The sequence below is a fragment of the Copadichromis virginalis genome, linkage group LG6, assembly GCF_057382275.1.
Source record: "Copadichromis virginalis isolate Kocher_CV1m ecotype Utaka linkage group LG6, C_Virginalis_male_GT1.1, whole genome shotgun sequence".
Classification (NCBI taxonomy): Eukaryota; Metazoa; Chordata; class Actinopteri; order Cichliformes; family Cichlidae; genus Copadichromis; species Copadichromis virginalis.
The window spans coordinates 22,322,082-22,898,797 of record NC_140623.1 but is presented as its reverse complement, the minus strand read 5'-3'; the positions used below and the strand labels follow the sequence as shown (position 1 = coordinate 22,898,797).

The window sequence follows — 576,716 nt, the reverse complement described above, 5'->3', positions numbered from 1 at the left end:
TTTGGAGAGACATACATTCAGTTTCTGGGAATTGACCATTTTTAATTTCCTCTTCCAAAAATATAGAAAAAGCTAGTGGTGCTTACAAGAATAAAATACTAAAACAGCTTAACAAACTGTCTTTACTAGTTAATATGAATATTTTTGTTGTGTGGGTTTGAAGGCAGAAACAATTTCTGTAAAATTGTTGGCACACAGACATTTGAAATGTTTACTTTTTGTTCTGATTCTGGTATCTTGTTGACAGCATGACACACCTCCGGCAATATGAGATTAGTCTCTTTGCATTTTAATGTTTGTCTGAGGACTCTGATTGCTCCACAGTTTGCTAAAATAAATGCAGTTTTCTTAAATTGCTGTAGTCAGTTCTTCTGCATGCCCGCGATTTTGAAGGCCGAGACATATTTGTTTGTATTTTCTCGGAGACAGAGCTGTTAATATGCACCCTGGAGTTGTGCAAATTGAGTAAGAAAATTCAAAACAATTATATTTCGAGGTCAGGATTCAGCAGTGTTGTCCAAATAAACATAAATTCATGTTTCAATATCCCCAAGGTAAAGTGTCTGATGAGAAGCAGATATATACATACATATATATATACATACATGATCTACTTTGATCTTGCCCTCTAGCCTCCTTCTCCATGGAGGGTACTGCCCCTTGTGGCTGTTCAACTTGTAGCCAAGCATCTCACTGATCACTGCTGCCGTATTGTAGATCAGCTTGTTAGTGTCGGTAATCGTGGTTGTAGGTATCGTCCGTAGTGCTGCATTAACATCATCTAGCAGACCTTCTGAGGGTACTTCACGTAATCTTGGTAACCGGCTACGGGGGATCCAGGTTTCAAGCTTGGCCATTATCCTATTTTTCAGGTCAGTTCCTCTCGCACTCAACGATCCTTCTCCTATCGCACTTGGGGCTATGTACCCAATCTCGGGTAGGGGTGATGATATCTCCTCCCTGACCTGGCGTCCTGACTCCTCCTTGCTGTAGCATTTATGTTGTACCTCGTCAATCTCTAGCTGTGAGAGCAGTCCCTTCTTTCGAATGTTGGAACACTGAGCTACTAGTTGTTTCGCCGTCATTGTGGATGTTGGGTATCGAAGATATACACACACATATACACACACACACACACACATATATATATATATATATATATATATATTCGTTTGAATTTGCGCTTGTTTTTTGCTTTCACTTTGCAATCGCGCGAACTGTGTATAGAGAGCGACAGCACCAATTCCTCTGACATCGTCTTATCAATCGTTAGCTTACTATGCAAACATGACAAGTGAAATCTCCGGCAGCTTAAACATGTGAGAGGTTGATCACGCAGAGAATCGCTGAGCATTATGTGAGTGCGTGTGTAAAAGCAGCAGCATATATATTTTAGTTCTGCTGAGCCAAATAAGACAGGTCAGGGTGAAGAAGTGACAGCCAAAGAAAAGCTTACCACAAAACGGAAAAGTTATGACAAATCAGACTACGAGGCAAAAAGAAAGTGCAGCTTTATGGTTTCATGGACAAAAGAATTTCTGTGGCTGCAATATGACGAGCTAAATAACCAGGGCTGCACATAAGTGGTCCGCAGGTGCGCATTCGCTGTCAAAATAAAAAATGCGCACAAGATAAGAAGTTGCAACGCGTGTTTGCATACATAAGATTTTCTGGAGGAGGACAGACATTTGTTTAAAACTCTTAAAGAGGTCAAAGAAGCTCCTTTAAGCAATTACTTTGGTGTTCCTCCACCTCCAAAGAAATGTCAGAAGGAGTCCGAACCACAAAAGAAGCGCGTATTCTCGGAAAAGTGGTTGCAGGAGGTGAGCTGGCTTCAAACAAATGATGAACGCACAGAGATGTGGTGCGGAATGTGCCGTGAAAATTTAATAAATGACAAATTAAAAAGGCATGAACATTTTTTTTTGTATCGAAAAAATATCGAACCGTGACACCAAAGTATCGAACCGAACCGTGAATTTTGTGTATCGTTGCACCCCTAATATAAGGCTTCAATAAAATTATTTCACTGGACAAATACCATACAGTATATACATATATTAAACTAACAGGTCAATTGCATGCTATGTTTTAATTGTTTGAGTGCAGAAAGATGTCAAGTGAACACAAGCTGAACTTCTCTCCTTTTTTCCTGTTCTTACTTTTGTTAGTGTAAAATAATAAAAAGGCCCATAAGGGGTTGAAGTCTCATGAGAACAAAGGACAACATCAAGTGGGATGTTGAACATGATCCCCGAGTTTAAACTAGAAACACTGGAAAAACAGAGAGACAACAGAGCAGAGGAGCAGAGGAAAGAGGCATTTGTGGTATGACAGTGGAGACAGGGCATGATTTTCTTTAGGCTCTCAACTTGAATTCTAATGTTAAACCAGACTGTTGTTTTTTTTTTTGCTCACAGAAAGATGCCACCAACAGTCATTGAAACAGTCATTGAATTTTGGATATTTGGAGACTCTGTAAATTACAGTTTGTGGAATGTGTAGGTGATTCAGTGCAGCGTGACACTAGCAAAATAGCTAGTGCCTGCTCCAAATAACTGTGAGCTATAGAGTATATATATATATATATATATATATATATATATATATATATATATATATATAAATGGGCCCTGCGACAGACTGGCGGCCTGTCCAGGGTGTACCCCGCCTCTCGCCCTATGACAGCTGGGATAGGCTCCAACACCCACGACCCTGAAAAGGATAAGCGGAAGCGAATGGATGGATGGATATATATAAATGACAAGGTGTTTTATTCTGACAAACATGGAATTCTTAAAAAAAAGTAACCCACACACACAATTTAAAACGCACAACATTTATACTCATTAAACAGAAAATACACACACGAATACAAAAACTACTAACTTGTAGTGCATTGCTTTGGGCCCGCGGGTACAATACATTACAAATATGGTAAATGGTAAATGGCCTGTATTTGTATAACGCTTTACAAATACCATAAATAAAAAAGAAAACCAATGGCCTTTATCCCTTTAGGCCTGCAGGGCCATTTGGCCATCAACTAAATCAATAAGCCTGCGGATATTGCACAAAGACTTTTAAATCATTGGTAAATACAATGCTGAATCATCCATCCATCCATTCTCTTCTGCTTCTCCATTGTAGGGTTGCAGGGGGACTGGAACCAATCCACATGAAACGTATACAATTACATCAACTTGAAGCTACACAGACGCATTTTTCATGGTATACCTAAACTGGCTTTATACTCAAAAGCCTCAGGTGTGCCCCTCGTCCTTGGCCCGATTCAGCAGAACAAAAGGACTTCCTGTTTCATGTCCATTCATTTGTGGTTTTTCCTCCCCCTTCAGTTGCTCCCTACTAAACCCACAGAAGATGCTGAGAACATGTCACCCCCCCACTAGTGGAAACAAAAATCATCTTACCCCATTTTTCCACCTGGTTTACAAAGCATCAAAACTCAAATGATGGAAAATACACTTGATAGATTTTTTTTTAAATGTCTGGTGTTTTAAGACGCCACTCCTTGTGATCCTTGACAATATACACAATATGTGAACGTGTCCTCTTCTGTACCTGATTTAGGGTGGGGATGTGTTTAACTGAACAGGTAACAGCTCATTTCTCCCTAGTCTTCAGCAGCAGACACCTTGGTTAGCTTTCATTGACACTTCTAAGCAGGAGCACAGCTACACGGCTTGTGGTGGCTATGTCTTACCATTCCCTACTGTTAGTTTTCAATGATTTAATTCAATTTTCAGTAAAATAAATAAATAAAATAAAATCACATTTAAAATAGTTTGAAACATGGTTTTGTTAATATATATCTCCTATGTAAAGTCTCATATATCAGGATATAGTGTCTGAAGTAATGTAACCAAGTGGCCACACAGGAATTTACAAATAGTCTCTTGCCCATCCGGTGTAGTGATAAGACCTTCAAAAACCCAAGACAAGAAAGGCAAGCAAGTAAGGTCAAGGGGCTCGTGATAAGCAAGCAGATTCAAAGGCTGGACTGATAAAGCTATAACACATAGCCTTGGCATCTCATCTGGCATCTGTCATCTGGGAGCGTGAGTTCGTTTGGGAGCTACTATGGTATACACATATAACACCCATTTATTTCTTGACAGCTATTGATTGTATTTGGTGAGACATATTTGATGTTTTTATAAAGAATATTTATGCAAGTTAATGATAGGACTCTGAGGTAATTCTGGTCTCGACAGTCTTTGCTTCAGTAGTTTAGCAAATGTAAAAATGTAAAAAATAAAAAGTTTTTTAAAACAAACCTTATATGCAACCACTCAGACAGACTCACCAACTTCAGAATCCAAAAGTCACATATTGTGAAACGGAGACTGTCATATGGAGACTGTGAACGAAGGTTAATCGATTCAAAACTCAACAAAGAAAAATATGTTTTGAGGCAAGTCTTGCAGAACAAAGTCTGCTAATTAGACTATGGGTTCAGCACTGCTACAAACAAAAATCTTCCTTCTCCAGTTTAGACTGCCGAGACCTCGGGCTGACTGGCACTGCTCGTTAGCTGAGTCAGAGGGGGCCCAAACAAGATAATAAGATTAATACTGGGCTGTGATTATTGACACAGGATTGACTTACTGAATCACAGCATTATCTTACCTGAGGACTAAAAAGATTGTGTTTCATATCGAATACTTAATATTCATACGTTTCGGTACGTGCTTTGTCCTTTCATCGTGCAGAAATACAAATTCATGAAAAGCTAAAACTAACATATCTTGAATATTGATAACAGTGCCATTGATTTCCGTGGTTGCTCCTTTCACATTTCACAGACGTACAGTACACGCACTGTAAACGCCAACACTCGCTGCTTTTTATCTACATGCTCATTCTGTCGGCCCCACTTTGACACCGTGTAAATCTCACTTAATTGCAAGCCGCTGACTGAGTTTACTGAGACAACTCTCCTGGGATCTGCTCTGTGTACTCTGAGTGTCCTCCAAAACGCGGGGACCCTGCAGTGCCTTTCTCACGCTACAAGCACTTTGTTGAGTGTGCGTGTGTGGAGATAGATGAAATCAGCGCTGATCCCAACAATAATACTGTTAACACACACTCATATTCAGCTTGTGAGCTGCTTGCTGACAGATAGAGCAGTGCAATGATTCACATTCTTTTCATAACTGTCTCTTATTTTATCTCTGCCTGACAATATAAAAACATAATTAGAATTCATGCTTGTCCTTAACGCTTCCTACCCCATTACAAACGCAGCTATATTGCTCTGGGTCTTCCCCTCCTCCCCCTTGAAATGAATGACTTTTTTTTCAATGTTTCAATCAGTTGACACTGCTTACTTAACATAAGCCTAGCACTGCCTCTCATGGCATTTAATTTTTGTATCACCCGTATGTTTCTGAGTTTTTTCCCTTCCTGTGTTTCTCCCATGTGGGTCTTCATGTTTGTCTGTGTGGGTTGTTCTTCTTGTTCCTCTCGTTTTACTTCCTCACATGGTTTTCTGTGCTTAAACGGCTGCCCTTTGCTCCTGTATTTAGTGTTGGTGTCATCAGCTCTGTCAAAGAAGTTTGCAGCAACTCTGATAATTGTCCAAAGAGTGATGTTGTCATTTTTATTAATCCCTCTGAGAGCATTGGTAAGATGTGGTTTGGGCATCTGACCTCGATGTCTCCTGGATGTTTCTTAGGTGAGGTGTTCAGGGCATGCCCAAATGGAAAGAGATCCCAGGGCAGACCCAGGATGAGCAGGAGAAGTTAACACTCTGAGCTAGTCTGACGTCCTCCCAGAGGAGCTACAGGCAGTCACTGAGGAGAGGGAGACCTGAGCTTCTCTGCTGCCCTCTGACCCCAGCCTACACAAGGGACAGAAATTGGATGGATGGCATTCTGTTCGAGCACCAGTAACTGAAAAAGTATTGCATGAAGTATAAAGTAGAAAATAAAGTGTCAAATAGTGATATTTAGGCAGCTCTTTACAACCCACGCTGGCAGGCAAATGTTTGTCTGGAAGAAAAAAAAAACCAGTTTGATAATTATTAAGTTGTATGTTTTAGTCCAAGCTGAATCTCCTGGACTGGAAAGAAAAAGACAAAACAGCTTTTTATACCCACGTCAGCTTGCACTGGATACTGTGAACTGCTTACTTTGTTGCAGTGTACTATCCCTCAGGGGGACAGCTACACAGGATTTGTTAAGATACTCCAGGGAACACAGGAGAGGATGTCAGCAGCAATGCAGAGGGTGAGAAACAAAAGAGCAAAGATATTTGTGCAAAGTTGACAGCTGCAACCATAATGCTTCAATAATTTCAGAGGATAAGAAAATATGCCGTCGCTCCCTCGAGAAAAGTGCTCCCATCACCTCTTCCCTGTGAGTCCCGTCAATTAGATTACACAATACTGGATAACACAATAAAACAACAAAGGTTGTAGGAATGTGCTGTGGTCCCTTTTCGCCCTCCACTCCTGTTCAGTTTTGAACATTACGTGTTACCATATACAGAGTTCTTTATTTTCACACACTATCATTAGTCACTTCTTATCGACTTACATTCCAGCCAGGCTAGAAAACAACAGTGAGGACTCAGCGTCGAGCTGGACGGGAATAGTTGCACCCAGTGTCGGCCAGGTGCTAACACAGATTTCCATGTAACAGTGTTTTATAATCCCAGTTAGCTCGTCAGCAGCACAGATACAGCGGCGTGGCATTTTAGATCATTGTCTATAATTATGCTTTTTGTAGTAACATGTTGATCTTTATGATATTTTCTCTGGCCGGGACAGCCAAAGAACTGGCTGATTCCAAAATTTTCCTTTGAGGGAAACATCAGCAGATATACACTGAAACTGCATGTCTAGAGCAAAAAGCAACTGGACTGTAACAAAGACATTCATGTTGCATTATTACAGGACAAAGAGAACAAAGGTAAGAGAAAGAGAGTACAGAATCTATGTGTAGTATGTGAAAATATGAGAAAAAAAAACACATGTTCATGAAAGCAGGGAGACTGAGAAGGTAGGACAAGAAAGACAGTCACAAGAAACAGAGTACTGTGCAAAAATCTTCACCCTCTTATTTCTTTATATATTGTTATGACGAAATGGGAAATAGGTGCAGAAATTTCCTGAAGCATGTGTAAACATACACGGAAATACAGTATTAAAGGCAAACACAAAGTCTGTACAATTGTAATGAATTTGAAAGTCAGTATTTGGTATGGTCTCCAGAATCTGCTGATACTGAGTGGAATCCATGTGTCCCTCAACTCTGACAAGATTCCCAGTCCCTGCACTGGCCACACAGCCCCACAGCATGATGGAACCACCACCATATTTTACTGTAGGTAGCAGATGTTTTTATTGGAATGCTGTGTTCTTTTTCCTCCATGCATAACGCCCCTTGTTATGCCCAAATAACTCAATTTTAGTTTCATCAGTCCACAGCACCTTATTCCAGAATGAAGCTGGCTTGTCCAAATGTGCTTTAGCATACCTCAAGCTGCATCACTCTCGCATACAGCATCTCCTTGTGTAAAGTGTGCCGAATGTTTGAACGATGCACAGTGACTCCATCTGCTGCAAGATGATGTTGTAGATCTTTGGTGCTGGTCTGTGGGTTGACTCTGACTGTTCTCACCATTCGTCGCTTCGGTCTATCCGAGATTTTTCTTGGTCTGCCACTTCGAGTCTTAATTTGAACTGAGCCTGTGTTCTTCCATTTTCTCAATATGTTCCTAACTGTGGAAACAGACAGCTTGAATCTCTGAGACAGCTTTCTGTATCCTTCCCCTAAACCATGATGGTGAACAATCTTTGTCTTCAGGTCATTTGAGAGTTGTTTTGAGACCCCCATGTTGCTACTCGTCAGAGAAAATTAAAAGAGGAGGGAAACTTACAATTGACCCCCTTAAATACTCTTTCTCATTATTGGATTCACCTGTATGTAGGTCAGGGGTCACTGAGCTTACCAAGCCAATTTGGGTTCCAATAATTAGTTTTGGAATCAATAAAATGACAACAGTGCCCAAATTTATGCACCTGCCTGATTTTGTTTAAACAATTATTGCAGACTTTCTGGAAATCCAATAAACTTCATTTCACTTCTCAAATATCACTGTGTGTCTCCTATATGATATATTTAACTGACATTTCTTATTGTAACAACCAACGATTTATACAGGGAAATAATGACTATTAACAAGGTTGTCCAAACTTTTGCATCCCACTGTATCTGCAAGTATACAGGTCATTAAGATCTTTTGCTCATTTACTAAATGCAGAATTTCTTCATCTAAGTTTGTTGTATCCACGAAAACATACTGGCAGCATTTAAGTTGATTCAGGATACACACCCTGACAAAAAGTGAAATTAAAGTTTAAAATACTTTTTACCCCTCAGTTTTGTGATGTAACCCATCACCCGTGTCAGTCATGTGTACATGTACTGTCACAGCCTAGAGATCTTTGGGAAATGCTAACGGCAAAACTCTCTGCATGTGTGCATTATACATTCAGTCTATGTTAAAATGCATAGACTCTTAAGCCAGATCACAGCCTGGAGTCACAAACAACTATATGGATGGGAAGCCTTTGTGTCAGCTTGTCAGTGAAGCTTATGGAAATTTAATCTGCAATGATTTTTTTTTTTTATAGCTCTAAACCTTTTACATCTTCCTATAGTTTAGATTATCTAACTCCTGTGAGAACAGCTGCAAAGCTAACTTACTTGTTTGGCATGTTGAATACAGTGTTTGAACAAGTCCTTGGCTGTCCTAGAGTGCACGCTAAAGCATAAACTTAAAGCCTAGAGAAGATCTGCAGCGACCGTTTTAGATGGTATTTCACAGATACAGTGGGGCAAAAAAGTATTTAGTCAGCCACTGATTGTGCAAGTTCCCCCACTTAAAATGATGACAGAGGTCAGTAATTTGCACCAGAGGTACACTTCAACTGTGAGAGACAGAATGTGAAAAAAAAATCCATGAATTCCCATGGTAGGATTTGTAAAGAATTTATTCGTAAATTAGGGTGGAAAATAAGTATTTGGTCACCTCAAACAAGGAAAATCTCTGGCTCTCACAGACCTGTAACGTCTTCTGTAAGAAGCTTTTCTGTCCCCCACTCGTTACCTGTATGAATGGCACCTGTTTGAACTCATCATCTGTATAAAAGACACCTGTCCACAGCCTCAAACAGTCAGACTCCAAACGCCGCCATGGCCAAGACCAAAGAGCTTTCGAAGGACACCAGGAAAAGTATTGTAGACCTGCACCAGACTGGGAAGAGTGAATCTACAATAGGCAAGCAGCTTGGTGTGAAAAAATCAACTGTGGGAGCAATCATCAGAAAATGGAAGACATACAAGACCACTGATAATCTCCCTCGATCTGGGGCTCCACGCAAGATCTCATCCCGTGGGGTCAAAATGATCATGAGAACGGTGAGCAAAGATCCCAGAACCACACGGGGGGACCTGGTGAATGACCTGCAGAGAGCTGGAACCAAAGTAACAAAGGTCACCATCAGTAACACACTACAACGGCAGGGAATCAAATCCCGCAGTGCCAGACGTGTTCCGCTGCTGAAGCCAGTGCATGTCCAGGCCCGTCTGAAGTTTGCCAGAGAGCACATGGATGATACAGCAGAGGATTGGGAGAATGTCATGTGGTCAGATGAAACCAAAGTAGAACTTTTTGGTATAAACTCAACTCGTCGTGTTTGGAGGAAGAAGAATACTGAGTTGCATCCCAAGAACACCATACCTACTGTGAAGCATGGGGGTGGAAACATCATGCTATGGGGCTGTTTTTCTGCCAAGGGGACAGGACGACTGATCCGTGTTAAGGACAGAATGAATGGGGCCATGTATCGTGAGATTTTGAGCCAAAACCTCCTTCCATCAGTGAGAACTTTGAAGATGAAACGAGGCTGGGTCTTCCAACATGACAATGATCCAAAACACACCGCCCGGGCAACAAAGGAGTGGCTCCGTAAGAAGCATTTGAAAGTCCTGGAGTGGCCTAGCCAGTCTCCAGACCTCAACCCCATAGAAAATCTGTGGCGGGAGTTGAAAGTCCGTGTTGCTCGGCGACAGCCCCAAAACATCACTGCTCTCGAGAAGATCTGCATGGAGGAATGGGCCAAAATACCAGCTACTGTGTGTGCAAACCTGGTAAAGACCTATAGTAAACGTTTGACCTCTGTTATTGCCAACAAAGGTTATGTTACAAAGTATTGAGTTGTATTTTTGTTATTGACCAAATACTTATTTTCCACCCTGATTTACGAATAAATTCTTTACAAATCCTACCATGTGGATTCATGGATTTTTTTTTCACATTCTGTCTCTCACAGTTGAAGTGTACCTCTGGTGCAAATTACTGACCTCTGTCATCATTTTAAGTGGGGGAACTTGCACAATCGGTGGCTGACTAAATACTTTTTTGCCCCACTGTACTTCACAGAGCTTGAGAGGATGTGCCGATTCCAGGTGTGCAAAGATTGCAGAGACTTACCAAAGAGCTGTGATTCCTGCTAAACTACATACATATAATCCATCATTTATATAGTTAAATGCTATACTCCCCCATCAACAAATCATTAACTTCAGCAGCTAATATAAAAAATATAATATAATAATGGTCAGATGTATTTAAAGTGCCAGACACAAGAATCATGCCAACAGTGGCTGCTACTAATAACATAATGCTGTTTCCAAACTGCTGAGTGTTGAAGTGCTGCTGACAGAATAAAGGGTATTCAGTCAAAGCAAACTCACAAAGGCAAACATTTGTCCCTAACAGCAGGATGCACAGCACTGGTAGGACTAAAGACTTTGTTGAAATAATGCTTTGTTGTTTGTTTATGAAACAGGGCGGATGCTTTTTTTCCCCTTTATCTTTGCTATAAAAGAGGTGGGGGAAAAGACATACAGAACCATATAATAGGAAGGTCATGCTAAACTTAGAAATATGTCACTATAATGATATCTAATTATTTGGTAGAAAAGCAGGAGGTGTGGAACCATCCTTCAGCCCTCCTGATAGTCCCCTGATAAGTGACAGGGTTGTCTCATTATTCCTGAAGACCAGAAAGTGACTGGGGAGCTGAAATCTGAGCTCTGTAATCTGAAAACATTTATTTAATGCTGTAACTTTAATCGTAGATGTTTTCAGTACTTTTTAGAGCCTCCGGGTGGACAGGTGCATGGTCTCATGTTAATGATTAAAATCCTCCTTGACACTTGCTAACTGCCTGCTTGGTTCTGGCAATTTGCAGTAATTACTCAAATTTATTTTCAATCTCCCTCTCTCATAGTTGACTGGGGAAGAGTGACAGGTGCGAGAAGCCATGGCAGTTAAGTGATTTGAAGTGTATCCAGTAAACTATTAAACCTCTCCGTTTTGCTGTCAAGTTAGAACTCACGCATTTTCCCAAATGGCGCTCTGAAAGCAGATGTAAAAAAGCATCTGACGGGTTCAACAAGCATTACATCTTTTGTGAAATATCCAAATGAAATGCAATCGGTATTAATTGACTGATCATGCGTATCCCCCCCAAAAATACATAAATAAACGTCCGGGCTGTTTTATATGGGTATAAATTTGTTTAATTTAGACATTCACATTCAAGCACTATGCATGATGGCAAACCGGTGTGCTTTCAGGGTTTAGTTACACGGTTGATAATAGTTAAGAGGATCAGTTCATTGTTGGTTTTGGGCTTTTCACTGGATGTATTGACCATGAAAAATAAAGAATACCATCAGCCTAATCCGATAGCAAATATTATTTGTTATTTGATCTTGAACTGTTGGACCTGGACAGTTTAATATTGTTAGCGGCAGGTTTATTTGAAGAAACATGTTTGATATTGTTTCATTAACAGCACAGCTGTTGTGGATTGATCCACAGGGAGGCATTTCTTAGGAAATCACAGCTGGTTCTTCCAGGTTAGCTGTGACTCACAGATAAACGCTCCACTCACTGTATGGGAAATAATCGCTTTTCTCTTTTTTTTTTGCCTTTCCCTAGTTTTTTTTTTTTTTTTAGCTTTTATCTTCTGAGTAACATTTACAATAACAAACACACTAATTAGCCACTGTAACCTCAGCCTACAGAGGAAGACAGAAAGCCTCTGCGGTTGCTGATTCTTGGCCTCAGAGTATTCGCGCAGGTCGGTTCACATAACCTCCACTTTGTACAGAGGAACTTGACAGCACTGTTTTTCTTCCTTTCATAGCCTCATGCGGCTGCTGAGCTGAGCAGTTATCTATGTTTGCATTTGTTTGGCACTTAGCAGCTTTAGAAATCTCAGCAAAGTGGATACAGCGATTCTTCACTGAGAGACGGCGCATAGATAACAAGGAGCCGTTGCCCTGTTAACATCTGCAGCAAATTTCACCTTCCCATTATAATACCCATACATCTTTTCACTGAGGAGAATTGCACAGAGGATGAAAGACGCATTTGTCTGCTTGCTTTGAGACACTAGTGTCCTCTGGCTTCAGTTAAATTCAGTTAGTAGCCCATAGTAGAGGAAGATTAAAGGGCTAATAAATACAAATCTGCAAGACAGGAGAAATGGGAGAGAAGGATTTCCTATCAGATTCTTTTATGTGCCATGTGACTAACTGACTCCAGCTACTTTACAAGTCTCGACAGATAAAAGACAATGCAGGATGATGCCTCATATCTGCAGATTAGTGGATGTGTGTGCCCGCTCGTGTGTGTGTGTGCTTTTATAATTCGTCAGTGTTATACTTAAGTGGTTAAGACAAATTGGACAAAGTGTAACTAAAAATAGCGCAGGATATTCATTGACATTCCACGCGGCACAGCTCCCCTCTTAATGGAAGCAAAATCTCTCCACCAAGACTCCATTTCATTTCTGCATCAGAAACTGTAATGAAGCAGCACTTTGTATAATCAGGTATCCCCAAAAGCCATACTGAAACAGTACACTTTCAATTTCCTCACTACTCCCGCTGAATAATGAGATGTTGTTTCGAAAAATAAATAAATCAGCATTTGGCAGCCTTGCGATTGCTGCTGAACAGCGACTGAATCTTTTATCAAAGAGCAAAAAACAGAATGTGTCAGTTTATTTGGAGTGAAGCAGACAAGAGTTTGCACAAAGTGATGGATTCTGAGGTAATAGACACATAAATGCAATTGGGTTTTTTTTGTTGTTGTTGTTGTTGTTTTAAAGACTGCACAGAAGTCAGTTTAAATTCAAGGATTCGCTGACAAGATTAAAGAACACGACCACTCTGAGGAGGTGGAAAATAAATTTTGAGTGCGTGTCTAAAGGGAAGACAGAGATTGAAAGAAACGGAGGTGACATCAATTGGCAGTGACATATCTGTTTATTGTTCTGTTATTTCTTCCTTTCTCCCTTCATGACTTGGAAACAGGTTTAAGACTCAGTTGCTACTTCTCTGAATATATGTCTGCATTAAAAATATATAGCAGTAAAAACATTAAGAGTGGATACTTTCAGCAGAAAAGATGGTATTAATACTTGGACGCTGACACTAAAGCAAGAAAACATAGTTTTCAAACTGGACTGAGATGTGTGGGGAGACGGATGATCATCTGCAGGCAAATCACCCCATCCTTAGCTTGTCTCTGTTCCTGGTCGACATAAAGCGAGATTGAGACATGAGGATTTACTGCAGATTGACGAGACTCAAATGTATATTTCATGGAGAAGGGAATGTGCAGTTAGTTTCACTTGTTTGTTTTTTAAGTCAAACTCGATGCTGGAGATGCTGAAAACGGCACAAAACAGAAAAGAACGTCTGACTGATGAAACACCAGAATTTTTTGTTGATATACTTTTTTAATGATAAAAAAATATCCAGTTTTAGGGTTTTTCCTGGACAGACTTCTTTGGAAAAAATAAACCAAACAAAGATCTCCCTGTTGCCACCACAGTAAACCAACCCCAACCTCAAACCTAAGCCACGATAAACCCTGACAGAGGACTATTGAGATTTTACAGACTTGTGACCACTAACCACGTGATGTTATCCTGTCTGCCATTTTGGTTGTGTGACAATCATATCGACAATGCAGGATCAAGTGATAAGGCCCCAGTCACACAGGCTTAGACACTGGTCTGTGACCATCTGGCAACCACCATCATGACAGAAAATTTTTTTTTTTTAAATCCACAACTGGTTGTGAATGGTTTCTGGGGGTTGATGGCAGTCACTGGGAAAATCATTGGTAAATCCCCAGTCACGCAGGTCTGTAGACCAGAAAGTGACCCCGTGGCAACCACCTGTCACTAGGGATAAACATGTACTCCCAAACTGATCGGCAAAAACCTCCCTGTGATTGCTCTGGCTGCTGCTATACGTTGCAGAGGTCACCTGTAGTTTCCATGGAAGTGACTGACTTGTCTACAAACACAGTCTCGCCACTGTCAAAGCTGAAATGAAAAGTGCAATGTAAACTGGAAACTTTTACTTCAAATGAAAGCTGTGCCTCAGTACTGCAGGCAACATGTTTCAAAAGGCTCAGTTGTTTCAAGTTTTACTACCATTAGGCTATTACTTTTCTTGTATTTGCAGACAAACATGAGAAACTACAGGCAACTGTGGCTATCAGCTAGCAACCAAAGAAATCCCAAGGGGTTTTAGAGCAGGACCTTCTCTACAACTGATTTCACCCATTTGGAAACCTCCACTGCCAATCAGTGCCTTGAAGCAACTGTTGTTATGATTTGGCACTATATAAATAATACTGAACTGAATAAGTTGAGAAACAAAAAAATCTTTCCCCGAGCAACCGTAGTGATTCTATTAGGTCCAATACGCCAGACAACTCCTGAACTATGTGTCCATGACACCATGAGAGAAACCTTCCCAGTATCCAGATATTTTATTTCTCTGCATAGATAAGGTGGGTATTTGAGCCATCAGTGTTCAAAAGCAAATAAAACTGCTGTAAAACGAGGATGCCAAAGTCATTTTACATATACAGCCCACTTTGATCTTGAGTGGGCGAGACCAATAAAGACAACATGATAAATGGTAGTTCACTGCCCAGAATGACTTGTAATTGTAAACTTTAAAGTTTGTGTTAATTAAAAAAAAGGTCATTTTTTTCTTTTACCTACTTAAAAAAAAAAAAAAAAAAAAAAAAGATGGATGAAGACAAAAACTGACACTTAACTTTTTTAACTATTAGTGACTTACTTTGATGTAGTATGAACAGCAGTAGGTGGGGGTGGAAGTGGGGAAGAGGGTCCTTATCAATAGGAAAAGCTGCAAAACATGTGAAAAGAGTTAAAAATCTGAGAGTTCAAAACTGTCCAGTGGGCCAGATTGGGGTCTTGGGCAGGCCGATTCTGGCCCCAAAGCCTTATACTTGACACCCCTGCTTGTGCGTTTAACCGTGTTTAATTCAAGAATAACAAAACATTTATTTTATTTCACTTTTTTTATTCACCATTACGTGATTGATATTTAATATTTAATATATATTTAATATATCTGGTAGAATAACGTGTTTAGACTTCTAAAGAGGTGCATGACAGGAAAGATCCACTGTTTTAAGCACTTTGTTATGCTAAGCTGAGAACACAAACTTAACCTCGTACCATCTACGAGGTCACTGGAAAATCATTTTGGGTTACTGTTGTGGTTTAGACACACGCTAGTTTCAAAAACTAAAATCAAATCAAATCTTTTACAGGTATTTTTTCTTTTTCTTTCACGTGAGTTTGCCAGAGAGATGAAAATTCCACACAAAGGTGTAGAAGTGAACCTATGACTAACATTACAGCTGTTGCCCAGTGATTAGGTGGAAGTTAAGAGTTTAAACAGAGCATAAAAGACTGTGGGAAGCATGATCACAAATATGTATTAAAAATATTCCATCTAACTTCTTTTCCTCGCTTACCAGTATATTCTTTGAACATCGTATTGTTGATATTGTTGTTTGTGTGACCATACAGTCGTTCACTGTGCACCTGCTGCTGCTGCAGGTGAAGCTTAAATAAATGATGCGGAGGTATTGATTGATATTCTGTGAGCTGCTCTGCTCCAAGAGGAGAGAACACCTCGAGCTCTCATCCATTACAATGAAGAACACAATAAACTGGGCCTTTTAAAATTCGGTTTCTCTTCTCTGAAGCTGCTTGTTATATACCTCCGTCACATCAAAACACCCAAAGTGATGGTTTTATCCCATCTGAAGGCTTCTTCACATTATATTAGCTTCATGAGAAAATCTATTCTGTACACACAATGTTAAAAAAAAAAGCTGCATAGTCCACAAAATTTCGAAGGCTTGAGAGAAATTTCACTCAAGGTCACAGAGAAAGTAACGGATTTCATTTTGCATTTTTAAACGTCAAAACGTAGAAAAGTGAAATCAGCACCGATTCACTGGGTTTCTTCTATGACCTGCTTTATTTATAATACAGATGTTTGTCACAGTTGCCTAGAAGCAACCTTGTGGCTGTTTTGGTTTCTCATTCGATATGTGTTTGTTCACATTATTATCAGTGCCTGGATTTTTAATAAGAGCCGCTACTATCTTGTAAAATGTTTATAAAGATCTATTGATTGTTTTCTCAGCTGCAGAAGTAAAAATTTAATAAAAAGTATAATTTGTGACAATAGTACCTGACTTGGCACGCTTAGTCAACAGGTTGAGGTTTGTGCGCTTTTGTACCTGAGTCTCTGCATTTTTTAAATTGAGTTCATTAACATTTGAAGGCATTTTATCATGGCCTTATCACGCTTAGCTCTATGCAGAGAAGATAAATTGTGTTATTACTGTGTCCCAGAAGCAATATCCCTATGGTGGTGAGCAAAGAACATTAAAATTCCTCTTTTTTTCATTAAAGTTTTAGTTTTTAATGTTCTGTTTTGTTATTTATACACCTCTAACCCCCCTCTTTCTCCTTCCTATTTGATTCCACTTTCTATATATGTTTCTATATAAATACTACAAATAATGACGTTTTCCAGAGGAAGTCTCTGTAACTTAGCATACTTAGTTTGGAGACACAAACCACTGCTGTACTATAAGAATATAAATGGTGTTTGGCTGACTTGTTTGGGGTTATCACTTGTATCACATTGGAATACATGCACTGTTATACTTGTATATCAGAAAAAAAAAAACACTGGTGTTTCACAGAGTGCACACTTACTGATATATTAGATGGGATGTAGTAATTTATTTTTTCATTTGTTTTAATGTCATACACTGACTTTCTGTAAATGTATTTTAGCGTTATAGCAAATTTAAAGAACTTGGCACAAACAACATGCTCTAAATAGTACATTAGTCATATGTGCAGACAATGTTCTCTTTATTCGAAAGGTCCACCTCAGAAAAGTGTGTGTGTGTGTGTGTGTGTCTGTGTGTGTGTTACTTTCATGTGAGTATTATGGTGTACAGCCAGCAGTGAGATTAGTGCTATGCAGAAGAGGATAGGGTTTGGATGGGGTCCACGGCAACGGGTGAGCAGCAGCTTGGAGCGGCTCTGCGAGAGTCGGTAGCTCTACAAAGGGAATAGCTTCATGTCGGTTTGCAGCATTAGATAAATGCTATCGGAGAGCTCAGGCTAACCTTAGATTTGACTCTGTTAGCTCAAACTCTGGCAGTTAAAGGCTGTCAGTAAACAGAACAGTCATTTGTTTTCAAATAAATGCACTCCTCTTCAGATTCTAATGACTCTGAGGTGTTGGATGTCTCTCCAGGAAACAGGAGTCTGAGGGGAGAGTGTTTCCTGTGCTCAGTGGCTGTTCCAGGGACTGTGCCAGTGCATAATGTAAGGCTACCAGACGTGTCTGCAAGTTCTCACAGAACCATTTCATTTTAAAATGCTACAATGGTTCTAACAGAGCTGCAAATTGTTTTCACCCCAAAAATCTGTTTAAATTTCCCAGATGGTGATCAATTATTTCCTGAATAATCTACCCTTTGCAGTCTAAATGAATTGCCATCCTGCTTAGGGGCTCAGTCCCTAACATGTGACTATATGCCTCAGCCACATTGTACCAGGAGCTGCAACAAGAGCAAGAACATACACATAGCAAACCATAGAGCATATTATATATACAGTACACAGCAACAAAGAAAGCACTGAGACTGTTTTCATGTAGAGGCTGCACTCAGTTCAGCTCAACATCTGGTAGAGGGCTGAGCACACACGCTAAAGCAAGCCAAAGAGCTAATTCAGCTCATCCATCTGTAGTTTGCGTGAACATAAAAGCATGAAACAACGTCTCAGTGTGCTTTGTAAAACACTGCAGGAGCATGCTTTAAATGCATGTTTGGTTTCTGTTGCCCCTTTTTTCCTCTAAGCAAACAGGGTTAACAAGTGAAACATAAAGCCAAAAAGACTTTTTCCTCATCCTTCTACACAATCAAGGTAATCTAAGCCACAGCTCTTGCCAAGTCCTTGACAGACGGGTAGGCAGACACCAAGAAAAACATGTCTCAAAAAGATCAGCATGTCACCCTTTCCTCTAATGTGTTGTCCAGGAGCCAAATTTAAGTTTAAACATCAGACGTGTTATTATTAAGACCTCGTGTCTGGATACAGCCTGGCTTCGACCAGCTGAAAGTGAGGTAGAGACTAAGGGGAAAAGAATATTACATAAAAAGCTAATTTCTTGTTATTGATGTTAAATGGGATATAGTCAAAATGAAGTCAAAGATCATTTATTTTATGCGGTACTTAAGATACTATCTAGTCTGAACAGCATCACTGAAGCATGTCAGAATCCATAACCAAGTGTTTTTTAAACCTCTTGGAGAATTATTTTAGCTCTTTTTGTGCTTGAATAACATTTACAACAATTAACAGTGTGTGTGTGCCAGGAAGTGGAGGGTCTTTTTCCAACTCTATAAAATCTGAGACAATCCACTTTTGTCCCCTCCTGCGGTGATCTTTTAGGTGAAGAGCTAAAAATCCTAAAAGAATGTGTTTTGCATACAACATACAACTCAGTACTTTCATGAACCAAAAAAACAAAAGGAGGGGAAATCACCAGTGACCTCTAGGACAGGGAGGTGGTAGCAGCGCTGAGACTGAGCATCATCCTGTTGCACTCCAAACATGTAAAAGCGATTAATCTCTTGGCTGCCCTCTTCTTCAGCTGTGGGAAAATTCCTGAGATGTCATTAGGGGAGGTTTCCTACTTCCGGTCATACACAGAAAGTGTAAGGAAACACAAGCGTAATCCCCCAAGTTTTAGCCCCCGAGAGGCCGATTAAGGAAGTGTGGCAATTAAAACAAAACAAAACAAAACAAAACGGGGAAAAAACTGGCTGCATACATGTATGTTACAAAAAATAACCAATACCACTTAAATTTGAACATGCATTGTTTCATAGTGTACACATTTGTGATACATAATGTTTTTTCTGGCAGTTGTACTGTCTTTTCCTTTTTGCATCTTTCCGAATAAATTATTAAACATATAGTTTGAAGTATTTATTTGTAGTTCGCCATTGTCCTTCAAAAGAATCTGTGTAGCGGGCACTTTTATTTTAAGTGAGTGTCCCCATCAGCAGGACAGCATTTTTGTCAGTGCCATTATGTAAAAGAGGCCACAGTTAAATTAAAAGGACGTAATCCATATCCCTCCTTTTAGGCCGTATTTGTTGCACTCAAATCATAAAATTTAATACAAGCTTTTATAGATGTCACCTTGATGTTTGATTCTGTGACTGCAGTGTGCAAAAAATATACATAAGTCATAAACCGAGGTCGAGACGGCAGCAATTAGCTTTTCTTTTACAATACATTTACCTGACAGTTTATTAAGTACATCTTGCTAGTACCAGGTTGGACCACCCTTTGCTTTAATTCTTCATGGCATAGCTTCAACAAGGTGCCAGATGCTCTGACCTTTGTGACATGGTGGGTCACAGAAGTAGCCATCAGATGGTGGGCACACTGTGATCGTAAAGCAACTACATCGAGTGGTGTTGCAACAATGCTAAGAGGCCAAAAGGTGCCAAGAAACTATCCCCCACACCACCCAGCCTAAAACATTGAGACAAGGCAGGATGGGTCTGTGCTCTTATGGTGTTTACACCAAGTTCTGATCCTACCATCCACACCTCACAGCAAAAACAGACTCATCAGACCAGGCAATATTTTTCCAGTCATGTATTGCTCCACTTTGGTCAGTCTGTGTAAATTATAGCCTCAGTTTCGTGTTGGGATGTTGCTGGTGTGGTCTTCTGCTGCTGTATCGCATCTGCTTAAACAATAAAAAAAAAAATAGTTTTGCAATGTTAGACATTACAGCAAAAAAACAGTATGTCAGTGAATTGTTTGTGCATATTGACACATTTCTGACTCACCATCTGGACTCAAATATATTTGCTGCTGCAAATATTCTTTTATTTATATATATTTGCTGCTGCAAATATTCTTTTATTTATATATATATATATATATATATATATATATATATATATATATATATATATATATATATATATATATATATATATATATATATATATATATAGTGGGGCAAAAAAGTATTTAGTCAGCCACCGATTGTGCAAGTTCCCCCACCTAAAATGATGACAGAGGTCAGTAATTTGCACCAGAGGTACACTTCAACTGTGAGAGACAGAATGTGAAAAAAAAAAAATCCATGAATTCACATGGTAGGATTTGTAAAGAATTTATTCGTAAATCAGGGTGGAAAATAAGTATTTGGTCAATAACAAAAATACAACTCAATACTTTGTAACATAACCTTTGTTGGCAATAACAGAGGTCAAACGTTTACTATAGGTCTTTACCAGGTTTGCACACACAGTAGCTGGTATTTTGGCCCATTCCTCCATGCAGATCTTCTCGAGAGCAGTGATGTTTTGGGCCTGTCGCCGAGCAACACGGACTTTCAACTCCCACCACAGATTTTCTATGGGGTTGAGGTCTGGAGACTGGCTAGGCCACTCCAGGACTTTCAAATGCTTCTTACGGAGCCACTCCTTTGTGTGTGTGTTTTGGATCATTGTCATGTTGGAAGACCCAGCCTCATTTCATCTTCAAAGTTCTCACTGATGGAAGGAGGTTTTGGCTCAAAATCTCACGATACATGGCCCCATTCATTCTGTCCTTAACACGGATCAGTCGTCCTGTCCCCTTGGCAGAAAAACAGCCCCATAGCATGATGTTTCCACCCCCATGCTTCACAGTAGGTATGGTGTTCTTGGGATGCAACTCAGTATTCTTCTTCCTCCAAACACGACGAGTTGAGTTTATACCAAAAAGTTCTACTTTGGTTTCATCTGACCACATGACATTCTCCCAATCCTCTGCTGTATCATCCATGTGCTCTCTGGCAAACTTCAGACGGGCCTGGACATGCACTGGCTTCAGCAGCGGAACACGTCTGGCACTGCGGGATTTGATTCCCTGCCGTTGTAGTGTGTTACTGATGGTGACCTTTGTTACTTTGGTCCCAGCTCTCTGCAGGTCATTCACCAGCTCCCCCCGTGTGGTTCTGGGATCTTTGCTCACCGTTCTCATGATCATTTTGACCCCACGGGATGAGATCTTGCGTGGAGCCCCAGATCGAGGGAGATTATCAGTGGTCTTGTATGTCTTCCATTTTCTGATGATTGCTCCCACAGTTGATTTTTTTCACACCAAGCTGCTTGCCTATTGTAGATTCACTCTTCCCAGTCTGGTGCAGGTCTACAATACTTTTCCTGGTGTCCTTCGAAAGCTCTTTGGTCTTGGTCATGGCAGAGTTTGGAGTCTGACTGTTTGAGGCTGTGGACAGGTGTCTTTTATACAGATGATGAGTTCAAACAGGTGCCATTCATACAGGTAACGAGTGGGGGACAGAAAAGCTTCTTACAGAAGACGTTACAGGTCTGTGAGAGCCAGAGATTTTCCTTGTTTGAGGTGACCAAATACTTATTTTCCACCCTAATTTACGAATAAATTCTTTACAAATCCTACCATGTGAATTCATGGATTTTTTTTTTCACATTCTGTCTCTCACAGTTGAACTGTACCTCTGGTGCAAATTACTGAACTCTGTCATCATTTTAAGTGGGGGAACTTGCACAATCGGTGGCTGACTAAATACTTTTTTGCCCCACTGTATAATATATATATATATATTAGGGGTGTAACGATATTCGTATCGATATTGAACCGTTCGATACAGTGCTTTCGGTTCGGTACGCATATGTATCGAACAATACAACATTTGTAATTTATTTTATCAACTTTCCTTCTGACGATGCTGTCTGTGTTGAGCGCTCAGTGAATCTGCGTTCGACTACTCCGCCTAGGCTGCACTGTCGAGCGCAGATCCACTGAGCGCTCAACACAGACAGCATCGTCAGAAGGAAGAGCGCAGGGCAAGCTAGCAAGACAGAAGTTAAACTCTCCTTGCAACATGGACCTACCCCACCCTCATTCAGATCTGGCGTTTGGAATTATTTTGGTTTTCATGTGACGTATGACCCTGAAGGTAAGCGAGTCATGGACTAAAGTAAAACAGTATGTTGGATGTGCCGTGCAATGCTCAATTACATGGGTGGGAGCTAGTGTGTTAGCGCAGTTAGCTCGTTAACGTGTTGGCCGTCTAGCCCCATGCACGGGGCGATCGGCGGTAGCTCGTTAACGGAGATTTGCCGTGTTGTGGCGTTAAGGTCATTTCAACGAGATTAACCTGAAATCACTAGTGGGAACACAACGAATATGACTGCACATTTACGCCGACATCATCCTAGTGCAAAGACAAAAACAACAAGCATGCTACTAACTTTAGCCGAGTCATTTAGACAGCTGTTAGCACATGATTCTCCTTATGCTGCTGAGAATATAGCCCAGAAGAAGCGGATAGTATAGCTTTTATTTTGGAAAGAGACATTTCTCTGTAATAAACTCTCTTTTCCAAAGATGAGTGATTCCTCAATCGTTAGCTTACTATGCAAACATGACAAGTGAAATCTCCGGCAGCTTAAACATGTGAGAGGTTGATCGCGCAGAGAATCGCTGAGCTTATGTGAGTGCGTGTGTAAAAGCAGCAGGATATATATTTCATTTCTTCTGAGCCAAATAAGACAGGTCAGGGTGAAGAAGTGACAGCCAAAGAAAAGCTTACCACAAAACGGAGAAGTTATGACAAATGAGACTATAAGGCAAAAAGAAAGTGCAGCTTCATGGTTTCATGGACAAAAGAATTTCTGTGACTGCAATATGACGAGCTAAATAACCAGGGCTGCACATAAGTGGTCCGTAGGTGCGCATTCGCTGTCAAAATAAAAAACGCGCACAAGGGTTAGGGTTAAATTTAAAAACTGTACTTTTGAGTTAAAATATATATTTATAATTTTAATAAATGACAAATTAAAAAGTGTGTATATATATATGTGTGTGTATATATACACACACACACACACACACACACACACATACATACACATACACATACACATATATATATATATATATATATATATATATATATATATATATATATATATATATACACATACACACACACACACACACACACACACACACACACACACACACACACACACATATATAGGGAGTGCAGAATTATTAGGCAAATGAGTATTTTGTCCACATCATTCTCTTCATGCATGTTGTCTTACTCCAAGCTGTATAGACTCGAAAGCCTACTACCAATTAAGCATATTAGGTGATTTGCATCTCTGTAATGAGAAGGGGTGTGGTCTAATGACATCAACACCCTATATCAGGTGTGCATAATTATTAGGCAACGCCCTTTCCTTTGGGAAAATGGGTCAAAAGAAGGACTTGACAGGCACAGAAAAGTCAAAAATAGTGAGATATCTTGCAGAGGGATGCAGCAGTCTCAAAATTGCAAAGCTTCTGAAGCATGATCATCGAACAATCAAGCGTTTCATTCAAAATAGTCAACAGGGTCGCAAGAAGCGTGTGGAAAAACCAAGGCGCAAAATAACTGTCCATGAACTGAGAAAAGTCAAGCGTGCAGCTGCCAAGATGCCACTTGCCACCAGTTTGGCCATATTTCAGAGCTTCAACATCACTGGAGTGCCCAAAAGCACGAGGTGTGCAATACTCAGAGACATGGCCAAGGTAAGAAAGGCTGAAAGACGACCACCACTGAACAAGACACACAAGCTGAAACGTCAAGACTGGGCCAAGAAATATCTCAAGACTGATTTTTCTAAGGTTTTATGGACTGATGAAATGAGAGTGGGTCTTGATGGGCCAGATGGATGGGCCCGTGGCTGGATTGGTAAAGGGCAGAGAGCTCCAGTCCGACTCAGACGCCAGCAAGGTGGAGGTGGAGTACTGGTTTGGGCTGGTATCATCAAAGATGAGCTTGTGGGGCCTTTTCGGGTTGAGGATGGAGTCAAGCTCAACTCCCAGTCCTACTGCCAGTTTCTGGAAGACACCTTCTTCAAGCAGTGGTACAGGAAGAAGTCTGCATCCTTCAAGTAAAACATGATTTTCATGCAGGACAATGCTCCATCACACGCGTCCACGTACTCCACAGCGTGGCTGGCAAGAAAGGGTATAAAAGAAGAAAAACTAATGACATGGCCACCTTGTTCACCTGATCTGAACCCCATTGAGAACCTGTGGTCCATCATCAAATGTGAGATTTACAAGGAGGGAAAACAGTACACCTCTCTGAACAGTGTCTGGGAGGCTGTGGTTGCTGCTGCACGCAATGTTGATGGTGAACAGATCAAAACACTGACAGAATCCATGGATGGCAGGCTTTTGAGTGTCCTTGCAAAGAAAGGTGGCTATAGTGGTCGCTGATTTGTTTTTGTTTTGTTTTTGAATGTCAGAAATGTATATTTGTGAATGTGGAGATGTTATATTGGTTTCAGTGGTAAAAATAAATAATTGAAATGGGTATATATTTGTTTTTTGTTAAGTTGCCTAATAATTATGCACAGTAATAGTCACCTGCACACACAGATATCCCCCTAAAATAGCTAAAACTAAAAACAAACTAAAAACTACTTCCAAAAACATTCAGCTTTGATATTAATGAGTTTTCTGGGTTCATTGAGAACATGGTTGTTGTTCAATAATAAAATTATTCCTCAAAAATACAACTTGCCTAATAATTCTGCACTCCCTGTGTATGTGTGTGTGTGTATGTATATATATATATATATATATATATATATATATATATATATATATCTATCTGTGTGTGTGTGTGTGTGTGTGTGTGTGTGTGTGTGTGTGTGTGTGTGTGTGTGTGTGTGTGTGATTTTAAAACCAGGTTTACATTCACAATGTGTGAGCAAAAGAAAATCAAGCACAGCAGCTTACCACTTAGAATGAAAAACAGAAAAGTGAAGAATTCACCAGATTAAGTTATTACATAATAGCAGAACAGTAGGGTCCAAATCAGAAGTTGATATCAAATTTTCAGCTCAAACTTTACATCAGGAGAGTGCATCTAATCAGTTCCAAGCCATTTGTTTTTGCACCAGGCGCAAAGCTGTTATAGGACCACCCAGCCAGCTTTTCCACCAAATTAGAAACAACTAACATATTTTGAGATCATGTAACGTTCAGTCCATAGACTCAAGCGCTTTTTTCCTGGGGGGGGCGGGGGTGCTTTATGCTGCTAATGTCTGTGCTTGCACTATTGAATTCCCCTTATGGTTGTGCAACACTAGAATTCACACCCCATTCATTTTAATAATGAGGGTGACAAGATGTATTTGCTTGCCACCTGCTTTGCCATCTATGAGGAATTTACACAAATTTGCGCAGAGTTAGTAAATCTAGTGTTAATCCCTAACCACTGTCCAGCCAACGTTCTTGTTTGTTTACAGCAACCACAGGATTAGAGATGACGAACAGCACAGCCAAAAAGATGCTTGCATCCAAAAGTATTGATGTATTAGCTCAGAAAGTTGGAACGTTTCAAGTCACATCTTTTTTTTATAAACCAGAGAGTACAAGTTTCAAAAGAACATATATGCTTACTACATCATACCGTGATGCTAAAAAAAAAAAAAAAAAAAAAAAAATTGCCTGTACAGGAAAGCAGCTATTATAATCAACCACTGTAGAGGACCATTTATGAAAAGAAAGATTTGGGATGACCAAGGTCTAATATGCCAACTCCAAGGGAAACATTGCCATTTAAAAGGGAAATTCTGAAAGTAAATAATTGTACCCAAGAACAAACAGTTTACCTTTTTGCTTTTGGGTACTGGAAAAGACATGGATATGAAATATATCTTTGCTTTGCGTTCTGAAGTTTTGCCTCTGTTTATTATACCTCCAGGTACAACCGAAGCAATTTCATTCCTTCACAAAAAAGCAATGATCAAGTTTTAACTCCAAATAAGGCCATAATTTCTGCCTTGTTTTCGTGGTCTCATTTCTCAGCTGCATAACTCAAAAATGCTTCAGCATATAATTTGCTCGAGTATAAGTTTTCATGGGAGACACCTCCTTTGCTATTTTTCGTGTCATTTCATGACATTTCTTTATGATTTCCATCCTATACAAATGTTTGGATCGGGCTCTGCTTTGTAAGGAAACTTTTATCCTAAAATTAGTTAATAATGAGTTAATGACACGGTGAAGATTGTTGTTGCATGCACGTACACTGAGCTGACACAGGAGTCAACACAGAGCGGACCATTAGCCCCTATCTGATTACGGCACTTCACCTAGGCAACCAAGTGCTGTTGCGGTCTGATCCAAGACCCTCTGGGCTAAAGAGCGCAAACACACACAGCACTTGACTTGGCCAACCTTGAGAGGTTTCAGATGGCTATAATTTTCTCTAAAACAAGAGAAAAGTAGCAAAATGCGGTAAAACATGAGCCAGGATACACATGAGAAACTAAACTCCAATGTGACAGCAAACCCTCTGCTCAGGGGATTTTTTAATTGCTAGAAAATGATCTTTGAGTTTATTTCTGGGAGCAGTGCATCTGAAGAAAAACAGTGAAAAACTGAAAAAAAAAATTGCTACGGGCAAAATGAAAGAAGATCATCTTTTTTTAATTTTTTTTTTTAGGTGAGTTGTAATGAATTTTTATCTTATGTCTCCTAAATCAAGATAATTACCTTCTCTCTTCTACACTGGCTAAAAATGTGTTCTGTTAACAAATGAATTCCCATTTATTTTACTTGCAGGATCAGTATCTACACCGTCGATGCTGTGCAAGCAAATGACTTCTGTTCATTCTGACTCTGTTAAATGTTCTGCTTAGTGTTTAGTTAACATACGTCAAATGTATCCCATAAAATGTATAAATGTAGCCAACAATATATGGCACAAAATCAAATATTAGCATACATGAGCTAAGTCCAATTAAAATAATCATGCGAGCATCTAGACATGATTTAAATTAGAAATCAGGAGTTTATGGATGCTTTTTTTTTTTTTTTTTTTTTTTAACCAGAGGTTGCTGTTGCACTTGTTGCAGTGCAACAGACTATAAGTGGCCATTACTGCCCCACCTAACAGGGAATCTGCAAAACAAGTTAATCCCATGTACAAATTCTATTTTGATAATTCTGTGGCAATAACCATGTTCCATCCTGTCCTCATTGTAGACCACATGCAGGACACTCATGATTTCTCCTGCAGGACTCATGGTAATGTTCTCCCCTTTCGAGCCCTCTGCATTCAGAAAATGCAATAACTGTGAAATTAAACTATTCTTTATTTGCTGTGAAGCCCCTGAGACCCTGTCTGGGGCTCGCACTTGACAGTCTGCAATATGAGAATCTTGGTGGGCAGTCAAATTCCCAGACTGCATACAGAAGGAACTCTTTGGGACAGATCCTGTTCCATGAGATATTAACCTATATTTCTTTTTTTTTTCATTTCTCTGTACACTTCTAAAGCACATATTTGTACATACGTACATATGTGCACTGCATGTATAATTTAGTCTTGAATCTCTCTGTGACATAAGGAAACCGCATACATCTGTTTTTTTAACAACAAGACCGAAACACCCTAAAGCACCACAATACCACTCCTCACTTAGAGTTTAGCTCTTCATATCTTATGTAAATATTACACAGTCTACAGAACTTATGACAACATCATCAACTTGCCAGAAGTGATGCAGTTTGCCAAGTGCACTACTTTTTCATTGCTCCGGCTGTGCCAATTAATTTTATTTTCATAAATTAAATGTCAGCCATGGCTGGAGAAATAGCAATAAGTAGTTGTGCAGATTGTGTACATCTGTTTTAAAGTATTTCTTTAGGGCCATGGATTTCCATATTGATATGAGATGCAAACAACACCTAACTGCTCAGATACGTTTAATTAAATCATCACAGAGTGGGTCTAAATGCAGCAGCAGATGAAGGTGAAATCCAAACTTTTTCACTGTAAATGAAGTCAAAATTAGGCTGATCAAGAAAAACGTTTTTTTTAAAAAGCTAAGACTTAAAGCAGTCATTCGGATTATGCTGACTGATTATGATGCATGAGCTACAAAATGTCATTAATTATCCGAAAAGATAAAAAATGACTGAAAAAACTTTTTGGAGCAAACACCACAGTATTTGCTGAGAACATGGATTCTGACTGAGTGGTCTCTGTGGGTTGATTATTTAAGATAAAGTTTGTCTTTTTTTAACATTAACTGTACTCAGGGAGTTTAATTTATCACTTTATCATGTTTCAGTCCCCTTAGTCTCTACAGACTTTGCAGTGTAAAACAGCTGTTGATAAGATATATATTATTAAATGCTTTGCTTGCAATTTCTGGCGTTTTGCAAGGTTATAGTACACTTTATGGTTATCTCGCAATAAATACAGGACTAAAATCTGTAAGTTAACAATGTTCAGTTTCAATTATCCGTGCCGTGAGGGTACGCTCATCTAGTATCTGCTAATTTAATTATTCATTTTTATTAATCAACTTATTACAATTACAATTAACAGCAATTAGCAACATTTGTTATGATTTTTTTTTTTTTTTTTTTTTTTTTTTTTTTTAAATGAACCAGTAACACAAACCGAACTTGAATTGTTTTAGGTGATGTCTGACAAATTGCTAGTAGGCTGCTGGCTTTCAAATTATGTCAAATATTTAACTCTAATCCAATTTAAACATGTGTAAATGAAAAAAACAATAAGTGAATTAAGAAATACAACACTAGCATAGTTGTAAAGAAGGTTAAAGTTCACTAAAGAGATCAGGCTGTTTTTTTGTTTTTGTTTTTTTACCATGCAGCAAACACTTTTTATTTCTTCTCTAGAGTTGGCACTTTTAACACGGATTCACTCTCCAAATTTGGATTCAACTCAAGTTGCCTTTCAAGGAACTGAAGCTTTGGCACTTGCGTGTTGGCTTGATTTCTTTTTTCCTTGGGAAATTATTCATTGTTGAGGATACGCAGGCATCATGCTGTGTGCTAAAAAGATATGCGTATAAATTAGTTTACTGACTCTGGGCAGGAAATATAGAAAGCCAAACTAAAACAGGCAAAATGAAATGGAAAACACACCCAAAAAAAGAGACCCTTTAAATCTAAAAACAAAGCAAAAAAAATAGCTGGTGCATTTTTTTACACTGTTAAGGATCCTCAACAAATTCTTATCTGGCCTCCTGTTTGACTTAAAAGCGACCAGTTGATCCTGTTGGAACTTGAGTTCAAACGGATGATACCTTAACTCGGGGCTGGTAGGGGTCAGACGAAAGCTGCTTTTCTCCATCAAACTAAACTGTTTTGCAAGACCACAGATAAATATGTTCTTGCCCATATGATGCGTAGTAATACAAATATATGGAGCTAATTTCAAGCATCTGGATGACATCAAATGGGATCATACCAAAACATTTACCGTTCAGCTTTTGATGAGTGGTTCTGTTCCCCGTGCATGAAATCAAATCAGTGATTATTGTGACACTGAAGACAAAGTGTGTGCTCTTAGCTATTGCACCTGGTTATAAATCAACAAAGATTATTTTCCAAATACCAAAGTGAAACAAAATATATTTTTCTTCTGTGATAAATGACACTTTGGTAACCCTGAAAAAAAAAAAAAAAACCCTCTATCTTACACACTGACAACTGGAATACATAAATGGAGCCTAATTAAGATGGAGTCTATTTATTATATATTTTGTTGATTGATTGATTGATTTTCTTGCTAATGGATCAAAACGTCTTGGATTTGAGCTTTTTTTAAAACTATATTTCCACGACAATGTAACTGTAACTGTGATCGACAGTGATTTTAATAATTATGGATGTATGCTACAAATGTAACGGTGGTGCACACTGAACACTGAACACCTTTCCAGGCACTACTCCAGACAAACCAGACACTGGACAGCCATCTCAGTCATAACTGTCATTATTCCTATCACAGTCTGAAGCCCAGCTGCTGCACCAGGCAGCATTTCAATCAGGATTCCTCTGCTCTGTTCAGTAGCTACAGAAGTTATTTTGCCTTGTGAAAGATTTGTAGCCAGACAGCGGCAGATAGAGAGTGGCGTTTTCTGAGACACGAGTTATTTAAGACCGCGACCTGACTTTAAAGTGGGGCCATGCCTCATTGTGTATGTCATGGTGGAGGTCGGCATTCAAGGTGTCTACACCTTACAGATGATGGTGCCTGGGTGGCAGCTAGATGGACGTGGATGAAAGGAAGTTGGATGTGTCTTGAGAGAGAGAGGTTGTGAATAGGAGATAATAACAGCAGCTGCAGAGCTTTTCATCTTAGCTGAAACAGGGCCCTTCTTCTCAGTGTGCCATAGTGTGTTTATACCCTAAGAGAAAGCGAGTCCTGAGATTCAAAAAGGGACCTCAATGTACAGTGGGGCAAAAAAGTATTTAGTCGGCCACCGATTGTGCAAGTTCCCCCACCTAAAATGATGACAGAGGTCAGTAATTTGCACCAGAGGTACACTTCAACTGTGAGAGACAGAATGTGAAAAAAAAATCCATGAATCCACATGGTAGGATTTGTAAAGAATTTATTCGTAAATCAGGGTGGAAAATAAGTATTTGGTCAATAACAAAAATACAACTCAATACTTTGTAACATAACCTTTGTTGGCAATAACAGAGGTCAAACGTTTACTATAGGTCTTTACCAGGTTTGCACACACAGTAGCTGGTATTTTGGCCCATTCCTCCATGCAGATCTTCTCGAGAGCAGTGATGTTTTGGGGCTGTCGCCGAGCATCACGGACTTTCAACTCCCGCCACAGATTTTCTATGGGGTTGAGGTCTGGAGACTGGCTAGGCCACTCCAGGACTTTCAAATGCTTCTTACGGAGCCACTCCTTTGTTGCCCGGGCGGTGTGTTTTGGATCATTGTCATGTTGGAAGACCCAGCCTCGTTTCATCTTCAAAGTTCTCACTGATGGAAGGAGGTTTTGGCTCAAAATCTCACGATACATGGCCCCATTCATTCTGTCCTTAACACGGATCAGTCGTCCTGTCCCCTTGGCAGAAAAACAGCCCCATAGCATGATGTTTCCACCCCCATGCTTCACAGTAGGTATGGTGTTCTTGGGATGCAACTCAGTATTCGTCTTCCTCCAAACACGACGAGTTGAGTTTATACCAAAAAGTTCTACTTTGGTTTCATCTGACCACATGACATTCTCCCAATCCTCTGCTGTATCATCCATGTGCTCTCTGGCAAACTTCAGACGGGCCTGGACATGCACTGGCTTCAGCAGCAGAACACGTCTGGCACTGCGGGATTTGATTCCCTGCCGTTGTAGTGTGTTACTGATGGTGACCTTTGTTACTTTGGTCCCAGCTCTCTGCAGGTCATTCACCAGGTCCCCCCGTGTGGTTCTGGGATCTTTGCTCACCGTTCTCATGATCATTTTGACCCCACGGGATGAGATCTTGCGTGGAGCCCCAGATCGAGGGAGATTATCAGTGGTCTTGTATGTCTTCCATTTTCTGATGATTGCTCCCACAGTTGATTTTTTCACACCAAGCTGCTTGCCTATTGTAGATTCACTCTTCCCACTCTGGTGCAGGTCTACAATACTTTTCCTGGTGTCCTTCGAAAGCTCTTTGGTCTTGGCCATGGCGGAGTTTGGAGTCTGACTGTTTGAGGCTGTGGACAGGTGTCTTTTATACAGATGATGAGTTCAAACAGGTGCCATTCATACAGGTAACGAGTGGGGGACAGAAAAGCTTCTTACAGAAGACGTTACAGGTCTGTGAGAGCCAGAGATTTTCCTTGTTTGAGGGGACCAAATACTTATTTTCCACCCTAATTTACGAATAAATTCTTTACAAATCCTACCATGTGAATTCATGGATTTTTTTTTCACATTTTGTCTCTCACAGTTGAAGTGTACCTCTGGTGCAAATTACTGACCTCTGTCATCATTTTAAGTGGGGGAACTTGCACAATCGGTGGCTGACTAAATACTTTTTTGCCCCACTGTATGACTCCAAGCAGACAGATGGGCAGAGAACTTACATTTGGAGAAAATCAGTAAAAGGGAAACACCCAAAAAGCCTACATTAGGAGAAACAAACACCACACCTTGGGAATCAAAATGAATTAAAAATCCCCTAAAGAACCTGGATTTGAGAAGAGACTGGCGAACAAATAGACTAACAGTGAGCAAATGGAAAGATGAGACTATGAATACACAGAAAGCTAATTCACTAACAAAACACAGGAGAGCCTGATCAATAGTAGCAAAGCAATTTTAAACATGGAGGAAACATGAAGATGACTGGAAGCCAAACAGCAGAATACCCACTAAAAAAGTAAAGGCAAAATAGAATAATAACTAAGAGACAAGCAAAGCAGACAAAGAAAGCAGAGAACACAGCGCTTTGGGGGGAGGCAGAAACACTACAAACGAATGAAAGCAATACTAGTGGTAACAGCAAACAGACCACATTCACTTTATCACTTAAATCACTGTAAGTGACTTAAATAAAACATGATTGTTACGACCCGGCTCAAAAGCCGCAACATAAAAAAGGAGATGAATATCAGAGTGTTAGTGAGAAGAGGTTTTATCTTAAAATGGCATAGCAGGTTGGCTAAAATGGCCGGTACCACCAAGGCAAAGACTAGTGAGCTCTCTCGGACGCTTGGCTCAGGTATGCTTTTATCCACACCTGACCCGGTGTGGCCGATTAGCACCAGCTGAAAACACTGAGCAGATTAGAGGCTGCAGAGGGACGTAACATGATATACAAGATGATGCCTTGTTACAATAAAATGCAATAGAAAGGGGTTCGAGTGATTCTACATTTACTTGCACAGTGAGGCTGTTTCACTTTTGAACAGGAACTCACAAGCCTCGTGTGGCCTGTCAAGCTTCAACCGTCACCTTCCACTGAAGAAAGAAGAACAGTCAAACTAAAACACATGCTATCATTGCTGAAATACTCATTCATACACAACATGGTAGGGATAATACAACATGCAAAAAATGTTTCCACAACAGACAGCACAAATTAACTTTTGTTCTACTACACTTTCACTTGGCGCCAGTACCAACCTGGACCCCTTTTTGCCTTCAGAACTGCTTTAATTCTTCATGGCACAGATTCAACAAGTTGCTAGATAAATTCTTTACACCCGAAGACGAGTACACTGTGCTCAGCACCAGTGTTGGGGCCATTACTTACTATATTACTCAAGTATGATCCAAATGCAGTATGTTACTTCATTACTTACACCTGCTCTGCCTTTACTTTGTAAAATGACCTAAAGCGCATTGCCATATAATTATCAGTTGCTAATATAATCCTGAAGCTACAGTCCTACACTCTGATACAGATCCCTGTGCTAATTTTTTTTTAAATATTCAAATATGGACCCAAAGCTAACTACACAAAGCAACAAAGTTGAAAATCATCACCATAATGATTCTGCTTTAGAAACGTAAACAGGTAGGAACGGAGGCTGTCAGCCTGACTGCTCATCACTGCCTTTGTTGCCTGTTGAAGTTCAGGGTCTGGCTGCTGGGCTGGGTTCAGCTCTCAGCTTCAACATCACTCTTGGTTCTTGGCTACCTTTGTGTTAGCATCCTGTCTATGTAGATGTCTGTGCAGAGTTAAACCTGTGTTGGCAGTATTGTGCAGTTGTTTCTGTCCTGTACACGGTGTGCACTTGTCATTTCATGCAATAAAAATGAAAGTATTGTCCATATCTCTGCTGTAGATCACCATTTTCCATCTTCTTTCAATACACAAACTGAAATCAGCTCAGTTTAGGGCAAGTGTGCAGGAACAAAAACAAACCAAAAAAAACGTGTTTGTTTGATGTTTTCAGTGTGCAGATAACACAAACCTTTGTAGCACGCTACACATTACACCCCAAACTGGTTAGCAGCAATACTGAGGAAGGCTGTGAAATATAAACAAATCTCAGCTGGTAAGAAAATATCCCCCACACCGTTACTCCAGCAGCAGCTTGAAATGTTTTTATACAGAAGGATTGAGCCATGCTTTCGTGTTGTTTATGCCAAATTCTAATTTTGGTGAGCTTCTGTGAATCAGTCTCTTGATCTTAGTTTACACAACTGGCATCTGGTAAAGTCTTCTGCTTTAATGTGTTGTGCAACAAACAAAAAAATAGAATAGAACAGAAAAAAATAGAGGTAACTTTCTCAGCCAATCATATTATTATTATATAAGACTATTGCATTACATAATGGTTTATCATAGCAGAGGTCTTGGCCAACACTGAGGCTACTATTAGATTAATCCACAAAGCAGATCACTGTTAAGGACTGCGGATAAAGCTGGGTGAGTAATTAGTGAAAAAAGGAATTCACTGAGAAATCTCTTTTTCCATTACTGTGTATATAATATGTACTATCTTCTTATTACTGGTATTTTACATTAATCTAAATGTGGAGTTTTATGTTGCAATGTTTATTCTCTTGTTAAGGATTAAGATCAGTTAATGTTCAGGTTAATATTGTTACGGCCGAGAAGGCCCGGCTGTGGGTGTGGACTCAAATGCAGACACAGAGGGAGGCAAACGGGCGTGAACACAGTGCTTTATTTACAAGTGTCTAGTGAAATTACACAACAGGAGACTATGAATGCTATGAATTATGAAATGCTATGAACTGTGAACTGTGAGGCCAAACTGTGAACATGAAACTGAGTGCTATGGCTAGGTGCTGGATTTCACGGATGGAAAAAAGGGGCAGCGGCTTGGATGGAGGTACGCAGTCACTATAATGAGAAGAGACAAGTAGTCAGTGGCAGTCCAGTGAATCACAGCTGCAGGGTTAGGCTATGGAGGTTAGGGCTTACGCGTTGCAGGTTTAAAGTGTCATGCGAGGAAGGGGTGTCCAGGGGGTTCCGGGTGAGGAGTGTCCAGAGAGGATCCAGAATATGCGTGGAGTGAGGGACTTGGCAGGGAGGCAGGCAGGTGTAGTCCGATGGTGGAGAGGAAGAAACCAGATGACAGAACCAGCGTCCAGGCGGAGATGAGAGTAGTTCGGGAAACGTGACTGCCAGGTGGGTCCTATGACAAAGAAAAACACGGTGAGGGAAAAGCAGTAGTTGAGGGTTCTCACAAGGGGTTCGCAGCCTAGCACTGACATGGGTTAGCAGAAGATCTGGCAGAGGTCTGTTGTGAATGCTGGTCTTATATGCAGGTGACTTGATTGGAACCAGGTGTGGAAGCTGATTGGAGTCTCTGCCTGAAGGTAGAACCCAGCGGAGTGGAAAAACCCCGTGCTCACCCGGACCATGACAAATATATTACACGGAGTCTAAAATATGCCCAAATATGTTTCAAAGGCTACAATTGAGAAGTAGTTTCATCTACAGAGAATATTATAACACCTACTGCGGGTCCTATTTTGTGTTGTAGTGCCTATTACTCTAATGCATTACCACTTCTTTGCAAGATACAATCTTTTTTCTTTAGCTTTCTCTATGGTGTTAAGCCAATGCAGTGTCACACCAGCCAAATTTTAATTGTGTAAGAAACACAGCTCCATGATTAACCCCACACTATCTCGTGCACTATTATGGCGCCTATTACTGTATTTCAGATAATTTCTTTCCTCGTTAACAGTTTTGTGTGAGCTGCCGGGACCTCAGTGGAGGTAGAAGCTGTCCTTGCTGGTGTCTCCTGGCGCTCTTCTCAATGTAGCCACGAATTGCTTTCAGCTCCGCTTAGCATTACAGCCTAATGTGTGTAATTGTGTAATAGATCGGTAAATGTTTTGTGGAAAATGGGGGCAATTTTAGTTGTCAAATAACCTGTTCTTTCTGCAGTTGATGTGACTGGGAAAGATGGCCTGGTTAAATAGTTCATTAAAGCAGCGCTTTTTTGTTTTTTTCACATATTCCCTCCCGTAGGGTTTCTTATCTCGTCTCCAATATCTGCAAACTATTTGAAGTGCTGTAGTCTGAAAACACTTACCAACAAGAGCTCGTACAATGTATTACGCCACTGATTCTTTTATTCAACTACTTTTAGATGTTTGGCAGGTCAGACCACAATTAAGTGCAGCAGAATGGAAAAATCAAACAGCATCTCCTGACCTGTACAAACAGTCCAAACTAAATGCTTTGCAATGTACTGATGTAAAAGTTTAAAGCTTAATCAATCCCCACTCAATGACTGTCAAGTGCCAGTTGACTCCTACCATATGTTTTTCTGAACCAATGAATTGATGTAAACTGTTTGGAGTCAAAGTGAATAATACTTTGCAACTAAAGGCAACATAATAACTTTTTAATGGTGGGATACAAATTCCCTGGTCATCGGATTATGTCCTTGGAATCATCCATTTAATAGAGCTATAGATGCTCCTGACATTCCTTGAATTTAGAGTGGTAGGAGAGAGTGGCGTAGAAGAAGCGACTGTTAGCTTAATTCAACTTATAGCTAAGAAATGTGAAATGGAATTAAAATTAATGCATACATCTTATTGGATTATTTGCTGATGATGTCATTGTTTCCTTACGAAATCCTGACAAGTGCTTTCCAACTTTGATGCAACTATTCCATACCTTTGAACACCTGTCGGGCTACAAAATTAATGTATCCAAAACACAAATTTTATCATTCAATTATACACCTTCTCAAAAGATTAGAGATGAATATAAACTAAATTGGCACTTGAATACCATGAAATACTTGGGCATAACCTTGACCAAATCATTATCTGATATGTTTGACACAAACTACAATCAGGTGAAGGGCAATATAAAAAAAAAGACCTAGAACGGTGGTCAACAATACCTAGAAATTTTTATTCTAGAATTCAAATAATAAAGATGAGCGTTCTCCCAAGATTGCTATACATGTTTCAATCACTCCCACTTCCTATACTTCAAAGAAAAGGTAAAATATGTCAGGGTTCTGTGTGTGGGCAGGCGGAGAGGAGGATCCAAGCGCAGGACTCGAACACAGAATTGTAAATTAAAACCTCAGCTTCATTGCTGACATGAAAACCAAACCATGTAGTCTGGAAGAAGAGTGGATGGTGGGGTGGGTGCAGTTTTCTCTGTGGTGGGGTTGGGTGGACTGTCCTGGGCTCTGTGGGGCCGGGAGGCGCTGCTGCGCTGGGCCCCGGTCTGGATGGGCCTGGGCCCCCTTTCCCTGGTGGGTCGCGGAGTATGGGGGTGCCTACTGGGGTCAGCGGGGGAGCTGGCCCCAGGGAGGGGTCACTTGCCCCTCCCTTCCTTCCCTCCCCATCTCCAGCTGCCTCCCTCTTCCCGCTCCATCACAACCACCCACACATGCAGGACCTTGGAGTAGGGGTATGTCACCAGGGTGCAGAGGAGGCCACCCCCTCCCCCCCCCTGTCCCCTTCTGGCTGCCCCTGCCTCAATTTTATCCCACAACTTAGACATTCACATTACTCACACTCTCATTACACATACATATAGGATCTTGGGGGTGGGCACGATACATGGAATCCAAAGTACCATCAGGGTGTACACCCCACCCCTGGCGTCGTTGCCCACCTCTCAAAGTTAAATACACGTAGACATTGAGGGCCAGCAGGAGGGACAATGCGCTTACCTGCTGCTCTTTGGCAGGTAGCTCCATGCCCTCCTGGGTTTTAAATGCACCTTAGAACACACATGCATCAACACTACAATGAGCGGGTGGAGGGAGGTTTGGAGTCTTCTCTCACCCCCATTCTCTGCGACCTGCTGGAGCGGGGGGGCTAGGAGGAGGAGTTGGCCGTCCGACTGCGGTCTGGAGTGTGGGGCCTCCCTGCTGCTGCGGAGTCGGGGCGGTCTGCCTCCCCCCACCGCAGGGAAAAGGGTAACACCACCTGGGTCTGGGTGCAGTTCCCCCCCCTCCAGGGGCAAGGGTACCTAGACCCGGGGCTTAGAGTACGCTTGGGGAGTGTGATCGTGTGTACAGCGTCTCTTTATGTCTGTCTCCACGTTGGTTGAGTGTGGAGTAAGTGTATATGAGAGCATGAGGGTGGGAATGGATGTTTGTATATGTGTGTGCCTGTATGTCTGTGTCTATATGTCAGGTTGGGTATCAGACGCCACCTCTCTGGGGACATCTTAGGCCCTCCAAGGTATGGAGGCCTATCTCCCCCTACCACCACTTCCCCTGCCAATGGCGGACTCCCTCAGACGTCGGTGCGTTGGTGGTTCTTTGTGTCCGGGGATGGGCGTCCAGGTACACACCGGCTCACTCCTTGGCGGCCGCTTATCGGGGCCTGGAGCCTGGGGCTCGCTCGGGCCCCTTCGGAGGTGGGGTGCCCCCGGCCTCTCGGCCTGGGGCTCGGTCACTCAGGCACAGCTGGCGGCCGGCGGAGCTCATGGGCGCGTCACTGCAACTCCCCCTGGCTTCTGCTCCGCGGCTGCTGAGTGAACCCTCATCTGGGACTCTCCTCAGCTCTTACTGGAACAGTGGCGCGGCTGCCCCTCTGTTGGTCTTCCATGGTCTCTTGTGTTCTGGGGGCCTCTGGATGTCTGGAGTTTTGATCTCCTCCATACCTGCTTCACACCCTGGAGGACGGGGCTGTGGCCCCCCCACACTCCCTAGCAGATCGTTACATGGAGAAACCTTTGGAATACAAGCGCGCTGATCCACACAGGTATGCACACGGGTGTTCACTGCTCGTAGACCCAAATTACACCCTTCTTGGCTGCTACTTCGAAGCACATCTGTCCTGCGTGCTGCACGACAACATTGAATATTTAGTATTTACTGCTGTTTACACTTAGCTAGATTAATGCGATGGTGTTGTGTTTAGTATGTTGCTTTGTTTTTTGTTTTGTCTTTTTTGCTTGTTTTCTATTCTTCTCTCAACAGGTGATCCAGGAGATTTTTATTTTTTTTCTCCCCCCCTTTCTCACTGTCCCTCTCCCCTTCTGTTTTTCCTTTCCTTCCTCTTTCTTTCTCCCTTTCCTATCCCTCACTCATGTCTGTCCCGTCTGTAACATCTGAAAATAAAATATAATAAATAATAAAAACAAAGATCGACCAAATGGACCAATACGGCAATGCCACGATGATCCATTTGGCAAAGTAAATCCATTGGGTATCCTTGTTGGTCTTCAGACAACAATTCTGATGGCTAAAGAACCAAATGGGACAGGCAGGAAAAAAAAAAAAAAAAAAAAGCAGAATGAACCCAATTGTGAAATTTACACTAGACATATGGCACACAGTAATAGAAAAACATCAGTTAAAAGAACAATTATTTTTGCTGAGATGGTTTAGACATGATAAAAAATTTAAGACAGGACAATTGGACCATACATTCAAAAGGTGGGAGTTAAAAGGCAGTACAACAGTTTGTACTGTAATGAAAAATGGAACACTAATGAGTTTCCAACAACTAAAAAATAAATACAAATTGGAAAATAGTGATTTTTTTCGATGTCTGCAAGTAAGGGATTATTACATAAAGCAAATAAAATCTGACTGGCTCAAAAAACCATTGGGTGTTATCGAAATAATAAAAAATTGCTAGGAACATAAACAATTCAAAGCAATTTCTACTTTCTATAGATCATTAGAAGAGGATAGACAGGACACAACCTTTTACCTCTAAAAGAAATGGGAAGCTGAACTAGCCATAACTATAACAGAGAATGAATGGGTCAGTATGTGTGAAATACAACACAGCACAACAAATTCGCCGTTGTGGAGGGAATTTTGCCGGAAAAATTTTGACACGTTTTTTCATTACACCCAAGATTAAAAGTAAACAGATCTCAAGTCCACAGGAATGTTGGAGACTGTTAGGTAAACGGACACGGATGGATTACGTGGTAGAAACACACACGGACACCAAATAGTTTGTGATGCAAGTTTATATACACGAGTAGGGAATATTTACAAGGGAAGGGGCTATATACAGTGATAGATAAAAATGTGCCAGGAGATTAACACCGAGGAGATGAGACGGAGCCGAGGTATGCAGGTAGGCAGATGACACACCGGAGCTACCTGACAACAAGGAACAAAACACATTTACGGCGTACCATTGATAGCCGAACGTTAAACACAAGTGGACGGAGAGAGTTGGAGAGCTTACTTGACACACAAACCACAGCTTCTGCAGTGACCGCAGCCTGATGGAACGTAGCACTCCGTCGCGGATCCACAATAGCCAACACAAAATCCTAGGTAGGCAGGCAGGCAATGGAACAGGCTAAGACACAAGAGAAGCAGTCAAAACGTGGATCCTTAAAACATACAGCTCCACAGCGTAGAATCAACAGATTCAGCCTGTGCTAACTTGTTACCACTTGTGACAGCGACAATACTCCGACACCAGACGTCCGTGACTCTGCTCCCTAAAAGCGCTCACTGATGACGTCCGATGCGTCGCAGGTGTGTCGGAATGCCATCAAGCCCCGCCTCGCCTACCTATAACAAAAAGGAAAACAAAACCCAAACAACAACAATACACCTACCCACCACCTCCTAACAGTATCCCCCCCTCAAGGAACGCCACCCGGCGGTCCTCCAGGCTTGTCAGGATGCCTCCTGTAAAAATCCACAATAAGCGCCGGGTCCACAATAAAGGCCCTAGAGACCCAGGAGCGCTCCTCCGGGCCATACCCCTCCCAGTCCACCAGAAACTGGAAACCACGGCCACGACGGCGCACATCCAGCAGCCGCCGGACCGAATAGACAGGACCGCCGTCCACCACCCGGGCAGGCGGAGGAGGTTCCACGGGTAGGCACAGCGGGCTGCGAGAGACTGGCTGCAGTTGAGAAACGTGGAACGTAGGATGAACCCTCATGGAGGCCGGTAGTTGCAGCCTCACGGAAACAGGATTGATGATGCGTTGGATGGTGAAAGGACCCAGGAAGCGAGGGGCAAGCTTCCTGGACACGCACTTCAAAGGAACATTTACAGAGGACAGCCAAACCTGTTGGCCCACGGTGTATTGAGGCGCAGGCGTTCTCCTCCGATCAGCAGCCCGGCGAGTCTGAGACACAGTCCGGAGCAGCGCTGCCTTAGTCCGGCGCCAAATCCTCCGACTGCGACGTAAATGATCCTGCACGGCCGGAACCGCAATCTCCGCCTCCTGAGAAGGAAACAACGGCGGCTGATATCCCAGACAGACCTCAAACGGAGAAAAACCAGTAGCTGCCGAGGTGAGAGAGTTATAAGCATACTCAATCCAAGCAAGATGACCACTCCAGGAAGCGGGGTCCGAGGAGGCCACACAGCGCAAGGCGGACTCCAGCTGCTGATTGGCCCTTTCAGTCTGTCCATTAGACTGTGGGTGATAGCCCGAGGAAAGGCTCACCCCCACCCCCAACGCAGTACAAAAAGCCTTCCACACCCGAGAAACAAACTGAGGCCCCCTGTCAGACACAATGTCCAAAGGAATCCCATATAACCGAAAAACGTGATCCACGAGCAAGTGAGCAGTTTCCAGGGCAGAAGGGAGCTTAGACAAAGGGACAAAATGCGCCGCCTTGGAGAACCTGTCCACAATGGTGAGGATCACCGAGTGACCAGCGGAACGCGGCAACCCGGTAACAAAGTCAACTGCAATATGCGACCAAGGTCAACCAGGGACAGGCAGGGGATGCAGCAGCCCGGGAGGGGCCAGATGACGGCTCTTATTGCGCGCACAGGTGTCACAGGCCAGCACATACTCGCGGGCATCACTCGCCAAAGCGGGCCACCAAGAGAAGCGCCATAACAGGGAAACCGTACGACGCACGCCAGGATGACAAGCAAAACGAGACGCGTGCACCCAGTGCAAGACACGCGCGCGCACGGCCGCCGGAACAAACAGTTTACCCGGCGGGCCCGAACCCGGGTCCGGATCCTGCCGCTGCGCCTGGCGCACCAGGCTCTCGATCTCCCATGTCACGGCCCCCACCACGCAAGACGAGGGGATGATCGGAACCACCCCCGTAGACTCAGACGCGGGGGCAAATTGACGGGACAAGGCGTCCGGCTTAACATTGCGAGAACGAAACGAGATAGTAAAACGAGATAGTAAAATGAAACCGGCTAAAAAACAGTTGTCACCTGGCCTGCCTGGAGTTAAGCCGCTTCACACTCCGAATGTAAGAGAGATTCTTATGGTCCGTCCAAACCACAAACAGCCGTTCCGCCCCCTCCAACCAGTGACGCCACTCTTCCAAAGCCAGCTTAACCGCCAGCAGCTCACGATTACCCACGTCATAGTTCCGCTCAGCCGGAGAAAACCGCCGCGAAAAAAACGTGCACGGATGGAGACGGCCATCATCGGGCGAGCGCTGCGACAACACCGCCCCCGCACCCACTTCAGAAGCATCCACCTCCACAACAAACTGTCTGGCACCATCTGGGTGGGCGAGAATGGGCGCGGAACAAAACAACTCCTTCAACCGAGCAAACGCCTGCTCGGCCTCACGAGACCAACTGAAAACTCGAGCCGGGGACGTAAGCCGGGTGAGCGGAAGGGTGATCTGACTGAAGTTCTTAATAAATCGGCGATAAAAATTAGCAAACCCCAAAAACCTCTGCAGGTGTTTGCGCGAGGAAGGAGTCGGCCAATCCGCGATCGCTCTGATTTTACCAGGATCGGGCCCCACCCGCCCCTTAGCAAGGACATAGCCCAGGAACGACACAGAACGAGCATGAAACTCACACTTCTCCGCTTTCATGAAAAGTTTGTTTTCCAGAAGCCGCTGCAAAACGCTGCGCACCTGCTGAACATGGTCCTCAAAAGACTGCGAAAAAACAAGGATGTCATCCAAATAAACAAACACACACCGATTCAAAAAGTCCCGAAGCACATCATTAATCAATGCTTGAAACACCGCCGGCGCATTCGTCAGCCCAAAAGGCATTACCAGATATTCGTAATGTCCACGGTGAGTGTTAAAGGCCGTTTTCCACTCATCTCCCTGGCGCATGCGCACCAGATGGTACGCATTGCGAAGGTCCAGCTTCGTAAAAATGACCGCGTCCTGTAAAGGTTCAAAAGCAGAAGAGATCAGGGGAAGAGGGTATTTGTTCTTCACAGTAATGTCATTAAGACCCCGAAAATCAATGCAGGGTCGGAGAGATCCATCTTTCTTATCCACAAAGAAAAAACCCGCCGCCAACGGCGAAGACAACGGACGAATCAAGCCCGCCTCCAGTGACTCCGTGATATACCTCTCCATGGTCGCCTTCTCCGGACCAGAGAGGTTATACAGCCGGCTGGTGGGCAAAGGAGCTCCCGGTAACAGTTCAATGCCACAATCATAAGGACGATGGGGGGAAGCGAGAGCGCACAGCGTTTACTGAAAACCGCCCCCAGATCATGATATTGTTCAGGTACAGACTAGAGATGGCACGATACCACTTTTTTATGTCCGATACCGATATCATAAATTTGGATATCTGCCGATACCGATATGAATCCGATATAGTGTTTTTTAATCAACAAAACTGTTTTTTAAATATCTTGCTGCATTTTGTATAAGTTCATACTCAAGTTTAAAACAACAACTACACTAAAGCTATTCTGTTATACCTGTATGCAAAAAAAAAATTTCATAGTTCAGCAATACTGATCAATCTAATAAACTTAAACCTACACCATCCTCCCTATTCTGGTATTTTAAAGAGTACTTAGCATAAATATTAAGCAACCTAACTAATAGGGTTCCAACTCCCAGCAACAACAAAAATAAATAAATAAAAAATAGGGAACCACCCCTCACGCTCCACCTCATGATGCTTAATCGACGTAATCAACCTTAATTTGATGCAGTGTGAAAAAAATGCACAGAAATCAATTATTTTTCAAGAAATATTAAATAGATTCAACATCTTTCTTCAACAAAATTGCAGACTGCACAGATGGTACCTTCCCAAAGGAAAAAGTACTATAGCTTACTAGGGTATATATATATATATATTAGACTTAATAGTTACTATATACAGTAATTGACTTCTATTCATTTTACATCAAATTAAAACTGTGGGTGTCAGATAATTATTTATTAAAAGCTAGACATTTTAAATGAGAATAAGAAAGAAAAGTATGTCTTTGTGCCCCCTTTTCCCTGTTAATGCCCTATCGGCCCCCCTGGCTAAACTTTGCTAGATCCGCCCCTGCACAGTTACCAGCCGTCAGCTACGTAGAAAAGATCCTCGAGTAGAAAGTAATATTAAATAAATTCTAACAACAGCTGATCAAGCTTAAACGTGCTGCTGTTGTTCAGCCGCTGGTTTCCTCTTTCTGGTGCAAAATGGGCCAAAAGCAAACTAGAGACACGGACTCGCAACAGAAAAGCCGATCAGCTGATCGTTAAGCGGTTTCATGATTGAAGTAGCAGCCAGAAGAGGCAGTCGTTTGTTAAGCTTAAGGCAGGAATGCTTTACAAACATTCAGAGATGGACTTACACACTTGCTTTACTTCTCTCGGGATAACTTTGTCGGAGATGAAATGCCGGGTTGCTAGCGAAGCTCCAAATGCTATCCAGACCACCAACAGGTCCCGCATGCCACACTGCTCCGACTGCTAATGTTCTGAGGTGAGTTACGGCGTGTTGCAAGTTTTGTGAGGTGCTTTCGTGATATTTAATGGATCGGATTACATTTTTTATTTTTCTCCGATATCCGATCCAGTAATTTAGGTCAGTATCGGACCGATACCGATACGTAATATCGGATCGGTCCATCTCTAGTACAGACGAAAGATCCACCTCCTCGGGCGCCAGCTTAGACGAGCAGACAGGCGAAGGCGGAAGAGCAGACTGTAAACAGTGAGACAAGCAGTGGCTACTCCAACTCTCAATGCGACGGGAGGACCAATTGATATGCGGATTATGACGCTTGAACCACGGGTAACCTAAAACGATGGGAGACTCCGGGGAGGAAAAAACAAAGAAACGAAGAAGCTCACGATGATTACCAGAAAGAATCAACGAAACCGGTTCAGTCTCGTGAGTGACGGAGGGCAGTAACTGACCGGTGAGAGCCACAACGGAGACGGGAACCTGCAGGGGTTTCGTCTCAATACCGAGACGCCGCGTGAGACCGCTGTCAATAAAATTCTGCTCAGCGCCAGAATCCAAAAGTGCGTTAGTGGAGAAAGTGCCAGAAGCGGCGTTCACGATAGCAGGAATCTGCATGCGGGGAACTTGGGAAAGAGAGGAAGTGCCACCCACCAGTACCCCCACAGTTACTGGTGGGCACCGCCTTTTGACCGCAATGGGCAGGTGGACACAAAATGGCCCGACTGGCCACAATACAAACACAACCGTCCCTCAAACCGCCTCCGACGCTCCTCCAGCGTCAGCCGCGTACTACCCAACTGCATAGGCTCCTCAGCGGCGGCCGCCGGAGGAGACATGCATGGGCCGGACCGGGAGGAGGGGGACGGGATACTGCGCGCACAGCGGTGCGCTCTCCACTCCCAGCACGGAACCGGCCACCCCTCTCGCTCTCACGCTCGCGAAGGCGATTATCGATACGAATAGCCAGATTAACTAGAGCCTCGAAACTCTCCGGTTCGTCACGAGTGGCGAGCTCATCTTTCATACGATCGTTCAACCCGATGACGAAAGCCCCGCGCAACGCGTCATCACCCCACCCCGTCTCCGCGGCCTTAACCCGGAAATCAATAGAAAACTCCGCCACCGACTGGCCCCCTTGGCGGAGCCCGAGCAGTTGCCGCGCGGCCTCATCCGAGCCTGTGTGGGCTTCCTTCCACAGTCCAAAGACATGAATGTACAGTTGGCTGCTGGTGGGAATGTGAGCATGAATGACAGATGTCTGTTTGTTACAGTTGTGATCCACTGGTGAATTGTCCAGGTAGTACCTCACTCAAAACATTATATAGAATTTATTTGCTCATTTGTTATGATTTTAGTTCATCCTGCCACATTTAGTATGCCTACAAATATGCAAATTACTCTCTACCCTTCACCCCTGTAGACATCCCTACTCTTGCAAGACTCATTTCATTCATAAATTCTCTCACTACTTCTAACATGAAGTGTGTGTTCTGTTAAGTAGGAAAGTAAAATTCAATACTTTTTCAGAGCCAAAAGACAAAAACAGGTCTGACAATTTTTAAATTTGTGCAGCTAACCTGATGGAAAACATAGCTTCTTATTTGTGCTGAAGCAGTGAACTTATAAAACACAGCAATATAATTCCATCCCATAATGTATAAATGTGCGTCCATCGCGATGAATGTGTTTTTATTTTCTGCCAACAGCAAAGGCTCCAGCTTTCATGTCTCTTGCCCACAAGAGCTTCCTCCATTAGCAGCTTGTCAGAGCTCAATGTCCACTTCTGTGAATGATGCTGATCAGCAATTAGAAGCAACCTTCTCATTTTCACAAACATACACGCAAACTACAAACAGACAGACAGCTTTGATCCAGGGAGGAAGAGAGCTAAGAGGCGAGGAGGCTTAAGAAACAAAGTGGATAGGAAATGAAATCACCGATGAAACGAGATGAGGAGGAACACATTCAAAGCAGAGGATATGAAAAGGGAAAGGCATTTGAACTGTAGACATTAATTAAAAAGACGAGTTTAAAATTCAGAATTAAGGAACTATACAATATCATCTTGAAAAGAGCTCAGTGTAGAAATACAGATGGACTTTTATTTGTGACGGTGCTGAGCGGAGACTCAAATAAATTAATTCTAAGGTGTAACACCAGTTTTGAGCAGGAAAACATTAATGTCTGTGTTTTCCTCCTTTTTGTAACTATGTTTTTCACCTTTGGTGACCATTAGTATTTCTCATTATCTTATTATTTAAGGCAAATGCTTCTGGTCGCTTGCGCTGGCTTTTGTTTAATTTCACCTCACATTACTGATGTATTCTGTGGGGATATCAGGGTAGAAGGGAAAACTCTTGGAGAAAAAAAACCCCCATTAGGCTGAAATGTGTCACTGCACAGTCAGGCAAGAGCTGTGAGTGGAGTGTGAGGGAGGGGTGTATATCTGAGGGTGATGACTCATACCTAGTGATTACATGCTGCTGCTATGTAATGATGGAGAGCATGAAGGTGCGTGTGCGCCTGTGTGAGTAAAGAGGGAGAACGAGAAAAAGAAAGAAGGAGCTAGAAGAAGGAGCTGATGCCAACAATTCACAAAAAAGAGCCACAGCTCATCGCTCTCAGCCTGTTACAAATCTGGATTTCTGATCTGTCTTTTTGCTGTGCAGTTTTGACAAATACAGTAATCAGATCTGAGATCAGTGCTGACCTGTGTCACTGTCACTCAAATCGTCATGGGACAAAAATGTGCTACCTCCATTTATTTAAGTTTTATTTAGGATATGCAAATGGATTTATTGCTTTATGTACACTTTTGCACGCTTTGCATCTTTTTTAGCATTGCAATGAAATTCAGTGGCTCCAGCTTCTTGCTTTTCAGCAGAGCTATAACAGTGGAGAGATATGGCACTCAAGCTCCAAAGAGGGTGGTTGTCCAATCCCTTCCCCCAAAGAGCCAACCATCTGCTTCATAAACAGTCAACCAGGGAGTGCATAAGCCAATTGTGATGTTGCAGTGACTCGTGTACAGCTGATGTTCGCACATACAGTTTTAACTGTATATTTTACTGATGAGTCCCTACGTGTCTTTTGTTATGTCCCAGCGACCATTAAGTTTAAAATTGTTCTCTCCATCCATTTAACTAAGAACACGCTCTTGATAGTGCAAGAAGATGCTCAGAGGCATGAAATGGATTTTAAGTGTAAGATTTGCTTCTAGATTTGGCAGATAATTGTTGAAGGGAAAAGAGAGTTGCTTAGTTAGCTGAGGGGCTGACAGAAGAGACTGACCTTTTCCCACACCTTCAGAAAAGCATTTGTGGACTTATAAATGGCATTAAATTACTTTTTTTTTTCTCCATCAAACACAGTGGGAAGTTGTTAATTCTCCAGAAATTCTGTGTTATTGCACCTCTCACTTTGCTTAGGAGAGGCAATAATCTGTAGCAGAAAACTTTTCCTTACTGCTTGACACACCTCAGGAAAAATCCCCGACATGGTGCTAGATCCCCTATACCTATAACTGGAGCTACCCTACTTTTACTCAGAGTCCCTTTGGCTAAAAAGTGTAATGTCACTGGCAGCCTGTGTGTTTTTCTGTGTTTGATGTGAGTGTTTCTATGTAGCAGACCAATGCCTATGTAATTTCAGTCTGAATGGAATAGCCTGCAGTGTGTCCTCATTCAAAGACTGCAGAGCAAGTGGACGTGGGAACCATGAATGGGTTTTAAGGATAGCAAAGATGTCTGCATATTTTCTCCTCTGTTCCTCGACAGCATCAGAGGATCAAGGACAACATGTTGAGATTGTGTTCCGATATGAAGACAAATTGGGACACCTTGTAGTCACATCATTAAAACCAATGACAGGAGAAGTGAAGATTGTTAATCGTGTTATCACAATTCAGCATTCTGCTGGGCATCCTTGGCTCCTGGCATTCACGTGCATGTTACCTGACATTTATCACACACTTAAACATTGTTATTGCTAATCAATGCATTTTCCTATAGTTCTGGCACTGCATCCAATTAGATATTATTTGTTGTGACTATTAAGTTGTTTCACAAAGTTTACACAGGGTGTATTAAAAAGACTCACCTGATATCAAAAGGCTATATTCTTTAAAGTAACAGGCATACATGGCTAAATATAAGGTTTTACATACAAAACTAACGATGTTTAGAAGTTGCCCTCCAGTCAAGAGCATACGTCCATATGACATTTAAAGTCGTCCTGTACTTTTATGAATATGTCTAGAGTCACTGCAGCGACCGCTGTTGTTGAGCTACCTACCGGCAACCATGCTTGAATTGTTACCGGTGAACACATGAGGAATTAAAGTACCTTGATGATTCTTTTTGATACACACTGTACTTCAACTCTGCTGTTCTTTAACCCCTTAATGCCCAGCATATCATATATGATACATACAGTTTTTGTGCGATTTTAAGACTTCTACACAACATCATTTTGTTTTGTTAACCAAAATAAACTGCACAATACATTTTTAAGCAACAGACTGCAAAAAAAGCCAAATTTAGCAAAAATGATACAAATGGAAACAAAATAAAATGTGCAAATTAATATAGATTTCTTTGGTTATAATTTGTCAGAAGTTTAAATAAACACCCTATTTTCAAAAAATTGTAATTTTCGTGCAATTATTGCATTGTTTAGATTTAAAAGGGTTACCTGTTCTGCTGAAATCTTTTATTTTTATTATTATTTCTTTCTTATTTTTTACTCGTTTATCTTCTTCCTCCTGTTTTATGCAGGTGAGGGAGTTATAAGTATAACCCATACATTCTCTCCTGCTCCATGTCTTGTGTAACTTAATTGAGTCAGAAGGATGTGATCTGATTCCCTCTTGTAACAATACTCAACCCACGTATTCGGGTTAATTAGGAAACAAGTCAGACCTTTGTGGTTGCAGTGCCTCATGAAAAGGAGAGAAGCAGGGCAACCCAGGCCAAGACTTCAAATATCAGAGAACGTGCACAGACGTAATTAATAGCTTTATTATCAGTTTCATTTTGCAGGGACAATATGAAGTCACGTTGAAGTTCCACGTGTTGGAGCTCTCCGAGTGAAACTGATGCATAGCATTTGTAAAAGTTGAAGTCTACGCCACAGATCAAGCCCATTATGACAGAACACTTCTGTAAAGACTGATGTCACTGCACCCATTCGAAAGGTAATGTATAATTCATATTCCTATCACACAGAAGGGATAGCAGCAGTGTGTCACGTGCAGGGATGAATTGTTAAGTGTAAGTGCATGAACCTAAAAGTAGTTTCTGCTGAAGAACATACAGCTGAGGCACATGAGAGCTCTCTTCACCCTATATATTTTTATTAAAAAAAATACATTGAAAAGAAAATTTAATCCAGTTTAATGCAAACCACACTTTCTGTTAATCTGATTCTGTTTCGTGTCCAAATCTGAGGCATATGTGTCGGGTGAGTAAGATTAAGCAGCAAATGGTGTCGGAAATTTGATAAATGAAAAGGCTTTTGCGCAGTGGATTTATGGAAGTGTGATTCATGGTAATCTTTCAAAGTTGAAGACCCGCCAAAGCACCCTCATACCCTCCCCCTCCAATGACCTTCATCAGTTCATCTTCAACTGGTCATAATCTACAGCTCTCAGTAATCCAGGGAGATCATATTTCTCTTTTGGTCAAAACGTTGACATGAATGGATGAGAAACATACAGTGGTCGTGTTGTGTTTTCAGCAAAAATCATTTCTCACCAGATTATGTTCACTTGTTGCATGCCCATCAAAAAACTCACCGTGTCTGTGTATTTTCTTTTTTCGTCTGCCTGCTAATTTGCATGTCTTCCCCTCTCAGTGCCTTGTTTACCGTCTCAGCCCCAATCACACAGAAACCCCTCGGGAGCCACTAAGTTCGGAGGGTAAGTCAAAGCTTATGGGAACTAATCTTCACCAGTGCGCTCTCTTCCTCTCACATCAGCATGCACTGGGGTCATCTCGAGTATCCTGAGCTGACATGTGATGTTTATGAGGAATGCAGCCCAAAGCACTGCTGAATGATGATACCCATGTTGACAGGAAAAGTAAATAAAATGCCACTTGGCTGTGTGAAATAGTTCAGTGATAGTTGTGTAGACTAAATGGAAGTTATTCAATGAAATCTAAATATTATTGTATTAAATACATATATATTTAAACACATACCTCAAGCTTATTTTAAATGAGCCTAGAAATAAGTTTGTTGTTTTATCATTGCTATTCTCAAAGTAAATCCCCTCTGACTTCCTCTGACCCTTTTTTTCTTCCAACAATACTCAATCTGGGCATGCCACCACCATAAACTTGACCTTTGTGTAATTCATGGCCAAAGTGGAGCCATTACTCAGTGTCCACATGGGGACAGCAGACTCACAATGGCCATGGCTACACATGGCAAACAATTATGCTTTCTTAGCTCAGATTTGATTACAAAATTAAATTGACACCCTGTACTTTCCCATTAAAATGTGAGTATTTTACTTCAAGTAAAGACTTGTTTCACTGAAATCAACTGAATGATATTTTTTGGTGGCTTTTTCTTTTTTGAAGCCAGTATTTCCACATTAGTTTTTAGGCTGACTTTTAAAATGAAAAAGAGGAAGCTCATCCTTCTAGTTCATCTTTGTTAAAACTATTTTTTACTCACTAATGCTATCTTTCACCATTTTGGTGACTTCAACATTAGATGTTGTGTGTGTTTCCATTAAGTTTGCTTCTTGTAACTATTTGAAAATGTAAAAAAAAAATATATATATATATATATTTAAATTCCATGAGATGACAGTCAGGCTCAGATCTGACAGTTATCTTAAAGTGCACAATGGAAGGGATTATAAGAGGATTGTTTTTGTAGGCTCAGTGTAAATCCAGAGTATCACTTACATATGTTGAAGCCATTCCTCGGTTAGGTCATATGATGATCCGCTTGGATATAGTGTAAGCAGATCTGTTTGTATCAGCAGTTATTGTTTTTATTTTTTTCAGTCACTATCTTGTGCTAACGTCTTGACTCTGTGGATCCATAATAAACCCGTTTGCAGTGTTTAAATGTTTAAAGAGATCAGGCTCTTTAAGGGTTGGGTGTTCAGTCCATCGTCTCTTAAGTAGTTGAGGCAAACCATATTTACCATGTTCAGATATCGCAGAGGGCTTCTGTGTAAGTAGAAGGCGTTTTAATTTATACCCACCTCACAGGGCTAAAACGCTGTATCTGAGTCATCTTTTTGCAGGGCCATTTATCTTCTGAAAAAGCTCATCAAACATCCTTGCAATCAGAGCTCTTCATTTTCTTGTACTTATTTTGCACTTTTACCTTTGATTAATATTTGGTGATCTCATATTAATGTGCAGTTCAGTTGTGAACAGTGAATCAACTTGCGTCTGAAGTTAAGTGTTATATGGCCGCCTTACAAACTTCATGTCCAATATGTTCCAACCAAATATGGTGTTAAAACACACTGACTAGATTCATAAGAAAAGAGTTACAGCCACTAGAAAGTTGTAACAGCTAACATATTAGCATTACACTTCTAACAGTCTTAGATTGATAGAGCCAGTTAGCACATTATTCTCCCTTTAGCTCCAGTTTCAACTAAACTAATAAAACAAAACAAGACGTAATTTAACAATTTAGCAATGATTCATCTGTCTGGGGTTTTATCTTAACAATCCATTTGAGTCAATAGTATCCTCCATTGTCTGCCATATAGCATTGTTTTAATGTGACAAACACCGTGGCAACCTGTCAACGGAGTACCCCGCCTCTCGCCCTATCGTAGCTGGGATAAGCAGGGGGGAATGGATGGATGGAGTTCACTTATTGAGATTTCTCACATGAATTCATGTGCACATTTCTTAAGAGTTGTTTGCCATATTGACATATAACCACTGGTTGCTAGGAGAAAATATTTATTAAATATGGCAGTAGGTCCTGGCTGTCACTGGGTAAAATTGGTCACAAAAAGGAGGAGCGGCGCCAATGATATCTTTGGTTGCTACAAGGCTGTAGATTGACCATTTTTCTCCAAGGTTGTTTTTAATTACGCTGCTGTTCCTGTCCTATGATCTTTTGTTAGGCTTCACCTTTGTTTAAACTATCTTCACCAATTTTAGTCAAAAAATAAGGATACAACGATTGTTAAAGTATATACAGGAACAAAAGTACCCAGTATCCAAACCCCATGTATCAAATAAATATAATTTTTGTTTCCCCTTCATCATATCTGTACTTATTCAGGGCAAGCCGTGAAAGTGAATGAGCTTTAGATCACTTTGAAATATTATCATTGTGATGCATCAGGGGGAAAATGGCATTTAAATGTCTTCTTATCTTTAGCTTGGAACAATTTGTTGTACTTATCTAAATGAGCTTTTAAAACACAACACATGCTGACTATTTGACCAACAGTCTCAACCGTGGGCAAAAGATGACAACTAGTAAATTTATAAAATACAGTTTCTTAGTCAAATCACTGAGATCACTGGGAACGATCTCAGGAAACAATCATCGCATAAAGATTAGGGACTAAAACAGTCCAGTGTCCCACTTGCAAAATGGATGAAACACAGAGTCCAAGGACAATGTCATCTATGCTGCAAATCAGCTACACTCCACATGCTGTCAGCGTTCACAGGGAACAATGGTTTTCATACCAGACTCACCACTCTGTGTGTAATACACAAACAACCACCTGCACCTGGCCTGCACAGAAAGACAGAAAATATCTCTGATGCTCAACTGCAACTTAATTATACATTTCACAGAACAACAGAAAAATGTCCACTAGAAACATTTTTAATCTAAACATTCTTGAGTCTGGGCCGCATAACACACCCACACAGAGAGGCAGATAACATAGCAGTGTGAAATCTAAGGTGATTAGACTATGAGTGCAGTCAAATAGACTCCAATTAACCCAACCCAATCACAACCATAGACTCAGCAATTGTGATACATAGAAAACCATTCTCAAATGAGTGAGCCTTTTCCACAGCAAATATGCAGGTGAGTTAATGTGCAGGTGATATCAGTCTGCTGTGTTACACACTTGTGCTAAAAGGCCCCTTTTTTCAGTATGCAGCTTTGATCATTAGAGAGGTTTACAAAAAAAAAGTCTTTATGACTAACTAGGCAATCAAACATGAGTTTTTCAGCAGTAAATGCAAGGCACGATTTTTAGATTGGAGCAGCAATTATTAATTTATGATATCACAAGTGGAAAGCACGAGCATAGCCTAAAAATGCTCAGGTACATATATTTTTTTCCCTTCAAAGTAGAGCTATGACTGTTTCTTAAAGTCTTTATTCATTCGGTGAATCACTGAACACATAGCAAAACTGTTTATAAATGTCATCAGTCTGGAATGAAGAGAATTGGTTAGACAGCTTAGTGTAGTGAGCGAAAAATCTATTTTGAGCCCAAAAACTTTCATAATATTAAACAAAGAGAAAAATCCGGTTTCAATAAAGCAATAAGCTGAAAAAAATTCTCCACTAAAATAAACGGTGATGATATGTAGTGATACTAAGCGATGTTGTGGGAGTGTATATAAATCTCATGCCACTTTAGGAGCTCCTGTCATGTATAAATAGTGCAAGCATCTCATTTAACACTAGAATGACATGTGAATAGGATATTTGAGTTGTCTTGATGCATGTCGTTCACTTTTTTCAATCTCACTTTCATCTCACTTAGAATATGTGTTGTCCTCTTGCTGTTCATGTGTCTCTGTGCTGCTTTTTCCTGCCTTTCTTCTGATCCACCAGCCTTTTGCAGCTGATGGCTGCCCCTCCCTGAGTTTTGTTGAAGTGCCCGACAAAGCCAGGAGGTTCCTGCCCCTGTTGCTAAATGTGTGCACATAGATGATCTACTGATCCTATTTGATCTTGCATAGTATCCTTTATAGGAGTCACCTTTACTGCTCGTGGTGTAAGAGACATTTTTAAGCTTTCTTACTTTCTCGACTGAGATCCAAGTAAAAAGTTTAGAAATGTGTTTAAAACAGAACAAAATTGTGTCTTCTACACAATTTCAATTAATTCTGTGTCCTGTTTTTATATAATACAGTCTTCCTAAAAACCTTTTAAAGAACCTTTGCATTTTCAGTTCTCAGTTTTGCTAAATAAGGTTTCTAGCAACACCTTGCACTTGATTAAATGTTGTTTGTGAGATTATGTCACCTGTCATGCTGGATGGATTGGCCATTAAAAAAAGTGTAGACATCAATATGATGTAACAGATGGTGGTGCAGAGCACTTTGAGGGCATACTGTTAATTTCAACATTAAGCTATAATTGCACAGGCGACCCAACTAAAATTATCATAGCAGAACGAAGAGAGTTAATTTTAGTCAATTTCCAAGACAGATTTGTAGCAATACTTTATCTGGTATCACTCCTGTGGGAAATAAAACTGCAGTTCTATCCCCTCTGAAAGACAGCCTCTCCTCCAATATTTTTGGTCATTCAGTGTATTTCACCATATCCCATAAAGGTTTGTTTTTTTTTTCATTTCATATGTACAGAAAGTATTACATAAAAAATAGTGCCACAACTGCTACATTGCAGGTAACTATGTCGACTCCAGACTGCTAATTAACACAAAACATTCATATCAACAAATTTGCTGCAAAGACTAGTCAAGCAGTCTTGGCATCCGGGGGTCAGTCCGCCAGGGCCTCCGCTCCTGGCCGCCACCCGGCACACAATGCACCCGACTCCTATGGCGCCTCCTGCGGGTGGTGGGCCTGCAGGAGGATGGGCCCATGTCTCCTCTTCGGGCTGTGTGAAGCTCTCAATTTACCGGTCGATCTACGTCTCTACCCTCACCTATGGCCACGAGCTGTGGGTAGTGACCGAAAGAACGAGATCGCGGATACAAGCGGCAGAAATGAGCTTCCTCCGAAGGGTGGCTGGCCTCTCCCTTAGAGATAGGGTGAGAAGTTTGGCCATCCGGGAGGGGCTCAGAGTAGAGCAGCTGCTGCTCCACATCGAAAGGAGCCAGCTGAGGTGGTTCGGGCATCTGACAAGGATGCCCCCTGGGCGCCTCCTGGGTGGGGTGTTCCAGGCATGTCCCACCGGGAGGAGGCCCCGGGGCAGACCCAGGACACGCTGGAGAGATTATATCTCTCGGCTGGCCTAGGAACGCCTTGGTGTTCCCCCGGATAAGCTGGAGGAGGTGGCTGGGGAGAGGGAGGTCTGGGCCTCTTTGCTTAGGCTGCTGCCCCCGCGACCCGGCCTCGGATAAAGCGGATGAAGATGGATGGATGGATGGACTAGTCAAGCAGATTTGGATGTTTTCCACTGGCATAAATATTTTTTCAAATATTCAACTTCATTCCATGTCATTATCCCTCCAACATCTGCATTATGTAAGAAAACTGTATGTTTGTAATAGTAATTGCCCAGTAGCTGTAGCATATCTGAAAAGCCTCTGTTTATATGTGTTGTGACAGCAAGAGAAATACGAAAGCAAATATAAGATTTTTGGAGAATTATGCTTCAAAAGTAAACCAAACAAAGGATACAGTTGTGTCATAATGTTCTGAGTTTATCCCAACATGCCTCTGCCATGGTCGCCATGGTTGTTTCTTTTCTTTTCTCTCTCTCTCTTTCACTTGGCATGTTTGTGTGAGTATGTTGTCGGTTAGCACTCTTGTGGGAACTCTAGAAGTATGGTGCTCAATCTATGTTGCATAGCAATCTATGTTGGATGACACACACCTGCTGCCCATTTCCCTCATCACCTGCTGGTGTTTTTAAAGTCCAGTTCTTCGTCTCCATCTTTGCCAGATCATATAGCTTTACTCACAGTAGCATTATTCTCATCTAGCTCTATGTTTCATACTTTCTGGTGCTTACCATTTGCTCTTCTCTCCTCTTCCCCGAAATCTTCAGTGTGTCATCCAGTTGCTCGTGGCAGTTTTGGAAACTCTGTGGCTTGGTGAAACTAATTGGATTGTGATACAGACTGGGAATACTAACCTGCCTGCCTACTCACTCACCAGCTGTCTAGCCTCTTCTTGTGCTAGGAAAGCTCAATAAAATTATTATTATTGCAGATCTCAGCTGCTGTAAATAAACCTATTGAACTGTTAGTGAGGTCTGTGCTTGGTTCCATCTGGTCAATTACAGAATATCAGGCATATATGAAACATAGACGTGGCTTCCAGATTAGAGAAATTAAGACACTGCAAAAGTGCCTGCATTCTATCTGAAGGCCACCAGATGGCAATAGCTGTAGTTGCAAATTGATATACAGGTGTTTATGGGAAAACAGCTTTGTGCCTTGACCTCTGTGAACACTTTCTTGTTGAGTTTATGTGCTCAGTCACTCATTTGTGGCCATACTGAATATAATAATTAAGTCTAGTTTGTAAATGTTGAGCATCCTAAATTTCTAAATGGACACAGGTCTGTAACAAAAAAAAACTCCATAGGATTTTTTGACTGTCTTATAAATTTTTACCCACTGAAACCAGGAAAAATATTTTAAAAATCCCGTCTCATCAGGTTTTTTTTGCAAAACTTGTGTTTTTAGTTTAATTAAGCGAACAAGTTTCCTTTTTGAACTGAAATCTGGTATCCTATACTTGAGTCAAAAAACATATCCAATAATGATTTCTTGCATTAATTTAATATTTCTAAGAGCGAGACTCAAAAGAAATACAGAAATATAGTTAATTGTAATAAAATATTGATTTTTTTCATCGCATTCCTCATGTTTTGAAAAAAAACTGCATGTGATGGAGGAAAATGGAGATCATTTTTGGATTCAGCACCCTAAAATCTTCATCAAATCTACCAAAAACATCCCATGCAGTTGAAAAAAAAATGTTTTTGCAGACGTGTGTTATGTGTTGTATGAAAACAAATATTAGTTAATGACTTTTCATTTACTGTATAATGTTGTCCACCTTTAATACTGTCTAGTGTAACCATAATAGCAATCTTCTATAACCATAGTACTTTAGTTCTACTATGTAGAAACAATTTCAGTGTGATATCAGTTCAGTATCAGTTCAATGTCTGCCAGAAAGTATAAAACTACAGAATCCTTTCACATGAAATGACCCGAAGGTAATAATAGGATGAATTAACAGTTAATTTAACTTTTGCATTCATTGACATATAAATAGCAAACACTGACACTCATAGTCTAAAGAAATGTGCACAATAATTGACCGTTGGGATGGTGTTTTATGCTCTCATAATTTCATGAGCCACCACTTAAGCATCATTTTTCAAAAACACCTCGCTGATAAGCAACTATAAATCTGACAAAATTCCACATACCTTTCTTTTTCACTCCCACTTTGGTTCCAACAGTGAAAATTTGGCCACAGTCTCATGGCATGTATTTAGATGTTGAGGGAATTCTTTTTTAAAGCTTTTCAGACTGTGCTGCTCATGGATAAATGATGGTTCTCCTTTTCTTAAAATGTGATGGCAAGGACTCCTGACTGATACATGACAGGTCAGGTCGCTGTATGATTGCAGCATAATGCACACACCCACACAGGTTTGAGAATAGGACCAATCAGACAAAATAAGCAGAAACACATGTGTGGGTGGGCCATGGGTAAGAAGAAGCTTTAATTCTGTTCCAGAGTACATTCACTGTGATTCAGTGCTTCACAACACACCCCTGCAATATATGACAGCCTAAATTTTGGATTACAACTATAAACTTTTGGTTCATTTTGTCAAATTATAGGTTTTCAGTATTGTGTAGTAACACAGAACGTACAACCAGAAGCAATCCATTGTGAGGCATTACTTGATTCTTTTGTTACATCATTGCTGCGCAGCGCTGCTAGTCAACTGCTGTCTGTTTGCTCTCCATTTTATTTCTTTTCCACCTACTTTGTTTGAATAGATCCATAATTTCTACTTGTCTTGTCTCTGGTTTTATGTTTTGTGGATTCCACCTTCGGTTTCTATCTACACAGTAAAAAAACGTTTCCAGTGAAAGTCCTGAACAGTCTGCCTCAGAGCCTGCAAGACTTCTGGCTCTTCTAAGACACAGACTCTAATAACTGATGAGTCAGTAATTAGAAATGTTAAAACAAGCTTATAGCCTGTTGTTTCCCAGAAGTCACTGTCCAAGATGTAAAAAAGCTGCTAAATTAGTTGGAAAGTGCCCAAGCTCTACAGAAGTCATTGTACTTGCAGAAGTAAAAGCATCCACAAAGAGCAATCTGAACTACTCAAAAAAGGCTCTGAACACCTGTTCTGCTCACTAAAGAGATGCGGGGCATTTTCATGTCTGGTCCCATCCCTGTCTGTGGGTTGGATGGTTCAGTAGGTTACTGTCACTGCACACTTGGCTTTCATCAGCCTGCGCTCCCCACAATATCTTCTTCATTGCCGATTTTAATCTCCTCTGGGAACTTAATCGGTTATTCAAATATGATGGCATGCATCATAATGGACTTGGAACAGAAGTTCTTTCTTTAGATATTTCACATGGTGCTATAGAGTCAGATCCTTCTGTTTCAGCTGGCAAAATCAATTAATCATGGTCTACTTACTCTGACCAGTCCCGCTACTACTGACATCGTCTGGGTCTAATACCAGCCCTAATCAATCCCCATTTATTCCACTGGACTAGACATGACCCTGTGTTAACTTTATAAATTTCCATACTGGGAGCTCTTCCTCATATAACACGAAGCCAAGTATCTCTGATCCTTTGAACTCCTCACAGTCTACAGTTACCAGCATTTCACTCCATGGTAACTTTCTCCAGCCAGCAAGCAGATCTCAAAGACCCACTGCTCTTGTACACATTAAACCCCACTGCTGTCTTTGATTATTATAGAATAGAATAGAATAGAATTCAACTTTATTGTCATTGCACATGCACAGGTACAGGGCAACGAAATGCAGTTTGCATCCATCCAGAAGTGCTTTAGTGATATAGATATATTACAATATATATTAGCAATAATATAGATATGTGAGTATATTACAGAAATGGGTCTATATTATTATTATATTATATTATTGTATACTTTCTGACTTTTACTGTTTATCTGTTAAACATATACCAGCCCTTTTATAACGAAGTTTTATATCCAGCCATCACGGTTGAAACATTCAATGGCGAATTTTCAGAATACATGTTAACAGTACTGTCGTTGTGAGATGAAATAATAGACAATTTCTGTGCAATTTCTTAAATTATTGATAATGTTGCTCCTGTCAGAACTGCTAATTGACATAAATCTGCCACCAAAGCACACTTGTGAAACAGCATAAAAGATTTTTTTTTTAAAAGAGAGAAAAAAATAAACTACCAAATAATGTTCAAATTATAAAAATGTACTTTATTGCTAAAACAATGAAATAAGGACAATCCTAGTCAGTCTAATTCAGTTTTTTTTTATTATGCTTGTTTGTTTTTTACTATTAACTACTTGGTCCTTTCAAAACAGGGTTAATTGGATTTCTTTCAACAAATAGGTGTGACTAATTGGAGGTAATACAAGCACAAATGTTAACATTCTCACCTTTAAACTGCAAAGATCTGAAAAAAATGATTCATCAGCTGAAGTTTTGCATCCTCACCAAACTCAAATCTCATTTACAGATTTTTACAGATTATTTAGTAAATATTATCAGTATGCCTTTACAGGGAATTTTCCCTGTTTGTCTTAAATGTGCTTTAATCACACAGCTACTCAAGAAAAATAATTTACACCCATTGGTAATTAATAATTATAGACTCATTTCTAATCTCACATTTCTCTGCAAAATATTTGAAAAGAAAACTTACTAACAACTGAATTAGTACCTTTAAGGTGTTATTTATCATGAGTAAGTATCAATCACAACCAGTTTGGCTAAAGTCATCAATGGCCCGGAGTGTTTCAGCTTTAGTGCTGCTTGATCTCACTGCTGTTTTTGATCATGACATTAATTCAAAGGCTTCATGATTCAGTTGATTTAACAAGGTAGGTTCTTGATTGGTTCTCGTATGAAGGGCAGGTGGCTTTTATGTTTCAATTAGCAGTTTTAGATCTGCACAAATAAAAATTCAATCAGGAGTTCATCAATGGTCAGCCATGGTCCATTACTATTTAACCTTTACATGCTTGGTACTATAATAAGGAATCACGATATATACTACCATTCTTAGGCAGATAATACACTGCTGCGCTTATTGTTTTCCTCTGATGGACTAACCTCTGTTCACACAATAATGAGCTGCATTGAAAACATTAACTGCCGAATATTTTGAACATTTTTTAGAACTGAACAGAGACAAGACAGAAATATTTTTTCTACATCCATTAAGTCAGAGACAGAAAACAGTGTGCAAGCCAGGAACATTTTGAACAGATCTCATTTGCAAATCATATCAGTGAGGTTTCCAGAACTATTCAATTCAGTTTAATTTTATTTATGTAGCGCCAAATCACAACAACAGTCGCCTCAACAGAACTGTTTTCAATCACTTAAAAATATATCAAAACTCTATACTTTCATATCAAGCAGGTTAGATTATTGCAATGCTCTATCTGCTCTCCAAATCATCAATGGGACCACTTCAGCGTATTCAAACTGCAGCAGCCAGAGCCCTCACAGGTAAGCAGAAAATTTGACCATATCACCCAAGTAACTGAAATCACTCCATTGGCTCCCAGTGCATCAAAGAATTACCTTTAAAATCCTTTTATTAGTTCAAAAAGCTCTCAATGGTTCAGCTCCTGAGTACATCTCTGACTCGCTCCATCACTCTATAATCTAATCAGACCTCTCAGGTCATCAGGTAGAGATCCTTTAAATGTTCCCAGAATCAGATCCAAGTATTCTAATGGTGCTTTCATCTCTTGGTGTGTGTGTGTGTGTGTGTGTGTGTGTGTGTGTGTGTGTGTGTGTGTGTGTGTGTGTGTGTGTGTGTGTGTGTGTGTGTGTGTGTACCAGTATTTTTTTGTTTTTAACTTCTGTGTTAAGCACCAACACAACCTGAGAGGTCTTCACCAAAAAATAGCAAATTCCGAGCCAATGACTTCCAAGTAGGGAGTGTGTTTATGACTAACAGGGTTTTACTTTTTCAATTTCCAGCAACAACACCTGCAAGAAATTATTGAATCCAGACTAGGTCGTTACATAATGTATTAAAAAAAAAACCTTGAATTAATCAAGATTAATCTTCACTATGGCCCACCCAGTTTATGTTCATAAATAACTGACAAATATCCACAAAAAAGCCCTTTATTGAATAGTATCTGAACAAAAACCAAATAGCAAAGCATTTCTTTATCCATTTACATTTTATATTACTGTAGCACTGTCTGAAGCGTCACCTCAATGGGGAGAAATGAGCTAAATTTAGTCAAATAAAAGAACTTAAACAAGGTTCCTGAAAGACCGTGATCATAAAAACAGTGCTGAATGGTGCAGGAAGTGGAAAACAAACCACAAACCAAAATCTGCAACATCAATCCTTTGGAGTCAGCTGTCTCAGCATCATGCTGTCACTTCAGCATTTGAGAGTATAACAAATATCTTTCCAAAGCAAAGTGAACACATTGCAAATGTTAGGCTTGTTAAATTAAAGAAGCAAGGGGCAGCATATTTGGAAAAATAAAAAAAAATGTTTGGCACTATGCATATATAAAGAGAAATGAGCAACCGTTAAATCTGTCAAGTCTCATATGCTAAAAGATAAATAAGAGCTGAGGCCATTTATCAAAGCAATATATTGCATTTGAAGACACTTCATTTCCTTTTACGCATCAGTTTGATTCTACAGGCCACTTAAACTTACTGCAGCTTTTAGACAAAAAATAGCTTTTTCTTCACTACAGTGTTGCCAAGATCAGTTTCTGCAATTTACTGCATCAGCTGAAACACAGCACTTTTATGATGGTCCACCAGACCATCATAAAAGGCATTGCATGCACTCCAACCTTCTTTTTTTGTTTTCCAGCCACCAAAGCACCTTCTTCCTATTCTTCTCCTTTCCCTTTCTTCTCTTTGCACCCTGTCCTCTTGAAGGGCCCCCATTAGTTTTAGTTACTGTTGCTCTCTCTGTGTCTCAGATGGCGAATCAATACAAAATTGCCACTGGCATCACAGGATCCTCTTAGTCTCTGTGCTGATCATCTCCTCTTTTTATGGGCATCTGTATTAATTAGAGTAAGCTATGCTTACACCCTCGATTGCATAATGAAGAATGGTGCAGACATGTAATGATTTATAATGGAAAAACACTGGCTGGTTTGTGCTTTCAATGAGCAAAAAAGTATTTGTACTCATTTCCAGTCAAGTATGTGATTGGTGTGTTTATTTAGTTAGACATTCATTTAATCTTTTTCACTGTGAAAGCTAGCTCTTTGCTGGAGTCAATTAACTACAAAATCTTTCTAAAATCCCAGAAGCCAGAAGAGATTAAGTCCTTGATTTTTGTTTCACTTTGAGTTATACTCAACATACAGGATTGGAGCTACACATCTGGATTACATCCACCAAAGATGAATACATCAAAAATAACTTATTTTCTTTCTATTTTGGGCATCTGCGAGTCATCCTGAAAAATGTGTTTATTTATCTATTACGATTACTAATGTACTCATTAAAATGCTATTTTAAATTTGACTAAACTGAATGGTTTGAGAACTGCCATGCTCTCATCATTTTGATCCAAAGTCAAATTTGTGTCCCTTAAATCTATAATAATTAACTTAGAGGGTTTACGGCACTAAATTCAGTAACTACAATAGTTACAATCATGTCGTTACAAAGGTAATAAGGTAATTCAATTATCTGCACACACGGCTGATGAAGTGAAAAAGAAAATTTAAAAAAGCTTTAAAAAACTGTAAAAAAAAAAAAAATACTTCTCTTAAGCAACAACCCCAACACTTGGTGTTATTGAATGATGTCATAACAGAGGTAAGCTTATGTTTTACCTGGAAAGAAAAAAATAAATATAATGTTACAGTATGAAAAAAATGCATTAAACTTTTCTATGATTTTCACTGGTCTCAATTGTTTTTTCTTAAAACATTCTCAGATCATCAAAAGTCTCTATGCGGGAATCACATATGAGTGCGCTATTAGAGGCTCTGCGTATTTGGGGAATGTGAGTACTTTGGCACAAGTAATTGGAAAGAAGAGACATGCATAATTCATTGTTTCTGTGTCCACAAATGCATGTGCTTGTGTTATTATTATTCAAGACACCAGAAACGTATTAAGTTGCTGTGAAATTGTATACTTTAAAGCCAAATACAAATTCGATGTTGATGTACGTTGCTAAAAGTTCACTTCCACACCCGTTTGTCAGTCAGAATCTGATCTGACTGCAAATCAGTACAAAATAAATGGACATACAGCAGGGTGGCATAGAATTTCACATCTGCATATGCATAATCAAGTCAAGAACCTTTTTAGTAACAGCTGTGTTTTTTACCTGGGATTCAGATCACGCAGGCACTGTGGATCCTTTCTGAAGTGAAGGTTGATCTCCTCCTCCGTGTACTCCCTTGCCTAACTGGGCCATTAATGGCAGCATTAAAATGGCAAGGGTCAGGTTTTTATTGGTTGCACGATGTAGCAGCTGTAGAACAACAAAATTTGATTCATTACCAATGAGCTTCACTTGGACTATGCAATTCTGTCTGCCACTGGGTATGAAATCTCCCAGGAAAATGAAGGCTTGATTGCATGACCAAAAAAGGGAAAGGATACTGATTTTGTTTCCCTCAGGTAGCTGAAATAGCAGATGGTGGAAAAATTTGAGTAGTTTTAAAACAAAAACAAGGAAAAGAAGGACAAAGATAAAATCTTCAAGTAATACAAGATTAAAGTCTTAGATGGAAGACTAATGTGGCTTTTCTTATGTATCAGTAAGTAACAAGACCTGCATAATTATTAATCTAATAGAGCTGGGTGTTTGGTATGGTAAAAAAGAGAGGAATCTGAAGCTGTGATTGCCACTTTAACAGAAAAAAATCTATTTAGAATTATGTCTCATTTGGTATTTTTTGTTGTGAGATTAAAAATGTATAATAAAAATGTATCAACAGTTAACTTTGTTACTTTGTAGTATTGTATTAGGTTGGAGTTACCTTGCAGGCATGAAGCAGAAAATAATTTGCGCTATAATCAACTTTTCACATTTGCTGCAACTAACTTAAAAGAAGTAGTAACCAATGTGCATTTCAAAAGAAAATGGTCTTGGTGGTTCATATCTCATATCTTAGGTGTTCCTTAATTGTACCCTGTAGCAACACTCCCACACTTAACAGTGTTTTCTTTTTTTACAGAAGACAATACCTACGTTTAGGCAGTCAAATCAGCATGCCACAGGCTATTTACATTGGCTCCGTTTTCTTTAAAACTTGTGTGCCCTTGTTTTGTTTATAAAGTTTAAAAAAATGCATCCATCTTCTTCCTCTTATCCGTTTCAATGTCAAGAGTGTCCTGGAGCTGATCCCATCTGTTATAGAGCAATCCTGTACAGGTCACCAGTGTATTGCAGGGCTAAAATAAAAAGACAACCCCTCCCTCCTACAGCCAACCTAGAATTGTTATTTAACCTAACCTCATGTGGACATGGGAGGAAGTCAGAGTTACCCAAAGAGACCTTTGCTTCACAAGGATAGCCCTCAGCCTGATGATTGGTTTGGACCGAGGACCTTTTTGCCAACAAAGAGCAAAGTTGGCTTGGTTAAATTGAAAATTTTGAGTATCAGCTGTTATACACTGAATTAAATCTCCAGACATTAGGTCCATCATTGAAGAGGCTCAGTAAGAAATGCCATGAATATTTGAATAATTAAGTTTATTACTCAATAATAAAAAATAAAAAAAAGCAAGACCAAATTATCCTGTGAATATTTTTGTCTTGTGTCAGACTTCTGACTTGGAGAGTAACGGTACACTTGGCTAAATGCCTGCCCCTGTCTGACACACTCTCTCCCTGCAGCTGTAATCTTCACCAAGACAAACGGCCTCCACAGATGCATGCTTCCAGTGACAGCAGTAGAAGCATTTCACACTTATTTCAGCGAACAGAAACTCACTCTGAAAGTCTGCGGCTTGAAATACTGTGATGACTTTTCATGTGCTGCCAAATTTAAGTGGTGTTTTGACACAAAACTTTCCCCCTAGGCCTCTCATACAAACTCAAACTGGTAGCAGGGCGCCGTGCTAGTGAGTGACTTGGACCTTTCTTGTGTTGTGTTGTTTGTTCTGCTTCCCAGTCACTGAACAGCAGGTATCTAAAGCCAGTATACTCAACACAAGGCTTACACCAGTCAGCCGACAAGAGGAAGATACATTTTATAATACCACTTGGAAAAATAATGAAAACGTCAGAGCTTTCATTTTTCTAATTAAGCAGAGGAAATTGTGAAAGACTTTACCGGCCCTTTGTTCTCTTTTGCCAAACACAGAAACACACTGTACTCATACCCACTGTTTATACAGAAAACATCCACCCTGCATTTAGTTTTCAGTTTAATTGTTAATTTGTTCTTCTGCTGATCAAACTTTCATTTTAGTGTAGTCCACAAACACGACACATAAAGCTAATAGCTCAGAAAGCTATGATTGCTTCAGCTTTTAACAAGGATGCAATGTTCTGTGTACCTCAGTTCAGTCAACAGCAGCATTCTCAGTCACGATTTAGGGCGAATGCCATGCTGCAAGCCTCTGATTTGGTCTGTGATAAATATGGAGGCACAGTACATCTTTGCACGGGTAGTGAGCAGCTCAAGAATGAATCTGGAGTAGTTATCATCTGATACGTCCATACAATGTTTTCTTGATTATACTGATTATCCTTAATGTTAGTAATGATTCAGGTGAGAAAGAGAAAGGCTTTCTATAGTTATCATGCAATATCAATTCTGACAAGAACGTCTGAACTATAATGACGTAACTATGGATTAATTGTGGATTTAATCATTGCCAGACCACTTGGGATATAGTGTTTGACAAAGCTTTCAGCAGCACTGAAAGCTTTGTTAGGTACACCTGTTCAACTATTTGTTCACACAAATATCTAATCATGGCATCGGCTCAGTGCGTTCAGCCATGTAGACACAGCTAAGACAACCTCAAATTCAAATTCAAATTTTATTTGTCACGTACACAGTCATACACAGTACGATATGCAGTGAAATGCTTGGACCTGCTGAAGTGGCAGAGTGGCAGAGTGGGGAAGGGCGGTGATTTAAGTAACTCTGAACATGGTATGGTTGTTGATGCTAGTTGGGCTGGTCTGAGTATTTCATAAACTGCTGATCTGCTGGGATTTTCCTATACAAGCATCTCTAGGGTTTAAAGAGACAGACTCCAAAAGACAGAAAATATCCAGTGAGTAGTGGTTCTCTGGGACAAAATACCTAGTTGATGCCAGTCATAGGAGAATAGGCAATAGGAAGGCCACAGTAACACAAATAACCATTTGTTACAACTAAGAAAGCAGAACAGCTCGGAAAAAAAAAAAGATTACAACCAACATGAAAACAGGCTGGTGGTGCAAACTGATCTAAAAGCCTGAGTGTCACTGCAGACCTTGTCCATCCCTTTATGACTCAAGTGAGTCAAACCTCTGATGGCTGCTTCAGCAAAAAAAGTATGATGTCATAATCTCAGACTGCTTCCCTGAACATGAGTTTAATCACATGACCACCACAGCCACCAGATCTCAATCCAGTAGAGCACCTTTGGGATGTGGTGCAACTAGATATTCACATCATGGTTGTGCAGCCAACACATCTGCAACAACTGTGTGATGTTGGCATTTTAACATGGAGCAAAAACTCTTTCAGTCTGTGTTATGAAGATTTAAAGCACTTCTGTCCAACCAACTACTAGCGAGCTCTGTCTAATACAGCAGCCAGTGAGTGTACATTTTCACCATAGAAAGGACATTATTACGTCATGCCATTTTTGTACTTTTATTATATAACAAGTAGCTTTCTGACTGTTTTAGCAATGGTTGTTTTTGTATCCTCGTTATTTTCTTGCTTTCTTCCTGTTAGTCGCTGGGGAAAAACATCCAGTTCAATTTGAAGGAAAATACAATTTTTTTCCTGATTCTTCCACCTGGTGATGACTTGATTTTCTTACTGCTTTTCAGTCACAGAATTGACAATGCAAACTGTTTTACCCTCAGATAAGAGTCTTGCTTTCTATTACCTGTGAAATCTAGTTTCCAAATTCGTAACCACACTGTCCTGGAAACACAGGTCGGTCATGACAGATGGAACAAACAGGGATTTTTTTTGTCCGATGCAGCAGCTGAATTTTGAGGATGTTACACTGATTCTGCATTCTCGCCCTCGAAGGGCAGGGCTTGACTGGATGAAGGATGATTTGAAGGACGTCAACTGTAAAGGATTTCCCTCAGGGATTTGATTACATTATTACAAAATGAATATATACACAGTATATAACATGATTTATGCTGACTGGGGACATTTATTGCCAGAACAGAAAGCAGAATGACTTTAATATACTTTGGTTTGGGGTGTTGGATGAATTTCCAAAGGTGCATCAATTTAATGTTTGTGTGCATCAGAGGTAATATTTCACTCAACCACAGTTTTTATAATGGTAACCAAGAGGCTTTATGTGCCAAAGGAGCCATTTTGTTTCAGTAACTATGATGCCGGAACGAAATAAAATGGAAATAGTTTGTGTAATTTTATATCTTCACAACAATAAGCTTTGATTTATTGGTTCATGGCAAGTGTGTATGACATTTGAAGGGGTGTTTTAGCTGGCTTGGTCATCATGGACACACCGGCCAATTAGCATTAGCAACTGTGATCACAAAAAAATTGCTATAATAATCATCTTGTAGTTTATTATTAACGTCACATGACTGCATGCATGAGCATGTTTGATTTGTGATTTGACTGTCTGTGCTGTCGCATTTCATGAATGTGGTTTGATTGGGTGGCTAAGCTTAACTTTTATCAGCTAACATTTTGTTTGGCAGCACATAATCCCAACTTGTTCAATGTCAGATGGTTCGATGTTAAGACCTGAACCACGTATGTCCAAGATCCTGCCTGGAGGCTGCAGCTGTGTGGCATGTGAAGGCAGAATTGAGTATAAATGTCCTTTAAATTGAGTTATAAATAAACATTTTAGTGTGGTAACATTATTTTTTGAATCTATGATTGAGTTTTAGCTGGCTGAAAACAAAGGAAATAATCAAATTTAGATTATTTTTACTCTGCATAAAAAAAAGTCAGCAGATCATCACCAGATTTGATGGGACGCTATTATCACACAATCAAAAAATATCTGCAGAACATTCCGTTTGAATCCCATCTGTAGATCTGGACGCGAAGGTAAATTTGACATGTTTGCTTTGGATAGATTTGATGTGTGTCTGCGTTTCTTTGGCCCCCAACTCATTCTTGTGCAACCAAATTTGGCTCACAGGTATGTCGCAGGCTGCTTAAGGTTATCATCTTTTACTGTGACATCATCATACTTCACAACTTTCTAGCTCCAGGCTAAATATACCCTTTTCAGCATTTATGCACTTATAACCACTTAAAAAAAAAGCATCATACCATTTTGATTTCAGCACAGTAACATCTAATTGATATCTGCAAAACATCGGTTATAGATGATGATATTATCACGTCATCATGTTGCCTGGCAACATAGGAACGGATGAAAATGACCTGTTTTCTTGTTTTGCACTTACAGTAGAACATAAAAGCATCTTATCAGTTTCATTTAATAAAAATAAATTCTCATTTATAGCCACAAAAGCTTAATTATACATGACATATTATAACGTCATCATATTGCTAAGCAACTACCTAGAATAGGGCTGAAATTACCCATTTTTTGCATCCATGCACCTACCACACTTCATTAAAGTTTCATGTCTAACAGCATGTACAGGAGCATCAGGGTGGATTAGTTTGTACATTAAAAAAAGATTGAGGTTGAGGTTTAAATTTTTCATGTTCTTTCGTTATCATTTCAACATTTTCTAGATTAAAATGTTTCCATTGAAATAGTTGCATGAGCACTAAAAAGATTAATGCAGGCTCAGTCAATGTTCATGTACTGATTTCTTTTTATTTCATGTATCATACGTGACAAGTTGGATACCATACATATTAAGAGTGTGTGGGAACATTTGGCAAAAAAAAACCCCATTCTTTAATGAAAGGTAGCAGCCTACTTTAACCCCAGTCTAAAATTTTAGTGGGACACTTCATAAAAGTCATGTCTTACAATAAATATAATGAGATTGCAAATGATCAGGGAGCTGTAGAGCTGCTTCTCTCTTGAACTTACTATAAAAGGCAAAGCAATCACTTTAAATAACTGCCAGGAATTACTTAAGAAAGATTTAATCTGCATATGACCAAATGCCACAGCTAGAACTTCTTATTACAATTCTTGGTGGCAAAAAATACTGAAAGTGACTAAAACTTCAACTTTGATTAAATGCAAAATGGCAATATGAAGGCAATTATGTTCCTCTTATTTTACCTTCTCTACATTTATATTGAATCTTTCGCAGGCAGCAACGCAAGAGTAATATGGCTGTCACTGTTTTTGCCATACTTCTGTTCATGTTGTGTGACAGCAAGAAATAACGAGGTGAATGGCAGTGACTCCAGTTTATGGTAAAAACCTTCCCCTGATTTGTCATTGAGTACTGTTCTTGGAAAAGCTTTCCTTCCTTTTGCTGTAAGACACATGATGCAATAATAGGTAAGTAGGGTTTTCTTAAATGAGCTGAACAGATTTTATCATGTAGCATCACTGACTCAATTCAGGGAAATGAAGTGGGTGGTTAAAATTACCCTCAGATGATGAACGTTGGAGTAGTTTGTTATTGCACTCTACCACCTAGTGGCAAGATTTTATACCTACACAGCAGGTTACAGTTTTGATAGAGAAGCTTCTAATTGAGTTTTTATTGTTACACATTACCCCAAAGTGCAGAAAAACATGACCAGGCTCGTTTTAATGTATTTTTATATATATATATATATATATATATATATATATATATATATATATAAAATTTGGACATATCAATGTTGTGATAAAAGATCATTTCTTTGCACAAAGATGCTAATTTTTGAGAAGACTGAAGGACTATAGCACTATACCATTTACATACAATAAGAAAAGTAAAAGTATAGTGAAAAACTGCCAGAAAGCATGTGAGGTGCAGTTTGTATATCGAAAAGAACAATAACTCATAATTCCACTGACTGATTTGCCTCCAGCTGATGTGTAAATCTATCATAATAGTACCTCCTCTTTCTTTCATTAAAATGCATTCAGGAACAATAATACAGAAAATTATGTGGTGAAAATGAGACAAGGGGGCCTATAATCTCATTTCAGAAGACAAAGAGCTTAAACCTTAAGGGGACCCCAGGGACATGACAGTTATTAGTGTGACACTAATTATCATAACAATAGTAACGCTGAGCTGGGAAGTGATCAACAGTTCACCCTCAGAGCTGTTGCATACTTGGATTTATAAAATGATTACAAAGGAAAAGAACCACATACTGCAAATGCAAAAGCTCAACACCTTAATCCATAACTTGGGCAGAAGAGGGCGTCTGAAACTGTTCTCTTGGCCACCAGTGAGCACGTGGTGCAGTGCAACTGAATTTACTGCAGGTGGACTTCAAGTTGTAGAAACAGAACTCACCTGAGCTCAATTTAGAGTGTCATGGCAAAGGCCGTGAATATTAATGAATTTCAAGCAAACTTTTTGCACTTTATCATTTTGGGGTGTGGTGTGTAGAACTTTTGGGTGAAAATGATTTTAATCCATTTTGAAATAAGGCTGCAACATGACAAAATGTGGAACAAGTAAAGAGCTGTGGATATTTTCCAGTTGCACTGTATCCCTTAAAAAGCAAAAAAATATCATATCCCACATTGTACTTAATTTAAGTCAATTAAGTCAATTTTAGGTTATTTTCTCAGCATTTCAAGTGAGTAAGTGTCAGACCACCCTTAAACCTAATCCTAACCCTAAATAAGTAACCTGAAATTTGAGCTATCTAGCTCGCAATTTTGAGATAATAACCCAAAATGTGGACTTTCAGAAAAAAAAGAAATATTTCAGTGGAGAAAATAAGCGCCTAAAAGAAACACATCCAAAATGCACTAATATATGTCTTACACCTTTTGAAATATGATTTATGAATGTTCTGATTACACACATTTCTCTATTTTTGTTTCTTTGTTTTTCTGTGATTGTTTTTGTAGATGTATGACATTCATCACAATGAAAGGGGTTTCTGATGTTGTGAGAAATAACATTTAAATAGGTCTTTCAAGCTATAGATTAGATTTGTTGTCTTCAGACAGTGAAAAAGCTGAAAAGTTGACATTGCAGAATATTGAAGAATGACCTTAGCACTACTGTGATATACTTACACCAACACCATGATCAAGCCTTTTGGAATCTATCAGTTTTGCTCAAGTTGTACTATCACTGACAGTTGTAGTGAACATATACTGTTGACCTGTACATGTAGGTTTGAATGTTTCTCCAATCCGTATCTTTACACTGTAAGGTTAAGAAGGTAACATGAGTAAAACATCCTCTGTCGAATTTTAGGTGCAGAGGTTTAGCCTAACTAAGCATTTGTTTTACTTTATTTACTCATCGTGACAGAAGTACAACAACAAGAACCGTTGGACATGATGCATGTCAGAGGTGTTGAAGGGGCGTATACAACATGCGAGTTTCCCGCAGGACTAAACAAATAACTTGGAGTGAAATGATTGCTTACCAGACGCATTACTGAAATCAAGGTTGTGTTTTCTTTCCAAATAAACACAGTTCAGCCAGGCCTGAAGCAAATTGCAGGATCCAGATCTGAATTCCTCTACATCTGTCATCAACTACCAAAGTTCTTACATGTTAGTAATTACAAGATCTTTCTGGGATATCCAAGGAGAAAGTTACAGCCAACTAAAATATTCCGATAAAACATTGCTGAAAAATATAATGAATGTGTTTGCAATGCCTTACTTACATTCCCGTTGCTATCCTTGAAGTTGCGAGGAAATAATTATTTACACAAATGTAAGGAAAACTTTCCTGAAAGTCTTTCATTCTCAACACTGGTTTCATTTTGATAATAACTTGGTGACCTGTAATTTCCCTGAGAAAGCAATCTAAAATACTGGACAAACAAAATTACATGATGTAAGAACGAACTTGACTGAAGACAACATTTGTTATATTTTTTCTTTTCATATCTCATAAATATACAAGCTCAGATATATTTGTTTGTTGAAGGAACCGGTGACACCGACATACGTCTTCTGATGACAATTTCTGTTTGTCCAAGTGAGGGAAACCATCCGTGTTCGTGCGTGTAAAGCAGATACAATTGTCTCCCACAAGGCTGTGCCTGGTCACTGCTGTTTTTCACTGATATGCATCTGTTTCTCTGATTATATTCCACATCCCTGTCCATACGCATATCCCAGGATAACATTCCAAATTTCAAATATGTTTTTTTATTATACAGAAGTGGTTTGTTTGTGGCATGTCTTCTGAATTTGAACCACAGAGATTTAGCATTTTTTCTGTTTTATTATACTCACTTTGAGGAGATGAACTCTAATGAGCTTTAGTGAAAAGTGAAATGAGTGAACACATGGAGGAATATAAGTCGGTGCCTCAGCAGCACTGATTTCATTGGTCTATGCTTACAGACAACAGCTCTTGGAGGGGTTAATACATCACTTAGGATGCATAAAATGATACCAGGATCACTGAACCTTATTCAAACAATTAATGAATTAAGGAGATTAGCAAATAGGTTTGTGCTAATGGTGGAGTCATTTAACTCTTAGACAGTTAAAAAACTGTGTTGGTGGATTTTCCCAGCTTGTGAACTGTATATTGTATTATATGTATACTGAACTAATGATCCAAACACCGAAATTATTTTTAATCACACACTCCACAACAACACTGTTTCCTCTGACAAATTCCCTCATGTTATTAAGAGTAATGAATTTTTATTTTACTAACAGCACAGCATACTCATACAGTATATGCCTCTGCCACATCATAAAAAAATCATGTAAAATATTCATTTATTTAAAATGTATTAAACTAAAGAAGGCAGAATACATTGAATACAGTGCTGTGAAAAATGTATTTGCTCCCTTCTTGATTTCTTAGTTTTTGCGTATTTGTCATGTTTCATCAAACGAATTTAATATTAGACAAAGATAAGATGAGTAAATAAAAAATACAGTTTTCATTCATTTATTAAGGGAAATAATTTATTCAAACCTAACTGGCCCTGTGAGTAATTGCCCCTAAACCTAATAACTGGTTATGCCACTGCTGCAGTCAAACATTTGTAATAACTTGCAATGAGTCTTTCACATGGAGAAATTTTGATCCACTCTTCTTTATAGATTTGTTTTAATTCAGTTATTTGTTTTTGACTTAGCCGCTGCAAACCCTTCATTTTGTTTCTTTAGCCATTCAGAGGTGGATTTATCCTGGTGTGTTCCAGATCCCACAGCCTTACGAATAGCTTTGTAACCCTTTCCAGACTGATACTTGTCAAGGATGGCTGGGCCTTTTTTTGTGGTGTACTTGAATGTTCTCCCCGAGTCAGTGTGGGTTCTCTCGAGGTACTTCGACTTCCTCCCACGGTCCAAAGACATGCACATTAGTGGGATTAGGTTAATTGGTGTTCCTAAATTGGCTTTCAGTGTTAATATATGTGTGAATGGCTGTCTGCCTCTCTGTGTTAGCCCTGTCACAGACACAATCCAGGGTGTACCCCACCTCTCGTCGGCACTCCTGCAACCCTGAATTGGAAGGATAGATGGATGGATGGAAAAGTAGGAGTTTGTTTCTCTGCTGTTCTTGAGTGTTGCTTTTTGAGATCTTTTAACGTACTTCACTTTGTCAGACAGGCTCTCATTAAGTGATTTCTTTTTGTAAAATTTGAAAAAAAATTGTAGCAATGCACGTCATATCACATAGGTGATTACTAAATGATGCATAATGACAATTCAGTTAATATACATGAATATAGTAAGTGTGGTAATAAAATTTTCATCGTCTCTTGCCACTATGACCAGTACATTTTTAAAAGGCGCAACAGGATTGCCCATTTAACTGAATTTTAATCTCGATCACGATTTTGGCTTCCCACAATTGAATGAGCATGATCAAGGGACATTTAAAATGAGTGGGGGCCAATTAAATGAGAAGAAAAGCAAATCAAGCACTCCCTAAATCAAAGGTCTGACTATGCCGCATCTTTTCTGGACTTGTGTGGAAGAGTAACATGTTATTCAAAGACAAATACACAGCAAAAATCAAACGTCTGGCACAGAGAAGGCGAAGAGCTTGTCCCTCGAAGCGGATCGTCATCTGTTGTTTCGAAATGGAGTTGTGTTTGCACCCCACAGTAACACAGCTAACTTATGAACCACCTGAAAACACGCCACAAACAAACTGCAGTGCAATTAAAGCACAAAGGTCAAGAAAAACAATGCGATTAGCAACAGGAATCACCCGAGATCAGCTCAGACGTCCATAAAAGGGAGCCTGTTTACACATGTGTATCCATCCTCGTCACATCCCTGAACTCATCAGCAAGTCGCATTCCATTCAACCAAAGTCAAGTAAACATGGTGAGTAACAAAGGCAACAATGTGAATGTGTATTTCTTCCAAGAGTTGCACTGAACTTTTGGTAAATGGTAAATGGCCTGTATTTGTATAGGGCTTCACTTAGTCCCTAATGACCCCAAAGCGCTTTACACTACATTCAGTCATTCACCCATTCACACACACATTCACACACGATCAAGGGACTGACAGAGGTGCGCCCCAGGTGACTAAGGGCGATCCATTGTACGATTGTATTTTGATAGAAAGATTTGTACAGATGTGAATATGTGACCACAGTGTTCTGTTTACACATCAGTGCAATAAAAACATTTTATGTCCTTAAAATCAATGAATATTGGTGCCAAATAATGGTGATGTCAACACCATAATGTCTCTTTAGTCATAGCTGTACTATAGAGTTCCTAAAAAACAGCTGTATGTCACTAAACACCATTACAATTTGCTACTTATTTCCTTTTATGTTTAAATTTGTGATCATATGTTGTTGACTTTCACTGTATTTTAGCATATTCTCTCATTTATATGGAAATGCATAAAACACTCACACTCAAACTATTCCACAAAAGCCCACCTTAGCACTGACATTTTGGTTTCCACAGTGACCTGTCTTGAAGCATTAATTAGAAAAAACCCCATCCCTGTGGCTGCGCACATCTCCTGCTAGCATACAGGGTGACAACATCACCATGACAACAGGACAAGATGGCACTCAATAAGCTCTGAAAAATGCTGTGGACACTGATTTTTTCCCCCTCAGCTGCTAACATTTTTTCTCTGCAAATTAGCAGAACAGTGTTAAAATGCTATTTAAACAGTGTTTCATTGTTACGGTAAACCTAGGGTGCGAAGAACAATCATTATTTTTTATTTGTCTTTTTTCAACTTCTCTTGATGCCCAGCAATGTAAAGGTGTTAAATATGGAGCTTCTGCTGTGTTTTGTCTGAAACAGACACAGGAAGGGAGACAAAACTCCCCGGGGGCCTGGTGATGAGCCAACAGTTACAAGATGCAAACTGCAGTAAACTAAATGATTCCAAACCACTAAAGCAATATTTTTTCAAATAACATCACTTTCACTTGTCAACATTTCTTTGAGCAAGGGTTTGTTTGTGTGTTTTTTCTTTTTTCAACCATTTTTTATGTCAGCTTTTATTTTAGTGTCTTTGGATCTCTCGTAAGTTGCTTGCTTTTCTCTTTTAAGAGGCAGCAGGGACGGTTTTTGCACGTTTTATACGCCTTAGTTTGGACAAAATGAAGATAACATATGGCAGCGACCAAGAATATAGGTGGATTTCTAACAAACCCCACATACATATGCACCATGCAAGCTCTCTGTCACCTGCTTTTCTTTCCACTGTGTATTTATTTTATATGCTCACAGGAATATTCTGGCATGACTTAGGGAAGATGTAAATAATTGATTAGTTGAATGGATTTTCTTTCTGGGCTGTTGACAGGCATCTCAACAACGTAGAACATTCTCTGCATAACTTAGAGGAGTTTTTTTTTTCTTTTTTCATTCATACGATGCATTTGCTCCATGGACTGCATTGATCACAGTTTTAGATTGTGATTGTTAATCATGGGGCAATTTAAAATAACCTTAATTAAGAATGAAGTGAATGAAATGCACAATCCTGTCTGTTTAAATATCATGATTTTACTATGAATTTAACAATCTCAAGCACATTTAGTTTTTTTGTCCCAACACAAATAAAGAACATGTATTAAATAAAAAGAGTATTATAAGTATGCAACAGAATGAGCTAAATAGCTGTCTGGAGCCAAAACTGTGTTAAACTAAGGAAAGGGTCGATGCACTGTGCCCATCAGTGAATGTGAAGGACTTCTGATGCCAACAAGCATGTGTGATATTTTCATACAGGAATTTAGATCTTGAAAATTATCACAACAGGATTTTTTTTTTAATCTTTTATCTTAGGAATGTGTGCTTGCATTTGTAAAGAGTTTTGACTGATGGCAGGATGAGTTTGTTGAAATGAGTCAGGAGGAGGCTGCTTTTGTTCCACACAGGCTGAATACTGGGCTTTACTTCTTAACACTATAACCACACCACCCCTGCCTCCCCTTTTTCACCATCTTATGTAGTTAGGTTGCATCTTTTGTTTTCTGCCTAGTCAGTAGTGGTATAAGAAACTGTAATGGGCACCACAGATTACACATTAAATCTACTTCACTCTTAGCCAGTGTGATGAGTAGCAGGTAAATAAAAGGGGGAAAAAAGAGAAGGAAGTTAAGAGAAATTCAATTAACTGGATGGGTGGCTACAAGGAAGACTAATGTTGAGCGGCATGACAAACTTACTGTACGGTACTTCCTGACTTATGGACACTCGCAGCTGTAGTGCTAGTTCTAATGCTTGGACATAATCTACAGAAGCAAAGTCCATGGCACATTGCAAATGTAGACCCCAGCTAATGATCAGCTCACTATTGTCTGTTCTCTTAGCAAAAGGACTTTAGTGACATTACTGTGTGTGTGTTGCTGCATTTTCCACACTGCCTTATTCTTTCAAAATACATGTCAGATGCTTCTAATTAATATTGTATTTTGTAGTACTAACATTTTTACATTAAGAGAGGTTCTTACTATTTCTTCCTCTGCTGGACTAAATAAACCCTTCCGCTTTATAAGCGTTACCCAATTTAGGTCAAATACAGTGTACCCTCTGTTTTTTTTTCCCTCTCTTTGTTCAGTGGGTCTGCTGGTGGTGCATAATTTTATAGCTCATTTGTTGCATCTTCAATAAACTAACAATTCAGGCATGTGGGTGAATGAGCTGTCAAAGCTAATTAGTTTTTACATTGTTTAATATGAAACTCAGGTCTTTCATTTTTACGGAAATGAATCGAATGAGCTGGCCTTCCACTCTTTTAGTGTTATTTATTATTGAACACAATCATCCAAACCATACCCCACCCAAACCTCCACACAACAAATGTGCTCTTTACTCAGAGGGGACCAGCAGGAGAACGAATATCTCAAGATTTCTGTCAAGTATCATCTTAGTGAAAGTTTACTTGGAAAGTTTATTTACAGCGTAGGCCAAACTTTCACTAGAACTCAATTTTAATGTGTGCACAAAAGTAATTCACAGGAACATCGGCTTTTCTGCCACATCTCACCGTTTGGTCAAAGACAGACTGCAAACAATTCTCTCCCGTGTCAAAGTCACTGCTTTTGATTCATCCTGAGAGGTTTTACAGTGCTATAAAAACTTTGTGAAACCTCTGCCTTTGTTTGCCAAGAAAATGTAGACATCAGTGTCAGAGGTCAGTAACCAGCCAGTGCAGCTGTTTTTCTGCTGAGGACAGAGTGTGCTATGTTATGCTTAGTCAGACACATTTACAGACAGATCTCAGTGCTTTAGGTTTAGGTTTATGTGGAGAAGAAATGCCAGTTTATATTCCATTCACTTTGATTTATATAGCACAAAAATCCAATGAACCCCTGCGAGCGACAATGGGGAGGAAAAACTCCCTTTCAACAGAAAGAATTCTCCATCACAACCAAGCCTATTAAGGAGCACAGAGAAAAGAAAATTTAGTGGATAGGCAGATGGGATTTTAATGATATGCAGCAGTTGTATCTAAATACCTGAGGAATGAGTAGAGAAGAAATGCTCAGTGTAGGAAGCTCTGCAGCAGCCTGAGACTATAGCAGAATAGCTGATCCAGTCCTCACTACAAGCTTTATCAAAAGAAAAGTTTTAAGTTTAATCTTAAAAGTAGAGAGGGCATCTGTCTCCCGAATCCAAAGTGGAAGCTTGTTTCACAGGAAAGGTGCTACATTTCACTTGTAGAAACTTTTGGAACCACCAAGTAAACCAGCAGTCTGAGAGTCAACTGCTCTGTTAGGGTGATATGGTTCTATAAGGTCTTTAATGATGATGAGGCCCGCTCATTAAAGACCTTGTATGTGAGTAGAAGGAATTTAAATTCAATTCTGGATTTAACAGGGAGCCAATGAAGACAAACCAGGGTACGGGAAATATGGCGGCTCTTTCTTTCAATCCAGCATTCTGAATCAACTAAAGATTCAGGGAGCTTTTAGAGCAGCAATAAGTTTGATTTGTGATATCTGGCTTAATGGATAACTATAACTGGATATCATCTGCTTAACAATGAAAATGTATACCATGTTTTCTAGTAATATTATTTCCAGTAACATTACTTAAGGGAAGTATGTACATTTTGTCTCAGCACAGTGTAAAGAAGACTCAGCATTTACATAAGCAAATCTACTGGACAGATATTATTCACTGAATCCCAATACTGCTGTCAGAGGCCATGAGATCTTTTTTATGTTATAGTGCTGTTTATGTATGTAATGTATGTAATATATGTATTATGTAATGAATTTGTACTCATACTATAAATAACTGGTGAGCCATGAGTTATGAATTTACTAACATATTGTTGTATGAGAAAAGGGTGAATAGAGCCACTTTATTATTCAATCTCTTACACCCTTGTCTACTTTGTTTCATATGAACAGACTAACAAATTCATCCTATAATGGGAATAAAAAATTCTTACAGGTGGCACGTTTTTAGATTTGAGATATTTGTAGGCTTTTTGATTCCTCTTGTACTGCACAAACACAAACAACCCCCTCACACACAACTAACCTGCTTTTCTGCAATCCTAGGTCAGTTCAGGTTGCTTCCATTATTCTTTGTCAGTGAGGAACAATAGTTTGCCTTTGATTTACAGGATTAGGTGTCCTGGTAGCATTAAAATACAACAGATTTGTCTGTGGGAGACAATTAAGGCCAGTGTTTTACCAACAGTGAACTAACTTTGTATTAAAATGACTGAAGGAGCACAAGCTCATTTCTTTTTGCTCACCTGTGGCTGTATTGTGCTTGAAATCTCCAGAAGCCTGTGCTTGGATGTGTGACAGGTGTTGCATACGACTGTTATTTCTTTATTTTGTGACTGGGATTGTCTGTTTAATGTTGTTAATTATCATCATGAGTCATGGGTCTGTCCATTTCTGCACACTCTTCATCACTGTCTTCTTTGCAGTTTAGCCTGAGAGTTCACTAGCATGAAACGCTATGCTTGCACATAGTTATACAACAGATTATGAGGTTAAGTGACAAGCCATATTGTTTCAGCTCAGTATACTATAGATGTACTCCTATTATTAGATGCATCTGCAATGCATTATGCCAACAGGTAGAGTGTTCATATATATATATATATATATATATATATATATATATATATATATATATATATATATATATATATATATAGAAATGCAGATAATCAGGGTAAAGTGGAGGAAGAGCTGTTGGCTGTGTTAGTTTAAATTGTTGTCACAGATAATGTCTATGTTACTGTTTATGTTGCTTGTATTGTTTTCTCCTCTTTGTTACTCTTTATTAAAGCAGATTTCCATTTCTGCAAGCCTTTATGAGCCTTTGCCCACATGCACAGTATCATGCTATGATCTTACCATATGCAAAATATTCTGACTTTGAGCATTATGTAGGAATTCTCAGAGCTCTCTTATGTCAGTATTTATTTATTTATTTTTATTTATTTATTTTCAGGCTTAGCTTTGTTTCCAGCTATAGCTTGAAACCAGATTCCTGGAGTATCTGGGCATACTCAGGAAGAAATCTGCGCTTTCTAATTTGGTGAGTAGCTTTAAGACTGGCTCCCAAGATTTACTCACGAACGTGATTCCATTCACAAAAGATGTGATATGCTCTTCACTGGCTCTTCTCACAGGGGCTCTGTGTAATATTTGTTTGATTATTGTTCTCCATCAGTGTGTCTCCCTGCCTTCCTTCCTAGCTTATTTGCAGAAAATGGAATAACTAAACAGGTTTTCTTGGTATATTTCAGTGAACAGGAAATGCATTTGTCACTTGCTGTTTTTGCAGTAATATATCTAAGATTTTCTTCCTCACAACACAGTGATCAAGAGTTCTGCCATTCAGTGTTGCTGCAGAACAATCTGTCTGCATTTGTGTTGTTGACTAGAGAGAGAAAGAGACATTAAGGTGGGAAATTTGTCTTTCTGAATAATTTCCTTCTGGTTTTATATTGATGGCAGCAGGAAAGAACATAAAGCTTTAACTTGCTCCCACTGGTGCTATCGCAGAGAGGTACTGTTTGTCATTTTTGAGCCTTTCCATATAAGAACATCAAAAATGAGGGATCCAAGGGGTTTTTCAATTTTGCTTCCATTCTGTTCTCATTAACGGAAGCCATTTCACAATCTCATGGAAAGAAATGGATCTTCCTCTAAAGACATTTATGTTCTCGTATAGTAACGGTGCCGCAGTATTCCTTTGCAATGGCAGCCCAGTGAGCCCCTGGTTAGCAGTTAAAATGTCTACAGGTTCAATATAAACCAGCAAGGCTGCATTCTGGGACAAGCATTCGCTTTGAAACCTCCCGCGAGATCTGTTTATAAATGGATGTGAGTCATTGAACAGGACTTTGTAGCACTGTATATTTCAGATCCTTTGGCAGTACACACACCTTAAAACAGCAAGTATTCAAGGATGTGTGGCCTCCAAATAACATGGCTCTCTGCTTGCAAAGTCTTTGCCCTTCTAGTTTTATTAGCCCTTGGCTTTATTTTGCAGTGTAGCAAAAACGTAAGCATAAAAATCATGAAAACGTGACATTTATTCAGTTTTAAATGGTTTTTGTGGCATGTGTAATGAATATATGGAAGACTAATTGAATGGACATCTTATTTTATCTTCTGCTCATGTCTTTGTATTTGTAATTTCATCAAACACAGACTTAGCTGAAACACTAATGGTAATGCTTCTTTGCAGACCACATTAAAGCAAATGAGATTAGTAAAAAACAAAAACAAAAATGCCATTACACACTGAAAGTTTGTAATGGATGAATGATGTTATACGAAAGTGTTTTAAAGGGTTATTTCAAAGGTTAATTGCTTCTCTGTGAACTAAACTCCATGTAAGCCAGTCAAGGTCTTTCAGGAAAAGATAACAACACAGAGAAACAAACAAATTATTCAACAACATTTTAAAGCTTTTTACAAAGTTAGTAAATGGTACTCCATCTTAGCTTATTTTAAATTAATTAATATGGCTGTGATTCATATTGTAAGCCAAGTGACTTCTATAAATCAAGAATATGAAGTCAGAACACTACACTGGCCCTATTGTTGAAGATACTATGGCAAAGACAAATGATGAACAGTAAAGCATCATTAGTTGAGGTGAGCGGTATCCGCAGGCATCCTTGTCTGGAACTATTGTGACAGCGGCAAGCTGGCAACACCTGCAGAATGCATTTGCCCCTGATTATTTCACTCATCCACTGGGAAGAGAGTAGAGGCCACTGTGATTTATGCTTACAGGGACTGTCACTTAAAGCTCTGATTACCACTTCATGTTTGGAATTATCGTCGTGGGCACTGATAGGAGGGTATGAAAATATAATGACAGGGTGGTGATGAATCTGTTTTCCACAGCTTGAAGTGCTCTGAGTACTGCACCAAGTGCTGACCCTTCTGTTGATGACCCAGATAATGAGATAATATATTTCTTGAGTGACACTCTGTGGATTGAATCAGTGCAATCACGCAATGATAAAATTTGAATAAGTAGCTATTTCTTTCAACTTTATCCCCATTAAATATGTACCTACTATATGCTATTAGATGCATTAAAAGGTTAAACAGACTCAAGTTTGTTAATGACAACTGCTACTAGGAAATAAAATGTTAAATTAGATGGATCTTCCCTAAGAGACCCATATTTCATAATAACTTCCGAGCACAGAGGAAGCTGATGGTGTATTTCTCAAATCCTCTATTCATTTTAAAAGTAAACCAATAATTGTGATTACATAATCTTTTCCTTGGCCCTCCTGCAGTGCAGGGAATGCTACACATGCAGTGTAATTATTTAATACAATCATCCTCTCAGCAGGAGGGCTTTTCATCTTCTGATGCGTGTTATTCTTGTGCACACAGCTGTATGCTGTGAGTCCACCCTACTGCAGAAAAAAAATGCATATATAAATACAGTGGGGCAAAAAAGTATTTAGTCAGCCACCGATTGTGCAAGTTCCCCCACTTAAAATGATGACAGAGGTCAGTAATTTGCACCAGAGGTACACTTCAACTGTGAGAGACAGAATGTGAAAAAAAAATCCATGAATTCACATGGTAGGATTTGTAAAGAATTTATTCGTAAATCAGGGTGGAAAATAAGTATTTGGTCACCTCAAACAAGGAAAATCTCTGGCTCTCACAGACCTGTAACGTCTTCTGTAAGAAGCTTTTCTGTCCCCCACTCGTTACCTGTATGAATGGCACCTGTTTGAACTCATCATCTGTATAAAAGACACCTGTCCACAGCCTCAAACAGTCAGACTCCAAACTCCGCCATGGCCAAGACCAAAGAGCTTTCGAAGGACACCAGGAAAAGTATTGTAGACCTGCACCAGACTGGGAAGAGTGAATCTACAATAAGCAAGCAGCTTGGTGTGAAAAAATCAACTGTGGGAGCAATCATCAGAAAATGGAAGACATACAAGACCACTGATAATCTCCCTCGATCTGGGGCTCCACGCAAGATCTCATCCCGTGGGGTCAAAATGATCATGAGAACGGTGAGCAAAGATCCCAGAACCACACGGGGGGACCTGGTGAATGACCTGCAGAGAGCTGGGACCAAAGTAACAAAGGTCACCATCAGTAACACACTACAACGGCAGGGAATCAAATCCCGCAGTGCCAGACGTGTTCCGCTGCTGAAGCCAGTCCAGGCCCGTCTGAAGTTTGCCAGAGAGCACATGGATGATACAGCAGAGGATTGGGAGAATGTCATGTGGTCAGATGAAACCAAAGTAGAACTTTTTGGTATAAACTCAACTCGTCGTGTTTGGAGGAAGAAGAATACTGAGTTGCATCCCAAGAACACCATACCTACTGTGAAGCATGGGGGTGGAAACATCATGCTATGGGGCTGTTTTTCTGCCAAGGGGACAGGACGACTGATCCGTGTTAAGGACAGAATGAATGGGGCCATGTATCGTGAGATTTTGAGCCAAAACCTCCTTCCATCAGTGAGAACTTTGAAGATGAAACGAGGCTGGGTCTTCCAACATGACAATGATCCAAAACACACCGCCCGGGCAACAAAGGAGTGGCTCCGTAAGAAGCATTTGAAAGTCCTGGAGTGGCCTAGCCAGTCTCCAGACCTCAACCCCATAGAAACTCTGTGGCGGGAGTTGAAAGTCCGTGTTGCTCGGCGACAGCCCCAAAACATCACTGCTCTCGAGAAGATCTGCATGGAGGAATGGGCCAAAATACCAGCTACTGTGTGTGCAAACCTGGTAAAGACCTATAGTAAACGTTTGACCTCTTTTATTGCCAACAAAGGTTATGTTACAAAGTATTGAGTTGTATTTTTGTTATTGACCAAATACTTATTTTCCACCCTGATTTACGAATAAATTCTTTACAAATCCTACCATGTGGATTCATGGATTTTTTTTTCACATTCTGTCTCTCACAGTTGAAGTGTACCTCTGGTGCAAATTACTGACCTCTGTCATCATTTTAAGTGGGGGAACTTGCACAATCGGTGGCTGACTAAATACTTTTTTGCCCCACTGTAAATACTTTTTTGCCCCACTGTATTTATATATATATATTTATATATATATTTATATTAGGGGTGCAACGATACACAAAATTCACGGTTCGGTTCAGTACTTTGGTGTCACGGTTCGATATTTTTTCGATACAAAAAAATGTTCATGCCTTTTTAATTCGTCATTTATTAAAATTATAAATATATATTTTAACTCAAAAGTACAGTTTTTTAATTTAACCCTAACCCTTGTGCGTGTTTTTTATTTTGACAGCGAATGCGCACCTGCGGACCACTTATATATCGCAGCCACAGAAATTATTTTGTCTATGAAACCATGAAGCTGCACTTTCTTTTTGCCTTATAGTGTGATTTGTCATAACTTTTCCGTTTTGTGGTAAGCTTTTCTTTGGCTGTCACTTCTTCACCCTGACCTGTCTTATTTGGCTCAGCAGAACTAAAATATAAATCCTGCTGCTTTTACACACGCACTCACATAAGCTCAGCGATTCTCTGCGTGATCAACCTCTCACATGTTTAAGCTTGCTGCGGGAGATTTCACTTGTCATGTTTGCGTAGTAAGCTAACGATTGATAAGACGATGTCAGAGGAATTGGTGCGCAAATTATCATCACTCACAGATCAGTGCTGTCGCTCTCTATACACAGTTCGCACGATTGCAAAGTGAAAGCAAAAAACAAGCGCAAATTCAAACGCGATTTCAATATGTCACATATTGACAGTGGCTAACCGATGCCAATGACATAATTACCCAGCTACATTTCCGAAAGAATGCAAAAGCATTGACATATATTTTTCCTTCCTACGATAGCCCGACGGGCAGGGCAGAGATAGATTTTGGTAGCCCGACTGAAAAAAATCGCTAGCCCCAGGACGTCGGGCTAGCGATTTTGCAAGCCCTGTATCTGATTGAGGAATCACTCATCTTTGGAAAAGAGAGTTTATTACAGAGAAATGGCTCTTTCCAAAATAAAAGCTATACTATACGCTTCTTCTGGGCTATATTCTCAGCAGCATATTAAACATATCAGGTCCCCATAAGGAGAATCATGTGCTAACGGCTGTCTAAATGACTCGGGTAAAGTTAGTAGCATGCTTGTTGTTTTTGTCTGCTTCCACTTGTCTTTGCACTAGGATGATGTCGGAGTAAATGTGCAGTCATATTCGTTGTGTTCCCACTAGTGCTTTCAGGTTAATCTCGTTGAAATGACGTTAACACCACAACACGGCAAATCTCCGTTAACGAGCTACCCCTGATCGCCCCGTGCATGGGGCTAGACGGCCAACACGTTAACGAGCTAACTGCGCTAACACACTAGTTCCCACCCATGTAACTGAGCATTGCGTGGCACATCCAACATACTGTTTTACTTTAGTCCATGACGCGCTTACCTTCAGGGTCATACGTCACATGAAAACCAAAATAATTCCAAACGCCAGATCTGAATGAGGGTGGGGGAGGTTCAATTTGCCATGTTGCAAGGAGAGCTTAACTTCTGTCTCGCTAGCTTGCCCTGCGCTCTTCCTTCTGACGATGCTGTCTGTGTTGAGCGCTCAGTGGATCTGCGCTCGACAGTGCAGCCTAGGCGGAGTAGTCGAACACAGATTCACTGAGCGCTCAACACAGACAGCATCGTCAGAAGGAAAGTTGATAAAATAAATTACAAATGTTGTATTGTTCGATACATATCGTTAGCTTCATAGCATAAGTGCCTAAGTCATTGACTTAGTCAAATGACTTAGGCAATTATGCTATGAAGCTAACGATATGCGTACCGAACCGAAAGCACTATATCGAATGGTTCAATATCGATACGAATATCGTTGCACCCCTAATATATATATATATATATATATATATATATATATATATATATATATATATATATATATATATATATATATATATAAATGACCAGCAGAGAAGCTGAGTGTACTGGGCACTACTTACTATAACATGTAAAAACCCAGTGTGAAACCCTTTCTATGGATGTATGCCACTTGGTAGATGGGCTCATTGCTTTCCTCAATTACATACATTCCTCAGGTTTGAGCTTCTCCTAGAAAAGTTGTACCGAACAAGATTTTTGTTAAATGGTGCACATTCCCGATGCTGAGCATCTCATATGTGTTTAAGTAATTGTAAGAAAAAAAAAGAGGGAAAAGAATTTAGCGATAAATGAACAATTATATTTGTTATTGAATAAAATTGTACCAAATTATATAAACTGCAAGAACTAATGAGAATATTTTGTAAAAGGTCACAATTCTTCTTCTGGCTATGCTGAATAATAACAATAACTATAACTCAAATATTGAATATCATTATTATTTAAGGATTAATTCATTCCTCAGATTCAACAAATGTTTGTTTTGTTTGTTTTTATTTTATTTAAAAATGTGACACTTCAGGTGGTACTGCTTGTTTCTGAGCACTCAACTAACCGATCAACCATTATCAAGAAGAGGTGTTGCCATCCAATAAAAACCCTATGTTTTATTTCGCTGCTGAAAGCTCCTCCGGGAGTTTCCAGCATAACATCCTTAAGAATGGAAGAGCAAGACTGAATAAGGCAGGGAGCAGAACTTAAGAGAATGGAAATCACACTGTGTCTCTGGAGGGAAATGAATAAATTTCATATGTAATATTAACCGATTATGTTACTTGGGCTAACTTGGAATAGGTCAAGCCCTTTAAGTGGGAAGTTACTTTGACAAGCTGGGGACAGGGGGTTAAACAGATCTGGCTATTTAGTTTGCAGAGAGGCTTTTCTGAAAGTCGCAATGGATTTCCATTATGGTTTTTGTAAGACTCATTATTTTTGCAGCTCAAATTGGGCAAACTAAATTAGGTAGTAAGGGTAACAGTATGTCTGCTGCTTTGATTTTCTAATAATTTGTTTGTTTGTTACTTAAGTACCCCTTTTGCAGAAATTTATAGACAAGTTGGGATATTTTTTTACCATCACTTACCCAGATTCAACATGAAGCCATACTTATAGTGTTACGGAAACAACAATGTTTTAAGTCAGTTTTAGGTTTTAGTTTAAATTTACTCTAAATACTAAACTATCCTAGTCCTTTGAAGAGGGAAAATATATCCAAGAAGAGGCTAGGTGATGTAATAACACTGTAATAATAACAGTGGGCACGATAAAAACAAAACAAAAAGCAAAGGAAGGCAAAACTACCAGTAAGTCAAACTTGTATTAGGTTAACTTAATGAGATGACTAAGCTGCTATCCTAGCATAAAAAAACAGAGGGAAAGACGAGAGCAAATTTTGTGCGTTAATTAAATATGGATGAATTTAAAGCTCGCCTTTGAGCAGTAGAAGGAAGAGATCAATACGCCACACCTGCACAACAAAGCATTATATCTACAGGACATTTCACACTAAATTTTATTTTTCTCACAGACTATCTGCATCGCTGAACTGTGCTATGTTCAGTTGTTAAAATGAATGGTTGAGAAAACCTGCACAGAAGGTGGTTTGTGATTGATAGTGTGCACTGGTGAGCCAAAAGATTTGCTGTTAATGAACTTGCGTAGTTTCCATGAAGGTGTGTGGCATCGCTGATGAGGTCAGCGACATGCCAATGAAAGCAATTTGACATATAACACTGCGCAAGAGGTTTAAGATGCTTGTGAAGGTCGTAAAGGCGCTTATGTAAATTCATCTCATTGTTAGTTCATGTCATTTAAAGAGCGACCTTCCTTTTAATTGAAAACCAATCAATGTTTGGTACACTTGTACCTTTTTCAAGGTAAGGTCACAATTTGAATATGCTGCTTCTGTCTCTTAATTGATGATGTTAACATCGGGGCCATATCTGTTGCAGGGTACTTTATTCTTGCCATTAAAACATATAATTTGTCACAAAGATATAGATTTCAGTAATATGTGACTATCTAATAAAATACAGAGTTAAAAAACATATTTACAGTCATGCTGTATGAGGACTCTAGTACCATGTTTTATAGTATTATTTGGGGGTTGGTGGTATTAAAGCAAGTCATATTTGTACACCCTGATTTTCTTATATAAATGACACAAGTGGGTGCTTGTGTACTGTGGTGTATTATTAAAATAGTCAGAGACAATACTGGCTTTCCTCCTATTTTAGGGCTTCCACAAGCATAATTAGCTGCCTTTCCTGGACAAAAGCCAGAAAACTGATTACAACACACCCCCAAGGCCTTGTTGGTACATTTACTTGCAGTATTGTAGAGTGAATTTTGTGACTGAGAAGAAAAGATCTCTCTGGAATTAAACCTCTGCTTAAAAAAACAAACAAATGAACAAAAAAAACCCTAACATTTGTTATGGCTTTTTTCTGGTTTGACTATGCTATTACTTCTCTGAGGAAGTAATAGCATAGCATAGAGAAGTATGAAAATGAAACCTATTTTTGCCCACCTTCTCTCCCTCATTCACTATGCTCTGCAGGTAGTTGTGAAGACCCAAGGTAGCATGAGGCTAACATTGTTCTTGCATCATGAAAACCCATAACTTCCAGCACAAATTGCAGCATTTCCCCTGACAGGGATGCTCAGTTTTTTGGAGAGATATTCTGCCAGTAAAAGATAACATATGAAATCAGCTTTGCAGCTTTTTAAGGAGCTGGGGAAACGGCAAAATAGGAATGAGTCATACCGTAAGAGGGGTGTGTGCGAGGGTGGATTGGCAGCGCCATAAACATTTGCATGTGTAGGTGATGTGGTGATGACGCAGGGAATACTTACACTGAAGATGATGGTGAGACTTGAGTTTACAGTAGTTTGATAGTAAATGTAAAGAGCCATTTTACAACAGCTCAAAGCTTTATTTTCTAGAGGAATTCATCCATCTACTAAGCAGGCTGGGTTGGGTGGGTAAATGGTGCTGAGAAAGTGCTTGTTGACCAGTGTAATTGTTACTTCAGTCAATAAACTAATTGTTATACACAAAAAGGGCAGAAAAGGACTACTGCTGACATCATGCTGAATCAATCTGTTCTCGCTATTATATTATTGTATTATGCCTCAAGTATTCAAAAACAATTCTTCAGTAAACTTCTTATTATGATTTAATAAAGGTTATGTTGTTATATATTCCATTGCATATTACTTTTATTTTGTATTACCAGCCCGTTCTTTCATTCAAAAGAGCTTGGAGCCTCTCCTGAGGGCTGTGTACCGGTATGGAGCTTACAAAGGAATCGTGCAAGTGCTGTGGTGCCACAAATTGACCTTTCTTCAGCACATTTGGCCCGAAGATATGAAAAGCTTTAATAGGGTGGTTGCTTTCAGATGAAAAAGTTAGACTTTGCAGGTCTCATTAAATGCTTCGGTTTGCAGTTCCTGTCTGCAAAATCATTTTCTCAAGAGCCACCTGAACGATCTGTTTAAAAAAAAAAAATCTGAATATAGTCTTGTATGAAAACCTAACAGATGGCACCACTCAGTTCTCAAAAGGATTGTGTTTGGGATGGAAGTCTGAGATTCACAAACACGCAGACAGAGAAAATGACAGGCAGATGTTGTTTCATTCTCACTGTAAATCCCATTGTAAGGCGTGCATCTCTGGGAGATGCCCCACAAGCTTATCTAGTCAGCACACTCCCAACAACCTCAGAGGCTCACAAAGCAAGCAGCTGGGTAATGTAGAAAGGGCAGCTTGATCACAAATATGCCACCTCCCCTCTGAGTGTGTAATAATCTACAGCACATTTCACAAACATAACTGCTTTTTTTTTTACTGGAGTAGAAACAGTCCCTTTCCACGGCTTTATTGGATCGCTCGAGATGGTCAGTAAAGCAAGCAAGATAAAATGCTCTGACATTATTTAATGCTTTAGTCTTGGCCCTTCTATGAATATGTGCACATTTACAAGCTATACAACCATCCTGCCTTTGATCATACTTGACCTGCAGTAAATGGATATTACAAAACTAGCATGAGTGGGGAAAATGCATTACATAGATACATTGCTTTCTGGTGCAGTCCATTTGGCATTGTCAGCAGGCAAGCGAGGATTCAGTAATGTCAGTGGCAAAAGAAAATAATGGCGTTTTGCTACAGTCAAGATTTCTCTCACGCATGATCCAAAGAGCTCAGTCATTTCCACATTTACTGTGAAATGACTTTACACACTTGCTAAAGGATGCAAGGCAGCCTTTAGATCATATCCAATAATAAATCATGTCTGACAGTAACTTAAAAGATTCATTTCATCTCATCTATTAAATCATGAACGATATTTAATTCATGGTTAAGAATGCCACATGAGCTAACAGCAAAAAACAAAACAAAACAGAGCATTTAGCAATAAAAAGGTGTTAAAAAACTTAAGGGTTTTTTAAAAAAAATAAATGCACAATGAAGAATACGTTCAGATCACAGATCTGATCACAGATTAGGCCCATCCTCCATTTACCAAGCCAAAAAAAGACTTTTTCTTTTTTTCTAGTAAGATACTTAATCAAAAAGAATCAATCTATTTTTAGCATCCTCAACTGGAACCGCAGGGATAATTGTGGTCATATTTGCACTGAAATTATGCCCATTTAAATGCAATCTTTCTCACGCTCTCCCTTTGAAAGGCAATCTCAACACAACACTGCAAAGGCCCTTTTAGAAATCATATCTGATTGCCACATTGCATAAGATTTGAATCTGTAAAATCTATTTAAATTGATGTTGAATGGCTTTAACAATACTTCCGACCAAGTGATTCGTGATACACAGTGAAAAGTAGAAGGATGGAGACAGTGGAGTCAGACATTATATGGTGATTGCTGCTGTGATCATATTTCACTGGATGTAAAGATGTAAAGTGCAGTACAGTACAATGGGCGCCCTGTCTCGAATGGTAATGATTCACTGACAATAAACTATTGTGACAGAATTCACATTGTTTTGGCAAAGTACTCGTATGCCTTTTTCCTTGTTCCTGAAATGTATTTAATGGAATTTGATCTAAAATAAAGCGCTTTCTTAAGAGATTAATGCTTTGCAACAAATGTAAGTATTTATAACAAAGCTGAAAAGTGAGAGCTGCTGATGTGCAACTGCATGTTGTTACATGTAATTAAGCTTTGTTTGCAATATCATATATCATGTAAGACTTGTGCTATACGTTTTTTCATGTCGTCTATCTTTCTATGTGCAAAAGCTACATACGTTATTTTACTGCAAGAGAGAAATACCATTCAGATCGATTATGCATTATGTTGTTCCAACATCAATAAGGTGTATTGCATTCCTCATATTCATTCTTCTTTGTGGTTCTTCCTAAACACAAAGCACTGATTACATAGCTTCAACAATACCCACAACCATCTGATACATTTGTGTTCAAGTGAGGACAATGATAACCAGAAGGGTGGAAACAATGGAGTCGATAGTGCCTATTCTTGACTCTGGCAATCAAAAATGAAACAGCTATTGTATTCTGTGATATGAATAACCCTTAAATAACAATGTAGAAAAGCCAAAAGTAAGCCAAAGCCAATGTCCTCATGGGATATTAACCTCCACTGTTGTTTTTTAGAAACTGCAGTCCCAATCACGCTTCCCTGTCCTAAATTCTTTCTCTTTGACTCACAGGATAAAGCAAGGGATTTTGTGAGCTAGGGGACTTCAAAACTTTAATATTCAGCCCCAAAGTACAACGTGTTGTGTGTAGTGATGACCTCATTATGTGGAGAGAGCAATAGAAGCCAGACATTACAGACAGTTTGACAATCCCCGGAGCTCCTGGCCTCTGGGTACAGAGGAGTGTGCAGCTGGACACTGTGGAAAATATGAATATGAGTTCTGAACAGATGGGGTTATATAAACCAAGCCAATGGTTTGCACTTGCTATTTTACATACACATGTATACACACATGCTACACGAATGATTGCAGATTGCAGCACTCACTGACTAGACAGCAATTTGCTGAAATCAGAGGAAATCTCAGCATGAAGCTGTGTAGCTTTACAAGAATAAAATAGCTTAACATCTTGAACTGCTCTAGTCTACCTGCCTTTAGCTAAATATAATAAAGTAGTTAGCAACTATTCAAACTCAGAGATTTATTCCCAGTGTAGTGTGGTACCAGGTGGTTCAAGCCAGTGAGGCAGATAGTGAAAGGCTTGGATACACCCTGAGACAACTATACAGAAACCCTATAGTCACGCACCTCTATCTGACAAATGAGGAATAGCTTGCTAACATGTTGTGCTGGATTACTGCCATGCACTAAAAACACAAGCAGATGGGAGACAATGGACTGCTATTCCTGCTCTTTTCTTCTCCCACGACAAAGAAATAGGGAGACTGAAAAAGAATACTGGAGCTTAAAACAATGCACACAACTGGCTATAACCATTTGTCCCCCAAAATAAATGTTTTTGTTTTTCATTACCTTTACTGATTATCATTTTCACGGCAATCTTAATTCACTCTTTGTTTTTTCAAACAAACCCTAGTTTTAGAAAAATTCTCTTTCTAGCATCACTCTTGAGTTGACGATAACATGGTCATTTCCCTAAAAGACTGTTGATGCTCGGCAGCGAGATTTTGTCTTCCACAGCTGCACAGCATCAAAGGTCTATCTAATTCAGTAGTGTCTTACTCACCTAATATATTGGCTGGAGCTCTGTGTAATCCAATTTCCTTGGGAGACATAACTTCTCTGAGGCTTTCAGTGATTACCTGCTCATTTCAGACTCTGTAATTGTCCTCAAGTTCAACGGACTAAGCTTGAATGTAACTTTGTGACTCTCTCCTCTGAGACTGTCTTGTGCGCTGACATAGTGATAAATGACTAATTAATGTAGCCTATTTCTGAAGTAGTTTGGTGGTTTGTAATGGATGACTAGATAGTTGAGTGAAATAAGAACAGAGGGACCATTTGTCATGAGTTCTGGGGATATTTTTTTTAATTAATTTCTGTGTATTTTCCATCTCTGTTCTTTATGGTATATGAAAAGTCTGTATGATGCATTACTGTTACAACATAGCAGGCTTATAATACATAGTTAAACACTGTACAAATGATATGTAGAGGACAGTCAACCATCTCAATCAAGCTTGAGCTGAAACCTAATCACAAAGCTTCTTTGAAACTACTTAGAGATAAATGGTTATCATTTGAATCCATCCATCCATCCTTTTTCTTTTGCTTATCCAGGGCCAGGTCGTAGGGTCAGTAGCAAAAGCAGAGAAGCCCAGACCTCCCTCTCCACATAGACCTCCTTCAGTTTATCCAAAATTACACCGATGTAATCTCACCAGCATATCTTGGGTCTACCCCGGGCCTCCTCCCAGTAGGACATATCCAGAATACCTCACCCAGGAGGCATCCTGAACCACCTCAACTGGCTCATTTTAATGTGGAGGAGTGACAAATGACTGTTCTCTTCACCCTATCTCTAAGAGAGAGGCCGGCCAGCCTTCAGAGAAAGCGCATTTCTGCTGCTTGATCTGCATTCATATGACTGGGAAGGCTGAATTCAGGTAGAGTAGCTGGGTTTATGAGTGAAGCTAAGAAGGATCTGGAGACTGTGAAGTGGACAGATAACACACCTGTGGTAATCCAGGTTCTGTTTTGGGGTATCAGTGTGGTAGGGGAGTTTAGCCCAAAAGCAAAGCTCACAATTAAACCCATTATTCTGTGTTCCAAATATCACAAATGGTCATGAGCTATGGGCAGTGGCTGAAATGAGTTTCCTTTACAGTGCATTTGGGCTCACCCTAAGGGACAGTGTGGGCAGCACAGATAACCAGAAATAGCTCCTCCATTCTGTTACATGGAAAAGGACCCAGATGAGGGTGTTGCAACGTCTCGCCACTATTGTCAAGTGATACTGGATTTCTCTGTGCGATGTTGACAAATCTTTACCTTGCAATGTAAAGTGGCACAAGATGAATTGACAAATAAAGCTCAGTTGTCTTCTGCTGATTTACCATACATAGAATCTAAAAGCATCCCATGAGGTTGTTCCCGCCGTAAAGTCAAAGATCACCTACCAAAAACCTATAGCTGGTAGTGCAGGTTTATGCCTTATCAATAATTTGTTGGACAGTGACACCATTTTTGTAGTTTTATTTCTGTACACCACCATAGTGGAAAAATCAATAAAAATCAAACAATCCAAATGTGCTGGGGGTGCTGGTTAAGTTCACATGTTGTGCAGACAACCATATGCCCCAAGGCAAATGCCTCCAACCCAGGGCCCTTTGATGGATGACTGCCCTCACACCTTTTCTCCCTGCTTTATTATTTCTTCTTTATCTGCTATCTATTCAAGGAAAAGAAGATCCAAGAAATCAAAACAAAAGTGACTGAAGTGCAGACTTTCAACTTTCATTTAACATTTAACTATGATTCAGAAATTTGACAACCATTTAAGTATTACAGTCATTTTTTATAGAAAGTCTCCCATTTTCAGAGGCTCAAAAGTAATTGTACAAACTATCAAAATTTTAAATACATGTGAAGGTATGCAAATACTTTCAGGTCAAGAGTGATGGTAAATGTATTTGTATAGCGCTTTACTTTGTGCCCCAAAGCGCTTTACACTACATTCAGTCATCCACCCATTCACACACTGATGATGGCAAGCTACATTGTAGCCACAGCTGCCCTGGGGCTCACTGACAGAGGCGAGGACCACCACCAGAAGGCAATGGGTGAAGTGTCTTGCCCAAAGACACAACGACCGGGACTGTCCAAGCAGGGGCTCGAACCAGCAACCTTCCAATTACGAGACGAACTGACAACTCTTGAGCCACGATCACCACAGATAACCAGGGGACTGGGAAAAGAATGCATATAAAAAAGTTCCAGTAAGGCTGAAGGTACATATGACAGTATGTTACAGGGTTTTGGACTGGGTGAGATAAGGTCTGTGTTCCGTATAGAAAAGATTAATAAACCTTTTATTATTAGAATATTCTTAATGTGTAATAATGTGTTAGTCCCCATAGGGAAATTGCTCCTCTGCATTTAACCCATTCACCCAGTGAAGCAGTGGGCAGCCACCAATGCAGCGCCCGGGGAGCAGTGTGTAGGGATGGTACCTTGCTCAGGGGTACCTCAGGGTAACCATTCAGTGGAGTCGAACCCCCAACCTTCTGATCATGGGCCACCACTCTATCTACTGAGCTATCCCTACCCCCAGTTGATTTTGTTGATTTTGTTGATTTCTTGATTTAAGTTACAATTTTACTACAATAAACAAAGGACTTCAGTCAATAAATGATATGAATGTGAACAGGAGGAGTGGGAGCCCTTGTAGATTTTTTATTTTCATCTCTTCAGTATTTCTTAGAAAGCAAAGGCACAGCAGTAAAAGTAATGTAAATAATACAATTACTGTTTCAGCTTCAGGGTCCTTCTGCGCATAATGGGTCCTTGTCACACTTTTCCTAACTTCCTGGAAAACGAATTCCTGAAGATTAGCTGTGAAAAAGAAACTGTAGCTGTAGTTAATAGAGGTGAAAAGAAAAAATTAACTTGGTAGCTTGCTAAGAAAAACAAGGAAAGTCTCAACTTTGGCTTTGGTGCATATTGATTTGATGAGGATATTTACATTACTGTAAATGATAAAAGTGTTTGCTTTTTTTGTAAAAGGAAATTGCAAAACCTATTCCTAATAATGTTTTTTTCAACTATTAATAATAAACTAAAACAGGCAAATTCAATCCAGAAAGATCCAGAAAGAACAAAATGTGATTTTGAAACAAAAATAAAGGGAAGTAAATAATTTTTTAAAAAAATCTAGTGAATCATGCAAAACTATTATAACTGCCAGGCACACATTAATTCTTTATGTATCACGCACAGCGCTGGCTCTCAAGCTGGTGTCACACTATCAAAATATCGAGTGTCTATCCTGTCTAAGATAATCAGTCATAACTTTCTGCAAATCACACCTAGTGTTATCCACACAGCTAATTTAGTAGGCTTGTTATTTATTATTATATTATTATATTTATTTCTTCAATTTTGATGATGTCATAAACACAAATACAGTATATTTTTGCTTAATATTACCAACAGCTCCATCCCGCTCTCAGAGTCCCAGATTTCCTACACCCCGTAGAAGCGCTCGCACACAGGAAGCACGCATGCGTCAACGACGGAGACTCTCCTGATTTGACAGCCCTGGAATCTACCACACACACAGTCCACTATGTTGCAAGGCTTTCCGTTAGTAGCGCACCATCATCTGCACCTGCCTACTCCGTTGTTGTGGTTGGAGCGCTGGGAGGGGTCATTATTTCGCAGGGAGCTGTAGGAGGAGGAGGCACTTCCGAGACACCGACAGAAGCGTGTAGCTTTTAGATTCAGCACCACAAGACTGAGGAAAGCGTCCGGATTGAGTCTATTTGCACGTTTTGCTGTGGCTTTACTGAATAGGAGGCCCCCCCACCCCCTTCGTTTTCTGTTTGGGAAATACTCAGTGAGAACAGGCGCCGTGAGTAGTTTGTGGACCTACAAGAGGTGTCATCTCCAACGGTTAAAGGTATGTAGTTAGTTGTCAGCTGAGAGATTTTTGCTGCTAGCACATTGGTAGCATTACACTTGCTGCACTGACTGACCCGCCGTGCTGCTAACATTAGCTTAGGCGAGGTCCGGCTTTTCATTCATCATTGTGCTTTAGCCAGTTTGGCGGGGCACTTGACTACAACCCCTCGTCGAAATACTTTACGCTTCATTATTACCATAGCAGAATCAAGAGACTTTTATATACTGAGCTGGAAATTTCTCGTTAGCTAAAAATCTCAGTGTCGCCCACTCTGCTAACGTTATCTAAACCGCACTCCCGAGCGCTGCTATCCAGTGAACCCAGTGCTGAAAGCCTGTCTGTGGGGCAGAGCCATGCTAGGCTGCTAGGCTAGTATAGTAGCTAAAGCTAAAAGACACCGGGGTACTTTATTGCCAGTAAAATAACGGACCCACACCTGCATTGGAAGCTGCTTAATTATTCAGGGGCTGCTTAGAACACCTCCCGTTTCTTGTTTTACGCTGAGACAGTGAAGCATGCACCCGCCGTGTTGTTAACAGCACTGTTGCATTTCTTAGATAATTTTAATCCTCTTTGTTTAGCCGAGACTGTTACTTTGTTACTTGTGAGCTCATCACTCTTTTTCTGCGCCAGCCGAAGACTTATTATTAGCTCGCAGCTGATTTTGATTCCGTTATTATAACACCGTCTTCGTCCGAGTCGAGGATGTGAAGTGAAGTGGCAAAGTGACGCTACACAGCTTTGCTTTGTCTCAACGCTGCAAGTGCAAACCCTACTTTTAACGCCAAGTCCGTTTCTTTTTAAATGAGGAATAGCTGTTTTAGTAGCCTCTTTATTTAGCCCACCCGAGTTCACTTACGCATAGACTTTTCATGCCCTTAAATCGCCCTATTGTCACATTATGGCACAGTGGAATAAACTAAAGCGCTCTATTCAGCGGAAGCACTCATACATAGGAATAACATACAGTCGAGTGAGGGTTTGGCATATTATACATTTTTGAGTTTCTGGTTATTTATTTATTTATTTATTTATTTTTTTGTAAAATTCTAAGTTTGTGTGTGTAGTGTTTGCGTTCATTTATTACTCTGCTTGGTGACCCAGTGTAGTTTGCCTCATTCCTTTCCTGTAACTGGAGATCTGAGATCCCAGAAGCCTCTAGAGTTCACACAGTGTCTCGATTTAGAATCTGAACTTTTGATTGGCAAGGGGGCATGCTGAGCTGACACTGATGGGCTGTGCTGGTCTCTCCCTCCTATGTTTATCTTCACATTTTGTTTGCTAGAAAGGGGAAGCCTGGAACAAATGAGACAGTCGAAGTTCAAATCAAAGAGGAATCTTGTTTAGAGTGTTAATGATTTGGATTTTAAAAGAAGTCTTGAGGAAGAAAAAAAACTATATGTGTGTCCTCCAAAGGCATCAACAGATGTTATGTTTGCCAGCTGTCACAGTGATTACACCTATAGTGATTATTTATATGTTCAGGTAATTCATTAGTTATTTTCAAATACACAAATTAATCATTTAGTTTATACAGTTCCAGAAAACTAGTAAGCAATTTTATGTAAAATGTGCCTACATTTTAATTTAGTTTAACATTTAACAGTATTACACATATTGAGGATAAATTAAATAAGGCAAAATGTGGAAGATGAGGCAGTCTTGCCTGTAAAATAACCTGAATGATAGCGCAAGTATGAAAACTGTTGACAAAACTGTCACATTAGTTTCTGAAGAATAGTTATCAAATAATCAGCTAATGATTTCAACACTCAATTAGATTCCCGTGCTTCGATTTGATGATCAAAGAGAAGACGTGTAGCTGCACTAATTTTGCTATGTAAAACTATAAGCACTAAATATGTCTTTTACACAATACTGACAAGAGACAGCCAAAGCAAGAGCTGTGATTCCACGCTGCCAAGAATGGACAGACTCTGCTCTGCCCTTTGGGAAATGCTGCATATGTGTGTCACTGTCTAACCATCTGCCTTAGACCTTATCTTTATGCAGGGCTTATTTGTTTAACCTTTGTGATTTATATATATTTAATTGTTGTCATTTTAACCAATGCTAAGTGTGCTTTAGTCAGTAGCATGACATTGTTTATTTACAGGGTTTTTAATCACATTGATCTTTTGGAAAAACCTAAAGGGGAAGCTCAGTTTCTTTGAAGTAGTTTTGTATGAGGTACTTACCCTTAATCACTGTATTACTATAGCTTATGCTGGCACTCCCTAGTTTGGAGAAGCAGTTTGTAGTATGGGGACAGAAACTATGCAGTGCAGTGCTGTAGATAAGGTATGTCTGCTGTGATTTTGCCAACAGGCATAAGTAAAATGATTAGCTGGAAGTGACGCAATGCTTTTGCTATTGTCTATTGCGAGCTTGGCCCTTTTCAGAAAAGGACAACAAAAAGGTCTGGTTAAAAAAGTTGCTAAATAGACAACAATGAGATCAGCTGGAGCATGGTGATAGATTCCTTGAGTGAGAGGATTGTCAGCACTCAAGCTGAGAGGGTCCATGTTTCCTTATAAACAAAGCAAACAAGAATATCCAAATTATGAAACCTAACATCAATCTAACAAGCAAATATCTGAAGAGTCTGATAATGTCTAATGATTGGCTAAGTGGTCTAGTGCAGTGGTCCCCAACCCCTGGGCCACGGACCAGTAACAGTCCGTGAGTCGTTTGGTACTGGACCACGAGAGTTGAGGCTCGGGTGTGAAATTTATGATTTTAAGGGGTTTTATCGGTTTTTAGCGTTATTTTTCTATAGTTTTTATTGTTAACTCGGTGGCCCTGGGTCTTTTCCCGTGTGTTATGAATAAATCCGATTTTTTTGGTACCGGTACTGGTTTTATTTTGTTGTATTTATCCGCGACACCTTAAAGGCCAGTCAGTGAAAATATTATCAGACATAAACCGGTCCGTGGCGCAAAAAAGGTTGGGGACCGCTGGTCTAGTGGCTTTTAAGAGATTATAGAAGTATATAACGTTCTCTGTTTCCCGATGGAAAGAGCCGTCTGATGGCAGGATAAAGAGGTGAAATAATACAATTAACACTTTAAATGATATCGTTACATTTCTTTTTAGATAGACCTCTTTTTCGTTGGCTTAATTAGAGTTTGTTTGAGTCCACCAGCACGGCCTGCTGGATTTCAAACTAGAGTTGTTGCATGTGAGGAATACATTTGCTGCGGATAAGTACATCATACACCACTGCTTCGAAGAACTCAAACCTTTCAACAACAATTTGTAATCAAAGTCACACAATCACAATCAGAACATTGTCCATTGTTGAGCAAAATTAATTTGAACTAATTGTGAGACAATTAAACTCTTTTCTTATCCAAATAACAAAAATTGTAGTTTTTTCCAGCCACCTTTATGCAATCATGGAAATATTTTGGCTCATTTAGTGTATGTCATTTACAGTATAAAATCCCGTTTCTGTCACTGGGGGATAAGGAAAGGCCATAATTTATGGGTGTGACTGTGCAATCAATCGCAGCCAGGAGTGCATTGTGTTCTCTGTCTCCTGGGAGAAGAAGTGATATTGGCTGACTACCATGGAACCCCCTGTTGTTGTTATACCGAAGCAGAGCTTTGAGGTAGCCATGGTTCCCCGCTAAGTGGAACACGACTGCTTCTCCTCTTAAGCCCTCTTTCACTCCAGCTCTTGCACAAATATTTGATGGTGTTTAAGAGATGAGGGATGAGGCAATAGCAACAACAGCAAACAATCGATTCTTGTAGCACACTTGTCCACAGTGTCGATTTTAACTCTCCTAAAACTAGGGTTTATATTATCCTGCTGTGCCTTCATGTAGAATTGCACTGTCCAGACAGCAGGCATTTTCACTAAGCATTCATTGTCTTCTATTTTCAAGGCATAATACTGTGCTGCTGCGAAACAGTGTTATTGGTCTGTGTGTGTGGGGACAGATAACTCTTTTTCAGCCTACTCAATAGTATATGACATGGGCATATGTTGCATTGGTTAGATTAATCCTTAACTTTTTATAGAACATTATTCCACAATGGACTATAGAGGAAAAAATAGGACTGAGATCTTTATTTTTTCAAGGGGGACAATAAATTAGATGATCCAGCAGTACTTGAAAATATCGTGTCAGCAGCAGTTTGGCACAGCCACAAAGAACAGGGGTATTCTCTTAATTTACTTTTCATGTCTATTATTCTGCAAAAGACCACAACTGCAGCTACAATGCCGGGAAAAAGGGCCGTTTGAGTGAACATTTATAGTGTTCCAGCCAAGCTTGATTCTTTACAAGACTGTCATTACCAAAAAAGAGAAAAAAAAGAAAAAGAAAAATCAATAAACTCAATCTCAATTACTGAGGATGGTCTGTGAGTGGGTGTGGTCGAATAACATTTCCTCCCATAAAAAAATGCTCATGAAGTGTTGGAAGCCATCAGGAGACTCAAGAAGCTAATAAAATTTAAATAAATGAAAAGTGCAATGTATGTGCATCTCTTGTGTCATCACGAATTGACTTGTGTGGGAACAATTGTTAAATTTTAATGTTTTGAAACTTGGATCTTAAAACCAGGTTGCAGCTAAATTTTTAACAGCACTTTGGAATTATAGGAATCCTGCCCTTTTCAGCCACTGTAAGCTGCGAACAGATATTCACAGATTTTAAGGTGTGGGATGGCTTCAAAATCAGAGTGTGATAATATTTTAAAAAACAAAACAAAAAACATCCATATAACCATCCATCTATTTTCTTTTGTTTATTCGGTTCTGAGTTGCAGTGGGCCATGAAACTTATTCCAACTGCCAGAGGGTGAGAGGCAGGGTACACCAGGGACATATCACTAATCCATCACAGGGCTAACACAGAGAGACAGATAACTATTCATGCTCATGTCCACATCAATGGCCAATTTGGCACTGTGCAAAGGGCTTGAGCCACCGCTCATTTCTTTATATTTTGCTTCCAAGGAGCAAAATATAAAGAAATGGTCCTGAGCAATAGTTCTTCAGATATTTTGAAGGTCTTTCATGGTTTTTCTTTGGACATTGGCTGCTTATTCACCCAATGACTATTTTCAGAGGAATGGTTTGTTTGTTTGTTTGTTAAGCCACTCAATACTGATCTATGAAACATTCAAGCGTACAAGAGACACCTAGTTCAAAGGATGAACTAATGTGCTTGAACATAACAGACAACTTTGCAAGAAGACTGTTTTAAATTGTATCTTTAGGCACCTTTTACTAGCACACTGTCACAAAATTATATAATTTATTCGCATTTCTTTAGTTCAAACTACAAAAAACAAAAGATAACAGGTTGACATTTAAGATAATGTTTTTTCGCCATTAAGGTGATTCGAAAGAGAACTTGGCATATCTCAGCAGGGTGTTTAATATCCTTAAGAAATAAAAGGTAAATGGACATGTGGAGGACAAACGAAGAATTGGCAGGCCTTGAAACAATGTACAACAGAGGAAAAAAGTATCTGGAAGAAATAGGAAAATATAGAGAAAGGATCTGACACAGGACCCGAGAAATGAGCTGACCCTTTAGTTGATCTGTTTAATGATCGCTGAAGCCATGTCAGAAATAATCACAGTGGAACGGTGGCTGTCACCACACAAGAAGTTAACATCAGTGGCATCAGGTGCATTAGTCTCTACAGCCATGCATGAAACATAGTGGTCGTGTTTGGAGCTGCATTTCAGTCAGTAGCATTAGAGATATTGTCAAGATTAATTGAATTATGAACATGAATAAGTGCGATTCTAGTTTAATCCATCAAGCAATGGAAAACGTGGAAGACTGCAGACTTTTGCACACTACTTTGCATTGTCCTACACACTGTATTTGCACAGTGGTTTAATAGAGTCTGCAGATAAACGGTGCATACAGCAGCAGTTTTAACAAAAGTGGATAACATTGAAAGCTTCAGTTTATATTATTGACAAGCTATTAGCAAGTTAGATAGACTGTTACATTCCCCCTGTTTTAAAGTCCCATTGCAATACAGTGAGGTAGAAGGTAAAATTAGATTTTGCACTTATTTTAAAATTCCATTCAGCACTCCATTAAAAATCAAAATATAACTTGAGATTTTATCCTCTTAGGCTGAAAGGTATCCAGGCAGCTGTCACTGCTTTCTGCCCGGTTTTTATAGACTCAAACAAATGATGAGGTTTTTTTTTTAATGATTGTAAGTATTTGAAGTAGTAAGACTGACTTATGGGAATTTTACTGGTAAATATTTCATCACTTTAGTGTTTAATGTCAAGTTAATGTCAGGATGTAATGTTCAGGACTTCACAGGGATGCTCCCTTTACACTGTGCTGATCTACTAAACTATGTACTTTGTTGTAGTCATACAGATACTGTGTTTACTGTGGCCAGCTGCCTGTAAGCATATAGCGCTTATAGATTCAGTAGCAGTAACAGCCCCTTGGGCTTTTTGCACAAGAGCTCTTTTTCAAACATGGTTTTAAGTTTCATGTCAAATTGGAGAAAATGAGAGAAACTTTTGGTGGCCATCTGGTAAACCAGGTTTTTCATAAGTATTCTGCTACAGCTAACCCAATTTTTTTAGCTCATTTAACTGATGTGAATTCATTCGGGAAGTCAGCATAAGGATGGGAAATCTGGAATGTTATATATAATATTTCTGCACAACTGGCCACAGAAAGTAGTGAAATCCATCATCTATATTTTTAAATGAGTCACTCTTCCAAAAGCAAACAAAGATGGCAATACTGTATTTTAAAGATGTTTTTTCATTGTATACCTTGTTGTTTAACTGATATCTGAGACATTTATATTCCTTCATTTAGGTAGTCACGCCCACACTCGTGCCAGCAGCTCTGCCACACAAGGTCATTGTAGTTGACTAAAAATAAACTAAAATTATATCTGGAAAAAACCCCAAAACAGTTATCTAGGATCTGCTGGAGCCACTCGTCCAGTTTGGGGGTCGATGCACCGAGTGCTTAGATTACCACTGGGACCACAGTTGCCTTCACCCTACACATCTTCTTGAGCTTTTCTCTCAGTCTTTGGTACTTATCGTGTTCCTTTTTCCCGATGTTGCTGTCATTGGGTATAGCTATATCTATCACTACGGTTGCCTTCGTCTGCTAATATGTCGAGATAGAGAGAGTTGGGTATGTGTGTGTGTGTGTGACTTTGGATATCTACAACACTGTGATCAACTGCTTTCAAAGGTTCTGTGTTTTTATTGTAATACTTGCACTAATTTCCATAAATCTTGTCTCAGACATATGCTCTCCATATAATAAAATGTAATAAAGACTTAAACTAACACTTAAATTAATAAAAACTCAACTGAAATGAGCAAACTCACCTTGGAAAAGCAAAAAGTGGAACAAAATAATAATAAAAACTAATTAGACTCACAGAACTAACATAACTTTGCTGCCACACAGTATAAACTTACCGTGGATAGTGTGGCAGCAGCTGGGTCTAACACCAAATATAAGTTATGTCAAATGCAAGTTTTGTTTTTATACAATTCACTGATAAACCCAAAATTTTGTAATCGTGCGTTTTGTCAAGGGAACACTTGCATCTGGGGAAAATGCAGTCTGCTTATTTCACAGTGAGCTGCTAGTTAGATAATGGAAATCTTTTGAATCAGCAAAACATAAAGACCAAGGAGCTCCCTTTACAAAATTAAAGCTGTTCTTTGATAACAACTTTAATTAAGAAGTGGAAACAACCTCTAATGAAATTTTAGTCGTATCAGTGGAAAACAGAGTGGACAGTGGACAGAGTTCAGTTCTCCCGAGAGCTGTATATTTTTTCACAGCACAGACGGCACCTTTTCTCATAGAGGTTCTGAACTAGAGTGTTATGCCACGCTGCTGCCAAGTGTCACACTACTGTTGTAATGAGTCTCCCCCAGCCTCCCACAGATGTCACAGTCTCTTGGAAGCAGTTATTGATTCTGACAAAATTGAATTGTTAATAGCATTTTTCTTTTTGTCTGCTGGTGGCCCTATCGGTTTGAGCGTATAAAATAACAACAAAGCCTAAGTTATTTTCCAGAATTTGTCCAGGTGATTTGGATCTCTCTTTCACCTTCAGAGGAGTGCTTGAAAGAGTAAAAATGAAATGCATTCATGCAGATAATTCATGTGAGATGTTTTTATCGATTGCATCTGTTATGATATTGTTTTGGCATAATGTTGTATTTCAAAAAACAGAAAATTTTATGTCTATTCTTTGAAAAGATATTTGATAGTGACATGTGGAAATTGCCCAAAATTGTGATAACTTTTTCATCTGTTCAGAGATTAATGAACAACTAACAAGCACGTTAGTTTCAGTAGGACTCAACAGCAGGGAGGTATCGCTGTAGGAATCCGCTGTGTTTTGCAGATGTAGCATGTGCATCAATGAATGAGCACTAACAATGTTGTTTGGTGAACTGTATGTAATTTCAGAAATTCAGGGTCATCCTTACTTGCACATTTGTCATTTCTCTAGCCATGCAGTGCCATGTCAACACACTCAGGTTGCTAGAAGGTTCTTTCTCGCCTTCTGCTTTGTCCCTATCCTCTATCATGCGACCTTATTGTTTTGATCATCAATAACGACGCTGTGTGGAAAGTCTTGCTAGAGGGCTTTCAAGTCCCTCATCTTCTCAGTTGTTCTGTGCTTCTGGGGCCTCTCTTCTCTCTCTCTGATTCTTTTTACACCCCCACCTCAGGCTACATCTGGGACCAACATGGGCCCCAAGTATTTGCTAGCTCCTCCCCCACAGTGTGTGTGTGCGCTCTGTCTTGGTGAATTAACTTCTCTATTGTTAGGTGACTGCTTTTCTTCTCTTTTCTTACAGAAAATCTATATGCTGACCAGGAGCAATAGATTCATAGCTTAGCCTAGAAGCTTGGAATGAGTGGCTGGGGAAATAATTCTCCCCCCCCCTTCAAAAGTTGATTTCAAATGAACCTCAACCTCAGTCAAGATAAGATGGATCTTTTCTATAAATAAACCAAAAACTGGGGTGTTAAAGGCTTAGAATCTGCAGCTGCTTACCGATTTTCACAGAAATGCCCTACAGTGCAGTGGCTGAATGCAGCTTTCAGCGTCTTTCCCAATTTCTCAGAAATTATTCCCATACTTCAGTGTACTGTGCTTCCTGCTGTTCCTTTCTCTCTTGCCTACAGTCGTTCATAGTTACCCAGTATTAACTCACTGCTTTAAAACTTTACAAGAGCTAGTGATCCTGTGTGTGAGTTTTTAAACAAGAGGCTAGCTTTCTTTTACAGTAACTTCAGTGGACAGTTTCAGTTGACTTAGTTTCTATTCCTGTTGATTTAGTGCTGTCTTGGGTGTGGGTTTAGGGTGGTTGTCCTGTTAAAAGATGCATCTTTGGTCCAGTCAGTCAGGTGCTTTGAAACACTAAAAAAAATGTTTTCATGAGATTAAGAACATGTACATTCTTTGCTTTGGTCAACTTTAGTAACCTTGGCTAAACAACTTGTTTCTGGACATTGATCACGTTCGCCATTTTTCTCTGGTTTAAAATAAAACAAAAATGAAGCCAGTTTCTGTTGAGGTCTGTAAGAAAACGTTTATCCTCTTCACATGCTGTAATGAACTAAGTAGGCACTTTTTTAGTTAGTTGATCCTCCTAATTGCTTGTCTAATTGAACACAACATGATTCATTATGTAAGCTATAGTATGGTCCCTGGCCTAAGGAGCCCAGTCACAGCCATATGTCATGTTCCAGAATTTCCATCAATGTATTGCAAGACTGGTGGTCTGGATTGACCTCCAACCGGTTCTTTGGACTAAGGATTCTTTAAAAAAAAATCTTTTGTAGACAAAAGTTACCCTATTTCAGTTACCTTACAGTTTCAGTTACCAATTTTTACTGGAGCCAATCCCAGCTGTTTTAGGGTGAGAGGTAGTGTACACCCAGTCTGTTACAGGGCTAACACAGAGACACTCACATTCATACCCGCATTCACACCTCACAAAATGTTTTAAAAGCATTTTAAAAAAATAAAAATTCAAAGAAGAGTACTCAACCATGAAAGATTTCAACGTATTACTGTTCAGCAAGATGGGGGCTTGAGGCTTTAAGACTAAGTTAAAGTTTAAGTTATGTAGCAGGGGACATGTACATTATGTGCATCATGAGAAGCCCACTTATATGTCTTTCAAGCTGACCTGATAATGACCATTATGTTGTTTTGCTACAACGTACAGGGCTATGGTAATAATATTAAATATTAGATGGCCATGGAAAACCTGACCCATGACCTGCACACATACATGTTCAGCATCCATGAAGAACATTTATTGCTTTCATTGTCCTGTTTGCTCTTTCCTCCCATCACTTTCTCATCTGGCCAATGAGTTTTGCTGTGCTCAAGTTCTACAGTATTTGAAATTAAACACAAATCAGGGAGCATTCCCCAAATAACATTTAAAAAATAAAATAAAAACAGTAATAAAAAACAAACAAACAGTGAAGTGGTTTTAGTTATCCACTAGATGGTTTGATTTTTTTTTTAGAAGTTGCAGATTGCATGCATCTTCATTCTTTTTAACTGTATTCCACTTCCAAAGGCAAACCTCATGTCTGATGTGGGATTATAAATCTTTATTTATATGTGACCTATTTATTCTAAACTGCTGTCATTAGTTAATCCCAGACAGTAAACCATAACTAAACTGTCATGGGCTGCCATACATCTAGTAATAATATCTATGATTTTAAGTATATAGCTCTGTATTTTAGTGTATGTGTATATGTACATATTTAACTTAACTGAAAACTCAATCGCTGGAAACAAGCTAGCCTTTGCCTGCCTTGTCTTATGTTTCATTACCTACAGGCTGGTCTGGTTGCTGCTGTGGTGGTCATTGATTTCATTCAGCTGTCTATCCAGTGAATCTGTAATCTTTCTTGTGTTCTGTACTTGCGTGCAGCATATCCAGTTCTCTTCATACTTGGAAGATCTGGTTGGCATAGCCTATAGATTGCAGCAAATCACTGGAAACAAATATTACTGTTGCCAGCTGCATTCTAGGACTGTGGATCTGAGCCTGTTTGTGCAGCAGACTCACCATAGAAAAGTGACAATGAGAGGAGTGTTAATAATGATAATCCTGACAGTTTTAAATGACGTGACTTCAGCTGACTGAATGTTTAGATATGGTGTGATGAAGGTCTGACAGATTTTAGACATTTGTTCTAATGAAAAATTTTTTTTTTGACATAATTTGGATTAAATGAAAACAGATTAAAAAAAAAAAAGCCCATTTGGGGAATGGCAATGGTAAATGGCAAACCACTTTGGATATAAAACATGAATTGTTTTAGTTGAGTTTTCCAATGTTCAAGTTAATTTGGGTGCACTGAATAATGAGAAAAACAAATTCCTGTTTGTTAGGGAAGAGAATAACAAATTGATTAATGAGTAAAAGCCAATTAGTCTAGGATTTGTTTTTTTTGTTTCTTTTAAGTATTGATGGACTTCACCCTGTGTGATGTATTGTTTTAGTTGCAGTAGAAGGGAGAAATGCCAGTAACCCTTTAAAGGAACATTTGAATGATAATTGCACAACCAGTGCCTAGTCATCCTTTTAAGAATTAGGTATTAGTTGAAAGCTACTGAAGTATTCAGCTCTACGAAGTACATAATGCATTCTACAAGGTATACACACTCATTGGGTTTTTTTCTATGATACTCATCTTCTTTTGTGTTTTCATGATAAAAAACAAAACTTTTACATTCACCAGCTGTCCTGCACCTTATACTAAAGCTTCTTTTCTTTTACTATATTTCTAGGGTTGCCACTCAAACAGATCCTGATGAGTGGGGTAAAATGCGATATACTCAAGATTACAATTTCCCTTTCTACTAACACCGACTATATCCAAAGGACAAAATGTGACTTTTTGGAAAAGTGTTTCATTTGATTGAGGGATCACTTCCAGTCAGTTGGGGGTAGGTTATCAGAAGACGTTGTAACTCAGCTTTTTGTTGCAGACATTATGTATTTAAAAAAGGGTTTTGAGTTCCTTAGAGAACATGACTGCTTTGAGAATTTCACAGGTTGTGCTCTACTTTGATCAGGCTTTTTTGGACACTCTGAAAACACGGCTCTGGAGAACAGCGATATGACAGTTTGAGCCTTGACTTCTGCATTTACAGATTCCTCTGCTGCTCCACGCATCTGTGTGCATGTATTTAATTCTGCTTTGAATCTGGGTCAGTGCAGTGTTGGCATATTAACTTTACATAATGGCAAATGACAGGGATTGTAGTCACAAAGTTGGTGTCAGAGGGTAAAAAAAGAGCTGATGCCCATTTTATGCATTGCAAGCAGTGTTTAAATGTTGTTTTCTACCTTTGAATAATATGCATGTTCTCAGGGAGAAAAATGTGCAATTTATGGTCCTTTATAACCATTCAGATATTTCATTTGAAATGCATTTTAAATGCCTCAGCCTTGTAAGCGCTAATACGTTTTTTGACTCGCCACTAACTTTCTTTGTTGGAGAGTTTAGCAGATGGTCTAGCAGTAAATAAGACTATAATTTTCCTTTTGAGTGTTAAAAGTATTGCAAGCTCAACTTCGAGGACCTTCCTCTTGTAGCATTATTTTTACCCGGCTTCTCGCCCATGCTTAAAATAGAAATTAGTCAGTACTGATAATATTATATATTACTGATATTAAAACTACTGTAAACATACTGAACAAGGGGCTGGGAAATAAATATGCTTTAGCATTTACCGTTTATGCATTTATATATTTTTGTTTTGCATTTTTGTTTGAATATAGTGTTGTAAATGTAAATATTATGAGTAATCCCCACTTGTTTTAGCACTTGAATTTGTCCTAATTTCTCTGCTCCTTAAATGCTTATCATGTATTAACCTCATTTGTTAATACATTCAGTGTAGTGACGTTAATCCATGTTTACACGCACATGAGGCAGGGTGGCATCTTGATTGTGATTCTGCCTTTAAGACCATCACAGGAGAAAATAGTCAAACCACACATAAGGACTGTAGTGAGCTTGAATATTCTTTTTCATCACTTTGAGATGCAATATGTGTAACTCATGAGACTTTAACATAAATGTCTTTTTAATTGTTTCTTTTTATGCACTGCACTTTGCCAGATTTACAGAATCTGTTAAGAGCTGAAGAGGCAATCCAAAAGAACAACTGAAAAAAGAACAGATTGGAAAAGGATCTATTCAATTTAGCAGTTTAAATGTTGCAGTTGTGGTAAGTGGGGAAGTGGTTCAAAGTTAGTTGTAGCTGGCAGTGAGGCTGGGAAATATAGGTTTGGACTGTTAACAGAGTGAGTTGAGGAGGGTGTCTGCTGGAATACAGATGGGAGAGGCAGGCTTGGTAGCTGGTGGAGTGAAGCTTGGCTGGTGTTGGCAAGAAGCAACTACACTACCTAAAGCACAGGAACAAACAAAAGTTTCTAGAAGGTCAAACAGTATTGGAAAAATGTTGCTGAACCTGAATTTAGTTTGTTGCATTTACACCATACTGGGGAACTTAATCCTCTCAGGGAGAGTGGAGTAGGGATAGCTCAGTAGGTAAAGTGGTCGCCCCATGATCGGAAGGTCGGCGGTTCGAATCCACTTAACGGCTACCCTGAGGTACCCCTGAGCAAGGTGCCGTCCCTACACACTGCTCCCCGGGCGCCTGCTTAGTGGGCTGCCCACTGCTTCACTGAGTGAATGGGTCAAATGCAGAGAAAAACAAGTAATTTCCCCATGGGGATCAATAAAGTATCTATTATTATTATTATTATTAAATAGTTGGAGCAGATATAGGCCTACACTGCAAGAGCTTGATTTGTGGGTGAATCTTTGGTGTACAGCTGGATTCTAAATTCAAACATATTATCCAATATTAAATAATATTGTCAGGCGCAGTGGCCCGTGGACATGGGATGGACTCAAGTGCAGATTCAAAACCGGAGGCCAGGGGTGAGGTGTAACGAAAAGAGATTTTATTTTACAATGCTCAGAGGCTAACAGAAAGTGCAGACTAGAATCAATGAACATAAACTAGATGTCTGAGGCGAGAGAAAAATACTGTGATGATAACTAGATGGCAGGGATAACTGGGTGCAGGTACTGGGCAGGGGAAACTGTGGCGGGCCAGGGCACTGAAACAGAGGACAGAGCAGTCAGGGGAATCCCACAGAGGGTTGCGAGTGAATCTAAGGATAGTACACTGAGCTGTCTTACAAGCTTGCAGGTGGGGGTTGCGTGGAGGGGGGAGGCAGGAGAGGTCCAGGTGGGTGCTGCATTCAATGCAGGGAGGCAAGCAGGAGAGAATGGCAGCTCCAAAACGGAGAGGGATTACCGGCGGCAGCAAACTGGTATCCAGGAGAGCTTGGTAGGTGGGTTTCAGAGGCTGACGAGAAAAACAGAGATACGGTTAATACACACGATTAGTCACCAAGGAACGGACGTGAGGCCGAGAACTGACTAAAGTTGGCAGATAATCTGGCGAAGACCAGTTGAGTGCGCCGGTCATAAATACTGCTGGTACGATTGCCATCTGGTGAGGAACAACAAAGACTCCACCCAGTGGGGAGGAGCTGATGCTGTGGAAAACCACCCAGACCACGACAAATATATGTAATAACCTGCAGGCAGAATCTAGAGTCATCAGCATAGAGGAACATAACATTCCTTAACACCTTCAAGTTCCAGTGCACATGTTGGTGACAGCGGCCCAAACCGGCCTAATGGTGAAGAGCAGTCATGATAGGCCTACTGGCAGCTCTGAAGATTGTCTGGGTAGAGAGCCGTATGCTGTATTGTCCAGCAAACATGATTACAAATCTGTAGACTGTGTGCTGACAGACTGACGAAATGGTCTTTTTGTGGTGTTTCTCCCTGTGGGTGCCCACTTATTGGCCTGTCTTTGATGTTGCCTCTCATATGGCCTTCATTTTGGAAATGATTTCAAGGCTCATTCCAAATATTGGTGCAACTTGATTTTGCAAAAAGAACAGCTTGAAGTTGCCCTGTGGCACGGGTCCTACCCATATCAGTGAAATCTGGGATGCTTGGAGCAGACTCGAACTGTAGCAGGGTTCTTGCTCACAGGTGCTGCTAATTAAGCACCAGTCAGACACCTGATGAAATTCAAAACAAGAGTCAAAGCAGTACAAGCTGTTTAGCATTGACAGAGTTCTTTATGGGGACAACCCACATACTGAACTCTGCTGCTCAACCCATAAAGTGCATTTTCCATAAAAATCTGGCACCGTTTAAGGGGAAATAAACAGACTTTCCAAAGGTATAAGATTTACTGCCAAGGAGAATTGTAACAAAGAAATGATCAACTAAACTTCCTAACTTCCTTCATTTTTTTGTGCTAAGTTTATAAGGTTTGAGTTGATCATTAATTGCAAAAGAAAACATATATAGCACTGCCGATGGCTGTCTGTTGTCTAGGTGCTCAATTATGTGTTTCTTCCCCCCCCCTTTTTTTTGTTTTGTTATATAGACAAAAAAAATGTGATTTTTGGGCAGTTGAGACCTGTGTACAGGTGAACTGGCAGCAGTGCAGAAATAAAATGCCACAGTTGTAAACATAAACAAACCCAGAAAGGACAAACACGGAAACCAAAGAACACGAAGAAGAAAAATGCAGCAGAAACACTACGAATCAGGGAGATGCACAGCTGGGACCATGACAGAATTGGATTCTATTTGTGGCTATAGCTGACGGGTGCGTGTGGAACTGTTGCTTCTGCCCTTGCTTGCTCTCCCACAGCAGCATGTTGGCTGCTGTACTCCTCTCCTACATCACTCTCTTCATTAGCTACAGCTTTCTCTTCCTGAACCTCTCCTGCTGCTTCAGCTGCTGCTGGTTGGAGGCTGGAAATATTCAAAACAAATGAATTGGATAGATAATTGCATTGCTTAGACTTTTCATATGCTTGGCACTCTGTTTAGCTAATAACTCTGGTCCAGACTGTGTCTGTCTCTCCTTGGGGTGAGTTTTTTTTTTTATAAGTCTGTCAAAATAGTTATCAAAACATTCTGTGAGAGAAAGGATAAACTCTCATAACCCTTACCCAGTCCACTCTTTTCTCAGTCAATTTAAGCAGCTTTGTGTACAGCACTGTACTAGTCAGGACTGCTCTATTGTTAGTTAGCAAGTGTTTCTAGATAAGTTGGCATTTTATTCAGGTTGTTTTTATATCAAACTATTGGTGAAAGCCTCATTCTGCTAGCAACCAAAGGAACCACATGGATATTTTTGGTTGTACACCCTCTTTGTGACCAATTTCACACAACTTCCAGAAACCACTCACTAACCAGTTAGAGAATACACATTTTTCCCTTACAGGTTATCAGGCCATGGCCCACCAGTCTCTAGGCCTGACTGAGGCCACAGTAGCATGATATGAACATATGCTACCCTGCCAGCATCAGCTTGAATCCACTCTGTTTTGGATACATTTACAGTGGGGCAAAAAAGTATTTAGTCAGCCACCGATTGTGCAAGTTCCCCCACTTAAAATGATGACAGACGTCAGTAATTTGCACCAGAGGTACACTTCAACTGTGAGAGACAAAATGTGAAAAAAAAAATCCATGAATTCACATGGTAGGATTTGTAAAGAATTTATACATAAATCAGGGTGGAAAATAAGTATTTGGTCACCTCAAACAAGGAAAATCTCTGGCTCTCACAGACCTGTAACGTCTTCTGTAAGAAGCGTTTCTGTCCCCCACTCGTTACCTGTATGAATGGCACCTGTTTGAACTCATCATCTGTATAAAAGACACCTGTCCACAGCCTCAAACAGTCAGACTCCAAACTCCGCCATGGCCAAGACCAAAGAGCTTTCGAAGGACACCAGGAAAAGTATTGTAGACCTGCACCCGACTGGGAAGAGTGAATCTACAATAGGCAAGCAGCTTGGTGTGAAAAAATCAACTGTGGGAGCAATCATCAGAAAATGGAAGACATACAAGACCACTGATAATCTCCCTCGATCTGGGGCTCCACGCAAGATCTCATCCCGTGGGGTCAAAATGATCATGAGAACGGTGAGCAAAGATCCCAGAACCACACGGGGGGAGCTGGTGAATGACCTGCAGAGAGCTGGGACCAAAGTAACAAAGGTCACCATCAGTAACACACTACAACGGCAGGGAATCAAATCCCGCAGTGCCAGACGTGTTCCGCTGCTGAAGCCAGTGCATGTCCAGGCCCGTCTGAAGTTTGCCAGAGAGCACATGGATGATACAGCAGAGGATTGGGAGAATGTCATGTGGTCAGATGAAACCAAAGTAGAACTTTTTGGTATAAACTCAACTCGTCGTGTTTGGAGGAAGAAGAATACTGAGTTGCATCCCAAGAACACCATACCTACTGTGAAGCATGGGGGTGGAAACATCATGCTATGGGGCTGTTTTTCTGCCAAGGGGACAGGACGACTGATCCGTGTTAAGGACAGAATGAATGGGGCCATGTATCGTGAGATTTTGAGCCAAAACCTCCTTCCATCAGTGAGAACTTTGAAGATGAAACGAGGCTGGGTCTTCCAACATGACAATGATCCAAAACACACCGCCCGGGCAACAAAGGAGTGGCTCCGTAAGAAGCATTTGAAAGTCCTGGAGTGGCCTAGCCAGTCTCCAGACCTCAACCCCATAGAAAATCTGTGGCGGGAGTTGAAAGTCCGTGTTGCTCGGCGACAGCCCCAAAACATCACTGCTCTCGAGAAGATCTGCATGGAGGAATGGGCCAAAATACCAGCTACTGTGTGTGCAAACCTGGTAAAGACCTATAGTAAACGTTTGACCTCTGTTATTGCCAACAAAGGTTATGTTACAAAGTATTGAGTTGTATTTTTGTTATTGACCAAATACTTATTTTCCACCCTGATTTACGAATAATTTCTTTACAAATCCTACCATGTGGATTCATGGATTTTTTTTTCACATTTTGTCTCTCACAGTTGAAGTGTACCTCTGGTGCAAATTACTGACCTCTGTCATCATTTTAGGTGGGGGAACTTGCACAATCGGTGGCTGACTAAATACTTTTTTGCCCCACTGTATATACAGGTTCATGACCATTTGGGATTGATTTTATTCAGGGATTCAGCCTCCTGTTTTCTTACAGGGGTAAAGCGAACAATAATCCTTTCTTCCATAAATGATCTTGTTTTGATTCAGTCTGCATAGAGACTGTTCACACAAACATACAAAAACAGAGGGTGGGGGAGAAAGAAAGAGGGAGCTGCTGACCAAAATCAATGCCCAGTGTAGAGCTCTTCACTGGGATTAAAAAGTCTTCAAAACAAAAACAAACAAAAAACTCTATATGGTGGCCTGTGATATTGGTACTGTCACCACAAAAACCATAAAATATGTAAAACACTAGCACTGGCATAGAAATATATATCATATAACTAGCAGTGGCGTTTAGCACTGTCACCTAACCGCAAGAAGGTCCTAGGTTCAAATCCCCCAGCTTTGTGTTCTCCTTGTGCCTGTGTGGGTTGTCTCTGGGTATTTCAGCTTCCTCCCACAGTGCAGAGACGTGCATGTTAGGTTAACTGGCAATTCTAAATTGGTTGTAAGTGTGAATGTGATCACCCCGTGACAGCTGGGATATTGCTCAAGCCACCATGACACTGCATTGCATAGTCAAAAGAAAAATGGATGAATGAGTAGCAGGCAAGTGTTTAACAACAAATGAAGAGGATTGTTCAGTGGCATCTAAATTCATAGCAATAATGATGGACATGTGGGACCTCCTAAACTATTAACCAGAGGGGGAGAGGCAGTGTAGAGTCCAAACAGGTCACCAGTCTGTCAGGGTTAAATCATGTGCCTTTTGTTTGTGTCAAGAAATACAACTGGATAAAAATTAAAAATGGACACTTTGATGACCTTTGACAGTGTGATTTCCTGTTTTTGTTTTTTTTAATTGTTTTATTTATTTATTTTTTACAGTTGAATCATTTGTTAGAGTGCACTTGAGTGTGTTTTGAGTATGTGGATTGTAACATTCATGCACCGTGGGGGATAGCGATATTGTTTTTAGACAAAAATGAAAATTCTAGCTTTATATGCATTTAGATAAAGATACTCTATTCAGCATTTGTGTTATCTGGTAGATGACAAAAATGTATGGGCACATTGTTCTGAAGATGTCTTGCCTCTCATCCAAAAATCCTCTTCAGTTCTAAAACAACTGATGATGAGTCCAAGGTATTAAACCCCTAGTGGGGGTTGTCCCCTTGGAGGTAGTCCACTATTAATCCTGTGAGTCATCACATGAGCCAGAAAAAAACCACATGGCCATTACCATCACAGAGGCCAAGGTGTGAATCCTCTGCAAAACACTCCTCCATCATGTGAGCTATTATCACAGCGCTAACATAGCAAGAGTGACAATCATTCAGAGTTACATCCATATGGGCAATTCAGACTCACTAATTAACCTAAACAATCATGTATTTGGACTGTGAAAAGTAAACAGCAGCACCCAGACAAAACCCATTTAGGCGATTAAAAAAGATTAAAAAAAGAAAAGAAAAGAAAAAAACCCTAAAAAAAAACCCCCAAATACCTATGCAAGTTCACAATGCTTGAGAAAAGAATACTTCATGCAACCTTGGTGTCTATTTTTATATATTTTATATAATAGATACATGAATCTTTCTCTATATATTTGTATAATATTTGAAATTCTGACCTTAATACAGGAAGTAACCACAAACAGTATATCCGACAGATCCTGGGGTTTGCATGTCAGCAATACATTCGATGGTTGTATAATCTTGAGTTGAACTAAGACAACTTCTGTCATTAAGTGTGAAATTAACACAATTAACAATTAATTATCTTATTCCTTATTAGGGAAAATAAATGTTCATGACATTTAGACTTCTTGGATGCCATAATTTTTAAGGCAGGCAGACTTAAACCTAGCACCTTGATTACTAGCTCTGAAATGCTTCTTGTGGCCTTAAAAATCTCTTCACCATCTTCCCCCTGGAGATTTTGGATTTCTACTCAGTGGTAAGTTCACACAAGGGTGCAGCTCATACCAAGGGGAAAAAAAGCCTTGCTATCTCCTCGGTTTGTCTAAAAGCACTACTTTTCATTTAGTGCTTGATTTCCTCCTTTGACAGAGTGCTCATTTTAGGTTAATGATAGGACCTTCCTGCTTGATCTTTTCGGCAATATGTTCTTCAGGTGTGAGAGGCATATCATTTGATTTGTCATTAATCAAAATGTCACTAATATGTAAATGAATCTTTCTCTGACAAGATTTAATTCAGGAGTCGTTGCAAGGGCTACTGGTGTTTACTGAGTCTGAAAGGACATCTTAATGAACTGTCACAGCCCTTGTCTGCATCTCTCGCTGCTACTTATTGTTAGTGCAGTTAAATTTATATTGGTCTACTTCTAAACAAGATCCTCAGGTCTAGAGATGTGCATAGTCTGTCACAACTAGGCATTCACATTGCAAGAAAGATCTGTGAAGTGTGATAACCGTATTCAATTTCGCGCTGACAGTGTGACTCGGCATGAATAAATACAGAAATGTCTGCTTTACTACAGTACTACACATATCTGTTTTGATAGGTACACTAGCCCAGTTATGTGCAGCAGAACTCAAGCCTGTGCTCACTGAATAAAGACATGGAGCAAATTATTTTGAACACACTTTATTAAAAAAGGTTTTATTTTTGAAATTTGTTTGTCTCACATTTTAAATATTGCTGTGACATTGAAAATGAAATGAACCAGACAAAACTAGATACGAGCATGAAAACGAGCTAAAAGGTCATACCTGATTAATGTTTATCAGCTTTTACCACAAAAACAACACAACAGCCTAACAACTTTAGCAATTTTGTTCATCTTCAGCAATTATTTATTGGTTACTTTGTTACATAGAATTCGTCAACAAAGGATTTGATGAATTGTCTGTTATAGTAGCTTTCTTATTACTATTAACTTTGTTATTATCAGCTTTTTGGGATTTCTTTACCTGGATGTTTGAGCGTGCATTGTTGAACATTGTTATTACTGGGATTTCTTCATTTTGGTTTTGCTCAAATAAAATTGAATTGGCTTTTGCACATCTCTCAGTTTTACGGGGTGCTTTTTTTTGGTAAAATATAAAATAGGATTCCTGTTGCTGGATTAACATTTAACTCAACAATTGCATTATTTTTCAATAGGCTAGCTAATTGCTTTTGGGTTGTTATTTTGCTAGTTAGTGATTGTATAGCTTAGGTCTTTGTGAGATACTGGTCGGAATCTCAGGGAATCGGCAGGGAATTCCTTGACCAGTATCAAGGGTGCTAGACCAAAACCCTTGTTGTCATCTCTTTGCTTGGCAGTAGAGCACCGCAATAGCGACATGTCTGTAAAAACTCGCCAAGTATTGACCAAATAGTGAAACTAGTGAAAAAATGCAATGCAAACTGGAAACACAGAATGTTCTCTTTCAAAATAAAAAATGGGTCTTAATGCTGAAATCAACATGTTTCAAGAGGTACAACTTTTACTTTGAAAGTTAATGATCTCTTTTTCCAGTTTCATTTTTCACTATTTCACTAGCACTCAGTGAGCACTCGGCCAGTGTTTCCAGTGAAGTCGTCATATTCCACGCGCACAGACAACTACAGCAACAGGCTAGTGACCAGCCAATGGTGTGGTTATTTTTCTTAAAGCACCAAATACTTTTTTTTGACCCATTACACTTAGTGATAGCCAGCAACTTTCAGCAACTACTCGCCGCCAGTTGGAGAATATCTATATTTTTCCCTAGCAACTGGTGGTTTCCAGAAGGTCAATTAATGGTTTTAGATGTGAGTGGTTCTGGCTTTAGCAATACCTTTTACAGACATCCAGCCACTACTCATTAGCTTGTTGAGTAAAACATTTTTACCAGCAGCCAGTGGTTGGTAGGGGGTCATCGATCAGTCTTTAGGCCTACAACACCTCTCTATCTTCTGGTATCATTAATATATATTAAGGTTAGGTATTCTGATCACACTAACTTATGAGGTGATTTGAAAAAGGCAGAAATATAAAGATTCAGGCACAACTGAGTGCACAGAAACCCACCTTTTAAACCCAGACAATACCCAGTTCACATCTGGCTGACTGAGGTAATTACTTTACATCCGTTTTCAGTTGTCTCTCTGCCATGTCATCAGCGTTATTTCAAAGAATAGCTGACACAAGCACAACCAGAGGTAATAATATTGTTTAATGTGCAATAAAAACAGACAGTATCAAGAACACCCTACATTAGGTGACAAATGAGCTGACTTGCAGAGAATGGCAGCATGTGGCGAACTTGCTACGGATGCCATTGTTGCCACTCCCGCATTGCTGCCATCTCTGCACACTAATAATAAAACATGTCATTCAAGCTGAGAGAGAGCACTAAATATCTGTCCTGGTGCTCTCTCCCTCTGTGTACATGACCCTCAGCTTCACAGTTGTTGCTCACTTTCACAATTTTCATTCTGGTCGGAAGATTTTGGCTAAAATTAGTTAAAAGGGGAGTTTTGAGGAAGCAGAAGTCAAAGTCACAAAAAAATGTTGGTGTTGTTCTGAATGCTTTTTAATAACACATTCGAAGTTGTAGGAGGTTTTACAATTTGTGGTTGACTTTGTTAATGTCTTGGTCGTCTTAGTTCTTGCTTCTGTGTTTTATTTGTGCTAAATTCATTACCATTCCTAGGTTAGATAGACAGAAGAGGCATGGAAGTTGGAAAATCAAAAAGAACAGTGTGAAGCCCCAAGATAATACACTGGAAATCATGTGTATTATAAAAAATTCTATGGTTAATTCAGTGTTTTAGACAATTTATGAGTTCCTGCATATGGCTTTCAAAGTGCATCTGAAATACTGTCAGTCTGCAGTTCATGCTTGTATTTTAATCCATCCGTTTCCGGATATTATTTTTAAGTAGTCTGGATTCGACCAGACCAACACTAAGAATCCTTTAGTTGAAATAGCTCACCATATATGCCTTTAGACTTAAGCGGAAACCACAGTACCTGAAGGAAATACGCTCTAATAAGGAAGAGTATGGTGTCACCTGCTGTCACCGCTAAGCATCTGTGCTGCCCATCTGTGTGAGTGTGTGTTTTAATCAGAAGGTGTTTCTAAGCAACATCACAGATGAGCAACACTTAACCTAATAAACATCTTGATTAAAGTTATGTATATATTTTAGTTGCTCCGGCCTACTGAAGGTTTTCTAATGAGTGCAATTATTGTATAGTACTTAACACTACGAAAATAAATATCTTATTTAATCCATTTTTTTATGTTTTTCAGGGCGAATCCATAATGCTGAAAAAACTGTGGTTCCACAGTAGTTTCTTCAACTGGTAAACAGAAACCTATATTAACGATCGGGCATTGAGTGGGCAGACATAATTAACGTACTAAGACAACTGAAGTATTATAAACACCAACACACAAAACAAGAAACCTAATTAACAACAAAGCTGCAATTTGGTGTGCACTCTTTGCCAAACTCGGAAGGCACAGTATCTGTAAGCTTGTGATTAATTGAGCAGTGAGGATGCTGCTTTCTGGCACTGAAATGAATTGCTGAACAGCAGCGCTTGATAAAACTAGCAGGAACTCCACTTGTGAAGTACTGAGTTAAGTTGGAGTTTGCAGTATATTATATTGGCTGTTTAACCTCTGGGTGGCTTTTTCTAAATTTAATTCAGAGGGGCTTCTTTTTACATACATAAGTTATTATGTACTGAATTACTTTGTGAACGTGTGTAACGTGTCAACTCACAGTTTAAGCAGGGAGGCCTTCACCATAAAACTAACACATAAACATTTAACACATTACTTGATAAAAACTGCCCAGTAATTGAAATCAATAGGAAACACAATTATGCAGGAAGACCATGGATGACAAAAGGACTACAAAATGCCAGCAAAAAAAAAGAATACCCTATATCGAGAATTCATAAAACAGAGAACAATAGAAACTGAAATGAAGTATAAAACTTACAAAAATAAATTAACTAATATAATGAGATCCTGTAAAAGAGAGTATTACATTAAAAGGTTAGAACACAATAAAGATAACACAAGAGATATATGGAATGTATTAAACAGAATAATCAAAAATGAATCAAGGAATAATGATTACCCTGGGTACTTTATAGAAGGGACAAGAAGTATTAATAACATGGAAGAGATAGTAAATGGCTTTAATGAATTCTTCGTAAACATAGGGCCAAAACTGGCAGAAGAAATAAAGGTTGATGGAATAGAAAGGGACACTGGTGAAAATATTGAAAGGAATAGTAGCTCAATGTTTTTAAGAGCAGTGGAAGAGAAAGAGATTTATGACATAGTTAGAGGACTTAAGAACAAAACCAGTACAGACTGGAATAATATTGATATGGTAACGGTAAAGACAGTTATTGATGGTATCGTAAAACCATTAAAATATATATTCAACTTGTCGTTTCAAAAAGGAGTTTTTCCACAAAAAATGAAAGTTGCTAAAGTTATTCCCATTTACAAAACCGGTGAAAGACATCATTTTACAAACTATAGACCAGTGTCAATACTCTCCCAGTTCTCTAAGATACTGGAAAAACTCTTCATAAAAAGATTTGACAGTTTTGTGGAAAAATATGAATTAATGACAGATAGTCAGTATGGGTTCAGAAACAACAGATCAACAGCTTTGGCACTGATAGATTTAATGGAAAAGATAACGGAATGTATGGATAATAAGAGGTATGCGCTCGGAGTTTTCTTAGATCTAAAGAAGGCGTTTGATACTGTTAATCATGAAATTCTATTAAAAAAACTGGAAAAGTACGGGTTTAGGGGAGTGGTTTTGGAATGGTTAAAAAGCTATGTAGGGAATAGGCAACAATATGTACAAATAAATGAATATAAATCTAATTTGATGGATATAGCTTGTGGAGTACCTCAAGGTTCAGTACTGGGTCCAAAAATGTTTATTATGTACTTAAATGATATCTGCAGAGTATCGGAGATTTTAAAGTTTGTAATATTTGCAGATGACACAAATATACTGTGTTCAGGTGTGGAGTTGCCACAGGTTTTGGAAATGATCACACAGGAATTAACGATATTAAAGAAGTGGTTTGATATAAATAAATTATCATTGAATCTAGATAAAACCAAATTTATGTTGTTTGGAAACCAAAAGAAAAACATCGAAGTAGAAATATGTGTTGACAATGTATATTTAGAAAGAGTAAATGAAATAAAATTTCTTGGGGTGATCATTGACCACAAGCTCTGTTGGAAGCCACACATTACTTATGTTCGGGGGAAATTGGCACGGGGCATTGCCGTCCTGGGGAAAGCAAAGCATATGTTGGATCAGAAAGCACTGCACATTTTATACTGTGCTTTACTACTGCCATATATGAGCTACTGTGTAGAGGTCTGGGGAAACACATACAAAAGTAACACACAAACAATAACTATAATACAGAAAAGGGCCATTAGATTAATAAATAATGTAGGGTACAGGGACCATACAAATGCACTCTTTGTCAAAATGCAAGCTATCAAATTCCAAGACTTGGTGAAGCTTAAAACAGCGCAGATAATGTATAAAGTAAGAAATAAACTGCTTCCCAAAGAAATCTGTAAATTGTTCATAGAAAGAGAAGGTGGGTATAACTTAAGAGGGAAATGGAATTTAAAAATACAAAGTGCTAGAACAACTTTAAGAACTATGTCTATCTCAATTGCAGGAGTTAAATTATGGAACAGTCTAACAGAAGAAATAAAAGACAGTAAAAACATAAAACAGTTTAAAGTAAAATATAAAAACCTAATTTTAAATAAGTATAAGAATGAAGAAAACGGGGTTAACCCAGGACGGTAATGTTGCTGGAAATGGTGTTGCGGTTCTTTTTTGTTTTTTTTGTTTTGTTTTGGTTTGTTGTTTTTCCATAACTTGTGTATCTGCAAATATACACATTCTGTATTTTTCATATGAAAGAAACTATACTGTGGTGGGGCTTGCTAATTTCTTGTTTTGATTTATGTATGTTATGTTTTGTTTTACTTCATATGTTTCATATGTTTCATATGTTGTTTGTTTAATTTAAGACAAAAAAAAATTTAATGAATGAGAGGTAAAACTTGAGGGGGTAGGGACAAATAAGTAAATACTTCAGCCTACTCCTTTTCAAACAAATAATGGAATGATATTTTGTAATGATTGTGAAGGCACATGTTTGAAATGTTTGAAATAAAAATGAACTGAACTGAACTGAACATGACATGGCATTATTTTATCATTTGGTAGAGAGCATTTCAAAACTGGAATTGATCAAGCACGTGCTTTGTTGATTATAATAATTTTTGTTTTGTAATTTTAATAACGTGGCTAATTAAGACCATAGAAACAAGTTTATAACGAGCCATGGTGCTGCTCATAAAACTTTTCTGTCCCTGATTCTAAAACTTTTTAAATTTCCATTGATAGCTGTTACTGTTCAGCCTAGAGGGTAGATTATTTATGCAAGTGTTGGTGCATCACAGATTTTTTTTTTTTTTTTTGAATAAATCTAAAAATTCTAGCACATGGCCCATTTTCCTTCTTTGAATTGTGCTACTCTAAACCTTCTGAAACCTAATTACTCTTTCCCAAAAGCCTGTCCTGAGGCAGGAGAAAACCGTTGTGTAATGGGAACGTGATGGTAAACAATTCTGCAAAAACTGGTACATCCCTAGATTGTGTCTGCACATGTGTCTGTGAAAAGACAAAAACACACAAATTTATAGCATGCTGAAAACAGTGTGTGACAAAACTGTAGATTTCTTGTGCGCTTTAAAAAACCTGAATGTGCTTTTTCTGTATTTGCTTTTTTTTTCTTACTCATGTGTTAAAGGCAGTCCCCAGAGCTTTAGAAACTTTTGTGACATCCTCCGTTCTGACTGTATCCCGCTCATCTCAGTGCAACAAATGACCCATTCTGGGTTACGCCCTGTGCTTTTCTTTTTCTTTTTCCTTTTCTTTCTTTTTCTTTTTTTTTTGAATAGATGTTGCTGTATATTTTGCATACCATTATGCATCTTAGTGATTCTCAGTGTCCAAACAGTTAAAGATAACACAAATCTTCTACATGTTACAAACTTTTTAAAGGTCACTGTGGACTTTCTATTTCTATTTATCAAATAACCTTAATTAAATGATTAACTCCACAGACAAAAAAATGTTAGATGGCTAACTCAAAGGACAATCAGTGTGGACTGAATTTATTTTTATTGCAGATTAACGTGCAGATTATTTTCATGATCAGAATGTTTGCTGTTTGCTCTATAAACTATCAGAATATGGTTAAAAAAACTGACTACCAGAAAATATTCAAATTCAAGAAATTGGAGTTAAGAGATTATCACAGTAGCTTCTGATTGATTCAGCAACCAATTCATCATTGTAGCTTTGGATCAAAACCCTTCATCATGTTTATAGGCAGGTAATTTCTTGCTTTTAATGTGGTTTTTCCAGTCAGTCGAAGACACTTGAGATGCTTTTGAGTAAAACATACTAATTAGACAAAATAGATCCACAAGAAAGAAAATCTGTGCCTTCACAGAGGACACTCTCCCTGGGGTGTTGTGGTACCCTGGAGTTTATTTAAAGTACAAAGCTATAATTGTAGCAAATGTAGTGCCACAATGACAAGTAGATAAACTATTGTCCCACTTCTGTAGCTATCTCTGGTAAATCTAGAAGCTGTTTGTGATGATACTCTTTTTGTGTCATGTTATCTCTTCTATTTTGAATGTGTGCACCTTTTCACAGTGTTGTTAGTTGAGAGCATGATGCCAAATCATGAAAACTGTGAAACAGAATGCAAGTCACTTAACAAACTAACACTTTATACTTGTTTCTTTAATCTCGGGACAGCACTGTTGAGATAAAAATGTGCAGTGAAATGAGAGTGGCTGCATAATATGCACTTGTGGTTCATTTTTATCAATATTTTTCAATGACCTCACATAATAGGCCCCAGTCTGGGGCATGGCAATTTATTCCATTGTCCATTACGTATTGTTTTTGCCTGTTTGGTTTGCCAAAGCGGTGGGTAGTTATAAATAAGGCTATATCCAAATATTCCTCTGTTCAGCTATTTGTTAGTTAAGCGGGTATTCTTTTTTGGGACTGGGATCACCAGTCCCAAAAGAGTTGATCTCATTGTTTTTTAAACAACACCTTTTCATACACTTTTAGTGGGCTAACTAAACACATTTCAAAAGTATGTGGGGACCATTATCATGGTGCTGTCCAATAGTGTCGCACTCTCAAGCCTAGAAATACTACTCTCTCGTTCTCTCTGCTGTATACATTGTGAAAGGAAGCAGCTAGGCTTCAGAGTGACAGCAGACATGCATGGTGAGAGGAAAAATTAAGGAAAACTAAGAGCTCCAGGGTTCTTTCTAACTTTATCCCTAATTGACCATTTTATGTATAAATATATCTGAAATCACAGCAAATTAGAGCTAACCTCATCTCACTCGCCTGGTGAAACTTATATTATTTGCTGTTGATAACTACCGATGCTTTAAACCCGCCCAAAATTGTATTTGAAATGGCCCTAATGAGATGCACCAATTGCCAGCTATTCAGTTTGTTAACTCATGCTGGTGACGTGTGTGTTATAACATTGCATGCAAATTGCACACTTCTCCTAACACCTGCTGTACATGCATAGAGGTTAAATGACCAAATCTTATCAGTAACCCAGGTTGTCAATTAAGGTTCTTTTGGATTAATGTCATATAACCTTTAAAATACATTACTGTGTCACTACTCCTCCAGAACTCTGACCACATTGACCCTGAAACTAATGACCAATTGATTAACATTAGCTACCTCTGTTTGCTAATTAGCACTCACCCTTGCTGTGACAGTGACAAATTTTGTGCCCTTCACCTGCTTAAAGGGAGCGTTATTGACCTATCCAGATTGAAAATCCTTACAACTGCCTGTACCTTTGTACGTTTTCACTGTGGAAGGATCCTCCGTAAGATATATGTAAACACAGACAAAGTCAAGCTCTGGCAGGGACTTCACTGTTTTCAGTGATTGAAATAATGGAGTTGGTAATTTGTTTTCTTCATTTGTGGTTTAAATGGTAGAAAATTAATGAGCTGGTGCTGCGGTACTATGAAGTGTCCAATGTTGACCAGTTCGTTCCGTCGTGTGGCTCTCAATACCAGCCACCTCATTGAAAACTATGAATATGTGACTCCATTCAGTCAGATGGCAGTACTGTATTACTGATAAACATGAGAGTCTGATTTTTTTCTTCAGAAATGCGTCCCCACATATCATTCTGTTTCATCATATTTGTTGTTACACTGTGCAGCTGAATGTGGTGAATAATGATGTTATAGATGACATCTCTTTGACAGATGGCAGTCGCTCAGCTGTTTATATTCTGGCTCTGTGAAAGATGTAATCTTGTCGAAACATCCTGACTGAATTTCTACTTTCTTTCCTGCTTCTGCTTTGCATCATCGGAAACCCTGCTTTGGACTATTTTTGAAACATTTTGATTTATTATTAATTACAGATACGTGGTAGATGACAGTGAACTTAATATTAATATTAATAAAAAACAACCCATAAACCATCTGAACATTCACCTTCACTGGCTATATTATAGTAATGTTATTCACTTGCACACGTTGATTGTGATTTATTGTTCATTTGTGGTGTTGCAGTGATGAGTAGTGTGTAGTCATTACTGTGGAAAGCATGCTTTCTTTACTTTTCTCCATAGCTTATACTAATTCAGTGTAAAAACAGGAAGGGCTATCATTATCGGCATGACTTAATTATTGCACTGCAATTTATTATGGTTCTGACTAACCAATTAATTTTCTTTCAAATGCTGCTTGCTGTTCAGACTCTGTTTTCATGGGGTTACCCTAGTAACCAAATGTTTGGTGTTTAAAATGTCATTAAAATGTCAGAGGAAGATGAAAAATGTTCATAACCAACATTAAACGAATCCTAGGCGACATATGAAATGTCATGTTTGGTATGAAGAGCAGTCCACAACTAAAAGATGTTTAGTTTATGATTACAAGGCTTGGTAGTATTTCTATAAATACAAATAACCTAGACAATATGTTGAATATCAAAGTAGCTGGCAGATCGACTACTCGGCCAATTCAGTCAAAATAGTTATTATAAACTTTATAAAGGCTATTTATTTTCAGCACTTTTACTTTAATGCAGTCACCACTGATTTTGACATTTTCCCTTCAGTTGTAACTACCATCTGTGACTTAAAACCAATAGCTCAATAGACACAGTCCCCTTCTTTTATGGCTTGGTTAGATAAGGTATCACAAATAATTTGCATCTTGGTGTTTGAGAAGTTACACTGACATACACCAGTGAACTGTTTATTACATTACAATAGGGCACTGGTATTTTTCACAGTGCTGCTGTTTTCCCGTCTATGGCGTGTTCTTCTGCCTCAAGCATTCACATCACTTCTGCTTATTCTTATTGTACATACAAAGCTCTGCCAGGAACATTTTAATATCATAAAAACTGTCTAACTAGTTTTGACAAGAGCAGCTGTCATTTGCATTATCTTGACTCTAAGTAGCAATCCATTACTATTATTAAGTGTTTTAAAATACTGTAGAAATGATGATGTTGTTCTAAATAGCAGACCGTATAGTTTCTTCCTTTACAAAGTCAACATAATGATGTAAAGAGTGAATTTACCAGAAAATGGCAAAAAACCCTTACTCATATTTCAACTAAGTACAGCGGATTAAACCTACTAGTAACACATGTTACGTCATCTAGTAAAATCAGCTATTACAATGAAAGCAAGCTTGCACTCATTTAAATACTGGATTATGGATCTTAAAAATATCTGCCTCATGTTCACTGCAGCAGTAGTTGCACAAATGTCTGTCTTTCAAGGAAGTAAGTGAGAATTCTGCCATATTACAGCCAGCCCCCTACTCTTACCTGCTAATACAAGTTTGTTACATTTTGAAAATGTCAGAGCAGAGAAAGTACATTCATCATTCCCTTAGGTTTTGTCAAAGTGCTGTGCATGATAGATTGATGAGCTGACGCACAAGGTCTGATTCATTGTCCCTCACATTTCCTTGCAGGCGACAAAAATGTAATGACATGAGCATAAGTACAGGCCTGCAAACTTTTTAAAAATAAAGGTCCACCATTATCAGTAGTGCCAGGTTGCTACATTTCCTTCTGTCCATCTATCTTAACCTGCTGTGTGTAGTGTTGGGAGCCTGTGGCCCAGATCTGTCATTCCTATTCACATTATTTATTCCCCTCTGCCTCATTGACATTGGCAATAGACTTGGCCAGTCCCAGTTGGCCCATTCTGAAATTGCTTACCGTAGAAACATCCCCACAGTACCAACAGACTGCTACCCCCCATACCAGCTGTTCAGTAGTCACATTCACCTAATGTAACCTACTGAGTCCCCCCCAAAAGAACCCTCCAAAAAACAAAAACCAACCTACCCTCAAAAAAATAGTTCTAGTTTAGTACAGATTGTCTGAAGAACTGCCCAGTTGAGACTCATATTGCAGAGCTTAATGTGACTTCTGGTTTTGCCCTTTTCTGCAGAGGAAGCTCTTGAGGAGGTGGTCGGATTAACTGAAGGAGCTGAACTTGGGGCTTAGTTTGTTTCCAAGTTTTAACAAGCTTTCATCCCATTTCCCACTCCTTCTTCACTGTTTCTCTTCATTTGCATTCTCTCATTGTACAGTTGCACAATAATGCAGTGTTTGTACCTGAATACTTTGACGTAATCAAAATGCTGCTCAGATTCTTCTAAAGGAGTGTGGACAAATGTAGGCCAGAACTCTACAGAATGACAAATACCTTTAAAGTGATACACAATAGAGTTCTCTCTGAATTTATTACAGCTATACTCAGTAGATTACAGATTAGCAGACATATATTGTACTGGTGGTGTTAATTATTAAAGTTAATTACACTGTCTTAAGGTTAGAGAAGTGACCACTCTTTCATTGATGGTTTGATGGGATTGTTGACTGAGCTTTTTTTATGTGCAGAGCCAGCATTTGCTGTTTTCAGACTCCACTGAAACTTTGCCTTCCATTGAAACGATCCACAACACAATGCTGCTGTAGAAAGGCTACCCCCCCATCAAAAGCCTGACCCACTCTGAAACCTATTGTGTTTGTGCACTTATCATCTGGCTGGCTTTACATACATACATACCTGCACGTTTTTAATTCTGCCTCCCTGTACCATTATCAGCAAAACATTGCTTTTTGAACACATTATATATGTAAATACCCCAGAATACCTTCAATAGCACATGGGGAAATTTACTTTGTGCAAATTGTAAAAATTTTTTTTCATGTCCAATACATTTTATGTTATGTTTCTAACTTTTAATTATTTTGTTTTTAACAGAGACCATGACGACCGCCACCTCCCCTATCCTATTGAAATGGGACCCAAAGAGTCTTGAAATTCGCACCTTGACTGTGGAGCGGCTTCTGGAGCCCCTGGTGACACAGGTAGATAAATCTATGACATAAACATAACAAACGGTTTTAAGTTACCAGCCATAGCCAGAGCAAAGTCATAACTTTTGGTAATCCACTCATTTGTTTGCAGTAAATAATGTTTGGAGAATTTCTGAAGTCTAATGGAGTCAATATTAATGAACAAGTAAACAAGCTATAATTGTTACAGTTCAGTATCAGAGCAGCAATTACTTTCTGGTTGCACCTTGGCTGGATCACTTGTTACAAGGTTGTTAAACTGTATTGGTTTACAGCCAGGGACTTTGGCTCATCGCAAATGACTTTGCCTTTTAAGCTGAACAGATGGCTGAAGCAGACTTTGATCATGTTGGCTTATTGTGACAGAGTTTCTGACTAGAATTGAATATTGTTTCTATTTAGTAGATTCACTTTCAGGTTCTTGTTTTGTCTATTATAGTATTATATTATATTATATACAGAGATCCCTCGCTATAACGCAGTTCACCTTTCGCGGCCTCGCTGTTTCACTGATATTTTTTTATTGTATTTTATTTTTTTAACAGCGCATTGTGTTCTGCGTCTTGACTGGCTGTAGACCATTGTCAGTCAATCTCGTGCTGTGTCTCCTTTACAGTAAAGAATGCGTTCAGCTTGTCAAATTTACATAAATCTTCGATTGCTAGCAGTGTGACTCTGAAGTGCTGTACTGTATGTTTGTAAGTTTTCTTCTCAACAAACACAACAGTGTCGATAAAATGCGGTAGCACCCAAAGGCAGAGGAATATGCTAACCATCGCACAAAAAGTTGAACTTCTAGACATGCTAAAGGAAGGTAGAAATTACCGTATTTTTCAGAGCATATGGCACAACTGATTATAAGGCGCATTAAGCAAAACAAAACAGTCAGATAAGTCAAACTTTACTCAACTCATTCTTCTTGCTTGCTACTACAATTGATTCATTAATGTTGAATTCTCTCGCAGCTGCTCTATTCCCATGTTCTGGGCCCTGAATATGAACCCCTCAAAACAGGGTTTGATCTTTGGTTTCATTCTATAATACTGGACTTATTTTTCTACGAAGGTTTGAACTTTGAGAGTGTTTAAACAAGAGAGAAAAGTGTGAAAATGTTCCCCAAAAACTTCCGCAATAAACGAGGGACCACTGTATAGTAATGAGTTCATCACTGTCGAGTCTGTTAAAGGTAAAATGATTCAAAAGTGTGTCACCTTTCAATAACTGTAGTATTTCCAACAGTTTTCTCTGTTGAAGAAGCAAAAGAAAGACTTTGTAGAAACTATACTGAAATGATAAAAAAACAAAATATACAGTGGGGCAAAAAAGTATTTAGTCAGCCACCGATTGTGCAAGTTCCCCCACCTAAAATGATGACAGAGGTCAGTAATTTGCACCAGAGGTACAGTTCAACTGTGAGAGACAGAATGTGAAAAAAAAATCCATGAATCCACATGGTAGGATTTGTAAAGAATTTATTCGTAAATCAGGGTGGAAAATAAGTATTTGGTCAATAACAAAAATACAACTCAATACTTTGTAACATAACCTTTGTTGGCAATAACAGAGGTCAAACGTTTACTATAGGTCTTTACCAGGTTTGCACACACAGTAGCTGGTATTTTGGCCCATTCCTCCATGCAGATCTTCTCGAGAGCAGTGATGTTTTGGGGCTGTCGCCGAGCAACACGGACTTTCAACTCCCGCCACAGATTTTCTATGGGGTTGAGGTCTGGAGACTGGCTAGGCCACTCCAGGACTTTCAAATGCTTCTTACGGAGCCACTCCTTTGTTGCCCGGGCGGTGTGTTTTGGATCATTGTCATGTTGGAAGACCCAGCCTCGTTTCATCTTCAAAGTTCTCACTGATGGAAGGAGGTTTTGGCTCAAAATCTCACGATACATGGCCCCATTCATTCTGTCCTTAACACGGATCAGTCGTCCTGTCCCCTTGGCAGAAAAACAGCCCCATAGCATGATGTTTCCACCCCCATGCTTCACAGTAGGTATGGTGTTCTTGGGATGCAACTCAGTATTCTTCTTCCTCCAAACACGACGAGTTGAGTTTATACCAAAAAGTTCTACTTTGGTTTCATCTGACCACATGACATTCTCCCAATCCTCTGCTGTATCATCCATGTGCTCTCTGGCAAACTTCAGACGGGCCTGGACATGCACTGGCTTCAGCAGCGGAACACGTCTGGCACTGCGGGATTTGATTCCCTGCCGTTGTAGTGTGTTACTGATGGTGACCTTTGTTACTTTGGTCCCAGCTCTCTGCAGGTCATTCACCAGGTCCCCCCGTGTGGTTCTGGGATCTTTGCTCACCGTTCTCATGATCATTTTGATCCCACAGGATGAGATCTTGCGTGGAGCGCCAGATCGAGGGAGATTATCAGTGGTCTTGTATGGCCTGGCCTGTATTTATATAGCGCTTTACTAGTCCCTAAGGACCCCAAAGCGCTTTACATATCCAGTCATCCACCCATTCACGCACACATTCACACACTGGTGATGGCAAGCTACATTGTAGCCACAGCCACCCTGGGGCGCACTGACAGAGGCGAGGCTGCCGGACACTGGCGCCACCGGGCCCTCTGACCACCACCAGTAGGCAACGGGTGAAGTGTCTTGCCCAAGGACACAACGACCGAGACTGTCCAAGCCGGGGCTCGAACCGGCAACCTTCCGATTGCAAGGCGAACTCCCAACTCTTGAGCCACGATCGCCCAATTGTATGTCTTCCATTTTCTGATGATTGCTCCCACAGTTGATTTTTTCACACCAAGCTGCTTGCCTATTGTAGATTCACTCTTCCCAGTCTGGTGCAGGTCTACAATACTTTTCCTGGTGTCCTTCGAAAGCTCTTTGGTCTTGGCCATGGTGAAGTTTGGAGTCTGACTGTTTGAGGCTGTGGACAGGTGTCTTTTATACAGATGATGAGTTCAAACAGGTGCCATTCATACAGGTAACGAGTGGGGGACAGAAAAGCTTCTTACAGAAGACGTTACAGGTCTGTGAGAGCCAGAGATTTTCCTTGTTTGAGGTGACCAAATACTTATTTTCCACCCCAATTTACGAATAAATTCTTTACAAATCCTACCATGTGAATTCATGGATTTTTTTTTCACATTCTGTCTCTCACAGTTGAAGTGTACCTCTGGTGCAAATTACTGACCTCTGTCATCATTTTAAGTGGGGGAACTTGCACAATCGGTGGCTGACTAAATACTTTTTTGCCCCACTGTAAACCATGTGCAACCACTGATACATAAGCAATAAATAATTATGAAAGCAATGAATATGAGAAACTCCACATGGAAAATATTTACCTGTACGAAATTGGAAAGGTTAGTGACCAGGGGAACATTAGTCAAAACATAGTTGTAGCTATGTTTAGCAGGTAAACAACAAGTCACAGTGCCACTAATTCTAACGTTCAGTTTAAGGAAGAGGAGCCAAATGTAAACCAAAGAGCAGACAAGTTGGTTTAAAGAAAGAAAAGGAAAAAAAAAAAGATAGTATTTAAGTATTTGCCATAACTTGTTGAGCTAGTGTTCTGGCTGAAGAAAAGGGACTGTAACCATAGATCAGAAAGTTAAATCAGAAAATGAATACCACACACAATAGTGTGGAACAGGAACATGTACACAGACAGGTAACAAAAGAAAAGGAAAGAAAACAGTGGAATAGTGAGAAAAGATAAACAAGGTAATGATGCAAGGGGAACACATTTTGCACCAGAAAAAACAAACCAAAGTAAACAAACAAAAAGCCAAACTAAAGAAAAACTTTTTATGGTCTTTGGTACCCCCCCCCCACACACACACACACACACACACACACACACACACACACACACACACACACACACACACAAACAAACAAACAAACAAACAAAAAAACCTTAGTTTCCTCTGCTAAAGAACAAGAAAATGAGTTGTATATTGGAATTATTTTCTATGGTCAGGTGACATGAAGATAAATCTCTCTGTATAAGATTTGATCCAGCACACTTACTGTGAACCTGGCCAGAACTGCCACATTGTTGCATAGTTCTGACAGTGAAGCATTGAGGTGAGAATGCAGCAGTACAAGGCTGCGTGAATGCCAAAAGCTTTTGTGGAGATAGCACTTTGAATTCCTATGGCTATACCGAAAATATGGGTAACAATGTCAGAAGCTCAACAGAACAGGAATATTTCAGCATAACAATCCCAAAACACTGTCAAAAGACTCACTACAGAAGAGGAAAAAAAACAAGTAAAAACCATGACCTCGCTATGTGTGTTGCCTGGAATAGAAGAACTTTTGGGTGTTTTAAAGAGGTAGAGCATCATAACCCCTCCAGCTACAAGCTGCTGAAGAAATCACATCTTTTTTTCCAGAAAATGTATGCAACACTACAATCCTTCATGCTGAGGAGGATTCACTCCTCCTTAGTACAGAGGGTTTTATCAGAGACGTTTTGTCTGACTTCTAGCATGTGTTAAATATGGTTTAAAGGCTCAAACCTTGAACAATAAGCAAAACAAAATGTGTATGTGTTACAGTGATTAATGCTTTTTAAAGAATTGGTTCAAGCACATGAATATGGCATGAACTGCTGTTTCATCCTTGGTGATTGTACTTGTGTGATCACCAATTGTAAAATACAAAATAGTAACACGTTCAACTCCAAATTTTAATCACTTGAACATTTCAAATAGATTACTGACTAATAAGAGTTTGTTAGAGACACACCAATTGCAATTTACTTGTCCAATTCCAATTTAAATTTAAGAACTATACCTGGAAGTATAAACAGAAACACTTTTCTTGAAGACAAATTATTATTTTCATAATAAAAGTAATTCATTATAGTCATTATAGCAATAAAGTGCTTTATAGCTTAAAGTGAAAATAAAGTGGTCTATTATTATTGGTACAAATATTTAACTGTAAATGAGTACAAATGTTGTACTTATTTAAATCTTTTTAAACAAAAGCGAATTTATATAACAATGCAAATGTGAGGTTTCTGCATCATTATTCAGTATGTTTATAAAGTTACCAAATAAGATGACATCAATCCTTTTCACTTTTTCACTTATCTCCGTAATTTTCCTCACAACTGCTTTTATCTTTTGCTCATACCGAGGCTGCTGGCTTGCAACTGGCTCTGATGAGCTTTAGCTTTAGCCACTTTGCCTTTGTTAGCTTTATTAAAATATCCATGTTTAAGTCATTGAAGGTTATTTAAGTTTCTCATTAGGTTCCTTTGCACACATTGAAAAGTTCCATGCTAACAACATGTTAGCATATGGCTGTGAGTGTGCACAGATCTATTTGCATTGCTGTTTTGCTCATGCATGAAGCAGACTGGCTCATCATCAGACATATTGGAGGCTGACCATCCGGTCACAGGTCCAGGCCTTATCATCTGATTTTGGTTCCTGGCCATTTAGTGCATCTCTAGAATTTGTATTATTTATTTCCAATCTGAGTGGTTATCAGTGCAATCAGCCCACTTGTGATTTAGGGAAGGTAATGGCTCATAGCCAAAACACATTTGTCTTGCCCAACAATAAATATTATAATTACAAATTCATTATCATCAAATGTTCCAGCAGTCTTGACCAAAGATCCAAGCTTCTTTGCTTGGCTGCACTGTAGGGCTGCACGATTTTGCATAAAATGAGAATCACAATTTTTTTTGCTTAGAATTGAGATCACGATTCTCTCACGATTTTCTTTTCCAATATAAATATTTATTGCACTTATTAACTGCACATCAACTTCGTAACAGTTGAGACTGAACACAAAAACAATAAATGTCTCACATTTTGTCGTTGCCGCAAAATGTTGTACTGTTTGTAATTCCGTCTCCACCGTTGCTCGACACTGCGTGTATAGAGCAGATAGTGCAACATTTTTAAAATAGTTGCGGGACAACACTGTGTAGCGTTTGTCTAGGGTGTTGATCATTTTCCAAAATCCCTCGTTTTCAACAGTGTTGATGGGAGCCATATCTTTGGTCATGTGATAAGTGATAGCCTCTGTAATTTCTTTGTGCCTGCGGGAGTTCGATGGGTATGGGGAAGCACTGTATAAGGTTCCCGTTAATGATGTTTGGGTGGTTGACCGGGATGGATTTTCTCCTGTCACTCTTGGCCTTTATCATCTCTCACGTGCTTTTTTCCCTGCCAGCTGACTTCTGTATCACGTGGTATAAAGCTCCGCCCTTGTCATTTATTGAGCAGGAAGAGTGAGCGCTTGTTTTCATGCAGCTTATGTCCCGGATCAAAATGCGGTACAATCGTCATCTTTTTTTTGTTTTGTTTTTTTTTGTTGGTTTTTTTTTAGTTGTTGTCATTTCGAAATGAGATCGCACATAAGTATGAATTGAGATCGCGATTTTCTGATGATTAATTGTCCAGCCCTACTGCACTGTGCTTTGTACTTTTAACCAAGCCCCTTTCCTCTAATGAATGGTCTCTGCAATGTTATGATAGCTTAGATCTTTTCTTTGAATCTCATTCCTTTCGTCAGCTTTTGCTGGGGCTGTATTTCATTTGCTCCTCCTGCGAACCACTATGTTGTTGTTTTTTTTGTGTGTTTCGTGTCAACATTTGTTAAGACTACTACTTTCTCTTTCTCAAATTCTATTTGGTTGTTGTGTAAGATTTCTTTGTTTGTTGGTGAAGGATATTATATTTTGCAGGCAGAACTATACAATGCATTTTCACATGTTTCAGTGAGTTTTTTCAGAAATCAACAATGAATTTTCAAGAGGCTTATTCACAGAAATCCTAAAATTACAAATCCTAAAAATACAGAATCCCACTGAGTCTGTTCCAGCAGGCATACTTTCTTTCCCCCAAGATGGCCTAATAAAGTTGCCTTATTGCAGGGCCGACCCACTGGCAGTTGTGGATATTGGATCTGTGAAGGTTAAAATTTCCTCACAGGCTGGGGCTCAGTTTGTTTACTGTTTGGTTCTCCAGAGAATGTTTCAAGTATTGATTTTATACTTTTGCCAGCTTTATCTGTTACAACCGCACTACATAGCCCTTTCTTCTCCTATGTCCAACCTTTACTGTTTGCTATTGTAAGCAAAAGATTACTATATTGTCTAGGTTTATCTGAACTTTGAGCTTTTCTGTCAAACCATTTTAAAATCCTTCTGTCTGACCAGTGGGACCAGTGGGACCAGGTCTCGAAGGATGCCTTCCTCTTCCTCTTATGAGGCTTTACACTAAAGTCACATAACGTTTTATTTACTGTTTTCCAACTATTTGTTCCCTCTTTTAGTGGCCAGGGGAAAAACAGAAATCTTCATAAAAATAAGTGAACAGTTGAAAGTTTTCATTACATCAGCTTTGAAAATCTCTGCATGATACATATGAAAAGTGATGAAAGAAAGAGTCTATTTGAAATAAGACAGATCATTGGTATTAAAGTACAGACGGTGTTTCAACAATGTTCTGCTGAAATCAAACAAACATAGGATTTTTTTTTAATTTGGTCCGATGACTCGAGGTGAAGCTTGTTGTCTTGTTTGCTGTTAGGGCCTGACCAGTATAGGATTTTTAAGACTGTTACGGATATTTGGTGATTTAGATATGTGTCATCTGTTTGCACATATGAAACATAAACATAACAGTTGTTATACGTAGTTATTTATGATTCCTTATTAAGATAATATGACAGTGTAATTTGTTACACCCCGGCCTAGGCAACCGGCGTGCAACGCAGGAAAATAAAAATAAGGAAAAAACACACGACAAAAAACCCCACTAAAGCTCTCCACCAAATTCCCAAAACGGAAGTGTCTCAAAACGAAAGTATTGACAAAACCCATTTACAGCTATTTACAACAAACTATTTATTTACAACACGGGGGGAGATCGCGACCATGACATACTGAAACACAAGGCTTAAATACATAGAAGGAGCAATCAGGGAATGGACCACAGGAGGGAAACACAGCTGGGGCAAATTAGACCTGACGAGACAAGGAAACGTAAACTGAACACACTAAGATAACACAGACTTTCAAAGTAAAGCAGGAAATACATGACAGTCACGCAAAAACCCAAAAAACTGACAACACCGAAACGTAACAAATTTGAATATTGTTTTATTATTGCAAGAACTTGGATGGATTACTCACTTCGACTCTGTCCAAGTCTGCTGGAATCAGCGGGTTGTTGTGCATGTGCCATTCCAAACACATGTTGCCAAAAGGGAAGATGTAGACTATGCAACATCATCAGTTAAAACGTAATGAAAGTGTGCTGTGTCTGTGGGCTTTTGTTTGTTTGTTTGTTTGTTTTTTCATTTTGTAAATTATTATTTATCAGATGTTATAAATACAGATACTGATACATTGGCAAATAACTAATATTGGCAGATATGATGCTTGGTAACATCTTAGTTTAATGACCAAAGTGTATATATGTCTGTTACCTAACTCCTCCAAGAAGCCTTTTTCAGTATGGAAGGGACTTACTATATAAACTACTTAGTGTACTAAGATTATCATGGGTCATGGAAATTTTCTTGCATATTTGTAAATAAATGTTCACCTAAAAGTGATGCCAATTGTGCTTTTAATTGATTACTTTGTTCTAAATAATAAATATTTAGCTTGTAAAGGAGATGAGTATGTATATATTTTTATTACTCATTTGTTTTGCCATCTTATGATATAAAGTGATATAATGAACATAAAAGGAGTACTATAATGAATTAACATACATGTCTGTTTTTTCATGCATGAGTGAAGTGAACAAAGTCCTGTAGCCCTTGAAAGCAAAATCACCTATAGGGTGTTTTTTTGCTACTTAAAAAAATGCAGAGAACTACTCTGCAGTAAAATGAGTTTCTTCAGGGCTCTGATGTTCACATCAATGTCAAACCAAAAAAAGCCTTTGACAGGGTAGTAAAAGTATTGAATAGGATCAGTGCAACCATGCCTCCATTTTCTAATCCACTAAAATAACCTTGAAGATGACATGAAGTGCCACGTATTGAGTAAAAATTAATCTGTAGCCTATTCATCTGCAAATCCTGAACATCCTGCAGTCACATTGGTGCTGGGCATCATTGTTTTCTTTTTCCTGACACGGCTGACTTTGTGCCTTTCCTGCACCAAAAACTCCAAACTAAAAACAGAAGAAAAGGTAAATTCCAAATAGAATAATATGATTAGCATTAATAATGTTTTTGTATTGTTTCTTATGTTTCATGCAATGAAAGGGAGACGATAACTGTATATGCAGCATGAGTTCAGTCTTTTTAAGCCTGAGTTATTGCTGACCATCAAACTTTACCATCCTTGTGCTTTTCTCTGCCTATAAACTTTATGGGTTTTGGCTTTATTTGTTTTAAAAGGATTACATTAAAATTAATAATGTACCACCATCGCTGTTTACCTGGAAGAAAACCCAGACGTGCATTTTGAACTGGCAGAGTCTCTCTAGTTTTCTGGCATCAAATATCTGAACTTTCCAAATGACTGTGTAATTTCAAGTCGGCCTGAGGTTACAGTAAGTTGTCTGCAGGTAGGAAGTATTGAAAATTTGAATTGCTGGTTTCAATTTAGTGTTGCGTTTTGTGTATTATTATTTTTCCAACATCTGTCAGTCACATCCTATGCTTCTCTTATGCATGGTCATCTAAATGACAGCTAGGTAATTGCTTACTGTTACTAGGACAGAAAGCTGATGAGCTTAGAGTTTTAACATGAAGTGATCATTATTAAATCTTAAATGATGTGTCTTCTGACATAGTCATTTGTTTTTGCTGATTTATATTTAGCTGTTTTTGCTTCAGTGACAACCTAGGTTAATCTAAAAAGCTTCATTCTGATTGTGTGAATTTAGTAAGATGATAGTTATTAATTTAGCCAACATATGAAGTCAGTTGATGACTGTTTTCAGGTTTTCTGACATTTTCCTTTGACTTACTTAGAAAAATCATAGAAAAAAGAGCTTGTATCAGTGGGTGTGAATAGGTGAATGAGGCAAGATTTATAAAGTGCTTTGAGTGCTCAGGTAGAGTAGAAAAGCGCTATATATATAAAAACAAGTCCATTTACCTTTTTGAAATGATCGATATTACAGTTCACATTATTCATCATTTATTCATCTTGTGTGCAGCAACAGTAAAAAGATCATACTCTGGCAAAATCCATTCTCCACACAACCAGGGGAATAAGCACAATTGCTAACTATGGTAGTTCATCTTTTCTGCAATTGCACTGGAAGTGTGAAACATTTTGGGATACAAACCAGACACTGTGATTGTTTTTCTTGTCAATTTGGATGATTCAGTGTGTGATGGAATAAAAGGTTGCCTCAGGAGGATAGACAAACAGGCTCACACTGGCATTGCTGGAGATAGCAGCCTCATTTATCAAGACCAAGCCTCTCCCACCTCAGCAACAGTACTGGGCAAGTCCTAACTAATAAAACAGAAAGGCTTACTTTATCACTGTGTATGAAAGCAGCATGCCTCTGATATAGTAAACATTTTTTATGCTGCAAGCGATGGCATTGTTTTTTTTTTCTTTAAAAAAAAAAGAAATATGCAAAATTGGCCTTGAGAAGCAGGTACAAGAAGTTAGGGTATTTTCATCTACTGCAATGCAAACTTTAAGCATCCTGGAAGGGGAATATGGGAGTCAAGAAGAGAAACCAGCCAGAATAGTAAATAGGCTGTGTAAAGTGGAAAGGCTTTAATATACCCAGAGAAAATGATAGAAACTGTGAATTTTTAAACTGTAACTTTACTTTGCTTTATTCACAGCCGGACTGTGAATATTTTCCTGAAGTGCTGTTAGCCCTCTTCCTCTGTACATATCAATGAGAACCCCAGATGTAGTAATGTCTTCAGTCAAGACATAGTTGTTGATTCTTGAGGAACGAAGGACTAATAGCCATTGATTATGCAGATACATTTACAATCAACAATATTCTACATTTGGACACCATGGCGCCAGCTGCTCAGGCCCAAGGCTGGTGCCTACCAAAACAACTCCCTGATAACGACTGTGTGATGACTATTCTTCCCATCCCATGAAGGACACCTGGATCGGCTGGAGGACTGTTTACTTAGCCTGATAGGCCGAAGGACACTGTCTCAGCTGAACTCTGGACACGCACACACATACACTTACACTGATAAGCACGCACTCATCCCCCTCCCTTCCAAACGCCTTCGATGCTTGTTCCTGCGGGGGAGGACAGCAGGTCTGTGTGCCGCGCTGAAATGATAGCATGGTGCAGGACGACTGCTGTGTTCCTTCGGATTGCCCCCCCACCACCCTATCCATCCCCTGTGGCTTGTCATGTGCTCTGATGTTGTGATGTGGACATTAATGTGCTCTCTGTGCAGAGGAGTTTTTTTGTTTCCTGTTCTCATGCTGTCCTCCCATAGGTTGCCCAGCGTGTGAAGAGGTCTCTTTTTTTCCTCTTGTACTTTTCCCATTGTTGTGTAATTTTTTCAGTGTTATTCTCCCAACGCTGCCGATCTCCGACTGTATTCCCATGTGATGTCTTTGTTGTTGTGTGTGTAAGTCGGGGGGGGTCCTATTCCTCTGTGGGGCAACCTGCATATGGCCAATAAAGCATTCATTCGTTCGTTGGTCATAAAAAGATTAGAAATTATTTGTGTGTCTCTGCTTGCTTTTAACTGTAAGGGAGCCCATGTTCATGAAAGGAAAGTACATTTCCTGTTCTTCGTCTTCATTATGAAGTCACTCATACTGATCAGAACTGAATGGAGCATAAGACGTCTGGAATGACGTTAGTTGGTGCATTAAAAAAGTGTATTTAAAATGGCTGATACTATTCATAACTGCTCTTGCATAATAATGTTTTTCTCATTTGATGAGGTGAATAAGTAAAAAATAAATTCAGCGGTTTGTAGGAGATCTTCTGTGCTAGGCAGTAAATTTTGGGGGCTATAAAGAGTAGTATTGACTCCCTGTCAGTGAGAGTGTCCTTGCTGTGCAGTATATCTTGCTTCTTGTATTGCAGAGAAAGTAGACTTATACTTTAATATATGTTTGCTGAGTCCAGGGTTGTAATTGTTTTGCAGCAGGAACCACTAATGAGATTAAAACTCTCCAACTCAAATACTGAGGTTACAAGTTGTTGTCTGTCAAATAATATATCATCAGAGAAAATACTGTTCTTCTCTTTGTCACAAACACACAACACATTGTACTCAATTTTTACTCACTTACATAAGTAAGTAATGCTTTTTTTGTTTGTTATGAGTTCATAAACCACTGACAGGACATCAAGGTATCTAATTTTTGAACAAAAAAGAGATGGACATATTTGGACTGTATTTTTTAAGTTTGTATTGCTTTCAGTCATCTACAGTAGTATATTCATGGAGATGTTTGGCTTGCTTTGGTAATGATCAAAATGTAACATTATATGTAACGTTTTGTTATTACTCTTTAGGTGGCCAGCTGAAAACTGCATTCAGCTAATTTTGCCTTTTTGTTCTAATATAGATTTTTTATTTCTGTCCTCAGCTGGATGTAAAACCACAAGAACACTTTTACCTCTTTAGAAGTGTAGTTTTCCTTCCTTCAGATTGTTTTTTTTCCTCATTCAAGATGAAACTGTCGTCTAAAGGGGTTTTGTACTTCGTTTTATGTTTAATTATAATTCAGTTAGATGCATTAGCTTTGAAGGTCTTTTGCACAGTTCAGTGCGTTCAGCCCGATTCTTGTTATTGTGATGTACATGCCAAATTTAATAAAAAATATTCAGCTGATCTAAACTCAGACAAAGCAGTTTAAACTTTGGGTGTAGATTTTGTGCGTTCCTCTGTTGTTAAGCTTAACATAATAATGACGTGAGTACCATTTGTACATGACAAAAGTGGATTTACTACCTGGTGTCGCCTCCCTAATTCCATCTTTTAAATGGATTTTCCATTATTGGGATATATGATCACTGATGTGACATTCTGCCTTAATGTGGTGTATTGGAGAGCCTCTCTGCTGTGCGGTCTGTCCAGTTTGCCAGATCACAGAGAGCTACTTAGCCAGCTCCTGGTTATGGTTTCTTCCTTTAGTGGTCTCTGACTCCCTAGTTTATTTTTGTTACTCTAATATGGATCAAATCATGGTGAGTAATCATGCTTGGGTTACACAGGAAAAAAATGCAAATAAGTGTTGATTGCTTTTGGTGTTCTTATGGTGTTATTAAGTTGAAAGATCCTTTTCCTTGGCATATTAACTCCACAGCCTGGTAATAGGCTAAGGAAGAGCCTTAATGGCTGTCAGCAGTGGATGCTTTAATCACCTTTGTTTTTGTATGTCATCCAAGCTAACATTTGGCTGCAAGTTACGGTTGGCACCTGACACACATAGACACACTCTCTAGTCAAGGGGCTTAACATAAAGGGAGGGGAGACGACGACGGCGAAGGGATTAAGGCTTCATGCTGCATCACTGTCATAATCCATTAAGCTAGCGGAAAAGGAGGAAGCCTGGACCTCAAACAGACAATATTCAGAGGCAAGAAGGGATGCTTTGCTTCTCCTCAGAGTTTTAGAGTGAAAACACAGAACAGTCACTCTCAAAGTTGGGTAATTTGATCTAAGTTTGGAGAGTAGTCCTAACAGCAGTGTGGTAGGAAGTTGTAACACCTTACTTTTTCTGGCGGTAGAAACTTATTTATTTATTTTGTTTAGGAAAAAAAGAAAATCACTTTAAGAGGTGACTTTTTTGTATTATCCTAGAAACAAGTTTGATGTAGTCTTCTAAGTATTTGCTATTGGAAGACATCCACTTTAATTACCTGAGAAATACACATCTGTCAGATTACACACAAGCCATAGTCATGTGATATTACTCGTCTGAGTATTGCTGCTAAAATAGCTCTAGCGCAACACTTTTGCATCATTTGTGAAAGCTTGGACTTAAGAAAGGAAGAAAAAGTTCTCCTCATTTGAGGCTGAGAAGTCATCCATTCTCTGTACTCTTTTTTTAGATTTTTATTTTATTTATTTATTTTTTAATTCGTTGTTTGAATTTGGATGACAGTATTTCGAAGAGGCTTTGAACACTGTAAGTGATGTTCAAAAGCCAGTCTGGATCCCCTGCTTCTTGGCATACTGCTCACTGAACTCCTGCCATGTTAGAGGAAGGAATCATTAAATTCTTTTGGTGGGGGGATAGAAAGGACATCTGGATTATCAGTGACATCTTGTAAAGGCCAAAGTATGGTTTAACAATGGCTTGACAGAAACATGTGAATAATAAGATTGTTGACAGTTCAGATTTGGTGTGGTATAGTAATGACCTAAACATGTTTTCAATAGACTAGTATTATAGATGTTAAAGTTAAAGGTTCTTTGTGTAATATTTACCAAATCTTTGTTATTTACGAGACCGGTTAACTGAACTGTAATAGACAGGGACACGTGTACAAGTATTCTGGGCAAGGCTTGTTGTGATCAACTCAAATCTATAATATTGATCAATCCTATTATTGCCATCTTAATAAAGGATCTAATTCTAAAAAAACTGTATTATTAAAACATGTTAGAAACTATATATGTCTCTTCAGCACTGACATGCAATTAATAGAAGATGCTGTACAAAAAAAAAAAAAAAAATCTCAAAACATTAGACTATTTTGCTTCCAATTACTCTTCCGATATCTTGTAGTCTTGTTCAGCACATGCAACCACAATCTTAGCAAAGACCACTGACATGGCACTTTCCAGATGGTGATCCTTCCTAGGATGGTTGTTCACAGAGTGCTGTAAGAAAGCACATTAATGGAAAGTTGACTTGATGTAAAAGTGTGGCATGAAAAGATATACAAGTAACAAGCTTGTAGAATGACTGGCAAGAACTTAGGAAAGCTTTTCAAGGAATACGCTGAGGCTGGTGTCTGGAGATGAAGAGCAACCACATGCACATGTCTTCAGGAAAGGGACTTCAGTTGTCACATTCCTAATATCAAGCCACTGCTTCTGTCGAGATAATGACAGAAACATCGTATCTGGGCTAAGGAGAAAAATAACTGGTCAGTTTCTTAGTACTCTAAAGTCCTCTTTTCAGATGAAAGTAATTTTTTGAATTTCTTGTGGAACTCGGTCTGGAGGAAGAGTGGAAAGGCTCATAATTCAAGGTGTTTGAAGTCCAGTGTGAAGTTTCTGCAGTCTGTGATGACTTGGGGTACCATGTTTCTGCTGCTGTGTTGGTGGTGTTTTATCAAGTCCACAGTTAGGACACGATTTAAGAGCACTTTGACTTTCCATCTGGTGACAGAGTTTACAGAGATGCCAATTTTCTTCACCATCAGGACTCGTTACCTGCTCACAAAGTCAAAACTCCTAGATTGTTTGCTGACCATGTTATTACAGTTCTTGATTGGCCTGCCAACTTGCCTGAACCCCACAAAGAATCAATGAGGTATTGTAAGAGGAAGATGAGAAATACCCGACCCAAAAATACAGACGAGCTGAAGGCTGTTGTCAGAGTGTTACAAGACCATCACTTCTATGTCACGCTGTAATTTGTAGTCGGGGGTTTCCAACCAAATGCTGCTGTGTACAAATGAACATACTTTGAAGAGTTTTAAATGTAATTTATGAGCTATAAGCCATAATCAAAATAATAATAAAGGCTTGAAATATTTGACTTTACGTGTATTGAATAGAGCCCTTATATGAAAGTGTGTACATTTCATATAAACAAGGGCAATTTCTCAAGTAGAAAATAGGACCATTGAAAACTGTACACATTATGTTCTGTGAATGTCATTTTTCAGCAAAGACATTGTGTCTCGACAGAGATGTTGCAGTTTTCTAAAAACTGGATTTTCCTCCCCTGTTGGGGTGAAATTTTAGAGCAACATTTCCAATTAAATCTATCTAAAGCAAGGACCTAGTAAAATTGTTTTATTAAAACTGTCACTGTTAGCTTTGCTACTTTTATTATTTGGAAAACTGCAGGTGGTCAGTACATTAAGATATTTGCTAGCCAGGCAGTGAACTCACAACAGTTTTAGTGTAGTGTTTGCATTCTGATGAAAAATCAAACCACTGGTGTTTCCTTCATATGTGGCTGTCAGACTCAAACACTTCTTCACCTGCCCGTGAGACAAAAATACACATGTGCGAAGGCATAGCACATTTTTAGCTGATGCCTTGACAAAGGTGGTAATAGTAAGTAATGCTTCACCTGTATGATAAGAATGACAGCTGTGTCGTTATGCAGATCGCCTCCTGTTAGCGTATGTCTTCTCATTACTTCTGCCATTGCCTGGGGGTCATTGCTGGATCTTGTGAAACAACACACTCATCTGTCTTTGGGCAGTATCTTCTGACACTTTACTATGTCAGCATATGGCTTGCCCCAGGGTTCTGAACAGCAGTTCTACACAGATGCTGGTTGCCTCGTTGCCTCTCTGCTACTCTACCAGAGAAAATGCATCACATCAAAAGAGATTGCCTCAGAAACACAGCCCTTCTAGTTTAACTGTTGTTTTTACTGTTCTCTTACCACTATGCCCTCCAGTCAAGAGAAATCTCGGCTTTATTATTCTAAATATAGTGCCATATAGAGGTTTGAAATAGTATTTCTCAAAAATAAGAGGTCTGTGTGATAAATACATACATTTTCATATCTGATAGAAATGATAAGTGGACGACAGGGATCTTTTTCGTATCTAATAGATGTCACAGAAATTAAGCTATACATGCAGCAACAATATAGATGACTGATATTTGACACAAACTTGTTTGCGATGTAGATTAAATAAATCTCACTAAGCAATATGATTAATTATGGCTCGATCCAATTTAAGGAGTGCTATGATATATGAGTTTGGCCATCAAGGAAGCTGAAACTGAAACAGCTAAAGGGAATTCAGCCATTATTTATCTTATTACCTATATTTATGCTTTTCTTACTTTGACATGTGAGAAAGTCTTTATTAAAATCACATTTCTTTGAAAACTCTGCATTGCAGGGTGTTATTAGGTACATTTACTTATAGGTAGGTAAAAAAATCACTACAGTCACACATTTTGTATTTTTGTCCTCATGGTTGTCCATTGGAGTGTGAGTAAATTTTACTGAGAAGCACAGCTCTGCATGTTTTATGAGAAGAGCCTTTGGTGGTTGAAGAAAAGCTTGTTGCTAGTTATATAAGGCTGTCTCTTAAAATACTTATCTTTTTCTCCAAAGTAAAATTGGCAGGTCTGGGCCATCTATGCAAATGAGACTGCATGATTGCAAAAGTGTTTTACTTTCCACAGCTCACAATCTATCTCTGTCTACATTATGGTTAAGCACAACTTATCTCCGTGAAGCATTTTTCTTAGAAAAAAAAAGGTTGACGGTTTTTAAACATCCACTTAACCATAAGATTAACCAAACATCCCCAATTACTTTTTTTTTTTTTTTTTTAGCTAAATTTCATTCAGCTTCAGCAGCCACAAAGTATTGATGCTGGTTCACTCTGACTAGAGTTCATGTGATCTGTTTTTTGTGTCAAAGCTGTAATTTTCCTGATACTTATAGATATACTTTTCCATGTCAGAAGTGTTTATTCATTCTATGTGACAAAACTGTAGAAGTATGTGGGTGCAACAGCGGAAAGCCCAAGGTCAGTATGTCTTGTTTATGTTTGATAATTTGTGAATCAATTTGCTGCTAAATACACTCATGGTGTATCAATATAGTTCTGGAAAATCAGATGTTTTGTGAACCAACACAAACATGATTTTGCTTGTCTGGTACAGAGCCTGGACTGAATAGAGAATGGCAATATGCCAGCCTATGTTGTTTGCGTCTGTGATAATGAGCCCACAGGGGTCAATAATCCGAGATTCTGGCTGGTAGTGGAGTTTGCACAGATGTGGCAGAAATGGGAGTCTGCTTTTTTGGGGGTGATATTTCCTCAATAAGAAAGTATGCTTTTTACAATTTGTTTGTCTTTTATTTCTTGCAGGCAGCCATCCTCTTCCCTTATGACCTATAAACCTGGTTTACCTTGATAAAAAAAGGGTCTTATTATCGTAAGAAACAGACACCAAATAAGCCAATTTTCATGAATAACTGCTTAGTTGGTGTTACACTGCTTGAAGGTGGAGTTAGTAGTTGATATAGGTTATTACCTGCACAGGAGTGAACCTAGTAATTATAGGTATTATTTTTCCACATATTGTACAGAGAACTGAATCATTAGATGTTGCCCTCAAACTATATTAGTGTAGCTGTATGTGATTTTGTGCTCACCATCTGGCCAGTAAAAAAGGCCTGAGCCAGTGTGGTAATGGTCTACATTCTTTTTCCATCATCGTAATCTTCACTTTAAACACCTAAATATTATAGTGGACAATAAATAATTCCCTAAATAGCAGACAGAGAGTAATTCATCTACACAGTTGTTGCGTGTCTGATCTGTGTCTTTAAATTCTCGGTTCTCTCTCTTGATGACAAACTTGGGGCACCTGTGGGCATATTTAAGTGGCCTCTATAGCTCCCTCTCTCTTGCTTTTTACCCCTTTCACTTTCCTCATCCTTCACACAGGGTCCCTTTGTTACACTTTTATTTTATTTTATTTTATCAATAAACTTAATTAGAATCTTAACCTGTCTCTTGTCCTAAATGTTTTGGCCCTTTGAGCTTTTTGTAGCAAATCTAAATAAGTTGACGGCTAATCTATTTTTCTGTGATCATAGTTTTCTTAGAGTCTGATTACTATATTTATCCAATGCATTTAGTTTCTACCTTGAGGAAACCTATAGTCTGTTGATTGAGCCAGTGGGAACACTAGTTAGATTTGTAGGACTTTCTGTGTAGCAAGCATACAGCCAGGCCAATTTGTGACTCATGACAGCACTGTTCACATAGTGTGTCCAGTTTTCATTCTTCTTGCATTCTTGTCATGATAACATGTTCACCTGAACTGTTTTTCTTAATAAAATTGCTTTTCATTAAACTTACTACGTTGCAATCTGTAGGTTTATTGACACTTTACATAGTCTATAAGATACAGTAACCCCAAGAAACATGAAAATCAAACCCGACCTTCAGTGTATTGATCCTTTAAGCCCATGTTATATTCATTTAGTACACTGTAGAAATGACTCAATTATTTAGCAGCTTCTAAAATTGAAGCGGCAGCCCTTTATAATATCAGCAGGCTTAATAAAATATGGAACTGCGGTGACAACACTAAGCCTAGTTTAGGTTTTTACTTTTTTGGACAGGGATCCTATTAATAGCTTCATGTTCACAGGGCTTTAAATAGCGGGTAATGAGCATGCTATGCTGCTAAAATGGGTAAATACATGTAGATTACTTGCAATAAGAAAAAAATAAGATCTGTTTGTGAAGTTTCATCATTAGATTAGTGCATGCTGCAGAGCAGTCATATGCAGTCGTTCTAAATCCTCTGATTATTTGTTTGAGTCTGCTGTGAAGAAGGCACAGATACTGTCGATTCAGATGACTTCTGTTGTTAATCATCTCAACATGATATAAAATCCAAACTTTGTTGTACTGTAGTGATATTATTTTCACACACTCCTCGAAGCCCCCTTTTTTTCCCCTGAGGATTGCTGCACTGATTCCTTTGACACTGATCCTTGTGACCGTACCCATACCATTTCAGAATGAGATTTAAGAAAGCTTTTATGTGGTTTGTCTTTGAAGTGAGCATCATTTTGGGTGGCACATATTTTGGCATTTGTTATGAAGATTATGCGCCTCAAGGGGTGTCATGCAAAGAAATGAACCCGAGTCAAATGGGGACTCACTGACATTTTCACTAAAGAATAGGTAAATCTACTAAACTTTCTTTCTTTTTTCCTATAGAGGTAGTTGAGAGTTTGACAGTTAAAATGAATGCGCTGTTGCTGAAATGTTCTAATTGGCCAGCCTTGCACACAGATTTAAAACCCACTCTCTCCCACTCTTTGTTTTCCTTAGATTAGTTCCCAAAGGCCTAATCATGGGCTGTTTTGCACACTAGTTGAAATAATATGTTGATATAGCTCTTTTCATCCAAGCATTTTCTTAGGCTTGCTAATAATTTTCAGTGCGCTACACTCAGAGTATGTACATGTAAGCTTTGACTCCTTTTAGACCTGAATGCAAATGTGTTAACACATCAAATGCTCCACCTGAAAACTGCTTCTACCATTTACTGCCCCACTCAGTTTTGTTCTGTCAGCTACACATCACATTGTCCTGTCATTCCTCAGAGTGAAGAAACAGCACTGATACAAAGATATCTGCAGTGAGAATGATAATGAAGGAGTAGGAGGATCAAACAGGGATTTGAGCTAAGGGGTTACTAATGAGGAAATATTATGGGGAGACTGAAAGCCTATTGCTCTCAAAGCAGAATGAATGAATGCTGTTCTTAGAGGTTCACCTTGGGGAATTAAATGTGCGAATCATTATCGCAGAAAATGCTTTTAATTCATTGGCTCTGCTGTTCTACTGAATCATGTTTTCCTGCACTTATTTGTTCAGTTCTGTGAGTGTTCACGCCTGCAAGTTAGAACCACCAAATATGTTCTTGGAGTATAAAGATTTGGTGCAAATATCACATATCAAGAGCAAACACTTGAAAGAATTCAAATTCAAACCTGGCAGTTTTTAGGTGCATGGATATCTTTATTTGTCAGAAAATAAACCAGGAAGTAGAAAAATATTTGACAGCAATGCCATTTTTTATTTTTTAAATTCATACATTTTTTCCCTTCTTATTCATTGTTATATGACACAGTTTCTCTCCAGCATTTGCGTTTAAGTAAGCTGCCAAGAGACTTTTAGAGGATATAGCTGCAAGAGCACATGTTGGGGTTAAGAATGTCAGAGCTTGACACCATTGCAGTGTGACACTTCCTGCTAACATTCTTCCTCTTTGCCACCCGAAAACCTATTCAGGTACCAATATTAATGCTGGCTAATCCTTCTCGCCTTGCACTTCAGGACTTGTTAACTTCAAAATATATTTTAAATAACACAGTATAACACCAGCTAAGCAAAGTCCTCGGGGACAAGGTATTCAGCCTTGCTGAATTTTAGAGCTGTAAAGCCGCCTCTCTGCCTATTCATTCGGTTTGACTCTGTAGTTTGTGTATGAATGGATGTTCAGCTTCCTGGTGATTAAGCGATCAGTAGTGTGTATTGTTCCTGCAGCCAAACACTTGGTGGTCAGCTAGTGTGTAATATGTGGCTTTAGGTCGTCACAGCAGCTACACACGTTTTAGTACAGTCACAGCGAGGCGACTAAGTTGTAGAAGGCCCCATCTTGCTTTCGTCCCCTGGGCTTTTGGACACATTATGCTCTTTACACATGTCTATAAATGGTCTTGTAAAAAAAGAACCTTGAGCACTGTATATCAGTTACTATATAACATGATAAAGGTTAAAATAATCTCTCTGGATATGTGTACAGGATCTTACATGTGTAGTTGGCTATTACGCACGCACACATGCACACGCCCTTCTGTAGTGTTCAGTGGTTAAATCATCACTCATCCTTTGGATGCGAGTCTTAGAGGTTGAAGGCGGAAAATTGAATGGCTACGCAGAGTCAAGGGGATTTACTACTGACGGACGAGTCCACTGGTCAGTCTCTGCAGAGGAGTGGCCACATGGCATTTAAAACTATTGATCAGCAATAAAACTGGAACAAAAGACACAGCAACTCTTTATAACTAAAAGGAGGCATAAACCTCAGGACTTCTGCAGCATAACTATGATTATAAGTCGTTTTTTTTCCTTTTGGATATTTAAAGGATAAATTATTTCTGTTACTTTGGAGTTAAAATAGTTAAAGTTTGATGAAAAAGCATGGGTAAAAACTGAGGTTTTTTTTGTGTCTACTTGGGTATGGCCAGGAAATTTTGTTTTGGTTTTGTTCTAAGCTTGTTTCTTTCTTGCTCAGTGTCCGGGTCTTGATGTTATCACCCCTGTGCTCATCTCTCTTTTTTCCCTAATCACTTTTTAGTTCCATCTTATTACTGGCAAAACAATTACATGAGCGCCTGCGTTTTATGAAATGTATGTTCAGCTGAAATTTGTTGAAGATGACTCAATCCTTGTTGATCTTCTCGTGGTATCACAGATAAAGCTGTGTATCCATACAGCTCAGGTATACACAGATCCATCGCTAGTTTACTGGCTGTTTCCAGGGTTGTGTTCTTGTGGGTTAGCAATAACTATAAATCAGACACATTTTTAATTCAATTAAATTCAAGTCAAGTCAGATGACTCCTATAAGCAAGCACTTGGCAACAGTGGGAAGAAAAAAATCCCTTTTAACAGGAAGAATCCTCTAGCAGAACCAGGCTGGCATGACCAGTTGGGGGTGAGGGAAGGGAGACAAGACAAAAAACACACTGTGGAAGCGAGCCAGAGATTAATAATAACTAATGCTTAAATGCAAAGTGGTGAATAAACACAGAAAGCGTGAAAGAAACCCTCATGGACACCAATGTCTATGAGGGTCTCGCAAAAGTACCACAGTTTAAGAAAACCTTGACCTTTTATACTTCACATTTTTCATTTCTTATATTGTGCTCAGCTCGCACTAGACATTTGTTGTAAGCAGAAGAACTTTATTTTATACATGCCAGTAAATAAATGGGATCTGACATATTGTGTTTACATCTGGCTGCTGGAGAACCACATAATGTAAAATAGCATGTTGCAGAATCACCATCTGTGTGGAGGGCCCCTGTGGTTCAGCACATAACAACATAATGAACCAAAGCGCTCAGTGTGTCTCTCTTCACCCTCAGGAAGTGTTCAGACAGAGATTTTAATTCTTTCCTCATTCGGAAGCACTAAACCAAATGAGAGTCTCCCTGCTTAGTTGGTTAAGAATAAATATTTTACATTGGTGCATCATCTGTGCAGAATGACTATGCCCCTTTTTTTTAATTTTTCTTTTTTTTTTTACATACCACCAATGATGCCATAATTTCTGATCATTTAATTCTAAATCTACTGATTAGACATCTATATTTAGGCTTTCATGTGATTACTAATGTTATGCTGGTTAATACTTTTATGCGCTTAGCGAAAGCCAATTTTAAAATTGGCTTAAGTAAAACTGACAAGTCGGTTCACTGACACGTGCACCTCCTGTCGTTTTAACAATGTATATCATTTCACACATGACCTCAGAGTTGATGCGTAATCTTAAAGAATTAAATACCCTACTAAATATCTTGAAAGAAATACTCACTATTTCTAAGCTTAATGAGACAGATCTATATGGGTGTGCTTTACAGGTTGCATAGAGGATTATAGTCTTGCAAAGGCTGACTGTGTCTCAGCGTTGTGCGTTAAGGCTGAGAGGAGGACATAACTTGTGGTTGTTTGGAATGAACCTCGGTGTGGTCTTGCATAAAGTCCAAACAGTGCTGCTAATATGCACGATAAATGGGCTTACCAAGGGCCAATTACCAGCTGCCAGAAAGGGCAAGGCTGCCTTGCGTAGACAGTGAATTTATTTTGTTTTGTGTCAGAGCATATTTGGATGCACTAGGGAGACATTATTGTGGCTCACTTCATTTTTTCATTTTGCAAACTACTTGTTTCTAACTCTTTCCTTGGGGCATGCATTCGATTATTCAGTGAGCACAGTTCTTATTTTGTGCTTGCAAGTGATAATGTATCATTCAGACTTTCTTGTGTTAAAGTCATGATGTTCGGAAAATATCTTTAAGCCAATGAGCTGAGTTATGAGTTGGTGTCACAGTGCTACAGCAGGTACTATACCTCTCTATGATGTGTACCTTTATTACATACTTTTCCCCCCGCTAACAGCTTTAGATGAGCAGCAAGTACCGGGTTATGTTTAATGTGACACACGCTGCATTTAAAGATGGAAACAGCACATAATTTACATTCATTACAAGTCTTAGAGAGTGGCTTTAAGGTCAGCACCATCTCTCCTGGTTGGAGCCAGAACCCTCCAAATATTTTTCCCTGTTTCTTGATTGGCTGAGAATGGCAATGGCTTTTTGTAGTGCACCATATCAGCGTGAAAGTGACCGTGATTGAATTTAAATGACTCAGCCACAGTAAAAATCTTAAGTATCTAAGGACATCAAATCGCTATGTCATTCAGCCTCATGCAAAAGCACTGAAATACCCCCTGCAATGCTTTTTGCTCCCAGTAATGTTTGTTTGTTAAGTCTGATGCAAATTCTTCGCCTAATTAGCATTATCCCCACTGGCCGTTCATGTAGGTCCTTAAAATTAATTATTTGTTTGTGCTTCTTGGAGTAAATAGCCTGTGTAATACATGGGTAACAGTTTTTAACTGTTATTGAAGTTAAAGTTATTTAATATGAATTGAAAATGGTATAATTTTTGCTTCTCTAGAGCTCATTCTTGGGATATTCAGCTAAGCATATGAATGCATGGACAGTTGGGCAAAAGCAATACAGCTAAGTCTGTGTGAAGGTAATGGAGTTGATTCCAGCTCGGGGCCTGCTGTGAGGTTATCACAGATATAATTAAATATACATAATTTTTTAAGCTACTGCTGCAGAACAAAACATCACCTAGGTTTGACTTTAGTGATTCTCTCCCTGTGGAAAGCAGCTTGGCTGATACAGTAGTGATCGCTGTGTGTATTTGACAGGCCAACCCTGTGTTTATGAATGGATGAGGGTTTGAAGAGCAGATAAACCACACAGATTCATAACTCAGTATGTTGTTCTCTTCCATGGAAGAGTTACATAAGACATTATATCAACACTCAAGTTCAAAAAGGGCTGATCAACTTTTAATGCAGGCAAGATAAGAAGGCAACTCTACAAACTTGGCCTCTAATAACTAGTAAGAGAAACGAACAGCAGCTGCTTGCATTTTAGGATAAACTTAATTTTTGCTTATTGGTATGTGGACTGGTTCTGACATAGCTCTTTCTACCCTAGCGGAGCATTCAAAGAGCTTTATAATGACTGTATATGACATGTAACTCTCATAAATCAGAAATGTGTTGAATGTGTATGCATATAAGAGACACTTGACTCTTAACATCAGTTAAATAAAAAAGGACTGTGGGATTGTTTCATTACCGTATCCATACTCTGCAAAAACTTAAAGACTGCTTGGAGTGTAGGTATAATAATATGGCACCGTTAATGGGTTAATAAAATTAGTAATACCTTATTCACAGGACTGGAGCAGAAGTTATTTTAATGTAAGCTTGCAAACTGACATTGGACATATGTTACTATGTGATGGACGACAAAGGGTGAGCTGGCCTCTTCTTTTTCAAATGCTGCAGTAACATGGTGAACTGTCATCTGCATTGTGTGTGCATGCATGCACACAAGCCATTGACGCTAGGCTAATGACTAATCGGCAACAATACAGCTGGCTAAGCTTAGCTGTTGTGTAACTTTATCTGTAGTCATGTAATTGTAATATAACTGCATTAATTAACTTACAGTTGTTTTTTGGGGTTCTTATCTTTGTCAACAATCAAAAAAACGTGTTGGTGATCTGCTTGAAAAAACCAGATAGTTATTTTTTGATTGTGTTCCTGTGTTAATGAATGGTTTTATTTGAGTGTCACTTAAGGCTGCACGATTTTGCATAAAATGAGAATCGCGATTTTTTGGCTTAGAATTGAGATCACGATTCTCTCACGATTTTCTTTTCCAGTATAAATATTTATTGCGCTTATTAACTGCACATCAACTTCGCAACAGTTGAAACTGAACATAAAAACAATAAATGTCTCACATTTTGTCGTTGCCGCAAAATGTTGTACTGCTTGAAATTCCGTCTCCACCGTTGCTCGACACTGCGTGTATAGAGCAGGTAGTGCAACAATAGAAAAATAGTTGCGGGACGGCACTGTGTAGCGTTTGTCTAGGGTGTTGATCATTTTCCTAAATCCCTCGTTTTGCACAGTGTTGATGGGAGCCATATCTTTGGTCATGTGATAAGTGATAGCCTCCGTAATTTCTTTGTGCCTGCGGGAGTTCGACGGGTATAGGGAAGCGCTGTATAAGGTTCCCGTTATTGATGTTTGGGTGGTTGACCGGGACGGATTTTCTCCTGTCACTTTCTCCTCATCCCTGACGTGCTCTCCGTTGTTTTTTCCCTGCTAATTTTAACATCACACGGCACAGCTTCTGTATCACGTGGTATAAGGCTCCGCCCTTGTCATTTGTTGAGCAGGAAGAGTGAGCGCTTGTTTTCATGCAGATTACGTCCCGGATCAAAATGCGGTACAATCGTCGTCGTCTTTTTTTTTTTTTTTTTTTAAATCGTTGTCATTTGTAAATGAGATCGCACATAAGTATGAATCGAGATCGCGGTTTTCTGACAATTAATCGTGCAGCCCTAGTGTCACTAACTCTGAGTGTTTCCTTATCTCTGAGGTGAAGGGAGTTTTTGGTATTATAGACGAGTGTGAGTTTGTGCGTCTGTGTGTGTGTTTCTGTCCATTCATGTGTAAATATAATGATGAGTTATTGATTTATAACAACCAGGATTGAAATAAACACATCATTGCACTTCATATTGAGCACTAATTCCACTGTGCCAAGTGGTGCTGAACAGATGACCTGATGGTTAAGATGTATCAGAGTTTCTAAATCCTAAAATAATGCTATTGAATCATGAATTCGTTTCTAGACAAATACACGATGACCTAAAAGTTTAACTTGGTCTTTTATCAGCTTTACTATTCCTGGATCCATCATGAGTGAAGCCATACATCATTAACGCTTATATTGCAGGCTAGAAGCCCTGAAGTAATGCCGCCTTGACAGGACATAACTTTGCTCTTAGGGGCTTTTCAGAGTGAAAGCTTCTGATATATTCCTCAAACTAATCATATCACTCTATTGTGCAAGTTCAGCTGCCGTCAGACAGATAGTCCAAAGGCAGTCTCTGACTGGAGTGTGGAATGAGCAATTCTGCCCATGTACGTTCTCCCTGGCTTCAGATGGGAGTGTATAATTATGTACAGCAAATGTGTCACCAAGATATAAGCAGCCAAATGTTTCTAGTCCCTACTTGCCTGTACAAGCAGCAATGATTGGTTATGCTCTTGCCCTCTAAGCTGAGTGACTTTAATGTATTCTTTGTTTCATTATTTTGTCTTAATTATGCTAAAAGTAGGATGTTATTCTTTTAGAGGTGATCATTTTGTTTCTATGATGATATCACTTTTGATACAGTGCAGTGTTTGGTACTTTACACTGATAGCTAAATGGTTTTTTAATGTTGTGAAAGAATCCATAACTACAGTGCTGTGCAAAAGTCTTAATATATACCCTCAGATGTACTCGTAATTGTTTTAAAGGTTTTTAAGGTCTTTGAAAGTTTTTCTTTGTGCATTGGCTGCTTTTTTAGTCTTGTCTTTTTACCTGAAAATCTTCAGAATTGTTACTTTTGCTAGTTAAGGAAGCTAACTCAAGGGATGAACCCGTGTTGTGTCTACACAAAGATGGAAACATACACAAAATAATCAACAGCAGAGATCTTGTTTTAATAATTTATATTTATATTTGTTATCAATTTTTCCTTTGCATCTATTATTAAAAAAATACCAGAGAGAACACCTTTTGACAAACATGAAGCAGTAATCTGTGCACCAAGGTGATTCACAAAGAGCTATTTACTAAAAAGTTGGCACATCTCTGCGCGATGTATACTGTGTCCTAAAAAATGTGCAACTGGACAAGTGGAGGACAAAAGAAGACTTGGCAGGCCTGCAGACTATCTGCAACAGGTGAACAGTATCTGAAAGTCATGGATCTAAAAAAAATCCAGCAATCAAACCTGACACAGGACCTGAAAAATACATTTGATCCTTGGGCAAATGTACCTATCTACTGTTCACCAAAACCTAATCAGAAATGCACTCAGTGTAAGGGTGGCTCTCAGAAAGCCATTCATAACGATGGGAAAGAAGAAGATAAAGACTGGTCTAAATCAGTGGCAAAAGGTCTTATGATAGCCATCTGTAACACACAATGAAAACTGTAATGGTTTGTGGTTGAATTTCAGCCAGTGATGTTGGGAATTTTGTCAAAATCCACGGAGTTATTAACATAGAAAATTGCTGTCAGATTTTGATCCACATGCAGTACTATCTGGAAAGTGTCTGATTGGCAAAAGCTTCATTTTTCAGTGTGACAAGGATCCCAAACACACTGCCAATACATTAAAAGCCTACCTGGATAGAAAAACAGAGAAAGGAACACTATCAGTCATTGACAATCCTCCCCAGAGCCAGGACCTCAACAAAAACAACATAATCCTGTAAAACACTGAAGTTTTACTAATACAGTTAGATGGACTAACAGTATTAGTAAAATATATCTGTGTTTGTGCGTTCCTGCAACATTCCTGCAAAAGCACTGATGGATATTGTCAGTGGTTGCAGCCCAAGACAGGTACTTGACTGATGCTGCACACAGTTTAGCAGTAATAGAATCTAGAATGAATAACCTCATTATTGTTGTGAAGGTCCAAATTATGAACGAAGCTTGGACTATTTGTCATCTTGTTTTCGTTCAACTTTTTTCCTTTGTGCAAAACCAGCACAAGTCATACTCCCTGCATTATTATGGAATGTACAGAAACATTATTATTCAGAAAAGAACCAAAGAAAGAAGATTAGTGTAATTACATTTTTATAGGATTGGGAAAATTGCCCATATTGTGTTTCAGTATTACACTGGGTACCATTTGTAAAGTGTTTAGATAACAGTATGTTTACAGAGCTAATAATACAGTTTTTGACAAGATCTTCTTTTTATGCATAGGAAGTCCCGTATCTCTCTCTCTCCCCCCCCCCCCCCCCCCCCTTTGTGATCCTGATTTGCAAAGTGTTGAGATCAGAATATTATAAATCACAGTAATATAATGCTCCCCTATATAATCCCATACTGAAACCACTATCATCTCAGTGGCACTGATCACCATGCCCAGAACAACTGAACATCTCTGCCATCAAGCCTTGAGTAGTAATTATATTACTGACTTATTATACACTATATGAACTTGAACCCAGTAATTACTCATGACCTCGTTACTGTTTACATAAGAACATTATCAACATTTCAGCCAGATTGGTGCTGAATAACACAGTAGGGTTTTCACTGCTATTATTTCATAGTCATTTCCAAGGACCAAATGAATAGAAATAAAAATATGTATAAAGTGGGTAAAATGAACTGAAATGTTACTTAATGGTAATAAGTATTTTATATAAAAGAGAGGGTTTAGATGCATTATTATGCTACCATATCAGTGGCATAATGTCATTAAAATTACATAATTACTACTAATTATCACATAATAGCTATCAAAAATATCCTCTGATGGTTGGCAGTATGGCTGTGAGGGGGTTTCTTGGACTGTATTTGGTTTTGGAGGCTTACATAATACAGTGGCTTATGAATGTATAAAGATTATAATCAGCAAGCCCTGTAACAGATACTAGGTTGTAGCAGTTTTTAATGTTTTAGAATAATAATAAAATAATACATACTGGATCTTCCTATTATTTTTGGTGTTCTCATTATCTTTAATTGCTGGGATGTGCAGGTTATGTGCCGTAACCTCAGAAACAACGATGACCATACACCATAGCAACAAGCAGCAAATCAGTGTGTTCAGTAAGTTTTATATTTTCCTCTCCTGTTATGAAGGTGACTACTCTGGTGAACACCAGCAACAAAGGGCCATCCAGTAAGAAGAAGGGACGCTCTAAGAAGGCCCATGTCCTGGCAGTGTCTGTTGAGCAGGCTACCCAGAACTTTCTCGAAAAGGGAGAGCAGATTGCCAAAGACAGCCAGGACCTCAAGGAGGAGCTTATTGCTGCTGTGGAGGATGTTCGTAAGCAAGGTAACTGTTTGTGCTTTCATTTTTGTTTTTAAATTGTGACTGGTCAGATAACAAGATTGTTAGTGTGTGTAATTCCTTATGCTTATTCACTGTTAGACATCTAGTAAATTTTTCTAGATCATCAATTTCTAGAACATCAGTTATTGTCTTTAACCTCCTAGGACCTGGCATCCACATATGTGGACATAACACTTTGGGTTATTTAGACCAAAATATTCAATTTTGCTCTACAAGGGCCTGATATCCACTTATGAGGACATTATACTGCTACTGTTCTATCAAAATTTTAAATGAATATCCTCATATGTGGCTCTTATTTTTCCTAAAAATAAAAGTAAGGTAAAAAAAAATTGGTATTTCTTTGTTTTTACAATCATTGGGCAGAATGATGAAAATGATGAATGATGAAGAGAAATTTAAAATGCATGCAGTGGAAGAGTTCGGGTCTTAGGAGGTTAAAATATTTTTTCTTCAAAACACTTTAAAAGACATAAAAAATGTTCCTTTATTTCCAAGCATCCAGTTTGGATATATTTACAATGGAATGGAGACTGGGTTGTTAACCTGTTTATTCTCTGTAACATATGAAATCAAAATCTCTGTCATTCATTCTGCTTGAAGTACTTTCATTTACATATGTTTAACTGAGCATCCGTACAGACCACATCTCTCCAGGTTGCAGCTACACATGACACTACTACAGATGAACAGTGAGGAAGTGTGAGATGCATGTGGAATTCAGAGTGTAGTCACATTAATGTTACTGATATGTAGTTGACAAAATCATTCCAATAATCAAAAGTAGTTCTGTATGGGTTATTTAAGGTCTCACTCACACAGGACTATAGACTGGTTGGCAACCACCTGGCAACCTTTAGTTGGTGGGGAAAAATGTGTATTACTCGACTGAATGATTAATGGAGGTTGCTTCCTGCTGCTGGGTGAAATCAGTTGCAAGAATGGTGCTACACCCCAAACCTACTTACGATTACTTTGCCTACTAGCAGGAAATCACAAGATTGAGAAACCAAATGCAGAAATGAAATGAAGGAAGACTCAATAAACAGTCTAGTAATGAAATCCATAAACAAAATAACATAAATGCAGAGGCAGGAGTAACACGAGGAACCACACTGGGAGTTTAAACACACAATGTGACAAAGAGAAGACAGCACTATTTAAGGCAAATGAGAAACACTTGGATAGCAAGACAACGAGACAGCAGAAGTCAAACTAGACATGACATGCTCAAGACTATCTGCTATCTAAATAAAACAGGAAATCACAGACTAGCATACTCAAACTTGAGCTAGAAAGACGCATCGGGGAAGGCTAGAAAAATAACAGAAAACAACAAAATCACAGATCATCGTAGTATCTGGTATAACCATTAAGTCACCACAAAAATGGTGTTGGGAAATGGCTTATGCTAAGACACTGTATTAATTTACAACACCCATGTTCACTACTATTATGACTGAAATAAGGACCCCTACTGACTTCTCTTGCTGTGTAAGTATTAGTATTCTAGATGAATAGGGAGCGTAATTGACATAAATGTAATGTTTTGGGAAAGTATTAAGTGTTTTGAATGTCATAGCAAGTCAGCTGTCTGCTCAACTTTAGATGAATGGAGAGTTAAAAGTGGCAAGCCAAATCCATTAAATATAGCAGATTAGTACCCATTAGATTTAGGCTTCACTTGCAGTGCGTGCAGCCTCACGAATGTAATGAGTCTAGTTCTGGAGTTGTTTACCCTAAAGTCATGCATCGTTAAAGCTTCGACTGTCTGTAATGTTGAGGGACCTTGCTGAATTTAAGGGTTTTATAGATGCCCATTCTCATTAACGATTTGAAACTTAGTCGCTGAAACTTCTGCATGGATGCAGCGCCTCACTCGAACAACAAATCATACTCTACTTTCTGGCGGCTTACACAGATGGAGCAATGTCACAGTACTTTGTAGTTCTCCGAAGTTTATTTTCTGTGCGGAGTGCAAGTCAGTGAGCCTTTATGTGAATCAAATGTTTGTCCCCAGAATGGAATTGGATTCCCTGTTCAGAAACCACATCAGCAGAAAGAGCAAATGGAGCTCAGCATATGTTGTGTTGTAGCCGTATTCCTCATCCTGCTCTGTCAGCGCGTACTTGGCTGCTGGTACTGTTGAATATTGACTTGACTGCTTTGGCACACCGCTCTTCTGAGGTGTGAAATAGACTGTTACCATACAGGTCATCACCACAGCTGACATCAGAAGGTTCAAGATTAATCTTCTCGCTTGTTAGGCATGCAAAATGAAGTGACAAGGTGTGTTAAAAAATATTCTTGGACATTTAAAAAATGTAGGACATGCTTTCAACTAACACTGCAGCATTTTTGTGTGCAAATGGCCATATTTATACTGAAGCAAATTTACAGTCCTTTCTGACGCTTAGAAAATATGTCCCTGAAAAGAATATTAGACTAAAATACTTACTTCCTGACTTTAAGAAAATAATAGGACGTCAGTACTAATACCCCACATATTTGGTAGGTTGTATATAAGTACTGTACATACCAGGTCATCAGGGAGAACAGTTCATATTAATAATGTTAAACTTATGAGCATGAGGATATGCTATGTTGTCTGTATCCCACAGACTAAAAAATAATATCGCAGTTTAAGTGACCTTTAGCAGCTGCTGGAAGCGCGCCCCTTTGAAAGGAATTGTCTGCCTAGTTAAAGTCATTGTGAATTATAAAATGGTTTTAAATCTGTCATCGCCTCATCAGGCTCCTCTCAATGTGACCTCAGGGTCCCAGTCCCCTTCATCTTGTCATAAATTAAATTAGAGATGCTGATTTCAGACCATGGAGGGGTTCAGTAATACGCTTTTCTCTGTCACTCTTCACTGGGCCAGACAGACGTATGGCACTACCAGTATCATCATGAGTTCATTTGCAGTTCTGTGTGTGTGTCCCTGTGTGTGTGTTTAGTTGAACACATGCTGTGCATGTTTGTGTTTAACATGCTGAGTTCTGTTTATCTGATTATGAGGTTTTCACTCTGGCATAACATAAACAACTTTGTTTACTCACTAATTCTTATTTATGTTAAGAGAAGTGGTTTGCCAGTTTTTGCCTGTTGCCAGGTTTCTCCTGATCCAGGTGGAACATGTCTAATTATTTAGAGTACCAATGTTTGCATGCATGTGCGTATTCAGATTCATTAATGTTGGAGATGTGGGGGATGGGTTTTGCTCAGAAATATGAGCCATATACATACTAGTATATTGTCTGTACTACCCGGCCTAAGCTGAAATGTCTAAGGCTTACTGTGGTTGCCATGCTAGCAAACTACTTGTTAAGTAGCAGTAAAACTTTGGAAATTTCAATGTAAACTGCAGAAGGAGAACATTTGTCTTCAAACTAAAAGCTGGGTCTTTTGAAATGGAAACTGTGGGTGACTGCAGCAATCAGTTAGCAACCAAAGCAATCCGAAGGTGGTTTTTGGTGCAGCACCCTTTTTCTGATTGATTTAACCAGCAAGCAACTTCTCTCGTGACTGGTTGGGGAATACATATATTTGCCTAGCAACTGGAGGTTGTCAGCAGGTTGCAAACTGGTTGCTAGGACAAGCTAAGATAAGATAAGATAAGATAAGATAGAACTTTATTAATCCCTCGGGTGGGTTCCTCTGGGAAATTCGATTTCCAAAAAAGCACAGCACCGACAGAAGTTACAGAGTTATACACACACACATATATATAAATACAGAGACAATATAAATAAAATATACGAAGGGGATAAATAGAATAAATAGGAATAAAAATAAAAATAAAAATACAAGTGAAAAATACAAGCTGTTTTAATAGAGCGATCGTGGCTCAAGAGTTGGGAGTTCGCCTTGTAATCGGAAGGTTGCCGGTTCGAGCCCCGGCTTGGACAGTCTCGGTCGTTGTGTCCTTGGGCAAGACACTTCACCCGTTGCCTACTGGTGGTGGTCAGAGGGCCCGGTGGCGCCAGTGTCCGGCAGCCTCACCTCTGTCAGTGCGCCCCAGGGTGGCTGTGGCTACAATGTAGCTTGCCATCACCAGTGTGTGAATGTGTGCGTGAATGGGTGGATGACTGGATATGTAAAGCGCTTTGGGGTCCTTAGGGACTAGTAAAGCGCTATATAAATACAGGCCATTTACCATGTAGTTTTTCTGACAAACTGCTTCATGACCTCTGAGCTTTATGAGAAGAAGCGTAATTACACTTAATCTCCAGTCAGTTTTAACAATATGGGTGATGAGAGTCTGCACACACAGATAATATCTTACTCTCTGCTCCACTTACTGTTTTCTTTTATCCATTTTGCAGGAGAAACCATGCGTATTGCCTCGTCGGAGTTTGCCGATGACCCGTGCTCCTCTGTGAAGCGTGGCACCATGGTGAGGGCTGCCCGCGCCCTGCTGTCTGCTGTCACTCGCTTGCTCATCCTTGCTGACATGGCTGATGTCATGAGGCTGCTGGCCCACCTTAAAATTGTAAGTGCAGTTAACACCCAACCAAGTATACTTCTTGGTTACGTTGTGATGGAGCTGTACTTAGAACTGCAACACTTTAAATATATATATATGTGTAAAAAATACCCACTCTCCAAATCTGTACGTGGTTTTAAGTTTGCTTAAAGAAGGTCAGTAAACGAAAAAGACTTCCTGTTGGTGTACAGTCCGTGTAGTCAGTGCAGACTTTTATAACAACCTCTGCACACATTTGCATTTAGATAAGGGAATAGAGGAGCATCCTGGAAACGGACATTATAGCATAGTGTGATGAACTACTCTCAGTGTAGTCATGTGAAGAACGTGAGCTGTTCATTCACTTAGACAGTAGCTCTGGGCTTTATAACTCGAGTTAATACAGTGTGCCAGAAAGAATGGTATGTATTTGGTATAATCTGACTCAAACTCATGCCTGCATCCATCTGCAGTCACTCATTTTGTCCCTGTCTCACAAATGCACAAACACTAAAAATCCTTTTTTCCAGTCTCATTCTTCAGGCCCACATAGGGACTTAACTCAAGCCTGTATAAGCCCCACCATCAAAGGCCACTTAACATTATCTCTGTCTCTTCTCCCGTTTTCATTACATCTTCCGCAGCATTTTTAACAGGGATAAACAGTTTATAGTTAGGATATATCAGAAAGATGGATTGACACTTACTGAAATTACACAACTACTAAAAACACATTAGAAATTACAATTACAGAAAATAAATGCTTTAACTAATATTGATTATTTAAGACGTTGTCTACTGGTTTGTGCACAAAGTTTTTGAAAGACTGTGTGCGTATGTGTGTATCAGGTGGAAGAGGCCCTGGAAGGAGTAAAGAATGCTACCAATGAGCAGGATCTGGCCAACCGGTTCAAAGAGTTTGGGAAAGAGATGGTGAAGCTTAACTATGTGGCAGCCCGGAGACAGCAGGTACCTGGAATTCCAATGTCTCATGCTCTTTCAGAAAAATAACGTGTCTCTCTTGGATAAAAGGTCCTCCAAGTGTCCGCCGTTCTTCTTCTGTCTTGATAAACGAGGGAATGTCACAGTTGAAGCCTCAGCCTGTAAAATATTAGAAACTCGAACTCAATTCAAAGCTTTAATCAATCAGATTGCAAGCGTTGTGCAAACAAATGTTGCTATAATCTGACATCACTCTCTAGCAGATGTTAAGTGTTTGTTTCAGACAGCAACCAGTTTAATCTGTTTTGCATTAAGGACATTTGTCTCATTAGAGCCAGCTTTAATACATCCAAATTCTTCATGCCATGGAGTAAAATTGAAAGATTGCATAGGATAGGATAAAAAAAATACAATAGCCAACACACATTGTTTAAAAATGTATTGTAAAATTCATCATTTTAAAGTCAGAAATATTATACACATTTCTTTTTGATTTTTGGTCATTAACATTTAACACTAGAATTCACAGCTGTTGTAGATTTGTAGCCACATTTGTGTAGTCTCCTTTGTAATGTTTTGGCAAATTATAAATGGTGCGGATTATTAGTGTGTAGGATTTGTTTTAGCTGGGATGTAGAGTAAGCAAAATCTCTGCACCAGCGCTTATTTGATCCTGGAGAATTACACATCAAAGTGATTTTTAATATGGTCCCCAGTGTGACAAAAAGCTTATAGAGGATTTTTTCCTGCATGTGTCATGTTGGCAAGCGCCCATGCTGCCGAGCTGAACCAGAGCAAAACACTGCCCAGCTCTATCGTTGCTGATCTGCTGACGCTGCCTTAACTTTGTGAAGTTGAAACAATACCAGTTCATCAGATTCAATTCATCAAATGGGACATGAACTTGTTTTTTAACAATATAGTTCTCCAACTGTGACCTGTTCCTCACACTGTTTTCAATTTCTCAAGCAATACTCCAGGGTTTTGCAAGTTACATTGTTATTATCGCTTGTCTGAAAATCAAAAAAAACCCTTTGCTATCTTCTCAGGAGCTGAAAGACCCCCAGTGCCGAGATGAGATGGCAGCTGCGCGTGGGGCCCTTAAGAAAAATGCCACTATGCTGTATACGGCTTCTCAGGCCTTTCTGCGCCATCCAGACGTGGCAGCCACACGGGCCAATCGAGACTATGTGTTTAAACAGGTCCAGGAGGCCATAGGAGGCATCTCAAGTGCTGCACAGGCCACCTCACCCACTGACGAGAAGCATGGCCATGCTGGCATTGGAGAACTTGCTGCTGCCCTTAATGAATTTGATGTAAGTCAACAAGCATTTTTGTACTGCTTTAAAAATACAAGACTAAACCATACATATATATATCACGTCTCTAGTACAGGACAAGGCTTCTGCATGATATGTTGATACAAAGAGTACTGCGTGATATAAAAGGTTGGGTGTTTATGTGGGCAACTTCTTACAGGTTATCACTGATGCTATGACTACATGGACAATAGTTATTATGTATTTTACCTTTCATTTTGACTATATTTTGACAAAAAACTCACTAGAATATTCTTTCTTTCAACATATAACTCAAAATAATAATAATCACGCACAGCGATGGTTAATCATCTTTATTCAGATTATACACAATCATAGGCCCAATTATGGCCAGAAACCTCCATGAAAAGCATCATCTGCTGCCATCTAGTGGCCAGATGTTAACAGTGCTGTATTGCTGGATGGGCTTTTTGCATCATGTCCTTCAGATGTTGAAAACTATCAGTCCTCTTTTTTTAAATTCCCTGAAACATGTTCTGACAAAAAATATTAACTGGGCTTGAAATCCAGGAATAGTGAGTCACTAAGCCACTAAGGAATAGGTTTAAGGACCCTTATTTAAGGATAAAAGTATTATTCAAGCTTGTGCCATCACGATCAGGATCACACTGTCTTCACATGTAGATTTACTGAAAGGTATATTGCGGTACACAGTATTTAACACATAGCTTTAAGACATGAAATGTTGCAGTGTGTAACAAATTTATTAGCAAAGCCACCCAATGTAAGGTTTATGACACAGCTGCCTTAACTTAACAGTACTGGTAATTACCAAAATAATATTAAAATAATATTCTTAATATTTTTTTGTATTGCTGAAGTCGAGTCCAGTGTTTTGACTCAAATTTGGATACAAACAAACATGAATTCAGTTTATTCTTTGCCATTAAACCAGCTTTGGACAGATTTCTGCATCAACATATGGTGAATTTAATATTTTTCAGTTTTCACTCACAGCTACAACAGTCAGAGTAGAAAAGCGCAATGTTCCACTTACTGTGTACATACAGTTATGTTAATTAGACATAAATAAATCCTATTAAAAAATTCCTTTCTTATCAATGAATGGGTTTTATTGCTGTCTGCATAAAATGTTTTATCATTGATTTAAGTAACTATAATCCTTGACAGTATGAGTCCCAAAAGCTGAAAGAATTAACTAACAAAATCTCTCTCAAATCTCTCAAATCTCACTTAATCTGCTTATCAAAAAACCCATACAACCATTAAAAATCCCTGCAGTCTATTACCTATCACCCAGTACACTAATGATAAACCATTATACCTGATAATGTACGATTCTGCTCGACTGTATTTCTCTGTTTGGTGTTACTGAGCTGACACAACAAGTTAGTTACCTGACAGAAAATCATTTTTTCATGATGAAAGAATATTTAGCTTTGGATTTGTTTTTAATATATTTATAGAAGAAACAAACTGTTAAACTTTACAGCTTCACCCTTTAGGGGCCTAAGATATGCAACCTTATGTGTAATATTATTTAAATACAATTTAGACTTTAAGGATGACAATTTGGTTTGACCCTTCAGAACGGGAAGTGCAATAAACAATGGCCTTTTTAGATCCCACAATGTTGTTTAAAAAATTTACATTAGAAAACTCTCTGTGTAAACTGTCTCCTTAAATGTGAGGAGATAAATCACAATAGACCCTGTGGAATAAAAATTGACTATAATTATGCATTCTCTAATCTCGTTAGCCCCACTTTCATATATATTGTTTGATGTATTTTCAGGGAGATTGTGTTCCATGTAGGGCTTTGAGTAATCAACATTTAACTCGGAGGAAGTGATCTACTCTAGCTTATGTCTTTAAACCCACACTTACATGTTGGAGCTTTCTCTTCCAATTTGATTTATATTTCCAGCTCTTCTTTATCTCTTTGGCAGCTCAGGTTTCCACCCCTTCAAACAAACTGTGTGTGTGTGTGTGTGTGTGTGTGTGTGTGTTTCCACAGTAAATGAAATATAGTCCCCCAAGTGCCATTTTCAGTACTTTCTTTTGGCCCCAAATATTGCTGGTTTGCATTGTGTTAGTGACACCTTGTGGTAACAGTTGGGAATTAAAAATGCAATGCAGCAGCTTTGAAGAGAACTGAGGGTGAAACACAGGCAGCTGAATATTAGAAAATAAAGCTGTCTTGTGCTGAGGGATTAGACAGAGACCTATATTTTAGTTTCTTCTGAACTTCCTATCCTATTATTTTGCACAGGGCCATGGCCTAAAGTAATCACATTGACTGTGTTTTTATGTAAAACAGTAGGACTTTTTAGAACAGCAAAAGACGTGCATAATTCGATTCTATTCGGCAGGCAGACAGCCAGCAGTTAAATGAGACAAATTGCCCTTTGCTAGGCCCTCTGTGCTGCCCGAAGCTGGTGCATGTTTAATTCCTAACTTACAACAGAGACACAGACTATGGTAAGGTCCTCTCAGAATAGTAATGAACTGATATACTAAGCTATGAGGCGAGATGCTTAAAGGGTTTTGCGTATGCACATGCAGCACATGTTTAGTGCGAATATATTTAATAACGGCTTGTTCTGAGCGGTAAAACACATGCACGCATACCCACAATACTGTATAGAATATTCAGTTTATATATTCTTCCAATGCAAAAATAGCTGCACATCTTTTTTTTTATACAGTGATTAACATTCATTCCTGTCGGTGCGCATGTGTTTTCGTGTTTCCTGATTTTATCTGTTTTGGAGAGATAGTCCCCGTCTTGACTCGCCATTGATCGGCTTCTAATCCTTTGACTCTTGTGCATTGGTTTGACACATGGATGGAAGAGCAGACTGTAGCACTGACTGCTGTGACAGATATACGGTAAAATGTCTCTTTCCAGTGGGTGGGTTTTTGGAGGAAGGGCTGCAGTATAATGGTACTCATTTCGTTTCACTAATGGATATGAGTGACTACATATAGACAAGTTGTTCCCTCTACCAGAGAGATCATAATTTTGCCTAGACTATCAGCTTTGACTCATTGATTCTGTACTCAGTTACCGCAGTTTCCCACAGTCTCCTTTTAGACACTGACATTATGAAATAAAGGTAATTTGGTCGCACAAAAATGTAGATATATGACTAAAGGGTACAGTGATTTATATCAGTCTCACACTGACTTTTGTGTGGTCTCTATAACATTGACTTTCATTTTGGTTAGAATGAAAGTAGAGTACCCTTCATCTCTGCCATCTTAATTTCAAGAATATGTAATTACCTATAAAAGAGGTGAGAGCATGGAGTACCTGCTGTGTGGGTAGTTATTCGAAAAAAAAGAAAAGAAAAACAACTTGAAGACTCTATACATTTGTGGCTAAAGAAAAACTAGCAAGGATGCCTCAACAAACCCTCAATATCTTTTGACACTAAAGGTTAGCTGAGATTTTTAAATGCTGGGCACAGAGATAGGTCTATAGCTGGAGTGAAAAGGCGGCTTAGGAATAAGACAGGAAAGAAGGAATGACCTCATTTGTTCCTAGACACCTGGAATTACTGACACCTGGAATTAGTTTGAAATAAGTCAACATAGGACACAGACATATAAGATCTATTTAGAGAGAAAAGGGAGGTCAGCGTTAGTTCACATTTACTCAGTTTCAGCATCTTTTGGCATACAACAAAGAGGTTGTATGCTCCTTGTCACCCTTTTACCTTTAAGAGCTCGCCATCAAGGACTTCCTCTAGAGCGTCTTTTGAAATACACTGAATGTCTTGGGAAGAGGTTTAATTTAAAGTACGCAAGTATGAATATAGCTTTCATGTTAGTGACATTGAGTGTTAACACCAGTTTTTGGTTTAGTATAGAAAATTAATATGCTGTGGAGATTCCTGTTGCTTCTAATGATAAATGTGTGATCCGGGATTTTTCCAGGCTCACAATGATGGCAAAGAACTGATTGAACATTAGTGAAGTTAATTAAATTTAATGAAGGCTGCTAAAGAGATGTGCGTGTTTGTACTGGATTGACTATGACAGAGATAAACACAGTTAAGTTGAAGTGGAGCTGCTATCAACAATCTTCAAACGATAAATATCAAAGAGTATTTACCGATTACCTCGTACATCATATAAATGCCATCCAGCATGGACGATAACTCACGCCGAGCCTTGAAGTAAGTCAGCTAACGTTAGCAAGATTGACAACGCGTTCTGTTGTGATTTACGGCTAAAATACAGACGGGACTCTCTCTTTTAAATCACGTGACCTCATTTTTACTAATAATACGAGTTATGTTCTTAATTAGCCATCTGCTACCTCGGTCCATTATCTCTTCAATTTTCCACCAGCCCCAGCTGATTCCTTTTCTGCAATAATAGTCGACAGTGACAGATTTAACACCCTTAAAATAGGGGTTTTTTTTTATATTGCAGACATGGTCAGGCTTTGGGAAAGGCAGCACAGCGTTTAAGAGTGGCTACCTTTAAATTCGCTATGCAGGAAAAACCCTGTCATGTTGGAATGAAAGTCTTTATTCTGAGGATTTGAACTCAGCGGGAGGACAGATGGCGTTGAGGCCCTACGGGGAATGTGGGTAAAGACACACTGTAGCACACACATGCTTTGATTTTTAGGTCACAAACCACATACACAATGTAGCGATTCTATTAGACCTCAATATATGCCAAGGCAGTGTAGGTATGAATTCATTTTAGAAGATGTTCAGACTTGCTATGGCTTTTTATTCATGCTTCATGTAAGCTGTTATAGCACATGCACACATAGAAATGACTTCCTCTGTGGGGAGAGAACGGTCACTCGCTATGAGGATTTATGCACAGGGAGGAAACAGACTGTTGCACTCACCCAGTGTAAATTTTAATAAGCAATCTCTTATTGTCTCGCTGCCTTTCTCCTACTCTGAGCCTCCTTATCTCTGTACAGTCAAACGCGAGAAGGATCTGATGCAGCCTTTTAAAATGGTGACACTGTCGGTCTTTCGTGCTCTCTCACACTCATTTGAAGTGTCACATAAAAGCAGCAGCAGCAGCAGCAGCGAACAGCAGTAAAGTAAGTACTTCTCGCAGAGACCTTCTAAGTATGAAAAAACACAAGATACACTATGACTCGGGTAATGTAACTGAGCTAGGAAGAGCCTGCCAACACAAGTATGAGTTATAGATGGTCTTCCTTTTATTCCTCTGCGGCTGCTGCTGCGGCTGCTGCCGCCTTCGATTAGATGAGCCAAGTGGAGTGGGGAAAAAAATGAGGTTGGTGTCTTTTAACATAATTGTGATTGCATCAAAATGATTGCCTCGTCCTCAGCCTTCATTCTTTCCTCTCAACCAGCAAATTAAATTTGCTTCCTTCTGAGCAGGGATACACGATAGCATTGTTTGAATTTGAACGTTTTTTTTTCTCCTCCTTAATATTATGTCAGATTTGGTCCAGTGCTGTGTCCTTTGTGTGCCACATCTGCTTTGTGTGGATCAGTGCAAACAGGTGGTCAAATGTGCAGCTGTTCAAACATATTACCCTCAGCCTAAAAGCTTATGGTAAGTTCACGCAGTGACCAGCAGGTGGCAGTGTTTAATTACATTTAATACTTGCCCGGTCTCTGTTTTCCTGTTCCCCACCCTCTCTATATCTTTTTCCATTTTTATCCCCTTTTCCTTAGAAACAGAGATTGTAGACTTGCTCAGAGCAAGAGCCTGCATTGCCTTGTATGTTCTTTTTTCTTTTTTTTGCACCGTTAATGAGACTGAAGCTATTTTTTGATTCGGAGACGTTTTGATGCATGTAGATGCCTTGAATTGAGCTCCGTCAAAGAGAATTCACTATTAGATTACCACATAGAGCCTTTTCAATATGGCCCCACAAATGCTGCCCTCTTCTCATCCACATTTCTACAAAGAAAGGGGCAACACAGTTAGAAAACCTCAGCTATACCCTTCTTTCACCCCTACTCCTGTTATGTCCTCGCAACAGCCCCTGACCCGAGTGCACTGTGAATGGTGCTTAGTGCCTGCATGTGTACTGTACGCGCATGCAGACAGAAACATATTCCATTCACACACATTGCAGACACACGGGCAGAGGAGAGCTCTGAGCCTGCGGCAGAGATCCAAGTCGCACTGGATCACTTTACCATGGTTTATTTTTCCATCTGCTTGTCCTCTTTCCTCATGTTTTTTTTTTTTAAGGGGGTTATTTACACGGCATCTTTTTCACTCTCTCACACCTCTGTCTCCTTTTCTATTTCTCTTTTTTCACTCTTTTTGTTTTCATTGTCTGATCTGTTTTGAACCAATAGAGGTGTTTGAAATGCTAGCTTGCTTACATGCGTGCTCTGAGCCTATTTGATAGCACCATTGTATTTTTATGCAAAACCCTTCTCCATATATTGCTGGGCCTCTAGTCACACTGCACAAGCACATGCCTGCATACATTAGGGGCTAACTCTAACCGGATTTACTTGCTAGCTCAAAGAAAGTATGCATGAAAGCCATTCTTTGAATGTCACTGTGGCAAGCATTGGCTCCTAGTGTAAGTCACTTTTCAGTGCTACACGTCCGTCTTTGTAGCGACAGGTAATTGGACACCTTTCTGTTTATAGGATGACGCACTGAGAATCTTTGAATTACAGCTAATATAGGAATTCAAGTAAACATCACAGACATCACAACAGTGAGGGGAAAATGCTCTTCCCCTTTCTGTCCGTCTGTCTGCCCGTCTGTGTGAAATATGTGCATGTGATGAAGATTTTCACATGTTCTTTTTGACATTTTGATTTCATTCTTTCCTCGTCGTTCCTGTGGATCTCTTCGTCTTGTGGTATGAGCAAAATGGAGAATAGACAGGGTCTTCATTGTTAGTGTATACACAGGGACTGCACACTGATGACCTTTCCGCATACTGCGTTTGTGGATGAGATACTCTTGGACCAGACACAGAGATAGTGGCAGGGAGAAACGCGGCTCTAATGTATGTAGATGTATTCTTAACTGAGGGATAGCTTTCTTGGTAATTGCTATATCAATCTGGGCTCTCCTATCCGTACTATCTCATTTCAGGCTCGCTCTTATTTTTCTCTCTCTTTTCTCTCTCTCTCGCACACACACACACACACACACTTTCTCTTTCTGCATTGTCTCTCTCTCCTGCTTTTGATTATGTGGGTGATCAACAAGTTTTAAAGCTACCCGTGAGCAGCTGGCAGATAAGAAAGAGTATATCCCGATCATCTCAGCGGCACTTTGCTGGGGAAGGTCAGACATAAATATGCCCAATCATGTACAGATGCTCACAGACCTTAAGCATTGTTAACAGTATCGAACATAGTGCCAAGTGGCTTTGCTATTGACAGGAGCCCTGGCGTGTTCAATAAACTCCACTCCCACTGTCTTTTTCACCTTGGCTGAGCCACATGTTAGCCCAGAGGTACACCTCTTAATTACAACATCCTCTGCCTGCCGATTACAACCCTGCCTTATTCTCTATGGACAGATGCACCTGTCAAGAGAAATATGAATAGGGGGACTAAACTGAAGTAATGGGACATGGGAGATAGAGAAGTATTGGTTTGTTTGTTGCTGTACAGTAATTAGCCACTGCCTGTCTTGTCTTGATGGGAATAAGGTATGAGCGAACTGTGAGGGAAGCAGACGGAGAGTGGGAGGGGTCATTGGTAAACAGGATCCATACTCGTTACAGTCGGAGCTTACAGTCTAAGGTCCATTGTTTCTCTCCACCTACTCTTCCCATAAAGCTCGGTTTGCAGCTTTCAGGAATTACTCAGCCCTACTTGTTTATTTCCTCTCATAGTTTAAGTCCTGTTAAATTAGACTGACTGATGTTCTGCCAAGGCACTTTGGCAGTTTGAATTCACATGATGCACACAAAACAATGAAAATACATTATATTGTAATACATCAGATGCTTCGGAAAAACACAGACTCCCATATTCACAGACTTTTAAAAATATCTTTATTTATTTATACGTTTCATTTCTTGGTTCATATTTAGTAAAAAGAGAGACAGTTTTTTCCTGACCATGTTCTCGGTTAGAATGAAGGAAATGATTAAACAAGCAGTTTGAGTCTCTCCTTAGCACTCTCTTCATATACAGACACTCAGTCTAAGCAACTGAAGTGAAATACTGCATCTTCAGACCTTTCTCCGCATAAAACTCATGGGACCTGATGTCTGAGTGGGTGCAGCAAATTACTTTCTTTTTCTTTTTTTCCTTTTTTTTTAAGGTGTCTCACCTTTTAGTCAAGGTCTTCTCTATCAGTGTCTCACATGCCAGGTTGCCCACTCAGCTCTGTTCAGTCTCATGGATGCGGGGGCGTGCTAGCTCTTGCTCATGCAATACATGTATACTGTATGCACACATAAACACACACTCACACCAAGCACTTGAACAGCTAAATGCAAAAGATAAGACCAACTAGGAGAGCCTCTTGGCTCAAGGTCAGTCTCACTGTCCTCCAGAGTCTCACAAAGCAGCATTTGTTTGGGAAACATTTTGATGACTCTGAAAGTGCGACACACTCGCACTTGTAAAGGAATGTTTGTAACGGAATACATCTGGCAGGAAGGAAGTCCTGGTTCCTCATATAAACGCACACGTGACTGTATAGAAGGAAGTCGGAATACATTTACAAAGATTTCGGCAGTCAAAGGTCTATACAATATTAAATAAAGACTCTTTTATCAAGTGCTGGTCACAATAGACAAAATGCCTACATCACGTCAACTTGAGGATTTCCATTATTTGGACATTTTTAGTGAATAACGATGTTCAACAAAATGCTTCCAAGAGAACATTATGCAGCATTTCTTGAAGAAATTCAGGGAGATAAAATTACACTCCAGGTACAAGCGGAGGCACGCGGTACGGGCACTCGTTCAGCATCTCAGAGAGAGAATTTTCCATCTATATTTTGTGAAAGTCTCTATATTCCACATGTTGGGGCTTTCCTTCTTCCTGTTCAAACGTAATTCATACATTCAGGTTAATGTGTTGCTATGTTTCCTTCCATATATTAGATTTTATTCTGTGTAGTCGGAGTTTTCAGCTACCACCTTAAGCTTTTGCTTACTGTAGATAAGTCAGTAGTTGCACAAGAACTCCTTTCACGCTGTTGCCTCTGATTTGAAGTGTCTGACATCAAAACTATAAAAATGTATGTCAAAGTATACAAGGACAGTTCCTGACTGGATTAATACAAGGATGATCCACATGCATGGGTAGATAGTGTTTCTGTTTTATAATAAATGCCAAAAAAAGCCTTATTTGAGTCACAGGGGAAGCTGAATTTGAAGCAGTCAAAAGAAGTACTTTAACACACCATCAATTCTGTGCTGCCTTCTTTGTCAGGGCTTTGTTCCCCGGATGTACCGGGCTTAGTTTTTTCCCCCCTCTTCATCTATAGGCAGTTATAAAAATACTTAAGGTGCCCGACTGGGATTTTGACAAGCGAGGGGAACCAACCAATAGTCGAGCATGCTTACTTAAATAGTGCTGCACTCAGAAACTCTCTAATTTCCCCCTGTGGCATCCAGAATGGAAGCGATGCCCCATATCCCTCATCTATGTTTGGAAGATGCACTAATGCACCAGTGAAGTTGCTAAGATGAATGCAGCTTTGTTGACGGGCCAATTTAGCTGTCATTTTGAGATAATGGAGAGTTCTGTGGCAGTAAGTACATCCACATACAGCAATCATCCAGAGCTCAGCTCCTTCAAATCCTGGAGATCCTGGTCTTCTTTCACAGCAAAACAAAAATCATTTTCCATGTCTATAGAATAACCACTATGGAACTGAAGACTGCAAGCTGGTCCTAAATGTATAAAAAATAAAAATAAATGCAATTTACTTAAATTAAAGACATTAAATACAGTGAAGGACAAAGAGTATTTTCCATTCCCAACAAGTCAAGTGTTCGTTCTCATTAAATTCATGTTTTACATCTCAGAAGTTGAAAGGGAAACACTCCTTGAATGACAACTTAGCAATGAGCCAGATGATGCATCTCCTCTCATCAGCATAGCTTTCAGGACTTCTTTTGCTGCAGTGAAATTGACTGTTCTCTTTCATACTCTTGCTTTCCCAGCATTATGCCTTCATCTTGTTAGTTCCACATCTTTTCCCTTTATCCCCTTTCCAGTCTTTTAAATCTTGTAATGGTGCCTACTAAAGCATCCACTGTGTGTACATTCCCACTGTGTGCAGTTGTTTTCTCACTTTCAGCCTCAATGGCGTCCAATTGCAAATCTGTCTTGGCTGAAGGTTATGAGTTCTTCTGAACACCGTCTTGCAAAAGCTGCAGCAGTTAAATTAGAAACTTGAGAAAATGATCCTTCCCTCCTTGCCAAACCCACTGGCTGGCTGTACCACAGCTCCACTGCCTTTCCTCACAGAGGTAAATACCCAGTTGCGTATTTCCTAGAGGATATTCTGATGATGTATCCTCAATCCTTGTCTCAATCAACAAACTTTGTGAAATACTTTAACATTAAGCAAATAATTTTCCAGTAAAGCTGAATAAAGACAGCAATATTATCTGCCTTTTTGAGGACAGGAAGTAGCTTTTTATGCCTTGCAAAGTAGGCTAGCCATGTCCGTGCCTCAGCCATGAATTCTCCTATTCTGGTGTCCTGTCACTTTGCTAATATGAATTATCTTCCATCACTGTAAGCTCTTCTTAAAGCAAGCGTGCTATGACCACATGTAATGATCTTTCTGATGCGTCAGTGTTGTATTCAGTGACGTCTGTTAGATTGATGATTCACCCCCAGCCTTATCATAGGCACTTACTGTTGACTCATGGATCTCCTTTTATGTTTCTTGACAAATGCTCATCCGACCTACTTCACACTCAACACTTGATTGCCTTAGGTCACCGGCAATTCACCCGCAGAGTGTGAAGCAGATCAGATGAACAATTTAGAAGAACACAGAGACACAGAGAAATTTCTTACTTAAATGCAGATGGAATGAGGGAATACTTTATGCCAATGAATAATGGGATTGCATTTTTATCACTCATGGTGTTACATGACCTAACTCATGCTCCAAAGAGTTTTTTGTTAATCAGTATATTTAAATGTTTGTAGAGATGAAATGTTCAGTTTAAAAACAAACCATCTCTTTTTCCGTTGTGCATCACAATTTTCAGTTTCATTATCACTAGTAGTGAGTAGTTTGACTCTTTGCATCTTCCATGCAAACTACTGGCAACCATAGAAATCTGCTAGCAACCAAATCAACTACAAAGAGTTTTTTGGTGCAGAAAGATGTACTTTTTCTTTGCAAGTAAGTGCATACTAGTGATTGCCAGCAACATCTAATAACCTCTTCCAATCAGTTGGGGAATACACATTTTCTTTGCTCTACTGATTGAAAGTTGTCAGATGGTTGCCATCCAATCTCTGGGTTTGTGTGACAGGAGAGTCAGACAGAAAATTTAGAATTGTAAAATGAGACCATTTTACCACTCAGCCGTAAACGACTGATGGGAAAGACACGTGTAAGTTTGGTACGTTTGTTTGTGAATTTCATGACTCAAGAACAAATAAGACGTAGGAGCCTCAAATTGATACCATACGAGTTTCTACTACGAGGCTGTGGGGTAAAACTGGTAATTTTACCCAAGCCAGTATTTTTAATTTGTAGATTCAGGTTCTTATAGATTCCCTGTGGACCTTCAGGAGTGGAGGGCAGTCAAACTATTCTACTGTTTAACAAAGGGAGGTGACACACAAAATATGCTGTACAATTACAACTAAGACAGGGAAGGAGATCACACGGAGCTAGCAAGCATGGATGTAAACAAGGTTCAATTTAAAATACCTCAGTTCTCGAATCATCACCTCTGGAAATGTTCTGCTCAAGAGACTCCGTCAACATGTTTGTTAGAGCTTTTTAGGTCAAAATAGCAACGATGCCAGTTGATACACTGAGAGAGACACATTTTACACCACTTTCATGAGTGGGACAAAATATGATATATATTTTTCAAATAGGCATAAACACATATTTTCTTTTATAATTTAGACCTACATTTTACTGAATAAACAACGAACAACATATGATAGTGTTTAAACATATATTACAAACCCACAGACATTTAGCTCCTGTAAGTTCATCCTAAAGATATAAGCAAGAAAGACAGATTATGATCGTGATTGTTGTCCTAGTAACACATAATTTGTGTTTTTAAATGTTGGATTAAGGTTGTATTTGTCTAGTGAGTATTTCTACACAATATCTTTAATCTACAGGAATGTTACACATAAAGTATACCCTCTACCACATTGACTAACATCATCTTGGAGATGTATTCACTCTGCATTTTGCTTTTGTTTTTCTTTCCTATATGTAGTAGAAGCTCTATCTTCTCTTTAAAGAAGGCATGCTTTTGTGAGATTCCTCAAGCCATTGTATGGAGAGCTGATTTGTGCACAGCTGATTTGAAATGGAAAAAAAAAGTGAAGAGGGTTGGGTTATTGGGAGGGACAGAGGCAGTGTCTAGCAAAATGATTTCTATTGAAGGGGTTGGCAGTGAGTGAGGTTTGGGGTTATCGTTTTGCTAGGCAGAATTTGAAAAGGCAGAAAATAAAAAGAAAAGGGTATTCATATTCAAATTGAGACAAGTCCCTGTGTGCCTGTGCGGATTTCAATTATGGGAGATATGTATATTTATGTCCGCTCCAAAGGAAACTGGACAGGCCTCAAAATCCTTTTCTGAGGCTCGGCATCACAATCCAGGTGTGTTATTCTCCCACCAGTTTGAAACCTGTATTTTTGTGTTTTTGCCAGTCGTCACAAAACAGAAATTATTTTTCTGTTTTTTCTTGTGAAACTGTGCAACCCCTTTAACCTGCAACCTGGTGTGTATCGTTATCATTATTTGGTTCATTTATGTCACAAGAAATGAAACATTAAAAAACAAGAAATCAAATGACAAACCAAAAGGGTCCTGGCTGAAGATACAAACATGTAAATCACCACTTTTAATGGATTTAAAAGAAAGTATGTAATGCATAAACATGTATTTGACTTTTGAGAGCAGACTGAGTTTACTACAGCTGTAATGGTGCTCCAGATAGAACGACCAAAGTCAGTATTTAAAAATAATTTGCTGAACTTTACGACTGCTGTTAAATATTTCTGTGTGTTTCTGATAAGCTTCTGGTGGACTTCTGGTGGATTTTAAGCCGAAACAGTTAAATGGCTATAGTAAATGTTATTCTTTGATTTCAGTGCTTTCAATAAATCCCACCCAAGTTTTTCAGTGGCGTTCAAACCGGCAAAAAAATACCTCTCAAATGTATTTCAGGAACAACAAAAGATTTGTTTGGCTTGGTATCACTTTCTTGCTGGAAAGTGTAATGATTACCAAACTATAATTTACACACTGATGACTTGTTCCTCAAAATGGACTGGTACAGTGGGGCAAAAAAGTATTTAGTCAGCCACCGATTGTGCAAGTTCCCCCACCTAAAATGATGACAGAGGTCAGTAATTTGCACCAGAGGTACACTTCAACTGTGAGAGACAGAATGTGAAAAAAAATCCATGAATCCACATGGTAGGATTTGTAAAGAATTTATTCGTAAATCAGGGTGGAAAATAAGTATTTGGTCAATAACAAAAATACAACTCAATACTTTGTAACATAACCTTTGTTGGCAATAACAGAGGTCAAACGTTTACTATAGGTCTTTACCAGGTTTGCACACACAGTAGCTGGTATTTTGGCCCATTCCTCCATGCAGATCTTCTCGAGAGCAGTGATGTTTTGGGGCTGTCGCCGAGCAACACGGACTTTCAACTCCCGCCACAGATTTTCTATGGGGTTGAGGTCTGGAGACTGGCTAGGCCACTCCAGGACTTTCAAATGCTTCTTACGGAGCCACTCCTTTGTTGCCCGGGCGGTGTGTTTTGGATCATTGTCATGTTGGAAGACCCAGCCTCGTTTCATCTTCAAAGTTCTCACTGATGGAAGGAGGTTTTGTCTCAAAATCTCACGATACATGGCCCCATTCATTCTGTCCTTAACACGGATCAGTCGTCCTGTCCCCTTGGCAGAAAAACAGCCCCATAGCATGATGTTTCCACCCCCATGCTTCACAGTAGGTATGGTGTTCTTGGGATGCAACTCAGTATTCTTCTTCCTCCAAACACGACGAGTTGAGTTTATACCAAAAAGTTCTACTTTGGTTTCATCTGACCACATGACATTCTCCCAATCCTCTGCTGTATCATCCATGTGCTCTCTGGCAAACTTCAGACGGGCCTGGACATGCACTGGCTTCAGCAGCGGAACACGTCTGGCACTGCGGGATTTGATTCCCTGCCGTTGTAGTGTGTTACTGATGGTGACCTTTGTTACTTTGGTCCCAGCTCTCTGCAGGTCATTCACCAGGTCCCCCCGTGTGGTTCTGGGATCTTTGCTCACCGTTCTCATGATCATTTTGACCCCACGGGATGAGATCTTGCGTGGAGCCCCAGATCGAGGGAGATTATCAGTGGTCTTGTATGTCTTCCATTTTCTGATGATTGCTCCCACAGTTGATTTTTTCACACCAAGCTGCTTGCCTATTGTAGATTCACTCTTCCCAGTCTGGTGCAGGTCTACAAGACTTTTCCTGGTGTCCTTCGAAAGCTCTTTGGTCTTGGCCATGGCGGAGTTTGGAGTCTGACTGTTTGAGGCTGTGGACAGGTGTCTTTTATACAGATGATGAGTTCAAACAGGTGCCATTCATACAGGTAACGAGTGGGGGACAGAAAAGCTTCTTACAGAAGACGTTACAGGTCTGTGAGAGCCAGAGATTTTCCTTGTTTGAGGTGACCAAATACTTATTTTCCACCCTAATTTACGAATAAATTCTTTACAAATCCTACCATGTGAATTCATGGATTTTTTTTTTTCACATTCTGTCTCTCACAGTTGAAGTGTACCTCTGGTGCAAATTACTGACCTCTGTCATCATTTTAAGTGGGGGAACTTGCACAATTGGTGGCTGACTAAATACTTTTTTGCCCCACTGTATTTCAAAATATTCAAGACGTCGGGCAAGTTTACGTTTATCTCCAGCAGTAAATGACCTCTCAGCAGCACAGACTTACTTCCTTTTTCATCTGCTTGGATAGTGCTCTAGGCTTTCTTTCACAAAACGCACTGCTGATCATTTCAAAAAGTCCTTTTTCAGTATTTACTTTGTAGTTTTATAGAACATATGCAAGCCAACTTTACTCTCATGCACAAGGGTTTATGGTATGGTTTCTTGTTTTGTGCTCTTCTCATGTTTTTTGCCTGCTTTTATCAGGTCATCCTACAGGTGACTGCTTGTATGATTCTCTTTTGACACGTAGGAAAGCTGTTACTCGTGTGCCATTAGTTTTAACTTTTCCTACCCTGGAGGTCCCCGTGACAGGACTGGGCTGTCACTGATAAAACACAACATCAGATTTGGTCAAATCAGGACCCATGATGTGATACATACCAGTACGATAAATAATCAAAGCAGTAAATTTGATTTAACTCTCTTTGTTGCTCCTTCTCTCACTGCCACCTCACAGGTGAAGCAACCCACTGGGAGAAGTCCTAGTGCTCCAGATTGCCAGCCTGCTGCAGGGTCTGCTAGTAAATACCTTGAGTCTGAATTCTTAAGCATTACCATGTCTGGTATCTCTCTGTCTCTTTCTCTTCCTCTCTTGTCCTACTTCCTCAGTCTGTGCACAGCCGTTTATGTGCTTCTTTCACAAGCAAAATAAACCAAACAAAGAAGCACAGGTAGGAACAGTAGTGCAAGCCAAGGCACCGACTCTACAAGACAAACTGACAACCAGATTCCAAAAACAGTTAAAGAAACAAAACCTTTATTCTGCTATTCTCCTCTGCTCTCTGTTTCCCTGTGCACAGACATATTTGGTAACATAAATAACTTTAAACTAAAAAACAAAAATGGTTCACTTGACTGATTGTTTGAATGTTCCAGACTTTGGTCTGCCATCCTGCTTTCACTTTCATGCTCGCACTTTATGGGATGGCCAGACATGGCAGCAGGGCTGGCTAATGGCTTCTAAGAGAAAAACTCAAATGCACATGGAACATTTACCAAAACACTGAAGACAGAAACTTGGATTAGAGCACATCCATGACTAGGAAATCATTACTCCACTATTATCTCTTTACATAAATAGCTGCCTGCTGGTGCAATACATATTAATGCTTCTCACTCATAGAACCTTTGAAAAAAAAAAAGAAACGGTGGAAACAGCAACCTCGAAAGACCTCACTTGGCAGAAATCTGCCATGGGCACACTAAGATTAACACGAATGAATGGTAATAAATGAATCTGTAAATAAGTAGTAAATAAAACAGTTTCTTGATCCTTGATTCTTTGATCCTTCAGCTGCTCATCAGTGTAATTACGCTATACAGTTGTACAGTGAAATCTATATTGACTTTAAATGCCCTTGCTACTCTTTGACTACAGGTTTTATGGTATATAAAGAGTCATATAATGCCGTGGCAACAGCGCTGGATACAAACACATTGTGGGCCAGATTTTCTAACAGTCTGTGCTAGCCCACAACCCTCTTTTAGCGTTAAAAAAGCCAGTGCTGGTATTAAGTAAATAATTCTGTAACTGGAAAAGTGCAGACACAGGTATGTTTGTGTGAGAGTTTAGCTTTTAAAGTGCGAAATGGTGCTATGAGAGTATGTAAATGAATCAAATGTGATTCACTGAGGTTTGCAGAACCGATTTACTGCAAATTGCTCTGAATTTAACGGCCAAAAAAATTGCATGTTCTGTTTTGCCCCCGACGTGGTTGCTGTTGCTGTAGTTGCTGCGAGGAGTGTTCATTTATTTGGAACAAGAGGGGGAGAAGTTATCAGAACTAGTGCATAATTGGCGTGGGTGGATGGCTCAAAGCTGTGCCTAAGCTCTGGCTGTGTCCCGTAGCTCTTCACTAAGCCCTCACCCTGCTTGTTTAGAGCCCAGCCACACATATTTCTGCTCCTCAGTAATACTGGTATTTTGATTGACTTGATTTGACTTAAATGAATTGAACTGAGTGTCGGAGAGAGGGCCAGAATCCTAATACGAGACGCATATGAGAGTGTGTCTTGCTTTAAAGGCTAAATCACTTTTTACAGTGGGCTGATGGGTTTTCAGAGCATTTCAGGCTTTTAGTCACATTTCTACACAGAGATGGGTCCACAATAAAAACGTCTTGTGTGTTCTGGTGTCGGATCTATTACAAACCAGATTGAAACATAGATCAAAATGCAGCACTTAATGCGGGTTGGACAGATCTGATGTGTGTTACAGTTTACCTTTAGATATTAACCTAATGCATGTGATGCTGGACAGTGCAGCTCCACACAACCTGCTGGGAAGAAAAGTGGATTTGGATACCTGACAAAGTGACAGTACCTTCATTAACACAGAGATGGATGAGGATCTGATGGCAAATAATGCTTTGTCTTCTTCTACATATGGATTCTTCTTCAGCTGCCTCTCATTGGTCTTAATTGCCACACTGTTTTCAGAGAGGAAGACGTCCATAAAACCTGCTCTTACACTTTTTTTTGATTATTAGCCTACACTTACTTTCACCAGACTGCTTGTTTTTGAGCTTGCTAATTTGCCCTGCTCTTTATAGGATGCTGGTCATTATTGCAAAGCCGTGTTTTTTGTTTATAAATCAGTGTATTATTAGTCGATCACCCGCAGAATTCTCCACTCTCATCAATGGGGATGGGAATTGATGATAATGTAATGATTCCGATTCCATTATCGATATCACTTATCGATCCTCATTGGCTCTGTTTTGAGAGCCACTGCCATTGCTAAGCAGGAATAAAGAAATTATTATGCTGTGGTTGAAATGTTTGTGCATGTTTGTTGTGATTAGTGTTAGAGTCATTTCTCAAAAATGTAATTATGAAACATATTGCATAAAGTACTTTTCTTAAAAGTTATGCAGTATGGTACTTAATTACTCCTGGGAAAAAGTAATTCGCTATACTACTGGTTACATTACTTTGATGCAATGACATGAGAACTGGAATCAGCTGATTGCAGCGCGAATGCAAGAACCGGCAAGCGGGCTCGATCGGCAGGCAGACTAAAAATCCTGAGGAATTGGACTACTGGGAACCAGTTTTCTGCATGAACCGGTTCTCAATTCCCATCCCTACTCATCAACACATTTTTGCCATTCCGACCTCCCATTAATTTACCAGTCCTAGTAAATCTGGCCTTGTGTGTCTGCAGCATGTAAGGTAATTTCCTCTGTTTGCAATGAAAATTTGGAGACCTCGCTGGATCTTAAAACTCATTAAAACACAGCGCACTCAGTCTGACACACTGCATATGAAAGGGCCTACTCAAGATCCTGCTGATAACTAAGATAGTCCTCTTTTTCAGTGTGACCCTTTCTGACCTAAACGAGCAGAGAGCAAAACAAAGTATACAGACTCAAAAGTTTTAGGGTTAAATATCTGCAATTTAGCAATACCTCAGTTATTATGATACTAGAAGTAAAGTGGTTAATGAATAAGGATTAAGTAAGCTACGATGAACATAATTAGCTCCCGGAACCTCTGTGGCATATTTCTTTTATGTTTTGTTAGTTGGTGCATGTTGCTAACACTGGCAAAGTCAGGGGAGCTAATTTGTAGTCTTTGAAAATTGGATCTGCTTGAGTTTTCCTGACATGTACCAATACCTTTCTTATTACTGTTCGCAGCTGCAACAGCTCCACAGGGTCTCACGGCCAAAGCCACGAAACAGGTGTCTCGTCATCCACCATCTCTGCATTCCAAGTGTTCTATAGTGCCTGTACCGTATGTGTGCATCATCAGTGCACTAGAACTCTGTTTGTTTCATGTGCTGTGCACAGTTAGTGGTTGGGAACATTATACCCCATGTCCTCCTACACCCACGATCATGCAATCTCCTTCAATGCTCCCCTCATTATGGAGCAGACAGTCAGAGGCTAGAGTTAATACCAGCATACAGAAGCCCCCTGGCTGAGGGGGTAATGTCATCCAAATAACACACAGACCCCATGTGTGTAACATAAAGGTCTTGTATATGAAACGATAGCTGTGGAAACAGGCAACTTTATACATAACAGTTATACTGTTAACAGTTAATGTGTGAAGAGCACTCAGGTGTGCTTTCACAGGTGGGTATGAACCCCTGAAGAAAAGGTTTGCCACACCTGATGATGAGATAACAGAAAATGCAGTGCTACATTGTTATTTTCTATTCCCACTGTTCTTTCAGTGAACAGAAAGGCCTGGCTGCCAGTCATGGCACTGTCTGCGCTTTCCCTTACTATCATCTTGGCCACGGCGAAACTGTGAAGGCCACTGTCACAGGTATTTAGAAATTGCTCCTGAGCTGGACGGGGAGATCTCTGTAACAAGATATTATGGGTAACACAGACTCGCTAAGACTGGGCTAGAGGTCAGTTAATCGTCTGTGCTCCTCAAGCACTATTGTAGCCTCTGCGAATCGCAGCAGGCTGATTGATGTGCAGTTGTTGTCCCTGTACTTTATTGGTATTTGTTTTGTTTGCTTTTGTTAGAAAGCTGACATAATCACTACTTTCAACAATAAGACTCTCTAAGGGACGTGAAACCTGAAGACTGGTATCAATGTCAACTGAATAGCCGTTATCATGGTTTTTTTTGCGAGGCTTCTGTTATTTACCTGCTCTGGTAATGCATAAGGTGATTTAAGAGACTTTGAACGTTGCATGGTTGTTGGTACCAAACGGGCTGATCTGAGTATTTCATGGCCTCGATTTCTGCTGCGGCATTCAGATTGTAGTGTCAGAATTTGGTGTAAATCACATGAATTCATCCTTCATTGAATAAACAGGTCAGGCTGCTGGTGGTGTGATGGTGTTGGCGATAATTTCCAGGAACACTTTTGGCCCTTTAGTGCCAACTATGCACTAAAGCACAGGAAGTATTTTTGCTGACCATTTCTGTCCGTTTATGACCAGTGTACTCACTGACAGGTCTAAAGTGTACTGTACAATATAAAGCACCTTGAGGCGACTGTTGTTGTGATTTGGCGCTATATAAACAAAATTGAATTGAATTGAATATCTGCTCCCAGCAGGATATTTGACATGTCACAAAGCTTACATAATCTGAAACGAGCTTCACTGTACTCAAAAGGCTCTCACAGTCAACAAATCTCAATCTTGTAGAGCGCCTTTGTGATGTGGTGGTACAGGAGATTCACATCGTGGACCTGCAGTAGCTAAATATGGACCAAAATATCTGAGGAATGTTTCCAGCACCATGCTGAATCTGTGCCATAAATAATTAAAGCAATTCTGAAGGGAGGGGGGGTTGAACATATGACAGCATATGATATAACTACTAACACGTATATGTTCAACAAAAAGCTCATACGAATGTTTTTTTGGAAATAAAAAAATTTGCCCTGTAAGATAAAAAGTAATAAAGTTAAATATATAGTGTGTGTAAATGCATACAAAGCCATTAATCAATTAAAATGAATGGTTTCCTTTTATGATAATAAAGTGCAGTGAATTTCTCCTGCTAGCCAGGATCAGCAAATCGAAGACCCTTTGCATACTGAATTAGTTAAAAGGTAATTTTAAGTAATTCAGAGTTTATGGATTATCCAATTAGCTTTTAACTTTGCAGGAAAAGAAATCACACCATCATTAATCATGCATGAACTGTTTCCACATATTAATATCAGTTTTGAGAGCAGTTCCATTTCTTTCTTTCTTTTTTAAAAAAAAAATCTTTCTTTTTATATCTTTGGAACAAAAATGGTTGTCTGTAACCTACCAAGATCTAATTATGTCCTTATTTACTGGACTTCCAGCATAATGGGGACAAAAATGACTTCCAGAAACATTGATTCCACATATCTCCTAAACACATCAAGTGAGATTAGAGGGGAAGATGGCAGGTGTGCCTTTGCTGATGACCCCCTGGGATTCGTCCTCTTTTAAATAACCACTCACTTCTGTCAAATAACCATTTGTCAGACCTGCTCTTGCTTGTTTGGCAACTTGGAAGTATGACAGTGATTTTAAAAAAAAGAAGAAGAAAAAGTAAAAGTAGAAAGGATTATAAGGTCGTCATAGATTATAAGATTATAAGGTAACACTACAAATGAAACAGGTAGTAAGTTAGTTCATAGTAAGAGTATTAACTCAATATGTGTTAATATGCAACCTGTGGATGAAATCTGTTTGTCTAAGTGCAGCCTTGTGAATTTAAGCTGTTCCAGACATAACTCTGGGGCGCTACAGTTTGGTTTTTGACACATGTGGCTGTGCGGTGGGCATGCATTTAAGTGACAGCAAAGAGATGCAACAGGTTAGGTAGTTAAATACCCTTCAGCCAGGATGATCACTGTTTGACAGACGGCCTTATTAACATAACCTAGTGAGTTCTTTGGATAATAACTGAGAGGCAGAGACCTGGGGTGATTAGGAAATTAGAACGATAATTGTCTGACTGCTTGAGCTTCCTCTAAAAGCTTCATTTGACATGTCGTTTGCTCACTGGCCTTAATGACTTTAACTCCGTGGGATCTCATGGGAAAAAAGTGCCTTAAGAGCACTTAGATGTTTTGGAATCAGAGGGGAATGTTGCTTTTTTAAAAAGCAAAGACACTTAAAAAGGTAATGGTTAATTAAATTAAACAATATGTATTTTTTGAGACGAATGACCCTCCTCTGGCAGAAAAAGTATGATGTACAAATTAGGTTTTTTTTCTAAAGTTTTTTAGATCACAAGGTCAAAGGAGAACCGTTCAATATTCCCGAGCATCACAGATAAATTGAAGTATTAGAAACTGTCAGCTTCCCCCCACAGCTTACTGTAGTTCCACAATCACAGGCCACTTCAAGAGAGCCTTGGCACTGCTCCAGCTACCATCGCCCAGCCAGGGGAGCATCCTCGTTGGCTTTCTTATGTTACCTTACTGTATGATTTATGACTCTGTCTGTGTGCATCTGCTACTTTAATAAACATTCAGACACACACTTACAATTTAACTGAGTTTTGAATACATGCTGTACCCAGAGCCCAAGAATCAAGAGCGCCACAGCCGAAGATCATAATAGAGGACAACGCTTTAGTGTTTGTATTTTTTATTTTATTTTTATTTTTGGACCTGTTAAGCGACTCATATGGGTTTTTGTTTGTCCAAAGACCTTCAGTCGATACTTGAATGTGCCTGAAAAAAGAAAAGAAAAAAGCTTTAGTCATACCGTTTTATGATGCGGTGTTTCGGAGGTTGTCATAGTAACGTTACCTTGATGCTAACAATGGATGGAGTTACTTTTGTACTTCTGTCTCCAGACATGCCATGGCAGATATGTGTAAGCCAGGAATAGCAGACTGGAACTGCGGTGAATTGAGGCATCACTTTTTTCTGCGAATCTGTGAAGGCAGCAGACAGAAAACCAATGAGATATCAAGTAGTGCAAACCCGGGGGAACAAATTACACTTGCAATGAGTCAGGCGTAGAGTTACCAAAGATGGAAAGTTGACAGCTTGAATGATATAAACATTCAGAAAACATGCATTTGAATATGAGTTTCAGGCATATTTTAAGGGCGGATTGCCCACAGAGAAATAAATTTGTTAATATTATGTAAAAATGTTGATCATACTGAAAGTTATTTCTTTTCCCTAATCAAGTTGATTATATGCAGAACCTTGATATTCCCCCTCAGGTGTAGCTGGTAATATTCAAACTTACTTGACACAATTAAACCAGCGGGATGCGCGTACAATCATTAATCAAGATGTCTTGACCACAGAGAAATAGCTTGCGTCTAAATGTGTGTGGGAAAGTAGTAAATTTTACTTCCTCTTTCCCTGAATCATTTTTGCCTTCTTTCATTGTATTTCCAAGTAAACATCATGGCTCAGAATATTCATGTATTCAAGACAAATGGAGAATAGATTCAGATTGTTGTCTGAATATTCTGAATTTCTACCATTTTGCACTAGTTTTTGTTGTAGTTTTGAGCAGTGTTTACAGTAATTCCAGTCTTGTCCAAGCTTTAACAAACACGTGCATGTGCTCCATACAGGTTTCATTGTGAAAATCTAACCAGAATGGACAAAGCAAGCTTAATGGTTCATACAAACACTGTTCCTTTAACAGCAATTTAAATGGTTTTCTTTGTCACTACACTGTTTTTACTTTGATTGTCATACCTTGGTTATTAAAAGATGCTTTAATATTTTATTTTTAAGGTCTATTAAGTTGCATATTTCCCCTTTAGAGTAAATTAGGCTACGTTATGATCCAAAGCAAAGTGTGATTGCACCGAAAAGGAAAAATTCCACTCAGCTTAACAACATATTGTACCCAAGGATCATGGGGAGACGCATCCTCTCAAAAAGTGAAATATTTTTAGTATGCACTATGTGATATGAATGAATCTTTGTAAAAAAGAAACAAAAATCAGAGGTTTACTAATTGCTAAGTCCAATAACGCTTCAAGTAATTTGTACTTAAGTGGCCATATCATAGCAAAATGGTTAAAATACTCACTCTATGACAATTTCATGAAAAATAGTTGAATATACTGTATGTTTCTGTGTACCACGTTAATACGGGGAACCAATACAGCTACTTTTTGGCTCTGTAAATATGTATTTAGCTTTTCAAAATGTTTTAATAATACTTTACAAGACAAAAAAGTACCCACAACTTGTGATTTTAGTTATAATGAAAGAGTTGCCTCCAACAGAATGAGCACTATTTGGTGATTCAGTTGGCTGCAGTTGTGCACCGCAGTGTTTGATTAAATTTCAGTTAGAACTGATCATTTTTGATTGAACATAATTACACACAGATGCATGTTCCAAATTATTCTTTTATTACTGTGTTTTGATCTGATTACCTGCATGATAATTATGCATAAGAATTTATTTTTCACATTATGAGGTTAAAAGGCAGTTTTATAAAAGTGAGTTGTTTGATGAGAAAATACTGGTTGAATTTAAATAAGTGACTTTCAGGTAGTTGAGCTTTCAAATCTGGAATCAATCTTCTATAAAATACCAAAGCTGCGGTTTTATCTTGTCGTTATTTGATTAATGCTTTTCACATTTTAATCAAAAAATGACTTTGTCCAGATTGACTGCTAAAACAAAAAATGTTAATCCTCTCGGTTATACAACTCTGTAGCCGTTCCTCTATCAACTGCGATGAAATGCTTTAACTTGGATTTGCATTTTCTTCTCTCTCGTATCTTCAAGCTATATGATACTTTTCCTCAGATGTTTTTCCATCGTCTCTTTGCACAACAGTACAGCAGACGCATCTTGTTAGACATTTTAACTCTACTAAGGTCTATTTTCTTTTCTTTTTTTAAAAGATTCAGCACTATAAAGTTTAGCTTACTAAAGAATATCAAATCATGTTGAAATAATATTCAGCCAAATACACATGATCAGGGTTCAACTTTTTTTTGCCTCTTTACTCATGTCAGAACTGTCTGTTTGCACGGTCATAGGCTGTGAACTAATTAGTGTGCTTCTGTGCCTTCTTTCTTTTCTAAATACACTGTGTACTTAAATTTGAACAGGTATAGAAGTGTTGTCTTAAACTGAACAAAATGTGTTTAATATTTTCTGACAATATAACTAAAGCAATAAACGTTTAGCTTTGATTGTGTGCTTGCTGGCAAAGCAAGCATGAGTATTTATAAACTGTGAAATCTGTAATCTAACACATATACAGTGCTTAAAAAATTATTAGACTACCTCAGTCAGTGCGCCCCAGGGTGGCTGTGGCTACAATGTAGCTTACCATCACCACTGTGTGAATGTGTGTGTGAATGGGTGGATGACTGGATGTGTAAAGCGCTTTGGGGTCCTTAGGGACTAGTAAAGCGCAATACAAATACAGGCCGTTTACCATTATGACATTTACCTGTCATAAAAACAAGAAGACTGCACATAGTGGTAGATTAACCATTACAGAAAGAATAAAAAAGCATTTTGGTATATTAACCATTATTATTTAGCTGTTTGTGCAGCTGCGACTCAACCCTCATATTCAGTAATGGTGTAATGATTTTGTTGTGGACTGCATATATTACTAAATTTGCTAGCTAACTTCCAGTGACAACATGAAATCATATTTCTGGTACTTAACCAAGATGGCAATCAAACAATGTAATATGTATGTAAGGCCACAGGCAGTGAGGCTGGTTGGCGACCTCCTGGTAACCACCAGTCCCTCGTCTAGGAAAAAAAAAGAAAAAGAGGTTATAAGTTGTTGTTGGAAGTTGCCCCAGTCACTCAGACTTGGAGATCATTCAAGATAACACATAGGGGTGACACTTGCTGACATAATTGCTTTTATTGCTAGCAGATATCAGAAGTCTGCAAACACTCCCTGGCTATTCACTAACTGGTACTGAAACTGTTAAGAGTTTAATGCAAACTCAAAATTGCAACCATTCACCTTCAAAGTAAAAGCGCTGCCTTTTGAATTAAATTAGTTTCAGATTTAAGGAACAGCTTTTACTTTGATTGCAAACATTCCCCTTTCTGGTTTGTGTCAGATTTTCTCAAGTTTCCTTAGTACTCATTCTTTGTATATATGTTGGTGTCTTCCATGCAAATTATAGGCAATTGTGACAATATGCTAATAACCAAAGCAATCACGAGGAGGGTTTTCCAGATTTTACCCAGCGACAGCTAACAAACACTTGCAAGGTGGGCAGGGAATACACCTGTTTCCCTAGCGCTTTGGGATCCTTAGGGACTAGTAAAGCGCTATACAAATACAGGCCATTTACCATTTAGTGACCAGATGTTACAGTGGTCTCTTGGCCTTTCTAATGGAAACCTAAAGTATTTCCACTTAACATGCCACGCATGTACATGAACCTGAAGTGTAAACATAGGAAATTTGACAAAAAGTGTATGAACATTGTGCAACTGTCTTTCAAATGAAGGTGTCAAAAGTCTGTTGGACTACATCATGCAGAAGCTACACGACTGACGAAATGTTATTGGATACCTATTGAACTAGCCAAGAAATCAAGAGTTTCCATATTGGAATGTAGAATTTCTTAAACAGATGGGGACGGTGAAAAAGTATTGCTGTATGGGTATAATATGGAAATTCCTTCACATTCATGTACTACTTTTTGTAGTAGCTGACAATTTGTAGCGTTACTGTAAGTGTGCCAGCGACTGTTACATATCACAGTCTTTATCAAGCTGTTTTAGTTGGCATCCACTGTGGGACAATATAAGGAACTTTTTCTGAGTCAGACACACTTCATTAGGGTAATCGATCACAGAGTGGGTTATGACTAATGTCCCTCATGGGCCACTGTGGGTAGAGCTTTGTCAAACACCATAATAATCAACTACACAACCCTTGAACTATAATGTGGCATCTAGAGGCATTTCAGTGGTATCTTCAGGACTTTGTTGAACTTCTATCTCTGAAAAAGCAGTTGCCATCAAATACTGGAAAGTTCTGGAAGGCACACTTGACAAAGGCTGATGTGGCATGTGCCCTGTCTCTGGTTCATGCCCTAAAGTGGGGTCAAACCGATAGCCTCGCTGTGAGTGAGGCAAATATAAGGTTCCCTCCGGTCTTGATATACTGTCAAATGCAATGGTACATTCACATAGAATTAAAGGAAACATTTTACCAAGCATGATGCCAAGATTCTTCTTCAAGGAAGTGTGAAACTTTTAAAGATTTTGACATATCACTCTGATCCTGAATGCAGTACCAGAAAGACACCAAATCTCCTCTGTGTTCTGGTAGCTTTTTGAATTTCCTGATGAAACAAATACTGTATCTGGATGATTTTAAGTTTGCAGTTTTTGATTGTGTTCTAATACTTTTTAATTAATATTTATTTATAATTGTGCGCACTTGTCTAAAGATTTTTCACTTACACGATGGTTTTGGGCTTTGAAGCAAAGCAGTACAACAGAGTAAGTGATTATTAGGTAAAAGGGGGGAAGAAAAGTGTAACACTGAAACTCACTAAGGGACTAGGGACTATCAGTCACATTTGTGAGTTTCTGGAAGATGACTTTAGCCATTGCCAATTACCTTGAAATCCTCCCAGCCTTTGTCAGCCCAGCATTTGTTGCTATTTCTGCTCTGCCTATTCCCAACTCCCAGTGATAATTGCAACCTGACACCATGTGTGGAATAACAATTCACTGGAGTCCTCAGGGAATGTTCTCAATTTCCATTCATGTTATTTTCTTCTTTGCATCTTTTCATGTTGAGACCTTCACTGTATAGGGCTTTGTTGCATTTCTTGCCTCTCATTTTACAGCTCTAATATATGATATGAATGTCAGCATAATAACCACTGCACAAGTGAGATGAAGGAATATGGGGTGTTTTTCCTGTATAAAGTTGATTAACTTAATCTGAAGTACCAGATGTAGCAGCAACCTTTGATAATAGTGAAATTTTCAAAGATATAATGGCGACATTGTCAGACAAATAGTTCTGTGTGCCATACATGGTTTATTTTTTCCAAATAAATGAACACATCTCCCCTCGAGAAATGAGACTTAGATTCAAGTGTTTTTGTTTATGTTTCACTCAGAGTCAGATGGCATTTAAAAAAGAATTTGACTATGCTTCCAATCCAGATATAGATCGGGATATCACAAAACGCTGATGCAGTTAGCTTTGTAAACAACACCTCAAAAACTAAATAAAAAGTAAAGAAGCAGAGAGAAACTAAGAATAGAACCATCCAGATATCAATGAAATACAGGAAGCTCGTCCGTAACTCAGCATTCCCTATCAGTTTTCCACTTGACATGTCACTCTATCCCAGTGTCAGACTGGTTTGGAGTGACTGAAAAGTGCATCTTTGCTCTTTGCTGTAACTCAACACTGGTCATTTATACCACAGAGTCACATTTAATTACATCAGAGCTATTTAAAGCTTAGATGATGAATAAAAGCAATTCTGAGTTTTATGCAGACCCAAAGCACCTTAGGATCAAAAGACTAAACAATACTTAAACAATACAAGATAAGGCATCGCTAAAATAAATGACTTTATTGCTCCATTATTCACATTGTAGCCAACACTGTAAAGCTGGGCTCTATTTCTGTAGTGATCATAATAAAAGCGAGGATAAAGTCTAAGATTTTGAAATGCTAAGGTTTTGACGTTCAGGTCACTAATTTTTCTTTCTCCTCGTTACCTCCTCGGTAGCCTCAGCAAGTCTTATGCTCAGAGAAATGTGGGTGGGGTATTGTTTTAAATTTATGAACTCGAGCTACCCTGTGTTAGATATTCTTTATGCATTCTTGGTTTTGCCTGACTTAGTCATGGTGGCTGATTGTTGCTGGAATGATGGCAGCCCATCCAGAATTTGAGGCTTTTTGAGGGGATACTTCCCTTTCATGAGAGAAATGCAGCTTCATTTTATTTGTGCTCTCAATATTTGAAAAACCTTTTATGAACAAAGGCCTAAATTTGTTGTAAACTTTCATGAAATTTGATGCTGTGCTTGAGGTAAAACATTTCCTTTGTATTTAGATAAACACGATTTAATCAGAACAGTGGCTGGTCAGTGTGGTGCTCTTTGTCTTCTTCTTTTCAACTTACTCCATCCCGATCTTGTGCCCCAGGGTCTGTGTCAAAGACACTAGTCTGTGATTAAAAGCTGAACTGCCATTTGTCATTGGGTACAGTTTCTGGAACCGGTCATCCAGTGGTGAGTCATTTATCCGTTTTGCCTGGATTACTGTCCTGACCTTCTACATTTCTGACCTACAGAACAAGATCATCCTGGACCCTCTGACATTCAGTGAGGCTCGTTTCCGTCCGTCTCTGGAGGAGCGCTTAGAGAGCATCATCAGTGGCGCTGCATTAATGGCTGACTCTTCATGCACACGCGATGACCGTCGTGAACGGATCGTGGCTGAATGCAACGCCGTTCGACAGGCCCTTCAAGACTTGTTGAGCGAGTACATGAACAATGTGAGTTTTTCTCTTATTGCTTTATTTTCACAACTGAATTGCAACTGCGTTCATTAGTGTGTGCGCACCTGTTTCACATACATCAGTGAAAACTTCTGTGCTAATAAAAACAGGCCTTGTTATTAATCTTTGGCTTTTCTTGGTAAAGCTGACATTTTATTTAGAAGTAAACACTTCTCTCTATTTCTGGAGATATTTCTTGCATAAATCTCTCTGTCCTAAAGGAGGGATGTATTGTTTGTTGCTATTGCATTTTTCTCTGTTTGAAGAGGTTTAATAGACTTTTTCCTTGTTTGATTTGAGGTCCTAGGGATAGAGGTCTTGCAAGGTGTACACCTTGTAAAGCCCCCTTATAGCTGTACACCTTATATAGCCCAAAGCCCCCTTTGGGCTATAAAAATAAAATTGAAGTGCCTTGATGGTAAATGAAGGCAACAGCCTGTATATCTCTATATTTCAGGGCAGTCCAAAGACTGCTGCAAGCTACGTTAACAGTATGTTGGCAATATTCTTACCTTCAATTGCTCTTTGCCCATCCCTCATGCCTTTGGTGCTTTCATTCCCAGAGCATTGCAAGTAGACTCAAAGGTGAGAGGAGATGAGACTATGCGAGGCGAGGTGTGGGTGAAAGTCTGCTCTTTGACGTGCTGAGAATAGATGACTTGAGGATCAGGTCTATTTTCAGCACATATCACTCTTTTGATAACTTTGCATTTCCATCAGGTAATGGAAAGTGACTAAATGACAGAAATGCACAACTGCATGTTTACGAGTGATGAAACTATCATCGCTTTGAGGATTTGTACCTAAATATAGTTAAAAGTAATGAAAATCATGGCTCAGTCGCCCTAGAGTAAAAATAGGACTGCGACCTCCTTACAATTGGAATAAATCGGTGGTTGCCAGGTGATTGCATTGAAGTTTTCACATTTGGTGACCGATTGCAACCTGTTGAACCAGCAATCATGTCACCCAAAGGTTGAGCATTCAATACCCTGAAAGAGCGACAACTAAGAAAAGACTCCCAAAGGTTTGTTAATGATTGCTTTCTCATTTATATACATATAAAAAAGCAATCACTCTGTGGCAGTCTACACCAACGAGAGCAACTCAGCTGTGATGGGTCTCTTTGCTGTAGGGGACTCAACTGATTGTCAGATAGTTGTATTCTATATATGTCTATACAGAAATAAGGCTGTGAGTGTGAATGTTATTTGGCAACTTCCAGCAAGCATGTCACTATTTGTGGAGGAGTTTCAGGATTTTTGTTGCTGTTGAGGTTCTGGCTAGAGCCTGAAAACAGGCGGTGAATGTTAATTCCTGTTTAATGTGATTCTTTTTTTCTATCTGTGGAAGGCAACAGATTTTGCGGTGTATCATAATTAATCACTCATGCTATCACAAACAGATAGCATGTAATAGGCAACTTGAACCCATTCAATTTCAGGCTGACTCTGTCTTACTGCCCTTTTATTTCATACTTCTTGATTTACCAAAGTCACTTTGAAAATGATGACTAAATGTAATGATCACACATCATGTCGCTGTCTTTCAAGGAACCATTGAGACTGTGAGACTGCAAGTTCGTTGCACATGATCACAGTCATAGTTTTCCCTAGTGTGACTGCAGCATTAAGAAAACAAGCTGGGTGTACAAAAGTACTGTATTTTGGGACATATTGTATGGTGGTTGGAAAGCATATGCCCTACATCAGAGTACTAACTGAACATATAATAATGGTCATGTATCCAACAATGTGAGGCCAAAAAAGTAAGGTTTTCACAAATGTTTGCCTTTACAGCTTAAAACTAAGGGTTATGTTATCAATCTCTGAATATTTACTGTATACTGAGTGTGTAAGTCATCGGTCTGCACACTGTGGCTCTAAACCCTGAGGTTAACAGTAGTATTTTCATCCTTGGAGAAGCTCATCTGGAATTTTTCTCTCCATTTAGTGAGCCATTTCTCATGCAACACTGTGACTGGCACAACTGTTTAAAGGTTATGAGGCTGACCAAGACAATGATTAATCATCACACATATCCGATTTATATTCTTCTTCAGCCCACCCTTTTGTGCACAGTGAGCCATGTGAGCTGTGTCTACATAAGGGAAATAGTAGGTGCCCTTGGATACTCTGTCATTGACCTTGCACACATGAATAAGTTCTTGGAAGACTTTGCCATTAAATGGCAGCCCATAAGATTTTTGAAACTTTCAATGTCAAATCTATTAAATGTCTGATCTCTTTTTATCATGTTAAATCCAAGTGTGTTTTACACAGTCGAGTTATTCCTGAATCTGTCTGCAGAGCTGCATTCAGACATTCATTGTTTTTTTTTCTCTCCCCCCTCCACTTTGCATTTACACTGTGCTAATTCCTGATCTGCACTCTAGCACATTCACTTTAAAATAAATGATTAAATTAAGCAACTATATTAAAGGAGCATTAGTCTCACATTTAATTTAAGGTTTGCATTAATGTGGAAAAACTTGTATGGGTGGTGTATAGGGCTGCCACAAACGCTTATTTTGATAGTCGACTAGTCACCGATTATTTTTGCGATTAGTCGACTAATCAGATCATGCATCCATTGGGCGTAAAACGTATGCTGAGCAGATGCATAATAATAATGATGCATCTGCTCTTTTATAACTATCATTAGCTTAAAGCTTTAAGTGTTTAAGGTATGTGCTAACTAAAAATAAAGACAAGATGATAGTTTATAAAATTTTTATTGAAATTTGCAGATTGTTTCGGTGAAGTTTAATAAACTCCTTGCTATCTAAAATATAATGGGACACCGGAGTATATTCTCGAGCATCTCACACTTCTAATCAGTTGTCTGCTTGACGTTTATTCAGCTGTGTAAAAACTATAACTTTAATCTCAGCCAAACCGATTTACTCAGGAACAAATAAAATACTGAAAAAAAGCCAAACAATAACATTTTTAAGTTATCTAAGTGACTTATATATCATCTTTAACCTGAGTAGCGAAAGACGGCGGTGCGTTTGAAAACGATTTGCCGGGAGTGCGGTGTTCTCAAATTCAAATTCAAATCAAATTCAAATTTTATTTGTCACGTACACAGTCATACACAGTACGATATGTAGTGAAATGCTTGGACAACTGCTCGTGACCTAAAGAAAACAAAAAAGGAAAAGGCTATGAATAAGATAGGAAATAAATATGAAAAATTAAAAAGGGTAAATTTAACTAGGAAGGAATAAAATATAAATTAAGGTTAAAAATGAAATAACTGTACAACACAAATTAGAATGAAGGGTAAATTTAACTGGGAGAATAAGATAAAATATATAAATTAAAGTTGAAAATAAAATAACTGTACAACAAAATACACAATATAGAACTATATAAGAATGTATGAAGAAATATAAATAAATATATACACAATAACAGCAGCATATACACAATAACAGCAGCGTGATTTAAGTAATGAAGTGAAACAATGTCCAGAATGTCCAGTGTGTGTAAGAACTGTATGTGTGGGTCAGTACTGTGTGGTGGTGTGATTGAGAGACCGTATCGCCTGCGGGAAGAAGCTCGTCCTCAGTCTCTCTGTGTTGGTCTTCAGGGAGCGGAATCGCTTTCCTGACCTCAACAGAGAGAACAGTCTGTTGTTGGGATGGCTGAGGTCCTTCACGATCTTCCTGGCCTTGGTCCAGCACCGCCTGCTGTAGATTGAGTGCAGGTCAGGGAGCTCGGAGCGGATGGTGCGCTCAGCTGACCGCACAACCCTCTGTAGAGCTCACGGGCTCTAGTGAGCCCTGCCTTGCCCCCGGCTAGCTATCGAGCTAGTGGGTAACAGACGTCTCCGAAAACGTCGGAAAGCTTTTGAAAATATGTGGTCTTGATAAACTGAGCCGATATTTGAGGTTTACACAGCTACATTCTCGCCTGAAAATATGTTAAACGTTTATTTTGTGACCCAGAAAGAATAATAAGAGTAAAGTTAAAACTAACTAGCTGCCGCCATTGTTGGAAACTGAGCTGGGCCGCGCTATGAATCCTGAGACAGAGCTACCTCTTCTTCGGGGTTTAACGGCAGCTGGCATCCTTGTACATGCAGTGCTGCCATCTTCTGTTTCAGTCCGTTATTACACTCTTAAATCCTGCTATTATTCCTGCGTCTTTTGGGATCTTACAAAGCTTCAAACGACGCATCGACTATTAAATCAGTCGTCGACGATTTTGATAGTCGACTAATCGTGGCAGCCCTAGTGATGTAGCTTTTCTTAACATATAGTAGTGAATGTGAAATCAAACCAAATTATATTTTAGAAATATTTGCAAACCAGTTTCCAGTCAATGATGGTTGAACGTCACTAACCCATGGCATCGCAGTATCCTATCTTTGTTGGTGACTTGCTCTGCAGTCGCAAAGAGGTCTTTCTTCAGAATGCAAAGGATTTTACTGTCACTCACAAGACTTTTTCTGCGTTTCAGTGTCAGGCTTTAATCTGTTTCTTCGTCTGTATGGTCACATTATTGCTACCAACTCAACAGTCAAAAAATTAAGAGCGGAACTGAAAGAAATTAAAACGTTGTCATTCATTCTTTTTAAAAGAAGCTAATGACAGTGTAATATTGGTATTGAGATCTAATGAACTTGGCAGTCTTTGTCATAAATCATAGAGACCATATATTTGTAATTGGGACATTTACTAGGCCAGCATGACTTTTTAGATAATCCCTAGTTTGCCGAGACTGCTTGTGAGTTATTGCTGTGTTAGAAATGATGGCATTATACCCATGTGACCTACTAAAAATGGCTCTTAGAGTCAACATCGGTCATTATAGCCTACAGTCATATAACCATCTGTGAAAAAAGGCAGCTTGGGGGTTACCATTACCTAGTTATACTGCTAGTACTTAATATGATACAAGGAACAATACTCTGCCCTTTCTTTTCAGTTATTCAGAGGTAGTTTTGTGAAGCATTAGTTTCTTTTCAAATGAAAGCTGCAGGATTTCAAAAATGAGGTTGTAATTTAAAGTAAACGATCGTACTGCTCCTGGGAACAAGACTGTGTGAAGTACTGGGATTCACCAAAAAAGGACTGAGAGGCTGAACATCCCATTCACTACTCTAACAATCTAGGCCAGGCTGTGATCAGTTCTCAAGGCTGTCTCCTTAACCCTTTACAGCCGATCGGAGCGGGCACGCTCCATTTTGCGTAACTATTTTTAAATCCCGGTAGCTCTGCAACCACGTAAGCTAGCGCAATAATTTTTTTTGCATATGAAACCGGAGGAGTTGTACTTACATCTTATGCCATCAGCTTGTCCTAGGTCACAGTTTCCTTCCACATATAGCTTTGCAAAAACTGCATAAAAATCACTTGCAGCAACAAAAACATGATATTCCAGAAACACGCGTCGCCGATCCGATCAGCTGTTTGTAACACTTCCTACGTCCATCAGCGCGAACTATCACATGACCGCATGACCTGCCCGAAACCGGAAGTGACGTCATTTTGCGGAAATGTAGTTTTTTTTACGATCGGGGCCTTATGAGCCTATACTTGTGTTTTAAAAAGTTATGTTTGAGTTTATGACTTTCTGTGTCGTTTCTGGGATGCTTAGGACTCATATTGCACTGCTGGAAATAGTTTATTTTGATGCATATGCTGTTATTTTGCAAATTTGCACTATAATATTTATTTTCGTTTTTCCTGCAGTGTATAAAAATTGGTGTATTTCAAAAATAAAACTATGAAGACACTCAAAATAAATTTCCTGTGGTGGGAAACTAGTTTGTGCAACTTTTTTGTATTTACAGTTTTGAGGGATGAGCCTCTTAAATTTCTCTAACTAGAAATATATGTTAAAAAAACAAAAACGATTTTCAATTTTTTTGTAGTTTATTGCACTTTTTTGCAATTTATGTAATTACTATGCACCTAATGCAGACATATTATTAAAGTTTGGGCTATAATGGTTGTATTGATGTATAGCAACTTGAAATGCTCCCAAAAATGGCTCCACAGCATGTAAAAATATAATATAAGCTCTGGCGGACTTGGTTCTATGGTAGGTCTTAAAGGGTTAAAGAAAGTGAGGAATATTTACCGTATGGAAAAACAACCAAAAATCTGCAGTATTATTTAGTGTAGTTGTATTCACAGATCAGAATGCCATGTCAGTGACAATTGAGTGACTTTCATGTGTGTGTTACCTGCTCAGACTGGTGCCAGTGTTTGAATCATTGTGCCCTTTGTGACCAATGAGCAGCCTGCAAGTGTCTATTGATCCAAACAGTATCGCCTTTCCTACTGTGCAGCTAATATAATATGTTTGTTGTGGCATTCGTGGTCATTGTCTAAAAACAATGGGGATCTAATAATGGTCGTTATTACATCAGAGTTCCTCTGTGGTTTTAATAGGATAATTGCAGTACAGTATGTGTCTCCTGGGTAAAATGTCCTTGAATTGATGTCGAAGCCAAAACTGTTATGTTTTTTTAGTTGTGTTTAACTATTGCCTTTGACTTCTTAAAAAAATTTGTAGTAAGGTTTGAAGAAAATTGAAGTAGTGGTGTGTCTCTGTTAATATCTCTGTATATGAGATATTTAGATCACTTTAAGCATGATGTGTTAATTAAACATAATGTTGTTTCCATATTGAATGAGACAGTAAATAAATCAGTAAGAAACAGATCTATTAGCCATAAAACTGTCAACTTTAATTCTATTTACACAGGTAGGTTTGGAAGCTGTGTGGATGGATTGCAGGGACCAGGTTAGTTCGGATTCTGGAGGCCAGACAAAGATTGCAGTGGTCTTTGCTAGACTAAAAAAAAGCAAATCCTAGCTGTCTGACTCCTCTGTCTATCCCTTCCAAGTGTTTCCACCATTGTTACATATTCTATTTCATCCACTAAATGACTTCTTCAACATGATTGACAAGTGGTCAAAATCCCAGGCTGTATAAAAGATAAATGCGCTCTCTAGACAGCTCTACTGTATCTTCCTTTCATGTTAGACTGATGGAAGATTAGACACTACAGTAACTCACTATTGCCCCTTAAGTGACAAAGTCATCGCCTTCTGCATCTACTGTGTATCTGTGCTCAGTGAACGGCAGAGCATTTAGCTGACCACAGGGCAGCTGACATGGACATAAATGAAAAAGAAAAGTACTGAAATCACAGCACATTTTAATCTGTAAAATAAGTATTTTAACAGTGCAGATCAAAAAACACCCTAAATTTAGAAGTGGCCACTGATCAACAAGCAGGCTTAATAAACCTTCAATCCTCCACATGTGAATATGATCAGGGGCTACTAGAAGCATCATACGTGGATCAAACTATTACATATATATATATATAATATACACACTGTGGTATGCCATTTAACAGTAGCGTGTACTTAAAGTTATTGTTGTCATAGTGTTGGTAGTGTTACTAGAGGCCTGGGAGCTTGAGGGTCCTGCGCAGTATTTTACCTGTTCCTAGGACTCCGCTCTTCTGGACAGAGATCAGAGCTACTCGCCTAGCTTGGGCCTGCACCAAGTCCTCAGATTACTACTGGGACCACTGTTACCTTCAGCCTCCACATCTTCTCCAGCTCGTCTCTGAGCCCTTGGTGCTTCTCAATCTTCTCGTGTTCCTACTTCCTGATGTTACTGTCATTCAGTATCACAACGTCTAGTCCCACAGGATCTTAGCTCGGTCATTCTCGACCACCCTAGGTGGCGTCTCCCATTTTGACCACTGGACTTCCAGGCCATACTTGGCACAGATGTGACCAGGAACCTGGGGTCTTGCCTGATGTGATAGACCCCAGTCTCTATGGATCTTGTACTCAGAGCTTGTTCCTGTTCTGCTCTGATTAGTGCCTCTATGCAGTCTTTAAGTCCAGCTTTGTCCAGCCACTGGTAGGATTTATAACAACAACAACAACAACAACAACAACAACAATAATAACAATAATAATAATTATTATTATTATCATCAGTGCTTTTGTTTCTCACAATGTATTGTTATACCCACAGTGATTGTCTTGTTTTATTTACACTTGAAGAAACTATAATCAAGTGAGTGTTTATGAACACTCAAGATGCCCTCTCCCCCTCTTAAGGCAAAGCAGCTTTTTGCTAAAGTAATTGTGCCTTGGTTCATTAGCCCCATGAGTTGTGTTTTAGAGGGTACAGCTGGGAGATTGTTGACAGCCCCTGGCTGTCCTAGCACGAGCACAGAGTAAATCATAGAGACACAAAGAACAAAATGCCTCCACTTCTCTGCTCAGCATCCACAATGAGGTTAAATCAACAGCTGAGCTAAGACTGAACATTGATGACGATGTTACTTTAGCTCTGCTTATAAAGTGCATTATTTAATAAAGATTGGGGCTCTTAAAAAGGTGCAAATTTGTCAAATGAATTAAATTAAAAGTGAAGCTTTGCTAAGACTTATATTAAATTTAGATTTTGATGTATTTGATTACAAAAAGCAAAAGAGTTCTCTCTAAGGAATTAACTTTCATTCCCTTGAGTAAGAAATCATCACCTGAGGCCCTTTAAAGCTCATCAACAGCCTGTTCTAGGGAAGCCATTCAGTAGTCTTTCATGCATGGCATTAGACTCAGAATTTAAGCACATGACCGAGCAACACTGATCAAACAGTTGAAATGTTTGAAGGTATTTGTAAAAGGCAGAGGCAGGTATGTGAATCTGCCACATTTAACCTATATAGACCGTAAATATCAAACACTATTATATTTATGTTATACTGTAAGATTTGTAAGATTTACAAAGTTGTGATTTACTAAATAAAATTGTTCTTATTTTTCTCGTGTAAAATAATTAAGTGTTAGGAATTAAGTGTAAATGAAAAAGCGTTATTTGTTTCAGAGCCGTATTAAAACAGGCCACTTTTCATGACTGATTATATGAACCTATACCATAAGGCAGTAACATTCATTGCTTGGAATGGAAAAATCTTTTTTTTCCTTTTTCAGATGGCATGTCAGATGGCAGGTAGAGATCAGCAACAGGCAGGGTCCAAAAAGATGCAGGAGGCCACAAATGGCATTCAAGGTTACAGAGCTACAAGAAACAGTTGGTGCAGGCCAAGGGAAAATGGCGATCCATGTAGGTGTGGGAAATCAGGTGACCTGGAAAGGCAGGAAGGCTCAGGGTTACCACAGGGCAGATGGAAGTGCCTGAATATGACAAGACAGTCAGTGGAAATGGCAGAGGGCAGGGAGGGGGAAATATATATAAATATATAAATAAAAACAGCTTTTAGTGGCAGCTGGCAGCACTTGGACACCATAGGATCTGTGAGTCATCACATTAAAGCAGCTTCACATATAACAGATTCAGTTTTAAGGTGAAGTCAGAAGTCTGTGGATAAGTTTGGTTTGTAGGTGACCACACTTTTTATTGTGTGTGTGTGTGTGTGTGTGTGTGTGTGTGTGTGTGTGTATATACATATAAACAAATAAGGAGCACTTGTACATCAAAAGTTTCTTGGTTCTCAAAGACTTTATTTTCATAATGAAACAAATTGCCTAATGGAACAAAAGCCACCCACCTGCTCCTGGCGGTGTAGTGTTTCCTTTTGTTCAAAGTTTGTTGAAGTAATGTAAACATCCAGTTGCCTTTATGTTTCCTCCTCCTTTTCATACAATCTCCCACGTATTGCCTCTGCCTCACAACACACAAATTTTTATTGGAAGCTTCAACCACAGCACAAGGTTAATCAATGTGGTAGCTGGCAATAAATTAGGTTCAAGTGACAGGAGAATGTCCATACCTGTCTCAGCTGCTGGTGATCTGTGATTGGTGACAGCAGGCCCGGCTCCCTTGCTGGTGCTGAATCATCAGGAGCAGCTGATTTAGTTACGGCAGCTCAGACAGGGCCAATCTATCAATTGATCTGGGGAGTAATGCATTGCCAGCCTGGGTCAAGGGAGCCTGGGCAGAATATAGCCATAGCTAGAAGCCATGGCAGGTGAACAGGGGGCAACTCGACAAAACGGTGAGCAGCAGAGAGAAGGATTTAGGGAGTGTGATAGCAAGCACACAAATGTCACAGTTAGCTGGATGTGGCACATAAAACTAAACGGGAGATGTGAGGTAGGACGATCATTAACGTGAGACTGATGGCCGTCTTGCTCATGCGGCTCCGCCGGGAGTTGCCATGTAGAATGCTCAGTCAACAATTGCGTAACCGATTACATACACACAGATAATATCCTTTCCTTCCTTTACCTGTCACTGTCTTAAAGTGAAGATGAGAGTGTGATAGCGTTAGAACAACGATTAAAATAAAGGGAAGACAATTTACAGATCAATGAGCGCACAAAGGTGTTTGGGGAAGGTGTGGTCACTGAGCCTCTGGGCTAAGAGAAAAAGAAAAAAGTGCATTTTGGAAAGTCCAAAAAAAATAAATCTTTTTTTCTATCTTTTTTCTGTTTTAGAGGGCACTGCCAAATACAAACTTTAATGCTTTCCTGTTTCTGCAACTGTCTATTTTCATGGATAAATGGTGCCAACAGTATTTTGCTACACTTTATCTACTGGTGATATATAAGACAGGTTTGGAAAAGAGAAAAACAAAACATTGCCGAACCCCCAAAATGGTTTCTAGTGTGATTTTGTACCCTGTGGCCTTGTAATACTGCAGTTTCGACCTCAGACCATTTTGTCTCAGATGAAAAGTGTCAGTCTGGCTAGATGCTCGGCCATCAGCGTTGGCAACTGATGGCTGAGTAGCTCAACACTCAGCCATCAGTCCACAAACTTCCTTACAAAAAAATATGTGCTTTTGCATGTTAAGCCTTCATTTGACAGTTGGTGTGAAGAGAGACAGGAAATGGGGCAAAGAGACCAGGGGAATAACACGCACCAAATGGCTGAGGCTGCCAGGATTTGAACCTGTTCAGGGCATAAGGATCCTGACCCGACCACAGGGTCACCATTTTTAAAGTTTGTTGTCTTACTTAATGAAATCACACAGTGTGATTATAATGAAACGTGTTTCAGCAAAGTTTGTTCTTTTGCTTCTCTGAGGTGCTCTTTTTTTTTTCTAAAATCTTCAGCTTGCTGTAAATACAGCTGCAACAAATGCAAGGGGAGTGAATTTAGCTCAGCACACTTTAAGTCTTAATAGTGTACCAGAATTTTCTGCTGGGGGACTAGGTCAGATTTTGGGGGTTTGTTGCTTGAATATTAACTTACACTTAGTTTTTGTAGACGCTGCTCTATGTACTCAACACAGCATTGACTGTGAATTAATAGCAAACCATCGGATCTATCACTATCACCGTAAACACAAAGTGTACATGCAGTGTAAATCGATATAATTCCTGTATGTTTTTCACAAAGTTATAGCACAAAAGGAGCTGGAAAAACATTGTTCATGATGAACCCTATAGGGAATTGCACCACATTTCTTTCTCTCTGTTTGCTTTTAATTTCATTAATCCTTATTTGGTCATAACACCACCAAGTCTCCCTTTTGATTTCCTCATTTTTAACAATTTAATGCCCATGTGTCTGATGACACTACTTTATCTTCAAAGACTGTTCGGTTTTAAGCTTCTACACAAAGTACAAGAACATTATTTTGTTTCTCTCATTCTTTTTTCCTGCTTAGTATTAGTGCCTTTTCTTGTTTTGATTCTGGTTTTCTATTTAATTTTTATGATGCTACAAACACTCTGTTGTTAAATGACAAAACAATAAAATTTGGAATCTTTTATTCAAATAACAAACTCTTATGCCACCATTTCTTTACATTTGGCTATTAAATTGGGAAATGCTGCAGCTAGGGATGGGTATTGATAAGATTTTCATGATTCCGATTCCATTTTCGATTCTGTTTAACGATTTTATTCTTCTCTTTGAACAAGATAGAAATTTAGGAGTAACATGGCCTTACAAACCCAACAGTGAGATCTTAAGAGATCCACAGCCTACGGCTCTTCAATGGGGTGTCACAGGGTCCCTAGGAAAAAAATTGTAAATGTAAAACAATAAAATAAATATTCGTCTGTAGCAATAACAAAGTATAACATAAATTATTCTGTAGCAATTACACAAGAATATCCAATAATGTCCCTGCCTACAATTAATCACATTCACTTAGCGAAAATCGGGGGCATCTGCTGTGGCAAATGGGTGCAAGCCTTTGACCACAAACAAATATGCAAATGCTTTTGCATATTCGTAGTGTTTCCTCCCTTAAATAAAATATCTACTTAGCAAGTATTGCAAGTTGCCCTTGTGTCATCCGTTCTCGTAAAGTATAATTAAAGTTTTGAGGCGACGTGTTTCCTGCCAGGTAAATGATGCTCTGCAATGTGGTGACGTCATTCGGGGCGACTGGAATCGATAAGGGAATCCTTTGCAAAAATGGCAAACAATTCCAAGGAATTGAAACAGTGGGAACCGGTTCTCAACAAGAACCGGTTTTCGATACCCATCCGTAGCTGCAGCTGATTGATTGAAAACATGTGCGGTCTATGTGAGGTCAATCCATGGCTGATAGTGTTCCACTGTGTGTGTTTCCTGTTACATTCTGTTTGGGGTTTTGTTGTTGTTTTTTTATACAACAAACATTCATCTGAAAGTGGTCAAGTGCAATGACTGACCACTTCAGATGGTCAGTCAGTCATTAGGTCAAAATGACCTAATGTTTAAAGAAAACCTCTCCTCAGAAATCCTGAAGAACTATTTCTAAAGATCATAAAAAAAAGTTACATCAGGTTCTTTGGAAGAAAAATATAAAAAAAATGAGGGGTGGCTTAAGACTTTTGCACGGTACTTTCTATTAAAAAAGTTTTTAACAGAATGTTTAAAAAAACCAACATATTTTCACAGCACTACTTCAGTCATGAGCACTTTAATCAGCATGAAATTTCTGTTTAATTTCTCCCTCTCCAAGACTAACAATTAAATAACTGGCTTTCCATTGTCTTAAGATCAGACGCACGCCATAGCTTTTGACAATAATCAGCAGCACATAAATGTACAGTAATTACCACACCTCTGCTGGTGATAAAATAACTTAATCTGTTTCACACAGCACAGTGGGGTTTCATATAAAACCATCTGCATTCAGCACACCTGTAGAGATGTGTGCCATGAGGATCTGATTGTGCTGTGAAAGGACAGATTCATCTGATACACAGAGCTGTGCACACCCAGTACTTTAAGTTATATTATTGAGTTCATGAGTACTGTTGAAATGTTGACTTAGGTTGTGGACCTTTGATAAGCACCTGATTTCCTTGTTAAAACCTTGCCAGATTTTGCCATGACAGTAACTTCTCACCTATGTCCTCTTTTTACTTATTTCCTTTGTTTATTCCTTCCCTTTTTCCAATTGTCCTCTCATCACGGTCCCTTCAGACTCAGCACTTACACCACATTAGATGTCCTAGACCTAGCTATAAATCACTGGTTCCCTACAGTGTCCCATGCTCTGCCTCCCATCTGTCAACACCTAATGCGCCATACGACAAACCGCAATCCACTGTGCTCCAACAAACCACTTACTTCGAGCAACTTAGCTTTCTCAGCTGTTGAAGCCTGGCTCGAAGATGTAGCCCCTGTAGGAGACTGGCCTGAACATCTAGGTAAAAACTGTTAGTTTATTTAAAGCCCTTAGGACACCCAGAGGACATGTTTGTTCCCACCCCTTCTTTCTGAGCTTGAGTTGGAAACAGCTGAAGCAGCTAACCCGCAGCGAATGTTGTCCATTGTGATAACAAGGCCACCTCCCTGCAGATGGACCAAATCTCTAAAAGAGTCCCTGCACCAAGCAGCCCACGCAGTCTAAGAAGAAGGATCTCCATCAAAAAAATAACTGTAGCACTTTGCCAAACATACAACAGAGCTATAGTTGAAGATTTGCTATGTTAATTTGTTCTGCGCTTTATATACAAAAGACAAACAATTTTGCTGAAGCTATGAGCAGTCGCTCTTCAATCCTGTTGCACAACAAGTCATGCTTGGTTCCAGCATCATTTGTTTCACATGTTGTCTTTCTTTGCCCATTTTTGAAATTATAATATAGTGCAAAACAAACGCATGTATGTATAATAAAAATAAATAATCTTTGATGAAGAGGTGAGTCATGAAAAGGTTTTTTGCCTTCAAAGTGCTTTACATAAGGTATGCAATGCTTTCATTAAGGTCAGGTATATACAATGCTGACTCAGTGCAGTGCAGCTTCTGCTGATTTGGCCATGAATTTATGTTTACAACCTCCAGTCATTCCACAGACTCCCACAGGTGCTTTTTCCTTCAGCTTCAGACTGTGCTGGCCATCGAGGCAAACTTATATATACTTATAACTTATATTCCCTCCTGTGATGGTATTTGTTGAAATTGTGCAATTTTCTGGTTCGAGTTATTGTCCTTGGACTTAAAAGTCTTAGAAATAGTCTTTGAATTCACAGCTTTGTGTGTAAGAAATGTTTTATATTAATATTTTCCAAAAGAGACAGATGTAGAATGATGAGGATGACGTGTGATCAATGATCACGCTGTAGGTTTTTAAACACTTACTGAGCAAAATGTGATCATGTAATTGTCATAGAATAGTGAATTCAGTACTTATCATGTCTGCAGTGGCCTTCCTGTTTTTATCTGACATGACGTGTCAGCCACCCTTGTGTGCAAGGAGACATTAGACATCCATATAATGAAACAATTAATACAGATATTTTAATGCAGTTAATGAAATGTGCTATTAAAATATAAAAAAATGCACAGAATGACCTTCATACATGGATAATCCTCCTTTCTAACATATAGAAAAGCCAACATTTTATTTAAATAAACATTTAAACAAAAAGTACCAGGTGTGTTTGTTTTTTTTCCAATATGACACAAAATGAGTGACTAACGCTTAAACTCCTCATGAAAGTGTTTATTGAGTTCAGGACAGAGAGCTGTTTTCCTACAGACTTCTGTACGACCTTTGCACAAGTATTGCCCCTTAGTTGCGATTAAAAGAATGCAGGTTTAAGACACTTCTATGTTGGCTTCACTTTTCAGACCTTGAAGCTATTTGCATCTTTTACACTATAACTGTAGAAGTGATAATGCTTCTTTTTCGTCCTGCTCTCTCTCTTACTCTGTCTCTCTTGCGTTCTCTTTTTCAGCTGGCTGATTTGTAGTTATCGCCACAGAGAGATTAGTCACATGGCATGGCGATGGTGATTGCCACACCTGAGCCAAACAGAAGACTCCTTAAATAACTCAGACTAATTAGGTTCTGGAATCAACTGACTTGAAGGGTTCCTGGGATGGACATGAAGGATATAAAGCTGAAGTCCACACTGGAAGCAATTTGCTGGTTGCTTTGAAGTTGATTGCCAGTTGATCGTGACATTCTGGACGCCGGTTGCCTCAATATCCCTATAATGTATTTACTACAAGATCACACTGAATGTCAATTAACAGTATCCTGTGCTCTCATTGGCAGCCACTTTTAATTGGATGCCTCAAAGCTGAAAATTTTTATATCTGGAGATCTGTTGTCAGCATTTTTTTAACGCCAGCATTTTGTCGAATGTCATTCACTTTCATGACGTTTAGTTGCTACGTATGCTGCAAATTGCATCATGTGTGGACACAGCTTAAGGGTAACCTCAACAGCTGAGGTGATCTCCTTGTATTTCTGCATCTCACCAAAATATACATCTATTTCTCTTTAGGCACTGACATACTTTTTAAGCAAAGAGTTGATGGCAGCAGAAAACAAAGATCACAAGGGTGTCTAACCCCTCATGCCAAACTCCTTTTGAAAGATAAAAGATTGGCCCTTTGACTCTCCAGTCACCTGGCATGTGGTTAAATGAATAAATAAATAAAGTTTTCCACTGATTGATCAGAGCAATTGCACATCACAGCACAATGGTGCAATAGTTAGCACTCTTGCCTCACAGACAGAAGTGTCTTGTGCTCTCCTGATTGCCTGGACCTTCCTGTGTGGAGTTTGTATGTACACTTTCCATCTGATACTGTGACTTACTTTCACAGTCCAAAGAGGTGCATGTTAGGTTAATGGGTGATTGCAAGTAGGCTGTAGGTGTGGAACTGAGCGCAAATGGTTGCCTGTCTCTCTGTGTTAGCCCTGTGATAGAATTGCCTGTCCTGGGTGTTATCCACCTCATGGCCAGCGCTGTCTTGGATGGGCTTCAGCTCCCCTGTGACCTTGGATTGAATAAGCGGTTAAGAAAATAGATTGATGGATTCTGCAGTGTTTGTAAAAAGCTTGCCAAGTACAGCAATGATTGTCAAAATCTGCAAGAAAAATCTCACTGATGTAAAAGTCAATCCGACTGAATCATTAAGTCTAATGATGTCTCACTTGCGTCAGCTTCTATTCTCACACTGTTAAATAGTTTATTATATCTCCTAAAATCTTTGAAGTAATATGCATAACACCTCCTTGTGCATCTGATAACAGCAAGTCCCATGATGAGACTCTTGTTCCATGTGCTTACCAATTGTGCCAATTGTAGCTATAATAGAAGCTGCATGCCGTACTCGCCATTCTAACTTCTTTGGTCTGGGGACGGAGACGAAACAGAATCCTCTGTGGGCGGTAGCGAGCAACCAGCACATGGCTGTCTGAACGCCCTCACATCACCGTCTCCGATTGAGGTGATCGGATAAATTAGACTTTAATTGGGTTTTTAGGCTAAGTCATATTAGGAGATGAGATAGAATTATCCAGGAACATATTAATGTAATAAAAAGCTCTCAGTTCTGGCAGGTCTATTGCATTAGAAAGCTGCCAGCCATTCTCTCTTCCCCGTCCCTCCAGTGCCATTTCCCCTGAAGGGCTTGGTGCTTTGAGCAGTGCTAACATGATTGACATTGATAGCTGGATCAAACTATAGAATCAACCATAATATCATTAAGTGAGCAGACATGGAAGCAAAGACCTAAGTTCTAACTGTATTAGCTGATACATATGTTAGGGTTATGGATTCAGTCAGCTAATTGCATTAGGAATTCATGCTTGCAAGTCACAATTTGCATTAAAAAAGTATACCTGCCTCTGTGTGTGTGTGTGTGTGTGTGTGTGTGTGTGTGTGTGTATAATTTGTGCTGCCGCTGGTGTGTGTACAAAGCTGTGTGCAGGTGTAAATGTGAAATGATGTGTGCAAAATAGATTGTGTTGGTATTTGCTTGCTTTTTATATTAATCAGGTGTTATTGTCAATCCTAATGTCCTTTTAGAGAACAGACAATCCCTTATTTTATGTAAATAGACTGAGACCTCGACTAGTCTCACTATCTGTCAACAGCTGTTTCTGAGGAAAACAGGATTAGCCATCAAGGGGTATCTACATGTAGCACCGAGCAGTAATGTATTCTATTTCAATAACTGGGATGTTATTCCCACTAACACTGCCAAATACTTTGGTATTAGTGAACACAATTGATGAAATCCCCCACTTGCTTCATCATACATCCTGCTATTAGTTCCAGGAAACTGATTTATTGTGTCCATGGTGACCCTTTTACTGCCAAGCTCATGTGCTTACTCTAAGTATATCCCATCCATAATCCAAAGAGCTTCTTTGTGATACTGTACAACCTCTAAACAGATGCCATCAACCTTTTCAGCATGTTTTGTAACCTTTTTATAATGTATATACAAGTTTTCAGGTGCCTCCAAATTCCACGATGATAATTGTTTTTTTTCCCGAACTTGCTTCTTTGTGAATCAACGAAGGAATTATTGGAGGTTAGAATGACATGAATGAGCGAAATACGAGATAGGAGGCAACATGAGTGAAATGTTTTATAGGTAAGGAACCTTCATATGAGATACATGGGTTAAAAAGAAACCCCAAACTTTTGGCTTTTCCCTAGAGGTCACCACACCACAGCAGGTAGCTCCGCATGTTTGATTTAGCAGATTTTATTTTTTATTTTTTATTTTTTTAAATGCCGGAAGCCCTTCCTGATGAAATATGTGGCAAAATAAATTCCGCATGAGCGAGATCAGCAGCGTGCACTGAGTATAAATTAAGCTCTGCACTTGAAACTTTACTCTTGAAATACTAACAAATACTCTTTGTTATTACTCATGGCGGTTAATGGAACTGGAGTCTTCATTATGCTGCTTGCATTTGTGCACAGTTATACTGAGGTAATGTCTGCAAGCTAGTATTGATCAAAAAAAGTCACAAGGCATAGTGTCATATACTACTTTATTATGTTGCACTCTTACATGTACTGTCATGTTTTTTGCACAACAGCTGGGAGACCAGTGTATTCCTGTTACCAGTGTATGAGTATAATGATAACAGCTAATGTCAGTTACCTTTACGTGATTAACTGATGGCTATCAGTAAGTTTAGTAATCAATACAATTTCACATCATACATAAACTAATATAATAGATCATGCCAGCTCATGGAGGAATATGACAAGTAGCCAACTAGGATATACACTCTCATGTGATTATACAGGTATCATTTTGTTAGTCTGCTTGCTGAAACTTACCTAAACTTAAGTAAACCAAACTTAACTATGCTGCTTGTTTCTGTAAGTACTTTAAAAGTAGTCAGAAGAGGCGGAAATGTGGATGAATTAGCCGACCTTATCCATTCAAGACAGCAGTATATTATATTTTAATGCTGTGTTCTGCTTTAATGCCTTGGCTCCTGGTCATTTGGATTTTAGTTTTATGGATAGCACCAAGGCAGAATACCCAAACCACCCTCTGTGTAAAGCAATGATCCCTGCCACACTTAATCCATTGAGGGTCCTAAAATCCAGGACCCAAAGGATCTGCTGCCAGCATCAATGTTTCAGACATCACGGGACACTCTCAGAGGTCCCTTGCTCCGGTGGGTCAGAGCTGTTTTGGTAGGGCCACACAACAGCCACACAATATTAAGGAGGTGGTTTTAATATTGTGACTGATCGCTGTATATCATATTGATTCTTGGTCAACTTCTCCTTTTTATTTCATCGTTACTCAGCAGCAGAGTCAAATTTCATTACACCCTCTGGATCCATATAACAGCACAAACTCATCTTTGTGTCACTAATAAAGCGATTACTTAGATCGAGAAAGGTCTAAAATGCTTTTTCATGGCTTCTGGGTGATAATTCCCTAAAATATTGGAAAAATATGAGTGGCTATAGTGTCAGGGATGAATGAGAGGGAGTTGTGCAGTTGGGCGAGGCTTTATAGCTTACTGACCTTTAAAGAAATAGATTGTTGTTCTGTTAGATCATGTACTTTATAGACACCCATTTCTCCCCTGTTCTTTGATAATGCATTATTGATTTTTGTTAGCTTTATTACTGTATTTAAATGCCAGAAAAGCATTTCTATATAGAGCTGTGTGTCTGTTACATCAAACCTGTAGGATTTACTATGCATTTGGAAGTTCATTTACAGGAATCAATGCAGGTTGGTTGAAAAACCTGCACTATATTAGAATGTTTTGATTGATTTAATGGTCTTTGTGGCTAGCTGAATTGGTCAATATTTATTTATTTGTGTTTGCCTATTTTCCCTTAAGAACCAGGTTTATTGCATACTTCCTTTTTAAACAGATGGTCTAGTTTTACAGCTTTGTTGCAGTTTTCTCATTTAATCGATGCTTCTTATTTCATTACACAAAAATATGAACCCCTATGCTTGATATTGTTTTAAAGATATTTTATGTATATCAGTCTTTTCAAGAGTACAGAGTCCTAACACACATTATTTAAAGACCGCCACACACACTAGGGCTTGAAGAATATGATTTTCATTATTTAACTTTTGATTTCAATAAATGTTTTGGCTTCTAACAATTACAACAATTTTCTATCACTAGTATGCATAGGTAAACTATGGATTTTTATTGGTTTTCTGTAGATTTTCCTTTCCCTTGTCTACTTTTCATGGTGCTCAACACCTGGTTGTCTAATTTGTCCTTTATAAGCATCCTGTACATTCAAGTAAGTAAGTAACATTATAGATTGAACACTCGCAGCTTGTTGCTTAATGAAGCAAATTGTTATTACGCTGACGTGCATAGTGTTGCAAGCTTCATCAACATTCATATGTGTTATTGTTCTGGTATAATCTATATCTGGTAAGGAGCTGCATGTCTAAGAGTGAAGTGTTAGATGAGGCGTTCTGGTAAAAGTCGTTGTGCCAAGAATAGACATTCAAGTAACGGCGGCCTCATTTTTCAGAGCATGCACGTTCTAAATCTGTGCATAGGAACTGCCTGTATGCACAAGAAAGTTGGTTAATCATATTATATTTGACATGCACACCTGTATGAAATGAACAGTGATAAATCCTGCATGTTGTACAACCATCTGCTTGGGCAGAAGCAGGCTCATTTAGGAAAGAAATACCCTCGATTTGACAACGAGGCGAACAAAAATACTTTTAAGAATATCTAGAAACCTTAATGTAGGACAGTTTGAAAGAAATAGGGGGAAAAAAAGAGTAGGCGGCCGTGGTGCGGTGTTGAATCAAGTGGTGACTGTCCACCAGATTAATAAAATCCTGTTCATGTAAACTAAAACAAAAATTAAATACACTGTCAAAAAAATTAGCACAGTGGCTACAAATGGATTCATACCAGAGTGTTTTAGTTTTGTATTTTGTAATTAGGTTTTATTTTTATTTTGACTTTCAGTTTTTAATACAGTTTAGATTTTTTTTAGTTTCTAGTGTATTTAGTTTTTTTGTTTGAAAATGTTTAGGAGTTCTTATCAGTGTGCTGAAATGAACTTTTCATTATCCAAACCTCGTTTGCAATTTTGAAAGATACATGATCTATTTTTTCATAAGGCATTTGCTTTGAATATAGCCCAGCTTAATGGCAGGCCTATTCTCGCCATCTGTCACAGCTTTTAAGTGTAGGTATACTGCAGTGGCGGGGCTCATTTTGGACAGCTACACAGGCCAGGACTTGGACTCAAATTTTTATGGCAAGACATCAGAAGTTATCAGACATATTTATTGATTGATCTTATTCTCAAATTAATGATAAGAAATTCAGACAGTCAAACCATCAAAATAAACAGTGGCCTTGTGACTTTTCTGTATATGAAGACTGTGTCATCACCCCCAAGTGGATGGTGGCAGCACGTGCTTCAGTCCTTCAGGCTAGAATTTGGCGCTGTGTTCTGGCATTTAAAGAAAAAAGAAAAATGCAGTTATTGGCCTGAGTAGGTCTGGTAGTCACCAGAGTGTGAAGCCATTACTGCTTCACCTTAGGTCTAGTTTTAATTAAATTTAATGTCTGTGTGTAAATCGTGGGGAGTGTGTGTGTGTGTGTGTGTGTGTGTGTGTGTGTGTGTGTGTGTGTGTGTGTGTGTGTGTGTGTGTGTGTGTTGGGGGCGGGGGGTGGAGGTTCATTTTTCAAAACGGAAAGGGTGCAAAGTCCAAAGTAGCTTTGATGATTTTTTTTTTTGGGATTTTTTTTTGTTCCCCAGAAGTTTTGTGTATCTCATTTTAGGCACAAGTCCTTGTTCATTGCTTATCAACCACCTGATGCTGTCATCTTACTACATTTATATATATTAACTTCAAGTACTGAAGTGTTCCTGACTCGGTCAGAGGGAATTTATATGTAATTTGTTTCTCAGTCATTCACATGGACGTTAGTGAAAAAAATGACATCCCAGAGCAAACTCATACAGGGCTCTTTTTGGATTAATATCAAACAAAACTGGTTACTATTAACAACCCTTCAGTTCAATCAATGAGACACCTCTGCAGCCCAAGCTTCAAGTACAGGAGAGTCAAAGATTTAGAAGGAGAAATCCCACAGAGACATGTGAAGAACACTAATGCAATGCACACGCAGAGACCATTAAGTCTTTTACAGTATATTTAAATATTCACTCTTTCGCCCACCTACATCTCTTTTTCTTTCCCAGCTCTCCTCCTTCTGAACAATCTCCTTACACTTTGCGCTCAGCAACGGAGGCACCGATAACCAAGCTTAATCATGCATGATCAATCTAAATGGAGCATCTGAGAATACACACTACTAAGTATGTGAAAATCAGCCCGAGGATGTGTGTTGTTTGCCGTGAAACTGGAGCTGTCAGATAGTTTAACCTTACAACAGCCTTGGCTTGCAGCACAGTGAAACTCAAGAAACAGTCTGAGGCATGGCTCAGAAACACAGTGAGCTCGTCCTTAAGTAGGACAAGAGAAATCTCCAGGCTGATGTTGAAATTGAAACAATCCCTCCAGGAATTTTCAGATTTGCAGCCATATGATTTTTTTTTTCCCATTCCACACTTCATCACAAATATTGCAGGGATTAGCAGTTTTTGTATATCAACACGGTTTCTGCCTAAGTCCCTTACATTATTTAGTAGGTTTCGATTTTCACAAACCATCGCACTTTCAGCTCAATCAATACTGCACTCGGAGGTCTGTTGTTAAAGACGGAATCTTTTTGGTTGTTATTCATTAGCTTTATCCACGTCTATTCAAGAAAACTTTCAACAAAATCTTAAAGATAAATGTAAGGATTCTGTTACTGCTGCGAAGCCTTGGGATGGCTGACTGTGCAACAGTCATTCATCAGACATTCATCAGACATTCTTCTATTAAATGTTAATTTCTTTAATTCACATCTAAGACTATATGTGCTTCCTAAGCCTTTCCTCAGATCTCACTGCCTATTTGTAGATTTTCCTTTTCCTGGACTTGCATGGCTTAAAAAGAGAGCTGCCACTCCTTTCTTAACTGAATTTACCCAAAAGTGTCCACTTTGATTATCAATAGCCTAAAAAGACACTTTAGGCTCGTCTAATGAATGAATGAAATGAAGGTAGGAGTCAATGGACTGCATTTGATAGTTGATCAAAAGGGGACAGTTTTTAAATTTGGATGTCCTTATGGATCTCTCGCCTGTCACATGAATTAGTTTTTGACCCATTAGGTTCCGAAAACATTTGCACAACAAATAAATATATACTATCATTATTTCTATTGATGACAAAAAAAAAACAATAAGAAGACACATAACAATTATTTTTTTTACCCCAGAACACCGAAGAACTGCTATATACATATGACTGAAATGAGGCTGAGTCAAATACATTTCGTTACATCCCCATTAAAAGCTTAAATCAGAATGCAGGGTTCTATTTTCACCCGTAATTTCACCCATATTTAACCAAGTTACACCAATGTGGTTTTCACATTGTCCTCGTGCTCGTCTCAGAAACTCTGCTTGATAGTGCAACTTGCAGGTTGTTTAAAAGCAAGATTATTCTGCCCCCAAGGTGCTGAATTGGTGATAGCTCATATTGGAGTGAAGGCCTTTTTAATGGATATTTTTGGTCATTTTCTCTCTGTCATGATATATTCCCCTCACATTGTGAACTCTCTCGCACTTGTTCAGCAGCGGTTGCACTCCTACTCCCACAGAACAAAACTCTGCTTCGGGCAGAAGTCGGTTTTTCACATTTTATCTGTTCCTTCTGCAGACTTGACTGACGTGTATCAGTAAAACATTGTTTAATTTAGTTTGTATAGTTTTCATGCATACACAGCCCCACTTCCTGACATTGTTTGGAAATGTTATATTTGTATTTTAGAAGAATCACAGCTTTAAAAAAAGAAATCCTGGCACTGCACTGATAGGTGTCACTCCACTGTACAGTATGAAGTTTAGAATCTCTTTCACTAAACTCATCATAGATATTCTTAACTCAGCCAGCAAATGTGGAAAGTTTTTTATTGTTCATGAACAATGAAAGAAACTTCATGATATTTATATTCTTCATGAACAATACAGAAAGCTTTTCAGTTGAGAATGCCTATTCAGAAAGCAACAGTAATGGAAAAATGAAGCTGTTATTATCAGTAAAGAGGAAAAACACAAGAGTATAGAGATGATATGTTTTTTTCTTTAATTCACTGTGGAAGGTCATCAGTAATGTTTGTTTCATGGATAGCAATGATATTAATAACCAAGACAGCCTTTTTGAGCTTGTTCACATCAGATGATGCAAAGAAAAAAACAAAAAGGAAAGACTTTTCCACCTCTTGTCTGGTGTCCCTCTCAGCATTCAGGTGGCACAGTCAAAAGTTGGCATGAACAACATGGAAGCATGGCTCCATCCTGCTTTGTATGGGTCAATGGTTTAGGCTGGTTGTGCTGGTGTGGCATATTTTGGACTCTTTAGTACCAACTGAGCATTTTATTAAACACCACAGCTTACCGGAGTATTATTTTCCACCATGTCGATCTCTTTATGGCCACAGTGTATCCATCTTCACACTATGTCACGAAGCTCAAATCATCATCCGCAGTGAACATGACAGTGAGTTTCTCTGTACCCGAATGGCCTCCGCAGTCAACACATCTCAATCCAATAGAATAGCTTTGGGATGTGGGACCTAATATGTCCATTGTACCTATTAAAGTGGCCAGTGAGTGTAGTTATTTTACATATTTTCCATTGTAATGGACGGGGACTTGTATAGAGCAGACACCCCCACCAAATAGTCACTTTCAGAAGAATGTATAACCTTCACTGGAATAATTTGAGGTAAATTTTTTCACACTGGGATCATCAGCTCTAGTAACTGTTTGGAAGTCGGAATCATTTCTGATTCAAGCTTTTGAGATCATTGCTTTAAAATAAATGTTTTGATGGAGTATTGATTTGTGAAGCATTTTTCTTGACAAACAAACCAAAAAAAAGTATATATGCTTAAAAAAATAGATGAACGCAAGAGCAAATTGATTAGACTGCACAAAGACCTCATAAGACAGTGCAGTCATGTGAAACAGTAGTAACAGGCCTATACACACTGACAAACAAATAAGTTACACAGCGCATATAAATAAATCAATAAAAGATCAGAGTAAATAAAACAATGCAGCGATTGAGTTTCTCGCTTTAAAGTCTTTCCTTCATCTGGAGGATGCACACTGTAGGTGTCTACTTTGCATAAATTGAAATATGTGTCAATAAACACCCAACAAATGCTGTGATCTGGTGTCATCCTTAGAGCTTTGAATTCAACTAAGCATGCTATTTACCTTGGCAGGAAAGTCTTACAAATAAAAACACAGGTGTGAAGGTGCCTGTTGGATTCCAGTGTTGACATGCAGCCTTTTCATCACAGCAGTGTTCAGTCAGCTCGAAAAACCCTTCAAGGCATCTACTGGTTTAAGGGCAGAGTCAGCAGCATGGAAACATGGTGTGTTTCCTTAATAACTGATTTTATAATAGCTTTCTTGATTTCCACTATAAATTTAATGTGACAGCCACGTCTGGAGTATGTATATGCAGAACATGGCTTTATATAAACTTAAAATGTTCTTCAATAAGGTTTGTGTTAATGCACATTATGAGACACGGTAGACCGAATGGCTCCCAGCACATCCTTTAGTAGCGCTTTTCAGTAGCCTCACTGAATAGTTTAATTTGTGCCTTGCAAATGGAGTCCACATTATATGTGCCTTTTCTTCAGAACACAGCAATAACAGAATCACAAATTGCTTTTGGTTGATATTACATATATGTTCAGTTTCCTTGTTAATTACTGTTATCATGGTTTTTTATTTTCCCTTTCTCTTTCTGTACCTGAGAAACACGCTGTTCAAGCCATGCAACTGCTTGGCAGATACAGTGGGACATAAATTATTCTTCCCGGTGGGCATGCTGCTCTGAGTTACAGTGCATATGGAGTAGATGGGAATAAGTGAACCGTATAAGGGGACAAGGTTTCTTTGTACGTTTATTTACATTTGATCATTCTAGACTGGGTCTCCAGTTTCAAGTTTCTGGGTGTGCACATAGACACAGACCTCCGATGGAGCTCTAACACCTCTGCGGTCTTAAAGAAGGCCCAACAGCGTCTCCACTTTCTGAGAATCCTCAGAAAAATGGACCTGAAGAAGGAGCTGCTGACCGTCTTCTACCGCTGCTCCATTGAAAGTGTGCTGACATATTGCATCGGTGTGTGGTTCTCCAGCTGCACCACAGCACACAGAAAGGCACTCCAGAGGGTCATCAACATGGCCCAAAAAATCATTGGACATCCTCTTCCCTCCCTGAAGGACCTGTACAGCACTCGCTGTCTCAAGAGGGCACGCAGCATCCTACGGGACTGCACACACCCAGGACACCGGGTGTTTAAGCTGCTGCCGTCTGGCAGGAGGTTCAGGCTGCTGAGGTCCCGAACAAATAGACTCAAGGACAGCTTTTACAACAGGGCAATAGCCCTGATCAATGTAAATAGCTGACCTGACTGGATACCTCCCTGGACTTTTTAGGGGGAGGTAACAATGTTTAAAACGATAACAATAATATTTATATTTATAACAAGGTGCAATAATAATTAATGTGCAATAATAACAGTGTGCAATACAAATACACTTATACTTCTTTTTTATACTAAGTTAATATACTGTGTTGTGTTGTTTGTTACGTTGTGATGTGTCATATCGTGTCGTGTTGTGTTATATGTAGTGCCGACGTAGGACAGTTTTTCCAATTTCATTGTACTACTGTACTATGTATGACTGTGCAATGACAATAAAGAGTTATCTTATCTTATCTTATCTTATCTTATTTTACATATGAACCTATGAAAAAACATGAAAAAAAGACGAGGAAATCAAATAAAAGAAAGCTCACAGGCCTTTTTTACTGTATTAAAATTACATTTTGTAATAGAAGAAGTAAGGGAAGGAAGAAGTATCTGATGCTACCTGTATATGAAACAAGTCTACATTTCAGATATATGGCAACGTTACTGGGGAGTCACGATCACATGTTAGCACTGTTTGTAGATCACTGTTGCTCGATGTTCAGAAGTTCAGAGATTCTGAGAAAAATTAAGGAGAGAGGATCAAAATAGATTTAACCATATATGCTTTATGTTACCATACTAACAAGTCCCCCCTAAACTAGCCATTATTATTTTTAGTTGCTTAAATATTTTTAGTTTTATTTCTGGAACCTCTCAGATACTATAGAAACACAGATTTAAGAAAACAGTGAAAAGGGTGAAGCAAAAAAAATAAAAAATACTGCAGGAAGCACAGCTGTTGCATATTAAGTTTATCCATGCATACTTACAATAAAATTTTATCATTTGAAACAATGATTTTTTTTCATTTATATACTCACATGTGTAAAGTAAAAACCAACACATCAGTCATTAAATAAATGCTTATGTTAATATATGTTTATAGTTTAATTTATGTCGTATTTTTCCAACCTGTGTTCAATACACAAATTTTCTGGCTTCAATTCTTATTCACTAAAATGTTCTTATAATCAAGGTTCATACAGGCGTATTTTTGTAACCTGGACAGTCTTTTTTTTAATTATTATTATTATTATTATTATTTGATGCGTGAGCATGTGCGCCTCGAGCTTACTGCTCTTTTTTGCTGTAATAGCCACAAGGACTTGTCACTGAGAATAGAGCTGCAACTCTTGGGCAACCCAGATAGCCTACAGCCAAAAAAGACCCATGGATAAACAAGCAAAGGAGAGGAGAGATAGGAGGCCAGTGAAGCAAGGAAGGCAGAAGGGGCAAAAGGGTGACGCAAAGACAAAGGGTTAGGGGGAGGCTGCAGTTCTGGTGTCCTACCTTGAGGTAAGTGCAGTGAGAGATGAGGCTTAATTAATAGCTTTAAGAAGGCCATTCTCATAGAATATCCCTGGAGGTGATTACTCACCTCAAGGCTGTCGCCTTCTGAGAGATAGCTTGTGTCCACACGGGCCTTAGACACACACATGCAAGCCTCATCAAAAGTCTCTTTTCCTTATCTCATTAATTAGAAATATGAGGCATCAAATGCAAGCAATTGTGAAATGAAGCATTTTTGCTATTTCTTAAATTAAAGTTGTGGTTATTCGCTCTGGGGTGGAATGAATAAGTCTCACCCTCTTAATTATGGCAAGCATGCACAGTTAAACAATATTCTATCAATAAGTATGGCACTCATTAAAGCAGAATCCGGAGGCCTCCCCCAGGGATTAGGAAATAAATATATTTATTCTTTATTTGTTAAAAGAGATGTGCGATGTGTTGTAAATGCTCATAAGTAAACAGATCTGAACAATGGGGAGAATCCATAACTTTAGCTCTCTTACACTTTTTTTTGCCTATCTACTCCTTACGGAGTTTAATATCTACTTGACAGTTTCTGGAGTAGAGATTAAACACAAATGACAACTGAACATATCCCCTCTTGGCAAATTGTAGACCCAAGGGAATTTGTTAGGCGGTGCTTTGTTTCACAGACGAGCCTGATTTATTGTGTGAAATGCATCTATGAAAATTTCAGCTCTCATTTCAAACCTTAGTATGAATGGCAAATCAGCAAGAGAGGAGAAAAAGCAAGCTGAGACATTTAGGTTTGTAAAAGTAGAAAGTTTAAAAATTTGTGATATATACAGAGGGTAGATAAGAGAGCAGAGGGAACATGCTGAAATAACAAATCAATCATGTTGTAATTACTGGTGCATGCAAGTAGGCAAATAGAATTGCAGGCTCTTTCACATCAACTGGCAGGAGATAAACCACCACAGGCTCCTTGGGTCTGTCAACTGTTTAAATGGTTCACACAGCGGAAATGTCTTTGGAAAAATGATAAAGCCTTTATGAAATACTAAAAAACTTTATTTTCTTAGTACAAATTGGCTCACTGCTTCTCACACTTGTGGTGTGTACATAGCAGGGGTGGGCACTTAAGACAAAAACACTATTTGAAAGTCAATGGGAACTAAGTGGAAGATCGCTCCCAAATCAAACTGCTCTCAAATGAATGTGCATAGCTGTGGCAGGTTTGTGACATGCTAGCTTAACTAACGCTGGATGCCATTTTTGTTCGTTTCCACACAAAACATTCTGGTGGCTCTAGTGGTCATCAGCCTTGTATGCTTCTCCTGCTTTTACAGTGTCATGTAATCTGAGAATGTGATACACGCTTCATTGGCACCAGTAGAAATTGTAATAGCATTACATCCTACCAGGCACTGCTAAAAAAACATTTTTTAAAACAACAACAACAACATTTTGAATAACTTAATGATTGTTCAAATATTGAATTGCATATTATCCCAAATATATTCCCATACTTAACATTTTAACTTGGTTGGCCACTTGTTTAGAGCACTTGACATCAACCAACTTTAGTTAAAAACTGTTACAATGTCACCTAAATAACAGCTAACCTAGCTGACTTTCATAGTGCTAAAAAGGCACAGTTACAATTAAGTTAATTGTTAAGTTAATTAAGTTATATACGCTTGGATGTTGGCATTTTGTTGAAACACTTAACGTCTTTGCCGTACACAGTACGATTGGGCTTCTTGAAATTATTATATATCAGAAATGAGGAGAGTCCAGAGGTGTATAAGCAGGCTTAGCCACTTCCCCTTCATTTCATGAAACATACTTGAAGCCCTTACTTACAAGGCTAACTCAGCATGTTTAATTTGACAGTCTGTTTTCACCCTGGATGACCCTCCTGATGTAACCCCAAAGGGATTTGTGTAAACCACTGCACTGTACAACCACTCTTTTTATTTAACGGAAAATAAAAACATTGTTTTTGCATCTTTCCAATCAAATATTTACCTGAATGACCTTTTTAACATCGTGCCCCATGACAATTAGCATATGAAAACATACGCTCACCCCATAGCTAACTAAAGTTCGATACAGTGTTGAGACAGTCCCTCCTCCTTCTAATCCTCCTAGTGTCTCAGTATTGCTTTACATTCACTGGGCAGTTGCACATTAGTTAACTTTTACTAGGTCTCTGCTGCAGCATTATGAACCCCTGATTCTGCATTTTATTGTCATGGACTACTTATTGCTGGAAATCTGCTCGTTCATAGTCTCGTCCTACATTCCCTACTTTTATAGCCAGGAGGATAATTTTCCTCTTAATTTAGCTGATTCTTTAATTACCTTTTAATATTAATAACAATAAATTTAAACGTGATTTATGTGCATATGTATTGGCATGTGTGTTGCTCATTGCTGCGTCACAATTCTTGGTTTTATAATCGGCGTAATCTTTGACAGCAGGCAGCTTTATGCAATGCAAAACACTGAGGGAAATGGTGTAGAAATCTGAGTTTGGTATTGCTTGGTTAGGCCTCAGTGCCTTTTCAGTTTTACTGCTTTTGACTCATGTAGTCTTCCGCTTTTAATCTTTGTAAAGCCTATGGCATAGTCTACGAAATTGGCCAACACTGTGACCAATATTTGTGCTTTTAGTTTTTAGTCGTTTCATAATGTTTTGTATGTGATTTCAGCCATGATACAAATGGGAAAATGCTCTTTTTTCCTCTCCTGGATCCCCACTCTTTGTTTTGGCGAGTTTTAATTTCTTTAGAGGCAAACCTATTTGAGTTTTTCCACTTTTTACATTCCTGAAAGTCCAATTTGATAGTTTTGATAGTCCCTTCCCAGGAATTTACTCACATCTGGAGTCCTTGTATTGAGGTAATGATTGTTTTTCTATTCCTGATAAATTCAAAAACTGCTGCAAAAAGTAGCTGGAAATGCACAGGAGGAACTGATGGTACTGAACGGGCCAATCACCATACTTGCGGGCTGCGATGAAGCCATGCATTTCTGGAGAGATGCACATCAGTTAAGGTTGTAGGATCTGTGGTTGCAATATACCTGCAATGTAGACTTAATGAAGAAGGATAAATCCCTGTTATGTAGACCAGTGGCTGTGGCAGTTACCATAACACATGGCAAAATGACTCTTAAAAAAAAAAAAAAGACACTTTAGGCATTTCAATATAAGACCTTAACTGGCGAAAAATTGCATATGACAGTTTTGGTTGCAGTCTAGAGGCTATATTTGTCTGCCCAGCTAAGTAAAGTGGCTTTTAAACTGGTATGAGATCTAGTGGTAGACATGCAAGCACAAGTGCAATTGCATGTCCCAAAAGGCCACTCTGCTATCAAAGCTTTATAAGTACACAACAAACTTCACCACTTAACATCATTCAGGTGTCTGATTTAAGAACATTGAGAGAATGTGAGCACCGCCTGTAACACAGGCTGTTTTTTTTCAGCCGTGAGTTAGTTTAGCTAGTTTTATAAGGCTAACTGATACTTAAATCCATATGTATATAATCCAACTGAGTAGGGGGAAAACAGAAGGGATGAGAGCTGTTGAAATTATCTGCAAGAGATTTTTTTTTTTGGTGATAAACTGAAAAACAAAAACAGCTGGATTGTGATCTGTCTGCAGGTCAGACTTAAACCCCCACACAGCAAGGGAGACACTGGTGCAGTTAATGTAAATCTCTTTCTGTGTGTGTGTGTGTGTTAAACCAGTTAATGATATAATCTTTTTAAAACAACTTTATTACTAAGTAAAAAACCTGCTGCTTCAAGACTATCATGCATTGACTAGTGGCTCTACCCATTTGATGACTTCTGAAGCTGCGTAGTGCTGTGTAGTGCCGCACTTCCTTCATTCTGTTTTTCAGTCACGTATACATATATTCCCTGCCAACTTCTTGGAAGCTGCTGGTTTTGGGACCACAGAAGGATTTTCTGAAGACTCTTTTGGGGTTAAACTCCTCTAGTAGTGTGTTTCATGTCTGGATCTGCAAAAATATGTTTTCCAATAATTAAAAAGTGGGAAGACATTTTTTTTTCTTGTTACATACTGTCTTTTTGCCTTTTTTATAAAGTGAAAGGTACAACCTTATGTACGCAAAAGCTGCACCTAACAAAACCTAACAACCTTGTAACCATATAGCCATTTCTAAGGCAAAATGTACATTCTCAGAATAAAGTACATTGAAATTGAATTTCGGATCTTTATATTTTCCAAAGGGGTCTTTGGGTTTTTTCCTAATACTGGCAATGTTGTTCCAGTCCAGTTCTTAATTCCTCTGTGGAAACAATTATATAACAGCTACAAACATAAACGCACTATTTAGGTGACGGGCTTACTCTGTAATATAAGGGCTTGACTTGTTCCATTCAACCTGTTGTAAATAGCTACATACCTAATGAATAGAGAACAACCCTTTTGTTTCTCATTATTGTTTAGATTACAAAGAGACACTATCTATCTATCATTCTGACATGAAACAACCTTTGTAGTGTCAGAGCTACTACTGTGCATTCTCCTTTCAATTTAGGCCTATTTGATGTCTATACTACTTCCAATTATCCATATGCTGTTTCCATCTCTAGGGACAAAAACGGTTCATAAAGAATGAATCAATGCAAATTATAACACTGACTTTGTTATGGAGAATTACACAATACTGCAGTCATCTAATCACTGTTTTTTTTATCTCTTTGAAAGATGTTTAACTGTAGAATGGTGAACTAAAAGAGACTCAATGTAGTCTGTCGGTGTTGATCTGAGGTCACGCCAAGTTATTAACCCCTCTGCTTGAATCACTCTGTCATGGGTAAACAGTCAGGGGACAATAATCGCACTCTGCTTGCCTCCTTCTCACCTCTGACTATTTGACATCTGCTAGGACAAACTTCCAGCTGCCTTTTTTCTCTTAACATCACACAAAGGTATTCTTCTAGAATAGTACACAGTCATGGGATTGTACCGTGGGTTGTTTTTTAACAGAATGTGCATCCACCATTTATCTTTTCCATTATTGTAGCTGCCCATGACATCTCTTACATCCCAATCAAGATTTCTTAAGAAATGTGTTCAGGCAGTGATTTGACATGACAGTTAAAACAATAATTCAACAATACATTGTGTGTTAGTTAATATTTCCAGAATAAGATGAGTGGCTGATGTCATTATGTAACTAAACATAAAAAAACCAAAAACAGAATTGAATTGAAATTGAATTAAGTCATCATTTTCATACTGGGAATACTGGTATTTGTATTAACATCAAATATGTTTATTAGGACGCTTGTCTATTCTTTAAAATAGCTTTTAAAACACAAGATACAAAACATCAGGACACGACTAAAGACTGAAACCATGAATGTTGGCCAACTTTTGTCTGGGTGTGTTGTTTGTTTGTTCCTTTGTCCTTGAACTCCTCTTAGACAATCAGGAGCTTTGTAACCAAACTTGGCTCACAGGTAGCCTACTGAAATTTAAATGACCTTTTTTTTTCAGCATTAATGCACCTGTGACACTTCATAAAAGCATAATTTCAAATTCATGACAATAACTTCTAATTTAGATCCTGAAAAGTGGAATTATATGACGCCATCAGCAGTCACCTGGCATTGAGGTGAAATAACTCAGTTTTAGCATGTAAACAGTATCTACCCTTTAGTATTTATTTATATATTCTATATTTGATCATCAGTTTCCAAATACAACGAGTAGGCATATAAAGAAAAAAAAACCAGATTTTGGAGTGGTACGTTTTGTTGTTGTTTTTGCTTGCTAATTTCCTTCCAGCTGTTTGTCACCTACGTACTGAATCTTACAGTGTGTTGTTGTGTGGCATGTGAGCAACAAGCTAAAACATCAAGTGCAGCAAGGGTAGAGTAGCGGTAGAATTACCATAGACTTCATAATGTCAGTTTTCTGGCTGTCATGTCCTTGTCTTAGTGGCAGAACTGTCATCTCAGCCAAGCAGACGAGCGCCGACTCTGGATACAAACGTCGCTTTGTGTCTTTTTTTTACGACTATACAGATTGACGCAGACACATGCACAGATACTAATAATGGTTTTGATTCCTTTTCAGTTTTTTTAGAGAAATAAGAACTTCAGACCAATAAATCCAATAACGGAAGCAAGATAAATGTGTGAGTCACACAACACAACTTTGTATTAGTTGTTTGTTTTTTAAAGAGAACATCAAGTTACCATTTTGACCATAAAGCATTGCTCAAGTGATGGATTTTTGACAGCAAAATATGAATGTAAGGGGAAAAAAGAATGGTGGAGAAAAAGGGTGTATTGATAATATTCGAATGTTTTCTTTCTAAGATTTTCCAGAGCCTTATTTCATTTGAATTCATCGAACTAAATCTAACGCTGACAGGAGAGAGCGAGAAAAGAAGCGAGAGAGGGGGGTGGGCAGTGCTGCGATTCTGTCGTGCTAATGCAATGCAGGAGCAATATAACTGATAAACAGAGCCATCTCAATTGTGCTCACTGAAGCAGTGCAATGATAACTGGATCATGACCAGATGATCTGGCGCCGTTCCAAATGATGCACCCTCATTTGGAGCTACAAAGGCCTGGCCAAAATGCCTCTTTAGCCTTAGAACAGTAGCTCACATCTTTCTTCTTTCCTTCCAATTAATATGTTAATTGATGCACAGACAGTTTAATACTCCTGAAATGCTTTGGAAACACTCATGCACAGTGTTCTTAGGTAAGAATAACACTTGCATTAGAATCAGGCAATCTGTTCTCTGTGTGCCCAGAGAGCCAGTCGTTATTATTTCATTGTATTCATTTTTTTGGTTAATACCTGGGTGGTTTGAAACCTCTATGATTTTAATCCATAGATTAGCAAGCTTAGTTCAGGCAGTAAGAGTTAAGTGTGTAACCTGGCTATCACTAAAGCAGTCAGAGTTTCCAGTTTTTACATTTTCTTTGTTCATTATGAACACTATCTATGCTTATTGTATTATCTTTTAAAGAAGTCAAGTGGAAATCCCTTTGTTTTGAAGGTTTTGAAAAGTTATGTCTTGTCATCATAATAGATCATAGACCATTACTATCTGCATATCAATGGCAGTGTTTTCATAGACAGCCTAAAAATCATGGAATTTATACATTGCATTTTCCAGCCCTGAAAAAGTAATAAAGGAAAGAACAAATAAACCAGTTTTTATCCAAAAGGAACGGAGATTAATTAGCATATACTTGTGTAACAGAATTTTTGATTTAGTTAAAGTTGTGTGCTTCATTTTTATATTTTGTAATTTCTTTGTGTTCTTTGTAGTAAATGCTCTGGCATTTTTCAAAATGAGAGTGCTAGCTAGCTGCGCTAAAGGAGAATCAGGTTGCTGCTGTGTGAAAATGAGCTCCGTGGATCTAATCACCCACTCTTTCAATATGTTGACCAGCACTGACAAATGCAATGAGCTGCAGTGTTTCCTTCTCATCCACAGCAAACAAAGGACCATTTTGGGTGTTGTATACAGAAGCACAGCTTTCCTGTGGGCGCTACAGGAGCCACCTTTAATAAACCAGCTGTTATTTTGTAGCTGTTATTGTTTTCACTTCACTTAAGTGCGTGCATGTGTATCATGAAGGCAAACATCTAGTGCTACATTAACTACCACAAAGGTAGCTTTGAATAGTTTCACATGGGTTTCTCAGGTGTTTGTATGTCTGCATGTGAATTTTGGTAACGATTTAGCATGAGCATAATGCAAGATGTAGTAACACATCTGTGGAGGTCAAACAGCATCTGGAAGGGTGATGCAGTCTCCATGTCTCTTACTTTTTTGTTAAAATACTGGGGAGAGTTTTCAAATGATATACAAGTGTTTGTCCATCTTAATATTTATCATTGTGATGTAATTTTGCTTACACGATGGTTACAGTTTAGTTGTTCTTACAGTAACAAAAAATAGGTGTTGTGAAGGAATAGGAAGACACGTGTCTTAGCCTTGGCTGTACATTTTGACATTTTTGATTACACTCATTTTGCTTTTCCAGGTCAGGTCATTGCTTTTAAAATTTGTACTTTTATTCAACTGTCAAAAAGTGATAATATCATAGAAAGGAAACTTTTCAAAGTCTGCCTGACAAATCATGGCATATTTCTCAATCAGCACCCTGCAGCTGCTTTTTTCAAACGAGTCTTTGGAACAATCTCTAACAATGGATTGATTCATGAAAAGATGCATTGTGCTGTTGATTGATTAGACAGTTTTGTAGAATAAGGCATTATTTTATTTAATAATTCAGTTACATATTCCACAAAATATGCCACAGGACACAGGACTCCTAATAGTATTTATACTAAAACAGTAACAGTTGTTGGGCCACTTCTCTTGATAGAACTCTGAAGGTAAGGACTATTGAAATGTGACCCTCTTCCCCACTAATGTCTGAGCATGATTAGAAAATGTTGCTGTTATAACAACAGCACTGTTTTTATTGATGTCAGCAGCTCAGAGATCATGTGACCCAGATTGGTTTCCAGTTTTGAAATGAGGACTGTGTGAGAATGGAGAGAACACCTTGTTTGGAATTTTGTGGAGACTGTTTTAACAACACAGTGACATTTATATATGTCATCAGCAATCACAAGCAGCATTGCATTAAAGATGTATGAGAACTCCATTATCTGTAGGAAAAGGTTATGTTTTGCTCTGTTTTTCCTTTTCTGGGATTATCATGCGCTTTCCCAAACATGAGACTGAATTTCAAGACTCATTGTGTGTAACGGTTCACAGCACCTTCAAATATATTTTCAGTTGATAAGTGGAGTTGTGTTGTCCCATTTAGTTATATCAAGCTTTGATTTTGAATGACTGGCAGTGGAATGCCTTTATACTCTTGTGCTATGTAATTTCACATTGAGTCACTGCTTTCTTTGCTAATAACACTAGAACAGTCCAATACAGGGGGGATATGCAGTCATGTGAGATTTTGGTAACAGAATCAGATTTTCACTAAGTCAAGTCTTACGGGGTAAGACTTTAATACACTAATGTCGTCTTGGTTTCTCCTTCTCCATCAGTGAAGTCCTCTTGCGTGTGTTATGCACATACATGTTGTGTTTTTAGATCAAGTCTTCTCTTTACAATTCGTGCCCTCTTGATTTGTATTATTAGGGCAGCAAAGGAATCTGCCTCCATTCATTTCTCCCGAACGTATAAGATGCAAACATTTTGATCTTTTCTAATCAATCTAGGCTTATATCAACTTATAACATTTGCCTGACTAATTAAAATGCCAGTAATTAAAGAAGACTATAAAGGGTTTGTTATTCAAACTCTGGTAATGGATTTCATGAAGTTTTTTGCTATTAAGAGAAATGTACACTGTAATTAAAATTTCAGTCACCAAAGGAAACAGCACATGGCTCCCACAGCCCACACCTTGGCTGGAGGCAGTCATAATTTTGACCGCCTACCTTTGGATTATATTGTTTAATGGGGAGAGTGCTGATGCAATTTGCAAAATTACTTATGTTTTTCTTCTGTTTCTTTTTCTGCATGCACTTTTAGATATGCACTCTGTAATTACACTCAAAGGTAAATGTCTGTTCTAGTCATTTATCTTTTTTCCCCATCATGATTCAGATATTATTTAGGAAACTGGTTTTGTGTCAAAAACAGAGAGACTAGTAGCTCTGTTATTGTTGACATTTTTATAGAAATGATTCAGTCGTTTTTATATAAAAAGGGTAATTCCTGAAGGCCTGTTTCAAGTATGCACAGTCACTGTATGATGTTTGTTAAGCATCATTATAAACAGACTCTCACGGCATTAAACAAAAATGTTTGCAAAGTAGATTACACAACTTCTTCGGTCTAAATTATTCTCTCTAATAACACGGAGCTGGAAGCAACACAAATACTTTGCCAATTTCCGCCGGGATCGTCTCATTTATTGAAATATGCAGGGATCTCATGATATCTCTGCACATGGGAGATATTGATATCAACTGGAGGCTGTTAAGTTGTTGTTGCAGGAAGCCTTCAGGTTGTTTTTGTGTGTTTTGTTTCTTTGTTTTTTAAGAATTATTACGGGAGATATGAGACCTCTTTAGTGACCTCTACATTTAAAAGTCCCCAAGAATCCAAGACTCATTTCTTGAGTAAAAGTTGGTGGTTCTGCCCTACAGCTCATCGTCTTTGGGTAATCCTGTGTCAGACAAAAAAATACGTTTTGCTCTGTTTTTCCTTTTAAACATTCCCTGTTGTTTTTTGGGGTGGAGGGTGGCTTGATTTGTGAATACACCAAGAAAATAATAGTGTCTGTTTTTGTTGGTTTGCAAAGTATTAAAAAAAACAGATGGTCAGATAGACTCAGAATACAAAATTACATATTTATTAATGCCACCTACTTTTAAATTCAAACTCATGCAAATTGTGATTGCATGGGGAAATGATGGTCCCACTCACCTCAGATGTTTTGAACAGAGCTAAGGGAAAATCACCACCTATTTGTTTTTCTGGAGGTTCCATTTGCCCAAACAAAACAGACATTTCTGTTTGTCAGATGGTTAGAAAAAAGGACATCATAAAGCATTTGGAAGCATGTTTTGGTGGTACAGTTTTAAGCACTTCTATTTATTCTTATTATAAATAGGAAAATATGAGGAGGTAGTGCAAATGACTAAACACCATTTAGCTTGCTAAGAAATATGTTTTGTAAAAATGTAACAGTTTTTTAAAAAATTTAATTTTTTCTTAAGATGTTAGATGTTAGCAGATGTTAACTTTCAGATTGGTGTAATAAAGATTGGGTTTCTATAAAAATTTCATATGAAAGTTTTTTTTGGTTTGTTTTTTCCCCTCCAGGGTTACTTATACAGTCTTAGATGGAAAATATTCTATGGCACGTGTTAGATCACTTTCCTTTGAAGCATAAGCTTTAGAAGACTGGCTGGTTTATAACAAGTGAACAGATTAAATATTGTCAGTTGCATGTTGTAATGCTAGTGGAATCATTTAATAGTCTGCTCAGTGCTGCGAATTGGCCAAAACTGTGACACTATCATCAATCCCACTTGGCTACTTATTGTTTAGATTCTTCGTCTTAATCATTACCTGGATTTTGAGTCGCCTTTTGTTCCTCTTTTGTATTCAGCTGATCTTCCTGGCCAAGTCTCAAGTAAAAAAAAGAAAAAAAAGAAGAAAAAATAGAACCTGCCTTAATGTATCAGACTAAAACTTCAACAGAAGTTGAAGGCCCTGAATAGTATCCCTGCTGATTTGAAGCAGCTATTCCTTTTTTAGTGTGTAAGAGGTCCCACATGAGCGATGTATATTGGGTTAGTTTTGAAAGTGATGCTTCCATCAGATGGGAATCAGTCATCTGGTTCAGTGCTGACACTGACAGAATGCCTGATTTAGTGTCACTTTGTAACCAAGTGTGTGGAACGCTGCAGTATTTAATAAAGCATTTTAAACCTCAAATGATCCAAAACCACATATTATATGAACACCTGTATTTTACATGGCGCGAGATACAATGATCACTTTTCACATTTAAAAAAATATCTATATTGTTAGACCTATCACGGAAGCTATAGTTGTTTTTTATGTTGCATATGAAGTGTTTCTAACAAATATTTACACTTAAATGTGGTGTGCCTTAATGCATGTTCTTTAATCCCCTGAGCATAACTAACATCTCATCTCCACTAGTCTGTGCTGTCGAAAGGGATAAAGCATAACCAGGGTTCCAGCTGTCTGTCCCTCTTTGATATAATAATCAGGGCGCATGATTTGGTGTTTAAGCCAGGGAATAAACACATTAATAAACATTGTGCCATAATAACAAATCCAAAGGTGCTTATTGCTTTGAGTCAGTCTCAAATTAAAATCCCTTTTTTGTCAGTGTTTTGCATCCATTATTTTGAATTTCTGACCTTTTTTCCTACCGACAGCCAGCCACTCTCCTGATTTGTGCTCTGAAATTATGCATTATAAAAACAGATTAAGCTCTGTGTTTTTGATTTGCATTGCATATATAATAGATTAGCAAATCTGAATAATGTCTTTATGGTCTCTCATGAGCCATCTGATCAATCTGGCCATTCAAGCAGACCCCTTTCTTTGCAAAGTTAGTCCAGTCCAAATTGGTATTTTATGCTAAGTATAAGCTTGTTTAGCACAGTCCTTGTAACTTCAATGGCTTTTACACAACCCAGAATAACTGGCTTATGGAAATCATGCCGTCACATTTACAAAAGATTGTGAATGAATTAGCAATTTATTATTACAGACACAAACAAGGGAATGTTTTAATGAAATATTACACCAAATGAAGACCCACACACTGATGAAGTACAGAATGTGAACATACTTTATAGCTTTGTGACCATGTCAGCTATGACTCACAGTCAAGGTCTGCACCACATATCATAAGAGCTACTGTATTTCTTCAGCCTCCTTTCTTAATTCTTCTTAAAAAGGAAGCACTGTAAATTTGCCACATTTTGAGTCAGCACAATAGCAAAGCTATGAAACAAAAATGTGCACACTGCTTGTCATATTGTAGCCTTTTTGCACAATCACCAAGATGCCTAAAGATTCATCTTCTATCACGTCTGTAACATTATTGCAAAAAGGTGGGGGAAATTACATAAACGGATAATGAACTTGTCTTAATTGTAGGCAGTGAAATATATACCATAAAGCATACTACGAGTTGTTTTAAAACAATGCACTGTTAGTCTTAGTGACTGCCTGTCCAAGAATATACCGTAGTGTTTTAAAACATTTCTGATAAACCGATTATTTACATAGGTCATCCATCCATCCATCCATCCATCCATCCATCCATCCATCCATCCATTCGCTTCCACTTGTCCTTTTCAGGGTCGCGTGGGGCGCTGGAGCCTATATCCCAGCTGTCATAGGGCGAGAGGCAGGGTACACCCTGGACAGGTCGCCAGTCTGTCGCAGGGCTAACACGCAGAGACAGACAAGCATTCATGCTCACATTCACTCCCACATTCACACCTATGGACAATTTGGATTAATCAATTAACCTAACCCCATAAATACGGGGATAGGTTAATTACATAGGTCAGTTTTAGTTTAATGTTATTCACATGGACAGTTGTATACTGGGCTTGCCTGTCTGTATATACAACTGTGTCCAGTTGAGACTTACATATAAAATATAATACAATAGAAACTCTCACAGAGGTGTCCAGGCTGCACTATTCTGGACATGTCTGATCAGGTTTTTTGGTTCTTTCTTCACTGACCTTGTTTGGTGCAGTTCACTTCTAAAACTCACCTTCGGGGATCATTCTGAAAAACATCATATGTAAAAGTAATCACAACAACAACAGCAACTTATTGTGATAGCTAATAGGGTGAAAAAAAGAGAAATGTGCCTAAAACACTACAGGTAACCTGACATTAAAAACATCCTATAAATGTGTAATGGATCTAACAGAAAGATCCTTTTCATGTGAAATTTACTGAACGAACAGTTGTTTCTATGCACAACTGAATTCAGTATCCATGCCTCACCCATTTGGCTACTCTCATCTCTCTGATGAGAATAAGCATCTATGCAATGAGTCTATCCATCCATCTATTCATATATCCATCCTCTACCCATTTTCTTCAACTTACCCAATTCAGGGTCGCCAAGGGCTGGAGCCTCTCCCATTTTTCTTTTGCTGTTGAGTTACAGAATATTTGTATTGGCAGCTGTCCTTTGCAGTCATGGAATTATTATTTTTCAAGGAACTGCAATGCAAATAAGAATGTTTAGAATAGATAGAAATCACTTTATTCTGATACTGTGACGACCTTGTTGTCCAATCTATAATTAAACCTAAACTTAAAAGCCAAGTGCTTTGCAAATGACTTGAGGGTGAAGCTGACTTTTTGTTGCACTTTAAGTGGGCATTTATTACTACATGTCTGTGTTTTCACAGTCTTCAAAACAGATTTTCATAAAAGACTTAAGGCACACTTTCCCCTAAAAGGCTCAGAGATAAAGAAAGCCATCATGCGTATTGCATGAGAGGCACTTCTTGTTTAATTAGGGGACTTTGCTTTATTTATTTAGTAGGTGTTCAAGGGCGAATTTTTCACAGTAGAGAATTTCCTGTGGAAGTGATTTGTAATTAAAAAATATGTATGATACCTCTTAGTGTAAAATTATTAAGATAAGTTGTGGTGCTAGAAGTTTGGCCTTCTCTCCTCCAAATGTGTGCTTGGGGGATCTGTGACAGTGAGGATAGAGGTAGAGCTTAAAGTTTTTACTGCACCTCATCTGCTTTACTCTTCAGGACATTTCAATTGTCAAACTGTCTTGAAGTACTTTCTTTTCCTTCTAGGGGCTTGCTTGCCTTTTGCTCACCTTAAAATAAGATAAGCTTTAAAAAGGTTAAACTGATGAATGCCAGCATCAAAATGTAAGTAAGGTGAGAAGCTCAGTGTATCTGATAAATGTTAAAGGTTGACTTCACTCCAGCTGTCTTTTTTAGTAATATTAAAATTCAATGTGCTGAAGCCTGTCTAAAATGAATAAATAAAGAAAAGAATATTACTTGGTAGGCTGCAAAATTTTGGTGTTTTTTGTTTGTTTGTTTTAGATGGGTAGACATGTTGAAAACCTCCATCAAAAGAACTATCCTGTTTAGATGTTAGAAGCAACATTTTGAATGAAACTGGTCCAGCATTTTCACCATGGAACGGCAATGTTCAAACCTAAAAGGCACAGATTTGATTTGTTTTTATTTTCAGTTCAAGTAATTAAGTAACATACTGTTAGCTAATTTTGTGAAGCAGAACATACATGCTTTTTTGTAACTTTTAATCTTTGAAGTTGTTTTTATAAAAAGAATAGCAGAATAGCCACAACTTTGAATGAGGGTTCATGTTCCGGTTGACTACATACAACAGGAACAAGAATGTATTAAATGCCTATGTTTCCAGATGTTGCAAGGGTCATAACTGATGAGCAGATGTGTACTTTAGTGTGAAATATTGGAACATATATATATATATATATATATATATATATATATATATATATATATACACACACATATATACACAAAAAAAGTAGACACAGTAGGCACACCTATGTTATGAATTTCCAAATACTTCAATGCTTCGTTGCCTCATCCTATAGTTATCACATTCACAAAGTTGGGTGTCCGTCTGATGTAGTGACAGCAATACCCCCATCACCCTTTTATGGCTAAGGGTTAAAAAAAAGAAGAAAAAGGGGGATTTTAATTCTCAGTTCACCAACATATAAAGCGCAAAGTTAATCAAACGTTTGCGTCACTAAATAGGCTTATAATCAGTTTGATCATTTCAGAGTACCAATAACTTTGATCAAAAGGAACAGATGTTGAACTGCATACTATCTGCAGTCACAGGCTGGGTGCTGCAGGTCTGCAGGCCTCATGCTGTAACAACTTTTCAGTCTTTACAGAGTCAGAGCAGGTTCTGATGGGCGGAGCCCTGTAAATCTGAGCTTGTGAGGCAAACAAGTTGGCAGAAAAAAAAGATGATGTTTTTACTAGATTTGTTGTAACTGATTCTTTAAATTTTTAAAAATCAAATATATGGAACAACCTTATCCACAAATTCAGCAATGTTAAAGTGAAACTGATAAATTAAGACACTGTTAATTAACCCAAATTAACAAAACTTGGATAGGATATATTCAGAGCACAAAGTGTGACATTTTTGAAGACAATCAAAACAAGCAAAAAATAATTACGGGTCATGATGTAAGAAACAGACACCGCATTAATCACTTCATAGATTTTTGGACATTTTGTTTTCATGGGCAAATAAAAAAGGCAAATATGCTTTGTCCACTATGCACACGGATTCAAGGTGGAAACACAATGAGATGCCACCAAAGCTTCCCACAGGTGTGTGTGTACCTGTGTCATTATGATGTTTTGTTTTTGTCATGCTCCCATCTTCTCTGATCTTCTCAGTTCTTAGATCAGGTCTTGCAATTAAAACAGAGTGTCATTGTTCACCCTTATAACTGTGGGAGTTCTGGAGTCCTCCCAGATCCTGTCATTTTTCACATTAACACTTAGATGGCAAACTGAGAAGAAAGAAATTCTCGCAGATTCTCATGGGGATGGCTCATGTGCGTTTTGTCACTTTTATATTTAACACTTGGGTCTTTCTATTATGTTGTTGTAGTAGAATGGCAGTTTGTGAAGCTGTTTTAGTTTTTAATATTTCCTGGTTCCAGTGTCTAATTCAGACCTATGCATGCTTCAGTTATTTAAAATTTCATATATTAAATACATTTTACTAAATGTCACACAAACAGATTACCGGCAGTGAGATAAGTGGGGCTTTTTGTCTCGTGCTAATTGTTTTCATTCTGTGGCACGTGAAGAAGAGACTTTTAATTGCCTAAATAATACAGCAGAGATGCCACGACTTGACTTTAAAGACCAAATTAGAATTTCTGATGAGCCTTGTTAACTATTGCAACAATAACTTTAAAGACCCTTTTCAGGCCTTTAATGTCACTGGCCATTCAACAGTAAAACATGCTTTTTGGTATGAGGATGAAGGCTTTAATATGTCTTCATGTGTCTTTTTAATGTTTATTGCCCTTTATTTTACACAGTACAGTACTAAGTGGTATATGTGCGACCAAAGGTATTCAAGGCAAAGGTGTTCATCTGAGACCGGTATGTGTTCTTGTAAGAACTCATTAATCAACAATGTCCGGTCTAGACAGTGTCGCAAGTCTTGTTTATTCTTAATCTAACAGCCATTATTTTATATTTCAGGATAAACTGTCATTTCACGTCCGTATGGGAAAGTATAATTTTGACATATAATGGGATTTTGCTGTTTTTTCTGTCTGTCTCATTTTAAATCCCAGATTGAAATTACTTTCAGCCGGTTGGTTCATATCCAGCTAGAGTCACAGACAGGTGTAGACAGGTGCTTTTGCTGCTTCTATTAGTTCTGCCTAATAACAAAAGATGCTGCAAACAACACTGAATGGCATTTCATTAACAAGTGGATTTTCACAGAAGGACAAGAGGCAACATCAGGAGCAAATTATACAGTATGTATGTGGAGGTGGGGGGTATTTCATGTCAGCATACCCTGTCATTGGTGATGATTATTAATAGGAATTTAGGTTCAACAAACTGAATCGGAGCATCACGAGTGACTAATGAGAGAACTTGATGATAATAATAATAATCATCATAATAACAAATAAAAATAATTATGTTTGTCATTCTTAAAATAATCTTAGTACCAATTCTGCCATGCGGTTTAAGGAATAGGCCTACAAATTACTTGATAACTGTTACTTCTAGTAGATTAGAGAAAATGTAATATCTTGATGGATTATGTCATCATTTTGCATTTTATTAAGCAAGAAACTTTTGAGCATTTCTTACATTGTGTGTTCAGTGATTCAACAATTTCTTGATTCCAGAAATCCCATCTTTACTATAACTCCATGTTTCATTCTTAATGAAACACAAAGGGCTCAGTTACTGTCCCCAGTCTGAGTAATACATCATAGTAACTGGGGAGTGAAGGAAGAGTAATGGTTATACCTGTTGCTGCCACAAATCTGAGGATTCATCAGTACAAGCCAAGATGAATACTTTGGCCCACCTGACTTCAAATTTCTTTGAGATGGGAATACTTTTATCCACTGGCCCCTTTTATGATAGTTGCTGTTTTGTGTTTTTAACTCGTGCCTGCAGTCCGAGTATAAATTAACGGCAGCGGTGAGCTGATGTGCATGACATGGATTCGGATTAGGTGTTCATACCCCGTGGTAATCTTTTGTCTGGGCGGGGGTTATTTAGCTTTGCACTGGGGGATTAAAGTTTTTCATGTGTTTTAGCATGTGTAAGGGTACTTACTGATTGTGCTTACACATTCGACAAGTCAATTTTAAAGGCGTCTTGAACAGTCAGGATCCATAATCTATTTTGTATTATGTTCTTTTAAATACCTTTTCATTGGACTTGTGTTCTGTTATCCATAGGGATGGGTATCGTTTAGGTTTTATCCAATACCGGTGCCAAACTGGTACTTTTGAAACGGTAACTATGGCGGTGTTTACTAGTTCATCTTACATGCATTAATTTAATAACGTGGTTAGCCTACTCAACGTAAATTACACACAAACAACATTAAGCTATTCACACAGAGAAGAACGGCTGCTGCTGCATCATCATCCGTCATCATTTCTGCTACACTGGCAGGACTAGGGGCCGGGACTCTCCTCTTTGGGTTTTTGTGGGATGTTGCTAACTCCTGGTCCGATAACAGGCACCACACCCGCAGTAGATGTGATCCGTGTGAGGTCTCGCAGCAAGCTATCAAGTACGGTGCATTTCTCGGCTTTAAAAAACCCCGCTATGCGTCGCCAGGTGTTTCATCAGATTCGGGGTGTTACCTCCTTTGCACAGTATCACCTTCAAGCACTTGTTGCAGGCTGCTGAGTTTGCATCTTTTGCTGTGAAGTACAGCCAGACTTAGACCGCTGCGCCTTGGGCATTTTTAATCTGAATCTGTAGCTCTGCTCTAAAAGAACTTACGTACCTGGGCCCGCCTACTATCCTTGGAAAGGTAAAATGATTGGCTAGAATCCAAAGTGTCTGACATCTCAGGGGGAAAAAAGCACTGAAATAAAGCACTGAAATGTGCGCTGCTTTTCGGTCTGGTTACTACCGTTTATGTCAGAACTGGTGCCATAATGGCACCGGATACCGGTACCCATCCCTAGTTATCTATGGTTTTATTATGAAAGTTTGAGTAAAATTGAAGTCTTTATGAAATTAAAGACAAATTAGAAAACAGATGCTAGTTGAATTAAACTGTAGTTAAGAAGATCAGGTAAACCAAATATTATTTTTGTCCAAGCCTAAATGTTATATTGACACAGCTTTTGCCTTGTTATGGTGACACATTTTCCAGAAATCCCATTTACATGTTTATTTGTTGAAAATCAAAACATCTGTCAGCCTTATTTTGCCCTCTCCTTGGCTTCACTCTTGTGTTCATTGCAATTAAGACAAGAGCACTCAGGCATATAGATGTAGGGGGACTAAATATTTAATTACAGAGATGGTGCACATATACAATTTTGATGCTGATGAGTTTATTTAGTAGAGAAATCTTTTTATTTTTGAGAGTCTCCCATTTAGATTGCAATTACCAACGACAAGACATGGCAAGCAAAAAAGCCCTACAAACAATATAATCAAAACAAATCATAGAGGCTTGTCTCCCATTTGCATCTATTAAATATATTTAAATGTGAAAACAAATATATTTTAAAGACATACATTTTATTTTAGGCAATGCTTTCTCATGGTAGGATTACTGGATGTCACCATCATCTCTCTCTCCACATCCAGTGAAGTCGTCATCATCATCATGTGATGGACTCAATAAAGAAACTCATGATATCTCAAAGATGTTTTTTTCTAGCACAAATAAAAGTAGGAGAAAGTCATTTTGACATACAAAAAGAAGCAGCAGTACTTGTGAAGCACAGAAAAGTCAAATTGGAGCTTTGTTTTTATGTAGCATCACTAAATGTTGTGTTTTTTATTTCTTTGTTTGTGTGTGGGTTTTTTTTCCTTTGTTTTCAACCATGAAGGAGGGATTGCAGTGCTTTACTGTTTTACCTGCTGTGACACCAGGATTTGCTCATGGACAGCAATCAATGTGGAGTGTTCCAGGGCTGAAAACCCTGCAGATAAACACAATAAGACAGGCTGATGCACACTGATGGGATTACTCTGTTGTCACCATGGTGAACATGGCCTTGTTATATGTGACCTTCTCTTGGGCCAGAACAAAGTCCTTCAGAGATTTTAAGACAATGCTGTTTGCTACTTAGTTTTTTTAAGGATGTCACTCTATTTTAAAGAATTTGCCTATTAGCCAAGACATCACCCAGATGGAATCATATTCTTTTGTCAGGTAGCACGTGCGGTGTTTGTACTGCTGCCCTCCTTGTGTGGATGATTTCTGAAACAAAGCTACCCTTGTGTGCGCCAGTATCTAGTCAGGTTGTGCACTGAAACAGAATTTTGTTGCTGTTGTAGAGGCAATCATGTCAAGATTAATAATTACAAGACCACTCACTCAACATTATTATTACTTTTTTTTAAATCCGTAATCATGTCTGACTATTCTGCCCTATTTACATTGTTATACATATCTTTTCTGCTATTTGTAAATGTTTACCAATCTATGAATTACAAGCCTAAATAGCTTAATTACTACTAAATTATTACTAATTATGATTTTGAAACCTAAACGTACATGTTTACGCTATCACTAAAAGAGAGAAGCATGTGGCTTTTAATATTTTGCTACAGGTCAAACACATTAACTCTTGCATTATATCAGTAATAGGGAGTTTTAAGTGTAAATTTAGATGAACTTAAAAGGCAAAGCAATATTTTACCACAAACGAGTAAAGACTAAAAATGCTGTTCAAAGCGACTGCGTGTAGCCTTTTGTGTCGATCATGGTCCTCTGGATGTAGCATTCAAACATGCGGAAAGAGTCCCCTCTTTCTGCCATCTGTTGTGGCTGTTTCACCCTCAGTCAATGGTCTGAAATGTGAAAGGCGTGGCACATAGACAATAGTTATTAAAACGTAAGCCCTCAGGTGACAATTCAAATGTACATGTAACGTCCGGACGTGTAAACGTTACATTTGATTTACTTGAAAAACAGTTATTTAGAAGCAGTTTGAGAATAGATATAGAGACATAAATACACTACAATTAAAATATATTATGGTAATCATGAAGATGAGTATGATAAGAATAGTTATTTATTGGTTGATCGTTGTTGGGCTTTTGCGTTTTGAGCTGCATAATTTCAGCCTTTTTGAAACTCTGCATTCAGCTTCTCAAGTCATAATTATTAAACACACCAGAGATGGTCAAAAGAGTGTATCGAAGGACACTTGCAGTGAAAAATATTCACTTTTCAGTTTCTAATTGATTGCTTTATTTCTTTATTATGATTTTTATCACAAAGTTATCTGAAATAATTGTCATACAGATTTGTCTCTATAAACTGTGAGTCCTGCGCTCTCATCTTGGCATTGTTTACATGTAAAATGATCACTAACAGATGGAGTTTAAAAAAACAACAGATTTTTTTGTCTTATTTATTTATATTCCCATCACACTGCCTTACAAAAATTGTCATTCAGATTTGTCTTTAACAGATGTAAATAATGTGTTCACATTTTGGCATTATTTACAGGTAAATTGATCAGAAATAGTTCAAGTTAAAAACAGACTTTTTGCTTTCCTATCATACCTATCAAGACCGCTTCGAATCTGCAAATAACCCATCCATCCTTTAATGCTCTAATGTTCACTGAATGTTGTTGATCCAGTAAAAGCTCTTTCTACAGTAGCTGGACAACAATACTGTAACATAACTAAATGTGCAAAAAGTGTTGTGAATATTTTCTGGATGGACTCTTAAGGAAACTGCAAACAGTTTTATAGCAAAAGTAAATCTTGCATCTGGTATGAAACCATACAGATTATTAATCTGCAAAAATAGCAGTATAAATGTAATCTACGTCAGTCTGTCAGTTTACGTCAACCTACATCACTCAGACAGATTAGCAGTTTTTCACACTTTCTTGCAAAAATTGTATGAACAGCCATTCATACCACTTCACACAGGTGTGAAAACAACTGAGCTTTAACTATTTGTGTTGGTTTTGCTGTATCATGGGGTCACTGAATGTGCGGGGTTGGTAAATACTAACCTGTTTCCCATTGCAGTGCTGTATTTCCACATGACCACATGACGTTACTTTTCATTTGAACTGTACCATTTGAAAAGGTTAGATTATTTTATTTAAATTTTGTTCAAAATTTTTGCTAATTATTTTCAACGGTTTAGAAGAGGTCCATTTAAGCGTATCAAATGAAAGCATTAAAAAAAAGATGTAATGCTCTGACATGCTTGGCATTTCAGGTTTACACAAATGTTCCTTTCAAATAAATGTTTGTCGTTAGTATTTTGAAATGTTTAAAATTTTAATCATTTCTGCTTTATCAGTCTTTTTCTGGTCAACATAATTCATTTTCTAATACATTTTCTTTTCCTTCTCCCCATTCTCAAAATAAGACAAATGAAAAGGTTGAGGAAGCAACGTTCAAAAACATTTCTGCATTAGGAACGCAATACAACTGCTTGCATAAATAATAGTTATAATAATAATAATAAGTGATTCACAACTGTAACATAAATAACCAGGTAAACCAGCAAAATGTTCCAAATATATAACAGATTACACTTGAACAGTTATTCGTTTCTTTTGTGCGTGCTGGCCTGTACTGTGGGCACTTGCTCTGGATCAGTACTTTATAAAACCTGAGTTCAAAGAAACGGAACTAGCAAACTGAAAGCAATTTATTAAGTAAAATGGTTATTATTCAAACATCAGAGAACAACGAAAAATGAATTCCTCAAAATTGCAGGTCTTTCTTTCTCTTTTCTTTCTTTCTTCCTTTCTTTCACTCTGCACTGGGGTCAAACAGAAGATTGTATCAGTAGCAGGAAGGCACAGAGGATTTGGACACTGTTTGATTCAGGAGACTGCTAGGATCAATTTCAACCTGGCTGGCTCACTGCTTGGGTAGCTTCTGTGGCTGCCAGTTCAGGGCTCTGACCTGGATTACAATGCTCAATCAATGGGACTCGGGAATTTTACCCAAAGTAAGCAAGAGATAGAAACTCGGTCTTCCAGCATAAATACGGACGCTTACTTGGATTCACATCTGACTTACTTGACTTTCTTTTTATTTCCATGTTTTAAATTTAAAATATTTACTGCTACATGTGCATTTGTAGAATGTCCTTTTAAACTGTGATGTAAACATTTAACACTATGCACGATTGCAGAAGAATCCTAAATTGTTCTTTTATAATTGGGACTTAGACTGCATGGTTTCTATCTGTCTGTCTGTGTCATGTTCAGCCATACTGAAAGTAAGTGTCTTTTAAAATAGCATGGATTAGAGTAGACTGACTGAGCTGTTCTGAAATCCATACAGCTGAAGAAAATGACAGTAATGTTGTTTGTTTGGCTTTGATAGTCAACCTGGTGATTGATTTTATGTTAGTTCTGCAGTTCATTGAATTTAAAAGCTACACTCAACAGCGCAAAACACAGTGATTTTTACAATTAGGGCTGTAAAACTTTCAGATGCCCCTGCTTTTCTGGGTGTACCGTTAGGGCGGGACTCATCACAAGCGAAATGGAAGATGGAGCTGTCTAACGCGTGCTTATTGTTGTGAAAGAGTCTATATAAAACCTAACCAAGCAATGTTTCTGCCTAATACAACCCAAATATTGACTGAAAACAAAAATAATGAAACAAATAATGAAAGTCTTAAAGTGCTACAACACAAAATCTTAAAAAGACAACACAAAAAAAAAGATGAATAAATAAAATGTATAGTTAGGATGCTATGCAGGAGACAACCTTCAGTCTTTTGGGGCATTCTTGCCATAACTACCAACTCAGATTAGACCGTAGAAGTATATAATGTTCAAATCTACATTTGGGTATGGTGTTAGTGCTACCAGGTGACACTTGAAGTAAATTTACAGGGAAGTGAAATGAAAACCTGTTTAACATATTGGAATCAGAGGATGATCATCAAACAGTATCATTTGCAAAAAGTAAACAAAGAAAAAAACAAAAAGCATACCTGTGTGTGCTTGCTTTTAAAATAACGAATTTAAATCCTGCATAAAAACCTCGTCTCGATCAGAAGTATCAGTTGTATGTTGTTGTGAAACTAGACACCGCATCATGTACCACATGTTAACATGCAGAGAGTCAAAAGTGTATGACTGCATTTGTGTGTGCTGTATTATCCACTGTTGACACACTATCACTGGTAACCCTGCTACTCACACACTGGGTCTCTGAATAAGATCAGAGAGTTCAGGTAGTGTTGAGTGCCTGTGGATGGATGGGTGCTTTGAGGCAGACAGCCGTGCTTTATGGCTCCTTGGTTTTGGAGTGGCAGTGTCAGAGTGAAGTGTGTCGACACAACAGCGATCAGTCAGAGCTGCTGATGCAGTCCTGGACAGCAGACCCGCTTGCTTCTTTTGCACATGTATGTGCACAACAAACACAATAAACACCTCTTTGTCAATCCCCAACTAACAGCAGGTACCTGAAGTTACATGAGAATAATGCACCCGTGGATCCTGAATTGTTTCGTGTGTATGTGTAGTATTTGTGCTCAGAGTGTTGCAGGTGGTTTCTCATACTGTTAAACTTTCCCATCACATATCCATTTTCTTTAAATAGGACAGAGGAAAGAGAAAGTAACACAAGGAGAGAGAGGTTCAAGGACAGAAAGGGGAAATGTGATTGATCTAAAGGGAGATGTGTCTGGCCAGGCTCTCAGCTATACCCCCCTCCACCAGCCCCGTTGCAGCCCATAGATCCAGCCGTCCTACCTAAGTCAGGGTGATGGAGGAGCTTGTCTGCTTCTGTGCTGCAATGAGAAAAGAGATGGGGAGAGCACGGTTGTACAAGCAGTTCTGGACAAGTCTGAAAGTTGGCCGACATAGACGGTAGCCGGGGTTTTATGGCCGAGTCTAAAAATGTAATTTTTTAACTTCATATTAGGACATTTTTCATAAGTTTGTGCTGTAAATGCAACTCTATCTGAAGTTAAGAATTTAATAGATTTTATAAGAAATTAATAGATCTCTGTAAAAGATATTGTTTTTGGTACTACATCAAATATGTAATTCTTTAAAAGATTTTGTGACACCAAACCTTCACTGAATCCACATGCACATGTCTGAAATCAAGTTCTAAGTATCTTACTATATATTACATGTACTGTACATAGGCTATGAATTTATGTTACAATTTTTCCTAACAACAGTAAGACTTCACATAAAAATATTACATTTCAGGGTTGCATATGCACTGAGATGACTGTCCACCATTTATTTATTGATCTGTTTGTGGCTTTACTCATATTTTAGATATGGTCCACATACAAGCCACACATGCTAACAAAATCATTTCGTGCTAGAGGAGTGACAAATGTGCCTACTGCACCAGTGACAGGCAGGGAAGGTGTGTGTTTTTCAGCTCATTTAGTTCCCTTCTAAAAATGAATATGTGCATTTTGCTGTTGTGTTGTCCAGGACACCCCAAACACACACACACACACACACACAGCCCAAGTGACTTTGTGAGTGCAGTGCTTTAGTGTTTAGTGATTAGCTGGAGAAGGTGTTCTGAGATTTAATGGCTGCCAGCTGAAACAAAAGGGACAGAAGGGTTGACCAAAATAAATCACTTTGCTGGCAGGGAAGCAATATTTGGGATGCAAGGGACATGAATGAATGAGTTAAATTTTCTCATTTGAGAAAATAAACAAGGGCCATTGCTGGTGGACGATAGCTGCTAGAGGAAGAGAAGGGCACCTCCTTATTGGAGTGAAGACGGGGTTTGGTCTGGTGCTGGATCTACTCCAGTATGCCTTCTGGCCCTCCCCGAGGGAAGAGCATACTCTGAAAGCTCCTGGCCAGCCTGTGGACAACCTTGGCATCACTAATGAGCCTAGTGGGCCTGAACCTCTGCAGAAGACTGTAACCCAGGCAACAGGCTAGCCACCACATGCTCCCTGAGATTGTTTACAAATGACAAGTAGCTGAGGTGGGAGTCTGCTCAGATGTGTTAGCCTCAGCTAGGGTTGCCAACCGTCCCTTAAAATACGGAATCGTCCTGTATTTCGAAACAAAAGTACACGTCCCGTATTGAGCTAATAAGGGACGCACTTTGTCCCGTAATACAGTGAGAATCAAAAGTAGTCTATAAATGTTTATGGAATTAACGCTTTGTTTGAAAACATAATTCCCAGCCCCTCTCCTGCTTTGTGACCAATGAGCTGACAGCACACTTATGACAATTCGAGTATGACAATTCAGATTACCGCTCATCTCATTGGTCGAGGAAAGGTCGCTTACGGAGAAAATACCGGAAGACAACAGATGACCACAACAAGAAGCATGGTCAACAGGGGAACAAACGCCGACACTGCGGTGCAAGTCTCGGACGACAGTACACCTAAAGCTGGGCAGACACTGTGCGATTTTTTTCAGTCACGTTATTCAGCTCCTGCTCAAACTGCACGATTGACTCGCAGGGGTTAGACGTTCATAGGTCACGATGCAGGGTCTCACACTATACCGCCCGATGCTCTGATGCGACCTGAGTGCTCACACTGTGCCTCCATAAAATGAAGGTTATAACAGAAAATCTGTCGCTCGCTCTCTCTCTCTCTCTCTCTCTCTCTCTCTCTCTCTCTCTCTCTTTCACTCACACAGACACACCACCACCAACTTTGCTAAATTGCTAATGAAAAACATTGATCAGGCAGCTGTGATTGAGCAGCAGTGTAGATCCAACTATTTTCACGGTTGTTGTGGTCGTGATAATTTTGTGATGCCACATCGAAAAGGCTCGGATGAGCTTTCCAAAGTTCTACAAGTTGTGCCTCCATCGCTGGTGTCCAGATCACACGCTGCACAGCCGTGCTGCTCCGTCTTTTTCACAGACGTTTACGTGTTTGCGCGTGAGCAGTGTGAGCGGCTGTGTCACCACAGCCGCTTCTCGTTACCCCACGTATACTAAACGATGCACGATGAAGGCCAAAATCGGGCCGATCACCAAATCAGTTACACGACTCAAAAATCGTCTCAAAATGGGCCAAAAATCGCACAGTGTAAGCCCAGCATTAGAGCAGCAATGTTTGTTCGCTCAGAGAAAGAAAAAAAGGCTGCAAAAGTACTGGGAGGAATGGGAAAAGGAAAACACCTGGCTGGAAAAGTGCACGATAACACATATGAAGCGCACTGCACTGTGTGCCAGCGCACTTTTTCCATAGGCATGCTTCTATTGGTGGGCACATGAAGAACATGAGGGGCATGAAAGCTCGGGGAACCCTTTACCAATTTTTTGTCCGCCAGGCCAAGGCAGAAGCAGATATGGTATGTAAACATTGGTTTGTTTTTTTAAAACCCTCTGGTTAAGGATATGGGCATGTGCAGTGAATATCAGCGCTATGTGGCCAGAAGTGTGATAATATAATTTATTTTGTGTAATAAACAACTGCAAGGATAGATGATTACAACAAATAGATGACTAATACATAAAAGTAATACATAGATGAATAATGATGAGTTATGATGCGTAATCATGGGAACAAGCGGGTTTACAAACAGGAGCAGCTGATTAGCATTAGAAAAGCTGAAATAATACCTCAACTGAAGCCAATTGTACTAAATGCATATGTGCACTGTTACAAGAATATTTTTCGTTCTATTGTTTTCTATTAATTTATATAATTTTAAGTTAAGCAGGACAGAGTTCTTTTAAAGAAAGATTTACTTATATTCTCAAAAGTTAAGCATGACAGGCTTCTGTTTAAGAAAGAGACCTGTTTTACTGTGTTAATGTTGTCATTTTGAGCTAAAAATAAATGGCTAAATGATCATTTGTTTCCCATATGGTCATATCACAAAGAATATGCATCTGCTTAAATCAAATTCAAGTCAAATGGTTAAAAAATAATTTCACACACAAAAAAAAGAGCTACAAAATTCACCACACTGGGAAGGGTGAACTGGGTTGCCCGGCCCTGGCCACGAGGTGTCCCTTATTTATTTTTCAGGGAGTTGGCAACCCTAGCCTCAGCTAACCTGGCAGGGCCTATATAACATGCAGGTGCTGCAATTATTTGTCACCCCTTCATACTTTAAACTTTTTTTTATTTTTTCTAAGCAAAGCATTCATAAATCATGCCCACTGAAGTTCAAGACCTTGTGTTTCTTCCATTGCTCCCCTTCCCGTCTTATATCCTAAAACGATTCATTATTGCAAGACTGCAAGTCCTTGAGTAATCAAATTTGATATTTTTTTTGTTTGTATTCATCTACTGCAAGGTCTGCAGAGGACACAAATTCAAAAATGTTTTTTTTTCTTTTTCTTTTTTTTTTTTTTTTTTGCTGTGCGTGCTAAAGTTTGACAGATAAAAAAATAATCTACTTGATGAGAGCAACAAATAACCATTTATTATACTTTACCTGAGCACGGTATTACTCCACAGTTGTCAGCTTTGCTTCGTACAGCTCTAAGCTAACAACTGTGTGTTGTTCCTGGATTACTGAGTATTGCTGTTTCTAGCTATTTCAGCTTGTCATAGTTATGTACATTGTTTTAATATTTCAACATATAAACATTGAAATGTGCTACTGGGAGAACTGGTGTGGCAGGCTTCTTAAAGTGGCAGTACAGACTGGCATCCATCTTGATGTGTTTCTGGATTGAAAAGAAGGACCCGGGTACATATTCAGTTACTGCTCTAAAATTGTGAATTTCCCTCTGGAAGAGAAGGCTTGTTGTTTTTCATGTCATTGCTGCCACATGTTAGCTTGGCAGCTAATTGCCACTTGAGATCACATTAACAAATATAAACATATGCACACTAATTAGCTCTCTTCTTCATTAATGAAAAAGAGAAAAAAGTTACAGTGACTATAAGGGAAAAATAAAAAAAACTATATTAAGTGAACTACAGAAAAAAATAAAGAAAAAAACAAAAATAAATATGTTTCTGTTTATATGTTTATATTTCTGTTTACCTGATAAGCAAATCCTGATATTCTATCAAAGTGCAATGCATTTGGTTAATTAGTAATAGAGAACATGTCAGTGACAGATACAAAATACTTATTTTGTATATTTTAAAGAAGTTTGTGTTTTTGGGGGACAATGATGGACTGGTGAGGTACATTTTGAGCCCTGCTTGTCATGGCTTTTACAAATTTGATCCCACGGCATTAAAAACAAAAACAGGTAGAATGAATAACACTGATAATCTTGTTACAATGCAATGTTCTGGTGGGAAACCTTAGACCTGGCATTTAGCAAGTAGCCACTCCTCCATGGCAACTGATAGCTGCGGCCTGCCACAGTAGGAAAATGGCCTTATAAGCAGCAAAAGCTGCTCAGAAAAGGTATTGACCTGGTCTTCATACTCTCCTGATTCTGTTCAGATGCTCATATCCACCCATATCTCGCAACACACAGGACCTAAAGTCTCAGCAGTAGAAGTAAGCAACAATATGTCAGAATGTAAAGGAGTCTTGACCAGCAGTCAATCAGCATGTGTTGCAGATAAGATATGCCCTGTCTTGCTAAGAGAACCATACCACATGATGAAAAACAACAGCCCCTTAGTCATGTTTGAGCATGACTGTGGAGTATGGTGTGAAATTGGTGTGCACTCAACTGTTTAAGGGTGGGATGAACTCTCTACAGCAGTGCAAAAGTTTATATACCTTTTCAAGTCTGGACTGATTTATTATTTCAGTACTAAAAGACATCCAAAAAAGTTAGGGTGCCATGCAAAATGAAAATAAATCTAGAATGCATAATAAACTGAAGAAGTGCCATTTTAAGAAAGAAAAAGGTCATTTTGAATTTGATGGCAGCACAACTCTGAAAAATTGGGACAGGGCCATGTTTACCACTCTATAGCATCCCCTCTTATTTTAACAACCGTCTGTGAACGTGGAAAGGGAACCATCTGGGAACAAGCTGCTGGACTTTCTGCAGAGGAATGCTGCAGTCGTGGGTTTTCTGCCATATTTTACGTTCCATGAAGCACCAAATGTTTTCAGTTGGTGAACGGTCTGGACTGCAGGCAGGCCAGTTCAGCACCTGGGCTCTTCTACTACGAAGCCATTCTGTGATAACAGATGCAGCATCCATAGGCACTCGTACACCCCCATATCATCAGCGATGCAGGCTCTTGAACTGATTACTGATAACAAGCCTTACGGTCCCTCTCCTCTTTAGTCTGGAGGATGCAGTGTGCATGTTTTTCATAAAAGAATTTAAAATTTTAATTTGTCTGACCGCAGAACAGTTTTTCTGCTTTGCCTCAGTCCATTTTAAATAAGCTTTGACCCAGAGAAGAAAGCGCTGTTTTTGGATCATGGTCATATATTTCCTCTTCATTTCTTTAACCTGCATTTGTGGATGGGACCATGAGGCTGTAATTTCTGGAAGTGTTTCCATTACAGAATCATGCCTGTTTTTAATGCAGTACCCCCTAAGAGACTAAATATCACAGAGATTTCTCAAGTTTCTTTATATGACATTGTGCACTGTAGATAATAGGATATTCAGAGTCTTTATTTTATGCTAAGGAGCATTATTCTGAAATTGTTCTATAATTTGTAGACACAGTTTTTAGCAGCTCTGAGAAACTGCCTCTCTAAGATTTACACCCAGTGATGTTACTGACGTCCTGCCAATGAAGATAATTAGTTAGTAAAATGTTCCTCCAGCTGTGTTTTTTCACTTTAAATATTTGATCAGTTTTCAATAAATGATAGACTTATGTGATTTGCATAGACATTGTCCCAAGTTGTTTTTATGAATTGGGGTTGAATCAATTAACAGGTTTCATCTGTTCATTCATAACTACTGAGTTGTGTAAGAACACAATTATATTAACGGTCCCTGTAGGAAACACTGTCAAAAAACCAAATCAAGTTGCTCTACAAATTATTATTGGTTGTTTTTTCAATAACTCTCTTAAGTGTAACAAATTGCCTTGTATAACAAATATCCAACCTTGTCAATGTTGATTAGATTGTCCCAGGAAACTCAAACTAAATCATACTATCTGACCTCAGCTTTTATATGTGTACCTTTTTTCTTCCCTATTTATTACTATGATGTATAATTTTGGATGCAGTAGAGCATCATTTTTTCACTACCACCTGATGTATTTTTCCAAATGGAAAAGCAAATGGGTCCAAAGAGCAATCTGGATGGGCAGATTGTGTAGCAGGGATGGTTCAAATTGGCATGGCAACCCATCCCATCCCACCACCCCCCACGTCATCGCCAAATTCTCCCTTCAAGCTTCTCAGGCTCACTGAAATAAAGCTTTGAGGCTGTGCTGCAAACCCTGATTTACTAGGCTTTGTCTATGTAATGCACCCATGAATATGAATATCATTATCTGCTGACATCAGGACACAAGGCAGATTAAAACACGATTATCTGGCTTCTTGTTGTTGTTTCAGGCAAGAGATTTAAACAAAAATTTGAAGATGAGGGAGCTAAAATAATTTACATCCAGCTGTGCTGTTTGTTTACATGTCTTGGGGTATCATGGGCCTAGTTAGAGTTTATGTACATGAGCTGTTTTGGAATCTCAGTAATTGCCATCTTCCGCCTCTGTGTTTATAACTGCAGTATTAAAAAAATTCAGAATGGTCCTGTGAATTTGTAACAGTGAAGCTAGACACTTATGTTTAAGTCCTTAAGACGTAACTCTGTTGGAGACGTTAAATTATGTAACACCGATGACCTTGGTGGTCTGATACTACAAAGCGGTGTAATATAATCAGACAGTCTATTCTCAAAGACTGTAGAAACACATGTAAATGTGTAATAGTGGAGTACGACAAACCTAGAATATGTGATTGTGATTAAAACCCTTAATGGATAACCTGTACCACGGGCTTGTAGGGGGTGTTTAAATTATGTAACTCGTATGGCCTTGGCAGTCAGATACCACATCGCACGCTGATTTAATCATATAATTTATAGTGAGTGGATTAGATTTGAATCACTCGGATACAGCTCCTACTTTTTCCCCTCTCTCATTGTTATGAATGGGTCAAAGCTATCAGTTTTCTCTCTCACTTTGCCTCTTTGCTACCATTTCGATTCTCAACTTTGTCATGCACATCATCGGGTCTGTCACAGACAGGCAGATGACAAAGGTAATCTTGGAGCCTTTGACAGGGTGTCAGTAGCATGCGCAAAGCCCTTTAAACATTCCCCATCTAAGTTAATGGCACTCTCTGAAGGGAGAAAATGGATAGCCTCAAAGAAAGAGAGGTGTGTTGACAGCCTAAAGGGCACACTATGAGTCATCATGTGTTTCTGACTTGGGTTGTTCTGACATGGGGCACAGTAGGTGTTTCAGAGATTACTCCCCTGACAGCTGCAGAAACAAAGACTTTCATTCTCATTTCCTAAAACCAAAGGAAAAAGAAAAGTGATGATTACTGTTAGTTCAACAGTACAGCCACAAATCTATGGGACACTATACTGATGTTTCAACAGATCAATCATGGCTGTCCAACTGGAACAACTGTGAAATATGCACTGTGCATTTGTCAAAATACGATATCTTTTAGTTACATGAAACCATATCCTTTACGGGGGAAGAATCAGATTGTTGAAATTCCAAGCGCATCTGTTTTTACAAACAGCTATGATTCCCCATATCCATACCAATTTTTATACCTCTTTCCTCAGTTTGAAGCACTAGGTGCAAAGAAGTGTGGCTCTGCCCCTCAGGTATTCTATTTATTATTTGTTTATTTGTCTACATTCATTTCTCTTGTCCCTGGCAGGGGTTGGGGAGGGTAATTACTGGTGTGGAACAGCAGGAGAAGAAGCCAAATTAGCGTGGGCCCCAGTGAGGTGTGAGGCCGGCCCCGAGAGGCTGTGGTTCCTCACCTGTTCCATTTAGGCCTAGAAGAAGAGAGTGGCTACTGGAGCTCACCACAGTATGGGATTAGACACAGAATTTGGACACACACACACACTCTATCTCTGGCACTACTTCTCAAAATCAATAAATAATAACACGGGGACAAAAAATGTTCCATCCAACAATACTTTTGAGTGACTGATGCATTTCATGCTGTTCCAAAAAGAAAGCAAATAGCAAAAAGAAATTAATTTTCTTATCTTATAACCAGGAAATTTAAATGATTAAACCCTAAGAATGCAAGAAAAAATAATTGAATTCTATTTAAAATGCAGATGGTTACTTTTTTTCTTTGCAAGGTCAGTCGTAGCAGCACAAAAGCACAAAGAAAGGGAACGAAATATTCCTTTAAGATGAAATGTTTGCGCTGTAAGACTTACAGCCAACAGCTGTGTAAATATGTCTTTTGCACATCATTAATACAATTAATGATATATGTTAAGAATGGGAAACGTTATCCAGTGTCATATGAAAAAAAACAAAAACATTTTGAGACAGAAAAAAACACAAGTAACGCTACTTTGAAATAACATTTTAGTCTTAATTGATCATTTGATTGAAACTGATATCACCAAAAATGATTCCTGTTTCAGCTCTTTACTCATAAACAGTTTCACAAACATCCATAATCTGCCAAATCTGGGATATGATCTATTCCATTAAGGATTATTTAGGTAATTATCTTTAAGTACACCCATCATAACTCCTATATACAGTGGGGCAAAAAAGTATTTAGTCAGCCACCGATTGTGCAAGTTCCTCCACTTAAAATGATGACAGACGTCAGTAATTTGCACCAGAGGTACACTTCAACTGTGAGAGACAGAATGTGAAAAAAAAAATCCATGAATTCACATGGTAGGATTTGTAAAGAATTTATTTGTAAATTAGGGTGGAAAATAAGTATTTGGTCACCTCAAACAAGGAAAATCTCTGGCTCTCACAGACCTGTAACGTCTTCTGTAAGAAGCTTTTCTGTCCCCCACTCGTTACCTGTATGAATGGCACCCGTTTGAACTCATCATCTGTATAAAAGACACCTGTCCACAGCCTCAAACAGTCAGACTCCAAACTCCGCCATGGCCAAGACCAAAGAGCTTTCGAAGGACACCAGGAAAAGTATTGTAGACCTGCACCAGACTGGGAAGAGTGAATCTACAATAGGCAAGCAGCTTGGTGTGAAAAAATCAACTGTGGGAGAAATCATCAGAAAATGGAAGACATACAAGACCACTGATAATCTCCCTCGATCTGGGGCTCCACGCAAGATCTCATCCCGTGGGGTCAAAATGATCATGAGAACGGTGAGCAAAGATCCCAGAACCACACGGGGGGACCTGGTGAATGACCTGCAGAGAGCTGGGACCAAAGTAACAAAGGTCACCATCAGTAACACACTACAACGGCAGGGAATCAAATCCCGCAGTGCCAGACGTGTTCCGCTGCTGAAGCCAGTGCATGTCCAGGCCCGTCTGAAGTTTGCCAGAGAGCACATGGATGATACAGCAGAGGATTGGGAGAATGTCATGTGGTCAGATGAAACCAAAGTAGAACTTTTTGGTATAAACTCAACTCGTCGTGTTTGGAGGAAGAAGAATACTGAGTTGCATCCCAAGAACACCATACCTACTGTGAAGCATGGGGGTGGAAACATCATGCTATGGGGCTGTTTTTCTGCCAAGGGGACAGGACGACTGATCCGTGTTAAGGACAGAATGAATGGGGCCATGTATCGTGAGATTTTGAGCCAAAACCTCCTTCCATCAGTGAGAACTTTGAAGATGAAACGAGGCTGGGTCTTCCAACATGACAATGATCCAAAACACACCGCCCGGGCAACAAAGGAGTGGCTCCGTAAGAAGCATTTGAAAGTCCTGGAGTGGCCTAGCCAGTCTCCAGACCTCAACCCCATAGAAAATCTGTGGTGGGAGTTGAAAGTCCGTGTTGCTCGGCGACAGCCCCAAAACATCACTGCTCTCGAGAAGATCTGCATGGAGGAATGGGCCAAAATACCAGCTACTGTGTGTGCAAACCTGGTAAAGACCTATAGTAAACGTTTGACCTCTGTTATTGCCAACAAAGGTTATGTTACAAAGTATTGAGTTGTATTTTTGTTATTGACCAAATACTTATTTTCCACCCTAATTTATGAATAAATTCTTTACAAATCCTACCATGTGGATTCATGGATTTTTTTTTTTTCACATTCTGTCTCTCACAGTTGAAGTGTACCTCTGGTGCAAATTACTGACCTCTGTCATCATTTTAGGTGGGGGAACTTGCACAATCGGTGGCTGACTAAATACTTTTTTGCTCCACTGTATTTATGTTAAAGAGTACTTGACCTGAGAAGGCCAACATGTTGGACTTTTACTTTTTGTTGTTTTTACAAGAAATACAGATTTATTTTAAGTAGCATCAGTATCATTGTATTAATTGAAATCCCCCGACATTATTTTAGGACAATAAATGTTACATCCTTGCAATGTACAAAAAATGTATAGATGCGTACTTGCAATAATGGAAAACATGCCGAAACTCAAAATATAAAATGTTCAAATATAGATCCAGTTGGTAGAATTGTTAAATTAGGTGAGTATGCTTCTGCAATTTTGCAGTTGATATTAAAAAAATTATAATGGTAAATTAATAAAAAAAAAAAAGAATAGTAGAAATATTAAAAAATGAAAAAAGTAAAAGCTGATGTGAAGAGAAACATGCTTTCTTCTTTGTTCCCATTGTGACCAGAACATGATTTATGTCCCTGTTACTTTATATATACGGAACATACAGTTCATAACACTACTCCCCCTCCCACCACCACCTCCCTGTCTGTCTGTGTGTGTGTGTGTCTGTCTGTTTTGCACACACACACAGACCTTGGGAAGGCGAGCAGTCAAATGGCCATTGAACCCATATGTAAGCTGGTCTATGCAGCCAGCCAAATTACATTTTCTCTTTCTTTTTTCCCCCCTTTTTCTTTTATTACACCTCAGCGTGGATGACACTAGTAACAGTACCGTCCAAGGTCCGCTGAGTGCTGACTAAGCTAACCACCGTTGTTTATACCTCATCTCCACAGTACTTGTCTAAGGTCAGTTTTATTTCCTGTATATAATAGTGGCCTGAGGCCCCATGCCATTGAACACTATCTTCTCTATCTGAAGCTGGAAGAATTAACAGCTCTGACAGGGGCACCTATAGAAAAATAGTCTATGGGCTATGGGTAACGCCAGTATTCATTAATAACTCTTACATGAGCCGTTTCACATCCTTACACCTGTTACACATGCCAGACTGGCCTGTGGAGCTTAGACCCCCATCTTGATTGAAATTGACGTCTGTTCTTTCCCTGACTATACCAATACTTCTGCTTTAATTGCAGTAATATATTGGTGTGTCATGGTAATTGCATTACATTTGACTACCAAATGGCCGTCTGCACTCATCCATATTCTCTGATACCCAAAACGTAACATTAATCAGTGGGTTGCTTCATATTCAACCATGGCCTCATTCGTCTCTGTCATCTGTCTCTCTAAAATCTTTATCTTTTATTTTTCTTTCTCATTTTCCCCCCTTTGACTAATCTTTTGCCATTCTTTATCATTTGTCTGTATTTGTATTGGTGTTTGATTCGGGGTCCTGTTTTTGTTTTTTGTTTTTTGTTTTTTTTACAGTTGTTGACTCCTTTCAGGCTTATGATGCTGTGCTATACTAGATCCACGTAGCCTGCTCTTTCCTTTTCTGCTTTTTCTGTTTTTTTGCTTTAGAGATGATGGGATCGATTGCCGGGTTTTTCTTATCATTTCTATAGACTCGTTTCAAAATGTTGGAGTTGCTGTTTTGGAGTAAATTGATTTACTTTATTTTTAATTTTTTTGTTTTTGTTTTTTTGCACTTCCTAGCTGTCTCTGATAATCAGCCATGGCAGAGTTTGTTTTCTGCAGCCACTTTGGATTTAATTAGATTCCTGTCACTGTCTCCTTCCCCATGGCTAATTACACACAACATGCCAGACTAAAAGTTTTTAAATTATGCACTGCCTTCATGTGAATATTGGTAACAAACCACCGTAAAGACAGTCCCGTACTTCTGTGCAGAAATGCTACCGTAGAGACAAATACTGGATGGACTCATATGGCACATTCAGATTTCACCCCAGACTAAATCTCATTTGACATTTTGTCTGATATGTTATTTCAACTAATCTGCTCTGAAAAGACGCCACTGACTGCAGTATCATTAATGCATGAAGGCCAAGAAAAACAATGCACCGGTTACGAAGGTGAATCGTCCAACATCAACTCAGATATCTGTAAAAGTGAACCTTTGCAGGAGATCGTGCAGTTCAGATGCACTGGAATCACCAACACACACTCACGTTAAACACAAAGAAGAAAACTGTAAACATACTACAAAAAAGGATATGTTATCCCCTCATCCCATTGTTTTTCCAAAGTGTAAAACCTGCTCTGTGTAGAAAACATTGCAGGAGAAATGTAGAGCTGTCATAGCTGTCAAGTACTTCGCTGTAAGTTTTATTTAGACCTGTCATGCGGGTAAAACGAATAAGGTGAAAGACTTTGCACTTAAGTCACGTGAATAAACATTTGTTTGCAAAGATGTTTTAATCGACAGGACTGCACCACAGTGTACAAATATTATTTGTTATTTCTATTTTTTAAATGAAGTTTTTATGATTAACTGATGCCTCTGAATTGAAGCGAATGAGCAGGACCAGTTTTGTACATTAGCAGGAATCAGTGTTCTGATTGCATAGCAGTGCCACTAAATTCAATGACATATAATTGTGATCGCAATGTTGATCAAAGATAATCGTAATTATCATCATATGATCATATTATCATTTTGGCCATAATCTCGCAGCCCTACTTGTCTCATTTAAATTCCTCCTCTAAGACTCTACAACAGTATAACAACTTAAGTTGTGCAGTATCCACTGCCACAGGCATTCATGTGGAGATTATTGAAAATAAGTTTATCTTCTAAAAAAAGCCCAAGCTAGCAAGACAAATTCATGCTGTCCTTTTATTGCAGCATTGTTTATATTATTGTTGATATTAATATAGCTATATGAGTATTTCATGTTGCTGCAAGCAAAAATCTACCATTCGTAACTGTCTTGTACTGTCTGTTGAACCATACAAATTGACTTAATTTGTTTTGTTGCTGTGTATGCATCACTGTTACTAAAGTATACATATAAATTATTGGCATGTTTTGTAGGTGTACACAGTACATAATAGAACAAATCTTATATTGTCTAGGGACTCTGTGATGGGTCTCATAAGGCCAGTTTAGAGATAGCACTCTCCTATTTCCTGTTTCACAATGTCAAGTTGGAAGAAGGCAAGTTACACACTCATGCATTAAATGTTTTGGAGTAATCATGCTTCTGACCAAAAGTAAAAAATCTTGAAGGAAGGAAATGGGTAGAAAGAAAAAGAGTGGATAGAAAAGGGATGAAATAAAGACATTAACAACAAAAAAAGGTGTAAATGAGTGCGTATGTGTGGTTTGCTGGGGCGCTGAACTGCCAGTTGGTGGATCTCTCTCTCTCCCTTCCTCCCTCTTTAATCATTTCTTTCTGTGGAACTGGCCTTGGATCTTGCTCACCTTTATTCAAACAGGTCAGTCAGACAGACAGCCTATTACTGATGAAAGCAAAACTCAAGGAATCAGTAAAAGACAGCAAGATCAGCATTCACGGCACATCAAAAAGGGGGGAAAGGGTAAAACAGTAAAGGGAGTGAAAAACATTATTTTCTGACCTGTCATCTTGCGATCATTGAAAGACATGCTAATGAAGTTGTGTTTCTTTAGCCGATTGTGTCACTTCCAATATTTTTCTAGTCAATGCGAAAGTGCCTTTTATTTGTTACATTTATTTGGATGAGAATAGCATCCAGCATGTGTTTTGATTGCTTTTCTATGCTCCATTTCACGGTTACAAACACATGTTTGAAGCTGCCACAATGATTTTAGGCAGTGTCACCCTGCCTTTTTTTTTTCTTTGACACTTCACTTGACACATAAGCCTTTATGTTTCAAATCGGTCTTCACAAAATTGCAAGGAAGGAAAAGGAAGAATTGCTCAGACGCACTGTCAGCTGGAATTCAACAAAAACCTGAATTATGAGTGGGAGTGAGTGTAGAGTTGGGATGTAAAAAGCCCTACTTAAAAGGGATGATAGAAGACAAGTCTTAGAATTGTGAAGTTGTGAGAAATGGGGGGGGGATACATTTCTCTCGACTGTAATGCTCTTTGTTTATCTTTTTGTGACATAACAAGAAGAGTAAAATAACAAGAAGATTCACCAAAAAAGTCAGCAGTTCCCAATCTTGCAGCAGGTTACACACTAATCAAAGCAAGCTAGCAGAAAGTCCTATGTGGACTGAACCCATAAATGAAGCAATGAGAGAAAGTCTGTCTGCAAGAGCTTATAAACCAGCTGTGTAGGATCCAATGAGCTAGTGTACATGTGCTCTTGGCAGGAAACCTGATGTTCATTTCCTGATGAGCTATTTGATCATAAGTATCATTTCTAAGTAATTTTCTCCATGCTGGGGATGTGTTTCCCTGCTAAACATTAAACATACTTTACTAACTGAGGCCCACATTTTGCCTTCATTTAGAGGCTAATTTACTAGGACTTCGATTTATGTCATGTCAAAGTCAGTTAGCTAATTGGAACAGCGGGGGGGTCTTCACTGAAGTGGTGGGATGGGAATGCTAGAGAAATACAGAAAAGATGTAATTTCACATATATAGTTTTAATTACATAGTTTTAGTCTTTGTACGATATACCTGAACTACTTCATGTGCAGTGTGTTTGCTTTGGTTTCTTTGCTTTATGTTTTATATTATTTATTTATTATTCTATATGCTGTATCCTTATCATACATATTCCAATAATTAAAATGAAAATTAAACAAAGCAAATAGACTGTTAGGGGATCAACAAGCGGATAAAGAATAAAAGGAATAAATATTCTTGAGGCTAAAATTCATTATCCCACTGCTCTTTCACTGCTGACTGATTTTTAACATCAATCCTTTACCATGTTCCAATACATTTTACATAAAAAAGCCAAGATTGTTAATTTTATTTTGCCTTTTCCTATCAAATAATCAGGAAACACATGCAAATCTAAGATAAGATAACCTTTATTAGTCCCACACGTGGGAAATTTGCTTTGTCACAGCAGAAAGTGGACAGTGCAGAGTTATATAGCAAAAATTAGAGAACACTGGAATACAATAGGAATAATATACTGTACACAACTGTACAGAATAGAATAGAATAAAATAAAATACTATATACAGTAGAATAAAATAGAATAAAATAAAATATACAATAGGATAAAAATAGAATGCAAATGCTATATACAACTGAGTAAAAATACAACTTTGTCAGAAAAGAGTATTGCACTTAGTCTTATTGCACGTGTGTGTTTGTGTGTGTTTGATCAGCTGCAAACAAATATGTAGCAATATTTGCTGTCATATTTAGCTAAACTAAATCTAGCGAGAGTGGAAAAACAAAAAATACTTTATATTTGGGACACATCCATTTATCTAACACTGACGTGTTTGTGTTTAGGTTAAGGGTAAACTGTTTAAGGCAGATTAAAGCAAAATCCGAACTGAACTGAGAGGTTGTGTGTGTGTGTGTGTGTGTGTCTTTCTGTGTGTGATGTAGTATTGAGTGCAGGAAAATGTAAATCATTGCATACATGTCAGTGCAATGTGTTGTTTTGATAGTTTAATTAGCACATTATATTTGCAGCAGGTACATGGGTAATGTTTTTATTCACTGCTGTGTTTGAACCCTTGTTCTGGACCAGGTTCAGGAACTCTTATTTATTTATTTAATAGTGTGTAGTGCACATATTAAATTTAAAATAAACCTTGACTGACACTGAGACTCATCACTCCAGCAATATTTAAATGTCTGCATCACCCTTAAATTAGATATTTAACTATTCAGTTAGCAAATTGTGAGTGTAACAAATGTTTTATGCCAGCCTGCGTGTCAGTGAAGAGGACTGTGTGAAGAATTTTGAAGAGCTAAACTCAATATAGAGAAGTGTGGTTTACAAAGAAAAAAGTTGCAGGAGACAGAGACGTATTAACTGTGATATGAAAAGGTAGCAACGGAGTCTTCAAGACTGTGATATCTGTGTCATTCAAAGTCTAAAAGCCCTTCTGTTTTTGCAGATATTTCACCTTCAACCTTAATTTACCGTAACATCTGATCAGTAGTAGAATCGGTGTGAGTGAGTGTAGGCGGCCCAGGGTTTACAGTGAAGCTTATAAAAGTAGTTTTCAACTTCATTCACTCCTGTTTCGCTGTTGCAGTATACATTCTTTTTAATCAAATGCCATGGTACGCTCCACATATAGCTGGCAATACTTGGGACAGCTCATATTAATAATTGCATAGTTACCCCATGCGATTCAGAGATAAAGGGTGTCTAATCATTTTTCGCATTATGCTAATACCATGCAGCATATTATGGGAGAGTGATAAAATTCCTGGTAAGCCTTGCTAATCCACCCTAGTGCTAAAATAATGATTGCTTTTTGCTGTTGAGAAAGCAGTCCAAACCATGTGGGTCATACACCGCCTAAAAAATCTGTATCTCCATGCTTCATTTTAATATATTCTCTCTCCATCTCTGCATCTTGGTACTCTATTTGCCTCTACAAGTGAGCCTTGGGCATTTCTATTAACAAACGTCATATGGGCAGATGTGTGCACGTGTACACACAAACACAAGGAATTTTCTTCTTTCTCACAGATGCATCCCCCCTAACCCCTCGCTGTTCAACACAGTTGTTAAGTTTTTCCTGAAAAATCTGCAGGAGCATAAAAAGAGCATGCAGGAGATCCGATTTAACAGTTTTCACACGGTTATTTGTTTGACTGCCAGTAGACAGAATACTGCAGCAAGTAGTAAAACTTGACAGGGACTCAGGGGTTTGTGTCCTGCTGCAAACCCACCAACACTTCCATGACTGTTGTTGTTGGCATGATTGTGTTACACAAAGAAGCTCTGCTGGAGTTTTGGTCATGTGTGATTAAACATGATACAGCATACCATGCATTCGGTATATATTTCTTTTGTTAGCTTGAAATGTGGTTGAATCGCATTCCAAAAAAAAGCCTATAAACTTTACAGTAAAGTCTGGGGCTACGTTACTGTACAAAAGCCTCAATCACCCATCATTTCTTTGTAGTTTGCTTTTTAAAGTTCCCTTGAACGATATTTCATCATTCTTTCTGAAGTCTTTTTCTTGTTTTTCCTTTGACATCTGCTGCTTTTTACTCATTTTCAATCCAGACTTTGTACCTGACCAGGTACAAGCAAATGATTTACATTGTTAAGCCACTTTACACTGACCTATGAATCATTCGAGGATGAAAAGCACCTAACTCAAGAGATGACCCAGTGTTGTGTCCACAAATAACAGATGAGGAAACTGGACAAGTGGCAGATGTGGCAGTCTCCACTGGTCTCAGTGGAAGTGTGGCACCCACAAAGCCATTCTTAAAGAAAGACTGAAGTATGCCAAATTGCAAAAGAAAACCCTGTTTTTGCCTTATGGCTCATTTCTGTAGGCAAACATTTTTATAAGCTCATATTACTGTGATGTAGTTTTAATGTACACAGTGGTTGTTTTTCCTTTGATCATATTAAGTAACATTCCCAAAGTGGTCTATGTTATTAGGATTGTTCAACTACATATTTGCAGTAGAGTAATGGTGACATGAGTGTGCGCAGTTACAAAAGCCATAAAAGATCAGCATAATCAGTGATCTGTACTGATACATAGCATCAAAGTCTTGTTGTTTTGGAAATAAATTAGAGTTTATGACCTTAATGTAAAATGCCCCCTAAGATCAAAGCATCGCTATTTCAAAGAAATGATGAGGATGCGATCTCAATGTGAATTAGCTCCTGTATACAAATCTGTTCTTCTGTTGGAGAATAGTAAATGCGTTTTGACTGGTCATTATACTTTCCCTTCATAAGGCCGGCCCACATTATGCATTCCCTACTCCAACTAAATGCATAATTAAAAATAAGCATCTCTCTGCATTTCAAACAATCTCTCTCCTTCTCTCATTTCCACAACCAGGCAAAGGGAGCTGGCTCTGTGTACGTTAGCTACTGCAGTGTTGTGCAGCAGCTTGTGCACATGCTGGTGTTTGTTGCTCTGATAAACCCCAGACCACACACACTATCGATTGCTCTTTACTCTGATTTGATGTGTATGATGGCTGAGCTGTATCTAGCTGTGAGGAGGCTGCGCCATCGGTTGAGACCACAGATATCAGCAGAAATGGAGCCTTCTGGGAAAGCAAGGGGGAAGACTGTTTAACTAGAGAATGGAAGGGGGGGGGACCCCATGAATCTCTCTTATCTTTAAATGCTGTTGGATTTTTATAAATGGATGGATAACAATTATTAGATAAGACACAGAAAGATTTACAGTACAGTGATGAGCAGTGGCTAAGTGGAAATGGGGAAACAACCAAGACAGACATCAGGGACTGAAGAAAGAAGAGCAGCGTTGCCTAAGCTGCTGGTCATCTGCCATCAATCAGCTCCCTACCAGCTGCTTGGTTGGCATGCTCTGGGGGCAAGAGGCAGAAATATGTGCGTGTCAGGTGGAGGAGGGTGTTGTCATCACTGGTCATTGCTGCCTTTCTAACAACAGACATCAATAAAATTTCTGATGGCGTGTAAGCCAGTAAGAAGGAAGCCCACAGCTTGAAATTGGCTATGTGTCTGCTGTCCCTTTGTAATTAAGTGGGCTTTTGTGATAGTTTTTGCTCGCCCCTGACGACAGATTACTTTACTTTTAATCATAGTTGCTCCGGGAGGACACCTCAGAAAGCTCTGGAGATGGCAATGTAGAGTACCATTAGAGTGAGGAGCTAAATTAGAGGTTTCAGTGGGCCTGAAAATTCAAGCATTTGCTTAACTGTCCCATGTGAACAGAAGCCGGGCCTTAATTATCCTTAACATGGAGTTACATGAAGAAACCCAATTGCAAAAAAAAAAGAAAAGAATGAAAGTGTGCATATTTTCTTCATCTCCCCTGCACCTGAGACCACAGGATTGAAGGCAAGCTTGCAGCACTATAAGGTAATAACAAATCCTAACTAAATCAATAGAAATATATTTACCTTCCACTTTCATTGTAGTTTACCGGAATTAATTGCTGATTGATTTTATGAAAAAACATATTAATCAGAGCATATTTTGCTCCTTAAATAACTGTGTATTACACAGAGATTGGATTAGTTTTATTGATGCCTGCCAGTTCCCCAATTCCTGTCCACTGCCCAGTGAATACATGCTGAAAATACTGATCCAAAAGGTTCTATTTAAAGACACCCAACAGCGTTATTGTAACTATCATTCTGGAAAACCCTTAGACTTGGAGTTAAGTAAGGCAGACTCAACCATGGTGAGTGGAAAACAGCCTGCCAGCTCAATTTCAGGCTAGTAAATGCCACGCACATTTATGCAAATTGCACATACAGTAATGCAAACCTGATACAGTCCAATCTCCCAGAGGGTCGTGTCAGGTCCCAAAGAATTTAGACTTGAATACAAAGTCAGAACTAACTGGAGCCTTCAAGTATCTTCTGCTTAAAATGGAGGTATTCAGGAAGATATAAGTCTGGCTTGTAAAAACTCTGTCATGGTACTCTGCCTTCAGTGGGGATTTTTTTTTCTCTTTATGTATATTGCTGTCAAAATCGTCACAAGAAACTTTTCCAGGTTGTCAGAGAGATAAATGGGTTTCTGAGCTGACATCACAGTGCTTCACCTCAAAGAAATGTCAATTAAAGAGTTATTTCTGTTCTTGAACTTTCACAGCTGTGTCATCCGTATCCATTCTCAATGCGTATTCCTGCAGCTGCTTTTCATGAATGGTAGCTACCTGTAAAGGAAGATGACATTCTCGTTCGTAAGCTGGCACGCACATATATAAGTCGCTGAAACGTGTGGCTAAAGCACTTTCTACACAAAAGGTAGTTTCAGCGACGGCTTTCAAATCTGGATTTTTACCCGTTTGGAATTACGTGTTTCTGCCACAACAGATACAACGTGTTTTTAAATGGTAAATGGACTGGTTCTTATACAGCACTTTTCTACTCTGTCTGAGAACTCAAAGCGCTTTATACAACTAATTTATTAACCCAATCACACCCATTCACACAAGCACTTCTTCTAAGTTTAAGTGCTGAGTATCTAACATTCATATACAGTACATTCACACTCTGATGGATGCATCGGAGAGCAACATGGGGTTAGTATCTTGCCCAAGGATATTTGGCATGCAGACAAGGAGCAGCCTGGGATCAAACCACCGACCTTCTGGTTAGTGGCTGAGCTACAGCCACCCTCCTTCTACTGAACTGTTTTTAATCAGTTCAGTAGAAGCTTTAGGTCTTTCTTCTAGCATTTCCCACATGTAACTAAATTTATCATGTGCAGTACTCTAAGCACTTTAAAATTGAGAGTTCTCTGAAGCTCATTTCCAACTCTGAATGGCTCCTATATCCCTGGCTACATACATACAGAGCGCTAGAGCTGCTGCTGCTCTGCTGCTGTGTTAGTTTTGGTAGGCACAGTTTCCTCCCCGCACTGGTGTTAGAATAAAAAGGAAAAGAAAGTAGAAAAGAATATCCAACGTTTAACGAACCATCATCATATGCCCTCATAGGCTTTAACAGATATACATCAGTAAATTGGTTATTAAAAAAAGAGTCACCGGTTTATACTTAAGAATGATACGTAAACATGTTTATGGTGTTAATATTTGGCTGTAGTAACCTTTAGTCTACATTTATTGTCTACAGGCATCTGCAGCTCCAGGAATCCTGGCTACCTTATTTATGGCTTGGACTTGTGTTGTTTTAGTTCCTGTCAGTGCATTTGAGCTGAGTTGTCAGTCCATTTGATCTTTCCTTTGGCATTATTTTTCTGTGATTCAATCTTGACTTTGGGCAAAGGAATAGAGCAGCTGATAAGATGAGACACTTTTCGTTCCACTTGTCCCCCTCCCTGCTTCCTGGACAAATACTCAGAGAGGATAAAAATCACAAACCGGACAGCAAGGGATCAAGAAAGGCAAAAAAACATAATTAGGAGAACAATTTGTCTCATTCTATTTTGTGTCTTCCTTCCGTCTCTTCCTCTCGCTCATCATCTAATAACTCTCAAATCAAATTGCATTACACTCCACTTTACTGGTCATTTGGTACCTTCAGGATTGCCTTTTCTACTGGCCAAAAGAGAAGAAGCCTAATGACCCATGATGTATTAATTCAATCATTCCTCTTTGGCCAAATCATTCTGACAATGTGACTACTAAATTCCATAATTGCTCACAATGGCAGCCTGAATTCTTGTGAGTGTCACTGGTGTTTTTGGTGGCTGGGTAAGTTCAGAGGCAAAGTTTTGTAATGCCTTCTATTGCACTTGGTGTATATAAATAATAGTGATGATAATAACACTAATGAGCCCATTAGTAGCATGTTTTGATTGCCAGAGGTGCATATTACATATAACAGTTAATGAAGATTTTTATTTATTTCTTTTTTAATCTTTTATAGATTGCATGCATAGTCTGACAGCATGAGATCATCTGAAATGAAAACATTATGGTCTGATAAGCAGGGTTTTCCAAATCCCCTTCTCCCTAGCAGCACCTTTCCAGTTACTCCTCGGGTATCCCGAGAGGTTCCAAGGTCAGATGAGATATAAAATCTATCCAGCAGATTCGGGGTCTACCCCAGGGTCTCCTTCAATTTGGGGTTGCCTGGAACAGTTCCACAGGGTGGTATCCACAAAGCATCCTAACTAGATGCTCAGACCTCCTCTGGCATCTCTACTTTGATCTAGTAATATAGGAGCCATTCAGAGACAGAAAGGAGCTTTAGAGCAGTCTCATTGTCAGAGTGCTCAGAGCGTTATACATGATAACTGTTTTTGCTTGTGGAAAATGCTAGAGGAAAGACTCAAAGCTTTTTCTGAACTGATTAAAACATGGCGTATCTGTTATCTGCACGTGATTCTGATCATGTAAAAATCCAGATTTGAATATTGCAGCTGAAACTGACTTCTGTGCTTTAGCCACATGGACATAAGTCTGAATATCTATCTCTCAGGATAAGCTGGTCACCCTACAGACTCCTCTGTGAGGCAAGAGTAAGATCACATTTGCAATCATATTATTCGGTTATTACCCGACTTGCATGATGATAGGTTAAAGTTGCAATCAGGTACAGTCCCCTCCGGGGAACAGTTTGCTGTGGGAATACCCTACAAGGCGCTGTTGCCCTAGACAACGCAGTTTCACGGATCACAGAGACAGGCAAACAAACCCTGTACCTTGATGAGGTGGCAGTAACTTGAAGTAAGCAGCAATGTGATTAGAAGGCGTTTGTGGGATATTCACACTTGTTTCCTGATTTCTGATAGGAGAGTTCTTCAAACCATTGTTTAGTGTTGAAATTAGCTGCAGTTGTTTCAGGTTGCTGCTCTTCTTTTCTGTTTGTTTTAGATGAGGAATTGCATGCTTTATCCCTTCTATTTGACACAATATAATGCACATACCTGTGTCTTTCTACTGTATGTGTGCTCACTGCATTCGTGCCTCATCTACTGAGGTGTGCAGTCCCTCAGAGTTTCTGATGCTTATCTCTATAGGGGTGTGAGTGGGTGTCTGTTAGCCTTTTGGTGAACTGATGACAAACAATTTCTTCTCTCATAGGCACATACAGCATGAGCTGAAGTAGTTGGATATCAATGCCTATATAACCTTGTGTCGGTCTTCTGTTTATGTCAGTTTGTCTTTATTTTTCTCCTGTACGTTGATGCGCATTTGATGTGGGTTTAAAAGCTTAACACAAGGCCTGGCAGACTTGGCGTTTGTTTATATGTTAAGTTAGAAGTTTAGAGGCTTCAGTATCACTTGTGTTAGAGATGTGCGCTGGGGACATGTTGGGAGCAGGCCAGTGAACTGCCTATCTTTTGTCAGCCACAAAAGGCTGTAAGCCATAAATCACTATCAGAGACAGAAGTGAATGATGTATTCACTCCACACACGCAAATCATCCATTTGCTTCAGGGCTCAAATGTAAACAAGTATGATTCTGTATTCAAGCCAGTGGATGCAAATGACAGGCTGCAAAAGAAGGACAAAGATATGGTACTTTGAATAAATATTCCAATGTGCCACAAACTTCAATAATAAACCTAATATGAATGTAGCGAGAGTAGACAGCACTCACGGTGCATATTTCCTCCAAGCCTGCACAATCATCTTAATTGGTTGCTTAATGAGTGAAAAATATTTACAAATGTTTAGCCCACATTTGGCTTTGAATTTCCATTCAGGAGCAGCTGATGGTGGCCATAATTTTGGGTATTCATATTGCATCTTCGTCTTTTCCATTGTGTTCACACATGGCGTTGGTGTTGGTGGTGGCTGGGTTTCAGGAAGATGGCAATAATGTGATTGGTTGCTCTTCATTGCAGTTATATCAATGTTCAGCCTGATTCAAGGCTTTAATCCTACAACATATTTAACGCTTCTTCAATAATGTAAAAATAAGCCTACCAATGGCATCAAAAGGTCATTTTCCTTCATTTTAATAAGGTTTGCCACAGCAGTAAACATGTCACACAGCTTATTTTTACAAGATGAATTGGACTGAGTCCCTTGTATGTAAAATCAGTGAAGGTTACAATACAATTTGTACATCAACTGACTGTAAAGTTACAAGTTGAATGACAAAATGTGATTACAGCAAGCTGCAAGTATATGTGTGTCTGTTGATATCTCGAAGGAAGGAAAAGGAAGCCTATACACTCATTTGCATGCAGTTAAAACTCAATTGGTTGCGTTAATGTCTAAGAGGCTCGAGTAAACTAAACCAACTAGAAAAATAAGAGGTCATCACGGGGTGGGGGGTTTGAGATATGAGACCAAGTATGTGTAATTGAACATGCTGTCTTGTCATAAGACATGTTTTATATTCTTAGTTCATTTATTTTTGAACAAGGTTGGATTTCACTTAGTAATGAAACACATCCACCCTGACAATTAATGGCTGGGGGATGCAATGGGTAGCAGCTAATAAAAGTTTATGGACTTGTACATGTTGCAGAGACTGGTTAGTGACTCTTGTAGGAAACGGGCCCCATATAGTTTAACGAGCTCATTATAACACAGGCGTTAGGCATTAGCTTGTGTTATATCTTGTCTCTCATAGACATGGGTGTGAGAAGGTGTAGACACGTTGGTGTCAACAGCCCCACAGGTCACTCAAAGATCACTGCTATTTTATTAATGCAGGCAGAGGGAGAAGCTGAAGTTATGTCTGTGCAGTGGAATATGATGAGGTGCACTAATTGGATATCCAGAACACGTCTGTTGTGGATTACTGGATCATTTCTGTGTGAGCCATTGTGTTCGATATGATGACACACACATAAATGGAGATATTAACAACTGAACTTTTGTTTTGTTACTTAGTGATCTTTAAAAAATGATGTTAAATTGATTTGATATCTTTGGGCAGATCCAGGCAAGTGGTTAATTTCCACATGAGGCTAAGATCAGTATCAGTATGCTCATCTCAGCACATTCCCCCAAATATCAAACAACACCTTTACTTTACTCTGTTTAGCCTGTAATGGTGTAGCACAGCATCATTATGTCCATAATTATAGAGATATCTTTTCTTCCAAATTAGAAAAAATAGATGATAAAAAATCAGTCAGACAACTACAGCTCATTCAGAACTCTGCTGCTCGAGTCCTCACTAAGACCAAAAAAGTGGACCACATCAGTCCAGCTCTGAGGTCCTTACACTGGCTGCCTGTCCGTCAGAGGATAGACTTTAAAGTTCTGATGCTGGCCTATAAAGCTCTGAATGGTTTAGGACCAAAATACATCAATGACCTCCTGACCCAGTATGAACCATCCAGATCCCTCAGGTCATCTGGATCCGGTCTTTTATCAGTTCCCAGAGTCAGAACCAGACACGGAGAAGCTGCATTCAGCTTTTATGCTCCTTATATCTGGAACAAACTCCCAGAAAGCCTCAGATCAGCTGAAACACTCAGTTTATTTAAATCCAGGTTGAAGACTCACCTGTTCTCAGCTGCATTTGAATAAAGCACCAAATCCACACTTTAAGCTTAAATTTCAAAACTTACATTTAACTACTGATTTTATCTACTGTTCTGATTTTATCTGTTTTGATTTTATATACTGTTTTGTTTGTTTTTTTGTTTGTTTGTTAATTAGTTAGTTAGTTTATTTGCTTGTTTTAATCAATTTTAAATCATGCTTTTTATTTGTTCTTGTTTCTAATGTCTCTGTAAAGCACTTTGAATCACCTTGTTGTTGAATTGTGCTATACAAATAAACTTGCCTTGCCTTGCCTTGCCTTGCCTTACTTCTGTTTAATGGTGGCCTTAACAAAAGCCCCACAAAAGGAATACAGCCGTTCATAGATGGTGAGGGACAATATGTTTACAAGGTGTTTACAGCTCTCTTGGAGCACAACATAGTTTAATGCCTTAGACTTGAGATAGCATACAGCTCAAGCTAAATATGGCTGTGCAAATCATCCCTGTGCAACACAGGATGATGGTTTTGCATGCTCTCCCTTTGTGTCTGCCTTTTCCCTTCCTCTTTCTCATTTATTCTTTCCCTCCTTCTCAGAAACACACACACATGAATGTCACATCTGAGTGAATAAGAGAAAGATGTAAGATTTGCGGGCTGACTTTACTGTAAGTACAGCATTGTGTTTAGAGTCAAAGCTGCCCATGAATGGCAGTCCCCATCTGTATTCATTTATGCACTTGTTTAGGCTCTAATTAGTCAACTAGAGAGCACTGCCAAGCCCTCAACCCCCAGGCAGTGAGGCAAAAAAACTTGATCAACTGTAATATTGTAAAATCTTGTGGGTGTCTAATGGATGAGTCCTTTCATAATGGAAAAGCCATAATATGGCAGATAAGAGACGTCTGTTGTAATGCCTTTTTAGAAGGGGGTACATTTGTGTTGTGGCCTGCAGAGGCTACAGGTTTGAGTTTTGGTTCTTTTCTCCTCTAATTCTTCAACTCATCTTTAAATACTACAGTTGTTTTAATAGTTCTGGGGCCAGCTATATAAATGATGTTTTCACACAAAAGGCATGCGTATGCCTTTTCCAACACACAAACTGTTATTTTTTACAGAAGGTACGTGTGGTAAGAAATGTGTGAATCTCACACATACTTCAGACTATGGACAGACTTATTTGGAGTCAAATCTGACTTGTAAAAAAAGAAATTTCTTTTGCATGCCAGATGTGAAACCCACACAGCACACATCCATGTTTCCTGTTCTCCAATTTTTTCAGAGGGGCAAATTGCACTTCTGCTTAGAGTTTGTCTTAATTGTCACATCCAGTGACATTCATTCATGGTTAAAAATGAGGCTCATGCATGTGTAAAATTTCATCATGACTAAGATTTATATGTAAGGACCATCACTTTGTAAACCGGATGAAAAGAATTTATATGCACTTTTCTACCTTTGTGCCTGGACACAGTTTTACATGTAAATTTCCACCCCGATGTCTGTGGACGTGTTTTGTGACAAAGTGAATTTGTGACATTTTTTTCCCAGTGATAGACAAACAGACGCTAACACTAACATCACAGCCCATTCCCATAAAAATACACGTGGTTTGATTGATGGCCTCTTTGGTTTTTGGGTTTCCTTAGATGGGTTTCCATCTGCCTCAGGATTCTCAGTGCTTACACAGTGATCCTCGAAGGATGGTGATACAACAATTATCACTTGTTAATGTCACTTTTTAAAGATTATTCAAGCTTGTTTCCTATTTTTCTGTTGCCTATTTTTTTTTTAACATTAATGTTTTCTAATTTATATGTTGATGTGATGTTGGTTAAGCTGTTGTCAGTCATTCATTCTCTTTGTTTTTTTCTCTCTATCATTGACCCGGTGCAGTGTCTCACTGCTTAACTTGAGCCCATTTTTTGTTGCACATAAATAGCATCAGTGAGCTCTGTGCATTTGTATGATTTGTCATTACAAAGGCAGCTCTAGCCAGCCTGTCCATCAGTCAAAGTAAGCGGTGCACTATTGCCCCCTTTTCTGTAAAAGCATTTTCTGCGTATTGACTTTCTAGAATATGAAACTATAATTTAACAAATCCTGACTTTGCGTCCATGCAAATATACCCTAAATGAAGAAAGTGAAGAAAAAAGCTTAGTTAGTTTTTGCATTTTTAAAAAAAGATACAATAAAAATCAGTTTTACTTTGCAGAAATTACAGATAAATGTTTCTGATATTCACTGTTGTTTATCAGTACCCAACAGGCAGGCCTTTTCAGTCCATTTCCTTACTGTAGCTAACACCATTAAGATCTGTCTGTCTGGCACGGATCACCAGTTGCTTCCTGTCGTTCTGCACTTTTGCAGAAACACCCTTGAAAAGCGACTACTTTGCCTCAGTAATACCCATTTAGCAATCTTTTTTTTTAATTCAACATGTTAACGCTAAATATCCAACGCGTGCACTCATTAAAATAACATTATTTCCTAGAACCATGTGATGAAATTCGAGGTGGCTCTCCCTGCAACTCGAGCAACGTTAATCATCAGAAAATCAAACAATGCTATTTAAATCTTCATTACAAACTGTCAAACCACATTGATATTGCAGTTGTAAATGCTTCTTTCCTAACAACTGCATTTGTTTCTCATCTAATTGCCCCATGCAGAGATCAATAAGTATATAATGTTTTGATATGAGCCTGAAATACCAGTATTTAACTAGCATCCCTGCGTCAGACAGCACTCACTAGGCCCACCACTCAAGTCACCATATCTCCCTCTGTATACAACATTACATAATGCATGTAAAATTTATTCCAGCTGTAACACTTTAATGGCCCATTGAATTTAAAGTGCATTATTTGCTGTGTGCTCTTAAATGTCCAGCATCACGTCTGCACTGTGCCTTTCTGAATGGACACCCAGACTTTAAAAAAAAGAAGGAATAAAAGGAAGTGGGGCCTGCATTGTGTCCCATCTTAAACAGCTCTATAATTTATGAAAGATGCATTTATATATACAGGCTTATTGAATATTCTCCAGCTCGAAGTAGATACCATTCCACTACACTGCAGACAGTCTAACTGTTGCCATGGTTTTGAAGAATCAGTTTCTCGGTTCCAATTTTTTTTGTTTGCTCTTTTTGAATTTCTAAACCTATTCAAACCTCCTCCTACAGCCTGAATACTGCAGGTGACTTTGTAAACACAGCAAGAAAGTCTTCTGGCTTCACTTTTGCCCTTTTTTCGGTAGGTCCTCAAGGCCCAATGTGTGGGTGGAACTGTCAGCAGCTGTTACCTTTTCCCTGAAATTATGCCTGTAAAAGTTTGATGGCATTTCATATGGAATAAATCCTTTTGGTCAGCTTCTCTACTGCCACCTCGCTACGCTGGAGAGATTCATGTCCGGTTGCATATTTTTATGTGTGCTGGTGACATGCCACAAATTTTCTTTGCCAGTTTAATCCTGTTAATGTTGACAGTGGACTGTATCCCAGTCCATCAGCAACAGACAGTGTTAAATGTGTTAGATGTGCTGTTAAACTCCAGGACAATGTAAATTCTCTAATGAACTTCTTTTGCATAACTTCAGAAACTGCTACGACCACTTTGAAGACAAGGATAATGTTCATGTAGGAACATGTATATTAAAAACGAAGGGTCCGCGGCCAGATGCTGCGAGGTGAAGGCGTTAATGAGATTCTACTTTTGTAGGTTATTATGAGCATGCAATTGTTCTGATTGATGGCGGCTTTACAAAAACAAGACGTGGATTCAGATATGTGTGAAAAATGATTCAGGTCGTTTTTCCATTTGTACATTTTTGCACTGACATAAGATACAGCCATTGCAGAAGACACAGTTTTACAGCTTCTACTTCCAAGTAGAAATGTGCAGAAAAAAGAAAAGCAATAAAGCCAGAATTAAATGAACTCTTCCTGTGCCAGTGGTAATGTGCAGATATGACAAGTATTTTGATGTTTAGTTTTTTGCAAGTACGTGCATTTCAGATGGCCATTATACTGGAACGCCATCAAGAGCACCCATGACCTGGATGATGAATCGTTCTTGTTAACTGTGGCCGCTGTCACCCGGTTTCATCAAACAATAGCTCAGTGTTGCAGAGAGACTGGGATGCTGACTACATGATGGCTAGTGATGTATTATATATTGGAAAGCAGTAGGGAACATGGTGTTTTCACCAGTTCTCTGTGACATCTATGCAGAGGTCAAGAGCATGAGAACTTGCTTTTAGAATAAAGCCTGCAGCGACAGACTGCAGGTGACCCAGTGGGTCAGCAATTCCCTCTGTTGTGAATAGATGCATTTACACTCTATGTTCCAAACTATTGCTGGTTTTGTTCCAAAGGCAGGCATGATATACACACACATCATTTGGGCAGTTCACAACAGTGATAGAATTTATGCCTACTCTGGGTAAACAGTTCAGTTACTGTTCCCTTCCAGTCCTGTTTCAGTGAATTTCTCTACATGAGTATAAAAGTGCTTTTAAGTTTAACTTAATCTTAGATGTTGTTGATGTCAATCGTTTTTTATTTGTATTTTCTCCACAACTTTATCAAGTGATGTGAAGAAACACACCACACCTCTTAGTCTTTGAATTCATGTGTTTTCAGTCCCATTTCCACAGTATAACATAAAGCCATGCTTTACAATCACTTTTAAACAAATGGGTCATTTTTAGTATGACACATTTTTCCAGTTGTTGTTTTTGCAAATCACATAAAAATGGAATAGAAATGTGTGGATTACTAAGCAATCTAATTCTGAATTTACTCAATGAACTCAGAGATGACTTTGGACCTCTAACCAAGAGCACTCCCACAAAACCAGTGGCAACACTACTTCTTCCATCTCTGCAGTTTCCAGGTTCTTTTTCAATATACTATGGCTTCTGTGGCAGGAATTACACAGCCTGTGCAGGGGTTCAAAGTGAATGGCTTAAGAATGGAGCGATGGCATGCTGACTTAAGGCCCTGTCATTGAAAATAATCAATGACATTGATAAACTTTAAAAAAAAGATATTTTTCCCTTGATAAAAATTTAATTACAGTTTTACTTTAAACTGTTATATTTTTGGACCACAGACAGCGTGGTTTTCATGATGATCTCAAAAGCTGTACTCAAATGCATGGAAATAAGAGCGCTATAGAACGCACTTGAAATCTGCTAAGTACTGGGTTTTTTTGTTGTTTTTTTCCAGGGTGGGGGGATTGTTAAACAAATGCTCTGTGGAAAAGCTTCTGTGTTTATAGAATTAAAAACCCTTTCTGATCAGGCATTTTATTTCTTAAATAATCGTATCCCTAGAAAACTGCACAACTTTGTAAATCAACCACAAACCAACCACAACTATCATTGCTAGGCATTAACATCTGCATAAAAGCTGTTCACAAGGAGCTTCACGGCATGCATTTCCATTGTCGAGTAGGTCCTCTACGTGTAAGTGGCACAGTGCTATTGTAAAGACTAGTGGCAAAAAAAGCATTTTTGGTATGCATACAGATCTATTCAATCTACACATTAAACACTATTTTCAGTGAGCATTACCACTCCTATGCTCTACCTTACATGCTAAATTAGAGCAGTGTATTTTGCCACAGGCGTTCATGTTATCAACAACATCTCTGCTTGACATTAAATGGCAAATATGCGTTGGTACCAAACCAAGGCCATGCTCGTGTGCAGCCAGGCTTTCTCATCCTTTCTCCCTGGCCTGTGTTTTTCATTACAACAAAAGAGGACAGGATATTAGTCTCCCTCAAGGGCCAAGGAGTGACCTGTTAGTCACAGAGCACAGTACTGTTAGCTACGGGGCAATAATATGGAGAAAGAATGCCCTGTAGTTTAGGGTGGGGTTGGGGGATTGGGGTGAGCTATGGTCTGGTCTGAGCGTTACTTGGATACTGAATAGACAGTTTAATGATGTCATGTTGAATCAGCACTGTGCTGCAAAGTGAATCTAAAAAAATTTATAGCCTTTTCTTATTTTTTCTTTTCTTTCAGTCTAGTCATGGCTGAATAAGGAGTAAAAACATATTGTTCAAACTACAGGCTGTTGCATGGATATATAAAGATATGTTTGAACCACTTTTATAGATTTCTCAGAATCTCCGGTTCATCAAAGAAAAAAAGAAGACATAAGAAAACAGATAAGATAAGAAAACAGTAATTTCTTATTTACTGTAGTGCAAATCATTTTAGAGGCACACATGCCATCAATATATAAAGTAACCTGATATCTGTATAAAGAAATTGTAAGTCATTATAAGTCTTAGTGAGGGCCGCTACTTCATGAAAATGCAAATTTTGCACTACAGGTTAAACATGTAGTGACAAAAACAAAATACTTTTTACTGCTGCGTGAGAGAATTTGTGCTTTGTGTGAAGCATTTGTTTCTGAGAAATTGCTGTTTAGTGTATATGCTTAAATGCGTTTCATGGCATCTGTATGCCTGTTTATCTTCTTGTCTCATTGCATGTGGGATTTTGTGTGCATGTGCTCTGTGGGGGGATGGTGGACAACCTAAAAACCGAAAGCCGCCAGGGTGACCTAAATCAAGAGAGGTGATAACTCAGACGGATAGCTGGAGATTACCCAGGGATCAAGAGGCTCAGTGGCCTCTCAAACAACAATGACTGGAGAGCATATCCCTTCTCACCGCCCCCTACAGAGATCCTTATGGCTGTTATGGACCAAAAACTTGCATGCCAGTATTTTCCATAAAGCTTATCTGTCACATGGCTCTCTAGTTGTTTCCTTGTTTAATGAACAAAGAAGCATCATGCTTTAAAAGGCTCCCAAAACCCCAAAAATACTTTAAGCTCATTTTGTGACTCTAAGATGATTTTGTTGTTTCGGTTTAATGTCCAGACATCGTACTTATCAGTCTTTTTATGCTACATAGTGTAGAATAATAGGATTTGTAGCACACCATATTAGTTTTTTTCAGCAACCATTTAGTAAACGATTATAGCTATTGAATTACAACTGGGTTTAATGAAATTGCTTTTGTGATTTGATTCTGTGTCATGTGTGTCTGTAAGCTGTATCTGCACGGGTGCGTGACTGCAGGAGTGCGTGGCCTAGCCATTAATTCATGATTGATTGATTGAGTCTCCTATACTGTGGCCAATAACAAGCCTATATTCTCTTCTCAGTATATCTGTGAGTGTGGGATGTGTTGGTGCGTGGGCTCGTGAAAGAGGGGCAAGAGAGGTTGCTCACTGATTACTTTGTGCTTTGCTTCGTCCAAGGAAATAAAAACCATTTGTTCAGGATAGTTAGATATGTCTTTTCCTTTCTCAGCATCCTCACCTTTCACTCTAAAAGGTGCTGCAAAGACAGGCTTTTTCAGAGATGGAGACTGAGTGGATGCATAAATGCTTAAAGAAAGAGAGGAGAAAAAAACAATTAAAGCAACAAGATTTTATCTAAAAGAACAGCTCAATGTGCATCCCTTTTATCTAAAAAAGAAATAATAGAAGAATGGCACGGTATCTGTTGCTATGAAATATATTCTTTTTTTTTTACCTACATATTGAGATAAATCAGCATAAACAGTTTTTCAAAACCGACTGTGGTATCTTACTGTCATTCTTAAAAAAATATTTAAAGCATGGAGTATGTGGATGTAGGCCCATGCTTGAATATACAGTAAATTGTGATGGGGGAGGTAGCTTGCTCTAGGCGATGCTTGTTCCAGGGACCATCTGGTTGCATTGGATTTTGGCATTGTTCACACTGTGTTCTCCAAACCTTTAACCTGCTTTCAGTCTCTGTTGTTCCTTTCATCAGATGTCAAGGTTACAATTAAACTATTTCACAATCTATTTGATTTCATTGCCTTCTAGTTTACAAGAAAAAACAATTTAATATCTGATTCAGTAATATTTTATTTAAAGAGTTCTGTCTATTTTTTTCAGCTTTTCTTTTTGCTTACAAATTGTAATGTGATAGCAAATTACTTTACTTGCTAATCCGTCTCTCTCCTCACACTGCCAAATCTGCAGTTTTAATGAAACAGCAACAGTAACAAGGTGAAATATACTATAAACTACTTACTGAATAGTATGTCAGTTTTATAAGAATTTTAGATGAAAGTAAGGAGACGATTAAGTCGGTAGGATGAAAGCATTTCATTAAGCACTGACAAAAGGCATCAAATTAAGTAACATAAGTTAAAATGCATAAATGACACACTTATACGAGGACAGGAGTAACACAGCAGAATATCTCCGTTGGTCTCTTTGTGAGAAAGATATATTGAGGGGTTACAAACAAATTCTGCAGTTTTATACCCGTACCCCAACGTGGGGAAAACAAATCTAAAATTGTGCTGCAGTGGGTGCACCCCTTTTCAGACATCAGCATGCAAGATGCACAGTATAGTGTTGAACATCCAGTCTCTTCCCTTTATAAATACCTAAGAGCTGCAAAAGTGTCCTTGTACCAGGAAAGCTGGGATTTAAGAAATTGCTGCTTAAAAGGGGGTTATTTGGTGTTTCCAGGCTGTGTACTTTAACCTTTAGAGAGCTAAGCTTTAGCTGCTTGACATATACATTTAAGGAAATCAAATGATTTTGAGAGGCTACAAATATCATGTGGAATAAGGTCACAAGATAATGAGTTATACAGTTGGGAATAATGCCAGTATGTGATATGGCTGTTTATGGTCGTATGGTTTTTGCTGCCACAGATGAATTTGAATATAAAACATTTTTGTTGTTTGTTTGCTATTTGTGTGTGTGCTAAAATTATACTAAATAGCTGAAATAGTTGCTTAAACAATGCCAAAAAAAAAAAAATGTACATTAATTTCTGTTCCCTTTATTGCATCTGCAGATTTTGTAGCTCAGCTGAAAATTCAGCCACAGCAATGTTTTCTTTTACCCGGTTATTTTCTGGTTGGGTTCAACTTTGCATATCGGTTTGCATATTTGGATTCAACGTTAAAGCATAACTCGTGACATTTTTAGCTCTAGTGGAATTTTATATTACCCATTTTAATGTTACGCAAGTGCAGTCTCTGAAATGACTTTTCATGGTTCATCTTTGAATAAATTGCTAACATTTCTGGAATTTCCCCTGAATATGCTGTGAGTATACAGTATTTCATTTTCAGAGTTTGTGTATTAGGTTTGTTCTGCTTAGCTGTTGTTAAATGTCTGCTTGAAGGCTCTTTTTCAGTTTAAAAAACAACAACAATTGCAATATATTCATTTTTATTTGCAGGCATGAGACTTAAAAAAAAAAAGCCATATGGGTGGTTTAAACAGATTTTGTCGCAAAACTCTTTTTCATTGTTGTTGTTATTTATTTATTTTTATTTACTCGCGCTCGCTCCTTTGTGCACATATGGACGCACAGGCAACACCACACACAGAGTACAGACCGGACCAAATACTTTCTCATCAAACATCCTCCCATTGTCATCTCAGGCCCATGGGTTTCATTAGTGCCAGCTTTAAAACAACAACTCTCATTCCCACTCCCACACACTAGTCCCAAATGTTTTCAGTGAAGAAGGATACAACACTCGCCTGAAGGGTAGGTCCATGTAAAATTTCACAAAATAGCGAGAATTGGGAAATGCATTCTCTCCTCTCGTTTGACCGACTCAGAAGAATAACATGCCATCCACACTAACGCCGGTTTACCTTTTTAAATTCATGATCCCAACAAATGCGGTCGAGTAACTGTAGTTTGTGTTTACTGGAGAGATTCCAAATTTGAATTGCAACCAAAGTGAGCACCAAGCGTGTTTATTAATATAAAGCTTTAATTAGAGGCTTTCTGCTCTCTGCTATGAGCAGAGCGGACGATCACTATGGACGTCTTTTTGGCAGCGATTCTTTCCTTTTGTATTTGTTTTCACTGGATCTGAAGGATTTAATATGCCTCTTATGCTCCTAGGGCATCTCACTTTTATCCCTCATCTCACTGACTGTTTTCTAGAAATGCCCTTGAGCACCCCAAGTTGACAAGTTTTCCAGGGTGTACTGAGATAATCTTCTGTGTCACCAAAGCGTGTTCTCTGCATCCTAAACAAATTAGTGCAGAGAAGGTTTTTTTTTTCTTCTGTTTTCTTGTGCAGCGCTGCCAGTGGTTTAAATGGGAAGAGTATAATAGCGTCTGATTTGTAGCGTCGTGACTTCTTTCCCCCACTTCAGTTGCAACAACTTTAACTAAACAGCAAAGTAGTGGACAGCAGCTGACTTTGAGGTTGCCTAGCAACAAAGTCAAGATGCTTCGAGGGCCTTCAACTGCAGCTTCATAATAAAAGAAGATCAGAGCATCTAATGTTTCACTGTAAAGGATATTTAGCTGTGTAGTATTTCTCACGAACATAAAACATCTCCCATCAGGTTTTTGATTATTGTGTAGGTGATTTTGTTTTTACCTGTAACACACATACACCGTGTGTAACTTGCGCTTCACTCTTTTTGTTGCCTGCCTGAAGTTTTCAGAAGGCCTGTGGGGACTGCATATCTAGAGCGATCAGACATTTTACCATAGGGCAGGGGACGATGAGCCGGATTCAGGAATCCCAGCCCAGAAGGCTGCCTTATTCAGTATTCTGCCAGTGTGTGATCCTGACCTTACTGTAGCATGTCCTTGGTGCATGCGGAGCGCAGCAAATGCCTTTTTGGGGGATTGCATGCTCCAGCCCATTTTAATGTGTCGTTTCATTCTCAGCACACTATCACTAAGCCGTGCAGCAGGGGGCTCGGAGCAACCATTTTGATGATGAGTCTGATTGAATTAATACTGTTGAAGCTGACACTTAATGGTTTATGATTAGTTAGAATCATTAAAAGATGAGGCAGATCTGTGTAAAAGACACCCTAAAACCCCTGTGTTTGCCATACAATGAGGGAATTGGTTTTAAACTATGACCTTAAGCTAATCCATGAAGTCTCACCTATTGAAAATCACACATTTTGTACACACACAACAAGCGTTACAGGTGGCACGAGGTGCTGGACATAACACAACGAAAGCAAACTTCTCTGGGTAATTTAAAGTTGTTGTTTTAGAGTCACTTGGGGAGGAATATCGATGCAAACAAGATCTTGCACTTCTACACGGGATCACCACAGCAGGTAGCTCCACATATTTGAGTTTGCCATTTTGAATTTTTTATGCCAGATGACCTTACTGACCCGGGCCCACAGGGATTTGTCTTCTCCTGGGATTCAACTGGTGATCTTTTGCTTGTAAATTCGTAAAACACACCACCGTGGAGCTAATTGACTTGGAGGGAATGTATTCAAATTCATTATAGAGCAAATATTGTTAAGCAACAACTTTTCTTATTGTATTTTAAAACACTTTCTCCTCCACTGTTTTTGTTTACAGGGGAACTATAATCATCGATCTAAATGTGCATGATAACTGCTTTCTCATAATTATTGGCAAAACTGCAGTATATTTTATTTGCCTTTTTTTCAACGCAATTTCCTTTTACCTGTTGTCTTTGTTAATAGACTCTGTTTTTTGTCTGTTTCTCTGTGTTTTCAGCACCTATTTCCTCTCTTTCTCCACACTCCCACAGTTCGTCTGGCCATCTGGGCTTTCTCATGTTGAAACAACAAAAAAAGCACTTTTCTGTTTGACTCATACCTACTTCCTGTTTAATGATGCAGTGTGAATTATTTTCAGTTTTCTTTAACATACTTGCTGTCGAAACTAGAGTCAGATGGAATTTGCAATGCCGTAACGAAAACTAATAAATTTGTCACTAAACATTAGCTGTAGCGTTCTGATCGTAAACACAAGTTGTTCAAAAGTGGATCAAAGAAACACTTTTCAAACAGATTGCTTTCCTCTATAAAACAACTGAAGTACCAGAGTAACAACTGCACTCCTTTCCAGCATAGGTAGACTGATAATTGCTGTATTTTTCACTTTATTCATTCTTCAGATGTCCTCTAAGTGGCAAAATTATTAGATGTAAACTTCCCTAAGCATTTTACCAACAAAGGAAAACAAGCTGATAAATGCAGGCTTGTAGTCATTTTAGCTCTTAAAAGAACATCCTGGGTACAGTAAATGCAACACTGTACAGTTTGTTTGAAATTAAATGATTGAGATGAACATAGATCACAGAATTTATACATTTATACACAGTATGAAAAAACCCCACTTTAAATAAAAACATGGCCTGTCACACGTTTGTATTCTTAGAACTGTATTGCCTGTGTATTAAACTAGCGCGCAACATCACAGTGTAGTTTACACATTCAAAGATGATTGACACTGTGGGCAGACTCCTAGAATATCTCATGACTGGTAATTCAGAAACAGTTTTCAGTGTCACACTTTATTTTAAGATATACGTCGCATAGATATTCGAAAGCTCATTTAGCTCCTGGCAGCCTCACGTTTGTTTGTTTTTCTTTTTACTGTGCAAAGTTGTAGCAGTGGTAGAGGTGTTCAGCTGAAATGCTTTTTTGAAGTGACGGAGGGGGTTGATGTCACATTGCATCATCGTTTTTTGTAAAAGAGCAAATAATATTAATAATGTTCTTTATCTGTATATATTTATCAACCAAATCAACTATTACAGGTTCAGTCAGCCAGTGCTCATCTGTGCCCCCCCACAAGAAACACACACACACACACACACACACACACACACACACACACACACACACACACACACACACACACACACACACTCCTTTTACCCCACCCAGTTGAAACAAATGGCTCCAACCCTCATCCCCCCACCCACCCCCATAACCCTACTTTTCTGTAGTATTGTTGTGACATTATGAAGTAAAGTGTCCTGATATGATTTTTGTTGTGATTTGACACTATCTATATCAAAGGTAATGATTTTAAATAAGTAGATTTAAATATTTAAAAAACTGTAGGATTAAAAAAATGAAATTAAAGAAGTTATATTCAAGCATTTAGGCAGGTATGCTTCCTTTCCGGCCATACAACAATATAAATATACCTCCCGGAAACAGCTGAACACACTGAGGCACCTAAAAGAGGTGGTTTCTCAAGGATGTGCCATATGTGTCATGCTAATCATTAAGAAAAAAACCTTCAAACATACTTCTAGTGGCAGGTAACAGTGCTAACAAGCCTACCCAGTGGCACTTTTGTGATCAAGCCCAGACATCGGTTTTTAAGGCAGTTAGGCTGCACAGAAACATGCACAGATTTGTAGTGGGGCGCTGCTTGGTTGGCAGAATGTGATCCCAGCGTCGCTGCTGGCCATCAGAGTCGATAGTCAGCAAAGTCCAATAAAATCTTGTCTTTCTGTTCCTCCTCTTCTTGCTGTCAGGTACAATGGTTTTCACAAGTTAGACATTAAACGCACCATCAGTTTAACTGTGGTACTGCAGTAATGCAAACATGCTGTTTCACTCTGCCATAGGCTGTCTGATCCCACTACCGAGTGTTGCACTCTTATGGTGACTGTCTTGAAAGAAGTGAAGCTTCAGTGTGCTGAGCGCATTTTTACCTTTAAGTGTGTAAGGATGTTGCATCTGACCCTTTCAGAGTTTGCAATGCAGACGTAAATATTTTAACGTTGTTCTCTCTGTCTCTTTCTCTCTCTTTCATGGCTTCCTTTTTGGATCCACTTGTCTTCTGCCCTGCATTTAATATGACAGGTAAGTCCATCTCTTGTATTTCTACCGACGCCTCTGGGCTGGATCTCGCTTGTATGCATCGAGTGTCACACTGAGAATGTTTACCAAAATTGCATCTTAAGTACTGGGGATGCATCTTTAGTCCAATGGTTTTGTAAACAGTGAGCACATTCCCTTTTTCTCAGCTGACACTTGGAGAATGGGGCAATTCCATTTATGCAGCCAATCTCATTGGCTACTGGAGAGATGCCAATCTCCCTCGAAGATAGGGAAAAGAGAGGGGGCAAAGGGAGTAGGAGAAAAGCATTTATTCATCCTGACACAGATCAGATAAATGGGAAATGATAAATGCTGTCTATTTTTACTTCCCCTAACCGGTGTTAACTTTATATTCAAAGGGAAGCTCTTACGAGCTTACTATGCCTCTGAAAAACCTGATCAAAGTTTTGTTAGGGATTTACTTTTATTTTTCGTGATCTGCCTATAAATTATGAAAGATGTAATTATTGTGATTAATAATTTAGCATAAAGAGTGAATATGCTGAGCTAATGATATACTGCTTGGAGAGGAGGGAACAAAAAGTATGTGGTTATAAATTAAGAAAACAAAAAAAGGGCCTTGCTTTAAAGTCCGTTCCCATTATGCATTTAACTATTGCTAATGTTTTCTCATTTGAATTCTTTCGATATCTGATTCCGCCCACATCTAACATGGTAAATTTAAACATTTACCCAGGCAGCTTCATTTGTAGCTGTTGAAAAGGCCAGGGACCTTTTTAAAATGACAGCCAGGGTGACATTTACATTTAAGACAATCTGCACATTTTAAGACTTTAAATTTAAGTCCAGATAAACAGAATACCATTCTGTATTCGAGGAGCGTAACAGACGCTGTGGCTTGAATCAAATTCAAACCTGTGCCTTTTTTAATATTTTAATTTGTTCTCTAGCTATTTAAATTTAAAGGTTACAACTCCAATTTAGCAGTCATTATAAAAGAGCAATTTATTGTTTTTGTTTGTTTCACTTGTTTAGACACACAAATCCTTGATCGCCTTGGCAAAATTACTAAATGATGACATATGTATAGTCTTAAAAAACAAAGAGAAAACATCAAATTGACATTTTGTAGTTATAAGTAAGTGAAGATTGAAGCAGTTTTCATTCCTTTGGATACATAAAGTTTGAATCTGGGGCTCCAGATTAGGAGCCACTGATAGGAGACACCTCAAGGCATGAACGTTTGTTTTATTCCAGGGTCTGGTGGTCCCCTTTGGTTTTGAAATGTGCACTGTCCTCTTGTCGAGATCACGGAAGCTCTCAAAGGCCTTCAAGAAATAAAGACCAAATAGCAGAGAAAAATGACATTTTGAATCAATAGAAGGCTTCGAGAATAACCTTGTCTCCTAATAATTACACACAGTTTCAACTAAACTACAACTTTTGAGTTAGCACAAGTGTGGCTTTCTATGGTAGTTATGTGTGATACAGTATAGAGACAGGCCTTGTTCCTTATTGACATTGTCCCCTCGTTTTATTTCTAATTTAGTCTTTCCAGTTTTGTTGCTGTTAGCTTTAACAAAGCTAAAATATGCTGGCCTTAAAAGCTTCACCACAATTTCCTGGATTCAGGCTGCTGGAAGTGAAGGAATAAGTGGCAAAAATATTGAAGGTGTGCTAGTAGACGGTGTTTTAAACATTTAAATAAAACTACAGGTCTCCTTTAATAATATGTCCCCAAAGCAGCACTTTGGGAATACCACATGCTAGTGGAAGAAGTGTTTGCCGTGTGCTGTCTTGTCTGTGCGCAATATTGGTAGACTACTGTACACTAAACATTACCTACATATTCTTTGTAAAGGCGATACATATTCAAACACAAACATTTTTTGTTATTTGTTGAATTTCTGATCGGTCCCTCCAAAGATGTTTCAGAACCTCGTAGGATCAGTCAGGAAAAAAGGCATTAAAAAAAAACTAACATCACAAAAGTAAGAATTTTTCTTCCTGCTTCCTATCTGTTTGTTTTTTATTTTGGTTTTTATAACGTTCAGCTTTGGAATTGGGAAATTTTGACAAGTATATAACAAATTCATGACTAGTGCGTTACAGGAAAACTAGCTCGCTGCACTATTTAGACACTCTGTGTTTCCGTCTCATACTTCCATTGTTACTGATGTCACAGTCGCCCTGGCAAGTGATGCAACAAATATGTCCTCCATGGCAAGTATTTGTAATAGAAGGTATTTGTTGCTATAACCTTCAAATGTATCCCTTAAATATGATTTCATCCGCAGATTTTTTTTTTCTTTTTACACTGAATCAGACTATGCTTTGTTATTAATTTCTACTTTAAGATAAGTGTTAGATATATCTCCAAACATCTAATTTAATAGGACAATGCCCATATCCACTAACATGGAAACAGGAAAATCATTATGTTTAAAATTGCATACCAGACAATGCATGATAGACAACGTGAGGTGTGAGCATTATATCCTATATTGGATTTGTTTAATATCTCATCATCTGAACTATCTGTAAAGGTATAAATAACTATGATAAAAGAACAGGAAATCCTGCTTTCAGTCCTGGATAAAGCTTTGTCGTTCAGCCACCGTAATACTCTGAATATTAGGCACTGACCCACATCTGCCATCATGCAGGTTACATAGAGCCCCAGATGCAGGCCCAGCTGTTGCCATGTATTATCACACTGACTGACCCTGATGTTTTAAGTTAAATGCAAGACAAAACATTAGCATACGCTAATCCAACCATACCATGGCATGTAAGTTAACGTTAAAACAATGCACTATTAATAATAATAACAATAACAACAACAACAATAATAATAATAATAATAATAATAATACTAAGCCTCTCCCACCCCCTAAGTCAGAGTAATGTCAACCTTGCCCCCATTCTCTAACTAGTTTTACCTTCAGAGTACCACAGCTCTTCCATATGTAGGTAAGAATAATGACTCCTCAGTCATTATTATTAATTCAGTGTTGCTACAGTGTGGTGCATGTAAATGAAGCAGTGGGCAGAGAGAGCTATAGGCTGCCTGGAGAGTTAGCCTGAGTAATGAATGTAATTATTGTGCCCGTGTCTGTTTTAGCAAAGTTATTATTTTGACAGTTTGCGCCACATTCATAAGGAAAGGTCTGGAATTAAATTATAAGCTTCCTTTACTTTTGCATCTAAATGTATTATTTGTCAGAGTAATCTCTCTGTATAATTTATGTGTATGTCTGTGTGTGTGTGTGTGTGTGTGTGTGTGTGTGTGTGTGTGTGTGTGTTAAATTCCCCTCTTTACTGTCCTCTTTCAATTAATCCCCAGCTTGTACACGCAGGTTATATAAACACTGGGGTTTTGATAGTGGCTATCAGTGAATTTAGTGCTGTAGAATCGCACTTACACCAGTCACATGCGGCATTGGGACTAAAAAGGAGGGAGAGAAGGGGATGTACAATGAGAGAGAAAATGGCGTGTCAGAGGATTTGGATTCTAAGATAATGTTGATGATTATTAGAATATTGATCCTGATAACCCACCTGTTATAAAAGAATCAGTGCAAAGCCACCCACACATTGTCATTAGTCATCAGCAGCTCCTTACAGCCCACTGCAGTACATGCTGCCACCCATGATTTAGCTCTACATCCAGTTATGAGGGGGTGTTTAGCATTTATTATGCAGCACAGTCCCAGTCCCAGTGAGATGGCAGAATGCTGCCCGATCAATACCCCTCACAGGAACCTAGGTTAATTTATTCATTTTAGAATGTTCTCGTGCCTCTATGGCCCTCTGTGGTCTTGCCTAACACGGTAGGAGTGTTTAGTTACTGACACTCACACCATTGCACAGGCCCTACGTGCTGAAACTCTGACATCATTATGCAAACGCCATATTGGTACGTGTTATTAAGCTGTCGTTTTTTGTGATACCAAAAGTCGGGCTGCCCTTTTAATAATACTGAAGCATGTTTCTGAATGCTCGCTGTATAGTCTGGCTAGAATGTGTAGAATTTGAGTCCGCAGGGTCTCTGTATTGTTAGTATTTGACCTTTAGTTCTTACCCTGGCCTTATGCACCTAGTGTCCCACTTTTTGCAAACCATGTCAGAATTTCCTTTTTCATTGTTTTGACCTTTGCTCTTCATCCCTTTGTGGCTTTCTGTCCAAGCACCAGTCGTGTTGTTGGTCTACAACATATCCCTAGACACCCAAATAGTTTCCAAGTCTGTTATGCAGGCAGCATATGCTTGAATTTGCACACACGAGCTACAAGACAATAGCTTCAGCTTGTGATCTGGACAGGCAGCTACCATATATCCTCTAGCTGCCAAACAGCAGCAGCGGCAGCTCTGCAATCTTATGCTCTCCTCCCCGGCTGCTCTTAAGTAAAACAACAATCTCACCCTTTTCCTCTGACTGAACAGTGATCTGATTATGGATTATTGCAGTTATGGATTTCCATGTAAATAAAACATATCATCTCTAACCATCAGTTTACGCCTCAAAATGTGAGGACGAGATGAATACATTTGTTATCACTGTGATCATTTTGGTTACCACTCATCTGTATTGATTTTTACCGAGCATCATCAATCAAGGCACTCATAATGGATGCTGTCTGAGAGCACATATCTCCCTTCAGAGAATTATCACCTCAGGCTTGGGTCAAGCAGAGATTTGATCTCTTGTCAGTTAGATGAATTGATGTCTTACAGACACAACAGAGAGAGGTAGGGAGAGGATTAAGGTAAAGGTGAGGAGGAATAAAAAGAAGTCTAAAGTAGTTAAACTTCAGTCCTGAGGACTCAAAGGTATAGAAATAATCATATCCATTCTCCATCACCATTTGCCCTGGTTGCTTGATTAAAAAAGTAGTTAAATGAAATCAATAGTGGTGGTAGTACTGGCCTCCATGCCAAGCATCATCCAATATTTATATAAATGAAGCTTCACAACCTCAATTTACCCTGCAGTTGCCTGTTTAAGGGGCTGTGAAGTACCTGAAGGTAAGGGGAATTCTGGACAGGATATGAAGATGAAGAGAATAAAATAAATTTCTGTCCCTATCAAGATGTCCTTACATAGTCATTTGCATTCATGTCATTTGACAGGTCATGATTTCCAGCTGTACCGAGTTTTGAATCAGGGTGTGCTTGCTACAATAAAAAGGAACCAGATCGTAAATTTCGCATGGCAACTTTAAGCCATTGCCAGTCCCTAAAACACATTTTCAGAACTGCTAAATTACTAAGTTGTTCCCAAGGCTTGAACTTCAAGCGTCATGGCTACACTTTGGTTTTTTCTTTTACTGGATCAACTACATAAAAGTGAAATAAATCCAGTACTGAATCTGTGCTCTGCTGAAATTCCATGCCACGCTATCAATAGTCAAAAATAAAAACATAATTTCTATTTATATCATTTTATTCATCTCCCAGAATACTCGCATAAAAACTTTAATTGTAGCCTGAGGCCTCTGGTAACAAGTACAGGTATTTGTTTTCCTTTCACTGACAGCTGGAGAGACCCTCTGGGATTTAAGTTGAACACTGAGGGCCGCTGTGGTCGTTGCATTTCATTATGACCACACCATTTCACTTTTGCCAAGTGCTCAGACTAAATTATTATTTTTCACCCACTGCGAGACATTTCCTCAGACACTGGTTTGATGTTAATGATTCATACAGTGTTTATTGAGATAACTTTAAGATTTAAACTAATCTTAATTTTGGGACGTATATATCTGAAGAGAACAAAAAGGGTCTAGTTTGAAAACCGATTAATGACCAAGTTATACAATTTTATGTTTATGTATGTTTACTGCTGCTTGCATTATGTATAGAATGGGACAGTTCATTCATTTTAGAAAAAAATCACTGAATTCCCACCTTGTCCTTCATAATAATTAGAATGATTTCTATGTGATGGGATTTCTTTGGGCCTGGGAGAAATCCTATGAGCTGTGGGAGGAAACGAAGGAGCTTCGGTATTACATATTCTGTGGCTCACTGGCATTCTGGCTAGCATTTTGGGGATCTCGAGTTTGTAAGAATTAACACAATTAAATAGATCGATGAAATGTTTCAATATAACAATATAGTTTATAATTTTCTTTTTTAGCCACTCGAATTTTCCCTTCAAAATATTTCATTTAGACCCAGTAAATAGTGGCACACTTCAATTAAATTTAATCCTTACTCTCTGCAAAAATCCCCTCCCCCCTCTCTGTTTTTTCCAGACACTTTATTGCTTAAGGGACCTTAAATCCTCTATACTTCTTCTCAGGCTGGGTTTACTCCCAGGCCTTTATCAACCTCAACAAGTTATAACAATTTAAAATACACCAAAGCATCTCATTTTGTACCACTTATTGCAAATGATTAAAAAGAAGAACAGCCAAACACCATCTCACAATGTTATCGAATTAAAGATTTAAAGAATGTAAACTTATTGTGTAATGATTGTCAGTGAGTTCTTAAAACATTTTTATTCCTGATGACTTACAAGTTGTAAACATTATCTTATTTATCGCAAAATAACACAAAAAATAATGCAAATTGATCTTTTTGTCTTCTTCTCTTTTTTTTTTCTCAGAAAAAGCTGCTGTAAAATCAGTATATTGATGTTGCCCCCGTTGTGAAATTTTTCAGAACATGGTGCACAATTGGTATAATGCTGCCACGGTATGAGAATGTGCACACTAGACAGCAGTCTGTTCCCTCTTTCTGCAGTCGTTGTGATCCTCCATCTCTCTCTCACATAACATACTGTTCATGTCAAAGGACCCAGGAAACACAACATCTGTCAGTGCGCTAATGTACACAATAAACACCAAAGGGAGAAGGATATATACACGCACCTGGAAATGGCCTTGTATTCAACACACATTTTACATCACATGAAAAGAAAAACAAAAAAAAACAAAACAAAGTGACCAATATGTGCAAATCTTCTTGAAGCTGGTGAATAATTCCTTCGGTGGTTTGGATATTATTTGAACAGTATTTTTGATTTTACTATGGATGGTCTGAATGATTGTTGGCTTTGGTGTGCTTGATTCAGTAAGAGGAGGCAACGCTCCTCTGCGACAGCCAAAAGGTGAGAAGCAACGAGAGGCATAGCTTTAGCTCTTTTATACTCTGCTTTCTTCACTTGGATGGAGCACAAATATTATGATATCACTAAATGAAAATATGATTACTGATAAAGGATGAAATAGATCGTTTTTAATCTATTCACAGACAGGCAATGGGAAAGAAACTACACTGATAGAAAGTCAACACAATGAATGCAAAACAAAATGTGATTCAATCCGAGAAGAGGTCCAAAACTCAGATGGTGGGTTTTACACTGGAGATGAGATGCAGATATCCCTCTTCCCCTTTTCTTCTTTTTTGTTTTTCGCCTTATTTTTTTAGGGGGGGGGGGCTGTTTGATGCACTGCAGAGTCATGGCTCTACAGTCCACGAGCGCAAAGACTGCGTCTGTCGTCATTCATCCTCTCTGACAGGCTTCTCATATACAAATGAGTTTCTGTGAATAGCAATTCATTTATTTAAACACTTTTTTGTAGTTTACAAAAGAAATAGATTATCTTTTTTTTGTCCACACTTGCACGTCTTCTTCTTTAACATATTTTACACAGTTTTATTTTTACATTTTTAATTAAACTTAAATGTGTTTTTAATATTTTAAATGCTCAAATATTGTGTGTACCATAATACAAATGGTTTCTTTTTTTCCTCTCCTGTGTCCCCAGTTTATTTTTAAACAATAATTAAATGTCCTGAAATAGAAAGACACATTAAAGCTCAAATATCCATCCTCGAGAGAAAAGCCTCAGCGCTGTATTCCTCTCTCTTTTTCGATAGAACACGAACAGGTCCAAGAGTCCCATGACCATTATGTGACTTCAGATCAGCAGCAGATAGCAGTAGCAGTAAATCCACCACAAAATAGTCAGCCACATGAAGCACACTTCTTCCACATCACAGTGAAATGCTTTGTAAAAAAAAAAGTGTCCAGAAGATTGAATAATTCCTTCTGTCCCCCTCCCCGGTGTATCCAAAAAGGAATTTACTGTATATCCAGATAATCACAGGTAAAGACTTACTCAAAAGCAGGGTCACACTTCACATTCCCGAGAAGCTTGTTGTTGGCAAGTGCAAGAGCCATATTCATTGATGATTACCAAAGCTCCCTCAATATGGTTAGGTTTATAGTCAACATAGTACTCTGGTGTAGAAATTGCAGCCATCTGCTGCATGCTTTGCTTTTGCTTCTGCTTACGGCGCTGACTGCTGAAGCACTGCCTCAGTTGCCTTATTCCAGCTGGAAAGCACTTCCATGCCACGTATAGCATGAGCACTATGATGAGAAAGGAGAAGATGAGTGCCATGGTGCCTGTTACCACCTTGTGGATCTGCATGGTGCTCTCTAGGTCATCATGGCCCACTGTGACAGTGAAAGAATTTGTGACCACTTCACTACCCTCGCCCTCATAGGGGTTGGGAGTAATGGGGCCCAGATCCCTCGTGGAGGCGTACAGGCCTGCTGTGGTCACCTCTACTGGGGGATCCTCACATAGCTGAAAAGCATAGACGGCATCCAACACATCCTCACCCTGTGCTGTGTCAGGGCTTGAACACAGCAGGGAATTGTCATGCTGGCCTCGGAAGGCACTCAGCCAAGAGGCCAAGGCACACACATTGCGGCTGCACTCCCAGTCATTCCCTGCCAGGGTAATGCTGTCCAGAGATGACCACGAATCCAGAATGCGCTGGTCCACAGAGGTCAAACGATTAGAGTCTAGCATCAGTACCTTGAGGTTTGGTGTACTCTCAAAAACATGTGGCTCGATGTACTCGATTTCGTTTGCTGACAGGTCAATCTTCTCTAAAAAGTGCCATGTCCAGTCTAGTGTGTTTACAACAATAGTGGCACGATTGTTGTGCATGTACAGAGTGCGTAAAGAGATGAGGCGTGGGAAGTGGGCTAGGTTGACTTTAACTAGCTCATTGTGCTCAAGATGCAGCTCAGTCAACTTAAAGAGGCCAGCGAAGGAGTTTCGTGCCAGGCTCTGCAGTTGGTTGTATCCCAAGTCCAGAAACTGCATGCTCCTGCAGTCCTGAAAAATCCGCACTGGCACAAATTTGAGAGCATTGTAGCGCAAATGCAAATTGGTGAGCTTTCTAAGGCCGTGGAACAGGTCAGGCTCTAGTACCTGCAGCCTGTTGTATGAGAGGTCCAAGATACGGAGGTTTGGTAGGGGCCTAAAGGTGCCATTTGGCAGACTCTCAATCCGGTTGTTGCTCAGGTCTAACTCCTTGACTCGTCTCAGCTTGTCAAATGCACCCTCCTCTACAACGTCAATGCTGTTGTGATCTAAATAGAGCCAGGTGAGCTGTGACAGACCAGCCAGTTGGCCTTCACGCAGCTCCGTTAAGTTGTTCTCTCTCATGGACAGGCCCATGGCACTGCTCAGATTGCGGGGAATGTCTGTGAGGTTGAGCCCCTCGCAGTACAGCAGCTTGCTGTCGCAGCGGCACAACCTTGGACAAACCCCCTCTACCAAGGGAACTGTTCTTAGAAAAATGCCCAATGAACACAGTATCAACCCAGGGGGCTTCTTCAGTGGCCACTTTAAGTACAGTCCAATTAGAAGGAAATCCATTAGCATAAATATCCAGGGATGTCAGGGAGAAAATGTCCATTGAACCACTCTGGATATCGGTTTTGCCCGTATCAGATCATATTTATCGCATCATATCTATCTCGTTCAACAAGCTGTCTCATTCTATGTATGTCAGCTGAAGACAGTGATAGTATTTTTGTTATCAAGTCCCAAAAAATGCCAAAAAAATAAAGTCTCTTTCCTTACGTTATATATCAAGCAGTGGGTGGAGAGTAGAGGGGATGGAAAATCAAACTGTCCTCACTGATCAATCTTATTCGAAAAAATTCCTACTCACCCCTATTCAAAAGCTGACAATCTCCATTCAGCATCTCGCTTTGTGCCCCAACACTAATTATGTGCGAATCTAAAAAAGACCCCACTGTGGTACAAATTCTCCCCCCCTCCCTTCTCTCTTTTCAGTGGACACCAGATCCTTGGCAGGCTTACAATGTCTTAGTTCTCTTCAAGTGAAAGAGCCAGAAAGAGAAGGAATCCAAGTAGCTTTCAGCGAGATGGTAGGAAGTGCAAGTACCCCTGTCTGCATGAGCTCTGTCTCTCCTGCTCCTCCGCAGTCCTCTGCTGCAACGATCAGAGGGAAGAAGAGACAACCAGCGAAAGAAAAAAATAAGCAAGAATCTTTTTTTTTCTTTTTTAAAATAATCTGTCTTCAGCTCTTTCCTCCTTTCCCTCCCGCTTAAGTTTCAAAAGATCTGTCAAAATGTGTTATCGTCCATCGCTTGAAGAAATCACTGACTTGTAAGGTTTAGATCCATTCAAGCACTTAATCATGATTTCAGTGACGGACGCAAGGGAAAAACAAAAAAACAAAACAGGATATAAAGAGATGAACCCTGTTCACTGTTTTCTTGTGTAACAGTATTCCTCGTCATCTGAGTGGCTCATATTGGTTCGGTAGCCGCTCGCATCCCCCGTGGCTCGCAGGTTTCGTTTACTCCCTTGCTCTCTGGGTGTCTTCTCAGCCAGCTGGAAGAGGCTGCTGAAGGCTGGTGCTGGTAGGCAGGCAGGGGCGGTAAATGTGGGAAGCAAAGGAGCGCGCAATCCCTTGCAGCAGACCAGTACACTGACAGCGCATGCAGAAGCACCTTCTGTTCACTGAGTGTCGTAAGCCACTCACAATTCAGAGTGCTCGCTCCCTTTCCCTCACTCTCTTGCTCTCTTTCCCTTGATCGCTCTCTCACTTGTTCATGCTGCTCCCCTCCTCCTCTTCGCTCTCACATCTTCCCTCACTGCTTTTTTCTTGCTGTGTTTTTCTCTGTGCCTCAGACATTTACATATCCAGAATGGGCTGGGCTTAAACCAGGGGCTTTAATGAACCCCCTCCACCCCCCATATCTCTAGCGCTCTCTCTCTCTCTCTTTCTCTCTCTCTCGCTCTCTCTCTCTCTCTCACTGTCTCTCTCTCTCCCACACATACAAACACTCCTTCCCTCCCTCAATGACTGCAATGAAATCGGCCTCTTGACGTTGTCTGATTTCAGGCTTGCAATGATGAAAATGGGATCTTATATTATTTCTTTTCTTAAACAGATGTTTGCTTATATATCTGTGCTATATAGATGGAGAGGGAGGAAAAGAAAAGATATATAATTTCATCAAAGAATTTCTAAATATCTTCAATGAGACTTAAATGCACTAGTCACCATGTATGTCCTTCATTATATCATAGATGCCACAGGAGCATACGTGTATATATGGTATACTTGTTGCTTGCTTGCCAGCAACAAAGGTCGGCCTGTGAGTCAAGATGATTATGGCGTTCTTCATGTGCTCAAACCACCAGAAATTCTTTGTCGCTGACAGTTATTGCTGTCTGTGTCCATTGTGAATGCAGATGCAATTGTTTCCCACATAATATTAGCATTAAGCTAACATAGATATTCCCTCTGAAGGCTCACTTGTCTTCCTTTGCACTTCTCTGGAATTGCTTCTAGCCGTGTCATTGTTCTGCCCTAAAAGTTCAAAGACAATGAGCTGTGACTGTGTCTTATAGGCTTCACACGAGCCAAGTTTTAAACTTCTGACTCACCTCCTTCCTTTTGTGAGTTAATTGCACATTGGCTAACGGAACTTTCTTGTTCACTTATTCAGAAAACAGAGTCTGAACAAAAAGATAAAGAGTGTTTTTTAATTTTTAATTATGCCCGCTTGACAATCCAGGCTGAGGATATAGAGCCAAGTATACAGTGTAAGAACGAGACGAGAAAGGATGGGAAAGGGTTTACATCGGCGTACGACCTCAGCATTCCTAGCCAAACTAGCAGTTTCCACAAGTTTCTCGAATTTATTGCCTAATTCAAAGTATAGACAGAAACAATTGAGAGGATTATTTCAAAATGTAGGATAGATAGAAAACAGACAAATGTATATTAGCAACAAGTGCGGAAAAAGCAGAAGCCAGAATGATATGGGTAAAAATGAAAATTTGACAAAGCACAACTTATTTTCTTCTTTAAAGTTTTACAGCCTCTGGCAACCGGGGAATTGCATTACTGCCATCTTCTAGAAATAATTGCGATTTGCTAAATAATTCTGTAGAGCAGATCACGAGTCGATCAATAGATCTTTTTCTATGCAATGTTTCTGCTAGTATTTATCTCTGCATTTCATTGTTGCAGGTGATAAGCATACAGAGCCAAGAGGCAGGTGCAAGCATTGATTGGTTAATTGGGAACAGGTGAGGTGGGTGTGATTGTCATGTGGTCATAACCAGGAAGACAGACTGAGGACATCTGGTGGATGTTTGAGGGGTGACATGAAGCAATGTGGAGCACAAATGTGGATTTCTTTCCCCTGCATTTTATAAATTTAAAAACAAAAAGAATGTCATTTACACATCATAAGCCTTTACATTTTTTAATCCCTTTTATTTTTCTTTAAATTTTTCAGTTTTTCTCACCACTGTGTTGTATCATTATATATACAGTGGGGCAAAAAAGTATTTAGTCAGCCACCGATTGTGCAAGTTCCCCCACTTAAAATGATGACAGAGGTCAGTAATTTGCACCAGAGGTACACTTCAACTGTGAGAGACAGAATGTGAAAAAAAAAAATCCATGAATCCACATGGTAGGATTTGTAAAGAATTTATTCGTAAATCAGGGTGGAAAATAAGTATTTGGTCAATAACAAAAATACAACTCAATACTTTGTAACATAACCTTTGTTGGCAATGACAGAGGTCAAACGTTTACTATAGGTCTTTACCAGGTTTGCACACACAGTAGCTGGTATTTTGGCCCATTCCTCCATGCAGATCTTCTCGAGAGCAGTGATGTTTTGGGGCTGTCGCCGAGCAACACGGACTTTCAACTCCCGCCACAGATTTTCTATGGGGTTGAGGTCTGGAGACTGGCTAGGCCACTCCAGGACTTTCAAATGCTTCTTACGGAGCCACTCCTTTGTTGCCCGGGCGGTGTGTTTTGGATCATTGTCATGTTGGAAGACCCAGCCTCGTTTCATCTTCAAAGTCCTCACTGATGGAAGGAGGTTTTGGCTCAAAATCTCACGATACATGGCCCCATTCATTCTGTCCTTAACACGGATCAGTCGTCCTGTCCCCTTGGCAGAAAAACAGCCCCATAGCTCGATGTTTCCACCCCCATGCTTCACAGTAGGTATGGTGTTCTTGGGATGCAACTCAGTATTCTTTGTCCTCCAAACACGACGAGTTGAGTTTATACCAACAAGTTCTACTTTGGTTTCATCTGACCACATGACATTCTCCCAATCCTCTGCTGTATCATCCATGTGCTCTCTGGCAAACTTCAGACGGGCCTGGACATGCACTGGCTTCAGCAGCGGAACACGTCTGGCACTGCGGGATTTGATTCCCTGCCGTTGTAGTGTGTTACTGATGGTGACCTTTGTTACTTTGGTCCCAGCTCTCTGCAGGTCATTCACCAGGTCCCCCCGTGTGGTTCTGGGATCTTTGCTCACCGTTCTCATGATCATTTTGACCCCACGGGATGAGATCTTGCGTGGAGCCCCAGATCGAGGGAGATTATCAGTGGTCTTGTATGTCTTCCATTTTCTGATGATTGCTCCCACAGTTGATTTTTTCACACCAAGCTGCTTGCCTATTGTAGATTCACTCTTCCCAGTCTGGTGCAGGTCTACAATACTTTTCCTGGTGTCCTTCGAAAGCTCTTTGGTCTTGGCCATGGCGGAGTTTGGAGTCTGACTGTTTGAGGCTGTGGACAGGTGTCTTTTATACAGATGATGAGTTCAAACAGGTGCCATTCATACAGGTAACGAGTGGGGGACAGAAAAGCTTCTTACAGAAGACGTTACAGGTCTGTGAGAGCCAGAGATTTTCCTTGTTTGAGGGGACCAAATACTTATTTTCCACCCTAATTTACGAATAAATTCTTTACAAATCCTACCATGTGGATTCATGGATTTTTTTTCACATTCTGTCTCTCACAGTTGAAGTGTACCTCTGGTGCAAATTACTGACCTCTATCATCATTTTAAGTGGGGGAACTTGCACAATCGGTGGCTGACTAGATACTTTTTTGCCCCACTGTATATCTCTGTCACATTGTCATGAGCCTGGTGTGTTTTAAACATCAGGAGTGAGTTTCTTTAAATTTGGAACAAACATTTGGCTTGATTCAAGGGTGATCAAAGGTCAAAAGGTCACTGTGATTTTTTTTTTTTTTTGGTCCTAACGCAACCCATGAAGAGTCTTTTTGAGAAGTGGCTTAAATATTTATTTTTTTAGTATTTGATATTCATTATTTATTTGTTTAATAGCAAGTATTTGTGCTTATGCTTGGAGTTAAGAGATTGAATTAGTTTAAATTAGGTTAGTAATCAAGATTAGATCTTATAGTGTAAAGCTCAAGGTCACTTTGACTTCACCTCACTCCATTCTCATAAATGTGATATCCTACAGTTTCCAGGATGGAATTTCATTACAACTGGAGCAAATGCTTCACTTAGACTCGAGGATGAACTGATTAAAATTTGATGGTCAACATTTAAGATCACAGTGCCGTCGCAAATCACATTTGCAGCCATATCTCAGGATTCTGTGTGATAATTTTTCACTTAGTGTCAGACGTAAAAGTGAACTGTGGACCGAGGATCACGCAGATATGTGGAAAACTCTTTGAAGTGTGGATATTCCTTTTCCCACTTTTTTCCTCAGCGTGCAGTTAGCAGTCATACCAGAGGACAGTGATGGCATGCTCTAACAAAGAAGCTGTCTTGATGTGTGTCTGTGTACTTTTTTTTTTACCTGGTTGACAATATTTTTAAATCTTGCGTCATGAGTGTTTTTCATATTGTCAATAAGAAAATCTATTAAAAAAATGTTATATAAGAATCAGACTTTCTAGCTATCAGTGATGCTCATACATAATATAATATAATATATGGTATATATGGTAATAATATACACATAATATCATTATTTATTTTGTAATTCATAAATAGCTTTTAATAACGAAGTGGTTATCAGTTATGGTGTATCGTCAGCAGACTGAACTTGATTTGAGGGCTCAAATATGTCTCAAAATTAGAAGCATCTTTGATTGCAGGCCCATTATTAAAATCATTTATTGAATCAGATGACGTCCCACTGTTTGAGTCCGAGAAAACAAGGCAGATGATAACTAATTGGCCTGCCGCAGCGATAATGTTGATGGGCATCTCGGAAAGCATTGAGATAGGGGTTGGCGGAAACACTTACACCCCAGAGTGGAAACAGCAAGACATGATTTCACGTCCACAATGGACCGGGAATTCTAGCAGATGGAGGTTGTCTCAGTTTGAAAGGGTCACAAGCGGACATGGAGTTTATTAATTTAAATTTTCGTATTTGTTGTGTCTCTTCCTTAGTATTTTAATATCCACAGTAATGATCTGAGGAACAGAGGAAATGTCCTGTTTCCTTCACACTTAAACCCGTAATGACAGTAGCCTCGTGAAGGCTTGTGCAGTCTGAGTTTACTCCACAGTATCAAGAAAAGATCCACTTTGTTCAAACAATGATTTTAAAGGAGCTTGTACTAACTGCAGCTTGGGTAAACAAAAAGGGGAGCGTCATCATGTTCAGTGGGGCATGTGACAAGAGGACCGTGGGTGTCACACTAGGTTATAGCTCCTTGAAGTATGCTTTTGTATGATGCAAAGTTTATTTGTGTAAATATTCTGAATTATTAGCATGACTTGTCCATGTTTTTTAGCTTTAGGGCTGATTGTTTGGTTGGAGGGATGATTTACTCAGCAGAATGGATGAACTTAGAAAACTCTTTGTATTTCTCCATATAATATGATGGAGGTACAATAGCTCAAGGCATTAAGAACACAAGCCTGCCATTACATATTAAAATCTTTAATTCCACGTTGCTAACCCCATTTATATAAATGCATGTAACTTTCAAGTCTGAGACAGCTTGCTCTTTCTCTGCTTATTTTTTGTTGTTGCTTGAAACAGCCAAGCTTGTTATTGTTGGCTGGATAGAAGACATTGCCAATGATTGGCCTTAATGGCTGCTTTTTCCATATTGCATATCGTTGAACTGTCCAAAGTTCATTGTACTTTCAGTATCTGGCATGTTTTGAACCACACGGGCACTTTAGTTTAAGCGTTGGATGTATTTTTGTAAACCACAGAGACTTTCATAATTCCCTCAGCCAGACTCTTTTTAATTTCGGTGGTCTTCTCTGCAGATGCATTTTGCTTTAATGACTAGAGTTTTAATTCAGGATTTGATGATTTGCTTTTAGTTTCACCCCACACTCTTTTGACTTATCTAGTCTTTTGAACATGCTAAACACGCACAACATTTTGAACTTTGAAAGAGTGCAAACATAGAACTTTGAACTTCTTATTTTGATTATGTTGTATATACCTTTTTTTTTCTGTAAACACAGGATATTGATGAAGTATTCCAGGTGGGTAGCTATATCAGAGATGAAACCTCTATGTGGCACTGGCAGTTCTTCCCTTTTAGATGGCATGGCTCTTAACTCTGTCCTCAGTGAAATACAATTATGTGAAGAACTGGACTAACTGCATTGACTAGCATGTTACTTCCCTAAAGTCTAATGAGTATAAATTTGTATGTGTATATAAAATCTAAGTTCACTGAACTTTAGCATCCTTTTATGTTAACAAAATGTGTCAAAAAGCAAACAAATAACAAAAAGGTCACTAAGTCAGACTGCACTCATAAACTAAAGAGTTATACACAACAGTCAGATAGATGATAAACATCAAATGCACTTGGTTGTCAGAGTAGGCTCCGACAAAGATGTATAAACTAAAGAACAAGACAGAAATGCAGTGCATTTTTGTAAGGCACATTTGAAGAGAGAAAATATGCTGCTGTGAGAAGATCTCAAAAAGTAACGCATCATGCCTCTAAAGAAACAACTGACAAAGAAAGTCACTGATATCTATCAGTCTAGAAAGGGTTATAAAGTCATTTCTAAGGCTTTGAGGCTCCAACAAACTATGGTGAGAGCCATTATTAACAAATGGAGAAAACTTGGAACTGTGGTGAACTTTCCCAGGCGAGGTCAGTCTACCAAAATTACTCAAAGAGTGCATCGGTGATTCATCCAGGAAGTCACAAAAGACCCCAGAACAACAACTGAAGCAAAACTGGCATCAATAGCAGAGTCTCAAGGTGAAAACTACTGCAGAACAAAAAGAACACAACACGTCTTGATGGTTACCAAGACTTTTGGTGAAATCGTTTGTGGACTGATGAGACGCAAGTTGTACTTTTTGGAAGGTTAGCATGTCATTAAATCTGTCAAATTAACACAGTATTTCATAAAAAGTACATTATACCAACAGTGAAACATGGTGGTGGTAGTGTGCTTCAGGAATTGGATGACTTGCTATAGTTGATGGAACCATGAGTTCTGCTCACTACCAGAAAATTCTGAAGGAAGATGTCCAGCCATCAGTTCATGACCTGAAGCACTTGGGTTATGCAGAGGGCAATGATCTGATCATAACACATCAGATGTACATATCTATCTATCTATATAAGTAGTGGTACCTAGGCCTCTGGGACCCTCAAGCTCCCATCTCAGGTGCTGTTCCCAGATCTGCTGGAGCCACTCGCCTAGCTTGGTCGTCAATGCACCAAGCGATCCGATTACCACGGGGACCACTGTTACCTTCACCCTCCACATCTTCTCTAGTTCTTCTCTGAGCCCTTGATATTTATCCAGCTTCTTGTGCGCCTTGACCCTGATGTTGCTGTCATTCAGTATCGCTACGTTTATCACTACAGTCTTTCTCTGCTTGTCTACCACCATTATGTCCGGTTGGTTAGCCACCACCATTTGTCCGTCTCTATCTGGAAGTCCCACACGATCTTAGCTAGGTCATTTTCAACCACCCTTGGGGGCGTCTCTCATTTTGACCTCGGGACTTCCAGGCCATACTCGGCACAAATGTTCCTGTATACTATGCTGGCCACTTGGTTATGGCGTACCATGTATGCCCTGCCAACTAGCATCTTGCACCCTGCTGTTATGTGCTAAATTGTCTCAGGGGCATCTTTACACAGTCTGCACCTGGGGTCTTGCCTGGACCCCAGCCTCTATGGATCTTTCTTGGATTTCTCTTTCCTGAGGTATTCACTAAGCTGATGTACTCGTGGATGTTCGTTGTGTCATCCCGGATAGCAGTTCTGACACTCCCTAGTCCTCAGCCTATGAGAGAGAGAGAGAGATGTACTGCTTCACCAAGCAGTTGAACAGGTGTATTTTTTTGTTGAAATGCATCTGTGTGTATTTGTGTATTTGTTGCTCTGACAGAGTGAGAATTAATATGGTTCTAAATTGCTTCCGGCCATGTCCAAAGCAACACGTTCCCAGTTGAGAAAGAGAGAGAGAAAACAACACAGTTTTCCCATGTCACAACACAGTGCAGTCACACACTTCTTGCTTTTATGCTGAAACGAGATCAAAATTCTTCACCCTCCACCACATGCGCACACATTTACAACAACCTGACACAGCCAGTTTTTCACCCACCTTCAGTGGGTTGGTGTGTGGTTTTTCCATATGCAGTATTTCATTCAATTACTTGTTTTAGCTTTGCTACTTAGTCTGTTTCTTTATGCAATTGTGTTCTGGCTCTAATGTTTTTGGATTCAGAGACTACATCAAACAGTGGCTTGTAACTGGGCTCTGTCTGCCAAAGGAACTTTGTTCAGCTGTCAGATGATGCAGAAATCCCACTGAGCACCACCAAGCCCATTTTCAAAACCCAGCTCTCTGAGGCAGCACCCCCCTCCACTTTTGATAGTCCTGACTACTCTGGCCTATTGCCTCATCCAGAGCCAAACAAGCCTGTACATCCTTTATGTGTCCACTAACCTCTCTCATGTTTGGATGAATCGGAGCAGAATGCAGTGACAGAGGAGTCTCTGATGCAAAAGGCTGAAACACTTGTAAATTTAGACAGAAAATTACTTGTCCCTTTATTCCGTGTCCCTGCTTCAAGGTGAAGTTAGAACACTAACCGAGAGTTTTGTATAAACTTTCATTGAAGGTCTTTGTGTATATGAAGTCCTAACCCTTGGACCGTGAATTGAAATTTAAATCAGCAATGACTCAAGCGAAGGAAAGTAAAACGATTTATTTGACATGGGGCACACAATAAGGAAATGTAGGAACGTATTTAAGGAGGGGAAAAGCGCTTCTCCAAAAATATCCCAGCATTGGTGGTATGGTGGTGGTGCAGGAGTAATGATTTAGATCTCAATGAATGTGATGTGGAGAAGAACTGCTAATGAGCAGAGTCAAAGAACTCACGAGGACTGGAGGATAAATAGTAAGGAGGAGAACAGCATCAATGTGAAACTGAAATGAGAGCTGAAACCAGCAGAAAAAGGTAATCTTTTAAAAAATACAACAGTGGCATGACAGAGATTTCTCATTGGTTTAACAGAAGGTTGAAGACAATCAGTTAGGTGAATAGACTGTACCAAAAGTGCTTATTCTAAGCATGAGATAGAAAAAGTAGATAGATTCTGTTACTCATAAATTAAAACTCCACTGGTTAGCAATGTACTTGCAAAAATTCGGAACAAGACACTGTTTCTTTGTAAAAATCTGATTGTGCTTGAAATTATGTGCACAGTGCTGCATCCTTCTTTTGATCAGCCATAATTACCATGTTAAATGGCTATCAGATTTTCCTCGACTTCATCTAAATGTCCCTGTCATTTATTTGTGTGTGTGTGTGTGTGTGTGTGTGTGTGTGTGTGTGTGTGTGTGTGTGTGTGTGTGTGTGTGTGTGTGTGTGGAGAAAAACAAATAATCGCAATCCAAAAAACTACAGGGTATTAGCAACGTTTAATGGTTTTTATCTTAACGGATTGTTTAAAAAAAAGAAAGAAAGAAAAGAAAAACAACACAAAAAGAGAAGAACTGATGCCAAGAACCTCCTGGCTGTTCATTCACAGTGACAGTGCCACAGGTGGTGATGTACATGCAGTCCGCTTTCTCCTTTACTGATGACTGACCTTGACAGTAATTAGCTACACGATGACTGAAAAACAGGATGACAATGTTATTCATCACAGGCACAGCTGGGGGTGACCCGGGTTTCCTAAAAATGTCTTATAACTGAAGCCAACTTTATATTCATCATGTGATACTTTAAATGACCTTAAAACAAAAAACACACACAAACACATGCATACACACTGCAGTTTAACAAGATAATTACCATCTTTAATGAGCTAGTATCATATCTCACTGGTTTTACCAAACAAATGGTAGATGCTGACGCTTATCTCATATGACTGTATTATCTCATACTTAATCCTCTGGGTTATTATAAGGACATCTGAATTGTGAATTGGTAATTACTGTAAAATGCATTTCTAAATAACAAATGAATCATAATGAATTCATGTTCATATTTGATAAAATAATACATGATCACTTCATCATCTTGTACTTCCTTTTATTTCCTCCTTGTTCTGATGAATTAGACGTCATGGAGTAATGAAGATGAAATGAATACTATACCTGTGCCAGCATCACATCTGTACAGCACAAAATGCACACAGTGGCATATATTATCAAGCCTACCAACACAAGTCAGTGTTGCTTTAGGTCACCTGACTGACCAAGTGACCCATATGCCAAATGACACTGCAGAGACCTTGGTTGAAATCCACTCGAGACGATTTCCTGTGTGTCATTCCCCCCCATTTCTGCTCTCCTGTACAATCTCTGTACTCCATTGCCTAATAAAGGCTGAAAATACCAAAAATTTCCTCATGTGTATATATATATATATGTTTGGCTGAGCCAAATAAGACAGGTCAGGGTGAAGAAGTGACAGCCAAAGAAAAGCTTACCACAAAACGGAGAAGTTATGACAAATCACACTATAAGGCAAAAAGAAAGTGCAGCTTTATGGTTTCATGGACAAAAGAATTTCTGTGGCTGCAATATGATGAGCTAAATAACCAGGGCTGCACATAAGTGGTCCGCAGGTGCGCATTCGCTGTCAAAATAAAAAACACGCACAAGGGTTAGGGTTAAATTTAAAAACTGTACTTTTGAGTTAAAATATATATTTATAATTTTAATAAATGACAAATTAAAAAGGCATGAACATTTTTTTTGTATCGAAAAAATATCGAACTGTGACACCAAAGTATCGAACCGAACCGAACCGTGAATTTTGTGTATCGTTGCACCCCTAATATATATATATATATATATATGTACCCGAGGGTGCCCGAGGGCGAGCGTCTGGTGGCCGGGCCTTAGTCCATGGGCCCATCCTCCCGCAGGAGGCGCCATAGGGGTCGGGTGCATTGTGTGCCGGGTGGCGGCCAGGAGCGGAGGCCCTAGCGGACTGACTCCCGGCTGCCAAGACTGGCAATAGGGACATGGAATGTCACCTCTCTGGTGGGGAAGGAGCCTGACTTAGTGCGTGAGGTTGAGAGGTACCGGCTAGCTATAGTCGGGCTCACCTCTACGCATAGCTTGGGCTCTGGGACCAGTCTCCTGGAGAGGGGCTGGACTCTGTCTCACTCTGGAGTTGCCCCTGGTGAGAGGCGGCGGGCTGGGGTGGGTATTCTAATATTCCCTCAGCTTGCTGCCAGTACGTTGGGGTTTTTCCCGGTGGATGAGAGGGTTTGTTCCCTGCGCCTTAGGGTCGGGGAACGGGTCCTGACTGTCATCTGCGCTTATGCGCCGAGTGACAGTTCGCTGGAAGGTGCTCCACCTGGAGACTCTGTTGTCCTGCTGGGAGACTTCAATGCTCACGTGGGTAACGACAGCAAGAACTTTGCAACCTTAGTATTAATAACCTTTTTGCCAGTGTAGTCTGAAGGCCAGTTTAAGATGAATGTGTTATTTTAGTTATATTAAATGCATTAGTGGAGGGATTTAGGAAATCCACACAATATCCATTCCATAAGTCAGACTCACCAGCAGCATTCAAATAACTAAAAGTCTGCGACCGCAGAGAGCACGCCACAGTAGAGATGGTATAATTGGTTGAATTCTCATATTAATGAAACCGAGATCTAATTTTGAACTGTGACACATTCCTAAACTTCTTTCACTTTCATTCTGAAATCAGTAAAAATGTATTCATAATGCATGATGCAACAGCAATAAGATCAGTGTAAGTGCTGCAGTGAAATCATCCTGTCCCATCATACACCAGTTTCATACAGGAGAGTTTGTAATTTTGGCTGTTTTAGTTTCATGTCTGAGTACTGTGTGTGCTGGCTTACAGTGACATTGTCATGGATTACTGGAATACAGAGCAGAGCCACCAAAGCTTTAGTGGTGACATCTCTGCTTTTTCAGTTCAAAATAAAAAAAGGCCTACTGTATCCGCTTTCCAACATTGTAACATTTATCTAGGCTGCAAAAAAGTTGCCTTGAATTTTCACACAGAAGGGGGATTTGTAACAGGGACGGATAGCAATGTGTGATCAGAGTAAAATATTTCTCTGTGTCTATCAGAAGTTTGTAAAAGTGGATTTTGTTCATGAAGAATTGATAGAAAATTCCATCATGTTTTCTTTATCAGACGTCTGCACAAGGGTTATCATAATAATGTTACCTTGGCATTTGTGAATCTTTACTTTGGCATTCTAAGTGTGTACACAGCGTTAACACAAATAAGGTCTTCTTACAAATATTGCAAGAAACTACTGAATGCAACCTCTTCTCTTCATACAGAGAGTGCAGAATGAGTATTTTGTCCACATCATCCTCTTCATGCATGTTGTCTTACTCCAAGCTGTATAGGCTCGAAAGCCTACTACCAATTAAGCATATTAGGTGATGTGCATCTCTGTAATGAGAAGGGGTGTGGTCTAATGAAATCAACACCCTATATCAGGTGTGCATAATTATTAGGCAACGTCCTTTCCTTTGGCAAAATGGGTCAAAAGAAGGACTTGACAGGCTCAGAAAAGTCAAAAATAGTGAGATATCTTGAAGAGGGATGCAGCAGTCTCAAAATTGCAAAGCTTCTGAAGCATGATCATCGAACAATCAAGCGTTTCATTCAAAATAGTCAACAGGGTCGCAAGAAGCGTGTGGAAAAACCAAGGCGCAAAATAACTGTCCATGAACTGAGAAAAGTCAAGCGTGCAGCTGCCAAGATGCCACTTGCCACCAGTTTGGCCATATTTCAGAGCTGCAACATCACTGGAGTGCCCAAAAGCACAAGGTGTGCAATACTCAGAGACATGGCCAAGGTAAGAAAGGCTGAAAGACGACCACCACTGAACAAGACACACAAGCTGAAACGTCAAGACTGGGCCAAGAAATATCTCAAGACTGGTTTTTCTAAGGTTTTATAGACTGATGAAATGAGAGTGAGTCTTGATGGGCCAGATGGATGGGCCCGTGGCTGGATTGGTAAAGGGCAGAGATCTCCAGTCCGACTCAGACGCCAGCAAGGTGGAGGTGGAGTACTGGTTTGGGCTGGTATCATCAAAGATGAGCTTGTGGGGCCTTTTCGGGTTGAGGATGGAGTCAAGCTCAACTCCCAGTCCTACTGCCAGTTTCTGGAAGACACCTTCTTCAAGCAGTGGTACAGGAAGAAGTCTGCATCCTTCAAGAAAAACATGATTTTCATGCAGGACAATGCTCCATCACACGCGTCCAAGTACTCCACAGCGTGGCTGGCAAGAAAGGGTATAAAAGAAGAAAAACTAATGACATGGCCTCCTTGTTCACCTGATCTGAACCCCATTGAGAACCTGTGGTCCATCATCAAATGTGAGATTTACAAGGAGGGAAAACAGTACACCTCTCTGAACAGTGTCTGGGAGGCTGTGGTTGCTGCTGCACGCAATGTTGATGGTGAACAGATCAAAACACTGACAGAATCCATGGGTGGCAGGCTTTTGAGTGTCCTTGCAAAGAAAGGTGGCTATATTGGTCGCTGATTTGTTTTTGTTTTGTTTTTGAATGTCAGAAATGTATATTTGTGAATGTGGAGATGTTATATTGGTGTCACTGGTAAAAATAAATAATTGAAATGGGTATATATTTGTTTTTTGTTAAGTTGCCTAATAATTATGCACAGTAATAGTCACCTGCACACACAGATACCCCCCTAAAATAGCTAAAACTAAAAACAAACTAAAAACTACTTCCAAAAACATTCAGCTTTGATATTAATGAGTTTTTTGGGTTCATTGAGAACATGGTTGTTGTTCAATAATAAAATTATTCCTCAAAAATACAACTTGCCTAATAATTCTGCACTCCCTGTACATTTATTGAAAAAACATCCCCAGAGATTTTTATTGTGAAGACTAAAGGTTTGTACTAGTAGGCCGTTATTTCTAACTGATTTTCAAACCAGCAAAACGGTGTTAACATAAAATCGTGTGCTCCGAGTGTGATCCCTGCCCAACAAAGAGCAGCTCCACGATTAAAAATGCAGTCAGAGTTGTTTCAGTGCAAACTACACTTGCTCTGTTGATTACAGTGAAAGAACATGTCACCAAACAACAGTGTCAGTTACAGAGTGGCTCTTTCATGTGTTTTTAATGTTTTTTTTTTTCTTTCTTCAAAGACTGAAGATCTGAAGATAATGTCATCTTAAGCCTTTACTGCCACTCATTGCTTAGTCACAGGCAGCACAGGACAGAGTCAGGGTCACATTGGGCTAAGTTAGGTGATCTTCTACAGCACTTGATAAAATTACACTGACATCAGCTTAGTAGTTAAACACTGTAATCTTGCACTCAAGTATTTGAGTGTGCTTGTGCTTGTGTGGCTGCGCGCACAAGCTGGTGTGTGTACTGTTTTCATGTTATGTCAGGGTGATAACTTTATTTATCTACCACTCAAATTTCTTTTCCAATATAAAATAACATTTTAGGCTATATTAAACACCAGGCTTGTTAAGTGCGTCTTTACTGGAAAGTCTTTACTAATCATTTTGCACAGTTTTACTTGATTTGCTAAATCTTGTTCTTGAAATATTTTAGGTGGAAATGTAATTTATTGTAGGCGGCAAGAACCAATAAAAGGTGTCTGTTTAGAAAGGGATTCTTTTCCTTTCTTAGTATGGGCGATGATGACTAATGAAAATTGTAATTTATGAATTTCCAACGTTCGAGTTTATAAACAATACTCTGGTCAAGGCAAATAAAAGGTTGACTATACAAACTGCATTAGTGGCTCTAAAGTGTAGTTGTTCACACATTTATCTGTCCAGTGAAAGATCCCTTGTTCGATCCCTGGAGGAGACACAAATCCATTGGGGGTCATTCCAAACAAACGGAGCCATTCGCTGTGTCGACCTCTTGTGAAGTCAAAATTAGCTTATACAAACCACAACGGGGGAATGTTTGATAGATAACCCCTTTGTTTCAAACAGCAGTTGTCATAATTGTATCAAGGTATAGATCTATTTCACTGGTAGGTGTAAATTGACGTTGGATTTTATATCACAGTGATTTTATTTCAGGGGTCAGAGTGTAACAGTTGTTGACATGTGGAGCAAATGACACCATTGCTGTTGTGCACGTTTGTATGAGTGTATGGATGTGTGGGGATATTTATCTCGTTGTCTCTCTGGTTATTTATTTATTTTTTTTCTCATATGTTTTACATAGTATATATCAGTCATAAATCAAGTTACCACAGTCAATGGAAATGTGTGCAGAATCCACTTCACTCAGTATATCTGTACCTGCAGGGAAGCAAACATTAGTAAGCCACACTCTGGAGACATCAGACTGGTGTCAAAACTCAGACAGCAGGAGCAGAGAAATTAGTGCGCTCTATCTATGCTGCAACTGATTATTAATGTGGATAACAGCGCTTTAGATGTAGCCTCTAGCACTCACAATCCATAGGTGAATCGAATTGCCTCTATGCTCTTAATGTGCACTGTCTTGTAAGCAGTGCAAGTATTTTATTATTCTCCTCAGCTGTGTTGCACCTGAAGTTATAAAGCTATCATTTATCCAGGGGGAGAAAAAATGTGATTACAATTTGAAAACAATTATTGTAGCCTTGTTACAAAGCCCTAATTGACGTGAATCTTTTTAGATGAAAACAGCTACTGGTTTAACATGGATAATATTTATAAAGTAGACAACAACTGGGACGATAAATTCTTTGACCATATTGATCTTAGATCTCTCTGCCTTTATTGTGATGTCAGGTTAAATATGCTGAATGAATTTACACAATTGGAGCTCTGTTGAGGTGACTAAATTTGTCCACTTGCAGATAGACAGACAGGTACAGCTGCCAAACTGACATTTTGCACACCATAAAAACACATACACACGCATAAAAAAAACCCACAGTCGCAACAATTGCAACTGTTAAGAAAATGGCTCAGATTACGTCTGTATTAGGCCATCTACCATTAAACATTGTTTTCATAGTGAAACTACCTGTGTCTAGTCTGCTAATTGGTCATTTATTTAGTGAACTATGTCCAGAGTGATGTGCCAAAACAACATGAAAATGGCTAAATCTGCCATTATTATTTTCTCTCTTTGAAGTTGGCCGACAACAAAACAGTCCAAAAAAAGCAGCAAAACATAGCCTAAAGCTTGGATTAGATGGAAGAACATCTACCTCTTGCTGATAATATCTGTCCACAGACAGACAGGTAAACATACTGTAAACACTTGCCAAGTATCCCAGAATGCTGTGTGTGATGGTTCCCGCTAAAGTAGGTACTTCCAAGACTGTATGCATCTCCGTGATGATGTACACACAGGCAGACTCACCACGTGAAAGCAAGACTGGAAGTTAATTCTTTGATTTTTGTCTGGTTTACGAGTTTTATTCATTTTAGTTTCAATACAAGTGTTTTTTAACATACTTATTCAGCTGTTTTAGCCTTAAAACACCATAAAAATTGTTTGTTTTTTTAATGTTGCATTATGTCACTCACCTCACCCCTTGACCTTATTTTCCTCTTATGTACACTTGATAACACACATTTAGATAAAAGGACTTTCGAAACGTTGCAAGCGAATACTGCAATCTCACGTATCTTGCCTGACTAAAACTATTAAATTCAGCAGTAATGATTTGTATTGTGCACTATCAAAATGTTAGTTCTGTCCTGTTAATGTGCTTTGTGTCAAATTTATTGCACCACTCAACCCTTAGAAGCCAACATAATTTCTCATCTTCCAGCAATCATGACATGATGTATACCAACCACAAGCACAATGTACAGATAACTAGGGAGTATGGCAGATCTGTGCAATGTGACATTACATGCTGACACCCCCCCCCCCCCCCCCCAAGCCCCACTCAATAGAAGGAAAAAATACAATAGTTATCACATCATAAGACCAGTGGATTCAAAACTGCACCCTTGATTAATATGCAGAGTGCTGTCTCTGACAATGGCAGCTAAATCCTCTGACAAGAAGAAAAATTCACAGCCTCGCTTCCTCTCCGCCGTCTCTGTGCTCGCGTGCATTTATTCGTGTCTTGTGCACACTGTCTAACTGCTTAAAAATGTTTTGCATGATTGACTTTCTCCCGCTCAGTAATGTCAACCCTAGATGTCTGTAAGAGAATCAAAATCACCATTTATTTACAAAGCCATGTACCCGTTGACAACCCACTAAAGATTAAATGAATTCAAAGTTAAAGACCTTCGGTTTTAGGGAGTCATTTTAATATGCAAACACCTATATGCGAGCACGCTGACCTTTACGAAACACTAGCCCAGCATCATCAACCACTCGAACCAAGCCGTCTCGGTATCGGCGTGATTCATCGAGTCGTTCTTCTATCAATTCCAGGCTCTCGCAGCTGCCCACCTGCACCAGAGCCTTGTCTACCAGACGGGCCGTGCATAATTAAGATGATAACCCACAACAGAGACCTGACCCTGTCACAGCATTGAAAATAAGTCTGACCAGCCCAGGGGCACACTTCACCCTCTATGTTATGCTCAGAAAGTTCCTATTTGGCCTCTCCCAAGCTACCACAACTTATTGCTTGACAGTTTGCTGAACTGTTTTAATACAATTTTAGAATAAATAAATAAATAACCTGCACACCTATCCTTATTGTCTGTTTAAATATGTGAAAGGTCTCTACTTTACAGACTTCTTAAATATAATGAAATCAATATTGTGACTTTGACCAGAAACTGTACTTAACAAAAAAAAAGTTAATTAGGTTTCACAGAGATTATAAGCCTCTTGTTGCATATATTAAGTATAATTTAGGTGGTATTGGGTTTGGAATACCAAACCCAATATGCAGCATTGTCCAAAAATGACATTCTACACTGAAAGCGTAATCAAACCTATGGAGATATGGACCATGGGCTCCATTCACACCATTTGCTATGACGTTTTCTTTCTTTAACCATGGAGGAAGTGATGTCTTTGCTGCACAAAGCCAATGTTTTTATAGACAAAGAGTTGCCAAGCTCACATAAATAAAGGTCCATCATATGTAAATAAAAGACTGGTGCAGAATGCCCTTGTTTCCACAGCTGAATCAATTTATCAGTCTGTGATCACATCAGTGCTCATTTAGATGTTGTGCGACAGTTTAATAAATCAACTCTAGAGAGGTTCATATGTCTCTCCGAGTGTTTGAATCTGTGCCATTTCCAAGACGCTTTGATAAATGACGGCCAATATTTTCAAGGGTGATGTCTACATATCATTTCCTGAAAATAGTGGTTGGGCTCCAACAACTGTAACCATTGTAGGAATACATTTTATAAGTCAGCTTAAGGAAGAGAATGGATGTCCTCTGAAAAGACATCAATCTCTAAACACCCACCATGACAGTAAATCCTTTCCCCCAATCCATCCTCACACAGTGCAGTTATATCATGTCTGGATATTCTGTGGCTTTACTGTTTTTATTTTTATTTTTTTATCTTCTTTTTTTATTTCTTGCAGCTAATAGCAACAACTCTGTTAGTGGCTTGCTCTGGTGCCTGGCTAGACTCACAAAGCCTACATTAAAGGACAGTGGGAGAGATAATCATTCCACCAGTGCAGCCAGCTTTTGCGATCTTTGAAGTTGTTGCTTGCTCAATCATTACAGCAAGGAAACACCCTGTTGTCTTGCTCTATACAGTGTATCGGTTTATATTTACACAGTTACTGTCTCAACAGCAGACTCAGATACAATAGCAGTTGGTATGTCTGTATTATCACACTATCATTAGCTAGTTTGTATTTGATCTGCTGTCAGACCTGAGGCCGTTCTTTCTTTTTCTTTTTTTCCTTTTCTTCCCCCTGTTTTTCCAAACTGTCCTAATCCCTGATTAGTGCCACCTACGGTGCTGCAGTGCACCCACAGGAGCAGTTTGAGTCATCATTAGCCTGGTTCACAAAAATGTGCATATCACTCTGTGTCCCTTGCTAACCACCAATTTTACACTGAAGGCAAAGAGCAGCTGGCTCTGGAGAATTGTTGTTGTGTAACCTGAGTGTTTTTCTTTGGCTGCTGTGTCACCTGAATTACCCAGCACCACTCACCGACGCACCCGCCTCTCTTACCTAACAGCGGAGGGGAATAATTACTTGATCCCCTGCTGAAATTGTAAGTTTGATCACTTACAAAGAAATGATTAGAATATCAATCAAAAACCCAGAATGAAACACACATTACATAAAAGTAAGGATGTTTCTTGTAGTCGGTCACCAGGTTTGCACACATCTCAGGAGGGATTTTGGCCCACTCCTCTTTGCAGAAACTCAGAAACCATGTCACCGCTGTGCTTGCCAGGATGGCTTTCTCTACCAAGTACCAAGTCATGCATTGCTGGAAGATCAAATGCTTATTTCGCTAAATGACATGCAAATCAATTTATAACTTTTGTGTGATTTTTGGATTTTTGGTTGATATTCTGTCTCTTTCTATTAAAATTAAACTCTGATTAAAATTGGAGACTGCAGGGGATCCAAGTAATTATTTCCCCGACTGTACCTTCACTTTACCTATGCGGCTCATTTGTTTGAGCAAACGTGTGAGTGATGGAATGGAAACCAAACACATCTGCGTTTGAAAAAACTTGTTTTCACGTCAGTCACTTCAGGTTTCTGGAGCTACCTCTTCGACTTGTCGTCCTGTACTCGACACTGTATATTTAAAAGGTCACAGAATGGTGGGTTTGACAGTTGGGAACGGTGACCGGAACGAGGCCATCAGCAAGTGTGACGGTGGACAATGTCTAGACACAACAATCTGCTTCCTTATTTCTCTGCCATTGCACTTTTTTACATTGACTTGGTACCTATACCCTGCATTTCCAGTATACAGTCTTATACTAATCTCTGTTTTGTAGTATCATATATTCTCAGAACTCTTATGTTAAAAGTAGCTGTAACTGGAATATGTCTGTATTACATGATAGCCATAGGCAAACCTAGTAGTAGTGGGATTTTGACAGAGACTAGAGCCTGATTTGCAATTTAATTCACCATTGTTTGGTCTGATTTACTATGGAGGAGTGAAGAATGGAATGATGCAATGCAGGAAAGGAAATTTATGATGAAACTGGGTTATGTATTGAGGTATTAATAACAGGTCCTTGAACCGGACCGACCTATAGCGCTGTGTTGTGGGTGTTCTAGCTGCTCTGTAGTATTGGTTTTACGTTGGAAGCTTAAAACTAAAAAAAAACAACAGTAAAAAAAACAAACCCACGTACTTCCAGACAGCCGCATCACGGTTGTGTATGCATGTATAGGCAAGTGTGCGTGTGTGTGTGATAAATTGACTTTTTCAGCTCTGCAGTGAAACAAAAGTACATCAATGATACTCAAACCTTCTTCTCACCCCATTGACTCGCTTTTTTTCTCTTTACCACAGCCTTGCTCTCAGAGATATCGCACCGCTCTCTTATTTTCTCACCCTCTCTAACCTATTCTCAGCCTCTCCCTCCCTTCCTTCTCTTCTCTCCTGCTGCCCTTCCTTCAGTCCCTCCCTCGCAAAACTACTTGCTATTCAGTTCAGGGAGGCTGCAGGCAGCATTGCTCTAGCTCCCCATACTGCTGCTGCAGGACTAGACTTTTTTATTCCCTACTCTCTCTCTTTCTGTCTGATAACCAGACATTTCCCCTCACTCCTTTTCTTATTCTCCTGAAACTATGCACCTAAAACCTTGGCTTACGGCCCAACGCACTTAATATTTAACCCTCAACGTTCCGCTGCTTCTACTTGTTTCCTTTTTTCCTTTTTTGGGGCGGTTGTGTTTTGGAGAGTGCATTTCACACTGTACATAGACATACGTGTCTTTTCAAATAGACAAACCTTTTTGGAAACAACACAAGAGTCCAATATCTTCCCATGCTGGGTAGATCTTGCCAGGATGTCATAAGTATTTTATTCACTTCAGAGCCCTCAACAACCCCTGTTATAATTTGACATCACCTTTCCTGTTACCAGCTCAGCCGCTGACTGACTTTTTTTGGGAAAATGGACAGTGATAGTTCAGAGCTTCACAGTGTCGTTGGACTGCATCTGACTAAATGGAAATGGATAATAAAATCTTAATGGCATCTGTAGACTATGGCTGTAAAGGCCACATAAGGTCTGAATTTTCTAGAACAAGCTTATGACTATCAGTTTATTAGCTTGGTTGAGCTTGTAATAGATTCATTCAATCATACATACCCCTAATGTGTGTTCCTTAAAACCAAATCAGTTTATGTGTTTACACTCTTTATTTTAATGTGCTTTGTTCACATCTGGCTGTCGAACAAAGTGCACAGCGAGGTAATAAACTTGCAACCAGATATCCTTTCTTTCCTGCCTCTGCCTCTGCGTGTTTGTTTTTGTTTTTTTAATGGCACCACCTCTGTCTTTGTTGTGTTTTTGCTTCCCTGACCCCGAATTTTCATTTACATCAAGTTACAATGTTATTTGTGTACCTTAAAAAGCTAGGCTGTGCAGTGTTAAACTGAGGATTGTCCTCATGCCCCGAGTGGTTTAAGATGCACACCAGCTTGTGCCCTTTGCTGCATGTCATCCTCATTTCTCTGTGTCAGTGTGTATTTTTAGTGTGTCTTTTCAAAGGAATAACAATGCAGCAATCATTTATGGAGACAAGCCTGGGAGCTCTAGTGAATTTAGCTTTAAAAAAAAACTTTGTTGAGCTCTGTAGTTCTTCATGAAGTCTCTGAATTTAGTGTTTGTGTAGCATCCATCAAACAATTAACATTTAGCCTTTCACACAGGGCGTTAATACTTCCTTCTGTGTTTGCTCCATCCCAGACAAACTGTTCATTTCATACTTACGATGCACTTGATGATAAGCCAGATGCTTCCTCTCATGCACAGCCTGCTTGACCACAGATGCTAATAGCCAGTGACAGGCCCACAGTCTAAACATGAGCCAGTGTAATGAGAGGAGTAAGCAAACGGCATCAACCATTAAACATAAGAGGGCTTGCGCCAGAAGGCACTCCAGCTCCTCCTCAGGCAGTGCCCTTCTAGGCTGCATTAACTGTAACTGACAAGAGACTGCCAAGATAAAACAGCACAGTTATAGATACTATGGTTAACCATGTGAGAGGAGAAGAGACTTGAAGCTCTCATATAAGGACTGCATGACAGGTTGGGAGTCTCGTACTGTCTGCCCAAAGGGTTAGAATGAGAACTTTACTCACTGCTTCATTCTCCCAAAGCAAATGGTTTACGAAGTGTGTGTGTGTGTGTTTACTGTTTAGTATTGTACTGAATTTGATCATTGACCATTTATCTGACATGCTCATCAAGAGCGTGACAAAAAACCCTTTGTTTAATCATAAGTAATTGGTTAAGCAACTGTATGATCCAGATTTTTTGTTAATCTAAAATAAAATTAATTATAGATGAGACAGTAATTTACCTAAGCATTGTGTAGACCCTCCTCAAAATGATAACTGATGTGTATAATTAGTGAAACATAACAGATAATGAGTAACATGAAGCCGACAGGGATTCAAGGACTAAGAGCCGCTGCCTTGGGTCATTATTGAATTCATTAAGCCTCATTTATTAAAAAAGAAAAAAAAGACAGGTTAGTGTTTGAACCTATGCGCTTGTCTTTACAGACATCACTTAGTGTGCAGCTCATCTATTAATCAGAGCTTCCAGCAAGTCTTTCTTTTCCTTTTTTATTTCAATTTGGTATCATTTCAGCATCAGTTAGTGTAGAAAAAAAAAAACTTACCTGAGACTGTCACAAGAATAGCTGAAGCATGTAAAATTTCTGCAAGACAATGGAAAAAAACTGACAAAGAAATAACAATATGACTCATCCTTCATCTGAATTAATGCATCAGAAATTCTAAAACATTTTCTTTTTTTGTTGTTGTTTTTTTTCCCACATGACAACAATTTGCTTGCATATTAGAATTTCAGGAACATTTTATATAAAGACCTTTGTCCACATTATATGCCTGAATAAGATAAAAACCTTTAATGCACATTTTTTCAATGGGCCAACAACAAAACTGCATAATAGAAAAAAACTAGACTACAGTTTAATGACAAGAGCTGTGTCTTTTCATATGCATAAGAAGCATGATTGCAGACAATGTTTCCCTCATTTTCTAAAGAAAAGCGGCTGAATTATTCACTCCAATTTACCTGTGGTGTCAATATGCAAACGGTCGCCTGTCTGTCTGTCTCTATGCGTTAGCCTTGTGATAAACTTGGATAGGTTCCACGGTCTGCATGATAAGCAGCAGGTGATGGATGAACGGTATAACAAAAGGGCATACCACCTTCACATATGCTCCTAACTTTTTTGGTTGACCTTTAACCCCCCCGGAACAATTTTCAGGTAACTGACCTGTTTGAGTCTGTGTGCAGAGACATTTGAAAATATATGGTCACATGCAGACTGTTAATATTTACTGATGTGCTTCAGGACTGAATTTTGCCTGTATTATGTACCTAGTAGTTTAATGCGAGTTTAGAGGCTTTAATGAGATTATGATATGAGATCTTTTTCTGCACAGCATAGCTCTATCATCTCATTTAAAACGAGTAAAAAGAAAATTCTAATCGGAACGACTGATCTCGAAGTATCCTTTTTTAGCTGTCGGCATTGTAGCGTGTTTTCTTTTTGGGTATCCTGTAATCAAACTATCTGATAGCTGCCTCTTTAAGATGCACTTAGTGAGAACAAGTCAAATTGGCCCATCTGTGGCACTACGGCTGAGGGAGCACAACTTATCTTAATGAGGATCGAGCTACCCATTATATGCTGGTAACCCGACCAACATGTTACCACTATTATCATCCCCCACCCCTGGCTCTCGCAGACACAAAACATTTTCTCACCCCCTCATTATCAGCTCGCCTCCCCCTTTAAGCCTGCTGCAGACAGTGTAACCACATTGGACAGTAATTGTACCTCTCGCTCCTGCCTAATTGAATTGACAAGGAGCCGGAATTGATATCATTTAACACATTGATCTTGGGAGACAATGAGACACAATGCCTAATGCCCCCACCCCTTCCACCTGACTTCTATTTTCTTCCCTCTGATTCATCTTCCCATTCCTTTTATTTGCCATGTTATTGCCTATGAATTACCATATTCAATCCTCATCTCTTTCACCAGCCATCGAGTTTGGGATTCTTTTTCCATTGTCATTTTAGTTTTTTTTTATTGCATTTGTTTGAAGGGAGGAGCAGAGAACAAACAAGAAAAACTATGTAGTTCATTTAATACGTGAATGCAGTCACCCTGTCTTTTTGAATGGCTTTGGAAACTATTGACCACCTGCATTTTCTTTATGTCTGCTCATTTCTTTGTTTCCTAGAATAAAAGCTTTGGTCATTTATTCAGTTATTGCTCAAAAAATGTCATAAAATAAACATACACAACAGTTTGGCCTCAGGAAATCAAAGACCAACAACATAAAATGTATTTTCCCTCAATTCTGCCAAAAACATTAACTTACAAATGCAGGCAGTAGACCTCTGTATGTGATATAAATACATCAAATTTCAGCCTTGCATCTTTTTTTTAACATTTCAAAGTAACCATAAAAAAAAGGAAAGTCTGTCACATCCTTTCGTGCGTTATTCGGCTTATATGAGACTATTACAGCTGTGATCTCACCCTTATCATATAAGTGCGCATGCGCCAACCAGCGTGCAGCCTGTTACAGTCGCTCCTGCTTTTCTCTTAGTTTAGCTCTTTTTTCTTACGTATTCTTTTTTTTTTCTGACTTGTATTTTCCTCCGTTTTCTATCTCTTACTCAATCATGTGGATTGAGAGAGTTTTTGTTCTTCTGGTGGCCGTGGAACTGTTACTTTTATCATGGAACGGGACCGCGGCACATCTCCTACACGCACGGACTGTTTACTCCAGAGATCAGCTGATCGCCCTGATGCCGGCCGGCTCGCTGGCCAGGCCCGCAGAAGTGCCCGCAGAAGTACCAGCTGAAATTTGGAGGAAAACACATCGGGGATGCAGAGGTCAAGGACAGAAGAGAAGAAAAAAGGTGACGGTGAGACAGCGGAGGCTCGAAGCGAGGAGGAGGTTTAAACCGTGTCTGCCGTCTATCGTGATGGGAAATGTGCGATCGTTGGCAAGTAAAATCGACGAGCTCTCAGCACTGGTACGGAGTCAGAGGGAATACCGAGAGTGTAGCCTGATGTGTTTCACCGAATCATGGCTGCACCAGGTCATTCCCGATGAGAATGCTTCCGTGGAAGGCTTCCACACTGTTCGGGCGGACAGGGACAGCATCGCTAGCGGTAAGCGTAAAGGAGGTGGGCTTGCTGTTTTAGTTAACAACCGGTGGTGTAACCCTGCCAACATAACAATCAAAGAAAGGATTTGTTGCCCGGACACTGAACTGTGTGCTGTTGGACTCAGGCCGTATTATTTACCCAGGGAATTCTCTCACGTCATCTTGGTGGCTGTTTATGTTCCCCCCTCTGCTAACCCCACAGCTGCATGTGACACTATCCACTCTGCCATAGCTCGGCTACAGACTCAGCACCCGAGTGCCTTTATTGTGATCTCGGGTGACTTCAACCATGTATCACTGGACAATACACTACCAACATTCAAACAATATGTGGACTGTCCCACCAGGGGAGAGAAAACTTTAGACTTACTGTATGCTAACGTCAAGGATGCATACAGCTCCTCCTCCCTCCCCCCACTTGGTAGGTCAGATCATAACCTGATTCACCTCACCCCCCGCTATGTGCCAATTGTGAGGAGGGAACCTGTGACCACCAGGACTGTTAGGAGGTGGTCAGAGGAGGCAATAGCGGAACTACAGGGCTGTTTCGAGGTGACCGACTGGGAAACACTCTGTGAGCCTCACGCCGAGGACATCAATGGGCTTACTGAGTGTATCACAGACTACATAACTTTCTGCACCGACTCCATTGTTCCAGCTCAGACTGTTCATTGTTACCCAAATAACAAGCCGTGGGTGACTAAGGACATCAAAGCCCTCCTCAACAACAAGAAGAGGGCTTTCAGAGGGGGCAACAAAGAGGAGGTGAGGAAGGTCCAGGTGTTACTAAAGGACAAGATCAGAGAGGCTAAGGACAATTACAGGAGGAAGCTGGAGTGGAAACTCCAGCAGAACAGCATGAGAGAGGTGTGGAGGGGCATGAAGACCATCACTGGATTCAGGCCAACCAACAGCAGGGGAGCTGAGGGAGGTGAGAATAGAGCCGACGAGTTGAATCTGTTTTTCAATAGATTCGACACCACAGTGTCTGCTCCCACCCCCACAACCTCACCTGCAGTCAGCCTGGAATCCAGAGCCACACCACTGTGCCAGCCTCTCTCTTCACATGTTGCCTCCTGTGAGATTCCTGACACCCCTCCCCCACCCATCACCTTCACTCAATACCAGGTTGAGATGCAAATGAGGAGACTTCACTCAGGCAAGTCTGCTGGACCAGACGGAGTGAGTCCCCTTGTCCTCAAGGCCTGTGCCCCCCAGCTGTGTGGAGTCTTTCATAAACTGTTTATGCTGAGTCTGAGTCTGCAGAGGGTCCCGGTGATGTGGAAGACATCATGCCTCGTCCCTGTACCAAAGACGCCTCGTCCCAGTGGCCCCCAGGATTACAGGCCCGTGGCACTGACCTCCCACATCATGAAGACCCTGGAAAGGCTCATCCTGGACCAGCTGCGACCCATAGTAAGACCACATCTGGATCCCCTTCAGTTCGCTTATCAGCCTCGTCTCGGAACAGAGGACGCCATCATCTACCTGCTCAATCGTGTCTACACCCATCTGGACCAGCCGGCGAGCACTGTGAGGGTCATGTTTTTTGACTTTTCCAGTGCTTTCAACACCATCAGGCCGACCCTCCTGGGTGATAAGTTAGCAGCGATGCAGGTGGATGCTTCTCTGGTGTCCTGGATTGTTGATTACCTGACAGGAAGACCACAATATGTACGTCTCCCACAGTGTGTGTCTGACAAGGTGATTAGCAACACAGGGGCACCACAGGGGACTGTCCTCTCCCCCTTCCTCTTCACCCTCTACACCACAGACTTCAGCCACTGCACAGAGACCTGCCATCTTCAGAAGTTTTCTGATGACTCTGCGGTGGTTGGATGCATCAGCAGGGATGATGAGACAGAGTACCGGGCTGTGGTCGACTCCGTTGTCACGTGGTGTGAGCAGAATCATCTGCAGCTCAACGTGGCAAAGACCAAGGAACTGATCGTGGACTTCAGGAAGACCAGGAAACACTTGACCCCTGTTTCAATCCAGGGGGTCAGTGTTGACATTGTGGAGGACTATAAATACCTTGGAGTACACATTGACAATAAACTGGACTGGGCTAAAAACACCACAGCACTTTACAGGAAGGGCCAGAGTCGTCTCTATTTTTTGAGGCGACTGAGGTCCTTCAACATCTGCCAGAAAATGCTGAGGATTTTCTATGAATCTGTTGTGGCCAGTGCGATCCTCTATGCTGTTGCATGCTGGGGGAGCAGGCTGAGGGTCGCAGATGCCAACAGACTTAATAAACTGATCCGTAAGGCCAGCAATGTTGTGGGGATGGAGCTGGACTCCCTCAAGGTGGTGTCGGAGAGGCGGATGCTGTCCAAGATAAAGACAATGTTGGATAACACCTCCCACCCACTCCATGACATGTTGGTCAGTCACAGGAGCTCGTTCAGTGAGAGACTGAGATTACCGAAAAGCACCACTGAACGACACAGGAAATCATTCCTGCCTGTGGCCATCTCCCTGTACAACGCATCCACTTAACACACTGTTTGCTGCTACAGCTACACATGTTTCTTTTCCAAATATTTATTTATAAGTGACTTATGTATGTATGTATGTATATATATGTATATATTGTACTATTCTTAGTTAGCGTATTGTCTGTCTTGTCTTAATGTTGGTTTAAAATGGAGCACTGTAACAAAAAATAATTTCCCCCAGGGATCAATAAAGTATTCTGATTCTGATTCTGATTCTGATCTTAGACATTAGTATAGCCAAAGGTTCCCTGATTAGACATATAATGCACATGAAACTTCTTCTATGTCTCAGTTGCATAACAAATAGAGTCCAGGTGTTGACCAGGTGTTAGCCTCAGTGCTAACATCTTCTACGTAGAGTCTTGGATTTAAGGATATCAGATTGGAATTATGAGTCCTTATAAATAAACTTTAGCAATGCATGTACTTTCAATGTCTGTCTTTGCTCTGAAAATTGGATTGGTTTGTGTGAGTCATGTCTCAATCGCTGTAACTTTCAAGGGATTTTAGAAGAGGCATTATCAGGTGTGTGAAAGTGCAAAAGTTTGCAAAAGCAGCCTGTCTGTGGTGAGACAAATTGTCTTATTGTGTCTCATCATGAACTGAAGAACATTAATGAGACAAATTGTCTCATCAGAGAGTGGGCATCATACAAAGCCCACACCAGTAGCACGCTTTAGAGTCAAATAGAAGACACCAATAGAAACATCTACAACTTCCTAAAAAAGGCAACAATTGGGAAAAAATGAGGATAAAAACATTATACGAACACGATGCATGGTTTAGAGACAATTTACTTTTTTAATCGCCTGACGAGGGGGTGTTCAATCAATCCATGTCAGAAATGTGAATGAGGTTTATAGTGAAAGAGGAAAACTGTGGTGAAAGGACGTGCTATGAGTTTCTAATCCAGTGTGTTTAATAAAGGCATTAGAGCACAGCGGTGTGTGTATGTTATGTTATGTTTAGTAACACTGTGCTTGACTGGGTATGATCAGTCCACATTTTATAAGAATTCAGCGGAGATTAGAAAAAAAGCTTTTTCTTGCTACCATATATGTCTTATTCCTTTGTAACAGCGTTGAAGGTCAGGCAGTGCTCTGAAACATTTGTGGTGCACTGCACTACTCAATTACACACTTACTGTGAAAAAGCCAGCAAGAGTGAACATGCTTGCAGCTCTCAGCCTTTCCACCAGAACACATAACCATAGTCTTCTGGAGCTGGAAAGAATAACTCCACTTGCTCTGCCTCCACTACCCCACATACACTAGATGCTTATTTCTGTCCTCCTCTCACCAACAGAGAATGAATGAGTGCACACCAGGGGGTGCAGAATAATGGATGGGGGACAGTTGGGAACATTGTTGCCAAAGCACCATGGGGAATTGTGTTTACCAGAAAACCAAACATGCACATTTCATTATGTGGCGGTCAAAAACTAAGCAATCAATGTTGCTATATTGGCGACAATTCAATCAACATCCAAATGTGTTGTCAAGCTTTTAATGGTCGTGAATGTGCACTGTTGCCTACACTACAGGGCACACCTGGACGAGAATGGAGGAAAGTCAAATAGATTTTCAGATAAACACAGTAGATACATAAATCCCATATTGTGACTCAGGCGGTTTTAACCACTCGTATGCACGCACATAGCAAAGGTCGCAGTTTTGACTGAGCTGAGCTGAGTATGAGCCCGACACATCGGCTAACCTATGATTCATCATCGTGGGACCGCCTTGTATATAAAGTTTGTGATGAGGAATTCATGCGTAGTCTTTTTAATTGGGTGTTTTATGTTTTTCAGAAAACATGAGCAATAAATTTTTCATCTCAAGTTGAGGAAGCTTTGACATATTAAAGCGGAAGAGTAATCAAAGGATAAGGGACGCATATTTTCAGTAATGGTCTTTTTCACTTATTGTAGTTGTCAAAAGTGTCGTTGCTGCATCCGTCTTGAAGATTCAAGATCACACAAAACGCTGTAGGAGCCTTAAGAAAATACTCTGCTGCTGCTTAGCTGTCAGTAAGAGCTCAAATATGCGCGTTTAGATTTTCGTAACTTTACCTGACATCACTGTTCTGTTTTAATCTTCTTTACTAAGATTAAACAGTTCAGAGATCTGAGCAATAAAACATCTGAGATTTCCAGTTCTAGTAAATAACATGGTTTGGTTTATCAGTGTGCCTGTTCATCAGATGACTGTTTAGCGAGGGCGTTTACAGTATTTGCACCATGATGATGTTTCTCTTTCACTTCAGTTTGTCTGTTAATGTATTATAATACAAATATTTTTGAAGTGTCCTTAGAAAGGCTCCAGTTAAACGCCTTTTTATTTTTGATGGTGTGCGTTTATAATCCTGCACGTCCCTCTGGAGCCTTAATGACACATTAGGCTCTTCAGGCAAAACAATGACTAATGCTGTCGTGTCCTCTTCTCTGTACATTAACATGAAAACGTGAGGGCATGTGTAAGGGTCTAGTAATAGAAGGAAACTCTGCTGTCTTCATTTCCTCCCCTCCCCTTATATCAATCAGAAAACTGGTTAAAAGCCATTTTCAGAGCAATATTTGCAAATATAATAAAACTGCAAGCACGTCAGATAGCCAGGTTAGGGCCAGATAGAAGTGAATCTCAAACATGATGTTAAAATTATATGTGCCAGTTTGCTTCTTGTCAGTTTCAGATATTGCACTGCAAAACTCCAGAATGCAGCATTGTGTGATTGCTGTTTGATAAGAAAGAGACTAACTATAGTCTAAGCTTGGACATAAATTACTCTTTTTTTTTTTTAAGCTTAACATCTATATGAGCAAAAACCTTTGGCTAAGAGCAGGTGATAGATTAGACAGAAAATCACGCTGGGAATTATGTTTGTTTGGCTATAAACACATCAGTTGGCTCACAGATATGTGAACTCTCCATAGCAGCGGTCCCCAACCTTTTTTGCGCCACGGACCGGCCTTTAAGGTGTCGCGGATAAATACAACAAAATAAAACTATACCAGTACCGAAAAAAAGAAAATTTATTCATAACACACGTGAAAAGACCCAGGAAAACTGAGTTAACGATAAAAACGATAACAAAATAACGCTGAAAACCGATAAAAACCCTGAAAAGCATACATTTCACACCTGAGCCTCAACTCTCGCGGCCCGGTACAAAACGACTCACGGACCGGTACCCGTCCGAGGCCCGGGGGTTGGGGACCGCTGCTCAATAGCACGTGTCCACAACAAAAATACATGTTGAACTTTGAGTCTGACAAATCCCAAAAAGAAAACACTACATGATCATGGTTGTTTGTCTTCAAGTTGGTATATTTCTGAATGTCAAGTCTTCTGTGAGGCCTGGAGAAAAGAATTTGAGTCGCACAAGTTGCTTTTAACTTCCAGCGCATGGTGCCTGCTCACTACAAATGTAACATAACTACACTAAAATAGCTACCAGAGCTCATGTACTGCCCCGTTGTGCTTCCAGTGCATAGGTTCATAATATCAGTCTTTTTTTCGGTTCCTCTGTTGTTCAGCAAAGGAGGCCGTGTTGTAACTAAACTATAATTTTATAACCCGATAGCCACTGAAAGTAAGAATCAGTGTTTACCTTGAGAGCAGTTTATCGTGGGGTGAGTGTCTGATGTGAGCTTTTTTACTTCCCTGGATATAAACGCTGAGTTGACACAGTAAAGAGAATACTAAAGTCAAGTTATCTTTGTAAGTGTCTGAGCTACTGTTAGCCACCCGAACAGCTTCAGTGCTGTTTGCATTGATTCTATAAGCCTCTTAAACTAAAGTCTCTCTAGAAAAATAGATTCTATATATGTAGATTTAGAATTTATAGACATGGGACAGGACCAATTGTACCAGAGGTTTGCAGTTTTTTAAAATATGTAACGAGAATGAGACAACATAGGATTTTAAAAATCAAACCATAGATGCATCTACTTACAGTCTCAGTTTGAATTTCAGTGACCTTGACCTCAGTATACCAAGTGTTCCTCTATTAGGAGACTAAGGACCTGAGCACTGGTGGCCACCAGTATTTTTCAAATTTATCTGTCTTTAAACTATAAACCAGCAGGTAGAAACTAAAATCTTGGCTTAGAAATCTGCTGCCTACACCTGAAGTGCTGGAAAGCTTTCTGTTGCCTTTAAGAGGCCTTTAAGTTGACAGACTTGAGACTTGCACAATTGGTTGCACATTCATTCGCACGTTGCGCATTCCCTTGAAGTTGGTTGCTTGTCGATATTCCACAAACCAGTTGCCTAGATGCTTAAAGTCTGAGTGTCATTCACTGTCTGTGGTGGTCTCTGGTCACCACATTGATGCAAATAGCTTCCAGTTAACTGATACTTTGTTTCAAAATTGAGTTGCACTCTGGTGATTTTAAAGCCTACAATTCACATCAAACCATTATGTGACCACCTCTCTACCCCAGCCCCAGTGCCCCATGGAAGAGGCATTGTCATCCTTAAAGACACCACTCCCATCCAAATCAAACTGTTTCATCATAAAATAAAGGACTCAGACTGAGGAAATACCCTCCACAGCATAATAGAACCACTGGGTCCCCTCACTGCAAGATCCAAGGGTTCAGGTTTTCCTTTAAACCATCTTCACTGTGTTGAGTGGAATATAGCCAAATTTGTCAAAGAATGTTTTTTTTACTTATTTTTTTTAATTGTGGTGTCAATTCATTAAATCAGCCTAAAATGGCTAAGTTACAGAAATCCATCCACCTTAGTCCCTTTGGACAAAAATGTCCACATTGAAACCCATTATAAACGCTATTTTTCACGCCAGAAAAATTACGGTCAAAGGGATCGTCAGGTTTCCAGCTTAGGTTTCGTTTTGGACTACAGGCCTTAGAGTTGTAATTTTTTATTTGTCCACCGGGTGGCGCCCTTGCTTCACATTTGACCTCTGCTGGAAAACAGCGGGCTGCTTGGACAGACCTGCCGGAAATGAAGCCTCATTTCCGGCGTGCAGCAGCGGCTTCGCCCGCTGATCGTGCGGGACCATTTTTTGGTCCCTAGGACCATGAGAGGGTGCATTTTTTTTTTTAGTCAACAGGAAATGACGTATTTGTTGTCACGTGGTATCGGACGTGTGGGCTGGAAAAAGCAGTCCCCGGTGATCGTGCCCCGGTGATCGTCGCGACTTACCCCGGCAACATGCACTTATTTCGGCCTAGAGGAGGAGCATTTGCCGCCTGGAGACCATTTTCTGGTCCTGAAAAAAAAAATAAAAGGCGATCGAAATGACTCTTGGTGCCAATCTTTAGTCCATCTAAAGGCCTAATTATAATAACAATCAAATATTACTTCAAATGTTTTTTTGAGAAAATATTTAGTTTTTTAGTTTTTTTTTTAGTTTTTTTGTAATTTAAAGGGTTAAAACAACGAAAATATAATTAAAACTTTATATGAATATTTCAGGGAGAAGTAGTTTTAAAAGACTGACCAATTTAAAGTGAAAAAAAAAATTTATATTTAATATTTTTATTGCACTTTTTGGGCGTGGTCGATAGTGTGCATTTTATGAAATGCGCTCCTGGAAAAAAAATAAAAGGCGATCGAAATGACTCTTGGTGCCAATCTTTAGTCCATCTAAAGGCCTAATTATAATAACAATCAAATATTACTTCAAATGTTATTTTTTTTAAATATTGAGTTTTTTTGTTTTTGGGGGCTAAAAAAACAGGGCGCTCATGAAGTAAAACTGGGATTTAAAGGGTTAAAACAACGAAAATATAATTAAAACTTTATATGAATATTTCAGGGAGAAGTAGTTTTAAAAGACTGACCAATTTAAAGTGGAAAAAAATATTAATACATAAGATTTTTATTGCACTTTTTGAGGAATGGACATTTATGTCCATTAGGGACCAAGGTGGATGTCTTTTTAAAACTAAAAATGCAAAAGACAATAAATGTCCTTAAGACCCCCCAAGGGTTAATTCATTACATGTTTGTTTGTCGATGGGTGGCATTATGCTCCACTTCGTTATCAAAAGGGCAAAAAAAGCAACGCTGAGATAAGGAGGCAGTCTCGTGGAGCAGTACAATCAAAGTAGCCCTTTTTTATTTGACTCATTTTGTACTGGAGTGGTCAGTGTTTTTCCCCCAAAATCCTCTTATGAAGCAGACATAAATGAATTGAACTTCATGTGATCACATGTACGTTTTCCTTCAAGGATAATTTGGGCCTTGATGCTGGCAGAACTGTCAGATGGTTGCCTGGCAACAATACAAATAATATTTTACGCTGGTGTTGCTTTGACAGAAGATGACTATGTCTTACAATCTGTTGATCATCCTGCTAACCCCTCTTTTTTTTTTAATAACTTGACAAAAAAATGTGAATAAAAGGAGCCGTGTGAAGGATTTCTACAAACAAATTTGGCTTTGTTTTGTTTTTCTCCTGTTAACTTGTTTGCATACAGCATGAATCACACCATTCAGTAAACAACAGGACAGGTTTCAAACGCGAGACACATTTTTTTCTCATTTGTCAGTTGTCAAAATAAAGGGGCCTAGTAATTACCAAGAATGAATATTTGTTCTTTTAGTTTAAAGAGTGATGGCTTTTGACTCCACATAATAGCTGATTGAAAGGTATTAAAAACATGAAATTCTTCACTTTTAAGGAACATTTATGTTTTTCTTCATTTCCCAATTGTTACTTGGAATAAGTTTGTTTCTTATTCTTTTAGTGACACCTGTTGAGTGCATATTTTTAATAAAGCAATAACCTTTATTTATTTTAATCATAATAACTTCCAAACCAAGCTGCCATTGAGAATCGGAGAGAAAAACTGGACATTCGCTGTATGCATTTACCTAAAAATGCCTTTCTAAGCAAAAACGGTTAATGCTTTAAATGAACAAGCAGTGACATGTAACTGAAGGTGGAGCGGCTTGCTTAACCACGTTTTTCGATGAACACAGTTGGCATATTGAGTCATAGTAGCTTAGCAACTTTAACTAGTTGATTGGTATGCTGTTACTGGAAAGCATGGAAGTCTAAAACAGCAAGAAGCTCTGCACTGCTTGTTCAGTGAAACTCCCCACAGTCAGGTGAAATGAAGCAGCTTGTGACTCTGCGTGTATCCGGTGAAGTCTACACCCTCCTAAAGCCAGCAGTAGGAGTTGGCACTGACAGGAAGTGCAGCGCACAGGGGCACTGGCAACAACTAAAGTAACACATGCCAGATAGGCTAGTTGCTGGTGACATTACACACATTTTCTGATCTGTTTTCACTGACTCTGCTCAGATTAATGACCTCTTGTAATGTTGGCAAATGATTTTGTGGGGAAGCGTGTTTTCAGTATTTACAATCTGCACTGAATATACCAAAAAAGTGAGAAAGAACTGAAAAACTCACAAGAACTGTAAGATGTATTATATTGTGCGCTGGAACTCCACTAACCTGTTTCTACTTTTTTGTTTTTGTTTTTCCAGACTGGCAGAAAAGAGAAAGGTGACCCCCTGAACTCAGCCATTGACAAAATGACCAAAAAGACCAGGGACCTGCGAAGACAGGTGAGTCCTTGCCCGCAACGTCTCAGATCTACTGCTGATGAAAACTGTTTTTTTTAATTAATACACCTCTAACAATAACCTTCACTATTTTTTTTTTACTGCCACTATAAAAAGAGAAATACCAGCAATATTCCAGTCCATCTCAGTGCTATTTCAAAAGATCAGGTCACAGTTATGTATTTTTCTAAGTTACATATTTGGCAAATGTTTCTCAAAGAGCATCACATAGTGTATTTATTAGAGAATTTATTTATTGAAGTTGACTTCATACTTTCATGATTGTTTATAGCAGGCATATACTAAATATGGAATTGAGCTAATTAAGCTTATAAGTATGGCACATAGGAACAATATTCCTTTGATGGTTTTTCGTTGGCTTTGTGTAGAAATGAAGACAAATGCCAAACAGTTATGTATGTATATATACAGCACTTAACTTTATGAGACCACTTGTCACAAAAACTGACAAAAATGTATTTAAACTTCAAATTGTTTTAATTTGTCAGGCAAAAAAACCCCAAATTCACATTTTAATACCCAAATTTAAGCTTCTCTGAGAAGTCAGAAATTAATAACATTCAACCACTGAAACCAATGTTTGTGTTCAGGAATGCAAGTAAATAACTCAATAATTTGGCATCTTGGTCAAAAAATAATGCTGTGATTTACTATTTTTTCTGCTTTTCTTTTTTTTGTTATAGAACTGTAAATCTGAAAATTAATAGATAACAACAATAATTATATTTCAGCATTAAAAATACAATTGTAAATAAATAACTTACTGATGGATTAACCTTTACACAAACAAAGAAAAAAAAAGATTTTGGCAATTAGCAATGCAGCTAATATAGGCCAGCTGTAGCATATATCTCTTTGCAGATGCAGGGTTGTAAACACTGGATGGACCGGCAATATGCATATAATAGTATATCATATCATTGCATCTGTAACAAACAGGACCAATAATTGTTATTGACCGAGCCCCTCTGCCACCTAATCGTGATAAGCAGCATCAGTGGTCGTGGGGATTCATTTGAGATGGTGCTTTATCTGACCCTAGACAGGTCACTTCTAATAGGGAAACAACAGAAAAGTGTTCATGTAGCTTTAGAGCAGACAGAACCACCTTTAAGACTCAGACCAAGCAATACCTGCCATCTGCTGACCCTATGTGCCGCAATCTTTGATAGCTAATGATACCTTTAGTCTGGGGCACTCCAGCTCTGCCAGCATCATTCACTTTTCTGCCAGTGGTTTTGTTTTCAAACTGCTTTGAGATTTCCTCTTATTTGGGTTGGCTGCACATCATGAACTAACAACTGACAAGAATTGTAATGAATAAAATTAATATCAGGCCACATATATAGCATTCAATTCTAATATTGTATCATGAATCTGGATTAAAAAACCAAAAAAGATTTCTGAAGCTACCTTCTGGTGGTGAATAAGTACACGATTCCTGCTGTGATACAAAGTGTCAGAACTCAGAAGCAATGCTGGTTCCTTTCTCATCTTCACTACAGACAAGATTAATCTGGCTTTCCACTGCTGGATCTTACGCAGAGGAAAAAAACAGCCAAGACACGACAACACTTAATGAGTGCGCACAGGTGTCTGTTGATGTAATACTGTGACTGCAGTGTGCTTTAGAGCTACTCTTTCAGTCCTAATCAATTATACTGAAGTGCAGACTTGAGTGCAGTTGAACCATCTTCTTGCCCCCCCCCCCCCAAAAAAAATCAAATAAAAAAAAAAAAAAAATCAGAACATCAGTTGTGTTCAATATTCCGTTTTTCCACCGTCACATCTGGCACTTCTTGGAAATCGACTGTAGCAGCTTCCTGCACAAACGAGCTATGGCTTTGTCTTTCCTGACCTCTGAAGACCCAGAGGATCATTCCAGATGGGAGGCTATAACTCTCCCTCCCATTGGGCTTTTGGTGGGGCTGCCTGACAGGCTGGCAGGCGGTATTCACTCTGACAGGATGTTCTATTGACTCAGGGGTTGGCTTGACAGAATGGGCGGTGTGTTTGAGCTTTGAGTTAAGATGGGAGGGCAAACTTGCAGCACACTTGCAGGCATTACATAGTGCTGTGATACTGTAATTATGTCAACAAAACACATGTTGAGTTTAGCAAGTCAGTGGCACCGTGTAGAGACACAAGACCTTCCTGAGGGGAGGAGCACGGTTTTGCATTTGAGCATCCAAGTTTGCGACATCTCCATTGTGTAAAGGAGGGATCAAATAGCAGAGCAGACAAGCACAGATGACAGACAGCATTTCTAAAAGTGGAGCAGGTAAGACCAAACATGCTGTGCAACAACACCACCAGAGACATGCGACATTGTTTTCTCTTTCATGCTGTTGTGTACACATAGATAGCAATCATAAGCTGTTTCTTATCCGTGGACAATTCAGCTGATATCTTTTCCGCCCTGATTTTGTTTTCTTGGAAAGAATAAACACTTGCGATGCTTTCTAGTCTGGTAGAGGAAATGCAGTGCGGCTTAACCTCACAGCATTAAACAAATGTTAACAAAATGTTCAATTGCCAACATTTTATATATATTTTTTGCTTTTCATTCAAAAAGGGAAACTGAGAAATGCACCAACAAACATAGAGCTGGCCTTTATGACTCAAAATTGCAGCCTGGTTCCCTGTTATTCCATTCCCAATGATTACACAGTTGGTCTTTATTCACACAGTTTCAGTTTTTTGTATCTTCTTATGAGAGACCTTCAGTGAAGTGTGCAGTCAAGTTATTGTTATTGTAACGCCTCAGTATGAATGATGCCCGTAGTTGGTAGAAGATTGCAGCATCTCTTCAGGGAATATTTTTCAGTCATGTCACAAACACTTGTACTTAGCGACGAACCGAAAAAACTTTGGTGGTCAGGGTCAGTGTGACCTTCATCCTATTCTCTTAAACACAATATTGCTTGACAAGTTAAAAGAATTTCTTCAAATTCTGCAGAAATACACATTTGTACGCAAGAGATGAGTAGTCGGTGGTGAGCAACAGCTCAAATTAATCGACTGCAATAAATATGGTATGCTCTTTAATTTACATAAATTAATAGAATTATATAATTGTATAAGTAGTTTGAGGAGCTAATGTACTCCTTTTTCACCACAAGCCTATGCTGTAGGCACTTTTGAGGCTCGTCTGTGGCCCTCAGCAGAGTAGAGTACTGTATTAACCCATATGGTAAATAATATAAGCCTTATATGATTCATTATATGAAGTAAGCTACATCTTATGCAAGTCTTTTATAAGTTTTTTCTATTTCTTTTCCATATGGGAAAATTTGCAGTCACCAACACCCCTTAAAAAAGGCAAACATGTAGGCAGTCTGACTAAGAAAACCACCTGTGCACACACTTTTATTTCTTGACAAAATCAGATCACAAGTTGTTGTTTAGAAGGCAACTTTACATAAAACTGCTTCCTCATAAAAAGTCAGTACCTTACCTAACAAAGAGCAGATGACGCACAGCTGCAATATTGCAATGAACACTGTTTATTGAGAGTAATGCTTACTGTAATTTAAGACACAATTTGCTGGTTAACAAATTAATTGCGTCCACGGTAAACTAATATATAATATGTTAAGAAAGGTCCTTGTAAGGTTTTGCTCGGCACATCAAGTAATCTTATTTGTGCTGTGGTTTTCACTTTGCTCCAATACAGAGTAAATCCTTATGTTCTCGTAGAACCAGCCTTATTGTTCTTATTCACTGTTTTAATCAAAGTACACTTGGTATAATTAAGAAGCCACTGCTGCTATGTCTTGTTTGTATTTTTTTCCATAAGTGTGAAACAAATTGCTTTACTACTCACTTATGATGCTCATGCAAAAGAGAAAGTAAATGGAACTCCATTAGAACATTTAAATGCAATTAAAATGTAACATAAAACTAACTGAGCTTTGACCTTGAGGCTTCTTAACAGATTAGAAAAATAAAATGTCAAGGCCGGGCTAATGAGTGATTCGAGTATTCTGAAGCACAATAATTAGCCCATCAACTCAAGCTTGAAAATTAGCAATCCAAACTGGCATTTGTTTAGGAGAGTGGTCATTTCTAAAGTTCAGCTTATTCATAAACAAGCCATCATTTCTTTATAATATTAAATGCACGTTTTAAAGCACTCACTTGACTTTTTCATGACAAAAACACTGTAATTATTTGTTCTGTGCCACTACTGTTCAGAGCTGGAGGTAAACAGCATGTCACTTTAAGGCTTGGCCACTTTCAGACATATATGGGGAAATATTTTGTGAAATAGGGGGGAAATGTTAGATTATAATAAATGTATAAAGATTTGCAGCAAACCCAAAAGCTCTTAAATCATTGGGTCTTTTATAATGCCCCTAGTTTTGAGTTTACCAAGTCAGCCTGCATTTGTGTTCAGCACGAATGCACTAAAAGTAAGTTATTGCATTTAAATTAAAGGCCTGTTTGCCTCAGTGCACAAGTAAACGGTTTCTTATTACAGAAATATCAATCTTATTTCGTCTGTGATCGTTTGACTATCTTTAAAAAACTAAGGTTGGGGTAGGTGCACAGGAAGCAAACTGAGGACCCTGGGAGAAAGTAGTCATTTGGCCTCTTGAACAGAGAAGAGTGTGGAGTGCTTTATTCACTTCAGAATATGTGTGAAATGTGCACCTACTCCACAGATGTAAAACACATTTCCACAAAGAACTTAGTTCAAGCACATCAGTTGCCATCCAATAGTTATAGGTAAACTCCCCCCTTTTCCTTTCTGTGTGTTTCACACTGAGCGAGTTGATGGAGACATTGTTTTCTCCGTACCTGTAATCAACGAAGCAAGCAAAACAATTGAAAAGACATGTTTTGCTTGAAATAGGAGGGTGAGTGGACTTTATATAAGGCAGGCATGAAGAAGCGTGTATGTAAAAAATATAAATAACAACACTCATCAACCCTTTAAACTATAGTATAATTCTGAGTTGGTTTTTTTCTCTCTCTTTATTAACATTCACTTGATAGCCAGACCAAAAAAGCCATTGGAAATGAGCCATGTGTTGAACCTCCTGTCATCTTGTCTGTAATGGATGCATCTGTCAAGTCATCTCTCTGGGCCATTTTTTGACTGATGGCTGATTCCAGGATTCCCTATAGCACAACTGCCTCGCATATTTTGCCTCACAAATTTAGTTTTTTTTCACTCCGTCCCCCTCCTCTCTGTCTGCTTTGGGTTGTTGAAATCATTTCCATTTTTGCTATTAGATTGTTGATTGGTGCAGCTGTTTTTTAATTGTTTAGGGTTTTCATGTTAAGGAGAAACAGCTGGCACGAATCTTGTCAGCTGTAACTCTTTGTTTAGACTAACAATTTCCAAATTATTTTTGAATCCCTTTGATCCGTTTTTTTTTTTTTTTTTGCAAAGTGTTCAAGTATTCAAGTTTCATTAGCTATGGTAGTGAAGATTCCTCTTGGGGGGGCTGCAAAACACATATTTTTCGGATTCGTTTATACAATTGTATATGGTCACCAGCCACTTTATTAGGTTAAACTTGCTAGTATCAGGGTGTACTACCATGTTCAGAGTTGCTTTAATTCTTTGTAGCCTGGATTCAGATGCTCTATTGGATAGAGATCCGTGACTGTGGAGGCCATTTGAGTACAGGGAACTCATTGTCATGTTCAGGAAACTAGTTTGAGATGGTTTGATGTTTGTGACATGGCATGTTATCCTAATGGAAGCAACCATCAGTAATGAATGTGGTCAACAGTACTCAGGTACGCTGTAGCATGTAAAAGATGCTAAGTTAGATCATACTGAGATAAGATAATATCCCTGACACTAGAGCAGGGCAATATGACCAAAAATATTTATCACGATATACATTTGAAAACTTGCGATAACGATATAACTGCTGATATAATTGACACTAGACAAAATACTTTACAACTCCACAACTTTATTAGTGCAATAAACCCCATCAATGTATTTTCACTTAAACAAGCAGCTGTTTTTTATGTGCATTAAAGTTATATAAAAATTTAACAGTGCAAATGCAAAATCCTTGCTGACAGTTGAACCAAAAGGCATTTCCAGTGGAAATTGGCCGACATGTCCTCAGCATAACCATGTATAATATCCACAAAACTTAAAAAGAGGTTATACACACACAACACGATAATATTATGTTGAAGCACAGTGCGTATCACTCCGCGAGGCTCCTGCCTACGATAGCCGTAATCCTCCGACAATCCATTAAGCGGTGCAGGTTCATAGCTTAGCAAAGTCGTACTAAAACATTTGACAGATTTTCGTGTACGACATAAAATCGTTTCGAGGTCAGTAAACACAACCAGAATTCATACATAAGGCACATTTTCAGAAAAATCAAAGGATTGATTTTAAGTGTGCCGTATTTTCCAAACAACACGGTAATAACGACGGCCCGCTAGCATGCTCTACCAAAAGTAGTGCTTTGTTGTGTATCTGACGGACGAAAGCTAAACCAGTTCCACACCACTGAAGTTGCAGCATTTTTACAAACCAATTCTGGTTCATCCGTTTCGTTTAACGATCCGCTTTCGCTCTTCTCATTCTGCGTCTCCGCCAGGTGCGTATGGAAACATAGGCACTGCGCATGCGCGTTTTACCCATATTCTATCGCGATATTTCATTTTCCTATCGTTGCCCAAAATTACAACGGTATTACTGTGAACGGTATGATATAGCCCAGCCCTACCTGACACCATCATGCCACCACCAGCAGCCTAAATTGTTCATATAAGACAGAATGGATTCATGATATTTATGCCAAAGTCTGAACCTACAATATGAATGTCACAGCAAAACTTAAGACTCATTGGATAAGGCCGTTTTTGTTGTTTGTTTATTTTTGGTGGGCCTATGTGAATTGTAGCTTTTGTAGCTGACAGAAGTGGCACCTAGTGTGGTTTTCTGCTACTGTAGGCCATTGAAGTTTAGAAATGCTCTTTTGCATATCTGGTCAGCTCAAAGCATTTAGGCCATTCTCCTATGACCTCTGGCATCAATAAAGCATTTTGGTCCAGAGAACTGCCGCTCACCTTTTCAGAACATTCTCTATAAAACCAAGAGATAACTGTGTGAATAAACCTCTGTAGTTCAGCAGTTTCTGAGATTCTTAGAGAAGCTCATCTGGCCCCATCAACCATGTCATGTTTAAGGTCAATAAAATGACCTTTCTTCTCCTTTCTGATGCTGGGTTTGAACTTCAGTAGGTTGTCTTGGTCATGTCTACATGCATACATGCAAGAAATAATAAGCAGCTTTACTTAATCAGTCAGTGAATGATTGTACATCAAGTTGTGTTTTTACACATCAACATAATCCTAAATCCATGTTGTATGAATGTCCCTGCTTTGATTACATTTGAGTACAATGCAGAAAATGTCCAAGTACATAAATAGAAAGATAAAAAAATCTAGACATCAATATCCTGTTTTCTATTTTAAGAACTATAAGATGCTTTTTGGGTGGCCCAAAAATCTATGTGTGAAAAACTTCCACTTTAGGACCTTCAGGGCTATTTTCAGGGCAAAAGGAACCTACCCTGAGAAAGTCTTTGGTAGGGCTAGAGGCTGATTGGTTTTACTTGAAGACAGATAAAAGTGACATATTTAAAACTCCTGCAACTGAGTGCAGGCACAAGAAAGAAAAAAGAATGGGGGGAAAAAAAGAAAATATAAAAATATAGGTCAGAAATACATCGAAGAGGCGTTGCATGTTTTTTCTTTCTTTATTACACCAGTGATGAAGTCCAGAGAGATTTCATGTCAGAGAAAGCTAAAGGCAGTGAAACAGACAGAGAATGTGAGCAGGAGAAGTAAAAAGGGAAAGAAGAGAACCAGTAGCGTTAATGAAAACAAAGCAGTGAATGGGAGAAATAAAATATAAGTGTCTGATTGTTTAATATTGACGACATTCTATAGCACTAAAATTACGTGTCTACACATTTGCACAACGCTGCAGGAAGGTGCCGCATTGCTGGGTTTTTGCAACTGAAGACTAGTCTTCATTCTGTCCACTGTTGCTGCTTTGTGTGCGTGCACACAGACCTGCAGGTACAGAACAGAAAGAGATGGATATAGTCGAGAGACAGAGAGCAGAAAAGAGAGTCGGAGACAGACAAGAAAATAGTCCGTATGTGTTGGAAACATGGCAACAGTAGTTCGAAGGAGCCTTTTAGCAACCTAAAAAGGTTCCTGAGAGCACAACCTCCGGACTGATTGGAAAATGAACCTTTTCTTCTTTTTTTCCCCCCCATAGTCAAAACACATGTATGCTAGGTTAACTGGAGAATTTAAATTGGCCATATGTGTGGATTAAAGGTAAAATGCCGTAAAATGTCACTTGTTGAGTGCTTTGCACAGTTAAAGCTAGAAGAGCCCAATAAAACTGCCAGTCCGTTCTATTTGAATCCTTACTTCTGCTGCATTTTATCTTGTTTTAGAACCCTATAAGTTTGTTTATAGTGGTTACTCCACTAACTCCAATGACTAATGAGTCTTGATCATGCCCCAGTGAAACATGGCTAAAGCAGACCCTGTTTGTAGCAAATCATCACAACTTTGTAATCAGACTGCAGCCTGCCTTTTTTCCTACTTTTCCATCTCCAAATGTGGCCCCACTCTTCTCATTACACTTGCTAATAATGTACATTTTCAGTGTGTGACATTAATGATTGAAATGCTACTAATCAATGTAGCAAACTAGGTTAGTTAGCCACTGCATATGTTGTAGAATTTTGGATGAGACACACAGTAGATAAGCTTTACGATATTAAGTAAAAACGAAACAGCTCAATAAAGGTTCATAATGGATAATGTGTAACCAAAACTATGTATTTAGGGTTGCAGCACAGTTACCATTCACCATGCACCACTTCTGCTTGCCTCCTCATTGAGTAACTAGAGGTAATTAAGCTGGGCTTAGAAGAATAAAAAGATGCCAATCAGAATTCACCTGCTCAGGTTTTAGGACAGACTAGCGATGTGGCGCTGTAACACACTGCGGAGCACAGGAAAACCTGACTTCACACAGAGCACAAATGCTTAGAGCAAGACAAGCACCATTTTTCATGTTGGATACTTCTGTTAGTACACTTCCTTGTAGTACACTGTCTACATAGTGGCTTTGAGCACCCCTGGTTAAAGTTTCGGTTGCTATCAATAAATAAGTGATTACTCACTTATTTATTTATTTTAAGATGACCTGATTTCCAAAAGGCATAAAGCAGCCTTCTTATAGCCTTCTCCTGTTTTGCGGTTATCAATTATTAAAATTTTCAGAGTGCTATGCGGTTGCTTAGAGAAGCCCATGGATGCAGATTGCTTAGACAAGGTTTCAGGAGTCTGAGTATTTAAAATGCTTTGAAATTTACATCACTTGGCCTTTTCAAACGATGATTGTGAACTTGCTAATTAAGGTCTGAGACCTTAGTAAAAGTTATCTCAAAGCTCAGATCTCTTGAGGTGCCCCAACTTTTGAGTAGGACTCCTTTCCTTTTATTCATTCTAAAACTGTACAAAGCAAAACCCATTGCTTAAATGTTGAAAAAAATGTTGTATTGTGTTTAACTGTATGCCTTTTGGAGATCAGTTCATACCACCCCACCTCCCTTTCTTTTATTCTGCTCGGCTTAGACCCTGCACCCACCCTGGTTCGGTTCCCCAGCCCCACTCCCCCCTAAACTGCTACTTTGGTGTCTGTTTTTTGTTTGCCCTTAAAAAATAATAATATCCCGGTTTTATTGTTAGAACTGGGATATTTATAGTCTCTCCCACTTTTTCCTTCCTCTAGTCTCTTAAGAACAGATCGCACTCAACTTTTTGACCATTGTGGGTACACCATCTGGATACTCATAATGCACTGCGTGTTGTAATAATTGTCAGCGTGAGCGTGCTTATGCACTCATACTTGCAATTGTAAGTAGGATTCGAGACATGGCAAAGTACTGTGTGAGTGTTTTCTGTTATTGCAAGCAAAGTAGGGAAGGACAGTGAGGATAGAAATGAGTAAAACTGGAATAAAGGATCATAGTGCACCTACACAGTGTGTGTGGATAGAAAGAAAGAAGTATGTTGTGCTTAAAATTGGCTTTATAGATTTCAGCTGTAGGCTGAAAATGCATTTTACAATGATTCCTCAGGTCTTTGAAATCAGCCTGTAAAAATATAAATGTAAATACCAATATCATATATTGATATGATAAAAACCTCTTTTTTCCTCACAGTCACTTCCTATGCTGATCAACTGCTGACATACATAGATTCAAGGCAAACATTCTTGCGTGCGCCAGTCATTATCTGTTGCAAAGAAATGAGTTAACATAACATCATGGCTTTGTGACCCTGAACAGACCAGAGCTTAGAATGAGTCAGTCTCTCTCTGATTTGAGCACACTGGCTTCTTTCCTCATCTCTAACACATTCGTTCCTCTGTACTAAAGTTTCAGATCACTAGTTTCACAAATGATAGTAGTAACTACCTTAAATAGTACATTTCTCTATACCTAAATATTGTAATCACTTTAATGAAAATAATTTTTATATATTATTTTATGAAAATAATATTTAGGCTCTAACATGCTCTATATGAAGAGTCCTGAGGTCCATAAAGATCATCATACCCTAATTGAATTTGACTGATTTCACCACCAAGTTCCTCATCTTGACTCTTTTTGTCATTGCTGACATTTTTAAAAGTGGAAGTTGTGTTATCAATCCGGCCAAATGGGCAGCTTTGGAAAATGTGAAGGACAGGATACATTTTTGACTTTAAACTATATTTTCATAGATTCCTCGAGCTTATTTTTACTATACCAAAGTAATAAAGTAATAGATAAACAATTAAATGACAGAAAGATTCCAGGTTTTATACATTTTTGTTGTTGTTGTTGTTTTTTAAATAGATCCTTACTGGAAAAAATGGGACATCTTCTGTGACTTAACAAAAACTTTCAGTATTATAATTACAGGACAGTCTGGGCAATGAGCTACCAGAACCTTTTCTATAATTTGTATAATAAAATTTAATTCGAAAGAGTTGTGCTCACAGATTTCTTTCATTTACTACAGCAGCTTTTCTTTATCATATAGAAAAACTGAGACACTCTTTTTTCTTATTTTACGTTATCTCGGGGAATAAATGAGCAGTTAAACTTCTTGACACCGACAGGAAGGAGAATTTCACAGATGAAAATGGGCCTGAATGTGAATTTTTTTCGCTGAGTTTCCTCTCTGAGTCCTCAGGACATTACAACAGAACTCACTCCAGCGGTTACACGTTTACGGTGCACAACCTGATAAATACTGAATAAAACTGACGAGCAAGCTCATGGTCTAGCTCCCCACCTGACACTTTGCCCTTGGGGTTTAGAAAATGTGGACTCTTAAACTGCTGACAACTGCTTGGTCATAGCTGGAGTCCAGGCTTTCAGCACCTGCCTCAATCCTTGAGATTCACAGGGAGCAGAGTGCAAATGGTCATTAATCTAACAATAATAGCTGAATTGGAAGCTGTCTGGACATGCCCAGGAAGATGACTTTGAACATGATCAAATTTTAATCTGTTTATATTTTTTATAATTTATTGGTAAGAAAAAAAAGCATTTGAGCGGACATCTTGAACAACGTAGGAGCTTTGTTCATACACAACAGAAATAGCAAAAACAATATTAGATAACAAATAATTACTGGCATTACCAGAAACCAGAAACTTCCTCACTCAGCATTAATCATGAAGCATCTCCACAAGTACGTTTCATCTTCTGCAAACACAATAAGACAATCAGTATCACTCAGTGAACTGCGTGTTGAGACTATACATCCACTAATGCAGACCTTCCTAAAGTGTGGGGCCCGCCCCCTAGGGGGGGCGCAGAGCCATTGCAGGGGGGGCGCGGTATGAAAATGGGGGGGAAAAAATGCTTGGACACTGCTAGCATGGGGCGCCCACACAAACGCAAAGCAGGAGATGAGATGAGATAGCCTTTATTTGTCAGTTGCAGGTCTTTTGCCCACAACCGAGATGACAGACCTTGCCGACCGTACATACAATACACAAACATCACATTGGGGAGACAGGTCAGGCTAGGTAGCGAGGAAAAAAACATCGAAATGTGTAACACAGAGGGATAATACAGGAATGCACAGATATCAACACACCATAGCACAATAAACACAGACAAGCAACATGGGAAAGTGTTCCAGTGTGTACATCTGATCTGGGACCGCTGCAATCTTCAACTGTGCCCCCAGCTGACCCGATGTCCACATCATGGGGGAGGTAAGCGTTGGAGGTGGCGTTGGATCCGGGGTAGGGAATGTGATGCGTCAGTGAGTGCATATGCATGTGTGTGCGTGTCCATAGTTCAGCTGAGACAGTGTCCTTCATCCTGCCAGGCTAGGTAAACAGTCTTCCAGCCAGCCCAGGTGGCCTTGCATGGAATGGGAAGGAACAGACTCAACACAGTCGTTATCAGGGTGTTTTGTTCGGCTCCAGCCTTGAGCCCACAGCTGGCGCCGAAGGGGTAGCCGGATTATGATGGTAATTTTTCTTTTGCAACAACTCATGAGAATTTCAAAGCTGTTCTTTAACACTCCGACACTGGTCTCTCAATCTCAAGATGAAGCATCGCTGAATATGTTTCCAAACCAACTTCATTCTAAGCCAAAGACTAGAAAATATGGTGAAGCATATCTGCCCTTTGGTTTCACCTGCACAAGTGCCAAGGTAGGTCTCCCCTGCAGAATTGGTTTTCTGGGCTGTTCAAATCACGGACAAACATAGGTGCAAAAAATTTTCTTGTAAAACAAAAGGGGGCCTAGCAAAAAAAAGCTTGGGAACCACTGCACTAATGTAACTGAAACATGTAACATGTACACACAGCGACAATGACGTTGGAACAGTTCCACTGAATCTAATCAAATTTATTTTCTGTCACTCTGGGCTCAACTGTCGTCATGCTGCAGGCTGATCATCGCGTCTGGTCGCACAGTAGATGTTACAGGCAGATGGAAGACATTTGTTTTAAATAAAAGCAGGAATAGTCTCAAAGAATCTAATATATAGAGAGAGAAAGAGTGAATCATGTGACAAAGAAAGTACACCCTCTGTCAATTCTAAATTGTAATGCGTGAAGACATGATGAATCATGTGGCACTTAGCAGGTCTCAAACTTAGGTAAAGATGGCCTCAAATTAACAACAACACATGTCATACTAAACATGTCATTATTTCTTTTTAGCAAAACTTAGGCCAAAATGCAGAAACACTGTGTGAAAAATTAAGCACACCCTTACTTCTTCCATAGGAATTAAGAAGGTAAGTAGCAGCCAGGAGCTACTAATAAAATTTATTTGATTAATGAATCATCAGCAAGTGTGACCGCCTCTATAAAAGCAGACGTTTTGGAAGTTTGCAGCCCTGGAGCATCGAGGTGTGTGTTAACACCGTGCCAAGGAGGAAAGACATCATCAGTGATTGTAGGAGAAGCAATTGTTGCTGCCCATCAATTTGGGAAAGATTGTCAGGCCATTTCCAAACAATTTGAAGTCCGCCATTCTATAGTGAGCACAATTATTAACAACTAGACACCATAGACCACTTTCAGTCTACCCAGGAGTGGACATCCTGGCAAATTTACTCCAAGGTCAGACTGTGCAATCCTCAAACACACAAAAACATGCTAAACTCAGGAGCTTTTTTTAGACTCTGCTGTCCTTAGTGTGTTAAATGCTTATGTTCATGACAGTATTATTAAAAAAAAAAGATTTAACTTTTAACTAGACTTCTTTTGGATAGATGAGAGCAAAAATGTTTAGCAATGGTGGATGAAAAACAAATAGCATATCATCACGAGTGCCTCATACCAACTGTCAGTCATGATGGTGGAGAGGTGACAAATTAGGCTTGGTGATCATGAACGTCACTGTATCCGGTCTTTAAGTCTGAAGTCATTAGCCATGTCTGGGCCCAAACTTCGCTGCAGGTCCCTAAGTCAAATGATCAGTGCAGCATTACTGAGAGTTGAAAAACTGTCTAAATTCTTTTATCTGTAATAAAATAATCATTGTGGCTGCTCTACCAGTTGTAGCAATTAAGTTTAACATCCAGGCATCCATGAAAATGGAATTTATGACATTTATTAACAGAGTTAGAAGTTAGCAGGGAGTTAGCTCGCTAGCTTCCATCTATATATAATATACCATGTTCTGACTGAGGGATTTATGAAACAAATTAAAACATACAGCTCTGCTATCACTTCCAACATAAATGAAGACAGGAAAGTAAACAGCAGTGAAGTTTGTAGGGTTACTGAAGTTGAGCTAGCTGGTATATAATGATGTGATACGTGATCGCTAGCGAAACAGCTATGTTAGCATAATATAAACAGTAAAGCTGGAGGATAAACGCTAACGAACGGAGGACTTTTTTCCACTCGATAAAAGTTAATGTGAGGGTTCCCAATGGTTAGGGGCAAATGCAATCGCATGGCAGGATGCTGTAAACGGACCAAACGTCAGTCAGGAGAACTACCGAGATAATCTATCCACAGTATGAGGTTAGTCATTAATATACTGCTGCATGGGCTGGCCTGTAGATACATCGTAAGGGTTAAAAACTGAGCTTTAAAATGATTAGCGGTAATAAAAACCGAGAGAAGCAGACAGTGATCACTGACTGTTCAGATTAAACAGAACAAGATGCAAAGCATTAAAACATAAACATATTAAAAACACAACAGCCTTATAAATGCAGACTACTTTGGGCCCGGACGCAGGATTCATCACGTCATCACTTAAAGACCGGATACCAAAGAATTCTAGAGTCAAATGTGAGGTTAGACAGCTAAAAAAGTTATCCGAAATTGTGACATGAAACAGGATAATGATCCCAAACACAGCAGCAAATCTATAACAAGATGGCTGGAAAAAAAGAACTGAGGTGTTGAAGTGACGCAGTCCAGACTTCAATCCCACTGAAATGAAGCGGCAGGACCTTAAGAGAGCTGTGCATAAATGAATGCCCATAAATGTCAATGACCTGAAGTAGTGTTGTAAAGAAGGCTGATCCACAATTCACAAGTCATATCGAAAACAATTATTTCATTGCTGCTAAAGGAGGTTCTAGAGCAGCGGTCCCCAATCTTTTTTGCGCCATGGACCGGTTTATGCCTGACAATATTTTCACGGACCGGCTTTTAAGGAGTCGCGGATAAATACAACAAAATAAAACTAGTACCGGTACAGAAAAAAATAAGATTTATTCATAACACACGTGAGAAGACCCAGGAAAACTGAGTTAACGATAAAAACGATAACAAAATAACGCTAAAAACCAATAAAACCCCTGAAAACCATACATTTCACACCCGAGCCTCAACTCTCGCGGCCCGGTACCAAACGACTCACGGACCAGTACCGGTGTCCGTGAGACCGCTGTTCTAGAGGATAATGAATCATAGAGTGTACTTAGTTTTTTCAAATTTTGGCATTTGTGTTTGTTAAATATATAATAGTCTTAATATGTCCTGTGTCATTGTTCATCTCAAATGGCATTTACCTAATCATGAGACCTGCTAAGTACCTCATGCTTTTGCTTTTTTGCTTTTGTTGTTATTTTTTTTTAATGTCCAGATATATAAAACCTTAGTTTACTTATTTACCATTTTACTGTGTATATTATTATTTACACCATGCAGATGCAGTCCTAGCTGCAGGTTAAATGTAACCTTTTTTTGTCGCTAAAATGAAGTTTGTTTATATAGAAGTCTGCGGGAAAACAGCTTGCTTCTTGATCCATGATCTCAATAAACAGTGGTCATAAACGTAGGCTAAAGGCATGTTAAATACAAGATGCTCACCTTTAAATTATGGTCCCCATTAGAATCAAAAAAGAGGAAAAAGCATGGTACTTTCAAATGGACCTATTGTGTATGGTTGTGCAATGTCCCTCCCCCTTTTTTCCTTTGCTCTTCAAAACACTACTATGGTAATAGCTCATGTTTAACATCAAGACTTTGACCAGTAATCTCAGTGCATTAAGCCCATCCCTTATACACAGTATATGGATTTAGTAGAAATTCTAGATTTAAAAAGCCGCTGTTTTGAACATGGAGCCAGTGCACTTCCCTCCAGCACCATCCAGCAGAAAGACAAACTTAGCAGTTAGCTAGCTGTTAAACATTTAGCACCCAGAAATATGTCTTAATATTATTAAAGAAAAGGTTTGGAGCTTAAAAGAAAGCATGTAATGGGGTTGTTCCTCCAGTTAACCAGAAGCTTCAGTCCACATAAATGCCAGTTTTCTTCCTATTTAACTGTTTACAAGAAAGTGCTTCATAACAATTTATTACCTCAGTAGTGTTCAGGAATTGTCAGACCCCCAAAGTTATTAAAAAACATGCTGCTTATTTCTGGCGATCAGCAGCCACTATATTGAGAGTAAATGCTGAGCACACAATGGGCTTGGAAATTTGGGGAGCGCTACAATGACAAATCAGTGTTTATTCTGAGGTTCCTTGAGTTCAACACTGGATTCCCTGGACGAGTGTTTTATTTTGCAAGATATACTAAGACTCTGGGATTAGGTATCATATGTGTTTGTCTACAGGCTATTGACGCCCTCTCAGTCACTCTCTCACCGTTTCATCTCCGCACTCTCCTCTCACTCATCATCTTTCAATGCTGCCTGATAGGTATCATATATGAGGGCTATTATTTAATTTTTGATTTGCTCGGGCTGTTTTCCCTCAGCGATTACTCTAGCCGCTTAAGCTGTGATTGCTCTTGACATTTTAATAAGAAACTTTCCTGTGCTGACCCTAAGGTACCCACCACTATGTGTTCCGAATCACAAGTGAAATGTAACAGAAACTAAAGTGCAAAAGTAAACATTCAAAAATCCACCACGGTGTTCTCTTCCAGATTCAAACCCATATGGAAAAGATATATATAAATCTTATAAAGTTTGTATCTGTCTTGTGTGAAACTTGTATGAAAAGCATATAAGAGTGAAAACAGATATAAGATCCCTTGAAAAATTACATAATGAAACTTGTATGTTTTGGATACTTACTAAAACAATGTATGAAAGTAATGAGAAAGTGGCCACTTTCATGAGTAAATCATGTAAGCCTTATATGATTTACTCATGAAAGTGGCCACTTTCATGAGTAATCACATATAAGTTTTTACTATTTCTTTTCCATATGGGAATCCACGATTTCCACTGTAAACAAGTCAAGTTACTAGAGTCTCTCATGCATGTGTGTGCAATCCTTTGTTTTCCAGTGATACACTGATGATAGTGAATGTTTGCAAAAATTTCCCTCAGGATCAGGTTTTTTTTTTTTTGTGACAGAACAGATGCCTAATCCCACAAACTGCAGATTCCTCACAACAGAGCAGATGCAACAAATGATTGCTCATCTTATTTTTGAGGATCACCCTCTTATCATTGAACAAAGTTATGACAAGATTTATTAATCATTTAAATGTTTGTTCTTTTTTATTCTTTATGTTAACCACTTCATTGTCAGTTGGGATTTGAATGTATCTTTGGATTAAACGACTGTGCTGAATAAGTAGCATGGTGCAGGAATAATGTAACAATAATTAAAAACCACTGACAGGTGAAGTGAATACCATTGATCATCCTCATGTTATAGGTCCACAAAAAAACAGAAAAAAACATATTAAAATCCAGTTGTAATCACATTTTATTACAGCTAGATGATTTTTTCATTAATGACATGGATGATTTTTCAAATGCCTCTTCAGTTCTGCTCGACAACCAATGTAACAGTGACATTGGGTCATCTATCTACATTTGTTGGTGTGCTAGTTTTCAAAAAAACATGCTTTGCATACATATGACCATTAATGGTAATCTTTATGTATCTCTATCTAACTTTTGGAATGTATTTATTTATTTAACCTTTTAAAAATGGTTTTAAAAATAGTTACGTTGTGATATTTTTGTTATATTTAAGGTGTTTTTTGTGCATAGTGGCTTTTTTTTTTTTATTACCCTTAAGCTAAAAAAAGGGTGATGGGTGTTTGTCATGACCCGGCTGGGCTGACAGCCAACATGGACACCTAAGTTTGTGAATGCGATAACTCAAGAACGACGTGACGTAGCAGCTTCAAATTGATACCATAGGTATATCTACTAGGAGGCTGAGAGGTATCACTGGAGGCCTCCAGTATTTTTATATCTGGTTATGCTGAGTTATTAGTTTACTTTACTGTTCCTGAACCTTTCAACATGTGGAGTTTGTTTGATCATGAAAAAGATGGCCCTACATTAAATCTAATGCTGCACGGTTACTAGCTAGTTCCCCAACAGTCAATGTTCGTTTACATGTTCATTTAAAAGCCAGTATTACATTTAGCTATTAGTATGATAGTTTATAAAAGCATATAAAAAGCTTAGTAAACTAGTTAGAAAGATAAAACTAACAGAAACAGAGTTGCTACAGTTGTTTGCATGCTTGTTGGAGTAAACATACAATCCCAATTGCAAATGCCATTTGATCAGCCTCCACTTGTCTTGGTAGGCTCATTACAAGATTTTGGTATTTGAGTGCAAGAATGTTCTCCTGTTGAGGATCAGAAGTATTTGTGAGGTCAGATACTGTGGCAGTAAAGCCAGAATCACCATTGAATTTCTAATTCATCCCAGAGCTGTGCAGTCAGGCTGTATCTCTCTGTGTGCTGTCTGCTTTTTCACTCATTTTCAGTCAGTGCAATACCATTTTCAAGGGAATGTTTGTCTTGTTGGGTTTTTTTTTTGATTTTTGGTTTTGTTTTTTTTCCTTAAGCCACTTAACACTGATCTATGGATCATTCAAGCATATAAATGGCACCGAACACAATGGATGAACCAGTGTTGTATCATAACACACAACTTAGCAAAGAAACTATTTTAAATTGTTTTTTAGGCACTTTGTTTATATGAGCTGATGCAAAAACACAGAACATGTTCTGCTTTTTTTTAATGAATGTATGATGAATATAACACAGTTTGACAGGCATAAAATAGTGTTTCTCCCAAAGATCTATTACCAGAAACCAAACCTCACAATTATATCACGATATTTAAAGGAACTCTTCGGGAACTTTACAGCCATGCTGTCACATGATAAAATAGGTTGTTGCAACTTTTGTCAAGCTTTTTAAACAGCTGCTTAAAGCACTCCTTTTCCACCATGTAACCATCCACTGCTTGCTCTTGCTGTCCTCACAAATGCTCACAAAAACCTGATATTTTTTATTTTAAATTTACATATATTTCCTTGTTTTAGCAATTAATAGGATACATGAATGTTTTTCTACTGCCTGTAGGTGGCAGTACTGCATTTAGAAGTGGTTAACCTATCTCCATTAAACAAACAAAAAACCTGTTAACAGCTGCCAGCGTGTCTGAACAGTGACATTTACTTTTTACTACACAAACAAAAGAAGAAACTTAAAGACTAAAAGGTTACAACAACTGTTAAGTGGTTCTGAAAAATTCAATGAAATCTCTGCCAGAAATAGCTAGCATGTAATTTGGGAGTGCAGCGCAATGGACAGCCTTTAAAAAAACAAAAAAGGCTGAACATCCCACCACACAGGTTAGTTTTATAAGAAATGAACTATTAGCATTAAAAATGAGCCCAAATCAATTACCTTTAACTTTTCCGTATACTTCTTTGTCTTTGACATGACAGCAGTCTCACAACCTTTTCATTTTTCTGAGCAGTCTACATTCTTACAGCCAGCAGCACAGCGCTCTATAAAAATAAATAAATAAATAAATGCATAGCTATGAATGGTACTCAGAATTTAATACTCATCTCACTTCTCAGGAAATACAAATACTTTCATAGCTAGAACTGCACTGCTTGATAGGTGAGACAAATGGCTCCCCCACTAACTTGTAATGGGCAAAGCCTCTTTTTTTTAGCTTTTGAAATTCTAGATCTATTTTCTTTAAGTGTAAGTGAAATACAGACAGGCTGTTAGAGGAGAGACAGTGGGGGTGGAGTATGGAGGGAGGTGAGATCTGAAAAATTGAAGATGGATTTCAGAGGGAGTGGTGTGTGGGCATCAGAATGCTGATGGTGCAGGAGAGCGTGCAACTTGGGAAATCTCTAGTCTGTATCGTTTCTCCACTTAAACATTAGGATCAGTTTCACTGTTAGGCTTTCATGAGTGTCCTAATGCCTCACGCACTTTTAGGTTCATGCATGTCATGCATGTGTATTTATACAATTAACTAATGATTGATCATCATCAACAACAAACTACTCATAACAACTGCGAAGACATTTTACTATGCAGTTGCATTTCAGTAAATGACATCATCTCTAAGATTATTGTTATAACCTTCACATTTAAAATGAAAAGGGTCTGTTTTTTTTTAAAAATTTATTTGTTTTGTTTTAATATAGAATTCAAATTAAACTGTGTTTGGCAAACAAAAGAGAATACCATAAGGAGGTTTCTGTTAACAATAATGCTCAACAGAAATCATTTCACTGAGCAATACCAAGATAATTGAACACAGAGAGAATTATTTTACATTGCTGGCTTTAATGCACAAGTGACATTCATCAGAACGGAAATGACTGAAAGCACATAATTGATGGGAAATGCTTTTCTTTTTCTTTATACTGTTTTGCACTTACAAAAGTAGATCCAATCACTTTTTTGTTTTTTGGGTTTTTTGTAAGCATATTTGCCTCTGTAAGGCATCTTTCCCAATGGCTTATGGTATTACATTGTGCTGTTATCTGCTCTGGAGTCTGTTCTAATTGTTCAAAATTTTATTTAGCTAATCTAAATGAAATAAATATGATGGAGATACAACACATATGAAAACATACATGTTATATGAACATGCTGCATTCAAAACCTGTATGATCAGTATGGACTTATAGCACAGTGGTTGTAAGGTAATTATTTTTCCACATGCAAAATGCAGGTCACCTTTTATATCCTGAAGTAAGAAGTAAGATAAGACCTCCAGACAACTCTGATCTTTGCATGTATCCACCACGACTTTCCCCTGTGCTGTACCATCACTAGGACAGTGTGAAGATGGTTCTGGCAGTGCAAGATTTGTATCTGGACTGTTTCCTCACCTTTGCACGAGGTGACAGGATAGCAAGGTTACAGAATAGCACTGATGCCGGTCTCATCTCTACAGGAAGAATAAGATGCAATATTCCCCATTCAGAAATGGCAAAGTTTATCAGCCTTTGAGAAAAGCATCATGTTATGGTATTGTGTTGCATCTCAGATGCATTGCTTCACATCAGTGAGCTGCAAGTATATAGTTCTGGAGGAAAAAACAGTGAGAGCACTCCTTTATCCAGAAACCTTTACATGCTTACAGTGAGTGTGGGCTTCAGGGCAGTTACAGACCTGTCCTCACCACTAAACTGTCCAAATCTAGTGTGTTACTGAAGGTAGTGGTGATGGATTATCTGCCCTCCAGAATTCTCAATTATTCTCCTCCCCTCTGTGGACTGGCAATTAAGTTTGTTATTGCCGCAGGTGATTTAAGTGCGACTGACAGACTAACATGTGATTTTTTAATTTTTTTTTTTGTAGGCTAAATGATTTTTTCTTGTCACTCTGTGCTGTTAGTCTTCTCTTCCCTTCTGTGTAGTAGTCAACATTTGTTATTTAGGAATATATAAATGACCTAAAAACCAGTTTCATCTTAAAGTTGTTATAATACAATCAGAAATACGAAACAGTACATTATTATTTTAATTTATATAAACTTTAACTATGTTTGATACCATTTTTAATTTCTCATGCCACTGTTTTCTCCTCTTCTGTCCTTCTAATTCGTTTTTGTGAAAACACATCACAACGGTGGTAATTCAACCCACTGGAATTTTAAAGTTGCATTACATATAAGCAGTATTTATTAAAGGTAAATAATTAGAGCATTAGTGTAGTAATTAATTAGTAACAGAGGCTTTGCAAATGAAAGGAGCCTGAAAACAAATATTTGCACGTCCGGGAATCTACTTTCTTTTCCTCTGATGTCGTTCTTGTCTGTCTTTGCTTTGGCCTCATGTGGATATCTCCCTCTTTGTGTAAGATAAAGGACCTGTCTATAGTGGTTTCTATACTGTTTCCTCTGGCATCTCATCAGATATCACAGTGAGCAGGATCAGGATCCATTTACTGTCTTATAAAACAACCGGTCCCTTGCCAGTTTGGTACAAAATGATTCCATAAACAAAGTCACAATGTCTGCCCCAGTAAAAGGCCTTATGGGAGCAATGACACCTTATGAGCAATTTACGCTCCTGGCCTGGAGTTTTTTTGGGTTTTTTTTTAGCTCCACTCTTCTTGTTTTCTCCTCCCTCTGTCCTTTCATCTAATTATGTTAGTACATTATATTCATTACAATTCTAAGTGATATGTAATCACTGCCAAATGTAATAGAGTGAAGTCATCTGTAATATTATTAATAATATGACCTCTTTTCTGTGTCTTGTCTCTCTCCCTCTGCAATCTAGTTGAGGAAGGCAGTGATGGACCACATCTCAGACTCTTTCCTAGAAACCAACGTCCCTCTGCTGGTGCTTATTGAAGCAGCTAAGAGTGGAAACGAGAAGGAGGTCAAGGAGTACGCCCAGGTGTTCCGTGAGCACGCCAACAAGCTGGTGGAGGTCAGTCATGAATTAAACACGGGGGCACAATCACACACGTACACATGCTCACTGATTCTCTTACTTTATATTAAATGACGCGTAGCAAGAAAAAAATATAGAAAGTTTATAACTTTACATTTTACATTTAAATGAAAGAGTGAGCAGGCAAACTGCAACTGAACATGTAATAATTAAAAAAATGTAGAGGTGGGGTTTTTTTTACCTTTTCATTTCCCTAGAAATAAACTGCTGGACTGAAAAGAATATTCTGTGTATTAAATGCACTAACAGAAGCAAGTGTGCATGTTCATGTGCACTTGACAATTAGCCATTGTCTCTTTGGCTTTGTTGGCCGAGTAGTCTTAGCTGCATGGAGACGGTATGAAGAGGTTTGACTCTTGCTTAAAGAAGTATTAGGTTAAAAAAATCCTTTTTACTGCCTGACTGCATCCTAATTTGAGGTGTTCAATTATGCTAAGTCATAGACAGTGAATGGCATGCTGACCATAGGTCTTCACAGTGGCCTGTCTGAACTGCTACCAAAATTTTAAGGCTGCATTGAGGAAGTTATAGTCCATCTCTCTTTCTCTTCTACTGACTAAGTCTCCAAGGCCAATCAAAACCTCAAAAACCAGATTACTGTGAACTGCTTCTAACCTTTTGGGGAATAAGTCCAAGTAGTTTAGTCATATGCATCTGATTCCTTTTACTGCTGAACAGCCATTTGCCTCCCTTCATCTCTACATAGAAAGCATAGTGGAAGCAACACACTCACACACATTCTAAACCCAATACACTGTTGCCATGCATGTAGCCTAACAAAATATGCTTGAGGTTGAAGCTATATGCCAATAGCACATATGGTACACGAGCCATTATGGCAGTGATAAAGACAGTGTTACTGACAAACATTTAAGGATAACATCATGTCAGACATGCTTCTGTGTAGTTTCTGTAACGTAATAAAGCCAAGCTGCATCTTGTGCCTTATCCATGTGAATGAATGGATGCTCTCCTTTGAGGGTGCCTAAAGTTCCTGGTTTAAAAAAACCCCAACCTGTGACCTGGGAACTCGGTATGGGGTATGTTTTTTGGTGTAATTTTGGTGGTCTCACCATACGGAGGTTATTTGTGGGGGTCTTGAGGGGGTAAAAGTGTTCCAATAGCTAGGAATCTGGTATTGGGGGTTTCTTGGGCAGGCGTTTTGGATGACGAGGTGCCCTATAGGGATCTATTCCAGTCCATTTTAAACGGACTGTCCAAATACTAGGCAGCACGGTGGCATGGTGGAGCACTGTTGCTGCACAGCAAGAAGGTCCTGAGTTCATTCCACCATCAGGCCGGGGTCTTTCTGTGAGGAGTTTGCATGTTCTCCCCGTGTTTGCATGGGTTCCCTCCGGGTACTCCGGCTTCCTCCCACCGTCCAAAGACATCCAATTAGTGAGGATAGTTTAATTGATCAATCTAAGTCGCCCATAGGTGTGAATGTGGGAGTGAATGTGAGCGTGAATGGTTGTCTGTCTCTGTGTGTTGGCCCTGCGACAGACTGGCGACCTGTCCAGGGTGTACCCTGCCTCTCGCCCTATGACAGCTGGGATATGCTCCAGAGCCCCCCGCGACCCTGAAAAGGACAAGTGGAAGCGAATGGATGGACGGATGGATGGATATCCAAATACTAATTCATCAGTAATTTCCCAGGATCACTGTAAAGACGAATGGAATATCACAAAATATCCATGAGAAATAGTGAGAAAGCTTAAAAATGTGGAAGAATATGTGTTGTGTTTCACTTGAAGTTGGTTTTAGGACATTCCATATTGCTTTTATGAGGTTTTCGTTTATTGCCCATCCACTCAACGGCAGGAAGATAGCGGATGGAGTCCTGTGATAAATGTCTGTGCCCTTTGATGGGAGTTGCCTTTTGTTCTCATGGTCCATTCAGGGGAGCCTTTAGAACCTTTAGAGCCTTTATGTGGGCCTCTCGTAAAATACTGTCACTTAAAACAGCACTCTAGCTTTCGTTGACTTCAGCTGAGCGAGTGAGTGATTTGTGTGCCCTTTTGGTTTCCCCCAGCTGTTTGTTGATGAGAGGAGTCCTGACTGATGCTACACTCAAAATCTGTGCTTTGCATACAGCAATCTTAAAGCTTTCTGTAGCCCTGGGACATTTCAGGCAGATGAATTCTGTTCTCCTTATAAAGGAAAAAGGAAGAAACGTTGCCTTGTGTTTATATGCAGTTGTTTGTATGCATTGAGTTGGCTGTAAACTGCAGTCAAACCTGAGGATAGTTTATCAGCTGTACATTGGTTTGTTGCAAGTTGTTTGTGGCTTGTTGCAAGTGGTTGTTAGCAGGTACAAAACCCAGATCAGCTGTGTGTGCAAATTATGTTATCGATCAAAATGAAAAATATTTATGACAAAGTTGTTTCTAGCTGCAAACACATAATGTCCACATTGTAATGGTCTTGGACGTTAAAATTGTATAACAGTATCCTGACTGTTGCTGTCTGGTTGTTTCAGGTCACTTATTCTCTTTTAACGGTTTCACAATATGCTTCTAATGGAGCTAGTTCTACACAAACTTTTTTTTGGTATAAAGATGATATTTTCCAATGAAGACTGATTGAGAAAAGATATTTTCATGCCCCAGAGCTCTGTAGGGTTAAATTGGTTCATCAAATGCAACCTGCAGCGCAGCACAAGCATCTAAATTTCCGTTCATGAGATAATGAGGTGCTATGTCAATAAAGTTCTCTTACAGTGCTCAAGCCATGATTGTATGCCTACATTTATGGTTTCCTTTGAGTGATTGGAATTAGTTATTATTGTGGCAGAACACTGACTCGGCTGTCACGCAGTTAAGTTTTTTAAGCAAACTTATTAAAGGAGCTTATAGAATAGTGATCAGCTCATTTGAGCATTTTTCCTTCATCAGATTTAATACTAAGGAAGCATTAAATTTGATGTTTGAATGATAAATTGATTTGATTCTTAGATAAGTGTCATGCTGCAGTTAGAGAAACATTATTTTAAGTATTCCAATTAAAACTTCAAAACATAATGTACAACACATATTAGCAGCTTTGTAAGTGCATGTTTCATCTGAGAAAAGTGAACCACTATGTAGCTCATATGGAAAAGTAATGTACTCACGTGTATCTCACTGACCACTCAAAGTTGTTTAGACTACAAGTCACATTTAATCATGCATGTGCATTCATCCAGCTTTGTATTCTACAAGTTTTAAGCACTTTATCTACATCAATCCAAGCCTAATTTTTTTCGAATCACTATTTTACTTAACATGCATGTCTTTGGTATGTGTTAAGAACCCAGAAACCTTGCTGTAAGGCAGCAATTTTAAACCAATACACCAACCTGAAAAGTATTTCCTGTTTTATCGTTCTTTTCTCTTTGTTCTTCCTTTTTCTCTTCACTTCGTCCTCACCCTAACTAGTGTAGGCAGATGGCCACCTTTCTGCAGCCTGACTCTGCGAGAGGTTTCTCCTTATTAAAAGTCGACATTTTCTTTCTCCACATTGTGACCAATTGCTTTTTTCCCTTTGTTTTCTTCTTCTTAGTATTGTCAGGTCTTTACTTTGCAGGATAAAGTACCCTATAAGTACTGTTAAAGACTGTTTGTTGCAAAGAAAAGGTAATATCATATCACAAATCCCAATACATACCAAATTAAAAAGTGCCATATGGATATTACAAGTTTAGAGTGTGCAATGAGCAGCTCTGCGCCTTTGTCAGGGTAAGCATGTAAATTACTTGTCCATACTAGCTAATACACTCACGGCTGTCCTATATAGCAGGCAATATCATTGTCTTTCCTGTCATCATCATTATTCGTGCTATCGTAGACATAGTCATCATAGCCACCATTGCAATCCTCTAATATATTATGGTAATTAACATTCTGATGAATGTCACTGCAGTCATCTCCCTGATGTCAGGGAGGAGCTGTCTTAAGCCATTAGAACAGAGTTTAGACACGATCAGAATCAAAGTAAAGTCAAATCAAAGTGCCTCTTTTCATGTCTGCTTGGTTTCCATTTAATTCTGCCCCATTTGGCTCCACAGTATACAATGTGTGTCTTTTCTTTCACCATTGTTCTTTTGTCACTTCGGTGATGAGCAAAGTTTACCCTGAGGACTCCCTTAATCACATCATATTCATTACACCAGCTTGACCACTAACAGGAAGTAAATAAACTTTAAGCTGAGGATGTGATTGCCTTAAAGGACTGTAATGACAATGGACCTGCCATAGCCAAGCAAAGATTGTCTGTAACTTCCAGAATTGATACTCTCAGTTGTATCAATTTGGTCACGTTTCCTTTTCCTGTTTTTTGTATGGGATACATGCACAGAGAAATACAGCGATAGCTCCTTTTCAAGTCAGAGAGATAAATTTCTGGGTATCTGTGTATCACTATTCTATTAGCACAGATTGTGCTAATTAATTCCCATGACTATCCTTAATGAGGACCTAATACTAACCCATCATCAGTCCAAACAGATGCATCAGGGGTAACAGAATAACAAACTTTGACTCCACTTACACAGAAGCTTCTAAGATAAAAGAAATGAAATGTGCAAAAGAAAAAAATATTGTACTATAATATGTCCACTCTCAGGATTTCATGCATACATGCATTACATAAACATTCAGTATATCCTTATATATATTTAAGGCATAACTTTTACATAACCTTTTGTTGAATCACAAATTTACTGTAGTGCAACTATAGTCTAGATATTTTTCCAAGTTGCTTGTTCAGTTCTGGCTGTTATCATTGGAGCTATTTAAATGTTTAGATAGCAATAAACTTTTTCAACATGGGGGGGTGGTTAAATATAAATTCATGAAAAAAAAGCCTTTCAGTATGAACGATAGATCTCTTTTGATCTTTACTTCTAACCGCTCTTTCCTGACTAACTGTATTTGTCTTGCTGTAATTGTTTGTTTTCTACTTTCTACTAAGTACATATGTACAGTTTCATTTGGACCTTTTCTATTACATCTGCAGACCGAGCTCACCACTGCCCACATGGATGTGCTCTTGTTAATTTAAACACAAGATGAATATCCAATCTTTTAAAGTTACCGTAGTTCCTTTTTATTACCACTGCAGTGAGATTCTATACGTGCCAGCAATTCTTGGACATCTAAAGGACGTTACGCTCCATCACTATTCTAATGTCAGAATCAGATTTTCCTCTGACCTTGACTCCATCTTGGAGCAGTTCTGTTCAGCAGCTGTGGCATTATGAAGGACACTTCTACATATGCTTTATCTCTGAAATACCTCTGCAGTGCTTTCAGAACCATGCTTGGTAAACACACAAATCCACATGATGTCTGATGCATGATTAGGTTGCTTGGCTACTATCAACCTCTTTGCGAGCTTTATAGATTTTTGTCTTTTTAAATGTTGTTTGATGAGATTTAAAAAGTCTATTTATTTGTCACAGATTGTGCAACAGCTTAATCCCTTGAGTTAAATATGCAATAATTACTCACAGCAAATGTAATATTTCCTGTTTAAGAATTTGGTGTGTTGTTGTCTGCGAGCTGTGGAGCTTTCTCCATACGTGGCTGCAACTTTTGCTGGTCAGTTAATCTTCATCAGTTCATTAGCTTTTCTTACTTTTGATTTACAGCAGCAACCTTACTTTGGACATGGAGTGAATAAAGGGGATAGTCATACCCTCTGTGATTACGCATAATCAATACAAAATTGAATGTAACAAATACTGAACTGGCCTTCGGGGCTCAACGACATGAGACAGACTGCAGCACTAAACATTCTTCTGAGGTCACCGCATTAAGCACTTTACTGGACGGTTAACTGGGAAGTGGATGGATCACTGTTGGAACAAGTCTATTTGTGATGACCTGAACCTGTAGGCCAACATTAATCCTCTCTTTGCATTCAAAGTTTTTAGCCCCCCAAAGAAATCGCCCTTTGAAAGATTGGGAGTGCATTAAAAGGTTCATCACATGCTACCTAATCCACCTCATGTTGTTCCCTTTTGGAGTTATTTTGATAGCAGGTGTGTTGATAGCAAGAAAATTCCATAAACAAATGCAGATACACAAGCACAGTCTCATTCGAAGTGATTTCTTTTATCATTTGGATTCTCCCAATAAATCATGTGATTGGATGCAAATTCATACTGCTGCTTTTAAAATCCACACTTTATGCTTGTGTTCATTTTGAATTCTTTACCATATTCAATATGTGATACACAAATGCATCCGCTATAAACTTGATCAACAACAGCAGCCTTTACATGAGTGAAAGTACATGCAGCTATTTGAAATTAAGCACTTATTATGTGAAGCTAGTTTTTCCACTGGGTGGAGTTTCTCTGATCTAAAGACGCCGTCTTTTTTGTGGTCACCTTTGACTGCAAGTTTAAATCCGCTTAAAGTTTGAAAGGGAAGTTCTTCTCCTCAGTTTTACTTTTCACGAAATGACCACGAGATGAGATGGGAGTTAAGGTTAAAGTTTAGCACAAGGGAAGTAGAGGAAGTACTTTCATTTTCTCAGCAAAGCAGGTAAAACTGTTGAGCGCACATTGAGTGCATGCTGAACATCCCTGGAACTGTGGGTGTATTTTTTATAGTCAAAACTATTGTACTTTTGTATTTCCCTGTGGTACTGTAGCAAACTATAGTCGTGATACAAAGCCAGCTGGCACAAGATCACTGCCCAGCACCTATAAGAGTCTTTGAGGCGGGTGTTTTGTTTTTTGTGTGGTGCTTAGTCCTCAGGCCTCTTGGTGCTTTTCTACCCATCAAAGATATCTAATGGGCAGCCAAGGTTTTTACACATTGCAGGGCATGTCAGACCTGAAAGTGTACCGTCAGTTCAGTCCATTAGAATTCAAAGACAGAACTGAGGAGAGGTATACCTTTGAGGGAAGTACAAAGGGGATTTTGAAAGAGTGTGGTTTGAAAGAAAAAAAAAAAACAGTTGGCTGCATCATTAGGAAGTAATACTAACTATAATAGACCCAGTAGTGATTGAAATAAACTAGACAAGAGTTTCCCTGGTAATAAAAACGAGTCTGTAATATACTGACAATATCTGATGTCTCCAGAGAGCAAATGTCAATCCCAGTTCAGTGAAGTCTGTAAAAATGTAGTCTGTAAAAGATCAGATCAAAGTTTATTCAAATAAATAAATATACGATAAGATTATAAGAATAAACCTATTTCTATTGGTAACTGACATGTTCAGTGGTCTTAATTTCACTTAAAAATTATTAATTTTTTTTATTTTATAAATTGCAGTTTTAATGATGCAATATATTAAATTTAATAAATGATTAAAGTGGATCCATTAAATTAATTCAGCTGTTTAGCTGTGGCTCCCATGAAGAGTCTTTAATTAACTCAATCTTATAGACTTTAAATTCGCTTCCTAATGACTTCTTGGAAACAGTCTTTAAAAAAAGAGTGGCGCAATCTGCACAACAGAGGTCACACAACACTGTACTGACACTATTAAGCCAAAGAAAGTGTGTGAGGGACATGCTTTTAAAGTCATGAATTTAGATTTGTGAACATATGTAAAGAAACAAATTGTCTACATTTAAAAAGCAGAAATAACGCTATTTTTAAGTTGATTTGATTAAACTAGAACTGTAAAGAAAACATTTTAATTTCCACATTTAAAATGATGCAAGTGAGGCTACCAGACCCACCAGACCAGTGGCTGCCACTCTACCAGACTGACCTTGGTCACAAATAACAAAGCACTTTTTTTGTCCTTTTTGTCACGCCTTGCACACACCTATGGGCATCCTCTGACTTATTAATTACATTTAATATTTAATTAAATTACAGAATTATATTAAAACTCTCCCTACATCTCCATAAACACTAATATTTACTGTTTTCTAAAAATGAAAATATTCTGAATTTGATATATAAATACATATTTCGTTTCGGACATGTTTTGAAATGTAGCCTTTTTCAATAAGACAAGGCCACAGACCAGTAATATGGTTTTTTTCTTCTTTTTGTTTGTTTTTTAGCACATAAGAAATACGAGGCTCGATTAAGGCTTTTTCTTCCGATTCCCAACCCACGGCCTTTTTCCTTTCTATAGTTAACTGTGTACTGCGTGTACTGCTCACAAAACTGCAAACCAAAATGAAAACCCCACACTTTCAAAAGAGGGCTGTTAATGGTTTGGGGGATTTTTGCCATGATTTTTTCTTTCGTTTTATTTATGTGCAAAATATCACGGCAGACTTTCAGCTATTTCATATTTTACATCAATTGAAGCGTGTGCTAATGTATAAATATTCAAGTTAACAGGCTAAAGGCTAAGGCTTTTGTTATTCTAAGAACATTACATTGGATAATCAGGTCAAAACAAAATTTGCTGCAGATTTGGGAAAACAAAGAAAACTGGCAGCTAAAGGGAGACCCAGTCCCTGCGCTTAGCAGTCATTTCTTACAATTTAGTATTGAGGGTGGTCTTAGGGGGATCAAACCTAAAGTAAAGTAATCTGATCAGTACTGCTACAGGCCACAAACAGTAAGTCTCAGCCTTGAGAGGTTCTCACTGAAAGAGAGTCACTGCTAAAGCTGGAGTCATTGATTTCTCTCAACTGTACTGTTCCACGTTACAGTGGTGCTATGGCCTGATATTTTAGCACTACCATCATTATCACATATTATTCTTGTCTGCTCAGTATTAACATCAGACTTATGGAAATAGTATGACAGGAGATGAGGTTAAACTATTTGCACTGATCATAAGCTTTAAAGGTAAGATGTGTATAATAAAAATAGTAATTCTTTCTCCACAGTGGCAGATGCTGAGCAGACATTGCCAAACATACATATATATATATATAAATATATATACTGTACACATAATGTAGAATTTGGATTCTAATAATAACGCGGCATCTTTGGCAGCTTTTCCTCTTGGGCTCTTTGTTAATTTCTCTCTGACTCATTCCATGTTTCTGAGAGGGAATTTGTCATCATCCCTTTTTCTGATGAAATACCGCTGCGCCCTAGGATGGAATCAAGCAATCTTTTAATCTGAGGCTGACATTTATATTATTTGTGTTACATCTCCACTGTCCCTAAAAGAGGGAAAAGAGAGATAAACAAATGGAAATTACACTGGCATCAAGCATGTATTCACAAAAGAGTGCCCCTAACCTTCCCCTGCAGGCCTAAGGGAGTCAACTCAAGGGTCCGTTATCTCTCAGAGAATACAAGACTTGGTGGCAGTGTTTGTGTGGCAGACTTCGCCAAACCTTGCCCGAGCAAGTTGCCGTGGAGATAAGCTTAGTTCTGAGAAAACAACGTCAGCATTCCCGCTAAGAGCTGGGATAGCTTCTCTAAAGGTGCTACATGACAAGGACTAGAGGAATTCCTGTCATGTTTTTCAGATATGACACTAAGTGGATTACACAAGATTAAGTCTGACAAAAGCAAAAGCAAAAGAGGAATAAGGCTTGACATAGTACCATGGTTCCATGCTTTGAACAACTATCCTTCCTATGGTAATATGAAATATAGCCCAGCATAAATCCTTAATTATATCGTGTACCCATGGGGCTTTAGTCATATCACTTGAGATGTCACATAATGCCTGTTTCCCTCAGATTCATGTACCATTTATCCAGGATACGAAGAGAGTTTTTTAGCGTGCAAGGCATCCGGACATACGCCTTCTGTCTGTAATGCAGAGCTACATAAAAAGGAATTCTCCTCATTACTCATGCAATGAATAATGTATAGTATGTTCTCCTGGGACAACATTTTTCTAAATATCTGGTAAGGAAATGAGTAGATGATGACCTTGAATCGCAGTGTCATATTAGTTGTCCGACCACTGAAGACTAATAAGTAAGGAGCACTAACCTACAGCTGAGCTAGTCCTTTTGTGGTTTTATAGTGAAAAGCATGGAATATGTGTGCTGTGTTTTGAAGAATAGTGCATTAGAGAAAAAAAATATTTTCTTATTCACACCAATGGAATATGAACCTCAATTAGTCATTGATTGTGTAAAGGGCATATACTTTGAGCAGGGCAACAATTCAATATGTGTAATTAGCTGCACAGTGATGTTATATCGCACACAATAGTCTGTCTGTGTGAAATAATTTGAGTTTTACAGCCAACTTAATATCACAGTAATGCAAAACAATGGATTTGGATTTTTATGGTGGCTGTGAAGATTCACGGCTCTGATGTGAAGAGTTTCTACATGTTCAGTAGTGTGGGAGATAATAGATGTCTCTTATATTAGGAAAGAAGTTTAGCATGCATAGCGTTAAAACAAAGCCAGGGTCAGAGGTGAAGATGTTTAGACTACACAGCTCACACACCTATCGTATGTAAGCTGTGAAGACAACTCGCATTGTAGAAAACCACTCAGTTCAATCTGTTTTTGAGAGGATACACCTGAAACTTATTCATGCCACCTATGTCTTGACTACACGAGCCACAATTGGCTAAGAGAGAGGTCTATTGCTATGAATAGAGTCAGCATGTAACTTGCAGTACCACTGAAGGCCTGGACACATTCATGCACAGAACAGTCCATAATTTTCAATTTTTCTCTTCTCCTTTTCATTGATGGAAAGACCTCCACTAGTCATCTTTTGTCTATTAAAATTTATCATCCATAGAGGTACTGTAATGGATGGTGAAGAGACCACGTAGAACTCTCTGGCAGCTTATTTCAAAGTGAAAATTGACTCTTTGTACCTGCTGATGGGTATTTTTAAAGCGAGATCTTAAACTCAACTCTGTGAATGCTGAGTGCAAAGAAAGATAAATGAAAGAGCTGACTGACAAAATAAAATGTTTTGCAAAACTGGAAGTCATTTGGCCTACTTCACCGAACATACCTACATTCTCGGTAACAGCTTTAGCTAAAAACAAATATGAGACGGGAATTTAAAGGATTTCATTTTCAAATTGAACCTTGCCTCCATAAGTGCTTAGATCTGTACTATTATTGTCAAGGATTTGACCACAAGTATCATGGCGATTCTCTGAATGCTTAGATTGATTGGGACTATTGACTGCTCATCCAATTCCTCACTCAACCTGATCACCATCAACCGTGCTAATACACCAAACCAGGGGTATAACTCTTTTCCTTTGGCTCATCAATTAAACGACCTCTTTATAAAAGGGTAAATTAAACCTCGTCCCACAGCCATTTTACCTCACCGACAGCAGGTTAATGGCTCATCGAGAGTCTGTTCTCTCTCCTCAAACTGATCTCCTCCATCTCACTCCTGCTCGCCATTATATACATGTCTGTTTATGACATTGTGCACATATAGATGTACAGGACAATCTTTTACACATGTGTGGCTTTACTACAGTAAAAGCTGATGTTGATTTTCATGTTGAGTAAGGGACAAGCTAAAATTCAAGGTTTTGGTGTGTAGTTAAAGTCACAGAAGGACAAAAGAAAGGGAGACTCTAAGTATTCTTGTGTAGTGTCACAAGCAAATGAGCCCAGATTTCTGTCTCCATCCTTAGTGAACTGTCTGGGCTGTGGGAGGTGTGGGATTATTAAAGGTTTGTACAGAAGAAACAGAGGACAACTCCCAGTAGACATAAGCTGCCCACAGGAACTTGACAGATCAGAGGAATCAGTTCATACTTTTAGGTGAAACAGGAAAAAAAGACAAATGATCACTGCTTTCTGCAAAAGCACAGCCAAGACTGTATTGTGTTTTTTAGATCACTGAACAAGGCTTCAGATACCTTTCAGTTTTTGTATTTTACAGAAAATAAACTGAAATGTAAAGAAACACATGCCACAGATAAGACGAAGCAGATTTTCTACTCAGAATATCTAATATTCACCCTTTATTAACATTACAGTACTGTGCAAAGGTTGTAAGCGGCCAATGATCTCTTTATATTTTTCATCTAAGGGGTTAAACTTTCTTGTATTTTCAAGTAGTCCTCAGCAGTAGTACTCCAGGCTTTCTGAAGGTCTTTCCAAGTTGGTGTTGTTGTTTTTGTTTTTTTGCAGTCCTTGTACTTGACCATTTTGTTTTCAGGATTTTTTGTGTGATTGATTGTTTGTTTGTTAAGCCACTTTACACTCATCTGCGAATCATTCAAGCATAAAACAGACACATAACTCAAGGGATGGACCAGTGTGTGTGTGTGTGTGTATATATATATATATATATATATATATATTATAAGATAACATACTTTGAGCCACATCCCTAAGAAAAGAAAAAAAATCAGGCAAAGACCTCAGCCCCTTAGATGTAGCTGCACCTTCAGTTTCAGTTCAATTGTTCATTGATGCCTAATCAGAAATGGTCTGAGTGGAAGGGTGGCGGTCAAGTGTACACTCTACAGGACTAAGTCCTGCCCCCACACCATTTATACATTACATATACATATGTACATATTAATTAAACTTATGTTTACATGCTTTTTATCAGTATTTATTATAATTAACTTTGTTTTTATCAATATTCATTTATACTTTTAATCCCGTTTTTAACACTGGGTTACACAAGACACTGTTCTTAAGGAGGGAAACAGGGAAAAAAAGGCTGAGGTAATTTACAGAAGAAGTGGACTGAAAATCGGTGGCCACATGTCTTATTTTCATTGCACTCAGTGATGTTAGGGATCTTATCAAAACTGCAATCTCATTTTTTTGGTCACTACCCAGAACTTGTGTCTATAGGCGAGGGTAAGGGTATAGAGTCACTGGTAAATCATCAGATTTGTTTTCCATTGTCAGGTTTTTCTTCACCACAACACCCCACTGTAGAGTCTGATGTGATGCAGATTCTGTTCATCCCCCGTTTTCCGTCCTCATTCACTTGTAAACAAGATCCTGATATACTTAAACTTCATCAGCAACATGTCCCTTACGCGGACAAGCAACCATTCACCATGGCTTCAGAACTGGAGGTGCTAACCCTAACCCTTCTTCACCACCTGATAAAGCCAACAGAAATAAATCACCACTCACTGGAATGAGTCAAACTTATTGCCATAAGTGCAAACCAAACACTTACTGGCTGTAAAGAGATTGAATGGATTCATAGCAATGGACCAGATAACCAGCATCCACCATAGGAGCCCATCCTCCACTCAGCCGTCTTAATTGTCTTAAAAATAGGAACCACTCCAAATCACCATGACACATTCACCAAGACATCCCCCCAACAGTTAGAGCTTCAAGTATCTCAGGGTGAATCTGATCCAACCCAGGGGGCCTGCTACCAAGGAGCTGTTTAACTGCCCTATTGACCTCATCCCCAGTGATGGGGGAGTCATCCCAATTTGTCTCCAGATTCTGCTGCTGATATAGAAGGTGGGTCTGCCTGAAGACTTCTTAAAGAAATTACGAGAAAGCTTGCCTCAGGGAGCTTAAGTTATGCTGAAGAATAAAGGTGGTCATACCAAATATTAATTTTTAAGCTGGTTACAATTGTCAAAACTCTGTTTTTGCCTTACATACTATAATTCCATGTATGTGTGTACACGTTTCACAGCAAAATGTAAAGAAATGAGGGGTGAGGCTATTGCACATTACTGCATTATTTTAGAAAAGACGTGTATGTAAATCACTGCAAGGAGTGTATACAGTTGATACAGACAAACTAAAAGGGTTTGACTTGCTTCACCAGTGTCTTGATGTCAAATAGCCTCTTGCACCTAACTGTTCACCTGATTCCAAACACCAACTTCAGCTAGCCTTTCTCAGCTATTGGGAAATAGTCCTCATCAAACTTTCCCAGTGTCCGCATTGATGTGATATCAGCCAAGTGCATCAGAGTGAGTACAGTTGTCGATCCCTATTTAGAAATAACTACACGAGAAACTGTGTGCAGTGATCCCTTAAACTTCCCTGTAGACATATCTTTGATTTTTAAGAACACGCTTCTATAACTGGTTTCCTGTATCATTAATTAAGGCTTAAAAGGAAAGCTACAAAAAAGATGAATGGCCACTATTATAAAAAACAAAACAAAAGGAAAAATGAAGCATCATTTTATAGCCCTAGTATATTTAACTTTCACTACATTTACATTTTGTCACTGTGCTGGTATTTGAAACTAGAACCATCCTATTCTGTAATATGAATGTTAAAAAATGTACCGCTCGACTCCTACCAAGCTAGATTGCTAATGCGGAAGTAAAATCTCGAAGGAGCTGCTCCACAGCCCCGTCTTGCCTTCCCTGAGGTAGAAAGCCCTAGTTTGAGTGTTCACTTACATCATCAAAGGGCCCTTCTGTCTCATGTAATATTAACATGTGCTAAATCAGTGGCAAACAGCAGCAGCAATGTTTACACAGCATTAGCACAGGCTTGCAAAGTCTCATAGACAGGGTCTCTCTTTGTGTTCAAAGATTAGGAGGCTCTGACACCCACATGAAGTGACAGGATTATTGTATATATGGGTTCAGTGTTTTACAAGGTGGTTAATTTAGACTCATTGCATTTGTCCCCTACATGAGCCTTTTTGAGCAGGGGGGGGACATTCCTGTGTAAACTGTCTGACATTTTGACACTGGCTCAAATCTAATAATCAGAAAGCATTTCGAGGTGAAGTAGGCTGTCACCGTGAATTCAGATTTGCTGGAAATTAAGTCCATTAATCACATAGTGTTTCATTTAGTCCTTTCCTATATACAGCTCTGAAGTGTGCCTAGGTGAGAGAATAGGAGAGACCGGTGCCTTCAGTTGGAAATACTGAGAGAAAGAGAGAAAATGCTTGGTAGTGCAGAAGAAAAGCCATCAATTCTCATTATGAACAATAGATCATCGCTCCTAATTAGTACTACAGCTTTTTACCATAGTACAAATGCCAAATAACGCAAGCTAGCGATTGCCGGCACCTCCCATTACTGATTAATGAGATACACGAATAATACCTATAAGGGGCTCGAGTTTTTGCCCCAGATAGCTTATTAAAGATAAGATGTGATATACTGCGGGTCAGGTCCTATTGGAAAATATATGCGGAAATATATCCATTCACAGAACCGTTAAACTCTGCTTAGTCTGAAGCACGTCTTGTTGTTTAAAGCAAAGGCTGTAACTTTTCTTTGGATTAACAACTCGATCTGAAGATTTCTGAAGGTTTCAAGTTACACTCACTGGCATTTGTTCAGTAATCATGAAACAATAGAATAGATGGGGTGACTGGGATTTGTCCCTTGTCAAATTTAGAGTGATGGGTGTGGAGAGGAGAGGAATTTTGGCACCAACAAGAGAGTATTGGTCGAGCAAGGGCCACTATAGATAATTGGGATCTTCCTTTTTAGATGATTAAGATGGTGTTACAAATCTAAAAAAAAAGAAAAGGAGACAGGGAGGGGCTTCATTAAGGTAACAAACTTTTATACTTGTCCTTACTTTGAAATATTCAAAGTACAAGAAGTTAATTTAAAAGCTAGTCTTTTAAAGGCTACTTGTGTAACACATATGCTGTAGTATATAGTACATAAGTGCTGATGCCGTACAGTTTTGATTCATTGACTGTATAGCACACATCTTCTCATCTGTCACATTTGTCCCAGTTTTGCAGATAACAGCCCAACTGGGTCCAAAGACACGGTGCCTTCTGTCTTTTCTACATGGCTATTCACATGCCAGTTTTTTGACCATGTTCACTCTTTAATATTTCTGCTTATGGAAAGCATGCCGACATAGCCACATGTTTGCTTCTGCAGTTCTCGGAATGAAATAAGTAAAGCAGGACTCTAAATCCAGCCAGGCACAAACAGGACATATACCTAATTTCATTTCCTTTCTCTTCTAACCCAGTGTAGTCTTATCTCTCTCCTCAGCACTTTTTGTGCTTTGTTTGTTTATTTCCTCGTCTCCATTTCCTAGTTTCTTTTAAGACTATAAGCGAGATAAGTTGCAGTTTGTTTAGAAAAGGTCGCAGATGGAGAGAGTATCCTGGAAAGGTGAAAACACTGAGCAGTGCAACTCGAGTCTAAATGGACTCATAATGCAAGTAGAACATTTTCTTGTGCATATTCATTAGGCAGGTACTGCTCATCACACTATCTTTGATCCGTTTCAATAGAGTATGCAAATGCAAACACAGAAGCACACAAGGCATTTCTAGACCTCCTGCTGCCCTCTCATATCATCAGACAACATCATCCAGAGTTATCCACAGCTGCTCTTCTCCAGAATTTACATTACAAACACAGTTCACTAGACTGTCTATTTTAAGTTTTACTAAAGATTCGTCATGTGTTTGAATACAATACTACTATTTAACAATGTAGCTCCAGCTGTTTTTCACAGATGGCTATGGGTGGGTGTACAAAGACATCTCAACTTCTTACACAAACCCTGGTGAAAACGTGCACATATGTGTGTCGCGCACACAACTGCATACACATCAGCTAAGTTTTTCACCATTTTAATTTGACAGTGACCTGAAAAGCATGCCAGTAAAAACACAATATCTTCACAAAGTCAAAGCAAACATGTCCTCTGTACGAAAAAAAAAAAGTCACTACCAATATTACTGTAAAGACACTTTTTATGATTGTATTTGCTTCCCTAATGACAGAGCAGAAAGAAACATTTGCAGGTTCAAGGTTGTCTTGTGTTTTATTGTGTAAGGTTAAAAATAGAACTTGAAAATAATACTTTTTTTTCTATGCACTGACTGTTGCCCCTTAGGACATCATCAGTTCAGAAATTGCCATAAAGTGGAATGCTTCTGGAGCTGTTCTTTCTTTGTGTGTGTGTGTATACACATACATACATATTAGGGGTGCAACGATACACAAAATTCACGGTTCGGTTCGGTTCGATACTTTGGTGTCACGGTTCGATATTTTTTCGATACAAAATAAAATGTTCATGCCTTTTTAATTTGTCATTTATTAAAATTATAAATATATATTTTAACTCAAAAGTACAGTTTTTAAATTTAACCCTAACCCTTGTGCGTGTTTTTTATTTTGACAGCGAATGCGCACCTGCGGACCACTTATGTGCAGCCCTGGTTATTTAGCTCGTCATATTGCAGCCACAGAAATTCTTTTGTCCATGAAACCATAAAGCTGCACTTTCTTTTTGCCTTATAGTGTGATTTGTCATAACTTCTCCGTTTTGTGGTAAGCTTTTCTTTGGCTGTCACTTCTTCACCCTGACCTGTCTTATTTGGCTCAGCAGAACTAAAATATAAATCCTGCTGCTTTTACACACGCACTCACATAAGCTCAGCGATTCTCTGCGCGATCAACCTCTCACATGTTTAAGCTGCGGGAGATTTCACTTGTCATGTTTGCATAGTAAGCTAACGATTAATAAGACAATGTCAGAGGAATTGGTGCACAAATTATCATCACTCACAGATCAGTGCTGTCGCTCTCTATACACAGTTCGCACGATTGCAAAGTGAAAGCAAAAAACAAGCGCAAATTCAAACACGATTTCAATATGTCACATATTGACAGTGGCTCACCGATGCCAATGACATAATTACCCAGCTACATTTCCGAAAGAATGCAAAAGCATTGACATATATTTTTCCTTCCTACAATAGCCCGACAGGCAGGGCAGAGATAGATTTTGGTAGCCCGACTGGAAAAATCGCTAGCCCCGGGACGTCGGGCTAGCGATTTTGCGAGCCCTGTATCTGATTGAGGAATCACTCATCTTTGGAAAAGAGAGTTTATTACAGAGAAATGTCTCTTTCCAAAATAAAAGCTATACTATCCGCTTCTTCTGGGCTATATTCTCAGCAGCATATTAAACATATCAGGTCCCCATAAGGAGAATCATGTGCTAACGGCTGTCTAAATGACTCGGGTAAAGTTTGTAGCATGCATGCTTGTTGTTTTTGTCTTTGCACTAGGATGATGTCGGCGTAAATGTGCAGTCATATTCGTTGTGTTCCCACTAGTGCTTTCAGGTTAACCTCATTAAAATGACCTTAACGCCACAACGCGGCAAATCTCCGTTAACGAGCTACCCCTGATAGCCCCGTGCATGGGGCTAGACGGCCAACACGTTAACGAGCTAACTGCGCTAACACACTAGTTCCCACCCATGTAATTAAGCATTGCGTGGCACATCCAACATACTGTTTTACTTTAGTCCATGACGCGCTTACCTTCAGGGTCATACGTCACATGAAAACCAAAATAATTCCAAACGCCAGATCTGAATGAGGGTGGGGGAGGTTCAATTTGCCATGTTGCAAGGAGAGCTTAACTTCTGTCTCGCTAGCTTGCCCTGCGCTCTTCCTTCTGATGATGCTGTCTGTGTGGAGCGCTCAGTGGATCTGCGCTCGACAGTGCAGCCTAGGCGGAGTAGTCGAACGCAGATTCACTGAGCGCTCCACACAGACAGCATCGTCAGAAGGAAAGTTGATAAAATAAATTACAAATGTTGTATTGTTCGATACATATGCGTACCGAACCAAAAGCACTGTATCGAACGGTTCAATATCGATACGAATATCGTTGCACCCCTAATACACATATATATGTATATGTGTGTGTGTGTGTGTGTGAGTGTGAGTGTGAGTGACATGTATATATGTGTGACATGGCAGCGCACAGTAGAGCAGCGGCTACTCATGCTCCCGGAGAACACGTCTATTCTAATGTTTTTAATGTTTGTAATACTGGTTCTGACTTTGCCCGCTGTAAGCGTGTGGCATATAATCGTACAGAACTTTTGAGCTTAAGGCACAGTACGACTACAACAACAACTATAGACCACAGACTCAGAGCTATGCTAGGCAGACTGCAGCTGCTATGGTCTTGGAGGAGCAGAGCGCAGCGGATAACGGGCAAGAGGAAGCGCTGTGAGCGGAGGCAGAAGAGGAGAAGCTAAAGGCTAATGCTAGGAGACCGCTAATTCCGTCCCTGTTCCGTCCCTGTTCCGTCCCTGTTCCTGGCGAATGTCCGCTCTCTAGACAACAAGCTGGACCTTCTGTGAATGAGAATGAGTGTTTCGGAGGAGATGAGGAACTGTTCCATACTCTTTCTCACAGAAACATGACTAAAAGACAACATGCCGAACTCAGCCTTCCAGATCTACGGCTGACAGCTCTTCCGGGCCGACCGCAATATGCTATCGGGGAAAGATCGTGGAGGCAGCGTATGCGTCTACATAAAGAAAGGTTGGTGCACGAACTGTGTGGTGATAAACAGCCTGTTCCGAGGATGTGGAACTCATGACTGTGAAATGTCGCCCATTCTATTCACCTCCTCGGGTTTTGGTCATGTTTGTCATAGCAACCTACATAGCACCGCACGCTAACAACGCACTGAAGGAGCTACACAACAACATCAGCTCACTTCAGAACAAGCACCCGAAAGCTTTTTACGTAGTGGCTGGGGATTTTAACCATGTAAACATGACAGACATCTTGCCAAGGTTTTACCAGCATGTCACCATACCGACACGGGGAGATAACACACTGGACCATGTTTACACCAATATGCGAGCTGCATACAGAGCAGTACCCCGCCCCCACCTCGGCCTTTCCGACCACATCTGCATTATGCTGGTCCCTGCCTACCATCCCCCACTACGACGCTCCAAACCCACACAGAAAACCATCACTGTGTGGCCCAATGACGGAGACTCTGTACTACAGGACTGCTTTGAATGCACAGACAGGCAGGTCTTCAGGAATGCTGCGGTGTATAAGGACAAGCTGGATTTGGAGGAGTATACATCTGCTGTCCTCGGCTACATTAGTAAGTGTGCGGAGGATGTTACCACCACCAAATCCGTGATGTGCTATCCAAACCAGAAACCTTGGCTGAATGCAGGAGTCCGTGCCCTCCTGAAAGCCAGAGACGCTGCCTTCAGGTCTGGTGATGCACAGAGACTCAGGAGGGCTAGGAGAGAACTGACTGCAGGTGTAAAAAGAGCCAAAGCCACATATGCACGGAAGATTTCTTCCCAGGACCCACGCAGTATGTGGAGGGGTATCAAGTGCATCACTGACTACAAAACCAGGGATGCACAATGCCCCAGGGACCCTTCTCTTACTTGTCATTTCTGTTTGTTAAAAAAACAAAAAACAAAACAACAACAAAAAACGACTATTTATTATAATTTTAAGAAACAATTTTGGTTTCTTCATTATTTTGTTTCTTTTCACTCTGGATCGTGTGTACTCAATTTCGTTCCACCTCATGTTAACATGCGATGCGAATGACAAATAAAGCTCCTTGAATCCTTGAATATATAGATATATTCATATATATATAGACATATAGATATACATGTATATATTTATATATATATGCATGCCATGTGACATCAATTCACTGATCCACACCATTAGGATCTACAGCAATGAAATGTCATTTGGACTGGGCACAAGTCCTAACACAAGTCCTGAGGAGTCAGCTGAATGGTAAGAACAAGATCTTGGCTGTCAACACATAACCCATGCCCATGATCAGGCACCCTTCTGGGATAATAAGCTGGTCAAAGGATGAGATGGAAGCTACTGACATCAAGACCAGGAACCTCCTGACCATGCATGGAGGGTTTCACTCCTAGTCCACCACCCTGAGACTGTATGCTAAACAAAAGGAGGGAGGGCAAGGACTATTGATTGCCAGAGCCACTGTCCAGGATGACACAACAAACAACAAACATCCACGAGTACATCAGGAAGATGGCCACTACTGACCATGTGCTTAGTGAATACCTCAGGCAGCAGAAACCCGAGGAAGCCCAAGATACATAGAGGCTGGGGTCCATCACACCAGGCAAGACCCCAGGTGCAGGCTGTGTAAAGATGCCCCTGAGACAATCCAGCACATAACAGCAGGGTGCAGATGCTAACAGGCAGGGCATACATAGAACGCCATAACCAAGTGACCAGCATACTATCTATATACTACTACTAGTGACTAGCATACAAACATCTGTGCCGAGTATGGCCTGGAAGTCCCAAGGACAAAATGGCAGATTCCCCCAAGGGTGGTGGAGAATGACCTAGCTAAGATCCTGTGGGACTTCCAGATACAGACGGACAAAATGGCGGTGGACAAGCAGAGGAAGACAGCCGTAGTGATAGATGTAGCGATACCGAATGACAGCAATATCAGGAAGAAGGAACACAAGTACCAAGACCTCAGAGAAAATTTGGAGGCTGAAGGTAACAGTGGTCCCGGTGGTAATCGGAGCGCTAGATGCAGAGACTCCCAAGCTAGGCGAGTGGCTCCAGCAGATCCCAGGAAAAAATCGGAGATCTCTGTCCAGAAGAGCACAGTCCTAGGAACAGCTAAGATACTGTGTAGGACCCTGAAGCTCCCAGGCCTCTGGTACAGGACCCGAGCTTGAAGGATAGACCACCCACAGGGGCGAGAGGGGATTTTTTTAATAAGAATTTTCAGTTCTTCATTGCAATGTAAGATTTTTAGTAATGCCAAAAAAAGGTTTCAGACCAGATATATCTCTATCAAACATTGCATGTGTTCTACCAATCTAGCTTTGTTAAACTCTTGACACAGTGCCCTCTAGCATTTTAATTGGATACAGGTGACATGAATGTATATTACAATTTATAGCCCCAGCACACAATCTACTCATCATTTCCGAAAATTGCTGACATGTACTAAGTAAACAATTGCAAGAAAACTGTGACAGATTGTAATGGTTTTTGCAGCACATAATTACTGTACCTGCAGTAACAGGCAAATGACACAGCAATGTAAAAACTTTTAATCCTTGCCTGCCTGCCTTTCAGAATGGCAAATTATGTTTCATTTTTCTCTTTGTTCAGTCAGTAATGAAATACTGTATTAGCTCCCTGCTTTCTCTATCACCATGGCAACAAACATTCTTCTTGGTAATAAAGCAGAAGAACACTTAATCATGCCTGAGTCACTGAGGTGAGAACATTTTTACCCCCAAACAACATGGAAATAGGAGCCGCGCTCTTATGGCTAAAGCACTTAACGTGAGATTTCACTGTATAATCAGCTTTATACTTGAAACACGGCTTCATCGATTGACTTTGAGTCAAAATATTTGATTGAATGCCATTTAACTGGGGGATGGCTTTAGATAAATACAGAAAGGGTTTCCTTTCTTTGTGTATCTAACGTGGAACCTTTAAAGACCTGTGCGTTCATGAATAAACAGTTGCAGTCTTTTAATTAAAAAATTTAAATCAGATTATTTTATTTATTCTCATCATAAACAAAATCTAGTGTTATGTCAGCTTTTCAGCCATTCTTTTTTCAAGAACGCTGGTTTTGACCATTTTTTCTAGCTATTTCTTTCAGATAATTATAATTTCCATTATATGTTAATGCCTCATAATGTGAGCCAATACCAAGTGAGCAACACGGGGTTTGCTCTGTTCCATTAACTCTTAATGTGAGTTAGAATGTTTGGCATTTAACTTTACTAGAGTGTCACACATGTAGTTAAGAAGCCTTGTCTGCTCTTGTTGTGTGGGAGGCCTATTTTTCTACACTGACCCTGTGCTATTCTGGGCCAACAGCTCTGCTATTTGACAGCCAACTTCTGGTTGCTATTTCCCCAGAGGTTTGGCTGAAGCGGACATCTCTCCTATGAGACGCTAGACTAACATAGACACAGTCTGTGCTCCTTGAGGACATCAGCAAGCAAAACATACACCACAGAGCGCTGACGTTCCCAGAGGTGTCAGATGGAAGGGGATGTTTCTACTACCTTCTACACAGAACTGAACTAAAAGTGCATCAACGTATTCTAAAGCATAAATTACAGTTGAGGCAGTGCTACAGCTATGCTGTAGGTGCAGTGTGACTAGCTAGTGACTCGTCGCTCTGTGTAGACTGCACCCGTTGACTGTTCACTGCAGCACATTAGATCGCAGTTTTGCGCATTCATGCTGTCAGAAAAGTTGTAATTATGTAAATACTCTCAAATACACTGCATGAATTTACTGAGTTGTTACAGTAGCAACAAAGAAGTGGTTTGAATCGGAATCATTGTCATTGCAATATGACAAAAAGCTGTTTTGTTTAGCGTCACTGAGAAAAGACAAGATTTTGACCCATTAAATGCTGTCGAGCAGTGCAAGCCGACTAATGACAGTGCTCGTGACATCTGGGTAGCCTGCATGGCTTCATGACTGACGAGGTGAACAATGGCCCTGCAGACTCCAGAAATCCTGTCAGTTTTTGGGAGCTATTTATTTATCTTTTCATTCATCCATCCTTAAATCCATTACAGAATTATTAGTTGATAGGAATGTTTTCTACTTCTCATGAGGCCATGTATAATTCCACTACATTGATAATTATAGATGTGATTTAGGGAAATAAATAACCGGACTTCTCTTAACTTTGTTTTGACAGTTTTCCAGTTTCTACAGTTCATCAAACCCTTTATCAGTGCTGCTATGTGACATCCCTTGGTAACCATGGACACCAGTGCAATATAATCTGGCCATTGTTTGTCTCTACTCTGTCTCTCTTTATTTTCTTTCTCCTCCTCTTTTGCTGTCATTGCCCCCGTTGCATTCATGCATAGATGGCATGCTAAGTGAAAGAGGAGCCAATGGGGATGAGCAATGCCTGCTAAGCTGGTCTTAGTCACGGGGCATTGTCATTAGATTAATGGAGCAGAAGGAGCCATCCCTTCTCTCTCCAGAGGGGAGTTTTACTTTTGGTGGGGTAGGGTGAGGAGAAAGTGAAGGGGAGTATGTGCCTCAAACAGAGGATGATGATGGCAGTTAGCACTGTCCCCCTTCTGCTCACGCCTCCTGCTGATCTCATATATCTACAGTGATGTTTTTGGTATGGTTTCTTGTGATCCTAATGGGCTTCTAGTATTCTCAGAGTGGGCTTCAGCGGACATTAAAAGAAATATACATTTTTAATCTATGTTTTACTTTCTCTGAAAGTGCTTAGAAATTTTAGAAAAAAACAAAAGTAAGATAAATATTTCGTTCTAGCAGAACATCCCTTCACTTTGTTTAATTATACTTTACATTTTATATTAATATGTTTAAAATAAACAGACAAAACAAAGTGACAAATCCATTTTACTGTAATTACATCATGTCTTTTGTACAGTCATTAACACCTAATTACACATTAAGCTGTCTGTAATTACTGTTGTCTTTAATGAGGCTCTGCCCAAATTCTCTAAAAGAGCAACTTTACAGCTTTGCCCGTAGCATGTAAATTTATATCAACACACTTCATGCAGTGTGGAATTAGGATTTTGTTCTATTGAATTAATTCTGGCAAGAGGAAAAGCAATAAAGTGGAAACCTGAGGAGACTAAAGTTGCACAACAGTGTTAGCTGAGAGGAGAAAGAAGAAAACTGTTACTATGGCAAATAATTCAGAACTTCTTTGCTTTACCATTTTCAGCCAATTACCTGGAGACGAGTGTGTCATCTAGGTGGCAAAGGTTTTCAGCTATAAATGTACTTGTATCCAGGATGAATAATTGAGCAGATGCTACATCTGAAGATCTTAAATTTGAGTTGTTGCTATGGCTTCTTTTTTCTTCTACCTCGAGTTGTAGATGCACATCTAAAACTTACTGGACTATTTACTTGTTTTCCTAAAATCATTCAACCATAGTTATGTGGGATGATCCTATGTCTGATTGTTTAATGATAGAAAACCAGGACAGGATATTGCTCATAATTTCTTAAGTGACTGCATTTGAAATGTGAACAATTTGACAGCAATTTGTAGGCTGTAGGGTTACGGACTAGCATCGTCAATTATAGTTTAGCATGAATGAATATATTGCTATAACTGAAATGACTGTTTACATGTTTTCTTATCCTTTACACTGTAAAACAGGGAGTAAGGTTATTCTGTGGCAAGCACGTGAGGGTTTGGACAGCACTGAGTCATCATCTTACCGTCATCATTCATAGCGCTCAGTTGCATTTTTGGCATTTAAATAAATCAAGTTACTGCAATTTTCTTCATAATATTTTAAAATGTTAATACTTTTCTAAGTATTTGAAAATACCATACAAAGCTGAAGTTAAGACACACTCGCTATTTGGGTTAGTTTTTGTTGTTGAATTTTGTCTTTATTCCCCCTTGCAGTCAGCGAGAAAACTGAACAAATTCCAGTTTTTTTTGTTCTTTTATTGGAATGATGATTGTTTATCAAAAGTTCCTTAGTCCCCCTTAGTTAGACTCTTGCATGTTCATCTTGTCTCTGTGGGGTGCTGTAGACGTCATTCTAAATATTGTAGTGATTGGACTGGCAGACGAAGAACTCTAAAGAGAGCTGTGGTGTTAAAATTGAAACAAGCTGCATCCCACTGAGACCAACAGCAATTAAGGCGCATTCAAAGATAATGCTGCTTAATGCTATTCTTGTCTCTTCGTTTTCTCACAAAGGAAATAAGAAGCAAAAATTGATGGAAATTAATTATTCATCTTATCAGGGGTAAACAGCGTTTCTATCTGTCTGTCTATCGGTCGCTTCTTTAATATGGTGTCAATATATTGAATTGACCAGTAGTGCTTTGACAATTGAGTCATAGCCAGAAGGGTCATCTGAGCTTGATCTGAGCTGTGAGAGAAAAAGTCAAGTAAGTGAAGACATCGGCTCATCAAATAACTTTTAATAATGAACAAAGATAACCCAAATAAATTCGAAAGACAGTTTTTAAATAATTATTTCATTTTTTAAGGGAAAAAGTTTATCCTAATGTACCTGGCCCCTAAACTTAATAACACTTTGTGCCACCTTAACTCCAAAAACCGCTCAGGCAGTGACAGTAACTCACAATGTGTTTTTTACGTCACTGTGGAGGAATTCTGGTCCACTTTTATCTAGAATTAATTTAGTTTGATTTTTCGCATATTAACAGGTAGATTTGGATCTGATTTCCTGAAATCGTCATTTACAAACTCCGTGTATATACTCAGGTTATCTTTGTCTAGTAGAAAACATTGTTCTGTAACATGTAAGTATGACAAATATACAAAACGTGAGTGGCAAACACATTACATGTGACATAAATTTATAACACATTGCTTCACAATTAAACCAGAAATAAAATATAATTTCACAGGAATATAAAACTTTAAAAACAAAAAACAACATTACTAGTTCACATGTTAATACTATTCCCTTGTAGTAAAGTTTCTACTGTGGCTCTTCTGCAAAGCCAAACGGACGCATGATTTTTAATTCAAATGTCCAATCACATTGTGACGCGGCAACAGTGAGATTATGCCCTTTTAGGTGACTCTCTCTTACTGCTGTTTGTTATACACTGGCTAAAAAATGCAGTGCAATGTTACTGGATGGACCCCGGCTGATCATAAGGCACCAATTTCTGAAAGGTAGTTGATGACAGCAGCATGCTATAATGAGTTCTTTATATGAAATAGCATTTTCAAGGTTGAAAGAATAGTGGGCGAGCAATATTTACTGTGCTAATGTCTAGACGCTACTCTCCAAGGAGCAATAGGTGCAGCGGTGTTCAAGTCCCACAGCTTAATTAAACCAATCCTAAACGAATTGGACTTACAATTTATAGTTTGCCATTGCTATGTAAGAAAAGTACCTGTAACACATTTGGTTGCAGGGTTCACATTAATTGGCAATCCAGGGCAAAAGTTATGCTTGCTCCTTAATTAAGTAATTAGATAAAGTCATTGCATCAGTGGGTTGTGCTGATTGCATATTTGACTTTGTCTGGCCCACTGGTCCTCAGACCTGAGATTCATTTATTATTTTGGTGAACATCCTCTCTTCGAATATTTGCTGATATCACAGTTTAAAATTTAAAACCGCTAAGACATTAAACGTAAATCAAACATAGATATGCAGTTCCTCTAACACTCCTCTTTCCAAAAACTTCTTTTCATTGGGGAATAAAATGAAAAATGAATGTTGACAATGTGATATTTTTTCCCCCCCGAAAATGTGACCAGAATATTTAAGGGCCAGGAAATTACCCGAAGACAAAATGGCTTCTAGAAAAAGAAAACTCCCAGAGGTTGTTTTTTATCAGTTTCTGATTTACCCGCTGTCGTCATGACAGGTCTTTATCACTGCTAAAAAAAAATACAGTGTACTGTGAAATAGAAACTATTTATAAAACTATTCAAATATCACCAGCCTCAGTGCACACTGCATTCTACACTATGTGTTATTTATTAAAACCCTGAAAGGTTAAGGAAGACTAATGGCCATCTTTATGTAGACTATTTAATTGTGCTCTTAATTCCCTTTACAGCCAGTGCCATCATGGCCTTTCATGTCTTCACACTTCTTTGTTCTCACCTGAGAGAAAATTACACAAGCATAAATTTAAAAGCACAGGAATAAGTGTGACATTTCCACTGGCACATTTAGACTGCCTAACACACCACATACTGTAGCTCAAATCAAGTCTGACTGATGCATCTCTTTTTTTCTCCCCGTCTGTCTGTGTGTATATATATATATATATATATATATATATATATATATATATATATATATATATATATATATATATATATACATACATATATGGAATAGGAGCAATTAATATTATTATATATTTTTATAGTTTTTTCTGCCCCATGCGCTGTGATATTTACATTTCCCTGCCATGCTTTACATGCACATGATATAGAATGAGTAATTATTGTCATCAAGTCATGTCCTCACTGCTCATGTTTTTTGTATTTCATCTCTCTTTGCCCATCCCCCAGTTTAAAGGTTGAGGCATTAAGGACTGACAACCGCTGACCTTTCCCTCTGCGTGCATCTATTATCCAACAGGACTAATCATGTTTTTCTTGTGCCTTAGATAGATGTGAGAAGGCAGAGGGGTGTGATATGGAGAAATGTCAAGGTCTTGCTGTCTGAGATTGGAATATGTTGTTATAGATCCATTGGATCAACTGATAATCTAGTTCTGTATGAAATAGGATGCTATTCTCTGATCTATTAAAGGCCTTTGACCAAGGTTATGTAGATTACACACAAACTTCTCAAATATCACAAACATGGGCTTTAACTAAAGTTTCAGGTAATAAAAATGACAACATCTATGATGTTTAATCTAGTAACCAAATCTGATCCTGATACTGAAACCGATGACTCATGACACTGATGTTTTGGGCAAGAAAACCATTTACAGACTGCAGCTACTGTAGTCAGCAGGCATGCTACATCAATGTCTAGAGAATGAGCCTGAATTTGGAGATGTCACTCACTTGCAGGTTGTGGAAAGAGCAGCAGTTACTGTCTACATCAAGGAATTTTGTCATAGCTGTGTCACAGAAACTATCAAGCAATACAATCTCACGTTGATTTGGTAGTTAGACATCTGTGAGTACAGTATACGTACCTTTGTTTCTTTCTAATTTTGGCTAAATGTTACAATGCAGCTGTTACACCTGATTTAGACAGCGACCAGTGTTGTGCTACGAGTAAGTTTACTGTTCTTTACAGTGAAGTGGGTTAAACATTTCAATTCCCCTGAAACAGTTTTAAATGGCTTCTGTTGCAGAGGGACTGTGGAATGTACAGACAGATTAAAACAACCCAGAGGTCCATTTTCATAATTATGTTTTTGGTGCCAAACCCAACTGCTTGGCCAGCACTCCCAGAAAGGGAGGGTGGGAGAGAGAGGGAAAGCAAAGAGAAATCAATAGTTCAGTTGAAACAGCCCTGGCTGTGTATTTTTTGGGCGGGAGGGGAGACGGATGGAGAGGACCTGTGTGAGAGAGGCAGTCTGACCCCTGTGGCTACAGTACCAGCTGGAGCAAAAGGCAGAAGATTTTGTAAGATGAACAAACTACTGTACTACCTGGGAGACACAAGCTTTTTGACTATATAGGTGGCACCAACCACCCAAAAACCCATCACTGGATGCTCAAAGCAAAATCGAGAGCTATCGGTCTACCCTGACTTAAGCACAGGAAATCAGCAAGACACCTTTGCCAGCAAGAAGTGTGAGTAGTTGCCCCCTGCCGAGGGCAAAGTGAGCCAGCCATTTGTTCTCCTCTCCCTTCCTTCTTTAATGCTGTGTCACTCACAGTAATGTGAACAAGATAATCCAATATCCAGGACTGAAGCTATACAGTAAGGCACTCATCTACAGCATGTGCAGACACATGATTTGATTTGTTTATATTGCTTTCAATTACCTCTCTGTGTCCCTTGTTGAGCTCAATAAAATTTTATATTGTGGATATTTATCTCTGGGTGCCCATTCTCTCGTCTTATGGCCTTCTTCATTTAGGCATTACAATTTCCATGTAAATAAATCATGTTTTGAAGCCTCTGTATTTGGTCACTGAGGAAGCCAGTCGTCCTTGGCATTTTATAAAGGATCAAACAAGCAGCGTACAGAGTGCTTCAAACAGACTGTTAGCATCTTCTTGTGTGTTGCATCAGATGCCTGTTTTCTGTTTTCCACTAGTCTGAGTGTGTACACACATAGCCATGTGCGTGTGTCTGTGCTTACTGTGTTGTCATCCACCCCTGCTGTTGTCTCATGTCAGTTCTAACCTCACCCTGCTAGCAGTGCTGGTTCACATCCCCAGGAGCCTGCAGCAAATTATCATATTTATCGAGAAGCGAGCCATAGCATTAGCAGGAATACACAAGCCCCGGCTGTGGCTCCGGAGAAACGACCACTGTAAATCACACTGTCAGCCTTTCATGCAAGCTCAGTCACGGTTGTCAAGGAGACTGTGATGTGATTCTGAAGGCTACTCTGTTTCCTGGAGGATTCAAGGATATAGATTATAACTAACATTTGATTTTGCTTCTTCATAAGTTCAGGTCAAAATCAGGCACTTGGGAGTTGCATATTGGGGCATTTTCATACTCAACTTCTAACGTTAAGTCAACAAAAACTTTGATTTATGTTAAACACAGACTTCTGAGAGTTCTAAAAACATTTCAGAATCACAGAAATGCTTAAAAAATCCATGATAAATAGGATTTCTAACATTTAGCCACATTTTATAAAAGATAAAAATATAAATACGGTTTGCAAGTCTGACTATATGAAAGTCGCAGTGAGAGCTGGTATTGCTTCAGTGCGGCTGGGAGCTTATTCACAAAGAAGACTGAATGATTATTCAACACAAATGTCATCTGGTTTTAGACGTTATATATATATATATATATATATATATATATATATATATATATATATATATATATATTTTTTTTATCATTAGATCTAAGACTTTTAGATGGCACACCATACAAATCCACTTAAAAAAACATTTATTTGTTCCGTTTACTCCACAGAGACTAACAAAGCCTTTGAGATTTAGAGCTGAAACGTGAACGACACACTGGGAGAACATATGAGCTTTTCATAAAATTGTTAAAAGCCATACTTTATTGGATGGTTTTATTTTTGCCTTATTTTCGGGAAGTATTGAGGTTTTTGAACCTTCCTATTAAAGAATTTTGTTTCAGCAAACTTGTGGTTTCTTAGCATTGTAAAGAACAGGCCTGAGGTAAGATTAAAGAGAATTTTTAAATGTTTGTTTTTCTTATAAAACCCTTATGAGCACTTGATCTATACAGACTGCAGGCGGTGTTGACCATGAAATGGGAATACCAAAACATTAATGCAAGGTCTTTTACTCCAAATGCTCGTCTCGATAAATGCAAACAGAGGACGGAAACTGAACACTGCAGGACTCAATTAAAATTAGTGCTGTCAAAAGACGAGCTTAATCACTTAACACACCGCGGAGCCGCATTAAACACATTACAGGGTAATTAATGTGGAAGCCTTTTTTTCAGTCAAAGAAAGTCATAGTATATTAGTATAATCAGTGTACTACAAGCCTCGTGACTTCCGCTGTAGCCCCAGTGTACGTCTCCACTTCAGTCTGACTCGCATACACGTGTTCATGTTGTAAAGGTTGGCTCAAAGGAGATGTGTACAATTGCTAGAGCTGACCTAGTAGCAGATTTGTTAAGGATTCATTGACCGCACAGAACAAGGTCACTGAACTTCTATGTTCCTATCAAGGCGTCATTTTGGATGCCTTAACCTTGGTTAGTTACAGTTTAGGAGCACAGAACATGAGCCAACTAGGGGCAGTTCTTGCAGCAATACATAGAAATTAGACCATTTTTTAAAAAGAAATTAATTTTATTTTAATATAAAATGTATCTAGTTTTTTACTTTTTATATCGATCATTTGATTGTAATGTTTGCGTTACAGAAAGGCATCTTTATATTTCTTTATATTGTTTTCATGTGATTTATCAGCATTGTAATCTTGCATGCTCAGTATAAATCTCCCATCCTTAAGCCTAGGGTCATTCCCGATGGCTCTCGAGTGAGTGAAGCCTACAGTTAAGGAGAACTTCTATAACAAAAAATTTAACAAGAGATACTCATGCGCTCATGTGCTGTCGTGTGTGTCTGCATCTTTGCCGGCTGGCTACATTGGTATGTTGAATAAAGGGTGCGTAGAGAGACTGTGGAGCAGACTGTATCCCAGTCAGCCACATATTAGTGGAACCGTCTTGGTAAACACTGACTTAGACTCATTTCCATTCTGAGTTAGGAAGTGTATAGAGAACTCCTAAGTGCATTAGAGTCACTCGCAATTTAGGTCCACTTTTTCTTTCAGTCGAGGGTGAATGGGGAGTTGGGGAAATAAGGTAACAGAGGTAGAAATTTAACAGCGGCCTGTAATCAAAGTCCTGCAAAGATGATGCTGCATTCTCTTCATACAGACTAGCAAATGTCATTGCCAGTCTTTTGCTGTTTTTTTTTTTTTTAAATATACGTTTTAAATATTAAGTATGTATTGTTATTTTTTTTTGCTTCCTTATTAGGAACTAATTACTTTTGCAGGAGATGTCCGCCAATCGAGAAACAGCTCCATTGGAACGAGATCCAAGCATTAAATAGACATCAAAGTCATTATGATGCCGAACTTGCTGGAAAAAAAAATCTATTCCTTTTGTTCTTGTTATTTCACACTTTTCTTGTTTAATATTCCACAAGTTCTGGCTTTCGTTTTGATGTTGCTGCGAGCCCGGTGGGCATTCTTCCGGAGGCAATATGCACTTCACTCTTTAATAGGGATTGATTTTCAGAGGCGTGGTTTGTAGTCATTCACAGCAGGTCGTAAACTCCTGCTGCTTTATGTCCCCCGTAGACTTGAACCTCACGCAACCTTGACAGCTTGTGTTATCTAGGGTCATGCACCTTAACCCGTTTATGTCACCTCTGGTCCATACACAGTATGTAAAATCTTTACTATTGGGAGTTGGCAGCTCCTGACTATAGCAAATAGAATTGCTCCTGTGAGAGCTGGCCTGTAATTGTTTCACACTGCAGTTTGTATTCCCCTGTTGCATGTTCTATTCCATCTATGTTGACAGACTGATTTATTTACTGTGTATGAGTGTATGTCGGTGTTTATGTGTCTGCATAAGTATCAAAGAGGCAGTAAAAGGCAGTGGTTTTGTGAAAGGGATGTAACAGAACTAATAGACCCCCACTTTAAAAAAAAAACCATCCCTGCAACTAGTTAACAGCTAGATAGTTGACTGTAACAGAAAAAAAAGTATTTCTTACATCATATACAGTGACTGAAAGACACTGTATAAGCTGCCTTCCTGCTTTGACTCAAGGCAAAGCTGTTTTGCCTTGGCAGCTCAGCTAGTTGTTCTTGAGAGTAGAAGTAACTATAAGTGTTATTTGTGTAGTGTAACTGCTTTGGGGCTCTTTAACTTTTCTCCTTCTATCTACTCTACCAAGAAATTGTAAAGATTTTGTTTTAAAGGGGAATAAAAAAAGTTATTGATTCAAAGGTACATTATATAAAGAGGTACAACAGAGGATATTCATGAGATTACTCAAAGACTGACTGATTATGTGCACTGTATGCAGTCAGTGCGGTAATAAAGAGAGACTGCTGAGATGTTATTTATTGTATTACCCTCATCACTTTGTGGCGATAGATTTGAAGTCCACCGCCACAAGCTCATGTTTAAAAAAACTTGAAAAAAATTTAACACTATCAGAGCTATTTCCAGTTACTGAGCTCCATTTAGGTGATTTAGATAGCATACATGAGAATGCCCATCTCTCCAAGTGCCATGGAAACCTTCATCAAATTAGAATTGAAGTGATTATCCAGGGCAGGGCAAAAGGACAAAATCGATAGTTCTTTGTTCGAGGCTAAAATGAAGAATGGGCATTCAGCGGGGATCTCTCCCTCTCTATTTCTCCCTTTCTCTCTCCTACACACACACATGCACACACACACACACAGGCATGTGCACTCCCACACGAGCCTCTTTGAATTGCCTATTCTGTTCCAACATCCTTGACCGTATCAGCATTAGGCTTGCATGGTGTAGTCTCAAACCTTCTGTCTTGATTTTTCCCTCCTTGATAGGGAAAAAAATCCTCAAAGAAGAAGTGCTTCCCTAGATAATTGCAATTAGCAGTTTTGGCTGGATTTTGTAGCTTTGGCCCTGACCTGGCTCTCTGTGTTAGGTAAGAGGGAGTGGGAGTGGGCTTGTTAGGCATGTTTCCAGCCTCTAGAAAGCCCTCTGCCCCTTTGCCACACACAGGGCCAACGCTGCACTCAGAAAGCTGGGTAGAAGAAGAGATAAGAAACTATGTAAGCAAATAAAGACAGAGAGCAGAGTCTTGCTTTCTGCTGGTTAGGTGCTGCATTTATACTATAATTGCAAAAAGCTCTGAATGGGAAAGGTGCTGCACTGTGGTTTTATATCTTGAGAACTTGTTACTTAGCAGAGACAAAGCAAATGACATGTCAACACTTTGCCAGCAAAAATGTTGCTGTTTCCAGAAAGGCTGTGTAAAATACACTGCCATATCTTAACTTTATAAGTTTAATCCCCATTTGGAATTTGTTGTTCATTTTGAATTTAGAAGAGTGGCAATAAAAGACAAGAAATTGTTAATTGCCACAAAAGGAAACAGACAGGTGGAACATTTCACAACAAATTGTGTTAATTAGTAACATGAGTATGAAAAGAGGATACCAGAGAGGCTGAGTCTTTCAGAAGTGCAGGTGGGGAGAGGTTCACCACTCTGTGGATGAAAGTGTGGGTAAATATTTTAAGTACTTAAGAAAATTCGTTTTCTGATGCAAAATTGTAAAGAATTTAGGAATCATCTGCAAAAATATTATGTCATTAAAAGAGAAAATGCCTGTTTGGAGGAGATAACCAGTGCTGAATAGCTGTGATCTTTGGGCCCGCAGACAGCACTGCATTAAAAACAGACACAATTTTGTAGTGGAAATCACAGCATGGCCTCAAGAACACTTTTGAAAACAATTGTCAGCAAACGCAGCGTTCCCTGCATCCACAAATACCAGTTAGAACTCCATCCAAAGATAAATCAAACATATATGTACGAAATTAAGTAAAACCTTTTCTGCATTGCTGAGTTATTGAGTTTGGCGACTGATCGCAAGAAGTTGCAATGATGAGCTGATCGCCCGAGACTGAGCCTGCAATGCTGTCAACCAATAAAATTCTGGAATTAAGTAATAATGCAAAATAGGTACCAGTGATAATGCTAAACCACATTCTGCAAGTGTCACAGCAGCATGATCAGTTTACGCTACTTCAGTAAAATATAGTTTTAATCAAGTATTAAAGTCCTTGCATTCTGTTTTACAAATTCCCATTCCCATGTATTTTTAAGTTAACTGGATAAACAAGTTAAGCACTAAGAAGTACGACTGTACAGCTAAAAATATCCTGTGACAGAGAGGAATAGGTCCATTTACTCCAATTTCATTTTTCATATTAATGTGTTTAATGAGAGAAATTATTTTAATTGCCAACACAATAGCAAGTGTTTATTTTTCAGTTAGGAACTGGGAATAGCTTTAGTCCACTGCAGTAAAATGAAACTCTTAAGGGCGTTTTAACATCAGTTGAAGTATTTTTATAAGCTTGTACATTTCAAAGGTGCTTTGCAAACAGAAAAAGATTTTTCAAAAATATTATAATATTATAAGAAATATAGAAAGGTTATGCAAATTTAGCTAGAGCTGTAACTCAGGTAACTTAATTTGTGATTTGTGTAGCTCTCAAATATGCAAACCGTCTTTCACGTTTATGTGAAGTGAAGGCTCTCACTCACCCCCCCCCCCGACACACACACACCGCTTTAAACACACACACACTGATTCGCATAAAGGCCTATAATCCATCAATGTGCTCATTGCTGTCATGAGTAAAGAGACAGAGCTCTAAGCAAGAGTCCTCTAACACAAATTTGATTTACCTCAATTTGCCTCAAACAGTGACGTGTGAGTACTAGAAGTGCTAATGCAGACTGGCACCTTTTACTGCCAACCGGCATGTGTCTGTTTAGCTCAGTTTCAAAGCCTGGGCTCATGCCGAAATGTGATTTGTTTAGAGATGGTGTTGGGTTTTAAACAGTTTAAAGTTATGAAAATTAACAGTGAGAGACAGTGATATTGTGGATGACTTCACATGGGACTAGCACAAACTGTGCCCCTGTTCCTCATAGCCATAAAGACAAAAAATTGCTGTGGTGGTTTCAGATATTTTATAGGAATACTGCACGCAGACACTAAAATATAAAATCTTGAAATGTTGTCAAGCTCTTATAATTAGTTTAAAAACTAGAGAGGCATGGGATTTTCTAATTTAGTTTTTAAAGTGAAGCTTTTTAACAACAAAGTCTTTAAAAGTTAACTTGGATAAGCGACTCTGTGTGTCTCCCATAAAGGATTCGAGCTGAAAGCATGTGATCAAGAAACTGTGCCTTGATATAAAGAAAGACATAAATCAACCTAAGGGTGTGTCATACATAAAAACCATCTGGCAACATAATTATATAATAAAACACCTCTCTCCACCACCACCAGGCCCCGTGATTATTTAGGCATGCCAGTCATGCTTTATACCTGAAATCCTAATTGCATATACATATTTGATAAGCTTGGCCGTTCGGATCTGAATTAATATTATTATCTACGTTCAGCCGGTGCAGCAGTACTCTACTCTCTCACAGACCTACCTGATGTGCATGCCCTAAATAGTTATGTTACTGTAATACTTTAGACGTCTGTGCCATTATTTTCCATAAGAAAATGTCCACACACAAAAACATCTGCTTTATGTCACCTGCTGCTCATTTACAAATCTATGCGCACCGCCTGTCTAATGAAAAATGAAAATGAAAGCCCTGTAATCTGATCTGATACCAGCTAATTACTGCAGTTAAAAATAAGACGGGTAATGCTACTCTGTTGTGCCTGCCTTTTGCCACTTTTTGCCTTCAGATGTGTCTTAATTTTTCATGGCAGAGATTCAGACATTTTGGTCCATATTGATGTGATAGCGTCACACATCTGCTGCAGATGTTACGGGTGTTCATACATGAGAATCTCCTGTTCCACCACATCCCAGAAGATGCTCTGTTGCATTGAGATCTGGTGACTGCCATTTAAGTGCAGTGGACTCATTGTCACATTCAGGAAACCAGTTTGAAATGATTTGATATTTGTGACAGGGCACATTTATCCTGCTAGAAGCAGCCATCGGGAGAGTGGGTACACAGCGGTCATAAAGGGATGGACATGGTCAGCAACAATACTCTAGTAGGCTGTGGCATTTAAATGATGCTTATTTGGTACTAAGAGGCACAAGGTGTTCCCAGAAAATATCACTCAGACCATTACTCCTCCAGTAGCCTTGAACCATTGATACATAGGAGGACATATCCATGCACTCATATTATTTACACCAAATTCTGACCCTGTCATCCAAATGCTGCAGCAGAAATCGAGACTTGTCAGTCCAGTCAACATTTTTCCAATCTTCTATGAGCCTGTGGAAACTAAAGTCTCAGTTTCCTCGTCTTTGCTTACAGGAATGGCACTCGGTGTGGTTTTCAGCAGCTGTAGCCCATCTGCTTCAAGGTTTGACCTGTGGTGCATTGAGCAATGCTTTTTTGAATACCATGGGTTATTTGAGTCACCGGTGGCTTCCTATGAGCTCAAAACAGTCTGGCCATCCTCCAAACTGCCGCTCACTGGATATTTTCTCTTTTTTGGATCATTTTCTGTAAACCCTAGAGATGGTCGTGCGGGAAAATCCCAGCAGAGGATCTCAGCAGTTTCTGAAATACTCAGACAAGCCTGTCTGGCAGTAACAACCATGCCATGTTCAAAGTCAACTAAATCACCTTTCTTCCCAATTCAGATGCTCGGTTTGAACTTCAGTAGGTCCAGCCTGCAGGTTGTCTTCACCGTGTCGAAATGACTAAACACATTGAGCTCCTGGGACAGGACTTATTAGAGATTGGTATTAACAAGCAGCTTAACAGGCATACCTAAGAAATGAATGTACAGTACAAACACAAATGTTTCAGTTGGACAAATAATGATACAAAGATAACCCAGATTTGCATATTAAATGATAGGTAAACACTCATGTTCATATGGACAATGAAACACAAACCCTTACTTTTCATTTGCAGATAATAGAGAATAAAATCTTCTGTCCTCTTGTTGTTCAAAATTGCTTTCTAACTTTACAACACACCAAGTGTGAGTCACAATTACACCAGTCAAGTGGGATTTTATCACAGTTACAGTATTTTTAATACAAAATCCCCCCTCGTTTCTCACTGATGCCTTGCTGTGCTGTGGAGAGAATACACAGGCAGGGAGTTTTGTACACAAAGAATAGACTGTACTGGCCTGTACTGGAGTATAATTTTGGAACTTGGTTGCTTTAATTCAGACTGTTGAATTCTACCTTCAACTACACAATAAAATGTTTTGCCACTTGTGGCCCTCAAACTTAAATTGAAACTGGTTTAGACAGGAATTTATGGCCAGCATGCAGAAATATTTGCTGCAGCAAAAGTCTTGAAAAAGATGAAGATATCCTTTTTGGAGCATGACCGCTTGATAGAGGCACAACATTTTTTCTTTTTGTTTTCCTCAATGCTAACAGTTTCAAGATTAAAACAGCTAGGTCTCTTTTTTGTGTTTGTTTTATTCAGGTGGCCAACTTGGCATGCTCCATCTCCAACAATGAAGAGGGCGTGAAGTTGGTACGAATGGCCGCCACCCAGATCGACAGCCTGTGTCCACAGGTGAGGATTTTAAAACACCTACATCACATAAAATTAGTGCTGTCAGCGTTAATTTCGTTAAAACGACATTAACCCCATAACCGAATCAACATTGCAAATCTCAGTTAGCAAGTTAGCGCAGATTGCGTGGGGCTGCACGGTGCTAACGCGTTAACGAGCTAACCGTGCTAATGCGTCGACGCCGTGCAGCCCCACGTACGGGGCGTTCCGCGCTAACTCGCTAACGGAGATTTGCCGCTTTAAAGCCATTATGCCGTTAACGTCATTTTAACGAGATTAACGCTGACAGCACTACATAAAATACAAATTCTTAACATAAGATCAAATCAAAATGTTCTTTTAAGGAACTTTTCTATATTTAATTACTGATTTATGAAAGTGTAATATTTAGGAATATTAAAGGAAAGAGGTTGTAGTTGTCGGATTTGGAGGAAAAGCTATGAATAATGTGTAGGAGGACATTGTAGTCCTGTTTCGCAGGAAGAAACAAAGGAGGATGTTGAAATCCATCAGTTGTTTCCAAGGTTAACAGTAAGCCTTATCCACACAGGACCAAACATTGTAACGAGAATGAGAAATGGAGAAGGGAGGTTGATTTTAAGATTCATGATCTAATGTGCAGTCTCCTCTACCCGTACCTACCGAGACCAACTAACTTATAAAACTTGGAGAGGCGCTGTCCCCTGACACTGCTTGGCACAGCTGAACACAGGCAGATTAAAAAACATAATAGACATAGGCTTTGTGACTGGAGTAGAGGGAACAAAGAGGAGGTGCAACAAAGAGAGGTATTTCCATCTGTTCCAAGTAGAGTTAAACCAGACTGGTTATTCTTTACACGTGCAAATGCACGCAGTCGTGCACACACACACTGCCTCAGTGACTGCCATGTTCAGATCATAATCTAGATCAGATTCATTTCAAAGTAAATCTAAAAAGCACAAAGTGAGAAAGCAAAGGCACAAAAAAAAAAAAATAAACTGGTCCTTGTTGTTAAAGTGGCAGTACCCAAGTTATTTGCTTTAACTTTTCATTATGCAGTAAGTGTTTATTGAACAATTTATTGGTGGTACTAACTCTGCTAACTGCCTCCGGGTATGAAATCCCCCGGGAAAGTGAGGGTTTGACTGTGGAACAAAAGCAGGAGGAGGAGAGCACTTTCATTTTCCAAAGGAGCTATTGCTACTTCCCTTGGGTAGCTAAAATATTGTCTATTGGTATTTCAAAGTACACGATTTTATCATCCCTATATCCCTGTGAAGTATTTATCTTATTTTTTTCTTTGTCCTAAAGCTGAAGGGTTTACCTTGCACATATCAAGGTCTTGTGCTTTCTTTAAGCCTTGCTTTTTTAAGCTGTAAAAGATTCTGCATCATTTATTACATTTGTGCAATTAACAATATATTTCAAGCATATCTTTTTTTTATCTCACAGCAAATGTGGCAAACGTTTGGTTGCTAAATCCTTTTAGTCTGTAGCTGTAGCTGCTACTAGCAGGCCACAGCATAGACTGAAAACCTTAATGACTACGAGAAAGAGCATAGCACTCAGCTACTGTGCCACTGCTGCCACACTGTTCACCTCACAGTGTCAGAGTCTTGACATGATAGCCAGACTTTGTTTCACCGTGCTGTATGTTCTTATATATCTTATATATAAACTAGTACAGATGTCTTTTCTCCTGAAATGACTCACAGATGTGCAGAAATGTCTTTAAGACTTCATTTTAAAAGCACACATGTACACCTACGCTACTGCAAACGTTTCTTGTCCCATATCAGGTCATCAATGCTGCACTCACTCTGGCTGCCCGCCCCCAAAGCAAGGTGGCCCAGGACAACATGGATGTTTTCAAAGATCAGTGGGAGAAACAAGTGCGCATCTTGACTGAGGCTGTGGATGACATCACTTCTGTGGATGATTTCCTTTCTGTGTCAGGTATGAGCCAGCACAAATTCCTCACAGACTGACTGATTGAAGCAAATGTTCCACATGCTCCTGATTTTCGCTTGAAGCGAGTGAGTTATTGAGTGTTGTTGCTTGTGTTCTCTGGTACCAAATTTTCACAAAAAATCTCTATGGAGGCTTGATGTGAAAAACAAAATTACTATTTAGTTAATAAAAAATAAGAAATCACAGCATTTGAAGCAAAATACAGTGAACTAGAAAAAAACCATCAAAAGGCAGAAGAAATTTTTTTTTTTTTTGGACGGGGGTGGGATGGTGTCCAAAAAAAGCAACAGGTATTAAATTTTATCCATAATCAACATGTTTCTTGGAGAAATAAACTCAACAGTATATCCACACTCAAAGATAAAAATGAGTTTGATTTCCAGGAAAATCTGTTTATTAAACAATAATTATGTCTCTCAACAACAGAATCCTTGGGTCGTTTTCATTTTTTGTTTCCCACTTTCATTCACTGTCATCTTTTCTCTCTCTCTCACTCTCAAGAGAACCACATCCTTGAGGATGTCAACAAATGTGTAATAGCTCTCCAAGAGGGCGATGTGGACACTCTTGACCGAACTGCTGGAGCTATCCGGGGCAGAGCTGCTCGCGTGGTCCACATCATTAACGCTGAGATGGAAAACTATGAGCCCGGGGTCTACACCGAGCGTGTGCTGGAGTCCATCAAGCTCCTGTCTGAGACTGGTTAGTGCGCTGTACACAGAGCCTGTGTAGCTGCAGAAGATCCACAATGAGCCATAGCTTAATGTATTACTAGTACGATGCATACACTGTGCTTCACCCTGTGTCAAAATATTTTGCTGCAAGCTTTTTGGCAAGCCAAGCTACTTTTAGGAATAGCCTAACATATAGAAACACATACGTATATGCACCCACACACACACACACGCGCACACATGTAGAAGCTACATTAGTTCACCAGTCTGGTCTCACAGATACGACTTGACTGCTTCTGTGTCCAGTGTCTAAAGTTTTGATTAGTTTCCTGGCTCTAACAGAAAGTCTTATCCGCTCTCACTCTTTTATTTATTCATTTACAGCCTCTGTCCAATGTCATCTTCCAGGAAAGTTGCATTTGTCTCAGTGCCAGGCCGATCAAACAATGAACACATTTCCAAATCCTTGTTTAGGAGACAACTTTGAATTCTTATATTGTCTCAGTAGTTTTTACCTCTGAACATACTGGGGGAATTCAATCAGCAGCACAAGGGTCAAAAAGAAAAGCAGATTGTAGATATATATTACAAAAATTTAATAATAATAGTAAAAAAACAAGGTACAACAGAAAAATGCTTTTAATATGGTGCTGGAATACCCGTTGTTGCTATAACAACTTCAACTCCTCTGAGAGGGCTTTCCACAAGGTTTGGGAGTGTGTTCATGGGAATTTTTAATTTTTAATTAAAATTTAATTTTAATTATTCCAGAAGGTCAGACACTGATGTTGGACAAGAAGGCCTGTGTTGCAGTCTCTGCTCTAGTTATCCCAATGGTGTTTTGTTCATCCATGTTTTTATGGACAGCTAACAGCTGACTGTGGAATATTTAGTAGCGACGAAGCTTCACAACTGGACTTGATGCACAGGTGGCATCCTATCACAATGCCACGCTGGAATTCACTGAGCTCCAGAGAGCGACCCATTCTTTCAAAAGTGTTTGTAGAAGCAGTCTGTATGCCTACCTGCTTAATTTTATACACTGTCGCCATTAAAGTAGTCGAAACACCTGAATTCAGTGGTTTGGATGGGTGAGGGAATACTTTAGACATTGCAGTGTAGTATATTGTAGATCTGAGTCTACTTCCTGACTGTGGTTACAGGAAACAGTGTAACATATACAGAAAGCATCTGTGAAAGTGAGTATGTACAGGAGGTGGTAACATCAGCAGGGCTGAGTACACAGTTAGTACAGCCGGCAAGCCCAGAGGAGGAAAACATGTATCACTCAGTCACCACCTACACCACTTAAAGCTAAACTTTGACATTGCTTCAGCGCGTTTGCAACGTTTCCACTTTCAGCGCAGGTGTTGAGCTGCAGCCTAGTATTATTTGCGAGTTGGAAGAAGGTGAAAGCTTTTGCAGAGTTCTTGACGATATGTGCACCGGTGAAGACGTGCCACATGAAAAATGCAGAGAAGTCTCAGTAGAAACAATTTGTTCATTTTTGCCAGGGCCGTTCACGTGACAACTCCAAATGTTACAGCGATTGTTCATACAAAAACATTCCTGCAATACTCAGAGAAGCAGACTGGTGACAGTTTCTGTTTTTAATGTGATTTTGTGTTACTTTGTCTTGTTTACAAAGTTTCTAGACACAAGCAAGGAAGATAGAAAATGTGCAGCGTTTGCTATGAAATACTGTCTTAGCCAATCCCTTAAAAATATACCATAATACGCCTTTAAAATGTGGCATCATGAAAGAAGGCCAAACCCTCCCCCCCCCAAAAAAAAATGCAGGATGAAAGGAGAGAAGTATTTTAGCAATTACCTGTCCACGAGAATAAAATCTGACCACAATCCCTTTTCACATCAGCACAGCAGCAACTCCCCTCCTTGTTATATTTTCTCCATTCTCACCCATCCTTCCGACTCGGCTTTCTATCTCTCCCATTAGAGCCCATTTAGCGAGGTGGTATATCTATTGTTTCGCTCGTTACTTTCATCTGCCGGGATAATTGAGAGACACAATCAGCTCCCCTCCCTGCTAGCTGATAAGTCGCAAACAGCATTAGGTGTGCCACGTGTGTTCACACCGCCATCTGTCTGAGACCCTCTTCTGGCGCTGAACCCCACCATAACAGTCTACTTACAGTATTAGTTATATGGTACTTTAAACACATTCTGTTCACTTATTGCATGATTCAGTTTAATTGATTGGGGTAATTAATTGATAGAGTTCAGCGGTGATTATCTTACAGACACTTGAGGTCAATTTTGTATGACTCTAACCTCGTCACATGCTTTTATTAATCCTCCATGGAGCAAGAGTCAGCACTATGAAGAAGCATTATGTCAGTGTTACTAACACCAACAAATCGAGAGCTGTTGATGGGGTGACGTCACTTACACAGTTTCCTACTTCACGCAGGCTGTATTTTGCAGCGTTTTTGATAGATGCAGGGCGGTAATTTCTCCTGTAAATTTAGCACTGTAGGCAATGAAAGGAAATGATTGTTAACTTATGTAACACTTCCCATTTTGCAGATGAGGATTATGTGTGCGCGCAAACTTTACACTGTTGTTCGTGACAGCCTCAGATTTCAGGGGAAAGAAAAAAGTAAATCTAAAGGAAATACATTTTCACACCTTGATCTAGTTTTTGGTTTAGATTTAGTCAACTGTGGTGACCTTGCACTTTGCTATACCCACAGATAAACAGACTTGTTTAAAACACAGGTTCAAGGCGACTTCACATTAAGGTCAGGGCTGAGGTGATTTCTTCTTCACAGAAAGAATATGCACCAAACAAATTTTTGTTGCGTTTTCTCGAGATGCCGGGCCTTTGGGAGGGCTTCTGTCTTTAATTTTAACAAGGTCTCCTCATGATTTGGGCGCTAATTGAGACGTTAAGGTGGGGAATTAGCAACCGTGTTAGACGAATGTTTCATTGGCTCCATATTTCTCTTTGATGAAGAGCTGTTGTGTTTCCCCTTCCAGTTTCCGTCTTAGCAGTAGTTGGGGGGTTTTAAGAGCTACCATGCACATCTGATCTGGACCATAAAGCACTTATTGATCCTTGTGAACTTTTGCCTCCCTCTCCCCTCCGTCCTCACAGACCTGATGTCTATGGATTTGAACACAGTCAAGGAGAAATCTATAGCTAGGGGGAAAGATGATTAAGTGTAGCTGAACAAAGGGAAGGGATATAGGACCACACAGTTTTTAGAGGGTACTGAGCCCAATTAACTAGACTCCACCAAAAAATCAATAGCTGTCACCAAGGATTTCACTAAGCGATTTGCGCAAGGATTTTAGTGGAATTCATTGATGTGTTCTCTTTTTCTTAACTTTCCTCCAGTGGTGAGCATGTGTAAAACATTTATCCCTTTACTCTGTCTCTGCAAGTGTGTGTGGGTGTAAGTGTGCGTATGTGGGTAGTTGTGTGTTTTGCGTTGGCTATTTGTGTTTTTATTGGACTGCTCCTGTGTTTATGCCCACAGCCACTCATGCCAATCACAGCCACTTGCCTTTCTTTCTGACAGCTGGCACACAGCGCTCATCACAGCTACCTACCCTTTGACCTTGTCTCAATTTGCCCATCCCTCTTTCTCATTTCGAGTGTGGCCAGATTTATGCCGAGGCCAAAACACAAGCAGCCAAGGCTCACAACTCTTCAGTGTAAAGCTTAGCTATAGATTCCTGACAGACAGTCTACACATGGGCCCGGGACTGAAGCGTGTCCTTGAGAGAGAGAAAAATCAATAGCCTAATGGGAAAGTGGTTATGGCTTCCCTCTCTTTCCTCCTCTCCCTCCTTCCTTACTGATACACTATTCTGCCCACTAACTGCCTTGGTTTAGACTAATCTTCTCCTCAAAAGAAGGGACAAATTTTTAAGTTGGTCATTAATGTGGTGCCTGGAGAGGGTAGATTAAAAAACTGATATATTGCCTAAGTCAGAGTGCCATTTAGGTAGCAGGGTGATGTTGCTCCTTGTTATTACATCAGGGCACAGTAAATAGGATTTAGCCAGGGTTTTGCAGTGAGTGCAGTGAGTAATAACACACACGGACACACTGCCACCCACATGTCATGCCTGTAAATCAGTGGATCAAGAGCACTAAAAGGAAGTGCATCAGACACTAAGGCTCGGCTCATACCTGGCGCATTAACATGCGCCTTCAGTGATCTGATCTCAAGTAGAATGCTCAAGCTACCACTTCCTCGCTTTATATGCAGAAAAGGAAAAAGGAAGCCTGCAATTGTTTCTGTTTGGAAGGCTAAATGTCAGTCCAGACCACCGGAGTCCTTAACTGCCAAAGTTTCCAAGTGTAGGACACATTCACAGAGATGCACGTGCTAATGGAATGGGTCCATATGCAGGAACAATCTGCTTTTAATGACTCATCAGTGTGTTGGGCACATTCACACATGTACCCAAAGAAGCCAGTTGTTAATGCCAAGTGGAGGGTCTAATGAAGAAAACTAAAGACCTTTCATTGACTGTGTCTCTAAAAAATAACTGTTAAGGGGAAATGTGGAAGTGAATCAGTGGTTTTTATCATTTTTTTTAACACTGAAAATGGCGTTTTTTATATGGCCCATAAGTGTACAACACGGTTGTTGAGATAAATGAGTTATAATTTTTGAATCTGTGTCTATTGTTTTAATGATAGGAAAAGAGTCTTTAACCAGAATGTGAAGCAGATGGCAAACTAAGCTTGCAAGGAGAGGAGGTGGGGCCTTTCAATCAGTGCGTAAAGAGAGGCAGAAGTTGGGAGAGAGTACTGATGAGGAAATTGCTATGAGAATAGCAGTGCAGTAGGAAGAGGTAGGTGGAACAATTTAACCAAGGTTAGAGTGAAGGAGAGGAGACCAGTAAGCAGGAGGAGCATCATATACAGCACATTCTCTTTGTGGTTCGACCGCCGATCATCAAAGCTGTTAAGTTCAACGTTTTCAAAATTAGGAAGTGGCTATGCAAGCTGTGTGGATATCTTAAAGTGCATTTAGTGATTTTGCTTTATGTAAGTGCAGTAGCATTAGATTTTAAAGGCCTTGCTGAGTGTTACGTAGTGCATGCCAGAAATTAGCCTTTTCCCATTCATCACCTGCACTAAATTGAGAAAACACAGTTTTAACTCTAGAGAATGATCTGATTGAACAGATAAATTGCAACGCTCTTGAATATCTAGCCAATATGAGAGAGGAAGTGGATCTGACCTCTCATTTGGAAAACACTGATTGTTTCTTTTTGGTCACATTTTTGTGCCTACCTGTGCAGGGAATTAATACAAGCAGCAGATAAGGGGCGATGCTGCTTGGCCGCAGTGCGTGTAGGACAGGGATGAAGGTTAATGACAGTAATATGTTTTATAAAAGCTTCTATAATTTTCAATTTCGTGGGCTGCTGTTATTAAGCCCCTAGCTATTCTTGACGCACCATGTTTTGCAACCCTTCCCACCCTGTTTCCTCTCCCATTCTGCTTTTGTAAATTACACCAGGCGAATTATGGTCCGACTAAAGAATTAAGGTTTAGTCACATGGTATTTCGTGTTTTCAAACATTTGCCCTTTTCTCAAATTCTCATTCGGTCACACGTTCCCTGTTTGAATAGGTGGATGTGCTCATTTAGCAGACACCAGTGTACTGTACTAGGAGGTTAGTATTTACGCTTGTTTTTATCTCTAGATTGTGAGTGTTAATCGCATTACCAGAAAACAAAACTGTACCACTGGTCTCATTGTCTATATGAATCACATCTCTGGCCTCACTGGCTTTGAAATAACTGTGCCAATTACAGTGACGCATGACAATTACAGCTCACCAAATGGGCTGAGGCTTCTTGAGGAAAACATTTTATTCTATCATAGTGAGTGAACACAACACCATCCACAGCCAGAGGCAGATGGCAGGGTTTTTTTCTTTTTTGTTGCTTTTTTTTATATAACTTGTGCAGGGGTGATGGAAATAATATTAAAACAATGCGCATGAAATTGTTCATGTGACCATCATTAATTCAGCACTGTTCCAATTTCTCCCTCTGTATCCCATCAATAGTTGTCAAAAAACTATACATTTGAATACTGATAAGGTTTAAAGCCTTACCAGTATGAGAGTTGCTGGCTAGGCCTTATCCCTACCAGTGTAAGTGTAGTAGTTTAGTAGATGCGTTTGGTTTATGAATGCAGATTCCTAACCAAACTTGCAACCCTTGATAACGTTGTGGCAAGATCTGACAACTGCTGTTCACAAACGCTGTCCATCTAATCTGACTGAGCTGGAGCTGTTTTGCAAAGAAGAATGGGCAAGAATTGCAGTCGCTAGATGTGCAAAGCTGGTAGAGACATACCCTAAAAGACTGGCAGCTGTAATTGCAGCAAAAGGTGGTTCTACAAAGTATTGACTCAGGGGGCTGAATAATTACACACACCCCACTTTACAGTTATTTGTAAAAAAAAATGTTTGGAATCATGTATGATTTTCGTTCCACTTCTCACGTGTGCACCACTTTGTGTTGGTCTTTCACGTGGAATTCCAATAAAATTGATTCATGTTTGTGGCTTTAATGTGACAAAATGTGGGAAAGTTCAAGGGGACCAAATACTTTTGCAAGCCACTGTATTTGAAGTTTACACAGCATCATGTGACCCAGAAAGAGTAATATTTCAAACTCTGCCACTCTGCGTTCCTGTTGCTGACACAGGTAACATTGTGGAGTAAAACTTAATATATATTACTTTGTGAATTAATAGTCACACTTTTGGTTTGCACGTTATGTAGCAGCTTTAAATGTCATGTAATAACGTGATAAAGTAAATACCATGTAATTAAATAATAAGCAGTACCCAAGTAATAGCTTAGTATTAACGATGTGTCTGTGTTATATTGTCTTAGAATGTAAGTAACAGGGCAATAAAGAAAATGAAAACAATAAGTAAATGGGTGGATAATTGTAAGAGTGGTAAACAATGGCATTATATTTTTCCTGTTCTTTGTAGAGTTCTATCACCTGTCCCTCTAATGTCTCATGTCTCTTCGGAGAGTCTAAAGTTAACAAAGAAAGTAGAAAACCCCTGTCGAGATAACCATTATCTTTTAATATTTAGAATTTATCAAGTCAGCTAACAGAAAGTAAGGCAGCTCTGTCAAACCTGCTTCATACTACAGCATTGCTTGGGAGTGCTTTTATTTTTTGTTGTTGTTTTTTCTGTTTTCTTTTGAAACAGACTGTGTTGGGGAATTGTGGAAAGAATTGATCTGAAACTGGATAAAATGCAACTTTGTTGCTGTGATATATGATATCTTACTTTAATATCCAAAGTCTCTGTCTGTCTGTGTGTTTATTTTTTGCTTTGGTCGTCAGGAGTTGAGCAAACCACCTAGCAACAGGCTAAAATGATCCGTTTTTGTTATTTATGCATCACTAACGCTTTATAAAAGCCTCACATCATTTACATTTCACAACACTATGATCTAATTTATATCAGCAGAAGTTGAAATATCGATTGTATGTTATGGCACCATCACACCGCCTAGCAACCACTTAGCAAAGGGTTCAAATGACCCATTTTTAGGATATAAACAACATCTACCACCCCTTGTTTTTTTACTTCTCTCACTATGATTAAATTGCAGTTTGCTATCATCATCAGTAGGCCAAACAATGTTGTAACATGCAGGTGTAGTAGTGTCACACAATATAAATAATTGTGTTCAATATGCACATGCTTATTTTTTTTTTATTTGTTTGTTTTGATTTTTTTTTTGCCACAAAAGTGCAGAAAAAGTACCACAGATTTGGAAACCTTGTTCACAAACTTGTACTTGTTAAAATTTTCCGTCCGAGTGGGCCAACGTCATCGATTTGGAGATATTTTTGTGTTCACCTGTTGAATGTAAGTGCGTGCTTCTGTGCAGTTTTGCTGTGTGTTTGATTGTCTAAATGTAGCCGTCTTAATTTGAATCTTGTGGCTTAGAAATCAGGAACTGTGCAGATTGTGCTGTTTAAATCTTGTTAAACATGGCACAGGTGCGCACCGTGTTATCTTTGAGGTTTGAGGCATTCATTGTACTTCCATAACTTCTCACTTAAAGTATGCTTAAGCTTAGAGGGTGAAAAAAATCCATCCCTACATGGTCACATTTAATTCCCTTCATCATTTTTCAACTGGAATGAGTGAAATTGCTCCTTACCATCAGCAACTTTGCTCATTAAGAGCACAGAGAACATTTAAATATTTCTATTTAAAACGCCTTCCCAGCAATTCCCAAAAGCCTATTTTACGCTTCTCCAGTAAGTGGATTAAACTGAATTAAAAATGAAAAGAAAAGGGGAGAGACTTTTTTGTAGTGCCTTTTATGTTTGGTGAAATATACCGTATGTTTTATATCAGACAAATAAGCACACTGCAGATTCATACACCTTTAGTGCAAGCTAGTTAATTGATTTAGTTCACTCTTCATGTCAGAATGAGGCGAGAGTGTGGAAGATGCTAATAAAATCACAAACATGGCTCTCTGGCCAAACTGCAATACCTCATTTGTCTTTTCCACAGTTTTTCTTATCTCTCTGTGCTCATTAGAGCTGTCTTCTCCTCTAATGATGTTGTCTTAAACTATTCATAGTATCAGCACTTCAAAAATCCACTCCATTGATACACATTTGTTGCTTATTACTTCTAAAGCAGCTGAATGTTTTTTTCCCTAAAACACATAAAACAGTATGTCCTTCTCTTTGTCTCACCCAGTCCTTCTGTACATAAAGTCATTTTCTAATATCTATTCCGGATTCAAAGAAAATACTTTTCTATTTGTGCTACTGTAATGAAATCAAATGTGATGGTGGGTTTTTAGGCTTTTGTAGTGTTTGAAAAGAGACCCACAAATCTACAGTAAATGGACACCTTGTTCTAGCTGGCAACTGGCTTTCTAGGTAAGCCTTTGCTTTTGTTATGATAATTTGCTACAGCACAAAGTCCATAAGAAGAAAAAAAAGTACATTATCATAGCTGGAATTCAATTATTGTGACACAACAGGAGATTACTTGGAAAGGTGGCCTGCTAAATATTTAAAACCTTCAGTCTGTATTTTTGGATATTAAACAATGTCTATGCATATTCAGCACAATTCATTTGAAGACACAAAAACATAAAGCTCTTCCATCAGGTCTAGCCAATGGGTACCGACAACAAAACCAACCATTTTTTATGGTCAGTAGGGACGTTTCTTTTGTTGCTTGGCTTTTGTCTGCCTCGAAAAGACTTTGATGAAATTGTTTCCCTTCGTCGGCATTGTGAATTGACAGGCTGAGCTCGCGTCCTTGCGCTGTAACACTGAAGCACACAGACATCTCTGAGCGAGCTCCCAGGTTACGCACACATACATACACTTCCCCGTGCCACATGGCAGCAAACACACAAACCGATCTGGGAGAGACAGGTCAGTCTCCGTGCCGGGTAAGCCGATGTGGAGTAGCTAATTGGTGTGCAGTGTGTGAATGGCATATTGTTGTTTATAAAGAGGTTTAGGGTGACATTCCAGAAGTGAACACAGACTGATGAAGAATGTGCTGCGAGACATTTTGAAGACAGTGGTAGCCATGTCCTTGGATAGAGAAACAGCACAGTCATAGCTGTGTTTTCTTATATATTTTCCTTTACTTAATCATAATCCTTCACCTATCATAGAAAAAAGTGATAAACCCATACCTCCTGTCTCTCTTTTGTTCTCTATCTCTACTTCCATTACCTCTTTCTTCCTGCAGTAATGCCCCGATTTGCTGAACAAGTGGAAGTAGCTATCGAGGCACTGAGTATGAATCCCCCACAGCCCTTTGAGGAGAACGAGTTCATTGATGCATCCCGTTTGGTCTACGATGGCGTCCGCGACGTCAGGAAAGCCGTCCTCATGATAAGGGTACGTCCATTATGTTCTGCAAGAGAGCAAAAGGGAAAGACTAGCTGAGATACTTTGAAATGCTTCTAGAGCTCAGCGATAGTGTCAAAGTGTTTTGAATTGCCCGTCAGAAAAAAAAAGCAAATTGCACCAATTTCCCATCTTCTTCTGTGTATTCAAAATATTTGATTGGGTTTTTTATTTTAAACATCTGAACAGTTTGCTCATTTCCTAATGTTGAGCTTATTTAGTTTGAATATATGCTTTTTTGCAGCTTCACTACCATTAGCATATTTTAAATTTGGTTTAAATATCTGTCTTGTTGAGGTAATAACCTGTGTTTTGTGGGGGGTTTCTATCATAAAACCTGTTACATTAAAAACTTCCTGAATCTACTGGTGAACATGACAAATTTGTGCTTTTTTGCTTTTCATCACAGGGACCTTATTCCCACTGAAAACTGTGCTGCTGTCTGTCTTGGGTGATAGTGGAAGTTTTGTGACAAAAATACATCCGCCCTAAGGATGAAGAAGCGCATAATTGAAATCTTCAATTCTCATTTGGAGTGTCACCACTGTCACATGATCTGTTTTATGAATCTGGCAGAACCCTTGACAGCGTGTCACGATAAAACGGCTCCATAACAACAAGATACCAGCTCTGCTGTTTCACGTACCAAATCTGATGTTACAGTATCTGCACCCCCACCCCCCCCCACCCCAACTGTCCCTCCTCTTTCACCACGTAATTCATTTATTCAACTTTATGCAGGCTGGGAGGTTTCCCAGTTCAGCTTCGGAAAGAAAAAAATCTAATTATGGAAAATAATTTGATGTTAGTAAATAATGTAAAACAGGCAGCTTTGAACTGCCCGGGACCAGCTGGCTTTATAATCCTATCCAAGTACAATTACTTTCTGGGGAAACAACTTGGAAGATCCTTGCTTTCTCTGTCGTCTGCCTTCATTGTATAAATAGCAAATGTTGGTGCCACGTGTAATTTTTATTTTATTTTTTTTAAGTGTACTTTTTTAAATTTTTCCCCCACTTAGACCGAGTAATAGCTCCTTTAGAATTTTTACAGCACAGATCTCATGAGCAGTCAGCGGATTAAGAAACCAATTCTCCACAGTGTTTAAAAATTGAGGCTGAACTTGAGTAGAGTGGAAAGTTATTATGAAAGTTCTTGGAAACATAGTTTTTGTCCAGGCCTTTATGTACCCGCAGACACATGCACGCAGGAGTGCAGGGGGGGAAAGAATGGAAGAGATATGAAACTGAACAATGGGTGGAGACTGCAATATAACCAATATTTACGCAGTGTCCCAGTCTCAGGAAACTGACCTACAGCCTTTCTCACCTAGAAAGTTCAAACTTACCAGACATTCAGATTAAAAATGAAATCAATGAAAGGAGCTGCTGTGATCTGATGGGGTTAAGTTGTTTCATGGCCTGTGTAAATGCTAAAATGTAATCGTAATAGCAGGCCTCTTTTATTGAAAGATCCTTAGGATTGTTAAAATCATTACAAGGTAAATAGCAGAAACCTATACACATAGCAACACAATCTCCAAGGTAACGCAACCTCTGAGTTGGCACCCCCACGCAATGACCTGATTGAAATCAATGAGGGGGCTGCTTTTGTTTTGTTTTTTATTACAGTCTTAATGTCTGTGTGATCACAGCTCTAATCAGACTTTTTTTTTATTGACGAAAAGCAAAACCGATCATCTTCGCTGCAGCACATTCACACAGCTGGCTCTTTTCTTTTTTTTTTTAATTGGCTATCATGAATAACCTGTCTCACAAAGATAGTCAGCAACTGGTTCCCTTATCCTGGATATTTTACCCGAGACTTAAACAGCTGCACCAGCAATACACTGCATTTAATTTGTGACAGGATAACACTGTCATATCTATAAAATGAAAGTAAAGAAACAAGATCCTATAATTTAGTGAAGCTACCAACAAAAGAAATGATTAAAAAATGATTTTATGTTCAATAAAACAGTAAAATAAATGAATTGTATGCTAGCTAAATTGTAGGTGTTTGCAGTAGAATGAGTTGATAAAACATTTGCTTTTATAAAACCTATTACAAATGGATATGCACGAAATGGGCTATTATGAAACTATAAAGAAATTGTATTCCCACTATTGTGAGCAAACAAACTGACTTGAATTAAAGAATGGATAATGAAGCTCCATATGGCCTGAGATTTGTGTGAATAAATTATAAGTAGCAAATTTCCAGTGTGTAAATGCTCTTCCCTTTTGCCTTTTATTTCCTTAGTTCAACGATGCAATTAGGGCAGAATGGGCACATTTTTTATTTTTATTTAGAGAATAATCATATCACTGATTGAGTTGAAAGAAAATCATTCGCATTGTACTAAAATTAAGAAGGAAATTTAGCACAGTTAAATGTAGGCCTTCTAGCAACCTGTGGTACTTTTGTGGTCCTGTTTTATACTGTAAGTGCTCCTTTTGAGAAAAACTAAACTACTGTTAGTTTATTATAATACCGATATAAATAACCAGGCAACACTATGCACTTCACAAGCATAGCTGTGACAGAACTGTGAATACAGGCTGTCACCATGTAAGAATAATTTTACACAGATACATGTCTATATTTGATCCTCTGCTCCACAGAACCTAAGCCGCCCAGCTGTGTTATCATTGTGATGCTGTTAAAATTAATCCATCTGCGTTAGATCAACTACTTGCTTTGAAGTTACCTGGCAAACTAACAGCCTTTGTCATTGGGACGTCACTTAAAAGACAGCAGAGAGGAATAACGATGCTTATTAATGATTGAGTCACTCGCCTCGTACAGAAAACACATACAAAGTTATAAACAAACTGAAGCAGATATTCTCTCATTTCTTCTTCTTGCTAATTCCTCTGAATTCTTTATTTGATGAAACACACAGGGATTTTTCCCCAGCTTTGAAACTATTTTAGCTTTGAATTACATTAAGAACTTACAATCACTGCACAGCAGTTTTTAAATCTTATGCCAAAAAAAAAAAGCAGTCAGGATTCAAACAGTAACTTAAGAGTTTGGCTAAAGACTTTAAGTCAAAATGTTTCAAAGAAAATTAATAATAACACTGATTATAATATTTAAGCGATTGAAACATATTGGTAGCATCTCTGTTATGCTCATTTGTAAAGAGTTTTGACTTTGAGCTTTTCTGTTTCACAAATACTCTGCTGCACCATCGCTTTCCGCCCCAAGCTGCTTCCTCCCCTTAACTGACTAAAACTTGGCAGCCCTTTTTGGCTTCCTTTTTAACATCATTCTGTATAAACTGCAGTTACAATCAATGATCTTGTGGAAATGGGTCCAGATATTTACCTGTGAATAATGCACAAATGCAAGTTGTTCACAGATTTATTCTCCTGCAGTTAAACAACATGCTTTGGGACATGTTACAGTAAATGTATTCGCAGATGACTTTCTCTTTCCTCCCAGTTATCTTTTTAGCACTCAGTAAATAATGCATAAATCATTATGGTTGTGAATTTGATTTGGAAATACCTATTGGATATGGTTTTTAATATGACGGAAGACCTTACGTAGGAAAATGGCAGAGACAATTAACTTTTCAGGGATCTTTAAGCCATTCTCTACGCATCAGAAGGACATGATTTCAGCACATTGGGGCTTGAAAGCAGAAAAAAATGCCCTTTTCAGCTGTCTATTTCAGTTTGTTCCCTGATCTCTGACTTTATCTCTGTCTTTGTGTTTGCTGCAGACACCAGAGGAGCTGGAAGATGATTCTGACTTTGAACAGGAGGACTATGATACTCGCAGCAGGACTAGTGTCCAGACTGAAGATGACCAGCTTATTGCTGGACAGAGTGCCCGGGTGAGTGGATGTTCACATCCCTTCTGTGCTGCAACTGCTCAAATGCACATCAACATCAAAGCTGACATAAAAAATAACATATATTTGTTTTGGGTAAAGAGTAGCAGAAATACCAAAGTGACTATAGTGTTGCTGCTTTGTATACATTCGTCCCCATTCCCTGTCTACTCATAAATTGATTCATCCAACTGTGTCCATTTACATAGCATATAAGTCCATTTAAATGGTCCTAACAAGCTGTATTATTTTAAATAAACACCGTTCCGGGATGGCAGGTGTAAAATTGCAATCACAAACACAAAAGTAATTACCAAATTCCCTTCAGACACTAGCCACAACACAAAATACAGTGCAGTGCTGAGCCAAGGCTTCAGTCGTGATCGCCATGGTCTGGGCTTTGTTTCACATTAGTGATTTTTCACTTGGGCCCAGCTTAAAGGACATTAAGAGGGTATCAGTGCTTGCTCCCCTCCAGCAACACACACAGAGACTAGCGGTGTGTTGCATGTTGAATGGATTGTGGATGGCAGGAGTGCGACTTGGCCCGACACCTCTCTCTGTGGCAGAGACCTGCATTATCCCGCCCGTGTCTCTCCACAGTGTGCACGCATGGGGCTAATGCATAAAAAGGGAGAAATAAAACACATCAAAACAGCAGCTTGTTATAACTGAATGTGCTACATGTGACATGTGGTGTCTGCTGACAGGTAAAACAAAACAGCTAACTCATGACTACTGAACCCTGTGCTGGACAGTAGCCTGTGTGACAGGAACTGACTCAGTTAGACATTTAGTCGCAGTAGTCTACTGGTCATGGCTGCAAAGTAAGGCCGTTATCTGGTTTTTTGTTTGTTTGTTTCTTATTTTTTCTGGGGTGGGTCATCTACTTATCAGAAGTTCAGTGGTTCGATCCTTGGCTCATCCAACCTGCACATCTCTGAACCCCGAGTTGACCCCAATGCATTCATTGTGTGCTTTAACATTAGGGCAAAAGTGCTTCAAACTACATAGAAAAAATGAATGTAAAAGTAGGTGAATGAGGATTGTAGTAGGAACGTGCTTTGAGTGCTCAAATTGAGTAGAAAAGCACTCTATAAGCACCAACTCATTTACCATTATTGCATTTTAGAAACTAACCCATAAGTGGAAGTTTTCTATGAGAACATGTTGTATAACTTTTCAATATCATCACATGATTCCTGCCAACAAACCCTTGAAAACAGAACCAAAAAAATCTTCTTTTTTTTTTTATCATTGCCTTGGGTTAGCTAAAGATTATTTTCATAGTTTAAAGAGAGAAATGCAGAAGGAAACAAATAGGCTCCTGTGGGCAAAGCTGCATATCATGTTGAACCATCCACCCACCCCAACCTCTTCCCTCCCACATTACGACTCTATGACACCATCTTGCTACTTCTGCCTTTGCACCTAAAAGATGGAAGTCACAATCAATACTGGAAGTGCTTGTGAGTGAAATTTAATTACAGCTCATATCAGGCATCTGATCGAACACCTGACACTGTTTTATTTCTTAATAAAGCACCCAGAACATCAAGAACTAGCAGCACGTAGAAGAAAATGTTTAAATGACTCAGGGAAATTCAAATGATATATTTTCCATCCTTAAAAACAGACCAATAATGTACACTTTATATACAAGCATGGAAGAATATTTTAGATTTGATTTCTGTCAAGAGAACAAATGTCAGTCAGTTCAAATGAAGAGTAAGAATTTATTCTAATTATGAGGATTAAGAACAGGCGCAGGCTTTTGGGTGCACAATAGCCGATCCAGCACTGTAGGGGTCCTGGGTGCGAAGTACTTTAAGTTTGCTGTATGTATACTCCCACTAAGGCACCCGCAGTGTAACGTTGCGTGGCCATCTGAGCTTAGATGCACCAGCCTTTGCACACAAAGGAGCTCCACAGCACCAAACTGTTAACTAGTTTTCCTGGCATTCAGCTGTGATTTGAGTGGGCAGCTCTTCTTGGAAACAGTCTGAAGTCAACAACATGTCCCTTTGTCATAACTTATTACTGCGATATAAGGATATAAGGTGGTTTAAATCAAAAAGCCATATATCACAGCGGGTTATCAAATGTGATTACTCGTATTTGTACGTTGAGTTTGCATCGTCATGTGCCTTCTTAGTATCTGGCGTGCTGACAAAGCCTCTCACATAGTTAACTGATATTGCCTGTTTTACTCATGGTTACTGTTATGCCCTCAGAGCTTAAACATGCATGAGGCAAGTGCATTCATAAAAGATGTTTTTGCTGTGAACCGCTGGTGATCTGCCCAGTCTGCCTCATCCAGTTGTGTCAGGATAGAGCTTGCTATCCTCTCACGGTCATGCCAAGTCCATGCTAGCGAGCTGTGTTTCTATTCAAAGAGACAAGAGAAAGCGTAATCTGGTTTTGCCATAGGAGTTGACACGAGCATACTGGGGTTTACAGTCACGATCCCTCCAAGGCCCTTCAGTATGTCGTATCACACACAGGACACAGGCATGATATCTTCAGTAAGTTCCTCAATCTCTTTCTTTCTCCAAAGAGAGGGGGCGAAAATCAAATTAAGTCTAGGGCAGTCCCAGGAGCCTTTGTTCCCCAGGCTTGTGTGGTCCTCTGCTTTTCACTTGTATTATACTTTTGCATAAAGCCAAGTTATTAAAGCAAACATGTATAATGAGGGGGCAGAAAAACACAGAGGCGAATTGGGTCTGTGTATAGTGTCTCTTTCTATCAGAACATGCCGAAGCAAACTCTGCTGCTATAACAAGCCACAGATAATGCACGGGGAGCCAAACATAAAGCACCCCAACACACGGCAAACATTTCTTAACACTGTGATTGGATAACAGCTGATAGGTCATCCATAAAATTGAACTCTGAGTGTCTGGGCAGTTTATTTCAAATGAAACAAATTAAAGTCATTTCAAGATGCCGCACTTGGTGAAGAAACCCGGAAAGCGCTCTAATCCCTGCAGACGTAGCCGAGCCGCAGAGTGTATTGGCACAGAACTCCCTCGGCCGGATTTGCCACTATGTTAAGCTCCAGAGGCCCGCTCCTTGTTGTTATCAGTAAAGTAGGGAAAGGGATTTGGGGATAAGTGAATTCTAGAGTGCAGGATAGAAGGAGGAGGAGGATACGACGGTGTGTGTGAGTGTGCGCGCGCTCATGTGTGTTTGGCAGGGGGGGGTGCTTCACCAGGGGCCCTTCCTGCTCCCCTGACGTCCCAATTGGCTCGTGTGTTTACCCCTGTGCTTGCAGCTCTCTTTTGTGTTCAGAACCTCTTTCTCTCTCTTTTCCTCCCTGACGCACTCTCTTTTGTCACGCCGTTTTCAGAGTGAATCGGTATACTAACCAAATCCCTCACTTTCTCTCCCCAACTTCCCCTGATCCCTAATTTTAGAGAAGGAATTTTCACTCTAAATTGTTGAGTTCAAGAGACTTTTTGCTCCCTTTAGTTGTTTAGGAGAGCAGTTTCACTTCGTTTTATGTAGTTTCTACAAGCAGAAGATGGGGAGAAGGAAAAAAAACAAACATTTTTGGTGCATCTAGAGGATCGCTGATTCTCAGTTTACATTTTTATTTCCCTGCCTCATTGCAGTGGCATTTTGCAAAACCATACCATACCATACCATGTGTTTCTCCTAATGGCGTACTCAGCCTTTTTGACACTGGCAGCATACCATTCAGTATAATAATAGAAATAAGTGAATTATTGATGCCTCAACAGTTGGGTGCAGGAAAGATGTGAACAGCAAAGATGATAATGACCACCTTCGAGACCTGAGGTCAGAGAGCTCTGCCTGTCACAGCACAAGCACCAGTGTCCCTATTACTGAGGCAGCACTCACAGTGCATTATATTTTTGGCCACACTAAGATGTGAACATGTAATCAGCAAGTCATATCCAAGGGGGGGCTATTGAATCGTCAGACCCCACCTGCTGAGAGCACAAGCACCTTTAACGAATCTGGACTAAAATATCTTTTGTTGTTCTCAAGATTATATTTGTGAATACTTGAAGTATTATTCAGACTCATTTGAATTTAAGAACAGGTTGCAATTCAAATCAGCAACATAAATAAGACTTTCTTAGAGCTGAGAAACAGCAAGCGGTGTTACATAGAACAAAGCAAAAAAATCAGCCGAGAATTTCGAGAATATAAATGTAGAATGTGGCTAAGTGTTAATACTTGGCATTTAGACTTTGACCTTGTCATTTCCCACATGAACACACCTGAGGCTCAGCTCAGCAGGTTGTGACTTCCCCACCAGTGGACTGTGGGGTTTAAAAAGCTTTTGAAATGCTGTAAGAACAACTGTAACACCAGTGGCAGCGACATAGATTCAGGTCAGCGAGAAGGAAGCAGGTGTGCATGAAAAGAGTGAGCAGAGCAGTTCATGCAACATATTAGTGTGGCCACCATCCAAGAATTTTAAACTCGATACTGATGCCCACAGAAATACTTGATCCTTGACACCATTTTTGATATCATGGAGGGGGGGATGACATGTAATTATGAGGCTTTTTTTAAAAAATTGTTTTAAAGATTAGAAGAAAACAGCAACATTTTTAAGTGGCTTACACAGTCCAAAAATGTATATTAAAATAACTGTACGGTTATTTTAAGGCAATGTGTTAAGATGTGTTCAGATTAAGATTCTTAGGTAGTTCTGAAGAATAAATTGAAAATTAAAAACAGCTATATTTGAGGTTGTCTGAGGTGAGGCAGTGCCGTGCTGCTGGTGACTTGGCTCCATGTTTTCATTGCTGATAAAATAAAGTTGTTAAAGTAGGCTGTGACTGTTTCTGGGTGAGTTTCTTCCACGTCAAAATAATGCCAAAATAATAAAGAAAAATAGACACAGTATCCTTGTTTAATTGGCATAAATTCGTCCCATTTTAATGTATTAACTTTTTTATCATGTAGCACAGTTTTTACGATTTCTGCAAATTGCCATCCATAAAAAAATCATCATTGGGATGCTATGCGACACAGACACCGCTTTAAGAACCACTCGTGACTCTAATAAAATAATACAAATCTCCTTGGTGAACTAACATTTGGACGTGTTTTTGATGTGTTGACGAGCGAGTGCAAAGTCGATGTTCAGCCAGTCAGCGGTGCCGAGGACCCAGAGCCCCTGAGCAACGCGCGCAGGCATACCTGCAGTGCGAATAGAAGTTTGCCCTGCTGGAATCACTTGTGTGATTTAAATGGTTTATTCCTCATTGTGCAGTCTGAATACATAGTAACTTGGTATTTGTTTTAAGTATGAGCAGTGTTTTCACCCCACATGCTGTTAAATGGGATTTGCTTCAGCTCTGTTGTTTGTGTGTCTTGGCACAAGCAGCAGAGGAAATCTACACTGGGCTTGAGGGGGCTGGTTTTGCTTGTTTGTTTATGCCGTATGGGCTTTTTTCTTTCTTTTCTTTTTTCAAGCTAACCGCCATCAAAGCTTTGCAGCACCCCGCTCACAAAGTGATCAGTAGGCCAAAGCTCATGGACGCATCTGCTGGCCTCTGATGAGAAAATTGTGCCTCCATGCTTCCCTATTTCTGTCTGTAATTTCAATTTTCTCTTTTTCATTGTTGGCCCTCTCCCCTATGCTTATTCGCTTTCAAAGAATTTCAAGAAGACAAGTCGTCTATGGTTTTTCCCCCCTCCCGTTTCCCTCCTCACGCATCTACCAGGAGCACTGAGCAAAGTGACGCACTCGCTCATCAAGCTCGCCCCACACCCCCACACACCAGCTTTGCTGTGAGAGAGGGAATAAGGAAGAGGGAAAGGGAGGAGTAGGGTGATTATTTCATTAAGAGAATGGCAGTTCTTGGAGGGCAGTCAATAATAGATGAGGTTAAAAAACAATGGTGACTTTCCTTTTTTCACTGTACTCGTTTTCTCTCTCACCCTCTCGAGTCAATAGAATCGACCTAATGGAAACCAGGTTACTCTTCCTTCCATCTCACCTCCCTGACATAATGTTGAACAAATGCATTATTCATTCTCTGGTCTAAGAAGCGAGGTAATTATACATTTATCTCCCAAATAATACTGGGTCCTTACTGCTCCTGTGACCTTGCCACAAGATTTATGCCATTTTGGACCTGCCCCCAAAGGCCGCTGAGAGAGCAAATGTATTCTCTTGGAAGGAGAAAAAAAAATGAAGGCGAATAAAAAAAATGGATTTGCTTTTTATGGATATAAGATGTCAAGTGGTTTGAAAAGTTCCAGTCATTAAATATAAAGTTTAGAACTTTATTTTGAAGTGTTTCAGAGGAGCAAGTCATCAGACCCCAGATTTAATGTTTAACTTTTGTCCAAGTTTTTGTTGAGTGGATAAAAAAGTGTACCAGAAGGGAAAAAAATGAACAAATGGTGCAACAGCTCTTTTATAAATGCCCTCTATGCTGTTTCTCTTAGCATAATCCCCCTTTCTTTCTCATTTCCTTCTCATTCTCTCCTTCCCAACTTTAGCTCTCTCCTTTATTTTCTCCACTGTTTTTTCCCTCATGAGCCATCTTCCCAATTTATTCAGCTCAAATGTACCCTTTCATAATATCTTCCTCCTCCTCTAATGCTTTTTGCTTCCTTCATACTCCCGTGTTGCCTGCAGGCCATCATGGCACAGCTTCCCCAGGAGGAGAAGGCAAAGATTGCTGAGCAGGTGGAGAGCTTCAGACAGGAAAAGTGCAAGTTAGACGCAGAAGTTGCCAAGTGGGACGACAATGGCAACGACATCATTGTGCTCGCCAAGCAGATGTGCATGATCATGATGGAGATGACAGATTTCACCAGGTAAGAGTGACACACAGTGGACATTTTTATTTTAAATGTGAAAATTATGCAGATGGAGATTGTTTGAAAAGCAAACTATATTCTGTTTTGTTGAAGGCAAAAAAAGCACTTTGTTATGATCAGACTGTAATGGTTGTCATGGTTCAGAGACGGGCTATATGTTGACTCCTGCTTTTTTTTAAAGCCATCCTTAATCTGAGCGTTCAGACAGTCACATTAACCCTGCCACAGTACTTAAGCCACCTGTAGTTCGTGATCCGTAGGTGTCCTCAGGACCACATTTTGCCACGATGACACTTACTCACGCGCACAAACACTCACAAGGTGAAAACAATACCGGTCACACCATTGCGGCTGGTGAAAATCAGAACCATGATTAGTCATGAGTGTTTGTGACTGCGGTGCTGTGACTGCACCGTTATTACTTGGCAGTGACCCCGTTGACTCACGCTGGCATGAACAAACTGAATGGAAGTTTCAACTTCCAGTGACTAAAAATGAGACATCAGTGAGAGGCAGGCACAGTTCTCTTATCCACATTAACTCTCCCCTTTGTTGCAAAAAAGAAAGAAAAAAACCCCAAGTTAGATCACAAACGATCTGGTTTCCTCTCCTGTATTTTTTCCCTTTTACCGTAACTTCTCTGAAAATTCATGTTTTGCTTTTAAAGCATAAATTGTTTCCTTCTTGGAGAGTGCTTCAAAGCATGTCTCCAAGATGGATCATTAGGGATACAGGTAGACTGTATTTGTTTCATCCATTATCTGGGAATGTCTTTGTTATTGTATTGTGTCATATTTTTAATGCCACAAACAGCAAATTAGCTTCCCTACATGCCTGTGCAGCACTGGGGTGAGCGCAGTCTTTAAAGGGAAGCTCTGCATGCCTCCTGCCTCTGCAACTCCACCCACCATCCCTTTTTTCCCGTCTTCTCTCCTTGAATTTTCCCAGAGGCAAAGGCCCCCTGAAGAACTCCTCAGATGTGATCAACGCGGCTAAGAAAATTGCAGAGGCTGGTTCGAGGATGGACAAATTGGCCCGTGCTGTTGCAGATCAGGTAGCTTTGCAACTCAGTTTGTGTCTGCTTAGTTTAATTTTTTGCCATTATACACGTACTTTGTATCAGACTAAATGTGTCTCTGACTGTGTCACGGTTTCTGGCGGAGGAGCAAATTGTGAATAAGCCGGCATGGCCGATGGAAATCTTTACTGTGGGCATTGATGAGCCTTGCCGAAGCAGCAGGGTGTGTTTCTGCATGACTTTGTCTCCCAAAGGGACCAACACTGAGAGAGCAAGACAGCAGAACCAAGTTGTGTCTCTAATATAATTAGCTCCCAACCGAGGTGTTGCATTCATTATCAGATGAGTACCTCTCTAAAACACGCTGACAGACCATTTTCAATATCTAATCAATCAGCGCTGCGCCGGGGGAAGATGGAAGTGAAAAGCAATACGTGTGTATGTTGTGTATGTGTGTGTACAGCAAATGAAGTGGGAGGTATTTCAAAATGCTAGCAGCACTCCAGGTAATGCATAATGTTCTTCTTCATTTCATCTGTCTCTAATAAGAAGTGAGAATAAACTTAGGCTCAAGACTCACTGATTCATTAAGGCAGCCTGTTGTCATTGTAATTGCTGCTGCTGTTAGCTAGCAAACCTTTGGAATAATTGTGTGGATGCTTTAAGCATCCACACTATTGAGTTCCTGTTTCTCTTTATTCTTTATTATTGTGTGGATGCTTTAAGCATCCACACTATTGTTTTCCTGTTTCTCTTTATTCTTTATTATTGTGTGGATGCTTTAAGCATCCACACTATTGAGTTCCTGTTTCTCTTTATTCTTTATACTTTATTCTAGTTGCTTCCGTACACTTTTCGCCGTTTAACTACTTCCACAATTTTTGTGCTATTTTCACCGTTCAAACTTTAAACTATTCAGCTATTTTTGCTAATTCCTGCTACGATTTTTGCTATTTTTAACTATTATACTTTTTAAAATATTAAGCTTTTTTCCTTTAATTTGTCCCATTGAAATGAATGGGAAACTTCTGCAATTCTGCTAAATTTTGCCTGTTTTTGAAACTTAACTACTTCCTCATATTTTCACCTAGAACAACCATTCAAATTTTAAAATGTTCACAAATTATTTGGCTATTCAGGTATGATTCAGCTTTTTCAAATCTTTTACTGTTTTACTTTTATGCCTCTTAAAGTTTTGAGTTGCAAAATTGTGATTTTTCACAAAATACATGCGTTGTTATGGTTGCTATGCTCTTGGCTTCCAGTGTGCCACTGAAGGTTTTGCAATTTTCACTTCATGTCCGAACAACTTCCTGCTACTTGCTCAATTTTCACTCAACTTCCACAAATTATACATCAAAACGTAGGTATTTTTGCTGGCTTTCAGAAAATGTCACCATCATTGTTGTGGGATTTATAGAATTTTTGCAAATCTCCTCAGACTAACACAAGGTCAGAAAACTCTCCATATAAAGTGAATGGAGAGCTTGTTCAAAATCACCGCTGGATTTCTGTAATGAGAGGCATATTCGAATCGTCATATCTCCTTAACGAAGCAAAGTTAAGACATGAGGCTTGTCCCCGAATATCTTCAGACACCCTTGACGCTCACAATTCAAGAATTTCTTTCTCACCTATTACCGTTCTGAAATGAGTTGGACTTGTTTGAGGGTAGGAAATTCGTCCTTCGCTCAGATTTCTTCAGATTTCAAACTGTGGAAATGAACCACTTTTTTCTCTCGTCATAACTTTTTGTTGGATTTCCACAGAGACCTGAAAATTTCCATGATTGTTCACCAAAGCCTGCTGTCTCTTACGGTGAAAGAATGATATCGATACTCCAAATAGATTTCGAGTTAGAAAGCGTTGTTTGAGGGCAAGTCAAGGCAGTTTTTGCTTCGCTCTACTCAGTTATGGTGCATTACAAGTCAAATATCTTTAATAATTCATATTTTAATGATAAATTGTAAACACTGGAAGATTCCCCCATCTCTTCTGAACAAAACGGTGTAAGAATGACCGCTCTAGCCCCTACGGTTTGGAAATTATGGTCATTTGTTTGAGGGGAGTCCTCACTATGAGAAATAGGCTGCAATAATCCTGTGCCTCTCTGTGCTGCGTGTGTAAAAAGAGGCACATGTTTTGGCGGGAAAAAGTACACAGGCTCTCTGATTGGTGGATTCAAATTCAGCAGCTCCCAGGCTGACCTAGAAACTTACTTCTCTCTCCCTGTGCATTTTTTTGCTGATTTTTTCATTTAACAAGTATATTTGAGGGACCCTCAGCATGTTCAGCATTTTTTCAGCTGTCCATTTTGCTTTTCCAATTTTTCTGTTTAACTTATTACTATTGTGCTAAATAATACTATTTCTGCTATTTTATAAGATTTGTGCCTAATATAGTATTTCTGCTAAATTACAATATTTCTGCTTTTTATACTATGTGTTCTAAAACATAGTATTTCTACTAAATGTAGTATTTATGCTTAATCATACTATTTCTGCTTTTTATGGGATTTGTGCCTAATATAGTATTTCTGCTTTTTATAGGATTTTTGCTCAAATATAGTATTTCTACTAAATGTAGTGTTTATGCTTAATCATCCTATTTCTGCTTTTTATAGGATTTGTGCTTAATATAGTATTTCTGCTAAATTATAGTATTTCTGCTTTTTATAGTATTTGTGCTAAAACATAGTATTTCTACTAAATGTAGTATTTATGCTTAATCATAGTATTTCTATATATTTCTGCCAGGTCCCCAGGCAGCCAATCCTCTGTGAGGACTGAGAAATTCAAATTTTCAAATCAGGGCCTGCACGGCTTCCCAGCCAATCATATATGTGTCCTGAGGCATTCAAATTTGCATATTGGGGCCTTCATGGCTTCTAAGCCAGCCAATCATATCTGAGGGCTGAGGAATTCAAATCCACAAATCAGGGCCTGCACGGCTTCCCAGCCAGCCAATCATATATGTGGTCTCAGGCATTCATATTTGCATATTGGGGAATTCGTGGCTTCTAAGTCAACAAGTCATCCATGTCATATATCTCTAAAAATTCACATTTTAATGATAAATTGTTAACACTGGAAGATTCCCCCATCTCTTCTGAACAAAACAGTGTAAGAATGACCGCTCTAGCCCCTACGGTTAGGAAATTATGGTCATTTGTTTGAGGGGAGTCCTCACTATGAGAAATAGGCTGCAATAATCCTGTGCCTCTCTGTGCTGCTGCGTGTGTAAAAAGATGCACCTGTTTTGGCGGGAAAACGTAAACAGCCACTCTGATTGGTGGATTTAAATTCGGCAGCTCTCTCCCTGTGTGTGTGTGTGTGTGTGTGTGTGTGTGTGTGTGTGTGTGTGTGTGTGTGTGTGTTTAGTGGGAGAGAGAGGACCCTGCCCTTATTTGGCAGCATGTCATTGTAGGATTTAAATTGAATATAGTTAGACTGGTTGACTGGATTAGAGCCTGTGTTTGTGTGTCCCTCTGTGCATTTGTGTTTCAATATGCCTCCATATTTGTAATTTTGTAAGTTATTACTATTCTGCTAAATCATACTATTTCTGGTACTTTTCGGTACTTGTGCTAAATACAGTATTTCTGCTAAATCATACTATTTCTGCTTTTCATAAGATTTGTGCCTAATATAGTATTTCTGCTAAATTATAGTATTTATTCTTTTTATAGGATTTGTGCCTAACATAGTATTTCTGCTAAATTATAGTATTTCTGCTTTTTATACTATTTGTGCCTAATATAGTATTTCTGCTTTTTATAGGATTTGTGCCTAACATAGTATTTCTGCTTTTTATAGGATTTGTACCTAATATAGTATTTCTGCTTTTTATAGGATTTGTGCTTAATATAGTATTTCTGCTAAATTATAGTATTTCTGTTTTTTATAGGATTTGTGCTAAAACATAGTATTTCTACTAAATGTAGTATTTATGCTTAATCATAGTATTTCTATATATTTCTGCCAGGTCCCCAGGCAGCCAATCCTCTGTGAGGACTCAGACATTCAAATACACAGATCAGGGCCTGCATGGCCTCCCAGCCAGCCAATCATATCTGAGGTCTTCCGTTTCCTCTCTCGTCATATCTCAGTGACAGATGTACATAGAGCAATGTAAATAGCAGTCAAAGTACACCAAAGTCCGCTGATTCAGCCAGTAGAAGAATTATGCTTCTAGTCCACCTAGTTTTTGAGTTACACAACGTTTTGTAACTCCAAAAAACGGCATTTTTCCGCCTCTCACCGCGATCTAATTCTGACTCCTTATGAGCCTGTTTTTCAAATCAGCTCCTCCCTTTCCCAGTGGCGCAGTTGGTAATGACACGGGTCTGCAAGTCAAAGATCGTGGGTTCGATTCCACCTTGGTCAACATGTTTTTTTTCCCTACAAATTAATACACTGTCACAGACCAGTAATTCATATTCATCATTTATTACAATTCTGCAAACTTTTATGATTTTACCAGCTTTTCTAATATGGACCTCACATTCTTGTTAACACTCCATGGCACAAATACTCTTCCCTTTAAGCTCTGTGTGTGTGTGTGTGTGTGTGTGTGTGTGTGTGTGTGTGTGTGTGTGTGTGTGTGTGTATCAATATTTCTCCCATTTTAAAGTATTACTCCTCCATAATTGTATTTCTGTTAAATCAAAGTACTTTTACTACATCTTAGTAGTTCTGCTCAATCATAGTATTTGTTCTAAATCATTTTTATTATGCCATATTGTAGTATTTCTGCTAAATCATACTATTTCTACTATATTATATTTTTCTTTATAAATATAGCATTTCTGCTATAGAATTGTATTTCTGCTATGTTATAATATTTGTGCAAAACCAGAGTATTTGTGCTAAAACATAGTATTTCATCTAAATGTAGTATTTCTGGGTAATCATAGTATTTCTATATATTTGTGGCAGGTCCCCAGGGAGTCAATCCTCTGTGAGAACTGTAATATTCAAATTTACATATCAGAGACATACAAATTGCATATTGAGGCCTCCATGGCTTCCCAGCCAGCTGAGGACAAGTCAAAGCAGTTTTTGCTTCACTTCTATTCAGTTATGGTCTATTACAAGTCAAATATCTTCAATAATTCATATTTTAATGATAAATTGTCAACACTGGAAGATTCCCCCATCTTTTCTGAACAAAACGGTGTAAGAATGACCGCTCTAGCCCTTACGGTTAGGAAACTATGGTCATTTGTTTGAGGGGAGTCCTCATTATGAGAAATAGACTGCAAAGATCCTGTGCCTCTCTGTGTCTGTGCTGCAGGCACCAGTTTTGCTGGGAAAAAGTACACAGCCTCTCTGATTGGTGGATTCAAATTCAGCAGCTCACAGGCTGCTTGACTGAAAACTTGCTTCTCTCTCCCTGTGTGTGTGTGTGTGTGTGTGTGTGACAGAGAGAGAGAGAAAGCCTTTTAATGGGATGATCTCATTGATCTCATATTCAATATATTTAGACTGGTTGACTGAATTGGATCTTGTGTGTGTGTCTCTCTGTGCATGTGTGTTTCCTTATGTGTACATATTTGTGATTGTGTGGCTATTATATTTTTTTTTGCAGATTTTTGTCATTTAACAAGTATATTTGACGGACCCTCAGCATGTTCAGCATTTTTTAGCTGTCCATTTTGCTTTTCCATTTTGTCTGTTTAAGTTATTACTATTGTGCTAAATCATACTATTTCTGCTATTTTATAAGATTTGTGCTTAATATAGTATTTCTGCTTTTTATAGGATTTCTGCTTAATATAGTATTTCTGCTAAATGTAGTATTTATGCTTAATCATACTATTTCTATACATTTCTTCTCTTCTGAACAAAACGGTGTAAGAATTAAGAATGACTGTTCAAGCCCTTACGGTTAGGAAATTATGGTCATTTGTTTGAGGGGAATCCTTACTGGATAAGGTTTATATATATATATAAATATATTGTCTTTAAAACATCTTTGCAGACTGTCCTGGACTGGTTGTCTTTTTTGTTTGTTTTTTTAGGTCTGGTGAACTCTATCACCAGCTATTTGGTGTTGGTGTTCAGGAGAAGAGCCTTCTAATAATATTTATTTAACTTATAGAATTAAAGTTCTGCTAGTTTTTTTCTGTAGCAAATAGATATTGTATAAAATATTTAAAATTACCTACATTTTTTATGTTTACAATGCCCATTGTGTGTAATACTGGAATTTCCTACGACCCGTGAACGCCTCATCTTTTACCTGACTGCCGGACATCCGCCTTTCTGAACACTTCGTTGAGTCCGCTCTGGGTGAGTGCTGCGCCTCTGCTTCTCCTCTCCTCTCCTAAATGTCTATACTCTGTTTGCGCGATTTAACAAGTTCTTGTTAGTGATTTATAAAGCCAGCCGAGGTATAACTCATGTTAAAGTAACACAATGGTTGCTTTTTAGTGAAAAGTTGTCATTTTTGTATGTAAAAGCAGTGTTTGATGAGCTAAAGCTAACAACCCAATGCTAACGACTAGCCTTCTTATGAGCCCAGTGTGAAATGAAGATTTGACGGTAAACCACGGTTATTGTGTTGTTTTATTAATTACATTTGGTGTGTTCGTGTTTCTCAGTCTGTTAAATAAGGTGCAGTTAGTTCTCTTCACAAATCAGTTGGTTAAAACAGCCTCATTCTTTATGCTGTAAAGTTTTAAACAAACCGCCATCTTAGATTCAGTGTCAGCTGTCGGCAAGATCAAAGGAGCCATTTTACCGCCTCTGACCGAACACGGGAGAAAAAGAGTCACGTTTGTCCAGGTCTTGTGGATTAATTAAGAGAAAGGAGGGGGGGAGAAACTGGGGATTAAACATAGGCTATGTCCCCACATACACGGGTATTTTTGAAAACTGGGACTTTACGTTTTCGTTTTAAAAAACAATCCCGTCCACACGTAAATGCAGAAATGAAGGAAAACTCTGCTAGGAACATACCAAAGCAACAGGTGGCGATATATTCCTAACCGTGTAGAAATGTTGGCCAATCAGAAAAGTCTAGAAGCCTCGGTGGGAAATAGCAAACAAAGATGGGGCATAAAAGCAGAACCGAGTCATATGTGTCGGGGGACAGTAACTGTGTGTGTATATGTAAGCATTTAAACACTGCAGAGAGAACAATTAACAGTAACCGTATTGTAGAAATTCATTTCACTGAAACAATAACGTGGTGCACAGTGTGACGTCAAAAAAGGCGCTGCGTTTTCTCAGTTTCCCTGTCCACACATAAATGCAAAAACAAAGTTTTCAAAAATATCCTGGCAAGCGTTTTTAGTTTTTCAGTGACCGAAAACGCCGTTTAAGTGTGGACGAAAGGTGCAAACGGATAGAAAAATCTCCATTTTCAAAAGTACCTGTGTACATGTGGACATAGCCCAAGAATAATAAGAACTCCTAATTTGTAGACTTTAATTTTTAAGAACTGTTTAACAAGGCTTGTTTGTGCCAACCTAAATCTGCAGCACAGTTTAAATTCTGACTTTGTGGAAAATTAATGAAATAAACAACAGCCCACCTTCACATAAATAAAATATGGCAGTATATTATTATTAGTATGGTACATAGATATTTATTTTAAAACTACAGCATATTTAATGATACTATGTGCAGTTGATAATATTTTAGGAAGTAGAATTTGAATGCAGACCACCTCAAATATTAAAGCCTTAAAAATATACATCGTGCAGTTTTTCATGTATGAGTGTTTTGCAATCTTAAATGAGAGGTAGACCAAAGAAAACAGAGGAGAGTTGTTGTTTGTATTCCAGCTGTAGTAAACAAAGAAGTTTAGTGAATCTTTTTGACAACAGAGAGTGATGCAGTATTGATGCTGATTTGAGTTTTCTGATCCTGTATTTTTGCTCTTTGTCTTTTGTTACACAGAGTGAAATAAAGCTTGGTTTTGCCTTTGCTGGTAAGTAAACAGTGATTGTAACTGAAGCAATATGAAATTGGGATTGTGTAACATGTTTAGCAATTTATATACCATAGTTTGGCTTTCTGTGATATCTTGCCATTTGCTCATGGGCAAAAACACATTTAGGATTTATAAGCAGTAAAGCCCCCCCAATAGATCTCTGAGTGTCCCTAAAAATGTCCCTGAAGTTTAATAGGCCATTTATGTCTAATTTTAATTTTAAAGGCTTATCAAAGCATTTCTGTAGTAATTATTGTTTTTATTACACATGTTAAGGCCATTTGAGACTCTGCAATTAAATGTTGCCCTCTTTAGACTAAAGTGAGTTCATTTTGTCTGAGGTAAAGTGCTGGGAAAAGTCTTTTTTTTTCCTTGCAGATTTATTTTGTTCATGCTTTTTTGTCACATGTTTCAAATCATCTAACAGGGATGATATGAATAAATACAAAAAAGCATTTTAAAGTGATGATTTCACGTATGAAGCAGAGAAAACCAAACCAGAGCTATCTGTTCTAATGTGAGAACATGCTGGTCTCTAATACCCAGCTGTGGAAGCCCTGATACGAAAAACTACCGTATTTTCACGACCATAAGACGCACTGTACTAAAAGGCGCAGTCTCAGTTATGTGTGCCATTACTGTATTTAACACACACATAAGGCGCACTGGATTATAGGGCGCATACAAGTACCGTATGCATATTTAAAAATAAAGCGGGAGCAAACCTGAGTTCGGTACCTTACTCACATTTCTATTACCGGTAATCATCATCATCATCAACAACACACAAGCATACAAGTGTGCGTATTTAAAAATAAAGCAGGAGCAAAACAAAGTTTGGTACTCACATTTTTATCATCAATCAAACCCATCGAAGTCCTCATCCTCTGTGTCTGAATTGAACAGCTGCGCTAAATCTCCATCAAACATGCCAAGTTCACTTTCTTCACTGTCAGAGTCACTTTCCGTGCCGTGCGGCTCCTCGGAAATGATGCCGGCTTTTGCAAAAGCTCGAACAACAGTGCCAGCAGACATGTTAGCCCAAGCATCTACAATCCATTGGCAAATTGTGGCGTAACTCGCCCGGCGCTGCCTTCCACTCTTGGTGAAACTGTGGTCTCCATCGGTCATCCATCACTCCCAGGCCGCTCGCAGCCTTACTCTGAACGGGCGGTTCACACCGATGTCCAGCGGTTGGAGTTCCTTTGTCAGGCCTCCCGGAATGACAGCAAGCTCACAGTTCATTTGTTTCACTAGTTTTTTCACATCGGCTGTGAGGTGGGCACGCATAGAGTCACAGATTAAGAGCGATGGTGATGCGTGGAAAAAAACCACCTGGTCTTCTTACATACACCTCCCTCAGCCAGTCTTTCATCATTTCCTCATCCATCCAGCCCTTTTCATTTGCCTTAATGATGATTCCTGCTGGAAACTTCTCTTTAGGCAAAGTCTTTCGCTTAAAAATCACCATAGGCGGCAGTTTCTGTCCATTAGCATGGCAGCCAAGCACAACAGTAAAAGAAGACTTTTCATACCCCGTTGTGCGTATCGCTACCGTGCTGGTCCCCTTCTTCTCCACAGTGTGACTCACCGGGATGTCAAAAGTGAGCGGGACCTCGTCCATGTTTGTGATGTGGCTGGGCTGGATGTTTTTGTCGCCGATGTGTTTGCTGCAGTAGGAGCGGAAGATGGCCAGCTTTTCCTTATAATCCGCTGGAAGTTGCTGCGCTACCGTAGTCCTGGTCCGGATGGAAAAATGGCACCATTTCATAAAACGAAAGTACCAAGACGGACCTCCTTGGAAATGTTCAATGTTTATCTCTTCAGCTAGTGAAACTGCTTTTAGCCGAATGGTGACCGTTGAAATGCTTCTCCCGCTCGTTCTTTGCTCGATGATCCACCGCTCGAGTCTTTCCTCCAACTCGGGCCACCTCGCCTTATGTCCGCGGAAACTCAGCTGCGTTTTCTTGACCTGCCGGAGCTTGTTTTCTAGCTTCCTCCATTTGCGAACCATCGATTCGTTAATCTTAAATTCTCTCGCCGCTGCTCGATTTCCATGTTCCTCCGCATAGCTGATGGCCTTCAGTTTAAACTGTGCTTCATAAGCGTGTCTCTTTGCCATTTTCAGGGTTGTTAAAACAACGATGTTCCACATAATGCACATACCTGTCCTTTTAGACAGGTATGTGCGATTGTCCGGTATATACGATCAACGCCCACACTTCACCCTTTAGCGTTCTCATGGTGTTCTCTACTACGTCCTCCTTACAACACACAGGGCGCACTGCGCTATAGGGCGCGCCGTACTTTTTGAAGAAAATCTAAGACTTTTAAATGCGCCTTATGGTCGTGAAAATACGGTACCATCAAGCATTTATAGTATCAAGTATTATTTGTGATTGTTGCATGCTTTGAAACTGTGATGTTATCATTTGATCAAGTGTGCAGTGCGAGCAAATCCTTGCTTGTGGTATCTGATGTGCTATGTAATGGCACCAAAGTATTAGAGCTTTACGTTAATGAGGAATTTCTGTGGCTTATTGCAGATTGATAAAACGACACATCACCTTAATAAAGACAGAAATCTTTAATAAGGTGCAGAAAGAGAAGATGGGGTGTTTATAGTAAAGCTGTTGTAAACAAAGAATTTAACAGATTTTTTTTTTTCACTATAGATTGTGATGCAGTATTGACTCTGATGCTGATTTCAGTTGTCTGATTCTGTATTTTTGTTCTTTTGTTACAGAGTGAAACAGAACTTTGGTTTTGCGTTTGCTGGTAAGTAAGCAGCAATTGTAACTGCAGTAATATGACATTGTCACTGTGTAACATGTTTAGCAACTTACCTAACGTAGTTTGGTTTTTGTGACATTACCATTTATTGATGGGCAAAATCAAATGGTCAGAATTTATACCTTGTAGCAGCAAAGGCCCCACACATGACCTCTGACTGTCCCTGAAGTTTAACAGGCCATTTGTGTCTGATTTTTATGTTTGAACACAAACAACTGTTTTTATACAGTTGTTTGTGTTCTCCGTTTGTTTGTGGATTTACGTAGCAGAGCACCACAGTTGTTGATTTATATCTTCACTCATATTCTGCTTATGTATTACATTAAAGTCAGACCACTATAGAAGTATTTTTGCCTGAGTGAACAGAAGTGGTACGTTAAACATTTAAGCAATAATAAAAGACTAAGAGAACCAGAGTTGTGAGTAGGCATTGTTGTGTATGTTAAAGCCTGTGTGTAATTTATATACAATAAGTTTAAATCAGTTTCTTAATAATTTGCTTGATACAATGTGTTTAAAATTTTATATAAAAGGGAAATATTGAAAAATACAAAAAGATTCCTGCCAACAGGTACAATGGAAGGACTCTTTATTATAATTTTTGTAATTGCAAAAATGGTGTGCCACTGTTGTTACTATAACATGTCAGAATTTACATGTATTTTAGGATTTACATATTCAGATCAGAACTAAAACCTAATGAGGTTTTCCGTTGATTCTAACAGTTGTGGTTTTTTCACACTTTATTAAGCACTGACTTGTGATAGAAAATGATGGAGCTAAAAAGCCATAATCTGTACCAACAAATATTGGTGCCTCTTTTTTGCACTTCTGTAGTATGCATGCCTTTATTACACATGTTATCACCATGTGAGACTCTGTAACTGAAGTTTGTCCTCTTTAGACTACAGTGAGTTCATAAAGGCTTGAAGAAATTGAGGATTTTACTAGTTATTTCATGTCACAGTAAATTGGATTGTGTGCGAAGAGGTTCAACAGTGTAAGTCATTAAACAGTGATCTGATGTGTTGTTTCCTTTCTCTAGGATACTGATCTGATCGTCGCAAGTCTGGTAAGTAAAGGTTTTGTCTGCGGTACAGTGCTGAGAAAGGTCTTTCTTCCTTGCAGATTTATTTTGTTTATGCTTTTTTCACATGTTTCAAATCATCTAACAAGGATGACCTGGATAAATACAAAAAGCAGTTTTAAAGTGATGATTTCATTTTTGAACCAGAACAACCTGGTCTAATGTAAAAACATGTTGGTCTCTAATACCCAGCTGTGGATGCCCTGATAGCAACAATTACCATCAAGCATTTACAGTAACTGGTAATGACTGATTTACATCACTGGTTGATTTTGGTCCACTATAATTTCAGAATTGTCATAATTAGATCCAAACAGGACAGGCAAAAAAAGAAAAGAAAAAAGTCTTAATTAAGGCCCAATATAGGGTTTTCAAGTCATGCCAAGTATCTTAATTTCATTAAAGTCCAGACTGATTAGTTTACACCATGTGTTTTGTTTCATTCATTCAATTGGACTTGCTTGTGTGCTTCAGATCCTAAGTGTGATTAAACTTAAGCCCAGGACCTGATGAGTTGATGTAGGTCCTGAAGTAGTAAAGGAACTCTGGGACATCACAGTAACAGCACCATGTTTGACTTTAATGCTGGTGTTTTTCTCTCACTATAGATGATTCAGTTTAGTGCAGTTAGTCAGCACAGCTCTTGGTTATCATCGAGATATTATTAGGCAACTTGTTTTTGCATGTTCAGCTACAACATCTGGGAGGGTTTCTGTTTTCTGAGGTCTCCAGATCCTTAGTAGTCTCTTTGTAAACCTTTACAGAACTATATGTGTTTGTTTCACATTAGAGCAGCTCACGACTAGCAGTTTAGGGACAATTAAATATTCACATAGGACAGGGGTCTCAAACTCCACTCTTCAAGTGCCGGTGTCCTGAAGCTTTTCCACGTGTCCCTGTTACAAAACACCTGAATAACATTTGTAGGTCATTAGTGAGAGTATAGAATTTGACTGTGTGCTGAAGTGGCATCCCCTAAGACTACTCAAATGTAAGTAATTTAAGTGTTTGGAAAAATGTACTTCTAAAAGTACTTTCATTGCATCATGTTCATTCACTCATGAGCTGCTATAACATGAATCAAATTCCTGAATTACCACCTCAGCATGCAGTCAGGTTCTGTAGAGTTTTGCTAATGACCTACTAATGTTATTCAGGTGTGTTGCAACAGGGACACATAGAAAAGTTTCTGGACACCAGGCCTTAAGGACCAGAGTTTGAGACCACTGGTGGTAGGGCATTGTGGATTTCAAAAGCTTCTTCCCTTAAATCACTGCCTAAAAACTGCTTTTTGTAATTTGTCATAATGACTTGCAAAGTATAGGTGGGATGAAAACATAAACATAAGACATTTTATAGTGGCCTGATATTTTTATCAAGGCTGTTTTTTGAAAATAATCCTGGCCTAATTTACAAAAGATGAACTGTCTGAAAGTCATGTTTGTTTGTTTAAGAAATGTGGGAATGTCCAGCAAAGATCTTACATGCAACAGCTCAGATACAGCACTCACTTCTGTTCTTTTTATCATGAAATGATCTACAAAGAAATGATCATCATACTAAATTTTGCTAATTAGGCCTTTATATCAGCTATGATAAGTTTATTATAGATTTAGTGTAGTGCTTATTGCTGTGCATCAAACATGCCCCAAATGTGACTGAAATATGTAGAAACTGCTGTGTAGAAACTAGCTGTCTCCAAATTTCTCATTTTGCCAAAATTCATACAGAGTGACCTGAAACTGTGCTGTAACCTCAGTGTGTTGGTTTTGTTGGACCATTTAATATTTACAGTAAGTTACTGTAGCAGCACGTCTTAGTTTGAGTTTATAGACTTAGTTTATTGTTTTAATAGAATGTAAAAATGTCCTTATAACAGTTCCACCATCATTTGTTAAACATTGTCATTCTGTTCAGTCCAATAATTTACTGTAGAAGTCTTTAGTATTTAAAGCCCTACATGTATTGTATTTTTGAGATTATAAGGCATAATGTCAATAAACAAGCCTGTTTTTAAGGCAGATTAAGCCAAACAAACAGTCAGATAAGTCAAACTTTATTCAAGTCATTCACAAACAACTCTCAACACTGTTCAGTTGTAACACATAAAATACAGAACAATACACTCACTTTTTCAGTTCATTCCTCATCCACAAATCCATCAAACTCTTCATGGGTTGATCAGTTTGAAATCTGCTTCTTAAGCATGTCTCTTAGCACGTGCCAGGTCCTTGTACACACACCATAATGTTATGTTGAAGCACCGTACGAATTACTCTGCGAGGGTCCTGACTATGGTAGCCATAATGCTCTGACAATACATCAAGCAGCGCAGCTTTGTAGCTTACGAAGTCTTACTAAAATATTTGACAGAATTTTGAGCGCTGTGTACCACAGAAATCCCGTTTGAGGTCAGTAAGCATAACCAGAATCGATACGCTAGGCACATTGTGTGTTTTTGAGATAATGACAGGATTTTAGGTGTGCCATATAGTCTGAAGAATATGGTAAATCCAAGCATGTTGGAAATATGACTAATTCCATGCCTTTTGTGTCTTACAGGTGACCTGCTGCAGAAGATCCTCTCTCTCTCTCTATCATTATAAGCAATTCTGTCTATCCTATCACTCTCCCAACTCTATCTAATTTGAAAGCCATTCTATCTTGTATCCCTCTATCCCTACTGCTCTATCTAATTTGAAAGCCATTCTATCTTGTATCCCTCTATCCCTACTGCTCTATCTAATTTGAAAGCCATTCTATCTTGTATCCCTCTATCCCTACTGCTCTATCTAATTTGAAAGCCATTCTATCTTGTATCCCTCTATCCCTACCGCTCTATCTAATTTGAAAGCCATTCTATCTTGTATCCCTCTATCCCTACCGCTCTATCTAATTTGAAAGCCATTCCATCTTGTATCCCTCTATCTCTACTGCTCTATCTAATTTGAGAATCCAAGTTTTGAGAATCCTTTCAGAATCCAATTTTCAGAAATCCAAGTTACCAGAACTTGATCTATCTGTTACAGAATTCTGAGAGATCTCTGCTCTCACTGCTCTTTCTTTCCTGTCATTAAGCTCTCTCACATTCAGTCATTTTGCTTTAAATTACAAGTTGAATATACAGTAGTAGAATTACAGTACAGTAGAACTTATAGTAGAAACTACTTACACAGCCCTACATTTGTCATTTTAATTTTGCATTAGACTTTAGTTTGGACTGCTAGTTTGGCTTACTTTGATCAATTGTATAAAATATCACCTTTTTATAAGTTTATTTGTAATAAGATAATCTGGTTATTTTGTAATACATACATTCAGATAAATAATAAATCAGATCCAGTCTGTTAGTCTGTTTCATTGGCTATAACATTTGACTGCAAGTTTATAGTATTATTATTTAAGGACAAACCCATTTTGTCACTCAGTGTAAGTATTCAGTCAGTATTGTCATCGAGAAGTGCCTGAGGACCCAGACTTCCTGTTTCCTGACTGCTGCAGAACATCCAGCTGAAGAAACCCCGTTTCTAAAAGAGGTACAATAAAACGGACCAAATTGTTTCCAGAGAACTTTGAATTTCCTTTATTTTGAGTTTGGAGTACAAATCAGCTTTTTAACATCTATTCATATATTCATAAAAACATTTTATAGTATAATAGTACATTTCTAAGATTTAACAGTAACTTAAGGAGTTATAAGTTTTTCTGTGTTTCAAGGTTCAGTTTTGTTTATATTTGTGTATAACCACATAAGCTCCAGATTGTACTTCAGCAAAATGCCAAGAAAAAGTCAAAGGTCGCAGTCCTTGAAGCTTAGATGGCAAAAGCAGAAAGAACAGGTGAATGTTTCTCAGAGCAGTGAGCAGGTAAAGGTGTGTGTTTCAGCTTTTCCCAGCACAGAAGTGCAGAGCAGTGTTCAGACAGCCACAGTGTCTTATGCAGATGTGGTAAAGAGAAGTGTTCCCTCAGTGTCTGTCCCAGAGCCTGGAGTTATGCAGGTAATCCAGACTAAACCCCAGCTAACTGTACAAACACAGCATGATGGAGAGACAGCCACAGTGTCTTATGCAGATGTGGTAAAAAGAAGTGTTCCCTCAGTGTCTGTCCCAGAGCCTGAAGTTATGCAGGTAATCCAGACTGAACCCCAGCTAACTGTACAAACACAGCATGATGGACAAGCTCCAGTACAGTCTCATGTACAGGTTACAAACAGTGAAAGTCCACGAGTGAGTAGCGTCTGTGCTTCCCGAAGCCAGGCTTCTCCTAGGTATGGAAAGTACCGGAATCAGCAATGCATGGCTAACAGTTTGGTTTTCCTGTCATTCTTACACGAGGATGAATTTATTACCAGAGCAGATCTAAACCGTGTGTTGGACAAAGGCCATGCCGTCTATTCAGATGCCAGACTGAGGTTTGTGAACAGTGTGTTTCTAGCCTGCGATGAACTTCCTTCAGTTGTTACCAGCCGCAGACACGAGTATCAAGTCGACATGTCTCAGTTTGCTCATTACGGTACATTTGATGGTACAGATCACTTTCCGAGCCTTGAACAGGGACTACAGCGTTTGGCTTCAGAGTTTCGCTATGCTTTGCTAGTCATGGGAGGAACAGTCATCGCTGTTAGCAGGCTGACTTCAGGTGAATATGCATATTTTGACCCTCACCCACGTAAGTCTACTGGTATGCCATTGTCGCTAAGTGTAAGTGGTGGAACTGCAGTTATGTTGAAGTTCACACGTCTTAATGACATGATTGACAGGATCAAACGTTTGTACCGAATGTTTAGCATCGCACCAAGCTGCACTTATGAGCTACAGCCCATCGAGTTTCACAGTGAAAACGCTGCTGACCAAAGAGATGCTGATGAAAACAGACAAACAGCTACAACTGTTCCAGCACCAGCTTTAAATGAACCTGAATTTGAAACCCCAAAGTCCACTGAGCAGACACCGAACACTATGGCCGACACTTTAGCTACTGAAGTGATGTCATCCAGAGTGGATTATTCAAATGAGCCAGCTGCTGAGCTGAACAATCGTCCTTCTGATTATTTAGAAATAGAAACCTCTGCATCTTCTGTAAGAGACACTCAGGTAACATCAGATTCTGTTCCTCAGAATGATTCAAACAGTGCCTCCAGTTCAACTAAGATAACACAGGAACTCTCAGATAAACTGCTGAAATATAGTAAACATGAAAGGCAAAAAATGAGGAGAAGATTATTGACCCAACAAAAGCTACCACAGAGAAAGGAAAATCAGAAGACGAAAGAAAGGCAGATGTACAGGTTTGATGAAAGCTTCAAGACAAAGAAAAAAAACTCAACTAAGAAGTGTAATGATCCTGATCACAGACAGAAAAAGAGCATGTACAAAAATGAACTGTATAAATTAAATGCTACCTATAAGGAGAAACAGAGAGAACATTTCAGAAGAACCTATAGAGAAAGTGCTAAAATAAGAGAGAAAAAAAGAGAATGTGTCATAAGGATGTATAAAGACGATTCTTTATTCCGAGAAAAGCAGAAGGAACGTATGAGAAAAACATATAAAGAATCTTATAGACAATTTCCTATGTTTAGAGAACAGCAGAAGGAACGTATAAGAAGAAATTACAGAACTTGTGCTGAATTCAGAGAAAAACATAAAGCTTACATGAGGTCATATGTATATAACCTATATAAAAAAAGCGAAGATTTTAAACAGAAAAAACGATCTTATCTGACTAAGCGTTATGGAGAAGAAAAACAATTTCAGCAACAACACAAGGACAATATGAGAGAACGAATGAGAGTAAAATATTGGAACGGTTTTTCTTTCAGACAGATACATAATATCAGATGTGCAATGAATATAAAACGGAAATATCGCCAGATGCATCGACCAGCTGAGACTTTACAGTGTCATCCAGAGAACACTTTAATGAATGAGGCCATATCTCGTTTCAGATCAAACATTAAGTCAGCACCATCTTATGTTTGTACTGTTTGTCTAAAAGCTTCTTTTCCTAATCAGGTAAAAATCTGCAAAAGAGAAAATTACTCAAAACACCAGACTGTAGCTCATCAGTGCCTAACTGGTAAATTTGTTCATGTGTGTGATGAAGCATGTCATGATCACTGCAGCTTTCCTGTTGAGAGAAAAAAAGAGTATATCTGTCACACATGTCACAGTTCCCTCAAAAGTGGATGCATGCCCAGGCTTGCTGCTGTTAATGGTTTAGAACTGCAGGATATTCCAGCTGAACTTTGTGATCTCAACATTCTGGAGAGACATCTGATTGCCAAATGCATACCATTTGCTAAGATTATTCCTCTTCCAAAGGGGAGACAGAGACTCATACGTGGTAATGTGGTGTGTGTACCATCTGAGGTCCAACAAACAGTTGACAGTTTACCGAGGATCAGAAGCCAATCACAGATCATGAGGATAAAGCTGAAAAGACGACTGTGCTACAAAGGCCATCAGCTGTTCCAGACTGTCACCTGGTCTAAACTCATTCAAGCTCTGCGTAAACTGAAACAAATTCATCCACAGTACACAGATATTATTATCAGAGATGATGCATTGCTTTGTGATCCAACGTTACCTGATGATGACAGCAGTGATGAAGCCAGCATGGCAAGTGATGATTATAATGAAGCAGATTTAATGGAAATTGACAACTATGAAAAAGATGCCCTTTTGTGTGAAAGTGAGTCTCAAAGTGACCAAGATATTAATATGCAATCCTGTGATGAACAACCAGAGGAACAAAATCCAGATGAACCAGAAAGTGATTTGAACAATGGAGGTTTTGCTCTAGAAAGTTGTCTGCAGCCTGTAGACATTTCAGAAGAGATTCTCTGTTTCACTGATAACACATATTGTGTGGCTCCTGCAGAAAGAAACAATCCTGTTAGCTTCTTCAGAACTCCTCATTTGGAAGCCATGGCATTTCCTGTGCAGTTTCCTACTGGTCAGAATACACTGGATGAAAAGAGACGTCTTAAACTCACACCAAGTGCTTACTTCAAGTCAAGGCTTTTCAACATTGATGCAAGATTTGCTAAAGACACAAATTACCTGTTTTTCTCACAGTTTGTCACTGAAATACACTTGGCTAATTCCAGCATGACAATACAGCTAAGGAAAGGTAAAACTATGACCAAAGATGGACGCAAAATCACATCAGGAATGTTACAAAGTAAGACAGAAGTAGAGAAGCTGGTAAGAAATAAAGATGCAATCAGATTTATGCAGCCACTCAGAGGAACTCCAGCTTACTGGCAGAAAACTACCAGAGATCTATTCAGCATGGTTCGCCAAATAGGAACACCTCAGTTCTTTGTCACTTTCTCTGCTGCTGAGATGAGATGGCCTGAAGTGATTCAAGCAATAAAGAGACAGCAAGGTGAAGAGGTTGATTTTGAAGCCCTGGACTGGTCAGAAAAGTGTGAAATTCTAAGATCAAATCCAGTAACCACCATGCGAATGTTTGATAAACGTGTTGAGGCTTTGTTCAGAGATTTGCTTTTTTCTCCTGCACAGCCCCTTGGTGAGATCATTGATTACTTTTACAGAGTTGAGTTCCAGCACAGAGGTAGTCCACATATACACATGTTGCTGTGGATTCGAGAAAAGGTAGAAGCAGATGTGGATGACGACCAAACTGTCTGTGACTTTGTTGACAGATACATCTCAGCTCAACTCCCTGATCCAGAAAAACAACCTGAACTGCACAAAAAAGTCACTGAGCTACAAAAGCACAGCAAAAACCACACAAAGACATGCTTTAAGAGTGTGAACTCTGGTTGTAGATTTGGGTTTCCCAAACCACCAGCCACAAGAACAATGATTGTGAGACAGGATGAGGATTCAGACACTGAAGCTGCAAAAGCCAAACTCAGACCTTTGTTGAACCTGCTGAAGGAACCTGAAGCTGCTTCCCTCACCATAGAGCAGATTCTGTCACGATGCAACTTGACAATGAATGAGTATGAACAATGCCTCCAAGACATAAACAAGAAAACAGCTCTGATTCTGAAACGTGACCCAAATGAGTGTTGGATCAACAATTACAACCCAGACCTGCTTGAAGCCTGGAACTCTAATTTAGATGTCTCATTCATTTTGAATGCCTATTCATGTATAGAATACCTCTGTAAATATATAACAAAGAAAGAATCTGGCCTCTCTGAATACCTGAAGACAGTTATTGACAACTCTGATAAGAACACCGTCAATGAGTGTGATGAAATGAGAGCTGTGATGCAGGCTTACTCAAAAAAGAGAGAAATCAGCGCACAGGAGTGTGTGACTCGAGTCTGTGGCCTAAAAATGAAAAAATGTTCCCGCAGTGTTGTATTTGTACCAACAGATGATAACCCAGTAAAAATGAGTCGGCCCATGAGCTTCCTGGAAAGCACAACACACGACAGTTGTAATATTTGGATGACAAGTTTGAGTGATAAATACAAATGCAGACCTGAGACCCCAGAATATGAGGAAATGTCACTGGCTGATTTTGCTGCCTTGTGCAGGTTGGTGAGTGGTCCAAATGAAGGAAAAGATGTGCTTCCTCTTCTAAACCAGCTTGGATTTGTACAAAGGCGAAAGAATGATAAACCAGCTATAATCAGATATTACCACTGTTCACAGGAAAAAGATCCTGAGCAATATTATGGTCGACTGTTGAGACTTTACCTTCCACACAGATCAGAGCAGGAACTGAAACCACAAGGGTTCCAAACCTATCAGTCCTTCTACAACTCAGGTTTTGTACGACTTCCATGTTCAGACCACAGTGAGTCTGTGAAAAGGGTTGTGAAAAGAAATAAAGACAAGTATGAGAAGAACTCTGAGGATATTGAGAGTGCACTGGAAGAGTTTGAACAAAATAGGGATGTTGTGATTGATGAATGGTGTAATCTTGCTCCTGAATCTGAAGTTGTGAGGCTGCAATGTGATGAGAATCTTCCTGAGAGACATTCTGATGATGAGAACGAACAGGAGAATGTCCCCGACTACAGTCGTCAGTCTGATGCTGTAACAGAGATCAGAGCCATCAGAGAACAACCTGCAGTAGATCCAGCCGTGGTACGTGTAATGTATCAGAATCTGAACCAGAAGCAGGCCTGCGTGTTCTATGCCATAAGAGACTGGTGTATTCAGCGAGTTTGTGGTTTGAACCCAGATCCATTTTTCTTCTATATCAATGGTGGTGCAGGAACTGGAAAGTCACATCTGATTAAGTGTATTCACTCTGAAGCATCAAAGATCCTGAGCAGACTGCCTGCTAATGCAGAAGAAGCTGACATATCAAATCCAACTGTTTTACTGACTTCATTTACCGGTACAGCAGCTTTTTCTATCAATGGCTCTACATTACATTCTCTACTGAAACTACCCAGGAGTCTGAAACCACCCATTCAAGGACTTGGTAACCAACTGGATGAAGTCAGATCTGAGCTGATGAATGCTGAAATTATTGTTATTGATGAGATTTCAATGGTTTCAAAACCCCTTTTTGCTTATGTGGATGCAAGACTGAAACAAATCAAAGGCACTCAGAGACCTTTTGGTGGAATGTCAGTTTTAGCTGTTGGAGATTTTTACCAGCTGCCACCAGTGCGACAGTCTAAACCTCTCTGTGTTTACGATCCAGAACAGATTGACCTATGGCAGGAACATTTTCAGATGATCACTCTAACCGAGATCATGCGTCAGAAAGATGATGTGGCCTTTGCAGAGATGCTGAACAGGATTAGAGTCAAAGAAAAGACAGATGAGCTTTCTCAGTGCGACAGAGATTTGTTGTCACAGGCTGTGACTGCACCAGAAGAATGTCCAACTGAGGTCTTACACATTTATGCCACCAACAAGAATGTGGAATCCCACAACACAGATACCCTGAAGAAGCTTCATTCAAACATCATAATCATCAATGCAGACGATTTCCAGAAGGATAAATGTACAGGCAGAATGGAACGAAGAGACAAACCATTTACAGGTGGGAGAAATGATTTACCTGACACTCTGAATGTTGCTGAAGGAGCTCGAGTCATGCTGACCAGAAACTTGGACACACTAAACGGTTTGGTCAACGGTGCTTTTGGTATACTGGTAAAGGTGGTGAGATCTGAAAATGATGGACACATAATTAAACTGGGGCTCAGGATGGACAACCGGCAGCCTATGAGACACAACCGCAGTGCTAATGCAGCTTCTGATGATCTGGTTTACATTGAGAGAGCAGAGGAGAGTCTGAAGTTTAAAGGAGCAGTACGCAGACAGTTTCCTGTAAAGCTAGCATTCGCTTGCACAATTCACAAAACTCAGGGTCTTACAACACAGACAGCTGTAGTTTCAATGAAGAACATTTTTGAACCAGGTATGGCTTACGTTGCTCTCAGCAGGGTGACGTCTCTCAGTGGACTCTATTTGCAGGACTTGGATGAGAAAAAGATTTACGCCAATCTCGAGGTAACTGCAGCGCTCCAAACCATGAGACAAGCCAGTGTTGAGGAAATGATGCCTCTTCTTCAGGTCAGAGAAACAGCCAGCAGACTTGACACTCTTACACTGATCCATCACAATACAGAGGGTTTGCCATCTCACATCAGTGACATCAAGAGTCATCATGAAATGTGTTTAGCAGATGTTTTGTGTCTCACTGAGTCTCACCTTCAAGGCTCCTTTGTTGCAGACAGTCTTCATTTGGACGGCTACACCATGTTCAAACGCAACAGACATGTGTCCTACACAAACTTTCCTCACATGGCCAGCAGAAGTGGTGGGGGAGTTGTTGTGTATTTGAGGAATCATTTTCAGGTTCAGGTAAAACAGTATCTGCATAATGTCACTGATCTTGAGTTTTTAGTGTTGAAGGTTCAGGCTCCATTCCCTGCACTCATTGCTGTTGTGTACAGACCCCCTGACTACAGTTTGACACCATTCATGCAAAACCTGGTAAGTCTTTTAGATTCACTTGAAATAATGGACTGTCACCCAATAATTGTGTGTGGAGATTTTAATGAGAACCAGTTGCAGAGTGGAAGAAAACAGATTCTGGAGCAGTTTCAGTCGAGAGGGTATTCACAGCTGATCACTTCTGGCACTACAGACAAGAACACCCTGCTTGACCTCATTTTTATTTCTCAGCCACAGAAATGTCTATATTCAGGTGTTCTGAGATCATATTACAGTTACCACAACCCTGTGTTTTGTGTCCTGTCCTCGAGCCAATCATGAAGTCGTCTGGTGAGTTTTGAAACAATTACAGATCATGTTTGTTACAGAGTTTACTGATTGTAGAGCATGAAAAATATTTTTCATTGAAAAAATTGTCTTCCCTACTCTGTCTGTAAGAAGACCCTTTCTTATTGCAATGTTATTAATCATTTCACCAAATCATTGCTGAACTTCATGCAGAGCAGAGAACATCTGCTATCATGCACCTCTGATCTGAAATGTGCTGCAACATTTATTAAACCAACATCATTTCTTTTATTCTCATGTTTTAAATGACTAAATCTTTTTACTGTGACGTATGTAGCTCAACAAACGAGATCTTCCCCTCCAAGGGCTTGAAAATATGAAATAGTAAATAAATAAATCCCACATAAATGCAGGTATTTATTATGGGTCACATGAATAAATACAGACAATTATATTTTCTTGATTATAGTAGCTTTTGTAGAATCAAAAGTTTTTGTGATGAATGAGTTTTTGCTTATCATGTTTTACAGGTAAAAAATGTCAAAAGTTATAAACTATCTTTAGGCTACCAGAGATGTCTATAATGATACATTATGTAGAGAAAAACATTAGTACAGCTTACAGAATATGTATAAAAACTGATTTAGAAGTAAATGGATAGTTTTCTGAAAGTTCCCGACTACAGTTTAACACCACCCACCCAGATCAGCCCCCAAGTGTCTATGTAATGCTGGTATGGTGTGTGAGTTTGACTTGGCCTTTATCCGGGTGGGTTTGGGTTTGGGTGGATAAAGGCCAAGTCAGAATTCTCTGAGCAGCTGGAAAAAGCTGCTAATAAACAAAGACATCAAAAAGTGTGGGCTTTAGGTGTAGCCCCCGCTTTCTGATGCACTAATTAGACTTAGTAACCGACACCCCATACCAGCATTACATAGACACTTGGGGGCTGAGCTGGGTGGGTGGTGTTATAAGCACGTGTTTTGTTAGATATATTTTTTCAGACACCATCTTCATGAACTGCTGAGCCAAACCTGATCCATCAGTGCTGGACTGCACAGATAACTACATGCCACAAGGAGACTGCTGTGTTATGAATTGCCATACCAGTGTGTCTTCAATGGAGAAGATGACACACCCATCACCTGACCTCCTGCCTGATCTGGAGACCATCATCATGCTACCTCACTACACACCTCTGAGACCATCAATGATGACTCATACTGAGGAAACTGTATTTCCTGTCAGAGATGCTCAGTGATCCTCAGAGCAGAGAGAGGTATCATTCTTTATCTTTGATTAAAAAAAAATGTCAGTGTTTTTAATTCAATTAATTAATTAAAATCCTGTTTATTGCATAAATAATTCCACACTCAAATGATTATACTTGTTGACACTTTTTGAGTTTTAATTCACATTATGGATTAGAAATCTATGCTTTTTCTACTCTGTCTCTCTGTGCAGGTATTGCTGTCTTCTGAGTTCTTCCGTGTCCCAACTGAGGCCTTCAAACCTCATTGCAGAGCTCATGTCTTTCCTCACCATCATGTGAGTGTGAGATTGCTCTGGATTCTGGTTATGTGGCCCGCAGCACCTATAAGGTATTTCAACATTGTTCATTGTATAACTTATTTGTAGTTTTTAGGGTTTCTACAGACAAAAAAAATGTTCCTTTTTCTGTATTTTTTAGAACAAGCTCGTCCAGTGTGCCTGCATTCCAGCTTCTTAGACTCTACGCAAGTGGACAGAGTATCAGTGTTTGGCCACTCTTACAGACACTGACTTCTGTCAATTCACTTCTACTGATCGGGCACCTCACTCCAGGAAGACAGAGGGCTGCAAGCCTGTCATCATTTCCAGTGTGGCTTTGTATTCTTGGGGTAGCATCAGATTTTTCCCACAAATATTCAAAGGTAACACTTGTTTTAAGCTTAGTTATTAAATCAAAAGTCTTCCCTTGTGTCATGTCTGTGAAGGTTCTCATGATGTCCTTTGATGTAGTCTCTCTCTTCACTTGCATACCCACTACAGAGGCCGTGGAGACTGTCAGAAAACGACTGCAAGAAGACAGCTCCTTGGAAGACAGGACCAACTTCACACCCGATCAGATGTGCACACTGTTAGACCTCTGCCTCACCACTACATATTTCAAATACAACGAGGGTTTCTACAGACAAAAACATGGCTGTGCCATGGGTTCCCCTGTGTCACCTGTTGTAGCCAACCTTTACATGGAGGAAGTGGAAAGGAAGGCTCTTGGCTCTTTCAAAGGAAGAGTACCCAGCCACTGGTAGAGATATGTAGACGACACCTGGGTCAAAATCAAAAGGCAAGAAGTGGAATCCTTCACTGCGCACATTAACGCCGTGGATAAAAACATCAAGTTCACCAGGGAAGACACAAAGGACGACTGTTTGCTTTTCCTGGACTGCGCTGTGCACATTGAAGAGAACGGCAAACTCAACATCGAAGTTTACTGGAAGCCCACACACACGGACCAGTACCTCCTCTTTGACTTCCATCACCCTCTGGAACACAAACTTGGAGTAATTAGGACACATCCCCCCCCGGGCAGAACATGTTCCCTCTAAGCCTGAAGGGAAAAAGAAGGAACACACACATGTAAAGGAAGCACTCAAAACGTGTGGCTATCCTAATTGGGCGTTTATAAAGTCAGCAAAGATGCACAGAAAAGAACATCAGATACCAGCGAGGGAGGATAAGAAAGACAGATGCAACAACATTGTCATCCCCTATGTACTAATTAGACTTAGTAACCGACACCCCATACCAGCATTACATAGACACTTGGGGGCTGAGCTGGGTGGGTGGTGTTAAAAGCACTTGTTTTGTAGATATATTTTTTCAGACACGGCACAGTCTCCTTTGTGGCAAAACCTTCAAACTTCACCATCCTCAGCTGAAACAACAACATCTTAACACCATCTTCATGAACTGCTGAGCCAAACTTGATCCATCAGTGCTGGACTGCACAGATAACTACATGCCACAAGGAGACTGCTGTGTTATGAACTGCCATACCAGTGTGTCTTCAATGGAGAAGATGACACACCCATCACCTGACCTCCTGCCTGATCTGGAGACCATCATCATGCTGCCACACTACACACCTCTGAGACCATCAATGATGACTCATACTGAGGAAACTGTATTTCCTGTCAGAGATGCTCAGTGATCCTCAGAGCAGAGAGCGGTATGATTCTTTATCTTTGATTTAAAAAAACAAATGTCAGTGTTTTTTAATTCAATTAATTAATTTAAATCCTGTTTATTGCATAAATAATTCCACACTCAAATGATTATACTTGTTGACACTTTTTGAGTTTTAATTCACATTATGGATTACAAATCTATGCTTTTTCTACTCTGTCTCTCTGTGCAGGTATTGCTGTCTTCTGAGTTCTTCAGTGTTCCAACTGAGACATTCAAACCTCACTGCAGAGCTCATGTCTTTCCTCACCATCATGTGAGTGTGAGATTGCTCTGGATTCTGGTTATATGGCCTGCAGCACCTATAAGGTATTTCAATATTGTTCATTGTATAACTTATTTGTAGTTTTTAGGCCTTAACACAAATAAAATGTTCCTTTTTCTGTATTTTTTAGAATAAGCTCGTCCAGTGTGCCTGCATTCCAGCTTCACAGAAAAGAACATCAGACACCAGCGAGGGAGGATAAGAAAGACAGACACAACAACATTGTCATCCCCTATGTAGCCGGTGTATCAGAAAAACTCAGGAGAGTTTTCTCCAAATACGACATCCCAGTGTACTTCAGACCCAGTAACACACTCAGACAGAAACTGGTTCACCCGAAAGACAAAACTCCTAAACACAAACTTAACAATGTGGTGTACGCTGTACAGTGCAGCGAGGAATGCCCAGACTTCTACATCGGAGAGACCAAACAGCCACTTCACAAGCACATGACACAACATAGAAGAGCCACCTCCACGGGACAAGACTCAGCAGTTCATCTGCATCTAAAGGACAAAGGTCAGTCTTTGAGGATGCCAATGTTCACATTTTGGACAGATGGAGGAGTGAAAGAAGCCATTTACGTCCACTGTGAGCGACCATCTTTAAACAGAGGCGGTGGTTTATGACACCAACTGTCTGCCATCTATAATCCAGTTTTGAGTTCCCTCCCCAGACACCGTAACGTCCACTCACATCCTGGGAGTGGGCGTGGGTGATTTCCTGACCTCGGGAAATCACATGATAGGGTGGGGCCAGGTTTCACAATGAGCTCACCCGAAACCCTGGCTGATTGGGACCCACACCCACTTTCACACCTTGGCTCATGTGATTAGGTAGAGGATCATCAGGGGGTTCTTTGTCCCTCTTTGGGGGGAAACTCCCACTGGGTTTAAATCTGGGACTCTCCACCATTGACCCTTAGAACTGAAGAAGCTTCTCGGATGAGAGGTGAAACGTCTTCAAGGAACTCAAAGAAGTCCAGACGCTTTTCTTTCCAAGCTCCTTAGACTTCACTTGTGTTAATTACATTTTATTTGTTGTTGTTTTCTTTTAGATTTATATGCAGTGATTGGATGTGGTGGAGCTTTGTTAACCGTGTGGAAAACATCTGTTTGTGATGATATTTACAATGAGGCTTTAAGGTGACAGTTTCCATGTAATTTCAATCCTCTTACTAAGCAAAAACATGTTTGCAATTAACATATTTTTTCAGTTTTGTCTTTTGGATTTATGGTTAACATTCCTCTGTGACAGCAAATACTAAACTGGTCCAAGTAACCAGCATATCATTGGTCAAAGGCAAAAAGGACCACATGTCACACTAGCAATGAATTTTTGACTGTGTTTGTGTTAGTATAGAGTAGGTCTAACAGTGGTTTTCCACATCTGCTCTAATATATATAGATAATGGGTCAGACATATAAAGTCATTTTGAAAAGTTCATAAAGGTCATTTATATGTGTTCCTCTTTATCATTTTATATCAGGTCAAACAGCAGACTTGAGTTTTGATCAGGGTAGAACCATAACATTCATGCTAATGGTTCTACTGTTTACAGTTACTTTATGATGGATTTCACCCTGGTCACAGCACTATCTGAAAAGCTGTTAGAGGTAAAGTTAAGCCAATTAATACCTCATCATAAGTCACTCTCTAACGCAGGGCAGTGATTATTATTCACTGTAATTTATTCCACAACAATGTTCTTTATTTGATTCTTTAAATATGCACATCGATTGTTTAGCTGTGTGACTCTCCACACCTGAAATATATCACAATGTGGACTTCATTTCGACAGTATTTTGTAGATTGGTACCATATTTATCATCGAATCATCTTGTGCATTTATTAACTAAATGTTGTTTGGTTTTTTTTTGTTTGTTTGTTTGGGGTTTTTATGTTGCCATTTTTACATTTCACCAACTGTGTAAATTCTGCAATTTTACCTTGGTTTTGTTTCACATCAGTTTATCTGCTGGCTGGTATTCCTGTCTTCCTTCTCTCACCCCAACCGGTCGCAGCAGATGGCCGCCCCTCCCTGAGCCTGGTTCTGCTGGAGGTTTCTTCCTGTTAAAAGGGAGTTTTTCCTTCCCACTGTCGCCAAAGTGCTTGCTCATAGGGGTCATATGTCATATGATTGTTGGGTTTTTCTCTGTATCTATGAAGCGCCTTAAGGTGACTTTTGTTGTGATTTCTTGCTATATAAATTGAATTGAATTGGTTTTCTTTCTTTTCTAATGTTTCTGGTCATTTTTCACAGTTAAACAAGTAACTTTGAGGTTACTTCATCGTTTTCAGCTGTTATCTGTATAAATTTTTTTCCTAATAATTACATTTCTGCAAAATTATAGCAGTTCTGGTAAGTTGTAATATTTCTGCCAAGTTATTAATTTTTTAATCAATTATTACATTTCTGCTAAGTTGTAGCTTCTGGTAAACTACAACATTTCTGCTGAATTGTTATGTTTCTTCTAAGTTATTGCATTTCTGCTAAGTTATTACATTTTTGCTAACTTGATGTTCTTCTGCAAAGTTATTAAAATTTCAACAACTTTTTAAACACTGACTTTGATTTCTTCAGCTTCTTCAGCTATTTTCAACTATTTTCAGCAGACAGCTTCAGCTTTACAGTTTCCTCTAAGTGATTGCAGTTCTGCTAAGTTATTCCATTTTAGCAAAGTTCCTTTGCTTCTGCAAAGTTTTTACAATTTCTGCAACTTTTCAGCTTTTTCAGCTACTTTTTGCATACAGCTTCAGCTTTAAGCATCCACACTGCATTTTCGCAGGAAATGCAAATTTTTCTAGTTATTATTCTAGTTGCTTCCGTACACTTTTCGCCGTTAAACTACTTCCACAATTTTCAGCCGATTTTCACCGTTCAAATTTTAAACTATTCTGCTATTTTTGCTAATTCCTGCTACGATTTTTGCTATTTTTAACTATTATACTTTTTGAAATATTAAGCTTTTTTCCTTTAATTTGTCCCATTGAAATGAATGGGAAACTTCTGCAATTCTGCTAAATTTTGCTTGTTTTTGAAACTTAACTACTTCCTCATATTTTCACCTAGAACAACCATTCAAATTTTAAAATGTTCACAAATTATTGGGCTATTCAGGTATGATTCAGCTTTTTCAAATCTTCTACTGTTTTACTTTTATGCCTCTTAAAGTTTTGAGTTGCAAAATTGTGATTTTTCACAAAATACATGTGTTGTTATGGTTGCTATGCTCTTGGCTTCCAGTGTGCCACTGAAGGTTTTGCAATTTTCACTTCATGTCCGAACAACTTCCTGCTACTTGCTCAATTTTCACTCAACTTCCACAAATTATACATCAAAACGTAGGTATTTTTGCTGGCTTTCAGAAAATGTCACCATCATTGTTGTGGGATTTATAGAATTTTTGCAAATCTCCTCAGACTAACACAAGGTCAGAAAACTCTCCATATAAAGTGAATGGAGAGCTTGTTCAAAATCACCGCTGGATTTCTGTAATGAGAGGCATATTCGAATCGTCATATCTCCTTAACGAAGCAAAGTTAAGACATGAGGCTTGTCCCCGAATATCTTCAGACACCCCTGACGCTCACAATTCAAGAATTTCTTTCTCACCTATTACCGTTCTGAAATGAGTTGGACTTGTTTGAGGGTAGGAAATTCGTCCTTCGCTCAGATTTCTTCAGATTTCAAACTGTGGAAATGAACCACTTTTTTCTCTCGTCATAACTTTTTGTTGGATTTCCACAGAGACCTGAAAATTTCCATGATTGTTCACCAAAGCCTGCTGTCTCTTACGGTGAAAGAATGATATCGATACTCCAAATAGATTTCGAGTTAGAAAGCGTTGTTTGAGGGCAAGTCAAGGCAGTTTTTGCTTCGCTCTACTCAGTTATGGTGCATTACAAGTCAAATATCTTTAATAATTCATATTTTAATGATAAATTGTAAACACTGGAAGATTCCCCCATCTCTTCTGAACAAAACGGTGTAAGAATGACCGCTCTAGCCCCTACGGTTTGGAAATTATGGTCATTTGTTTGAGGGGAGTCCTCACTATGAGAAATAGGCTGCAATAATCCTGTGCCTCTCTGTGCTGCGTGTGTAAAAAGAGGCACATGTTTTGGCGGGAAAAAGTACACAGGCTCTCTGATTGGTGGATTCAAATTCAGCAGCTCCCAGGCTGACCTAGAAACTTACTTCTCTCTCCCTGTGCATTTTTTTGCTGATTTTTTTCATTTAACAAGTATATTTGAGGGACCCTCAGCATGTTCAGCATTTTTTCAGCTGTCCATTTTGCTTTTCCAATTTTTCTGTTTAACTTATTACTATTGTGCTAAATAATACTATTTCTGCTATTTTATAAGATTTGTGCCTAATATAGTATTTCTGCTAAATTACAATATTTCTGCTTTTTATACTATTTGTGCTAAAACATAGTATTTCTACTAAATGTAGTATTTATGCTTAATCATACTATTTCTGCTTTTTATGGGATTTGTGCCTAATATAGTATTTCTGCTTTTTATAGGATTTTTGCTCAAACATAGTATTTCTACTAAATGTAGTGTTTATGCTTAATCATCCTATTTCTGCTTTTTATAGGATTTGTGCTTAATATAGTATTTCTGCTAAATTATAGTATTTGTGCTAAAACATAGTATTTCTACTAAATGTAGTATTTATGCTTAATCATAGTATTTCTATATATTTCTGCCAGGTCCCCAGGCAGCCAATCCTCTGTGAGGACTGAGAAATTCAAATTTTCAAATCAGGGCCTGCACGGCTTCCCAGCCAATCATATATGTGTCCTGAGGCATTCAAATTTGCATATTGGGGCCTTCATGGCTTCTAAGCCAGCCAATCATATCTGAGGGCTGAGGAATTCAAATCCACAAATCAGGGCCTGCACGGCTTCCCAGCCAGCCAATCATATATGTGGTCTCAGGCATTCATATTTGCATATTGGGGAATTCGTGGCTTCTAAGTCAACAAGTCATCCATGTCATATATCTCTAAAAATTCACATTTTAATGATAAATTGTAAACACTGGAAGATTCCCCCATCTCTTCTGAACAAAACAGTGTAAGAATGACCGCTCTAGCCCCTACGGTTAGGAAATTATGGTCATTTGTTTGAGGGGAGTCCTCACTATGAGAAATAGGCTGCAATAATCCTGTGCCTCTCTGTGCTGCTGCGTGTGTAAAAAGATGCACCTGTTTTGGCGGGAAAACGTAAACAGCCACTCTGATTGGTGGATTTAAATTCGGCAGCTCTCTCCCTCTGTGTGTGTGTGTGTGTGTGTGTGTGTGTGTGTGTGTGTGTTTAGTGGGAGAGAGAGGACCCTGCCCTTATTTGGCAGCATGTCATTGTAGGATTTAAATTGAATATAGTTAGACTGGTTGACTGGATTAGAGCCTGTGTTTGTGTGTCCCTCTCTGCATTTCTGTTTCAATATGCCTCCATATTTGTAATTTTGTAAGTTATTGCTATTCTGCTAAATCGTAGTATTTCTGGTACTTTTCGGTACTTGTGCTAAATACAGTATTTCTGCTAAATTATAGTATTTCTGCTTTATTATACTATTTGTGCTAAAACATAGTATTTCTACTAAATGTAGTATTTCTGATGTTTATACTATTTGTGCTAAATTATAATATTTCTGCTTTTTATACTATTTGTGCTAAATTATAATATTTCTGCTTTTTATACTATTTGTGCTAAAACATAGTATTTCTACTAAATGTAGTATTTATGCTTAATCATACTATTTCTGCTTTTTATAGTATTTGTGCCTAATATAGTATTTCTGCTTTTTATAGGATTTGTGCTTAATATAGTATTTCTGCTAAATTATAGTATTTCTGCTTTTTATAGTATTTGTGCTAAAACATAGTATTTCTACTAAATGTAGTATTTATGCTTAATCATAGTATTTCTATATATTTCTGCCAGGTCCCCAGGCAGCCAATCCTCTGTGAGGACTTAGACATTCAAATTTTCAAATCAGGGCCTGCACGGTTTCCCAGCCAATCATATATGTGTCCTGAGGCATTCAAATTTGCATATTGGGGCCTTCATGGCTTCTAAGCCAGCCAATCATATCTGAGGGCTGAGGAATTCAAATCCACAAATCAGGGCCTGCACGGCTTCCCAGGCAGCCAATCATATATGTGGCCTCAGGCATTCAAATTTGCATATTGGGGGAATTCGTGGCTTCTAAGTCAACAAGTCATCCATGTCGTATAGCTCTAAAAATTCACATTTTAATGATAAATTGTTAACACTGGAAGATTCCCCCATCTCTTCTGAACAAAACGGTGTAAGAATGACCGCTCTAGCCCCTACTGTTAGGAAATTATGGTCATTTGTTTGAGGGGAGTCGTCATTATGAGAAATAGACTGCAATGATCCTGTGTCTCTCTGTGCTGCGTGTGTAAAAAGGATGCACCTGTTTTGGAGGGAAAGAGTGCACAGGCTCTCTGATTGGTGGATTCAAATTCAGCAGCTCCCAGGCTGACCTAGAAACTCACTTTTCTCTCCCTGTGTGTGTGTGTGTGTGTGTGTGTGTGTGTGTGTGTGTGTGTGTGTGTGACAGAGAGAGAGAGAGAGAGAGAGAGAGAAAGGCTTTTAATGGGATGATCTCATTCTAAGATTCAAATTCAATATATTTAGACTGGTTGACTGAATTGGATCTTGTGTGTGTGTCTCTCTGTGCATGTGTGTTTTCTTATGTGTACATATTTGTGATTGTGTGGCTGTTATAGATTTTTTTGCTGATTTTTTTCATTTAACAAGTATAGTTGAGGGACCTTCAGCATGTTCATCATTTTTTCAGCTGTCCATTTTTGCTTTTCCAATTTTTCTGTTTAAGTTATTACTATTGTGCTAAATCATACTATTTCTGCTATTTTATAAGATTTGTGCCAAATACCGTATTTCTGCCAAATATAGTATTTCTGATTAATTATAGTTTTTTCTACCAAATCATAGTACAGTATTTCTGCTTTTTATAGGGTTTGTGCTTAATATAGTATTTCTGCTAAATTATAGTATTTCTGCTTTTTATAGTATTTGTGCTAAATTATAGTATTTCTGCCAAATTATAATATTTGTGCTAAAACATAGTCTTAATTTAAAATTACAATATTCATAGTTCATCACAGTGTCTCTGGTAAATCACAATATTTCTGCTCTGTTGTACTATTTTTCTAAATCATAGTGTTTCTGTAATGTTTAAGTATTTTTGGCTAAATATATTCTTTCTGTTATCTTATACTATTTCTCCTAAATTCTTGTATTTTTGAGAAGTTATCATGTTTCTGGTAAGTTACAATATTTCTGCTAAATTCTGCTATGCTATTGTATTTCTGCCAAGTATTATGTTTCCTCTAAGATATTGCAGTTCTGCTAAGTTATTCCATTTTAGCAAACTTCTTTTGCCTCTTCAAAGTTTTTACAATTTCTGCAACTTTTCAGCTTTTTCAGCTAGTTTTTGCATACAGCTTCAGCTTTAAGCATCCACACTGCATTTTCGCAGGAAATGCAAATTTTTCTAGTTATTATTATTATTCTAGTTGCTTCCGTACACTTTTCGCCGTTAAACTACTTCCACAATTTTCAGCCGATTTTCACCGTTCAAATTTTAAACTATTCAGCTATTTTTGCTAATTCCTGCTACGATTTTTGCTATTTTTAACTATTATACTTTTTAAAATATTAAGCTTTTTTCCTTTAATTTGTCCCATTGAAATGAATGGGAAACTTCAGCAATTCTGCTAAAATTTGCTTGTTTTTGAAACTTAACTACTTCCTCATATTTTCACCTAGAACAACCATTCAAACTTTAAAATGTTCACAAATTATTGGGCTATTCAGGTATGATTCAGCTTTTTCAAATGTTTTACTGTTTTACTTTTATGCCTCTTAAAGTTTTGAGTTGCAAAATTGTGATTTTTCACAAAATACATGTGTTGTTATGGTTGCTATGCTCTTGGCTTCCAGTGTGCCACTGAAGGTTTTGCAATTTTCACTTCATGTCCGAACAACTTCCTGCTACTTGCTCAATTTTCACTCAACTTCCACAAATTATACATCAAAACGTAGGTATTTTTGCTGGCTTTCAGAAAATGTCACCATCATTGTTGTGGGATTTATAGAATTTTTGCAAATCTCCTCAGACTAACACAAGGTCAGAAAACTCTCCATATAAAGTGAATGGAGAGCTTGTTCAAAATCACCGCTGGATTTCTGTAATGAGAGGCATATTCGAATCGTCATATCTCCTTAACGAAGCAAAGTTAAGACATGAGGCTTGTCCCCGAATATCTTCAGACACCCCTGACGCTCACAATTCAAGAATTTCTTTCTCACCTATTACCGTTCTGAAATGAGTTGGACTTGTTTGAGGGTAGGAAATTCGTCCTTCGCTCAGATTTCTTCAGATTTCAAACTGTGGAAATGAACCACTTTTTTCTCTCGTCATAACTTTTTGTTGGATTTCCACAGAGACCTGAAAATTTCCATGATTGTTCACCAAAGCCTGCTGTCTCTTACGGTGAAAGAATGATATCGATACTCCAAATAGATTTCGAGTTAGAAAGCGTTGTTTGAGGGCAAGTCAAGGCAGTTTTTGCTTCGCTCTACTCAGTTATGGTGCATTACAAGTCAAATATCTTTAATAATTCATATTTTAATGATAAATTGTAAACACTGGAAGATTCCCCCATCTCTTCTGAACAAAACGGTGTAAGAATGACCGCTCTAGCCCCTACGGTTTGGAAATTATGGTCATTTGTTTGAGGGGAGTCCTCACTATGAGAAATAGGCTGCAATAATCCTGTGCCTCTCTGTGCTGCGTGTGTAAAAAGAGGCACCTGTTTTGGCGGGAAAAAGTACACAGGCTCTCTGATTGGTGGATTCAAATTCAGCAGCTCCCAGGCTGACCTAGAAACTTACTTCTCTCTCCCTGTGCATTTTTTTGCTGATTTTTTTCATTTAACAAGTATATTTGAGGGACCCTCAGCATGTTCAGCATTTTTTCAGCTGTCCATTTTGCTTTTCCAATTTTTCTGTTTAACTTATTACTATTGTGCTAAATAATACTATTTCTGCTATTTTATAAGATTTGTGCCCAATATAGTATTTCTGCTAAATTACAGTATTTCTGCTTTTTATACTATTTGTGCTAAAACATAGTATTTCTACTAAATGTAGTATTTATGCTTAATCATACTATTTCTGCTTTTTATCGGATTTGTGCCTAATATAGTATTTCTGCTTTTTATAGGATTTTTGCTCAAACATAGTATTTCTACTAAATGTAGTGTTTATGCTTAATCATCCTATTTCTGCTTTTTATAGGATTTGTGCTTAATATAGTATTTCTGCTAAATTATAGTATTTCTGCTTTTTATAGTATTTGTGCTAAAACATAGTATTTCTACTAAATGTAGTATTTATGCTTAATCATAGTATTTCTATATATTTCTGCCAGGTCCCCAGGCAGCCAATCCTCTGTGAGGACTGAGAAATTCAAATTTTCAAATCAGGGCCTGCACGGCTTCCCAGCCAATCATATATGTGTCCTGAGGCATTCAAATTTGCATATTGGGGCCTTCATGGCTTCTAAGCCAACCAATCATATCTGAGGGCTGAGGAATTCAAATCCACAAATCAGGGCCTGCACAGCTTCCCAGCCAGCCAATCATGTATGTGGGCTCCAGGTATTCAAATTTGCATATTGGGGAATTCGTGGCTTCTAAGTCAACAAGTCATCCATGTCATATATCTCTAAAAATTCATATTTTAATGATAAATTGTCAACACTTGAAGATTCCCCCATCTCTTCTGAACAAAACGGTGTAAGAATGACCGCTCTAGCCCCTATGGTTAGGAAATTATGGTCATTTGTTTGAGGGGAATCCTCACTATGTGAAATAAACTGAAAGAAGCAGGTCTATGTCTCTGTGCTGCGTGTGTAAAAAGATGCACCTGTTTTGGCGGGAAAACGTAAACAGCCTCTCTGATTGGTGGATTCAAATTCAGCAGCTCCCAGGCTGACCTAGAAACTTAGTCCTCTCTCCCTGTGTGTGTGTGTGTGTGTGTGTGTGTGTGTGTGTGTGTGTGTGTGTTTAGTGGGAGAGAGAGGACCCTGCCCTTATTTGACAGCATGTCATTGTAGGATTTAAATTGAACATAGTTAGACTGGTTGACTGGATTAGAGCCTGTGTTTGTGTGTCCCTCTGTGCATTTGTGTTTCAATAAGTTTTTACTATTCTGCTAAATCATACTATTTCTGCTTTTCATAGGATTTATGCCTAATATAGTATTTCTGCTAAATTATAGTATTTCTGCTTTTTATAGGATTTGTGCCTAACATAGTATTTCTGCTAAATTATAGTATTTCTGCTTTTTATAGGATTTGTGCTTAACATAGTATTTCTGCTAAATTATAGTATTTCTGCTTTTTATACTATTTGTTCTAAATTATAGTATTTCTGCTTTTTATAGGATTTGTGCTTAATATAGTATTTCTGCTAAATTATAGTTTTTCTGCTTTTTATAATATTTGTGCTAAAACATAGTATTTCTACTAAATGTAGTATTTATGCTTAATAATAGTATTTCTATATATTTCTGCCAGGTCCCCAGGCAGCCAATCCTCTGTGAGGACTGAGACATTCAAATTTTCAAATCAGGGCCTGCACAGTTTCCCAGCCAATCAAATAAGTGTCCTGAGGCATTCAAATTTGCATATTGGGGCCTTCGTGGCTTCTAAGCCAGCCAATCATATCTGAGGGCTGAGGAATTCAAATCCACAAATCAGGGCCTGCATGGCTTCCCAGCCAGCCAATCATATATGTGGTCTCAGGCATTCATATTTGCATATTGGGGAATTCGTGGCTTCTAAGTCAACAAGTCATCCATGTCATATATCTCTAAAAATTCACATTTTAATGATAAATTGTTAACACTGGAAGATTCCCCCATCTCTTCTGAACAAAACAGTGTAAGAATGACCGCTCTAGCCCCTACGGTTAGGAAATTATGGTCATTTGTTTGAGGGGAGTCCTCACTATGAGAAATAGGCTGCAATAATCCTGTGCCTCTCTGTGCTGCTGCGTGTGTAAAAAGATGCACCTGTTTTGGCGGGAAAACGTAAACAGCCACTCTGATTGGTGGATTTAAATTCGGCAGCTCTCTCCCTCTGTGTGTGTGTGTGTGTGTGTGTGTGTCTGTGTGTGTGTGTGTTTAGTGGGAGAGAGAGGACCCTGCCCTTATTTGGCAGCATGTCATTGTAGGATTTAAATTGAATATAGTTAGACTGGTTGACTGGATTAGAGCCTGTGTTTGTGTGTCCCTCTGTGCATTTGTGTTTCAATATGCCTCCATATTTGTAATTTTGTAAGTTATTACTATTCTGCTAAATCATAGTATTTCTGGTACTTTTCGGTACTTTTGCTAAATACAGTATTTCTGCTAAATCATACTATTTCTGCTTTTCATAAGATTTGTGCCTAATATAGTATTCCTGCTAAATTATAGTATTTATTATTTTTATAGGATTTGTGCCAAACATAGTATTTCTGCTAAATTATAGTATTTCTGCTTTTTATACTATTTGTGCCTAATATAGTATTTCTGCTTTTTATAGGATTTGTGCCTAATATAGTATTTCTGCTTTTTATAAGATTTGTACCTAATATAGTATTTCTGCTTTTTATAGGATTTTTGCTCAAACATAGTATTTCTACTAAATGTAGTGTTTATGCTTAATCATCCTATTTCTGCTTTTTATAGGATTTGTGCTTAATATAGTATTTCTGCTAAATTATAGTATTTCTGCTTTTTATAGTATTTGTGCTAAAACATAGTATTTCTACTAAATGTAGTATTTATGCTTAATCATAGTATTTCTATATATTTCTGCCAGGTCCCCAGGCAGCCAATCCTCTGTGAGGACTGAGAAATTCAAATTTTCAAATCAGGGCCTGCACGGCTTCCCAGCCAATCATATATGTGTCCTGAGGCATTCAAATTTGCATATTGGGGCCTTCATGGCTTCTAAGCCAGCCAATCATATCTGAGGGCTGAGGAATTCAAATCCACAAATCAGGGCCTGCACAGCTTCCCAGCCAGCCAATCATGTATGTGGGCTCCAGGTATTCAAATTTGCATATTGGGGAATTCGTGGCTTCTAAGTCAACAAGTCATCCATGTCATATATCTCTAAAAATTCATATTTTAATATTAAATTGTCAACACTTGAAGATTCCCCCATCTCTTCTGAACAAAACGGTGTAAGAATGACCGTTCTAGCCCCTACGGTTAGGAAATTACGGTCATTTGTTTGAGGGGAGTCGTCACTATGAGAAATAGACTGCTAAAATCCTGTGTCTCTCTGTGCTGCTGCGTGTGTAAACAGATGCACCTGTTTTGGTGGGGAAAAGTGCACAGCCTCTCTGATTGGTGGATTCAAATTCACCAGCTCCCAGGCTGACCTAGAAACTTACTTCTCTCTCCCTGTGTGTGTGTGTGTGTGTGTGTGTGTGTGTGTGTGTGTGTGTGTGTGTGACAGAGAGAGAGAGAGAGAGAGAGAGAGAGAAAGGCTTTTAATGGGATGATCTCATTCTAAGATTTAAATTCAATATATTTAGACTGGTTGACTGAATTGGATCTTGTGTGTGGGTCTCTCTGTGCATGTGTGTTTCCTCATGTGTACATATTTGTGATTGTGTGGCTGTAATAAATTTTTTTGCAGATTTTTGTCATTTAACAAGTATATTTGAGGGACCCTCAGCATGTTCAGCATTTTTTCAGCTGTCCATTTTGCTTTTCCAATTTTTCTGTTTAACTTATTACTATTGTGCTAAATCATACTATTTCTGCTATTTTATAAGATTTGTGCTTAATATACTATTTCTGCTTTTATAGGATTTGTGCTTAATATAGTATTTCTGCTAAATGTAGTATTTATGCTTAATCATACTATTTCTGCTTTTCATAGTATTTGTGCTTAATATAGTATTTCTGCTAAATTTAGTATTTCTGATTAATTATAGTTTTTCTACTAAATCATAGTACAGTATTTCTGCTTTTTATGGGATTTGTGCTAAAACAAAGTATTTCTACTAAATGTAGTATTTGTGCTTAATCATACCATTTCTGCTTTTTATAGGATTTGTGCTTAATATAGTATTTCTGCTAAATTATAGTATTTCTGCCAAATTATAATATTTGTGCTAAAACATAGTCTCAATTTAAAATTACAATATTCATAGTTCATCACAGTGTCTCTGGTAAATCACAATATTTCTGCTCTGTTGTACTATTTTTCTAAATCATAGTGTTTCTGTAATGTTTAAGTATTTTTGGCTAAATATATTCTTTCTGTTATCTTATACTATTTCTCCTAAATTCTTGTATTTTTGAGAAGTTATCATGTTTCTGGTAAGTTACAATATTTCTGCTAAATTCTGCTATGCTATTGTATTTCTGCCAAGTATTATGTTTCCTCTAAGATATTGCAGTTCTGCTAAGTTATTCCATTTTAGCAAACTTCTTTTGCTTCTGCAAAGTTTTTACAATTTCTGCAACTTTTCAGCTTTTTCAGCTACTTTTTGCATACAGCTTCAGCTTTAAGCATCCACACTGCATTTTCGCAGGAAATGCAAATTTTTCTAGTTATTGTTGGTTTCACTAACACACACTGGGCTTCCATCCATTGCTGCTTAGCTGAAGAAATGAAGCTAAATTTTAGAGTGAAATCTTTTTCTGAAGCCTCCATAAAGCGTCATGCATCATCACACACAGCCACGTTAGTGAAAAGCACAAGGTTTTTATAAGTATAATCTCTATACTTAAAGTTTATTTTATATGTTATATGCATAATAAGTGTGTACATCCATGAAAACTGACCAGATAACATTGCCACATACACTCACTAACCACTATATTATGTATTATTCAACTTTATTCACTTTGTTGTTCATTTTATTGTCCAGTTGCTTGTTAATGTCAATATCTGATCAGCTAGTCCCATGGTAGCAGCTCAGTATGTTTAGGCAAGGTCAAGACAAGCTTTGAAGTTGAAACGGAGCATCAGAGAGGGATTTGCAGAAGGTGATTTCAATGCCTTTAAATGTCGCATGGTTGTTGGTGTCAGGCGAGAGGGTCTGAGTATTTCAGAAACTGCTGATCTACTGGGATTTTCCCACACAACCGTCTCTAGGGTTTATAGGGAATGATCTATAAGATATTTACTGCTGCTCCCCCAGAAAATATCTAAGGAGCAGCAAGTCTCTGGGTGAAAATGTTTTGTTGATGCCAGAGGTTGGAGGAGAATAATCGGACTGCTCTGAGTTGATAGGAAGGCAAAAGTAACAAAATAACCAGTCACTACAACCAAGGTATTCAGAAGAGCATCTCTGAAATACACATTGAACCTTGAAAAGGATGTGCTACAGCAGCAGAAGGGCACACTGGCTGCCACTCCAGCTAAGAACAGTAAGTTGAGGCTACACACAGGCTCACCAAACTGGACAATGGAAGACTGGAAAAAAGTTGCCTCATCTGATGAGTCTTGATTTCTGCTGCAGCATTCAGATGATGAACGAGAGAGTCAGCAGCTCAGGCTGGTGATGCTGATGTAATGGTGTGGAGATATTTTCTTTGCAGACTTTTAGTACCAAAGGTCTTTAAATGAGAAAACCCTTTTGTTGTGGCCTATGACCTAACCTTCTGGAAAATTAAAATATGCTGAAAAGCTATTTAGATGTCCGACATCTTAAAAAAGACCAAAAAAAGGAGAAAAGAAATAACCTTTGTAACATTTTTCCTTGGATGTGGATTCAACCAAAGAGGATTTTGACCAACTCTTTTAAATGTTCTTTATCTTGTGCCTTCTTGTGACAATATGTGATTTCACAACAATATATCAACAAGCCTTCTGCTCCTACCACAGCACAGAATGCCCACTAGTTTTTAAGGCTGCAGAGTATGTTAAGCTTTCAGCGGCCCAGAAGGAATCTTTAGTCAAAGCTGGCACTTTTCTGCTCGTGTCACACTATCCTGCTCTCCAGACCATATTGCACTACAGAACAAAGTTTCAGGCTCTTTTGCATGTTTCCATGTGTGAAAACATTTGCCTCTGTTTGGTGCCGCGTATGCTGTTGAGAGAAATATCTGGGACAGAGACTACAAAAGAAGCACGGATTTGTATTTGTGTGCCTTTGTATTCACTTCTTGGCTCGTAGACTGCCAAGTGATGATCAGTGTTTAACAGGGTTTAGGTAGGAGTGAATCTGTCACATGGCAAATCACTTCCAGAGCCTGTGTCTGAATCAACAGTTGCCGTAATGAAAAGAGCAGGTGGCTTGCCATTTTTAATTCTCACTTAAATGTTTCCTAGACCAGTGTTTATTGAATATTCAGAACCTTCTGCTACGCTTCCAGGGACATCAGCACTGTGTACTGAAAATAAAGTGGGACTTGAGGACCTTTTCATTTCCAGCATGTATTTATTCTGAATGTGGGCACTCGGTCCATTTGCTGCCATGCCATCTAGTAATCGGAGTGAGTTAATAAAAGTTAAAAGCTGAAAAGTTTGCTTATATCAAGCATCTTAATGGAATTACACAACAAATCAAATGACCTTTATTGTTGTGGATAAAGACAAGTGTATTGCATTCGCACATTGTAGTCAGTAACCGGTGCTTGTCGAGAGCGCTGTGGCATGACAGTAAAAGTAAAGCCTTCTCCGCTGCATTCAGACAGGTCCCATAAGTAGCAAACCTTGTCACCATGACTCCACGTCAGCCCTATTGATGAGCACATGTGAGGCAGAAGGCAATTCAATATGGAAGTGGGGGACTTTCATAGTCGTTTGAGCACAGCACATGACATAGAAAAAAACCCTAGAGGCACTTCACCCCATTTCACTCCAGCAATGTCTTTTTTTCGACTCTATTTCTCCCTCTTCATTTTCTCATGGTGCTTGATTTGTTAGTTTGTCAGTTTAAGCGTCCAACACCCCGATTTTCCTCAAACCGTGTCTCTAATCCAAATGTGCATTTTTTTCTCTCTTGAAGCATCTTTTTGCTTGTGTTATGTGTTTTTAACAGTACTCTGAATGCACATGTTGGCAAGCAAAAACTGTGTATTTTCCAATATAGCACAGTGGTATTGTTGTCCCACTGTTGCACAACAATAAAGCTTATGTGAACACAGCCAGACGTTGAGGCTTGATCGCGGTTTAACATAATTCAACTCAGTTCAATTCAATTTTCTTTGTATAGCGCCAAATCACAGCAACAGTTGCCTCAAGGTGCTTTGTATTATGAGGTAAAGACTCTAAAATAACACAGAGAAAACCCCAACAATTAAATGGCCTCAAAGGAGCAAGCGCTTGGTGACAATGGGGAGGAAAAATTCCCTTTTAACAGCAAGAAACCTTCGGCAGAACCAGGAACAGGGAAGGGCAGCCATCTGCCGCAACAGGTTGGGGATGAGGGGATGGAGAACAGACACGCTGTGTAAGACAGCCAGAGATTAATAATAACTAACGATTAAACACAGAGTGGTATATAAACACAGTGAGTGAATATGAAATATTCAAGCTCCCGGCAGCTTATTGCAGCGTAACTAAGAGAGGATTCAGGGTCACCTGATCTAACAATCATTATAAGCTTTATCAAAAAGGAAATTTTTAAATGTAATCTTAAAAGTAGAGAGTGTGTCTGTTTCCGCAAGGCATACCCATTTAAAGACAGGAAGTGAGCTTAGAAGACATAACTGAAAGTATTTTTAAGAAAACAGGAACCTGATGCACCTGATGAAAATATGAAACATTTATTTATAACAACAACAAACACAGACGCAACAATAACGCCACAAAGATGCTAATTACGCATGAATAATAAATGCAGTTGATGAATGAAAAGCATTAAACATGAATGTGCCGCAAATTAATAAATACCAAAAAGCAGTAGCCGTCACCTCAAACAGCAGCTGATAAATGGAGTTTGGAAATGCAGCAAAAGGTAATTTGAGGTTCTGAAAAGCGAGTAAAGTTGAGGGAAAACCGTGGGTGTGTCGTCATCTTGATGGAGACTGAGGACAGCATCAGAGATCCTTCCAGCTGTTGTTCCACACAGCTAGAAGATCAAAGTTATGGTGTCTTATATGTACAGTTCTGGAGGCAAATTCAAAGATGCATCTGACCGATCACAAATGTTTTTATCATTCGACAGAGGAGCGAGTGTTGACTGCCTTCTGTGGACATAAATGGGTCACAACATAGCAGCTTTTCAGGTGACTTTGAATGTCCCGGCAAAAGAAGTGAAACTGGGGTTTGAAGATCTCAGCGAGCACATCTTTGGACTCCTCACGCTGTTAGGATTCTTATGACACCAACCGCCACCAAGTTTATCTTTAGGAGTTTGTGTAGCGCAGAGCACAGCGTTATGAAAAACTGTGACATGTAGCAGTATGAATAACTTGGCTTGAGGCAGGCACACTTTGATTGCCGAGTCATTCTGTCAGCGCAGGTACTTGGTATCTGTGTTGACAGTTGTCGTAGGTGTCTTTACATTTCTGTGTAGCATGTCAAGTTGAGAAAATATGACCACACCTGAGATGGTAAGAACTTCAGGTTGGAGCTATTCTTAGAAAAGCATCATACAGAGTGTAAGTGTGATACAGTGCCCATATTCAGTGTAATATTAGACAAAGTAGATGTCTTTGAATGATTGTGGCTTGGAGAGTGCTCAGGTAGAGTAGAAAAGCACTCTATCAAAACCAGTCCACCTACCATCCCTGTCGCCGAGTGAAAAGCTGTGTGGAAGATCTTCCGTGTGCTTTGTTTGATCATTTGTTAAAATCCTTTTTTTACCTAAAATATTATGTGACCACATTGCAAGTGTGTGAAGTGAAGAGGATGTATCTGACATTATAAGTTTGTTTTTGTTTTTTTGGGGGGGGGTCTGTAGTTCTTATAGGTAAGACACAACCTGAGCAGAAGATTCAGTTAATAATAATTTTAATTCTGGGCAGAAATTGCACATTTTAGATGTAAATCAATAGTCACATGTTTTAAAAAATCATGAATGGTACTCAAGGTCACTTGAATTATTTATTTTGTCGATGGTGGGAAATAGTAATTTATCTTTTAAGACTTTTCCTGTGCAACATGCCAGATAATGGAATAAATCATAAAAAGAAGATGCGGTGCATTAGGAATGCACTAAAATAGAATAAGTGATTTTAGTATGTATGAGAGCACAACAGTGCTCGGCCTTTGGTGGAGATGCAAAGACTGAATGAGCAAATAGAAAGATTACCAGCTATCTTGACGTAACTGACAAGTGACAGTTTACCATCAGAGAGACTGTAGCTGTCCAGTCAGCTAGAAGACATATTGTGTAACTGAGTGTAACATGCTCTATTTGAATCTGTCATCGTACCATCTTCAAGTCAGCCTTTTCAGATTTCATCCTTGTCTTCGTCTACTGTTATCCATTTAACGCACAACAAAACGCTACAATAAAGGCAAAACCACAACAGAGCTCAGGCTGCGAGCGAAACAGTTTTTAATTACTAATTACTACTTCTTACAAAGTGAATCATTTAGGAGAAAAAGTCCAAGCCTGCTTATAAATGCAGCATCAGCGTGAGGTGTGACTTGTGTTTTGACAGACTGCCACACTCTGATGGTGTTGCCCTCATCTTAGCAAGAGAGTTCACATCATCTTGCTAAATTATCCATTTGGAGCATGTTTTATTCATTTAGGGCCAAATTATGCAAAAACAAAAAAGAACTCTCTTTCTTGTTCCTCTGGACACTAATATAAAATGTTCATATAATAGTGAAAGAAGAGAGAAGGTCAGAGAGAGTTTGGCGAAGGCCGAAAAAGTCCAGTTGTCACTGCACGTTGTTTCCTGACTAGACAGTAATGGATCCTATTTCGCTATAAAGAGAGAGGGCTTCAATGAGCCAGGCAAAGTAATGGGCCATACAATTTATTTACATCAACAGGGAATCTGTGGAAGAACTGGGCTATTAGTCAACTGTACAATAGGGAACAATTGTGTCACGTCTGCATCAAAGTTGCCTCGGGCAATAGTGTGAAGTGCCAGCAGTGCGAAGTGCAGTTAGCAGTTATTCTAGCCAGGACTGGCGGTGCAGTGATAATGCCCAAAGAGACGCTTCACCCTCACTGGCTGCTTTATGAGCTAGCAGCTCGCCCTCAGTCTGCACTCAGTGAGAGGAAGATGGTGCTTTATTGTGCTGTTGAAAGTCCTGCTCTCGCCGTAACTATGCCTTGAATTGCTTTTTGCAATTATATTTGTAGGTTGGAAAGGAGAAAAAAACTCCAAACATTTCACCAAAGACAAAAGACAGACTTTTGCTATCCATTTGTGAGCATCAGTGAAGGGCACTTTGGGCCGGTCGATGCAATTTTTCTTGGCCCAGGAGGCCTTGTCTCAGGTAGAAGGAGATGAAACAGGAAGCCAGGAAAGTTGTAAGTCCTGGAGGGGGTATATTCATGTCACAGCTCGATGTTTAACTTGCCATCCCCATATACCCGAGCCCAGAAGACAAGGAAATGAGCTGTGCATTTCCCCACACAGTGGTGCTGAATGTCCTAGTTAGGACCGTTTAATATTAATGGCTGGAAGAAAGGTGCTGCTACAAAATGATGCTCACAGTGTTTAAGCAGCTGATGCAGTGTTCTTAACCCACTGGGAGCTTAGTGGGCCATAGCTGACTCCTGGAAGACTTCCAGATGGAATAATAGGGGCAAACTGTGTGATAGTAGGATACCTGAGGAGGCTGTCCTCTTATTCCCTGTTGGTCCATTTGCTGCTCTGTATGATTGGTCTTTCTCCTGTTGAAGTAGCACAAAGGCCAGCAGGACCAGGTCAGAACTTCTGATTCAAAAAAATAATATAAAAGTGGGCCACAGGGGAAGAAAGGCTGCTGTGGAAGCAAGTTGTTCTGGGTTTTGAAATATTGTGTTCATTCATTGTGGATTGATCTGCTTTCTTCTTCTGCAACATGCTGTGACAAACTTGTTTCATGTGAAATGAATGTGTTTGACACCCTGCAGTGCAGCTCAACTCGCAACTAACAATGGGGGAAAAAATATTGAGCAACAGCCTTCGTGCTTCGCGCAAAGATGTGTAATTAGCAACCAAAAACGCCGGAACCCCGCTGTTCCTATTTTTTTGTTTGGTTTGTTTAGGATTGTTTCTCTTGGTGTTATATTTTAAAACCGGCTCAACTTCAGACACCATGACTATTATAACAATCCAATTTGATGGAGGACTTGGATCTGAATTATTTTTTGGGGAAAACGTACCGCCTTTAAATCCAGATGGTAGTTCTGCGATAGGCATAGACTTAGATTTTGGCAATAATGTCTGAAACAAGTCCTAAGACCATTTTCCATGGCTTTGACTGGATCAAAATGTAAAAACATTTTCAGCCATGTATACAAATTTCACTTCATACAGTGGGAGAAATAGTTATTTGATCGCCTGCTGAATTTGTAAGTTTGCTCATTACAAAGAAATTAACAGGTGATAGTTTGATTTTAATGGAGAAAGAATATCAAACAAAATTCCAGAAAGAAACAAAAAAACAAAAGTTATAAATTGATTTTCCTCTCATTGAATAAACTATAAAATTAGACATTGTTCATTTCTTTATAAGTGAGCAAACTCACAGATTCAGCAGGGGATAAAATAATTATTTCCCCCACTGTAGATGCAATAATCACATTTGCATGTCACTACACATCATTGTGATGATGCAGGAAGATGTATGTAATTCTCTGTGCTTATATCCTTTGCATTGGAAACTATTTCATCAAAACAGTGTACATTTCAGGGCACATCCCTTTATTTGTATTGCAGAATTTCTGAATCATGATGCACAGCTGTCAGTGTGAGGAGGCTAAAGATGAAAAAGTAAAAACTGTTGGGTTTTGTTGCTGTTAATTTAAAGTCTAATTGCCATGATCATATATAGACTACATGTGTCTTTGCACCTCTTTTCCATTCAGTGCCCTGATTCAGCATGCAAGCAGGATCTGCTGGCTTACCTTCAGAGAATTGCCCTGTACTGTCATCAGCTCAACATCTGCAGCAAGGTGAAAGCTGAGGTCCAGAATCTGGGTGGAGAGCTCATCGTGTCTGGGGTAAGTGCTTCACTATCACTGATGTTGTAGACACGCTTTAAGCGTAGATTCACTAGACTTGATCCATTTAAGACCTTTTTTATGCTCCGTGCTGCGGATGGGCAAATCTTTTTTTTCAAGGTCATAATGAAGCTTGGAAGATGAGATAAAGGGTCATGTAGATTATGGCTGATGCAATTATTTCAAAACGATTGCCATCTAATAATACCTGAAATATGCACCACGGGCTTTTTTCCAGTTGTAGTGTTCATGCCTCATGAACTCCTAATAGTGCTCCAACCAAAATCAGACAATTATTCCATGTTGCTTGGATTTAATATTCATGAGGTTCTTAAACTTCTTATCCACCATGTTTTTCAGTGTATGGAAATATAGAAGTTAATACAAAAACTACAACAATGCACAATTTTATGAACCTTTCTAAACAGTATCATTTGTATAACTTATAAAATAGCTGGTATACGAGTCTCTTCTATCATCATTAGTGCAGCATGTGTGGACTTTAAACACATTTTAAACTATTAAAGTTGAGCCCTGCAGTTCTCCTTACTGACCAGTTTTTGTGAATTTAGATATTATCAGGGGGAAAAAAATAAAAGATCTGTTTCAATGGAGCCAACTAAAAACAAATTTGACTTTTATCTTTGCTTTGGATTTCCCCGCATCCTGCGTTAATTTCTCAGGACTCTAATGTTTGTCTCACATGAGATATGCAAGCCCCGCTGAGATTTTAACCTTTTCATGGTGGCCAGCTGGAGTCCACACTCATTAAATCTAAACTGTTGACTCGTCTCAGTGTGATGTAGGAGGAGGCCCACTGGCCACGACCCTTAAATGTCAGCCAAACAAAACAGACGGAGACAGAGGTGCACCTGACCCCTGCCTCTGCTAATTAAGAACTGCTAAAATAAGATGTCATATAGAGCCGTGTTTTTATCCTCTCTAATTGCTGGTTGCGGCACAGACCTTCTAGGTGTTGTATCTACACTGCTGTGCAAAAGTCTTGAGTCACCCTTCATTTCTTCATATTTTGATTCCAAGGAGCCAAATGTTATTGTGATTTTTGGTTTTAAACAATAGTTGTCCAGGCTTTGAAAGTTTTTCGCTGTTTTTTACTAACTTCTAGTCCAGTCCTTGTACCTTATCATTTTTAAAGAAGCATTTTTGTTGAACCACTTAACACTGAAGTATAAGTGGAAGTATAAAAAAGGCACTTAATTCAAGGGATGAAGCAGTGTTGTGTCTGAACGTAACAGACAACTTACAATTTAAAATTCATTCTTTGCCATCTTTAGTCACTTACTTGCAAAAACACATCATTTGTTCCCTGCTCTTTAGTTGAATCCATGAAAAATGCCAAAAATAACAGAGTTTGACAAGCACACGATACAAGTATTGCAACAACAACGTAATTCTTAGAGAGCTGTTAGCCAAAAACAAATTCCATTATGGTGTGCAGTGTGGCCTTAAAAAATCTGAGGAAACTGGACAAGTGGACAGTTTCTAAAAGACCCTGAAATCTAGAGCAGATGAACAGTATCTAAAAGTCATGTCCTTAAGAAATAGGAAGGAAGAAATGGAAACAGGAGAAAAGTCTGAGACACGCCAAATTATGTAAGAACTAGACTGAAATTTTGTGGTAACAGGTTATATTGTAGTGATGAATCCATTCATCATCATTTGAATCATTTGAAATTTGTGGTTCAAATTGCAGCCGCACTTCAGCCAGCAGTGTTCAGGATCGAAAATGATTGACTTATGAACACAAAAAGGTACCATCACAATTTGATCCACCGTGCAAAACCATCTGGAAAGCTTCTGATTAGCAACAGCTTCATTTTTCAGAATGATCCCAAACACACTGCTAATGCATTAAAATCATAGCTGTGTGGAAAAACACACAATGCAACATTATCATAGAAATAGAGAGATAGACCTTATGAATTACAGATATATTATAAAAATAAAATAGAAAAATAAATAGATTAGAAAAAAATTGGGTACCAAAAAAAAAAAATATGCCCAGAGCCTGGATGTAGCCACAGCAAGAAGAGCTTTGAATGTCCTTCAAGAAACCTGGAGAACTATTCCTGAAGAAGACAAATTAACCAAAAGTCTGCCCAGGAGAGTTCAGGCAGTGTTTAAAGACAAGTGATCAGTGTTGGGTAAGTTACTTTAAATTAGTAACTTAGTTACATTACTAGTTACTTCTATCAAAAGTAACTCAGTTACTTCAAGTTACTCGTTCTTTCAGAGTAACTAGTTACTAGGGAAAGTAACTTTGGTTTTTCTCAGAATTCTCTTGTTAATGTGCTGCTTCCGTAACTGGATATCCAGCAAGATTGCCAGTCTTCTAGCTTGCTTACTTGCCACAAGTGCACTGTGCCACCTACCAATAGAAAGGAAAAAATAATGTGCACATTTCCACGAGAGAAATCCCACGCCTGATTCTATCCTAGCCTGCTTTTTACATCCAACACAAAAACTGCAGTCGTGGTGCTTTCGATTGTACTCAGAACTCGGAAATTCTGCCTTCTGTATAGGAAGATGTAGGCAACACCAGACTGCAGATGAGCTGCATACAGAGCTGGACTGGGACAAAAAATCGGCCCGGGCATTTTGACTATAACCACCATTATAGGAAAAATGACAAAGCCTTTGAATGAAAACAAACACTGTTGTGACAGTGATGTACACTGTTCTGATGGTATATATGTATCAATCTATCAATCGTTTGTTGTAAGACTCAGATAATTATTTTTTTAAAAGTGAGACATTTTAAATGAGAATAAGAAAGTATTTCCTTGTGCCCCCCTTTCCCTTTTAATGCCCTACATGGACCCCTGGCAACACTTTGCTAGACCCGCCCCTGCACAGTTACCAGCTGTCAGCTACCTAAAAAAGGATCTTGGTGTTATTTGTCTCTCAGAAACAGTTGATAACTTCCCTTCGACTCATTCATGTCACCTAAAAGGTAAACCTGTTTCTCCATCACAGCTCTGATGATTCAGTAAGGACATCTCCTGGTTTCATCTTCATGTTTCCCTCTCACCACATAACCAAACCGACATCATGACCAGCAGGTTTACAGCTGTGGCTCCAGCCAACATCAGCTGATACTAGAAATTAATATTAAATAAATTCTAACAACAGCTGATCAAGCTTAAAAGTGCTGCTGTTGTTTACCGCGACATCCACTGGTTTCCTCTTTCTGGCGCAAAGTGGGCGATAAATAAACAAGAGAGCCGATCAGCTGATCATTGATCAGTTTCATGATTGAAGTAGAAACAGGAGAGGGAGGGTGAGAGGATGAGAGAAGAAGAGGCAGCTGTGCAGCGTAAACACAGAATAACTCCAGCTTTGTGTCTTTTTCATTGTAGCTGAAGTCCGGGACAAACTGTTCCTTTTCACCTCAATACGAAACCTGCAATATTTTCTCTGAATACCAGACGATTCAGTTTTTTACGGGACGGTTGGCAACTCTAATAATTAACCTTATGAACAAAATAAAGTTCAACATCAGTAACATAGCACCCACACAGCTGTATAGAAACTCCGTCATGCTAGCTAGCACGCAGTACGAAAAAGTCAGCACAACGAAAATAAACTCCACCTAAACTTGGTTCATATCTGACCCAGATAGACTGCAGGTCATAACTTCTTACCTGAAGTTCAGTTCACCTGACGCTCTTGGACCAGCGGCCGCTTCGGGTCTCTCCCCTTGCCCCCCTTTTCCTTCATCCACCTGCTGGCCTCCACCACTTGCTAATGTTATTGAATCTGTGGAAGCTCCGCGATAGCCACCACACGAAGTAACGAATAACGACCCTATCTAAATCCCAGTAACGAGTAACGCGTTCCTGATTTTGGCATAATAACTAGTTACCGTGCTCGTTACCACAATAATAACGTAGTTACTGTAACGCGTTACTTAATAACGCGTTAGTCCCAACACTGCAAGTGATCATACCAGTGTTACTTTTTCTAGCTCAACAGAACTGTACACACTCTGCTGTAGATAGAAATGAGAATGAGGAAAGAAATGAGGGTGGCTCAACACTTTTGCACAATACTGTAACTGATATGTTTCAATGTTGTTTAAGGCAAGAAAATTTGTGTCCTTTTCATTCTAAGACAAACTGACTTTTGATGTAATATTTTTCTCTTTCCCCTCCAACTCATCGTACCCTCTTCAGCTGGATAGCGCCACCTCCCTGATCCAAGCGGCCAAGAACCTAATGAATGCAGTGGTGCTGACTGTAAAGGCATCTTATGTAGCTTCCACCAAGTACCAGAAGGTGTACGGAACAGCGGCTGTTAACTCGCCCGTTGTGTCTTGGCGCATGAAGGCCCCCGAGAAGAAGCCTCTGGTAAAAAGGGAGAAGCCCGAGGAATGCCAGACTCGTGTACGACGAGGCTCCCAGAAGAAACACATCTCCCCCGTCCAGGCCCTCAGCGAATTCAAGGCCATGGACTCCTTCTAAGAAGAAAGAGAAAAACGAAAAAAGAAGTCATGCTTAAGAAAAACAACTCAACATGACGGCGAGAAGTTGATGAAAAAGTTCCCTTTTTACATTGTGTTAACCCAGCTCTGTTTGCCCTGTGTGTGCTTGGTGACACCTCAGGAGGACTACAGTATATATTAAAACTGCCACACTGTGGCTCCTGTTAACACTGTGGTCCTCATGGCTCACAGACAGCCAGCACACAATCCAACAGTATTTATCGATCTTATTGTAGCTTAATATGTGAGAGCCAAAATGTGACAAAGACAGAACGACATTTTGAAAATATGGAAGTTAAAAAACAAAAAAAAGGGGAAAGAAACATATCAGAGGAGGAAGTGAGGCATTTAAAAAAATAATAAAATTAATTGTGGCAGTTGATATTCTAGCTGTATCATTAATGTGCTACTGACTGGCTGCTTGTATACACACTTAAACAGTCTCAATGGAAATCTTACATGGTTCAGTAAAGGAGTTGCTCTAAGCGGAGGATATCAGTGGTGGTATGATCCTTGATGACTTTGTTTTTTTTTTTTCAACTTGAATGTTAACCTGTAGTGCTAGGAATAACCTATGTTTAAAATACCTGGAAGTGTCAGCATCCGAGTAGTTCCCCCATTCCCGATGATTATAATAATAATAATATTAATAATAATCCATATGGTGTTGTTTTTTTTTTTACCAAAGCACACTTATGGTCTATTGTATTGCCTTTTTAAACCCCTTTTCTTGAATGGTAACGTCACTAACTATGATGACCTTGTTTGGAAGTCGTGTAGCGTATAATATAGACAGAGAGGTTTGACTAGTTGTGGTTTGCTCAGAGAATAGAACCCCTGCATACGATACCTTTATATCCACCCTTCTCTAATAAATCCCCCAACTTGACACCTCAAGTTTCCTGTGTCTTTATTACTTTCATATAAGCAGCAGCTACAATATCAATCAGAGTGTTACAGCCCGTCATTAGTCAGAAGGATCTGACAACTGCTCGAGATTCACGTGCAAGATGAAGGAGGAGAAAATATCCATTAGTGCCGCAAGCTTACAAGAATAGGTGTATTGATTTGGGGTCACAGGTCAACTCTGCGCTGTGACTGGAGATAATTGGTCTTGGCTCAGCACGGTTAGTGCTGTCGTTGTGATATTTCCACACATTCTCCACACAAGCAGTCCTAACGCATGTGATCGCTTTAGCCTTGAAGATCTCAACACATCTGAAATGGATCCCCATGATTTTTACTGACATTCATGTTCAGCAGGTGTCATGTGTCCTTTGTAACAGCGCAGCGTCTGCCACTAAAGTTGTATGTTTGTCCTCAGACATCATCATCATATCCTACCTCCTTGGAGAGTGTGGGGGAAGTGCCCTGACCTTTCTGCTAATGCCTCCGCGAGACTGATGCTTAACCGAAATGTCTTGACCACGATTGTATGGATTGATATTGAGCGTAGCGCCGACATTCGAGTCCCGCCTTCAGGCTTTGATGGTTCCTAAACGTTTCCCAGAGCACCATTATCGACCCAAAAACGAACACTTAAATAAATGGACAAATTCCGCCGTCACTCGTGGTGAAGCCAAAACATGGCAAACATAAACACCAGCTCACCATCACCACGTAAGCGAGCGCTGTTCCCACTTCGCTCAAATCTTAGTGGTATTGTATTCTCTTAGAATACACTTTGCCTATTAAATTGACATTCATGTGATGGGTGTGATGTGCTGCCAAAGCTGTATCAATTCCTCATTGTCTCAAAGTTAACTGCTGACTCCATGTCAGGTGTATAAGTCGGTATTGATTACTGAAGTCCTTATCAATCTCTCTTAAATCTGCTGAGCTGTCAGAGAAGGAAGGAAAGGATTGGTTATGAAAGAGGCGCAGCTGTTGGGGAGGCAAGACGAGAAGCCCCACAGTTCTCTGAATGAGGAAGTCGAGCTCTCTTAAAGAAAGAGATCAAAGATCAGCGTGAATACTACCACTATAAACTTTATACAGGAGCAAGACCTGATTACGACCTCCTGTTTTGTTTAATTCCAAGAAATTAGCTCAGTTTTAGAGACAGCGCAATACATTCATTGTTTATATATATATATTTTAAAAAGTCCCCAGAGGCATTTGCACACTGTGGCATTACAACACCGGAGAGCAAATCAACCAACTGCTTAACACGACCTCGATCTCTTACGAATCAAATCAAAAGCATCGACATGCATAATTGTCCCAATAATGGCTCATGCAACATTAGTTTGAATAATTCTGCAGTTCGGTCCCTGATAATGAATAAGGTTCTTTATGTATCCACATTGTGCTGCTAATGACCATTAAACACAACATGCATCAGGCATCCGTGCATCACCAGGCCACCCTCTGTTTAGGAAACAGGGCCACAGGGGAGAAGTAGTAACACAATCCAGTTAATGGAGGGATTAATTCCTGGCTGTTGTGCTGTCTTAACTAAAATTATCCCTGTGTGTATCCATCCCTCCTATCCAAATAAAGCGGGCCGCGATGGCTGACAGCTTGTTCTCTTCGAAAATTAAAAATAATTAAAAAGAAATAACGACGGTGGCGGAAATGCCAGTGCAGTGTAGGGTTTTAGCACTTTGATTTGAGATGGGATTCGCTGCATTAAAAGGATTAAAACAGAGTTCTAATCTAGTTAAGCAAACCTCCCTCAAACCAACTATAAAAATAGACGGAGAGGAAAATGACTGTCAAAGTCCCAGAGGGAGAATGGTGATGAACAGCACACAAGCAGCTGCCGCAATATGCTTTTTTGGCTTCTGGTCTATGGTGTCACAATCCTTCTGACACCAAGCACTTTGCCATCTGCACACGCGCGGACATCAGCGCTGTAAAGGGACCTCTTTATGGCCGTTGTTGTAACGTCGAGATTAAATCTGGGAAACCGTCTTAGTGTGACCTGATGACACTGTTGAATCTCTCTCTCATTTTTTTTCATCCATTCGCTAAGACAAGAAAGGTTATCAGCGAAATGCATTTTCTGAAACGTCCTTAGCTCCACATTAGGTAGGCAGGAGGTGGTTGTTTTCTTCTTCTGGACAAAAACATCACTAATGCAGCGCACAAATATTTACCACCTGATGAATAATTCCGGTCTGAACCCACCGACACATTACTGCTGCAAATTAATTGCGGGCGGTTTTTGGGGAGATATGAAATGAAACCTCAGGCTTTGTCTTCTTTATTTATTTATACCTTTAGCTCTTTGGATGTACTTCCACAAAAGGGTTAAACCTATTTCTAATTCTAATTTTCTCAAGAAAGCCACGAGGTATAGAGAGTCTAGACAATTCATAATTTCTTCAGAATGCTGGCCTATGCTTTTAAAAGAGCCTGAGTAACACAAACACTTCAAGTCCTCTGCCACTGGTTCATACCTCTTTCAGGTTCAGCTCAGCTTCTCGAACACGCCTGGAGGTCAAGCAGGTGTGACTTCCCAGAAGGTGCATTTTTGCACTTTTGCATATTGATATTTCAGTTTTAATCACATTTGAAATTTACCCAAAACACAATAAAACTGATACCACAGAACTGTATTGCTATTTAGTCCCAAAATACCGGGACTAAATCATAAATTTTTAAATCATAAATTTATGATTTAAATCATAAATTTAAATCATTAAATTTATGATTTAATATCATAAATATTAAAGAAAATCATTATCTCTATAAATATTCAATATTCTTCCTTTAAAGTTCCCTTAAATAGCTCTTTGTTTAAGGCGATTGCCAGCTGAGGAAGTGCAGGTTTCAGTACTGACTCGTCTACAAAGGAATGCACATTTTGAAAATTCTTGTAGATTTTTATGCCCTGGTTAAGATAAGACTACTAAAAAAATGGGTTAAGATTTATTTATTTATTTAAAACAATTTTTTATGTAACTGTTGCATTGAGACAGGATGCAAGCTGCAGTCTCCTGCATCAAACTGCATATGCTACACCCCCCCTACTGCTTCCTGTGCTCCATAAAGGGCACACTATTTCCAGCATTTGCTTTGAGTATTTGCGCTGGACATAAATCATGCAAAGAACAAACATCCAAATATGAGTGTAATACACAGGCTTTCTGGACTGGATATATAGTTAAAGGATTATTCCTTCGGAAATAAATCTTAAGGTCATTCATCTTACCAACAGTGTGGAGCACTGTTGTGTGACCCACCTTATAAGGACTGCCACACATTCTCATTTTCCTGCTGTACGTCTCAACTGGCTCAGTAATGCAGGAGATTTCATTCTTAGAAGTTACTGTGGCTCTGAGCTTTTATGTGTAAGAAAGGGATGAAAACATTTCCCTGGTTGTGCAACACAACTAAGAAGTAGTTTTAACGAGTTGAATCGAAAAAATATAAACTTTTTTTTGCTTTATGTGTTGCTTTGCGTTGTCTTTTCTGGAGGCACCGGCATTCATGATGTCAGAAGGTATGTTGAACAGATGCCGTCAAACCACCTCTGGCTGTCTGGTACATCTTCTGTGCACTCTAAATGCTGTCAGAGGCCACTGCTCTGCTCCGACAGAATCTCCTCAATTACCTTCTCACCTGGATGGCAGTGATGGACAGCTGGTGGGAGGGGGCAGGACCTGGAGCGTTGTCTCCAGGTGTGTCTTCCTCTCTCACGCACGCACTCACATACATGTGGATTTGCTGCTTGGAGAGACAGCACTCAATTTTTATCCAATAATCAAACACATTTAGTATTTATAAAATGCATTTAGTAATTCTGTTTTTTCATCCACATTTTAATCACTTGAAAGCCCGCTTCCTCTAGTTTTCACCGATTTGTTATGTTCTTCATTTAGGCTGTTTGTCATTGATGGCTCACAGCCAATGAGCTCATTTTTAGCCTAATTGCATCTCTCTGTTATTTCAAATAGCAAACGGCCATAAGCTAATACTAAAGGTAGGACCAGTGGTCCATCTTTTCATCTTTGTGCTTTATCCACGTACTGTGATACATACAATCATAGTTATGCCAAATATGAAAGTCAGTTTTGGCAATTCAGAGGAGTTTGATTATGGATTTACAGATTTCTCTATCTAGAGTTCTTTAATTAAAACAAAAAAGCCCTTTAGTTGCTGTAGTTTGAAAAGCCATCAGATCAGCATCAGTTACTGTTGTTTTACATGCTTGTAATGGAACTGGATGTGGAAAGTTTTCACTTTAGAAGATTTTCTACACTACATGGCGTCACCAAAACAACCTTTGGCTATATCCTGCATTTTGAAGCAGCAGAGTTTCTCACAAAATCTCTCATTATAAGAACAGCTTGACATCTTGGGAAAACAACCTTTTTTTGCTTTTTTGCCAAAAAGTTCTAAGCGATCAATACTACTGTGGCCACTCTGTCCATTAGATATAAAGTTACTGCAGCAAAGAAAAAAAGAATAACATGACATGAAATAGTGAGATGTAAATATGCTGAGAGCTGGATTTAATTTTTAGTCATTTAATCAATTTTTAAGTAGTGTTTTTGCATTTGTGTTTTTTTTATGATTTTCATGCAGTTCATCGCTGATACTGTACATTTTATGTCTACTTCTATAGTACTATAGTCACTCATCTGCCTTCACAGGAATATAAACATGAGTGTTATTTGTAATCCATAGGGTTTAATATGATATCAGCCCACCCTTTGCAGGTATAACAGGTTTAACTCCACAGGATGTAGGAGTGTGTTTATGTGAACCATTGGAAGCCTTCTTCAGAGGTGCAAGGTCAGACACTGTTGGAGAGAACCTGGCTCACAGTCCTCGCTCTAATTCATGCCAAAGGTGGTCTCTCAGGTTGAGGTCAAGACTCTGCAGGCCAGTCAAGTTCTTCCACATCAAACTCGCTCATCCATGTCTTTATGGACCTTGCTGGTCCTCACTGGACCACCTCACTGGTGTGCAGTCATATTAGAACAGGAAATTTTCATCCCCAAACTGTTCCCACAAAGTTGGATGCATGAAATTATCCAAAATTTCTTGGTATAGTGAAGCATTAAGAGTTCCGTGATTTTACGCTATTTATGATTTCATGGCCTTTCGTTCCCAATCGCTTCCACTAACAGCTGACTGGAATATTTAGGAGTGAGGAGGTGTCATGCCTGGACTTGTTGCACTGGTGGCACTATGATGTTTGTAGAAGCAGTCTGCATGCCTAGGTGTTTAATTTTATACACCTGTGGCCATGAAAGTAACTGCAACACCTGAATTCAATCATTTGGATGGGTGAATGAACACGTTTGGCAGTATAGTGTATATCCTTTATACATTCTTACTTCTGTATACTCTCTTTGTGCAGATCACAACATTATTTTCTGCAAACCTAACTGAGAACACCGCATACATTTCCCTCTTCACGTGCGCTAACACGTGAGGCGCTTTACAGCTGAGCTGCCCCATGGCTCATCACACAATAATCAGGACAAACTTTGCCTTCGCCCTCATAACAACTTTTAATCTATCTGGAACATTGTTGAAAATAATGTTAACAGCTTAGAGAGGGGATTATTAGAGCCCACTGGAGGTCTGCACTCCACTGTTTTCTTCTTTTACAGTGCATTTCACCAGATGGTACCTTAATGAGCCGGAGCTGTCAATGTTTAAATTACAGAGAGGGAGGGATAGAGTGGCAAGCAGTAAAACGACCTTTGCGAATTTGAACAAGGTCATAGTAAAGTGGTCAGCAGATGCTCAAAATAGCTGTAGAAACCGTGTGATTAATGTTTTTGGAAATTAAATGAGGAAAGAGAGTGACCTCTTCTTGACCAATCAAATGGAAAGCTATCACACACGAATGATGTGGATCGCCTTTTTTTCCCTCTTTCTATCACCAACTATTATCATCCCTTCAACTATTAAATATATACTATTAGCTTTAAAAGAGAGCAGACATAAGAGCAGCTCTTCGGCTGGAGTCCATATTTACCCATCAGAGGGGATGTGCTTTCTCATAGAGGCTGAAAAGTGTTTGACTGATAAAACTTTAAACACTTCTCTGCTTGGTCAGCAGCTTTTTATGGGTTATTCGGCTCAAACAGTAAAACACAGATAACTACTGATATAAATCAAACTATGGTATAAAACCATTTGTTTTAATGTTTCATCAAATTATGGTCTTTTATGCCCAGGCTAGGATTCATATGCTGAAAGCTATTAGTGCCACATGGGGCTGGAGTGGATGGATGCCCCTCGAAAAATAATTCAACACTACAGTGAAAAATAGGCACATAAGCACACTGTAACAGGACTAACATAGGCCCTGTGCTCTGGTAAGTGGCCTCGGAAACCTCCGTTTAATGCTCCTGAAATGCCCCCACCGCGTACAATTTTAAAAAGCCCATTATTTCTCATGATATTCGTCCCTCTGAGTTTATGGTTCTGTGACGGCACATGACTCAGTGTGTTGAGCTTACGTGTCTCATTTATCTAGAAACAGGAAATAACATTTCAAATGTCTGTGAATGAAGTGTTTCATAGTCTTTCTGTAACCCATTCCTGCTAATTACCCATTCTTTTTCTAAGCATCTATGTTGCATACAGTATCTTTAGTTCATTATATTGTATTTCAAGTTTTTCCTTAGAGGAGGTATTACTCTTGTTATTTCGGATTTCAACATCTATTTTTTTTATTTTCCAAGTTGTACAAGTCCACAAGTGACGTTTTACTTTGCATTGCCTTATATGCAACAGAGAATCTTCACCAGCTAATAGCACTAGCTGGAGCGAGGTCTTCTCCTAGGGAAGCTACCGAGGAAACATACTAGTGCTGTTGCTCTTCCAGTGATCATCACAGGGAATGTGACATATACATGTGCTTTATGTAAGATTCTGCTGCACTCCCACGTGCCAGATCACACAGTGACTGTACCTGGCTTCAGGACTTTCCAGGTTAGCTTCATAAAACTTGCTTCTACATGCACACCACCAACCCCCCCAGCAGGGCCTCTTGCCAACTGATAAGGTGTGATATCACATGAAAATTCATTACCCAATTTCCAAAAGTCAAAAAACAGAAGCAATGTAATAAGTTTAGAGGTTTTAGAGTATTCTCATATGTATTCCCCCAAACTTCGTAACTAAAGTATGGAAAAAACAATGAAAAAAATAAAATGCGCATTGTTTTGTGGTCTAATAAATCTCTTACATTTCCCAAAATATAAATGTTTTTAACCATCTTCTTTCTAATATACTCAGTATGTGATTTCCACGTCAAATTTTTCATCTACTATTACACCCAAAAAGCGAAATTTAGTAACTCTTTCAATTAATTCTCCATTAATGGACACAATGACTTCTTCCTCCTTTGCACAATTGCCAAATATCATGAATTTTGTTTTTGTCAGATTCAAAGATAATTTATTTACATCAAACCATTTTTTAAATCTTAACATCTCAGAAATCATAATTTCAACCAAATCTTTCAAATTCTCTCCAGAGCAATAAAAATTTGTGTCATCTGCAAATAAAATAAAATTTAACCTTTTTGATTCGTCACAGATATCATTAATATATAAATTAAAAAGTTTAGGTCCCAAAATAGAACCTTGAGGAACGTCACATACAATCTTCAATCTTTCAATGTGGATTTGCTGCTTGGAGAGACAGCACTCAATTTTTATCCAATAATCAAACACATTTAGTATTTATAAAATGCATTTAGCAATTCTGTTTTTTCATCCACATTTTAATCACTTGAAAGCCCGCTTCCTCTAATTTTCACCGATTTGTTATGTTCTTCATTTAGGCTGTTTGTCATTGATGGCTCACAGCCAATGAGCTCATTTTTAGCCTAATTGCATCTCTCTGTTATTTCAAATAGCAAACGGCCATAAGCTAATACTAAAGGTAGGACCAGTGGTCCATCCTTTCATCTTTGTGCTTTATCCACGTACTGTGATACATACAATCATAGTTATGCCAAATATGAAAGTCAGTTTTGGCAATTCAGAGGAGTTTGATTATGGATTTACAGATTTCTCTATCTAGAGTTCTTTAATTAAGGCAAGGCAAGGCAAGTTTATTTGTATAGCACAATTCAACAACAAGGTGATTCAAAGTGCTTTACAGAGACATTAGAAACAAGAACAAATAAAAAGCATGATTTAAAATTGATTAAAACAAGCAAATAAACTAACTAATTAACAAACAAACACAAACAAACAACAGTATATAAAATCAAAACAGATAAAATCAGAACAGTAGATAAAATCAGTAGTTAAATGTAAGTTTTGAAATTTAAGCTTAAAGTGTGGATTTGGTGCTTTATTCAAATGCAGCTGAGAACAGGTGAGTCTTCAACCTGGATTTAAATAAACTGAGTGTTTCAGCTGATCTGAGGCTTTCTGGGAGTTTGTTCCAGATATAAGGAGCATAAAAGCTGAATGCAGCTTCTCCGTGTCTGGTTCTGACTCTGGGAACTGATAAAAGACCGGATCCAGATGACCTGAGGGATCTGGATGGTTCATACTGGGTCAGGAGGTCATTGATGTATTTTGGTCCTAAACCATTCAGAGCTTTATAGGCCAGCATCAGAACTTTAAAGTCTATCCTCTGACGGACAGGCAGCCAGTGTAAGGACCTCAGAGCTGGACTGATGTGGTCCACTTTTTTGGTCTTAGTGAGGACTCGAGCAGCAGAGTTCTGAATGAGCTGTAGTTGTCTGACTGATTTTTTAGGTAGACCTGTAAAGATGCTGTTACAGTAATCAAGCCTACTAAAGATGAATGCATGGACTAGTTTTTCCAGGTCCTGTTGAGACATCAGATCTTTTATCCTTGATATATTCTTGAGGTGATAGTAAGCTGACTTTGTTATTGTCTTAATGTGTTTTTCTAAGTTTAGGTCTGCATCCATCACTACACCCAAATTTCTCGCCTGGTTTGTGGTTTTTAGATGTATAGATTGAAGTTCTCTGGTGACCTGTAATCGTTTTTCTTTGGCGCCAAAGACTATTACCTCAGTTTTGTTTTTGTTTAGCTGGAGAAAATTGTGGCACAACCAGTCATTGATTTCCTCAATGCATTTACCAAGAGCCTGTACAGGGCCTCGGTCTCCTGGTGACATTGTGATATATATTTGTGTGTCATCTGCATAGCTGTGATAGTTCATTTTGTTGTTGTTTATAATCTGTGCCAGTGGGAGCATGTAGATGTTAAACAGAAGGGGTCCCAAGATGGAACCTTGGGGAACTCCACATGTGATACTTGTCTGCTCAGATGTGAAGTTACCTATTGATACAAAGTATTTCCTGTTTTCTACGTATGTTTTGAACCAGTTTAGTACAGTTCCTGAAAGACCTGTCCAGTTCTCCAGTCGTTTGAGTAATATGTTGTGGTCAACTGTATCAAATGCTGCACTGAGATCCAGTAAAACTAGGACTGACATTTTTCCACTGTCTGTATTCAGACATATGTCATTGAACACTTTGGTCAGAGCGGTTTCAGTGCTGTGGTTCTGTCTAAAACCTGACTGGAAGGCATCGTAGCAATTATTCTGTTTTAAGAAGTAACTGAGCTGTTGAGAAACTGCTTTTTCAATGATCTTACTTAAAAACGGGAGATTTGAGATCGGCCTGTAGTTGTTCATTTGTGTCTTGTCAAGATTGTCCTTTTTCAGTATAGGTTTGATTACAGCAGTTTTTAGTGATTCTGGAAACACACCTGATAATAAAGAAAAGTTGACGATCTGTAACAGGTCTGACTCTAAAGTCTTTGAGACCTTTTTGAAAAAACTTGTTGGCAGGACATCTAAACAGCAGGAGGAGGAGTTCAGTTGACCTAAGATGTCCTCCAGGTCTTTGCTGTTAATAGGTTGAAACTGTTTCATGGTGTTTAAACAGTTTTTTGGTGGACACAGTACATATCCTGGATCTGCTGTTGATGTACCAATTGCTTGTCTAATTTTTTGGATTTTTTCAGTGAAGAATTTGGCAAAGTCATTGCAGGCCATGGTCGAATGAAGTTCAGCTGCCACTGACACAGGAGGGTTTGTTAGCCTGTCAACTGTAGAAAATAAGACCCGAGCATTATGGCTGTTTTTAGTGATGATGTCAGAGAAGTAGGACCTCCTTGCATTCCTCAGTTGTAAATTATAATTGTGAAGTTTCTCTTTATAAATGTCATAATGAACCTGGAGGTTTGTTTTTCTCCATCTGCGCTCAGCTTTCCTACACTCTCTTTTTTCATTTTTCACCAGTGTGGAGTTTCTCCATGGAGACTTTTTCCTTCCAGAGATAACCTTCACCTTAATGGGAGCAATAGTGTCCGTTACATTTAACATGTTAGCATTGAAGCTATTGACGAGCTCATTGACTGACCCTCTGGACAGGTCAGGTGTTAATGGGAAGACCTGGTTAAAAATTGCACTACTGTGTTCAGTTATACACCGTTTTGTGATCACTGTTGTTGATATATTTGTGTGGGCTGAGATTTTACTTTCAAAGAAAACACAGTAATGATCAGACAGGCCCACATCAGACACAGTAACCTTTGAAATGCTCAGGCCTTTGGAGATCAGTAGGTCAAGAGTGTGTCCTCTATTATGTGTGGCCTCTGTTACATGCTGAGTCAGCCCAAAGTTGCTCAGAGTGTTACTCAGGTCTTTAGTCCCTTTGTCCTGAGGGTTGTCCACATGAATGTTAAAATCCCCAGCAATAATTACACAGTCAAAATCAACACAGATCACAGACAGCAGTTCACTGAGGTCATTAAAAAAGTCTGTGCAGTATTTGGGAGGCCTGTAAACATTAAGAAACACAACTTTGGATGGGGCCTTCAGCTGTAAAGCCACATATTCAAAAGACTGAAAACTTCCAGGAGATAGCTGCTTACATTGAAATGATTCATTAAATAAGACAGCAACCCCTCCTCCTCTCCTGCTCGCCCTGACCTCACTGATAAAACTGTAGTTAGGAGGGGTCGTCTCGATGAGAACAGCTCCACTGTTACTTTGGTCCAACCAAGTTTCAGTTAAAAACATAAAATCAAGGCTGTGCTCAGTGATTAAATCATTAATTAAAAATGTTTTCCCAGCTAAAGATCTAATGTTTAATAAAGCCAACTTAAGTGTTTTAGAGGTATTACTTGTCCCCTCGTGTTTGGGAGCAGTCTGTGGCACACAAGGTATGTTTACTATGTTTAAAGATCTTTTAGAGTGCAGCTCTCTGTGTTTTGACCAGGCCACATGTCTCCTGTCACCTAAAAGTACAGAAATTTTAAAACCTTCTAGTAAACAGGGTCCCAGCTTCTCCTGGGAAAAGTCATCACTGCCATAATCCTCACAGCCCGGACCCTTCACACATCACGCATCAGACTGCGGAGACAGGGCATGAAGAGGAACTAAGGGGGGCGAGGCTGGGCAATGTGACTTCGATTGCTCTGTTGAGGGTGGGGCTCGATGGCGAACCTTTGGCCGCTCTGGTGGGGGGTTTATGGGGGACAAAAAGGGATTGGGACGGGGGGTAGATCTGAGCCCAGCATTGACCCGCTCCATCATCTCCTCAGTGAAAATTAAAACAAAAAAGCCCTTTAGTTGCTGTAGTTTGAAAAGCCATCAGATCAGCATCAGTTACTGTTGTTTTACGTGCTTGTAATGGAACTGGATGTGGAAAGTTTTCACTTTAGAAGATTTTCTACACTACATGGCGTCACCAAAACAACCTTTGGCTATATCCTGCATTTTGAAGCAGCAGAGTTTCTCACAAAATCTCTCATTATAAGAACAGCTTGACATCTTGGGAAAACAACCTTTTTTTGCTTTTTTGCCAAAAAGTTCTAAGCGATCGATACCACTGTGGCCACTCCAATCTTCAATCTTTCAGAGGTATTGCTGAGATAATGTACATATTGCAACCTATTTTCTAAATAACTCCTTAACCAATTCAATGCCACTCCTCTCACACCATAATTATACAATTTAGAGTTAAAAGCTTTTTTTTAAATCAATGAATACCCAACGGTGTATTTATTATTATGGGTTGCAGATGAAATATCATCAATGAAAGTCAACAATGCTAATGCCGTTGATCTATTTTTACAAAATCCAAATTGATTTTCATTTATTAGTTGATTTTTTTCAATAAAACTATCAAGTCTTTGCGCAAAAAGTTTTTCAAGCACTTTTGAAAACTGTGACAAAAGAGACACTGGCCTATAGTTGTTAAAACTATGCTTATCTCCTGATTTATATAAGGGTATCACTTTTGCCACTTTCCTTCGATCAGGAAATACTCCTGATTGTAACGAGAGATTAAAAATATAGCAAAGAGGAATACTTATACAGTCTAAAGTCTTTTTAATTATATACCATCACAGTCAGTAGATTTTGTATTTCTAAAATTTTCTACATTTGCTACTATTTCTTTTATGGTAATATCAGCTAAGAATATAGAATTAACCATTCTACTTTCTCCTATCCAAACTTCATATTCTGGGTCATCATTTTTTCTAATTAAATTTGCTAAAGTAGGTCCAACATTTACAAAAAAGGAATTAAATTCGTTTGCTACTTCAGTCTTATTATCGACAACTTGATTATTCCTAATAAAATAAATAGGCCGATCTGAGGGTGTGTTCTTGTTACCCAATACTTCTTTAAAAATATTCCAAATGCCCTTAATATTATTCTTGTTTTCCTGAAAAAGTTTATTATAATAGTCTTTCTTGGCTTTCCTCAATATTAATACCAACTTATTTTTATAAACTTTATATTTCATTTCCGCATTCTTAGTTCTCTGTGCTATATAGTCCCTATATAAATTATTCTTCTTTTTACACGCATTTGCAAGACCCTTAGTTATCCAAGGTTTCAAATTCTTATTCTTTTTCCTATACTTAAATGATACCAATATAATAATCATAATCATATAATAATAATTTTCATTTCGCAACTTTTCTCGGTCATTTTAGTGCAACTTTCACATCACTGCTGTTAATGCATTTCCCCACTGGTATTAGACTGATGTAGCACATTAGTACTACTGAATCTCACAACCCATTGCACTTTTGTCAGTCAGAACTCTAGATCTCTCACTTTCCCGAATACTCAAGCATTGCATCATTGTTTTCAATCAAATTACTTCAAACTTTTTGTGCCAGTAACACACCATGAGTGGTAGCGAAATCCCCCTTAATTCAAAGCAAATATAAACATGTGTGCGCAGAAGAATTTGGGGTTCAGCTAATAGAAATACATACTCTTGTGTCACAGGTGTCATGTTGCTAGTACCAGCTTGGACACCCTTTCGTCTATGAACTGGAGAATGGCCAGACTACTTTGAAATGATAGAAGGGCTATGGTGACTCAATCAACCACTCATTACAAACAAGGCATGCACCAGAATATCTATCAATGCACAACACTGGATCTTGATGCAGAGGGGTTCCAACAGCAGAAGACCACACAAGATGCCATTCCTGTCAGCTACTACAAGGTGTTGAGGTTGCATTTCACATGGACTCACCAGAGCACCTTTGAGATGTCCGAAAGTATGTAAAAAAATGTTTCCACGCCATTACACCATGAGCCTTGATTCTGTACTTCAATGTTGTTTACACCAAATTGTGACCCCACCATCCAGAAGTTGCAACAGAAAGGGAGACTCCTCAGACCAGGCAACATTTTCCAGTCTTCTGTTCTTTCATCTTAAACTTGATTTGGACAACTGGAAATCTACGTCTTAACTGATGTTGTAACTGGAAACTCCTACACCACAAACTTGCAGGTAATTCAAGTTGTTGCGACTTGACATGTAATTACATTTCTCATAAATGTAAAAGGTGCAGAAGCTTGTGGCGTTGCATTAAAATGGGGTTCCAGTTAAGTTAAGACGCATAAGTATAGTTCATGTATTAGTGAGCCCATGTGAATTGAAACCTCAGTTTCCTGTTCTTAGCTAATCAGAGTGGCACTTTGTGGCGTCATCTGCTGCTGTAGCCCATCTAAACCCATAACATGTCAAACCTTCATCCAGAAATGCTCTTCTGCGTACCCCGATTGTAAGAAGTGGTTGTTTGCATTTTTTGCTGTCTGTATTGACCGAGAACTTTGCACAGAGAGCTGCCGCACACTGGAGAGTTTCTGTTCTTCTGACCCTTCTCTGTAAACCCTGGAGATGGCTGTGTGGGAAAATCTCAGTAGATCAGCAGTTTCTGAAATCCTCAATGAAACTATGAAAGGTCATTTAAATCACCTTTCTTCCTTATTCTCATGCTTACTTTGAACTTCAGTAGATCATTTTGACCATGAGTTGCTGATATGTGATTAGCTGATTAGATATTTGCATTAATTACAAATTAACTACCGTTCCTAATGAAGTGATCAGTTTGTGTATATTCATATTGTCATAACTACATTCTGCAAAATAAATTCTTGTTTCTTGACCTTGTTTTTTTCCACTTTGTAGTTAAGTGTAGTGCTGAGAATAATTATTCAAATGTCATTTTTACCAAAGCCAAGCACTTAATAACCCACACTGAGGCCAGGTTGGATGATGCATGTTGACCTACTGCAAATGACAACCAACATATGTTTAAGTTGTGCGCTGTGTTTTGAAAGTATAACGACATTTGTCCTGACCTAACACTGCATTAACCTCGCTGCTTATTAGAGCAGCAGGCATGCCCTTTTTTCCTACAGAGAAATGCAGATGTGGCTTTATATATCATCACATAAACACCGTCCTGTTGTGATGGATTCCATTGGTGTTCCGTTAAAATTAACCTTGCCAAGTCTAGAATCTAATGTGGAGCCTGTTTTCACAGCACGCTACTGTCACGTTAGCCAGTGCCTAATTCTATCTAATTGAGTAATGACAACAACTCTGCAGAGTGACACCTCCACTGCAAGGTCAGTCCATAGCATTGCCAGCTTCACACAGAGAAACTGAGTCAAACCCACTTGTACCACAGAGCACATAGCAGGAGACACCTCCGAATCCAATAAATCTAACCACAGGTATCAAACACACACATACAAAGACACATGCGTGCAGGAATGCACACGCAGTCAGATACCAAGCAAGTGTCAGTACAAGCCAGATTCTGCAAGGGGGTTTTCACGACTCCATGGTTGGCGTTGTATCATCACAGCAAGATGGATCTGAGTTGATTCAGACTTTTTTATGTGTGTGTGTGGTTTTTGCATCAGCTCTTGTTTCTGCCATCATTGTCTTGGTACACTGAATTCATCTTTGGGCATAACCATGAAGTGGAACGTCTTCCTTCCTTTGTTGATCCCATTGATCTAACCATTCAGGGAGCCAGATTAATCAAAATCGCATATTTTTATGACAAAGCCTATGCAAACTCACAGAAGTGTTCACGAAAATTATTTTGTAAGATTTAGCTGAGTACATGCATTTTTTATGACTCTTGAATTAAACCGGTGCTCCATTCATAGCTTAGTCATCATTATTTAAGATTAGAAACCTGATCAAGGATTTAGCTTGTAGCGTTCAGGTCAAATCGCATTCGCAGAAAAGCAAAAACTCATTTGTTGTGTAAATGTGTGTTGTTACATTTAGATAACCTGATCCCCTAAAAGAAAGAGCCTTCAAATGTGCAAAATATGGTAAAAAGGTAACCTTAGAAGTATTTTGGGTGCATGAATCTATTCTGCTGTGACTGAAAACTGAAGAAAAAGTGAATTGTTAAAACAGGCTGGTAAAAATGGAAGAACTGGTTTGTGGTTCAGACATTAGAAACAACTGACCAATATTTTATATGAAGGAAATGTTGAATAAATTGCAGTTTGTCTATATCTCTTAAAGGAGTTAAATAAGAAGCAGAAGAAAATGGATGAATGGACTGAAAAAATGAACCATATATCCAAAGGCTTGATGCTCCATATGTCAGATTTGGCCCTGCTGGTGTATGTTTGCTGAGGAATAATGAAAAACATATGCTGTCCAGATTGTAAAGTCCTCTGAGGTAAATTAGGGACGTTGGATATAAATTAAATTTCATCGACTGACACACATGAGAACTGGTGGTGTACTTCAAGAATAAACGCAGGAGGACAAGAGGACAGTCGCACCATGCCACTGTTTGTCCACTGATATTCTCCGGGGTAAGGATTCAGACGACTAATTTCCTTTAAACCTTGTTCATTACTTTATAATTCCATTCTTGTTGCACTTAATGTCATGGCCTGGGTCTAGGGACCCAGGGCTCAGGCATTTTCAGTGTATGTTTATGTTTATGTTTTCCGTGTGTTGTATTGGTTTGCTCTCCATCTCTCCATGTGTCTCTGTGTGAGCTTCCGGAGGTGTGGGTTCGCTGAGGAGACTGCGAACCCGGAAGTGGTCTACTCGAGAGACGGCCGCACCTGCCGCTCGTCGTCCTCTGCCAGCTGCAGCAGATTACGCTCGTCTAGGAACGGCATTTAGGACTGCAGCTGAGCTGAGGCCGACGCTGGATCCTTGAGTCAGAACTCGTCAGTACTGCCATGAGCTTTTACGTAACCTCCGCGGAAACAGATCCCCTGCTAACCCTCTGCCTTTTGTGTTACCAGGAATCGGGAGCGGAGTACGCCTCTAAAGTCACGGTGTGGGAATTGGAGTTTTTTGGAGTCGCCACCTTTCACTTCTCACGGACATCTGCACTGTGTGGGATTCAGGGAGAATCACCACGGGACCACAGTGCTGGGATTTTGTATATAGTTGTGTGTTTTTCACCTCCTGTAAATAAATCCACTGTCCTTCACTTAGAGTCTCGCGTTTGGGCCCTGCTTTCACTGTCACTCCACGGTCTGCCATCGCAGCCCGTGACACTTAATAACAACAAGCGCTTAGAGAAGGGCACCAAGGTGCTCCTCTAGCCATTAAAATGTTCCACCGCCCATTAAATGCATCTGTACCTTTTTGTAAGTAGCTCCATCCATCAATATTATGACGGGTGAATTTTCATTCACATGGCACTGGAGAGACCATCAACACTCAGCTTAGGCTGAACACAGAAAATATTGTCTACTTAAAGCCATGTTTAAGAAAGGAAAAAAGGAAAGATGGAGGAAAAATAGGGGCTGGTACTGAGCACGAGACCAACCCCCAGCTGAAAGCCCCGGTCGTGAGCAAGCAAATAGAGCTCTGGTGAAGCTGTGTAGGGTAATTCTTCATGTGGTGGATGAAGCTGGATTATAAAATTATTGATTAACATCAATGTTGAAGTATTAAGGATGCAATAAATCATCAAAATGATTCCCCCAGAGACAAAAATGACTAGAGCTGATTAATAAAGCCAAATATATGGTCACAATACAGCATTATTGTTTCATATTCTTTGATATTGGTAATAATCACAATATAAAATACAAAACAAATGCAATAATGGGATAGCATTATCAAGAAGGTTCTGGGTTCAAGCCTTCCTGGGGCCTTTCTGTGCGGAGTCCGTTATGCCTGGTAGGTTTTGGTCCCCGGGTCCAAACGTGCTAGTGTTGTGCTGTGTTACCCTGCGATGGGCTGGGTGTACCCGGCTCAGTGTCAGCTGGGATGGGCTCCAGCTAAATAGTTTGCTAAGCAGTTTCAGAATATGGTTCCAGGAATGGACATTTAATACTATTAATGAGGGGAAAGACATTTTCAATACATCAGTTCGATGATAGGGATTTACAAGAATCTCTTTCTTTTTGCTATTATTTCATTTTGTTGCAAATTTGAGAGCTCTGTCATTTTACCTTTGACATAGAAAAGCTATTTTTTAGTTACACTATCACAGTGTGTTTTTACAACAAAAAACACATTTATTTTGTATCCAACTTTACTAGAGACAACTCATTGACGGTCAAGGTGGTCACAGTCTATCCTCCTGTGCTCATCAGCAGCAGCTGTGCTTCTAATCCTCACCACAGTCACCAGTTTCAGGCGGGGTGTTTAACCAGCATGATTATAGGAGAACAGGCTTTTCCCCCCTCACAGCACAGGAAAAGCAGCTATCCCAGTTAACCTGATTTATATATAAAATCTATGTTTAAGTTATACAGTGGGCAATGCATATGTCGAGGGATCAGTTAACCATAAGCCCATAATAATATGTCAGTGAAACAACATGCACAATACTCCACAGAAGTTAAAAGAAGCCAACAACGGTTTTATAAACTGCTCAGCTTGTCCTGCAACATGGTGATTTTAGTAGGCACTGTAAGTTTGGCTGTTTAATGTAGACTTTCCTCAGCAGTATGGTATTTCTTGTCATGTCTTCTGTTATTGATAGTTGATTAGTCAAATGTAGTCATGCACCGAACACGTCTTGATAACATCCCACATAACCACGCTGAGAAAACACCTGCTGTTATTTCAGTCTGTCAAATGCATATGTAGTCTTAAGGTCTGACTTGGTATGAGAGATATGAATATTGCTATGAATTATAATAGGGTGTTTTGGTAATGAAAAATTGTTGCTCAAGAACAGCATGTACTGTAAAAGAAGCCAGGCTTTTAAGGGCTTTTGTTTTTGCTTAAAAAAAAGCATAATGATGATTTTTTTTATAAAGTAGGTTCGTTAGGTAAAAATATTTGGGTTTTTCTTGCATGGCATCAAAGAAAAAAAGAAAAAAAGAAAGCGTATCAGAACCATTAATTGTACTAGATAATGACTTTCCCCCTCAAATAGGTTGCCACATTTTCCATTTGATCTCTGACTGTGGTTATAAAAGCCTTCTGCAGAGAGCTAACTAAATTCTTTTTTCTGCATACAGCCCCCCCCCCATCACCATTGTTCCTGGCACCAGATGTGAAGTAATACCTCTTCATCTCTTTGACAGGCACTTGGTAGAAATGAGGCTTTTAACTTTAAAAAATGACTTAATGGAAAGCTAAAAGAATACTAAAATTAAAAAAAAACCATTACATCTAAACTGAAGCATTTTCTTCATCAAGCCAGCCCCAGGTGCATCACTTTACTTGGCTATGCATATGAAATTGCACCCCCCCACACCCCAATCTATATTAACTTCACAGCTGTAGCGGTGTCAGCTTGGGCTAAGCCGATGTGTCCATTTCAAACAGCATTTCATTGCTATTCAGAGCCCCTTTATTTCATCATCTCTGTGCTTACCTCCAGTCCCTCTGGCTTCGAAGTAAACTGCAACATATTATGGACAATAACATGCTCAGAAATGTCCTATCATCAGACAATGGCCTATTCATGTGATAAAAGGTTCTGGATGGCAGGCGAGGTGCTGCCCAGTGTTTCTGACAGGAGGAGGAATACAGGGCAGCCGGCTGAGCACACCAGCACTAACGACTTCAAAATGCAATCTTTCATCTCACCAGCAGTCACGGAGACATATCATTCAAGCATCAAACGCAGCAGACGCTCTGATGTAGCAGAAAAAAGGCCCGAGGTATTTAAAATCTGATGGCCCTTTTGCAGTTACCCTCTCTGATTAACAGTCTTAAAGAATACACATCTGTTGTCATATACCGCAAAGATTAATGAATCGCTGTATTATCTAATATCTAACAAATCCTGCATCTGATCGTGTCTCTAGCAATGACCACCGTCCAGAGCGAGCAACAGTCGAGGTCATAGATTTGCTAAAATGCATAGGCAACACAAACAACAAAAATAGCACATGTCAATATACACAATGCGACATAACTCATAAATTACAAGGTCAGCATAGTTTTTGCTTCTGAAAAGGTCAGAACTAGAATCTTAAATAAGTTACCACAGAAATACTTGGAGGTCTTTTTTTAAAGAGAAAGTTTAAAAGAAAAAGTTGCAAAGTAGGTCTTTGTCACTTTAAAAAAAATGGAGCGTGTATTGTCCAAGCTCAGTTGCAAACTGTAAAATAGTCTACAAAAGTCCAGTTTGCAGTATGGAAGGTGATTTATTCTGCAAGCATAACAGCAAAAGTTTGCTTTAAGTGCCTCCTTCGATACGTCCTCACTTCGGCAGACTGTTGATCATAACTGTTTCAGGGGAAGGAGGCAATAAAATATGAGCCCAAGACACCATATGTCTCTTTGCACACATGCGTATGCCTTAATTATCACACGCACGCCAACACAAAGCGAGCGCACGCGCGCACATACAACGCAGCAGCAACTCCTAATTTTGATAAAATAAAACGCTACCATCCCCTGTGCAATTCAATACTGGGCTTCCTCTGAGAACAACAAGCTAAATGTTGGCAGTGGGGCCTCTTTGATTTCCAATTTGGAGTCAATTTGGAAAACATTGAAATTGCCATTGTTGCACAACTTGCTTGATTACATTTTTCATTTGTGTGTTGTATTTTCTACTCAACAGGGAACAATACTTGATGTCTACATTTGCATGGTGTACATTTTGCAGAATGTTCTCCCTTTAAACGAACACTGCAAGCATCAGCTTTGTTTGTGCTGAATGATTTTTGCATGAAATGAGCCAATGTTTTCCCCGAGTTATCAGAAACACAGAAATGGGTTCCAAACACGACAATATCTGATCGCATACGTCAAGTGAAGTCGCCATGTACTTTCTTAATATAATAAAGTAATCAGTTTAACAGGTATGCAGTGCTGCTGCGGTTATTGCAGAGGAAGACAATTCTTCCCTGATAGTTATTAGCTCTCATCAAATTACAACAAAAACCACAGATTAAAAACTCTACTACAGATCTGCGGTGCAAATAATGATCGTGATTAAAGCACGAGCACGGATTCTGCAATCCCATTAGGTTGGAAAATCAGCCATGTGAAGATAAATTGAAAAATCTGCTCAGTGTAATTCTCAAGGATAAAGCAACAGTATACTAAAAGGCTATAGAGGAGCCTTTGAAATACAGCTTCTTTAATCTCTCTACTAGCATTGTGCTCCTTTTCCTGTTGTACTGCAGCACACCCCCATCCTTCCTTCATTTCTCTAGCCTTGGGAATCTGGATGTCTCCAGAGACCTCCACTTCAGTACAAAAACGGCATTAATGAACTCTTTAGACTGCACAATTGCTTTCAGGAAAAGAAAAAAAATACTTCTATTTCTTTATTTTTTCTCTTGATTTTCTCAAACGATCAGAGATATTCGTGAGCCACTAATTTCTGGCAGTGATAGGAACAGTTTGGCTGTTTCATCCCCACAGAGTTGGGGAAATAGTGAGAGGGAGGCATAGAGAGCAAGATCATTCTGCTTTGACTGTCAGATAGGGAGAATGGCAGGACTTGAATGAGCCTGGGGGCCCGCACTCTGGATTCTCTTTATAGCTCTGCCATCCCATGCAAAAAGGAATTTTGAATGTAGCTCCTACATATTTAATAAACAACTTGTTTCACAGATGTTTCTCCAGACATTTTCTGCCTCATAAAACAGGTTATATTATTTTTTAATAAGCCAACATCTCCTGTTGTTATGAGGATAGTTTATGAAGCCCATCAGCGTTGCTTTGATGTGAATGTTGACAGATATATGCATAAGCTGAAATGACAGGGCAAAAGATGCACGCAATGCTTACAAGCAACTTTGTGAGCAGTAATGGCTGATGTAGATCTTAAAATAATAATAGTAATAAAAAACAATCATGCAACATATCATGAGAACTGAACTGAATACTTAATTTACTCTCATTTTACAATGAAAGGTATCATCAAGAACATCGTAGAAAGCTGTAATTACTGGAGAACATCAAGAGAACGTGATTTATCAACGGTGGTGGTAAATCCAACTTACAGGTAAGAACAGCAAACAAACAAAAGAAAGCCCCACATGAAGTGTGACATTTAACATTTCAGTTGGATGACTGGCCAACTGAAATTCATGGAGGTCAGCAAGGACAACCAAGGGATGTATTTTACCTTTAGACAAAGATGGCTCACTTGGTCACGCCTTTTCCTTCCGTAAAGTGATGGCTACATACAAAACAAGTGGTTACTTTTTTTTGGCTACTTAAAATGCACCACAGCAGGTCTTTGCAATTTTTAAGTATGAGACCACTTGCTCAGCAGCACTGCCCTCATTAGAAATCTGGCACTGCAGTGGCAAAGGAGGGGCCGAATTATCTTTCCTTTTGAAAAATTAATTAGTAGTTTGTCCTACTGTCACCAAAGGTCCAAGAGAGATCAAGAGAAGGATATTTAGGGGCCGGACAAAAACCGATAACATCAACTCGACGTGTTAAAAAAAACCAAAACAAAAAGAAAGACATTTTTGGCTGTTAAGCTGGATATGTACATAAAAGATGAATGTTGCTTTGGTCTGCAAAGTGACACCAGTGTGTATGTGACCTGAAAATGAATTCTTTCTAATCACCAGAAACATTTCAATAGCTAAATTTCAATAAAATAAGTGGACAGGCCTACAGCTAACATGATCTGAAGGGTTTATGGTCTCAGTCACTATTTTTATCAAATACAACATAAAGGTAATTAAAAAAATTTTTACTGGCCCCTAATGTGGTCTAAAAGGACGGCAGCATGCTTTAGGGCAGACTTACTTTGTTATTCACAAGTCAGTAAGAAGTTGTCAGACGTTCCAGCTCACAAAGGTCTATACACTGCATTTGGTGTCAGTACATGAAACATGATTTAGTGCTTCGAGTCTGTAGACTTTCGAGTTCTGTTAATTATCGATATTTTCAGTTTTATTCTTTGTTTCCTTGTCGTCTACACTTTCTTCTTCTTGTACTTCCTTAGTGGAATTTAGTTATTCACTTCAGCTCAATTCAGTTTTATTTATCTAGCACCGAATCACAAAAATGTAATGTGTCTTAAGGCACGTTACATTGTAAAGTTAAGACGCTACAATAATAGAAAGAATACAACAATCAGATGACCCTCTATGAGCAAACAGAGAGTGGGAAGGAAAAACTCTCTTTTAACAGGAAACAGCCATCTGTCGTGACCAGAGAGAGACAGGGCCAAGGGGCACTGTGGAAGAGAGACAGAAATTAATAATGAATGATTCACACAGTGGGTGAAAAACATGGGTGAAGAAGAAAAACTTTGTGCATCATGGGAAGAACCCAACAGCAAAACTAAGCAAGGATACAGGGTCACCTTATCCAGCCTTAACCATATGCTTTGTCATAGAGCACATGTACACAAAGTACAAAAACAGCATTTATCAGAAATAGAGAAGCTGTCACTTCTGTATTTTAGAGTTTAGTTTCCCTCAAGTTTCCCTATGCTAAATTCACTCACGTGTGTGTATTTCCCCCTTTAGTTTTTACAGCAACGATATACAGTTCAGATTAGTACCGACTTGTATATCATGTAAAAACTTCAGGTGGGAGCAAGAGTTGGTGTACATGTATTACATGTGATATGTTAACCTCTTACCAAGGTCACCTAAAAAAATCTGCATTATTTCTACTGGGAGTGCTGAAGCTTCCTGAATGTATGAGATCAGATTACATTCAGGAAGCTTGAGTCACTAAAATTATCATCCAACATAAATTTACCAACATTCAGTTTAATTACACATAACACACGAACATGAATAAATAAGTTATTTTTTTTTAAATCTTTTTTTAAAAAAGGTGCCAAGAAGGGAGCAAATGCGGACAGGTAAACAATGAAAAACTGTCTTCACCTCCTCGAAGGTGTATTCATACTTTAGTTTCTGGGTCTTAGATTTACTATTCTATGAATTTAATTCTTGCAGTAAATCCCATTATAGTGGCTGAAAGACTGGCTGCTTTCAATGAATAGACCTACAATGTACTTTTCTGGTTTTGCACAGTGGCCAGTTTTCACTAGGTGGCTATTCCTTTCACCCCGCTTGGAGAAGCTTTTGAAAGTGTTGGACGTTTATTATGAGCCTTTTAGCAGAGTGGATTCATGCTGAGCTGTGAAAGTGCTGGAAGAGACCATACCAGGTCCTTCTTTACTGCAGCATCTAGGGCTCAGGAATAGGTTAGGTTTCTCTGAGACGGTAAAACACTTTATTTTCCTATGTATTTTCAGTGAAAGAGTCTGTGTGTATAGAGATAGACCAGACAACACTACAGTGTTTTTTTCTGCATCTTTCCTTAAGAGCAGTTTAATGGTCGTAACAGAACCACAGAAAGTGGAGGGTTCATTTGGAAAATGTTCCTTGTTAACATGGTGAACTCTGCACGCAACTGATTAATCTACAATCATTAAAAATTAATTACACCAGTATGCCACCTTTATATTTATATATATATTTATTCTAAACCTGTTTTCCATAGCTCATGCTACACCAGAGTCAAAGTCTAAAAATCCATCTAAACCTCTTCTCCTCTCTTTCATTAATTAAATTACTCGATAAATCTGGAGAAATGAAGACTCTTACCTTCAACAGCTGATCCAGTCAATGTATTTAAGGAAAAGGCAGTAAATCCCAATACAGAATATAATAAGAGTGAATATGACCGTAGAAGATGGAAAGTTGTCATTAGTAAGGATGGGAAGTGAAGATAAGTGGGTGAATTGGACCAGTCTTAAAATCTTAAAATGGGGATGTTTCAGTTGTAATATGCTGACCTTGAGTATGGAAACAGATTTTTAACATTTCAAATGTGGTCACATTTGAAGTTGTGAAGAAAGTACCCCCTCTGTCAACTTGAAAGTTTTACATATCAGGACATAATAAACCAGGTCTTAAATTTATATAGATGACTCCTCAGATGAAAAACAATGCACAGTGTATTACACCGCTTCTTTAACTATTTAACAAAAATTAACAAAATTCAGAAGTAATTCAATTCAATTCAATTTTACTTATACAGAGCCAAATCACAACAACAGTTGCCATAAGGCACTTTTTTTGTAAGGTAGACCCTACAATAAAATATACAGAGACAAACCCAGCAATCATATGGTCCCCTATGAGCAAGGACTTTGGCGACAGTGGGAAGGCAAAACAGGAAGAAACCTCCAGCAGAACCAGGCTCAGGGAGGGGCGGCCATCTGCCACGACCGGTTGGGGTAAAGTGCACCTCATGATTCAGTAGCTTGTAGAACCATCATCTTCATTGTCATCATGAGTTCATCAGTCTGTCACATTGTTGTGGAGGAATCTTTGCCCACTCTTCTTTAAAATGTGTCGTGGTCTGGGTGGTTTTCCACAGCATCAGCTCCTCCCCACTGGGTGGAGTCTTTGTTGTTCCTCACCTGATGGCAATCGGACCAGCAGTATTTATGACCGGCGCACTCAACTGGTCTTCGCCAGATTATCTGCCAACTTTAGTCAGTTCTCGGCCTCACGTCCGTTCCTTGGTGACTAATCGTGTGTATTAACCGTATCTCTGTTTTTTTCGTCAGCCTCTGAAAACCACCTACCAAGCTCTCCTGGATACCAGTTTGCTGCCACCGGTAATCCCTCTCCGTTTTGGAGCTGCCATTTTCTCCTGCCTGCCTCCCTGCCTTGCATGCAGCACCCACCTGGACCTCTCCTGCCTCCCCCCTCCACGCAACCCCCACCTGCAAGCTTGTAAGACAGCTCAGTGTACTATCCTTAGATTCACTCGCAACCCTCTGTGGGATTCCCCTGACTGCTCTGTCCTCTGTTTCAGTGCCCTGGCCCGCCACAGTTTCCCCTGCCCAGTACCTGCACCCAGTTATCCCTGCCATCTAGTTTTCACCACAGTATTTTTCTCTCGCCTCAGACATCTAGTTTATGTTCATTGATTCTAGTCTGCACTTTCTGTTAGCCTCTGAGCATTGTAAAAATAAAGTCTCATTTCGTTAAACCTCACCCCTGGCCTCCGGTTTTGAATCTGCACTTGATTCCATCCCATGTCCACGGGCCACTGCGCCTGACAGTATAATCTGGCCAGTATATGGACTCAGCGGATCAAATCCGGACTGCCGTCTCGAAACAGGGCGCCATTCTTGGTACTCACGAGGACGCGCTCCAGTTTCTCCTGGCGAAGGTTAACTCACTCACTGACGAGCAAGAGAAGATGCAATCCGCGGTTCAGAACCTTCAGTCAGCCACTGCCCCTGAACCCGAACCCATTCCCAGTACGTCGGCACCGGTACCCGCGCCGCCGCCGCCACCGCCTCAGCCCGCTGCGGATTCTGAGCCTCTGCAGACGCCGATGTTCCGCGATGCCGCCTCCCCGGAGCCGGAACCCTTTTCTGGCGGCCGGGTGGGATGCAGCGGTTTCCTCCTTCAGTGCGAGCTAGCGTTCGGTCGCTCACCCCGCTCGTTTGTTTCTGATACTGTGCGGATTTCTTATTTAGTCGGGAAACTGCGCGATCGCGCCCTTACATGGGCAGAGGCTTATCTAGCTAGACATCCGTTACCGACTTGTCATTATGATGACTTTTTGAGAGAGTTTAAGAAAACTTTCGCTCACCCGACCTCTGAATGCAGTTCGGCGCGGAGGCTGTTGCATCTTCGCCAGGGACGGCGGAGCATTGCGGACTTCCTAATCGATTTCCGCATCGCCGCCGCCGAGGCGGGCTGGTCTGATCGGGCTCTGCATGGGGTGTATTTGCACTCTCTCAACGATGAGATGAAGGACCACCTGGCCTCCCGGGATGAGCCCGCTACTTTTGAGGAGTTGGTTTCCCTCGCACTTCGCATTGACAGCAGGTTGCGGGAGAGAGAGTGGGAGAGGGACTACAGTTCCCGTCGGTCCTTGCGGCGGTCATCTCCGGTCGTTTCTCCCCCGCCACCGCTTCCGGTTCAGCCGTCCACTCCCATTGCGTTACCAGCTGACGGTGGAGGAGAGAGAGAGGCGCCGCCGTTCACGTTCTTGCTTTTATTGTGGCTCCGGTGAGCATTTGATTTCTTCCTGCCCTAAGAAGGGAAAAGAGACCGCCCGCCGGTAGGTCCGGGGATATGGGTGGGCGGTACCAGGGTTAACGCCAAGCCCCGATTTTTGCTTTCTGTGACACTCTTACTTGGTCAGGGAGCCCACGTCTCATCAGCGCTGGTTGATTCAGGGGCCGAGCAGAGTTTGATCGACAGGGGATTTGCTGAACAGCTTCAGATCCCTCTTTTTGAGTTAACTCCATCTATTCCAGTTAGGGCATTAAACGATCAGGTCTTTTCTTACATTACTCATCGCACTGCACCGGTTACCTTGATCACTTCCGGCAACCACAGAGAAACACTGATCTTTTACACCTCACAATCCCCTGACACGCCCATAATTTTAGGTTTCCCATGGCTAAGACATCATAATCCTCACCTGGATTGGGTGGGACAGAGGGTCGTGAGTTGGAGCCCATATTGTCATGCCAACTGTCTCGTCTCAGCTGCCCCACCTGGGGCCACTGAGCCCTCTAGCAAGGAGAACTGCACCCCTGACCTCTCTGCTGTTCCCCCCGAATATCATGACATATCAGAAGTTTTTAACAAAGATAAGGCACTGTCCCTACCACCCCATCGCCCTTACGATTGTGCCATTACCTTGTTTTCCGGCTCCACGTTACCTTCCAGCCGTCTCTACAACTTGTCACGCTCTGAACGGGCTGCCATGGAAAAATACATCGGAGACTCACTGGCGGCTGGACTCATCAGACCATCGACTTCCCCCGTGGGTGCTGGCTTCTTCTTCGTGGGTAAGAAGGATGGCACACTCCGTCCATGCATCGACTTTCGGCCCCTTAATGACATCACAGTTAAAAACAAATACCCATTACCACTCATCAGCTCCGCTTTTGAGCCCCTCCATGGGGCCACCATTTTTACCAAACTGGATCTCAGGAACGCATATCACCTAGTCAGAATCAGGGAGGGGGATGAGTGGAAGACTGCGTTTAACACACACTTAGGACATTTCGAGTATTTAGTCATGCCATTTGGCCTCACTAATGCACCTGCAGTTTTCCAAACCCTAGTGAATGATGTCCTTAGGGATTTTCTGGATCGTTTTGTCTTCGTTTACCTCGATGACATCCTGATTTTTTCCAAGGACCTCAAGGAACACAGAATCCATGTCTGGGCCGTACTCCAGCGGTTGTTGGAGAACAAATTATATGTCAAAGCCGAGAAATGCGAATTCCATGCACCATCTGTGTCATTCCTGGGTTACATTCTTGCAGGGGGGCAGGTGAAGACAGATCCGGCTAAAGTGAAGGCAGTAGCGGAGTGGCCACTACCTACCTCACGAAAACACTTACAAGGGTTTTTGGGCTTCGCGAACTTCTACCGCCGCTTCATCAGGAATTACAGTCAAGTAGCCGCTCCCCTAACTCGTCTAACTTCCTCTAAGCTTCCTTACCATTGGAGTCCAGAGGCCGACGCCGCCTTCTCCCGGTTGAAAGAACTGTTTACCTCTGCGCCGGTCTTAATCCATCCCGATCATAGTAAACCTTTTGTCGTGGAAGTAGACGCGTCAGGCGTTGGGGTCGGGGCGGTGTTGTCCCAGCGTTCAGGTTCATCTGCTAAGCTTCAGCCCTGCGCCTTTTTCTCCCGCCGCCTCTCACCTGCGGAGAGGAATTATGACGTTGGAGACAGGGAGTTGCTTGCTGTAAAGCTAGCGCTGGAGGAATGGCGGCATTTACTTGAGGGAGCAGAGCATCCATTCACTATTTGGACTGACCATAAGAACTTAACCTATTTACGCACAGCCAAAAGGCTCAACTCGCGCCAAGCTCGATGGTCCCTATTCTTTACTCGATTTAACTTTTCCATCTCTTACCGACCAGGCACCCGCAACACCAAGCCGGATGCTCTGTCCCGCCAGTTCGACCCTGTGTGTGACCCGTCTGATGCACCCACCATCTTGCCGGCAGGAGTCAGGATCGGTTCTGTCGCCTGGGACGTGGAGGAGGACATCCGCCGTGCGCTGGAGACTGAGCCAGACCCCGGCACGGGCCCTCCGAACCGACGCTATGTCCCCACCGTGGCTCGCCCTAAGGTGATCGATTGGGTCCACAAGGGCAAATTTTCTTGCCATCCGGGTGGGGGGAGAACAGGCTCACTCCTTAAAAGGTATTTCTGGTGGGAGACTATTGATAAAGACGTCAAAGAATATGTAGCTGCCTGTCCTGTCTGCGCACGTAACAAATCGAGCTCACTACGCCCAGCTGGACTTTTACGACCCCTCACTATACCTCATCGCCCCTGGTCTCACATTGCGTTGGATTTTGTCACTGGCCTTCCCGTCTCCTCAGGTAAAACCACGATTCTCACTGTGGTGGATAGATTCTCCAAAGCTGCACACTTCATTGCCCTAAACAAACTCCCCACTGCAACGGAGACAGCCAAGATTATGACTGAGCAGGTCTTCAGACTCCACGGCATACCTTGCGAGATCGTGTCAGATAGGGGCCCTCAGTTCATTTCGCGAGTGTGGAGGTCGTTCTGCACCGCTCTCGGGGCTAAACCCTGCTTGAGCTCAGGATTTCATCCACAGACGAATGGGCAGGCCGAACGGCTCAACCAGGAACTGGAGGCCACCCTCCGTTGTGTCGCTGCCTCCAACCCCGCCTCATGGTCCTCGTTGCTGCCGTGGGCAGATTACGCTCACAATTCGCTTACGTCTTCTGCTACTGGCCTCTCGCCTTTCGAGGCCTCCATAGGTTACCAGCCGCCTCTCTTCCCCGACCAGGAGGCCGACCTCGAGGTTCCCTCGGTCCAACACCATCTCCGACGTTGTCAGCGGGCGTGGAGGTTGACCCGTCGGTCGTTGTGCCGGTCCGTTGCTCGCCAGTGCCTGTACGCGGACCGTCGCCGCAGGGCAGCCCCTGCCTACTCCCCTGGGCAGAAAGTGTGGTTGTCTGCTAAGGACGTTCCCCTCAAGGTGGCATCCCGTAAGCTGGCCCCGCGTTTCATTGGACCCTTCGAGGTGGAGCGGGTCCTCAGCCCTTCTGCGCTGCGGTTGAAGCTGCCTTCCTCGCTGCGCATTCATCCGACCTTCCACGTCTCCCAGGTCAAGCCGGTGGTCGTGAGTCCGTTGTGCCCTCCTTCCGCTCCCCCTCCTCCCGCCCGGCTCGTGGATGGGCATCCTGCCTTCGCGGTCCGGCGCATTCTGGACGTCCGTCGGCGGGGACGGGTCCGGCAGTTCTTGGTGGACTGGGAGGGTTATGGGCCTGAGGAGCGGTCCTGGGTGTCTCGTTCCTTGATTTTGGATCCTGCTTTGCTTTCTGCTTTTTACGGGGCTCGACGCGGGCCGCGGGTGGCTCGGTCGCCGGGGGTCGACCCTTGATGGGGGGGTAGTGTCGTGGTCTGGGTGGTTTTCCACAGCATCAGCTCCTCCCCACTGGGTGGAGTCTTTGTTGTTCCTCACCTGATGGCAATCGGACCAGCAGTATTTATGACCGGCGCACTCAACTGGTCTTCGCCAGATTATCTGCCAACTTTAGTCAGTTCTCGGCCTCACGTCCGTTCCTTGGTGACTAATCGTGTGTATTAACCGTATCTCTGTTTTTTTCGTCAGCCTCTGAAAACCACCTACCAAGCTCTCCTGGATACCAGTTTGCTGCCACCGGTAATCCCTCTCCGTTTTGGAGCTGCCATTTTCTCCTGCCTGCCTCCCTGCCTTGCATGCAGCACCCACCTGGACCTCTCCTGCCTCCCCCCTCCACGCAACCCCCACCTGCAAGCTTGTAAGACAGCTCAGTGTACTATTTTTTAGATTCACTCGCAACCCTCTGTGGGATTCCCCTGACTGCTCTGTCCTCTGTTTCAGTGCCCTGGCCCGCCACAGTTTCCCCTGCCCAGTACCTGCACCCAGTTATCCCTGCCATCTAGTTTTCACCACAGTATTTTTCTCTCGCCTCAGACATCTAGTTTATGTTCATTGATTCTAGTCTGCACTTTCTGTTAGCCTCTGAGCATTGTAAAAATAAAGTCTCTTTTCGTTACACCTCACCCCTGGCCTCCGGTTTTGAATCTGCGCTTGAGTCCATCCCATGTCCACGGGCCACTGCGCCTGACAAAATGTTGCTTTGGGTTGTTGAGATTTGTGGGCATTCATTTATACACAGCTGTCTAAAGGTCAAACCACATATTTCAGGTAGCTGAGGTCTGGAAGACTTTATTCTTTTCTTTTTAATTCATTCTGCTGGAGATTTGCTGCTGTGCTTGGGCTCTAGTCATCAGACAAACTTGCATTTTGCTTCAGAAGTTTTTGGTGTACAGAACATATCCTGGCTGACTTAGTGACTGCAAGATGCCCAGGTCCCGCGGGTTGTAAAACAAACCCAAATCATTGCCTCTCCACCACTGTACTTGACAGTATGAGGTATGAGGATTTTGTGCCAAAATGCTGTGTTTGGTTTTCTCCAAATGTGGTGCTGTGCATTAAGGTCAAACACTCTCTACTTTGTCTTGTCTGTTCAAAGGGCATTGTTCCTAAAGTCTTGTGGTTTGTTCAGATGCAATTTTGCAACCCTAAGCTGCCATGGTTTATTGTGTGTTTTTCCAATAAAAAAAGTCTTTCTCCAAATAAAACCTCGCTCTTCAGCCTAAACCTCACATGTAATTAAATTTAACATTTCATCTGCTAACTGTGGCCTTTAGATTCTGATGATGCTGTTGGGTTTTTGCTGTTTCTGAGCATTGTGTGGTCCAACCTTGGGGTCAATTTGCAGGAATGTCCAGTGGCAACTGTAAATGGTTTAGAAATGGCTTTATCCAAGACTGATGGGCAGCAACAACTGCTTCTAAGGTCGATGCTGATAACTTTCCTCTTTGGCACCGTGTTAATGCAAACCTGAATGCTCCAGCACAGCAATCTGCCAAAATGCAATGAAACTGCTCACGGTTGCTGATGATCAGTGAATGTAATACATCTGATTAGCAGTACCTGCCTGCTACTTACCCTCTTAATTCCTATGGATGCAGCAAGGATGTGCTTATTATGACACATCTAACATGCAATTTTCATAGTTGAGCTGAAGTTGTATTTACCTAATTATAAAAACTGTATCAAGTAGCAGGTGTGCTCTTACTTTTTACAACAAAAACAGTATATGATGGCTAACCTGGCAAAACCATATGTGAATGGAAATACTAGACCGAACCCTTTTATCATTGACAGTCCCAACAAAATCATAAAAAATGCAGACATTAGTTTTTAAAATATTAATTGTGATAGAAGGCTGAGTTTATTTACTAAAAACTACTATGATATGCCTCTCTACCAACTAAAAGTGCAGATATCTCTTAAAACTGTGTGCTAATTCACTGCATTACAGATGCATTGTGAAACAAACTCAGTGCCAAGAAATTGTCTGCTCATGGTGTTTTACTGGTCACGGCACACAAAGAGATGAGACTCGAGTGGCTCTCGTATCATGGCATGGTCTCTCCTCTGAAGCTAACCAGAAGGGATGAATAATATTTGCCATGTGGATTCATGTAGCAGCGATGCTATAAGCACGGACACATCCTCATCATTATCTGCATAATATGCTGACAGCATTGGTCTAGATTTTGCTAAATCCAATTGGAGTTGCTCTACTGTCCTTCACTTACTGCTGAATTAAGTCAGGGCACTCCTCTGACAAACTGTCATGCTAATAAACTTGTCACTTAGAAGTATTTCACTGTAATTAGCTTTACTTTTTTTCTAAAAAGACACAGCATGGTAGCTTTAAGTGTTTCATCTCTGGCATTGAGCCACAACATGAGAATAAGCAGAGCTCTGCTGGCTGTCGAGGGGGTTTGGACTTTCTGATGAATTATCTACAGCTGCAGAGCCTTCTGGCAAGTAAGGCTGGACAAGGTGCCCTGCTACAGTGCTTAGCATGACTGAAACATATAGTTCAATCAGAGTGCTCAGAGGGAGTCTTCTTTTAGTCATTCACTCTGCAAAAAGATATAACTTAAGACATAAAGACATTCTTTAGGACATAACTGGCCAGAGAGCAGAGTTGAAACGGCAGCATGCTGTTAACTGTTAGCAGTTTGAACAGCAGTGTGATCATAGAAATCATACAAATGCTACATTAGAAACGAGAAAACTAAATTACTTTGATTTTTGCTTTTCATCGTTAATTAGTTAAACCAACAAAACATCTTTTGACAGGTTTTCAAGTATTTTGCAACAGTGTTTTTTGAAAACCTGGAATTGAAATGCACTTACCTGAAGAGCACTTTGGATCAGCTTCTGTTGTTTTAAATGTGCTATATAAATAAAAAATAACTCGGCTTGACAGTTAACACAAAAGGATTATTATATCCAGGCATTTTCATACTTCATGTCTGAGTTGTACTTTTTCATTGAAACTAAAATAATTCACTTAACATAATTCAGTGGGATGAGTATATTGTTTGAATGTCTGAACATAGTCCCCAACTAATGAGCCTGTTGAGGTAACAACTATGATGACCAGCAGATTTACAGTCTGTTAATGATAATTGCACTACCATTAGCACGAATTCTACTCTGCATAGTTCTATTCTTTTTTTTTTTTTTTAGATTACTTTTTTTTCTATCACTTTTGGATATAAAACTTTTCACTACTTCACTCTCTCAGTCAGATAGAAAATTCAACAGGAGCTGTGAATGAAACATCACTTTTAGTAGTTGTAATATCTGGATATTTGTTGTCTTTCTGAAAGCTTCTGCTGGTGGTCTGCCTGAGATTTTGTTTCTTCTCTGTTTCTTTTCTTCCTTGTTCCAGGAAAAAAAACATGTTTTCACAAGTTTATATAAATTGGTGCTGTTGTGCCATATGTAGAAGTTCCAGTTCAGTTTTTTAATTTACAGCTATAAACTTTTTCCACCCAATGCTCTTCTTTTCTTTCTGCTGACATGACACAACAGAGCATGGGGGGACGAGTTGTGTGATGAAAGGTGAGCAATGTAATGAACTTAATGGAGAGAAACAAACTAAAGCACTAATTTTATCATTATTGATTTGATGCCAATACATTGGTATCGCTCCTATCACTAGTTGGATCATCCTCAATTCACAGCATCAACCTACAAATTAGATGTGTGAGGTAGTGATTAAACTCTTACAACTAAAGTGTGAAGTGCTACAAAATTGTAATCTTTTTTTTTTTTTTTTGTTAAATTGCAGGCAGTTAAATGGTGCTAAAATACTGTTTCTCAGACTTTTTGAGTTACCCAGGAAGCTTATTGGAATAAAAAAGAAATTCTTGGAGGGAGGTCGAAAATTACATAATAATTTGTAGATGTGCAGCTTTGAAAAGTAGATAATTCTATGAAAAGCAAACAAATGAAAAAGTTTCTGTATTTTTTTTGCCAGTTATTTATTTCTTATTTTTTTAGGATAAGGTGAAAAATTCAGCCCCTAAAAAAAGTTCAGTAATTCAAACAAACTTGTATTTGTCACGGGGTGCCGAGGCAGGCCGTGTGGATTAATAACGGACCCAAGATGCAGACTGCTTAAGTGGAGGGTGAGCTTTATTAACAACAGGTGAAGTACAACAAAAAAGGGTGGCGAGAAACAGAACGGTAAAAACTCTAAACTGGGAAAACTAAAACTAAACACAAAGCCAGAACACGAACGAGGGTGCCTTGCAGGGAGAATGACCAGGAAGCCGGAGGAATAAACACAGAATGACGGCGGGGAATAACGCAGACGAACCAGCAACTAACAGAGGCAGACACGAGGTTAAAATACACAGAAGGATAACGAGGGGATGAGACACAAAAGGAGGGCACAGCTGGGAGTAATCCGACCTGACGAGACAGGGGAAAAGTAAATTGAACACACTGAGAACAGACACGGACCTTCAAAGTAAAACAGGAAACACATACATGTAATGACATAACACACCAACTTAACACAGACTGGGGGAGACAGAACATAGGAACATGAACCATGAAACAGAAGAGTACAAACACTCAAGGTAAGCAAAACCACAGAATAATAATAAACTAAACATAAACACGGAGTCACAGACTCCGGACCATGACAGTATTTGCTTATGTCTGAACAATCACCATGAATACATGGGCACAACTAGTGATGATTTCACATCAGAGATTGAACTTGTAGAAACCATTCTTGGACACATGATTTTAAGTTAAAGAGTTGTAGCCAAAAAGAGCAAATAAACAGGAGAAGAGATCCAGAGAACTCTGAAACTCACAAAGCAGTGCATCATTGAAGCTTGCAATGTAACAAGTTCAACACAGATAAGGTTTCAATAAAAGAAAATCAAGCATTTCCTATTCTAGTAATTAAATGCCCCTGGAAATGCAAAGCAGCATGCAGTTTGTAACTGCACAGCTTCTTTTGGTAGAATAAAAAAAAACCATACAGTTCTAAATCAAACGTATAGAGGTCCGACCTCTTACTGACCTTTAAATGTTTGAGAATTCATGTCAGAAAGAGGGAGACATATGCTCCTCTTCATTACCCCCAGGATTATCCTCTCCAGAGTGCAGCGCAAGCATGTACAGTGATTGTGTGTGAGATGCTTTGAAAGCTGACCCGCTGCTATCTCGCTGGCAACCTCCGTGGCCTGCTTGCACTGTGTGCCTTTTATGAGATCTACTGAGAATACATGGAAACACACTACTGTATGACCTTGTGTTGCCCTACTAATATCCTATAATATATTCTAACTACTAAAATGACTCATAAACCATCTTCCAGAAGCTTTAAAATCATATTTGCGCCCGATATTCTTTGACATGGCATTTCATCTTGAACATCGGTCCTTGAGCAGTACAAGTTTGGACATCTTAAAAGCAAATAGAAAACACCTGCAACAACTTCATGTTTTATTTGTGCACTTTTTTGAGCATATGCTATGGTTATGAGAGAACAACGTTAGAATATACATCAATTATGCAAATAACACAGCACTTGTTGTGGGTAATGTTTTTTCTGTGTATTGAATCAGCAGGACAACAGATGTATACATCATCATCTTTTTGAGTAAGAGGGGAAGTGTGTGGGTTGTAAGACTAGTTTCTTTACTTTAAAAGTGCATTAGGAGCATCATTTCTTTCGTGTTTGATGTACTGCATGCAACTGTTAGATGCATATGCTCCCTGTTTTATTCATACACCTCTAGATAGTATGCTAATGCAATTTCTAAAATGATGAAATACATAAAAACAGTTTATTGCAGGTAGTGAAATTCAAATATCTGCTTGCCCTCTTCATTTACTCCATTCTCTTTTAATCACACTCCTTTCTTTTTCTCTCCTCTTGGTATTTCTGCAGGTCGTGAGGTGTGATTTGAAGCTGTTCATGTTCAATATAACCCTTATTGACATGTGCGCAGAGGCTACTTCCATCACATCTGTAGTAACTGTTGTAGTGCTTTGAGTTTTATTTATTATGTTGTAGAGCCAGAGGTTGCTGAATCTACCAGCTTCTTACTGTATTATTAAATTCCTTGTTGAAATTGTTCCAGAAAACTCAACCAATTACTCCGGATCAATTCAACACTAAGTGAATGAAAGTATAAACTTCTAGGGAAACCGAATTTAAGATTTACCCTTAATTCTCCTGACAGAACCATTTTTTAATGCTCAAATAAAGTTTCTCAGTTACCTATTACCTGTTATGCGTGGCTCATTCAGGGGAGCAATAATGTTAAACTGTTACATTTTACACTTATTAAAACTAAGTGAACCCAAATGGAACAGATGAATTTGTGGCTTAAACAAAGAATAACTGCGACACAATCAAACCAAAGAAAACTAGTCTGGGTGCCTGAAAAGCACAAGTCTTCCAGATTTGCATGCAACAGTCATCAGTGAGGGAAACCATTCCTCCCACGATAACCCTTTGCTAACACGAGAATCACGAGTAATTTTGACTATAGTAATCTAGATGGATTTCCATGACATTTTGTACCTTATACTCATATGGATTTTAATTCTTCAGATTCCTGGGTTTATTATGTAGTTCCCAGAACTAATTGCTAATTGCTAAGGGTATCATATCCCAATCCCATGTCGGATGCATCATCTGTGTATGTATTTGCCTATTTGTTATGCGTAGACCTATAACTGTCAAGAAACCATAATGTTACTTATTAATTGATGAACGTGGCTAGGCGTTTACATGCAACTGTCAAGATTAAAGCATGTGAGACATGAATCACATCTATGGAAGGCTATATGAGGTATGCTGACATGTCAGAAATAATAACAGCAACAGTAAAAAGAATTCACAGCGTGCACGACATCTTTAGTGCCAGCCTGCAGAGACAGGTCAAGTCAGATTAGTAGACACGATGTTAGATTAAGGTCATGTTTGTTGTCACACAGCTAAATATCACAGCATTAAATTAAAAAGGACACTGTGGCAATTTATGCAGAAAAAAACATAAATGAAATGCATAATTGAGAAATTAATTTAAATTAACAGATTTATTTTTAAACCTTGAATCAGATAAGACAAGGACAGTGAATTATTTCCAAGATGTAAAGTAAGCACTGGATGATTTGCAGTGTCGGTCGTAAAGGAAAAGCTTATATATATTTATACATATAGAGCCCAGCTTTTGCAGTGTTAGGGATACTGTATGTTGTTTTCAAGCTTCTCTTTTGTTTCTGTGTAATGGAGATTTAGACATAAAATGTGCTAACACGTCAACATTTAGACAAAATACCTGCATTCTGTAAGTTCCATTTCCTAACAGGGCTTTAGGCTGTGCGCATTGGTCAAGCTCGAATGCTTGGCTCTGGCAGAGTCAGCAGACAACGAGCTGACAAGGGAAGTCTCCAGGTCTGTCTCCCTGGAGAGCACCTATGGCTAAGGAGGTTGTTATTGATCTAAGTAGGGGGAGGAAAGAGAGATGCGGGGCAAGCAGGGAAGAACCTCTGCCCTATTCTGCACTCTAGTGTCCCACTAGACAGGGCAGTAAGTCTTTATCAACTCCACAAACTGCCCATGTGAAAAAAAAAAAAACCAACCCTGGAAAAGGAGGCCCGTGATATCCACAAGAACAAAGTTCAAGAAAATAGATAGATAAATATTAAAAATGAAGCAACCATTTCTCGCCAATATTTTTTCCTAAGCATGCTGATCATTTGAATATTTTTGCAATGCTGAAACAAATTTCAATAAATAAAAGAGACACAATTAAAAACATGTTGAACATTTGCATCAACAAAAATTTGCATAAAAAGACATTGCTTACTTCATACACTGAAAAAAGAACATTTACTTAATGGATTTACTTAATTCAGTTGACATTGGTTGCACACAACTGTTTTGCTTTGGCAGAAACTTAAACAACTGAATTAAATCACCACAACTTATTCATATTCAATAAACCTGTGCATTTTGTGTTGATAAAACATGATTGAAACATGTTTAGATGAAGTAAGTTGAGCTCATAGAATATTTTAATCCCTCACAATTTCGTCATTTTATTCCAGCACTATTCAATAACTTTTACCCCAATACTACTTGGTTACTTAAATACTACATGTTGTCTTCATATTACATAATGTTTAACAAAGTCTAGAGTCTGGTTAACATAAAAAATCCAATGAATTTAGAACGACTTCCATCCTCCTAGCTTTATTTGGGTTGCAGGGGGGCTGGGGGATAACCCCAAACTGATAGGTTAAGAGGCAGGGTACACCCTGGATAGCTTACAAGCTTATCACATAGAGACAAACAACCATTTGCACTCATATTCATGGGTAATTTAAAATCACCAATTAACATAACTCTAATAACTGCAGGAGGAAAGCAGAGTTCCCAAAGAGAACCCACTGCAAACTAGCCGGATTGTCGATTTGAACCAGCAACCTTCTTGTTGGGAGGTAAGCGCACAAACCACCACACCATCAAACCCGGCTTGGACAGATTAAACCTCAATAAATAGCGATAGCATACACGTGGTGTGTGTTAGTTGTCTGCCTCTTATAACTCCAGTAATTTTCCTGGAGTTTGAGATCTCATGTGATCTTGTGCATTTCAGCAACTAACCACTCTTACTATCATGTCCTCTCAACAAGAACAAATTAAGTTGTTGAATTTCATACAGATCCTACATGATTTAATTACGTTCACCATAGAAACATAAAATTATTTGTTTCAAATTACAAGTTAGACTTTTGTAAATGTAACAACCACAGAGTTTACTTTTTCAGTATATACCGCAAAAAGTAGAGGTGGCTGCTTGACGTGACTGAGATGGATGCCTTCCTCAAACTATGATCAAAGCGCGCGAAATGAAATCTTGATGCGGTGTCGTGAGATTTAACATTGCTATATTATTGACTTACTTCACTCGAACATGATAGGAAAAATTTAATATGCCCTCTCTGCATATCATGTAGTTTCTACACTATATAGTTACACTTAATTTTAAAGCATGAGGCAACTGTGTTAAATACACACAAGATGCTTACATAAATCCAATAGATGGCCAATTCCTTTTTTTCAGTGTAGTCTCATGATGGATTATAATGCAGTATTTAACTAAAAATATGTTTAAAAGACAGTGTTATTTATTTATGTGTATTCTTTCAGGCCTGTTGGTTTTCATCAGTCTGAAACAATAAAGAACCAGAATAAAACCAGATGTAGGCTTAGTCTACGGGCATGGCGATATGAGATCAGCAAGTACAAATAGGTTTCCTGCATTGGGATCGATCATATATTAATCTTTATAGAACAACAACAAAAAAAGACCTTAGACTCTATTAACAAACAAAGGCCTCCTACTGACTTGCCCATGGAAGTTCAGGAATCTTCGAGGAATGGTGACGAATTGACAAATCGGTGGCAGATGATTTCATCTGAAGGTAACTGTCGGCTCACAGCAAGTGAACCCAAGTTACCATGATGGTATTCCTCAGTAAGAATGGAAACCACCTTCATAGTACAGAAAATCGAGACTTAACGCTGAAGTTACCTGAATAAGTTCAAAGCCTACTTTGTAATACAGAGGGAAATACTATGAAGGAACTTCAACAAAGCTAGCTTCTCTTTGCATTATCTGTTTTGACCAAACCTAAAACCTCATTTGGAAATGACGTATATGATGACAGTGGTTATTAACTTGCTCTGGCTGCTACCTGGCTCTGGGTTAGGTGACTCTTCCTCACCACCTGTGAGTGCCACTTTGTCATCATCTGATAACGTCAACAATCAGAGACATTATCAGGTGATGATGATAAAATGGTGATTAAATATAAAGGACTCAAAAAATAAAATGCAACACTGCCAAAAATAGGATGAGATAAATGCTGCAGAAAATCTTTAATCTTGGGATTATGCATAAAATAAACATTTTAGTTCCAATTAATTGTTTAACACTCATCCCACCGAGTGGGGTCCGTGCAGACATATTTTTGATATATCCTACAGGTCATTTTTAAACATTCAATTCTTTATGACTTCAATCAATTTGTTCTTAATAAGTTTATATTATTACTTTCTTTTCTGGTTTGATTAGTGTTTAGTTAAATGCACCATTTCTTCCTAAACAGTTTTAATAAATTATAATATTGATTTGCTTAATGCTTGCCCTGAATCCTAAATTTAAGATTTTAAATAAGAAAGACTTGGACATCAAGGCTGTCTTAATCATCCGGATGCAGAACTTCCCAGATTGGAAGTTGGCAGAATGTGGGCAACACATCCAGACCTACAGTACCTAAGAGCACTGGGATGTGCCCTGGTCATGCCTCATATGAAAAGGACAGCTGATGCTGCTACATTACAAGCCACAACCTGAGCAGTGATGACCCTCCCAGGAGTGAGGAAAACATCACCTGCTGATGTGACTGTTCAACTCTCTGCTGGAAGATCTGCTGGGAAAAGGTGTTACCGTTGCTGCTGAATCACAACAGCAACATGGCTGTAGCTTAGGTGGCAGCGCAGGTCAGCCACTAATCAGAAGGTCGGTGGTTCGATCCCAGGCTGCCTCCTGGCTGCATGCCAAATATCCTTGGGCAAGATACTAACCCCGTGTTTGCCTACTGGTGGTGGTCAGAGGGCCCGGTGGCGCCAGTGTCCGGCAGCCTCGCCTCTGTCAGTGCGCCCCAGGGCAGCTGTGGCTACAATGTAGCTTGCCATCACCAGTGTGTGAATGGGTGAATGACTGAATGTAGTGTGAAGCGCTTTGGGGTCCTTAGGGACTAGAAAAGCGCTATACAAATGCAGGCCATTACAACAGGAAAGTATCAACAGTTTCCTCCTGCTGTCACATGCTAGCACAGCATGAGGTAAATTGTGTGCTACAAACTGCCTCTTGTGTCTGATTAGCTTTAGCTGTTTTTGGTTGTTTCTGGTCTCTGTACAACCACAGGAAGAGCTTGGTTCATGTTGCGGTAAATCAGACTGGGCAGACAGAGCAGACCAATTTTTATCACAGTTTTCTTTTTGCAGATGATGTGGTTCTGTTGATTTCATCGAGCCATGACCTCTGAGTCGCACTTGGGTGATTTGAAGTTGAGGGTGAAGTAGCTGGGATGCAATTTAGCAGCTCCAAGTCTGAGGCCATGGTTCTCAGTTTAACAAAGGTAGCGTGCCCACTCCAGATCAGCAATGAGTTACTGCTCTTGGAGTTTTGTTCAAAAGTGAAGGGGAAGTGCAGCAGATGATCGATGAACAGGCTGGTGTGCACGCTGAATCTACAGATGCTGTCTCCCATTTATGGTCACAAGCTGTGGCAAGGGACCAAAGGAACAATATTGCCAATGCAAACAGCAGAAATGAGCTCTCTCTGAAGGGTGCCTGGTCTTGGCCTTAGAAATAGGATGAGGAGTTTAGACATTTGGGACTAAAGTCCCTATGCCTTCACTCGATATGAGCTGGCTGGGGTGGTGCCAGCCTATGACCTCCTGGGTACCTCCAAGGTCAGGTGTTTTGGAAATGTGACGGAGGCCCCGGGGCAGACCCAGGGCAGTTATTTTGTTTTGGGGCTAAATTACCCCAAATGGTTTCATCATATACAGTGGCTTGCAAAAGTATTCAGCCCCCTTGAACTTTCCCACATTTTGTCACATTACAGCCACAAACATAAATCAATTTTATTGGAATTCCACATGAAAGACCAACACAAAGTGGTGTACACGTGAGAAGTGGAACAAAAATCATACATGATTCCAAACATTTTTTACAAATAAATAACTGCAAAGTGGGGTGTGCGTAATTATTCAGCCCCCTTTGGTCTGAGTGCAGTCAGTTGCCCATACACATTGCCTGATGAGTGCTAATGACTAAATAGAGTGCACCTGTGTGTAATTTAATGTCAGTACAAATACAGCTGCTCTGTGATGGCCTCAGAGGTTGTCTAAGAGAATATTGGGAGCAACAACACCATGAAGTCCAAAGAACACACCAGACAGGTCAGGGATAAAGTTATTGAGAAATTTAAAGCAGGCTTAGGCTACAAAAAGATTTCCCAAGCCTTGAACATCCCACGGAGCACTGTTCAAGCAATCATTCAGAAATGGAAGGAGTATGGCACAACTGTAAACCTACCAAGACAAGGCCGTCCACCTAAACTCACAGGCCGAACAAGGAGAGCGCTGATCAGAAATGCAGCCAAGAGGCTCATGGTGACTCTGGACGAGCTGCAGAGATCTACAGCTCAGGTTGGGGAATCTGTCCATAGGACAACTATTAGTCGTGCACTGCACAAAGTTGGCCTTTATGGAAGAGTGGCAAGAAGAAAGCCATTGTTAACAGAAAACCATAAGAAGTCCTGTTTGCAGTTTGCCACAAGCCATGTGGGGGACACAGCAAACATGTGGAAGAAGGTGCTCTGGTCAGATGAGACCAAAATGGAACTTTTTGGCCAAAATGCAAAACGCTATGTGTGGAAAACTAACACTGCACATCACTCTGAACACACCATCCCCACTGTCAAATATGGTGGTGGCAGCATCATGCTCTGGGGGTGCTTCTCTTCAGCAGGGACAGGGAAGCTGGTCAGAGTTGATGGGAAGATGGATGGAGCCAAATACAGGGCAACCTTGGAAGAAAACCTCTTGGAGTCTGCAAAAGACGTGAGACTGGGGCGGAGGTTCACCTTCCAGCAGGACAACGACCCTAAACATAAAGTCAGGGCAACAATGGAATGGTTTAAAACAAAACATGTCCATGTGTTAGAATGGCCCAGTCAAAGTCCAGATCTAAATCCAATCGAGAATCTGTGGCAAGATCTGAAAACTGCTGTTCACAAACGCTGTCCATCTAATCTGACTGAGCTGGAGCTGTTTTGCAAAGAAGAATGGGCAAGAATTTCAGTCTCTAGATGTGCAAAGCTGGTAGAGACATACCCTAAAAGACTGGCAGCTGTAATTGCAGCAAATGGTGGTTCTACAAAGTATTTACTCAGGGGGCTGAATAATTACGCACACCCCACTTTTTAGTTGCATTTCGTTGCCCTGTACCTGTGACAAGTTGAATTCTATTCTATTCTATTCTATTCTAGTTATTTATTTGTAAAAAATGTTTGGAATCATGTATGATTTTCGTTCCACTTCTCACGTGTACATCACTTTGTATTGGTCTTTCATGTGGAATTCCAATAAAATTGATTCATGTTTGTGGCTTTAATGTGACAAAATGTGGAAAAGTTCTAGGGGGCCGAATACTTTTGCAAGCCACTGTAAATACAAACACTGAACACAATTACTGAAAACTAAACTATAATTGTAACTTCATGCAATAATAATATTGAGTTACTATTATTACTATTATTATTATATAAAATGCTATAATATGACATGTTATATTAATATTTTTTTCAGATTCATTAAAAATACGGCTCAAACAAAAGAAGAAAAACACATCACATCTCACTAGAAAAAAATCATGCTGGCTATGTTTAATATTTGGACTGGGTAATATATTAGGAATGAAATGATGCCACATCGTTGGATGGAAATTAAAATAAGCAACCTACAAAGGACTGAATTCAACGACATCCTGAAAATCAAAATGAAAACATTACACTGCAGTCTATTTGACCAAAATCTCATTGCAGCAACTTAATGTGGTACTCAGTAGTTTGTATGGCCCCTTATGTGCTCCTAATAACACTACAGATGGTGTCTTGAGGTCCAAGGATTTCATCCCGATACTTAATGGCACTTAGGGTGCCCCTATCTAGCCTGTAGATGTTTGTGCATACCTTCATGGATATACCTCCCCACACCATCAATGACCAACCACCAAACCAGTGATGCTGAACGATGTTAAAGGCAGCATAATGTTCTCCACAGCTTCTCCAGGCACTTTAACACCTGTTACATATTCAGCTTTATTTATATAGCATCAAATAAAAACAGTCACCGCCAGGTATTTTATGCTGTGAGGTAAAGTCCACACAACATATGCTCAGGCTTAACCTGCTCTCATCCGTGAAAAGCATAGGGCATCAGTGATGGACCTGCCAATTCTGCTATCCAGGCTCTGCAGTGCCAGGCAGTAAGCACTGGGCCCACTACAGGTAACTGACCAAATTGATTGTTTGGGATGAGACATTCACGGCAGTGGCCTGCTGGAGTCCATTTTGTAGCTTTGGCAGCTTCATTCATTTATGAAATTCCAATGTTGCAAGGACAATATGTATATTGCTTACCGTTTATTAAAGAACAGTATCCTGAAATGCAAAGAATTCAAATTGCTGGAATGGCGGACAGGGCTGCCCACATTCAGGTCCAGACCAAAAAGGCTAGGCAGCGCCTGTACCACCTACGACAACTGAGGAAGTTCAGGGTCTCTCCAAAGATCCTCAGGATTTTCTATACAGGCGCTGTGGAGAGCATCCTCACACAGAACATGACATCGTGGTTTGGGAACAGCTGTGTGAAGGACCAAAAAGCTCTCCAGAGAGTGATCCGTACAGCAGAACGCTGCTGCAGGATTGCTCTCCCCCCGCTTCAGGACACCTACACCAGGAGATGCCGGACTAGAGCAGCGCAGATACTGAAGGACCCGTCCCATCCTGGCAACAAACTGTTCCAACTTCTGCAATCTGGTAGAAGGTTCCGCATCTTCCGGGCAAGGACAGAGAGACTCAAGAGGAGCTTCTATCCCCAAGCCATCCGTGCCCTAAACACACACACCCGCCCTCTCACATCATCTATAATTGACTGAGACAGGACTCTTCCAGACACTAAACCAAGGAACAATGTACATTTCAATTCCTTTAATTTTAAATATGTTTATATTGTCTATCCTGTAAAATAGTCAGATATCTATTCATATTAATGTACAGAATTCACCTGCTTGCTGCTACTACTGCACATTCACCCAGTGTATATATGTGTATATATATATAATGTTCTTCCTCTACACCCCCCCCCCCCCCCCCCAATTTTTGCACATGTCGAGGAGCGTGTCAGGCTACATTTCACTGTGTGTTATACTTGTATAACTATGCATGTGACAAATAATAAAGAACCTTGAACCTTGAACCAGATGCGGTTTCTCGCAAGTAGATTTTTTTAAGGCATTTTTTTCCGAAGTCGCAAAAGTATGACGTCACAACAATGTGATTGGTCACTTGCAAGGTTGAACCTGGAACAACATTTATTATGATGATGTGGGAACAACACCGACACGAGGATCTCAGATCGTGCCCCATCCATGTGCCATCCTGGAGGAGTTGTATACCTGTGTGACCTTTGTAGGGTGCAGGTATCACCTCATGCTACCAGCAGGGACACAGATTCTAACCAATGAAAAAACTAGTGATAAAATAGTCAGAAAATATAAGGAGGGAAAAATGTCAGTGCCTCCACCTACCTCCCCATTCCTGTTTTGGGGGGTTGTCTTATTGTAGTGCACCCGTTGTTAATGTAATTAGCACCAAAGAAGCTGAAATTGATTAACAACACTCTCTATTTAAGTGACTAGATCAATATCCCAGAAGTTTTATTGACTTGATGCTATACTCTGATTATAAAGTGCAATTCTTGAGGAGTATGTGTCACTAATATTAACATGAGAAGTAATATTTTTTGGTATTACTATTTTGCTCCTATCATTGATTCTCACAGTAAATTATTCTTGATGTCCCCAGAGATCCCTGTCAGTAGTCCATACATGTTAAATATGCTGGTAGGGCGAGAGTTAGAGGCTGAGTTTGCTTTTGGTGGTGCTGTTTGTTTCTAATATGATAGCTGCACATTAGAGGCCTGAAAGTTTAAATGCATTTAAACATTAAAGGTAACTGTTCCACAGCCTAATAATGGAGACGTAAAATTGCTTCAGTTTGCATTTAGATAAAAAAAATAAGATATTGATTAAATGTATATTAGTGGGTTTTCTGTGGTCTAGTAGCTGCAACTCCAGCAGTGGAAAAGAGACTAAGCTAGGAGTAAAGAAATATAATAAAATTATACATTTTCTGCACCACCAAACAAATATATGCTCATTCCAGAAACAATGTAACAGTTTGTGCAGCTATAATGTTCTATCTTGGTTTCATTTGGATGCTGATGAGTTACACCTTAACAACATACACCTATAAAACATGCAAGTCTCAAGTACTGTAAGTCTCAAGTCTTTATCCTCAAGTCACAAGTCAAGTCTCAAGTAATGTCAGGCAAGTCAGAGTCGAGTGTCAAGTCACTGGTGTAAAAGTCCGAGTAAAGTCACAAGTCTGAAACTTTGAATTCCAAGTCCTTTTCAGTCTTTAAAAAAAAAAAAAGAAAGAAAAAAATAATGTTGCAGTTATATGCTAAATGTAAATATTAGACCATGTAATTTTTAAATCTGTGTTTTTCTCAACACATGACAAAATAGTGAACTTAGAAAATATACACAAATTGTGAAATTGCACCTCTATAAAATGCAGCTCAATTAAACTTAGTTCCGAGAATAATTTTCACCGACAGTTCTGAGATAAGCTGCATGTTATTCTTCAAATCAAATCAAATCAAATCACTTTTATGGTCACATCACATGTGCAGGTACATTGGTACAGTACATGTGAGTGAAATTCTTGTGTGCGAGCTTCACAAGCAACAGAGTTGTGCAAAATACAATAACATAAACAGGCAAAACATACGAATGGCTAAATCTGAAACTAATAAATATATGTACAATATATAATAGTATATGCAAAAAAAATTTCTGGATGTGTATACTAAATGTTTTTCTACGTGTGTGTGTGTGTGTGTGTGTGTGTGTGTGTATATATATACACATATTTTACAGATTAGATATAGTGTACAATAAATAAAATATATAAAAATATACAGAGTTGAGACATGTGCAAAACAGTGGCATTACTGTACAGTATGGAGTGCAAAATGTTGATGTTGTTCTTGGATGCGCTTGTAGGACCGGCTTTAAAATCGCATGACAAAAATATCATACACATTAAAAAAAACAACACTGTATCACCAACGGAGCATGGACAACATTTGCGAGTTAGATGAAGTCAGCTATCTCATCGTAGCAAAAGAGAAGCACCACCTACCATTCTTTATGCAACTTCAACCGTCGGAGAAAGTTGGAAGTTGTTCCATCTCTGTCTGTGATTCTCTTCTTGCATGTTTTGCATATTGCATTTCGGTTTTTGTTGACTACTTCATAGTTTATGTACCTGAAAAAACATATCTCCTTGCAGCCTTTTTTTTTTTTTTTTTTTTTTTAAATCTGGTTAATTTGATTGTCTGTGCTACAGCTCACGCACGTACGGAGTGTGGTTTGAATAAATGAATGAATGAATTGAATTAATGGTCCACACTTTCTATATAATATGCGTGTTAAATTTTATATTTGGGGTAAAATATCAAGTCTTTTCAAGTAAACCAGTTCAAGTCCAATTCAAGTCCCAGGTCATTGGTGTAAAAGTCCAAGTCAAGTCACAAGTCTTAGAACATTTTTTCAAGTCAAGTCTAAAGTCATAAAATTAATGACTCGAGTCTGACTCGAGTCCACACCTCTGCTTCCCAGCTGAGAATCTATTTTGCTCTTAAAACATGTTTCAAATAACAAAATCGGTGAAAATGTGGTATTATCTTTAATTTAAATTGTGAACATAACCAGCTCCTGACCAGGTTATGTGTTCGGTGTAAATGATCAATTTATCCAGGATAAGAGGGCCACTTTTATGATTCAGAAAACTTTAAGCTAATGCATTAATCTCACTTTTTAGCAAACAGCTCAGTGTTCTTAGTTTTTACTTCATACTTTCCACTTGTGGCTTCTTTTTTTTTTACCTTTGTAATCAGAAAACCATTTTTTAATACTCTATTTTAACGTTTGAGCTTTTGCACTAAATTTATCAGTCTGTTAAAATAAAGCTTGTCATTAATTTGGACGTTTTTTTCCACAATGGCACTTAACAAGAGAAGGTGCAAACCACTGGAAATTTCAGTTTCTTAAGTGAGGATTTTGTCATTTTCTGTTTCATTTATTGATTCAACAAATGGTATAGAATGCATCTTGGTTTTGACGTCACAGCTAAAAATCTGCTTTATAGATATTATTATACAACTGATTTCTAAGCAGGGGCGATTCTAGGATCAGAGCTTTGGGGGTGCTGTGCCCAGCCAGGCAAGATAAACTTTACTCGTCACGATGAGACGTCTTCCCCGTGTCTGTCAGTCCCTGCACCCTTAAATGTCTCCAGTTGTCCCGAGTTCCCTGTGACTGTCTCCTTGGTGCATTTAAACCCCTGTTCCTCCCTGTCCTCATCGTCTGTTGTCTTCGTTTCCATTATCAGTCATCATAATTTTACCATCTCTGAGTAAGTCTGCAAATTTCTTTATTAAATCATAAGATTCTTAAATTCATCAAGTCTCTCTGTGCCTTGGTCCTCGTCACAAAACATGACATCACTGTTTTGTACATTTTAACACAACTTAATCCCCATATTTGAGAAAGAAAAGCAAAACACTTTTTTTTTTAAGTCTGTAACAAAACCATCAAATCTGATCAAGGTTATTTAAATGCTGCAAACGAAGAATGGATTGGAATAGAAAAAATACATATCCTAACCTTAATTACTGGGGGAGAATAATGAATGATGCTCATAGTGAGTAAGAAGTAAATTGAGTGCATTTTTTGGACAGAGATTCACTTTTAATGTGTATGTATAATATAATACAGATATATAAAAATACACTCCAAAAATAGAGTCCTTGAAATGTACAAATGTACAAAATAAAATTATAAAAATGGAGGCAACTTTGCCTGTGGTACAATGTACACAATGTATGAAAAGATCTTTACTGCAGATACTACTATGGCTCTGCAGATTTTTTCTTTTCTTCTTTTAACCTATGTCGCCTCACCTGAGGCTGGCAAATCTGTCTATCACTGTTTGGTGGTCAAGTCTCTCAAGCAGTTTAACAGTTTCTGTTTTGCCTGTCACTTTTCCCTGTCTGTGTTCTTACCTGGTTCTTCCTGACCTTTCTCCTCACGTTCCCCTCTTTCCGCTCTCCCTGTTCGGACTGACAATCATACACAAATAGATTGTATTCAATTAGATGAAAAAAATTACATTAATATGAGACAACAAATACTATTAAGATCACTAATAAAAAAAAGTCCTCTCTCAGTGTACTTTCAACCAAAAGGCAAATAACCAAACCACATGAACATCTAATAAAAGATATAAATATTGAAACACTGATCCAACATTATCCTTGATTGACGGATCATTTGATTTTACACTTCTACCTGAATGTTGCTCCTGGGTTTAATCTTGGCACATGCACATATGACAAAATAACAAACTTCTCTCATTCCATTTCAAATAGGACAGTGGTAACAACAGCAGGCTACAGACAATTTTAAGTTTTAGATTTTAAATAGGTTATATAAATTTTAATGGGAGCAACAGGGCGGTCAAATGTCGCTGATTTTACTACAGAGTAGGACGGATTGTAGGGTAGCAAACATCGTCGGAAAACACGTTTCCAACACTGCAGGTTACCTGGTGTAATGTTTTTCAGCTCAAAAGAAACATGGTCTGACTCCTACCTAACTATATAAAGAGTAACTGAAGGTTAAATGCAGCTAATATGTCCTGTTTTAAGCCAAGCACTCACACCTCCGATCCGCTGCGTCTCTGCCACCATCGCTCTTGCAGCAACGGTAGGGGAGAGGCGAGCTGGAACAAACCATTTTGGGGGGGGGGGGGGGTTTATCTATACTTTCGTTGTTAAAATGTTACGTCTCAAACAAGTACTGAATGCTTTTTATATTTTTAGTAGTGTGTCACAAACAGTAAATATTGTCAAAAAAAAGTAAGAAGTCTTTGGGGGTGCTATGATTCAAAAACTGGCTAAAATCGCCCCTGTTTCTAAGTAATTTCCCCCCACTCTGGACTACTAGAATCTAAGGGTTGCCTTACTGACCAATTAGTAAAGTTAATAAATTACAGCAATTGTTTGAATACTGTGGGTATAATTGAGATGAAATAAAAGCAAATTCTGAAAAAGGAAAAAGACTTAATCTACAATCCATCTAAACCAGAAATGTTTTAAATAAATTTTTAAAAAAAAGATATGGTTTCCATATACAAATGATACAAGTTCAGTAATTAATTGGTTGCATGATAATGTCAGTCTGAACTTCTGTTCATGTTCCAGAGGGGTGAGAAAAATTGATATGATCTCAGTGACTTTCACTATGGCGTGATTGACAGTGCCAGAAGGGGTGGCTTAATTATTTCACAAACTGCTGATCTCCTGAGATTTTCACACACAACAACGTGAGTGTCAGTTCTGTGGACAGAAATGCCTTATTGATGAGGCCAGACTAGTTGGAGTTGACAACCATTACTTACAATTTCCGTAAGCAGAAAACATCTCAGGATACACACATATTGTACTTATAACACGAGGCAGGTGACCTACAACCACAATTGGCTCCACAATACTAAAGTAAAAAAAAAAAAAACCTTTAAGGAAATAGGAAAATGTTCATTGAAAACTGGACACTTAACCACAAAGGTCCAAACTGGGTGTAAACCATAGTTTTCTGGTTAACCTTTCTTGGTAAACGTGAGACCACAGCTTCCTAATGTGGTATTTGTAGTTCCCTAAATCAGGATGGTTATGGCTATACAGCTTGTTGGTTATGTTGGCATCTGACAAAATGGGATTTATCACGAGCTAGGATGATAATATGTTGGTAGTGTAATGATGTGGGCAATGTTTTCCTGGGAAAATAAGCAGATAAGCTGGTTTTATTGGAATACACATTATGCAGATAATCCCTTTATCGTCACAGTTTGCTAATAGTCACTATTTATAGAATGATAAATCGTGCAATATCACAAACTGAAAATCAACCAGATTTTTTTTTTTAATCTTTGTGTTACTGCACAATGAAAAATTTACAGGAATTTTTGGCTATTTGCTGTTGAAACTTAAATTCTGTTTATTTAAATTTATTTATTTTATTTCTTTATTTTTTATTCATTACTTTAATTCAAACCATTGCTTGTTTTTGTTTTACATGAAATTTCCCACTTGTGGGACTAATAAAGGTATCTTATCTTATCTTATCTTATCTTCTCACTGAGATTATTCCATAGTATCTTAGCTACACTGTGCACTAATATATATACAGTGGGGCAAAAAAGTATTTAGTCAGCCACCGATTGTGCAAGTTCCCCCACCTAAAATGATGACAGAGGTCAGTAATTTGCACCAGAGGTACACTTCAACTGTGAGAGACAGAATGTGAAAAAAAAAATCCATGAATCCACATGGTAGGATTTGTAAAGAATTTATTCGTAAATCAGGGTGGAAAATAAGTATTTGGTCAATAACAAAAATACAACTCAATACTTTGTAACATAACCTTTGTTGGCAATAACAGAGGTCAAACGTTTACTATAGGTCTTTACCAGGTTTGCACACACAGTAGCTGGTATTTTGGCCCATTCCTCCATGCAGATCTTCTCGAGAGCAGTGATGTTTTGGGGCTGTCGCCGAGCAACACGGACTTTCAACTCCCGCCACAGATTTTCTATGGGGTTGAGGTCTGGAGACTGGCTAGGCCACTCCAGGACTTTCAAATGCTTCTTACGGAGCCACTCCTTTGTTGCCCGGGCGGTGTGTTTTGGATCATTGTCATGTTGGAAGACCCAGCCTCGTTTCATCTTCAAAGTTCTCACTGATGGAAGGAGGTTTTGGCTCAAAATCTCACGATACATGGCCCCATTCATTCTGTCCTTAACACGGATCAGTCGTCCTGTCCCCTTGGCAGAAAAACAGCCCCATAGCATGATGTTTCCACCCCCATGCTTCACAGTAGGTATGGTGTTCTTGGGATGCAACTCAGTATTCTTCTTCCTCCAAACACGACGAGTTGAGTTTATACCAAAAAGTTCTACTTTGGTTTCATCTGACCACATGACATTCTCCCAATCCTCTGCTGTATCATCCATGTGCTCTCTGGCAAACTTCAGACGGGCCTGGACATGCACTGGCTTCTGCAGCGGAACACGTCTGGCACTGCGGGATTTGATTCACTGCCGTTGTAGTGTGTTACTGATGGTGACCTTTGTTACTTTGGTCCCAGCTCTCTGCAGGTCATTCACCAGGTCCCCCCGTGTGGTTCTGGGATCTTTGCTCACCGTTCTCATGATCATTTTGACCCCACGGGATGAGATCTTGCGTGGAGCCCCAGATCGAGGGAGATTATCAGTGGTCTTGTATGTCTTCCATTTTCTGATGATTGCTCCCACAGTTGATTTTTTCACACCAAGCTGCTTGCCTATTGTAGATTCACTCTTCCCAGTCTGGTGCAGGTCTACAATACTTTTCCTGGTGTCCTTCGAAAGCTCTTTGGTCTTGGCCATGGCGGAGTTTGGAGTCTGACTGTTTGAGGCTGTGGACAGGTGTCTTTTATACAGTTTAGTTTCAAACAGGTGCCATTCATACAGGTAACGAGTGGGGGACAGAAAAGCTTCTTACAGAAGACGTTACAGGTCTGTGAGAGCCAGAGATCTTCCTTGTTTGAGGTGACCAAATACTTATTTTCCACCCTAATTTACGAATAAATTCTTTACAAATCCTACCATGTGAATTCATGGATTTTTTTTTCACATTCTGCCTCTCACAGTTGAAGTGTACCTCTGGTGCAAATTACTGACCTCTGTCATCATTTTAAGTGGGGGAACTTGCACAATCGGTGGCTGACTAAATACTTTTTTGCCCCACTGTATCTTGCCGAACAACAGGGAAATTTTATATCCAACTGTGGTTGTCTCCATTAAAAACTCTTCCCACCAGAGTACTTTTTGACCTTACTAGTGGCACATGAACCAGAAACCATTCACAGTCTCCTACAGCATTTTGTTCTATGACTATATTTACATATAGATATCAAACAAAAGAGCAGAAAGCCATCTTTATAATATCATTGCTTACACTATTGTGTAAGAGTCCACAATATTAACTCTTCAGTCCTCTGTATGGACCCTTGAATCCTATGCACATATAGTGATAGCCAAAGACCATCAATATATGCAACATCACCATGTTCACTTCCATTACCATTCTGGATGGCTGCCAACATTATCCCTGTAGAACATTATTGATATTTTCTGTTATATTGTGTCATTTATACAAGATGAAGGACACCATTCTGCCCAGCTGTAGCAAATATGACAACATTTTCCCCACACTGACACTGGCATTTGTACCTTGGCTAGTGATATTCATTAAATGCCCCCTTGTCCAGCTTCATCAGTAAATGTGTAATTTGTGTGGGTGCAGCATTCTAGCCCATTATTCTAAAAAAAAGAATCAGAATAACCAAGAATCATTGATGAGCTACATGTAGTTGACATAGTTTACGTCTGTACAAAGTATTGCAAGATGAATATCTATCGAATAGGTCCTTGAATCTCTCTTCACTCAAAGGCAACCATGTATATCTGTTACATATGTACTCCATGCTGTTGTAGCACACAAGCTAGTGTTGACAGGCCAACCCTCTTTATGTTGTGATATGTAGTGTTGTTGTCCATGATGCACTCATGCATTTGTCTCGGGCAAATTCTCTTGTCGGCCAAGGCTACGTTTACAATAGCTGTTTTCTATTCAGCTGTGATCATCTGCTGTATCCCACCAGAAACCATTTTTCTAGTGCCCTTCACAAGAAACAAAAAATGTTTTACAATAAATTGTTACCGACCTTTACTGATCTGTACTTTAAAAAAAAATTTTAGTTGGGAAATTAAAATGATAGTTTTTACCGCTTAGAGACTATTGAATAGTTTTGCAATTCTACATAATAAACCATTATAACAAGAAAATTGTAATAAGCTGGTTAAAAAACAAGAATTGTACCTTCATTTTGGTGCAGTTTGTAATAAATGCATCAAGATACAATTTTTCATGAATTAAACATGATACAACTAGAGCAAAACCTCAGTCCAAATCAGCAAAGAAGCTAGAGTTTCATAGTGAATGTAGTTCTTTGTGGATGTATATAACTTAATTCAACCAGATGTCAGCAGATGTTTATCCTGGCTGATTTCCATCCTCTACACTGACAGTATAATATTTATGCTGTCTTTTTTCTAGATGGTATAAAGTTGGTATGAAGGTGGAATTCAGTCAGTGAATCTAAGCATCATCAGCTAAAATTCATATGAATCTCTGCCATAACCAAACTGACCATGAAACCACATCCACATTGTACCAATCACAGACTGTTCTTTACTTTAAACCCATCACAGTACAATAAACTAACCTGTTTATCCTGCGCTATGTAGAAGATTTTCATGCAACCTTTAAGTAGCAATTAGTCTACCTCAGTTTGATTTGCATATTGTTTCACAATGTGAAAAACATAATATTGTGTGTACAGACCCAATATCTGATTTAAAAACTGGGATTTACATTTCAGCTTTAAATTTCCAGTTTATGAAATCCCACTTCTTCCTCTCCTGTCCAATCTTTCTTATCTTTCTCCACCTCTCTGTGAAATACAGCAGCTGGACATTTAGCTAGGAGCACACTGTGAGACAAACTGAACACAAACAGTTTGTGTGCTTGCTGATGTTTGTTGAGCGGATAGAAACACTGCATTTCGAATTAGTAGACACTAAAAACGTTACAGTCTTCATGCTTGCTCCTCTTCAGTAGAGCTAGCTAGTTGCTAAAGCACCTCGACCGCAACTTACGGACACTGCAAGTCATTTCAATGTTGTGCCAAAAATGCAACAAAAACATTGTCTCCCTTTTAACCCCTGACTTAGGCACATGTCATCTCTTTTTATACCATCCTCTGGTGATTAGTACACGAACAGGATTGCCTTTCATCTGTTACTGATTATGCTTTGATGTTTGGAGGCTCGCAGTGACAAAATAACAACTCACCAAATGCGTTAAATCAAAATTAGCAAGCCTGTTTTGAAAATGTAAGGAGTAGAAAGTACAGATATTAGTTTAAAAATGTAGGGAGTAAAAGTAAGAAGTAGTATGAAAAAAACAACAACTGCTCAAGTAAAATGAGTAATATTATTCATTATTATTTTTTCCTTTGCCACTTCACCATGTTAGGTTTTATTGCTATAGAATGTTTTTGACTTTTTTTAAAAACTTTTTTTAAGTCAAAATTTCCTCAACTTACACACAATTTTCCAATGTAATTTACTGTTCTTGAAAAAAGAAGTTGTTTTATTTTTAATTGTCATGCATTATGTGATGCATTACCAAAGGCACAAGTGGCAGAAGTTCAATGCAATTACAGAAAACAGAAAATTGATTGCACACAGCAATGCTAAATTTTCACAGTAATCTGATGAAACCATTATATGTGAGTACAAAAAGCACAGGAAGCATGGGGGAGTTAAGTTTGGTATCTTTTCAAAACTGCAAAAGCAGGGGAAGATTATAAGTGGTGGTGGGCGTGGGGTAAGAGGAAGATTACAGAAAAACCAACAAGAGTAATTTTAGACTTAATTTGACCAATTGTGATGACACATGTTCCTGTTTGTAGAATTATAATAATAAAAGTAGAACAAGGAGCACACCTCAATCTCAGCAGATTCATGAATTCACAGAAATAAACTTTTTTTTAAGTTTGGTTTTTGGTTTGGTTTGAGCTATTTTATTAATTTATTTCTTTGAGCATTAAAGCATTGCAAAATAAGGGGATGAGAGATTTTCATAAATACAGTTGATAGAATTCAGCAAAATGGCTATTCAAAACAATGCTGTGCAATAAGGCATTGAACATACATAGTAACTTTTGCGCATAACAAAAGTGTACAAAATAGCCTTTAAAGCATATAGGTTAAAGCCTTCTTGTGGTCTAACCTGCGTGCTCTTTTTTCAGGGTGCTAAATAATGCAGTATTGCCAATCGCTGTATGCACCATTACGTACATAGTGTCCTAGTGTCCATGGGGACTTTGGTGACTGCTGCACTATCTGACCATCAGGAGTTAATATCTGTTTGTGAAACTTGCAAAAACTGTACTTATAGCTTAAAGGGGTGACATTGGCCTTAGTTATAGGTTTATGAACTAGGAGGCTGTGGTTTTGACACTGGTGTTTTGCGCTTGAAAAAAACCCACTTGCTCTGCACTAAATTGAAAGGTTTGGGTCAAACCTCTGATAATATATCTTCCAGCATGATGTACATTTCATTCATATGCTTCCAAATGAGCCTTTTATTGAATTCTCTTACAAGACACAAAATTTTGACAGGAAACTGTCGAAAATGAATGATCGCAGTTGCATTTTGGGTACATGGACTACTGCCACTCCAATATGTTGCTCCTCATATTAAAGTCACTTGATGACTGTGTTTCTATGGAAACAGCAGGGTGGAAATAAATATTAGTACAGCTATTTTTCCAGTGACAACAGGATCCAAATGACCATACATTTGTTTATACCATTAGATTTGTTTTTCTTATTTATATGTAGTCATGGTTTGATGATGCTCCTATTATTACTGCTGATCATATCTTTTTATTTTGACTTTCTCATCAGTTTTCATAAATCACTTTGTATTTCTTGGTTAAATATTTTTATTATTCTTAATTGTATCGTATTGCTGTTACTATTATACCAGTTTCTTTTTTTATCTCGACCCTAGGTGTTTTTATGACATATGTATTACTTATTTATTATTGTAATTTCCCAATAATATGATCAAATTTGTTAAATACTTAGTTAATAGAGAGTAAAACAAGATTAATGTGATCAATTCGTAATTTGATAAATTGTGAAATCTATGCACAATATTGCTGTTTTATAGACCATCATTTTAAAAATGACAAACATACACATATAGTTGCTTATATTTTGCATACATATTAACGTTAACGCTCCCCTTTTGTTACAAGATGGCTCGGTTTATTTGAGCTGTCAAGGCTTTGGGCCTTGACAGCTGCTTTAATAGAGAAAACTTAATAGTTGTTCCAGAGAAGTGTGCAGACCTGACCCCGTGGAGTAAAGGTGTCTTTTGTATTTTCTTTTAAAGATCGACCTTTAGTTGATCTAACTCACTTACTTGACATTAGTTTGGACAGTTTGACATTTATGTACAGTTTGACATTTTCTTTAGAAAGTGGGCAACTTTCAAATAGTAGAAATATAATAAAACTGAACATCTCAAGTAGGGCAGTTAGTTTACTATTTAGGAAAAAAAAGATAAATTGGGCATGACGAATCTGGTGGGTTTTTTTTTTTGTAGTTCTGTTCCTGCTTTCAAACTGTTTGCCTAGCCAGCTGAGCCACTGTACTATTTGTAATTACTTCTTTGCTCACAGGAATGATGCTTTCAGTAAAGGAGAGCCAAAGGGACATGAGCGAGGCATGTACCACATGCACATCTTAGCTTTCACTTCACTAAATAATTTACAAAAAGATAAGAAGAGGAAAATGGCATGATAGAGTTGGGGTGTTCACAGTTTGTGCTGGGAAGCTAGCATATTTAATATGACACATCTGTGATTCACTTTGATTTTGAATGGGATTTTGCAGTTACAGTTAGTCCATGTATGACATGTTTCACTGTGTTATTCTTAAGTTTTCCCTGCTTTTTATACTTTCATTTAAAGAATAAATGAAGATTGAGAGGTTGTTTGCCTCATGTCTAATGCTTAGAACAGGCTACTTGAGGACGCTGAATTTTTAGTTTCCAAAATAAAACACTTAATGTTTACTAGCATCCCCAGGCTTCTACCTTTCTACCTATAAAACCCGGAGAGCAGTCAAATGGTGGAAGTGGAAGCTAAATTGGCTAGTCATTCATATGTATATTAGGCTGTTAAGTAGGAATCCAAGTACATTTGCAATGTCTTCCCATATCTTGGCAAGGACCCCAATCGTCCCACTGGGGAGAGACTTTCTGAAAATGTAGTAATGAGGCTGATGGAACCATTCCTAGACAAGGGCAGAAATGTTACCACGGACAATTTCTTCACATCGCTTTCACTTGCGCAAAAACTTCTTGGACGGAAAACCACCATCCTCGGCACAGTCAACAAGATTCGCAGGGAAATTCCTCAATCCACTAGACAGACAGATCGCAATGAATTCACCACTCAGGTATGTTGCAGGTCTTTTGTGGTTCTATGTTTATGTGTTTCATTGTGTGTAAAAGGGCTATGGAAATAACAATTTATCTTATTTTTTAGGTGTTTTCAACCTCTGCTGCCACGCTGACGGCGTATGCGGCCAAACGGAAGAAGACAGTCTATATTCTTAGCAGCATGCACAGCGTGGTTCAGACTGATAACACTACCAAAAGGAAGCCAAACACTGTCACCCTTTACAACAAAACAAAGTGTGGCGTGGATGTGATGGACCAGATGGTTCGGGAGTACACTGTCCGCAAAGGAACACGGCGCTGGCCAGTCGCCGTGTTTTATAACATGATTGACATGGCAGCACTGAATGCACATGTGCTGTATCAAGCATGCACCGGGACGAAGGAAAGACGGGTGGACTTCCTGGTGGAGCTTGCAAGGGAGTTGGCTCGCTCTCATGTAGCTGCGAAGAAGGCAAGAAAAGATCAGTTGCTTCGGACACAACCCTCCACACCGAGCCCTGGAAAAAGGGCCACGTGTCAGGTCAAACACAGATGCAAAAAAAATCAGGCCACTGTGCGATGTGTTCACTGCTACAGGTACACATGTGGTAAATGCAGACGACAGATACCGTGGCAGTGCCAGGATTGTGAGTGATTGCTGAAAATGTTGAAATGTACTCACTCACTTTTTATCATTATTTGTAAATATGTGTACAAATGGTTGGTTTTTTGTACTGTTTTCATCAATAAATGTCAGCAACAAAGGACATACAAAGGACATGTGTTGATTTCTCCCTAAGATGGCAAACTGAAACACTCCACTCCCCCACCCCCTCAATCACTCACCCCCACTCCCCTCCCTCCAGAATTCCTAGGTAACGACCTAATATACATATGAATGACTCCAGCATTTGACTGACTGCTCTCCGGCTTTTAAAGGTAGAAACGCAAAATGATGACTCCGCGGGGGTCTAAGGTAGAAAACCAAAATGACTGCTCTCCGGGGGTCTAAGTAAGGTCCTGGAAAACCAAATCTTCTAAAAGGAGGTTTTACTGAAACAAGATATAAAAAGACATATAGTCTTAGCGTTTACATATGATTTTTTTGATGCCTTTTAAAGTTAAAAGGAACTCATTGGGGTATGCTTATACTATACCTGTATGTGTCCTAAAAGTTACAGTTATACAACATTTGCGTACAATATTCATACGAAAGAGCTGTGACCTGAATGTTGTGAACAGTGCTAATCTTGCCCTGAAGGTTAATGGCAGTGATACATATTTTTACCCCCCAAAATGTTTCTGCTGTGGGATTTAAAATATGGCACCATGCACCTTGGATTATTTTCCACACAGCTGCACATTTTGATAATTAAAAAGAAGGAAAACCAGTTCATCCATGATAGATGCATACGTTCTGCAGCAGCAAACTGCTGAACTGTTGTAATAAAGTGTCCAATGTCCCACTGACTATTCATCTTTTACATGACTTTTGTAATCTGTCATCGTCACCATGTGTATGTGGTTGAATTAAGTGTGTCAATTGTTTTTGTTGTTGTTAGTTAGTTAGTTAGTTAGTTAGTTTTTGCGTGGTTTTGATTATATGCAGCCAATTTAGTGATTTGTGAATTTTAGTGACTTTCTTCTTTTTAAACAAATGCAAATTATTAGATTTCGTTTAACTCACTTAGCGGCCTGGCAGATCATCAGAGGACCCTAGCCACTCAGCATTTGCCAGGTCAGAAGGGGGTGTGGGTCTTCAATACTTGGTGAGTCTCAGAAAATGCTATTGAGTCAAATCATAAGTGATAATTGATAGTTGATATGGTAAATCAAGAGATACTTTGTATTATGTTGTATGGCATGCAGAAAATAATACACAGAAGTTAGATATACACAGAAAAATATTTAAGCTAGAGAAAAAGATAAATGAAGATCTTATAGGTTTTCCAGTGGAAGGGAGAAGTGAAATGCTATCTATCTTTTGTCAATCTTTTAAGAACCAAAGTTCTTAAAAGATTGACAAAAAAAGAACTTTGGTTGTTTTCCTGAAAATACTATCAGTCAGTGTGCAGGTAACCATTTTGGCCAGTAGTCCAGTATGATGCTTGGTTCTAGGACAATGTGTCTGTGTAGGTTCTCAATCATATGGGTCATTTTAGTTGTAAGACTTTGAAAAAAAGACTTCTTTAAGTTTGAGAAGATGTTTCACTTCTCACCCATGAAGCTTTGTTAGTTCTAAAAACACAAAATTTGGAGAGTCCCAGATAGCAAACTCTTAGTTGGTGTTGTCCTCTTTGGAGGTAGTTGCTGACCTACCATTACTTGAGCTAAAGTGTGAAAAAAGCGTGGATCATTACCATCACTGGGGGTTCAGGGCAATGTTCCCTCTAATTTTTCATGTGTCTGAGCAAACACACAAACTCCCTGAGCGGTCCCTTGGACCACTGTCAGCAACATTAGACGTGTGCACTGTGGTCACGCCAGCATTGAACATGGTTTATTAAAATAATCAAATTACAGCATTTACATTTATGTTGGACTACTTTTAAATAACTGCTTTAGCCCACTTACCATGAAAATGTAAAAAAAAATCTTGTTTATGACCTGTGTAGTATGTTAACACTATTGGAAGGTGTTGTGATATTTTGATACCATGGTAGCATTTACAGGATATTGTTTTGTAGTGATATTATACAGAAAAGAGTTACTCAATAAGGCCCATTTACTAGTTGTTTTTCTCTTTCTCTCTGACCCAAGAATTAATGTGTAAGAATCACAGGCTGGTACCCCAAGGTCGAAAATACCACAGAGACGAGACCACTTCCTTACTCCCATCCTCCCTTCCTTATCTTTTAGAAAAGAGCTTGTTAAAAAGCCAGGTGGTTTGTTTCAGAATTCACTAATGAAAGAACTCTGTATTCTATGTCTAGGAGTGTATTTTGCTGGGATGATCATAAATTGTAGCTGAACTGATAAACTACACGAAGGATACTTCTTTGCTCAGAAGGCAGGAAGACGTTTCCTTATTTGGTCTGTACTGGTTTGAACTGAGAACCTGCTGACACACGAACCTTTTTTTCCTCTATATAAGCTGTTTTGTACTAAATAAACCTTTGAGTTGGTTTGGGAAGGCAACCTGAAGCAGTCTGTGTTTCCTTGTTCTCCCAAGCTACTCCCGGCGCTGTAACTAACCCAGCTGAACGGCATACTTGAGCGTTACTTTGAATAATTAGGAATCTTATAAGGAAAGGACAAAACTCTGCTTATCGGTGCTCACGCCTTGGAGGGAAACCGGGACGGAGATTTTCTCTTCAGAAGGGAAAATAACTTGAACTCCAATTTTGAAAACAAAAATGTCTTTCTTTCTTCTTCTTCTTCTTCTTCTTCTTCTTCTTCTTTTTTTTTTTTTTAATAAAGCTCTGACTTGTATTATGAGTAGTGATGTGCGATACCACTGATTTTCTTTCCGATCCGATACCAAGTAATATTCAGGGTGGTATCGGCGATACTGATCCGATACCGATACTTTGTACAAAAACTTATTTTATTTATTGTATCTCAAATTATAGCGTCATAATGATTACAGGACATCAGATTATTTGTTCTTATCACTTAATAATGCAGAGTTCATCATACAGGAATAAAAAAAAAAATGAAGTTGTGCTATTTGAACACGTTGCCTGCCTGCAGCACTAAAGGACTCTGTGAGAGACGTGTGTCTCGCCCTAGCAGCACCTGTCCCTCTCCTCCTCTTCAGTTCACCTCAACATACGCTCGTCATATTCTGTGATATGATTTACTCTGAGTTGTTTGACAAGGTTAGTGATGTTGCCACAACCATACATGCCAACCCTCCCGATTTTCCCGAGAGAATACCGAATTTCAGTGCCCCTCCCGAAAATCTCCCGGAGCCACCATTCTCCCAAATTTCGACCGATTTTCTAGGACAACAAAATTGAAAAATCATATCGCAGAATTCATAGCGGGCCCAGCCAATTCCAGTTTCCAACACTGGCAGCAGCAACTTAGTTTTAATATCACTCTTATTTCTCTTTCTGGGTCGCAAAAAAACTTTTAACATATTTTCAGGTGAGAATGTAGCTGTGTGAACTTCAAATATCTGAGCCGACACATCATCTTCAACCCCCCCCCCCCTCTTTCCCTACTCGGGTTAAACATGATATATGAGTCACTTTGATAACTTAAAAATGTTATTGTTTGGCTTTTTCAGTGTTTTATTTGTTCGTGAGTAAATCGGTTTGGCTGAGATTAAAGTTATTAGATTAGATTAAATTAAATTTGACTTTATTAATCCTTCGGAAGGGTTCCTCCGTGGTTTTCACACAGCTGAATAAACGTCAAACAGAAAATGATTAAACAAAGTGTGAGACGGTCGAGAGTTTACGTCAGTGCCCGGTTATATTTTAGATAGCAAGGAGCAGACAGAGTTTCACTCCACCGAGGGAGCTCGTGACGTACTACCTGGCTTTCTTTAGACCGCGAAGGCCGGGTCCTCCTCTGAATTTGGACACTCCCGCTGTTTCCGGGCCGGCCAATAATAACGGTGACATTTAACGTATTTTATCCGATAAATAAACCCTGTAAAATGTATTTATCACCCCAACAGCCCTTTTGAATGTCTCCCTAGTATGGACACAACACCTCACTCTTGGAGCACTTTTTTTGCCACATGTATTGCAAACCACGTCTCAGCTGTGTGTGGAGGTAAAATACGTCCCCACATGACTTCAATTATGCTCAGCCATTGTCGTGAGTGCGCACGCCAAGGGGCTGCGAGACATTTATACAGCCGTATTTCGCACATGACTATGAAAGGCGGAAGAGAAAGTAGTTCCTTTGAATGTAGACAATCCGAATGTTATAGTTTCTTTCCACTGTGTTCCTGTTAATGATAAACTACAAATTTACCCTAAATTACTAAAATATCGATATTTTAATGTGAGAATCGATTCTAGAACATAAATGACTGGTATCGGAGGAATCGATATTTCAGGATCGATCCGCATATCACTAATTATGAGTCTGAGTCTGTGGTCTGGGAGAGAGTCCTGTAACTCTCTGTCTGCAAAATACAGTATATAATTATATAGTTACTTCTAAAAAAAAGTAACTGAGTTTTGCAAACAACAAAGTTTTTTGCGGCTATTTAATGCAACCAAGGCGTTTAAAAAAAATAAATAAATAAATAAACATTTCAAAGTATTTCCAGAATACAAATCTGATGCTACACAAATTATTTGTGTCACTCCAAAAAATAATTTCTGTCCACTATGAGATAAAGGAGCCTGATTCCTGCAGGCCTGACAACAGAAGATGTATCACTCCTGTAACACCTGTAACATTCAGCAGTCGCCTCATTGTTCTGACACACATAACAAAACTATTGACTACACTACACATTAACTACACAACACAACACACTAACTTTAGACTCCAAACACGCTAAACGACGCAAATCTCTCACATCTCAAACCACCGCTGTCACTCTTAAAACTCCCCCCCTTCTTAAATAACTAAATGCCATGTTGCCATATAATTTTTGATTGGTCGACATGGTACATTTTTCCACCAATAGGAAAGGGTGGGGTTTTGGTTTTGCTCACAGGCGGAGAGTGCTTTTGAGTGCTTTACTTCTAAAACGCCGTTTTTACCGTTTCTTCCTGCAGTAAATATAAACAACGATAGTATTCAGGAAAAAAACAAACATTGCATATATTTTTATCATAACTCTGGTTTTACGTGGCCTATCAACACAATTTAAAAACTGGTATAAGGTCCACACTTTTTCTGTCAATTGTTCCATCTGTCTTGCTCACATCTCCAATGGTTGTACACGTTGTCATTTAACGTATCTTCACTCCATATCAGCCACGCCGCTTTGCTAGTGTAACAGAGTTAGAAGATAGCTTAATGAATTTCCTCAAATTGATGCGCTTTGTGAATAGTCGGAGCCACCTGGTGGACAAATACCGCAACTGCAACTGTTAAGGTTCCAAATTGCTGCACAGCCCATGCCTCAGCAAAGGAAAATACTCCCAAGCTGGTGGTAGGTGCTTGTGAGTGATGCTGTTGTCAATTTTGTATGTGTATTAATGAAAACATTCTTACAGTGGTAATTGCCAACATGTATTTTGATTGTAAGCAGTACTAGCGTGTATCCTGAAAGTTACAGGCATTTTGATGCATGGGTAGTAACTTTATTCACCAGTAGCTTTTTTTTAGTTAGCATGCTAAGCTAATACTCGTTAGCTAGTTGGGTGCTTTTTGACTTGTACTCAGCTCTAATGTTTCTCTATGAGATTGTAATTGTTCTAATTATTGTTAACAGAACTGAATGTTGCAGTTGCTTTTCACACTGTTGATGACGACTGTGTGCTGTTTTCATTGTACCAGGTAGGCGCTGTTAAGTATAAGTTTTAGTTGATGCTGTTGTATAGGGGGAAAAAAAAGATGAACAATGATGATTGTTTTATTATAGAAAAGCTGTTTTTATATGTTATTGTTGTTGTTAGTTAGGAAAAAGGAGATATAATGTCTCTCATCTCTCAGTTACCACAAGGAGAAAAATAAATAAATAATACTGCCACTATATGATCACAGGTTTGGTTTCAGCTAGAACCTTTAAAGAAAGACTTTGTTGATGTTGTGCTGTATAAATATATCTTAGTGATTTGTTAAGTGTTATGTTTGGAAAAAAAAAAAAGGAAAATACTCCCAAGCTGGTGAACTGAGTGTTGCAGTTGCTTTTCACACTGTTGATGACGACTGTGTGCTGTTTTCTTTGTACCAGTTGCCAGAATAAAGAGGGAGCCCAGAGTAAGGGCAAGGCCAGCATCGCAGTGCCGTCCTTTCTACATGGGCATATCACACCACTTGCACCATAGACTCACAGAACAGCAACAGCTACACTAGCTAAAACACCGGTGTCGGCACATAAGGACACTGTCATAGCCTGTCAGCGACGTTGATTAGCTGCGTATATACGAATGTGAATTTTGAAAGCCAGGTTATATAATTAATGCAACCTGTTCATTTTCAGAGGAATTGTGTTATTCATCAAAGGTACGAGTATGCCATTTGTATTTCTGTTTCCTATCGTGTGCTTACACTGTGATCTGAGCGTGTTCATTGTTTTGTATTTGTTCATCAATAAATCTTTTTGCTATTCTTTTAGAACACTCAGCCCTTATAGCTACATATGAATAATTGAATAAGTCCTATTTCCCAGTGGTTTAATGTAATATAGCCACAACACACACCCATGCTTGATTCAAAAAGGCTTCCATTTGGTCAAATCCACTTTGTCTGTCACCTCTTCATATGGATAGAAGGATGTGGTGAATTCTAAAGACTTCTAAATGTGGATGGGTTATTAATATGGAAGACCAGGTACTGTCTAGCCATGGGATAATTAACATTGCCTGCATGTGCAGCATACTTGTGTTCTGGTATACTATCCTGCAAATATCTTTAGGTGCTTCCAAAGTAAGAGAAAAATTAGCCTATAGATAACAAATTAGGCTTTATAGTCAAAGATGAATAGCACCTTTTGAAAAGAGAAATCAACAAATGTCTCGGTGTGTTTTGCCTTTGTGTAGTGAAACAGACTAATGGTGGTTCAGAGAAGATGTCTCTCAGTACATCATCACTCTTAATAATAGCTATTCATTGATTGTTTAATTTTCTCTGTCTCTGTACTGTATGTTATAACAAGAAACATCTATCTTTGTTGTAAGTTTGTGTGTCTGCAAAGTGTTTGGCTCTAGTGCACATTATACCCTAAATCTTGAAAACATGACACTGTGGTGAGATTGAGCCTCAAACTCTACCTGGTCACAAATTCTCCTTACACATTAGAATTTCCCATAAGGAACATTTTTGTTTGAGGCACTTCAGATGAAAAATGCTGGCATGTTGTAAAGTAGATCTGCTTAAAGTCCTTTTATTATCTTTAAGGATCGAACCCCTTAATGCCTACTGTATAATATTTGATACATACAGAGTTGTTGTGAGTTTTTGAGACTTCTGCATCATCATGAGTGATGTGCATTGCACAATACATTTTTAAGCAATCACAAGAAACAGATGTCGCAAATATAATGTAAATTGAAAGTCATATATCGGAATAAAAGAAAATGTTTAAACAAATTGATGGTTCAATAAACTCTCGATTTTCAAAAAGCTAGAATTTTCTGGCAATTTTTTAATGGTACACACTTTAAAGGGTTAAGAATTAGGCCTGTAACGCTTGTTGCTCTTTGAAATACAATCACAATGAACTCTTTTCCGTTTAAAGACAGATTCATTAGTATAGGAACATTTTAAATTAAGTGCATTGTTATTTAAAACATTATACTTTGGAGTTGATGGTAATGTTTAAACTTATGCCTTATCATTTATACCTTGTTCTAAGAAGCACAAAAGCTATTTAAGTCCAGGAATCAACCCTGGTCAACAGCTGTTCAAGTGCAATATTATACTGTCTCTACTGGGTTCAAAACATTGATGTTATCACATCACATCACTATGACATTTATTGTGTAGCAGTAATGTTACTCATTACTGTGCTAAATTCCTAATCATTCAACTATGTTTTGACTTCTAGCTAACTTTTAAATATTATTTCCATATTGCATGGATAGAAAAATCATAAAACAGTTCCTTTTATTGCACATTTGCACTACAACTCTGAGTGAAAATGATTTATTTATTGTACAGAAGGCCAAGAATGTGAGAGTAAAGTACATATTGCACCAACACCAGAAAAACATATCCACAGCTGATAATATGACCTTTATTATTTACAAACATCTGTGATGCTATCACAAAGCAGATAGCACAAAAAAAATACTCCCACTGTGTGAATGCCGACCCCACTCAGGCAGCCAGGACATGATTTTTAACAGGTAAGTAAAGGAGTGTTGAGCAGTCAGGTTTTAGGCAGGGCTCAGAAAGATATGAAACAATATCAATAAAAATGTCAACCCACAACAAAACAAAAAGTAAGAGCAAGACGGAGAGAGAGACAAGAACAGTGGAAATGAAAAAAAGAGGCAGTGAATAATAGTCAGCCTGTGAGCATAGGAAATACACAAGCTGTCCTGGCACACAAGACGAAGATGAAGTAGGCGAAACCCACAAGAGACGAGATTGAAGAGACTCTCATTAAAGACGCTGGCATTGATTTGTCTGAATTTTAAGTAGAATTTAAAATGTTTAAAAAGTTCAGAGATATAATAAGACTGCAGCCAAAGTTGCTGCTACCATTAAAAGAAGTACAGTAAATCATAAGCAACACATTTCATCAGACTCAGCAAATACCTTCTCACAGTCTGCTCGCTGTTTATTCTGTGTGCAAGCACTGCCCTGTCTCTGTAAATGGGTTAGAAAAAAGTGGCTCGACTGATCCACCCAACACTTTTTTAGCTTGTCAGCAGCAACAGGCTACAGTATTGTTTGTTCAGCGTTCTCTTTGGTACAATGACATGTGTGTACCGTACTGTACTGTTGTGTTTAGCGTAGAAGTAAGAGGTACAAGTATAATGTAAATTTTATTTGGGGGCAAAGTAAATGAATTTAGGCTCATTTTTATCACATGTGACTGACGATTGTATACATGCAATTCAGGGCTGGACTGGGACAAAAAATTGGCCCAAACAACTATCTTCATATCTACAACTATCTAGAACTCTGAGTGCCCAAGTCTTTGTGGTATAATAAAACACACACACACACACACACACACACACACACACAGTGAGAGAGAGAGAGAAAGGGAAAAAAAGAGGCAGAGAGTAATAGCCTGTGAGTGTAAGAAATACACATGCTAAAGCTGTCCTGACATACCAGACAGAGATGAAGTAGACAACACTCACAATAGACTAGACTGAAGAACTGGCATTAAAGCCCTCCACATGACACCACAAATGCCCCGAAGACAAGGAGACAGAGGAAATCATAGACAAATGTGGCCTGTCTCTTCCATTGTGCATTTTTCTTTCTGTGTGTGTGTTCCATGCACATACTGCATCACTGTGTGTGGTTGTAATTCTGTTTGAGAAAGAATGCAATGATTGCCAGAAGTTCTACAGTTTGTATTTTTTTCACCAAAAGGCTTACTCTTTTAGCTTCTAGCAGGCTATATGGGATGCCATTATCCACTGTACAAAGAGAGCAACGAAGATCATGTAGACATCTAGTGGTCATATGAAGCAGTGCACATAAACTCTCGAGTGTTGAATTGTCGCATATTGTCATAAGCTAGCAAATATAGTGTAGCACGCATGACGGACCCAGCCACACAGTTCATACATTTCAGCACCTTTATTTGGTTGTTGCCATTTGCAGCACTCGGCTGGTGACAGTGAAAAGCTGCCACCACACAACAACAACCTCAGGACCCAGTTCATTCTTTTTATGCAGGTGAGGCGTGATTGCTGATGGCGCTCTGGTGTGTCGGCCTCCCCTGCTGTCGCGCTGCAAACCATGCCTGCCACATATAGGTTTATAACATGACCTTTACCCAAACAGTGATTTCTTTTTATAACACTAATTATGTACTTTGAGGGACTAAATCAAATTTTTCCTAACTAAGTAGGTTTGGTGCCTAAACCAAATCAAATATCTTGTGAAAATGAAAGCAATGCTGCACAGTAATGCCAGTTAAAATACAGATTTTGAACCTGAGCGTTTGAACGTGGATTTCTGCTTCTATGTTAAATTGGAAATACAGTAGAACGCTCGTTATTGCATCCATTCAGCAAGGCAAACTGACCTCACTGAATGAGCTGATATGAGGTGACAGCCTCTCTGTAGGCAGAAGAAGCCCTGATAACAGCTGTCAACAGCCATTCAGTTGTCAGGTACCATCAAAACAGGTGATTTTGTTTAAAAACTCTAAGCAATTTCTCAGTGATCACAAAACCAAACATGAACCAAAGCACAGAACTATTTGATAAATAAAACATCAAATGCAATGTTAAGATATGTAGGAGGTGAAAACCCTGCTGACTAGAAGATCGATAACCCCAGCAGATTTATGTGGAAGCTTTGACTCTTATTCCTGGCCTTTTTTATCACAGGTGATGGGTTAATGTTGTCACACCACCAACCGGATGGACAGACGGGTGGGTGGGCGGCATAGATGAATGAAGCAACGTAGGACCTTTAAATTGATACCACAGCTGCATCTACTAAAATCTACTAAAAATCTTGGAGAACCATGAATCTCAGTGACCTCAACCTTGAGGTCAAAGTTAGAGGTCAGTGTTTCTGAAAATCTTGTGAATGTAATGACTCAAAAACAAGACAGTGCAGGATTTTGAAATTGATATCATAAGTGTGTCTACCAGAAGGCTGAGGAGTAACGCTTTTCCTACTAGCAATGTGGTTTAAATTTCAAGAGCAAAAAAGATGGAGATACATAAAAAAACCCATCACTATCCAAGTCACCAGTGATGATTAATTCAAATTAACACCCTTTATTAGAAACTGTGTAATCCTCAAAGCTCAACACTTAAAAGCATACAATACCTGCTAGTTCAGTACAAAGCAGAGGCACTTGATGCAAAGTAAATCTGAATGTGCTGAGTGTGTGATGCTCATGCCTACAAAGCAGACAACAAAGAAAAGGGGAGAGTTGATCACAGTGTGTAATACAGCTTCAGAAGGATCTCATAAAAATTCACTTAGTAATGACTGAATATTTAAATGGGTTGTTTCACTTTTAATTTAATTTCTGATTTAGTTTTATTCTGTGCACAACAGCTGTGTCAAGGCACTTTACATTGGGAGGAACGTTTGCATGAAACTGGAGAGAAAACCCCATCGACCACAGACAACCTATGTTCAAGTACCTAGTGACAGTGGAAAGGAAGAACTCCCTTTTAACAGTAAGAGACCTCCAACAGAACCAGGCTCAGGGAGGGGCAGCCATCTGCTTAGGGGATTTAACAACAGGCAGTTTTGTGTTTTGCAGTCATCTCTATGTTCTCCCTGCTTTCCCCTTCACCCTCTCTGTAAAAATAGTATTCCTAACTCCATGCATAATAACTGCATAATCTGCAAAAACACTGTTATGAAGTATGGAGATGGGACACAGAAGGTTGTCCTCTTTATAGTGATCAACATGAGTCTCTCGTTACGTGTAGGCTTCTATTTCCTGTTCTCAATTTCCTACGCCTGCGGAACAAACAGTGTTTTAGACAAATAATACGCATGAAGATGCAGAGAGGTTAAATTGGAGAGGAGCACAGAGCCTCTATCTGTATGCAAAGGGAGGACATTGTCAGTGCGTAGGCCCTGCTTTCCCCTACTGTGACTCACTGCTATAGTCTGAAGGGTCACTTAGGGGTCTGGATGCAAAATGCAGTGAGGTTGTAGCTATGTGTTGAAAAACATCCTTTCGTCTGGTGGAAAGCTGACAGCAAAGCCTGTTAGCAGTCTACCGAGCTGCAGGCCTGGATGTTTGTGTATGAGTGTGTGTTTGTGTGGTTTTTACAGATGTAAGCATGAGTTTGTGGAGAGATAAAGGGAAGCCAAGAATTTGTGCTAGCATGTTCTAAAATGTCGGTTAAAGGCATAAACTGAATATTGTCAAATGAGGGAGCGATACTGTATTTTATTTATTTTTTTTACTATACACAAAGTTGTGCTTGTTTGAGGATTTTTGAAAAGCTTTATTTCTTCTTTCACAGCATATTGTGAAAACTTTTTCATCAGATAGCTCTGCTCTGTAGTGTACACACTGATTTATTAATTTGTGTGGCAGCTTAAAAGATTTCACTGATAATTTTTTGCAAAGATGTAACAAACCCTTTCACTGTCTCTACTTGGTCTGTTTTTTCCTCAGTGTCTCTCTCTCTCTCTGTGTGTGTATGTGTGTGTGTGTGTGTGTGTGTGTGTGAGAGAGAGGGAGAGAGAGAGTGAGAAAGCGAGAGAGAGAAATAGAGAGGTCCTGGTTTTCCCACCCTTTATAGTATGCTATATGATATATAATTTGGACTAATAATAATCATAATAGCAAAACTTCTTGCAGCCGCATACCCATGAAAAGCAATCACTAGACATCTACCATTTGGAAATCCTATTTGGGTAAATCATTTTGTGATGCACTGTTAATTTTCAGCCCCCCCCCCCCACACACACACATCTCTAAATGCTCTGGTTTTCTACCACAGTTTAAGGTCAAGGGTCAAATTTATTTATATAGCACATTTCAAACAGCCGATGCTGCACAAAGTGCTTAACAATATAAAAATGGTATTAAAAAGCAATAATGTAATACAATAATAACAGTAAAAAACAGTAAAAGGACAGTAGAAGAATTAAAACAATAACGAAACTAATTCAAATAAGACCAAAATGCTTGGGTCATAGTGTGTTAAAAGCCAGGGCAGTTTAAGGCCATATTATGCTAAATCGAATTAACCTAATATTCTTAATTGACTGCAGGTGTGGATATGAGCATGAATAATTCTGAGTGTCTTTCTCTTGATCACCCTTGTAATTTGTCTAGGCTGTAACCCTTAAAATGTTAGCTAAGCTCCAGCCCTAGTTCAGAAAAAAACGCTTCAGCAACAAAGTGGTGAGTGGAAAAATGGCGAGGCAAAATATAAGGTCAGTTTAAAGATTACATCCCCGGCCTAGGGGTACCCTAGACATACCATGAAGTACAACTCCTCACTCCTATCATTCCCAAGAAAAGACCAGCAGTGCGAAACAACCCAAGATGCTGAGCACCAGTTCATTCACGTTGGTGGTGAGCAATGCCAAAACAAGAACAACTTCTAATGATCGCTATTCTTCTCTAACAAAAGTAAAACGCAAACAAAAGAAAGTTCTCTAACCGACACTGATGATCATGTAAAGCATTTTAACAAAAAGAGCCTCTCAGTCCTGCTGAACTGCTTCAAACTGCCCAATATGTACAATGTATAAGTATTTACTATTTACAATGACTATTTGCAAAAAGCCTTCAGCTAACCACAAAGAAGTCAATTCTCACAATTTAATTATTAACTTCTACTCAAGGCTTCTCACTTAGTCTCATTTTAATAGGTGGCTCCTTGTTGTTGGCAGAAGAGTGGAGGAGAGGGGCAGCTGGAGGTTAAGAGGCTGTTGTCCATTTACTGATCCAATCCACATACAGCATCTTGTTTAAACTGGCCAATCAGCAATCTTTACATGTTTCAGCAGCAAGCATGCAGACACGTTGGAGGGAGGAAAGAGAGAGAGCAGCACACACACATACACACACACACAAGCTACTGGGAGGAGCCGCACATGTAAACAAACATCCCTTTTATGTCTTGAAAACTTAAACTTAAAACTTCATAAGCCTATTAAGCTGTTTTGGGTTATCAGTAAAGTTATTAGTGCTTACTAATTCCTAATTCATTTTCATTCACATTTCACACTCAAGAATATAATCAACGGTTAGAATTACATTTCTGTCAGTGTGTTTTAATAAATGAGTTAAGCTCAAATTTATTTATTTATACTGTACAGCCCCAATTCACAACATTAATTGCCTCAAGGTGCTTTATATTGTGAAGACTCTCCAATATTCAAGAAAAACCATCCATCCATTTTCTGCTGCTTATCAGTGTTTGGGTCGCGGGAGATATCATCTCTCCAACGAGTCCTGGGTCTGCCCCGCAGGCTCCTTCTGGTAGGACATGGCCAGAATACCTCACCTAGGAGTTGTCCAGGAGGCATCTTAGTCAGATACCTGAACCACTAGCTCCATGCCCTCCTGGGTTTAATTGCACCTTAGAACACACATGCATCAACACTACAATGAGCGGGTGGAGGGAGGTTTGGAGTCTTCTCCCACCCCCATTCTCTGCGGCCTGCTGGAGCGGGAGGGCTAGGAGGAGTAGGCCGTCCGACTGCGGTCTGGAGTGTGGGGCCTCCCTGCTGCTACGGAGTCGGGGTGGTCTGCCTCTCCCCACCGCAGGGAAAAGGGTAACACCACCTGGGTCTGGGTGCAGTTCCCCCCTCCAGGGGCAAGGGTACCTAGACCCGGTTTGTAGAGTACGCTTGGGGAGTGTGATCGTGTGTACAGCGTCTCTTTATGTCTGTCTCCACGTTGGTTGAGTGTGGAGTAAGTGCATATGAGAGCATGAGGGGGGGAATGGATGTTTGTGTCTGGGGGTGGGCGTCCGGGTACACACCGGCTCACTCCTTGGCGGCCGCTTATCGGGGCCTGGAGCCTGGGGCTCGCTCGGGCCCCTTCGGAGGTGGGGTGCCCCCGGCCTCTCGGCCTGGGGCTCGGTCACTCAGGCACAGCTGGCTGCAGGCGGAGCTCACGGGCGCGTCACTGCAACTCCCCCTGGCTTCTGCTCCGCGGCTGCTGAGTGAGCCCTCATCTGCGACTCTCCTCAGCTCTTACTGGAACAGTGGCGCGGCTGCCCCTCTGTTGGTCTTCCTTGGTCTCTTGTGTTCTGGGGGGCCTCTGGATGTCTGGAGTTTTGATCTCCTCCACACCCGCCTCACACCCTGGAGGACGGGGCTGTGGCCCCCCCACACTCCCTAGCAGATCGTTACATGGAGAAACCTTTGGAATACAAGCGCGCTGATCCACACAGGTATGCACACGGGTGTTCACTGCTTGTAGACCCAAATTACACCTTTCTTGGCTGCTACTTCGAAGCACATCTGTCCTGCGTGCTGCACAACAACATTGAATATTTAGTATTTACTGCTGTTTACACTTAGCTAGATTAATGCAATGGTGTTGTGTTTAGTATGTTGCTTTGGTTTTTTTTTTGGTTTTTTTTGCTTGTTTTCTATTCTTCTCTCAACAGGTGATCCAGGAGATTTTTTTTTTCTCCCCCCCTTTCTCACTGTCCCTCTCCCCTTCTGTTTTTCCTTTCCTTCCTCTTTCTTTCTCCCTTTCCTATCCCTCACTCATGTCTGTCCCGTCTGTAACATCTGAAAATAAAATATAATAAATAAAAAAAACAAAGATCGACCAACTGGACCAATACGGCAATGCCACGATGATCCATTTGGCAAAGTAAATCCATTGGGTATCCTTGTTGGTCTTCAGACAACAATTCTGATGGCTAAAGAACCAAATGGGACAGGCAAAAAAAAAAAAAAAAAAAAAGATACCTGAACCACTTCAACTGCTCATTTTGATGTTGGTGTTGCATGTAACTGTTTTTGAAGAAGCACTTGGTGACAGTGGAACTGAAAAACTCCCTTTCAACAGGAAGAAACCTTTTCCTGTTGAAACCAGCTATCTGCTGTGACCGGTGGGGGTTGAGAAGGAAGCAGAGAAAGAGAAGACAAAAGACTGTCAATTAATGAATCACTAGAAAGTCTGCAATTTTGAATATCTGTAGATTGCTTGTTTTAGCGAGGTTAACACATTGAGCAGTTTGTAGAGTTATATTATGGTTTATAGTCTGTAGAACAAATGATTAGGAGACCTATTAGCCAACATCTGTTTCAGACAGAGAACAACAAAGTAATAAGGGAAAGCTGTCAGGGCTTAAGCTTTCGAGTAATGTTTTAAGTAACATAGGAAACATAGGAAATACCTCTTCAGTATTTCTTAAACTCCTGATACTGGCTTAACAAAGGCAGACCTATACTCCTTCTACTGGCAATTAGTAAATGGTCAAGTATTTGACCTTGTCATGTTTTTCATGCTGAAACTCAAACTGGTGAAAAACAAAACAAAAATAAATTTATGAAAATCATGTATAAATTGCCTCCAAAAAAACAACTATGATCTGCAAATTATTGCAATCCAATTTTATGTTGTATTGAAGGAAGAAGTTCCTCTACTACTACCACTACTACTACTAATAATAATATTTGCATAGTAGAGTTTTAACTTACATTTTTTAATGCGCTGACCACTGTGTTCAATGATATTTTTGAAGCCTTCCTGATCACATTCTTCTGTTCCAACTGCAGAATAGTGTTACGCCTCTCTGCCCGAGGGCCTAAAGATCACAGCCATTCAATATTATCTGATTTTGTGTTAGAAACCTTAGGCTATTTCACAAAACCCTACAAACAGACCACAAAACCTAACATAAAACCAATATAATGTTTCATATTTAATAAAACAAAATGTGCAGTTTGTTTTTCTTTTTGTGAAACTTCAAACACATAAAATGTGATTTTTTTTTTGACATTACACGCAAATTAAAATCAGAATCAGAATCAGAATCAGAATACTTTATTGATCCCTGGGGGAAATTATTTTTTGTTACAGTGCTCCATTTTAAACCAACATTAAGACAAGACAGACAATACGCTAACTAAGAATAGTACAATATATACATATATATACATACATACATACATAAGTCACTCATAAATAAATATTTGGAAAAGAAACATGTGTAGTTGTAGCAGCAAACAGTGTGTTAAGTGGATGCGTTGTACAGGGAGATGGCCACAGGCAGGAATGATTTCCTGTGTCGTTCAGTGGTGCTTTTCGGTAATCTCAGTCTCTCACTGAACGAGCTCCTGTGACTGACCAACATGTCATGGAGTGGGTGGGAGGTGTTATCCAACATTGTCTTTATCTTGGACAGCATCCGCCTCTCCGACACCACCTTGAGGGAGTCCAGCTCCATCCCCACAACATTGCTGGCCTTACGGATCAGTTTATTAAGTCTGTTGGCATCTGCGACCCTCAGCCTGCTCCCCCAGCATGCAACAGCATAGAGGATCGCACTGGCCACCACAGACTCATAGAAAAAAAATGTCCCACCTCCAAAACTGCAGTGCAAGAACACGAAAATATTTGTGCTCGATGAAAGCACATTAAAAACTTACCTTTAATTTCACTTTTTTCATGGGTCTGTCATACGATTTCATTCACATCGAATGCAGTGTTGGCTTGAGCAGAGGCTGCATGAAAAGCATTGCCTGTCATGAGAGACCCCTGATTCATGTTGCCACAAGCAGCTTCCACTGTCTGTAGCAGGGTTAAACAGGGATGGTGATCATACACCTTCCAACACGCAGCAAATAATTCTCAAAACAACTGAGGAAAGGAGAGTATGGACAGTTGGCAGTCCAATGAAAAGTGGGTGAACTGTATTACACTGCAGCACTTACAGTTACTGGATGATACCTCTAAGAGTATAGTGGCTTAGATATGGCTGAATGATTTTTCCAGCCTCCCTCATCCCATGCTTGACTTCAAGGTCAACCACAGTCACACTGATCACCAGGTATTGTGCTTCTAACTCCCCATACTCTTTCCCTGCTCTCCCCGTCTGGCCTGAACGTCTTCATTTTCCTCGTCCTACAGATTCTCACGTTGTTTACTCTCTGCCTATTACTGGCCTTCATTTTTAGTCAGAACCAGATATTTACCTGTGGCCTTTTTATAGTGCTCAAGGTCTGATTATTAAGTAAACTTATTCAATAAAATAGTCTTTAGAAAATTGACAAATGGACTACTCATTGATTGCTCATTCAGTTTGTCATACTGGGTAAACGTTTTGATAGTTTACGACATAGTTCTTCAAGAATCAATGATACTGTTTAATCATTCAAAACAACTACAATGTTTGGCCTTGTCCTTGGCTTACTTCAATTTCTCCAGATTCCCATTATACCTTTGAAATGACCAGAAATAATGAAATCTCCTCATTTATCCTTGCATCCTTTTCTTGGATGTTTTACCCCCATATTACTCAAATTATTCACTCTTTCTGCTAATGTTGCTGTTCTGTGTGAGTTTGCATGTTCTCCATGTGTCTGTGTAGGTTCTCTTCCTCCCACAGTCCAAACACATATATTATAGGCTAATTGCTGACTGTAGGTATGGCTCTCCGTGTTCACCCTACAATAGATTGATACCTGTGACAGACTTCAGCCCAACCGTGACCCTTATTTGGGTAAGTGGAAGAAAATGTATGGATGGATCATATGCCAATTAATCGAATATTTTGCAAGCTGTTCCAAACAAGATCATTTTAACCCCTTCCCCAACATTAAACTCTGTTTTTGTTTTCTCTAAGATCCCTAACCCTAAGCCTTTGAGCTGAATCAATAATATAAAATAAGCCTACTTGGGCATATTGCATATCAGAGACTTTATTTTTGAGGGCTGCTGTTTTTGAGAAACTACACAACATCGAACACTGATTAATATGGTCAGTCATGTTTCCTTTACAGTCTTCAGGGAGACCGCAGCAGAAATGGGAAACACTTTATTTTACTGTAGGACTTTGTTGTTAATAAAAAGCTGTCTGAAATGATCATAACTTAACCAGAAAAGCTTGTAACCTGTTTGGATAGATTTCTGTGAGCCCGTTAAATGTCATGGTTGCAGCACACCCATGGCACCCATTGTAGCACTGCTTACTGTATTTCAGCTTAAACCATAAAGCATATGGAGGCAGTGAAAGCTCAACAGACATTTATTGTTTATATCACCTGGAAAGGATTGTATCCTTACAAATAAGGACAGCTAGTAAAAACGTCTCTGCGTGGAAGTGAGTTTCTACCTCGTGTGTTCTGCTACATTTTTGTGACTAAATAGGAAGTCATATTAAGTTAGGTTTGCTTGTTTGTGGAGTAAATATTTAAAAACTGATAAAGCAAAATAAAGAATACTTAAGAAATACATCCATTCTGTGCTTAAACCCAAGAATGTTTGTTCTCATCGATGAAATGTTACTGAGCAGGTTTACTTGTGAGAGTTCCTTTTAGTGGTTTTGACTTTAAATACTTCAGTGATCTGCCATGTTCAAGCACTCTCCTCACCTCCTTAAGTGATTAAGGTATAGTAGGTGGTAGCAGAGGAAGGCCAAGAGACCATCCGAAATTCATGAAGACATCTGTCAGTGGTACGCATGAGGTAATTGGTTCAATAATAAAAGAACATGTCAAAACTCATCAGATGACATTGTAAATTGTGTTTTTGTTTGTCTGAACAGTTATAAAACTGTTTCATGTCACTACATCAATGTCAAGCCGAGTGTTCTCTCCAGGCAGTTCGTGATGACACTTTCACAGCATCATTTATCTTTCAATATTTCTTCTAAGACTTTGGCCGACTGCCACTGATATACGGGGAAATTCTGTATTTTATTTGACAAACATCTGTAAGCCCATACGAGTGTAAGCTTTACCTGAAGAGAAAATTTAAGGCTCAGCTAACCCAAGTGAAAAAAGGTATTAACCCTACTCTGGATTTGATTTACATGCCTAATAAATCAGTGCCAGGACAACGGTGAATGTAATCTGTGGGGTTTGGGGAAAACTATGTTTTGAGCCATGTGATACTATTATCTTGTGACTGTGCTCACAAGGACATCAATAACACGTTATTAAGAATTTGGTTAACAAACCAAGTAAAAATCTGACTGTCTGGTGGTGCTAAAGAAGTCAGGGGATAATCAGATTTAATGACAGTCTGCTGAATGGTCGTCCATCCAAAGATATCGTCTAAGATAAAAAAAAAAAACACTCTATTCAAGTGGAAAATATAAGTGCAAGTAGATCAAAGCACAAAAGCAGTGATCTACTTGCAAATATGTGCAGTGGCGCACATATTTATTTGGTTTAACTCGGGTGTGGCACAGCTGTAGGGGCTTTGGCAGTAGCCGAGCATTGCAAAATTCAAAATAGCAGTCTTTCCCAACCACTGTGGCCGCAGCATCTTGGGGGTCCATGAGAAAATTCAGACCCAGATGAATGTGTGATTTTTCCAATGTGAAATATGTGCCATGGCTCCCAAAAGTTGGGAAAAGTGTTCTTTTCATTAACTTTTCCACCCTTTTTAAAACCTTTTCAACATATCTGTGCAAATTCGAGGCAACAAGTTTCATTTTAACATCGTTAGTCCGCAGGACTTGTTTGCAGCAAGCTGCAGCATACTTGTTTAGATATTAACTTGCAAACATCTGATGCTGATTTGTTGTGAATATCAAGGAACAGGCTTTCTTCTGGCAAGTCCTCCATAAGGGTCATATTTGGGCATGTATTGCTGCTCCGAAGAACAACGCTCCACTATACTGAATATCCTTGACGGTCTTTTGTGGCAATGAGAGATTTGAACATATCTTTATCAGTTCTTCAAGTTAATATTATTTATTTTTTATGGTCTTACACACTCCCATTGTTAGTTTACTGGAGTTTCTTAGTTACATTACAAACTGAGGAAACATCTTTGCATTGCTTTGCATTCTTCTTATATCCTCTTCCTGCTTTATAGGCGTGGATTGTTTAAACCTTCAGATAGTTAGTCAGATGATTTAAAGAGGCTGATGATTGTTGGGTCAAGGTTCAAGTGAGTGAGTATTTATAAAGCGTTGAGATGTGCATCACTTGGCCTTTTCTGCTGATGACTTAGTCCTAACAAGCTCATTAAAAGGCCCAGACCTTGGGAAAAGTTATCTGAGTGTTCAAATCTCTTGGGGTGCTTAAACCTTTGCATAATGACATTAAATTATCTTCCTGGAAAAATGTTTTAGAACACCTAGATATCGATCACTAAGTGGTAATAGTCTTAGTGATCTAGACAGATGTAATTTATGACTTCCATTTATAATTGGTACTGCATTGTTTTTGTTCAGAACATTAAATCTTAATTTATTTGCGTTCAGAATGTTTATTAACTAAAGATTTTTTTCTTGTAATTGTACAGAAACAAGCAAGTGGCCTTGTTCTCCCCTCAGTATTCTGTGTTAAGCTTATCCTTTTGGATATATCCTGGTGTCCTGAAACCACAACTGAGTTCTTGGCCTGAATTCATACAACTGAGTCCAGGCGGTAAAGATGTGTTTTACTGTTATTGTGGTAATTTCATAAGTAAAAATCCAAGATCACATTGCTCACAGTTTGACCCACAGTCAGCAGAACGTCACACACAGAACTCTCCAAAACGATAAATCAACTTTAATATAACAATAAACCTCAACTGAGCCCATTTCCCATTTCCGTTGAGTGGTTACAACCCATGCTGCAACAGCAGGAGGTAGTACAAATCTCACAAGATATAAAACACTGACAAAAAAAACCCTCCACGAACTGTTTGCAGCTCTCCTTGGAGAGATTCATCCAACAGTGTTTCCTATACCATTGCCTTTGACAGTTTCTCATCTGGCTTTGCTGTATTACATATTTAAAGATTAAAAACACACACATCACATTTCACAAAACAAACTGCAATATTGGAAAGAAAATTGCAAATTATTTAGCACTCATGCCCACAACACTGCATTGTTGACCTGGGTATTATAGTGGCAAGAAGAAAGATAATTTTAATTGACCTCAAACTACCAACTTTTCCCGTATCTCCTCCTTGTCTTTCTCCTTCCCTCTCTCTCTGCGTACCTCAGCCCTATTAGCATAGTGCTATCTTTAACCTCCCTTTCCCATTAATGAAGCCAGGGAATAGGTGAAATGTATTTAATGAAATCAGAGTGTGACCAGGCCTTCTAAATCATCTGCACAGGTTAAAGAGCAGATGGCTTTTTACATTTCATTATGCAGACTATAAAGCTCCGTATTCTGGATAAATTCTGATGATCAAACTAATTGTGGAATTCATTTTAAATGGAACATGATCTGATAAAGACATGAAAGTTATTACAGTTTTCACATAACCTTATTATAACTGCATGAAAGGCCTACAGTAGTAAAGGCTCATTTTTCATAACTGGTTTTTTTTTTTTGGTCATATAATGCGTAAAGGAAAACACATTTCTCATTTTTATTAACGATATTTCTTTGCACTAAAAAACTGTATATAATTTAGAAAAAAACAGTGCTATTTATTTTTAAAAATGAAACAGGACTCCATTTGTTTTTGGTCTCTACGCTTTGTTTACACATCTGTTCTGAGGTATAGTGTCTGAAGCTATTAATCGACCCCTCACCTCCCCATCCCCATCTCCAACACATGCATAATTACATTTTGATTTGCTACAGTGATGACCAAAGGTTAGATACAGTGATAGTGCACACAATCTCAATTTAAACATTTAACACCCCCCAAAAAACATTTTTAGACAAATAAAGCTTATCTGTGTATTTTCCATAAAACTACACTATTGCATCTGAGCACTAAGTGTGAGTGTTTGAGGAAGGTCACTCGGAAAGTGGGACATGATTGGCGAGTGGTTATTTGCAGTCAGTCATCGCTGTGACGTAAAAATCCATAGGGAAGAAGAGTTGCCTCTCTCTCCTCGGCTCGAACGGACCACCAATCGATGGTGGAGGAAATTGGTCGGTGGTGTACGGCTATGGGGTATGGAGTGAGGGGGGCTGAAACTGTTTGGTGAGGCATTAGCTAAAGATTATTTATGATCACACGTATATTTCTGCTGACACATCAGCAGTTATATCCTGGATTACTGGTCTTTCATTATTCGCCAAATGTTTCTGTTTTCTTATTTCAAATGGCAGACTTGGAATTGTATTTCTCAGTAAATGGCTACTCTGTGATTACATGCTGGAGTCCAAATGAGGATCATTTACTCATCTACATTGTCCTCTCTTCTGGGCACAGGTCTGCAAGCCCAAATGTGATGGGCTCTCTTTGCCATTTTCTCATTTTATCTCTCTTTCCTCTGACTTACTCCCTCTCCCTCATTTCCCCTGGTCTAATTTTTTTTCTTTCATTCTCTCTCCCGTTCTCTCTTATTTTCTCTCTTCTCCCAGTACCACAGAAACTTGGAGATGAGCTTATCACTTTCTGCATCACAGGACCAAGCTGTCATGCTGGCTCTGAATAAGCCACTGTGTGCGTGCGGAGAAAAAGAAGTAAGGAACAGCTTGAGAGGTATGCTCTAGAACAATACATTTTTGCTCAAGCCTTACTTTCTTTCTGGATATGTGTATGACATGCCATAATTTGATTGTATACATGCTTTTTATACTATAGTAAGGAAAAATATTCTTAATTACAAACTAGTTATCTGCACAGGCAGGAAAGGGAATGGATACAGACTCAGTGTGGCCCGTACATCCATGATGATGCAAGAATAGATACTGATATTTCAGCACGTTTTATTTTGGAAACTAAAGCATATTAAATTGGACTTTACTCTTCCTTTATCCTTTTAATAAATGAACAAAGTTACTTTTCCTCAAAGTACTTTGTGCAAAGTAAGAAAAAAAACCCCTCTGGACAACCAATTTCAATCAAAAGGTGACTGTACAGGTCATCTGGTGGGAGGCAAGCTGTCCCCCCCCCCCCCCCACAACAATCAGTTCCACAGGCTCCCAACTGAGCCCCACGTCCCCAGTATCTCTACCAATCCCATGAACGAGTGGCACCCACCCCAGAAAGCTGGGCACAGGGACAGGGAGCTGGAGACAACACAGGATTAGCCACATTATTAACAGCCAGATGTATTCACTAATTTGACCCTATTCAACAGAGGTGTGGACTCGAGTCACATGACTTGGACTCGAGTCAGACTCGAGTCATTAATTTTATGACTTTAGACTTGACTTGAAAAAATGTTCTAAGACTTGTGACTTGACTTGGACTTTTACACCAATGACCTGGGACTTGAATTGGACTTGAACCGGTTTACTTGAAAAGACTTGATATTTTACCCCAAATATAAAATTTAACATGCATATTATATAGAGATTGAAAATGTGACGTCATTCACGGGTAGAACCGCAAAGGATTCTGGGAACTCGTGGCAAGCGGTACTAGCGCACGCAGGCTTTCAATTAAAATCAGTTATACAGCGATAAAAAGAAACACAAAAATGTCAAGAAGCTGTTGTATGATTAACTGCAATAGCCGGTCGCATGACAGCCACGGGAAGCCGACGGGTAAAGAGATCGGTTGTTATCGGATTACGACGTTTAAGAGAAATTGTTCGAGCCATGTTTCCGAAGTAACAAAGACGCGACGGGTGGCCTGGATTGCAGCCATTCAAAGACCAAATATAACGTCCCAGAACCCTCCAGCTCACAGGTTAGTCTGCTCCAAGCATTTACACGAAGGTCAGTGTTTTTTAGCAGTTAATACGTCATTTTCATAACATAATTGGTGATATAGGTTACAAGTAAGTCTGGCGCTGAACAGAAATTGTGGCGCTATGCTCCTTTATTTATTGTGCATAAATAGTGAATTGTCCTGACACAATATTGCGTTTCGCTTATGTTATTATGGTACATTGACAAAAACATATACGTTTATTCACAGGATAAAACAGGTTTTTTGTATCACTAATTGCCCAGTACGATTACAGCATACAGTATTGTTGTCACTGCTACATTTCTGTGATGAACCAGAAATTATTTCCACTACTAATTAATTACCGTTGAGCTCAAAGGTTATATTAATAAACGGTTAAGGAATGTGTATTTATGACGACGATTTGTGAGATTGGTAAACTTATGATACGTACGATGGTCTTTCGTTCTACACGGTGCATTTCAAGGTCCTGCACCCATCCGTCGGTAAACTGTACCTGGACTTGTTGCAGTGACCGGAAGTTACTAAACTTCATGAGTGTATGCACTCACTCCAAGAACCGTATAATTATTAATATGCATATAAATAAAGAAGCTATTTTGTGCAAAGATGTCAACTGTAAGAATGCTGTGCATAAACATTTACTCTGCTCCATGTATGATGATATAGTGACTGCTCTGTATAAAAGTGGCACACTGCTTGATAAACAATATAAGCATAAGAAACCTAACATCAGACCTGGCTGGAAAGAACATGTATCCATGTACCATGATGAAGCTCGCATAGCTTATAAATGTTGGGCCATGGCTGGAAGACCTAAACAAGGCCCAGAATTTGAACAGAAAAAATGTGCGAATGCCAGATATAAGTACGCTGTTCGCTTTATAACTAAAAATGAGCAAATGCTAAGAGCAGATTCTTTGGCCAGGAAAATGCTGTGTAATAATACGGCAGATTTTTGGAAAGAGGTGAAAGCTCTTAATAACTGTAAACCATCTCTACCATCAACTGTTGAAGGTGTTTCTGGGGCAGATAACATTGCAGCATTATGGAGACAGCATTACAGTGCGTTGTTTAACTGTATAAAAAGTGAACCATATGAGGACAATCTTGACATGAGTAATGACACAATAAGTGTAAGGACACATGAAGTATATGAAGCCATTCATAGGTTGTCTGATAATAAATCCTCTGGTTTGGATCACATCACTGCAGAACATTTAAAACATGCTAGTGTAAGGCTAGCTCCTCTTTTAGCACTCTGTTTCACTGGGTTTATGATTCATGGCATATTACCAGACTCAATGCTGTGTATTTTACTGGTACCAGTTATGAAGGACAAAGCTGCAAAAGTGAGCTGCTTGGATAATTACAGGCCAATTGCACTAGCCAGTATTTTATCTAAGGTGTTAGAAAGAATCTTGTTTGACAGAGTTAGTGTGTTCATCTCTTCTCTGGATAATCAGTTTGGCTTCAAAGCACGGCACTGACATGTGCATATATGCACTCAAGGAAATAGTCAGTTTGTACAGGGCTAAAAATTCATCTGTCCTCATGTCTTTCATTGATGCCTCTAAGGCTTTTGATCGAGTGAACCACAGAAAACTTTTTGATAAAATGAAGAGATGGGGAGTTCCTCAATACATCGTGAGGATTCTCTCTTACTGGTACGCTCATCAGAACATGCAGGTTAAATGGGGAAGCAGTATTTCTGCCCCCTTTGGTGTCAGCAATGGTGTTAGACAGGGTGGGATTTTGTCTCCAATTTTATTTAATTTATATGTCAATGATTTGTCCATACAGCTGAGAGCCTGTAACACTGGGTGTATATTAGGTAAAGCACTGATAAATCATCTTATGTATGCAGATGACCTGGTTGTTTTTAGTCCAAGCAGTGCTGGGTTACAGGATCTTCTTAATGTCTGTACTGAATATGGTGTGCAATATGACATTGAGTACAATGCTGCTAAAAGTGCTGTTTTGATATGTAGAACCAAGCAGGATAAACAGCTAAATTTCCCTTTGTTTAAACTGGCACAAAAAACTCTTGAAGTTCATAAAAAGGTGAAATACCTCGGTCACTTTATTACTGAGCAAATGAATGATGATGATGACATATACAGACAACGGTGTAAGCTCTATGTGCAGGCAAATACTATTGCACGCAAATTCAGCTTTTGTTCACTTCCAGTTAAAGTGGCTTTGTTTAAAGCGTATTGCACACCGCTATATACTGCCCCCTTGTGGTCATCCTACAAACAATGTCGCATGCAGAAGCTGCATGTTGCATATAATGATGCGATGAGAATCCTTTGCAGGATACCTAGAAGTGGTAGTGCCAGCCAGATGTTTGTAGCTGTGGGTGTTTGGACTTTTAAAGCACTTTTAAGGAAGCTAATGTTCAATTTTAGAGAACGACTGGATGGTTCGAGTAACAGTATAATTTTAGCACTTACAGATCCGACACTGAGTGGTTCCCGTTACTCATCCAGTCTCAGAAAGCACTGGTTAAAGTGTTTGTGTATTTATTGATTTATTTTAAGTAATTGTGTTTTATGTATATTATGGTTTTATGTTTTTACAAATGTTTTAGATACTTATTTATATACATATATATATTTAATGGTGTATACCTTGTGTTGGGGGGGGGGGGGGGGAGTGTTGTGTGTGTGTGTTTTTTTTTTTTTTTTTTGTCTTGTTTTTATGGACATGAAGTCTGCCAATTAAGATTGAATTGAATTATAAAGATCCATTAGAGTGTTCATCATATCGTCCTATATCACTCTTAAATGTAGATTTAAAAATACTGTCAAAAACACTTGCTCTCAGGCTAGAGCAACATCTACCATTGTTAATTTCTCCAGATCAGACAGGTTTCGTGAAGGGTAGGCATGGTTTTTTCAACCTGCGCAGGTTTTTGAACATATTACACACCAAGTCAACTACAACCCCTGAAATTGCCTTATTACTCGATGCTGAGAAGGCATTTGACCGGGTGGAGTGGGATTATCTGTTTTATACTCTGCATAAATTTGGATTTGGCCCTAATTTCATTTCATGGATTCAGTTACTTTACTCCTCACCTATGGCACGTGTTAGAACAAATTCGTTATTCTCTTCTTATTTCCCACTTCTCCGTGGTACGAGACAAGGTTGTCCCTTATCCCCTCTTCTTTTTGCATTATCAATTGAACCACTGGCGATTAAACTGCGAGCTGACAGTTGCATTAAGGGCATCTTCAGAGGTGACCAGGAGCACAAAATATCCTTATATGCTGACGACCTCCTGCTGTATATGTCAGAGCCTTTATGCTCTCTTCCCCGTGCTCTTGCCATTTTTGAATGTTTTGGTAATATTTCAGGTTACAAGTTAAATCTGCATAAAAGTGAACTTCTCTGTGTCAACTCTATAGCCAGAAAGATTTCATTTTCAGGTTTTCAATTTAGCGTTAAATCAGGGTATCTTTTCTCCAGAGGGTACACTCTTCTTCGATATGTGCCAGGCATGGGCTCCTTCAATTTAAGGTCCTACACCGATTACATATCTCCAAGGAAAAGTTAGCCAAGTTCTATCCAGGAGCTGACCCTCTGTGTAACAGATGTAAAGCAGAAACAGGTTCGCTCCTTCATACCTTTTGGACATGCCCCAATCTTCATACCTATTGGGTGTCTATATTTAACACTCTGTCAGAGATGTATAACGTTAAATATGAGCCTTCTGCTCTAACGGCTATCTTTGGGGTGATACCTCAAGACATCACTTTGCCAAAATGCTATTCGAATTCTATTGCCTTTGCTTCACTTATCGCAAGGCGCCTTATACTTTTAAGATGGAAGCAGGAAGCTCCTCCCACACATGAACAGTGGCTTGCGGAGCTCATGAGGTTTTTACATTTAGAAAAGATGAGATATACACTGGCAGGTTCAACCACCAAATTTCTTAGGGCATGGCAGCCATTCTTGATGTACATGGAAACATTTAAAATGACCACCTTATCATGACCAGATACCATATCTCTATATTGCTATCATAGCTAACTGTACGCTGAATGTCCCTTATACATTTTATTTTTCTATTTGTTTGTTGTTGTTTGTTTGTTTTTTGTTGTTTTGTAGGGGTTTCTTTGGTTTGTTTGTTTGTTTTTTCCTTCTCTATTTCTGTTATCTTTTGGGGTATTGTAAATACTGAACAGCAAACTACTGTATGTTCAATGTTTTGTTGTTAACATGCTGCTGTGACTGAAAATAAAATTTATAAAAAAAAAAAAAAAAGATTGAATTGAATTGAATTAAAATAAATATGCTAAGATGAGATAGCTGACTTCATCTAACTAGCAAATGTTGTCCAGGCTACGTTGGTGATACAGTTTTTTTTAATGTGTATGATATTTTTGTCATGCGATTTTAAAGCTGGTCCTACAACCGCATCCAAGAATAACATGCAGCTTATCTCAGAACTGTCGGTGAAAATTATTCTTGGAGCTAGGTTTAATTGAGCTGCATTTTAAAGAGGTGCAATTTCACAATTTGTGTATATTTTCTAAGTTCACTATTTTGTCATGTGTTGAGAAAAACACAGATTTTAAAATTACATGGTCTAATATTTACATTTAGCATAACTGCAACATTATTTTTTCGTTTTTTTTTTTAAAGACTCGAAAGGACTTGAAATTCAAAGTTTCAGACTTGTGACTTGACTCGGACTTTTACACCAGTGACTTGAGACTCGACTCTGACTTGCCTGACATTACTTGAGACTTGACTTGAGACTTGAGGATAAAGACTTGAGACTTACTTGAGACTTGCAAGACAATGACTTGGTCCCACCTCTGCTATTCAATATCAAAGTGACAGTAGACTGACTCTGTCTAAATACCACTTTTTCATAGTCTTGATGCACCAAAGCTACTTTAACAATAGCAGCTGAGGTTGCAGACCTAGTCCGCATTTTTGAAGCAACCATTTCAAAGGCAACAAGTTCATTCAGTTTTTAAAATAATGCACATCCTGATCAATGTCTGGATGTCACCATTATCCTACAAGTAGCTCAATATTATTGTCACTATACTTGGACACTGGATAAATTGGATAGTTCGTCTGTAGTTTCCTGCCTGACTTATTTTTTTCCCCTAATCCCTTCGTATTAGTGACAAAATGCAACACATTTGGGACAGGTTTTATATTTTTACAATGCTTGCCATTTGGCTTGACCATCTTTCCATCTGTCACATTCTCAACAACTTGGTAGTTTGTTTAGAAAATATATGCAGGCAGAAGGAAAGCATACAAATAAAAAGGTCTCGGCTGGCAGATTTGAAATTAAAACCTTGTTGCTGTGAGGCACTACCCTTCAAACATTACTAATCAGCACAACATTTCGGATCTAGTCTTCTACAAACACAGCAAGGAATACTTTTTATTGCAACTGTAAATACTGTTTCTATGTTTCTCCACCCATACATCAATGTACTTTTAATGTATGATTTTAATTACATTAAATTAAAATAAAAATACAGTAAATAATAAAATTAATAGTCCACAGAAAGCTTCAGTTCCATTACCTCTTAATATTGGACCTATTTTTCGTTTTCCCTTTCTTATTACTTAAGATATACGTGGATGGATGACCATACTTAATTTACTATAACTGAATACCTTTAACAGCATTGCTCTATATTTGAACTGACAGAAGCATTAGTAGCACCGAAATAGTTTTGGTGTTAAGGATATAAACTGGCTCGCCTGCTATGTCACAGCAGAGTGCTCTGATGTCCTGTTTTCAAGCAAGCATCAACAAACAGGATCATAGTTTCTGACAGTATGAGTCCATAGTGGTTTTTGAAACTGCCATAGCATAGTGAAGCTGAGCCTCAGACTTTGTGAGTAGTTTTTTCAGCCCATAAGTTTCAGTTTTTTATAGTTACAAAGTATCCTATCCTGGGTTTGTATAATTCCAGGGAGTAATAGTTTAAGAAAAGTTAAAAGAAAACCTGTTTGCTTTGGGGCTTTTTTTTTTTTGCATCCCCACAAGCTGCAACAATGCAGCAGCTTTTCCTTTTGTGGTCAGCAAAAATATATATATTTACATAGTGATAATGCACCATAAAAACATAAACAGTGTCATATAGCATTAAAAACTGAATAATGACTAGAGCATAAATAAACACAAATAGCTCCTAATAATACCATCGTACCATATAAACTTTAATGGCCTTAATGTTTTGTGACAATGCAAATATCAATATTCTTATTAGCACTGCATTTCAGCAGTTCAACATAATGAAGGCAATTTCCTAAAGCACACATATTAATCCCAATTAAAGTAATAATTTCTTTTCTTTTCAGCAGTCTAAGCAGACACATCCAGATCCCCCTCTCAATACACCACAAGGTGTTCCTATCCCAGCAGGGATCACTCCAGTATTTCCTGAGTCTGCACTGGGGCCTTCTGCTGGTAGGACAATCCTATAACTTCACCTATGAGGATCCCAGAATGCATCCTGGTCAAATGTCAGGTCAACTGCCTCCTTTGGATGTGGAGGAGTATTGGCTCCATTATGAGTCCCTGCTGAATGACTGAGCTCCCCAAGCTATTGCTAAGATAGACTCAGAGTGCCAAGACGCCCTGCAGAGGAAGCAAAATTCAGCCAATCTGTACCCTCATTCTTTCAGGCTTTTAGTTTGTGACCATAGATGAGGTTGGGAATGCAGAAAGACTGGTGAGTCAACAAATTGGCTTTCATGCTTAAAGTTCTTTACTACAGATGGGTGCAGCATCAGCATGACTGCGGACACTGCATCAAACCCCGTGTCAGTCTTCCCTCACTTGTGAAGAAGACTGAGATATTTGAATATATCCACTTGGGGCACCAACTCATTCCTAACACACAAACCTATCCTACTTTGCCCTTTTCAGGTTGACAACCCTAGCCTCAGACTTGGAGATGCAAATTCTCATCATGCAACTTCACACTCAGTGAGGCAGGAAGTTACGGCTTGGTGAAGTCAATAGAAGCACATCATCTGCAAAGGGCAGAGAACAAATCCTGACAACACCAAACCTGACACCCTCTACCCCTTGGCAGTGACTGGAAACTCTGTTCATGGCAAAGGGCAACCCGGGAAGAATGCAACACCCACCAGGAAGTAGTGTGAGTCACTTCAGACAATGCTGTCACTACAGCTGCAGAATAGTTTGAGATAATGGGTCTAATACTGCATTCTCCCAAAGCACTGGGCACAGAAGAAGAACAAGAATGCTTTCTCCAAGTCCACAAAACATATGCAGGCTTGTTGGACAAAATGCCAAACACTTTTGATACTCTTGTGATGATAAAGAGCTGGACCACTGATCCATAGCCAGGATGAAAATCACAGTGTTCCTCCTAAATCTGTGGCAAGGAGATTGGGGGATGAGATCCCCCTGATGTGGGCACACCCTTCTCAAAAGAGGGAACCATCACCCCAGCCTGCTAACCCAGAAGCACTTTCCCAGACCTCGGGGTAGAAGTTAAAAAATCGTTACAAATCCTAAGAACCATCAAGTGACTTCATGCTGGTGTGGCTATGGGGATTACTGCTCTTTGTCAATTTATTGCTAAAATCAAACTAACTGTGCAGGAATAAAATATAAATACTAAGACCACACACAAAATAAATCACAAACAAGAGGAAAATATACAAAACCAGAGGAAGACGCACAGTAGAGAACAGGTCGCAAAGAGCTATAGAAAATAAATTTCAGCATTAAATTATGGCTGCTCCACCTGACTAACAAGTGACAATGGATGCTACACCCTGCCCTTTATAATTAATTGTAAATTCCTTACAAAAATACTGAAAGCTACCAAGTTTCATGGTTTGTTGTTTAAACTGCACAGTATTCTCATACAGCTTCTAAATGGCAAAAAATAATTTATTGTCAGAGACATTTCACAAGATGAATTGCCCACTTAAGCACATATATATATCTACTATCCGATAAAAGAAAAAAGAAAAAACCTTAAATGAACTGCATTGCTTATTCAAGCTCTGAGGTTTTTCCAGTTCATGAAATGTAATTTGCTGAACAGTACTTCACCTAATCTTTTTCTTCTCCTCTGGCCTTCTTCATCTTTCTCCATCTTTGACAGAGGAACTATTACATATTCATGTTAATAATATACTTTCTAACACAGAAATACATCTACTATACTAGTAACTAGCAAACATAGTTGAGTTGAACATCAAATAAGGCCCGATTTTTATATTATATCTTATTTAAAAACAGTGGTTATTTTTTAATTATTTAATTATTACAGGGTTACATGCATAAAACAACATCTTGTCTCTGTTAGCTTTTTCAGTCAAATGTTTTATAACTTAAAAAACTCATCATTAAATTCACTAATTATTTATTTTTATAAATGCCCACTCACTATTGGATAGCAACTCTCTGATTATAAAAGCTTCAATTCTTGGTGACATGCACTGAAATATTTCTTAAAATGTGGGGCAATTGCATATAGTGCCATAATAGATAGCTTAAATGCTACACATAAAAATATAAAGTGCTGTAAATGATAATGAAGTAACTAATTATATAATAAAGTCAATTATGCACAGTTGTAAAATGATACTGCACAAACTAATGTACAACATAAGTTAATATCATATTCTACACAACTTAAATACAAGTGCAATGACTATAGTTACAGTAGGTCTGCACTTGGTTTGGCTCTGTACACGTTTTGTGGTCACCCAGTGCCGAGTGAGAGTATGTTCCAAATTTCCAGTTTGGGTGAGCCTGTGCCCTCTGCAGCCTCTGATTTTTGTTCTTGGCTGATAGGAGAGTAACCCAATGTGGCCATCTGCTGCTGTAGCACATTTGCTTCAAGGTTAAATGTGAATTCTCAATTGTTTTTCTGCACCCCAGTTATCAGTGATAAAGACTGGTAACATAGAAGAACAATGTGTAAAAATACAGCTCTATACGCATTACAAAAGCAGGTTGTTTATCAATTAATTGTTTAATGAGAGAGAATAAGTTGAGGGTTGAGGGTATGCATCATTCCATTGGAGAGTCAAACTGACTCTATGATGTCCCTGCATGTCAGTCAGATGCTATACTCATATTTTTGGATTATTTGTTAGGGTCATAAAGGGTTGCGGTGGAGTGTAGTATCACACCAATCTGAACTGTAGCATTCAGGCAAGCTTTTCCTCACTGAGTCTGCCCTTAGCATTTAACAGTAGCTTAAGTTCTAGCCAATCCATCTCTTGGCCTGTCTATACCTTGCTTGCTAACTGCTTCCAGACTATGTGTTGTGACTTGTGACCAACAGAAATAAGAGCAACTATTTCATCTGAAATACTCAAAACAAATTGTCTTGTATCAATAATTATGCTATGATCAATTCATCACCTGCTAAGTTTTAGACCTACACTATACTTACACTATAGGCATTTCTAAAAAGGGCTTAATAACAAAACCTTTGGGTAAAGTTTTAGTATTTTGCAAGTCTGTACCAGCTGTAAACCAGTGGAGCAGTAAGTAGTTAAAGTCAGTGCATGCTTGCAAAACCACAATTTTTAGAGGTGTTACCTATCAAAGTAGCTGTCTAAGTCTCTTAAAAACATGAATTTACTGTATGTCACTACACAAACACCATATAGCATAATAATTATACAAACTTCATAAAAAAAATCTTTCTTCAGACATTTTCATGATCATATCAAGTTAAAATCATTGTTCTTCCTGAACATATTTTATATTAACTGGATAACTGTAATATAATTGTATATCTCTTGAGGCAAGTGTCACCCGTGTGCAGTATTGGCCATCTGGGTAAATCTTCAGTAATGGAAGAGACAATAGTGCAGAATTATTAATTGAATGAGGCACACAGGAGGAAAGAGCAAGTATGATAACATGATTAGACATTAAAGCAATGTTTGCTGGAGATGTGGTGTTTCTCTCTAAGGATTATAGAGTAATATACTCTATATGGACACTTAGCGTTTATAAGACGTAGTCCTTTATTCAGGCAGCCATTGACCTTCTGATGTCACTATTGCTACTAATGATGAAATAAACAGATGGTGTCATAGCCTGTATTTTTGGGTCATGATGCCTTGTGATTCAGGAGTCAGATGAGTCATAGGTTTAACTCTCCAGAGCTTCAGCACACTCCTAAGATTAAGAAAGTGACTATTGTAGAAAATACATTCATGTTCAAATTAATCTGATGACTCAAAAATGATATTTTGATGCAAACATCATGACTCTTGTTAGTTCTATCCACTTATTCTCTTGTGTCAGGTAGACAACATCTGCTTCACTTCTTTTCTGTATTGTGCAGTCATGTTCCTGTTTTATTTTGATAGTCTTCTGTTTCACTTTAGCTTCCCCTGTCTTGTCAATCAGATTAGTGCCACCTTGTCCCCTCGTTATCCTCCTAGTGTATATATTGTCTGCGTATCCCTTTGTTCTTTGTCACGTTCTCCCTCAATGTAGGTAGTGGTTCTGTCTGTTTTCCTTCCTATTAGTGATTCAGTTTAATTTTGTGTTTTGTTACTGTTTAGTTGGGTCGTTTGACAGCTACATTCTATTGATCTTGGTCACAGAGGTGTGAAATATGTTTTTAAGTGTTTTGGTAATGTTTCTTCCACTTACTGATGAAGATCTAAATACAGAATGAATAAAACTATACAAAATGTAAGGCTTACACAAAATATTCTTAAGTCTTTCCTTTATGACAGCAGGAGGGAAATTCAGAAAGGCTGTAATACTAATGTGTGTGTGTGTGTGTGTGTATGTGTGCATGTGTGTGTGTATATGTATATACGATGGTGTGAAAATTATGCTTTCAGATCATCAAACAAATTTAAATATTAGACAAAGATAACACAAGTAAACACAAAATGCAGTTTCTAAATTAAGGTGTTTATTATTAAGGAATAAATAAGAAACAAAGTAATTGGGATCTCTCAGTCTGGAAAAGGTTAAAAAGCTATTTGTGAGAGGTCTTATCCACAAATGGTGGAAACATGGAACAATCGTGAACCTTCCCCAGGAGTGGCCGGCTGATCAAAATTACCACAACAGAACACCAACAAGTGATCCAAGAGGTCACAAAAGACCCTAGAACAACAATTAGAGAACTGCAGGCCTCATTTGCCTCAGTTAAGGTCAGTGTTCATGACTCCACCATAAGAAAGAGACTGGGCAAAAAATGACCTGCATGGCAGATTTCCAAGACGAAAACCATTTCTGAGCAAAAGGAACATAAAGGCTCGTCTCAGTTTTGCCAGGAAACATCTTAATGATCCTCCAGATTTCTGGGAAAATATTCTGTGGACTGATGAGACAAAAGTTGAACTTTTTGGGAGGTGTGTGTCCCATTACATCTGGCCTAAAAGTAACAGGATTTCACAAAAGAAAAATCATCAGTAAAATATGGTGTTGGTAGTGTGGGGCTGTTTTGCTAGACCTGGAAGACTTGCTGTGATAAATGGAACCATGAATTCTGGCGTCTAGCAAAACATCATAAAGGAGAATGTCTGTCCATCTGTTTGTGACTTCAAGCTAAAGCGCACTTGTGTCCTGCAGCAGGACAATGATCCAAAACACACCAGCAAGTCCACCTCTGAATGGGTCAAGATAAACAAAACGAAGACGTTGGAGAGGCCTTGTCAAAGTCCTGACCCTAATCCAGCTGAGATGATTTGGTATGACCTTAAAATTGCAGTTCATGCTCAAAAACCTTCCAATGTGGCTGTATTACAACAATTGTGGGCACGAGATTCCTCCACAGTGCTGTAAAAGACTCATTGTGAGTTACTGCAAATACATGATTGTAGTTGCTGCTAAGGGTGGCCCAACCACCTCTTAGGTTTAGGGAGCAATCGCTTTTTCTCACAGAGCCATGTAGGTTTGGATTTTTCTTTCCCCTTAATAATAAATACCTTCATTTAGAAACTGCATTTGGTGTTTACCTGTGTAATCCTTGTCTAATATTTTAATTTGTTTGATGATCTGAAACATTTAAGTGTAAAAAAAATAGGAAAACATGAAAGGGGCAAACACTTTTTCATAGGACTGTAAATATGCTTTGTACATGAAAAATATACATCACTATTAAGACAGTATGTGTTTGCAAAGAAAAGCGTCTGGACTTCTTTAAGTTGCTTGAAGATGTTTCACCTCTCATCTGAGAAGCTTCTTCAGTTCTAAGGTCAAATGGTGGAGAGTCCCAGATTTAAACCTAGTGGGAGTTTCCCCCCAAAGAGGGACAAAAGGACCCCCTGATGATCCTCTAATCGCCTGAGCCAAGGTGTGAAAATGGGTGTGGGTCCCAATCAGCCAGGGTTTCGGGTGAGCTCATTGTGAAACCTGGCCCCACCTCATCATGCGAATTCCTGAGGTCAGATGGCCCAGGGTGTGAGTGGGCGTTAAGGCATCTGGGGAGGGAACTCAAAACTGGATTATAGATGGCAGACAGCTGGTGTCGTAAACCACCGCCTCTGTTCAAAGATGGTCACTCACAGTGGACATAGATGGCTTCTTTCACTCCTCTTTCAAACCATCTGTCCTCTCTGTCCAAAATGTGAACATTGGCATCCTCGATTAACAATGTGGTGTATGCTGTACAGTGCAGCGAGGAATGCTCAGACCTCTACATTGGAGAGATCAAACAGCCACTTCACAAGCGCATGGCACAACACAGAAGAGCCACCTCCACAGGACAAGACTCAGCAGTCCATCTGCATCTTAAGGATAAAGGACACTCTTTCGAGGATGCCAATGTTCACATTTTGGACAGAGAGGACAGATGGTTTGAAAGAGGAGTGAAAGAAGCCATTTCTGTCCACTGTGAGTAACCATCTTTGAACAGAGGCGTTGGTTTACGACACCAACTGTCTTAACACCCACTCACATCCTGGGCCATCTGACCTCAGGAATTCGCATGATAAGGTGGGGCACAATGAACACACCCGAAACCCTGGCTGATTGAGACCCACACCCATTTTCACACCTTGGCTCAGGCGATTAGAGGATCATCAGGGGGTCCTTTTTTCCCTCTGTGGGGGGAAACTCCCACTAGGTTTAAATCTGGGACTCTCCACCATTTGACCTTAGAACTGAAGAAGCTTCTCGGATGAGAGGTGAAACATCTTCAAGCAACTTAAAGAAGTCCAGACTCTTTTCTTTGCAAGCTCCTTTGACTACGATGACCTGGATGACTGAGAACCTCCACAGACAAGACAGTATGTGGTTGGTCTGTTGGAGGGAATTTTAATCTCAGTGCAGCTAAAAATTGTAGATAATTACACCAGGAACTTACATAAAAATGCTAATTATCTAATAAATGGCCTCTTGTCACTCATAAATAAACTTTTAATGTTCTTCCCTTATATAATGAGCTTTTATGTTTTTCCCTGAACACCTCGTATAAAATTAGAAAAAAAGTTTACTGAGATGCAGGTTACAGGTCACCTGTAGAGATTCAGATTTAAAATAGCTTTCTTAAATGCAGCTGCAAGCAAAGTGTAAGCAGTTATTTTGTTTTGCCGATATATGCTGGAGAACATACTAAATATTCGAATGGGGTAACATGATTTATAATTGTATAAACATTGGTAAGATAAAAGATAAAAAAAATATGCACACACTTCCTGTGTGCATATTTCTTGATGTGAGAAGCCTGGAGAGCAATGAGGCGATGCTTTAATGTTGTTATTGAGTGATCCATAATAAAAAGAAATGCAATGTCTGAAAACAGGTAAGTGGTTCACGTTCGGGACAACAGTGAAATCAGAGTTCCTGTAAAAGCTCGCAGTGCAAAAGACATTATAAGCAGCAAAGTAATAAGCACTTGCTTGCTTTTTGGTAGATAACTGCAGGCCAAACTGGGAGCTCATTCTTTGGTCGAATAACACCATACATTTATGATATGTTTGCTCATCGCAGCTGGAGTCCAGCACGTTTGCCTTCAACCTGGCCAGGACTAATACAACCTTACTATCTAACTGATAGTAAGGTACAGATGATGTGGGGTATGTGTGCAAAGGGTTTTAGGGAAATGACATTTATCGATGCCACTATGAAATGCCTGTGGATATACCAGAATAGTGGCTGAGAAGATGACTCTCTGTTGTCAGAAGCTTGGCAGAAAAGCAGTACTCCACAATCCAACTCACACTGACAAAAACACTGAAAAAAGTAAAAACTATCTGGCCTGGTATGCCGCCTCACTTGAATCCAATAGAAGAACTTTAGGGTATTTAAAAAAATACATCTACAGCGACACTTTGATTTGTCACCTTTTTTGGCAAATTACATTGAAAATTCAAGTGTAGGGAGGCAGAGACAGAATGTGGAGTTAGTATTTAACCATCGCTAAACAAAAAGATACAAAGGGAACAATTACAAAGCAAAAATGTGGGTGGAATGTGTCACTCTTGTTTATCAACTCATCTGAGTCTGACATGACTTTATAGAAGAGACACACTATAGTTGTAGCTACCTAAATATTCACTTCATCTTTTCGCTGGTGGGAAATACCACAACTTATTATGTTGGAGCATTCCATTAACTGTGAAATCAGTAATGAGTGGACAAGTAAACAATACACCCCCCCCCCCCCCCCCCCCCCAGTTGTTATGTTAATGTGATATAAGACCTAAAGTGCTTGTGGTGTCTGCTTTTACTTCACACATTAACAGTAACACTATCATTTAACTTAATCCGCGAGGCATTTTTCAAAGTGATAAGAAACGTTGCATCCTGAAATCTGAAAATAAAAACAGCATGACCATTATCATTAGCTTGTAGCCTACTCAGAGTAATTTTTGTAATCTAGGAGTTAATAAGTGAGCCTGACAATAAATGATAAATGGGTGCTAATCAGTAATCACTGAAGCACAACAGACATGAAGTCTGCATGCACTCAAATGTGACAACCAATATAAGATGCTTACTTCCTGAAATTCACCCTTTACCTTTTGCATCCACAAAGAATTAATAATCGTCAATTTTAAATGGGCTAATAAAGTACCAGTGCCCTTTGACAAAGCTTTATATAACTTTGTGCAAAGTGACAACCATATGTTGATGGTGGAACATATAAAGAAATAAAACGAGAGTCACCTAACTGTATATGACAAGGGAAAAAGGGAGCTTGAAATAGCTCTCGAGTAATTACCCTGTCTACGACTCTCCATGCACCATTGCAGAACCATGATGTTAATGTCTTGTGGCAATGGAAGTATCTGATAAAAGACTACAGTGAGAAGCATGCCACTTTTTCATGATTGCAGTTTTCACTCTGTGTTACCTTTGTTGTGCTTTGTTTGTAGATGAAATGGCTTAGATCTTCTTAAAACTGACAGGCATGCTGGACAAATTATTCTGTTCCAGCTTTGATCCCTCGCATGGCCTTCCAAGGGTGCGAGACATCAAAGGGTACTATAACTGAAAAAGGACATGCTACTATACAAGAGGCCTTCTCCACACCCTTGTTAACCAAGATGCAGACATGGTCACATTTGCAATCATCTAAATATCTTATACTGTACAAGGTACATATGCAGTGTTGGAGAGTAACGGAATACATTACATGTACCGTCGTTACATATTTAAAATACAAAATATGAGTAACTGTATTCCATTACAGTTACTGTTTTAAAAGATGGTATTCAGAATACAGTTACTTTGTTGAAATGAATGGATTACATGGCGGTATTATCCTGTTTCATAAGGCTATGAACTCTATATTTTTGGTGTCCACGCCGGTGGAAACCCAAACAAAACACGCATTAAGAGGCTCTCATGTATGTGTCTCAATCTCGCAGCCCATGTCACCTCTACTTGCGGCCCGCATAATGACGTAAAGAAATATTTCAAAAAATATTCACAAAAATGATTTAATATGAAGGCAATAGGCAGAGTGTTACAAGCATAGCCCTAAAGAATGTAGCCTCATGGGCAGTGTAGTCTGTGCTGCAGGGAGAATGGACTGCCATACCTGTTATGTGCCTGTGAGCACAAGGAGGGAGAAAAAGAGTCGAAAAGATGTCACTGACCAGAAACGGGAGATGGAAGCATGTAAATAGATAATATATATATATATATATATATATACAAAGTTGGTTTATTATAATAATATTTGGTTTATTACCTAATTCACAATACTGTGCAAAAGTCTTGAGCCGCCCCCTCATCTTATATGTTGCAGGAAGAAAATGGGAAATAGTTGCAGCAATTTATTCAAAAATGCAAATATACATGAAAATTGTCACGGCTGGGGCAGCAGTCGTGTTGTGGAATGAATGAGGACCCAAAATGCAGGCAAGCGACTGGTGATGAGAGTGACATTTGTTTACAAAGTGGCAGTGGCAGAAACAGGCAACGAAGCATGAGAAATTACTAATGGAAACCTAAACTGGGAAAAACTAAAGAGCAAACCTGAATCATAACGAAACGGAGAGAGGAGCAGAGAGACGCAGACTAAGGAACAGGATACCAAGAAACACAGAGACATAGACATGGAGATAGAACATGAACTTAACCTAACCAGAGACACGAAACATGACAGGTAGACACACGGGCCAGGGAGAGATGACAAAAGGGACTAAGAAACCAAGGACTAAACTGCAAACTAGAAAACAACTGGATGCGTTAAACTACACATGTGGATACAAAAACAAGCATTAGAATTTAAACCCTGGGCCTCATGGCCCAGTACCGTGACAAAAATAAAAAAGTATATAATGCAAAAGCCATATTTTTTCTTCAACACAGCTTGAATTTTCTGAGGCAAGCATTTTTGTAAGCTTTTGCTTTTTTTCTTTGACTCAGGAATACGTCTCCAGTGTTCTTAAAGAAGCTCTTCATTGAACGGGCTGCCTTTTGTTCGTCATGTTTCAACATGATGGTAGTTCCAGATGGTGTTGCATAGTGGATCACAGTCTGATGGTACTTTCCTGTCTGCATATTTCCATCCATTTTCATGAGGTCCCAAACACCACTGAAATGCAGCCCCTAACAATGACATAGATGGCTGTAGACACGCAATACAGTGTGTCTACAGCCAAGAATTTGGATTCATGACTCCATAAAGCCTGTTGCCACTAATTTTAAGTGCATTTTTTATGTAATTTGGGATTCCAAAGGGACTTTTGTCCCTGTTTCCTTTCCTTAGGAATGGCTTCTTGACAGCCACCCTCGTCGAGTGGTGATGACCGTTCAGTGAACAGTAGATGAATGAAATAAAGGGCCCAACGCATCTCTTAGGTCCTTGGTCCAGTCTTTGCTGAGACTTTCAGATAGTGTTCCTACTGTACATAGTGTTTTTAGACCTCTTCTTTTTTTGTCTTCCATTTTTCCAGTTTCCTCAAAATTATTTAAGGAAACGCTGGATACAATACCAAATGTTTGGTTAGTGGCTCTTAGAGATTCACCTCGCTGGTCCAAAAATACAGTTTTATGCCTGTCAATATCCAAGCCCAGAGAACTATTTCTTAAGGGTACTTATAAAATGACTACAAAATCTGGCTCTTTGCAGGCAAACTATAAAGAAATGAGGAAAAGCTCAAGACTTTTGCACATTACTGTATTTGAGGAGGATAAAATAGTTATTTCTCTGGTTCAACATTTTAAGGAATATTCTTATCCAGGGATGTACTGGCTAAACAGCTTTGTTATTAGCACATCTACAAATATGACATGACGGCCTTGGCCAATGTTTATCTGTTTTATCCTGTATAACCCATCTTGTTTTATAAATTTATGCTGAAATGGGTCTTTAAAAATGATTTATTTAAACAGATATTTTATTTATTTTCCTGGTATTCAGTCCTTGTGTTACATGCAGATCTTGGGTAGGCAAATGGTCAGACATAAGAACGGCTGACCTTGGCCTTTTCAAATCTTACAGGATTTAGAAACTGCAGTTATTTGCTTGATGGGATTTTGGGTGTTATTTGTTATTCTTGCAGAACAATACACAGGAATGGTGTCCCTTGTTATCACAGAGATTGACATGACAGCAGTTCACACGGGTGTGGAAGGATAAACTGTTGCTGGTGGATATGCAGTTTTAGCTTCTAATTCCCTCTAAAACCAGAAATTGTCATTTTTCAACATTTCTGTAAACAGAATTACCAAACAAGATACAACATGTGATTAATGCTTGTAGGCGTATGTTTGAACACAGATGGAGCCCAGCTAACAGTTTTTCTTTGGTTCATTGGCTCATTACTTAGTACACAGACATGATATTGGAACTGATAGACTCATCTAACTTTCAGCAAGAAAGTTTATAAACCCAAAATGTTCAACTACCCCATTAAATTGTTTTTTATAGCCAATCACAGCAGTGATTATCACAAGATGTATCAGAGCCCAAATAACTTCTAAAATGTGTGCAGATCTAGCTGCTGGGATCAAAAACAAACTGCATGACCCAAATCTTGTGTCCCAGTATGACCGCATTTAACACGTGTGAGAAAAGGCGTTCAAGAGTTTAATGGTTCACCCGAGTCCTTGCTGATTCAAGCACAGACAAACCTAAATTCAAAATTCTTGTCATGGCCTGGGTCTAGGGACCCAGGGCTCAGGCATTTTCAGTGTATGTTTATGTTTATGTTTTCCGTGTGTTGTATTGGTTTGCTCTCCATCTCTCCATGTGTCTCTGTGTGAGCTTCCGGAGGTGTGGGTTCGCTGAGGAGACTGCGAACCCGGAAGTGGTCTACTCGAGAGACGGCCGCACCTGCCGCTCGTCGTCCTCTGCCAGCTGCAGCAGATTACGCTCGTCTAGGAACGGCATTTAGGACTGCAGCTGAGCTGAGGCCGACGCTGGATCCTTGAGTCAGAACTCGAATCGGGAGCGGAGTACGCCTCTAAAGTCACGGTGTGGGAATTGGAGTTTCTTGGAGTCGCCACCTTTCACTTCTCACGGACATCTGCACTGTGTGGGATTCAGGGAGAATCACCACGGGACCACAGTGCTGGGATTTTGTATATAGTTGTGTGTTTTTCACCTCCTGTAAATAAATCCACTGTCTTTCACTTAGAGTCTCGCGTTTGGGCCCTGCTTTCACTGTCACTACACGGTCTGCCATCGCAGCCCGTGACAGAAGGATCCAGCCACTATGGACCCAGCGGACTCACCGCGGAAGCGCAGCTCCCGTTTTGACGGGACCCGACTAGTGCTTGGAGGGCCTCCGTGCTGCCGTTCCTCGCTGGCAGCCTACCCTTCGGCCCACTCGTCTGCTTCCTCTCCGCGGACGCCTCGGTCTCGCAGAGAACGCCCTAGCCGGTCCCGGGAGGATTACTATGAGCCTGACAGCAATCAGCTTACGCCCGCTCAGGCATTCTATAAGATGCTAGGGATTATTCTCGTGCCACCCGACACACCCAGCGCTCCCACATCACTGCAGGAGCAGCCACATCAAAATCCGCCCTCGTCACATTCCGCCAGCTTCATGAACACTACAGCTCGTGTTTCTCCGGTTTGGGAAAATAGAAGTTTTCGTTTTAAGAGCGATTATTCTCCCATAGGTTCAGAAGACTGTGCGCCTGACGTTCTTTCAAATCCAGGAATCAAGACTGGGATTTTGTATATAGTTGTGTGTTTTTCACCTCCTGTAAATAAATCCACTGTCCTTCACTTAGAGTCTCGCGTTTGGGCCCTGCTTTCACTGTCACTCCACGGTCTGCCATCGCAGCCCGTGACAATTCTAGTGCTTAGTCAACATGTAGAAATATATTGTCCCTTCCAGCCTATATCTAATCATCTCTTAATTCAACACCAGTAATCTTGTACCTAAGCTGAGATGTGATATTTAAAGGGAGGTTGAAAAGAGGTTGTCCTGCTAAGGATCAAAGGGGAGAAAAGTACTTATTTGATAATTTTATTTTAAGCGAAATTTCCTGAAAAGAACAGAAAACAAGTTTGTGGTGGGACAAAATAATAAGGGAAAATGGAAAACTGCAGCATCACTTCATTGGGGTGTTAATGTTTTTTTCTAAGGCAGCTATAATTTAATCAGCCCTCTAGGGAAGGACTGAACTCAAATAAGTCAGACACTGGTGAGAAAGTCAGTTTTTGACTCATATATTTGCTATGAATGGTTAGTAATGTTGTTCGACGAATAAAATCAGCATGATCCACAATGCACTTTAGTTGTGAAATTTCCTTTTACCTTTCCTGCAGAAGTAGGGCTGTCAAAAGACCTTTATGGTGAGGTCTACAATCAAGGAGTATAGAAGTGTAGAAATGTAGTAGAGAGAATTCATGTAGGTAAAACTGCAACATCTTAACACAAAATAGAGCCTGAAACACACAGTGAACACAGATTAATAATAATTCAATGGCAGTACAATTTCCCTTAAAGCATTGTCATTGATTATTCACATTGATTATTTTGAGATAAATATTATGTGATGCTTATTAAGAGCATTATAGAAGTTGAGATGAATATAGCTGCTGGCTTCAGTACAAACAATGAGTGTTTAATTATTTATGGTACAACGTCACAGTGGAAGCATAGTGCTATTCATTTATTTTGCTTCTGGGCGAATAGCTCTTGTTTAAAGGGTCACTGCCATTTTACTGCGTCTCACTTGAAATGTATTTCCTTTCCCTCATGTAAGGACTTTGGACTAAGATAATCAGCAATTCAAAAGTGGTCACCAGAATATCAAATCTGAATGACAACACAAAAAAGTTGAGGAGCAGTTTTGAGTGTTAAAAAGGTTATATTAACACATATCAGTAGTTTTAGCATGACTGATATAACTGAATCTGAAGGTACTAGTTTCTATTGATTTTGCTGTGGTATTATTAACAATATTCATATTTTATCCTAAAATTATACGTGCACGGTTAAAGATAAAGCATACCTATGATGAGTTTAGTTTCAAATATCACTGGATTAATTCACAGTGGAGTAAACAGCAAACACCTGTGGCTCTGTTTACCACGGTCATTGCTTTTTATCACAGTGAACAAATGACTATCAGAATGATTACTTACGTGCTTGTTATTGATGACTGTATGATCAGGAACACCTTCCCCTTGTTCTGTTGGATTATTCCAACATACTTTACATGATCCAGCCACACTATTTCCTCTGGAGTAAATTGGTCTTATTATTGTTAAAACTAAAGTTTCACACACATCAAATTGAGCTCCGGCAGCTAACTGGGTGAGGACAGACTAATTGCATTGTGCGCTAATGACCCAGTTTAGTTTAAAATAAGTATCCTGTTATTGTGAAACAGGGAGTGATAGGGTAATATAGATAATAGACAGACAGAAATAGCTGAGTTTAAGGTAATTACAGCACACGCTGCTTATTACAGCCCATAAAAAATACATCACTAATTAATGTTTCACCAATTATAATATTACTCACTGCGAAATTTTAAATGTTACATGGTTTTATGTTTTTCTGGTGACTGTCAAACCCATCTCATTGTAAGGACAATGTATGAAAGAGTTATCACAATTATTGTGGGATATTAATTGCAAGCTGAAAATGAATGCCAGATCTGCATGGTACCAATATTGCATGATTCTATACTATGATGGAGAAGTTAGAATTCCACATTCATATTTTAGCAAACATTTATTTATTACATGAATTTTCACCATTAATATAAAGTTTCTTTTCTTTTCTTTTTGTGTTGGTGGAGAAGCCCTAAAATTAGATGTGGAACTGCAGCATGGGGTAAGGAATTCTTTAGAAATAAGTCACATAATAATTTGTTTTGTGAGCTGTAGCAGATTTTTCATGTGCTGTTACTTCAGTATTAGCTGGTCTTAGTGAATTTAGCCAACTGACCTGACCAACATATGTTGGAGATGTTAATTAACTTTCAATTCCCACCACAATATAAAGCTAGTGTAGGAGGAATAATTTGGTGAGCAAATCTATTTGTGTTATCACCTTAACTTTAAATTGATGTCTGCTTCCTTAATGTAACCTAACATTGACCATGAACACCACAGCCTGTTCTACACCAGTCCAACATAGTACTGCTCTGAAACTTCATCCCTATATCCTGCACTTTACTGTACC

At 39.2% G+C, this 576,716-nt stretch overlaps 3 protein-coding genes and 1 long non-coding RNA gene across 7 annotated transcripts; 2 read left to right on the top strand and 2 right to left on the bottom strand.

Moving 5' to 3' along the window:
* The first annotated feature begins 97,422 nt into the window (after nucleotides 1–97,422).
* ctnna2 (catenin (cadherin-associated protein), alpha 2) lies at nucleotides 97,423–471,331 on the top strand. The gene is made up of 18 exons (XM_085459281.1): nucleotides 97,423–97,791; nucleotides 130,314–130,420; nucleotides 160,097–160,292; nucleotides 164,637–164,803; nucleotides 165,626–165,745; nucleotides 166,768–167,034; nucleotides 195,882–196,085; nucleotides 333,091–333,171; nucleotides 355,737–355,889; nucleotides 393,893–393,985; nucleotides 395,767–395,923; nucleotides 396,440–396,640; nucleotides 406,383–406,534; nucleotides 410,277–410,390; nucleotides 417,019–417,200; nucleotides 418,152–418,257; nucleotides 465,804–465,938; nucleotides 470,135–471,331. Exons 2-18 carry the CDS (start codon nucleotides 130,319–130,321, stop codon nucleotides 470,420–470,422), a joined length of 2,718 nt encoding a protein of 905 aa, XP_085315407.1. The 5' UTR covers nucleotides 97,423–97,791; nucleotides 130,314–130,318; the 3' UTR covers nucleotides 470,423–471,331.
* On the bottom strand, nucleotides 189,235–520,679 carry LOC146707771 (uncharacterized). The gene is made up of 4 exons (XR_014920875.1): nucleotides 520,574–520,679; nucleotides 406,367–406,550; nucleotides 189,382–189,509; nucleotides 189,235–189,303 (listed from the first exon to the last, which is right to left on the bottom strand). It is a non-coding gene; the product is annotated as an uncharacterized LOC146707771 (long non-coding RNA).
* Nucleotides 293,686–298,157, bottom strand: lrrtm1 (leucine rich repeat transmembrane neuronal 1). Its single transcript, XM_085459280.1, has one exon. It carries the CDS (start codon nucleotides 296,901–296,903, stop codon nucleotides 295,350–295,352), a length of 1,554 nt encoding a protein of 517 aa, XP_085315406.1. The 5' UTR covers nucleotides 296,904–298,157; the 3' UTR covers nucleotides 293,686–295,349.
* Nucleotides 434,718–447,302, top strand: LOC146707773 (uncharacterized). Of its 4 annotated transcripts, XR_014920874.1 has the most exons (6): nucleotides 434,729–442,516; nucleotides 442,702–442,838; nucleotides 442,928–443,150; nucleotides 443,269–444,451; nucleotides 444,641–444,777; nucleotides 444,864–447,302. XR_014920874.1 is itself a non-coding variant. In XM_085459279.1 (3 exons), the coding sequence occupies exons 1-2, from the start codon at nucleotides 434,725–434,727 to the stop codon at nucleotides 440,837–440,839; spliced, it is 5,955 nt and encodes a 1,984-aa protein (XP_085315405.1). In that variant the 5' UTR covers nucleotides 434,718–434,724; the 3' UTR covers nucleotides 440,840–440,859; nucleotides 440,952–441,013. The 4 variants fall into 4 exon arrangements, 3 of the variants coding, with proteins under 3 accessions (XP_085315405.1, XP_085315404.1, XP_085315403.1); XM_085459279.1 differs by lacking the exons at nucleotides 442,702–442,838; nucleotides 442,928–443,150; nucleotides 443,269–444,451; nucleotides 444,641–444,777; nucleotides 444,864–447,302 and having other exon boundaries at nucleotides 434,718–440,568; nucleotides 440,729–440,859; nucleotides 440,952–441,013; XM_085459278.1 differs by lacking the exons at nucleotides 442,702–442,838; nucleotides 442,928–443,150; nucleotides 443,269–444,451; nucleotides 444,641–444,777; nucleotides 444,864–447,302 and having other exon boundaries at nucleotides 434,719–440,568; nucleotides 440,729–440,914.
* Nucleotides 520,680–576,716: the final 56,037 nt, after the last annotated feature.

Coding starts and splice junctions, on each gene's coding strand:
- lrrtm1 (XM_085459280.1), bottom strand. CDS start 296,903: ATGCTAATGGATTTCCTTCTAATTGGACTGTACTTAAAGTGGCCACTG.
- ctnna2 (XM_085459281.1), top strand. CDS start 130,319: ATGACGACCGCCACCTCCCCTATCCTATTGAAATGGGACCCAAAGAGT. Junction 396,641..406,382: donor CAAGCTCCTGTCTGAGACTG/GTTAGTGCGCTG, acceptor TTCTTCCTGCAG/TAATGCCCCGATTTGCTGAA. Junction 410,391..417,018: donor TTGCTGGACAGAGTGCCCGG/GTGAGTGGATGT, acceptor TGTTGCCTGCAG/GCCATCATGGCACAGCTTCC.
- LOC146707773 (XM_085459277.1), top strand. CDS start 434,725: ATGCCATTGTCGCTAAGTGTAAGTGGTGGAACTGCAGTTATGTTGAAG.